This window comes from Leopardus geoffroyi, chromosome B1, assembly GCF_018350155.1.
Source record: "Leopardus geoffroyi isolate Oge1 chromosome B1, O.geoffroyi_Oge1_pat1.0, whole genome shotgun sequence".
NCBI lineage: Eukaryota > Metazoa > Chordata > Mammalia > Carnivora > Felidae > Leopardus > Leopardus geoffroyi.
Window position 1 is genome coordinate 16,035,593 of NC_059327.1, and position 557,880 is coordinate 16,593,472.

Sequence of the window (557,880 nt, forward strand, 5' to 3'; positions counted from 1 at the left end):
GTAAAATCCAAAAGGCTAGAGGGAGATTTTTCAACAGAAACTTTGCAAATGAGAAAGGAGTGGCATGATATATTCAAAGAGATAAATGGGAAAAATCTGCAGCCAAGAATACTCTATGCAGCAAAGCTATCATCCAGAATAGAAGGAGAGATAAAGAGTTCCCCAGACAAACAAAAACCAAAGGAATTCATGACCCCTAAATCAGCCCTGCAAGAAATATTAAAGGGGACTCTTCCAGTGGAAAGGAGAGACCAAAAGTGACAGTATAAAGGTGGAAAACCCAAAAGTGGTAAAAATGAATATTTCTGTAAAAATCAGTCAAGGAACTCACGCCAAAGGATATAAAATGTAATAATGTATCACTAAAATGTGGGGAGGAGAGGGAAAAAGAATGGGTTCTAACTTGAATGACCATCAACTTAATTTAGACTGCTATTTACAGAAAAGTTATATACAAGCCTAATGGTAAGTATATATCAATAAGCACTAATAAACATGCAAAGAATAAAGAGAAAGAAATGTAAATATGTCACTAAAGAAAATCAACAAACCATGAAAAAAAGACAAGAAATGATTAAGAAAATCTCCAGAAACAACCACAAAACAAGTAAAATGGCAATATAAACATATCTATCAATAATTACTTGGACTGTAAATGGACTAAAGGCTCTAGTCAAAAGATGCAGGGTGTCAGAATGGATAGAAATACAAGACTTACTTATATACTGCCTGCAAGAGACTCATTTTAGATCTAAAAACACCTGCAGATTGAAAGTGAGGGGATGGAGAAACATTTATCATATCATTATCATGGACGTCAAAAGAAAGCTGGAGTAGCAATACTGATACTTTATACAAAGTAGACTCTAAAACAAAGACTGTAATAAGATACAAAGAAGGGCATTATATAATAATGAAGTGGACAATCCAGCAGGAAGATACAATCATTGTAAATATTTATGCACCCAATATGAAAGCACCCAAATATATAAAACAATAACAACAAAACAACAACAAAAGCAATAAGGCATATAAAGGAACTAATTAACTAATTGATAATAATAGTAGGATACTTTACATCCTCCTTATATCAATGGACAGATTATCTAAACAGAAAATCAACAAGGAACACTGGACCAGATGGCCTTAACAGATATATTCAGAATATTCCATCCTAAAACAGCAGAATACACATTTTTTTCAAGTGCACATGGAACATTCTCTGGAATAGATCACAAACAAGTCTTAACAAATACAAAAAGATTGAAATGATACCATGCACCTTTTCTGACCACAACACTATGAAACTAGAAGTCAAAAATTTGTGAAGAGACCACAAACACATGGAGGTTAAACAACATGCTACTAAACAATGAATGAGTCAACCAGGAAATCAAAGAAGAAATTAAAAAAAAAAAATACATGGAAACATATGAAAATGAAAACACAATGGCCCCAAACCTTTGGGATGCAGCAAAAGCAGTGCTAAGTGGGAAGTTTATAGCAATACAGACTTACCTCAAGAAGTAAGAAAAATCTCAAATAAATAACCTAATCTTACTCCTAAAGGAGCTAGAAAAAGGATAACAAACAAAGCCTAAAGCCATCTAAAGGAAGGAAATAATAAAGATTAGAGCAGAAATAAATGATATAGAAACTAAAAAGAAAAAAAAATCAACAAAACCAGAAGATGGCTCTTTGACAAAATCAATAGAATCGATAAACCTCTAGCAAGACTTATCAAAAAGAAAAGAGAAAGGACCCAAATAAATAGAATCACAAATAAAAGAGGGGAAATAACAACCAACACCACAGAAATACAAACAATTACAAGAGAATATTATGAAAAACTATATGCCAATAAATTGGACAACCTAGAAAAAAATGGATAAATTCCTAAGAGACATAAAGTACCAAAATTGAAACTGGAAGAAATAGAAAGCTTGAACTGATAACCAGCAAAGAAATGGAATCAATAATCAAAAAACTCTCAGCAGACAAAACTCTAAGACCAGATGGCTTCACAGGTGAATTCTGCCAAACATTTAAAAGAGAGTTAATACCTATTCTCAAATATTCCAAAAAATAGAAAAGGAAGGAAAACTTCCAAATTCATTCTATGAGGCCAGCATTATCCTGATAGCAAAACAAGATAAAGACCAAACGAAAAAGAGAACTACAGGCCAATACCCCTGATGAACATATATGCAAAAATTCTCCACAAAATACTAGCAAACCAAATCCAACAATACATTAAAAACGTCATTCATCACGATCATGTGGAATTTCTTGCTGGGTTGCAAGGGTGGTATACTATTCACAGTCAATGTGAAATATCACATTAATAAAAGGATAAGAACCATATGATTATTTCAATAGATGCAGACAAAGTACAACAGCCAATCATGGTAAAAACTCTTAACAAAGTAGGTTTAGAGGGAACACACCTCAACATAATAAAGTCCATGTATGAAAACCCACAGCAAATATCATCCAAAATGGGGGAAAACTGAAAGCTTTTCCTCTATGGTCAGGAACAAGACAAGGAGGTCCACTCTCACCACTTTTATTCAATATAGTAATGGAAATCCAGCCACAGCAATCAGAAAACAAAATGCATCCAGATGGGTAAGGAAGAAGTGAAACTTTCAGTATTTGCAGATGACCTGATACTATATATAGAAAACCTGAACGAATCCACCAAAAAACTGCTAGAACTGATCAATGAATTCAGTGAAGTTGTAGGATATAAAATCAATGCACAGAAATCTGTTACATTTATATGCAGCAATAAATGAAGCAGCAGAAAGAGAAATTAAGGAATTAATCTCATTTACAATTGCACCAAAAATAATAAGATACCTAGGAATAAACTTAACTAAAGAAGTGAGAGACCTGTACTCTGAAAACTACAAAACATTAATGAAAGACATTATAGATGACACAAAGAAATGGAAAGACATCCATGCTCATGGATTGGAAGAACAAATATTGTTAAAATGTCTATATTACCCAAAGCAATCTACACAGTTACTGCAATCCCTATTAAACTACCAAAAGCGTTTTTCACAGAACTAGAATAAATAATCTTAAAATTTGTGTGGAAGCACAAAGGACCCTGAATAGCTAAAGCAACCTTGTTAGAGAAAAGCAAAGCTGGAGGCATCACAATTCCTGACTTTAAGCTATATTACAAAACTGTAGTAATGAAAACAGTATGGTACTGACACAAAAATAGACACATATATCAATAGAACAGAATAGCAAATCCAGAAACAAACCCACAATTATATGGTCAATTAATGTTCAACAGAGCAGGAAAGAATAGCCAATGGGAGAAAGATAGTCTCTTCAACAAATGGTGTTGGGAAAAGTGGACAGCAACATGCAAAAGAATGAAACTGGACCACTTTCTTACACCATACACAAAAATAAAATGGATTAATGATCTACATGTGAGACCTGAAACCATAAAAATCCTAGAAGAGAACACAGGCAATAACTTCTTTGACATCAGCCATAGCAACTTCTTTCTAGATATGTCTCCTGAGGCAAGAGAAACAAATAAAAAATAAGCTGTTGGACTACATCAAAATTAAAAGCTTCTGCACAACAAAGGAAACCATTAACAAAACTAAAAGGCAGCCTACAGAATGTGAGAAGGTATTTACAAATCTCAGATATTTATATATCTGATAAAGAGCTAGTATCCAAAATATATAAAGAACTTATAAAATTCAACACCCAGAAATTAAGTAATCCAATTAAAAATGGTCAATTAACACGAATAGACATTTTCTCAAAGACATCCAGGTGGCCAATAAAAACATGAAAAGATGCTCAACATCACTTTTCATCAGGGAAATGCAAATCAAAGCTACAGTGAGATATCACCTCACAGCTGTCAGGCTAAAATCAACAACACAAGAAACAACAGGTGTTGGTGAGGATGTGGAGAAAGGGAAACAATCTTGCACTGTTGGTGGGAATGCAAACTGGTGCAGCCACTCCGGAAAACAGTATGGAGTTTCCTCAAAAGGTTAGGATCTACCCAAGATCCAGCAACTGCACTACTAGGTATTTACCTAGAATACAGAAATACTAATTCTAAGGGGTACATACACCCTGATGTTTATAGCAATATTATCTATGATAGCCAAATTATGGAAACAGCCCAGGTGTCCATTGATTGATGAATGGATAAAGAAAAGTGGTGTATACATATACAATAGAATATTAGCCATAAAAAAGAATGAAATATTACCATTTGCAAGGACATGGATGGAGCTAGAAACTATGCTAAGTGAAATAAGTCCAAGAAAGACCAATACCATATGATGTCACTCATATGTGGAATTTACAAAACAAAACAAAGGAGCAAAGAGGAAAAAACAAAGAGAGGCAAATCCAGAAAGAGACTCTTAACTATAGAGAACAAACTGATGGTTACCAAAAGGGAGAGGGGAGGAGGATGGGTTAAATAGGTGATAGAGATTACGTTTGTGGCAACTCTGTGTGATGAGCACTGGGTGATGTATGGAAGTGTTGAATAATTATATTGTACAGCTGAAACTAATACTGCACTGTATGTTAAATGAGTTTAAATAAAAACTTGAAAAGAAAAAGAAATGAGGGACAGCAGATAATATGGGTACAGAGAAGCAGGTAGGTTAGCAAAATTTAAGTTTGAGCAGGAAAGAAGGGAGTTTGGGTCTGATTGCTTCCGTTTTCATGTAGTGTGAGATTATGTTAATGAGTTGAGAGGTAGTGGTGAGAGTTTTTGGAGATTAAGGAAACAAGAGTGAAATAGTTATCTTGGAGAAGGTTTGAAAAAGCATTTTCTGGGGAAGTGGTTTTCTAAATAGCCCTGAGATCCATGTTATGACTAAGAAGTGAGTGGTTTTCCCCTGCAATGTTCAGATGATTCAGTGAAGATAGAGAATAGGCAGAGAGTTGGATTTATCAAATTTTATTTATTTAATTTTTTAACGTTTATTTTCAGGAGAGAGAGAGTGCGCGCAGGGCAGGGGTAGAGAGAGAGAGAGAGAGGGAGAGACATAGCATCCGAAGCAGGCTCCAGGCTCTGAGCTGTCAGCACAGAGCCTGACATGGGGCTCAAACTCACGGACTGCAAGATCATGACCTGAGCTGAAGTTGGATGCTTAACCAACTGGGCTAGCCAGGGGCCCCTATCAACTTTTAAAGGCTATTAAAATACGTTTTTGTTTTTTAAATGAGTTTCAGAGACTTTGGTTACTACTTATTTCCAAAGGAAAACTAATCTTAGAATTCAGCAATACTTAACCGCATAGAGTTATGTGATTCTAGAATTGGAAGGGAAATTACCAAAGAAGAACTGTAGAGGAAACACAATGACAGGCCATCATTTATTAAGTCCTTGCTAAACATGAAATATTGAGCGGTATGTAGACTGAGTGGAAGATATGGTCCCAGCCCTGAAGAAGCTTATACTCTATTGGGAATGCAAGAAATAGTAATCATATTATATTGAATTAAATTCTCTAGCTGTCCCATATTTAGTGTCAGAAGTGAAAAACAAGAAAACCCTGTGGGCTGCTGCGTAGCTTTCCTTTCTGATCTGCCATCTGCGGTGGAACCAAGATGCAAATTTTTGTGAAAACCCTTACAGGAAAGACCATCAGTGTTGAGGTCGAACCCTCGATACAATAGAAAGTATGAAAGCCAAGATTCAGGATAAGGAAGAAATTCCTCCTGATGAGCAGTTTGATCTTTGCTGGCAAGCAACTGGAAGATGGACGTACTTTGTCTGACTACAACATTCAAAAGGAGTCCACTTCATCTCGTTGAGACTTTGTGGTGGTGCTAAGAAAAGGAAGGAGACGTCTTTCACCACTCTCAAGAAGAGTAAGCATAAGAGAAAGAAGGTTAAACTGGCTGTCCTGAAATACTATAAGGTGGATGAGAATGGCAAAATCAGTCGCCTTCGTTGGAGTGCCCTTCCAATGAATGTGGTGCTGGGGTTTTTATAGCCAGCCACTTTGACAGACATTATGGCAAATGTTGTCTGACCTACTGCTTCAACAAACCCAAAGACAAGTAATTGTATATGGGTTAATAAAAGACATGAACTAAAAAAAAAAAAAAGAGAAAAGATAGTTATCAGTGAGATGGCTTTTGAGGCGATTAGAGAAATGGGGAATTTATTCTGAAACCTACAGAGGATTATGTCGTATTCAATATACAGGCACCCCTCGATTTATTGTGCTTCACAAACGTTTGTGGCAACTCTGTGTCGAGCAAGTCTATTGGTGCCATTTTCCAACAGCATCACTTACTTTATGTCTCTGTGTCAGTTGGGTAATTCTCACTGTATTTCAAAAATCTTTGCTATTAGTATATTTGTTATGGTGATCTGTAACCTGTGACTATAACTCGCTTTAGCATTTTTTAGCCATATATATATATATATATATATATATATATATATATATATGTATATATTTAGTGTCAGAAGTGAAAAACAAGAAAACCCCTTATATATATATAATATATATATACACATATATATATACATATACATATATAATATATATATACACACATATATACATATATATATATATATATATACACACACACACACACACACACACCCTTTATATATAAAGTCCAACTTCGGTATTCATATATATATATATATATATATATATGAATATAGTTTATATATATGTAAACTATAACTTGTTTAGCATTTTTAGCCATATATATGTGTGTGTGTTTGTGTGTGTATGTATTTATATATATATATGTATGTATGTGTGTGTGTATGTGTATATATACATACATATATATACGTATATACATACATATATATATATATATGTATATATACACACACGAACAGTAGAGAGGCGCAGAAGGAGAGAGAGAGAATCCTAAGCAGGCTCCATGCTCAGTGCAGAAGCCCAACACAGGGCTCGATTCCACAACCCTAGGATCATGACCTGAGCCAAAATCAAGAGTCTGACATGCCTACCAACTGAGCTACCCAGGTGCCCCAATAAAATATTTTTAAATTAGGGTATGTACATTGTTTTTTTACACATAATGCTCATGTGCACTTAAAAGACTACAGTAATATGAACATAACTTTTATAAGCACTGGGAAACCAAAAAATTCATTTGACTCACTTTATTTTTTTTATTTTATTTTTTTCATTTGACTTACTTTATTGTGATATTCTCTTTATTGCAATGGTCTGGAACCAAACCCACAATATCTCTGAGATATGCCTGTATTAAGTGCATACTTGCAGTTAACAGACCAAGGAGAACAAATGAGTTTTTACAATGCAGCATAGTAATGCTGTAATATAGGATGTTAGATACTCTGTAGTCAAAGCTTTGTGATTCTCAGGTTCAAATATGAGGTTTTTCTATGACAATTCAAATTCATTCCCAGAAGCAACTGTTTTACAAAGCCTTAATGAGGTGTGACACTGTCTGCATGAGGCACTGTCACGGGAGCTACAGAGTCAGGTTGTCTGTGCTTGAATCCTGGCTTTGCGACACACTTGCTATGAGGGATAACCCTAGTTAGCATCTAGTTGGTAGGTAAAGTCCTTTGCAGAATGCATGGCACATACTAAATGCTCAAGAAGTATTTAATCACTCGTACAGAGACGAGGTTAGTAACAACATGATGATGATTTGATAGACTTAAAACTTCCAATTGCAATGGAGGGGAGAAATGGCCACTCCAGATTCTCTAATGTTTCCCATTTTGTGCAGAATAACCCCCAGATCCATATGCAGAAATACAGTGCCCTCCTCCCCAGTTTCCTTTCTGATCCCTCTCTGCCCCTCCCCCTTATTCATTCTGCTCCCACCAACACCAGCTGTTCCTCAGACATGCAAGGCATCTTCCTACCTCAAGGCCTGCACAGTTGCTATTCTCTCTGCCTTGACTGCTCTTTCCCTGGAAAACTGCATTGGTTGCTTTTTACCTCCTTCAGGTCTTTGCTCAGATGTGACCTGCCCAGTGAGGTCTCCTACCACCCTATTTAAAATGCACACTTCTCACCTCTGACAGTCTACATACTCCCCTGTTCCCTCTGTGCCTTACTTTTCTCCATGGGATTTACTCCCATCTTACACACAGTCTCCTTTGTTCCTCCCATCAGAAAGTAAGCTTCATGTGAGCAGGGATTTTGCATATTTTGTTCACTATTGGATCCTCAGCACCTAGGACAGCACTTGCTTAAAAATATTTGTTGGATGAATGAATGGATGAGTGAATGAAGACTTAGGTAGAACAGGGGTACTAAAAACAACACACTGGATATCTTGAAGTTTAAAGTATATCCTTCACATATCCATTCCAGTAAATCAAAGGTTACACAGGCTAACCACTTATTCTGTTAAAATTAAAGAGACCTAAGAAATACTCCACAGCTTCTTGTAACTCAGCATTATGCAAACGGGTCAATATTCTGTTGGTTAGTAGTACTCAGGGAATGGATCACACGGTGACAATAAGGTGTAGATAGAACAGAAAAAGGGAGGGAACAAAGTCATACCTCCTAATTTTGCCATCCAAGGCAGCCCTTGACTTAGAATCTATGTTGCTGAAAACCTGCCCTTGCTAGACCCTGCACTTAGAGCCTCTATGCTTTCGCAAGATAAACTATATCTCTTAGATAAGTGTATGTACTATTTTGCCTGTAACTTCATTTTCTATTATGCTGGGATCTTTCCCCAGAGTCCTAAATCTCACTCATGTTAGATAACACACGAGCTTGCCAAATTAGATTACCTCAGTTTCTTCTCACCTTAAATGCTCTTTTTGAGGTAAATATTGAGCTGACGCAACCTCTAAACTCTCTGTGAAGACTCTTTCTCCCTGTTCATGTTTCCTGATTGCACAAGGATGCCTGAATATCCTCATGGATGCTGGGGCACAGAAGAGTGGGCAGCTGGCAGGTCATTGCACTGTCCTGCTGGCCTCCATTGAGATGTTTACACTGGTGGTCCCTGGGCATCCAGGTGTCTTTGGTCTGGTGACATGTGGCTGCTCTAGCTTTTCTTTCAGGGACCTCGCTTGACAAGGTGTTTGGGATGGTCCTGGATTTATGAAGATGCAGAAATCCTGTCCTGACCTCATGTCACTTCTGTGTCCAGATCACCCCTATGTCACATGTGGGTTTTAGGCAACCGGGGGTCCTAACTTGGCCCATCATTCTAGATACCACCTTCTACTCAGAGTGCTCTGCTCTTCCCTGGCATGTCGCACTGACCACCAGCCTCCTGCAAGAGGTGTGTAGGCTCCTTGGGCTTCTCTCAAGGAAGTGGGAGTCCAACTTCAGTATTCTCAGTATGATACCCTTAGTTGGGTATTTACATCTTATTCATGGCTTATGTGGAGCTTGAATTATAGCTCTTTGGTTATTTCAAATATCTTCCCTATACAATATCCTGTGGTCCACACATATTTCCTGTAAAAAGTAGTTCCTTTTGTTAAAATATATATCTGTTTAGCATCTGTCCAAAATATCATTCTTATTTGATATTTAGAGAAGCAGTATAGTATAATATGATGGTTAAGGCCTGGACTCTGGCACCATTCTGCTGAATACTTACTGGTTTTTTCATTTGCTGCCATGTGACCTTGGGGAGTTATTTAATCTCTGTGCCTCAGTTTCCTCACTTGTAAAATGTGGATAATGGTAGTACTTACTTCATAGGGTTGTTGTGATGATTAAATGAATATACTTAAGTGCTTGGAACACCATCTGGCACAAAGTAGGTGTGCTGTGTTACGTAGTACTTTAATAATAGTTACTGGAAGTACCTATGTCCTGGGAGTGCACCTCTTGGGCCAGTGGGTTTAGACAAGGGTACCCTTTGCCTGTAGTAAGAGGCAGAAACATTACTGCCGGTGGATGTTCGCTAATAATGTTCCCCAATGACTCCTTGGCCTTGGAGATTTCACCTGTTTCACTGCCACCACTTTCCTTTATCCGGTCAGAGGAATTTAGGATCTTGGACGCTGAGAGGAGAACGCACTCAACTTCATCCTCTTCCTCCGGATGCTTCTCTGTAACAGAACCATAATAGGTGGCTTTTAGTTTCTTTGGGAGAAGGGAGGCCAACCGTACGATTCCGGACGCGGACGCCCTCAGAGGCCACGGGAGGGCGCGCCGGGGCCACGCAGCGCGGCGGGACCTGGTGGCGCAGCAGCTGGAAGCAAAGGCTGGGCGTGGGGATGCAGGCGGTGCTTTAGTCCTCGGGGTGGGGGGGAGGGGGGGAACAGCAGGGGTGTGCTGCTAGTCAGGAAGTCGGCACTCCGGGACCAGCCTTGGGGGTGAACGGGTCCGGGCACCCTCCACTGCCCGTCCACTTCCCATGGCCCCTACTCTGGGACTCTTACCCGGACTCATTTCTGCTGCTCAAGTTCTTCCAACTGCCTTCCCCCATGCATTCCGCCCCAGTAGCTTCGCGCAGGGGCAGCCCGTTGCCTGGTAACCCGGCTGCGGGGCACGCGCGTGGGTGGGGGTGCGGGGCGGAAGTGCGAGCTGGGGTCCGGGGTCTGGGAGCTGTGATGCTCATCCCGCCACCAGCGCGCCGGGGACAGTCGGGGTTTGCTGTGCTCTTAGGCCTGGGGCCAGTCTCACTGGGGCATTTTTCTCCCGGCTTCTCCGCTGACCAGAACTTGATCTTGATCATAGTCTGAACGAAGACTGCACCTTTTGGACCAAAGCTGTGTGGACAAAGGGGAATGCTTGGAAACAGGCAAACACCTAGGAACTTTCTGTTTTTCGTATCCTGGTTTCATTGTTTATTTTGCTTCATTCCTCGTTTTTTCGACCCCTCCGCCAGTGTAGTTTCAATGTTTGGGGGTTTGATGGATCCAAAACCAATATTGTGAAAGGACTTTTGTTTGCTCTGGTTAAAAGAAAACCCCGATTTCCAGTAATAATCTTAAAATAACAATGAGATGTATGAAAATGTACACATTAAAGCTGATGCAGAGGCACCGATCTCCATATGTCAAAGCAGGCTAATTTCCTGTGCACCTGGGCAAACCATTTGCAAAAGATGGATATTGTGTTGGAAACTGGAGCTCGTTCAACCAAGGACTGGTTGGTGTGGCTGCAGTCAATACTTTATGCAGAACAGAAAAATGGCTCTCTTTAAGTAAAAGCTTTAAATGAATATATATTATTTATTTTGCAATAGCAACCATTCCAGATAGAATATAAAGTAATGGAAAATTCAAATTTTAAGTCACAATAAGGAATTTAAAGTTATAATATAATAATTTATTGTATAATAGTATGTTTTGCTTTCATGGAAATGAAACTCATGATAGTCTCAATGTTTGCTTGATATACTTTCTTGTTAACAATAGGATGATCTCTAGAAAATTTGAGTCTTGTGGCATTGTAGACAATTTCAATAAATTGTGTCTTTGAGAACTTACGCTCTCCATTGATGATGGCTAGTGACAAAATTAACTTCTGGAGAGCGACAAATGTTTTCAGCAGTGTGTCTGTTAAATTACTACTCTAAATAATTTACAGTATTTTGAAGTGAGTATGCAGATAAAAGCTACTACAATTTATTAAGCTAATTTCTACTAATGAAATTTCCATAACAGACTATAATATCTTTCACATGACATATTAATATCCAATATTAATAATGATAATATAATGTAATGTCCTCTAATAACTCTAATTTGTCTATGTGAGATATATAGATTATGATGGCAAGTGATATTGGTTATTACACCGAAATTTCTTGGGGCTCTACCTGGGAGGATTTTGCGACACCATTTAGTATAGGATATAAAAAGCAGATGAAAAGAGTTACAATGTCAAACTCAAATTTAGCCAGTCCCCTAATCTCAGTAGAGACATACTGTAAGATACTTCCCAATCAGTCAGAAAGGTAGTTCTTTACTTAGAAGGACAGTCAACTTAGAAATTGGGTCAACAAGGCCTTTGGATTTTAAACATTTTTCTTTTGTAAACTGAATCAGATATATATAGTCACAGAAGAAAAAATAATTTGTCAGAAACGTCTTGTAATTAACATAAAAAACTCCATGTTTGGAGCCTACTAAGATTTAGGTAGATAATAATAAAGATTATAGGTAGATAATAATAAAGATAATAACAAAGATATAATAAAGATTAATAAATTAAGAAATAATATTAAATATAACAATACTTAAATAATAAAAATGTCTATGATATGAATGGCATCCCCTCAGAAGAGGCCCTCATGTAGGGCCTCATGCGAATAATCGCACACAGAGACCCTCTTCTCTGATCAGAGAGAACCTGAAAGCTGTAAAAATGAGGGTGGATGGTGGACACATCTCATTGGGGGGCATTCACGGCATTTGAGAATGTGTGTTGAGGAAGTCTTACCTGAATACCCAGGACCACCTAAAACTGTTGTCACCCATCACAGCCTGTACTCGAAACTCCATTCTGAAGTTGGCGGGTAAAGGCGTTTCAGTGACTTGCCCTTGTCTGCTCGTGGGTTTACTCGTCTGTACAACAGGGAGCTGCCAAGATTGTTGTGAGGGTTAGTGGACCCCGTGGGACAGGATCTGCTACCATCGGTGCAGTAGGTACATAGGAGGCTGACAGGGAATGGAAGCTCTAGACCTCAGAATCTAAGGTGAGATTTTGTAACAGTGTTGATATTTTTTCCTTATGTAAAAAGATTTGATACTTCAACTGCAAAAGATTCAAGGGGCACCTGGGTAGTTCAGTCAGTTAAGTGTCCAGCTCTTGGTTTCAGCTTGGGTCAGGAGCTCACAGTTCGTGAATTTAAGCCCTGCATCAATCAGGCTCTGTACTAATAGGAAAGACTACTGTCCTAACAGTACAGTGCAAATATCAGAAAAAAATTTATATTTTACTTATTTTATCCTTAAATTTTTAAATTTAAATCCTTAAATCCAAGTTAGTTAATATATTGTGTAATAGTGGTCTCAGGAGTAAAATTTAGTGATTGATCACTTACATGTCACACCTGGTGCTCATCCCAACAAGTGCCCTCCTTAATGCCCATCACCCATTTAGCCCAACCTCTCCCCCACCTCCCCTCCAGCAACCCTCAGTTTGTTCTCTGTATCTAAGAGTCTCTTATGGTTTCCGTCTCTGTTTTTACCTTATTTTTCCTTCTCTTCCCCTATGTTCTTCTGTTTTGTATCTTAAATTCCACATATGAGTGAAATCATATGAAATTTGTCTTTCTCTGATTTACTTCGCGTAGCATCATACATACATTCTAGTTCCATCCATGTTGCAAATGGCAAGATTTCATTCTTTTTTTTTTTTTTTTAATTTTTTTTTCAACGTTTTTTAATTTATTTTTGGGACAGAGAGAGACAGAGCATGAACGGGGGAGGGTCAGAGAGAGAGGGAGACACAGAATCGGAAACAGGCTCCAGGCTCTGAGCCATCAGCCCAGAGCCTGACGCGGGGCTCGAACTCACGGACCGCAAGATCGTGACCTGGCTGAAGTCGGACGCTTAACCGACTGCGCCACCCAGGCGCCCCAAGATTTCATTCTTTTTGATCGTCAAGTAATGTTCTTTTATATATATGTACATACACACATATGTATATATTTATATAGTTCAATATATAGTTATATTAATGTATTTTAGAATACATATTCATATATATTAGAATATATGTATGTATATATGTGTGTATCATTGTATCCTTTCGATAAATTCCTAATAGTGAAATTGCTGGGTCATAGGGTAGCTGTCTTTTTAATTTTTTGAGGAACCTCCACTGTTTTCCACAGTGGCTGCACCAGTTTTCATTCCCATCAACAGTGCAAAAGTTTTTGCATTTCTCCACATCTTCACCAACATCTGTTGTTTCCTGAGTTGTTCATTTTAGTCATTCTGACAGGTGTGAGGTTGTGGTTTTGATTTGTATTTCCGTGATGATGAGTGTTGTTGAGCGTCTTTTCATGTGTCTGTTAGCCATCTGGATGTCTTCTTTGGAGAACTGTCTGTTCATGTCTTTTATTCACTGGATTATTTTATTCACTGGATTTATTCACTGGATTATTATTTTTTTTTGCAGTTATGGTAACTTCTTATTAGATTTTATATACTAACCCTTTATCTGATATGTCATTTGCAAATATCTTCTCCCATTCTGTTTGTTGCCTTTTAGTTTTGTTGATTGTTTCCTTTCCTGTGCAGAAGCTTTTTATCTTGATGAGGTCCCAATAATTCATGTTTGCTTTTGTTTCCTTTGCCTCGAGAGACATGTCTAGTAGGAAGTTACTGTGGTGGAGGTCAAAGAGGTTGTTGCCTGTTTTCTCCTCTAGGATTTTGACGGTTTCCTGTCTTACATTTAGGTCTTTCATCCATTTTGAGTTTATTTTTGTGTCTGGTGTAAGAAAGCGGTCCAGGTTCATTCTTCTGCATGTCTCTGTCCAGTTTTACCAACATAATTTGCTGAAGAGACTGTCTTTTTTCCATTGGATATTCTTTCCTACTTTGTCAAAGATTAGTTGGCCCTACATTTGTGGATCCATTCCTGGGTTTTCTTTTCTGTTCCATTGACCTATATGTCTGTTTTTGTGCCAAGACCATACTGTCTTGATGACTACAGCTTTGTAATATAGCTTGAAGTCCAGAATCATGAGGCCTCCAGTTTTCGTTTTCTTTTTCAACATTACTTTGGCTGTTTGGGGTCTTTTCTGATTCCATACATATTTTAGAATTATTTGTTCTAGCACCGCGAAGAATGCTCATGTTATTTTGATAGGGATTGTATAGAATATGTAGATTGCTTTCAGTAGTATAGACATTTTAACAATATTTGTTCTTCCAACCCATGAACATGGAATGTCTTTCCATTTCTTTGTGTCTTCTTCAATTTCTTTTGTAAGTTTTTTTTTAACTTGTTTTATTTTTTATTTTTTAAAATTTACATCCAAATTAGTTAGCATATAGTACAACAATGATTTCAGGAGTAGATTCCTTAGTGCCCCTTACCCATTTAGCCCATCCCCCCTCCCACAACCCCTCCAGTAACCCTCTGTTTGTTCTCCATATTATGGGTCTCTTATGTTTTGTCCCCCTCCCTGTTTTTATATTATTTTTGTTTCCCTTCCCTTATGTTCATCTGTTTTGTCTCTTAAAGTCTTCATATGAGTGAAGTCATATGATTTTTGTCTTTCTCTGACTGACTAATTTCACTTAGCATAATACCCTCCAGTTCCATCCATGTAGTTGCAAATGGCAAGATTTCATTCTTTTTGATTGCATTGTATGTATGTGTGTGTGTGTATGTGTGTATATATATATATATGTTATATACATATATATATATATATATATATATATATATATATCACACATCTTCTTTATCCATTTATCCATCAATGGACATTTGGGCTCTTTCCATACTTTGGCTATTGTTGGTAGTGCTGCTATAAACATGGGGGTGCATGTGTCCCTTTGAAACAGCACACCTGTATCCTGTGGATAAATGCCTAGTAGTGCAATTGCTGGGTCGTACTATTTTTAGTTTTTTGAGGAACCTCCATACTGTTTTCCAGAGTGGCTGCACCAGCTTGCGTTCCCACCATCAGTGCAAAAGAGATCCTCTTTCTTGGCATCCTCGCCAACATCTGTTGTTGCCTGAGTTGTTAATGTTAGGCATTCTGACAGGTGTCAGGTGGTATCTTGTTGTTTAGATTTGTATTTCCCTGTTGATGAGTGATGTTGAGTATTTTTTCATGTGTCAGTTGGCCATCTGGATGTCTTCTTTGGAAAAGTGTCTATTCATATCTTTTGCCCATTTTTGCACTGGATTATTTGTTTTTTTGTCTTTTGTAAGTTTTATATAGTTTTTAGTGTACAGATCTTTTACCTCTTTGGTTAGGTTTATTCCTAGGTGTTTTATGGGTTTTGGTGCAATTACAAATGGAATTGATGCCTTGATTTCTTTTTCTGGTGCTTCATTATTGATGTATAGAAATGCAACCGATTTGCAGCCTGTGACTTTACTGAATTCATGTATCAGTTCTAGCAGTTTTTTGATGGAGAAAAACTTTATATTTTGAAACAGAGGGCATTGTGTTGCCTAATATGTATTGTATGTCAACTCTGTTGTTGAATTTGCCAAAGTTCTGAAAATTTGACAAGCTTCTAAGTAAATGCACATTTAGTTGGCCTGTAAAATGTAAAGTCCTCATTATGTGTTATTTATTAATTTTTTTGGATAAATTTAAAAATGGAAAATGCAAAGAAATATGTAACTAACCCTTTGCCTCCATCTCCCAGAATTAACAGTTATAACTCTATTGGCGTAGTTGATTTCTACTTATTTAGAAAGAATAAAACATTACATAGAATTGAACTCCCCACTCCCTCCTATCCTGTTCCTCCTTTCCCGTGTTCCTCCCACAAGAAACCACTATTCTGAATTTTGGGTATAGCCTTCCAGTCCATTCTTATATTTTTATAGTAATTACATGTGTCTTCATGAGTAATATAGGTGATTGCTCTTGTTTAAAAATTTTTCATAAATGGTATCATAATTTATATTTTGTTCTTCAGCTTGCTCTTTTTACTCATAATTGTATGCTTTTTAGCATATTAAAAATAGGTCTTTAATTGAGTTGTGAAAATAAGCTTGAAATATCCTCCAGTTCTTGCGTTTTGTTTTTGCCTTTTTGGTTTCCTTTAATTTTTTTTAATTTTGAAGTTATCACTAACTTATAGTGAAATTGGAACTATTGTCTGATATGTGTTTCATTTTTTCTTGAACCTTCAGAGGGAGTTGCTGACATGGTGTCCCGCCACTCCTGAATGCTGTGATACGTAATTTACAAGGACATTCTTCATTATGAGCACAATACAGCCATTAAAATCTAGAAATTAACACTGATACATTACTACTGTTTAATCTTCAGACCCCACTCATGTTTCACTGATTCTCCCAATATTGTCCTTCATAGCAAAAGGATCCAGTCCAAAGTCTTGCACTGCATGTAGTTGTCGTGATGTGTATCTTTAATCAGAGTCTCATGGACTCAGAGTTTCCTATTTTATTTGGTGGGTCACAATGGATTATTTTCTGTTGCTAACATGATCCATAGTTGCAAAAATTTTCCTAGTTGGGTCAGTGGGAGTTTCTTTAGCTTGCTTCTGTGTACTTTTGGCATGTCTCCTTTATTATTGGAGTCCTTCTTCATTTTTTTTTAAATTTTTAATGTTTATTTATTTTTGAGAGACAGAGAGAGACAGAACACAAGCAGGGGAGGGGCAGAGAGAGAGGGAGACACAGAATCTGGAGCAGGCTCCCGGCTCTGAGCTGTCAGCACAGAGCTGACATGGGGCTTGAGCTCATGAACCTTGAGATCGTGACCTGAACTAAAGTCAGCAGCTCAACTGACTGAACCCCCAGGTGCCCCTGGTAAAATATTCTTACCTACAGTTATTACTATTGAGAATTGTGGAATTTTATGAAGGAAATTATTTTCCAGATTGGTATAGAGGAAAACTTAAACATGGGAAGGTTTAGAAAATTTTTAAAAACTCTGTACCTGGTCAGTGCCAGACTTCCTGATTCTGAAACACTGGTTTGGCCAAAATCAGTTTATTTCAATTTTTTTCCCCATAACAAATTATGGCTTTATGAGATAGGATGCCATATTGTCTAAATTTTATGAAAGTATAGAGAAAGTATAAATTTAATTAATACTAGAGCTAAAAGTTCCTATTTCCTGAGATGATATCACGGTTCTCAGGGTGGTGAGGCTCTTTTTTATTTCATTTGGCCTTATATCAGGTAGACAGTGGACCATATTCTGTCAGGAGATATGCTTTCTCTGGTCACACATGTCAGTCAGTTCAACAACTTCCCTGAAAACATCTGATTTTTTTTTTTTTTTTTTTTGACCGTGAAGTTCATTGCTAAAGGACAGGATTAGAATCTCTGTACTGCCAATGGAAAAAAAAAAATCTGTGAGTCACAGTATTTCAAAATCTTCAAATGGTAACTTCTCCTAGAGAATCCACTTTTACCTATTGACTAACAGCTGCAGATTCAAGAATCTGGAACAAATTCAAGAGAACTGCACAAACACAAGCTAGTCAAATCTATTCTTAGCAATCTATTACCAGACTGAAATACTTCTGGGCTTTTTTAGCTTCAGAAGATCTTTTTTTTTTTTTTTTTAAGCCTGAGATCACAAGGCTATCACTCATAGCTGAGATCCACAGTAGTGTGAAAAAGTAACCAAATGACACTTAGGGTATAATAAATTTGGGAAATTTTCCTAAGGCAAGAGAGGGGGACTGTGCTGGTGTGCTGGTGACTTAGGGAGTCTGTGATTCATAATGGGCCTCTGATAGCTCAAAGTCTTGCGCCAGATGTGAACACTTCTACTCTGCCTTCTCTAAGTTTCTTTTAGTGCTGATTTTAACCTGATTTCATCTGTGTAGAATGAAACCTACAACTCACTAAGGATGGCCATTAGCTTTGGCTAAGGAATCTGGTTGCCATTTTAAGAGAACTTATTAATAGCGGTAAAAGTGGGGTTGGCTTACCTCTGAGAAGTTTGGTCTGCTAAAGGGATAGACCTAGATCACTATCAAGGTAGCTTGAGAAGGAATGGGTATTAGAGAAAGAGATATTTTTAGGATGGGTCATGCTTGCAGGCTGGGAAGAGTCAGTGATAGAGACAGAAAGGAAAAAATGAGTCGGGAAGAGAACTTGAGGAATAAAGTAATGGGCATGATTTGGACCAAGAAGAAGACAGAGGACCAACAGTCTCTTTGAACATGTGAAGGTTTGGCCACTTTGTAGAGATGATATAGAGCTTTCCTCCCTCTGACAGAGGCTATCAGTGGGGAACGAATGCCCTTTCTCTGAAACAAGGTACTTCAGGTAGATAAGTGCCCCATTTGTGAAGCTTCTTGAGGATGAGTAGGGTTTATCAGTTTGGGTAAATTTAGAGGTAGCGGTCTCTGTAGCCTTTTCTAGACCGAGGAGTCTAATTCAGCTCCAAGTATGTGACCCCCTTTTTCTGATGCTAAACTGCTTTCTGATTTTTGGGCCCTAAAGGAGCTGCACTGACAAAGGCTACTTTGTCACACTTTAATAATAGTAGCATGTTTCCTTTGCTATATGAAGATACCATTAATGCATACTTCCAACAGAGTGAATGAGTTTGCAATAAGAAATCCATATTCCTTGCTTGACCTCAGCTGTGAGCTATGACATGAGTCAGAGGTAGTGTCCATGACCATTGGAACAGAATGAAACTTCTAAATTGAACCAAGAACCTAGCCACGTTGGTGGCATGCCTTCACTGAATGAAATGAATCCAGATCCTTATTTAGAGCTCTTGCCATGACAGTCTCCTTACTGTCTCATTCCTTAATATTTTTATCATTCCACACTACTTTTCCTAGCACTTGTGGAAGAGATGTCTCTTATTATAAAGAGAATAAACATGGACTGCAAGTTAAGACTGATGTAAATAAAACTATAGAGAGGAAGAATTATAATGGTATTTAGAATTTATAGGTTTAAAGATTTTCAAAACATATTACTTATTGCTAGGGAATATTATTGAGTTTAAATGTTTTTTTTTTCTTTAATTGTTTGGCCTTGTACAAAAGTTAAGCTCTCTGATACTTTTCCTCATCTGTAAAACATCTATTTGGCAAAGTCATAAGGATTAGAAATAATGTATAAATGTGACCAGTATTATGTCAAAAATTTTATAAGCATTCAATTAAGAGTCTATACACTCAAATAAAATACATGTAGTCAATAAAGGGACCTTAGTCCTCTTTATAGCTACAAGATTATAACCTATAGGTTTTGTTGTTGTTGCCATTCTTTGCCTTTGTTTGAGCAACTGGAATTTTTACTTGGATTCACTGAAATTCTGTTAGTCCTCTAAATCCTTAAAGTATATAAGAACTTCTTTGAACTTACCATTGGGGATAACAGAATACTGCCAGTGAGTCTTTGGGGGAGTCAGGTTGCATGAAATCAGACTTTTAAAATTATCCTCCTCAATGAAGAAAACTTCCAGTGAACTTCATGAATCTGATCTGTTCTCAGTGCGAAATGTCAACTCTCCTGGGATTGCCAGGAATAGGCATCTAGTTCTGTGAATCTTCTAGCTTGATACCTTTGTGCTCATTTGATTGGCCCTCGATTTTGGACACCAAGAACAATTAGAAGGCGTAGAAACACCATTTTGAATCTGGTATTGAATGGTGAAAAGTATACATAATAGTAGTTTTTAGGAGTTTACACATTACTTAGTAGGAAACATGTCAGATATTTTTATATGAATTATCTTAATTTAGTCCTTGCAACAACCTTGTAAAGTAGCGATTATCATCCTAATTTTATGGCTGATGAAACTGAGGTCTGGGGAGATTTCATGATTTCTCCATAGCTTACAGCCAGAAGATAGTGGAGCTAGTTTTGGTTCAGGTTTGCCAATGTCCAGAGCTCATTTCTGTAACCACCGTTTTGTAACCAACAACTTGGAGTAAGTTGTATTGAAATGGAATCTAGGAGACAATTTTTATAAAGCTCACTGAGGGCTTTGTTGTCCCATGGAAGCTTTATAATTACTCTAAACTAAAAGCTATTAAATCTCTTGTGCAGAAATAATGTGAAGCAGGAGAGACGGGACTCAAGAGCATGGATTCTAAAACCAAACTACCCAGGTTCAAATTCTGTTTCTGTCATTTACTACAGGAGAAACCTTAGCTAACTTCTTTGTATTTCAGTTTCCTTGTCGGTAAAATGGGAAGAAAAGTAATGCCTGCCTCACAGCACTGCTGTGAAGATTGAATGAGTTCATACATGCCAAGCACTTAGAACAGTTCTTGATACATAGCAAGAGCCATGTTAAGTGTTAGCTATTGCTATTATTTTAGCATTGATCAAGGATTTTCCAGAAAATGTGAATTTGTGAGTCATCTAAATAAGAAGGGACATTTCTACTAATGTTGTTTCTTTTGGTCCTAACCATTTCTCATCTTATGAATCTGTCTGTTTAACAGATTAGTGACAAATACATGTTTATATTAAGTGTTATTTTAAAAATAATAGCTTTTTTGAGATATAATTTACATATCAATAATTCACTCCTTTAAAGTATCATCCAAAATGCCAACAAACTGGGCAATCTGGAAGGAACTGACAAATTCTTAAAAACTCAAGAACTACCAAAATCGAAACAGAAAGAAATAGAAAATTTGAACAGACCTATAACCAGCAAAGAAATTGAATCAGTAATAAAAAATCTCCCAACAAACAAGAGTACTGTGCCAGATGGCTTCCCAGGGGAATTCTACCAGACATTTAAAGAAGAGTTAATACCTGTTCTTCTCACATTGTTCCAAAAAGTAGAAATGGAAAGAAAGCTTCTAGACTCATTCTATGAAGCCAGCATAACTTTGATTCCCAAACCAAACAAAGACCCCACTAAACAGGAGAATTACAGGCCAACCTCCTTGATGAACCTGGATGCAAACATTCTCAACAAGATACTAGCAAATTGAATTCAACAGTACATTAAAAGAATTATTCATCACAATCAAGTGGGATTTATTCCTGGGCTGCAGGGCTGATTAAATTTTCACAAATCAATGTGATCTACCATGTTAATAAAAACAAAAGAATAAGAACCATATGATCCTGTCAATAGATGCAGAAAAAGCATTTGACAAAATACAACATCTATTCTTGATAAAAACCCTCAACAAAGCAAAGGTAACATAGCTCAACATAATAAAGGCCATATATGAAAGACTCACAGCTAATATCCTCAGTGGGGAAAAACCGAGACCCTCTCCCCTAAAGTCAGGAACAAGACAAGGAGGTCCACTCTTATCATTACTATTTAACATAGTACTGGAAGCCTTAGCCTCAGCAATCAGACAACAAAAAGAAATAAAAGGCATAAAGATTGGTAAGGAAGAGGTCAAACTTTCACTCTTTGCAGTTGACATGATACTCTATGTAGAAAACCTGAAAGACTCCACCAAAGAAACTGCTAGAACTAATGCATGAATTCAGCAACGTCTCAGGATATAAAATCAATGTACAGAAATCTGTTGCATTTCTATACACCAGTAATGAAGGAGCAGAAAAAGACATCAAGAAATTTATCCCATTTATAATTGCACCAAAAACAATAAGACACCTAGGAATAAACCTAACTAAAGAGGTAAAAGGTCTGTACTCTGAAAACTATAAACACTGATGAAAGACATTGAAGAGGACACAAAGAAATGGAAAAGCATTCCATGCTTATGGATTGGAAGAATAAACATTGTTAAAATGTCTACACTACCCAAAATAATCTACACATTTAATGGAATCCCTATCAAAATCGCACAAGCATTTTTCACAGAAGTGGAACAAACAATCCTAAAATGTGTATGGAGCCACAAAAGACCCTCAATAGCCAAAGCAATCCTGAAAAAGGAAAACAAAACTGGACGCATCACAATTCCAGATTTCAAGCTATATTACAAAACTATAGTCATCAAGACAGTACAGTACTGGCAGAAAAATAGACACATAGATCAATGGAACAGAATAGAAAACCCCAAAATGGACCAACAACTATATGGTCAACTAATCTTTGACAAAGCAGGAAAGAATATCCAATGGAAAAAAGACAGTGTCTTCAACAAAAGGTGTTGGGAAAACTGGGATGACGACATGTGGAAGAATGAAACTGGACCACTTTCTCACACCAACACACAAATAAATTAAAAATGGATGAAATGCCTAAATGTGAGATAGGAAACCATCAAATCCTAGAGGAGAACACTGGCAGCAACCTCTTTGACCTTGGCCGGAGCAACTTCTTACTAGGCACATTGCTGAAGGCAAGGGAAACAAAAGCAAATATGAACTATTGGGACTTAATCAAGATAAAAAGCTTCTGCACAGGAAAGGAAACAATCAACAAAAATAAAAGGCAGCCTACAGAATGGGAGAAGATATTTGTAAATGATATATCAGGTAAAGGGTTAGTATCCAAAATCTATAAAGAATTTATCAAACTCAACACCCAAAAAACAACCCAGTTAAGAAATGGACAGAAGACGTGAATAGACATTTTCCAAAGAAGACATCCCGATGGTTAACAGACACATGAAAAGATGCTCAACATCACTCATCATCAGGGAAATACAAATCAAAACTGTGATGAGAGATCCCACCTCATGCCTGTCAGAATGACTAAAATTAACAACACAAGAAACAACAGGTGTTGGCAAGGATGTAGAGAAAAGGGAAACCTCTTGCACTGCTGGTGGGAATGCAAACTGGTGCAGCCATTCTGCAGAATAGTATGAAGGTTCCTCAAAAAACTACAAATAGAACTAGCCTGTGACCCAGCAATTGCATTATTAGGTATTCATCCAAAGTTTACAAAAATACAGATTCAGAGGGGTACATGCACCCCAATGTTTATACAGAATTATCAACAATAGCCAAACTATGGAGAGAGCCCAAAGGTCCATTGACTGATGAACATATAGAGAAGATGTGGTGTGTGTACACACACACACACACACACACACACACACACACACACACACAGGAATATTACTCAGCCATCAAAAATAATGAAATGTTGCCATTTGCAATGATGTGGCTGGAGGTAGAATGTATTATGCTAAGTGAAATGTCAATCGGAGAAAGATGAATACCCTATGCTTTCACTCATATGTGGAATTTAAGAAATGAAACAGACAAACATATAGGAAGTGTGGGGGAAAAGAGGAGAGAGGGAAACAAACCACAAGAGATTCTGAGTGAGAGAACAGATTGAGGGTTGATGGAGGGAGGTGGGTGGGAGATGGGCTAGATGGGTGATGGGTATTAAGGAGGGTACTTGTAATAATGAGCACTGGGTGATGAATGTAAATGATGAATCACTCAACTCTACTCCTGAAACCAATATTGTACTGCATATTAACTAACTAAAAAATTTTTAAAAAAAACAATAGAACATATTATTAAAAAATAATAAAGTATAATTCAGTGGCTCTTAGTAAATTCACAGAGTTGTGTGAGCTGAATTAGACTTCTCAGTCTAACGGAGACTATAGGGACCACTACCTATAAATTTACTCAAACTGGTAAACACCCACTCAGCCTCTGCAAGTTTCACAAACAGAGCACTTATCTGAGCTAAGTGCTTTGGTCCAGAGAAAGTGCAATGCCCATTGCTTTGGGCTCTGTCAGAGGGAGGAAAGCTCTATGTCATCCCTCCACATGTGAAACTTGCACATGTCTTTTTCTTGGTCCGAATCCTGCCCATTACCTATTCCTCTAGTTCTCTTCCAACTTATTTTTCTCTATCTAGAATTTGTACCATTGAAGGCATTTCAAAATACACAAAACACAAATATTTGACATAAATGGGGGCAGTAGAAGACTTTTAGTACTTGTTAGCACAGATGAGTCTATCCGATGGCAGAGCCAGCATCGATCAGAAAGACTGGGATGAAATACAAATGTATTCATGAGGAGGCGTGAAAAGCTCTGTGACATGAAGCAGTGCTCTGAAAGGGTCATGGTTGGGAGCTTTGGGAAGTCAGACAGCAGCAACTGGAGCCCAGATGCGTGAAAGGACAGGCTGAGCAACCAGTGCACCTGTGGGCATAACAGTGCCTAAAGCAGTTCTTACATATGACATTGGTTGCATAACCTCCGTGCTTTTGTGAAACAGAGATATGTGCATGTTTGGGCACATATACATATGATGGCTAATACACATACCTGTGTTTTTCAACACCTATACTCCAGAAAAGGATATACAATTGGAACTTGGCCTCCTGAGAGGTAGTTCTCAAACTCACAATGTAATTTTGCTTTTGGTGCAGAAATAATAACTTGCACATATTCCATCAGGTGAAAAATTGAATAAATAAAGGAATGGAATAATTGTCATCCCCAAATATTTGGCATTTAATATATTCTTAGTTTAAAGCCCATTTTTGGTTAATACTTATGACAGGGGTGGCAATTAGGTTTTAAGAGCAGATACTGTATTATTCTTTGAATAATAGACAATGGAATTGTGCTTTGGATTTGCATAAATTAAGACATGCTGAAATGCCTTATTCCTAGAGAAAGGAAAACATGTTGTTGGACATTCTTTGTATATTTAGACAAAGTTTTCAGGTAACTAAAAAGGCAATGTTGACACCTGATTTTGTGTTCTTCTGAAATGAATGATTGATAATACTACTAAAAATTTGGAAGGAAATAATTATAAGCAACCACTTCTTATATGGGCTTTGTTTTAAAATTAATCACATGAAGCATTCTAATTAGCTTAAAAATGTTAATTTGTTGGGGCGCCTGGGTGGCGCAGTCGGTTAAGCGTCCGACTTCAGCCAGGTCACGATCTCGCGGTCCGTGAGTTCGAGCCCCGCGTCAGGCTCTGGGCTGATGGCTCAGAGCCTGGAGCCTGTTTCCGATTCTGTGTCTCCCTGTCTCTCTCTCTGCCCCTCCCCCATTCATGCTCTGTCTCTCTCTGTCCCAAAAAAAAAAAAAAAAAAAAAAAAAAAACGTTGAAAAAAAAATGTTAATTTGTAACTGTAGAGAAAAATATTCAAAAACCCGTATTGTTATGCCTGTATTCAACATCTCTTACTTGGTAGGTTTTCAAATCAATATTTATCGGGTGCTCTTAAAAATGAACAGACTTGAGAGGACTATCGAAGTGGTCATAGAGGAGCTGAATGGTTTATTTACTTGAATTATCTGAATATCTTGTTCTTTCTTAAATTGCCTTTTTTTGGCACGGCATAAATAGTAAAAGAACATCAGGTTATGATGACATGATAATAAAGGGTACTGGTTATAAGTAGCAGTTTTGTAGGGCAGAAATCCAATCTGTTCAAAGGTCGACCTGACAGAGTTACAACTGAAGTTGTTAATAGAAGAAACCCAGAGATCCATTCGGTTTATCTTGGAGTGTTCTCATGTTGGACAAATGGGAGATTATCTTCCACGGAGATGAGTAAACTGCCTGTGTGTCACATTAACCATTACGTTTTACTCCGCTCACACAGGTGCAAACATATGTGATAACTAGGACTGCTTTTTATTCAATGTTTCATCCTATTGGTAGAGAGCATAGCAACTCCGCCCTAGGTTTACTCTGAAAAAAAGAAAGACCCTATAATTTAGTTAATCATAAATCCAAAGTTCATAAATGCCCAATTCTTAATCCTAATGCATAATTTCATTGATCAATGTTAGCTTTAATAAGCTTGTGAATATAAACACAGTGACTAGTCTGTTTACTAAGGAGATATGTTATTCTGTGAGCGAAACCAAAATTGGTTGGCAGTCTTTGTTCATGGCATGAATTCCTATGTAGAATCTGGTGTGAACTTATGGGTGGGGGGGGGGACGTACTGCTTTCTCATTTTTTTTTTGATTTTAATTCCTTTCCATTTGAACACTGCTATGTTTATTTTGTACTTTATATATTTAAAAACAATGTTCACATTGCATTCATTCTTTTATGTAACTTTTAATTCCAGTGAGCTAACATACAATGTCATATTAGTTTCAAGTGTACAATATAGTGATTCAGCACTTCTCTACAACACCTGGTGCTCATCACCACGCGTGCACTCCTTAATCCCCATCACCTATTTTACCCATCCTCCACCGTCTTCCCACAGATTATTCTCAATAATTAGGAGATCTGTTTCTTACTCTCTTTCTCTCTTTCATTTTTTCCCCTTTGCTTGTTTGTTTTATTTCTTAAGTTCCACATATGCGTGAAATCATATGGTATTTGTCTTTCTCGGACTTATTTTGCTTAGCATTACACTCTCTAGTTCCATTCATGTCATTGCAAATGGCAAGATTTCATTCTTTTTTTACGGCTGAACAGTACTCCGTTGTATATACACACCACATCTTCTTTATCCATTCATCAATCGATGGACACTTGGACTGCTTCCATATCTTGGCTAGTGTAAATAATGCTGCTTTAAGCACAGAGGTGTATGTGTCCCTTTGAATTAGTGTTTTTGTATTCTTTGGGTAAATACCCAGTAGTGCAATTGCTGGATCATAAGGAAATTCTATTTTTAACTTTTTGAGAACCCTCTATACTGTTTTCCAGAGTGGCTGCACCATTTTGCATTCCCACCAACAGTGCACAAGAGTTCCTTTTTCTCCATATCCTTGAAAACACCTTTTGTTTCTTGTGTTGTTGATTTTAGCTATTCTGACAGGCGTGAAGTGATGCCTCATTGTATTTTGATTTTCATTTCCCTGATGATAAGTGATGCTGAGCATCTTTTCATGTGTCTGTTGGCTATCTGGGTATCTTCTTTGGAGAAATGTCTGTTCGTGTCTTCAGGCCATTTTTATTTTATTTTTTTAATGTTTATTTTTGAGGGAGAGAGAGAGAGAGAGAGAGAGAACTTGAGCAGGGGAAGAGCAGAGAAAGAGGGAGACAGAGAATCCCAAGCAGGCTCTACACTGTGAGTGCAAAGCTATATATAAATTATTGCATTCATTTATATTTATTAATTCTTTCCATGTTGAAATTTCTAGATTTCATTGTCGAAAGAATAATTTTTATTAAATATAATGAACATGCAACTTCAGGGCATACTTCACAAGCCTTGGTCACATAGTCTGAATTACCAGATTTAAGCTTTATCTCTCTTGAATTTTGGATGAGAACTATACTCTTAAAAAAACTATATACTTTTTTCTTGTTATTAAACATGTGAAGTTATTCGTTATTATTCTATATACTGATATATACTGATATTCTATATACTGATATACTGATTATTCTATATACTGATACTGATACACAATGGCCATTAATGTACAATATAATGTCTAATGTACACTTTTATCATGAAATCTTTCATTTTTAATTTAACCTCTTTTTAGTACAGTACACATATCCTCAGCTATGCTTCCTGATTCCAACTGAGATGTTGTTTTACCTACTACAGATAATACCTAGAGTACTTCCACTGGAAAGGGCCATGAGATATAAGAGAGGGGACAGCTGTGGGGATTAAATATTTCTCAAACAGCTTCTATTTGCTCCACCTGATAGTCATGCCACCTTTTATCCCTTAGTCCAGAAATGCCAGCGCTGATCATTTCCACACGTCGGCAAGATTCTGGAGGGTGTATTGGGTTGGTTTTCAGTTTTCTCCACTGCTGCTTTGGATATCAACTTTCTTTAGTTTTCTAAGTCAGTTACCATTTATTTGTTCTATAGCTTCCAATCTTCTAAGTTAATATCCTTCCCAGACCAAAATATTTTAAAATAACATCTAAAAAAAAGTAATCTACTTTGGGTACATTCATTTCCTTGATCTCTATGTTTTTTATTTATTTTATCTGAATGCCTCTGGTAATGAATTTGTTTTGGTACAGGGACTCCAGTTGCAATCTCAAATGCCTAAGGGGCCAGGCTGGTGTTCTGGCTTCTCTGACTAGATCGAAACCTCAGACCGGTCAGGGTCAGAAATAATTGGTTAAGTTTGGGGGAATCCCAGAGCAATACAACATGTGCCCTGTTTTCCATTGGGACAATAGGAGATTACCTGCCCCAGGCTCATTGGCAGTGGCTGTAATAGGGTAGAGATGACTTTGTGACCAAGCAGTGAGACAGAGGGCGTAAGACAGTCCCTACCTCCCCACCTCCACACCCTACCAGTTTGCCTTGGTTTGTATGCAGAGGGGACAGTTTCAGAAGCTTCCCATGTATCCCCAGTGAGGAGCATAGGAAGTAGGTAAGACATGTAAGTTAAGGACATTGCCAAGTGGCCACCATAGTGGGAGGCAAGTTGACAAAACAGGGGCCAGATGGAATTCAGGTCTGAGATGGATCCATGACTCCAGAGAAGGCTGAGCTGAGATTTCTGGAGATGACGCTGGGGGTAGGTTTGTTGCCTGCTGCCAACCATGGGGAGAAAACAAACCACAAGTGAAACCATGGATTTTAGCAGTGGGTACAATAGGGCCCCAGGAGGCCTGCAGCCCCTCCCTTCCTCTGGAGGGTCCTGAAACTGTCTCATCTGGGAGATGCCATCTTGGGAAGGAGGAAGCAGCAATGGTGAAATATAGGGCATGAAGAGACAGCCTTGAGGGAGGTCTGAGCCTTGAATTTGACTGAATAGTTTATCTGAGAGAAGCATTTAAAATGAAAGAGACCATTTCAAAGCATAAGCAACTATTTTAATGGAAAGGGAATGAATTATCTTTAATTAGCAAATTTAAATGTTCCTCCTATCAGCAGAAATTGTGGGCTCATAAGAAAGAGTGAAGGACTTATAAAAACTAAACAAACCACATTTTTCTTAAAATACCTGAGTTGTTAGTGTATGTGTCAAGATATGATCGGACTTCTTGTTGGAATGTTGATTTTATCTGAATTCACTGCGTGCCACTTCATTAGGTATTTTAAAAATATTTTATGTATTTATTATGTATGTTGCATCTGGTGGTATAATTGAATATGAAACTAGAGAAATCTAGGGAATTTCCTTCTGACATGCACTATAATTTAAAACAGTAACAGACAACTGCAAGTTGTGTTAGAATACAAGATTGTCATTTGGTATTTACTACAATTGCAAAAACAGCTTGTTAAGGAAAAATAATTAGACTTCCCCAAATATCTTGATGTCATAATACATATGTAAATTGTGGAGTAGGACATACAAAAAAATTATTGCTTTAAATGTCAGTTACTGCTAGCCCCAGAGAGAAAAAGAGCTGCAAAACGTAGCTACTGTATGTTTACACATACGTTTATAGCAGGCATTTGTCTCCCACTCCTTTTCTTCAGTAACAATAAGATAAACGTCTAAAAGCCTTGGTTTTAGATTTGGAGTCGACAGTTGGCTATACTTCTGCCCAAAGCCATTGATGTCTTGTTAAGTGCGCGTGAGGGCTTGCGTGCTCTGGTCTGCGTAAGACTCAATTAAGCTTTGGGATAAAGAGTAACTGTGTCGTAGCCCTCTGGGGGCCGCATGCGAGCTCTTGCATGCGTTTCGCAGTACAGCTCGCCCTCCACGAAGAAGTAGCCCTTCTGTTTGAGGTTGAGGTTGCAGTCGGCACACACGAAGCACTCCGGATGCCGGTACTTATCCCGCGCCTTCACAACAGCACCGCTGTAGAGAAAAGGGAGATCAAGTCAAACAAACAAACAAAACCCACAAAGCCGAAAACAGGCTACAAAGGGAGATAACACTGCCTTCTGGCAGGTGTTATCTGTTTCGCATTCAGGAAACAGCCTCCAGCTGTAAAACCAGCACGGCTGTGAAACTGACGTCATTGTCAGCCAGATCCCTGAGGACCACAGGAACACATCGCGTGTTTCTCGGGTGCCTCGTTTTCAGAGTTTTCAAACAAGTCGTTTCTACAAGTTATGGGATCTTACCTCATGATCTTTGCCGATTGTTTCTTTGAAAGAGGAAAACACGATATGAATGAGACTAACACCCCTGCACAGGATTCTGATTGTGACCAAGGTTGCCTACAGGGCTACAAGTCCCTCTGACTGCTTTCTGTGTTGGTGGTGCAGCCTTTATTCTATGGAGCACAGAGAAAACAGACCCAAGAGCAGAGATGGGATTGCCATGGGTGGGCGGACTGACCTCTCCTGTCAAAACAGCTTACTTCAGCCTGGGTGAGGTAACTGCCTTTGGTACCATTATAAACGCTTGTGTTTTATGAGATCCTCTCTGCTCCAGAGCTCCGTGTCCCGCTTCTTTCTTTCTGTGTCACATTCCCCACTTGCTCTAAGCAGGCTTGGCTCCCACTGCCCTCCTGGGATGAATCCTGGAAAACTGGACTGATGGTGCCTCAGTGTGAGCTAAGAGCAGAGCAACAGAATAAAGGGGTGGGAGAAGTGGCCTCGTGGGGCATTTGCAGTGGAGAGATTGAAATGACCTGCTTCACAAGATTTGAATTAGCAAGTGTGGCTATTCAAACATAAGGGCCCTTGAAATGGAAGCCGACCGAATTTTTAAAAATTATATTTCAGTATTTGTGTAACTGAAGAAACCCAGTAAAGATAATGTGTTTCAGTGAACAACCTGATGACCTTAGGATTCGGTTCCCTGAGTTTATACAGAAAAGAAAATATTTAAAGACTGTATATTAACAAAGGGAAGGCTTTTTGAAGTGAAATTATGATTCTTGGATGTGATTTTTTTAAAATATACTTCTAAGACAATTTTTATGGGAAAATATATGAAATTATAAGTCCAGAATGCCGATTCACGTTACATGCCAGTTTTAGGGTGTGTCGAAGGAATTCTGGTCAAATGTGCTGAATGTTGTGGATATATTTCAAGTCACTGACTGGAAATAGAGAACAGATACCAAGATTCATAGTGAATTCCTGGGTTGAAAATGAAACTTACACAATGCCACTCCCACATTTGTCACAGAGTGGCATCTTCTGTGTGCTGCCAGGGCCACCATGGACTTTTGTAACTGGAGCTCTCACACTCCGAGTTCCAGCCGGACGGTCATCTGAAAAACAAAGTGTTTCCATTTATGGCAAGGGAACAGCTGGCTACTGGCTAGTTCCTACTTTGCTTCTATTTTAAGGTGTGCACTTTAACTTAAGGAATTCTTAAGTTGCACGGGTGCTATCATTTCAAAAGGAGTAGGACCGGTTCAAGCACAACTTGTTCTGAAGCATGGCCTTACAAAACAGAATTAGTCAACATTTGTCGTTGTCATAGGGAGCTGTTATAAAATGCTCAAAAAGGCAGAATACCTTTTGCATTTTTTCCTGCTTCTTATTGGGGTAAAATATACATAACATAATATTGACCATCTTAACCATTTTAAGATGGGTATTTCGGGAGCAGTAAGTCTATTCACAGGGTTGCGCAACCATCACCAATGATTATTTCCAGGACTCTTTCATCATCCAAACAAAAACCCTGTATCCATTAAACAGTAACGGCCCATTCTCTCTTCTTCCCAGATCCTGGTAATCTCTATTCTACTTTCTGTCTTAAGACTTGCCTATTCTAGGTACCTCTTATGAGGTACTCTTATGAAGGGTACAATATTACCCTTCTGTGTCTGGCCTGTTTGACTGAGCATGTTTGCAAGGTTCATCCATGTTGCAGCATGTGTCAGAATTTCATTTTTTGAGGCTGCATGATATTCTACTGTGTGGATAGACCATATTTTGTTTATCCATTGATCAGTTGGTAGACAAATGCGTTGTTTTCACTCTCTGGCTATTGTGAATAATGCTGCTATGAACATTGGTGTATAAGTATCTGTTTGAATCTCTGCTTTCAAGTTTTTGGGTATGGACCCAGAAATGTAATTGTTGGATTATATGCTAATTCTATGTTTAACTTTTTGACGAACCCGTATACTGTTTTTCACAATGGCTGCACCATTTTGCATTCCCACCAACAACGAACAAGGGTTCCAGTTTTTCCACATGCCCACCAACACTTGTTTTTTCCTTAAAAAAAAAATATTAGCCATCCTAGTGGGGCATTTTGCATACTGTGCAGGTTTTTAAAGGACAGTGTATCTTTTGTTGATGGAAAAACGTCGGTAAGAGTGTGAGCCCCGAGGACAGCAGGGGTGGCTAGAGGTTCAGTCCCGCTTCTTACTGGCTGCGTCTCTTTGTACAAATCCGCTGTCTCTGTGCCTCAGTTTCTCATTTGTTAGAGAAAATAATAGTTCCTATCTCACAGGTTATTGTGAGGATTAAATGATAAAGTATGCAAAGTACTTAGCACAGGGTTTGGAACACAGTAAGGGTTCATGGCAGTGTTATTTTAAAATTTGGAAGATGATGATGATACCGTGGAGTATGGGGGGAGACGGAGAAATCTTGCAATATCCGTTGAAGGTTGGACTTTACAATTCTGAAGCTGAACTAGCCCCTGGATTGCTGTGGAGGGAATTTGTCGTGGTGCTCTTTTATCACCAAGTTGGTGGCTATTTGGATACATTCTGGAAGCTCCTTTCCTAAACCAAGCACCGCCCAAATCCTTTGCAGGAAGGATCACTGAATTGAATACATTTTTAGACTTTCATTCCCAGTATGTTTACTGCCCTCCCATCCCTTGACTTTTCTAAGGGCCTCCATCAGTGCTGTCCCAGCAAGGCATTCACGGCTGCTCACCAGGGCCGTCATTCACTAATTCCTGGAGCACTCTGAAGGAGCCCGACTGGCGAGGCTGAGTAGGTTCATTCCGATTGTCATGGAGCATCCGGTACACATCTGACTCGGGGGGCACAGAGGCTACGGGTTCACTGAAACACAGGGTGGCAGGGAAAGCAGTGTCAGGAGCATCATGACACATGGGATGTACAAGAAGCTACAAGGCATGAATAAGCAATGATCACTATGTTTGCAGTAACTCCTGAACAAAGCCTCTGTATTTTCAAGTTAGTCTCTATTACAGTTAAAAAATATGGTATGAATTCACATGGGTCACCTTGAAGATGTCATTAAATTACATCACAGCACTTCTCCATCTGACAGAATACTTTGGAGGGCAACTGAAATGTGATTGTCAGGGAATAGCAATTAAAAAAATAACACTCGTGTCTGATGGATATATAATTATGTGAACAAAATTAACTTTTCTCATAAAAAAGACAACATAACATGTGGTAGGAAGTGCAGGAGTGACCCCAGTTTGATTATTCTTGGTCATAAAATGGTCAATAAAATTCAGATTCACTTCTGTTATTAAACTGAAAGGTATGGCTTCATTTTGTTTTTAAGATTAATTTGTTAACTTCGAAAAACAGCAAAAGTATCATTTTGCTTATAAATTGAAGATGTTCAACTCGTATGTGAAAGTACATAATGTAGAAACTTTCAGTTATATTGACTACATTATGTTTTTTAATAGCCACATTATAATTCACTTCTAACAATGATAGCAGCTTTATTTTTAATATTCTACAAATACAGTTCAAATCTAAGAAAATGCCTCAATAATAATACTACATGCCAGGCACTAAATGCTTTATTATTTTATGTCATTTAACTGCATTATCTAGAAAAGTAGTTGCTATCTGCACATACTTTTCTACCTATATCCTATTTGAAAATCATCTTATATATCTGAAAGTCCCTGCAAAAAAGCTTTGAGATACATTACATGATTATTATCTCATTGTATTCATCCCAAGAGATATTTTTGGGAATTGATACATAGTACTCTTAAACATTATAAAACTTTAATTTATAAAAAGCGGTTATGTAATACTGAAAGAAGTAATGACTTTATCTTATAATAAATCTTTTTAATTGAAAATCTTGATGGCAAAAGTGCTTTGAACAAATATTCATAATAAAGAAGAAAGTCATCAAAATAAGAGACCAATGGAAATTAAATATTTACAGTATTAGCTTAAGCTCATAAAACTTTATTCATGGCAAAAATTCCAAATGAAAAAAATAATTACCTCTCCATAAGATACCATTAACAGAGAGAAGAGGTGTCATTTCTTAAAATTCCTCTGAACTTCCCATCCCTTTCCCAAATTTTGACCTCCAAAGGAGAAGCATAGAGTATACCAGATTATAAATCACTTTTGAAAAGTGTTGTACCAGACGTTTGTAAAGAACATTGTAGCTTTCCAAGAGATACATACATTTGGTCCTTCCATGATTTCATTTTATTGCGATCTGTCTCATTAAGCTCTACTTAGCTCATTCTGGAAGTCACTTTTATCTTTATGTCTAGATATTTGCAATACATCCTTAGCATTTTTCTCTTGAAAGCTTTCCACATAACCTTCTTCCAATTAAGACAACGTTAAAAGACACCGGTAAAGTTGACATTGCCCATGTGTTTAATTAATATGCCCATCATTCAAAAAGACTCGTATTACCTCATTAAGGGTGTTTCCCCTAGAGCTGTTGAAACCTGACCCTGAAGTGTTTCCATAATATTGTCATCTGAGTACAACTGCATAGGTGTATTAAACTGAGCATGTACAATCTTCACACCGGGAAGTTCCATTTCCAAAGGAATGTTAGGGGCCATCTTAGCAGCAACTTTCAAGTCACCTGGGCAAATTGTACTAAGAGTACTGACAGAAGAAGGGGTGCTACGTCCACTGCCACCGTCAATACCGGACGGAGTACTGCATCCACTGTGTTAATGACCACGTTACACAGAGAGGTGACACAGGAATCAGAAAATCCAGACAGGAGAACACAGAGAACAAGTACAGAGAGGTTAAAAGGAATTGAAGACAGAAAGTAAGAAGTGAATTCAATCAAATTCAAATGAAATGTTTATTTCTAGCTAGAGTATATTTTAAAAAGGGGAGACATTTAAAAATTCATGATGGAAAAAAGTTCAAGAAAATTAAAAAGTACAGGTGATATTGCATTTGTTGGCTCTGTTCTACTAGGCAATATGTTAAGCCGAGGGTTACACGTAGAGTTGCACAAAGTAGAAAAGATGGAACTCGCTTCACTTTTTAAAAACAGGCCACACAGTTTTAAACTTGCCAACATCACAAACACATGATGCAGGGAAATTACATTGGCTGGATGTCCTTTTACCTTTATGAGCTGCAATGTTTAAAATGAAAACATTAATAAATGATCCTTCACAAATGGTAACTGGCTTTGCAGCATGAAGGTCAGTCAGATATTTAGGCTAAACATTTCAAAATAGGAAGCAGATGTTTCAGAAATGCAGTTACACGTTCCTTGAATAGGTTCTCCGTAGGTTCTGTGATAAAGATTATGTTTGAAAGCTACTTTGTGAACGTTTTCTTGTTACCATGTTAACTTTTTCTACTTTGGTGCTTTAATTTTGTGAAGAGTACACTTTAAAAAATTGTTCAGTGATTTAATACCGGCTCTAGAAACAGCCAATAAATGCTTGTCACCTTGAAATTAATTGATTAGAGGGCAAATAAGGTGGTCTTGGACTCTTTAGATGCCACCTAGGGCATCATATGTAACTATTTCACGTAACATTTTGGAGGTACACATATATTTCCATGCATATTTCTCATTTCCTTTTAAAGATCAATTGAGGGGACTTATTATTAAAACACAAGAAAGGCCATTCATGCAGTTTTAAAAACAGCTAGGGAGATTTCATATTCTCTTTGAATCTGGACAGGAGGCTAGTCACAACTGACATGCCAGTGACTAAAAAGTAATTTTTCTACATGCATTCTAAGTGCAGCATGAGAAATGCATTTTACAAGAAAATGGAATGTACTGAGTTGTTTTTTTTTTTTAAAGCACAATCATTTAAGACTAAACCAAAAAAAAAAAAAATTAGTATTTGTAATTTTTTTTCATGCTTGCAGGTTAGTGTTGCTAAAAACTCAAGGCAGAGAACAATTTATATGATGCGTTTATCTCAAAGTCTGTTTTCTCTTAGGGCTTAGGTATGGCTCTTGCATTTACTCTCTAGGGCTACTAATGCTAACCTTAGCCTCATATAGAGGGCAAAAACCAGAAGGATATTGGGCATCGATTCTGCTGACTACATCAATGTTGTAGCCTGCTTAGTGTGAACAACTCATGTCACTAAATGGATTTAAAAATTTTTTTTTGTCTGGTGTTATCCAGTTCGACCACCTGCATGACCTAAATTGAGGCGAGTGTACCTGGATGTGCTCCTTTACTTCCTGGCTGTTGAGACCCTATTTAAAGCCAAGTCTGTAAATTGGTTAATCATCTGCAAAATGCCGAGTGGCGTTTGTATCATTATTGTAGGCTCAACACTCTCTTTGCTCCTGAAATCGACCGTAGTTGGTAAAAGACTGTGCCAGGCCTAGAGCTAGACAGTAGATGGGTAAGCTATGAGCAATCAGAACTTACAGATAGACATTATTTTGTAGTTGTAATTAGTAATCTTTGTTATTAGTGTTCTTGTATATAGCATGCTTGTGTACATAATTTTATTTAAGCAAAGATTGTATCTTCTATTGCCTGATTTCTTTATCATTCTATTTAGGAGCCCCTGGTTATTGAATACATAGGAAATATACCCTTAGCAAACAAGAATGACCTTTTTATAAATTTTTGGGACATTTTTATTTTTTTTTTTTATTTTTTTTTTTTTATTTTTATTTTTTTTTATTTTTTATTTTTTTATTTTTTTATTTTTTTTATTTTTTTATTTTTTATAATATATGAAATTTATTGTCCAAATTGGTTTCCATAAAACACCCAGTGCTCATCCCAAAAGGTGCCCTCCTCAATACCCATCACCCACCCTCTCCTCCCTCCCACCCCCCATCTACCCTCAGTTTGTTCTCAGTTTTTAACATTCTCTTATGCTTTGGCTCTCTCCCACTCTAACCTCTTTTTTTTTTTTTTTTTTTTTTTTTTCCTTTTTTCCTCCCCCTCCCCCATGGGTTCCTGTTACGTTTCTCAGGGTCCACATAAGAGTGAAACCATATGGTATCTGTCTTTCTCTGTATGGCTTATTTCACTTAGCATCACACTCTCCAGTTCCATCCACGTTGCTACAAAAGGCCATATTTCATTTTTCCTCATTGCCACGTAGTATTCCATTGTGTATATAAACCACAATTTCTTTATCCATTCATCAGTTGATGGACATTTAGGCTCTTTCCATAATTTGGCTATTGTTGAGAGTGCTGCTATGAACATTGGGGTACAAGTGCCTTTTTGGGACATTTTTAAAAGATCTCTCGAACTGATGCTCTAAGTAAATAGTTTTGATGAGCTCCAGTCACTGTGGGTAGTATCATGGGTCACCATGACCTATCCTGTGACCCGGAAAGGTAGATACTAATGAGATTTCTTGACTTTGACTTAGTGACTTGGCATGTGTAAGCTTGATGATACACTCAATTACTTCATGCCTCCATATCATCAGACAGAGAACTAATTTCCCTGGCCTGTGTACAGACTTTTTGGGATGAACTTCTGGAAGTGAGCTGTCCAAAAACCACTCAGAGGATTCTATTTTATCATTTGGACCTCCAAAATATCTTGTGTATATTTTTGGGTATAAATTTGGCTTTAAAAATTTACATATTTGCCTATGAAAATACTGATTTTTTAATATGCTTCAATTATGAAATAAAAGAACCATAACTAGCAGTCAGGCCCGAGGGAGATTAACATATTAACAATTTAGCGCCTCCCACTTCGGATGAAAAAGTTGTTCATTTGGCTGTAGCTTGGTATATAGCCACCTAAAGCTCCACCTCGATGAAGGATCATTTGGTAAGAACCAGAAATTCAGAAGGTAGAACAAATAGGGGACACAGGAAGAAAGGAAAGATAGTAGAGGCATTTTTACAATTCTTTAAGATTTATATGTGGTACCTGTCTTTAGAGTTTATTTGGGGGGGCAGGGAGAGAATGAACAGGGGAGGGGCAGAGAGAGGGGGACAGAGGATCTGAAGAGGACTCTGTGCTGACAGCAGAGAGCCCGATGTGGGGCTCAAACTCACAAACCGTGAGATCACGACCTAAGGCCAAGTCAGATGCGTAACCCACTGAGCCACCCAGGCGCCCTGGGTACCTGTCTTTAAAGCAAACCCTTTTGTCCCTGTTTCTCCTCTCTCCTCTCCCAAATGCAGCTATATTGAAAGGCACCTTACAATAACAAAATCATGAGTGGCTTGTCACTATCACCATGTTTGAGTTAAAATGAAAATAAAAGAAGGCCATTAGCTACCTGAATCCCTCTGACTTTCCCTGAATTTTGATAAAATGAAATGTGTTACTGGTCTTTAGCCACGGCAAGATCTGTGTTACTCTGATGTGTCATTTCACTCATCGCCTAAAGTCCTAGGGTTTGGATTAGTGAATTTCCAGTTGAACCAACCTCAAGAGAATGCAAGTGCATTAATTTCACTATGCTTTTTTAGAAAGTTGCATATGTATTTATTCAATAGTAACATAGCATCTTAACTCTTTATCTAGTGTTATGATCTTGGGGGAGGGGCTGGGAAGCTGTGGAAGGTGGGGAAATAGGGAGAAGATATACAAGCAAATAGAATGGGGACCAGGCAACAATGAAGTAAAGAAAGGCTTGTGCAGAGTTCCATCTATGAGGTAGGGTGGTAGCTCTTGATTCTACTTGCCACTCAAGTATTATTAGGTGCGCTTAGGACTTCGTTCCTTTATCTAAGAACATTATGGAGCATTAGTCTGTCCCAGCCTTGTGTCCAGGTGCTGGGAAGATAGAAGGCGCTCCCTTCTATTGGGGGAAAATGTATTTGGTAGTCACTGCCTTTTTAGCCTTGTCTCCTGCTCTTCCACTCTACTGCTTCTGAGTCTGATCTCACAAAATCGGCCAGCTTATTTTGAGATAATCCTCTGGCCCTGACTCTAGCTCATGGAAAGGTCTGCACAAGGAGATCACAGATCACATATCAAGCGATGATTGACCATCCAGAGCAGGTATCATGAACTTGGACACCCCCAGGGGCCAGCAGGTTATACTTACATAAAAATAGGCCAGGTATCGGGAGTGGTGAGCATTTTGACAGGATGGAGACTAGATGTTCCATCTTAAGGCATTTGCTTAAGTTTTTTGGTTTTGGTTTTGTTTTTTAACAGCAGAAGGGTTACATAAAACACCCTCTGTAAGTTGGATGGGCCGCTAGTTTGTGACACTGGATATAGATCATTATTCAATAATCCTAACTGCCAACTTCCTTCCTCTGGGCTGACTAATGTAGCTGAGGTCAGAGGAATGGGTTTGAGGTTTCCTAAAGTCACTCCTTCCCAATGTGCCAACACAGGGCATTCGTTTCCCCCCCCCCCCCCCCCCCCCCCCCAGGTTGGAGTACAATTTCTAGAGAAGATATTTATTTGAAAAGGATCATCTGACTGAAGATGACGATCTGTTTCTCTGATGGACAGCACTGAAGAGCTGGCCTGTTCTTACTGCAGTGTGGACACAGTTATATCTGTGAGGGTAACAAACATACCTCCCTCTCTCCCAGCTCTTTCCTTATACTGCTCTCCTCTGTGTGGCAAAGTTCCTTTTCAAGTGGCCTCTTTTTCTTTGCAAGTGTCCATAAGGATGAAGATTTATTTTTTGTTATTAAAATTTTTTTTAAATGTTTATTTATTTTTGAGAGACAGAGCGTGAGCAGGGGAGGGACAGAGAGAGAGAATCCCAAGCAGGCTTCAGGCTATGAGCTGTCAGCACAGAGCCCTTTGTGGGGCTCAAACTCAGGAACCAGGAGATTATGACTTGAGCCAAAGTCGGACGCTTAACCGACTAAGCCACCCGGGTGCCCCCACATTTATTGTTATGTAAGAGCTAGAATGAGTGGGATCACACAGCAGGCTAATGGTGCTGTGAGAAACAAGGGCTGAGGTGGGCTACTCACAGCCTGTGAAACATAGAAAGCTGCCCCAGCATTCCCACTGGGCCCCGCCTGTCTCCTGACTTCTGACAGGGTGCCGGTGTCCATGTTTGTTCCTGCTGGCTGGGCTCTCATGCCCTGGGAATGGGGTCCATCTGCCTGCCTCAAAGGTCACTGTGTTCTGATGGGATCCTCAGAGCAGCAGGGGTATTAGTTATAAATATATGTGGTGATTGCCTAACATTTCACAGCTCTATAATCTGGTCAGTATTTACTCTCGGAAATGGACGTTAGTTACCTACTGTTCTCTGCTAAAAGTGAGTTTGTTTCTTTTGCTTTTGAAATAGGCTTCAAAATGAGCAGAGTCACTCCAAACCCCTAAGGGTTACTCTTCTTAGTGATTAGTAAGGATTTATTAGAGAAGCATGCACTCCAGACGTCACAATCTCAGAGCTTATGACCTGCTTCGGCCTGGGATTATGAAAGGTTTGGGCCGAATATTGTGCTTGTGTTCAAAGTAGTTCACATCCTGTAAAAACAAAGGGTTAAAAAGTTCCTCAGTGGAAGATAGTTTTTGTGGTTTTTTTGTTTTGTTTTTTTTTTTTTAGATAAAAGTAAATGAATGATAATTGCACAGAGAAGATTATTTACCACCAAATATTGACATGACTAAGAAGGGGGATGATGGAACCGAGCGATTTCTTCACTTTAAGCATCTGTTCACTAAATGTTCATGAACTGGCAGACTGGACTCCAGAACATTCTGGATCTGTTCTAGACGCTTGTCTTTAAACTAAACATCTGACTGTGCCTTCAGGAAAGTAGAAATAAAACAGCAAGAGCTGGACTTTGGAAAGGAAAAGAAACCGTACTATCACTGTTAAGAGCATGGTGGCCGGAAGGCAAGTCGGATACTTACTTTTGAGGTGAACTAGGAATGAGACCCCGCAGCTGTCCGTGAAGCGCGTCTTGTATATTGCTAGTTGAATAGAGCCCAATGGGTGAGTTATAGGAAGCACTCACTACCTGTCTTTTGTCATCAATGTTTGCTGCTGCAACGAAAGGTTGGGCCCTTCTGTTGTGCGCGGTACCAATGGGTTTGAACTCCTGTACAATGGCAGACAAGATACACAGAGCCACAGAACGCACAACAAAGCCATTAATGAGCAAACCTAGAGCATCGCTGTTGTTAACCAAGGCTTCTTCACCCCACTGCAAGATTAACGGCAAGGTTAAAGGAGGAGTTACGCATAAACCTTTCTACATTTTCTGTGAAATTTGCATGTGCTGTATTCAGCCACTTTTAAGGTGCGGATGAATTGACCTTATTTAAAATATCATAAAAGAATTCGAACGTTATTCTTTTTGTCTGGCCCTACTGACTTTCACAGCTGTAGTTGTTAAGAAATTCTCATATGACTCATTTGGATACTGAAATTCGATGTCAGAAATGAGATTTGTGGTTTAGAAGAATTATCATAGTTAACTTTTTCTCAAGAAGAACTTATATGAATATCTTATTACAGCTTCCTCCATTTTAGGAAAAGGAGGGGCAAAACAATCAGAGAGAGGGAGCATTTATGAATACTTATACCGAATCATTTTAACTAATCCAAGTAAAAGTTTTATTTTTTCTTTATGCCTACCACAAAAAAATTCTTATTTTGCATTATGTTCTAACTTTAAATTTAGAACAAATAATAAGCATTAAAAGACTATTTTTTCCTTATGAGAGCAGGGATACCATGTATATGGAAACTTTCTTTTCTTTTCTTTTCTTTTCTTTTTTTTTTTGTGATGATTGCACATTGTGTGTTTAAAGAACTTTTCATGTTTCTTTTAGTCCCAGAAGGACTAAAGTCAACAATTCAGATAGCTAATGTATAAGACTCACAAGAGGATCTCCACTTTATTGCTTGGAGAAAAGGATCAAACATCCGAGTCCCAAACTCTGAAACATGCCTGAATGATCGGAAACTCTATGTTATTATTTTTTAATGTAGGAATCCGGTTTTCCAATTTTTACAGAGATTTGTAATTTCGTAAAGTCATTAAATATCTTTTTCTCCTAAGCGACAGAAGAAAGCCAGGAGGGAAGGCTAAAATATACACAAGCTGATTCTCTTTCCAGATCTTTTCATTTGGCAGAATCAGTGAGATAAATCTTTCCAATATTTTCACTCACGCATTCACATCGACTTCACTTACTTTGGTGAATGTGCCACCAACTTTTCACACAGATTTCAACTAGCACAAACATTTATGATTCTTTGAAATGTTACGGAAAGGAGGCTGTTATTATTAAAAAAAAAAAACCAAGAAGGTCTTGTAATATTCTTGCTCATGTCATTTTTTTCTCTTCTTGTCATTACAAATGAGTAAATCGTGGGATGGTGCTTTTTTTGGTTGTTGTTAGAAAAAGAGACTGTCTTCGTTTCTTAGGGCAGGAACCAGAGTTTTGCACAGAGATTCTTGTGCTTGAGAACATACCGACAGCTTCCTTTAGGGACCCACGCCACATGATGCTTCGGTGTTTTGATTCTGAGCAGCCACTCTTCACACGAAGTCCCTATTCCCCCATCTAGGTTTCTTGGAAAAGTTCATTTAAAATTTTAATAGTTGTAACAGGCGAATGGGGTGCAGCTTCCAATACTAGCTGTACTGAGTCTGTGACTCCAGCTACCCCAAATCTCCTGGCGCCTGAAAATCGGGGATGTGGTTGAGAGCAACTTTTCTCTCATCAACCTTGGGCCGCGTATTATAATAGCCTCTTAAACGTGAGAAGGTCTGAGTTGAATACAATAGGCTGTGATCCTATAGTGTGATTGGATTGATTGGCATCTTACTGATTCATTATTTTTACCTCCAGAATAATGGCTCACTGCCTAGGAGTTCGTTGGGGGACAGTAGGGTTGCTGCTGTTAGGCAGCAGAATGACTGAAATCACCAAATGTGGCTTTAGAAAAATGCTGAGTCCCAGAATATGGGAAAATGTGTGTAGTCACACATTTATACGGTGCCACCATCTGATTATTTTGGCTGATTTAATGATGAATTCTGCTTGTTTTTTTTTTTTTTTTTTTATGATTTCTGATTAGCCATTATTATGGCAGGAAAAAAGTGAATTGGAAATAATTGTAGGTAATGCCAGTGGTGATGATTCAAGCCTTTGTTACTCTTTTTGAAATGAAAGAAGAAGGCTAATTGCCTCATTTAGTTTTGGTAAATTATTAATTTCTCGGGCTAATTAAAAGAGTGAATCAGGCAGAACTGAAGGACTCAAGCTTTGTGGAATTTTTTTGTAACAAAGTATGACATGCCTTAAAGATCTTGATAAATAGAATTGAATTTATAAAAATTAGTTAATGTGATATGATGGTTTTATGGGGAAAAAAGTCGCTGCCCTTATTTCTTCTTAGTCTTAAAATGATTAATAAACACGGGTGGTGATTGTCCTGTAAATGAGGCATCTTCACGGAAAATATTTGTGCACTAATAATTTCTAGTAGTGCTTCCGAAAAGCAGCATTTGAGTTAATCAGCTCCAACCTTTTTCTTTGCTTTCAGTTTTGGTCATATATTGCAAAGGTCATAAATGTGTAATTTGTTAAAATAAAAAAAAACACCTTACTTTCTGCACATAATCATAAGAGGATATAAAAGAATATAGGCTTCAATCTAATATAGGCTTCAAACATTTGTATTTAGGCTTTGCAAAGCGTTAGTTTATGGGCTGCTAGAGTCATTCCAAAAAAGCACAATGAAGTTGTATACATCAAAGGTAAGCAAATTTAAGTATGGCATGGGGAGGCAACATTGTATCCAAGTCTTCCATCATTGTTGATGGTCAAACAGAATCAAAAGACAAAGCCAATGACAAGTTTGGTATTCCACATTAATTTCTTTTTACATTTTCTGGAAAATCATTTGTAACAGTAATACCAGTAAAAGACTATACAGCAGTCAATACAGTCCAGCTCTTGTGTTTATTTTACCCAGACAAAAGCATCCAAATGATTCTCATCTCTCAGGAATTCAATAAGTAACCACTGCAGTTAATGAATGCATTTTAAATGTCATTTTTAAATATTAGGAGCTTATACTAAGGAATAATAGTTTGAATTAATAAAGTGCTAGAGCCGACAGAGTAAAAGCTAGGCAACTAGATGGAGACTTGCTGATATTGGGGAGAATGCAGCTGGTGACAACAATCTCCAAGCCCTTAGGATGACCTCAGCAGTGACAGCATTCCAAGACAGTTGCACCTTTCAACTTCCTACTTGAAGAAGTTGTCCATAGATAAAGATTCAGCCCAAGAACTGAGGCTATTACCAGCTCCAAAAGAAACAACATGTTTCATGGTACATACATAGACGTATGTATGTACTTACTAAAAAAAGGGATGGGGAGATAAGGAAAACAAGGGATCATACCTTCGATCAAGTCACGCTGAAGAACTAATGGTATTTTGTCATATTTGGGATTTATGAACAATCACCACCTGACCTCATGCTCACCCCTCAAAAGAAAAATAGTCACCCCTGCAAATTTTTTTTTCAGTGATCTGTTTCAAGTGTTTCCCGTATATAGTAGGGAACAGTTTGGGGATTAAGAAAGCTTGTTTTGAATGGGCCGCCTTCCAGTCATCACAAAATTGTAGACTAAAGCTATCTTTTGAAAATATAAACAACTCCAACCCATACCTCACTTGATTGTGTGTATAGTTCCTATACATCTTTATTATCAGATCTTCTAGGGCCAAGGATGCAATTCTTTTATGGAGACAGAAACAGTTATCTTCTCATTTAGAAATGAATGATGTTTGCTTCTGAAAAGCATCTTTCCTGTGTTGTGATAGCTACATTATAATTTTGAGTTGTCCAACTAACACTAAACAAAGATAAGCATAATGTCTTATTTGAGAATGCCGGCTTTGAAAGACACAGACCTCTAACAACATACCGTTAGCCTACAGCTAATATATAATGCTAATATAATGCTTTGTATAGGAAAATGCATATCTGCTCCCAGGCCATGTTCAGTGTGGATGGAAGGCTTTTATTCAATGGCTGTGGGTTGATCTAAACAACTTCTAAGGTTCTTTTTAAGTCTAAGATTCAAGTCTAAATTCAAAAAAACAAAATTTAACTATTTAATAATAGCATGAACAAATGAAAAAAAAAAAAACTAGGCATTAAAATTTCATGTCAGTTGTTACTATAACTGTAAAAGGAAAGTCCCCAAAGCCTGAAAATATGCATAGGGAAAAGACTGGAAATAAATACACTAACATTTTCTTAATTGTGGCAGGGCTTGTGTGGTAGGATGTAATGTTTTTCCCCCTCAATGAATATATATTACTTTTAATTTTTTTAACGTTTATTCATTTTTTGATAGAGATAAAGCGTGAGTGGGGGAGGGGCAGAGAAAAAGGGAGACACAGATCTGAAGCAGGCTCCAGGCTCCGAGCTGTCAGCACAGAGCCAGCCCGACACAGGGCTCGAACTCACGGACCGTGAGATCATGACCTGAGCTGAAGTCGGACGCTTAACCGACTGAGCCACCCAGGTGCCCCGAATATACATTACTTTTAAAATGAGAAGTATTTTATTCTAATAGCCAAGGTCACAGAATTTACAGTGAAAGTTTCACTTGGCTTGAGAAATAAGAACTCAAATACTGTTTTGCTCGATGACATTTTCTACTCATCTACAGTGGCGTCTTGAAGCATGATATATCAACAGCATTTATTTCTCAGACAGACACATCTTTGTTGTCCATAAAGTTGCCTTATTTGCAGAGTTCCTATTTTGGGTGTGTGCGTGGGGGGAAGACCACTCTTTGCAAGAATCGTTTTGCATGGCGTCGTGTTAATTAAAAAAATAAAATAAGAAGACAAACATAACCTCCGTTTAGCTTTCCTCCACACTCATGCTCCAAGTTGAACTCACTGCTTATCATTTTCCTTCAATCATTGCATTTTGTTCAGTTTATGCTTTGGCGTTTCAGATCGCAGGGGTTGTGCTAAAGCTGAGCTATGTTTGTAGGGAATGTCCGTCCTGAAGTGCCAAGTTACGTGAACCGATCATGCAGAAATCTGGCCTGAGGATCATCAGGGTAGGAGGCCTCTGGCCCATTAAGGGAAGAACTGAAATGGTTCTTATCTCTGAGACCTTCGAACACCGGCCTCCCTGAGAGGGTGCCAGTAAGAATGAGCCATGACTCAAAGTAAAGGAATGTTCAGAGGCTCCATCTGACTGGCTTCTGGAGCCTTTAACCCAAGTTTCACCTTTCGTTCTTTTTTTTTTAAACCTATCTCATTCTCTATGTTTCCCCCATTTGTGCTATCCTAAATATCCATATTGCTTAACCCCAAGATGTAGGACACATGGACTAATATATGATTGAGGAGAGGCCAGAGTATTTAAAATTAGGGTTATTTTATTTTATTTTATTATTTAAAAAAAAATTTTTTTTTTCAACGTTTATTTATTTTTTTTGGGACAGAGAGAGACAGAGCATGAACGGGGGAGGGGCAGAGAGACAGGGAGACACAGAATTGGAAACAGGCTCCAGGCTCTGAGCCATCAGCCCAGAGCCCGACGCGGGGCTCGAACTCACGGACCGCGAGATCGTGACCTGGCTGAAGTCGGACGCTTAACCGACTGCGCCACCCAGGCGCCCCAAAATTAGGGTTATTTTAAAAAGTCCAGTTTTTGTAATAATTATGGTCATAAATTCAAACTTGTAGATTTATAAAAGGGGCTTCTTCTAGAACGAAAACTCAGACAATTTCCCTTAAACTCCACTTCTGGACAGATGTTAGGAAAACACAGCCTCCCATTTTGGTCTGAGCTCAGCCTGTGCTTACTAAATACTTGCTGAGGCACCCACGTGCCAGAGCAGGTACTGCGACATGGTGAGGGGTCACTGGGGATTTGGTACTTTGGTCGTATCTATTTTTTTTTTTTTTATTACTTTTTAAAAATGTTTGTGTATTTTTGAAAGAGAAGGTACAAGTGGAAAAGGGGCACAGAGAGAGAGAGAGAGAGACAGAGGATCTGAAGCAGGCTCTGCCCTGAAAGCAGAGAGCCTGACGTAGGGCTCCAACTCACAAACCGTGAGATTATGACCTGAGCTGAAGTTGGATGCTCCACCGAGGGAGTCAGCAGGTGCCCCTGACCCCATATCTTAGCAGCTCATATTGGTGAGATCAGATTTTAAACATTAGGAGAAGTCTGGAATGGAAAATTAATTTGCGGAAGGGTGCAGTACAATTTTGGATGTGTACTATATACGGAAAAGGAAATTCAGAATTTTATCCATTTCGTCCTGGTGACAATAAGAGATTGGGTGGTCAATAAATGCATATGTGTGAGCCTTAAACTTTCCTTTCTTTCTGTTGCTTTTTAAAGCACCACATGATCTCTTTTTCTCATGTGTTGCCTCTAAGGGATGAACTGGAGGTGGGACGACGCTCAGGCATTCCTGCAAAGGACTATCTACAAGTGACAGCTCCGCCTGGGAACCTTGTTTTTTTCCTCCTGCAGTCTTGTCTTCTATCTAAGGTAATGTTGATGACAGGTATTATTCTTCACCAATCCACCTCGGAGGCCAGGGGCTAAGCCACCACCAGCATTCAGATCCCTTCTCTGAAGAGCTGAGCTCTCGCCTGACCTAAATCGCATTCAACTTGCATGACCACTTTGACCCTGCAGCAGCCAGGGCTGGGGGCAGCCAAGCACCATTCTGAGAATTGGTTCCCAGGTTTGGTCCTGGGCGGTGGTAGAAGAGGCAGTTTATCCATTTCCTTTCATTCATTTGTCAGGTATTTATTGAGCGCTTGCTGTGTGCTCTGCCCGGGAGGCTCAGAGTAAAGAGAACAGACACAGCAGTCCTCACCTTCACGGATAGCCCAGATCATGCTCCCTGCCTTTGGGGCCTGTTTTCTCCTCGTTTGCTCTTAATGATTTTTAGGCTCAGGCTCTTCCTTTCTTCCAGTCAAAGGTCTAGGGCAAGGATCTAATAAACTCATGCTCTCTAAAGGTTAAACTACTCAGGATGTTTCTTCTCCTGGGGGGATTGTATTTGAACTGAAAACAAAGTTTTAATCCAAAGCAGTTTGTAATGACCCTTGTAATGGTGATGTGGAAGGCAGTCCTGCTGTCCAGGAGGTCCTATCTCGTGGGCAGCTCCCACCTCACTGTTAGGAGAGGCCAGAGGCCTTCTGATCGCAGCCTGGTGGGAGGCGGGTACCATACCAGTCCCACCAAGAGCTCCCACTAAATTGAAATCTCTATAAACAATTCGATGTGCCAAGTTCTTTTTCTACAGTGTTTTATTTAGGTCTTTGAGAAGCCCTATGAGACACAGGTACACGTTGCTCTGAACGTGTTTTTACCGAGGAGAAAATGGAGGCTTATGAAGAAAGTGGAAAACTGGAAGGGACAAATGCAGGAGTTGATCCTGAAAAGGCAGATGTTGCTAAAGCATAAATTACAAATATGTTTTCAATGCATTTGCAGCAGTTATATAGGAAAACTACAGTTTGGGAATATTTAATCAGTTTAGTAGGAATACTTGTTTAAAAAGGGATACCCAGGGGTGCCCGGATGGCCTAGTCGGTTGGGCGTCCGACTTCGCTCAGGTCATGATCTCACGATCCGTGGGTTCGAGCCCAGCGTCGGGCTCTGTGCTGATAGCTCGGATCCTGGAGCCTGCTTCGGATTCTGTGTCTGTCTCCCTCTCTCTCTGCCCCTCCCCTGCTCACGCTCTGTCTCTCTCTGTCTCTCAAAAATGAATAAACATTAAAAAAATTTTTTTAAAAAGAGATACCCAGTTTATGTAGCTGTCTCTCTAAACTTGGGAAACCTCTGGCTAAGGAGAGGTTCTAAAATCCTTTCCTTAATTACATTTTGCATACAGCACGATTGAGGGTTAGTTTAATTTCAGTGTTTTTGGAGCTTTTGAAAATAGACATGGTCAGATAGGCATCAGATTATTAGATTAATTTAGCTCATTAGAATTGCCTCAAGGGAAAATCCTCTGTCTTTTGTAATTCTCCTGCACGGGCAGAATATCACCATGATTACATAATGCAAACCCTTTTTTGTCGAGTAAACTTAATTATAGAACTCCAGAACTGAGAATTAAAGAAGAATGTAAAAGAAAATCTGGGTGAAGACCTGGAAGAATTGAAGTTCACAATAATTATTAAATTAGAGGCACCTGTTTCAAATGCTAGACCCTAATTTTGTTTAGCTTTGTTTTAACATTTTAAACTTCTTGGATTATGTCATGGTCATATGGCAGAAGTCCATCAAAAAGAATGAAAAAATAAGTGGACTGTACATAGATACAGCCACATTTTTCCAGAGAACATATCTATCTTTTAACAAGGTGCTTGTCTGGGCATACTTCTTTTTTTTCCTGATGGAAAAAGCACATGATTAATATAAATTAATCTCACAGAGTAAAGACAGACCATGGCTCCATCAGGTGGCTCATTCTAAGTTTTTTTGTATTTGCCACTTCTTCCTCTTGGAAGGTGTCCACATCATTTAAAAGGAAATAGAATGTGAATATCATTTACTCTAAAATTCATACCTGTGGTTCTGATTCCAAGTTGATTTTGAAAGGATGAGCCTTCCCATCTTCAGATACCTGTGGAGACCATAAGCGAGTTTCTGCCCTGTAAATAAAAGAAATTTTGTAAGCTCCAAATTCTAATGGTACTTTCAGTTATAGTATACTTTAATCTCCCATAATATTTATCGAGATACTATCAAACCTTGATAGTTTAAGCAAAAGCAATGTTCCCTGGTCATTATTCTGTATTCTCTCATCTAATTAGTTTTTTGCATACTTTTGGGGAAACTTGAGTGGATAAAAATTGCATGGAGGACTACTATAGACTGAAGTTTGGGTCCCCCCCACAAGTCCTCGTGTTGAAGCCCCAGGCCCCAGTGTGATGGTATTTGTAGGTGAGGTCTCTGGGAGGTAATTAGGATTAGAGTAGGTCATGAGGGTAGAGCTGTCATGATAGGATCAATGTCCTTACATAAAGAGGAAGAGATCTGAGATCTCTTGTCTCTGTGTGCGTGCACCAAGAAAGGCCATGTGAGGATATAATCAGGAACCTGACCATGCTGGCACCCTGGTCTCAGACTTCTAGCCTCTAGAACTGTGAGAAATAAATTTTTGTTGTTTAAGCCAACCAGTCTATGGTATTTTTGTTATAAGAGCCTGAACGAAGGAAGAGACATTGTACAGTTTCTGGAGAAAGTAGGTTGCCAGTACCTGCAGGCAACAGTACAGGAGAGGAAGATCCTGGAGGCAGATGACCACAGGGCAAATGCTCTAGGTTTCCCTCCTTCCCTCCTTCCTACCCAGGCCACTGCAGGAGACACTGAGTGGTTTGCCAGGGGGATTTACTGTTGGCATCAAGGAAATGAGCTTTGTCCAATCTCATGTCCTTCTCATGTATCTGTTTGGGACCATGTGCTCCTAAGGGACCGTGTGCTTGGCAGGAACCCAGGTCGTGGGTAAATAGGAAAAGAGTCAATCTCACCCCTGAAATGGCAATTGGCTGATTGATTGTGCTTTCTGAACCACAGCAGGGAAAGTTGGGAATACAGTAACAGCAGGATAAACACACACTAACAACCACTATTTAATGTGAAAACATTATTTTCACAATGGGCTGTGGCAAGAGATCAGGTTCAATTTCCTAATTTTTTTTTTTTTTTTTTTTTTTGTTGTTGTTAGAAATGTCTCATTCTCTAATGCTCTCACTCCACAGGCACTCTTATACCTGGTCAGATTCTTCTGGGCTGAATTCTGTACAAAACAGCCAATGGCATACAGGGTATTAGCAACTGGTTTTCAACATGATCACATTTTGGTAAGTCAAGAGATTCTTCTGGAGAATCTTTAAATTCCATCCCATTCTCTACCGCATTTAGAACAACAGTACAAGTAGCTGTCCTGTACATTGTTTCTGTGGCCAGTACCTTTAATGGTGCTATTAACAGGAAAAAGAATTCTTTTAGCCTCTTTCGTTATTGTGACATTCCAAAGAATTCTTTTCAGAAATAGTTTGTTAGCAACTACTAGACTGACTGACATCAGTGAAGAACAGACCAAAGTGGCTGATATGTTTAAAAAAAGCCAGTCAAAATTCTAGGCCCTGTGACACTCCTTTGCACTGGGAGGATGAAATCATTTCTAGTTCTAGTTCAGGTTCTCCTGCAAAACAGATCACATTTTAACACCATTAATTAAAGAGCACCTGTCAATTTTGAGGCACAGCTGGTGGCCTGCTGCTTTAATCCTGTCCTGTGCATCCGCGTGAGTCATGGACTCTGTACCAAAGCCATCAATAGCCAGGATGACATCTCCCGGACACAGGTGGGCAGCTGCCGCCTTGCTTCCTGGAGTAATCTGGAAGAAATCATGGCATCATTTAAAAACCAACATTCCACACTATCTTGAGTTTTGTGACTGACATTTATATTTTCAGCTTGGTAACATTTTAAATGTTTCACTGGGCAGGGAATTTTATTTTTTTTATTTTTTTTTATTTTTTAATATATGAAATTTATTGTCAAATTGGTTTCCATACAACACCCAGTGCTCATCCCAAAAGGTGCCCTCCTCAATACCCATCACCCACCCTCCCCTCCCTCCCACCCCCCATCAACCCTCAGTTTGTTCTCAGTTTTTAAGAGTCTCTTATGGTTTGGCTCTCTTCCACTCTAACCTCTTTTTTTTTTCCTTCCCCTCCTGCATGGGTTTCTGTTAAGTTTCTCAGGATCTGCGTAAGAGTGAAAACATATGGTATCTGTCTTTCTCTGTATGACTTATTTCACTTAGCATCACACTCTCCAGTTCCATCCACGTTGCTACAAAGGGCCATATTTCGTTCTTTCTCATTGCCACGTAGTACTCCATTGTGTATATAAACCACAATTTCTTTATCCATTCATCAGTTGATGGACATTTAGGCTCTTTCCACAATTTGGCTATTGTTGAGAGTGCTGCTATAAACATTGGGGTACAAGTTGGGCAGGGAATTTTAAATCTAACTTAAAATAACTCTTAATTGGTCAATTGTGTTAGCTCTATTTTTCCACCATGCTAAATATTTTTGTTTTTTACTAATGACATGTCATCTATAATGACCTCTCTTATTCTCTTTTAAAACATCTTCCTTAAATCCCTGCTTGAATCATATTTTCTTTGCTTTAAACTAAACAGTTCATTCTTTAGGTATTATTTCACCCATAACTCTCTATTTGGGAATACAACTCCCCCAAATTAGGGAGCTTTTATATTTGAATTGAAACTACTGTAGCATCCCTATAAGTAATGATCTTTGAAATTCACATGAAGGGGGATCTAGGCTGTAGAAAGCTAGAAAGAGAATGACTCCTGCATTAATAAGAAGAAGCCATATAATATACAAAATTATAACCTTTAATGAACTATTCAGAGAGCTAAAGCTGCAGGGCAACCAACTGGCCTGGGATCCAAGGAAAGACAGGAGCCTCCATGGAAAGTAAGCAACTCGTATCACTGTATCAGAGCATAGAGGAACATGGGACCACCATTTTAGCCATAAAGAAGAATTCAGCCAAAATTATGAACAAATTACTAAAGTTAGCATTGAGATTCGAGAACCCTTGGGGATGGCAGACACAGGGAAGTTTGCATCCATAAACAATCTCTTCTCTATGAATGAAAAACAGATTGAACAAATAAAAACAACTAACAAGATGCTAAATTTTAATTGAACCTTATCAGTAATTACATTAAATGTAAATGGTCTAACCATATTCTGATATTTTAACAGCGATTGTCAAACTAGGTAAAAAAAAAAAAAATATCCAGTTTTATGCTGTCTACAAGAAACCCACATGGATTTCTTTTTTGGGAGGGTGGGCTGGGGGGGGGGAATGAAAGGAATACTTAATGGGAAACATATGGTTATTAAATGTTTAAAAGATAGCAAATTGGAAATTATTACCATGTTGAGTATTCGGTGTTTGATTGCTATACCTACTCCTAATCTTTCTGGGTAAATCCCAATTATTTACAACCACCTAATAGTCCTTACCTGGTCTTATCCTACCTACTTCTTTCTCTAACATCATCTTATACCATTCCTGCTCCCATCACCCACTGTGCTGTAGCTATTGTAGTTTCCTTTTAGTTCCTCAAATAGGGCAAGTGTGTACCCTCTTCAGGGCTTCACATGCACTGTTCTTTTTGCCCAAAGTGTTTCCCCCACTCTTCACCCAGTTGCTTCTCCTCATCCTTTAGGTCTAGACTTAAATATCACATTCTCAAAGAGACTTCCCCAAACATCTGAAGTAGCTTCTCCAGACCATCCCCCATCATTCTCCACCATTACATTTTATTCACTTCCTTCCTGAAGACAATTTGTATTTTAATGTTTGTTTATTTACTTGTGTATTGTCTTGGCAACCAGACTGGAAGTTCTTGAGAATATCTATAGTAGCATGTATATTTCTAATACATTGCAGTGTATATTCCAGTGTTTAGAATTAATGGATAATTAAAAATGAATGAAGTGGATATTTAAATAAGCTCATGGAACAAAAAGACCTACTCTCTACAGAACCAAAGATTATAGCTATTAATGTCAACCCATCATTGTTACATCTGCAAATTTCCACTGTTTAGAGCAGAAGAATGCATAGGACTTGACTTAAACCTCTAACTGCTCCAGGAATAAACTAGGTTGTTCTTAATATTTTACTTGAGGATAGTCATTCATTCATTTTTTTTCTCTATTTACTTAATCTAGCTATCAATTCTGTTTAACATTGTTGCTCTAAGGGATATCCAAGTTTCATGTAAATGAATAAAATTGCTGAGGTAATAAATTCTCATACTTTGAGATCTTCAGTCTCATCACTAAAATATTTGTTGTACTCACTTCAATTCTGTGATCACGTCACTATAGTGATTGTCATCATTTTTTGATAGGAACAGTTAATAGAAGCTTGGTGAAGACAATGGGGATTATTAGATCTCAGCCTTTGGGAGACATTTCATAGCTGTTTTCCACTTGGAAATTCTCCCAGACCCAGAACTGTTAGAAGAATAAAAGTTTCCATCCCTAGTGTGACTTGCAGGGATAAAAATAATATTAAACTTTTAATTTTCTCTAGCTATAGTTTGTCAAAATCAGTACTATCTATTTTTAAACTCCTAAGACCAGAAGTCTTTTCTTTGAGTTAAAACATGTTAGAACCTGGGGTTCTTGCTTGTCATAAAGACTCCCATCATACCCTAAATGCCTGGAATCACAAATCATACACTCTAGGAGAGGAACGAGGGAATTTGTGTTTCAACAAATGTGTCGGGTGATTTCCATTATTAATATCAATGTATTGTTTGGGTTCATTTGGAAAAAAACTAATTTAAATCACAGGTAAAGCATCTATAATATTCGACTTACTGCAGGAGACAGGAGGGAAGCACAAGATATGGCCGTGGTGACACGTTTATGTTAAGAATAAAAATGATTAAAATAGTTATGAACAAGGCAAGTATATACTAAAGGGCTGTGCTGTGGGGTATGAGTCAAAATAGTGAGAAAGCCCATTGTTCAGTTGTTCTCTGTTGCCTACAAATAAACTCCAGTGCCCTACCTGGCATCTAAAGCCCTCTGGTGCCTGGCTGTAATCTACATTTCTAGGGCCATACCTCAGACCAATCACATCAGAACCTCTATACATAGCGCCTGGGCATGAGTATTTTCACAAGTTACCTGGGTGAATCTACTGTGCAGCCGGGGTTGAGAACTATTATTGGTATCGTATTACTGAGAACTATTATCTCACTGAATTCTCAAGCCACTCTTTTAAGATGAGAAAACTGATGCTCTCAGAGTAGAAGAAGCTTGCTTGGGGTCACACATCCCGTGAAGATTTGTAATTCCTTGTAGGTTTAACTCTGTAGCTCAGGTTCTTTCACCATCCTACAAGGGCCCTCCTGCAGGCAGTCTTTGCCCTGACTCCTCCTACCCTTGGCCATACTTTTCGCATGGAATCCTGGACGGGCTGTGTCATAGAATCCTGGACAGGCTGTGCTATGTATGTATATGTCCCTTCTCCTATTCGAGCGTCTCAGGGGCGTAGAAACCCATTACATTATAACTGTATCCCCCACAGTGCCTTCCACATACAGTACATTCTGCAATTAATAGATATTTGTGGGATATTTGTGCAATTAATAGATATTTCTGCAATAAATAGATAATTAATAATGGAATGTTATGAACATATGAACCAGCACTTCCATGCAGACATGTCTTTGGTAGAATAAAATTCAACAGGTTTTCCCATTGACCTTCCTACTGCACTTGAAATCCTGGTAAAGGATTGCATTCAATTGTAAACATTTCTTTCTAAAAACTCAAATTTCAAATATAGTTTATATTGGAGTAACATACTTTTCTATGTTCAAGCCTGCAAAACTTAAGAATATAGTAACATTTTCTATATTGGGACCCAAGTCCATATAGTGTTCTCAGTTAGCCGTGATCTTGGTGGACTGTGCTCTGAATAGGAAGGAGGGAGGAGGAGGGGGAGGGAGAGGCATTGAGTGGGAAAGTACATACCAGCATCAGATGTATACAATAATTTTACATCTCATACACAAAAGAAACTTGTACTTTATTCCAAATTGGACCATTTGTGCAAACAAACCATCTGTAACTTGGCTGTGATAGCAGATCCACCTTCTGGGTGGTCCAAACATTTAAAAAAAGAAAGAGACTCCTTAGAATCTTCTTGCCAGAAAAAGAAAAGCTGCTCACTTAGAGATGTGAGCCTCAGATTTATTCTGTGAAATGCAGAGGCCAGTAATGTATGGTGTTTGCAGTAACAACCCTTCCACATACACAACGGAAATTCATATTGCACCTGGTATAGCACACCTATTGCCTACAAACTATTTTCCTACAAATTGTGCGTATCACAACCCACTGCTAATTTTTTGTCAAGAATGCCTGAAGTTTGGTTTACCTTACTTCTGATGTCTTTTAGGATACAAATCAACCCGGCTGATTAATTGGATTGCCAATGATTTCTGGAGTGGGGACCCTTTGCCCTACCTAATTCTGTGAATTGTAATATCAATTGCTAGAGAGAGTTACATTGGTAACCCCCTGCCCCAACTCTAGTGGAGTAGAGGCCCACTGTCTAGGGGCATTTGCATTTGCAGAGTGTGGAGCAAGGAGGGAAGGCCATAGCTTGCTGCAAGACAAAAGCCGATTTGACTTGAGGCACTTGTCTCATTTATAGGAATTTTGGTGGTATTAAGTTTAGGCATTGGTTTCTCAATTCTTTGCATACTCAAGAACTTATCTCACACAGACAGAACAATTAACAATAAAACAATTCTCACTTATCTTTATTGTAGAATATTTTGAGCATACAGTCTGCACCTATTGTGATAATAATAGTTACATAAAAAGCGAACAATTTAAACAATCATTCATATCATGCCTATATTCCGTGCTCAGCACTGAGTGGCCCCTAAATTTTAGAAGTTCCTGCCTTCGGGGAGCATGCAACTTGTGGGATACAGGTGTACTGAAACATCTGTGGCACAAAGCATGATATAAAGGAGAGGTTGTAGGGCAAAAGCTATGGTAATCAAATGGATGAAATGCTTGTTATTACAAGAATACTATGGGAGTGGTATTTGATTGGGTTTCCATAGGCACAGAAGACAGTGGGGTAGAGTGAGGAGGAGAAATCTGGAGAAAAATGATGGGTGTAGATGTGGTAGAAAAATCTAAGTCGTACAGGGCAGTGACACAAATGCCGGTCAACCTATGCAGGGCAAGGAGGAAAGGGAGAGAGAAGGAAGAGAGAGGGAGGAAATGAAGTTGGAAACTTGAGTTGGGAAGAGGGCGGAGGCCGGGAATGTGAGCAAAGACCACACATTTTATTCTCTCTAAACTGGTGTCGCCATTGAAGGATTTTTAAGAAGGGGGAAGAGAGAAGCCCTCCCCAAGGCAGCTGGTAGGAAGATACAGAGTGAGTCTGGGAGGGGAGACAAAGAGCTCGGTGTGAGGTCATGGAAGCTTGAAGAGGGACAGTGGTGGAAAAAAAGGGACATGGTAGATGTTAAAGATTGGGAACCAGTAGGACCAGGCGATGAAGCGGATGGCGCAAAACACCTGTTGGCAAAGATCTGCACAACAAGCAAGATTCTTCTTAAATGTGTGGACTTCAGAATGCAGGCTTCGGAGGCAGGCAGGGCTAGTGTCAAGTTCCGTCCACTTGTGATCGTCAGCAGGTTAATGAAAGTCTTGAAGCTGCATTCTCTCATGTGCAAAAAGGTATCACTACTACTTCTCTTACAGGATTATTATGAGATTTAAGGGAGTTAGTGCATATAAAGGGCTAAGGAGCATGCCCAGGAAGCAAAGGAGTGCACTAACACACATACAATCATACCAATACCTGTCCGTATAATACAAAAATGATACAAGCAATAGAATTTTACTGTGTGTGTTTTTTTTTTTTTTGAGATCTTTATTTATTTTTGAGGGGGAGGGGAGCAACAGAGAGAGAAGGAGACACAGGATCCAAACCGGGCTCCAGGCTCTGAGCTGTCAGCACAGAGCCTGACGAGGGGATGTGAGTTCATGACCTGAGCCGAAGTCGGATGCTCAACCGACTGAGCCACCCAGGCACCCCGAATTTTACTGTTTAATTACAACACTGATAATTCGTTTTGTGTAATACCTTTTAGTGTTGTTACAAGTGATTTTTACTGTTCTTATAATTTTAAGGGAAATATTCTCAGGTGTTCACGATGGCAAAAAAGTTCAAGTGAATATATTTTCATTTACTCAATATGAATCTGTCATGTGCATGGTTTGGGGAGCACTTGGAATACAAAATAGCTGAATTTTACCTGCTATTCTTGAATTAAATTAATTGAAGAGAAAAGGCAGAGTCAAATGAAATAATCATTTATGGTCACGCATTGTTATTGAGCCATGTGAAAATGAGTGATACAAATTAGTAATGAATCAAAAATTCAAGTATGAATTGGCTTCCCAAATAATAATTGTCATGTCAACTACATTTGCCTATAGCTCCTGTAGTCCAGTGGCAAAATATAAGTACTGCTTTAAAATAAACGTTATTGGGGCGCCTGGGTGGCGCAGTCGGTTGGGCGTCCGACTTCAGCCAGGTCACGATCTCGCGGTCCGTGAGTTCGAGCCCCGCGTCAGGCTCTGGGCTGATGGCTCAGAGCCTGGAGCCTGTTTCCGATTCTGTGTCTCCCTCTCTCTCTGCCCCTCCCCCGTTCATGCTCTGTCTCTCTCTGTCCCAAAAAATAAATAAACGTTGAAAAAAAATTAAAAAAAAAATAAAATAAAATAAACGTTATTTATAATGTCAACAATGCAAAATTTCAAACATAAGATTGATCATATTGATGTGTTACATAGTAATAGCAAGATATTTCTTTTATAAATCACTTAAAAGATTTTGGTGACGAAATTATTTCTTTAGTGTTTACTATGAGTTATCCTTTGTTAAGATTCAAGAGCTTATTTCCTTTCATCTAAACAAATGAAAACTGCTTCCGAAACTTTAAAAATATTTCTTAGTAGAGATAATGGAAACCGTTTTGGTTGGTAAATCCATAAAAGGCATTCATTGCTTGGCCCAGATCACTGAACCATTTTCTGCTTAATTTACTTAGGAACTTTTTTGGAGGTATGTTAAGTTTTCATGTCTCATACAAAAACACATGTCAGATGTGTTTATATGTTTTCAAAAAACGTAAAACAAAGCTTGAAATGTTCCATGGTATGCGTATGTATATATGTATGGTACATGTTGTGAGATATTTTAAAAAGACGTTGGTTCCCAAAACTCATAGATATTTAAGTAGAGCAGAATTTAAAAGGTATTACCTTGTTTAAAACTCTATAGGCGTAAGTCAGATTATAAAGTATACGTTTATAAAATACACTATAAGCAGTAAAGAAGAAAACATGAGAAAAGTGTAATATTCTGAAAGTTTATGCTTTTTGATTATGTTTAATATACCTTATATTGATAATTGAAGTAATAATTTTCTATTAAGACAGACACTTGTGTTAGAAAAAAAATCAACTAGACAAATCACTTATTTACTGACAGGGCAGAAATCCCGAAATTTCCTTTCTCTTTCTTTCTTTCTTTTTTTTTTTTTTTTTTTTTCAAATTAGACAATGCTCCAGGGAATATTAAGTAAGGAAAGCTGGACTCTGATAATAAACTATTATTTTCAGAGTTACTAGGCTGAATGTGACTTTCCATCAGGTAAACTAAACTATCTGACGGGTTTTCTTTGTAGTTTGAGTTATAAGGTGATGATTCCTAAGCCAAATTCCCAGCTTTGGAAAATATTTATTCAAAATGCCTGGAAACCTAGGAAAACACATTCATAATATTTTCCCCGTCTGGGCTGATATGAGCGGTTCCAACTTGGCCGACCCAGGCTGTGCCCTGCGATCAGCGCTGTGCCGAAGTTTTCATCCGTAGGAGAAAAGCGCTCAGGTGCGCGTTTGGCTCTGAGGAACCACCGCCAATGTCAGTCATCCCTCCCTCCTTCCTGGGACCTCATTTCTTTTGTTACTGAAAGGAAACGGGGGTTCGAGAGCAGAAGCCCCCACGCCCCCACCCCTCGCAGCCTAGCCTTCTCGGAGCCCAGGGGAATCACGCTGTCAGTTCACCTCTCCTGGAAAGTTGCTGGGGACCGAGAGGATGCAGAGACCATTGGAGCGGACTTTGTAAATTGTCCTGAGTTGCCCTGCATCCTCCCAGCTGCTTTGCCAAGTTGCTGCCGCCCCTCGAACTGTGAGCCCGAAGCGGAGGACCCACACCCAGCGCACCCGGGGCTTGCTGGCCACTCTCCGCTCCTGGGCAACCCGCCGCACGCCAGCCCCCGACTCGCAGCGAAAGAACCGAAAACACCTACCCTGGTGATGACCAAAGGCTGGTTGAAGTCTATGCCCCCCGAGAGTCTGAAGCCCCAGGGCGCGGGGCCCGGAAGAACCACGTTCTGGGGCATGGTGCTCTTGGCGTGGTGGCCTTGGCTCCCAGGGACCGGGGCGCAGCGAGGGGTGGCCCTGCCCGCGGCAAGTGTCCCCGAGCTGGACAGCCACTCCGCTCCCCAGAAAGTGCCCTCGCCCCGATTGCGGCCGGGGAGCTTTATCCCCGCTCCCGAGTGACGTCACTGGCCTACCCGCGTCCCCACCCCCTCCCACCAAGGAGAGCTCCAACTTTGGAAGAAAGAGACGCGCCAGACCCGCGGGAGTTTACAGACGCGCACCGGCTGGGTGCAGCCTCCCAGACCACTCTGGCCGGCGCTGGAGGAGGCTTCGGGTTACAACCTCCAGTGGTCTCTTAAAGTAACACCTGTCCTCCTGTTTATCTTCGACGCGGAGCTCAGCAGTGCGCTTCATTCGGAGTTAAAAGCACTTAAAGCACAGCTTCTATGCTTCCAGGGAAAATGAAACAAAAGCTTCATACATGCAGTTAGTTGTTTAGCAATTTTGAGTGCGTTAATATTTACTTATTAGCTGTGTGACCTTGGTTAAGTTACCTAACGTCCTTAAGTCTCAGTTTCTTCATCTGTAAAATAGGAGTCATAATTGTACTTCTCTCAGGTTATCTTGAGAATTAAATAAGCTATTTCTGCCTAATGGCTGGCACAGCATCAATAATTATTAAGCATTTCTGCAATTAAGTACACATAGTCACGTTTATTGATGGGTATATATGATATACATTAACATATATACACATATATTCAAAACCTATTTTTTAAAACAAAGAAATATACAAGTGAAAATGTCACGCAAACATCCTCAGTCCAGTGAGCATTTAAAAGTACACGTGAGAGGGTATAAAAGTATACGTGAGCACCTGGGTGGCTCAGTCGGTTAAGCCCCTTACCTCGGCTCAAGTCATGATTTCATGGTTCATGGGACCGATCCCTCCGTAGGGCTCTGCGCTCACAGTGCAGACTGCCCCTTCCCCACTCGCTTTCGAAAATAAACATTTAAGAGTATACATGAGAAGATGATTCGTCACTATACTGAAAATATAGTTTAATTTTGACTGGAGCAGTTGTCAACTCCCTCAAATGAAGTCTCTACACTTATTTTTTGACACACATAGGAGGTGAGTATAATAGAAACCTGGGAATTGAGAGTGTCCTGTGTGGGCTTTGCAGCCAGAGTGAGGGTGCTGAGTGGAGTGCCGTGGATCAAGAGGATCCCCAAGCCAGATGAAACTGCATGGAGGAAAAGGGGGGACAAACCTTCATGGAATATCACCAGGGTTCAGGTGCTGTAGTGATTGCTGTACTGACGTGCCCTTACTTCGTCCTCAGGCCGAATCCATTAGAATGTTCTTATAATTTCTTTTTTTTAGGTAAGAAAATTTCTTAGAAGTTGAGTAACTTGTGTAAGATCACAAACCCAGGTCCACCTGCCACCGTCGTCTGCCTGGTGTAGATGTCAAGGCCAGGAGAGTCTGGGGAGGGTCCAGGCATAGGTTCCTTCCTCAGCGTGGAATCGAGTGTTTCTGGCGTTAGAACCCAGGATGTTCCCATTCACAAGGCAGGCGAGGGGGAGGAGGGCAGACAAGTATGAAATGCTTTAAAAACGTGAGAATGAGGATCCGGGACTTCATGCCCAATATGATAGGGCCATAATCAGTCCTGGAGACCAGAGCAGTACCTTACCTTTAATAGAGTAGTTTCTTTGGAAGTGATTTTAAGACTGACTGATAACGAAGAGATTCAGGAAGCTATAAGCCAAGTATAGCAGCCTGGGGATACTGTAAACCACAAAACCAGCATTGGCACTACTCTGCCCACTGTGGTGAATTATATAAAAGTCCCAGGGGAGGGGCGCCTGGGTGGCTCAGTCGGTTAAGCATCAACTTCGGCTCTGGTCATGATCTCACGGTTTTGAGTTCAAGTCCCATGTTGGGCTCTGTGCTGACAGCTCAGAGCCTGGAGCCTGCTCTGGATTCTATGTCTCCTCTCTCTCACTCTCTCTCTGTCTCTCTCAAAAATAAATAAACATTAAAAAAAAAAAAAGTCCCAGGGGATAGGTGTTTTCTGGTCTCAAACATTTTCCAGGGCCCCACCTATATTGGGTTAGACGGGAAATAAGCATCATATATTCTTGTTGATTTTGCTGGTTCGGGCTGGCTATGTTGTTGCAAATCACATTTCCTCTGTCAGTCACTGATTGTGTCTGCATGGTACGCCCACACAGCCAGCAGTGAATTCAGAAAGAAAAAAATCACACAAGATATTTGGCATAGTGTAATTGTAATAACCAATTATTTATACCTCACCTGCTGAGTTGGCTTTATATAACCAGTTGATTATACGCTTTTTGCTTTCTGCCTTTTTACATGTCATTTTGACATCATTTAGATATAAGCCAACATCTGTACAACATCAATATAATACTTCATTAGTTCTTAAGGCCAATAAAATGGAAAGCAGGGACATGAAATGGGCAGTTTTTCTCTATCCTACTGTTTACTGAGGTCAGTGAGGAAGTGTTCAGAGGTGACTGTCAGGGTAGGGCTGAGAACAGCTGCGAGGGACAATTCTAAGGAAGAAGCAATGGCCTGACCCTAATCACCCCTAGAGGTTTCTGCTTTTGGTTGGGTCCTATTCTAAGAAAAGTGCTTTCTGGATGACCCTTTCATAATTTTCTTTTTGTATCTCCCTTCTTAAAGGATTATGATAGTAGAGATGAAAACAGAAGGACCAATTGGAAAAAAAAATTATGATAAACTATTTATGGTTCTGTTAAATATGACTTTTGTGATTATTGTTATAAACCATGTTTAGAGAGTCCTTTAACATTTTCTTTTTAGAAAAGGGTCAGTAAAGGGGCACCTGAGTGGTTCAGTTGGTTAAGCATCCGACTCTTGATTTCGACTCAGGTCTGATCTCACAGTTCATGAGATCGAGCCCCTCATCAGACTCTGTGCTATCAGATTGTCTTTCTTGGGATTCTCTCTCTCCCTCTTTCTCTCTGCCCCTTCCTCACTTGTGCATGTGCTCTCTCTCTCTCAAAATAAATAAACTCAAAAAAAGAGAGAAAGTAGGTAAAATTGTTCGTTCTCCTCTTACATAACTGGAAAACTCTTCTGTTGGTAAAAAAAAATCATCTCTTCTTTTTAAATTCTCAAACCTATAATTTTAACCTAGAACTCTTATCTATTTTCTGACCTTGTTTTTCTAACCACTTAATGGTACATATACAATCCAACCTGTTCAAACCCAAATCCATCATTTTCTTTACTCACCTTAAGCTGGTTTCCTGGTTCCTATGCCTCCCAATTTCCTCATTTCTGTTCATTTGTCTACTATTGTAAATGGTTTGTAGGATAGATGCTGTAAATTTTGCCTCTTCTTTATTTCCTATATGTCAAATGTCACTGTGTATTGTGGTTTTATTCAGTCACTCATTTGTTCATTCAACAAGCATTCACTGGGCATCTATGACGTGCCAGGCACTGGGAATACAATGATAAACAAGGTCCACTTTCTGTCCTCTAGGAGCCACTAATAAACAAGAGAGCCTGGGGATGTGAAATGTGATCGCGTTATGTGATGAGTGCCGAGTCAGCATTCTATACACTGATGAAAAATGAGGTAATCAAGTCTTCTTGGGGAAGGTGTCAAGGAGTGTTACCAGAAGAAGGGATATTAGGGCTGGATTTTGAAGGGTAAATAAGAATTTTCTAGGTGACTGGGAATTGAAAGGGGAAAAGGAAAGAGGACATTTAAAGTAGAAAAAAAAAAACGTGTATAGGATGTGCAGTGGCAGGGAGGCAAGAAACAGATGGGCAAGTAATTTGGTGTGGATAGATATTAGCACACTGGGTAGGAACAGGAGACAAGGGACATAGTAGTCAGGGACTGTACCAAGGGATGTTGTCTGTTACACGAACATTTTGATTTTATCTTATCGGCAACCTTTGAAGAGTTTTAAGCAACATATATAATAATCATATTTGCATTTTACAAGCATTATTTTGGGCGTTGGGAGGATGAGTCACAGTTGTAAGGGATAGGAAACAGGGAGTCAGTTTAAAACTTACAGAAGAAGATGTTGATTTGGGCAGTGGGGGGTGGAGACGAATGGGGAAGTTAGAGGAATCATTTAGAAGGATAATTGACACAGTCTGAGGACAGATCTCACATGGGGAATCAGTGAGGTTAGGAGATTGGATGGTTCCAAGACTTCTTCATTTGGGTATTGTGTGAATGTTGAAATTATTAACAAGGAGGAAATATATAGGAAGTACAGTAAGATATTTTTGTTTTAATGAGGCTGTGGCAGATTAAAGCGCAGTTTTGGTAATGCTGAATTTGAAATACCTATAGAATATCTGCTGTATAGTGTACTGGGTATAAAACTAAAATTTGGAGCCAGACTGCCTGAATTATATCCTTGCTGCATGATCTTAGGCAGATTATTTAACATCTTTATTAAAATGATGACAATCATAGTACTTGCCTCCTAGAGTTATTGTAAGGATTATATGAGTTAACAAGTATAAAATGCTTACAAGTGTTCCTGTCACATGTTAAATGCATATCATCATTTGCTATTATTAGGTTTTTACAAGGTTATGTATTGATTGGTTGATGAAAATGTTGTGACCAGAAGCTCATAGGAACCTAACCTTGTATTTCCCCTAGGAACAATGGTTCAGTATTTGCTGTCAGTATTTGGTGTTTGTGGCAGCTTTATAGAACATAACTAATGGGAATAATGAGAACTGACTATATATAATATAGAAATATGGTGTGTATCATGTCGCAGAGGTAGTCATGTGCAGTAAGCACTTCTCTGATGATAAATAATTAAGGACATTCCACAGTATCCCCTGCTCACCTAAATTCCCAACTTCAGCCTTTGGAACCCAGGGTGAAGAGATTAATGCATTTAACCTTTTATCTCTTTAATTTGTATTTTGTCCTGATTGCTGGGAAGTTTAGGCACATGTCGGGTCTCTAACACTTGTTTCATTTAATTTTTTTTTTAACTTAAAAAAAAACACCCAAAGCTATTTCATCTGTTCTCCCTTACCTCCCCACTCCCTGCCTCTGGCAATCACCAAATTGAGTTGGATTTTCTTTTTTCTTTTCTTTTCTCTTCTCTTTTCTTTTTTCTTGTCTTTTCTCTCTTTTCTTTCTTTCTTTCTTTCTTTCTTTCTTTCTTTCTTTCTTTCTTTCTTTCTTTTCCACATATAAGAGAGATCATATGGTATTTGTGTTTCTCTGACTTATTTCACTTAGCATAATGCTCTTAAGGTCCATCCATTTTGTCACAAATGGCAAGGTTTCATTATTTTTTATGGCTTAACAATATTACACACACACACACACACACACATCACACATCACAATTTCTTTTATTCATTCATCCATTGATGGACACTTAGATTGTTTCCATCTCATGGCTATGGTAAATAAGGCTTCAGTGAACATGGAGGTACAGATATCTTTTCAAAGTAGCATTTTTGTTTTCTTCAGATAAATAGCCAGACATGGAATTTCTAGATCATAAGGTAGTTCTATTTTCAATTTTTTGAGGAACCTACACACTTAAGAGTTGGACCAATTTACATTCCACCAACAATGTGTAAAGGTTTCCTTTTCTCCACAGTTTCACCAACACGTGTTATTTCTTGTCCTTTTGATGTTACCCATTCTGAATGGTGTGAGGTGATATTTCACTGTGGTTTTGAATTGTAATTCCCAGGTGGTTATTGATGTTTAGCATCTTTTCACGGAACTGTTGACCATCTATCTATATGTCTTCTTTTAAAAAATGTCCTTTCAGATCTGCCCACTTTTAATTTGATTACTTGTTTGTTTTTGTTTTTTTTACCATTGAGTTGTATGAATTCTTCATATGTTTTGGATATTAGCTTCTTTTTTATATGTTTATTTATTTATTTTTAGAGAGAGAGAGAGAGAGACTGTGTGTGTGTGTGTGTGTGTGTGTGTGTGTGTGTGTGAGTGAGGGACAGAGGGAAAGAATCCCAAGCAGACTCTGTGCTGTCAGCATGAAGCCTATTGTGGGGCTCAATCCCAGGAACTGTAAGATCATGACCTGAGCTGAAATTAAGAGTTGGATGCTTAACTGACTGAGCCACCCAGGTGCTCCTGGATATTAGCTTCTTATCAGATATATAATTTGCAGTTATTTTCTCCCATTCAGTAGCCTGCCTTTTCATTTTGCTAATAGTTTCCTTTGCTGTGCAGAAGTTTTTTGGTTTGATGTAGTCCCACTTGTTTATTTTTGCTTTTGTTGCTTTGCCTTTGGTTAAAACATTATTGCCAAGATCCATGTCAAGGAGCTTACTGCCTATATTTTCTTCCAGGAGTTTTATGGTTTCAGATCTTGTGTTCACGCATTTAATCCACTTGGAGTTAATATGTGTATATGGTGTAAGGTAGTGGTCCAGTTTTTTTCTTTTACATGTCACTGTCTGGGTTTCTCAGCACCGTTTATTGAAGAAAGTGTCCTTTCCTCATTGTATATTCTTGGCTCCGATGTTGTACATTAATTGGCCATACATATATGGGTTTATTTCTGGACTGTATTGTGTTCCAATGATCTATGTGCTTGTTTCTTTTGCCAACACTACTGTTTTTTAATTTTTTTAAATGTTTTTATTTATTTTTGAGACAGAGACAGAGCTTGAGCAGGGAAGGGGCAGAGAGAGAGGGAGACACAGAATTGGAAGCAGGCTCCAGGCTCTGAGCTGTCAGCACAGAGCCCGAAGCAGGGCTAGAACTCACGGACTGTGAGATCATGACCTGAGCTGAAGTCGGATGCCCAACTGACTGAACCACCCAGGCACCTCAACACCATACTGTTTTGATTATGATAGCTTTGTAATACAGTTTGAAATCAAGGAATATGATGCCTCTTACTTTGTTCTCCTTTCTCTCAAGATTGCTTTGGCTATTCAGGGTCTTTTATGGTTCCATACCAATTTAAAAATTGTTTATTCTATTTCTGTGAAAAATACCATTGGAATTGTGATAGAGATTTCATTGAATCTCTAGATTGTTTTGGGTGGTATGGACATTTTAACAGTATTAATTCTTCTAATCCACAAGCATGGAATATCTTCCCATCTATTTGTGTCTTCTTCAGTTTTTTTTTATTATTGTCTTGTGGTTTTCGATATGCAGGTCTTTTACTTCCTTTGTTAAATTTATTCCTAAGTATTACTTCTTTTTGATGTAATTGTAAATGGGATTATTTTCTTAATTTCTCTTTCTGATCGTTCAAATAATTAGTGTAAAGAGATATAGCAGATTTTTGTGTATTGATTTTGTATCCTGTAACAACTGAATTCACTTATTACTTTGAACAGTTTTTTGATGGAGTCTTTTAGGTTTTTATGTGTAATATATATCATGTGCAAATAGTGACAGTTTTACTTCTTCATTTGCTATTATTAGTAGTGATGACAGTACAATAAGCAATTGATATATAAATATAGAGCAATTGGATATAAAAGTCTAGAGATCTGGGCTTGAGATAAATATTTTAGAGCTATGTAGCTATGAATGCTAGAGTTTTTAAAAAAATGGTTGCAAATATTTTTGACATTCCTCATTAAAAAAATTTTTTTAACGTTTATTTATTTTTGAGAGACAGAGAGAGACAGAGAGTGAACAGGGGAGGAACAGAGAGAGAGGGAGACACAGAATCCGAAGCAGGCTCCAGGCTCTGAGCTGTCAGCACAGAGCCCAGTGTGGGGCTTGAACCCACAAACCATGAGATCATGACCTGAGCCAAAGTCAGTTGCTTAACTGACTGAGCCACCCAGGTGCCCCTGACATTCTTCATTTTGAGAGGTGGAGTTTATATCCCATCCATTTGAACTTGTACAGATGTGTAACTCTTAGATTACCATCAAAATATGGTGGAAATGACAGTGTGCCTTCTGAGGCTAGGTTAGGAAAGGTGATTTAACTGCTGTCTTATTGATTCTAACATTTGGGACCGAAAGCTTCAGCTGCCATGTGAAAGCTCTGAGGTGCCATGCTGTGAGGAAGGCCAAACTACATGGAGAGGTCACATGTTGGTGCTATTGTTGGTAGTCCCAGACCAGGCACCAGACAAGTGAGTTAAGATTCCGTCTTCCGAAATGGATAAATTTTTAGAAACAATCTTCCAAAACTGAACTAGGAAGAAATAGAAACTCTGAGCAGACTAATTACTAGTAATGAAATTGAATCAGTCATCAAAAACTACCAAAAAATCAAAGTCCAGGTCCAGATGTATTCACAGAGTTAATACATATTCTCCTCAAACTATTCCAAAAAATGGAATAGGAAGGAAAGCTTCCAAATACATTCTACAAGGCCAGCATTACCCTGATACCAAAACCAGACCAAGGCACCATGAAAAAAGAAAACTACAGGCCAATATCTTTGAATATAGATGCAAAAATGCATAATATTAGCAAACTGTATTCAACAATAAATCAACAAGATCGTTTACCACAATCAAGCAGGATTTATTCTGGAAATGCAAGGATGGTTGACTATTCATAGATCATCCAATGTGATATACCATTTAAAAATAAAGGCTAAAAATCATGTGATTATCTCAACAGATGTGGAAAAAGCATTTGACAAAATTCAATATCCATTCATGATAAAAAACAAAACTAAACTCTCAACCAAGTGGGCTTAGAGGGAACATACCTCAACATAATACAGTCTAGCTCTGAAAAACCCACAGCTAACATCATCTTTAATGCAGAAAAGCTGAGAGCTTTTCCCCTAAGGTAAGGAACAAGACAAGGATGTCCACTCTCACCACTCTATTGAACATAGTACTGGAAGTCCTAGCCACAGCAATCAGATAAGAAAAAGAAATAAGAGACATATATAATGATAAAGAAGAAGTTAAACTGTCACTATTTTCAGACGACTATGACACTATACATACAAAACCTAAAGACTCCATCAAAAATCTGTTAGAACTAATAAGCAAATTCAGTAAATTTGCAGGATACAAAATAATACCCAGCAATTTGTAGCATTTCTTTTTTCAATTAATTAACATTTATTCATATTTGAGAGACAGAGTGTAAGTGGGGGAGGGGCAGAGAGAGAGGGAGACACAGAATCTGAAGCTGGCTCCAGGCTCTGAGCTGTCAGCACAGAGCCCAATGTGGGGCTCAAACTCACTGACCGCGAGACCTGAGGTGAAGTTGGACATTTAACCGACTGAGCCACGTGCCCCAATTTTGTAGCGTTTCTATACACTAATAACAAAGTAGCAGAAAGAGAAATTTAAAAAGAAATTCCATTTCCAAGGCTCCAGAAGTAGCACATGTGAAAAGACCTGTACTCTGAAAACCATAAAGCAATGATGAAAAAAATTGAAGATGACACAAACAAATGGAAAGATATTCCATGCTCATGGATTGGAAGAATTCATGTTGTTAAAATGTCCATACTGCCCAAAACAACCTAAAGATTCAATACAATCCCTGTCAAAACACCAACAGCATTTTTCACAGAACTATAACAAATGATACTAAAATTTGTATGGAACCACAGAGACCCTGAGGAAGAAAAACAAAACTGGAGTCATCACAATTCCAGATTTCAAGATATACTACAAAGCTGTGGTAATCAAAACAGTATGGTACTGGGACAAAAACAGACACATAGAACAGTAGAACCGAGTACAACCGAGTACAGAGCCCAGAAATAAACCCATATTTAAATGGTCAGTTGACCTATGACAAAGGAAGCAAGAATATACAACTGGGAAAAGACAGTGTCTTTAAAAAAATTTTTTTTAAATGTTTATTCATTTTTGAGAGAGCGAGAGTGAGAAAGAGAGAGAGAGCAGAGCATGAGCAGGGGAGGGGCAGAGACAGAGGGAGACACAGAACATGAAGCAGCCTCCAGGTTCTGAGCTGTCAGCACAGAACCTGATGTGGGGCTTGAACCCACAGACTGTGAGATCATGACCTGAGCTGAAGGTAGCCCCTTAACCAACTGAGCCACCCAGGCACCCCAAGACAGTCTCTTCAATATGTGGTGCTGGGAAAACTGGACAGCTATGTGAAAAGAATGAAATTGGATAGCTTCTTAAAAAAATTCATTTATATATTTTGAAAGAGAGAAGGAGAAGCAGGCTCTGCACTGTCAGCAAAGAGCCCAATGTGGGGCTTGAACTCATGAACCATGAGATCATAACCTGAGATGAAATCAAGAGTCTGTCGCTTAACCAACTGGGAGCCACTCAGGTGCCCCCAAAATTGGATTACTTTCTTTTTTTAATTTTTTGTTTTTTCAACGTTTATTTATTTTTTTGGGACAGAGAGAGACAGAGCATGAATGGGGAAGGGGCAGAGAGAGAGGGAGACACAGAATCGGAAGCAGGCTCCAGGCTCTGAGCCATCAGCCCAGAGCCTGACGCGGGGCTTGAACTCACAGACCGCGAGATCATGACCTGGCTGAAGTTGGACGCTTAACCGACTGCGCCACCCAGGCGCCCCCAAAATTGGATTACTTTCTAACACCATACACAAAAATAAACTCAAAATGGACTAAAGACCTAAATGTGAGATCTGAAACCATAAATATCCTACAAGAGAGCACAGGCAGTAATTTCTCTAACATTGGCCATAGCAACATTTTTCAAGATATGTCTCCTAAGGCAAAGGAAGCAACAGCCAAAATAAACTATTGAGACTATATCAAACCAAAAAGCTTCTGCACAGCAAAGGAAACCATCAACAAAACAAAAAGGCAACCTATTGAATGGGAGAAGATATTTGCAAATGATATATCTGTTAAGGGGTTAATATATAAGTAATGCATGCAACTAAACACCAAAAATGTAATATATAAGTAATGCATACAACTAAACACCAACCCCCCCCCCCATAAATAATTTGATTAAAAAAATGAGCAGAAGACCTGAATAGACATTTTTCCAAAGTAGACATACAGAGGGCCAACCGACACATGAAAAGATGCTCAACATCACTCATCATCAAGGAAATTCAAGTCAAAAACCACAAAGAGATATTACCTCACCCCTGTCAGAATGGCTAAAATAAAAAGGACAAGAAATAAAATGCTGGTGAGGATGTGGAGAAAAAGGAACTCTCATATCCTATTGGTAGGAAGGTAAACTGGTATAGCTACTGCGGAAACAGTATGGGGGCTCCTCAAAAAAATAAAAAAATAAAAACAGAAATACCATATAATCCAATAATGTCACTACTAGATATTTACCCAGAGAAAACAAAAACACCAGTTTGAAGAGATATGTGTTCCCTATGTTTATTGCGGTGTTATTTATAATAGGCAAGATACGGAGGTCACCTGAGTGTCCGCTGATAGACAAACGGATAATGAAGAAATGGTGTGTGTGTGTGACATCACACATGCACACCCACACAATGGAGTATTAGGCAGCCATAAAAAGGATGAGATCGTGTCATTGGTGACAACACGGATGGACCTAGAAGATAGTGAAATAAAAAGATAGACTGGATAAGACACTGTGTGTGTTCACACTGTGAAAAAAATCACTGTGTGATTTCACTATGCGGAATCTAAAAAACAAATGAATAGATGAGCAAACAAAAAGCAAAATCAGACCTACAAATAGAGAAAATGAATTGCTGGCCGCCAGAGGGGAGAGAGGGAGGAAGGACAGAATGGGCGAAGGGGAGTGGTAAATACAGGCTTCCAGTTACGGAATGGCTAAATCACGGGAGTAAAAGGCATGGCCTAAGGAATATCGTCAGTGATTTTGCAAGTGAGGTTTCAGGACAGATGGTAGCTAGACTTGCAGCGAGCTCAGCATCAGGAATAGAGAAGTTGAATCACTGTGTTGTATACCTGAAACTAAGGTAACATTGTGTGTCAACTATGCTCACGTTTAAAAAAGATTTTTAAAAGAGGATTCCTCCTTCCAGCCGCCAGCTTCTGTGTCACCCCCAGCCTCCAAGTCCTCCCAGCTCAGGCTGTAGACATTGTGGAACAGAGAGGAGTCATCCTCACTTGTACACTTTCCAAATTGTTGGCCACAGATTCTGTGATAAATAATAAATGATGCAATTATCAATATTAATAATAAAAATTAATAAATAATGCATGATAATAAAATGGTTATTTTAAGCTTCTAAACTTTAGGATAATTTGTTACATGGCAATAGTAACTGATATGGGGTGAAATCACCCAAGGAAATTAGGTGTGTGAAGCAATGCAAAGATGATTAGTGATTAAACTCTGAGGAACAGCAGAAACAGCAGCAATGAAGGGGCAGGAGTAGGAAAAGGTGGTTTTGCTCTTATAAAGCATTTAAAGAAAACCACTTAAAAGTGCCATGGAAGACACACGAGGAGAAGAATTCAAGGAGAAGGCAGCTATCACTGGGAGGTGGAGTGAAAGTTGCCATGGTGAGTGCTGATAGATCTGGTGGTTGTGATGCTCCAGATTATCGGAGCAGGAGCAGAAATGGTGAGACAGAAGCAGACTGAGTGGCTTGAAGAATAACGGGAAGAGGGGTGAATATAGACCCTCTCGTCAAGGAAATGTTAAATAAAAGGAACGGGGAGACCTGGGTGGTCAGCGGGGGGGATGCAGGCCAAGAGAAAGACCTTTAAAAAAAAAAGAGGAAAGCTTAGTGATGTTTGCTGAAGTTAGAGGGAAGAAGATTTGGAAGAACCGAGAGGAATGTCGATCGGGGGATTGACACTGGAGGTCTAAGTCTTGAAGAGGACAGACCCCTTTTCCTCTGAGAGTAGACGGGGGTCCCATAAATTGAGGTCTCCATTTAGAATTCTGCCTGAGTGTTTCAGGCACTCAGTGACTTCACCTCGACCGTGGCAAGTGTTCTGAGATTGCCTCCTTGCCAAAACTCTCTCCTGTTCTTTCCACCTCACAGACTACTGTCGGATTGAAATACTGTCGCTGTCTTGGTTAGGAACCTGCAACAGCACTTTATGATCCCTAGGACAGAGGCCACTTCTGCTACTGAAGGGCTTTAGGGGCCTTTTATCATGTGACATGTGCGTGGTTGTATCAGATTTGGTTTCCTCATCACACAGCGGTCACTGCAGAGCCAGGCGAGTGGACTCTGACTCCACTTCCCGTCTTGGTTCCTACATTTCACTGTTTTTCCTTTCTTTTTCTTCCTTCCTTTCTTCTTCCCTCTCTTCCTTCCCTACCTCTCTTCCTTTATGCTTGTCGTTAAGGGAAGAATATGTCTTTGTTTAAATCTGAGATTACCTTAGTCAGTGGTTCTGAGTTTTGATGAGCGTTAAAAGAGCCTAGGTGCTTATTAGAAATGCAAATCTGGGCTCCACTCACAAGAGATTTGAATTCTGTTTCTGGAGTCAAGTCCATTGTGGGTGGTGTCTGGACCCCACGTTTAGAAAAAGTAATTAACTACTATGTCTTTATATGTGCTGTTCTTCCTTTCTGGAATGTTCTCTCTTCTGTATCCCATCCCACTCTCTTTTCACCTTTTCTGGGAAGACATGGTTGACCACCTGCATCTGTATCAAAGTTTCTTTTTACTTAGTTCTTATTTCTGGTCAATATATCCCAATTTCAAACTTAGCTCTTCTCCAGTTTAACCGAGCACCAGACAGCGTGATGGCCGCTGGGGTCACACGAAGCAACGGAATGTGGATCTGAACTTTGGGAGGCACATAATCTTACAAGGATGGCATTTTCAGGGAGCTATTTTTGCATTGCCCATCAGACAATAGGCTCCTCTAGGACACGGGCTATATTTATGGAAAATCTACCACAACTGCCATCCAGTGCTGGGCACTGAATAGGGGGTCAGTAATTATTGGTAGGTAGAAACAGGTTTTGGTCTTGAGATCTGTTCGGTTGGGGAAGCTAGTTCTTCCTTCCAGATCCTTTCCTCTAAGTAGTCCTCCCTGAAGCACCTTCCTTGACGATTGCCATTATGCCCACTGTTTACAGTTTTATCTCCCTCAGCTTCACCTTGCTATGGCTGTATTTGCATGTACTTGCTGGTTTGGCTGTGCAAAGCCACACATCCAAGGGCCTGGGCAGTCAGCCAGTGCTCCCAAGCCCTTCCACGCATTGTGTCTGACTTCCTCTTTGGTAGGAGTCCGTGTGATTTTCATGCTTTGGAGGATTTGGGCCCTTGTGAAATCTCTTCTGGGGAATTAGCCACACTGAATTCCATGCTTTGTGTCTGCCCTCAGTGCTGGCAGGAGCCTATATTGTTTCATTCCCACGTCGTCACACTCCTTGGGACGATGTGATGGTTCAGCTCAAGTTCATTTGGTATTCCCCTCTGAAATGTCACTGAGTTTTCCCACTGTCTGCACTGAATTAACTAATAACAGTCAAGGGAATCATTAGTATGCTGGAAACATGAACTGAGGCAGTGTGGGCTGAGCGTCAAATAAAGGACTCTCTCGGGCACCAGCCTCTGTTACTGTTGGTGGCTGCCATTTGAGTGCTAGTGCTTTTGCAAATCGCAGCGTCATGGAGACAGATGGAGACACAGAGAGGGGAGAGAGAGAATTTGTTGGTCAGAGTAAGGGAGATCTTAAAAATGTTTTCCCACAGAAGCAGCTTAACGTGGGCATTTTCATCCTTACTGGATTGTCTCCTGGGTGGACTTCAAACTAAGTGAGGGCATGTTGCTTCCTGCCGCTGGCAGGTTGGGTAAGATGCTTCTTTCTTCATGCCCTAATTACCTGTTTCCTATTCTGGGAAAGTGAACTTGATCAGAAGAGCTACCATGATGTGTCAGATGCTGTGCTAAACATTTCATGTGCCAATTATTTCTTTTTTAAAATTTTAAAAGGTTTATTTATTTTAGAGAGAGAGAGAGAGAGAGAGAGAGAGCGCTAGTGGGGGAGAGGGACAGAGGGGGAGAGAGAGATAATCTCTATTAGAGAAGACAGAGTGTGGAGCCTGGCACAGGGCTCAGTCCCATGACCCTGGGATCATGACCTGAGCCAAAATCAAGAGTCAGAGGCTTAACTGACTGAGCCACCCAGGTGCCCCTACATGCCAATTATTTCTAATTCTTAAAGCAACCCTGCAAAATAGATATTATTATCCTAGGCTATTGAGACTGTGAGAAGATATGGAATCTGTCCGAGATCATACGTCTAGTAAGTGGCAGAACTGGATTCAAACCTGGATCTGCCTCTTTCTGTGTCTTCCTGATTCTTCTGCCATTCCATGTTTCCCTTTAAGGCACATTTGCTAAGGTTTATTGACCCCAGAGAGCGTCTGACAGCCTCTCTAGACTGGTGGGTGCAGTTTTGAGGTCACTGAAAAGCCAGCAGCTCTGTTCACACTGAAGTTTCATTTTCCATGGGGACTAAGGTAAGGTCACAAAACATCGTGGAAAAGGATTCCCCAGAAACTGAAATCAGTCTGGCTCACTATAGCCTGTTAATGCTGTTTTCAGGATCCTAGAAATTCCTGTCTAAGTGCGTCTCAGGAAATCAAAGACCCAATCTTCAGTTGAATTGTGTTTTACTTGATAGAGTTAACTGCCCTCAGTTTTCTGTAGATGTACCTTCATATTTTTAGTGACGCTAGTGAGCAGTCAGAAGAGCCAGGATGCCTATTTACGATAAAAACACAACCGAACTCATTCTTGAGTAACAGAGAACATGTGTTTTGGGGCTTTTCTATTTGGAGTCCGTTTATCATCACTATGAAAACATTTCAGATGAGAATGGAGTCAGTGGAAACCCTGGGGACTGTACAGGGAGCTGTAGATTTGGATGGCTGGATGCCTGGCCTGGGTTTAGTCACTCAGGAGGTTTGAAGCAAAGCACTAATGCTCGAATGTAATCTATCACAGACGCCTTGGCCATCTCCTTGAGCATTTCCACCTGTTTCACCACTGGGAGTCATGGCTGGTCTCCTAACAAATAAAACGTGTGTGTTCTGTACTCAACATGTCAATTAAGTCAAGAGAGAACTAGGTCCCGTGTATAGTCATCTTAATGGTGTCGTTTTCTTTCTTTCTTTCTTTTTTTTTATTTAAATTCTTTAACTTAAGGTGAAAAGTAGGGATAACCAACTAATGAGTAATTTATGTAATCCATATTTAAATTATGTGGAAAATATTATCCTGAGCCTCCTTTTTTGTGGGAGACACATTCTGGAGTGGAGGAAAATAGTACTTCTGCCTTATTTTCCTCAGTTTTCTGGTGACACCAGGAAGGAAATGAACATTATAGATTCTAAATCCTGGCCCAGGTGGTAGTGGTTGGAGGGAAAGTCTTCACTCTACAGGAAACCATCTGCAAGGAAGATACTCTTGCTGTTCCCCTAGAATAATGAAATCGCTAAGTTTTAGACATAACCTTGGATGTTCATGGTACAGATTAAAACCAAACTCCATGAAGATTCTGAGCCTGGGTATTCTGTTAAAATTGTTCATCCCTTGGATCCTGTCATTCCACAGATTTCTGGCTGTTCTTTGACATGGATCACGGGAATACTCCTTCTTAGTTCTTTCAAAAGGCCTCTTCTATAACTGCTCTTAGATGTCAGTGATTCCCACTCTCCTGTGATGTTTTGGAATCTCATTACGTGTTTTTATTAAAACCCAAAGCTTTTTTCTGCTTCAAAATTAAAGCCGACCGAGGCACCTGGGTGGCTCAGTCAGTTAAGCATCCGACTCTTGATTTTGGCTGAGGTCATGATCTCACACTTCATGAGTTCGAGCCCCACATCGGGCTCTGCACTGGCAGTGCGGAGCCTACTTGGTATTCTCTTTCTCTGCCCCTCCCCCACTCATGTCTCTCTCAAAACAAATAAATAAAAACTTAAGAAAATTGAGAAATTAAAGCCTACCTCCCTCGATCAAATTTATAACCAATTATTACTATTTTTTATTTTTTGGACACGAGATCCAGTGTCTATTCAACTTTTTCTTTCTGAGAAACTCAAACTCAACTTGTCCAAAGTTCAAATCTTTTTCTTCTTTCCTTCCTCTCCCCTCTGTTCTGGTGAAGAGCAGCATCACCACCGTGACAGTTATTGAAGGCTCAAGTCTGAGTGTTCTCTTCCACTCCTGCCCTCAAGCACCCCTAATATATGACTGCTGACCACGTCTCATGGATTGCCTCAGTACATTACCAGGTCTTATATCATGCCCCTTGTCTCTAGGTCCATTCCTTTCGTTCAGTTACCCCACATTCCTCCCGGGATGACTAGCAAACTCTCCTCACTTCTTTCCTTGTCCTTGGTTTTATAACCTCCAATTCATTCTGCACACTTCTGCTAAAGTGATCTTTTCCAAAATGTAAGAGTAATCATGTCCCTCATTTATCTGTTTAAAATTCCTCAGCGACTCTCCAGTAGCTTCCAGGATAAATATCAGACTCCTTAGCGTAGCCCACAGGGCCTAGATACTCTGCCTCAAACCAGACCTCTGTCCTCAACCTCCATACTCCCTACCAGACATGCTTTCTCCAACCAAGTAACACTTCTTATGGCTAGCAGAACTCACTGGAGTCTTTAACGATGATGCTTCTTTGGCCTAGAATTCATCTATTCATTCACAGATTAAATAATTGATTCAACAAATATCTGTTGAGTGTCTGTTCTGTACCAGGCACCATGACACTTCCTGGGGACACAGCAGTGAACATGAACATGACAGAGAAAGATCCTGCTCTAATGAAACTGACATTCTATTGAGAGAAGACAGTATAAAACAATGAATTGCAGATGGTTTTGAAAGTTATGAAGGCAAGGAGCTAGCAAGGGAATGAGAAAACAAGTGCTAAAATGTATATATGAACATGTGGGACTTCTTCACATGGGTTCTCTGGGCATGTTCTCCTGAGGAGGGCTATTTGAACACAGATCTTTGCTGGGCAGGAACAGCCATTAGGTCTAGGAACAACATGTGTAAAGGTCCTGAGTTGAGAGTGGCCTTGGCATTTTCACTGGATATTAAGAAGCCCAAAGTGACTATAGTTCAGAGGTTGAGGGAGAGAGTGACAAGAGATGAGGGAGAAGAGGGGGCAGACACAAAATAGTGTTCGACACTGTAGGCCATGATGGAGAGTCCAGCTTTTATTTTACAAACAGAGGAATGATATCAGGTTTATATTTTTAAAAAATTCCTCTAAAACAACAACGGTTGGCTGGATGTAGAAAAATTGGAAACCTCACACACTGCTGGTGGGAATGTAAAATGGTGCAGCCACTGGAGGAAAACAGACGGTTCTTCAGTAAGTTAAATTCACAGAATTACCTTATGATCCAGCAATTGCACTCCTAAGTATACACCCCAGATAATTGAAAATTGGTGTTCAAACAAAAACTTGTATATGACTCGTTCGTAGCAGCACTATTTAAATAGCCAAAAGATAGAAACAACTGAAATGTCTATCCGCTAATGAATGAATAAAAAAATATGGTATATCCATTCAATGGAATATTATTTTATCTTAAAAACGAAGACAGTACTGATAAATGCTACAATATAGAAAGACCTTGAAAATAATATGCTGAGTGAAAGAAAGCAGACACAAAAGATCACATATTGTATGATTCCATTCCTATGAAAGTCCAGAGTAGGCAAATCCATCCACAGAGACATAAAGCAGATAGTTGTTGTCAGGGGCTTGGGGTGTGGGAACTGGGGAGAGACTATTTAATGGGATTTCCTTTTGGAGGTGGTGAAAAGATTCTGAAACTAGACAGTGGTGATGGTCGCACAACATTGTGAATGCACCCAATGCCACTGTATTGTATACTTAAAAACGGTTAAGGTGCTAAGTTTTATCCCATGTGTATTAAACTTGGGCCGCCATAACAGAATACCACAGACGGGGTGACTTAAACAACAGAAGTTTATCTTCTCACAGTTCTGGAGACCAGGAAATCTAAAATCAGGGTTCTGACAGGGCTGATGTCTGGTGCTCGCTTCTTGGGTTGCAGACAGCTGCCTTCTCTGCGTGTGCTTAAGTGGCCTTTCCTCAGTTGCCTTCCAGAGAGAGTGAGTGGGCTCTCTGATATATCCTATCAGATCAGGGTCCCACCTGTATAATTGCATTTCACATTAATTACTTCTTTACCTCTAATACAGTTATATTTGGGGTTAGCACTTCAGTGTATAAATGCGGCAGGGAGACACAATTCAGTCCATAGCATTATGCATGTTTACAATGAAAAAATATTCTGGTGACTGCGTGGAGCTTGGATTAGTGAAAATAGGGAGACTAGCTAAGAAGCTAGTACAGTAATCCAAGTGAGAGATGATATTTGGTCTTAAGGTGGTGGTAGAGAGGAATACATAGCCTGTGCCCTTCTTATTTTCATGAGGAGAGATTCTCTATTATCCTTGTCTTCCTACCCCACCCCTTACTCTTCCTTTTCCCATAATGGCATTTAAAGGCGTTGGTCCACATTTCTTAATTGGGTGGAGTTATTCTCTTAACAAACTCTAAGGATTGGGGATCCTGTGCCTTTTCTTCCCTCTGTTGTCAGGCCCAGTGTGAGATAGTAATCCTATTCTGTAGACCCCAAGTTTCCCCTGGAGCACTGTCAGTGCCAAGATAAGGGTGAGATGGGGGGGGGGGGCGGTTCATAATGTATTAGCAAGTTCACTTGACTACAAACCAAATATGTTTCTCTAATGAGCTTCATCATAATGCAGGTGCTATTTTTGTTTCCATCTTTATGGCTCATTTAGCCTACTCCACAGAGCCTTCAAATCTCAGCTCCATATTACTTTCTCTGGGAAGTATTTCCTGACCATCCCCACTCTCTAGGGTGCCTCTCTTCTGTTTTTCTATAGGACCACGTGCATTCTCCTAGCTTAGCACATACCAACCATACTGCAATCACTTATTAAGTGATTAATAATTATTAAGCCACTGCATTCCAAATACACATTGTATTTCATACTATTGTAACGTACTGTAATGCAGGGCTTCTAAAGACATTAAGCTGCTTAAATGTGAGGCCAGTCTTAATTGCTTTCTATTTTCCATGGCTGGTACAATGTCTGACCCACAGTAGGTGCTTAATAAATGTTTGTTGAATACACAGTTACAGTAGAAAAGTTATTGAAGTGCTAACCCCAAATACGACTGTATTTGAGGTAAGGAAGTAATTAATGTGAAATGTGATTATATAGGTGGGACTCTGATTTGATAGGATATACCAGAGAGCCCACTCACTCTCTGTGGAAGGCAACTGAGGAAAGGCCACTTGAACACCTTTCTTTACAAAAGAGTCAGAGAAGAAAGTCTACAAATCTTCCTTGCTATCAAAAGTTAACTTACTATCAAATAGTTGACTGTTATTAAAAAAAAAAAAGATGAATGTTGGTGAGAACGTGGAGAAATTGGAACCATTGTGCCCTATTGGTGAGAATACAACATGGTGCAGCCCTTATGGAAAGTAGTATTGTGGTTCCTCCCAAAATTAAGAATGGAACTACCATATGATCCCATAATCTCACTTCTGAGTATATAACCAAAATAATTGTAATCAGGATCTCAAAGAGATATATGCACTTCCGTGTGCACTGCAGCATTATTCACAACAGCCAAGTTATGGAAACAATCTAAATGGCCATGGACAGCCGAATGGATAAAGAAAATGTGGTATATACACACAACAAGATATTATTCAGCCTTTTAAAAGGAGGGGCACCTGGGTGGCTCAGCTGTTGGAGCATACAACTCTTGATTTTGGCCCAGGTCATGATCCCAGGATCGTGAGATTGAGCCCTGCATCAGGCTCCATGTGGAGCCTGCTTAAGATTCTCTCTCTCTGTCCCCTTTCCCCGCTTGTGCACCCTCAATCTGTCTTCCTAAAAAACAAAAAATAAAATGAAGGAAATCCTGCCATATGTGCCAATTTGGATGAACCTCGAGGACACTATGCTAAGTGAAATAAACTAGTCATAGAAGGACAAATACTACATGATTCCACTTATATGAGGTATTGAAAATAATCAAACTCATAGAAGCAGAGTAGAATGGTCATTGCAAGGGGCTGCGGGGAGGAGGAAATGAGATACTATTCGTCCATGGGTATAAAGTTTCAGTTTTACAAGATGATTAAATTCTAGGGATCTGCAATAAAACATTTAATTTAACAATGGTGTATTGTACACTTAAAATTTTGTTAAGAGGATGATCTCATAATGTTCTTACCACAATAAAAAAATTAGCTTAAATCATGGAAGAAATTGGATCCATAATTCATACGTAACTATTCACTTACAGAGTATGTCCAGCAAGGCAAGCAGAGTTCTTTCATGTTTTGATAAGCTCATGACTGTGATACTCAACTGGAATTTGTAGTCTTCTCTGAAGTTTTTCTGAATTGCTATAGTCATGGAGTGATATCTTCTTGGAGCTGATTGTCTGAAAGTCAGCTGGGGACACGAAGTTGGTATGTGTTTTCAATTCCTGGGATAGTGAAAGGAAGTAATGTTCTTGGGGTCATCTCTCTTCTCAGAAAATTGGAAAAGGTAGAGAAATTAAATTATACATTCCTTTAGATGCAAAAATGAATGTCTGTCAAAAAAGAATGTCCACCTAGGGACATGAGTCCTTTTGGTGGTTGACTGGGTTCATGGCTGTGGTCTGAGGGCGTGAAATGGGTTGAAACCTGCTTGTTAATATGAGTCCTTTGATTTGCATTTTTAAAAATGTAGTTGTGTGAGACAGAGAGAGATAAAGCACAAGTGTGGGAGGGGCAGAGAGAGAGGGAGACAAAGAACCCCATGCAGGCTCTGTGCTACGGAGCCTGACAGGGGCTCGAACTCACAAACTGTGAGATCATGACCTGAGCCAGAACCAAGAGTTGGAGGCTTCACCGACTGAGCCACCCAGACGCCCCTGATTTGCATTTTTAAAATTTTCATTCTCCAAGTGGAAAATTGACCTGCTACAAAGTACAAATTTCCTGAAATTTAGACTGTAAAATGATTTAAAACCTATTTTGAGATGTTTCAAATATTTTGAAAAATGTTAGTTATGTACAACTGAAGGTAGTGTGCTGCCTAAAAATATAAGCAAAATAGTTTGAACATTATGCTAATTGGCAAGTGAAACATAAATAATAAGTTGTACATTTACCTGGTGGTATGATATTTAAAAGAAGCCAAGATTAAAGAGAAAAACTTGTATCTATGGGCGTCACGGAGAAGTGCCTATGAAGACTGACTGCCTTTCATGTGCTGTGTGTGGAGATATGCTCCTGTGTCCCAGGAGAATGCTGTCTTGTCTCTCTCGTGGGTTAAATTTAGCCTCCCTCCCAACCTAAAACGTGCTTTTTAATAACACAGGGCCTCAATGGAAGTAAGATATCTTTTTAGTTAAGTATTTTTTGAAGGTGGATGAGATGGTGATTGACTCAAGAGGTTGGTGGGAGGCTTAGCAGGCATTCCTAGAATTGCAGGCGTGTCCGATTCCATTTTACAAAGGAGTTTAAAATAGAAGACACAGAATTAGTCTGGCTAGGAGCTTTAATATTGCCTGGTCATCCAGCTGTGATGTGGAGGCCAGAACAGTGGCAACCAGTGCTTTCAGAGCCCTCAGTGGTACGTCTTCTTAGGAGTCTTTCACTGGGGCCCTCGAAAGAAAAGTTGTCTTTATCACAGAAGCGTCTGGAGGGTCTTAAGATATTTACGTTGTTCTACCCAGTTAGGAAATTCCAGTTTGATCGATGACTGCAGCTTTAAATGAATTGTCAGGAACAGGCAACTTCTTCTATTGATGTTAGACTCCTGTAGCATCTTCTACTAAGGTTTTAGTGGGCTCTCTCTCTCAGGGTTAGGGCACAGAGTTTACTTTATTTAAAGAAGATCATGCAGTTAGTTCTAGGGACACAAAGAAAACAAAGAAAAACAAAGCACTCAAGTAGTCCAAATAGAGCTGGTCGCCTATGCTTTTTGCATTCAAGTTTTGAATTTTTCTAGGTCTCTCTACCACGTGGCATGAATAACGATAAGACCAGTTCTCCTTGTGTTGGAAGTAAATACTCTCAATAAAAGAAAGCACATATTTGCAGCAGGCATGCCTTGGAATTCATGATTATCTGGGCAAGGGTGAATGAAGGGCTTGTGAGCCCACTGGGTATGAAGTGACTGTTTAAATGAAGAGCAGTTACAGGAGTGACCCCTTCTGAAGAAATTGATAGTAAGGGAAGAGAGAGTAAGAGGCTGGGTAAATACTCAAAAGCTGGTGCGAGTCGATGGACCACTTTAAAAGGAGAGGGGTATATCCAGTGGTTTTCATTCCAGATTGGTCATATCAATGGATCTAAGGCCTAGGGCAAGGAGTGATTTCATGAAAATATCTATGCGATTTAAGCGCACACACTGCTAGTTACTCTAGTGCTAGCAACTGGTGTCTTAAGAGGACCACTTCCTTAGCCAATAGCACCCTCAACCCTGGGCACGGCTAGCTTCTGGGGTTGGTGGCCCTGGGACGTAAGTAGAGATTAGCAGCAATATCATTGCCTCTGGGAGGGAGCGCATTGGTGTAGTTCCGTTGCCCACTCTCCTGGGAACTGTTCTCAGGATCCGTGACTTCAGTGGGCATAGACAGAAGTGACGGCAGCTTCTCTGGGCCCTGGTGATTTTGACTTCATCATGTGTCATTGGCATACGCTGCCACTTTCGGTGAAACAGTCGTAGGAGCTCGGCCATGCAAGAGGGCACAGTGGAGCGCATGTGAAATACCCCTGGCGAGGTAGAGGAGAATTAGAGAATTCAAGGGAAGTTGGAGGTCCTCCAGAATTGGGGGGGGGGGGGCAGGGCCAGTGTTGCAGTCTTTAGCCTTTAATTGTGACCTTCTCTTTATCCTAGGTTAGGACAACCTGAGAATGAGATTTGATTACTTTGGACCAGATACTCAACTTAAATTCTGATGTTTTGAAGTGTGAGGTGTTTAGAGGAAACCAATAAATAACCAAGAAAGGAGAATTGTAAAGCACTCCTTTCCTTTCGGTTTTCTTTCCATGTTTCTTAATTCACGTTAAGATTTTTTTTTTTATTCCCTTTATTTCAAGATTTCCAGCTTAATTTTGCAGGAAGAGAAGCTTTGTATAAGTAAACATTCCATTTGCATTCTTCCCACAAATGTGAAAGGAATATAATGAGGATGAGTTTTATTGAAGCCCTAAAGGCCAGAGCCAACTGGATAGATCCTTTAAAAATACATGGTGGCTGTTAACTCTGGAAATTGAGCATCACTACTTTCCATTCTGTCATTTACTCCTCAGTGGCTCAGCTCCACGTTGATCATTAGAATCAAACGTCATCTCCAAGTTTGGCAAACAGCTGCCCTATTTGGTTTAGGGCTAAAGCCTGTTCTGGCAAAGATGGATCTACTCATTCCAGATGAGGTTTGGATGAGAACAGTGTGGCTGTCTGCCAGAGCTGTGGGGATCAGAATGAAGGCTGCAGTACGTGCACCTCGTGAGGTGGACCCAGGAGTGCAGATGAAACCTATAGACTTGGACTCTGTGTGCTAAAGGTTCAAACTTTGAGCTCTCAAGCCAGCAAAATCCAATCATGAGACAATCACACAGCCTTGGATCTAGGCATGTTACATCATATCCCCCGAAAATCCTTACACATGGCAAAGGTCAGTTACATCTCAGTTCTCCGACCAGAGGAATATTAGCCTGGTCTCTCATAAAACTCCCTGTCCATATGTCACACGTAGTGGTAATGATAATAGAAACAGTAATTTGCTATTACTACTAGAAATATTCTGGATAATATTGCGTTAGATTAGCCCTTAAGTAGCCATTACAAATCTACCAGCTTCCCACTTATTTGCTGAATAAACTTCTGTGTGTCTAACATTGTGTAATGGCAGATAAAAATGAAGCTAGAAATGACATTCCCTGACTTTGAGAAGACAAGGCATGCTTGTATAAAATAACTTGAGGTAATACGCGGGTAGAATGGGGGGTTAGCAGTTTCAAAAGTTAAAGACAATTCTGAAAAAAAAAAAAAAAATTGCCGGGGTGGGAAGTAGTCAGGGAAGGATGTCTGATTTTTCTGCACATGATAAAGAAAATGTTTGATCTTAGTCGGCAGAGCAGAGAGGATTTAGCTTTGTAGGCTGGTAAACATCAGCAAAACGATGTAGGTAGACAAAAGCACCCTAAATGGATTAATGGTAAAGGAAGAAGCAGTGAGGAGCTTGGATAATGGTTGGAGTGGTAGGAGAAAGACTGAGTAAAGATAAGACCAGCCTAAAATGTTCTTGTTAAGGTTGTTGGAAGGAAGCACTGGATAGGTTGGGTGGACCCATGTGATGGAGGCTCTTAACCATCTCGCAAGGGCCTTTGGGTTATCACTCACTCATTCACTTGTTGATACATTTATCAAACGTTTATGTGTTTGGCACTGGACTAGACATTGGGGGTGAACAGGACTGATGCCCTAAGGAAGTCACATTAGGGAAAAGAGGCACATAAACAGCCCTATAACATCATGGCTCTAAAGAGGTCTGTAGAAAGGGGCCTGGTGACAAAGCAGAAGGATTAATTTTGCCTGGAATGGAGGCAAGGCTAAGAAACGTTGGAAAAATATATGTTCTTAAGCAGATGGAACTGATGGAAAAAAATCTGAAGCAGATGAAACTGATGGAGTAGGCTATAGAAGCTATTGTAGAACAATCCAGACACAATGAGAACAGACTAGATGCAGTCACAAAAACTGCAATGGGCACCAGTGAACAAGGAGGGAGGCAGGGGTACTGTAAAGATGCCGTGAAGCTTAGGTGTGCAGCAGACCTAGGTTTGGGTTGCTGGAGAAAAACTGTGTGGGAAGGCGGCTGGACGCCCACCAAAGTTCTCACTCATGGGATGGCATTCTTGGTCATTTTCTTTGCATCCTCTAATGCTTCAGGCATTTTCTGTGCCTCTGAATCTGTGACTGTTTCCCTCACATCCCCTTCCACCCCCCGAATGCTCTTGTTCTCCTGGAGAAATCTTATTTATCCTTCACATGTCACTTCTCTTGTACCCAGAGTAATTCCTCACTCCTGTAGGTAAATGTCTCCACTTTGTATATAACTCGACTTTGGCACTTACCTTATCATAGTTCGCCATTTATGTGCGGATTTCCTCTGTGGATGGTTCATTCAAGGACAGGGATTGTGTTTTATTTATAGCAAAAGCAAGATTGAGCCTAGTCTTGGCTTCGAATCCCTGCTTTACCACTTACTAGCTCTGTGAATTTTAGAAACATGGTTAATCTCTCTTTACTTCATTTATAAAATAGGGCAAATAATATCTACCTAATAAGGTTACTAATTAAAAACCAAGATCATGTGTGTAAAACAACTGTCAGAGTGATTCATTCATAAAGACTCAATAAACATTAATCTTTTTCTTCTTCTTTTCTCACCATTCCTATCCACAGTGCTCAACACAGAGCCTGGTATATAGTAGGAACTCAACAACTTTGGTTGGATATACAAACTGTAAAATTTACCGGTGCTTATCACATTCCTTCCAGACATTGTTCTAGGCACTGTGGGTGTATATGAACTCATTTAATGCTTTCCGTAACACCGTGAAAACATCATTAGTATCCTCATTTTACTTATGAGGAAACCAGGACATGATACCCGAAGTCTCTGCTCTTGTCTTAATTAACCCTTTTTCTGCAGGTTCATTCTGTGGAATTTACATGTGATGTTGAACCTTCTGGCAGTTTTCTCCTGGTGATGATCTGGCCCATTCAGAGGGTTCCAAAAAGCAAGATTGCCATTTGTCTTGAGTAAATCCATTCTTGGTAAGCATGCGGGGACTTCTGAAGGCTTTTCAATTCTTCAAAAATTATTTCCTGTAAGAAAAAAGAGCTATTCCTTTTTTTTTTTTTTTTTGTGGAAAATCCTCCACTAGTATGGACATCTACTCAGATTAGTCTGTGATTTAACTAAGTAATATATTCGTTTGAGTCCTACTTAGAGGTTGCTCCATTGTCAAGATATAGAGTTATAAGACATGGTAGTTGCCCTTGATGAATAACCAGTGCCACCAGCACCAAAACTGCCATTTTGTGAACTTCTATGTGGCATCCCTAGGACTAAGTTACAACTCACTGCTACATCTCCATTTTGCAGCTGAAAACTAAAGCTCACAGAGATAACTAATTTGCCCAAGGTCACAGAGCCAGCACATCTTTGTACTCAGCTCTTCTTGACTCTGATTTTACTTGGGGAAACAAGAGCAACATAATTAGGGGAGCTGGACATGGCTTCATAGTGGTTTATCCTTGGTTCGTCTCAAGAGGAAAGGATTGAAGATATATGATCAGTACTCTCCAGGGTAGAGTTCTTGCCGTCTGGGTGACATTCATGAGAACCTCGTGTTATTTCAAGCTAGCAGCAGTGCAGAAGAGGAGAAAAGAGCGGAAGACACAACGCAGGGTGTCTTGGGTTTGGGGCTGTCTTCCCTGCTCAAGTCACCTAACTCCTCAATTTATTACAAAACTAAGAATAATACGGGTATTTACCTCAAAGCGTTGTTGTGAGGATTAGTTGGCATCAAAAAGATACTTTACCGAGGTAATTTGCTTATAAGGACATCTATTTATTTGTCTGCCCGGCTTCTATGAGGCAGAGAGAGGCATTCACTTATTAGTGGGAACATAAATAGAAATAGCACAGAGACACGAAGCAGGAGGTTCCTGAGGAAACCACGAGGGAGCCATGAGTATGAAGAACCAAAAGGCAGAGAAGGGAGGATGTGAACAGTTTATCACCAGAATGGTGGGAATTGTCACATTTTTATCCCTGAAGGGCAAGAAGGTAACCCAATGTATTCATTTTCTATGGCTGAATAACGAATGACCACAAACTTTGTGGCTTAAGATAGACAAGGTTATTATCTCACAATTTCTGTGGGTCAGAAGGCCAACCATGGCTGAGCTTGGTCCTCTGCTCAAGGCCAACAGGGAATCTCATTCCAGTTTTCTACTGTGGTGTCTTCTAGAACAACGTAATCAAGGGGCAACCACCCCGCTATCCTCACAGTGTCTCCACATCCAAGAGGAGGGGTTACACAGTGGGTATACACCAATGGTGGGAATCTTGGGGACCATCTTAGAATTCTGCACGCCACTCCCAGGACGATGGTGGCACCAGCATCGTTCAGTTCTTGAGCTCTATTCCAGCTCCCTGGGATCTTTGCGCAGTCCCTGGGTCCCTCCTTGCTAAATGCTGTAATTTCTTGAATGAATCAAAAGACCCTATTTAAGACACAGAAGGAGGGAAACATAACAAAAACTATCTTTTCTGACCTGAAAAATTCTAGTGAAAAAGAAAAAAAACTGCTTCAGTCATTTTCTTTTAATTATTCCTGATAGATATATTAGCACTGAATTTTGACTTGAGCAGAAGCACAATTACATGGCTATATACAAACTATAGCTAGTCTCAAGTCAGACATTTTTTTTTTAAAGTAGAAAGCTCCAAAAACAATTCATTTTCTGACTAGTTAGATGAGAGAATATTTTTCTATAATAAATGTCACTTTAAAATTAGCCAATGAGAGTATAATAGTTTTCTCTTTTACCCAGTCACTATGTAATTTTTCAGTTTGTGGGGAAGCCAGAAGATGAATTTTTTTGTAGGAAATTAAACATTATACACATGTTTTCTCAGAAGGGGTCCACACAGACAGTATTAATTACAAGTGATGAAATGGCATAACCTCATGACATTTAATTTTGGTGGTGTTTTAGTGTATTGACGGATGGAGCCCAATTTCCTTTTTACTTATTTAAACCCATCTTATGGTTTCTAGCAAAAAGCTTAAAACTGAACAAAGATGATAAATAAGACTAATGTGCACAAAGTACACATTCCTTTCCAAGCTGGAAAGTACATACATTCCTTTTTTCCCCTACTCGGCCAGCTAAGCACAGACTGTACTTGTGAATAAGTCAAGAATAAGGTCATAAACTCCAAGTATGCAGTATTAAAAATTAATTGATATATGTGACTTTTCACTGACACAAGATTCCTTGGGAAATCAGTATTGATGCTAAGTACAGAAATGACTGTGCCTTGGTTCCCTGGTTTGGGGCACCTTGGGACCCTTCCTTCCCTGTTGGCATTAATGTGCTTCAGGGAGGAGCCAATTAGATAGAAATGGCAGCAGCCCTCTGTCATTGGGAGAACAGGGAGCAGGACAGGCTGCAAGTTTTCCACGTTATTTATTTTCCAATAGGTCTGGGTCTCTTTCCCTCAGACACTAACACTCAGCACAATAGGACTAATCTTCCCAATTTGCTCTTTTGGGGTCTCCGCCTTTCAGCATGAAGGTAGCCCAGATACAGGTGATGAGAGCGCACCTGCTTCTGTTTTCCTCTTAGTGGCATAGTGCTACTTAGGTGATACAGTTGCATGACAGGGAATCCCACGGGGTTTCTGGGAAGATGGAGCCTCGGAGCCGCAAGTGCTCACATCTGACCTTGCACCTTCAGGTCTCCCTAGTCACCAGTGTCCCTGCCTCCCTACAGGTGGGCAAGGACACTGAATGGACTTTCTATTCCCATGCTCACGTTCAGCCAAGAACATCCCACAACAAAACTCCCAGGTCCCAAACCTAATAGCTTTTGGTGGCGCATCTCTTTCCATTACCATGTAAAGCCATTTGCCTTTTAGTGCATACACTGTGACAGAGCGACTAGAACATGCGATGCCAGCATCAGCTGCACACTTGGCCCAGGGTTGACAGTTCTTCTACGTATGCCCTGCTATTGTGTCTGGGTCCATCCTCCAGAAGCCTGATCTCATCATCACGATAAATGTCTCTATTGTCTTTTTCTGTTCTTTGTCTCACATAGGATCATGCTAGTTCATTAGGTATATTTTGAAGTCTTTGGCCCTTAAACAGAAAGGGTCAGGCTCCTAATCCCTTTTTCTTCTAGGTCCTCTGCCCCTTTGTAGGAATATGGTTGCAAAGTGATACATGGGGAAAGGCAGCAGTCAGCAATGTCAATGACTGAAATGCAGATAGATGTGTTGATGGAAGGTGACATCTATTTCCTCTACCAGTGATCGGCAGGACTCAAGATCTTGCCATGCTCTACATTATATGAGGGTAACAAAGGGATTTGAGTTGTATCCACATGATAATGACTGTGCTCACAACAGTCTAAATATAGTGTCACTTATTTTCAGGTGATAGTGTTTCTGCTGTCAGGAATTCTCTCTGACTAGATTCCATTTATTTCTCTTTTAATGTTGAAAACTTCTGCGATTTCCTAGAGGTTTTGTGTGGCTTGTTTATCAAGTGATGACAGAGAAATTTTTCTCCAAATCACAGCTATTATAGGCAGGGTTCTGTCTTTCCTGACTCAAGGGTGGTACCTTCATGTTTGAGTGGCATTACTTCCTAAAACATTTACTCATTGTCTCCTTAGGCATAAACTTGTTCCTCTGAGTGATGAAATTCTGGTTCTTGGGCTTTAAAAGTATTTTCTTCAGTTTTCCTGTCCTGTGCTCCTGAAGCAGAACCTCTTCTGGTTCTGAGGGAGCCACATAACCCCTCTGCACCAGGGGTAGTGTTTGCCAGTGTCCGCTCTTTGGGGAAGGAGAAGAGCTGCTGGAAAAATGTAACCATCCTGAGACCAGAGAGGAGCTTAGCCAGAAGTTGCCAGATTGCTCTAGGAAGGAAAACTATATTTAGCAAAATAGTATAGTTTGTCAATATCTTTTTTCCCCTCTCTCTATAGAGTTACTTTTTTCTGGACATTTTATGTAAATGCAATCATAAAATATATAGTCTTTCCCCCAATTTTAGAGGGAAAAACATTCAGTCTTTCACCAGTAAGTATAAGCTAGCTGCAGAGTTTTTACATGATCCCTTTATCAAGTTGAATAAATTCTTTTCATTCTAGGTACTGAGACTTTTCATCACAAATGGATGTTAGATGTTATCAAATGCTTTCTTGCATGTATTGAGATGGTCATGTAGTTTTTGCACTATACTCATATTATTCTATTAAAATGATTTTATAATGATTGATTTTTTACATATTCAGTCAACTTTATATTCCCGAGAGAAATCCTGCTTGGTCATGGTATATAATCCTTTTTACATGTTGCTGGGTTCGTTTTGCTAATGTTTTATTGAGGGTTTTTACATCTCTACTTGTGAAGAATCTTGGTAAGTGGTTTTCCTGTGATGTCTTTGTCTGGATTTTGGGAAATTTTTGCTCATATTTTATGAAAGAGTTTTTGAAGGGTTGGTATTACTTGTCTTTTAAATATTTTATAGAATTCACCAATAAAGACATCTGGGCCAAGGCTTTTCTTTGAAGAAAGATTTTCATTTAGTAATTCACATTCTTTACTTGTCTATTCTTGTTTTCTCTTTCTCTTTCAGTTTCATCAATTTATGTCTTTCTATAAATCTTCTTATTTTATCTGAATTGCCTAATTTGTTAGCATAAAGTTGTTCATAGCATGCGCTTATGATCCTTTTTAATTTCTGTATGGTTGGTAGTGATGTCTCCTTTAACATTCTCGGTTTTAGTAATTTTCATCTTTTCTCTTTTTTTGTTGATCAGACTAGATCAGTTTTCTTAACCTCAGCACTGTTGATACTTGGTCCCAATTCTTTTTATTGTGGAGAAGCTGTCATATAATGTAGGACACTTAGCAGCATCCCTCCCTAGCTTCAGGCAACCACTCATCTACTTTTGTCACTATGGATTTAGTTTGCATTTTCTATGATTTTGTGTAAATGGTATTGTAGTATGAACTCTTTTATGTAGTATGAACTCTTTCATTCAGCATGAGATTCACCTATGTTGTTGTATTAGTTGTCGACCCAGCCTCCCCCCCGGCTTCTTATTTTTGATGCTAAGCAGTATTCTATCATATGGATAGTCCACAGTTTGACATTCATACCTTTGATGGATATTTGAGTTGTTTCAGTTTTGGTTTATGCTGCTGTAAACATTTGTGATAACTCTTTGTGTGAACTTAGGTTTACATTCTTTTGGGTGAATACCTAGGACTGGACTGACTGAATCCTATGGAAGGTGTATATTGAACTTTTTGAGAGACTACCAAATAGTCTTTCTAAGTGGTTGTACCATTTTGCATTCCTACCAACAGTGTATGAAAGTTTCAGTCTCTCCACATCCTTGCCAACACTTGGTATTGTTAGTATATATGCATTTTCTTAAAGTGTAACTTCATGTAAATTAATAGTTACAAACATATACTATTATGTGTATAACAAATAATCCTGGAGAATTTTTGTTTTTTAGTGACTGAAGGAGTTTTGGGATCTCTCTCTTCCTTTTATTTTCATATGTTGTATTAAATTGGATACTTAGGAAAGAAAATTCATATTCTTTAAGTCACCAGGGGGCCCCGTAACCCACTGTAGCTAGGATTAACAAAAGGCACCACTTTTAGTATTTTGACATGAAGAATTTTTTATTTCTTAACTCTCTGAATTACAATTGGGAGGAATGGAGAAGAAAAAAAAAACGATTAAAAACTATAGGTAGGAAAGGGGGAAATAGGTTGGAATATGGTGATCTCCACAGTAGTTTCAGTTATATTTGGTCACATTGATGTCCTCAAACCATAACTCTATCCATAGATTTCAACCAAAGTCTGGGCAGCCAAATTGAGACTCATCACATCTATTAACCTCTAGTATGCTTTCTCCTCAGTTTTCCACTTTCTACTCTTCCTCCAATTATGTTAACATGGCCTCCTAAGAGACCAAAGGTCATAAGAAGTTGGCAGCAGCCGTGACCCATTCTCCAGCTTGCTCTGTAGGCCTTGATGCTGTCCATTTCTGCCTTACTATTCAGTTACCAGCCCACAGAGCAGCTGGAGTGGGGTACAGGGGTGGAAGTCCTAGGTGAGAGGAGGACTTGGGTGGGATGCTCACTGAAGTACATCTGGCCATGATGAGTACTTTGGGGGGTCTTGAGCTCGAGTGAGGTCCTCCAGACATGGTGATGCTATATAGGAATGTGTGGGACTCCAACATAAGGTGAATGTGTAAAAGTGGAGAGAGAAAGTAGAAAAGAGAAAGAAGTAGAGGAAGAGAAAACAGAAGGAAAAAAATTGTCACCAAGGAAAAGATATTTTAAATTTTTTTTAATGTTTACTTACCTTTGAGAGAGAGAGAGAGAGAGAGAGAGAGCACAAGCAGGGGAGGGGCAGAGAGAGAGGGAGACATAGCATCTGAAGCAGGCTCCAGGCTCTGAGATGTCAGCACAGAGCCCCAGATGGGGCTCGAACTCACGAACCATGAGATCATGACCTGAGCTAAAGTTGGACGCTTACCCAACTGAGCTGCCCAGGTGCCAGAGCTTTTTAAAAATATAAAAATAATCTACGACAAAGTTTCCCATTTTTACATTAAAAATACCCACTATATCCTCTGCCTTCTCCTGCAATGGTATTTTTGGTGGGAGAGAACCAATACCATAGGAGGGAGCTGTTATGCCTGAATGTGTTGCTGCATTCTTACCTAATTCACAGCCTGTGCAAGATGGAGAATGGGGGAGGGGAGAATGAGTCCTGGCATGAGGTCAGAAGCCTGACTCTGTGGCTAACCAACCTCAACTCCTCTGGGCCTCAGTTTCCTCAACTGTAATGCAGCAGTTAACATGCTGCAAAATAGCCCGTTATCAAAGGGCTATTTTGAAGATCAAAATGAGATGGTGTGAAAACTGGCACTCAGTGAAGGCTTTTCATCTGCAATACATTCATGTTTTCCAGTTTTGAAACAATAATTGTGGGAGCTCAACTGTGGGAGCTCAATTGGGAAGCTCAATTGTGGGAGTTCCGAACAATCTCTTAATTGTCATATGTCTTCAGTGGCATAATGGGAATATAGGATTGGAAAAAGTTTCGTCTGGGTGCCTTTTACTTTTACTGTTTTGATTATTATCTATACTGATGCTTGCAGACAGGCAGCCCTTGAAAGATCATGGCTTCCAAAAGTTTAATTCTTTCCACTCAGTTATTGAAACTTAGCATATTTTTGCTATCCTCATTGTAGATATCATACTATCTGGCCTCACACACTCTCTGGACCAAATCTGTCCTTCCCTCTTGAGGATTGTCCAGTTTTTCTCCAGTAAATCCCGTAATGAGTTTCATTACCAAGATGCTTGCTGTTTCCATGCCTACGAGTCCTGTTTTCCAAACTGGCTGTTCTCTGGCTGGCAAGAGTGAACTGATTTAACTCCAGAAACATTTTAAACTTCCCGAAAGCTTAAATGGCCAGGGGTGCTCCCACAGATCCTCTGCAGTATTCTTTTCTGAGGTCAAGGTTCATGCTTTCTTTATAACTATGATTTTCTGTAGATGTCCAAACTGTAACGGCCATCAGAGATTGTTCTACAGCTGTCGTCACAAGAGACTGTCTTCCCACAGCCCTTCCTTTCCAGTATCTCCTGAATGCTTTGTTCTGCACCTGCTTTCTTGATGATTTTGGTTTCCAGAACTTTTACCTGCTCGGGATGAACTTGTCATCCTTGAGTGGCCTTGGCAATGGCTTCCCATGGCGTCTGACGCTGAAGACTAAATATAGCAAGATGAAGCCCAAAGCATTCTCCAAGGAAATAAAATCGAGCAACGTAACTGGATTATTCTTGGTTATCTTGCAGATATCCGTGTGACCAGACGTCTGCAAATGGTGGTGAGGTCATTTCTAGTCGCCTTTTAATCTGCTGGCAGCTGGCTTCTGAAAGCTTCTTGATGGTTTTTCTTTTTTTTCCCAAAGCCAAAGGCAGCCAGCAATTTGGAAACTTTCCATGTTGGTTTGTCATTTCGACTTTCACAAGTAACTTTGTAAGGTTCCTTTTCCTTTCTTTCCTCATTTCAGGCTGTTTTTTGTGTGTGTGTGTGTGTTGGGGGGGGGCGGGGAGGAGAAGGTAGGATTTTACTTGTTCATAGTGGTTGCTAAGAAAGAATCTTCTCTGTTTATAGGCCCCTAACAAATAGTGACAGCTGAGAGACAAATATGGTGTTGTGTTCGCAGGAGAGGATGGAAGGAGGCCAGCAATTAACAGCCTCCAAGCACAAACGCTCACAATGAGGCCTTTGAGAGGGTCGGCTGGCATTAGGCTTCCACAGATTGCTTGAAATAATTTAAAAAGGTGTTTGCCTCATGCTTTCAATGACAAATTCATTTCCAGAAATCAGGGTTGTATAACTTGATAGGATTGTAAAATGACATAGTCTTTTTTTTCTCAAAGAAGCATTTGCTTAACAAGAGCCTAATCTCTGCAGGGTTTGTATCCGTTTTCAGAACAGGATTCTTTCACCTTTGGGTCAGAGGCTGGAGCATCACAAACCAACAAAGGGAAGCCAGGAGTATTTTGATTCAAGTTCACCTTTCTTGACTCTTCGTTTGAGGGGATTTACTTCATTCTGATGGTGTTCCCCTAAAGCAGGATGATGTCAATTGGCTGGAGTTTAGAAAAGCACTATGCAAAGAGAGAATAAAGGTGTCTTTCTAACACTAATATATAAGTGGGTTTTTGGGTCCTTCATTACAGCATAAAAGAAATAGTTAACTGGGATGAAATACAAGGCTGCGAAATGATGCTTATTGAAAAGAAGGTCTAGGGGCACCTGGGTGGCTCAGTCGGTTGAGTGTCCGACTCTTGATTTCAGCCCAGGTCATAATCCCAGAGTCATGGGATCAAGCCCCACATTGGGCTCTGTGCTGAGCATGCAGCTTGCTTAGGATTCTCTCTTGCTTTCCCTCTGCCCCTCTCCCCCACTCACATGCTCTCTCTCTCTCTCTCTCTAATTAAAAAAATAATAAAAATAAATAAAAGAAAAGAAAGGGAAGTGTAGAGTATTTCCCCTTTAGTCAAGCATCACGTTAAGAGGTTAGAGTAGCACAGGGTGGTGCTTGGGACGCCGGTGGGTCACTTTTCTAATGTTCTCTACACTATATCAACCCGTTTCATCCTCCGCACTGCCCCAGCAGGTAGGCACTATTATCATCTCAGCTTACAAGGAGAGAGGATATGAGCAACTTGTCCAATATGTGCAGTAAGTGTTGGAACTGTGGTCTGGATCCACAAAGCTTGGTTGAGAACCAGTGCTCACAACCGCTGCCCTGTGTGGCCTCTGTTGGGATGCCAGTGGTTCTCAAAGCCTCATCTTTGTTTCCCATCTCTCAACAGCTGATCAACAGCTCTTCTGGCTCTGGGGAGACCTCTCTGAAAAAGCTTTTCCACTGACTTAGTCGGGAGAATACCTGCCTTCCTCTCCTTCCTTTCCTGTCAACTTCCCCTGTGTGTGTGTGTAGAGTCCTGAGATGACTTTGAAAGAAACACATGGAACTTTGATATGAACATAATGGTCAAGGTTTAATGTTAATTTTTTTTTCTACTTTGGTACACAGTACCAAATCTGAACGTTTCCATTTGGTACCGCTACTCCACATTTGCTGTTTTAACTCAGAAGTGCTTGGATTTATTTAGTCTGTGGTCTATAAAGTGTGTCAGAAACCATCCATAAGCGCCTGGCGTCAGGCTATCAACCAGTCATCAGTGGAGAAAAATTTGAGTTTCTATTGGAAAGATTTCAATCCTGTTGAAGAGCCGAGATATACATATGTCAACAGAAAACTGATGAAGTTGGGCTTGTCCTTGCCTTCAGGATGAAGTTCAAACCCTCAGCCCGCATGGCCCCTAGTCACCTAACCATCCTTTTGCAGGTGATTCTGCAAATGTGATTCTCTCTGCCTTTAATTCCATCTGCAGAAGGCTATAAGCACTGATTCTGAATGAACCAAGTTGCCTGTGTTCAGACCGCAGCTCCACCATGGGAGCACAGAGCAAGAGGTGGGGGGTGAGGAAGGGTCAGTGTTTTGAGGGAAGGTTTACAGGGGAAGTAATATTTTGGCTGAATTTTGAAGGATTTATTTACCCATTCAAAAAATATTGTTGGATGTTTACTATAGGCTGGATTCTGTGACAGGTGTGGGGTGTACAGTGGGGATAAAAAGGCCCAGGTTCACCCTCAGAGGGGACACAGAGGCACTGAGAGGACCGTGAGCTGGCAGCAGCCTGGAGTTGGCAAGAGGAGGCTGTCATGGGCAGCGGTCTGGATTGGCAGGGGGCAGTTGAGGGCTCAAGTGTCAGCAGCAAGAGTAGCTCTCATCTGCCAAAAATCCTTTTGGGATCAGTTGTCCTGAGGGGCACCGATCCAGAGTCCAACATGGTCAGGCCACTGCCCTGAAGAGGCCAGCAAAGGAGAGAAGCCCACTCTCCCACCATTGCTAGGGGGACTCATAAGGTTTCCTCTGTGCCCAGATCAACTTGGGAAGGAGGAAGGAAGGGGAGACAAAATCTGTTAGTGAGTGTACTGTAAGCTGAGTCTTTTCCAAAACAAAGCTGAGTCTTAAACTAGAAACATCTAAGATATTACCGATTGCTAAATTTGAGCTAAAGTAAATTTTTACTGTCACCCAACAGAGTTGGAATTCATAGGGGCAGTTTGGTTAGTTATGTAGCATATGATTCAGTTGGCATGAAGTATCTAAAATCGGCAAAGGCGGGGTACCTGGATAGCTCAGTCAGTTAAGCATCTGACTCTTGATTTCAGCTGAGGTCATGATCTCACGGTTCATTGTGCTGGCTGTATGGAGCCTGCTTGGAACTCTCTCCCTCTCTCTCTGCCCCTTCCCCCCACTCTCTCTTTCTCTCTCTCAAAATAAATAAAGAAACTTAAAAAAATTAAATCGGCAAATGCATAGAGACAGAAAGTAGATTAGAGGTTGCCAGGGGCTGACAGGGGACAGAAAGTGGGGAGTGACTGCTAGGGGGTATGACATTTCTTTCTGGGGTGATACAAATGCTCTGGAATTTAGATAGTGGTGATGGTTGTACAACTTTGTGAATATACTAAAAACCACTCAATTGTACACTCTAAAGGGATATGACATGTGGATTATATCTCAACAAAAACTACATGGAAAAGATTAGGCTGGATAAAGAAAATAAGGAAGTGGTGATTTTCTTCACACATCTGAGTACTGGTATGAGTAAAGACCCCTCTGTGTGGAAATAGGTTTTTTTTTTTTTTTTAAGTTTATTTGTTTACATTGAGAGAGAGACAGAGAGAGCACACGTGTGCAAGCTGGGAAGGGGCAGAGACAGAGAGAGGGAGAGAGAGAATCCCAAGCAGGCTGTGTGCTGTCAGTTCCATCCCATGAACTGTGAGATCATGACCTGAGTGGAAATCAAGAGTTGGATGCTTAAGCAACTGAGCCAGCCAGGTGCCCCTGAGAATTATTAATCAAATGTTGATTTTCCAAATATCCTAATCTGGTACCACGTTGGATTATAGTTTATATAGAGCTTTATATTTTTTTTCTACGAAAATAATAAACTTCATAAAAAACTCAACTGGTAGAATTCAACTCAACTACCATTTGAAGCAAAAAGTACTTAGAGAACTACACGAAAAGTGATCTACAGCACACATAAACTCAACGTGAGATGACACGTGTAAATTCAGATACTTTTGGTGAAGTGTTTGTGCTTTGATTCTGTTCACCCTTTGAAGATAAGAAATGATAAACGTATGTTTTAAGTCAGAATACTTGTTAAAAACATATGCATTGTACGTCGTACTTCCACTAAATATACGTGTTTGGTACAAATTTGTGAATTTAAAAAATTTTCCTCCTTTACTTGTTGGCCTACTTATATTTCTCTAACAGAAAACTTGCAGGTGGAAAATAAATTGCTGTCATTCAGAGCAAGACTGAAAGTCGGCCATTTCTTGTCATGTTTGTATCATTGCTCCAATTGGCTTGGCTTGAAGTCTCATAGACATCATGGACTCTATCATCTCCTCCAATCCCTAAATCCGGTGAGTGGCCAAGTCTCATTTATTGTACTCTCACGTATATTCCACTGCTGCTGCCCTGATGCAGACGATCATTTCCCTCAACTTCGACCAGGGTGGCCGCTGGCTTCTTGGCTTCCATATTGCTCCTCCTAGAGCCCTCAGAGTCAACTTCCTACAGCTTTGAGCTGCCGAAGTCACTTCCCCCACACTCTTTCACCATGGCTCCTTTGACTGAATCACCATTTCTTTCCAGCACCTTGGTTTATCTTCTTCACTAAGCTATCTCATTTCCAACATTTCTTTCTCTTCATATTCTATTTTGTCCATGTGAACTAGGAAGTTTACATCTTTGAATGCCTTTTTAGAAGAATCATCCTTTTTTTGAAGCTCCCTAATCATTTTTTCCTATAGTGTGAGAGTTATCCTTGTTAGTTGCCTGAAATTCTTTCTGGAACAAGATGGTAGAGAAATGAACTATGGACTTTGGTGTCTTGATTATTTACCTTGGTCTCCTGAAAGTTTTATGCCCATGGCAGGAAGATTGTGTGTACCATAACTATTTCTCTTTGAGGCAACATGAGTGTGTAGGGAAACTTTAAATATTACAAATAAAAATATACAGGACATTTTTATTCTTACCTCCCGAACTTTCTCTGTATTTTGCTCTGGTTTTTGTGAATTCCCTTCATTAAGTTTCAGTAGCCTCTAAGTCTCTATTCAAAGCCTTCTTCTCCCTCTCCTCGTGACTCCCTGTTTTATCCAGGTATATTTTAGACTGATTCCTTTTTTCAAATAGCTTTATAATGGAGATAAAGTCTTAAAATATTTAGTTTTTTTTTCTTTCATGAGTCAAAAACCTTTGCCTCTTCTGCCCTCAGCATTCACTTAAACATAATTTTCATAGGAGAAATGCCAAGAGAAAGACCAAGGTAATACCCAATATTAATATTATGTGATTAAAAACCAGAATGACATAAGCAATTGTCTTGCAGCCCATTTCTTGAGAAAGGCTTCCTACTTCCCTTTATCAAAATAATAACTGAGCATAGAGGGCCACCATTCAGAGAATTTTTCATGTTGCAGAGAAGAGACTACATAGAAGTCTATGTATTTAGCTGGAGTAGAGGTGGCGAGGACATGAGGTATAGCAGAAGTAAGAGAAAAGCTGGACCATATTCTGTCATGAGAAACGATGGAAAGATGGAGAAGGAGAGAAAGAATGAAGTGACTGGTGTGTCTCTTGATTTCCTTTCTGGAGGCCTACGCTTTAAAGTGAATTAACTTCAAGAGCAATCTGGACCTCAGCCGACTCAGAATACGCTGGACAAAGCAGTACACTCAGGCAGAAAGAGGGCTCTGGGATTTAGCTTTTCCTTTGTTCTTTATCTCACAGAGGCACAGAATCGAGGCACGAAGAATCTACAGTGGTACACACGATGGTGGGGTGAGGTGACCCCCGGCAGAGGCTCGGTGCACTGCTGGGCCAGAGGCTGGAGGGAGTGCATGGCAGATATTCGGGAGTCTGTGGCCCGCAGGAGCTAACATGAGGCTGAGTCAGCCAGGAAGTGATCATCCTGACCAAACCGAGGGAGATCAGATCACCAGTTACACCATCCTCAGATTTCAGCCCTAGAGGCCAGGAGATACCCAGGGGATAAGGGACATAGCCCTGGAGACCAGAAGAGGTAGAGGACATTGTGCCCAATACCCCAGAGCTTTCCCACTGCCGTGAAGATGTTAAGTTCTCCTTCCTCCCGATATAATTATCTATATTATATATTTCTGTTAACCAGAAGGTGGGGATTTGGAAGCCAGAGTAGTTGAGAAATGACATATTTTAGGCTTATTTAGTGTGTAAATTAAATATTTGACCTCATTATAACTTTTTCATATATCAAAAGAAGCACATCTTAATTATAAGGAGTTAGAAAAATAAAGGTATCCATAATCACTAAGATATGGTCGTAGTCAACATTTTTGTGAATATTTTTCTAGTCTCATTTCAGTATCTATGTATTTGTGTGTTTGGTTGAACCCTATGAACTGATTGGTATTTGACTGTTTTTTACTTATAAAATTGGCAGTTTCGTAGGGTCAATCAAATACACTTGTTCTAGGTCCACACACACACACACACACACACACACACACACACCCTTCTGTTTTCTAGGTACATATACACATATGTAAAAATACACATTCTTCTTACTAAAACAGAAGATTGTTTTGTAGCACTTTTTCCACTTAACAGTGTATTGTGAACATGTTTATACATCATTAAATAATGTTCCATGAGGTCTTTAAAAATGACTATGGGGTATTTCATAGTAAAAAGTGCCACAATTTATTTAACAATTTATTTAACAATTCTTTTTTTAAACATTTTTTTCAAGTTTATTTATTTTTTTGAGAGAAAGAGTGCACAAGCAGGGGAGGGGCAGAGAGAGGGAGAGACAGAATCCCAAGCAGGCTCTGAACTGATGGTGCAGATGCAGGGTTTGAACTCACAAACTGTGAGATCATGACCTGGGCCGAGATCAAGAGTCGGACGCTTAACCAACTGCACCACCCAGGCACCCGTATTTAACAATTCTTAATGTTAGATATTTAAGTTTTTAAAAATTAATCGATGTCAGAAATAACATGATAATGACTACTTGTAGCCAAATATTTGAACACATTGATAATTATTTCTAGTAAATATATATGGAATATATAGAAATAATGTATAAAGATATATTAGAAATACGTAGAATTGGAGGCACCTGGGTGGCTCAGTTGGTTGAACATCCAACTCTGGCTCAGGTCATGACCTCATGGTTCGTGAGTTTGAGCCCCGCATTGGGCTCTGTGCTGACAGCTCAGAGCCTGGAGCCTGCTTGGGATCCTGTGTCTCCTTCTCTCTTTGTCCCTCCCCTGCTCATGCTCTGTCTCTCTTTCTCTCTCAAAGATAAATAAAAACATTAAAAAAAGAAATATGTAAAATAAAAGTATCAAATAAATATATACAAATGACGTCGCTGGCAATGGATCCATAGTATTTTAAAGTTTTGTTATGAACTGCCAAACTGTCATCCAAAAATTTTATCGACTTACATTCATGCAAACATTATGTGGAGACAACCTTACAGTTGCCAATTTGCTAGGCAAAAATGATAACTTATTGTATTTATTTATTTATTTTTTACTTTCTTAAGCTTATTTTATTTTTGATTTCTAGAGTTATTTAATTACCCCTATGCTTATGTACTTTCATATTTCCTCTTTTGTCTTTACCTGTTAAAAAAAATAGTCTCTTCACACTCTTTATTCTGTGCTGTACTCTTCACCGAACCCACCACAGCAGGATTCTAGCCTAAGATTTCGTATTTATGAATTTCCATTTCTTTGAGACTCATATCCAGTTGCCACCGAGTCTTCTGGCCTTTTTCCTCACATATTTCCCATTAAGATTTCATGGACAGTTTAGAAATGGAAGGGTCTTGGTGATTCAGTTGATTTTCTTCATTTCACCAATGAGGATATTGACATTTTGACCATCTCAGTGACTTGATGTCACAGATCGTATGAGGGCAGAATTCAGAGCGCCATGATGCCCGGCTCCAGACCTCTGGTCTGCTTGGCCTATCTTGTCACCCCTCCTGCCCACTAGGGTTTCTGCAGCCTCTATCACAGACTAGATCTCTGTGTTGGAATCATCAAAATAACCAATGGCTGATAGCACTTTATCTAATTTTTCGCCCTGTTCTCTTTTTATTTCTGGTTTTTAACTCCATTTTTTTTTTTTTAATTTTTTTTTCAACGTTTATTTTATTTTTGGGACAGAGAGAGACAGAGCATGAACAGGGGAGGGGCAGAGAGAGAGGGAGACACAGAATGGGAAACAGGCTCCAGGCTCTGAGCCATCAGCCCAGAGCCCGATGCGGGGCTCAAACTCACGGACCGCGAGATCATGACCTGGCTGAAGTCGGACGCTTAACCGACTGCGCCACCCAGGCGCCCCTTTAACTCCATTTTTATGTCACTTGCTTCCTTAGAACCGATTAGCTTACAATGAAAAGTTACAACACCTGTTTTATGCAATACAATATCTTCTTTGAAAATCTTATTGATTTTAAATGTATTTTTAGGGATGCGTGGGTGGCTCAGTCAGTTAAGCCTCGACTTGGATCTCATGGTTCATGGGTTCGAGCCCGACATCAGACTCTGTGCTGACAGCTCAGAGCCTGGAGCCTGCTGCAGATTCTGTGTCTCCCTCTTTTTCTGCCCCTTCCCTGCTTGCACTGTCTCTCTCTCAAAAATAAGTAAACATTAAAGAAATTTAAAAAATAAAAAATATGTTTAAGTGCTGTATTCTGATTGCCCACTTCAAATACCCCACCTCTAAAACTCGGCAGTGGAGCAAGAGGATTATCTAACAAGTAACTCCAAATGTTTGATGCCAATTAGAATCAGCCAAAATGGTAACTTGAAAAGGAAAAAGAGAGCATGGAACTAGCCTTTATGTAGTTCCAACTCTGTGTTAGGTTCTGCTTGTATTATCTCATTTACTACTCAGATAAATGCTATGTGTTTTTAAAAAATTGTACCCACTTTACAAGCTAAATGAAGTTGTCACCAGTTCAAGACCACTTCCTTAGACACCCAAGTAAGGTTGGATTTGAAACATACACTTTTCTGTTCTATAGGACTCATGTTGGCAAAGCAAGGCATTCACACTTTTCTACTTATTCTTTTTTTAAACTGAATTCCAGAATGATCCCCAAATAATTATCATCAAATAATTATCAGCACCCATACAATACATCGTCAGAAAGGAGGCTTAGACACCTTTGGATTGGAAATTTGCACCGTGGCCCTTGTTGTTGCTTTAAATCTTTTCTTGCAGGGAAGAATGTCTCCTGAGGGAGGAAGATTATTCATGACCCCATTTAGGAAATAGGCCATCTCCTCTGTGTATCATCAGTGTTGAGAAGTATGTTGTGGTTTTCAATACAGCTGTCTAGCAATTTATCTTTGATACTGAAAGAAATGCCATGCCCATTAATCCATGGGCAGATGTCCACTGAGCTTGTTTTCGTATCGTCTGACAGCTGACCAAAGGCATAACTGTGTGTGTTGAGGGATCCTGGATGGGTGGGAGGTCTAGATAGCACTAGCTCAGAGTTCATGAGCATTTTAAGACTCCTCCAGTAGGAGACGGAAGAAGAAAAAGAGAGTGAGGGACAGGCCCTGTTGTAAATACTTTGAACAGTGTCAGTGTTTCTCCTAGGGAGTAGATCAAAGATAAACTTGCTAGTTCCAATTCATTTCTGTCTTCCAGTAGCTATCTTTTTTTGCTGAAGGCGAAGGGGGGGGGAAATGCCAATAATTCTAGGGAGAAGCCTATGCTGTCGGCGACTCTGTGTAAGTAAGCAAATCTCATGTTTCTGGCCTGGTCCATGGCGACATACACAGATTCTGAATATCTTGATGTCTCTCTGTGTGTTTTCTTCTGTTTTGAATTAAACATTCTGTATTGATATTGAGTCACCAAGAGGAGCGCAGTGGAATTATCAGAAAGAGTCATGACTTGCTGTGTCAATGCTTTGAGTGTCATCCCCAAGGGTGTTTAGTGGAGATGTTGGTGGCATTCGGTCAGGAATGTTCAAGCCAGAATGCCTTGAATGCCAAGTTTGTTTGGAATTTTAGTCCTTGTATCAAAGCTCATCTATAGGAAACAACAACAACAAAAACGAGTAGCATTGGCTCAGATAGAGTCTAGTGTCTTGAGCAGTGACAATAAAAATGTGCTACTAGTTGGTATTACATTATAGACCCAATAACACCAATATTTATGCCAATGTAATTTTGATACCAATTTTACTTGATATGATTGAGTCATTAGAAGAGACATACTGACTCCTTGCCGTTTTGTCCAAGGGAATTTTTCTGGCATAAGTATTATCTATAAATTCTTTTTTTTTTTTTTAAGTTTATCTGTTTGTCTTGAGAGAGAGAAAGAGAGACAGAGAGAGCACAGAAGCAGGGGAGGGCAGAGAGAGAGAGGGAGAGAGAATCCCAAGCCGGCTCAGCGCTATCAGTATGAAGCCCAGAGTGGGGCTCTGTCTCATGAACCGTGAGATCATGACCTGAGCTGAAATCAATAGTTGGACACTTAACCGACTGAGCCATCTGGGCGCCCCTATTTATAAATTCTTGAACTTATAATCCATCATGACCTTAATACTTATACCCTAAGGAAGAACATTGATATTTCATGATTGTCCAATTAACAACTTCTGATTTTATTAGCTTTCAGTTTCTATCTTTCCATATTTTAACCCAGCCCATAAGGATATATATATATATATATACACACACACACACACACACACATATATATATATGTATTTACATATTTATAAATGTTGACATATTTATATACGTTTTCTATATTTAGTGGCAAACAAGAGTTGGTTTAATATTTCAATGCCACCCTCCATTCCTTGTGGAAGGAAAACTAGCAGATTTTTGACACTTCCTTTGAAGGCTGTTCTGAGTATGTATTTGAGATGTCTTCTTGAAGCATCACATTGAGACTATCTAGTGACACAAAATAGGTCAAGTAGTCTGGTCTTGTGGAATTAGGTGCCAACTAGAGATCTCAAAAGAGTGTGAGTACTTGAGGTATCTTCTGGAAAGATCCAGGCATCTATTAATTGTTTTGTTTTCTTTGGTTTTGGCCTCAGCAGCTCACCCTTTCCAAATTGTGCAGTTACCATTTAGAATTGAGGTGTGCCTCCCACTGAGGGGGTAGCCATGGTGGCAGCAGCCCTTGCAAAACTTGGGGACCCAGAGTTCTGAAAGGCTAGCAAGAGAATAACCCAGAAATCCCTGGAGCTTGTGGAGACATGAAAGGCTTTGGGTAGCTTCTCAATAAACCCCATACAGGCACCTTTAGCCACCAAGATGAGTTCAGCAAATTTGTTGAAATGAGATTGTGCTTCAGCGCCTGATCTTACTTTCTCAAGATTCAGGAAAATGCTCTTCAATGACCTATGATTCCATAAGGTATGTTATTCCTGAACCTTCCAGACTCCCCGGAGGTACCCAGGCTCTGACTGATGTGCAGGTTGATGTGCAAAGACAATGGAGAAAGTTAAGATCAGAGATAGGGACTCCTTTCCCTGTGATGGACACCGCTACTGACTCAGAGCCCTCTGCTGTAAGATAAGTCGATGGTGGGTTTTCCTGTCAATGCAAGTTTATGTGTAATTAACAGTGAGTTAGAAGATCTTGCTAAAGTTTTACCTCCTGGGACCTAGAATTTTTTTCCTGCATTACAGGATACACTGTTGGTTATTTTTTGTTAAGGTGGCTCTATGTGGGCACACGCACGCGTGCGGTGCCAGGGAAAAGGGGTCTCTTCTCTCCGTGAAGGCGTAAGCAGGAACTACTCAATAGTTATCCTTTGTTATATCTTGTTTTTATATGCAAATTTCAGATTGAGGACAGAGTTGGGGGAGGGGGAGTTGCAGTCGTCATCTCGGGAGCAAGATACGTGTACTGCCCACCGAGAATTGGGGAGCCGAGAAGGAAGAGTGTGTAGAGGTGAGAGGTCCCGAGGGAAGGACTGGATTATTTTTGTAGTACTGCCGTCGCAGAGGACCACAGACTGGGTGACTTACGCAACAGAAATTTATTTTCTCACATTGGGGGGCTACAGGTCTACGATCAAAGTGTCAACAAGAACGGAGTCTCCTGGAGGCCTCTCTTCTTGGCCTGGAGGTAGCTGTTTTCTCCCTGGGTCTTTACACGGTCTACTTTCTGCGCACATCTGTGTCTGAATCTCCGCGGTCATACTGGATTAGGGGCCACCCATCTGATCTCATTTTATCTTATTTACCTCTTTAAAGGCCCTACCTTCAATCACAGTCACATTCTGAGGTCCTGGTGGTTAGGGCTTCAACTGAAATACGAATTTGGGGGCATATAGGTCAGCCATACCAGAGACTGAGCTCCTCGTTTTGTGTTTACACGGTCACTATTCCTGTAGATGTTGATTAGAGACGAGAATGTTCCCAGTCTTTTATTCACTAGGAACGTAGATGTGACTCTCACTGCAGATGGTGTGAATGATTTGAGGGGCACAGTTGGATGCCTCAAGTTAAGCCTCAGGAGACGGCACCTTCCGGGTCCTCACTCAGAGCCCAGGCTAGCCTCGTCGCGAACCCCCTACGGTCTGCATGTCTTCTGGAAGGAGGTGGAGTCTCTCTTCACCAACCGTGAGACCTACGAGCAGCTTCCTAAATAACTGAACTCATCTTACCTCACACACCCAGCCCCTGACACAACTACACTCTCTCTGAGATCCTCTGTAGGAGAGAATGTACTCTGCTCTAGATGGGCCATTTTGTCCACAGAGATTTTCCACAGATTAATGTTTATCTATAAGCAATCACCTATTATCTTACTCCATATTTACTTTCGTACGCATTTTGTTCTTACCTCCCACATTTGGGAAGAGGGACTGCTTTCTGCCAAAGGATCTGGTATTGCCAGATGTAGGGAGAATATAGAGACCATTAGGCCTCTGGCTCTCGGCTCTTTAACCATGGATTAAAAGAAAAATGTTTAATAAAATGAGCTACAGTATGATTCCCCTAAGTAGTATGGGTTCCCCCGAGCAGCAGTTCTCAACCTCAGCACTACAGACATGTGGGGCTGGATACTTGTTGTGAGGACAGCCCTGCATCCGGGAGGGTTTAGAAGCATTCCTGGCCCCTATGCCCTGGACGCCAGCAGTGATGTATCTGCCACCCCGAGTTGTGACAAGCACAAATGTCTCCACGCATTGCCTAGTGTCCCCTAGGAGAGAAACAACATTGTCCTGGGTGAGCAGCCCTGTGCTTTCACATTATAAAGACGTTTTCGATCTAACTTGTCTGGAATACATCTATTTTCAAAATAAGTGATTATCTGTCCTGTCAGTTTTGACTCAAAACCTGTGCACTTTGCTAACGTCCAAGGTGGTTTGGAGGCTGCATTCCACTGCTCTGAAGTTCACATATATTTCAATTTAACATCTCTGTTTCTTTGGCCACTCCTTAGCTATAAAAATGCCTCACACGTGCGATAGCTTATGGTAGGGGGCTAATAAATGTTATTTTCTTTTCCCTCTTCATCTTTTCTCTCCTCCCCATAGCAGTTCCTCAGATTGCAACAGATTTTCCAGCCTACTGGTAATTCTGTAATTCTTGCCTCTTGACTTTGAATTAATTACAGGTTCATAAATCCTGGGGATTGACTTTGACTTTTCCTCACTCTTTTTATGAACCTTGGTAGTGTCACATTGACTTGGAAACCTGATTTCTCCCCCTCTTCTCCCGCCTCCTCCTCCTCCTCCTTCTTCTTAGTTTTCAGAGTCCTGCTCAATGTTAAGTGCGGGTTATGAAACAGTATGTTCGGTACGAATCTACTTTTGCCTGCACACTACGTACTAGAAACACACTAATCTGCACGTGCAGAAAACACTCTGGAAGAGTGTATTCCAAAGTGTAATCTGTACCCTAAATGGGACTGTTAGTGATTCTGTGTTTCTTCTTTGTACTCATTTATATTTCTAATTTTTTCCCGTTAAGTGTCTGTTGCCTGTACAATTAAAAAGGAAAAAAAAAAATGCTTCAAGAAGTCATTCTCAAGCTTCCTTGACACTTGTCCACGGGTGTTGTTATTGGTAACAAGAGTTTTGTTTGAAATGGCACTTATTTCTAGAAGACGCTGGGACTCCTGAGTCACCCATCGTATTTTAGGGAAAAGGATGAAACAAGAAACCCCAAAAGAACAGGTGAAGATTTGCTAGGCAGATTTCTGTCTTGCACTGAAAGTTTTTTGGGTCAAGATATATGTATGTGCATGAGCTCAGATGGAATTTTCCTGAGCTGAGTGGCTGAATTTAGCAGTGAGCTAAGGCTTAGCGAGTCGTCTAGCGGAGAATGGCTGGCGTATCCTGGGACTTGGTATATTGAAAAGATGTTCTGTAAGCACGCTGCGTTCCTAGAGCATGCTGGGCTTGTCTCTCTCCCAGTGGCTCAACAATACCAAGAACTTCCAAAGCACCCAGAGTTTCCCAGAGCTGAGTTGGCTCATAAGCAACAGCCCCTAGGGCCATAATGAATCATAACTCATGGACAGGCTTATGCTCAATTAAAACATGTCAATAATCAAAGTCATTTTCTCCCTGGTTACCATGTGCTTTTAGAATCGAAAGTTAGCTTTCCTCAGGGAAACACTATTTTGCTATTACACCTCTCTCGTCATCCCATGCACAGCAAGGGGCTGTTATGAGTGGCTGGCTGCTCGTGACGGCAGAGTCTGGGAAAATGATGGGGTGGAAGGAGGTAAGCGGATGTAGCTGTTTAACTCGTTAGATCAACAGTGTGTTTCACACCAAGCTTGGTTGATTTAGAAGAAAGAGCACAGGCTTGGAAGATAGACAAACCATATTTTGGATCTAATTTCCATCTTATATTTCATATCAACTTCTCAGAGCCTCGGCTTCGTCACCTATAAAATAGGCACAAAGCTGATTTCCTCTTAGATTTGTTGTGAAGATAAACCCGTGGGACACATGTAAGTTACTGCCTGGTAATACAGCGGACGTTCAGTATTCCTTTCCCTCTGGTCAGTTTTCCGGTTTGTTGCTGTCAGTTGGCATAGACCAGGGTTTCACAGGCTTTTTCTCTAGTGAGACTGATAGTAAATATTTTAGGTTTTGTATGCAGGAGGCAACATTGAGGATAGTATGTACACAATTATGTAACAAAGAGAAAACAAATTTCCACCAGTTTATTGATGAAATTCAAAACACAGTAATATTGGGGTAAAGTTTTTAGTATAGATCTACCAGTGAGAGGAAACAGATTCTTTTTCTGGGGAGACAACATTTCACTTAATTGGGGTTCAAAATTTGTGTTCCCTATCATCAAATTGATCACCAATGTCTATCTATACAAATAGTGGGACGCCAATGGTTATTCCTAATATGCAAGCCATAAAAAAACAGGTAGCAAGCTGAATTTGGTCCACAGGCCTTAGGTTGCCAATCCCTGGTATAGACCACTTATTAATAACGCCAATCTCTGCTTGTGCTCTGACCCAATCATTCACGATGAGGACATGATTTGAAACCATAACTGATACGTAAATAGCTATTAGAAGGCTATAATCTGGAAAGGAGGATGGAATGATTCAGCCTTTAAATAAACAGACTTTTGGAAGCCGACAGAATACTTAGTCTTTTGGATTACCTGATTCCTCAAAGTATACCACCTCTTGCGGCTGAAATCTGGTCAAGAATAGGAAGAGATTATCAGGCCACACGATCTGACCACCTACACAGGGATCAAGCAGTGAATGATCATGGGAACAGTTACTCAAACAGGTTCTTTTTGCTTTCCATCAAATAAGAGCTAGGCATACCTGCTTTTAGTGAGGGTGTCGCTAAAGGAGGGATTAAAATTTGGCACCTAAGGTACCAGAGGGTCCCTTGTTGCTACTCTTTCACTGACTGAGATGGCCAGTTAGTACACAGATGTGAGTCCCCAGCAGATAGAGGCAGATAAGCAGACAGTGCTTTACAGGCCCCGCCGTATTGAGTTTGCAACAAGGGATCCTACTCCACCTGCCAGGGAGGCTTCTAGTAGCATAAATGACATGCCTTAAAGGAATTTTTGGTGTATGATGATGAGCGTGCGTTGACATAAAATCAAGTAAGATAGGTTACTAAGTGTGAGGCAATTCTAAAGCAAAAAGTAATTCAAGATTCCACCTGGAATCCTGGCATCCACAATGAGGAGGCATCGCAGGCACGTCACACTGTGGTGTAGTTGCTCTGGACCTCAGAGCAGTACCCGCATGGCGGGGACACAAGTCTGGGCAAACCGCAAAGGTGTGGAGGGGGTTCCTGGGCGCGGGGCTTTGACAAGGCTGCTGCGCCATTTCAGCAGATTTTACGGAGAAGCACAAGTGAGTAATTCTCAAGTGGGAAGAGGGAATCTAGATTTTGATGGGTGTGTTTTTAAAATCCCAGATTTGTATTTTCAGGGTGTTGATCATTTGGCAAGAGATTCACTTGAAGAGAGCAATGGGAGACACCCGGAGTACACAAATAAGCACCCCGACCTTATCAGATTCAGATTCACCTGGTGAAATTACCCATAAATGCTCTGATGGAAACAGGAACAAAAGAATATTCTGGGGCATATTCTTCACACAAAGGGAACACATTTTGGTGGAGAGCTAATATACAGTGGAAGTTATCCAATGGAATGGAAGGGTCCAAGGTGAGAATTAAGGTGAACCAACCTGACAAAACACCTCTGATAACGCAATTGCCAACAGAGGAATGTATGTGTTTCTGAATGCGAGAGATAGATGTCGATGAGGGCTGATACACATAGAGCCACAAGGGTCCAAGGTCTATTAGAAAGGATCCAAGGTGGGGAGCTAGCCCTTTACTATTTGTGTGTGAGAAAAGCACATAATTTGAAATTTGCCAAAAGCTTGTGGGTATTACCAGGGACTGCCCATGCCGATGGTGAGAAAGCTTTTTAGGGAAGTAATTTTAAAATTTAAGGTAGTTGAGTTGAGAAAGTGCTTCCAACTTCATGTAATTAACTTCTTCTTGGAAAAATAGCTGCTTCTGAGGCAGAAATATTTTTAAATGTGTTGCTTTTAGCTGAGTGGTGATTTTCAGCCAAAGAGTATTCATTCCGCAAATGAGGTTTAGTGATGAGTTTAAAGAATATTTCTTCTCTGAGCTGATGCATATACATCTATTCTCCATTTGTGTATCAGGAGAACATAGAGTAAATGCATTTTCTCTTGGCTTACGGAAGAAATTGGGGGTAAACTACACAATGTTCTTACGGAGAAATGTCAAAAAGAAAAACTAAAGTATACTTCCAAGCAAAATTTATTAGATGTCTATTCAAGAAAAACACAATGACCTTCGCTTATAAGAATTCAAAGTCAATAAGCTGAAAGCCAGGTATGAATATTTTTCCTTTTAAAATCAGATACAGAGAGTAGAAACAGTAATTTTTCTTAAATATGACAGGCAACAGATATTGAAATCTTTTCTCATAAATGGCATCAAAGATAAATATTCATTTATCAGCAAAGCTGCATGCAGTTGACTCAATTTCAAACCCAAAGCCTTTAAAATATAAAGCTGCTTGTGAATTTGACAGTAATCAAGGTAGTCTACTCAAAGATGTTTCTTTACCTTCTTTCTAATGAGATTCCTCTGTAATCCGTATTTATGTACATTTCAGTTTGGCTGCTCAGATCTTGTAAGTTCATAAACTTTTGCATAAATGCTATCTTACAGAATCGCGCAATCAAGGCGTGCTTGTGATCTGTGGGATATGTAAAGGATAATCTGTTGAAAGTGTTTTAGCTTAGTTTAAGGTGAAGGATAAAGACCAAATTAGGAAATTCCCATTTTCTCAACAACTAAATAGTCTGTACAAAAGAGCAAACATATGTACAAAATGCTAGGGTCTACGTACATTGTGAAAAGATCAATCACTGTCCACAGAAGAAACGCCATAAAAAGTTTTATCTATAAGGTGCTCAAGATCCAAATATGAATAGTTCTTATGCAAAGTCATAAGAAATACAAAGCTAGTTCTCAAGGTATGTGTAATTCAGGCACTGTTGACCACATTAAATCTTTCCGGTCCCAAAACCATTTTGTAAATGTCTACTTCAGGGCAGAAAATATAACCCGAATGATTTAACATTGCCTCTAAAAAGTGCCTAATGTATTCCGAGGAAATATTTTTACACACACCAGGAAAATCAGGCTCAACATATTCCTGTCCTCAAATGTAGCCAGGATTCTGAGTTCCATAGAAGAAAAATAATTATCATAGTAAAAATAATTGTATTGATCATAATCCTTGCTAAAACCAGCCTTCATACTTGTGATGCTTCTGAAGTACTCTATTTCTATAAAATAATGTGTGGGATTCCTTTACATTTCCATAAAATGTACAACATACCATATGGATTGTCTGTTTTCACACAATCTCAAATGTATATGTGTGCACACAGTGAAATCTTACCTATGAATATTGCTTACAGATACTTTCAAGTGTCTACGTTAGGATAATTCTTTGCACCTCTCACTAACACTGTTTTTATTAAAATTTTATCAGATAAATAAAACACTAAGAGCTCATTGTTCATGATGCTGATTATTACATTTTAATATAAAATAGCAATGCAACTTTACAACACAATAGGTTTTTTTTTTGTTGTTTTTGTTTTTGTTTTTTTTTTTTGTAGTCTAGCTAAACCTCTTATAGTCTCATGATTATTACCAAAGGCTCTTAATCACTTACGGTTTGCACTTCTAAAAAGTACAGAAGAGACTGCAGGAAAAGGCTCCTATTTGAAAACTCACATTCAATCAACAAAATCACACTCATTCGGATTAACTTTCCTACTCTTGCTTTAGGTTTTTGTAATCACTGTGCGTATTACAATATATAAGTGCAGGCAAACGATAGCCGAAGTACAGTTTTCATGTCGTGTAAACCAGGACACTAGGCAAACTCGTGAAAGGAAAATACACTGCCAAGCTAAGGATGCGAAAATGCAAACCACAGCATTTAGTAATACACAATCTCTGGCTGCCTGAGGGGAGAATATCTTTCGAAGTGAACTAGAGAGTCTCCTTGAGACATTTTCTCTTTCTTTTTTTTTTTTTTTTTGCCTCAAATACGTAACCCTTTCTAACTATAATGATTTTCTTTCTGATCTCACGTATCGACTTCTCAAAGTTTAGAGCAGACATCAGGGATATGCACTTTCATGCGGAAGCAAGTCTGCTAGCCTCCCCAGGGCGGGGCAGCAGGAAGTTCCTTGGCTGGTGGTCTGGTGGCAGATAGAGATGGTGACAGTGGGTGACTTCTACGGGAAACTGGAAGGCAGGACAGCGGGAGGAGGAGGCCTAAGGGTATCTTTCAGGCAAGGTTATACAGATGTGGTGCTGAAATGCAGCGTAAAAAGGAGGGAGAGTGATTCACAGCCTCTTGACATAGTTTCCGGGAAAAGTACCAAAGAATTTGGTTCTTCTCGAGGTTCCTGAAAATAGAAGCAGCAAATGAAACGGACAGCAATGAAATAATCGGTTTTTCTTTGCGGTCTTGAAAGCTCTTCATTTACAAGCCTTCACTAAGAGAGCAAGCCCAGCAGGGTTTGGGAAAGAGAGCAAACTCACTTGAAGGCATAGCAGACACAAAGTGAGCGGTTTTATTTGTACTGCCTGCCGCCTTCACTGCCTCCTAAGGTTCGGCACTGCGCTCCCAGCCCACACCAGACTAAAGGGAAAAAAAAGCTCAGCCTCCCTGCCTGAAGGGAAAGACAATCCTGCTGAGGAGGTGGGTTTTTAAGTGTAATGATATTAAGTATAACGATGCTCCATCACCAAGGCTGCTAGGCAAGAGTGAGGAAAGGAAAAAGCACTGGGGGAAGTGACGTTTTCAAGGACAATCTAAATAAAGACAAGGCTGGCAGTGTGATGGGATGGACTAGAAAAGTGCGACACGGTGTAACAATGGCCTATCAGGGACCATCCAGTTTTGTGATGTCATAGAAGATCACGCTGAATGCCGCCTCATTCATTTACAAATAGCACTGCCAGAGTCCTTGATAAAACATAAACATTTACAGTCACTAAAGAAAAAAAAAAGGCCAAGAACTATTTGTAGACAGGGGTTCATCATCAGGTAGGACTGGCCATCATCATGATTGCCTTTGGTTTCAAATAACAGAATTCCTTTGAAACCGTTAATAAAGGTTGGTGTGCTGAATTCTTCCTTAGGATTTCTAGGGCAAATGGAGTGAAGAGAGGCTCTACGGTTTCATTTACATTCTGGAACTTCTTGTCTTGGTTTGATTGATTTTCTTTTCCCCTGTGTGGGTTAGCCATTTACTTTTGTTCTAAGTGGGGGGATTAATATGAACAGAAGCAGAGGCTGGTGTCTGCTCGGTTCTTTGATTATTTTCCTCACTGATGACCTGTCTATAGAAAGCCCTGGTTCCCTCATCTTGTCTCCTCTCTCCCCTGTGCCTGCCTTTCTTTCTTTCTTTCTTTCTTTCTTTCTTTCTTTCTTTCTTTCTTTCTTTCTTTCTTTCTTTTTACCTCTTTCCTGTGTGTCCCATTGTATGGTTCTCTTATCTACAAAAGTTTTCTCAGAAAAGCTCTAGTCTTAAGATGGTAAGAACGTGATTGCCTTTTAAGTGGTAAGAATGGAACCTCTCTCAACTTTTACCAAAAATTAACATAAAGGTGGATCATTGAACTTTCGGGGCACTTAACATCAGACCTAGTAAGTAGATGAACTGCTCCCTGCATCTTGGTTTTTTCCAATTAGATCCTCACTGCGGACACCTAACCGCCCACCCGACAGAGCGATACTGTTTCTCGTTTAGGAAACACCGTTGTTATGGTTCTTAGACCTCAGTCTTTCCTGGTTGGTGCTATTCGAAGACATTTGCTTCTCTCAGTGGAAGTGGAACTAAAACTAGCAGAAAAATCACGTATGGCCAAAGCAGTAGATACTAAGCCATATTAAAAATGCAGGGCAATGTGTGAAAGATCCGAGGCATCGCAAGTGCCTTTGTCCATCGCAAGTGAGCAAATACGAGCCAGTTCTAAGGCGGCCAAAGGGGTGTGGAAGGAGGGTGTGGAAGGAAGTGTACACATACCCACAAACCATCCATCGTCACACTTCTCCATCACATCAATGACATCGCTTTCTCTGAGTTCCAGCTCATCTTCATTCCTAGGAGTATAGTTATACAGAGCCTGAAACCTTAAACAGGACAAATGGATGCGTTTAAAAACAAATCTTTACACCTTTGTGAAACTATAGAAAATTATACAATAGTCATTTTACTTTCAACGTTTCTATTCTTATTAGCATGTGAAATTAGTATAAATCTTTGGTAAGCGTGAAAAGTAAATAGAAATATTTAGATTTTCATGGGACTTAGACCACTCTGATAGCATTTCAAAACTACAGTGAGGAGTATTTGTGGAAGGTTAGAGTATCCACAAGTTGGGTTAAAACATTTTGACATTTCTAAATCAGACCTGGATTCCAATTGTCCACTCATAGATATCATGAAGACATTAAATAAGAGTATAGAATATAAAAGAAGTGATATGTGCATTATCCAGCAATGTAAAAATGAGAAAGGGTTACAGGTTTAGCTGACTATAATCAAAAGCAAATAATTGGGACTTCCAAGTTGAATTTTCAAGTGATTCTAAATTGAGATGTGCAAACTGTGTTAGTCATGTCTTCTAAATCGCTATGTGGGGATTACTGTAAAAGAAAAGGTTATTTTTTCCGCCAACAGGAATTCTTTACAGCCACTTAGTTTTATAGTTTGAAGCAGTGTTCTATGAGGATTTAGAATTTGAAAATCTGATGTAATTCACCTCTGAAGTCAAGCAGGTGTATTCTATGCTCAGTGATTACTGAGCCAATATCAAACAATAGATTATGGGTATAAGTTTCGTTTTAAAATAGGTCCTGGAGAAATTGTGTTTGATGTTGGAACTCTCCCTTGAAATAATTTTACGTAAAAAAGAATTACTGACAGAATGCTACCAGTTTCCTTTCTCTGCCTGAATTCTTTGAACGCCTTTATTTGGGTGACATTGATCAGTAAAATTGAATTTGTGGTTAACAAAATAGTATGTATTTTACTGCATATTAACATGGATTGGCATTTTGGAAAGTGAAGACACAAGTCCTAGCAGCTGAGCAGTTCAAGAAGCAACTGATATGCAATTAACATGAAAACTTTCTATCACTATTAAAATATTACCAACAGAATGAGGGGGATTTTAAAAACTCAGTGAACTTTTGTTTTTGCTGCTTCTTATAACAGTTGTGTAATTCTGCCAATGCAAGAAAATAAAAACCACATTTCAGGGCACTTTGGATTTTTAAGGTCAACTTTAGAAAGCAGATAATATTGAATACTGCTGGAACAAGAATGATTTACATCTAATTACTTCATTCAGTCAGAAAATCACATTTTGGTGGAACAAAACTATTCTACCATTTGAACTCAAACAGCATGTCATAAATCAGGGACATGGCTCCGTTGGCTTTCCTCTCTGTCCACGAACTTTTTCAGGTTGGGGGACCCAGATAAAGTTGGCTTGTGGTGGGGGTTAGCGATGGTGGTGGTTGTCTGGGAAAGAGCTGGTGAGATGTGATGCCTAACATCATCTCCTAGAATACATTATTTTCTCTGGCTGGTACCAAAGCCTGAAATCACAACATTAGACCTGTCTTTCCCTGTTAATATTTTATCCTGCTAGGGAATCTTTTCTGCCACTTGTACTCTTTTGAAACTGGGCATCTGATGTCTTCTGTTGAAAAAGGATTCTGATTAAGGAGAAGGACAGAGAAAGGTAGCCAGAATCCCAGAGCAGTGGTAAAAAAGACAGGGAGGTGTTGAAAACCCACATTGCTTAATTTCGGTATTTGCACAGGGCCAGCCCTGATTAGAGAAGACCTATTATTTTGTTGTTTGCTTTAAGGATTTGATTTGGAGGCTGCTCTGGTGAAGGGATGCTATATTTTCTATGTTCTTTTCTATATTCATATGGGGAAAGTTGATTTCAGCCTGGTCCCTTTGCCAGTGTCACATTTGAGGGAGAAAGTCATTCCTGGGCTGCTGATTCTATGGATATACATTGAAGCTCTCCCTTTGGGAAACACTGATTCTCTGATTGAGCTTTTGAGGCTTCAGCCTTCTTCCCTCGGGCACTTGTCCAAACTCTTATGGAGACAGGCCCATTTAAGGCCACCAAACCCCAGCTGCTTGAAGAATCTCAAGGTCCCAAGGGCTAAAAAAAACAAAATTGGCACAAACTCCTACTTCACTTTGGTATGACAAAAGCCAGTATGCTCCTCAACATTTACTTACCATTCGGGTTTAATTAGACCACACACACATTAAAAAAAAAAAAAAAAAAAAGGAAAAGGAAAAAAATTGGGAGTTTCATGGAAAACATAAACAAACCTTCCGGAAACCCCTCTGCCTCTGCTGGCTTTCAAAACCAGTGTTGCACGACAGGAAATGCAGCCGAATTACAATTAAAATGCTATTTTGAAAGATGTGTCGGTGAGATGAATGATGGTGGTGAGGTCAGGATGCTTCAAAAAGAAATTTGTCTTTTAAATAAAAAATGCTCAGCCAAATTTGAAGCTGTCTCTATAACTTGCAATGTCTCCTGTAACACATTTTATTATAGTTCTGAATTGCGGCAACATTATAACCTTAGGTACCTATTTTCATTCCAATCTATTTTTTAAATGAAAGAAATTAAGTGACACCCCATCATCCCACTCCTTGGGGTTGTAATCACATAGAAATTTAGTAATGTTTAGTAAGATGTTTCTAAAGTCCACAGCAGGACCTTGAAAAAGTGCCTTCTCCCACCTGTGAGCTCTGTGGTTTCCATAAATACCCAAATGACCACACTTGGAAGTGTTAACTTTTTATGACATAAAACAGTATAACATAATATACCTATTAATGCGTAATCTCCTTAACAGCTGCTTAATACGATGTGCTGGTAACACAATAGACCTAAACAGGCCCGGAATTTATTTTTTGTGTTGTGTTCCTATCATTTGCTTACATAAGGCAACAAACCCAAACTTCAGAATTACAGGTCATACTTGATTTTTTAGAATTTTTTCAGTGTGCCGTGGGCTGGAGGCCCTGCTTGTGCTCAGGGGTACCTCACAAGGTTTAGTTCTGTCCGTGCTCCCATCCGTGCTCCTTCCCAGGGGTCTAGCTCCTGACTTACAGGCTAGGCAGTAGCCAGTGGGAAGTATGTCGCCGCTGAACATCTATTATGGGCAAAATGGAGCAGAAATGGATACACACGCCAAAGAGAATCTTAAAGACCATGTGTGACACCTTCGATTTGAGGTGACTTGTGGGTCAGAGAGGAGAGGGAATTTGTAAGCGGGAAAAGGCATTTAACTGAATGACAGTGACTGTTTTAATACGCTGCCATTCCCGAAGACCTTTGTCAAAAGGTAACCTTGGAATTTTGTTACGGACTTATCACTTCTGGTCTACTTTGGCATTCTTCTGGCCTTCAGATATGTGTACAACCACTGTTAGGACACTTCTGTGTCTTTACAGCCGTGGTTACTGGAATTTGCATGGTTGGTAGAACAAAGAGGGAGGCAGATTGGTAAGTCTCAGGCATCACTGGAGCGCCGTTAGGTTTTTCTGGCGTGTAAATCGAAGGCTGCTATGCAAAATGATTGGGTTTCTTTTTAAAATGAACTTCTGCTCTACGTTATGAAAGAGACTGATCACAGAGGCCTCATTTTAGTTACTTTGTCCTCTTTCACTTGCAAAGTCCTCTGTTTTGGTACACCAGTTGTCTATTTTGTGAGTCAAGGTTAGTCTTGAACTTAGAAGATAAGAAGAATACTTACGGTTCCCCCCCACCTTGAATGTTTTCATGAGTAAACACAGGACGCTGTGGCTGAAATGAAATGATTTTCAATGTAATCAGCGTTTAAACTGGTACTAAGTAAAAGATAATTTGGATAATGGCATGGTACTTTTCTTGACATTTAATATTTCCTGTTGTAAAAAACCAAGAGGAAGGAAAAAAAACCAAATAAAGGGTTTCTGCAGGATTAATAATCCAAATATTTTGAAGGGTGCTTTGAATTAAATGAAAATAACCAAGGTTCAAATATTTGGAATGTATCTAGAATCTGGTCTGTTCAAGCTTTAAGGAAAAGTCAGGGTTTAGTCCCATTGATTTTTCAAAGGCCAGGAATATGGCAAGAACATAGACACCAAATCACTAGAATGGGAAATCTGGACACCTTCATACAACCTTATTCTTCAGCGTTTTCTCAAACAAGCGAAAAATAAACCACATTTAATCTAACGGCAAAGTATCCACATTCATTCTACTTTTCCTTCACAGACAACATTTTCACATACAGTACGGATGAAAATGTAGATAGGCAGACATCCCATGCTACATTTGAATTAACACTCTCTGTTCTCAATGTTGAGAAAACACATGCATTTTTAGAAAGAGAAAACAGAGAACTTTAACTAGAGGGTAACAAACAATATCCAGGTAACATGTAACATTTTACCTTAGAAGAGAAATATTGGTAGAAATTCCCAGTGCACTGAACTCTCAAAAGAGTTTCCTTTCTTTTTAAACTAAGCATCAAGACCAGTATCTGTAATAGATACTTATAATATTGGAAATGACAAACCTTAGCATCCCACATATCCACACAAATATTGCAACGAATGAAAGTTAACATGTTTGTCGAATATGTAAACTCAACGTCGTTTCTACCGACTACCTAAATGTTACCATTTCAGGGAAAGAAAAATATTACAATTCATTCACAACACAGTTCAAAGACCTCTTCTTCTAAATGATGGCTGCGTGCTAAAATGCGATAAGTAGGCGTTTGCATGACACTTATAAAAGTGACTTATTGATGACCACTGAGTTAGATGGATCCATGTCCTTAGACATCAGGGCCAATTCGTGGGTCCCTGCATTATGAGTGGATTACTGACAGGCTGGGAATTTTACCCTGCAAATTGTCCATAAAAATCCCACTGGTCCAAGAATGGATGGAGAACTCTGGGGTCCCTTTCAGTCTATGAGTCTATAGTTTGCTCCCCTTCCTCAATTCTGTATTCACTCCCCTCCCATCCAAGCTGTCTTTCTAGCATAAGAAGATGAGGTACTTAGAGCACCTGGGTGACTCAGTCGGTTGAGCGTCTGACTTCGGCTCAGGTCATGATCTCACAGGTTCATGAGTTCGAGCCCCACATCGGACTTACTGCTGGCAGCTGTCAACACAGAGCCCGCTTCATATCCTCTGTCCCTCTCTCTTTGCCCCTTCCCCGCTTGTGCTCTCTCAAAAATACATAACCATTAAAAAAAAAAAAAAAAAAAAAGGATACCAGGCACTTACATTACTAAAACTTTAAGCATTCAGTCTATTAATTGGAAGTGTTTACTTTTTAGAAATTTCACTCAGCAGTCTGTGCATGGAATATATAAACCTAAGACTACAGAGTGGATGGAAATGATTGGAAACGTGTATGGCTTAAGAATACAAAACTTCTATAAATCAATATAAAATTACTTGCAATGTATGTATTATTAAAATGATAAAATATACTATTTTAAGAAAAGTCAAAACTAAACCATTGTCTAACCATTTTAAGGCCATTTAATTCAATATAAATATATTGAATAATTCTATAATTCTTATATCTAAATAATACATACATAAAAATATAAATAAGTAAATATTATATGTAAAATAAATATAAGCCATCCACAAGCCTCTATCCTATTAAATTTCTTCAAATCCTCATCCAATCATATATATATAACTTTTATGCAGAAATAAAATACATATATATCAATTACTATTAATATTTTCTGATAGTTGTCTAGTCTTCTTTTTCATTTTAAGCCACTGCAGAATAATATGCCCTCACGTTGGTGTAGATATATTTTTTTAGTTTTCCTAACCATTTCTCTTTTTTGTTTTCGAAGTTAAGGTTAGTCTAGCCTTTTTACACGTTCATAAGCAGCAATGCTATAAACATTTTTATACACAGGATTATTTACTTCTTTTGGACATTCTTTAGAACACACTTCCAGGAGTAAAATTTCTGGCCAAAGATTATACATTCAAGCCACATGATATTGAAAATGCTCATGTTAATCGCTCAAAAAAATTTAAAAATGGAATTAAAAAAAATCAAAATGCTGGATTTCAAAGCCCATTCAAGGACAGCTACTGTTGTCTCGCAAAAACATCATAGCACCAGTTACAGTGCAGAACAAAGTTATAAATAAGAAAATATCATCTGATGATCTTTTCTTATCTTCAGAGAAAATGTTTTGTAAAATGTATTTCGTTGTGCTCTTTCTACATGTTTAAGTCATTCTAATATTTTTAAGTTGAGTAAAAGTTTTACTTTTCTATCATGGCATCCGGTGCTTGGTAAATCTGGGAGGTCGAATTTCATTGCTCTTTTCTGTTAAATGTGAATATGACTTAATTTTTTAATTTTTTTAAACATTTATTCATTTTTGAGAGAGAGACATACACACACAGAGTGCGAGGCGGGGAGGAACAGAGAGAGAGAGGGAGACACAGAATCTGAAGCAGTCTCTAGGCTCCGAGCTATCAGCACAGAGCCTGACATGGGGCTCGAACCCACGAACCATGAGATCAGGACCTAAGCTGAAGTCAGATTCTTAACCGACTGAGCCACCCAGGTGCCCCTAAATATGGCTTTAAAAATCAGATTGTTCATTGAAATAAAACAATCTACTTTTAAAGTCCATATGGGACCTTTTGTTGTCATCATTACAATTCTACTTTAATTCCTTTAATTTGACTCACACCATAAGTTATTTAAATGAATCATCCCTTTGACAACTGGGAACATGGGGCTGTTGCCAGAAGTATGTGGCTCCCTTAATGCCACAGGTGTCTATGTCTCAAGGGGACTCACGTTCCTGGGCGAGCCAGCCAGTAACGTCCTTGTTTTTACCAATCCTTCGCGGTATGTCTTTTCTCTTCCTTTACAGCCTTTAATGAACCTCCCACCCCCTTTTCTGAGTTACCAGGTCTCTATACTTTTCACATGCTCAGGCCAAGATTTATCGCAGCCTTTATTAGCACTATTATCTTGGTGACTTCAGGAACTTTTCTAAGTTTACCTTTAACAGGAATCATCTCCGTATGAATCTGGATAGTTAGGAACCAGTTTTGAGGAAATGTGACTAGCTACAGTATTTGAATTAATTTATTTAAAAAATATGTGGTCCATAGAGGAACGAGTAGCATTAATAGGGCACATTCCTGTCTTCATGGTATTGGCACTGACTACCAAGGTAGCCTTGGATATGTGCCTGAGCTTCCTTTTCTCTAAAACCAAAGAGTTGGTCAGGATGGTGATTAGAATCTCGTCCCCCTCAGGGAGTCCGTTCCCACAGACACACTTCCTCCGTTATGTATAGGTGCCCTCATCAACGTTAACCCTCTGTTGTCAGAGAGCTGTGCCAATTAATTCTCAAGTGTCCCAGTCCTGTAAAAACAGTCATGGTAACAATTCAGCTTCATTTTTCAGATCAGTGAACCCGAAGTCAAAGATCATTTCTTAAATCACAAGTAAGTAAAAAGAAGAAACAGAATTAAAATGTTGACTGGCACTCATAGTAAAAGATGACTGTGATGGATTAGGTGGATCAGCATCCTTATTTTGTCTTTTAGGCAGGTGTTTATGTTCTATATGGATACTCAAGCCAATGACCTTAGGAGACTATCTTTTGCCTTTCCCCCGCCCTGGTGTTATAAGGCACAAACCTTGAGGAAAAAATCTGTAACATGTTTGCGCTCTATTGCCACCGAATGGTGACTAGTGGAAGCAACACGCTAAAAGTTTCTGCCTTCGGACAGCTAGCTCTCTCACAAAGTTCGTTCCTTCAGCCTGGATTCGTTTTGAAAGGCTACTTTAAAGACCACAGAACGCTGTGGAATAGATATTCATGTGTCTTTCTGACTACCTACTTCCCTTCCCGTGTTTTAAATTCTTGAGAGAAGATCTCTTTCTCTCTCTTTTAGTGTAGCTATTTTTTTTTTAAGTTATCAAAAGCAGATACAAATGGGACAAGTTTTAAGCACACGCTAATATTCAAAGCCAGAACCAACCTAACCATAAGGGAACTGGTCTGAAATATCCTAGAATCTCTGGTTTCAGTAAAACATCTACTTGCCTAGCTCAGATGAGAGATGCAGTCTGTCCAGAAGCCATTTGTCTATCTGTGCTTCGGCAGAGGCATTTCTGGTAGCTCTATCTAGCATTTGGTAATTCTTGAGTGAGGATTGGCTGTTACTTTAAATACTAATGTGGAAGAATATTTGAAAGAGTTATAAGCACTTCTAGAGTTTTTCAGTCAATTTTTTTCCAGAAAATGTTAGGTGTAGTATTTGCCAGCCAGAATTCGATGACATTCCCCTAATAACAGTCCCATGTTTATGTTTATAGGATTATTTTTCCTTCTTAAATGATGGTATACAACTTTGGAGGAATCTAAAGAATATAGAAAATGTATGTTCCACACAAACACATATAAGTACATAATGTATACACCTGGCAAAGAAAAAAAAAAAAACTTGAGGTGACCCAAAACATAGCATCTCATTGACCCATGGGAAATTTACGACTGGGCCACATTAATTGTGGAAAAATCTTTCTTTTTGTTTTGGCTCTAGAAGGCCCTTGTGTGAGTGAGTCTAAGAATCTCTTCAAATCAACATTCCTCTTTCTCTATGGCAACCCAAATCTCTACCTCAGAAACAAAGTGAGGTCTCATTATGCAAAGCAAAGAGCACAAAATTGGCATAAACACAGAGAGGTATCTACATTTTTTGAAAGTAGAAAAGGAAATCCTCTTTGCAATCAATTGGGCCCTTAAATATTTGCAAAGCATAGTCATGTAATAGACCAGGTGAGGTTAAACCAGGGTTTATCAAATAGAAATGGTGAAAAGACTGACTTTTGAGGAGATGGAAATCCCTACAAGCCTTGGCTGCCTTCCCCAGAACTGATAATACCATTTACAACCCGTTCATAGGAAAGCGCTTTTGATGTGATGTTACAGAACCAAAGAGTTACAGGGAAAAGTAATTTCACCTTTAAATTCAATCCAAGCTGTCAAGAGCCTGGGAGTATCTGGAGTCCAGGGCAGTAGCATTGGCTTAAAAAGCGTCATGGAGTGAATGTAGCACACATCCCCAGAGCAACAGGGTATTTCGCAACAAGAATCGTGGATTTAAAGGGAAAAACAAAACAAAACAAGGAACTGAAATAAACGGAATGCCACAGAAGCAAACATCACTGGAAGCGTGCGAGTTCAGTATATGATTTGGGAGCAGCCTTATTCTTCGCACTAAAAACCGTGACTGGAAAACAGCGATTTACAGAGAACGCGGAAGCCTGAGACGGACGTAGAAGACGACATACGCTACGCCCTCCTTTGTCCCATGAGAATCTCGTCAGACCTTTTTGGATTTTGGAAAGCTTACACACACACACACACACACACACACACACACACACACACACACACAAAAGGAAAACACATTGCTTAAAGACAGCAGAGGATTTTTGTGTTGATCTGATTTCATAGCTCATCATGGTTGGGGTCACTTTGTCTCAAGGGTACCTCTGGCCCTACTTTACGGGCAAAGCACAGCAATGACAGTTAAGGAGGAGCCACCCACTGGGGGCGAATGGCCAGGGTGCCTGGCTCAAGGTGGGGCGTTCTGACCCTACCCTGTGGGAACCGCTGAGCCCTCTGACAGGTGAGCTGCAGTGTCTCCTAGACATCACTGGGCTACGCGGAGGCTTACCCAAGACAAATATCTCGCTTTTTAAGTCAGCCTGGAAAAGCCATAAGAGGTTAGTTAGTTCTTGTCTTCGGTTTACAGCCTTCAGGAGAAGCTTTCCTGCTTTGTTTTTTCATGCACACGCACGCAGCATGCCAAACTCTTGCATAGCAGCAGAGCGGGAAGGGTTCACCAGTCTGCAGACAGCTCTTCTGGCTGCCTGTAGGTTTCACGCCACAGGCGTCAGGTGCCGCTTTCATACGGAACTCAACAGGCACAGCAGAGAAAGACTTACAGAGAGAAGCTGGCATAAAGAAGATGTTTGAGTGCGATATCGATGGCTAAGAACACATACAAGAATTTGTACGTCTCTAATAGAATGTTTAACAGTGGGATTCAAGACACCCTCAGATTGGACCTGGGTTTTTTTTGTGTGTGTGTGCACATTTGAGTAGATGCAAGGTAAAATAGAGGGAAATTTCACTCAATACCCATAAAGTTTCATAAAAAGTCTCAATTGCTTGTCGGGGCAAATTTTCTGACAAAACACATAGGAAGAAAACACGGCTTTTCTGGGGGAAAATGGTGAAATATAATTAAATACTGAATATTGTCCTAACGCCACCTTGGGACGATTTTGGCGTTCTTCCAAAGTAAGATTTTTAATAGGACAGTGAATAAGCTAACCTTTCTTGTGTGTGAGTATGCTTTATTTTCTTTCCAGTAGTGGACAGGATCTACCACTTGTCCTTGACAAGTATTTGAGTCCCTTATGGGAACTTCAGCGGGACTAGAGAAAGACTCTTCAATAAAAACATGATTTTCTAAACTCTTACTGAAGAAAGTTTTTATAATGACTGACCTCAAATCTGCAGTCTGTGGATACGAAATGCGTGAAGCATTTTTCTCTAAAGGGTTATGGCAGAGAATGCTTGATGTGTTCCAGCATCCATTCTTTTCTTGTCTGTCCTCCGTCCTAGAATCCTGATAAGCACATGGACCTTCTGAATAAAGTCTTCCTTGGATCTAAATGTGCTCATGTGATAAGTTCTGACAGACGGGATACACAATAGGAAGGGGCTGCGGGAGCTGGTGCAACCACTTTGGACCAGGCGGTGGAGGCTTCTCACTGGGGAGATGATGTGCAAAAATAAAATGGAATCTCCTGGGTTTTCTGATGATTCTGGAGCCACACACCAGCCCTGCATGCCCGACACTTAGGTACCAGAGAAATATACTTGTATGTTGTTTAAGCTGTTGTTATTTTGAGTTTTTTGGCACAGCAGCTGTCCCCATTTCGACTGATGCGGGGAGGGGTTCTACAAACATCAAGGCTCATAGAGGAAAAAGACATTTAGCTGTTAGAATGATGTGGACAAACAGCTGGAAAGATCATTTGAACATATGAGGAAGAATCAGGGCTTAATTCCATGTTGGAAACCGTGCTCAAGGGGGTCACTCTCTGATGGGATGGCTTTAGAGTGAGGAGACTTCCCAGTGGGCCCACAAAAATTGAGTTTCTTGGAAGAAGCCCAAAGAAGAGTCCTTCTATCTCTTCATAAAGAGTCCACATGCCATAAGTCTCTTAGATGGAATTGGAAGTTTGGCTTATAGGAGAACTGAGAATTATGATAATTTTTATTATGCAAAACCATTATTTAAAAAAAGATGTTCAAAATAGAAGAGAAAATATTGGTTTCTGATTTATATATTGCTCATAATTTATATGTACATTTTCAGCCTTCTGTCATCTATAACGTGTTGGTGAATTTTGCATTTATGGAAGATTTTGGTTTGGATATGACAGGTTTACATTGTCTCAGAAGATACTTCACAGGAGTAAAATTGCATTAAATTTTATTAAAAGAATAAAAGTGCATTAAATGGTTGATAGGGATTGATAAAAGTGTAATGATTCATGCATACTATGCTATACCTTCTAAAACATTATTAAAATTTTATTTTATCTTTGCTTTTAGTGCAGGGTTACTTTCTTGGTAACGAGCGTAACGTGTAACATTCTTGAAATGGAAGACATAGGAAGGCTTCTTAGAGGACTCAAGCCTCCACAGTTTATCAGTATCAGACGTGGGGTTAAACTATAATAATGGCCTGAGATTTGCAGCTGTTTCAATTTGCATTTATATTTACAATAAGCACCAATGAATTCATCAACTTATATCTTTCCAATGAATAGAAAAAGACATTTATAAGGTTTTCAAAAACTCAGTGGGGGATTGAAAGTTATCATTTGCTCTTGAGTATGAGATAAAATAGAGAAAAAAACCACTTCATTTTTCTGGAGTTAGTTATTTGATGTAGTTATGAAAAGTATTCTTTGGAAACATTGTTATTGTAATTATGTCCATTCTCTCATACCATTCTGCAAACAACTGACACCTAACGTGTGTATCAGTGAGCTTGGTTCTTGAAGAATGAACTTGCATAAATCTTGGTTTTGTCCTTGATAGTACAATGGCAGTGAGTGATCTTTCTCTCTCTAAATTCTAAAAATCCAAACTGATTCTAAAGTTATTTAGCCATTTATTGACTAAGTTTAAGGGCTAAAGAACAAGTAGGGAAAGCCAGGGAATAAATACTTTGGCCTTAAAAAGAGGACCACAGAAGGAATGGGGGTGGGGGGGGGGGCGGGGCAAATTCTTGGTCTTAGATAATATCTAAAGTATTATTATTTTTAAGATTTCCTAATTATTTCATGCCGGCCAAAATGAAATCTCAAAGGGCAAAGAGCAACTAGTCTTTAAACTATTCCACTTTTTCAAAAATTCCTTTCACACATAAGATGAATTCACATTCACATTGGACTATTTTGTTGGATGGGGTTAGTGATGGGAGTTGGGAGTATCGTGCAGATGGCATTTCTCTGGTGTCGGTGCTTCCTGGTAAAGAAACTCGACTCTACCAGAGCCTTTGAGTTTTCCCTTAACTGCAGAGGCTCTCATTCACATTCAAAACATTGGATGTGAGGATGGGTTATTATTTGAAGTCTATCACCTTTTGTCTAAAGGAAGAGATTTCAGGATCATGCTGATTGTAGAAGCCAAGCTTTTCTGTGATGGAGTCATTTCATGCTGTGGTTGTCATTAAATGTCTTTCCAGGGCCAGTCATTAATTTTTTGAAAGTCTCTTTTACTGGTGTCCTTATGGGGAGTTGAAAATTAGGAGAACTGCCAGCCCGCAAGGCTCTGAGTTGGGTGCTTTGTTAACTGTTAACAAAGGGAAGTATCATTCCTGCATCCTCATTAATTTACTTCAGTTTTGTGGAAGAATAGAGCTCAAGACAGTACTGAAGATCATCCTGCCCTCGGGCTCTGCTGAACCTGCTGATGGGTGAGAAACGTGGGAGGCAGTGAGCCCACTGAGAAGTGACAGGAGATGACAGGCACCAAGCTGATGTCTTTGAATGGGATGGTTCTCCAAAAAAATACCTAATGATTGCTTTTTATTTTTCTATGTAAAATTGAGTTTGGGTATGCAAGCGTGTCTTTTAAATTTTTGGGATAGAGGCCATGCCAATGATGTTAAACGTTAGCAACCAATATTTACACGACTTCTTAGAACTTGTAAGATGGCACAAATCTAAATACATCTAATTAATAAAATTCATTTAAAGGCATGCAATAAACCACACTCGGGATGCAGTTACCTTTAATTTTGGTGAATTTATCTCCTGTTGATAAGGGTATTTAGGGAGAAGGGGAGGTGTGTAGGGCTGGGTAGTCTGAGAAAGTGTAGAGGCCAAGTCAGAGACAGAGGCCCAGGGAGAATGGAAAGGAAGGGAGGGAAGGACACAGCTGGGAAAAGGTGTAGACGTTCGATCTCCCGGAGAAAATGAAGGCGGCTTAAAGATTGAGGAAAGACAAGATGTGATTACACTTGTGCCCAGAATGAGGTTATGTGGTCTTTAGAGAATATCCCCCAACGTTGAATAATGTTCAAGTTACCAAATGCCCTGGGAAGCGACATTTATGACAAATTCTTGCTTTAAATTCTTGCTTAACTTTTTCTTTCGAATTTGACTCAAAATCCCCAGTGAGTGTGATCATTTTTCTGATGTGGGTGGCTGGACAGAAGAACCCCCCATAGTCTACAATTTTAGAATATATTTACAGGATGGCTGCTTCTAAACATGAGGGAAAAACTACAAACCTGTAATGACTCTTTGTTACTTGCTTGTAAAGTAGATTACGATTTCTAGCTGGTTAGTTACAAAGCCGGGGAACTGATGTGTGCCAGCAGCTATTTGAATAACTGACTTAGAAACATGCTTGACTTTCTGTAATGAATGATCTCTTTTACTAAGTAGTGTATTTGTTTTATTTTATACAAATACAGTCATGGCTGGGTTCTTTGTACAGATGACCTTTTCTCTCCTGGTTGAGGAACTAGCCAAGCCTCGGGGTTTTGTGGATGTCCAGGGGTCTCATGGTCACTGATCATTATTTAAGCCCAAGAACGTCCTATAGTACAGGCCACGTGCCTCTATATTTGTTATTGGCAAGGTCTTAATAGAAAACTATGGGATTTTAAAAATTATTTTTGTTTTCTAAGATTTTAAAATAGACGATCCATGGGGGAAAGTGACTGCAGAGTAGCATGATATAAAACATTTTGTTTCCTAATTTCAGTATTTGCCAGTAATCGTATTTTCTTTCTAAATTACAGGTTACATATATGTGAGAAATGAAGTTTTGTTTTGTCTTAAGAGAAAAATTTACAAACTAAAGATTTAGGGTATGTCCCCTCTTTACTAATGAAAATCATTGCTCAAGATTCTTTGTAAGATGAAAATGCATCAGTAGTCTTAAGTGGTCACCAACCTAAAGAAATTATTTCTTCCGAGAGTTAAAAGGGTACCGGCGTGCCTTTTGGTTCTGTCTCTCTCCCTTTTTACAAACTGCCATTGGAATTGGACTCGTCTCTCTGTGTATCAGTTTTCTAATTTCTCAAGTGGGGCTAATAATATAACCCATCTCATTGACGAAGAGTTCTTAGAACACTGTCTGATACTCAGTAAGAGTTCAACTATGTAGCTATCATTATTAATAACAAAAAGTCAGGAAGACTATCAATTATAGACTGTTTAAAATATGAATTTCTAGTCACAAACAAATAATGGAATGACATCAGACATTTACATCATCTTACTAAAATTTGGTGAGTTTCCATACGCCCCTCCACCCCCAACTTACGTAGTGCTTGTGTTTCTTAGGAGGAAGCCTCTTAGGGCAATGCCAAAATTGACGTTTAGTAATGTGATTAACTGTACTAGCTAAATATAGTTAAGACGGGTTAGTTCTTTGGTAATTAGGCAAGGTTAAAATACCTCAGTACTGGTTTTCACTGCACTGCTGTCTTCCTTAGGGATCCTAGGGTCTGTGGGGGTGGCTACTGGATATTTTAAACAGTCAGGTTGCCTCTCTTCTTCCTCCTCTTCGATGTTCAGGCTTGGTGTCACCTCTGTGCCCTCGCGGGCACACCACAAGGCATCCGGTTCTCGACACTCTGGCCCTCTTCGGATGCCTGACAGAAACCCCTCATAGATATCCTCATCTTCCTCTCCGATGGCGGGGAGACTTTTGGGCAAGGGAGCCACATTAGTGTGTGCAGAGGCCACAAACTTGTCACCTAGGACTTCGGGTACTTTCTCAGGGCCTCCAAAGCCCTTTCGTATTTTTGTCAAACCTGCACATTTGTTCTGAGTTGTCTTTCTGGGATCTTGAAGTGGTGTTGCCTCAGAAGGCCGGACTGCAGCTGAGGTCACCCCTGAGCGGGGGAAAGGCAGCAGAGAAGAAGGGGATTTGGCAGGTGCAGATGCTGGAGGCAAGGGGAGGAGATCTGAGGGCTCCTCCTTAATCTCGAGGATGATCTCCTCTAGGATATTTGGTTTGGCTTGGTCGGCTGGTAAGGTTAAAGCACCAAGCTTCTCCAATTCATCCAAGAAATCGTCCAGAGAGTGAGGCGGTGTTGGGGTCAAAGGATTTGCCGGTGGGCACTCGGCTGTCAGACGCAGCCGCCCCTGGGCTGTTCTATCTGAGCCCGGTGAAGCTTTGTGCGTGGGAGGAGGGGCTGGTTCACTGAAAGCCAACTTAGAAATGAGCAGGGATTATAAGGTTAAAATGTAAACCAAGAAAATCATACATCAAAACACAGAGACAGAGAAATGCAGGGAAGTGGTGGTAATAAATAGAAACATTTTACGCCGTGGTCTCGATTTGTGGATATTTTTGCGGAATTTAAATAAAATCCTTCGCATGTTAACTGGAAGGTTATCTGAACAATGAAACTCTCCTAGTACTTGGAAGGGGTCTCAGGTGTCAAATGATAAGGTAAAGCTGTAGTAGAGATAAGAAGGTCAGACAGTGAATCCCTAAGTGATTTTATCTAGCGGATTAGCTCTTTTAAACTAGGCTTCACATATGGCTCTGAAATAATGTTCCTGTAAAATGAAAACCAATAACGAAACCTTTTCTTATTCCCTGAATTTGTTTCCTGTTCTTTCTGCCTGTAAGAGTGCCAAATCTTTTGAACTTCCACGATTTTTTCACTTATGTTTTGCAACGTAATTATAGCGTATGGCATAAAATATTTTTACATCATTATACATGGATACATTTCCCAGTGAATCAATTCTGAAAAATATTTTCCAAGAACAGAAACCCCCGATCAGAATGAAACTAAAGATAACTACTACTTCAAGGTTTAAAAAACCCAAAGTAAATGTTTACATAGAAAGGGAACATATGATTTTAACGGGAGTAAACTTCTGCTAGGACTCCCATTCTTTTATGTAAACCTGTGGAGTATAATTTATGAAACTTAATCTCCTGAAGTAAAAATATACCTCAGTGGATCTTACTATTATCAGTATATTTTGGATATATTGAACAACACAGAATGGTAATGGAAATTCCTTCAAAGTAGTTCTGGAAGGGCTGCCTAGAAACATTCTAAGACATTCTATTGCTGAACTGGGAAGAATGCTACATGCTATACGTAGGAAGGCCTTGACAGTCCGGTGGATGGCATTTTACTGTCATTCTCTCCAGGGAGATGGTTTGGGTCTGGAAGATTTTGGAGATGCATTTTCTCGTTGGTTGTTTAGGATGAGACCTCACTCATGCACTCGGCACTCTTGGTCCTAAGGCCACTTAACTTTTGACTTCTGTGTCCTTTAACAGGAATGGGGCATTAATACAATTTATTTAGCTATTTTTTTAAAGGAAATATGATGTCCTGTCACCTTGGGGTGGGGGTGTATAAGCCAAAGAGTCACAAAACTCACGTGAGCATCCTAACAGAAGATTCAGGTGGTCTTTCGTCCGCCTGGCACCTGATGTAAAGTGATACTACACATGTGGTCTGTTACTAGATAGATAGCCACCCCTAGCAGGTCCTGTCTATGTTCAGTTTTTAGTAAGACAGAAATTACCTAAGTCTCATTTCATAGTCTAGAGAAATTCTCTTATTGGCCAGCATTCTAGCTTATGCTCTTTGTTATGCAACAGAATAACAGATTTTGAAACCCTGTGAAACGCATAAGAATTCTAGATGATTACTTTTCGCTTTCATTTTCTCTCATGGTCAGGAATACTATGTAGACAAGGAAGAAAGATCTTTCAATCCCACTGTTGTCATGACTACCACTGTCACTATTACTGCCACTACTCCGGTGCTGTTACCACGACGGTTGCCAGTATACATGTTAACAGGTTCCAAGTGCTTAGCTTTACAATGGACTTGCTTCTACAAAAAGCCAAATTCCGTATCTGAGATACCTACATAACATAAATATACCTATAATACAAAAATCACATAATTACCTTTCCTCCCTAAAGCATTCGAATTGGATTCAACTACGCTAAAAGCAGAAATATCAGAAATGGTATCAACTTCCATTTGGATCTCCCCTAAAATAAAGATAGTATGTCAGGAAGTGTGATTTGAATGTGTCAGAGTGATGCATGAGTCAATGAGTTCTTTCCTCTATTTGCAAATACCAGTTAGAAAATAGCATACATAACATTTCGTGTATTTTGGATGTCATGGCTTAGAAGTATATTATGGTTCTTTTTCTGAAAATGATCCAGTTCAACACTAGTGAGAAGTTTCCCTTATTAAGTCAATGATATCATAGATTACCAGATGGGTCGAAATCATTAAGCATTTTTTGTTTTTTCAAATTATGGACATAAGCTTTTCAACATATTTTCTTCCCAGCAGTGAGAATAAAACACTAATTAGTTCTTAGTGAAATTTCTCTATTTATAAAACGTAAAATCTGGTATTCTAAGAGAAAGTTTAGGAAACTGAAAATACATTTAAATCATATCCACAACAAGGATTAAAATACTGTGATCTACAGTATGACATTGCCAGTATTAATTAAGACATTATGGAAGAATTTCTTAAATATTAAATAAGGCTTTCTAGATAAATGCCTATTCTTTCTTATAATATTTTGTTTGAAGGTACAGTTGCTTTGAAATTCATCTGGTAGTTTTTTAAGATGACTGAATGGTAAATAAGACAAATATATGGTGGAAGGTTCTGATATTTTCTTTTTATCAGTAGGAACTATTGAAGGAAGGATGTTGCTCTCTAAAGCTAAGCTCTGGTAGTGAAGTCAACCTACTAAAGAAGATTCTGGAAAACTTTATTATCAACCAGACACAATCTGATTACCGTTCTGTTATCCAGTGTTGCCAATCCGTTCTATTATTCAGTGATAAGAGATTTACAGCAATTACCCTGCAACGGAAACCCAGTCTTCAAAGAGTAGAATAAATAAAATGCCCTTTTAAAAGAAAATGCTTCTCTTCGGATAGTAGATTCTTAGCTCATTTACATATGTAAAATCCTTGTAGACTCATTTTCAAGGAGTAGTTTAGGTCACTGGGGATGCTCTCTTGCTTTGGGACATGAAATGATTTCATGTCTGTGATGTTGATGTTATTTTGCTAGGGCCAAATGGTTTAGTTTTCCATGTCCCAGCCTTGGTCTCAGTTAAAATTTTCAGTAAGTTATGGGAAACAAAATGTTTAAAATGTTGGGAAGTACTTACAATATTTTGGAAATAATTCCTTGGCAATTTAAAGTTTTACACTTGAAAGTCAATGAAAAGGAGACAGAAATCCCTAAATACCATCCATGAGAAGAACACAACATATTGTATATAATTCAATAGAAAATTAAGAACAACTTCACACTGTGAGTAAAGAGAGTAGAATAGCCTTTTCTTTTTCTTTTTTTTCTTTTTTTGGAATAGCCTTTTCTAATCAACCAGTTCAGGAAGCAAAGTCCCTTTTAAACTACATGTTGACAAAGGTAATTATCTTTAGCTACTGGCTCTAGTGAGACAGTGGAAATCATCCTAAACCTAATAAAACAAACTTGAGGACTCCTAAGAACCAATGACATTTTCATTCAAACTAATAAACAAACTGACTTACAGACCTTAATTAAAGATTTTTACTTTCTCTCTTTCTGTATCAAAATACCCCAAGACTTTCATAGAATTTTGTCAACTCAATTACCATGTGTTGTTGAAATAAACCATTTTGGGATCTATCTATCTACCTATCAATACATTCTATACTTATATATACTACTTACACCTGCATAGAATCCATGTAAAATACGCATATCTAAAAATAAAATCAAGCTTCAGAAAAAAATTGAGTTTCAAAAAGCAGCTATAATTGCATACGTACATACAGATGTATATCATATAGGATTTTATGATGCTAATGTTTTCTCTTTCAGTATTTTACTTTGAAGATAAAATTATCAAAATCAAGCATGAAACCTTTGTGCTAGCACCCCTCAGAAAGATTCAATTATATTGACTTGACATGGCACGCACACTCAGAAACATAACATGTACATTTTGTCGCTTTGCAATAGGTATGATGTTTTAGTCTATGCCTAACATCCCATGTCGATGATCTTGCATCAAGCTCCCAAACATGACACTAATATGCTAGGAGGTCTTCTTACCTTATTTGAACTTAAGCTGTGGATTCTATCACTAGAATAGCTGTGGGGTATTGGAGGGTCAGGGTAGTCCTCAGCACCTTTGGTTGTATTCTTCTTGACAACTTCTACATAGGAAACAGGGAAGATGCCTTGTCTGCTGGTTCCTGGAATTTTACCTTCATACCAGTTTTGATCAACTCTTTTAAGAAGAATAACTCTATCTCCCTGCAATGAATATTAGGAAAATGCATTATAAATACAGATGTGGTAACATAAAAACTGTCAATTGTCAATGGTTTCTAATAAGCAATAGCTTTCCATCTGGGAAAGTTTGATACCTCCAGTTGTTATGATTGTTGTTTTTTGTTTGTTTTTGTCAGGGGAATGAAAATGAAGGCTCTGAGCTCATTCCCCAATTACAGATTATCAACATGTACGATACGTAATCATTCATCGATGACATTAGAATCTCCCCTAAGGAGGCTTGGTTTGTGTGAATGGGCTTACACATGTTCACACCGGTACCATGTGAAATGACTTGTATCAGTTACTTTAAAAAGCAGAATAGTTTAACAGGGAAAACCTCAATGACAGTAGCGTTATCCTATCATTGACAGGATTCGGGGAAATGACCTTCTGCAGGAAGAGCTTCAAAACAGTGCACCTCAGCTCGCTGTGATTGTGTATCCGAAATGGATTACGGAAGTCAAGCTCCGGAAGGGAGGAAGTTGAATGGCATACCGTTTTGCTTTCTTGATCTACGTGTGGTAAGCAGGAGCAAAGAGTAAGGCTGGCAGGATGGGGCAAAGGACGTACCCTAGATAATCCACAGCTGTGCCCAGGGCCGACACCCACCTGGTCTGGATCAAGATCGTGTAACACCACTCACTATCCATTCTGATTGGTTCGTGGCCTCTGCACAGAACATAACTGAGGAGAAGTAAATCTCCCTAATGTTAAAATTGCACTGATTTTCTGGGCAGCACACTGCTGTTGCCAGGCTGTTGCTGGAGCTATAAATTGCATTGGCAGAAGCTGCTCTTTATAGTATGAAACATCAGCCGGGATGGTTCATGGAATGTTGTGTTGCCGCTGGGAGGGTAGACGAGGAGAATGGGTTGATGATGCAGAACCAGGGCCGAGAAGGGAGAATGGGATGAGGTTCTGCCGGTACAAGAACTGTGTCGTTTGCCTTCCTTGCCCCTGGCTAAGGGATTCGCCAGTAGGCAAAGAAGTTCTAGAACCACCCTGCTTGTGACTCTCTAGCCTATGCGCTGTGCAGACACGTGGTCACCTCAAATAAACGAATGTGATGGTTTAGCAAACCATGAAGATAGTTCGTTTGATCTTTCTGCGCAGGAACAAATTAAAAAGAGTTCTTTCTGGGGGCACCTGGGTGGCTCAGTCAGTTAAATATCCAGTGATTGGTTTCGGCTCAGGTCATGATCTCACGGTTCCTGAGTTCGAGCCCCACATAGGGCTCTGTCAACACGGAGCCTGCTTGGGATTCTCTCTCCCTCACTCTCTACCCCTTCCCCCCATGCCCTCTCTTTCTCTCTCTCTCAAAATAAATAACTAAACATTAAAAAATGAGAAAAAGAGTTCTTCCTGATATTATTAAGATACTAGAATTGGATCGGTTGCTAGTGAAATTTGGGTCAGTCATGAGGCCTAGAGAAGGCTGATCAGGGGAACAGCCCTGTACAAAAATGTCTCCTCAAAAAGGCTCTGTAGGGAGAAGTACCTTCATTACGTTAGGACCATTCCTGGATTCCAAGATAAAAGTAAATGTTGAAACACCCATTTTTTTTTTTTTTTAGTTTGAATAATAAGGCGGCAGGACAAACAATATTTTGAAGTGTATGCAAGTGCTTTTCCTTTTGATGTTTCCACGTGTAGAGCTCCTGGCTGTTCAGCCTGAGGCGCCCCTTGGAGGAGACGTGGAACCTGCCATGCTAAGCCTGGAGGGAAAGTCTCTCTGAGAAGCTGTGCATCCCCCAGGGGACCTCTTCTGGAAGGACACGGAGCGGTAGGTAACAGCGCCTCAGGGTGGCCTCATAGAGTCCTTTGTAGCACATGGGGGAAACACAGAAACGTCCAAGGAAATCGATAACCTATTTTAGTTTTGGAAATACACAGCCTTTCAAAAGCACTGTTGACGACAACGGCCAGGGTACCTTTCTCAGCGACAGCTCCACATTTGTGTCAGCATTGAAATTATATTTGGCTACAGCTTCTCCAATTTCTCCAGGCTGGGCTGGGGGAGGCGGTCTGGCAGGCTGTGCCTTCTCAGGAGGCATGAGTTTCTACGAGGGAAAAAAAGTTACCTATTCTTTCTTGATCTGTGGCGACTTTGGAAACAGCAGCCATGGGAGAGGGAAGGGGTAGGACTTACCTCCACGTAGGAGATGGGAAAAATGCCCACTCTCCCGTGGTGCTCTCCCTCATACCAATTTTGATCAATTTTCCTGAGGATGTAGACAGTATCTCCTTTCTTAAATGACAGCTCCCTGGAAGAGACACGTTTCAGGGTTTGGTTCCCCACCCCCCACCCCCCCGCCCCTGATGTGTAGCCATTACTCTTAAGATCAACACTCTCACTTGATCTGTATTTGGCTGAGAAACGTACTTTCAGTATGGAATAAACTGTCAAGCCCAGTTACATCAGGATTTTCGTTGCAAACCCTTAGCATTCACTTATAACTTTAAAAGTGATTTCAAAACCCGAACAAATAGAAACCTCGTGTTTGATACAAGGCACAGGCAAACTGATATGAAATTGAAAGGCAAGGATGGACTATTGCTGTGTAATCATTAGTTTACTGTGGAGGAGTTGTTAGGCTTGGCGTAATGATAGATTCGCTCTGCACTGATCTTGTTAATTCTGAAGCTAGTGAGATAGTCAGAACCTTAACTTCTCTTTCTTTCTGGCCCCTTTGGATGTGCTAAAGCTTACAATAAGGAGACTAAGTAGCTTTAGCACCGAAGTGCCATCATCAGAAAAATTTTTATTTACAGGTCTTGGAAGCTGGTTGTCGGGCATTTATTTAACTGGCATATCTTGATAAGGAATTTATTTTGTGTAAAGAAAAAGATTTTAGGGGCGCCTGGGTGGCTCAGTCCGTTAAGCGTCCGACTTCGGCTCAGGTCACAATCTCGCGGTCCGTGGGTTCGAGCCCCGCGTCGGGCTCTGGGCTGATGGCTCGGAGCCCGGAGCCTGCTTCCGATTCTGTGTCTCCCTCTCTCTCTGACCCTCCCCCGTTCATGCTCTGTCTCTCTCTGTCTCAAAAATAAATAAACTTAAAAAAAAAATAAAAAAAAAAAGAAAAAGATTTTATTCTTCAATGGAACACAGACATAAACATGTTTTAAGTGTAAAGACATGCACGGGTTGCTTGCCGCCTTCTTTATAGCTTTTGTTTTTAAAAAGTAAAAGTATTTTCAGGACACCATCTATGCTTTTCCATTTTGGTTATTTCTAAGAAGAAACCTACATGCCTGCTTATTTCCTAAGTAGGTAGATGTGGGTATGTAGTTTTAAGCTATAAAAACATTACTTATTTTAGATAATTCATGCCTACCTTCTCATCCTCCCTGCATCTGTTTTTGACGGCTTCATTATCCAGGTAACTGTCTGTTTGCTGTTTTGCCCTCGTAATTACGTTTTGTCGGAGGACAGTTATTTCACATCTTTTCCCAAGAGCCCTACTTTCCTACTCATCTGCCTCCCCATTCTGGAATCTTCTGCAATGTTTAGTTCAGAATCTTGAGTTGGATCGTTTATATGTGCAGAATGGATCATGCAGAGAGCTGGATATCAGATGTAGCGTATTTCTCATTGATTAAAAGAATTAATTGAAAAACTGTTACATATTAGGGGCGCCCGGGTGGCTCAGTCAGTTAAGCGTCCGGCTCTTGATTTCAGTTCAGGTCATGATCCCAGGGTCGTGGGATCCAGCTCCGAGTTGGGCTCCATTCTGAGCACAGAGCCTGTTTAAGATTCTCTCCTCTCTCCCTGCACTGCCCCCCATCCCCACCCCGAACCCCCTCCCACTTGTGTGCACTCTCTCTCTCAAATAAAAAAATAAAAAACTGTTGCTAATTAAAGAATTATTGCACAGTTCGAAGTGTTAAAATCTTCACACTGAAAGTGTGTTAAATTTTCAGTAACCCTAAAGACAGAGGAGATTCAAGGAGTCTTGCATTCAAATACAGCACTCCCTTCTTTTATGCAAATGCCTGATGTAGAAAACAAAAAACAAACTATTTAATGTTTGCAGTCCAATAGCTTTCTGAGTACCAGGTGTGTTTTGTTTCTGGAAATGAGACTAGGAAGCTTAGCTTTTTTTAAAAAACAAGTCAATTAGAGAAAACTTTTTCTTTCAAATATGAAAAGAAATCTTTTCTATTTTTAAAGGCTTGTATTTAAACGTTTTAAGCCTTCTACATAAAGGACAGAAATCTCACTTAACAGTTTTCAAAACTGTGTCCCTCTCGTCTCAGACCCAGAATTTCTGAGTCCCATAATAGTAAGCTTGCTTTCTCCCTCCCAAACCCTTTTAGAATGGTGGCCGCTGACAACCTCTGGAAATGACGTTTTATGTCTTTTTCCTATTTAACAATTGAGACATCATGTCTGGTGAGTTACTGAGCTGTATCGTTAGCTGTGTTATTAAAAAATTAAACTTTCTGCATCAGGTAAAGACAGGTAGCTTTTAAGACAGATGTTTATTTAAAGCAGATATGTCTGTCTCTTGTTTATAAGATGTTAGGCACAAAAAAGCACCCACATCTAGCTATTAATTAAAAGCACGTAAAAATGTGGCTGGGCCTTTGTTAACAGTCAGTGCTTCTGGGTGTGTGAGCCTTTTAAAGCTGTGTGAGTCGTCCAGAACTTCGATTTTTGTATCAAATAGGTTAACTACACTGGGGAGTGCTCTTTACATCTCCTAAAAACAGAACGAGAGGAATATGACTGGACGGCAGTCAGATAAATGTATTTATGGTATGTGGGAAACATTTTTTGTTTTTGTTTTTTACTAACATTATGGGATGACTTCCATGGATGATTACTGAATCGACTTCCCTGAAGCCTTACACAATTAGATCCTGTTGGCTTAGGAAGATTTGGTGAAAGGTTGGGGGGGGGGGTGCAGATAACCCTGCAGGAGGGCTGTGCCATTTGCAAGCCTGGAACCCTTGCTGACTCGGAGCTTTCACCAGGGGGACATGGCCTTGGAGGATGGCATCAGGCTTGGCAACTGGAGCAAACAAAATCCAGCGACACAATCAACACCCCAACACTCGCCTCTGCACTACACCTCACCTTTCTCTCACGGCTTGTTTTTTATTGAACCTTCTCAAAAAGCGGTGGGCCCTGGGTGGATACCTTTCCCGTGTCATATGCCCTGTCATTCCTCAGGGGTTCATACATTTAAAAAAGCTTTTGATGGCTTGTCACAAAGAAGAAATGACATTTACATGTTCTGTACCGTTCGCTTATAAAATCGACATGCATCAGACACATTGTCGCCCCATAACCACAGAGCAGTAATAAGGGCAAGAAGGTGGTAGACACGAAGCAGGTGTTACTTACCTCATCAAAAAAAGAAAAAAGATGTAAGCTTTCGTCGGGATTTTTTTAAATACCCGATTTAAGCCACGTTTGACATCTTAAATTCTGTTTTTTTAATTTTTAAAAATGTTTGTTTATTTAGTTATTTATTTTGAGACAGAGAGAGAGAGAGAGAGAGAGAGAGAGAGAGGCACAGAGCCTGATGCAGGGCTCGAACTCACGACTGTGGCATCATGACCTGAATCGAAACCAAGAGTCAGATGCTTAACTGACTAAGCCACCCAGGTGCCCCAACATCTTAATTTCTAAATAGCATTTTCCTATTTAGTTCATTCTCCATCTCAGCAGCATTACGAAAATCTGAGTGATTTTATCTTTTTACATGTCTTATGTCAGAGACAGTTTCTAGAACTATTAATATAACATGCATTTTAATGAATAAAGTATTTTGTTATGTATTATATATATATTATATATGTTCAGTCTAAACAACAAAGGATAATTTAATGCCAATGTACAATGATTTCAATATCTTCAATTGTAATGGAGACCAAAGTTTCTTAAATAAGGTCTGTACACATGGGCCATGACACTTCTGGGAGACTGCCTCCCTCCCTAGCCTTTCTTAACCACATGCCCATCTGATGAACAAGTTCCTAAGGACAAAGGTTAAAAAAAAATACTGCAAGAAAGGAGTCTGAAAACACTAACATCAAAAGAGTGCAGGAGGAGGGGTACCTGGGTGGCTCAGTCCGTTAAGTGTACAAATCTTGATTTCAGCTCAGGTCATGATCTCCTGTGGGGTCCAGCCCTACTTTGGGCTCTGCACTGAGTGTGGGGACTGCTTGGGATTTTCTCTCTCTCTCTCTCTCTCTCTGTCTCTCTCTCCCTTTCTCTTCTCTCCCCCCCTCCACCTCTCTCTCAAAAAAATAAAGAAAGAAAAAGAAAAAAGAAAAAAAGGACCACGGGAGACAATTTTGCTCAGGATCTCCAAGTTTTGAGTGTTAAGACATGGAGATATTACTCGAAGAATCTTTGTACACAGTTCTACCCCTCAATCCCACAAACTATCCTGGATATAGTTGGATAAATAAGTGTTATCAAATTCTCCCAGTGAGTGTTAATTATTCTCCAACACTGTATTTTTATGTTATTCTTGACCCAAAACTTCTAGAAAACAAGATTCTTTTTAAAAAAAATTTTTTTAACGTTTATTTATTTCTGAGACAGAGAGAGACAGAGCATGAGTGGGGGAGGGGCAGAGAGAGAGGGGGACACAGAATCTGAAGCAGGCTCCAGGCTCTGAGCTGTCAGCACAGAGCCCGACGTGGGGCTTGAACTCACAGACTGCGAGATCATGACCTGAGCCGAAGCCAGACGCTTAACCGACTGAGTCACCCAGGCGCCCCGAAAATAAGATTCTTAATTCTGTTTTATTTGCCCTATCCTTTTGAACTCGTGGTGCACTAGCATGTTCAGTGTCACTTAAAACCCAGTGTTTCTCAAGAAAATTACAAATGAAAATAGAATTAGCCCTATCCCAATTAATTGTGAAGGAACCATTAGTTACAGCTGATTGCTGAATTCGCTGAATTGGGACTTAGACCTTAGCGTAATACACCCCATTAGAATATTTACCTCTTAAAGTATTACCAAAGTATTTAAAGCCAACCTAAGTCACATAATGAATATTTATCTTACTTACTTAGACGTCTGAGCTTTAAAATCGTAAACAGCTTTTGCAGGCAATTTCTGAAAGGGAAGGTACACAGTTAGTGCTAACTTAAAATTTGGATTTTTTTTTTTACAAGAAAGCAATTTCATGTGAATTAAAGGGAAATGAAAGCACAAGGAGTGAGTAAACATATATAATGTAAACCCGCTATGCAATTCATAAGTCAACCAATTAGTTCTTCACTTAGGTATTTAAGCTATAACAGGAGTGTAACAGATGGCTTGCTCACCGTAATTACTGAATATCCTATTTCCTCTTAGAAACTAAGGTAGATGGGGGCGCCTGGGTGGCTCAGTTGGTTAAGCGTCCGACTTCAGCTCAGGTCATGATCTTACAGCTTGTGAGTTTGAGCCCCCCATTGGGCTCTGTGCTGACAGCTCGGAGCCTGGAGCCTGCTTTGGATTCTGTGACTCCGTCTCTCTCTTCCCCTACCTGGCTTGTGCTCTGTCTCTGTCTCTGTCTCTCTCTCTCTCAAAAATAAATAAACATTAAAAAAATTAAAAAAAAAGAAACTAAGGTAGATGAACACTGCGGTACAATTCCAGAGGGATCTGTCCCAGGTATAATTCTGGCTTTTCCTGGGTCAGTGGCCCTGTGTCTTATGTGTTAACACAACTCCTTTGGAATCATAATAAAAAGACTGGAAAAAGTCACGAAGGAAGCCATTGTCCCTTTTTACTAACACTTATTAACATAGTAGCAAAGAAATATTAGCCCAATTCTCATTGGGAAGCGAGTGTGTGGCCCAAAGTATAGGCTTGGTCATCTTGCATTCCCTGGAGGGTTCAGGAATTCTTTATCGACACGGTAAATCGGCCATTCATCTTCTAGTCGTGATAAGATGTGACACACACTCACCTTCAATCACCCTGCACGCCCTAGCTAGCCGATTCAGCTCTGCCTTTTCTACTTCTCAGTTATCTCCTCACCCCACTCTCTTTCCTTGGGATTCCATGAACGTTAGGCATGGGACATTCCTGACTTCTTTGGGGGTCCCACGGGTACTGGGCTGCAGGAGACACCTGTAGGGATTCTCCCGGAGCGGCTGCCAGTCCCAGACCAGCTTCAGTTGCCGTCAAACCTTCACGGCTCCAAGACGGCGTGAACCTGAGCTCCAGCCCTGGCTCGGGACCATGCACAAAGCTAGCTGGTACCTGGTTCCTAGGAGCAGTGATTTTTCCAAGTGATTTTCCCAACAAAAGCAGGCCAGCAAAAATTAGGTCGAACTTGTATTGATTTGCGACACAGATGACCTAGAGCTCCCCTCTACATCAGGGGCGAAATTTGTACTGGGAAATCTCCTTCCTCCGTGGGGCAGCCCAGCTCAACACTCTCGCAGAGCACGGTTGTTAATTCACGGGTGTCAGGTCAAGACTCGGCGGGGCCTCGCTGCCGGAACCGGACCGTGGTCGGGGGACATCTACAGCTAGGGTCGGGGTGCGTGCTGCCTTGAGTCCTTTGCTCAACCTCCAGGGAAGGTGTTTCTAGTTTCTCTCTCATCATTTTTATGTTCTTGATCTGGGCTCTTTACTGGTTTTGGAAAAAACTCTGGCTGGCAAGTGCTTTATCAAATACGTTGCAGAAAAAAAGACTCCGGTGCTATTGAACAAACTACCTCTTTTTCTGGAGTTCCTCTTCTTTCCCTCGGTGCACTTCTCCCCAGGTCAGTCATAGTGGATGAGTAACTTCTAGGGGACTCATGGTCTGTGGGAAAGGACAGGGTCAGAGTGAGCGTTCACATAATCAAAAGCCGACCTTTTTCAGCCATGGTCCCTGGTGGCAACTGTTTTCTCCTTCAGATTTAGAGACATAGCACAATGGAAGACACGGTAAGACATAAGATTCATAGGTAAACGATAACGTTGTGATGGAAGACACAAAACCAGAGCATCGCAAAAGGGAAAAATATCCGAGGTTGCAGAAGTGGTATAATCCCAAATGTAACTGTTACATTGCTGATGTAATTATGCTGCAGCACCTGGTATAGACAATTCATACTCGCGGGGTGATGGCAGTTGGGGGGGGGGGAATTTCTCACCTCAGAGATTTAATACTTTCTATTCCTTTTGCCTCCAATTTGTAATTATTTTTCAGGGCAGGGGGAGCCTGGGTGGCTCAGTCGGGTGAGCGTCCAACTCTTGATCTCAGCTCAGGTCATGATCTCACGGTTTGTGAGATCGAGCCCCGCGTTGGGCTCTGTGCTGACAGCATGGAGACTGTTTGGGATTCTCTCTCTCTCTCTCTCTCTCTCTCTGCCTCTTCACCACTCATGCGTACGCACACTCTCTCTCTTACTGAAAATCGATAAACTTATAATGACGTTTATAGGGCCTATAGAAGATGGAGAATTTGAACATAGCAACAATTAACAAAAACTAAGACATCTCATGGAACAATTTAAGAATGTAGTAATGAAAAAGAAAAATAAAGCATGATGGTGGCAGAACTATGGTCGTGTCCATTCCCCATGCCCCATCCCTACACACTCTGTCCCCCTATTCCCCCACCCCGTTGTTACACAGTTGTTGAGTTTTAAGAAGTCATCCTAAGGCTTAAAAGGCCTGTATCTTTTGCCTTCCCTTTTGTTCAACTGCCTTATCAGAAAGTATATATTTATTCCAAGAAGCAAAGGGATAAAAATTCTCTAAACAGGAAGTATCCTATTGATTGCTACGCTGCTTATGAAATACTGAATTGTTTTTGTTCATCTGAAAGCACAGTATAAATAATTACATTCCCAAATTATGATTATAAGTATCTCTTAATGGTTTCTTATACTTTACACATTTGTATGTGGAAATGTAACTACAGTCTAAGAATATCTCAGTAGTCTCTGTTATAGAATTTTACCAGTATAACTGGGTCAAAATTAGTAAATTCTTTCTCTTATCCCTTTAATTAAATTATGACGTCTCAATCAGTGAAAATTTCAAATTGTAGGCACTGTTTTAAAAAATTCTAATTTGTCGTTTCGGAAGCGTGTTGTATGGTATAAATGAAAGCAAAGGTAAATACTAACCTAAATGGTCTAATTCAAATGTCAATATAAGATTGTTTCAGCGGAAACAGAAAATAAGGTAATGGAAAGGAAAAGAAAATGAATACACTGAATGATGGAAATGAGACTTCTGTCTATACAGCTTAAAGATGTATTCACAAAAATTTTATCCCATGTGCCCGTTAAAGGTTGTTCAACAAATCCTATTCTCTTTTCATTGTCCATCAGTTACTACATTGACTAGTTTTTCTTCCTGGGTGTTTGGATGTAGTATCTTGATGTTGAATGTAAGGAAATTATTTATTGAGTGAGTGACTATGAAGTTAATATAATAACCAAGTAAAAGCTGTTTGTTAGATTATTGGTTTTGATTCATTTTACGACAAAACAAGAGTCATCAGTCTCTTAAGGATACTGATACTCAATCATGGTTTCCTTGATGGGATCCTTTTAAATTGATAAAATAAGTTTAACTGGTTGTTTCGACGTATGTTGTTTCAACCCTAACATGAAGCTACAAGATGGTTTTCCCTTTTGATTTTGAATGAATAAATTTTTGTGAATTGGTGATCACTTTAAGCCACACGTCAAGTCCGATTATCACATGGGCAAATGAGACTATTCAGGAAGACACGTTTGCACAACAAGCATTTGCTTCAAAAACACATAACGATGCCGAGTGGTCTCACAGCTTAGGAATGATGAGATGTAGGAATGGAAAATGAAAGAGCTGGATGGTGGGTGCCTGAACCACAGGGACAGAGAAAGAAAAGCTCATCCACCTTGGAGACTCCGTGCACTCTCATGGTCTTGGTGGTGGTAGTTGTTGGTGGTGGTGTCCACGTCTGGGAAAGAGGCACTGTGAGGCATTCTCCCACAATCGTTCTGGTACAATGGACAATGAATAGCACCATCTTGAGGCAGTGGGTGGAAAGGCTGGTGCACGGGGCTCCTTTTTAGAGCTGTAAGTGATGAGTTCCTCTCCGGAATATCTGGCAACAGTTCACTGATAAGACGGTGCAATATACTGTTGTCTGGCAAGCTTCCCCTTCTCTTTTCAGCTTTAATTTGGTCACAGATGTCTTTAAGGGCAGAGTCCAGAGCCTCAAACACAGACGCTTTACATTTTGCCTTTTCAGCCTGTTTTTTGGGAGTCGAGTTCTTTTTCCTCCGGAAAGGCACGGGACTGACTAGAAACGCAAGTTTAGAAAGGCCGGGGTCCGTTTCCTGTCTTCTGGGCTCCTCGGCATTTTCGTGTTTAGCTCTTTCATGTTTCAGCATTGTGGTAAATCGGGTGTAGGAGGCAGGGCATCTGCCTTTGCAGGAGCTGATGAGGTGCCGGTGGTGGTGGTGGTGATGGTGGTGGTGATGGTGGCTGGATCCATAAAAGCTCTCAGAGGATGTGAAAGAAAAGTGATCAAAGTCACTCTCGCTGCAAAAGGACGACCCTTCCACGTGGATGTAATCACTGTGGTCAGACACAACTCCTTCTTGGTCACTGTCGGAAAACTCCAAATGAGTTCTCGGTTGCTCGTCACTGGTGACTTCGATGTGAATCGGCACCAGGGTTTTGGGCTCGTAGCTGCGTTGTACGTGAGAAGGGTGTCTACTCTGACTTTCTTCCTCCAGCAGAGACTCGATGGAAAACCGCCTTTTGGGACACAAACCGTTTTGTTGGGGTTCTAGGGTTATAGGAGAGAACATATCATCTCCTAAATTTGGCATGGATTTTGACTTTTGAATCAACTTCTCAAATTCAGAAATGCGAGTGGGGACCATGTCCCTGGGCACCTCCTCAGTGGAGGACTGACTCCAGCCATGGAGCAGGCCCTTGTGTTGCTGTTCGTTTTCATACTGCAGGATTCTCGACTTTACCGAGCAAATCACCTCTGAGTTCATCAAATCCTTGCGATTGATGCGGTGCATCTTCTTGTACATTTTTAGGAACCCTGGGGCGTCATGGGCTGACCTGTGTCGGAGCCTCGATCGGCCGTTACCACGGCCCTCCTGGATGTAGGGGGAAGCCCAGGCCCCAGGGCAGCTCTCCTTGGACTCCTCTTCACATAGCAGAGAGCCCATACTTTCTGACTTGGCTTTTGGGTCAGGGAAGCTGTCACAGTCACCATTCAGCAGATCATCACAACTACGGGATTTGATTTTGGGGGAGACTGTCTCTTCAGTGCTGCTCCAGACCTCTGCATTTTGTCGGGCCATTTGCCAGCCGTTCTTGAACGTGATGGCCCTCTGTGAGTCACGAGGGACATCCAAATGCTGTCTCTTGTAAGCGTTACAGTAATCTAACTCATTGGAGGGGTTGCCGTTGAGCCCTGAGTAACTGTAAGGGGATGGACACATATCATCCCCACCTTTTAATCCAGGCCAGCGTGGTGGAAGAGAGACATGTGGAGAAGTTAAAAGGTTCACAAAGAGGAAGCATGTCAGTTAGCATCAGATAGCACAGCAGAGGGAAAGCAGTTAGCATGGTTTAGTCTAGACACGGATTGTTACACATGTAGCTTCAACTTTAGAGGAAGAAAATCCTAATTCTAAGGCAGGGTAATACTTTTTCAATGAATGTAGCTTTGCAGATATTAGAGTTAACAAAACCACATATAAAAAGTAATTAGTGTAGTTTCAATACCTATTTGTATTGTGTTCATACATCTTTCTGCAAACGAGGTATGCCCAAACCACAAAAGTACCTCAGAAGCTAATAGCCTGACCCGGTGTAATTTAAAGGTTTACCAATTAAGGCCAAAAGTGGTAGAGGTTTAATCAACTGAATAGGGTCAGGATTTGAGTCCCATTTGATTTATAATGGTAGAGAGGTAAAGAGTAATTTATAAATTTGCATTTAGTTACTACTTCCGTAACTGTATTAAGTAACTTTCCGTGGGCATTAGATAGAAAAAGGAACAAGACAAAGCATTTTCCAAACTTGTAAAATCAAGATGCTTTGAAATACTGCTGTTAATATTTCTCCAAGACACACAGTACAACCTCTTTAAACATACAAATTTACCTCATTCATTGCTCTACAAATTTACCTCATTCATTCCTCATTCATTGCCTCATTCTATGAGGCAGATTCTCTTAAGAATAACTGGATATAGTATAAAATTCTCATCAGAGGTTAATGCATCTTAGTTTTTTCTAAGGAGGTTGTTTTTTTTTTTTAAATAATTTGCAATTTGAGAATAGCTAAAACTGACCTCAATTTAGAATATGTTTAGAAATGTTCTTTTCTTTTGCTCTGCTGCGTTAACTCATAAACGAGAGGCCAAATTAACATCCAATGGGACATTTTCATCTTAGAAGGAAACCTGATGAAGGAAAATCTCTCTCTTGATAGTTCCTGTCTTACAACCTTATCCAAACTTTGCAAAAGTAGATAAGCACATCAAGCAGATATGTAATGTTTGGGAAAGGAAGTTGAGTCAACACTCCCTAGGGTAAAAACAAATATATAAATTAATCAGAATCCTTTTAATTTTGGGGTGCTATCCAAGCATAATGAATCGATGGTATTTCATGACCTATTTACTATCTTAAAATATTCATTTGCATAAATGAGTGGAATCTGATAAATGTATGTCTGTTAATTGGATGAAAGGTATCGCAAAAGGGGCTCACTCCTTCTGAACCCTCCAGGGAGTAGGCCCACTTTTACTAGGCCATGGAAGACGGCTAGTGACTCCCACCTATCCGGAGTCCAGGCATCCAAACCAGCCTGTCTTTTGCACACAAACCAGCTACCACTTAGCTTTGATTGCCACGTGGCCACGCTTTTCGTGCTTACGTTTGATACGTGTGGCCGAATCTGTGCTATTTAGGGGAAACTTCTGTTAAGAGTGCAAGTTCTTTACACATTTCAAATTCCTTTTGTGTTCTGTTTCAATGCCAGGCGATTGGGGAAGATTTCAGGGCCCCAAATTAGGTATGGCCTTAGGTACCTGTAGATGCTGGTTTAATCCTCAGTCTCCATCTTGGGAATATTCCTGTTACCACAGCAATAATGCACTAACCAGTCTTCCAGAGACCTGAAGGAGACTTGCCGTCTCTCAACACAGCTCACTGAACTTCCAGAGAGGAGAGAGGCCATATGGAGAAATGGCTTGGTGAATCTAAATTTTCCAAGTATGGCTTGAAACCAGTTGGTCCTTATTAGTGGACTGTTCTGAATGAAACACCACGTTACACGCGTAACACGGATATTCTACTATCTATGTGAATGTTGGCCAAAGTATAGAACAGATGACGAAAGAATAAACTTCCGTTAAGTCAGACAAAATTTTATCTAGAATTAAGTAATTAAAAAAATCAAAGTACTTTTTAGGCAACAATGTTCTTTCTTGCTACTTCTAATTCCTATTCTATAGATGTGATTAACTTTGTTAGTTGTAGTAACTTTAGACCATTTTTTTAAAATACGCAAATATTTATAAATGTAATCTTTTAATGGCCTGACAATACATTAGGTACTCTGAATTTGTTCAAAAAAAACCCACAAATGATACATTTGGAGGAAAAAAGCATTGAATATGCTAGATGATAGAGTCCTTTAAGCCACTCACATAGCTCACCGACCTGACCTAGTCTGTGTAAAAAGAAAGCTATTGTTATGAAACTGGATTGTATTCAAGACACTGTATTTAAACTCTAACGATCTCTGCACGGTTAATCTTGCCCAGCTGTCACAGGTAGCCTAGGTTAAAACTAAGCTAGTAAATTGCTTACCCATCAATCTATAATTGCTCACCTTTTGCTCTTGACGGGGAAGAAGGGGAGGAACTTATGAAGGACTGGGTCAGGGTGGCGCTTGACCCTGGGAGGTCCGCTCGGCCTGGGCTGGTCCTGCGTGCACCGTGATCCAGGCCCCTCGGCTGCCCCACCGCAGGCTCGCTCTTCCTCCTTTTCCTGAAGTCACTGGCCATGCTCGTGGCACTAAAAAGAAGAGATCAGCTTCAGTCAGGCTGCTGTTAGAGGAGGCTAGTATGTCAACCAGAAAGACTGATGGAATGTGCTAGTGACAGTGGTACAACTCTTACCTCTGTTCCCCCGAACTGCAGTTTTCAGAATTCATTCCTTGCTATTAAACGCTATTTCTTTATCATCTCTTTAAAAATATTCATAGACTGTATTTTATTATTTTTTTATTAATTTTTTTAATGTTTATTATTTATTTTTGAGAGGCAGAATGCAAGCGGGGGAGGGGCAGAGAGAGACGGGGGGCGGGGGGAGACACAGAGTCCGAGGCAGGCTCCAGGCTCTGAGCCATCTGCGCAGAGCCCCATGCGGGGCTTGAACCCACAGACCTCGAGATCATGACCTGAGCCAAGTTGGACGCTGAACCGACTGAGCCACCCAGGTGCCCCTGAGACTCTATTTTTTTTTTTTTTAAGAGAAGTTTCCATTATATGGATGCACCAGTTCGTTTATCCATTCACCTACTGAAGGGCATCTTGGTTGCTTTCAAGTTTTAGTAGTATGAATGAAGCTGCTATAAACATCCCATGTGCAGTTTTTTTGTGCAGACATAAGTTCATGATCACATTTTAAAGTAAAAATCCTCCTATTGGTGTTGTACGTTGTGACTGACAATTCAGCGTTAGGATTTGTGTCATGTATCTTTTCTCTGTAAAGAGGAGTTCCAACAACATGACTATACCCGGGGGAGCGTGCTGACATGAAGGAAAGGACTGGAAAAAAGGAAGTCACCTGATGAGACAAATTTCTCTTACCCCAAGTTTCCCTACGGCTTTTCCTACCAATCTTAGCTTGAAAACACTTACACTGAAATTCTAACATTTTCCCAGTGAAGTAATGAATGAATCACGATCTGACCAGCAATCAAACCGTTTAAGGGGACTTTTATCCGGTTGTATGAAATGGTGTAAACGTCTATAATGGCAGGACATTTTTATCACGGTCTCAATCTGAATATAGGATCACTCAGGACAAACGCTAGTGAACAAGGATACACATCACGCGGCATGCTGTCTGTCTGATCATTACACAGAATTGCATCAGCAACAGCAGTAACAGCAACACCAGCTCCCACGAGGCAGCAATACACTATTGCTTTGCTGCCGTTACTGTCTGCACAGCCCACACGCAAACCTGCGAGGTGTGCACGTTACCACTATTGCGTAAATGAGTCGATGCAACACACACTTTGCAAGCATAGAGTTGGAGCTGGACCTCAGGATTTGTCTTTGTTCTTCTGAAGAAGATAGCCGTCTTTTCCTAGACCTGTTTTTGCCGTCACTGTCCTGTCACGTGAGGGTCTGTGCACAGTCTTAATAGCAATCTTAGGTCAGATGAGAACTCTGAAACTCAAATACTTTAGGAGTGTCTATAGGTGTAAAAGATATGAGAGGAATTTGAGGAGGCTTTTACTTAGTGACATTGATGTCACTGAATGGCCCCCATGAACCCAATTTACAAAGGACCCAATTTACAAAGTTTTTGACTTACGCTGAGAAAAATCTGAAGAAGGGCAAATTTATATTTCTTGTTGGTGATACAATATGGCTGAGAGTTTGTATTATTCACTCTTGCTAGTGAGCTGTGTCTGAATTTCGGTAATGCTTTCAAGTTAAGTGGTATTTAAAGCCTATCAGCAGGACTTAACCTTGGTGGACTCGTGGGACAGTTAGGGGTAGTTCCAAGTTATTCTGGCTCAGTTCTAGTTTGTCTCTGCTCCTTGCTAGCTATGTAAATTTGGTAAGTAATGAAGCCTAAGTTTAGTGCGTTCAGACCTAAGGTGGGGAGAATAGTACTTGACTCACTGTGGTGTCTTAAGGATTGAATATGTTTATGTACTTAGAATGTGTGGTATATAGTAAGCCATTCTTTATTGGTGGCAACAGTGTTTTTGATTTGTGCAGTCAGAGTATAATGAACAAATATGTATAGAACATAATTTAGAAAATTTCTAATAATTTACACATTTTTTTCAAAGATGCCATCGTAAGTATCATCTAATAATATTGAAAATTAGATGTTTATAGTTCCCGTTTAAGAAAACTGGATAGAGAGGAGATAGGGAAGGGAAGAATTTCTTGGTAGAGGAACCCAGAATTATTTCACTTAGTTTTTATAAATTTTTGAATATGCTGATGTACAGTGATGCAAAAACACAATAAAACAACTTCATAAAGTATGGTGCTTAGAATAATAATGACGGGTAACATAATCTTCATTATTATTTCACTGAACAGTATTCCTATTAAAAAAGAAACCACTGGTATAGAATATTCTGGTTGCATAATGTAGTGACATTCTTACCTAGTGGGTCTTTCTAGGCTTCTGTCTATTGAGGATTGATACAAGGAGGCCTGTTAAGATAGAAAAATAGTTCCATGAAAATTTTTACCAAGGTAAAATTTCATTTGTCCGTGGACATTAAATTAGGTATCCTAAAATGAATATTATAAAAATTGAGATAAAAATACCATGTATTTTGATCATAAAATGTCTTTCAAAGAGAAATCATGTAACTCGATTTCTACTTTCTTCCTATCTACTTTCTGTTTTGATATAATGCGCTGTATTTCTCTTTGTAACTCAAATTATTCACAAACCAAACATTGCCTGGGGCAAAAAAAAAAGTTGTTAATTGCTCCTTCTTCTTGTAGGAAATAGACTGTAAGTAGGAATCTTCTACATTAAGGGATGGTTTGTTGTTTAAAAAAAAATATTTGTAGGCATCATTCGACCCTTATACAACATAAACCTTCTTTATAAATTTTTTTGTCATGTTGCCAGGCGTTACCTTCAAAGTATAACATCTGAGCAGAACTGAGACATCTTTCCTCTGTCAACACAGACATGGCATTTTAATAATACCACCGAATTTGGTTTGAAATTAAACTAAACTATCTGGTACTTAAATCAGGTACAGACTGACATCTTTCAAATTAGTTAAGTTCAGGGTTAGTTTAAACAAATGATTAATGAACCCAAATATAACCTTTTTATAAACAGAAGTGGGCTTTTAACATTTCCATGAGAAAACCAATTCTCTGTTGTCCATGGTTGTAGGAACAAAGAAAAATAGATAATGCAAAGTGACACATAATTCCAAATACCTGTTGTGCACACCATTTTCATACCCCTTCATTCTGAACAGGACAATGAAACAGATATTAGGCAAAATTATTAGATAGGAAGTTTTTACTCCCCATGGCCATCTCCTGGAATAATTACTGAAATACCTAAAAGGCAAGAGAGGATCTGTTTTGAGCTCTTGAACATTTGAAATGACACTGCAGAATGAGCGAAAGTGGTTATGGTGCGACGTCTAGAATGTATAGGAAAATGTATACAAGTATATGTGTGTAAGACTGTATATGTGTTCGGGCCACATTTGATGATCCATTATTTATCACAAACTTTGGTCTGATGAAGAGCTGAAATTCTAGTTTAAAAATGGCCTTCCGTATGAAAGTTTAAAAACGTCAACCAAAAAGGCAGGATTTGACAGATTTTATTTAAGTTCCTATCACACAGAAATATTTAACCAGAGTGTTAAAAACCTACTTAAGTGGAAACTAAGCCACACTTTAAAACCTATTTCTATAACTTTATTTTCTACTTGCAAATCGGCACCAATTAACCAATTAAAATATTAGTACGTAATTTTGAGATTCTTTATGTAGATCAGTCTGACAAGCCCTCTTATGCATAATTCTAAAGTTGGTTCTGTTAATTAATATTTTCATTTAATTTCTTCTTACCGAATGCGAATGGAATCTTGCCCAGAAACAAACAAAAGCACCTTTCTGCAGGAGACTATCGCCCCTCCTTTGAGACAGAAAAGGCATAGTCTAGTGTTTTTAATTCCTAGAAAATATTTGGATTCCTAGGTTCTCGACAAATATAAAATTAGAAGAAAGAAATTTGGTCCACTGTCTGATAAATGTACATAATTACTTAACTTGCCAAAGTCTGAATCGTACACTGGAAAAGTGAAAAAAATAAACACTAAATAAGAGGGAAAACAAAGAAGGAAATGAATAAAATATTCTGATTTAGAAACATTAACTCCCCAAGTCTGCAGAAGAGCAACATCAAATAGCCTCAGAGTATTGCCATCTGTGTAGAGCACAGCATTCACGGAAATGACAAACCACAGTTGATTACCAAAAAGTGTCAATTTCAGAACATCCCTAGAGTGACCAGAGATTTTGAATTGCCAGCTTGGGATGAGCCTAAACAAAACTGTAACATGAGAGAAAACATAGTGTAAGAAGCGAACGCTCTATACGGATAAATTTATTGTGTTTTAGACTTAGGCAAAGAAATGACAATGATTCCTCCTTGTGCTGGTTTCCATAATCCAAAAGAAACTGAAACCAGTTTTATTTATAGTCAAAGGAAGACATTCGATATTAAATTACAAGGAAACAGGAGGAGGTCTAGATAGATGACCAAGAGAAAAACTTGAATGATAATTATATAAATGACACTCATTCTGAAATGGAGATTGTGTCCAGAAAAGGGGTTAGCTATTTTACCTATTATGATCTACTATTTACATATTACCATTATTTTAACATACCTAAATTAAGTTCATTTTGATAAAGTATGGACATTGAATCACTCTTTCTGCTAAGTGATCGTGTGATTTAACTTTGCTTAGAAGTCCTTAATGGTTCGTCATTAATGCCAGTTTCTCAGTTGTATTGATTAAAAAGTTTGTTATTCATGGCATATGCTAGGCACTTGATAAATGGTAGCCAGGGTGATATGTAATCAATTACAAATTTTACCAGGAATGTTTTACATAAAGATATTAAAGATAATATCTAGTACCTTAGCAGAGTGTTTGTTCACACTCTGAAAAACCATGATGTGAGAGTAATATGCTACAGAATCGTACAACACTCCTTCTCAATTCCAAAGAAATCATGGCAAATCAGTTAAATCATCAGCAAAGTGCTTTTTTTATGTGATTTTTTTTTTTTTTGGCCACTACCATAGCATGTAGAAGGTATAAAATTTCTACAATTTTTAGCCCAAGTTATTGTGTAATGTTAATTATAGAACTCATTTTGCAAAAATAGTTGACAAGGAATAGTATTTAGTAAATAACTTGTTTCTGAAAGATTTGAACTCCAAATACATCTCTTGGATGTGCTAAGAAGTGTGGTATAGAGGAAACCTCACGGAAGTGGAGGTTAAGAGATCTATGTTTTATTTTTAACTTGCCACCCTCTTACCTTGTGATATTGGACATATATGTTTTTAATTTTGGGGCTCTACTTTTCTTGACTTAAAAATGAGTGGGTTGGACTTGGTGATCTCTGAATTTTATTTCACTTCTCTAAGAACCAACCACCTTAAAATCATCCTAGAACTATCTGACCAAAATATCAGAAAAAATATCTGACCAAATTGAATTCCAAAGTAAATTCCTGGGCTCTTCATATGTTGAAATGATGCCCTTTATTCAGATGTGAAGGTAACATAACATACAGAATAGAATTCCTTGTTGTATTTGATTGTCTTTAGGCTATAGGCCTGTCTACAAAACATAAGCCTCTAGAAATGACTACATTCAGTAACCTAGAATGCTCTTGATTACTCTATTTTCCTTTTTATTTAATATATAAATATTTTGATTAGTTCTCTGTTTTAATGTACACTGTGATGCATAATTTAGAATTGCAAAATTGAAGCTTCAGGAAGTTGGGTATTTTCTTCTGAGACTGTGCCTGCAATTCCAGTTGTCACCACTGTGTGTCAGTAGTACTTCCTGAAGCATAGGTATCTTAGTAGTTTTATTTTCTAGTTGCAAAATTTTTTTTTTTACCAAGTTAAGACTTTTTGATGAAAATAAGGTATTTATTAAGTGTTTTTGTATATATTTAGGACCACAGAAAATCTGTGTAAAACCAGTTTATGCACTTTGCTCCCATTCCAGCTACTTCTAAGAATTCCCACACAGAGGCTTTTATATAGCTGATGTTTAGCAAAACTGTCACTTTTGCTTATGTCAACCAGTAAGTCTTAAATATGCTTTCCAAAATAATTTCAATTTTCTTTGCAGAGAGCAGGGTAAAATCCTTTGACTCTGGAATGTTTCTTCCTTTTTCATACTCTCTTTGACTAAATCAAATAAAATTTGACATTGCCTGGAATTTTTTTTTTTTTTTTTTTTTTTTTGCCTAGCAGATTGTCATGAGTGATGGCAAATGCATTTCATCTCATATGCCAGTCATAATCTATTATAGTGGCAGCCTGGATTATAGCATTGAGAAGGATTAGTAATGCCTGTCAAGGGTGTTGAACTGGGAAATCGTGACATGTGTCCCAGTTGTTTGTCAGCCCCATTCTTGATTTTATCTGATGCTAAAATCCACAAATTGTATGTAGGAAAATGAAAGAATTAAAATAAATTTTAAGAATATGTGGGGCATCAACATGTAATTAAGAATCTAAACTGTCATTCTGCACCTCCAAGCATGATGATAAAATGACTCTGCCTAGTATTTTGTGCAATCTGATCAAAACAGGTGGTTGATACATGCGCTAAGAGTGCTACTTTTGATTTTTTAATGATCACACTCCAGGACTATGTTGAACAGTTCCACCGAAAGCTATGGCTGGCATGATTCTTCACCTACATTGCAGAAAGAGCCAACAACTTTAGTATAATTAATGTCTAAGCAATGATACTGTATACAACACAATGGTGCAAAGGTGGGTTCTCCAAAATAGCTTAGACTCTATGGTCAACTGTTAAAACGCGGCTGGTTCAGAATCACAGTAATGGCTCCTAAGAGAAATCTGAAAAAGAGAATAATTTGTTTTTACCTCATTGGAAACACCAGAAGAATGATCTTGAACATAGTCCAGAGGCTTTTTAGGAGGCTGGGTGTAGATGCACCACATAAGCAGAAGTGTAGAGATGGAATATGGAGGAGAATCAATGGCAGCAAGGAATGGACATGTGGAAAAGGTGACAACAGTTAGAAACTGAGTGCTGACAGCATCAGATACACATAAAGAGTGCATGAATGGAGCAAAATGGGGGTGGCCCAGGAGGAAGGGTGCAATGTTCGTAAAATATTCTCAAGCACTGGGCAAATTACTAGTGATTTGATTAGTAAATTTATAAGTTCATTTCATCAGATCAAAATGAGCACTCCTAGTCTCTAGCCAAAGAGGAATGCGAGGTATATTAAAGGAACATTAAAGGAGCAGGTGGAGAGCTGGTGAGTTTCCATGTGTGGCTAAAAATGATTACAGAAAAACGCTGATAATTTATGCTCAGAACAGAAATCGGTGTGGTCCCTACAAACCACGTAATCAGTAATAACAATACGCATAAAATAAAGCTAGAGAATTTTTATTCCTCTAAAATAAAATGCATTTATGTGAATACTTGGATACAAATTAGGAAAAAAAAAAGAGAGAAAACACTTTTCCTGTTAAGTATAGAAATGCTAGGAAAAATCTTTTGGTATATACTTATTTACAGTCACTTTTGATCCAGTTCAATAAGATAAGGAATCTAACCAAGTGTCCCTTGCATTTTAATGGACTAAAGGGATGACTATAACAGCCCCCCACCCTGCCCGCCCCGGAACCAATATATGTCCCTTTATGAGTATGCAAATGAGTATATGGCATGGTAAAAGAAAGATTATGCTCTTTGATCTTCAGTAAAATTCTGTTCAGTGGAATAACTGGTATCTTAGAGAGTTTAAAAGTACCAGTACCACCAGTAATATAAAAAATACACTGACAAATAACAAATGCACAGCTATTGGTAGATAGAATTCCCCAATAAAACTTAATGAAGGCAATCGTTATTTAACGCTTAGGTTGACTATCCCAAGCAGACTATGCAGTTCTCACAAGGTCTGCCGTTGGTGGGTTTGGGGACAAGATGTTTCACTAGCAAAACTAGAAATCAAGGTCCACAGGGGTTATTTATTTTTCTCTTTCCCTATCTTCCTGTGAGTAAATGAGTATTTTATAGTGGGAATGTACTGATACTATATTATGGTGGGAATTGCCCAGAGTTTTTCTGTTTGTTTGGTAGACCCGGGTTTAACTTCTGACTCGACCACTTGCTGTCTTGTGCAAATTACTTAACCTCTCTGGTCTCCACTTTCTTCTTATTAGAGGGGCATCCAGAGGACTCACTGAGATAGTGAGTTCAGAACCCAGCGCTCTCCAGGTGCTTGGTCGGTCCTCAGCAAATGGGAGCTTTAATAATAGTAATTACTGTTATAAGTGCCACAGTACTTCCTGTGATTGAACGAGACCAAAAGGGACTGTAAACAAATATGAATCTTCAATAAATCTGCAACAGTTGTCTAACTATTCCAGGACAAGACCTGTCTCAGCATTTTGAATTTCTTTGGATAGAAAGTAAGCCTAAGGCATGGTGTGGGGTAAAGAGAAGCTGCATAGGAGGTGTCTGGGCATGTTTAACCCTTCGGTACAGAAGTGAATTTGGGCTCAGCTGTACCGAATTTGCATATGCAGCACAGGTTCGGCTCTTGTTCTGTGAATGGCACCTATCTCTTCCGATAATAGTATGTTTTATCAGTCAAACAACATTCCCCTAATGTTCTTACATTAATAGTCTGGCCTCACTTACCGGGCGTCCAAACTCCAGTTCTGAAAAGAATTTATACCAGGGCTCATTTTCTAAATCTATGTCATCTGGATTTATGCGATCATTCTGGAGCAGATGTGAAGGAAAAGGGAAGGAAAAGGCACACTGAGCTGAGTGAGGGAAACGCCGTGTGGTATGAAAAACACGCACGCGCATTCGCACGCAAACAGGCACCGACTCATCCAACGAATCTCAGCAGGACGAACAAAGGAAGTAAAGTAAAATGAGTAAAATCAGGATATGAAGATGAGCTTCGATGGCATCACCTAGGCCCCTAGTCACTTTCTCTGTCCACCTGTGTCCTCTCTTTTGAGTTTTCTCCTTAGCTGGAGGCATAAACCATGAAAAACTCTGTGAGCGAAACGAGCACGGGGAGCACACCTCAAAGAGGCTAACTTTAGCCTATTAAAGTTAAAATAGACTCGACTGAGCCACCGAGGAGCTCATCCGGGTGAGTCACGCCACCGCCCCTGCCCTCACTGATCCCAGCGTGTAAGCCTGCGGTCTGCAGACAGTTTGCTTGGGTGCAGATATAGGGAGAGCCTGGCGGGGAGGGGAGGGCGAAGGTGGGGAGCGGGGTGAGGGGGAGGAGTGAGAAGTGCCGGGAGGCGGTTAGGGGTCGACTGGCGTGAAGAACCTGGGGTCTCGTTGGGAAAGAAAGGGGCAGCAAGGTGGAGGTGGTGGTGAGTAGCTGGGATCTGATTGTCCTCTTAACCTCTGGAGAGTGAGGGCCACCCCTGAGCTTCCCGAGGGGCATTAGATAAGGTAAAGAAGGAAGGAGCTCACCCAGATCGGGGAGAGAGCCGGGGTGCGCGGGCTTGGAATGGGGAGGCCAGTCCTGGGCGGAGGGGAGGGGCTACCAGTTACTCCTCCATGTGGTGAGACAGAAAGAGGCTTCCGGCCAGGTTCCCTTGGAACAGGTGTCGGAGTTGTTGGGAGAGGGGGCTGCAAGAAAGAGGGGCGAAGGAACACTGATTGATTAGATGGAGGTTCTTGATGCCATGAAGAGGATGTCAGTTAGCAGGAGGAAATGTTTCAGAAAAGGCAAGATGGCCCTTGGGAGACCCAGAGAACTTAGGAATGGTCTGGAGCACTGACAAGATGTGAAGACAAGGAGCCTCCCAGAAAGTAAAGAGTGATCATGCTTAATGAGCTACCCCAAGTATCCACTTCTATCCGTCTACCTTGGGCTGGAGAAATGGATTTGGATGGGGTTGGGTTTTCACAGTACTGTAGTTGGCTAAGGGTGGGGAGAGGCTGAACAATGGAGTCCCACTCTGATTTGGTTGACACGCTGGTTTAGAGAAAAAACCAATTTTTATAACCGACTTTCTCCCCTCTGGTGGTTTCTGAATATTGTACTCAAGATAGAAAAACTAGGAGTGTTAATATTAGCAGTTTGAGAAAATACATACAATTGCTTTAGTAATAGAAAAAAACAGACATGGAACATTTGCTTTCTCCAACGATATCCTTAATGCTTTTGCATAATATATGCTGATCAGACTGATTCAGGCTGGCGATTACATACTAAATGAAAATGCTTAAAGTATTACAGATGGGTTATTGCTTCTTGGATAAATTATTACATGACACTAATCAAACATGGTGCAATTTGACAGTAATATTTTAAGTCAGAGACACACATACACACACACACACACACACACACACACACACACACACCAGCACCCTAAAAGCCATCCACCGTGTCCAGAAGAGGACATATTCTTGGTAATATTGAGGGCTTTGAGATATTCCACATTCAAACAAAAGCGATTATTTTGACATTAGCTGGTCGAAGCCTTTTACTGACTTTTTGAATTCCCAATCATTTTGTTAATAATATACAGTCTGTGTGCAACGATCAGTTACAATCAAAGTAATTTTAGAGATGTGCTTTTTATTTCAATATTTTATAATAGGAGATTATAATAGTAGCTATAGACAATGAGGGAGAAATTTGAGGCATCATAACAAAATAGTGAAAGGGCCTAAGTTATCCAAAATTTGCAATGGTCGTGATGATAAAGACTGTGTAGTAACTCTGGGGATTATTTATGGTGGAATGCTAAGTGATAAAAGCCAAATATGATCATGTGCTTGCACAGCGTTTACACTGATATCACGAAGTCTGTGTCTGGATGAGCACAGGAAGAAAACACACACATCCACAAAGAAACCACAATGGTGTTCTGGTGTTGAGATTGTTCTTTTCCTTCTTTTAAAATACTATTTTGCTTTCCTGTTATAATGTGGAGAACATCCTGTAATTACTATGGGAAATGTTGCAGAAAACTTGATTCAATTTACACTTGATTCAATAGGATAAAAGGACTCACTGAGGTTTCAGTATTAGTAAAATACTGTTTTTCTCCAATTATCATTTAGATAATAGCTGCGGCTTATGACTATTTTATGGAATAGTTCTATTGGAGCAGATTTTTAGGGTAATGGATATTAGAATTTTCTAGTAGTTTTTGTTGTGTCTCTAGAGGCCTAGTACTTCTTCCAGAAGAAAATCAATCTTTGGTTCTTTCAAATGTCATTGTTTCTAGTATTATATACTTAGTAATATTACTAATTCTTATTCTATAATCTCTGCTTTCACGTACAGTATTTTGTTTTGCTAAAGGGAGATAGCAGTTTCTCTTAGAGGAAACAAATTTGTTTAAAAGTATTTTGAACAGCAGAGGGCAGCAAATTTACTAAACAAATAAGTATATTTACCAGTGGTTACAACTTCACTTTGACTTCCACCTTAAGAAACTGTATAACCAACAGATATACAAAATCCTGATTTATGGAGATATATTTCTGTGACAGAATGTGGAAAAGGGAGAATATCTACCTTCCTGCATCATATCTTAAAATGACAGTGTTTCATGAATTATGGTTTTGTAGATTGAAAATTTAATGTCTAGTCTCATTGGGCAACTATCTAGAACCATGCCAATAGAAATGAGCAGAGAGATTGCCTCAAACAATGGTAATTGGTAATTATCTATAACTTTGGAACTTAATGGAAGGCATATACTTGAGTACAGACTTGATGGTAAAGAAATGCAAATGACAGAGCAAGAATTGTCTTTTCACTGCGGTTGACCTATTGGATCCTTTTGGTTCTGCAACAATGTCATGTATTACGTAGCCACCTAGATCCACGGCTGAGGTGCATAGAGGCCTCACAAAAGTCAGTGATACATATACAGATGGTCAGCCAGCAGAAATACACAGATACACACTCACAGTCTCACTAAATCATGCATCACCTGGAAGCTCAGGTTCCACGCGTAACCTGAAAGTTCCTTTGAGTTGTTTGACACCAATGGGAACACTGAAAAACTCACTTAGGAAGCGTGGTTATGCTTTACTCTAATTGCCCATTAAAAACAACAAAAAAGCAGATATACTGTTGCACATCTTTCTAACCTTTTTGGTTCTCATTTTGAAAAACCCAGCAAATCTGTGCTTAAAACAAATGTCATGTACCAGTGCAAGAGGAAGTATTTAAGAAAACCTAAAACTATAAATCAGACAGGATTCTTATTTAAAGGCAACCAATGGGGAACAATTTTTAAAGTTTTATAGTTTCAAACCATTTAGTTGCTTTTGGGGTTATAGAACTCTACGATTCTCCGTATTCTCACTGCAGGCATAGAATTTTGATGTGTTGTTCCAAACGAAAAGAAGTGCCAGCGTAACTTAGTTCTTCAAAATTTATGCTCATGAGAGTTTAAAGTTTTAATGGCATTCCCTACTATGTTTTATATTTATTGTGGTTCCACAATCGATGATATACATAATTGTCAGCTGGGATCATTCCTTATGGTTCAAACCATCAGATAGAACTCCCCGAATTTTTATACTTTAAGCTTTGACAATCTTCACGGATAAGGAAGTGTAAGTTCGCTGAGGGTTTGCATTGCATTTCAACTTTGCACAGTGCATGCGATGATTCTTTCTGTCTGCTTTTATCATTCTGTGCTGGCTAAGTTATTGTAGAGAAAGGTAATATCTTCATATTGTTTTCTTTTTTTTTTTTTTTTTATTTATTTTTGGGACAGAGAGAGACAGAGCATGAACGGGGGAGGGGCAGAGAGAGAGGGAGACACAGAATCAGAAACAGGCTCCAGGCTCTGAGCCATCAGCCCAGAGCCCGACGCGGGGCTCGAACTCACGGACCGCGAGATCGTGACCTGGCTCAAGTCGGACGCTTAACCGACTGCGCCACCCAGGCGCCCCACATATTGTTTTCTATTTTATCATGTGTAGAGAGGTCCTGAATAAATGCTTACTTTACTTTACTTTACTTTACTTTACTTTACTTTACTTTACTTTACTTTACTTTACTTTGGGCTCACCTATAAATATATCCAAGCCAGATGGGATGTCAAGTTTTTATCAATATAATCTCAGCAGAGAGTTTTCTATGATTGTCTTATGGAATAAATTGTGGTTCAAGTCAGTTAAAGATAAATTCCTGGCAATTGCAAAGTACGTTTGTAGATCAAATGTTAGGCCCTTTTAATCAATGTTTTCAAGTTTATAGTCAAATGAATATCTACATGCTTCAAAAAGTTGCATTGACCTTTACTTTCCTGTTAAAAGTAAAAATGCGTATTTCATTGATTCCTAAAGAAGAAGGGGATCCCTTTGGCCAGAGTCTGGGTAAAGACTTTTATTCAAATAGTAACGCCTCTTCTGCCCACCTTGTACTTACTCCAGGGAATCATGGAATTTGTGAGCCACGGTTACGAATAGCAGTGTGTCAAAGCTATTGTGCGTGCTGTGATGGAGACCCACTGTGCCTTTTGTCACTAAGAATGTATAGACTTCATAGAGAAGCAACAAAACAGGGATTCTGTCTCACCAGTTTTACCCACTAACCACAAGGGTAAAACCTATATTCTTTCATGCACTTATTAGTTCGATGACTATTCACTAAATTAAACACCCATCATGTGTGCTAAGTGCTAGCGGGCTAGGTGCTGGGAATACAACGGGTGCACTAGACATGGTCCTGCCTTCAAGGTGCTTAACATCCAGTGAGGGACACAGGCAAGTAAACAGGCCATTACTATTCGGTGTGTGAGGAGGAAATGTGTGCTACAGACACACAGGAGGGAAGCTTTACACCCGGGGTGGAGGAGTCAGTGACGATGCCTTGGGGAAAAGAGACAAGGCCACGGGTGAGATGGGATTTTCCAGTGAAGAGAGAGGTGATGGAAAGAGCTTTTCCCTCCTGGCGGAGAGAAAGCCTGGGCAAAAGTCCAGGAAGGCAGAAATTGAAGGCTGTCTGTCTAGCTGGAACATGGTTAGTAGGCAGGAAGAGATATGAGGCTGAAAAGGTCAGCAGGAACCCAGATCACAAGGTTTTTTGGAAATTACATTAAGAAATTTGGATTTTGCTCTAAGGATACTTGAGAGCCAGGAGAAAGTTTTGAGAAGGAAGTTTTATAAAGTTTCATAAAGATTGCCCTAACTGTGGGGCACCTGGGTGGCTCAGTTGGTTGAGCTTCCAACTTCGGCTCAGGTCATGATCTCATAGTTCGTGGGTTCGAGCCCCACATAGGGCTCTGTGCTGACAGCTCAGAGCCTGGACCCTACTTCAGATTCTGTGTCTGCCTCTCTCTCTCTGACCCTCCCCCACTTGTGCGCCCTCTCTCTCTCTCTCTCTCTCAGAAATAAATAAACCTAAAAGAAAAAGAAAAAGATTTCCCTAGCTGTGGTGCAGAGACTGGGCTGGATAATTAGGGAGAATAATTGGGTGGCTGTCACTGTAATCTAGGCAATGGGTACATTGTGGACCAGAAGAAGGGATATCTGTAGCATATGTCCTAGTGGTAGGACTTTGAGATCTTTGGGGGAGAAGGGAATCCAAGATAACACTTGGGAAGACTGGGCAGAGGAGGGGGTCATCTAGGAATTCAAAAAGGCAACAGAAAATTACCAAGAGGTTGTGTATAATTTACAAAAATTAAATGGGAGAGGAGCAAAGGAATGCTCACACACCATCTTGGGGTAAAAAGATGCGGGAGAGCATTCCATTGAAACCCTGAAGTTTTGTCTGTGTGCTTTTACATCACTCTCATTTAGCAAATCTGCTCTTCATCCTCTGTATCTTGTGGGTATCTTTAGATACTCCAGAATCGTACGTAAACTACATCAGTATATAGCCAGTCTCTGAGATACCACTGTGCACTTAGCCTTTTGGATTTTTTTCTAATTTAGAGAGCCAATGAGAAAGAATTTCAGGATTGATGAAAAGCAAAAGAGGATAATAGCTTGGTCCTAGAATAAAAAAGCCTGGCCAAAATTACGTAGACTCCTAGCCCAAATCCTTTTTGCATAATGCTGGCCCCCAGCAAAATTGTTTAGGAGGAACAGAAATGTTGATTCTTTCTGTTTCTCCATAAGGTATCTATTCTCATTTCCTTCCATTCCTTCCCCTCTTTTTCCCGTGGCTGCAGAGCCCTATCTGTACCCAAATCTCCAGCAATACAAATACTTCCAGAACTTTCTGTTCTTCTTAAAATACAAGTCTAACTCTGCACACCCATTAAATGAAAGACTCAAAGTTCCTCAAGATAAGAGTCTGTGTTTTGTTCACTACTGGGTCCCTAGCACCTGCTACCATGTTGAGCACATAGTCGGTGCTCAGTAAATGTTGAATGAGTAAATAATAGAAATATCCTGGGGCGCCTGGGTGGCGCAGTCGGTTAAGCGTCCGACTTCAGCCAGGTCACGATCTCGCGGTCCGTGAGTTCGAGCCCCGCGTCAGGCTCTGGGCTGATGGCTCAGAGCCTGGAGCCTGTTTCCGATTCTGTGTCTCCCTCTCTCTCTGCCCCTCCCCCGGTCATGCTCTGTCTCTCTCTGTCCCAAAAATGGATAAACGTTGAAAAAAAAAATTAAAAAAAAAAATAATAGAAATATCCTGGTGAGGAAGCTTCTGAAATCAATCCTGTTGCCTGAGATCACAGCTACTAAAGTGTTCCAATATAATCACAATGTTCTTATGCATTCTTAGAATGATTATTAATGAGCATCTTATTATTTATATTTAAACCAGAGTCTCATTGTTGTGCATAATTATTTTCCTGTTTTCAATTTTACGCAATGGTCACATTGTGGTTCACGCAATTCTCATCCCAGAAATTTCAACGTATCCTGATATTCAATCATATAACCTAGTAAATGGGTTATAAGTTTGCACTAAGCCTGCAAACCAATGGTGTTCCTTTTTTTTTCTTTCAGTTTTTTTTTTTTTTTTGGTGAAGTTCTGTTTACCCTAAAAGATGTGGGTTATTTGAAGAAAAGCAAAGATGGCTTAGATAAGTATTATGCGTGAATTATGTGATTATAAGGTTTTTGAACATGTTTCTCAAGAACATAACCATAAATACAGGGTTTCAAAAGCTAAATGCAGGACGCTTATGTTGGGTGTGGTAAGGCAAAGGTTTCCAATCAAATTTCAGGGCTGGCCTTGCATTATATATAATAATGTGCTTTCTTGGATACTCTTAAGGGAGTAAACAAAGAAAACTCTCCTTTTCCTGTTCACTGACACCACCCCAAATTCTTCTAAGGCAAAGAGGACAGTAAATTGCAAATGGCTCTCTAGAAGCAGGTTTTGATAGAAATGCAAAGGAACCATGGTTTCAAAGGGATCCTGTGGGCACTTATCTCGGAAGGAAAGCAAAGGACTTGGAAAGGAGGATGGAGGGAAATAAAAACCAAGACCGAGGAATAACCTGTTTGTTAAATTGCACTTTGAAGCGGCAAGTGGCTCTTTTCAAGTTTATATCTCTTTTTGTTTGCATACATTAAATAACTAGCAAAATTTCTGCAAAGTTAAATATAATCTTGATCCATTAGATTGACAATCAGGAAGCTTGAGGCTTGGTAACCTGAGAGAGATTTAATAAGAATCAATTAAAACAACTGTTTTTTTTTTTTTGAAAGGCATTTCAGAAATTTCCCCTTAATCCAAAGAAATATTAAGCAACAGATACGGAAGCCAAGGGATGGAACTGTGTGGGTTCATTTGTATCAGAGAGACTAATGAATGATTTTTCTCATTAGCAATGGAGACTAGCAATTAAGACTAATAAGACAAGCCATTAGTTATGAATTTTTTAAAAAATTAAGCTCAGGGCCATGATGAGGCCCAGCTACAGTTATATGCCAATGGATCCCATATTTGGTTGGTAGGGGCAATAAATTAGAGCGTGTGTCTTCAATTCTCAGGCAATATGCACGAATCGTGATAGAAAATAAACTTGATTTTTAAATAATGCCAAATACATAGATTACGTTTGAGACAAAAATTACTAAACGATACAAAATTCAGGTCTACTTGGGAACCCAGAAGCCTAGAGAACTGGCATTCTGTTGAATGACAAGTGCTTACTGGTCTTTCGTGCTGCAGAATTGATGACTTCCCAGGTTCATACTCAAAAATACTCCTTGGCTCAGAACGAAACTTTCTTGTGTCCACTTTTCTGTCTGGCGGATCCCAGTCATGCCTAGAAATAAACAACAAATTACATATAAAATAATCCTCTATGCCTCAAGCTGTTCTATAAAACCATTGGCTATCTGTTTACAAAGTTAATCTCAGTATCGAGTTTTAAAAAGTATCTCAGGATAAAAAGTTAATCTGCATAACATACCCCATTTATATGTTGTCGTACATAAATGATTTAAAGAAAGGCTTTTATTTCATGTTCTATTTTCCTCTATTTTTTTTCTCTCATAAGTGACTATCCTGCTGGCTCCGTAACTCACACGAGGGGTTTACAGACGCGCATGCTGCCAGTGATCTGCCTGTAAACCCTTGGGATCATGTACAAATAGCAGCTGTGTATACTTGTGTTTAGAATAGGTGGCGGTTATGCTCCATTGAGTTACGTGAGTTTTGCACCACTCTGTGACCTGGCATCCTTGATCCAAAGCGACAGGGAGTAATGCACACGCCATGTTTCATCTTATTTATCCTGCAAATGGCATCCCAGTGTGTCTGTGAAAAGGACAAAAGTGTCCCTTGGATCGCCAGCCAGAGAAGCAAACTGTGTGGTAGGGCAGAGCCTCCTTTGGTCTTACCCTTGGAAAACCAGAGTGAGACAGCCATCCTATTGCATAAGAGACCTTGGAAGCAGCTCTTTTTCCTGAACTAATATCCTTCAAAAGGCGGTCAACGAGGGACTTTGAAAGTAAAGCTTTTCTAGGTAGCCAGGGCTATAGAAGGCTTCCTTTGTGAGGATCTTTTTTTCTGCGAGAAGAATTTTCAGACTATAGATGGGAGCAATTCTGACCCATGGAATGAGATTAAATTCTCACTCCGAAGCACATTGGAAATAGAAATGCTTTAAGAGACAGGACAATTGGGGACAAGTCCTGGCTCACCAGCAACTGATGACTGATATTCAACAGATGTATTTTGAGCATCACATGAGGCAATGTATGTGAAAGACATCTAGAAATTTTTAAGAGATTATCATATTTTTTAATGAGAGATTTATTTCCACTAAACATAGAACATATAATACATTTAAATTTGAGTTAATTTTGGTTCTGTTTGAGTGGCAGAGATAAGATTTTGTGTCTAGACAATTATGTCTCAAATTTAAGACATCACACTTACAAACCTAGAGTTTATCACGAGGAGATTGGTATTAAAGTGAGGATCTCTTCATACATGATGTATATCTATTTTCATGTCTCATACCCAATTTGATCACCAGTTACTCTTAATGGTATAATGGCATGTTGAATATAATATTTATGGGATGTTTATGATAGGTGGATGCTTAAAAATTAGTACTGATGCTAAATAATTCTTATATTTTCATTAATTGCTGTATCTCATGAGCTATGGCTTTAATCAGAGCTGAGTTGGGACGTACTGGCTATATGAGCTGAATAATTTAATTTTCTAAAACAGTTGATTTCACTTTAAAATGGGTTTAAAGTAGAACAAACCTCATTGAGTCATTCTCAGAATTACATGATATAATCCAGAAAAAGCACTTAGCATAGTGCTTGGCTTATCGTGAGCTCTCGATAAAGGTTACCTATAAGTAGGATTATTAGTCATAATCCTAATTAAAAAATGCACAGTAACAGTGTGTTTATAAATTTTTATTTTCGTGTAAATAGTTTCTATAAAAACATTTCAGTGGGGAAATGAAAATTAGTATCATCTTGAAAAGCTGGTATAAATGAGTCACAGATAGACACCTACTAACTAATGCCTTATTTATTATTTATGAATAATTTTGCCTGCTTTCAAAGAGAGGCTTTTGTGTATGAGAGGGGAAATTTTAAGTCATGAACAGACCTAACATTTTGAATCTGAGGAAAATGAAAACGGCATAATCTCTGACATGCTTTGCCAAAGGAAGTACATGTCCGTTATTTCTATTTATTTATCTTCTGATATGCATTTATTGATCAAAAAGTAGAGATTGTGCACATGTTTTTTTGTTTCAATTTTTTAATGTTTATTTTATTTTTGAGAGAGAAAGAGACAGAGTGCGAGCAGGGGTGGGGCAGAGAGAGAGAGGGAGACACAGAATCCGAAGCAGGCTCCAGGCTCCAAGCTGTCAGCACAGAGCCCAACGTGGGGCTCGAACTCATGAACCACAACATCATGACCAGGCACCCTGAGATTGTGCTCATGTGATTATGATATTATGAGCCAAGACTGTGAAAACATTTGGGGCGCCTGGGTGGCTCAGTCAGTTAAGCATCTGACTGTGGCTCAGGTCATGATCTCACCCCTTGTGAGTTGGAGCCCCTCATCGGGCTCTGTGCTGACAGCTCAGAGCCCGGAGCCTGCTTCGGGTTCTGTGTCTCCCTCTCTCTCTGCCCTTCCTCTGCTTGAACTCTGTCTGTCTCTCTCTCTCAAAAATAAATAGACATTAAAAAGAAAAAAAGATTGTGGAAGTGTTTGTCACAATCCCAACAGGGGAGGTCAACATGGCGTATATGTTGACTAATAAGGTTATACGCGCAGTATCTTGCTAAGGTAAGCACTGACTCTTCTACTGAGTGCCATCCGGGCTTACTTGTATCCTAAACTAAACAGAGGCCACTTCTGGGGACAATGCCTTACTTTTCTGTCGAAGATCGATCTCTTGGTCGAAGTGGTGGAACTGGAGGAGGAACGTGCGGGGGAGGGATGGGGGAGGAGGCATCCTTAAAGACATCAGTGCCGTTGTCAGAGTGGCTTTTGGAGAGGGGTCTGTAGGTCTGGGTCTTTGCAGCAGGATGTGACTGAGCGCTGTAGGGTGAGTTGTACAGGCCTATCATGAAACACAGCACAATAAAACAAACAGAAGCAGAAAAACATTTTAAAAGTGCATTAAATTGTTTATACCCCACAAAACATCCAATGATTTTAACCAAGTTTTTATCGGCAAGCATATTCATCATGCATGCATCAGGCGGTATGTTCTTAATCGATTTATCAATATTATTAATCTATTAATCATTAGTAATATATTAATTGATTAGCGATAGATTCTGTACACAGTCATTGCTTGCAGTAAATCTTCAACAGCATTTTTAAATTAGTAATGATTCAGACTGGTATTAGGTATAAATCTACAGATACTCAGCAAATTTTCTCCTGGATAATATAAACAAATAACATAGTTAAGGTTTCAGGGGAAGATTAAAAATAGTTCATAGAACTGTTTCCAAATATCTTCTATTACTTTAAAAGCTCTGATTTACCTGTGATAATTGACATGTTAATTGCAATCACGCAAAATATAGTTTTTCAATTTTTTATTTTAGTTTATTTTTTTTTTACAGAGTATGCATGAGTGGGGAGAGGGGCAGAGGAAGAGGGAGAAAGAGAATCCTAAGCAGGCTGCACGCTGCTCAGCCTGGAGCCCAATGTGAGGCTTGACGCAGGACTCGATCCCACGACCCTGGAATCATGACCTGAGCCAAAATCAGGAGTCAAGATGCTCGAGGGACTGAGCCACCCAGGTGCCCCAATCAAACAAAATATTGAGCAAGTTGTATATGTGCTGTGCAAGGCTTAAGGACACAAAATCCTCAGCAAGCTTGTTGTATATCTGAGGAAATGAGACACGAATAGAACTGTGATTGCAAATAATTGGTAATCTGACAAAGGCCAGATGAGGAAAATGCATATGAGGAATGAAACATTTTAAAGGATGGTGGATTGGTCAGAGAAGATATTATGGACCAGATGGCACTAGGTTGAGCCCTGGAGAACTGGTTTGGGTGGGTCGGGGAAGAGGGAAGCAGAGATGGCTCAGGAAAAAAAAAAGAGGCAAGACATAGCACAGTGGGACTCAGGGTTTGTCGAGAGGGAAGAGGCTAGTTACGGTTGCTTTGTCTACCAATTAAACGGCAAAACTATCTCAAAAGGGCTCTGCAAGGTTATATGTAACTATTACTCTTCAATTTATTAATTACTAATGGCTACAGAAATTCAAGAGTAAAGATAGTAATAAAAATTCTGAATTTCCTGCCACCTCAGACTTGTGAGTGAAGTCAGTTTTCACTCATCTGCTTCTCCTGAGGGTCCGTACAACTTGCAAATGGAAAGACAGTGTCTATGCGTACTGCTTTGCTTGGGTTCCACGGTCAGACGTCAACTGTACAGCTTGTTAAAAACGTAAGAGGCCCAAAATGGAGTCACTTATGCTAAGCACCCCCGTCACCCAGTGGAGACTTAATTACAGTTTTGATCAGAAATGGCCTCTTAAACCAGACCATCAGGCATCGCCTGACCAGCAGGGGTGAGGTCATCTCACTCACAGACCCCTGCTCTCCCCTTAAAGCAAAAGGAACCTTGCAATAATCTCTCTCTCTCTTTTTTTTTTTTTTTTTGCTTAGTGTAACTTCCTTGTTTGGCTCCCTTCTGCCTATAAAAGTCTTTCATTTTGTACAGCTCCTCAGGGCTCCTTTCTATCGGCTAGATTGGATGCGGCCGCATTCGTGAATCGTGGAACAAATCCAATACTATCTTTAAAATTTACTTGCCTGAATTTTGTTTTAGAACAAGCTAAACACAGGAGGTGAGTTTGGAGTACCTGTGGCTTGGGATACAAGTTGAGGGAAAGATTTTACTGGGCTTCCTGCTGTCACCAGGAAGAGTGAGGACCTAAATATCAGAGGTCTTGCAGCTTGCTAAGCTCGTTCTGCCTGTTTTTTCTTCTCTGTTTGTCTTTGGAGACTCCTAGCAGAGTCCCTGACAGTTAAAGGGCCTGAGTGCTGGCCTTCGGGCAGCAAGGAGGGGAGAACCTTATGCAGGCCTGAGGCCAGGCTGGCCAGGGGACCCCTTACAAGGGTGCAGGTGAACAGCCTGAGCCTCAGAGCCTGCTCTCAAGAAAGGAAACCGTTCAACAGTCACTAGCCTGGGGCTGAGTGGTGACAGGAGGCCCTATATAGGATCCCCTAATGTGACGCTTAGGGGAAAGGGAAGCATTTTGTAGGGATCCCTCACTCCAGCCCTGCAACCATTTCATAAGATACCAACGCCCTCAAATACAAGGAGAAACGCCCAGAATTGAAGTCATGCCATTATGACCGTTGGCAACTCTGAGTCAGAAAAGTGGCCCCAGCAGAGTGGGATTTTTAAAAATCCTTCAATGAATGGTTGCATTTTGGGAGCAAAAGCATGGACAAAGTCACAAAATACTTTTGCTTGACTCGTTTTTTTGTGAAGTGTATCTGAAAGATCTTACGCAATTGTGATCACTCTCTCTGCTGATAAAAAGAGATCTTTATCTTATTTTGTACCCCAGTTACAGTGTGTTCTTTCAAGCCGTCCTTCATACTTTGGTTAAACATTCCTGAAGCTGCAAATAAACGGACAGTGTGAGAATGAAGGAGACAAAACAGTATTAGTTCTCATTTCCATGGGAAAAGATCGATCCTTTTGTTATGCATGCTTTGAGAAAAAAAAAAAAGAAAAGCATCCTCTTAATTGTCTACACTGAAAACATGCGCTCAAACAGTGGTAACACAGTGAGTGGGAAGTGATTCCCAGCATACAGTATTCATTGCGAGCAAGGAACCCCGTCCTACCTGCATTATATGTATAAGGAGTATTATACATGTCTGTGTCATCATCTAGAAAATGAAACATAAATATCATGGTAATACACATTCGGTCACCATATCGTAACAAGACAGTAGAACTTCAGAGAAACAAAAACAATTTGGTAGAAAACCAGGGTCTCTTGCCTGGTGCATAACACCATTTTTCGAATTTTCTAATACTGCTTTGTTCCCGAGCTGCTGCGGTTTGACCTCGCTGGTCCGTAACATATTTGCTGGGTTGCCCTCTCCCCCGCATGCAGGGCCAGGGCTTTTTCCTCACTTCCTGGGCCAGCCTTCTCTTCTGAGTCATGAATTTCCTCCGGAAGTGCTTTCGAGATCTTTTGTCAAGCTAGTGAGACCTACCTCTGCTTTCTCTCTCTCTCTCTCTCTCAATCAGCAGCTGGCATGGGTGGACAGAGGAACAATGACAGCGCCACACCCCACACCACGCCAGACTGTGGCTGGGGAGGGAGGAAGGGACCAGAGCCCCTGGCACCCCTCCAGGGTCACCTAACAAGAGGCTTCTTGGCAGCTCAGGGGTGAGGCAGCAGCTCAGGTGTCTGTGACTTGAGGACGGTAGAAGGAAAACAAGGAGGAATGTTGAAAGAGGGACCGCCATGGAGTTGCTAGGGTCTTAACGTTTTGTGTGAACCGGAACTCTACAGGAGGATACGTGTATACCCTTTGGCCTGGAGGATCCGATCAGAAAACAGAACAACACACATACCCGGCTTGTGTACCATGTGGATCTGCTTGAACATCGTCTTGTACCAGTCCTTCGGTCTGTCAACTGTCTGTAAGAGAGAATGTTCAGTAGTTACAAAACCGGTTCCGAGGGGCGCCTGGGTGGCGCAGTCGGTTAAGCGTCCGACTTCAGCCAGGTCACGATCTCGCGGTCCGTGAGTTCGAGCCCCGCGTCGGGCTCTGGGCTGATGGCTCAGAGCCTGGAGCCTGTTTCCGATTCTGTGTCTCCCTCTCTCTCTGCCCCTCCCCCGTTCACGCTCTGTCTCTCTCTGTCCCAAAAATGAATAAACGTTGAAAAAAAAAAAAAGACCAAGGCTGCTTGGTATTCAAAACCGGTTCCGAGTCGACACTGCTTGCCCCTCCACGGTTTTCTTTCTACATTTTATCTTTTCTAATAGCAGGTTTCTGTCTGTGATTACAAAAAAGAACAAAAACCTATTTCATGATGACAGTACTAGTAACTTACCTAGTTATGCATGGGGTTTGTAAATATGTTACCCCTTTAGGCTGAATTTAGGCTGAATTGGGACATTATATGCTGTGGCCAAATCGCACTTGCGCCCAGCATTAGATAGTTGATATTTGTACAAACATATTTATATAAAATGCACTGAATAAAAGTTGTAGTGTTGTTTGTTGAACTCCTTTTAATAGTTTGTTGAACTCCTTTTGGTGCTAATTAGCATTATCCTTAAAAACATTTTCGCGAGGGTTCTGTTGAAAACATTATTTTTAGAATTAACTAGGGAATATTTTTTACTGTATTCTGATCAGCTTAGACTTAGAGAAATAAAAATATGATATTTACTAGGTTAAGTTAATAAAACCCCGAATGTAGTACAGTCAAGGGTCCTGCGGTAAATCTAAAAAAATGTAGACATTGTTTAAAACTTTTTTTAACATGATAAATAAATGTATGCAGCATTTGCTTTGCTAAATTATAAATTCCTTGAGAGTAGAAGCTCTTTCCACGTGCCTGGATTTGGACACGATAGAAACTGGGTTGTAGTGGAAAGAAGAAATTAATGTCACCTCAACCTAGATTCAAGTCTTGCTTCCTTTAATTATTGTTTCATACTTCCTAGCAGTATGAATTTGGATCATTTAGCTAAGCTTTTAGAACCTCAGCTTGTCCTTCCTAAGATGAAATAATTATATCTACATCATAGGATTGTGATGGAAATGGAATGAAACCATGTATATAAGACCTAAAACAATGCCTAGAATGTAAGAAATGCTCAATAAATAGTAACAGTCAGTAGGGAACATAACATATTTATAGAATAAAATAATGAAAGAACCCAGGTTATTGGATGGAATTCTACCTGATTACATACCTGTGAAAGTAGACCTACACTTTTATAATCATAATTAAAGATTTTGCTTGGCAAGATCTTTATCTCAGCGTTTCCAGAAATACTCCAGCAAGAAACCCAATCATTCTGTATATAGTGATAAATACACCAGATTTTCCAAGACCATTCTCTTGATATAAAATATTCTGTTAGGACTGCCACACAGATATTCTTGTACTTTTTAAAAGACTGAGCGTTCGTTTAGATTTTATATCCTATTCTTTTCCCCTCAGAAATGTGGTAATTGCATTTTTCATCTGGAAATTGAGGGTTTTGTGCCGCATCTAAATTTATTTTGGTCTCTGAGCATACATGGTTCTGATAATCACAACAAATATAGATTAATATTAAGAGCTACTTGACTTTGTTCTGAGTCACCTCTTCATTCATTGTAGGCTCTTTCTACATTGGAAAAGCTTTGAGGAGATTGTTAACTGACCTTATTTTCAAATGATGGGAGCTGGTGGGAGGGGTGCAGTGATGAATCAGGAGTTTAGTTATTATTGGCTGATTTAAATAAAGTGGCTGAACATGTATCTTTAAGGGACACTTTCATAAAAGAGCAGTTTCTCTTTTGTTAAGCTCTGTTTCCTTTATGTCTTCAGCAATAGAAAATAAGAGGTAAGTCGGTGCAAACATGTTTCCCAGCCATACCTGGACACAACCAATAGCAACGAGGAAGCCTAAATGAGTTATATCCCTGTATATGGCAGTGTATCTTGACAGACAGGATTTTTTTTTTCTTCACTTGCTGGAGGGCACATATCAGGCAGGAGCTTAGTTTTGCCATCTGCTAGCTTTATATGGTGAGCACAGAGATGCCAGGAAATGCCCAGTGGTTGGCAAAGAGGAGTATGAAACTCGTATAGGGCAACACTAAAACTCTTTGTCCCTTTCTAAAAGAAGCACTCTGGGCATTTGAAGTTTCTTTTATAAATGGCATCATGGGCATGTTATGTCTAATACTGAGATTAAGTAAATAGAAGTCTACTCAAGTTTAAGGAAGTTTGCTTCTGTATGTGTCCTTCAAGGTTACTTTGTATGGGCAGTAACTACTAGCAATTCACGATTCACTTGTTTTCTATAATCTTGGCAGAATTCACCTGGATTTTACTTTTCTACAGTTTGCAAAGTATCAAAACTCGATGTTGATTTATCACGCAGAGATTTCCAAAAAGGGAAAAGACACATATTTTCTACGTACGAGTATACAGTGATTCTATTCTATTTTTGCCCCTTTCCAGCTTTGAAAATGCTCGAACGGTGTTATATTTGAACTAGAAAAAAAAAAAGAGTCTTGTATTTCACTTAACTAGCTGGCTTTAATTAGACAGCCTCCTGGGATCTGAACCCCAGCGATTTTTGTTGTTGTTAAGAATGGCAGTAAAAGGCTAACCCAGACGTCCCAGGTCACATGAGAGAGGGCAGACTGGGGAGCCTTCATTCAAATAACTCAAAGGTACATTTGTTGACTTTTGGCTTTCTAGAGTTTCTAGCTTACAAAATTCTGTTTCCTTGGTATAGGCTGGTTGTCTAAAATGAGGCTACAACATGATACACTGAGACAGTACTGCCTTTGGTGGATATGCTGAGCAGAAAGTCCATGTAAAGCAATTTGAGTCTGATAATCATTACTCTCTACACGGATGAGAAAGAAAAACAACCTTGGAGATTCTTGGCCTGCTGTGGCTCAGAGACGGCCTGACTCAACATTTATAAACACAGCTATACTTGGGGATGTGCTTGGCGAGGCTGAAAAACAGGGAACGCAAGTTAAGAGTCTTCACAGACCTGTACCTTGTGCGTACAATTTTAAAAGTCTAAATAAGAACACAGCTGTGCCTAAAAATTACGGTTCCTTATAGGGAACTTCTGGGTTGCTTACATTTTATTTCCTATTTTACAGAAGGGGAACCAGCATTGAATGTTTAGTATATGTATTTGCATATGCGTATCTAAACATGCTTTTGATTTGCAAGTGGGAAGACCACTAGAATTTTAATATTACTTGATTTTCACTAACCTTTGACAATGTCTGGTATTTTTCCTTTGGAAAACTAAGAAGCAAGTCTTTGCTGCTTAAGAAAATGATGTCGGATGGATAAAAAAAACTGGTCCAGCTTTTCATGTTGTTTCTTATATATCATTTATCATGTTAAAAACACACCCAGAGGTCTCAGACACAATCCTTTCAGACAGAATCTACAACAAGTTAGAGTCAGGAATATCCTAATTTGTGAATATACTATGACTCGAGGGTCGATTAAGCAAAACCAATGACACCATACCTGTCTGACACTACATCCCTACGTTATTTGGAAAAAAGATTCCAGTTAAACCATTTTGAGTCAGAAACCTTCAAAGGGAAACAAATGACAAAACACCATCACCGGAAACGTGCAGTTGTCTTAAGACAGTTAGTCACAATCCCTGAACTTTTTCTGTGACTTAAATATGACAATCATCAGTTCCAACATAGATTGTTAGGACTTGATAATTAGTCACATTCAGTGTTCCCAGAATCTAGTGCGTCTACAACCCCATCAACTGCTGTGCAGGTTGACTTTCTGGCTTGCAATTCTGATACAGATGCTTGGAATAATCCATTTTTTAACTCTTCTCTCAGAACGCGCAATCCCCATCTATGAGAAATGCAATCTTACCACTGCTTTTTTTTTTTCCTGATCTCTTTCCCATTCGTTTCCTCTATCCACTATTGTCTTTGCACCCCCTCCCCACCCCCCCGCCCCCAGGGTTTGCATTCCAGGGAAGCAGCTCTTGGCAACACCCCTGCCAGGTAGGCAGGAGTATGCAGCCTGAGCCCTCTCCTTGCAAAGCCCCCCAGTTCACCTGCAGACGTGCTGCGGCCCTCATCCTGGCTTCCAGAGTCTTCCTTCTGCCGGCTAGCACAAACCTTCTCTGCGAGTAGACTGGTCAGCGAGCAGCTGCCTGCCCGGGCTCTCAGTAGCTGCCTTTGCTGCTGCTGAGCTTTGCCAGAAGGGGCTGCCCTGACACACTGAGCAATGCTTTGGCAGAGTTTAAAGCCAAAAAAAAAAAAAAAAAAAAAAAAAATCCAAACACTTTCACTTAATATCCCTGAGGGCTCACAGCAGGCACAGCTGAAGAGGGACACTAAAATGTGTATTTTTCTTCACAGTTTTTTTTTTTCTTTCCATGACATTAACTCCCTTTGCTGCAATCATCTCACCGCCCAGCTGCCAATTCACGGCTCCCAATCTCCTGATGTTAACACACATCCATTCCAAGAAACAAATCCCTGGTTTATTTGCAAAGCAGTCAAAGCATTCACCTTGTCTCGTTCCTTCTCCTTTCTCTCTATTGCCCTAACGCTCCCTGCAAGAGGTGAAACAAAACAAAGTATACCTTTATTGTTCAACAAAACTCACAATCTTCGTGATTTTCAATTAAGATGCAAACACAGATTCTGTGATTAGCTTCAATCCACAGTTCTTTTCCTCTTTCTCTGCCACATACAGCATAATATTCACGAGAACTCAAATGGCATAGAGGGCAATCCTCGTTATATAAGACCACAGGAATGCACAAAGCCGTTGACAATCCGGCCTTTGTAGAGCCTGGGCATAGCCCTGCAGCCACCACGCTGGCATTTCCTACCGTTCTAATTGCGGTGGGGATTCCGGATTCATCCACGGGCCCGATCCCCGGGTAGTGGGGGGCTTTGATGACCGTCACTCTCTTCTCCTCCTCTGAGGATCTGTACAGTGGTATGGAGCTGCCCACGGTGCCGTCCAGAGACTGCGCGTGCTGGGGATAGGTCTCTGTGGAATCTGCCGAGAAAATTTGGGGACATATCATGCATTTGATACACAAGGACTCATAAGTTGACGGCGCCTCTTGTATATTTATGCCAACTGTAACGTAGAATCTATTTCCATCGCTCTCTCTTTTGACCCATTTACCTTGCATTCGAGCCACTCGTTGTTAGCATGTAGGTATATACCCAACAGAACAGTAACAACAAGATCCTCGTCGTTGTCTGAGGAAGGGGGAGGGGGAGGGTGACATTTGTGGAAGGACCGTGTGGCCGTGTAGCAGCCACTGTGTTAAGACAGTACTTTACGTCTGTTAGCTCACCTCTTTCAAATTATTAGTGCTGATTTTTATCTAAGTAGACACGATGGCCAGATATCTTGGCTGTTACTTTGAAGCATAAAACCCACGACTTGCCCCTTGAGTATAAAAATTGCCCCGAGCATATAAACGAGATGAGATTTATCGTGTTCCTAGCTTCATGCCATCTGTAGTAACTTTTCGTATACTTTCATAAGAAACAGAGAGGACACATACGTGCAATACATTCCACTTACTCTTGGTTCACAGATATTTATGAAGATCAACAGGATTACCATTCATTTTGTACAATGGATACCATTCATTTTGTACAATACGACTTCCTGCTGTTTTGCAATAAATTTCAAAATTTTGGTGAGCAGGAATGATTCTTTGCCGTAGTTTGTCTGATCTGGTACTCAGAAAGGAAGGTCTCTCTCTCTCTCTCTTTAATGTTTGTTTATTTGTTTATTTATTTATTTATGTATTTTAATTAAAAATCTTTATTTTTGAGAGAGAGAGAGAGACAGGGACAGAGCACGAGCAGGGGAGGAGCAGACAGAGAGGGAGAAACAGACTCCGAAGCAGTCTCCAGGCTCTGAGGTGTCAGCGCAGAGCCCGACGTGGGGCTCGAACCCACGAAAGCAAGTTTATGACCTGAGCCAAAGTCGGACTCCCCACCGACTGAGCCACCCAGGCACCCCAGAAAGGTCTCTTTTTATGTGGACATGGAAAAGCTCTAATGTTTCAGGATACCATCACTTGATTACATATATATGCATATATGTGTGAATATATATGTAATCTATCTATCTCAAAACATAATAGTATTTTTTTAGTTGTTTATTTTTTACTTGAGAGAGAGAGAGTGAAAACAGGGGAGAGGAACAGAGGGAGGGAGAGAGAATCTTAATTTTTTTTTGAGAGAGAGTGCACACATGTGCACACAAGTGGGGGGAGGGGCAGAGGGAGACCTGATGGGAGGCTTGATCCCATGACCCTGGGATCATGACCTGAGCCAAAACCAAGAGCTGGTCTCAACCGACTAAGCCAGCAAGGTGCCCCATATATGACTGTATTTTTGTAACAAATTTATATAAAAATTCATAAGTAAGATTTTAAAAGATTTAACTCATCATTATAAGGATAACTACAGATAGGACTCCTGTAAGCTAAAATCTATTGTAACACTAATAACTGCTATTGCTATTATTATGGCTATATTCAGTTTAGTTTGCAACAGAAAAGCATTTTAGATACATTTCTGATGAAGAATGAATAAGGCTAGGAAGGAAACGGTATCTTTCCCAAGCAATTCCAAATGTGATATTTGACTCTGATTTCCCATTTAGTTCCGAAAAGTGTTTGAGTCAGGAACCACGATGGCAGTATTTCTATTAAACAATAAATAATTTTTGAGCACCTCCTATGTGCAAAGTCCCAGCCCAAGCAAAGAGTATGAACTCTGTCTTCACATATGGTTCGTTAGAGTCAATGAGTTTATAGCTTATATAAGTTAGCCTTTTATTTTATATTTCTTTTATAGGTCCACTAACCCTCATTTTTGTAGTCTTTTGTCCTCAGCTTAATATAAAGTTTCTCGAAGGAGGATAGATTTGTATATTCTCAGAACCTATCTCAGCACTGGCTGATTGGAATTTGTTCCAGTGGGACAAGGGACATTTCTTTCCTTGTAGTATGGCTTATATGTAAATCTACCCATCAGTATGTTCTAATAAGAAAGACTGTCTACATTCAAGTATTTATGTATTTTGTTTCTCGGGGTGGGAGGGACAAAATTGTGTGTATTAAGACAGGTAATGAGGGGCGCCTGGGTGGCGCAGTCGGTTAAGCGTCCGACTTCAGCCAGGTCACGATCTCGCGGTCTGTGAGTTCGAGCCCCGCGTCAGGCTCTGGGCTGATGGCTCGGAGCCTGGAGCCTGTTTCCGATTCTGTGTCTCCCTCTCTCTCTGCCCCTCCCCCGTTCATGCTCTGTCTCTCTCTGTCCCAAAAATAAATAAACGTTGAAAAAAAAAATTAAAAAAAAAAAAAAAAAAAGACAGGTAATGAGGAAAAAGAGTCAGACTTTGATGATAATTATTTGAGAAAACATTACGGCTAGAATAATTTGTAGTTTTACTAAAGGAGTGTGATGATGCATAGCTATATAAAAAATCTAGGTATGGGGGGCCTGGGTGGCTCAGTCAGTTAAGTGTCTGACTCTTGATTTCAGCTCTGATCATGATCTCATGGTTCATGGCATTGAGCCCCACGTCGGACTCTGTGCTAACTGGGATTCTCTCTCTCTCTCTGCCCCTCCCCCCTTACGCACACACATGGTCCCTCCTTCCCTCTCTCTCTCTCACAAAATAAATTTATAAACATTTTTTAAAAGTCTCGATATAAAGGACTCCTGTTACAATACTGCACCACGGACGGATTGTTTCAGAGCAGTGTCTGGGCACAAGGGCGTCCTACTTTCTTATACTCTAAAAGGACAGCATTATAACATTCACAGGTGATCCCCACGAGCACCATTAGAGAAGGCACAAGTATATTTAGACTTTTCTTTGGTGAGTCTCAGGGCTCCATGTGAGTGTTCCAGAGGCTCTGTTGACCACAGAAGCTGAGTTCCATAACGCACACGCCGAATGTTCCCGGGTAAGCCTGGATGGCGTCATGTCTTTCAACGAACAAACGGTGCTGGGGGAGAAGAGGTCCTGCCTGCTGTTTAAGGAGGAGAGGAGAGTGGAAGGCCTGTGTTCTGTTGCTGTTTGGCGGTGGCCGGAGGGATCAGTCTCAGCCTTTCTGAGAGGTGTGCTGCCTGCCCTCTTTCCTCTGCCTTCCTCCCGGCTGTCTGGAGGGAAGCCTTCCGGTCCCTCAACATCATGGGACCTTTCTCAGCTTGAATTCGGACGACGGCTTGATTTGGTTTGGTTTTTAGTGTTTTGGGGTTTTGCTTTTTTACATTGTTAAAAACTAAGAAATACTCACGTTGTTTTCTAAACAGTCCTACTATATTTGCCACATAAAAGTGTTTGTGATCATACAATACAAGTTCTTATCCAGGAGGCTTCAAAAAAAAAAAAAAAAAAAAATCACAGGGCCCGTGAAATGATACGCTTGAAAGTTTGTATGAATGTTCAAATGTGCATTTTTCTTTTTCTGGAGGAGAGCTCTCTCTTTCATCTAATTCCTAATCCTCAAAGGATTAAGAACTCTCTCTATAGCAACTTCAGGGATCATTATTTAAAGGAACTCCTGTCCCAGGCCAATGGTCTTCTGGTCTCAGTTCAAAGAGCGTTTTGCTACTTTGTGAGGTGATGGTTTACTATTTACTGTTTTTGTGAGGCAGCTGTCCCCGTTAGACTGTTTTAACTGTGAAACAATTCTGTATATATGCCAAGAGAATTTTCTACAGTGAAAGCTTTTCCACAAAAGAACGAGCTGTTTTGAACATGGATGGTATTTGCCATCCATGGAAATGCGCTACACGAATGTTCCAGTGGGGAGAACTCTCCTGCCTGACTAGTCGTCCACCTTCTCTCTACTTCAAACCACAAACACTTAATAGTTGTTTCCAGGCTGAGATATAGATGTAGTCATTGTCTTGGGAGAGCTGGATGCCTATTTTCTCCAGTGACTCCTCTGCTCTTAATTCCTCCCCTAGCATAGGTTCATTAAATACGGGAGTGTTGAATATCCCACCTCTTTGGAAAAATTACTCTGATGTTTTTCTCCTGTGGTTTGTACTTGTTATATGAAATTGTCATGGAAATCATGACTGCAAAAGACTTACCAAGTGACCGGCCATGCTGCATGATAATGCTTGAGTTGAGCGAGCCTGGGAGAGAGTAAGCTGAAGGGGAGAACGGCCTTTGATAGTAACTCATTGGGCTCACAGCACCTCCTGAGTTTCCATTCACTGTTATCTGGCTCTGAGAAGAGAGTTGAGACATCCAGGCAAAGTGAGGAATGTAAGGAACACAACTGTTTGGATTTACATATCATGAAGCAATCTATCCTATTCTAAAAGAATCAATCTTTTCTGGCAAAGCATCAGAAAGGCATGATAAACCACTGGCTTCTCCCTATTGCAAATCTCATTTAGTACTTTATGGGTCTCTTTTTGGTTTCTTGAGAATTTATTGTTTTGATTGATTTATATCTGAGTATATTATATCCCCAGTGAGATCTCAAGATACTTGTTGGAGATAGTCATATTTGTGCTGCTTTTATGTTTTTTTATAATGTTCGACCTGTGCTAATAACATAGTAGATATTCAATGGATACACATTCTAATTGAATTGGATCAACTTAGTTCACAGAGGCTGAGCTCACCACTATTAAGGATGCCTCTCTATCCGCAACACAGCACCGAGCATGGGCACAGGGGGAGATTACATAATGCATGCAAATGAGACAAGACATTAGTAAGAGCATTTGGTTAAAATACTTTACAGCTGAATACACACAAACACAGATAAAGAACCATCATTTGCGAACCTTTTCTACTTTTCTACTGATCCTAAAACAAATTAAACTTCTACAATACAGGCCTGAAATGTAGGTAGTCAATTACTTACATATTTCCTTGATTTGTCATTTTAAAGCTCATGTTTTGAAAATGGCCAAGAGTTAATTTAATTTCATATTTTTATAGCCATACCACATCTGCCCTGGGGTCAATAAATATTCCATCACGGTGATTGTGCTTACTGATTAAGTGCTTCTCTGAGCTATTACAGAAACCACTCTCCTGTCACAAACCACCATATCTTATAGGTCTTATACCTGAACAGCACTGGACATTCAAATGATCCGAGGCACTGGCCCACCCAGATGCCTCGGAGCCTGTCTACAAGTTTGATAAATTACCTGAGAATATTTTTGCCACCTTGCCCAAATTGGTTTGGTTGTTCTTTGTCAATATAAGTATGGTACTATTGCTATAATGTGTTACAATGAGTGTTAAAAGCAGAATTCTTATTAAAAACCATCATGTTACTGTGTTACTAAACTTAGAAAAGTTGGCTTGAATCCTATTTTGATAGTTTCAATAATATTGACTATGGGTTAAGAAAATAAATATTGCAAATAGACTTCATCTTTCATCATGTTAAACGGACCAGGATTTTACTAATGAAATAATACCATTAGAATTTTAGAAAATATTGTTATAGTGTAATACTTATTAGGAAAATCATCTCATGGACGACCTATGTGCAATTTGAACTGCAACTTGAAACTAAGTTCAGTTCTAGTTAGCTCTGATTGTGCCTGTAAGACTATATGTATGTAGGCCTTTCAGGCTCCTAAGGAGTCTTAAGTATAGCAAATTGAATTGGTTAGTACATAATTTTATATGCTATTACTGTTCTGTGTTTTTGGTTAAAGGCCCTACTATTCCTTGACGTTTTAAAATGGAGAACTATTGAAAACATAGTAGAACATGGAGAATCCCAGGACCACTGAGCTTCTCGCTTACTAGCAGGTAGGGTGTTAGCCCTGCAAAGTGAGGGGCTTTTGTTTTGTTTTGTTTTGTTTTGTTTTTTCTGTAGCCAGTCACTAATAGGAACATTTCATGGCAAAGTTTTATACCCAACCATTGAATGAATACTAAACCCCATTTAAAGCATTGTTAAGTATTTAAGAAAGATACTAAAAAGTCTTTTGTCTTCTATAATTGCGATGTCTTGAAAAGCATGTGACTTATAATATTTCTCCATGCGTGAAATTTTCAGGTTTATGACATTGACATGACATAAAAATTATGTAGCACAACTAAAATTTTGTTTACAATGGTGCTTATTTCAAACTTCATCATAAAATCAATTTTAGAAAAAAATTCTCCACTTTTTTTGTTTGCCTAAGGTTAGATACCTTTCAAACTGAAGCCATTGTCTATACATTATATGTGATGGCAAATGTGTGCGTTAGGAGCGCCTGGGTGGCTCAGTCCGTTAAGTGTCTGACTCTTGGTTTCAGCTCAGGTCGTGATCTCACAGTTCGTGGGTTTGAGCCCCATGTCGGGTTGTATGCTGGCAGTGCAGAGCCTGCTTCTGATTCTCTCTCTCTCTCCCTCTCTCTCTGCCCCACCCCTGCTTGTACCCTCATGCTCTCTCTCTCAAAATAAATAAACTTAAAAAAAAAAAAAAAGAAAATCTGTGCCTTAAAATCTGAAAGCATTTAGTTATTCATAAATCATTTGCTAGGGACTCTTGTCATATAGACATATTTAAATGATATCATTTGTATGGGGACTATTTATATATTGCTCTAAATGAAAGATGAATTATTGGTATATAAAACAGTAAATGAATTCATAAATTTCTAACCCAGAATGGCTCAGGAAAAACAATTCCAAAAGATCAGAGGGCTAAATTTCTGCAGTGTAGACTAGGAGTATTTACATCATTCGCCCCTATAAGACAGATAGGTTCAAAAGATGTAGCGGTTAGTGAAAGAGAAGCGAGAATCAGCATCATGCGGTCAGCAATTATGTATGCGAGAAACAAGGGTGTGTGAACTAGTCACACAGGACAAATTCATATGAATCTCAGAGGTAAACTGTTATCTACCAGGATTTAAGACTGGGTTAACATTGTGGAAAAATGTTAAGACTTTTGCTATAACTTGATCATCATAATATATGTATACTTATCTAAATTTCTGAGATAATTTATTCTTTTTTTGAGATAACTACTTATCAAAGCAAATCACTGTACAACTCATTAGCTAGAGCAGCACAGTGTAAATATAAATGACTCTGAAATGAATCAGAATAGGGGCGCCCGGGTGGCTCAGTGGGTTAAGCGTCTGACTTTGGCTCGGGTCATGATCTCTCTGTTTTTGAGTTTGAGCCCCGCGTCGGGCTCTGTGCTGACAGCTCGGAGCCTGGAGCCTGCTTCGGATTCTGCGTCTCCCTCTCTGCCTCCCCACGTTACACTCCCCCACGCCCCGCTCCACTCATGCTCTGTCTCTCTCAAAAATAAATAAACATTAAAAAAAATTTTTTTTTAATGAATCAGAAGACAGTTGACTTTTTCAGCTGAAAGTAGGCTTATGAGGATGACTGTAGAGGATCTTCTGGACAGACTGTGCAGAATCGGTTCAGGTATAATTTACACCTACGTGAATAAAAACGCTTGGCAGCAAAGTGAGATGGCAGACAAGAAATCAATCAGTCCTTGTGTCTGGCCCGTGGAGATCTGTTTAAAAAGTGGCGGAGGCAAAGGAAGGAAGAATAATGTCCCGCATGGCCACCTGGTGCTGCAATCTGTCACAGATGACCTCTGACCCACGGTCGGGAAGGTGTTTCAGAATGGTCAGGGACGTCGGGGGCACCTGGGTGGCTCAGTCAGTTAAGCAGAACGGTCAGGGATGTCAGAGTCAGCTTCCTGAGCGCATGTGGGATGGTTGGAGAGAACTCACCGGAGGAGCAGGACAAGTCTGTAAGTGAGAGAGTCTGCGGTGTGGCTGTGGGCAGGGAGGACAGGAGCGAGGGGAAGGGGTTTGCAAAAAGCAGTGTGAAAGGCTCGGGGGGGGGGGGGGTCTATGCAGGTGTGAAGGCCCCAGATCAGCAGGTGGTGACAGAGTCGGTGGGGCTGGGCTGGGGTCACCGTCTGGTAAGAAGTGGTTCAGTTCAAAAGCACCACGGAAGGAAAAGCGTGAGGAGGCTTCTGGTGTGCTTTGCCTGTGAGCCTGTGAAGCATTTACCTCTGGCACATGGGCAGCTAAGTTCTGGTTTCCAGGCTGAGTATGAGGGAAACATAACAAGAGATATAAATTATTCAGTTAATAAGAACATCTCTTTTTGCAATGTGGCAGAGAAGGCTTTATTCGGCTTAATCATCAGCTGTATTTGCAAGCCCTTTTAAGAAATATATTCAAAGGATTAGTTACCGGCATTCAGTACAGAGCAAGCATGAAAAAGTGAGGAAAATAAATCCAGTAAGTGTTTTTGGAAATAAGACCAATTTTCACGTAGCACTGCATTGTGATTTTGGGTGGGGGCTTGAGAGGCTCGGCATCATGGAATTTTTCCCTCAGAAGTTTTGTATTGTGTCCCTGTGACAGCAAAATAATATCAGGTCGTCTATTGGCCAGCAGAATTCCTTTCGCTTCAATAGAAAAGTCTTATAGCAGATTTCCCCCGACTGCCTCCCCCCTGGAAATAACACCCCCCCAAAAAAAAAACAGGTTACCCCATTTTTTTCTGACTTACAGATCTAAAGAATGATGGAACGAAAAACAATTAAGTGGAAAGGATATTTTGATTTCACTATAAAACACTAAAAGAATTGAACTTTAAAATATCCTAACTGTGCAAATGGAGACACCTGTTTGTGAAAATGAAGTGAAGACAAAAATCAGCCCCTGATGATGGTTAGAAGGTACCTTTAGTTGGTTAGAGCCACTGTTGGTTTTAAGTCTTAGGTAAAGGAGAAAGAAACTGGAGAAAAATAAGTTTTAATGCCTCCAAGGCTATATAACCCAAGAGGCTAAAAACCATGGTGGAGGGGCTGTCTGTAAAAGGAAGAGAGCGGATGGCCCAATACAGGCTTTCTAGCTATCTCTTCTGACCATCGTCATGTCTACCCACACATGTCAACTGTGATGATAAACATCAGCCTCATCATGAGTAAATGAAACTTTGAAGCAAAAAAGAATTTTTTTTTTCTTAATTCTTCCTTTCCCCCTTCAGAATAGAGGTTTTTTTGTTTTGTTTTTGTTTTTGTTTTTGAGTGTTTGGTGTGGTGCCAGTTGTAAGACAGATAGCCAGAACTATCGCAGGACATTAATACCAGGGTGAGGAATGAATTAAAGAAAACTGTATAAACTTAGAAATCTTGCCTAGGAAAAGTTTAGGTGGTACTATTTGGTGTTCTTGGCCAGCCAGCATTTTCCTAACCGTTGGTACCATACAACTGTTCCTCTCATAAAAAGTCATAATTAATTTTTTTCTTCAGCCTTTTAAACAAATACTTCTAAAACAAATACGTAAAAAGGTTTCTCATAGTCACAGCTTAAAAAATGTGATGAAGACTATTGACTCTTCTCTTAAGAAAAGTGTACAAATTCATGCCTACATAAAATTCCGCATAAACTTTGGGGATTGTGGATACCATAATCTAACAATCTAATTTCTTAACTTGTTCGATTAATCTAACAAGTTAAGAAATTCCAACCCTGGATAAAAAGACAGGTTTCCTTATCCTATTTTTATTTAATATGATTGCTGATGTTGTTGTTTAAACACACTTGTTTTGAAAGTGATACTTTTTTACTGTCTCTACGGTTTTTTTTTTAAATGTTTTATTTATTTTTGAGGGAGTGCAAGTCAGGGAGGGGCAGAGAGAGAGGGGACAGAGGATCTGAAGCGGGCTCTGTGCCAACAACAGAGAGCCTGATGTGGGGCTTGAACTTATGAACTACAAGTTCATGACCTGAGCCGAAGTTGGACGCTCAACCAACTGAGCCACCCAGATGCCCCCTTTACTGTATACAGTTTTAAAATCTCTAGAATTAACTGACAGAAATCTCCAAGTTCCCCAGAATTTAAAATATTCTCGTAGTAATGTATGCATGTTATCATTACATTTTTATAATAAAGTAAAATTACATTATTATGAAGTAAAACTATAATATTATGAAACTACAATAATTATAATTTAAAATGTAAGAATTTTGCTAGAATTCTGAATGCAATTCAATACAAAGCTATCTTGGGTGAGTACGGTGTCCATGGAATTTCTCATAATAATGTAATTTCACTGAAGAGCTTTCCATGCAACATGGGTCTCTTTAGTTTTACTTATGCTCAGTGAAAATTCTGTTAAATAATATAAATCACGCCAAAGGATTTGAGTTATCTGCTCAAAGGAGTTCTTTCCCCTTCAAAATTAAAAGGAAAAGCTAATGACTGTATCTCTCCCTGGATTGGCTTACCGTATGCATCCTTTTGGACTTGAAACATGTCAAATGCTAAAGCAGATTGTCTCTAAAACCAGAGTTGTCATGGGTAATATGAGCAGTTTGTTTGTGTGGCATTGTGTCTAGGAATGGTCTCTATCCATTCATTTGTTCTTTCAAGACCTTGTCTGCAGAACTCTTTCACTTTGCCAATTTCTCTCCCTACCTCCTGATATGCTCACAATTTTGAGTCTTAATGCGCGTGTGTGTAACAGATGGAATGCATCTTGGTGAGTCATACCACATTTAAATTGCTATAGATGAAACTAAAAAAAAAAAAAATCAAGTCTATAGGTTACTCACACAAAAGCTTTGAAATAGCTTGCCATAAAGATGTAAATTACATCTTAGACTAGTTTTTTGCGTGACCCTGGTCTCCTCGTTGACGAGATGCCCTCTTAGACACAGCAGGAGAGAAAACCACATGCTACATGTTTCTCTGAGGAAAATGTGGTAAGAGTGGGGGCAAGAGCCTGAAAAGGGAAGAGGAAGTATGTTGTCAACCCAGACTACTTGGAGTAGGAAACGCTAATGTAAAACAAGAGAATTTGTTTTCCTGCTGAATTTCGTGGCAGATAGACAGATGACTGCAGAAAATCATCATAGTTGTTTTGTGTCTCCATCTTCCAAGACATGTAAGGTTAAGGCGCTTGGCTGTAGGCCCAGAGTCCCCAACTTTTGTGGGTATAAGTTCCTTTTCACTTTCTCCAACTGTTGAGCTGGGAGGGAGAGAGGAGCTAGAGACACCAGTTTGCTGCTGCCTCGTTTCTACAAAGGAAAGGGACAGCGCTTAAACCCCAAGGTACTCAATATTCCAAGAGAGAGCAGCATTGAACATCTGGGTCCGCATGAATTCAACCCAGAATGCTAAGGTGAAGTTGTGGATGAAAGAGATCACTAACTCGAGGCTGGACTCCTTGAGGAACTAAGGAATGAGGAGGCTCAGGAAGGATGAGTTTCAGCAGCGGAAAAGGTGTATTGGTCGTGTGTAGGCCTTGCCAACTCAAGTGCCTACCCAGGGCCAGGAGTGTACCCAGAATGGGTAGATCAGGTCAGGCGTTAGATGAGAGGGAATAGTGAGAACCACAGTAGGATGGAGAAGCCATGTTCCCCCTAAAGGCGGCCAAATTAGAAATAAAATAAACCCCGTGGCAGGCCAGCCAAACGTATCTATAGTTACAAGGCTGTGGGCAGTCAGTTTGCTGACTCTGTAGATCCAGAAGCTGGAGGTGAGAAAAGGGTCGTCGGCTGTGGGCTTGGTATAAAACTGGGGCACAGGGAAAGGAAGCATAGTCTGGCAACTCCAGGCCTCAGGGGACATGAGGAGACCCTTATCTTGGGTGCAAAATTGAAAGGAGTGACAAAAATTCAGTACCTGGGGGGAACCTGGGTGGCTCAGTCAGTTCAGTGTCTGGCTCTTGATTTCAACTCAGGTCATGATTTCACAAACTGTGAGATCGAGTCCTGTGTCAGTCTCCACACTGAGCATGGAGCCTGCTTGGGATTCTGTCTTTCTCTCTCTCTCTCTTTCTGCCCCTCCCCTGTGCATGCACTCTCTCTCTCTCAAAATTAAAAAAAAAAAAAAAATGCAGTAATTGAGACAAACATTATTTTCATGCAATCTTAGAAAAAAAAAATCTAAATCAATGTCTCCCCAAAAATCCATACAGAACCAAATACCAAAAATTTAAATAGCATGACAAGTCACACTGAAGACCAAGGAAAAAGGAAAAAATTGTATCCTGGATTTTTTAATGAAAGCAAACCCATCAGTAAAATTTCCCAAATCTTCTTTTTCCTGAACTCATTCTCAATGGAGAGAATAGCTGTGTTAGACAATTTCCCCTTGACTAACAATGATCACAAAGAAGACAACTTTCAATTAAGAGGAAGTAAGATTATAATAAATTCTGTTTGTGTAAATAAAATATTGAAACGTAATGTTGGTTTTAATGCACCTACTTTTTAAACTTTCCAATATTTTAAAAATGACTTCAATGTTCTAGAAAAAATTAACAATACATAACAACATATATATATGGGCACATATTTTTATTTCTGTCTTGGGCTCCAGTTGGCTTGACATGCTACTGTGGTCTGGCACCTTAACCTTGTAGGTCTCCTTTCCCGAGGAGCATACAGAATACTTGAGAAATATCAAGCAAGGGATTTGACTGGTTTTATTCTCTATTTTTCCATAGAGTAGACAGTAATTTACTTGAATAAAAAAAATCTAGGAGGGAATTACATAAGAATCAATCCCCTTATATTGAGAAATCATTTATATTTTATTGGGTGTCATAATGGTTCTTTCATTATTTTTTTTCTCTTCACTCATTGGATAAAGGTACTAAAATTTCTACTAACTTAAGGGAATGGTGTCTTATGTTGATTTTAAAACACTACCAGGATAACTGGAGTTGACCGTTGAAAATGGATGACCAAATAATGGAAATTGCTGATGGGTACTTATAATGGAGTTTTGTAATATAATTATCTATCTCATTGTTAAGACTTTGAATTTCCATAATTTTTAAATAAACAATTTAAGAATTTTTAGGAAAAATAAAAGTCAATCTTTACCTCCCCCCGCCCCCCCTTCCTGCTTCTGTAATAATCAACCTCCTCTCTCTGCCTTTCCTGAGGATGCTGGGGAGGAAGTACCTGGCAGCCATGTTTGTATTAGGCGATTCCATTTCTCTGGCCACAGCTGATTGTTCAGGAGAATAACTGAACTGAACTGGGCCAATTAGGCACTTCCCCCGGCGGGGAATTTGAATTATATGACACTGAATGCCCCAGTCAGGCAGTAGTGTTCCCCACAACCCCAGACACAAGTCCATGCATAACTGGCACCAGACAAAGTCATAGGACTCCACAGACAACTTGAAGCAATGAGAGGATAGAAGCTAAGAGAGAACGAGGCTGACTCACAGAGGACAGAAGGAACTAGGTGGCATCTAACATGGGGAAAGAGTAGCTAACTGGTCATTCCCCGGTTCCCCGAAGGCCTGGCTGTACCACTGGCATTTCAGTGATGCAAGATTGCCCTATAGTCTCATAAGGAGGACCCTTTTACCAGAGATCTTAACAGCATTATAGTCCCTACCTGTGGGTGCAAGTTATCCAAAATTGTCACCCAGATTCGGACACACAGTGTGGTATCTGACCAGGGGAGTGAATATGTCCACTGTCCTCTGTGGTACTCTGATGGAGAATATGATTTTGAATCTAGGAAGGTGTCGTATTTTAAGAATGTTGCCAGAAGATGGGGTTCAGGAGGCAGGTTATCTCAGAAAATAGAGGCAGTGGAAGCTACTGCTAGAGCTGTGGATCTGGAGTCAGACAGACTTGGGCAGGTCGTTTAGTCTCCCTTGGCCTCCGTTTCCTCATGTGTAAAATGTGGACATTAGTAAAACCCATCTCCTAAAGCTGGTGAAAATTAAGTGTGGAAATGTACGTAAAGTACTTAGTAGAGTACCAAAAAAAGCATTTAGTACAAAAAAAATGAAATGCCTGGAAAGCACAGGCATGCTTTGCACAAAGCAAAGAGCAGGGTAAGGAGAACATTAATATGAAAAGTGCCATCAGCTGATAGCATAACAGACTCACAAAGAAGAATATGGGATGTTGGTTGGCCGTCCCAATGGAACACATGAGCGATCGGTGCGGTATTGATGGGATTGGTCCAGAAAGCATACTTTGTATTCTAAACCTTTCTTACCATTCTGCACTGCTGACATTTATTCATTATTCTGCCTTCCTTAACTTAGACATCTTGATTGCATGGAGCAACAGAGATGACTTTGCTCCTTCCTCTACATGACAGCGAGATAAATTCTCCTCTGAGTCTCTAACATATGTGCAGCCACAGCTGTGAAAGTAGGCTCTGACAAATGATTGATTAGGTTATTTCATAATAGAAGGGTCGAGATTATCCTCCTGAAGCAACGGGAACAGCATTCACAAATGCCAGGGAAAATATTTAGGGTGTCGCTTTTGCTGTCTTTTCAAAGCTTCTGGCTTAGACCTCCGCTTATCTGACACTGAAGAACAATGTGACTTTTTTAGCAACAGGGTATCTGTTCCCACAGTGATAGTCGGGTAACACACCTCATTTTGGTTCTATTTATAAATTAGTAAGAAAATCAAACAATATGTTCAATTATCAAATATGGAGAGAATAGAAATTCCTAAAAGTTGGTTGCTGTTTTCTTCTTAAACCAACGGGCAGACTTTAACAAAAACAGCAAAAAAAAAAAAAAAAAAAAAAAAAGTAGACGGAACTCGTAGAACACTGAAGTTTCCTTTTCACTTCTCAGTGTAGAGAATTTTTGTTTCTTGGGTCTGGTAATTTCTTGGGAGGCTAATTCTTTATAATGGAGCCTATATTGGGCTGATTCATAGAGTGTAGCCTACAGCTCTCAGTATTTGATGAGACTTCTCACCAGAACGTGGAGTGTAAGTATTTAAAACGCAAAGGTCACCATTGCGAGAGGCCATTATGTGGAAAATGAGACTTAACAATGCCCATTTTTCACAATAGGCAAGATGGGGAAACAGCCTAAATATGGATCAGTGGAAGAATGGAGTAAAGAAAGTGTGATATGTACATACAATGGAATGCTATTCAGTCTTAAGAAAGAAAGAAATCCTGTCACGTGAGACACGGATGAACCTTGAGGACATTATGCTCAGTGAAATAAGCCAGTCACAGAAAGACAAATCTTGCACAATCCCGCTTACATGAGGTATTTAAGACAGTCAAACTCAGAGAAGCAGAGAACAGGAAATCGGTTGCCAGGGGCAGGGGCGGGGGGTTGGGAGGGACGTGGGTTGCTGTTCAACAGGTATAATGTTTCAGTTATGCCACACGAATACCTTCTGAAGATCTGCCCTGCAACATTGTGGCTATAGTTAACGATACGCTTTGAAATCTGTTAAAAGGGTAGATCTCATGTTAAATATTCTTACTACAATCAATCAATCAATCAATAAAAGCAAGCCCAAAGTGCAATAATGTCATGCCACCTTTTGACAAAATGCTATAAAGGGCAACACACTCTCATCATGGAACATACTGTGGGTGAGATGAAATAAACTTTAATCCACTCCTTAAAAAATGTGTTGTGGAAAACAACAGATTTCCTTTTCCCCATCAGAGGTAGAGTTTGGACAAAGGATACTATTTTAAAATACCAACTTCTACATATCGAGGGGTTACTATGTAGCAGGCCCTACACCAGACTCCTTGTATACAGTATCTTGTTCAAACTTCACGGGGGATGAATGCCGTTATTATCCCCATTTTACAGATGAAAGACTGAGGCTCAGAGAGGGAGAATCACTGGATGAAGGGGCTTACAATAATAAGGCCTTGAAAGGATGTCTTTCCAATTGCTCTTCTCCTAGTCTCTCTTAAGCCCACTCCAAGAAAGTCTCCGTACCCACAACTAAGTCCAGGATGACTTAGCAGAACTCATCGTACACTTGCCCCATCAGCAGTATTTGTGCAGTTAACCATCTCTTCCTTCTCCGTATACTTTCCTTGCTGGGCTTTTAGGATACCACATGTTCCTGGATTTCCTCCTCCTTTAGTGGATGCTTCTTTTAGTCTCCTCTGCTGGTTCCTTCTTTTACTATTGGGATGCTCTTGGGCTCAGTCCTCGGGCCTCATGTTTTCTCAGTACTCATGCCCTGGTGATCTCATTCAGTCTCTTGCCTACGAGAACCATCTGTAGGCTGGTATCTCCAACCTGGACCCTTTACCTGAATGCCAGGCTCCTACATTGGACCGCTTACTCCACCCCTGCATGTGGATATCTCATAGACACCTCAAACTTACCATATCCCAGTGGAACCTCTGATTTTCCCCCAGACCTGCTCTACCCAAAGTTATCCAGTCTGTGTGGGCAAAGGCTGGCAAATTCCATCCTCCTCAGGTGCAAAGATTCAAGACCTTGGAGTCAGCCTTCACTCTTCTCTCTCCCTCACGTCCCCCATGCAGTCTGGCAGGCAGTCCTGTTTTCTCTATTTTCACAATACATCCAGAATCTGATTTCTCCTCACCTCTGCTGCTTCTACCCTGCCTTGAGCACCATCATTTCTCACGTAAATGGTTGCAAAAGCCACCTAACTGGCTGCCTGGTCTCCTTTCGCCCTAGCATAGTTTGTTCTCCCCTGAGCTGCCAGAACGATTCAGTTAGACCGCGAGTTAAATGACAATTGCGGTAGCCTTGAAATTTCCCAATGGCTCCCATTTTTATTGAGAGTAAAAGTTGAAATCCTTGCAGTGTTTGCAGGCACTGCTGTCATCTGGCCACTGTTACCTCTGACGTCCCCTCTGCCTTCTCTGTGCCTGCCTTTCTCCCTCTCCTTTCCACTGGCTTCCCTGCTGGTCCTCGAGCAGCCCCAGCATGCTTCAGTTTTAAAGCCTTTACACGATGCTCTCTCTGACAGGAATAGTCTTCCCCCTTCAAAGCTGTTCGGTCTTCTCAATGAGGATCCTTTGACTACCCCAAATAACGTGGGCTCTGCTCCCCGGATCCCTGCTTAGTATTGCTTATTTACAGAATCTCCTTCTGATGTATATAATCCACCTATTTAAGTTTTTTTTTTTTTTAATTAAGTTTTGCCTCTCTCTGGCAAGATTTTAATTCTCAATAGTTTCAAATACAGCTCTGTGACTAGAACAGACTTGACACATAGTAGATACCCAATAAATAATTGTTCAATGAATAACAGTGACAGGTTCTCAACAGCTTAATTTGTGTTTCATGCTGATTCTCTGGGGATTATGTAATGAAACCAACTATCTCTGGTCGGCATGGATAGTGACAAAACCGTGGAAAAAGAAAGTTATCGAACTTCAGTTTCCCTGCATATAATAAACTCCTAGTATTTTTAGTTGCTATTATAATTATTGTTATCATATTTCATAGGGGCTTTCAAAAGATATTACTTTAATTCAAAGAAATTTCGCTAATGAATTAATTTTGCATATCACAATCAGCTGATGAAGGAGATCTTTTTAGCAGAGGTATGAAAATACCCGTTTGTCTTTTTTTTTTTTCCAATATTTATTTATTTATTTATTTATTTATTTATTTATTTATTTCAACGTTTATTTATTTTTGGGACAGAGAGAGACACAGCATGAATGGGGGAGGGGCAGAGAGAGAGGGAGACACAGAATCGGAAATAGGCTCCAGGCTCTGAGCCATCAGCCCAGAGCCCGACGCGGGGCTTGAACTCACGGACTGCGAGATCGTGACCTGGCTGAAGTCGGACGCTTAACCGACTGCGCCACCCAGGCGCCCCTCAATATTTATTTTTGAGACAGAGAGAGACAGAGCATGAACGGGGGAGGGTCAGAGACAGAGGGAGACACAGAATCTGAAACAGGCTCCAGGCTCTGAGCCGTCAGCACAGAGCCCGACGCGGGGCTCGAACTCACAGACCACGAGATCATGACCTGGGCCGAAGTCAGACCCTTAACCGACTGAGCCACCCAGGCGCCCCCCGCGTTTGTCTTTTTAATCATGTTAGCTTAAGGTTTCTGCTGTACAGGTGGAAAAAGGGATTTGGTGTCAGATGTCTGATTTTCTACAGAGTTTAAAAATATATCTCTTCAAGGATATGTTTTGGATGATCTTTAATGGTGCAGCTACAGGAAATCGTATTAGACATTATTTACTTGGCTATAAATGTTTCCAATACTCCCACTACTGCTGTTGCTGTATTTTATCTTTATTAATGGCTACCACGTATGTAGTGCTTGCTCTGTGCTGAGTAGTTTTCTTCCACTATCTCCCTAGTCCCACCATAACCTAGGAATTAAGGATTAATTATTATTCTCATTTCTTTGCTCAGACCGACAGAGAAGTTAAGAAGGTTGCCTCATCACATAGCCAGTGATGGAGTTGAACTGAAATCTGCTGTTTATCCTTACAGCTTATGCTCTTAACACTATATCGTGTTGCAGAAACCAAGAAGAGGAACATTTATCTTCTAAATGATTAATAAATGCCAGTAGAATGACACTATGAGAGCATTTTACATATAGGGCAATAAGGATTTACTTCCTAACAGTCTGGATATTAAAGACTGACGACTATATGTCCTGAAATAAATTTTAAGAGGTAGAAATGGATCAAGTTTCAGTGAAAATGAATATTGAGGTACAAAGGAGTAAATGCTGGATGAATTAAAATACATGTTCCCTGCCGAAGTGAATTGTAATCGCTAATTATGTTATATAGGTAACTGAGGTAAATCAAGGCACTCAAAGGCCTGACATAAAAAACATTTCTGTGAAACTTAAAAATACTTTGAGCACTGAGGTGGTTTGCAGAGTATTCAGTGATAACCAATTCATCAATACTTAGAGGGAAGAAATGTTAGCACATGATTTCTGGATTAAAAATCTGTGTATATTATATATATAATTATATATATTAATTATATGTATATATATTAATATATAATTATATATATAATTATATATTAATTATATATTAAGATATATAATTATATATAAAATTATATATATAATATATATGTATATTATATATACAATATGCACATATATATTGGTTGGTTGTATATATATGTATATATATATTTACACAATATATATTGTGTATATATACATTTGTATATGTATGTATATGTATACATTTGTATATGTATGTATTGTATATGTATGTATATATATTTACACAATATATATTGTGTATATATACACAATATATATTGGTTGATATATATTGGTTGATATGTATTTTTCTAATTAAAAGATACCTAGAAATCTATTGATGAACTTAGTAGCGTTTGAAATAAGAAGATGGTTTCTTTCTCCTTTCCCTTCCTGCTCGGAAACTAACAAAGCATTTGGTTATATAAGAAGCCCAAATCAGAGGAGTTAGGGTCTCTACTGAGCACCTGTAAGAAGAGATTGGAAAGTGTAATGTACCACCCGGCAGTCTGAGGACTGGGAGGCCGCAGCAACTGCAGATTTTTGTCTCTCTTGCTGAAGAGGTATCTTTGTGGTCTCTGGAGAAAGCTCAGGTAGCTGTTTGTGGCTTTCAGGATCGTGTCCTGAAACGGGAGTTATCTGAATGGAAAGAGATGCTGTGTATATCCCAGGCACTGGGTTAGGGGGTGGTGAGCAAGGCCTTTTGAGCCACGATGGTACCTCAACAGGTTGGGAAAACCGTGGAGTATTAAAGGGGACACTACTTCCTAGATCCTGGTTATGGATTAGTTTCAGTGTAGAAATTCGTCGAGTTTGAGAGTCCTGCGTGTAATCCTCTTGTAGAAATGGGGTGCTGGTGTCAGCATTTGATGGGGGACCAGTGCTGGCAGCTGCTGGTAGTGGGTTAGTGATTTTTTGGGTATATGACACAGTTGTGTTAGATTCTTCCGAATACACAATTGTCTGGTTTGAGTCATCATTGGAATACATAGTTCCTTCAAGAGGTTTTCTGCTAGTAAAGTACTTCGTACAGGAGGGAGTTTGTGTGTTAGTTACTAGTTGATCTAAAATGTCACCCTGTGTGTGGCTGGTTATCAAGGAACTACAAAAGCTCTCTTCTCTGGGTGGTGGAAAGGGTGCCTGGATTGCCAAAAGCATCCGGAGAGAGAAATAATGTTGAAGGAAAAACAGAGAGAAAGTCAAAGTTAGTCATTAAAGAAACCAGCGTCAACCTTACCCTTAAAGAAAGTAAAACAATGTCATATCTCCTTATTATTCTACACATTTTGTTGGCTAGATTAAATGGTCATTTTTGTTCCATTTAGAATGCCTTGTAATTTATTATCGATAGTTGCCCTCTGGGAGAAAATGGTTTTTATGGAGAATACATTACGAAGTTTGACTCCATCTATATTAAAATGAACATGTGTTCTCTTGGCAAATTTTTTAGACCTTGGGATATATGCATAATTTTAGACTTTGAGGTATAGGTACCCTATATTTATTCACACTGTTTCGGTAACACTTTTAAGATTTGGGGCACAATTTTACTAAGATCTCCAACACAAGGTTCTTTCAGTTAATGTAATGAACAGTTGCATAACTCCTATTTATTGAATAAACGTATGGCTGACCGCATAACTTTGAAATCAAAGCATCGGCTGACAGCTTTTTATGAATTTAAGGAAATATCATAAACATTATGTAGAAAGTGATCGTACTTTTATGAACTGAGTCAGAAAAAAGCCCCACAAAGCCCGTTTTGAGCTTAAAACTTGTCTTCTATGTTGTGAATTCAAGTTTGGCAAGGAATACAGATCCACAAGCAAAAACACATTAAAGATAAAAGATGCATCTAAATATGCACACGTTGCTGGAGAAGAGACTCTAAAGCATATTTTTAACCATGTTTAAAATAACACAGTAAACAAGGCCGTGCAAGATTACCTGAGTCGGTGACTTTTTTTCTTGTAAGTTTGGTCGAACGCTTCTAAAACCTTTTGCTGCAAGAGAGGAATATGTAGCATGGCCGTTCAGTGTCTCTTGATTTCGATCATTGCAAGAGCTCCAAGCTTTTATTAAGGGAAGACAAATTGGATACAAAAATATCTACATTCACTTTTAACATTTTTTTGGTAAAATGTATTTTTATTTCCAAAATAGAATTTAATTTCTTTCTAGAAATTAAATTTAGTTTCATAGACATAAGTGTATATGCGATTGAAGTTTACCGTGAGGTCAACAATGTGACTACAAATATGTTAAAAAAAAAAAACTCACAACAAATGTAATGGTCATTCAGAATAGCTTTTCTGTACCTGAGTCTGGTGACTGAGAATCACGTCCTAAAAGAAAAAGAAATGCTGAAATTAATACCAGGGTAAAAGAAATGAATAGTCTAGTAAAGATCATTTGGGAAAGAACCACAACCACTTTCTTTTTTTTTTTTTTTGCAAACATGATCTCATTTCTTTTTTTTTTTTTTAATTTTTTTTTTTTCAACGTTTATTTATTTTTGGGACAGAGAGAGACAGAGCATGAACGGGAGAGGGGCAGAGAGAGAGGGAGACACAGAATCGGAAACAGGCTCCAGGCTCTGAGCCATCAGCCCAGAGCCCGACGCGGGGCTCGAACTCACGGACCGCGAGATCGTGACCTGGCTGAAGTCGGACGCTTAACCGACTGCGCCACCCAGGCGCCCCATGATCTCATTTCTAAAACTCGAAGTAAGTCCAATCTACTAAATGAGAGGTTTGTGCATTTATGTTTATTTCAATTAAAATATCATTCATTAAACATAATATGTAATTAACACATATAACAAACACTGATTTTTTCCCCCTCAATAATATTGCAACCATGTAATTTTATCTTATTATTGCCCAAGCTGGATATATGAATTTTTAAATACCAAATTAAAGGATCAAAAGGTATCTGGTATGAAAACAATAACTGCTTCTCCAAGCATTAAATCAAGCCACGAGATACTTAGTTTTCACTGCCCTGGTGTTAGTAACCATACTCAAGTCCTATGTTAGATAGCAGTCAATTTTTTGTAGCCTGCATTTCATTTTTATATTTTAAGAAAGTGTAGGTGTTTCCACCATATTCTGCAATATTTTCAAATCGTTCTCTGGACTTTGAATTTTCTTCTTGTTGCCATTTTAAAATCATTTTGTATTCAAATATGAAAGAGCTGTTACGGTATATTCCATTGTCTTGCAGAAAGCTATGGAAAACAAGTTCAGTATTAACATAGTTGGAAAATGGCTCAATGGCATATTTACTATGGGGTTTTTTGAATTATACATTCAAGAATACTCTGTAACCGAGGTACACTTGAGGTAATCAGTTTGTTCTTTTATACCACATGGCCAACTTCTCACAGAATCATAAAGCCTGAACTTTAGAAAGGACCTTAGGGGTCATCCAGCCTGATCTTCTGTCCAGTCCTGGACTCCTCCTCAAGGTTTCCCGAGACCATTATTAAATTGCTGTATTTCAATGCCTGATGGAACCCGAATGTTACATGTGAAAAGGACTCTTCATTTTCTTTCTAACGCTTATGGGATACTTTGAAATCTAAACACATGAATTTGGAGTGATAAAAATGAATTGAGAAATGAGAGTTTGATTTTTAGATAAAATATTTGGTATAGACTCTTTCCAAATCAAAGGAACAAACATGTGACATAGCACAGAGTACATTACCATGTCTCCAGCTCACGTGAGTTAGAGAAGACTGACAAATCTTCATCCTTTGTGATAGTTGCTAATTTAGTATGGAATTTATCTCCAATGAGTTCAAAATCATTTTGCCATAAAAAAAAGGCTACCGCAAAGAAAAGCAATAACTTTGAAGACTTACATGTGAAATGCTTACTACTAGATTCTATTTCTAGGATTTAATGGAAGCAGAAGTGATTGAAATTCTCAATCACCTCATAAAGATGAGGACTTTATAAAGAAAACAAACATGGTGTAGCAACAAAGAGCAATCATTAGAAGTCTGCTCTGGGGCCCTCAGGGAGAGAGATGTAATAACCACCTGGGTGTCACATACTGTTTGTGGACAAGGAACAAGTTTTGGGACCTGGAATGGCAATGAAAAGGGAAGCAGCATTAATAATTATTATTTATATCATAATTATCTGTGTAAGCGTAGGGAGTTTATTTCACCTTAGTTTGATAAAACTGAGCTTATAATGAAGGGTGTGTGGGTATATGCCGGGGATGGAGGTGGAAGGAGTCAGATGCTCGGAAGTACAAGAGGTATAGACACAGTGAAGGGGAGGAAGGTATATTTAGAGCAGATTTGAAGGATGCTTGAAATACACTTTATCTAATTGGTCGTTTGTAGAGGGGCGATTCTGTTTCTTCTTACTGGTGACCATGCTGGAGATGATGGAATCTACAGGGGAATAAACATTAAGTGCAAGACTCACAAGATAGTCACTCTAGGTTCAACCAGAGGCTTCCCTCTTCCCCTGTATTGGGCCCAGGGACTTCCAAATGAAACTGTATGTATGCTACAGGAAGTATGAGATATTAATAATGGTGAGCTTTTCAAACTTCACTCAAATTAAAAAAAAAATAATGAGGATGAGTTCTACTGAATAGCCCTGCTTACCATGGTAGACACAAGTGTGTAGAATTATGAGCAAGGAGAAAGGAGAAAAATGGCCATGGATTAAAACTTCAGGATGAACCCATATGTTAATGAGTCTTATGTTAACGATTAAAGTCTACTCTTAAGTGGGTGGTCTCTTAAGGATATTCAAATGTACAACATTTGTTTCTTTAAAATAAATCCAGTTGTATAAAGCAAATACATCAAGTCCTGATTTGCTATTTTATTATAATTTTTCAGAGGCACTGAAAGATAAATACCATCCCACGTGAATACTGTTCACCATAGCCTTGCTTTTATTTAATTTCTGCCAAGAAAGCTTAGGAAAGGGAGGGCAAGTGTGATTTGGAGCAGGTAACAGAAAGTGTCTTGGAACCATGTCAAATAAAGAGAATATAGGGTTTTTTTTTAAAGGTCTATAGGTTTTTTTTTTTAAATGATTTGGCAGATTCGTGGGGGAAATGGTTTTTGCCCAGTATTTTGAGCGTGATTCATGATTGTTCATTTGTGAAAAAATAGAGCTTGAATTCCAGGGATCAGAGATTTTAGTTTCTAATGTTCTTTATAGTTGATGGTCATTGCTTCTCTGGAAATTAAAGAATGAGTAAATGGGACAGATTTATCATTCCCAAGCTCTTTTGCATGTGCATGTAAATAGGGTATGTGAGAATTAAGAACTACAACGTCTCTTCTCTGGTACAACGAACACTCCCTGTGTCCAGGCAGAAGGTGGTGGACACCTGTCACAGAACTTGTTGAGGCATTCGTGGCTCAGTTCGGGGATTGGGCTGGATGCCCTCAAAGGTCCTTTCCAATTTGATGATTCCACCATTACAATGTTTATGTAGCTGTGTTTGTGGTACCTGTTATATCATAATCTCTCCCCTGAGGTTTTGTTTAAATTCCTTTCCACTGGTATGCTATATTAGACATTATAAACTATACTTTTGTGAAAATTATGATGATTTTAATTCTTATAGTTCCTTTCTTTAGAGGGTTCAAATGCTTTGCAAGAATTAATTAAACATATTAATTCAAGTCAACTAATTGAACGCCTACTGTGTCTCTAAGTGCTGTGATAAGCCTTTTTATTTATTTTCTTCATTTACTCTTATTTAATTTTGACAAATCCTTGTGAGTTTGGGAAATGATTATGTTCTCAGAGAGGTAGGAAATGTCAAAAAATTCATTTTTTCTTGGTTTGTTTTTTGTTTTTTGGGTTTTTTTTTTTTAAGAAAGGAAACTTGAAGTCCAAGCAGATGGAATTTCCCAAGGGTGTATATATAATACACAGGTGGTGTTGGTAAAACCCAGTTTCTTACCACAGTGGTCCAGTCCCAAAGCATAACACCATACTGGTGTTATCTTAGACTGCCACGCATTTTGGTAAAATAAAATGTCCTTTGAGAGGCTTATGGTATCTCTATAGTCTATAGCCAACATACTTATTGTTGTGGCTCTAGCTTAGGTTGAAAATCTCTGTGTGCTATGAATTGCCCATTGGGACATTACTTCTCCTAAAAGATAAAGAGAAAGACATGATTTAAAGGACAAATAGTTGATCGCTAGCAGCTCATACTGACTCTGTGACTGAGCGGGGAGAGAGAGGAGCTTAGAATCTTTTGCAGAGGTAGTCTTTTACTTAAAGGTTGTTTTATTTTAATAATACCTAATGTAGTAAGTACTTACTAATCCTCTTTTGATTCACAAAAAAACACTATGTCGAATTAGTTCTTGTGAAGGCTACCATATCACGTAAGAGGCATAAAAAGAGGCTGATTTCTTTCTTCAAAGCATAATTAAAAGTTCCTTGAGAAAGGAATCATGTCTTATGTGTCTAATAAATACAAAAGAGATCCAGTTTTAATGTAACAATGAAAAGCAAAGTTCAGGGGACTTCATTCTCTAGAAATCTTACTCCTACTGATACAAAATTAAAATTTTTTTTAATGTTCATTTATTTTTGAGGGAGAGAGAGAGAGACAGAGCACGAGTGGGGGCGGGGCAGAGACAGAGAGGGAGAGACAGAATCCGAAGTAGGCTCCAGGCCCCGAGCTGACAGCACAGAGCCCAACACGGGGCTTGAACCTGGGAATGGTGAGATCATGACCTGAGCCACGGTGGGAGGCTTAACCGACTGAGCCACCCAGGGGCCCCCTAATGATATAAAATTTTAAATGGTTGGGGCACCTGGGTGGCTCAGGTGGTTGAGCATGCAGATTTGGCTCAGGTCATGATCTCATGGCTCGTGAGTTCGAGCCCTGCATCAGGCTTGCTGCTGTCGGTGCATAGCCTGCTTCGGCTCCTCTGTCCCCCTCTCCCTCTCTCGGCTCCTCCCCCACTTGCACTCCCTCTCTCAAAAATGAATATTTTTTTAAAAAGTTTAAATGGTCCAGAGCCGTTGCATACTCTTATTACTGAAGATTATTTCATATTCCTAAAGTACTAAATCTTGTCCATTATTTGGATTCTGAAGCATTAAATATTTTCTCCTAAATTGAGTGTTATGAAATTGATGGTGTTCTAGTTTCGAGTCTCCAAAATGGCAATCTCTGTTTCAATATGCTACTATTCCGTTAGTAAACTTTTGTAAATCATAACAATCTGGCATTGTTAAAGTAGTGCCACATTCCCTAGATGGTACCCTCAGATGGTCCGCGTCTGAGCAGCTTGGGCCAGAATTTTACTTGGTTGAAATGCCGGTGGCATTTGTGGTTAGGCATTCCAATCACCTGCTGGCCCTGGAATTCTATTTATTTACTTATTTACTTAACCAATCAATCAATCAGCTTATTTATTTATTTTCCTATTGCCCTTTATTCCCTTTTCTCTCGGGTATCCGACATAAACTACACTGGAGTTTTTCTCACATTTTTCCACGCTCATATACACAGGAATAAACATGTACAAATACATACACGAAGATCCCTCTTAACCAAAATGATGTCATACTACATACCTTGCAATGCGATTTGCGTTTAAAAAATGTAATATATTATGGAACCACCTGGACCGGTATTTAAACTTGTACGTTGAAATACACTTGTGACCTGGAGGTGGTGGTGGCTAAGAGTGGGATTCTGCACGTGAAAGCTTGTTTTTTCCCTCAACATAGCTGAGTACTTTAGGATCAAGTGGCTTTAACCAAGGACATTCTCACTATAATTAACCACTAAATGTATGTGTATTTTTTTTTTAATTTTTTTTTTAATTTTTTTTTCCACGTTTTTATTTATTTTTGGGACAGAGAGAGACAGAGCAGGAACGGGGGAGGGGCAGAGAGAGAGGGAGACACAGAATCGGAAACAGGCTCCAGGCTCTGAGCCATCAGCCCAGAGCCCGACGCGGGGCTCGAACTCACAGACCGCGAGATCGTGACCTGGCTGAAGTCGGACGCTTAACCGACTGCGCCACCCAGGCGCCCCTAAATGTATGTGTATTAAAGGCACTGATATGCAGAGTATGAATTAAAATTATCTAAACACTCTCAATCTCTTTCCAACTCCTCCCGAACTTACAAATATTATAAATAACAAAACAAGGAAGCCCCACCAACCAACCCACAATCAAACCGACTAACCAACCAGCCAACCCACAAACCAGTCACAATAAGGTCTAGGCATATTTCAGGGCCTACAGACACTGGGGGTGCTGGGTTCACTTTCACCTTCCGCAGCAACAGCCCCTCTCAGGGCACGTTGTGCCCACAGGCTTAGGTAAGTCAGGTAGACATTTGTCATCCAGAGACCCACCTCATTGGATGCTGAAATATCACATTCTCAATGGCTTTCTGCAGATATTTATATCTGAGGGTACCAATTAATCTTATTCGGATCAAGACGTTTAAAATATATATGAGAAGGGTCTTTGGTGACTGGATTAAAGGACGTTTTAGGGTCTTTTTCAAAACTATTATTCTATCATATTGTTTGCAACCTTTGGTGAAGAAGTGAATTCATAATGATTCAGTTTCCTGAAAATCCCTCTTCCTGACCCCGTGTCCCCCACCACCCGACAGTTTTCAGATAAAAAGAAAACAACCAAATCATGTGGAAGTTATCTTAACTAAATATGATATTGCTTTAGTTCACGTGGAAAAAAAAAAACTGAATTCGTTATTAACACTTGTAGCTGTTACGCAACACATTTTTGTCAGGTGACTGTTGTTTTTAATTAGATTTTTAACATGCTTTTTGCAAGAGATCAGTTTCGTTTGGCTTTTTATTTTTAGAATAAAAACAGTCATAAGGGATAGGAGCTATTCTTGAGACAAGAAAAATAAGAACTCGTAGGGCATTAGAAAGGTATTTACAGCCACTTTCATCATCCACACAGGATAATTCTGGAAGGAGAGAAAGGTCAGATAAAGCCAGGAGATTGTGACATTCTGTGAGTTAGTGATATTATACCTGCAGCCAATAGGTTTGGAGAACTTTGAACTCTCTTCACAGATGTTAATGTAACAGACATGGCAGCACGTTTGCGAGCACACCCACCGCTATCTGAAAGCAAAAAAAATGATATAGCAGAGGCCACAGCAAAGGAGAAAGCACATGCACTATCATGCATTTTCAGGTGGAATGTGCCAGACATCCATGAGGAAGGTGAACAGCCAGAATGAGTCACCATGGGATACATCTGAAAATTTCACACCCACCCCAAACTAAGACGAAACAGAACCAAACAACCAGGAGTCTGTTTTAGCAATAGATGCCAGTGCTTTAGTGAAAACACAGATTTGACACTTAGTATATTAATGGTTTTCTTTAATGAAAACACAAATAGGGAGCTCAACTTCGTTTGTACCATTTAAATTCAATTAATATTAAATTTATAAGCAGTGCGAGTAGCTTTTGGAGTTATGGACAGCCTGTATTTCAGGACTGAGACACAGGATATAGTATGTTTTGTATCCATCATTTAGGTTTTACTGTATTTTGGCTATTTATGGTTCCTAAAAGTAGCTTGAATCACTTCTTGAAGTAAAACTTATTAACTGATATAGGCGTGGTCTATTTGATCTATAGGACTCCTAAAGAAACATGTATCATTTTAGAAATTCTCTGTCTTCCTGTTTGGAATCAAAGGCAATATTGATATATACAGGATTGAAACGACCAATGTTTAAAAAATTAGATTGCTTTTATACCTTTGGACAATATATATGATGATCTATATACTTACACTGTATGGAAATCACAACATGAAATAAAATAAGTGAAAATGCATCAGCTATTGTAACATGATATGAGAAGTTCAGGGTAGCAAGACTTCTAAAATCGGAAGGTTCATGTTCTAGTTAGGAACAGATTCCAATTTCATTCCCACATTCCTTTGTATATGGAATGTGCAATAAATAGTTTTGCTCCTTCCCCGGGAATGAAAACAACTGAAATTGAATTTTTTGGAGGTTATAACAAGAAAAACACATCCTATAACCGCCGATGTGATAACATCATCATTGTATATTGCCACAGGCTAATCTCCTTTTTTTCCCTTTCCTTTATTTCTTAAAGAAAAGGATGCACTTTGTCTATGGGAAGTGAGAGAATTTAAGAGAGCTTGGAAGTGAAACTTGAATTAATTATTGGCAAAACCGCAAGCAGTAAGATCAGTAGAATTTACAAGTGGTGGAATGATCCCCATGTCCAACTAGAATTTCTTGAATATATGTTGAAAATCACGATTTCCTAATGCAGATAATAACTAGAGCCGAAAAATGAAGCAACAGAAGCGAAGTCAAATAAATCAAAGGCCAAACAGAGAGAGACACAAATGGTAGAAACACACAGTACTAAAGATACCTTTAAGGGGGGCACCAAGAGCATTTTAGCAAATGGCAAAAATAAATAAATACATAAATAAATAAATACATAAAATCTACAAGAGAGGAGTGTTTCGGATTAAATGGAGGCAATGTCACTGAATGTGTGCTGTATAGCAGCTATGAGTGGTCTAAAAGGATCGTGTAGTCAAGCGTGTCGAAAGCGGACACTGAAGTTTTATCTTCTAGTTCTGTTAATTCTGAACATCTGAAAATTTCAAAATGAGGAGACTCAGGGTTACTCCTTCAACCCATGGTTCCAGAACTGCGTGCTGAGGCTCCCTGGGCCCCATCAGGAGCTTCACAAGGGCTTGGGAGGATATTTTGTGTTCTTGAGGAGAACACGGCGATCCCTATCAGACACTGCACGAAACTACTAGCCTGAGCTAGTCCCATTTTCAACGTAGTCAGTTGCGTGGTCTGCCTTTAGATGGTATCACATCTTTGAAAAGCTGGGTTTTGGTGATCACTGCGGCAAAAAGCAAGTACCCTCTGAAAATAATTTGGGGCCAGGAAAAGAGAGTGGTGACGTACGCTCTAATTCCATGGTCTGAGAAGTTGTGTGTGCGTCCAGCAGGCACACACATCCCATTAATAAGTATATTAATGTGGTTATAAAGAATTAAAAAAATGATTATTTTTTTAAGTTAAAGGGCATTATTTTTTCAAATTGCTTCTCAGTTGGTAGAACATGGGTACTTCTTAAGTTGTCTGCACCTACTGCTTAATAAATAGAACCGTGAAGTATTTCTTTTGGCTTGAGAGGATGGCTAAAAATTCCCAAGCTATCTCGGCACTATAAAACCAGAAAGTGTAGGAACCTCTGGGTTAAACTGTGTCTGTATTCTAAGCTAAGACCTCCATAAAATGACGTGAGAATCCGTTTTTTATTCACCGTCTAATAAAGAGCTCCCCTCGAAAAGCTGAGACACCTGTGAAATTGCTAGAACAGAAAAATCTATTGTATTCTGTATCTACTTAGTCATGCGTTGATACTTTCTGCTCTTCCTTGAAGATATGTGTGAGATCTCAAAGTGAGGATGCTGTCTTTAGTACTGTGGCGTTTTAAACAAAAGGGTCCAGTCACTTCTAACCCGCTTTGTATGCACAGGTTCGAATATCATATTTTGTATGCCTGTATGTGTGTAAATTCACCCAGGTAAGCAAAGTAACTTTGCAAATCAGCATTCTATACAGAGCCACACTCGCTCCTTTTAAATGAGAGCATGCTTTAGAGGGGGTTGCATTCATGCAACAGACTTGGAGTGATAACTTGGCTCAAGTACCCCAGAGACCTAAACAAACGCACGAATTTCTCCCTGCCTACTTTACTATTTAAGGATTGAATTCCAACACTAGGAAGATTAATTACTGCATGCGTTGGAATGAATATGGCATATTTAGTATGATCCCATATTACACCTCCGTCATTAATAGGGTTATACCATAAAGGCAAATCAGCACTCCACAAAATGAAGGCTATTGGGAAGTTAGATTCAACTTTAATCCGTGAGGAGATGCCTGCAAAGAATTAATGAATATAACCTCCTCAAGTGGGCAGTTTGCTGGAGTGACAACTCTCACACCATGCCTTCTCCTGTTCAGCTGGGTTCTCTCTGTTCTATTTGCTTTCTTCAATCCTTTTGCCTTGTAATATTTCTCCTTTCATTTCCCATGTCTAACTCTCCCACATCTGTCCCACATCTCCAACTGTCCAAATGCCTTTACTTGGTTCTTCTCTAGGGTTATCATCTCTCTTGGTTTCTCAGCTTTCCTTATATGTTTTGACTGTCTCCAATATCCTCATCTTGCCTGTTACTCTCCACGTTTATAACTGCATTTTTGGGGGCCGGCTGACCCACACTTTTCTGAGGTCAGCTAGAGCAGGTTTCTGCTAAGGGGCAACCACAGGATCACGGACAGAAAGACAAGTGTCCATATCTCTACACTTGATCTAGGGATCCGATATTGGTTCTCACCAATGGTTGTTAATCGTCCCTCAGAGCATTTTGCTAACACTAAGAGATGGCAACCAGGCAAGCCGCTTGATGTGAGAAAATATCTCGGGCCACCCTTTTCCCTTTGCCACGGAGTAACTGGCTAGCTTTCCAGGGGCCACTTGTGGAAGGAAATGGCATTATCTGTGAACACAGGTTCCAGAATTGCAGTGAGAAAGTTGTTTTTCAGAATCAGTTGATAGCCCATATAAAAGTGTCAAGGGGGCAAAGGTGAAAATAGAACTCAAAATATTTCTACTGTGGAAAGAAAATTCATATGTACCTAGCATGTGTCATAAACGCTGTCACAATTAACGTGTATCATTACATAATACAGAGTTCAGAGACCTCGGTGTTGTTAAAGCTATTTGGAGATAGTGTTCTCATTCTAAAAATATAGTACTTATGACTTTATGTGTATTATGTCTAGAATAATTAAGCTGATCTCACATGAAGCTTTGGCACTCTGTCTGCTAACATCGTTAACGTGAAGTGTTTACAAAAGGGGGACTTTGAGTATTTTCTACTGCAGCAAGTTGCCTATGAATTTAGCCTATTTTAAGTGAGAAATTACAAATGTATGCATCAAATGATACGCTCCTTTTTCCTAGGGCTTAGGAACTCCTGTTCATTTCAAGATACGATCATAGAAAAAGGGAGTAAGAGTAGATAACAAAACAGAAAAGTCTACTTTTGATAGCTATAAGATTGGAGCACAAAAACAGAGAAGTCAAGTAATGAATTTAGATTAATCAGATCAGCAGAGTACTCAACTTAATGATTTAGGGCCAAGATGATTTTGAAAGGGTCGAAACTAACAGAAACAGCATACCTGTATTCATTTTGACCTTGGAGGGTTTGTTATTAAAATCTTCAGTTTTCCTGTAGAAAGAAAATGATGCATTAATTTGCTCACTAGTATGTGGAACAAAATACCATGAACAAGTGTTTTTGTTTTGCTTTTGGTGTACCTGTGAGTTAATAGCACATTACCGTTAGTCTTATTTTAAATCGGGGTGAATAAGGTAGGCAGAATGTATAATTCTATTCAAATTAAACTTCAGTTACTATTGGTCCTTGATCATAAACATAAACTTAGGTTTTTGCTTAATGGTGACCACTAATGGATGAAAATGGCGAGGAATTCAATTGTGTTAAAAATTAAATTTCTTTCACAAACATTGATGCTAAGAGTTTTTGTTTTCTAAGCCCCAAAGGGCCATTGGTTGTGAAGTGTCCTCTTCCAGAATTTTGAAAGGTAGTCTGGTACTTTGAAATCATGACCTTACATTGTTCAATTTATTACATTATTTAATTTATTTTGTTTGAGATCATGACCTTACATTATTTAATTTCTTACTGGGTCAGTTTCTTACCAGGGAATAGTTAATGAATTGAGCATATATTTTGAGGAAACAGTCAAGAAAGATGAGATGCACCTATTTTTTCTTCTTAAGACACGGGAAATATAAAACCTATTTCTGTTTCAGTACCTGATGCTGTGGTTCTTCCCAATTTAGTATTTGCTGTGTAACAATTGAGGTTAATTCACTAGAAATGGTTGTTGGAATGTTGCCGGCTGCAGAAAAAGTTTTGAGATATTGTGCATTATTTTATGTCATGTGAGATGACCTAGTTCTTTCCCTGGCATATTCTTTCAGCCCATTTTTAGAGTTTCTTACTTCTCCATACACCAAGACCAAAGGGGAAGGACGTGCTGTCATAGGAAGCAATTCTTTTAAGAGCGAGAGCTCTGAAAGAGAGGTTTACCCCCAGCCAACCTGCCTTTGCTCCTGAGTTGGATGAACACAAACTTTTCCAGCCCCCATATATTCGGTTTCCAGGTATGACAGCACTCTCTCATCTGATCACTTAAAATACTTATTTAGACATTATGGACAAGTGGGGATAGGCTGAAATGAAGCAGTCTGTCATGATCTGTCAAGAAAGACTTTTGATAAATACATTTTCCCTCAGTCTCTGCAAAGAGCACCAAATGAACTCCCTGTGTTTCTTGTCCCTGCCAGAGTTCTTGCCTTCTCCTCCTTTCTGACCATTTCTCCTGCCCTCATATGGTTGGCTGTGTTCATCAGCTATCATTGTCTTGCAATATGGCCATTGAAGTTCACCTCTTCCAGAAAGCCTGGTTTTGGCCATCACTACTGTGAAATTATAAGAACAAAATCAAAATGCAAACACCAGCTAAGTACAATGAGATGTATCGTCTCTCCCAGGACCTGGAGGGGCGGGGAGAAGAGGGTGAAATATATAGCCTGGAAAAAACACACTTAAATCATAGGAGACTTAATTATGAATCAAGAGGAAAAATATTTCCTTTTTTGAGAGAGAGAGAGAGAGAGAGAGAGAGAGAGAGAGAGAGAGAATGAGAGCACCAGCCTGGGAGAGGGGCAGAGGGAAAGAGAGAGAGATATTTAACCAGACTCCACACTCAGTGCCGATCCTGACGCCAGGCTGGATCCTGCGACCCTGGGATCATGACCTGAGCCTAAATCAAGAGTCAGAGGCTCAACTGACTGAGCCACCCAGACAGCCCCAATGGGGATTTCTTTTTTAGTGATTATATTAACTTCCGAATACCTTGGTTCTTGGTAAACACTAAAGCAGCAAACACACAGAATGGATAAAACCACAGTAATGATATTCCACCCCAACTTATTTTTTAGAACTATAAACTGAAACAATACAGATGATAATATCCTAGCTGTGTAGTTTTTGTGTCACCTGATCGTGTTGGGTGTCCTATTCTTGCCTGGAGCTGCCGTGTCGAATACTGAGTGACTAAATATTACAGTGAATTTTACAGTGAAATTTCACAGGCCAAGTGATTTTATTTTATTTTTTTAATTTTTTTTTTCAACGTTTTTTATTTATTTTTGGGACAGAGAGAGACAGAGCATGAACGGGGGAGGGGCAGAGAGAGAGGGAGACACAGAATCGGAAACAGGCTCCAGGCTCTGAGCCATCAGCCCAGAGCCCGACGCGGGGCTCGAACTCACGGACCGCGAGATCGTGACCTGGCTGAAGTCGGACGCTTAACCGACGGAGCCACCCAGGCGCCCCTAGGCCAAGTGATTTTAAAAAGTGAGTGAGGGAAACTTCACTCTGATGAATTTTCTCTCTTCGTTTTCCGTGCACACAAACGAGAGGAACGTGCTCCCCCTCCCCGTCCCCCCCTTCAAATGTGGCCCTTTGTGAAGAGCTCTACTCGGTAGCCTCAACATGGCCCGTATTGAAGAGATGCCAGAGAAGTCAGGGAAGAAGGCAGTGGTCAGTGCAGGAGCCTTGAGAAAGCTCCGTCAAACATATTTATTTTAATCTCTCGGTAGCAAAACTCTTAGTATGTTAACCTTAAATGGATAAAATAAATGGAAAAGAAAAGCCTCAGGGGATGTCTGTGACCAAGTCAGAGGCAACTGCTAAAACGAGAAGGGATAAACAGTCTCCAGAAAATGAGAACTGTAAAGGACAGACATTTCCCAAATTGTACTTTATCACTCCTTTTCAGAACACTTTATGTTGAAACCTGTCCTAAGTTCTTATTTCTTTCTTTCTTTATTCATTTATTTTTTAACATTTATTTATTTTTGAGAGACAGAGAGAGGCAGAGCATGAGCAGGGGAGGGGCAGAGAGAGAAGGAGACACAGAATCTGAAACAGGCTCCAGGCTCTGAGCTGTCAGCACAGAGCCCGATGCGGGGCTTGAACCCACAAACCGTGAGATCATGATGTGAGCTGAAGCTGGACATTTAACCGACTGAGCCACTCAGGCGCCCCTGTCCTAAGTTTTTGAATTGAATGACAAAGATTAGTGTTTGCCTTGGAACTCTGCTGATCGGTAAAGAAAACAAACACAAGGAAGGTTAACCCTCAGAATACAAAAGCTGCCAATATAAATTAATAATGTTTTCACTCTAAGCTAGGGAACTAATTGCCAACATTTGTTGTTTGAATTCAAATGCAGATGTTTACAAAATATATGCCACTCAAAAAGTAAAATAGGATGAGCAGGAACAAAGAAAGGCGCCACAAATCCTTGAGATTTTCATCTTTGAAGTGATGTATCCTGTTGCTTATAAATGTAATTTCGTGAGGTTTTTAAGCTTCTCATTGTTTTAGATGTCAAAATGTAAAATGACTAACTTCCTGATCAGGCAAGACATTTTCCACGTTGTGAAAAGAAGAGCCACGGGTGATTGAGCTTTCCAGAAGAACCTGAAACCGAAAGGCTTCTTGGGTGACTAATAAAAATGCATGATTCAATTTCCATGATTTGTACTAAACCCATTAACAGGTCCACAACTGAGAACCCTCTTTAGACAATTTAAGCTAAAGCAAATCTAATCTCTTCTGTTCTTTCCTGGAAAAGTGTGTTTGATCGTATTTACAGAACAAGCATAGATTATTCTGGAAAGCATCAAATTCCTAGAGCGTTTGCATGCTACGAGGAGAGACAGTATTTCAAGTATTGTCCTAAATTGGAATTGAACCAGGGCCAAGAGAGTGAAAACTGATGATAAAATGCAGACCACCTTGAACCTCAGCAAATAACCCACAGAGCAAAGAACTCTGTGCATTAGTGTCAAAATGATTTTCAACAGGTGGTGGGGAGCTGTATTTACTTAAGTTCAGTTCTTGCCAAAGTTTTATGTAAAAAACAACTTTATATGTATACTAAGTTGTATATAGCAACCTATTTGTTTTGGCGTGGGTCATGGCAGCCTTCTTTCCCAATATGCATATGGCAATAGATAGGGTTTGTTGTTCATGCTTGGGAAAAACGTGACTGATGAGGGAGTGTGGAGCAAGCTGAGGGCAAAATACAGGCTCCCCTCCCCAACCACCCCCCCCCCCCGCCCCAGGTGAAATATGTGTGATATTCCTCAGATACTCCTGGCTACCCAAAAACAAAGGAAAGGGGTTTAAGTGTTTGCCATGGTAGTGTAGGAAAGTAAGGCAAATGAAATATTAAATTCCCTTACTGCCTGCAGTCCATTGACACGTCCTTGAAACTGGCAGAGTGACCTCCCTCTAGAAGCTCAGCTGCCTCAAGGATGACACTTTGCTGGGGGCAAAAGAGAGCCTTAGCTTAACATTATTCTAACCTCCAGGATCCTGTAAGTCTACTTCCTTTATCTCAACTGCCCCAACATATATGCTGGCAATCATACTCCAAGTTTATGGCCCCGGGATCTAAAGGGTCTCATGACTGAGGTTGTATTAAATGGTAATAAATGGCATTTCCCTAGCAACAGCTAGTCCCTCAAGGTCCTAGAAACCGTGCTTCCAGAATACCTTAGAGACTGACTCTATCCCTGACCCCCTCCCAACCTAAGAGCATATAATGAGTTACTCCACACAAGCCCAGAGCAACTCTTCCTGCCCACAGGGTCCTGTCCCTGTGCTTTAATAAAATCACCTTTTTGCACCAAATATGTCTCCAAGAATTCTTTCTTGGCCTTTGGCTCTAGACCCCACGGACTGCACCCCCCCCCCCCAAACCTTCATCAATGACCTTGTGTCTGTAATCTTTTAATTCTGCTTGAGTTTCTTTTGATGACCTAACATCCACTTTTTTTCTTATGGATCAGAGCAATCTTTATTCCCAACAGGCATATAACAGTAGATTGGCTAATTTAACTTTTGAATGAGGGTCCTAAGAAGATGTTTGATTGTTCAGGCTAAGACACCAACATGACTTTGTGCTCATAATCTTGTAATTCTCCTTGAATTCGCTTGTTTATCAGGTATCCTATTCTGAAAGAAGCAGAGGCAAAATCCTTTCCTCAAGTTTGGCCAAGAATTCTGTGTAAGTCATTTTATTTTTGTAGACCCAAATTCAAGCACCAAGAACATCTATAAAACTCTAGGACTAAATTTTAGTTCAGCTAATGTGAGAAGTTGCCCAAAATATTTTCCATAGAATAATTTTAATCCAATAATCGCTAGGGTTATTTTGAAATTGACCTATTTACAGTTCAGATGTTACTTAGAAGAAAGGACGCACAGTCTAAGTGGTAGGAAAACATTGAGGGATGTTAGATTTTTTAGAGACATAGTTTAAACACAAGAATACAAATGACGCATGCTGAGGTTATGCACCAGATTTTGACCAGAATTAACTTTGGAATGGATCATGTGTACCATTCTCTTTGGATAAACTGTTGAGTGGCCAATGCATGTCTGGCTCTGTCTTTCTCTCCCTGGCAGTGGTAGGATTAGAAGTATTTTTTTTAAAGTTTTTAATTAATTAATAAATTTATTTTTGAGAGAGTGAGAGAAAGTGCAAGCAGGAAAGGGGCAGAGAGAGGGAGAGACAGATTCCTGGGCAGGATCCTCACTGTCCGCGCAAAGCCTGATGCAAGGCTCCAACTCACCAACCTTGAGATCATGACCCAGCCCCGGATCAAAAGTGGGATGCTTAACTGACTGAGCCACCCAGGTACCCCCCCCCTTTTTTTTAAAGGGATTACAAGTATTATTATTATTATTTTTAATGTTTATTTATTTTTGAGAGAGAGAGACAGAGACAGAGAGACAGAGCACGAGCAGGGGAGGGGCAGAGAAAGAGGGAGACACAGAATCCGAAGCGGGCTCCAGGCTCTGAGCTGCCAGCACAGAGCCCAGTGCAGGGCTGGAACGCATGAACCACGAGATCATGACCTAAGCGGAAGTCGGACGCTCAACCGACTGAGCCACCCAGGCACCCCAGGATTAGAAGTATTCTTAAGTGCCAAATGATTTTATTTTTCAATTACAATCAAATGACTTAATGTAGGTTGATTACAATTTATCTTTTCTGTCAATGTGCTGTTTTGAAATTTTCACAGGAAATACCCCAAGTAGATTATTTTATCCTTTACAGTCTCTGCATTTAGAAAGATAAGAATCCACCTCAAGCCCTTTTCTGAATGGGTTCCCTGAATTGACAGCTGGTACATGACACTGACTCAGAGGCTCCTCGGACATCACAGTTGATAGTAAGGTCATGGTTGTCCATGTTCAGCCTTCAATAACTAAAAATTCCTCCCAACATTCCCCAGCTAATGGTGCCTGAAGATGAGTCCTTATTATTCAAGAGCCAAATCATCCACAGCAGTTATATGCGAACGCTGGGGTAAGAACACATTCAACATCATTTCTAGGAATAAGGAGAGATCATTACCATGAACAGTGAAGAACAAAGAACATGAGGTCATTGATTATTTTTATAAGAATATACAGTATATTTTTAACAAAATTTAACCAAAACATTCTTTTATATCAAATATCCTGATACCTGGAAAATTTCCTGAGGAGGAATAGCATGTTTAAAATGGAAATTAGCAATTTTTCTTTTGAGACTTTACAAAGCAAGCTAGTCAAAATTGGTAACAGATTTTTCCTGAAGACTATACTGGTTAGAAGTCAATCACTTGGTAAATAATTTTCTTTCTGGAGCTTTCCAAAGCCTCAAAGTCTGTGAATCACTCTCTTCTTTAATTATAAAAGAATGCTGACTTCTTTTCACCTTACATGGTCATGTGATTTAATTGAAAAATATTTATTTATAAATATTTAATTTAAGTATGTTCCTCTAGTGTCCTACCTTCATTGAATCTTTCACTTTTATATTGAGGATGCTTATAGGATACATCTAAATACTTAAAAATGAATGCCTTTTTTCTCTAAAACAAAGTCATTTGTTCAAAAGTACTAGAAAAATTCCACTGGTTTCTATTATGTAAATCTAAAGCCAAGTGGGTTCCCAATTAAAAAAAAAAAAGCAGATTTCTAATGGGGATCTGATGAGTCAGGCACATTATCAAAGAGACAAGTGAGGAATTAATAGAATATAGGAACACATGTTACAGGTGAACTGAGTAGTGTTGGAAGGATAGGTTACGGAGTCAGGCAGACCTAGATGCAAAATCCAATTCTACCTATTTCCAGTCATCTAAACAATTTATACTAATGTCGTGATCTTCTTCTACAACAGCAACAGCAGCAGGATCAAACCTATCCCCGTCCCCTCTGCCGTAAACCATCCCCAAATTGGCATCATTCTCATTCCCCGATATTTCAGGTACTTTGAGGCATACCTTTTATCTTGGACTGAGTCTTGACAAAATGATCTAGACTTCCCTGAAAGTATATAGGACATTATTTTATTGCTGTAAATTGAAGTCAGATGGGGTGCCTGGTGGCTCGGTTGGTTAAGCATCCAACTCTTCATTTTGGCTCAAGCCATGATCTCAGGGTTCATGAGATTGAACCCTGAGTTGGGCCTCAATGCTGTCAGCTTGGAGCCTGATTGGCATTCTCTCTCTCTCTCTCTCTCTGTCTGCCCCTCCCCTGCTCACCCTCATTCATGTGCATGCATGCGTGCCCTCTCTCTCTCTCTCAAATAAACATTAAATCATGAGTACCTATGGTTTATTATTAACTACAGAAATAGTTAAATCAAACACTTGTTTCCTAGCCCAGCTAAGTTATTGCTAGTGAACCTAAGGGAAAGTGACACTTAAAGGTTGTAACAATTAGCTTTTTATAAATCCTTTTTCCATTACCTTTGACAGCTTATAGCCCAAGGGTGACAGTCAGAGGAAAGAGATGTCCATAACATGTCACACAAAAAATTGTGTGACAAATTACAGTGATAACATCCTGATGACAGCCATTTCTGTTTAGTTCTGTGAGTGAAAGTATCTCCCCTTCATTCCACCATTATACAGACTACCATAAATTTTTATTTTCAGCAGCAAGTCTTTGATCTTTTAAAAGAATCATTTGTTTCTTTTCTAATTTGGAAGAAGGAAAACTGTCTGTATTTGTGGATAACATATTATATATAGAAAACCCTAAAAATTCCACCAAATTCCACCAAATATTAGAACTAATAAACAAATTCAGTAAGGTTTCAGGATTCAAAACCAATATGGAAAACCAGTGTATTTCCATACACTAATAATGAAATATCAGAAAGAAAAATTAAGAAAACAATCACATTTATAATTGCATTAAAAGAAAAACTACCTAGGAGTAAATGTAACGAAGGAAGTGAAAAATCTGTGCACTGAAAACTATAAGACATTGATTAAAGAAATGGAAGAACACACAAATACTCTGGATTGGAAAGAATTAATATTGTTAAAATGTCCGTACTACCTAAGACAATCTACAGGTTCTATGTAATCTTTATCAGAATTCCAATCACATTTTTCACAGAAATGGAACAAAAAAAAATCCCAAAATTTGTGTGGAACCCCAAAAGACCCCAAAACAATCTTGAGAAAGAAGAAACAAAGTGGGTGTCATCATACTTCCTGATTTCCAGCCGTAATCAAAACAGTATGGTATTAGCATAAAAAAAGACACATAGATCAATGAAACAGAATAGAGAAGTTAGGAATAAACCCATTTATATGTGGTTAATTAATTTGACAAAGGAGCCAAGAAACTCAGTGGGGAAAGGATAATGTCTTCAATAAATGGTTTGAGAAAACTGAAAAGCTAAGTGCAAAGGAATGAAACTAGACCCCTCTCTCACACCATACACAAAAATTAACTCAAAATTGATTAAAGACTTGAAGGTAAGACCCGAAACCATAACAATCCTAGAAGAAAATAGGGTGTAAGCTACTTGACATTGGACTTGGTGATGAGTTTTTGGATTTGACAATAAAAACAAGGCAATAAAAGCAAAAATAAACAAGTGGAAGTACATCAAACTAAAAACTTCTGCACAATGGGGTGCCCAGCTGGCTCAGTTGGAAGAGCATGAAACTTCTGATCTTGGGTTGTGAATATGAGCCCCATGTTTGGTGTAGAGATTACTTAAAAAATAAATAAAAGGAGAAGGCAGCCTATAGAATGGGAGAAAATATTTGAAAATCATGTGTCTGATAGGGGATTAATATCCGAAATACGTAAAGAACTCCTACAACTCAATTGCAAAACAAACAGAGCCCCCAAACCAAACAACAACAACAACAACAACAACATTTGATTAAAAAGTGAGCAGAGGAAATGAATAGACATTTTCCCAAAGAAGACAAACACATGGCCAACAAGTACACGTAAAAGTTCTCAATATCACTAATCATCGGGAAAATGTAGTTCAAAACCAAGACTTAACTCCTCATGCTTGTTAGAGTGACTGTCATCGTGAAGACAAGAGCTAACAAGTACTGGTGAGGAAGCTGAGAAAAGCGTATCCTCGTCGGGCACTGTTGGTGGGAATGAATTGGTGCAACCACTATGGAAAACAGTATGAAGCTTCCTCAAAAAATTAAAAATAGGCCTACCATAAGATCCAGCAATCCCTCTTGGGGTATATATCCAAAGAAAATGAAAATAGGATATTGGAGAGGTATCTGCACTCCCATATCTATTTCAGTGTTATTCACAACAGCCAAGATATGGAAACAGCCCAAGCATCCATCAACTGATGAATGGATAAAGAAGATGTGATATGTATACACGCACACGCACGCGCGCGCGCACACACACACACACACACACACACACACACACACTGGAATATTACTGAGCCATGAGAAAGAAGAAAATCCTGCCACTTGAGGCAACATGGATGGACCTTGAGGGCATTATGCTAAGTGAAATAAGACAGAGAAAGACAAGTGTTGCATGGTATAATTTATATGTGGAACCTATAAAAAAAATTGAACTCATAGAAACAGAGAGTGTAAAATAGTTTCCAGGGGCTGGAGGATAGGGAAGATAAGAAGTTGGTAAAAGTTATAAGATGGATAGGATCTGAGGATATTATGTAAAACACAGTGTCTCTGATTGATAACGCTGTATTGTATACTTAAAATTTGCTAAGACAGTAGAGCCTAAATGTTCTCACCAAAAATTAAAGGGTGTGTGTGTGTGTGTGTGTGTGTGTGTGTGTGTGTGTGTACATATGTGAGGTGATAGATATGTTAACTAGATGGCAGGAATCCCTTCACAATGTATAAATATATCAAATTACCATGATTGTACACTTTAAGCGTCTTAGAATTTTATATGTCAATTATACATACCTCCAATAAAGTTGAAATGAAAAAAAAAAAGCTAATAAACACTTTTGTGCCATGTAAAAGAAATAAATTAATAAAAGAACTGTTAAAAAAAATTATGAGCTTCGCTAAATAAGTTTCCCCCTACTTCCAATTTTCAAAATTTCCATCTTAATTTTTATACATTGATATCACAAAATGATCTGATATAAAGAAAACTCTAATCTAGTTTTGCATGTTTCATACTTAGAATTTAATGGATGTGAACATTAAATGCTGTGGTAGGAGAAGAGAAGTATCATTTTATGTGTGTTTTATTTTTTAAATCCCAGCTTTGGAAAAGGATCTTAGATCAGTCTACTCATTTTTGAGATTAGACATTTTAGGTAAGGAAAAATGACTGCTCCAAGGTCAAATACCCTCAAAAGTACTCAGATGTGGCTTCGCTCCCCTGACTATAAGCAAAGACCATGCATCTCCCTTTAAGGTGTCTTGAAATGTCAGCTGAAATCAAGATAATTCCCCTCGATACATTACAATTAATTACAACGCATAACGTTAAACGTAGTGCTTAAGTGCCGAATCATATGTGGCAGGGTTTAAAGGAAAGAATGAAATATCAGAAGGCTAAACTGGTTGATGAATAAAAAAGGGCTTTTGACAGAAGGCTATCTACTTATTTTTCTAATACTAATATGCAAATAGTGGCTGTTTATGACAAGGATTCCTTCTGCCCAACTCCCGTAGTCGAAATGGAAACCTTTGTTTAGCTAAAGCTCAGACCAATAGCTATAGATGGCTGTATTTTCAGAAAACCTCGGAATCTGAAGTTAATAAGTATGTTTATTCGAATGTATTTCCATGGCAATGTTATTTTATGAAATGACTACCGTTAAATAATCCTGCTTATTGTTAATGGACTGTGAAGAAAAGTTACGTGTTTCTTCTGATTGAACACACGGGCTTCCGGAAACACCGGAAATAATGCTTCTATAACTTAGCGATGTCAAAGTATACTTAGACCATATTATTGAGAGTACACTGCCAGTATTATTATAAACCTGTGTTTGTATGAGTCTCAGATATCAAATGGTGAAACTCTATTTGCTATGTGAAATTTGGGAAAAAAAATCTTGGGCGGTGGTGGCAGAAATTTGCTTCAATTATTTTTTTTTAATGTTTATTTTTGAGAGAGACAGAGTGTGAGCGGGGAAGGGGCAGAGGGAGAGGAAGGCACAGAATCCGAAGCAGGCGCCAGGCTCTGAGCTGTCAGCACAGAGCCCGATGCGGGGCTCGACACCGTGGACAGGGAGATGACCACCTGAGCGGAAGTCAGAGGCTTAACCAACTGAGCCACCCAGGTGCCCCTTCAATTTGTTCTTTAAAAACCCATGGAAGACAATAGTGGGCCAATGGGGGAAAATGCGGGAAAACTTGCATTTATTAAAATTCGACATTTCTGGAATTTTTTTCAACAGTGGAGAGTTTGTGACATTATTCATTTGGATCTAGTGAAAATAGGTAATAACGATAGTTATCTTTTATTGTGAAGATTATTTACTTTTGATAAAAGAAGTGTATAATCTTCATCATCATCATCATTTTCATATTGCTATTCATTGGCGCACAAGAATGGCTTGCTAGATCTTGGCAAGAAATTTGGCAAACTTCTTCATGACATCTCTGTGGTCCTGCAATTTGGCTAAACCACGTCACTTTATCTGAAGTAAGTCTAGGGGCTTTACCAGACTGTGAACTAAGAGTGACATAGTTGTTGGCAAATATAATTAAATTGATACATAAGGGAATAGTGGTTATTGTATAAATCAAGAAGGATGTGTTCCCACTTTTACAGCTGTGTTAGGGCCTCGTTACCCCAATTTAAAAATGCCCTCTTTTTGTGTTTGTCCATGAACTAGCCTGTCATGGATGTGAACGTGTAAGCAGACTTTGGAGGCTCTCACTGACTGCTGAAGGGAGGCTAGATGAGGCCACTGAGTGATTTGGTAGAAACAACATAATGAGCTACCAGGTGAGTGTTAGCAGCAGTAAGAAAAATTATTGGCATATCCATTGTTTTCGTCGTTGTTGCCGTTTTTGTTTCTTTCATCTCAGGGAAATCATCTCAGTGGCTTTCAGGGTTAATGCTCTCAAATAATCCACATGTATGCTTTGCATTGACGGGCAGACAGATGCCTAACAGTTCCAACTAGAAGTTTTAGTATTCCCTTAAGATGTACCTGAATTTAAGAAACATGATATCCAAATTGCTGGGTTTTTAACAATCTGGTTTATAACTCCCATTGGAAAGAAAGTAAATGAGCCCATCCTAAAACTAAAAGCTTTGCGATTTCTCAATTATACAGCAAAACAGGGGTTGGTATCTATTGCCCTTTTGTTCAGCAAAATGCCCACCCAAATGATCTCACTTCTAGTTCTTACCCAACTCCCATGTCCCCAGCATTCTTCCTTTTTTATACCTAATATAGTCCTTCATACCCTGCCACTATTTAAAGCTAAAACTTGCACTCAATCTACCTAAAATAGGCAAAGAAAACAAAATACAAATTTATACTTAAATTATACATTGGAGAACGCCGAAACTTATTTGAACTAAGGTTTTGTCATTTTGTAATATCCTTACTTATTTGACATGGTGGCTAAATCCCAAAATGGTTGGAATGTTCTTTAAGATGTTTGTTGGGTATATTTCAACATATGTAGTTAAACCTTATTCGATCTACTCTTTATCAGTCTTCTGTCCGCCCCCACCCCCCCCCCCCAGCCCCTTTATCTATGGAAACAAGTGCTCCACTTTTTTCCATCTGCCCTGGATCTTCACTGTTCTTTGAAAAGCAGAAAAGATTTCATCTTGAGTTCCCAACTGCATGAGGACATAAGCTGTTTCAGGGCAGGCTGGTTTCACCCCGAGGTGAAGCAATGGCATGGAATCTTGAACGTAAAGACCCAGGCTGGGCTTTCTGTTCACACGGACTCCACTGTTCTACTTCAGATCCACAGGTGGAGGCTGTGTCTGTGTGGACATCCCCATACAAAAATCTGATACTCACTGACTTCAGTATCATTTCTTCTTTTTTAATGGGGAGCGAAAGCATTGCCTCATTTCTGTTGCAGCATTTGGTAATGGAAATCTAGAAACTGAGTTGTGACCTTGTGCCATGATACCGATTCATCAAATGTATTTGAGGAGAGGGATCACTTTTCTATAGTACATAGAAAATTTCTAATGTGAACTCATTATTGTTTGGGTGTTGGCTGAGTTCCTGTGTCGGAGTTAAGGATAAGAAAATGTAGGTCATCATATTGCAATATATAAATCTATAAATCTATTATACACCTTAAACTTATACAATGTTGTAAGTCAGTTATATGTCGATTTTAAAAAAAAGTAGCTCCTATGGGGAGGGAACAAAAACAATAGATAGGCTCAAAGTTAGTAACTTTCTTGTAGGAGTGGCAACTTCAGAAATATACATATACACTCATCAACGGCTGGTAAGCGGCAGAATCAGGATTCAACAACCCAGATTTTAGGGAACTTTCAGGTACTTGCTTTTAACATTCCATTATATTCTAAAGTGAGTATCAATATTAAGTCTTATGTGTGAATGCGTGCTTGGGCAAACCACCACACTCCTTTGGGCCTGAGCTTTTTCATTTATAAAACGAAAGACTTGTTTTAAAATTCGAAAGCACATAAGGTCCTTTTATGGTCTGAAATTTTCCTAAATCCAAGAAGCGTATATTTGGTTGACAAATATTTATTGAGCTTTCACATACAAACCAATATTCTTATCAACAAGATTATATATGATACTAAGCAGAATCTAACTGGAAGTCAATATATTTAAAAACTTTTTTTTAATGTTTATTTTTTGAGAGAGACAGAGTATGAGTGGGGGAGGGGCAGAGAGAGAAGGAGACACAGAATCTGAAGCAGGCTCCAGGCTCTGAGCTGTCAGCATAGAGCCAGATGTGCGGCTCGAACCCACGGACCACGAGATCATGACCTGAGCAGAAGTCAGCCGCTCAACCGACTAAGCCACCGCGACGCCCCAGAGGTCAATATTTTAATGACTCATTTATATATTAAAATTCAGAAGGAGACTTTTAAAGAACCATATTTCTTTTTTCTTTTTATTTATTTATTTTGAGAGAGAGAGAGAGAGAGAGTACATGAGCAGGGGAGGACAGAGAGTGAGAGAGAGAGAGAATCCCAAGGATTCTCACTGACAGTGCAGAGCCTGATGTGGGACTCAGACTTACGAACTATGAGATCATGACCTGAGTGGAAATCAGAGTCAGATGCTCAACCGAATGAGCCACCCAGGTGTCCCAAAGATCTGTATTTCTAATAGCATCAGAATGAGATGGACACGTATTAATCCAAGTCAAAGCCATTATCCAAATCTGTCTCCCTCTTAGCTGCCTAGGTTACTTAACTCCAGAAACAAGATCTATGGGATTCCCTCTCTATAACATTATCGTCTTCCCTATTAACTCAAAAACCCTTCAACTGAGTTGATCAATTTTGGGATTTCATCTTGCCTAAAATCACATCCATTTTATAAACCGATACCAAAACAATTTGCCTAAAAGTAAACTTCAGTCAATAAATTATCATCACCTTTGTAAAGTCTTTTCTCATCATGGGTGGTGTGGTGTTGGTAGAGACATTGGGGGGGTGGCAAGAATCATTGATCATTTTGTTTTCTATTAGCGTTGGTGGGCGAGAAATCCTTCAAAGCAGATAAGTGGTGAATGCAGGTTCGCATTCCAAATGTTAACATTCTTTTGCATGTCTCGTATTTCAAAGAGTTGTCTATTGACCTTTGAAGAGACAAAAGGCTGAGAGATCTTAAGCACGTTGTGTTCCAAACCAATAATTTCATTACATTTTCTTTCTGGCTCAATCAGTCACATCATCACTTGCTAAATTGCCATAGCATGGGAGGTACTGTGACATTTGAAGTTACTTTTCACGTGGATGATTACTGCTCCAGGCTTTGCTTACTGTTGAAAAAGTTAGGTATCAGGCTCACAAACATATTGCCAAAGTCTTATGAGCCACAAAAATTTTGGTCAGCCTGCTCCCCTTTTCAGAAGTTTTGGAATTTGAGTGTTTACCTGATATGATTTAATATGCTTGGCTATTTGTAAAACTATGTGATGAATGTATCATTAATTTGGAGTGATTGAGAAAGACCATCTGAATTAGGGAGAAGGGTGAATTGTGGAATGGTTGTGAAGAAACAATTTATTCTCCTTTAAAAATATAGATTAACTCTAGCTCCAGGAAATAATGTCCAGACTGGGTCCTTTAGGGTCCTATTTTAATGAACGCGTAAGAATGATTTGTACACACAATGTCAATTCACATGTAGTAAGTGTTTCAAAAAAGGTTTCAAAAAAGCCTAAGGATTTATGCTAGCATTTTGTTTAAGATCCTAGCTTTTAGGGGCACTTGGGTGGCTCCGTTGATTAAGTGTCCGACTCTTGGTTTTGGCTCAGGTGGTGATCTCATGGTTTGTGAGTTCGAGCCCTGCATCAGGCTCTGCACTGACAGTGTGGAGTCTGCTTGGGATTCTCTATCTCTCCCTCTCTCTCTGCCCCTCCTGTACTCTCTCTCAAAATAAATACACTTTAAAAAAAGAACCTAGCTTTAATATCACAAAAGGTAAATGACAGCCTAGACCCTCATCCAATTATCACAATTTCCAAATTGTACGTTTAAGATACAGTTCAAATATACTTTATATTTATTCCCCACTTCATACTGGGTTCATGATATTCTCCCCTCCCCAAACCTCATCCCATTTTCCATCATTCCCTATCTCAAGCAATGGCACTAACTATTCTTTATTTAATTCGTTACTCCATTAATCAAAAAATTGGAAGCCAGTCACTGTATAACTAGAACTTAGTGTTTACTCGTGTCTTTCTCCCTTAACTCTCTGTGTTTTGAGAAGTAAAACAAGAGACATTCAGCTCTAGAAAGGACAAAATACATCTAAGCCCCTCGGTTCGTTTGGCCAAGAGATCTACGTGTGAGATGATAAGCATTTTTAGTTTTTTGGATTTTATACAGGCCAAATCCAGGTTAAGCCCAGTGACAGTTTAATACCCAGAGTAGGGGAGATGGGAGCACATGACCAGCTAATGGTGATAGAGACTAATATTATGGCTTCATGTCCCCATGGCAGCAGTGAACCCGAAATGGATGATCTTCTAGTAGTAAATACGTAGGGGCAGATATAAGTGGGAGAAAAAGTAACACACACACACACACACACACACAGAGTCTGTTTTCCCTGCCCAATTCTCACAGGCCACTTGTTTCCAGATACTTTTATCCTCTTGGTTCAGTGTATGACTACTTCAAAGATGGCAAATGTTAAAGCTTCAAAGAAATAACCATATCACTTTTGGTCAGATTTCTTACCTAGTGAGACAAAGACTATTCTTGTCTTAGCAAAAACTCTTTAGGAACACATGCAATGAGATGAATAACTGTAATACAGGACATATTCATTACTCAGGTACTTAAAGTTTAGTATTGCGTATTCCATAAGCAGACACTAATCGTGGGGGCTTTTCTTAGCTTCTTCTCTGCCATCCCTTCCACCCCTAATGATATCTGGGCGGTAGAATTTGCTCGGTAAATATACATACAATGAAGGTATCCTCATTTGTGGGCATGAAGGAATGATTGCCTTTATAAAGCAGTTTGTCAGGGAGAGAGACCGTGCAAAGAAGCTTGACAATTGCCCTCAATTGCCCATTACAGTCCCTGCCTTCATTTTTACTAGATTATCTATGACCTTTCTAAGTTTTTCTTATCTGCATGTAATGGTGTCTCTTCTGGAATATGTCACTTCACGACTCTTTGAATGATTTAGAGGTATCAGGCTAACAAATCCACACTCATTCCTGAAAATCACTGGCAAGTGTTGAGGTTGGTGGAGCCCGTTTCGGTGGTTGGCAGGATGGTTTTGTTTGAAATGTGAAATGTATTTAAGAAGGTTTTTGGAATCCCGGAGTATCGATACTAGTAATGAATATGCTATGCTTGCCACACTGATTTAACCAATACCAAATCACCAGTTTGTATCATGCATTTTAAACAAACGTGTCTTCACTGTCTGAACCCTAAACAGTAACATGACCTGTCATTTTGTTTTTCTAAGAGAAGAAGACTAATAACGTTATTTATTTTAGAAAAATCCTCAGTACATATGGTGTTTATACCTATCTTGCTACTCCTTTTCCCAGCCAAAATGGATCAACACATACAAACAATCCCTCACCTGTGTTATCTTTTAATTATTTGTAATGTAACATCACTGGGATTGATTCTAACAATGGACAATGATTGCCGTTACTTTGGGGGGGCGTGTCTCAAGGATACATAACTGGATACATTGTGATTCTTGGTTCATGACAAAGCCTTATCATAGGTCCATGTGTCTCTTCTTCTCTCTCTTCCTCCCTTCCCCCTGAATACCTACACACCTGCCGTCTAAAGCAAGAGATAGACTTGGATAGGAACCTGCATCTAACCAGGTGGTCTGGGCCACTGTTTCATCTTTCCTTTCCCCATACCACAAGCAGCGGTCATTCTGAATTCCATGTGGGTCATTCTCTTGCTTTCCTTTTTATGAGTTTCCTTGAACATATGTCTCCTCTCTTTATTTTAGTTGTTTTTATCTTTATAATGATGTTATCATGCTGGATATAATTGTATTGCTAAAATTCATCTTTACTGTTGCCTGTTCCTATAGTGTGCTCCTTTTGCCTCCTGTATAATATTCTATTGTGTGAATATACCAGTTTGCATATTGACTTTCTTGTTCAGGACATTTGGGTTGCTGCTAGATGTTGCTGTTTTGCTATTCTGACTAGTGCTGCTATGAATATTTATGTACATGTTTCTTATTGCTTTGCTTATTAATTGCTTGCCAGAGAACTTAAATGGTAATAATAGCTTTTAAGTGCTTTCTGTGTGCCAGGAACTATTCTAAGTGTATTTACATATATATTAATTCACTCGAGGCTCACAACAGCCAGATGAGGAAAATACTGTTGTTATTTTACTGATTTAAAAAAAAATATGAAAACTCAGAGAAGTTAAGAAACTTGCACAAGATCACACAGCAATTAAGTAGCAGAGTCAAGCTTGGGAATCCAGGCGGTTTGGCTTCAGAATTTATGTTCTTAAACACTGCACTAGAATGTCTTTCTTAGATCTAAGAATCTGAAGGGATACAGCAGTTTATAAATATGTAACTTAGGTATTGACCAAAATTTCAGTCCAGGACCACTATAATTTGGATCCATCCATGTGTAGCATGACCTGTAATGAGCAATACTGAAAATTCTCGTGCATATTATAACTACCCTAAAACATAGTGCGTATAAACTTCCTTGTATATTTCTTTTATCATAGGCATAAGCTTCGTTGTGCAACGGTTTCAAGGAGAGGATCACTGTGCTGTTTTTGTTTTTGTTTCTGTTTTTTTAAGTAATCTCTCCACCCAACACGGGGGCTTGAACTCACTACCCCAAGATGAAAAGCTGCACACTCTCGAGCCAGCCAAGTGCCCCTAGGATATTCGATGCTGCAGATATACCCCCACACCAGTGGTGGCACTTCTCTGAGGCATTTCCTGCAGACATCCCCGAGCGCATCATTCCACATCACAGTCCTACCATGCTCCAGGCCTATCTTCGTTCCCTTTGAAGGAGCACCAGCTTTTTCTAAGTCTTTGTGCTAAGGGCACAATCTGGGCCCTGGGGGGCTTTCACATGATCAGATAATGAGTTTAAGGCAGAGGTGACTTGGATTCTTAATTTTCAGGGGAAGAGATGCTCTTAGATCAAGAGCAAAAATGCTCCTCAGTCAGTAAAGCAGCACCCTCAAAAACGTATGGAAGTTGTGGCAAACATCGGTCATGTCATTCCTAAGGTTTCTGTTTGTTACTACCTAACAACTCGTAGTCAAAACATTTAGTCCAGAAACTCTATTGTCATAGATACAGGTAAAATATAAAGACAGGAAGCACAGACGGCATTTGTTTGTTTTGTGAGCACCGAAGCCATCATCAGGGCCACCCTTCGTGGCTCCATTTATTTCTTGTTCATCCTGATTCTGAAGGTTTAGTCTCAAGAGGAAGAAGAATGAGCCATCAGTTGGATGAGTCATACTTTTGTTATAATCACAGGAACATTCAAAAATGAAATCATTTAATTCAGCTGAACGAACCTTATAAAAAGTAAATTACTTCATATACATTTGGCAAAAGACTAATTAGCTATTTTGAGCTCTTCCTGGAATTATCTTGCCCATTCTTTCCACCCTCCATGACTCCCGCTTCCAGCTCTCTCCTGGCCCAGCGCTTTCCTGGTCGTGTTAATGAAAAAGAAAGGAGGAAGAAACATGTGGTTTTGACGACCTTCAAATCATTAAGGCAAAGGGGGAAGAGGCCCCACAACCAGTCATCTGTGAAAAGTGAGCATCTTTCGACGATACAAATATTTTCGAGACATTTTAATATTATCTTTATCATTGCTTTCACATACTCTGAATTAGAACATTATTTCTGGATTTCCCATCTTTAGCTATATCTGTATTGGCTTCTGTGTGCGTGTAGATGTATATATCTCTCCCCCTTTTCTCTCTCTCTCCAGGCAGATTTTCCAATATGTATCAACACATAAAAGTCAACGCTGATTACATAGATACTTGAATTCCTCTTCTATCATTTGTCAAAAATTTCAGTTCAGTTCTTGTGACCCAAAGAGCTCTCCGGCAGTTTTTAATTTTTATTTTTAAAAAGGGCACTAAGTTGACAACAAGGGAGCTTACATTTTGTTAAAACTAAATGGGAGGTTTCAAAGAAAGACTGATCTTTGGTATTAGGGTCAGGATAATTACTAGCGACTTTTTTCCTCCAATGTTCTAAGGGTTTGTGAAGCATTTTTGTTACTTTAAAACTACAGTGAAAACAAGCATATAAGTAAATTGCAGCCTACCCACACACTTGCATTTAAGAGAAGATAGCCCTGTGCATGGCAGAAAAATTGACCTACTTATTCCCTGGTGTAAACATTCATGCTCCCTTTAACATCTTGGATTACCTTGTTGAAACTTGTTTTCAAAGTTTACCTCAAGCTCTCTATCGCCCGGCACCCTGGCTCAATCACCCATGGCTTTGCCTGTATTTCTAGAGCCTTACCACATGAGCCATTCGTGTGAAATATACGCTGAAATACAAACTCACGCAGCATTCTGATGTGATTGCCATTTTATTTAACTTTTTAGATGCATTGCCTTTCTAGCTACATTTTTAAGTACCTTGAGGGGGGAGAGACAAAGTCACTTAAAGTTTTTGGCTTCAGTTTCCTCATCTGTAAAATGAGTGGGACTAGACCTTTATCGACTCTAGCATGCTGTGATTCTTGTTCCCAGGACTCAAAGTCACCATGATGTTTTTTTAGCTTTGCTTCCACAAAACTCTCGTTAGCCCAGAGATCCTAAAACCTAAACTAGAAGCCACAGAGCAATCCCTCAGGCTTCTGGAGGCATTATTATTCCTCATCCTGAGTTGTAAGACAGCAACATGTGAGTGGTCCAATTAAGAGTTCAAACTCATTACTTCCGTCATTTTTTGTTAAATAGGCAAAAAAGGATTTTTTCTATTGCTCATGGAGTGTCTGAGTATTTTTTTTTTATTTTAGATCTAAAATATAGATAGGTTTAGATCTGTATTTTATTTATTTATTATTTGTTTATGTATTTATTTAATATGAAATTTATCGTCAGATTGGTTTCCAAACAACACCCAGTGTTCATCCCAACAGGTGCCCTCCTCGATGCCCATCACCCACCCTCCCCTCCCTCCCACCCCCCATCAACCCTCAGTTTATTCTCCATTTTTAAGAGTCTCTTATGGTTTGGCTCCCTCCGTCTCTCTTTTTTTTTTCCTTCCCCTCCCCCATGGTCTTCTGTTAAGTTTCTCAGGATCCACATAAGAGTGAAAACATTTATTTACCCCAAATTTTCAAGATGGGTTGAATATGCTTTCTGCTGCATTTACCACTTAAGTTCTTTCCCACATTATGGCACGGTGCCTCTACTTGTATTATGCTTGTTAGTGTCCCACACTGAATCATTTTTTCTTTTTCTTTTTGTGTTCTGTGCACGTTATACAGCTGCCTTACACAGCCCCCATTTTTCCAGCTGAGGAACTTGAGTTGTGTGTTAGCGGTGGCTGCTACCGGCCGACGTGAGCACTGGCCAGTCTGCTGCCCATACTGTTTGGGACACCAGGGGACACACTGCTAGTGGAGATGTGTGTAGACCGTGCTGCCCGGTGGGGCACAGAGAAACCAAGTTCTTTGGGTGAACATTGCTAGGCCTTCGAGAGGCACCAGACCGAGTCCTCGCTCCATTAGCAAATTGCAAATCAATATGTCCAACACATAATAAGAATCCTACTAATTAGATATTTGGGATTATGTTAACACCGGTTTGATACCTTCTACAGTTAAGATCGAATTGCATAACTGATCTAGCCAACTTTTTAGTATAGGTGTTTAGTTTCTCAAGTTTGACTAGAGAAATTTGTAGAACGTTATAGGTCTCACCAGTGTTTCAGTTCACACGGACTCTTGCCGTACGGCATCACCCGAGTGAGTTCTGAGGGACAAAAAACCCTACAGAAATTGCAGAGCCGGGGAAGCCTGTCTTTGGGCTCCTCCCACCCTCTCCGTGTTTTCCCCTCCCGTCATCTCTTTGTATTATTTTTTTCTTTTTTTTGAACACAACTGGATCTACACTCTGGAGCACTTCTTACCATCTCTCTTCTTACGTGTTTATTATCTCTTTTCCACCATAAGAATGTAAGCAAAGTTCCCAAACTTATTTGGGGTTCAGGTGACCGTACTTAAGGCAGTCACAGAGTAAGATATGAATATGCTTGAAGGAGGGGCTATAGAACCTAAATTAGAGCTATTTGAAGATCCCTAAATTTCTCTCTCAAGTCCTGACCTGTCCTCCAAATCCCAGACTTGGAATGTGAACTGCCTACCCACGATGTCCACTTGGACATGGCAAGTGTCCACCGGGGGCCCTTCAGTCACCCTGGCCCCTCCACTGCCCCCTCTCCTACCCTTTCCTGCAGCATTTCACTTCTCTGCAAACATCACCATTTCAGTTGCCCAGGCCAACCTATAGCCAAGCGACAGGATACAGCTCGTTTTTTTCTTGCATTTACGAGCAAATCCTACTATCTCTGCCTTCAAACTGTATCCAGAATCCAAATCCTCCTCGTCACCTTCTCCACTAACACCTTCAACCTGAATTTAAGTCTGAACTATTCCAGTAGCCTTACAACTGGTCTCCCTTCGTCCACTCACACTCTATTCCCTAAGTACTGAGAATGAAGTCTCCAAAATCTGAGAGCGAGCACTCATCCAGCTGTTCAAAACCCTTCCATGGCCTCCCATCGCCCATCCTTACCATGGCCTGCAAGGTTCTCCATGCCCTGGGCCCTCATGATACCCCTAGCTTCATTGCTACCACCCACCCTCCATGCTCCCCCGCCCCAGGCTTGCTGACCATCTCACCACTTCTGGGACATGCCAAGCCCACAGCGATCCCACAGTCTGCCACTGCTTGGGACCCTGCCTCTATGAATTCCTTTGGTTCTCCAGGTCTGTGCTCAAATGCCACTTTCTCAGAGACACCTGCCATAACCCCCCTCCGCCCATATATATAATGCCCGCCTCAGTATTTCCTTTACCCTTCGAAAGTTTTTTTTTTTTTTCTTCAGAGCACTTCTCACCATCTCGCATCTTACATGTTTATTATCTCTTTCCCACCATGAGAATGTAAGCTCAGAAAACCAGGACCATTATGGGGAGAATGTGATTCAGAGTCAGGAAATTCAGTCATGGGGTGGAGCCTACAGAGATCCCACCTGCACAATGGCATCTTGTGGCCCCACACAGGGTAGTTAGGGGAAAGGATGAATATTACAGATGACTAAAGTCAATATATTTTTTTTCCCTTAGGAAATTCAGACAGGTAGTCAGCTTTACCCACTTTTACCACTTAGGCAGCTTTATCCACTTTAGCCCTTAGGCGGCTGTGGAAACCTAGCCGTTGTGGACGAGAGCACAAAAGAAAATCAAAGAGTGGAACAAGTCAGTGCTTTATAACTTGAACAATAGAAACTATAATCATCACTTGCTAATTGCTCCCCTATCATTCTATTTCAGCATTACATAAATTAATATTGCCACATGTTCATACTAAACACCATTATTTGCCTTTGTTGTATTCTCATGTGAAACTAGACAGACATCATGATCAGACTTTGGACTCTGATCATGGGCATTGATTGCAAACAGTGCTGACGTAATTCAGTGAAATTTGGAGTCACCACCACTACTCAGGATCTGAATTTTCAATCCTGTAAATGTGACCGAACAGCTGCCACCTCTCCTAGGTATAACGAACGAAAAGGTTACTTTCTTGGTGGTAACAGGTTTCCCTACTTGGTTGTAGACGTGGCTGATTTCCTATGTTACATTTAATTTCCTTTAGTTTTATTAAGATTTTGAATAATGAGGTACACAATTAACACATGCATTTGAACGATTTGTCTTCGATTTCTTTCCAGAATAGTGTTTCAAACCATCGGAGGAGCCAGCAGATTGGAGTGTAGGATATTTCTGAGCAGGGTCTTACAGTAAATCTCAAAGCATGCCACCGGTCTGCTAGCTAGCCTCTGACGCTACAGTTGGTCTATACTTGACCCTTACCAGTACACTGAGCTGACCGAGTGCAGAATAACGGCAGGTTGAGCAAACTTAATGTTTCTCTCTCCCTATTTAAATTTGCTTTAGGCTCTTTTCTATCTCGTCAGCACCCAGAACTTGTAAACTAAAATTTGCACAGAGGTAATTTCAAACAGCTGTAACTACTGTAGCTCCGCCCCCTCCTTATCTGTGTGTTGCTTTCCCTCAATTCAGTTACAGGGTCCACCGCCTTCTGGAAGCAGGTGTCCCTCCTTGTGACGTAGCCTCTGGTCAATAGTCGCCTAATATTACGTCACAGGCCTGCGTCATTCTCCTCACTTCGTCTTGTTGGGTGGGCATTTTCTCATCTCACCTCAGCCCCAGGAGGGTGAGTGCAGGACAATAAGATATTTTGAGAGAGAGAGAGAGAGAGAGAGAGAGAGAAAGAGAGAGAGACCACATTCACATACCTTTTATTACAATATGTTGTTATAACTGTTCTATTTTATTACTGTTGTTAATTTCTTTCTGTGCCTCATTTAGAAATGAAACTTTATCATAGATGTGTACACAGAGGAAAAAATATAGTATATATAAGGTTGGGGACTGTCTACGGTTTCAGGCATCCACGGGAGGTCTGGGATGGTGTCCCCTGAGGGTGAGGGGGGAATGTCCGTAATGCCATCTTGCTGTCTCTGTGTCGCAAATCATTTTAAACTTTCACTTAGAAGTCATTTTCAGAGCACATGACTCCATGAAAAGATAAGGAATTGCGGTTTGGGACCACAATTTAAAGGCTTGTAAATCATCATTTAAAAAATAATCTGCTTTACAGTGGCGTTTTTCATGATGGGTTTTAGGAAATTATCAGTGTTTTCTAGTATATCTACAAGAGTTTGTTTGCAAATAAAAACACATTTATTTTACTTAACCATTAGCTTTATACCACTTTTGGAAAGCATGCCTACCTAATTTGAGAGAGCAATACTAAGAGTAAAAGGGGGTGTCATGAATATTTATGCTGACTTCACAGGGATAAAGAGGGATTATCCCAGGCAATAATGCAAAACGGGGATGATTTAACAAAATTCATTCTGTTTTAATACTAACTTAGTCTCTAGCAATTTACAGCTTTTCTCTCCAAGAAATATTCCTGCATTCTGAGAAAGAGATAACAAAGTTGTGAAAAGGCATGTAACAAGGTCAAAGGGACAGATGTAAAACAAAATAATGTAACTTTTCAGGTTAAGGAAGAAAAATTTTAAATTAAATGCAAAAGAATGAAGGCAGAAAAATGGGACTGACATTTTAAAATCAGAAAAAGCGTTGGTAACGTTAACTACTTTTTTCCTAAGCCCTAACTTACCAGGATTAAAAGGCACTCCATTGAATTTAAAAACAATTTTTTTTCATAACAGTAGATTAAAAACGATTTTATTTAATGAGTAGGAAATTTCCGGGCTCAACAATTTAAAATGCAAAAGATGGAAAATGTAGACAGAATCAAAATCCTTGGGAAGTATGCATGAGTGACAGCTTCATTCATGTTTCCCTTTCTTGGCTATGAATGGATTAAGGACACAGCTCAGAGGTAATAAATGAAAACTATCTAAGTGCTCAATAGATAAATGACAAATACTAACTGCTCAGTAAATGTTTCTGGGATATGTAATAGAATATATTTTTTTAAAAGACTAGTCACGTTCACTCTACAACGTCCTATAATGCAAGTGCTGAAGAATACTGAGCAAACCAAAAGTCCATTATATTTCTTTAGTCTGCTCAAAGTGAGGTTGCGTTTCTATATGCAAAACACAAGCCAGAGACCTAAAAGAAAGCAGTCTTCTTCCTCTTCAGAATAAATAGAAACAGACACGATTTCTTTATCATCAGGAGATTTTGTAGAAAAAGCATTTCAGAACTAATGTTATGATCCAACTTATGGGCTCTTGTCAAGAACCGTAGGTAGCATCACCTTCTGCCTTGTTTCCTGACGGAGCGATGGGACTGGTATCTGATAATGTCTACTGCGGGGACAGGCTAGTTGGTGATCCAGAGCGCAGACTTTGGGCCCAATCCAACTGGGTTAAAAGCTCATTCTACCATATCCACGTGGATAACTTCAGGCAACATATCCTCTCTCTGAACCTACAAAGTTTCTTCCTCTATAAATAGGGATAACAATGGTGCCAACCTCCTAGAGTTGTTGAAGGAGCCAATGATTAATATGCACAAAGCACTTAGAAGTAGGTCTGGCACATAATGCCACAAATGTTACTACTACTGCTATTAAAGAGTCAGTGTTCCTTTGATGGTGATACTTGTGACTAGTGGCTGCATGATTTCAGATAGGGTTCCCTTTCTTGCCGTGGTCATTTGTTCAGATGAATTCTCTAGTCAGGTCTCCTCTTTTTATAAACTAATTATTTTAGGAATGTACTAAATCTTGGTTTGAAGACATGAAATAAACCCTTCTAAAGTCACATTTGTTTCTTTCCTGCACAGATGGCTGAGTAGAATCTGTGTTGATTGCACCTTTATTTTGTACATTAAGGCTCTAAGAACAGCGGCTTCCTGAGACTGACTGGGAAACTGTTTTGATTGACGGGTCTCACCAGCACACCCGACTGTGCAGGCAGATAAGAAGCCCACTGGGAGAAGATATCAGGGAAGGTAAGGATGCCATGATCCCTTTATAGGAGAGAGCTGGGGAACTGGCTCTGGGAAGGGGAAACTGCAGAGCAGCAAAATGATCTTGATTACTAGTGACATTTAATTGCAATTAGGTTTTTAACAACAGCAAAAAAAGATTATAAAACTCTTCGGTTTCTTTCACATCAAACTGCCCATGCTTGGAATATTGTCGTGTGCATTCTTCCTGCAACACCATCAAAAACAGGTTCACTGTATTTGCAACATACTGAGAAGAGTTAATGGCCAGTGCAGGCGTTCTCCTGGCTTCAGAGTTCAAAGTTATCTGCTCCCAGATTCAGCCACACAAATTATTCCCTGAGAGTAATCTTCAGTGAGTTGCTAGGAGATGACCGGTTTATGTTTTCCTTTGATTATAGGGCATAACCGCCCCACTGTCAAAATGCCAAAAGTTAAAAAAAAAAAAAAAAAAAGGCAGTGATTGCTTAAGAATAATGTTTTCCTGTTACTTGCAGTGAGGTATTGAAACCTGGACTATTTTGCATACAAGGAGATCAAGGGAGCCAAAAAGATCTATGCGGTATAAGAATTGTTATCTGAGGGGCGATTGGGTGGCTCAGTCAGTTGAGCGTCTGACTTCAGCTCAGGTCATGATCTCGCAGTTGGTGAATTCAAGTCCTGGGTCGGGCTCTGTGCTGATGCTGACAGCTCAGAGCCTGGAGCCTGCTCCGGATTCTGTGTCTCCCTCTCTTTCTGCCCTTCCCCCGCTTGTGCTCCCTCTCTCTCTCTCAAAAATAAACAAACATTAAAAAAGAAAAGAATTGTTACTAAGACCAATTACATGTCAATGGTAGTCAGCACGTGACCAATGCTTCCTACATATTTGTTTAATCAAACCAAGTCATGAGTTTTTAGCAGTTTCTTAAAAAATAGTATTATGCATAGGTATGGTGAATGGCTTATGGTTTAAAAGAAGTGCTTACACATATCGGTAGGCACCTGGCATGGGTCAAAAGAGGTAAAGGGCCAGCAACGGAGGAGTTTAATTAAGCTCAAACCTCTGGATAGAGGTAAAATAAAAAGAGAAAAGACTAACTCTTCTGGCCCCAACACCAGGGCTCATTTTCTTACGCCATACCATCTCCTGGACATACAGTTATGTGCCATGTAATTGTTTTTCTGTGATAGCCAATATAGTGGTTAAAAGTGACAACCCGGTTTTAAATAATAACTACTTACTGGCTGTGTGAATTGGACTGAATTACTTACATCCTCTGTGCCTCAGTTTCCATTCCTATAAAATGGGGGAAAATAATAGTATAGACTTCTTAGGATCAATGTAGGAGTTGACCTATATAATTACAGTGAAATAATATACGTAATATACTTAGAAAATATTATTCTTAGCAAAGTGCCTGATACGCAAAAATGTTTAAGGGGCCATAAGATAAGCTATCATTTTCACTACGATTATTAGTATTTTTAACATTATTTTACTGCATCCTGAACAAGTTTAACACCACCTGAGAGCTTGAGGATCAGGTATATGAAACCTGAAAAAGTTGAGAAGCCACAGGTTTAGATAAATAGGGGAAATGAACAAAAGCAGGAAAAATTCAAGGAAGCAAAGAGAAAGCTGAGGTTTTCTTAAGTCTGCTGTCTTGTTAGTTGTGGGTTACCACCCTCTTCTCAATAATTTGGTGTATCTGCGCCTCAGGCTACCTAAGGCTGGCCACTTATTAAGCAGATCCTGTGAGCAAGGGCATCTATGTTTATGACACTTGAACCTCGCGTTTGCCTGAGTGTTGAGCAACAGAATGTACAGACCTCTGGGATTTGGGAGCTCCAGGTTCTGGTCGCTAACTGGGTGGGTGTCCTCAGGGATCTTTGGGCCTTTGTGGACTTCCATTTCCTCATTTGCAAACGAGGTAGTTGGACACTGTCTCTTTGATCTCCACATTTTTGTAATTTTATGATCTGTCTTTATAAGAGCCGCGTCTGCTCTAGTTTCCTTTGCAGGTGAGCTCTGGGCAAATCTGTCATGTGGGAACCCAGAGTTGCAAATCAGAAACAGTTAGATGACCTCCTTTTGCTCTATAAACGAGTAATACGCTCCATAAATGGATTATCAGATCCTGTTAAATAGCAAGATCGCCCAATGACTCTAAAATAGAATCTGGTTTACAATAGAACAGCCTATCTGTTGCCTATTGTGTAAAGCAAAGTGTGCGATAGAGTTGTTTAAATGGTGCACTTAAAAAACTGCCCCGGCAAATCACTTTCTTCGAGAGAGGTTACCAAGAAAAATGCAAAAGGAAAATTCAGTGTTTCTGGTTTGGAGAAGCAGCAGGTGCGAGTCACAGCTCTGGTACTAAATCGAGAAGGCTCTGAGGAGAATGACGTCAACAGGCTTGCCGGTATTATTTTTATGGAGACTCTCAAACCACCATGAACGGTACACTGTAATCAATTATTAAATGTGATCCAGGGTAGGGCAGTCTATGCTAACACAATTCAGATACGTTTTTCTCTCCAGCATTCTGTTATCAGTTATGTGATATATAGAGTAACAGTTAATAAGGATCAGTTTCTGCAACTTCATCCTGCAACCTACTTTTTTATTGTAAATAAACCAGATGAGGGGGAAAAAGGCAAAGGGAGAAAGTGCCATGTTTCAAGCCATTTGTCTCGGTATTTTAGCGACAAGCTTAATCTAATTAATTGTATTTGGCGCTGACTAGCTTGGCATAAGGTGTTAGCTTTCAGCTGCAAATGAGTAGCGCTTGACAAGGTGAGAAATCCTCCTTTGATTGTGAAATCATCCAAGATGCATTTCTAATCTCTTTTGAAAATGAAAGCCCTAGGACTACGTGATTAAAGCAAAAACCAAAAACCCCAAATCCCCTCTTATACCTAACAGCTGAGCTCTGCAGTGGAGGACGACAGCCTGGTTACTACCCATGGCAGAGAGAGTTGTCCCCACATACCCAACCTTCTTACCTTGTACTAGAAGTTTAACCGGGCACATGGCTTTAGCCAGACAAAGACGACATTTCTGTTTCCCTTGCTTTGCTATCAAATTTTGGTTGGTGAGTTTGAGAGGAAATGATGGGTGTGCCCTCCAAGGAGCCGTGGCCTTAAAGGGAAAGGACATTCCAACTACTTTCCCCTTTTCTCCTCTCTGGGGAGAGGTGTTAGGCTCTGGAACAGCCATCTTGAACATAAAAGGGAAGCCGTGTGTTGAGTGGGGAGGAAGGAGCCTAGGTGTCTGATAATTATGGACCTACTCCTCTTGTGTTACCAATTTGTACTTTTACATGAGTGGGCAATAAATATCTCTCGTTTAAGCCTCTATTGCTTTTGGATCTCTGTAACAGGCCTGAGCTTTTATCCCAATGAATGGACTGGACACTTGGAATCCAACACATTATAATAATCTCATTCAATTTATGCATAGTTACAAGGAGAATGTCTGTGAATTTTTGGTAAATTTTGTTTTCCTTCTGTCACATGTTGAAATGTTGGCTAGTAAACATATTCCTGGTGGCACCATGCCCCTGTGCTGCTTTTGAAGATCTAATTTCCTCCCTCCATTCCTCCCTCTCTCCTTTCCTTCCTTCCTTCCTTCCTTTCTTTCTTTTTTCCTTCCTTGAATGCTTTATCATCTCCACTGGACTACAAATTCCTTGACAAGAACAAGACATACATTCCACGTTCTGTAGTTTTCTATCCCAAAGACTAAACACAGAGTTTTACACATTGAAACAGTCCTTGCTGAGCCTTTGTTCAAGAAATACTCAAAAGACATTCACAGAGCTGCATTAATTTTTAACATCACCATGCATTTAACCGAATTCCTGAAATGAACAATTTGAAAACAAGTGCCTAAATTATATGTAAAATTTGATTTCTAAGTTTCCAGACACACCTTGTTAATCACTAATGATAACAATACATTTAAAGAGACATTTCAGTAGAGTTTAAAATGATTCAGTAGCTCAAGAAAGAGCCTCAGGCACAATGAACAGTAATATGATATTAATAAGATGGAATTTGTAAATCTGTAAAGCCTTTAAATATAAAGCACCCAAAGCCCAATATTTGTCCCCTTATTGATCATTTCTGGTAAAAATTAACTGAAGGTTGAGGGAGTCCAAGCCATAAAAGATGAAATATCCATGGAATGTGTTACAGGGAACGAAATTATTTATTCTGTAGTTTAGAAAATAAATTGGCGAAAAAAGGCTTAAATTCCTCATTTTTCCTGAGTTGATACCAGTAGATTCTGGTTATTCACACATAATGTAAACTTTTTTACCAGTGAGAGAATCGCTGTAACGAGTTGTTGAGTCAAATTGTATTTTACTTTGTATATAATACATTGTGTGTATAATGCCTTTTGTCTTTACCACGCAGAAATAGGGACAACGTTAGCATTCCTAGACATTCTCTAAAAAAAATTCCAGAAGTATATCTCTGTCAAAAAAAGGCAAAAGCTTCCTTGTATCGAAGAGGGTGGGCCCGGCTCGCAGGTGTTCCTTGCCAACCCACCTTAGGAGAAAACTGTACTGGGTGCCGGAAGACATTTTGTTTATTGTCCTTTGATTTTGAGACCTGGAGAATATGTGCCCTGCGTTTTTGAAAGATATTTACAGTATCATCTCAAAGAATGAATTACTATTTTTTCACCGTGGAGCTGTCGATAAATCTGTCCCTTGGAATGAGGCATTGTGGGATGAGGGACATGGAATCAGGCTTTAAAGGCTCTTCAGATTCTGAACTGAATTGATAGCACCAAAAAAAAAAAAAAAAAAAAAAAAAAAGAAGGGGGGAAGCATGTGAGGTGATGGATGTGTTAATTAACTCTGTGGGGGAATCCTTTCACAGTGTGTGCATCAAATCGTCATGTTGTATGCTTTAAATATCTCATAATTTTATTTGTCAGTTATACCTCAGTGAAGCTGGGGGTGGGGGAGCAGCTTAAACTTCAGCCAAGGTTTCCAACGTCTACTCATCCATGTGACTGGAGGCATGTCACTTTGTCTACCCTGGCTTCCATTTTCTCCCCTTTGCCATGGGAATGGTGCTAAACGTCCTGGTCTGTCTACCTCATGACATCAGTCAGGCTAATAAGAGACAGTCTAGAACAAAATACACCTTGAACCAAAAAATGAATTGCAATGAAAACCAACTTCCTAATTCTCCTGCTCTTTAAGTGTGATGGGGACATTCGGTGTGTCATCGTTTTGTAGACGAGAACACGGTGGTGATTGACTTTCTGTAAGAATACAGCACAGGTAGCAGCGAAGTCTTCTGAAGCGTGTGTAAGCAAATTCTGGAGCAGCCAGTAAAAGACAGAACTCTGTTTTCTCACATTCACATGGAATTTTGATCCAGACGCGAAATGTAAATGAGGTTGGGAGGCAAACGCTATGGAGAAAGAATTTTTTTGGTGTAACCAGAAGATGAACCCTAGACCACAGTTTCAAAGAAGCCAAATACTTTACTGTAAAGTAGAATAAGAAAATACCAGAGCTTTATGCAAGAGCAAAATAGTTTGTGTTTAACAATGCTGTGGAGAAAAGAGGAGCTGTTTTAGGAGACTAAATCAATCACTTGAGGAAGGGGCCTGCTCCAGAGAACTGAGGTCTTCCTCTTAGAAATTACAGACTTTTGTTTCTTATAATTAGGTCCAGTCAGAGGAAACTATTATGTGAGATCATAATTTTCCTCCAAAACAACCTTATCAATGTGTAGCAAAGTGTCATAAGGGAGGAAAATGAGAAGTTCTTTAGCTTTGAGCCAAAACAATAATTTGAGCCCCGGGTCATTATAAAAATGGATACCACTGATACCTGCTAAAGGGTCATGAGTTAATGTAAGAGATGTTGGACTAATCACCCTTCACAACAGCCCTGAAAAAATAAATGAAAAGGAGATCATGGTTGACCAGTGAGGGGCGGGGGAGGGCAGATAAGGTGATGAAATGGGTAAGCTTTGTGATTGGTGATGAAACATAACCAGGGCTGGAACTGTAGTTATTCTGGGTCAGAATTTTGAAAAAATTTTGGAAGAGTAGGACTTGAAGAAACAATAAGGGACCTTTCCCTTCATCCCTAGGTCAGCCCTAACAACTCTGTTTCCTTTTTCTTTTACTAAAGGGTGACGTATTGAGAACACCTTTGATATGTAGTGTCTGTTAGCCTGACCTCTTACACCCCGTTAATGTTACTTAAAGCTCTACCCAAAATGGGTACCCTAAGTGCAGGAAAATAACCAGTTTTCTAAAGATTTAGTATAATTTAATTTAATAGTTGAAGTGGGCCAGAGCTGAATCCACATCATCATAGGGGGGGGGAAGGAGAACATCTGAGAAATTAATCAATCCCAGAGCCATTTAAAGGCATATTGTATTTTGGGCACAACTTTGGCCATAAAAGCGAGCACCTGAAATAACACAGATACCTTTTCGCTGTGGCATAGCAGCAACTTCACTGAAAACAGAAAAAGCCTCTTTGGCTCCGTCTCCTTTCAGAACGTTGAAAACAGTCTTATGTTTTTGGAGAATAAGTACCAACTTAGTTTGAATTATGGATCCCATAGAATGGGTATGTTTTAATGAGCTTAAACCTAAGCGACATATGTTAACAAGAGTGATTTATTTCTAGGAGGATCCTGAGAAAATAGCTGTGAGTTTTCAAGGGAAGCTAGGAGGGAAAAAAAGAAAAAAGACCCAACAGGCCGATACAAAGAAGGCTCAATACCCATAAAAAGCAGAGACACGGATTTGCCTCCAACAGTATTCTGAGCCTTATTCTGTTCATTTCCTTAGAATAATTTCCAGTATTTGTTAAGGCGCAGACAACCGGGGGCTCCACGTGGGAAGTGTGTCTTTGGAATTATCTAGTGCATCTTTTTTAAGCGTGTGTCTTTCTAGTTCAGTTATCTCTGTAGGGCCTTTGAGGAACCACTGGAGCTCACAGCCATAGAGCAGGACGTTGACCTAGCTTCAGTGAATGTCAAGGTCCTGGGTCGTGAGGAGTGAAGAGAGAGCAGCTGTAGTATATTAAGCTAGACTCCAGCAGTGTTATAGCTACATATTTACAACCACTTGACTCACTTCACCCTGTTCTTGTTATGCCTTGTACACAAAGCCAGACACCTAAAAAGGTATAGTCTTCATGGTTTTTAGTATGTTCGCGAACACTGATACTCCCAAGTTAATTTTGCTCCTCTCTTGCATATGCCAATTCCTTTACAGCTGGACAGCAGGAAGCACTTCTGAGAAGTTAGCTTTTCATGGTTTCAACCTCCAAGTTCACACCCCAAGCTTAGTATGAAAAAGATCTCGGGGTGCCTGGGTGGCTCAGTCGATTAAGCGTCCGACTCTTGATCTCGGCTCAGGTCAGGATCTCACGGTTTGTGGGTTCGAGCCCCATGTTGGGCTCTGCGCTGACGGTGTGTGGAGCCTGCTTGGGATTCTCTCTCCCTCTCTCTCTGCCCCTCCCCCATTTGTGCTCTCTCTCTCTCTCTTTCGGAAAAAAAAAAAAAAAAAAACCTTAAAAAGATCCTGGTTCCTTGACTTACATATAGCTGCTTTGGCTTTTTTTTGAGGATGCTTGGGTATTTTAGGGAGAAAAAGACACCGTAAATTTAGATCTTAAGCAGTGCTGGGACAACTTTTGTGTGTTTTTATCGAATACTTGGGATATTTTCATGCATAGAGAGTGAAAAAAGGAAAAAAAAATAGCAGCTAGTTAATGGTCTTCATAGCTTCCAGAAGAAACTAGTTATCCTTCAACAGCAATTATTTTCTGGTGTGCTGTGATATTTGCAGAATTGATCTCTGTGACAGAGTCCTTATGAGCTGGCTGATGATCAGGTTTGTAGTTTGTCTTTTGGATCTTAAGTAGGTGTACCTAACTTAACTTTCCCACCTCTCTTCACCACCATTTATACTGTTGCTAGAGGACTCTTCCTAAAACCTAGTCCAATTACCTCACTCCCTCCTTTCAAAACTTATGGGGGCTCTTGGTCATCAGAAGGGCCAACTTCTGGGGCGCCTGGGTGGCTCAGTCGGTTAAGCGTCTGACTTCAGCTCGGGTCATGATCTCGTGGTTCCTGAATTCAAGCCCCGCATGGGGCTCTGTGCTGACAGCTCGGAGCCTGGAGGAGCCTGCTTCGGATTCTGCATCTCCCTCTCTCTCTCTGCCCCTCCCCTGCTCACGTTCTGTCTCTCTCACACTGTCTCAAAAAATAAACACACACTAAAAATAAATAAATAAATAAATAAATAAATAAATAAATAAATAAATAAAAATAAAAAAGGCCAACTTCTGACACTCTAGAATGACCTTAAGGCTGTGACCTGATCTGACTCTATTCTCCTTTTTCAATATCATTTTCACCTCATCCCTCACTTCACCTATGTCTCTCTGCTCTTCCTGAATCCCCCATGATGTCCATGCTATTTTCCTGATCTGGATTTGGAATTTCCTTAACCTTTTATTTCCTCAAATCCCAACCAGTTTTCAAGGCTTCCCAACCTCTGAATTAATTTCTATCTCTTTATGTGTTTTTTTTTTTAAATACTTTTAATGTGTTTAAACCCTGTAACACACATTTTGTCTTCCCCTGGTCAAAAATAGTATCTGAAAAAATCACGCATGTATTTTTTGTAGCCTCAAACACAGAGACTCTCAAGCCAGCTTGTTCATGTGTCCAGCGTACTGACTATAATTACTCTTCGTGTTGGTACTAGAATACTTCTTCCCTATGTCATGTCTGTCTGTCTCTGTCAATATAATATCTGTGAGATGAAGGCTAATTTCTTTTTTTTTTTTAATTTTTTTTTCAACGTTTATTTATTTTTGGGACAGAGAGAGACAGAGCATGAACGGGGGAGGGGCAGAGAGAGAGGGAGACACAGAATCAGCCCAGAGCCCGACGCGGGGCTCGAACTCACGGACTGTATGATCGTGACCTGGCTGAAGTCGGACGCTTAACCGACTGCGCCACCCAGGCGCCCCGGCTAATTTCTTTTTTATGCTACATTTCTCATTGCATCCAGTTCAGCACCTGGCACATCTTATATGCTCAATACATTAAAAAAAAAAAAAATGAATCAGGTATAAGATTGTGTTGCCAGTTTACATTTTATTTATTTTTTATTAAAATTTTTTTTAACGTTAATTTTTTTGAGAGAGACAAAGCGTGAGCAGGGGAAGGGCAGAGAGAGAGGGAGACACAGGATCTGAAGCAGGCTTCAGGCTCTGAGCTGTCAGCACAGAGCCCGACATGGGACTAGAACTCACAAACCACGAGATCATGACCTGAGCCATAGGTGGACACCTAACCGACCGAACTACCCAGGCGCCCCCGTTGCCAGTTTATATTTTAATGGAGAGCCCTTTTTAAAGCAATTACAGTAAATCTTTGATTAGTTCCATAAAAAGATTTAGGCGTCTATTTTTGAACATTTCTCCTGTTCATATTTACAATGAACTTCAGCCTTCCATGAGTCAATAGCTACAAACCATTATAACCTACTATAATCCAGTGGTTACAGAAGGATGGGAATTACTCTGCAAAAAGCGCTGTGCTGCAGAGATTCTAGCTTGGGATCATTTCCACTGGTGCTGGAAATTCTAGCTAATCATCTTTATTCAAAGGACAAGCTGCATTTGACAAAGCTTCTAAATGTTGGTTCCTGGCACCTGCCATGTAGAAGTCTATTCCAGAGGATCAAACAAAATACAGCCTCCCAATATAGCCTCTAGGAGTGCTACCTTGAGGAAGTTACCTAATCTTTCCAAGCCTCAATTTCCTCACCGAGAAAAACTGTGTATAACAATTCTGTGGTGAGAATCCCAAGAGGTAATCAATCAAAATTCTAACTTTGTGCTTGGATCTCATTAATCAGGAAATAACCGCTCTTGTTTTTATTATGATCTTTGCTATGGTTCATATAGTACTTATATCCACTGCTATTAATTTCAGGCTCATCATTTCTTTCGATTTCATTTTCTCAAATAAGTTATCATATTAATCTTTTCATTCGTTTTTCTGTCTCTAGTTCTCTCCCCAGCACCCCCCTCCCTCCCTCTCTCTCACTCTCTCTCTCTCTCCCCTGCAACACCCGCCCCCCCCCCCCCAGTCTCTCCATTGGATGGTGCTGTTGCTACAAGGTCAATCTTTTGAAAAGGAACAGTGACTTCACATTATCTATTAATAATTCCAAGTCAAGCCCGGCACAATATGTTCCCAACCTAATTTTCAGGACGTTATACTCTATTTCCTTTCTTATAGTCTGTTCTTCAGTAAAATTGGACTTTTGCGGCTTCTTTTTACATGCATTTTATGTTTCAGACTTCCTTTGAGTTTTATGAACACATTTTAACTGGGGGCCTGCCGTGTGCCTGACATCGTTTTGGGTCTTAGAGGTGCCAAAATAATCAAGACAAGTCCCTGTCTCCCAAGAGCACGTGACTGGGGTGGCACGGCAGATATGGTTTTGAGTCACGTTTTTTTGTGATATGTTTCCTCCATTGGGATTACTCTTTTTTTTTTTTTAATTTTTTTTTTTTTCCAACGTTTATTTATTTTTGGGACAGAGAGAGACAGAGCATGAACGGGGGAGGGGCAGAGAGAGAGGGAGACACAGAATCGGAAACAGGCTCCAGGCTCCGAGCCATCAGCCCAGAGCCAGACGCGGGGCTCGAACTCACGAACCGCGAGATCGTGACCTGGCTGAAGTCGGACGCTTAACCGACTGCGCCACCCAGGCGCCTTGGGATTACTCTTAATTACTCTTAAAATCATATCCATTTCTTAGAGGCTCATCTCGAAGTAGCTCCTGTGTAAACAACATAAATGGCTTGCTCTCTCATTTAAGCGAATGTACGTCTTTGAGCCACTTCATTTGTCTGATTTATTTTTTGTTTTTGTTTTTGTTTTTTGAGGATAGGTACCATACTTCATTCACTTTTGTATTCTTCATTGTGAATCATAAATAGTAGGCTTTCAGGAAATACTTGCTGAATTATTAAAGCAACCTACTAGTAGAATTTGATTTTAATTTTTTTTTTTTTAACGTTCATTCATTTTTGAGAGAAAGAGTATGAGCAGGGGAGGGGCAGAGAGAGAGGGAGGCACAGAATCCGAAGCAGGCTCTAGGCTCTGAGCTGTCAGCACAGAGCCCGATGTGGGGCTCAAACTCATAGACTGCGAGATCATGACCTAAGCTGAAGTTGGATATTTAACCGACTGAGCCACCCAGGTGCCCCAGAATTTGATTTTAAATAGAAAAATACCCAAAGTTTTCATGGTCATTTCTGTAAAGACCTGTCCCCCTAAATACTCAGTCTAGCAAAGCTTACTTGTTAGGAGCTGCTTAAGCTGAATAATTGATAGTTTTAGAAACCACATTTAAAGAGATAGAAGGAGGGGCGCCTGGGTGGCGCAGTCGGTTAAGCGTCCGACTTCAGCCAGGTCACGATCTCGCGGTCCGTGAGCTCGAGCCCCGCGTCGGGCTCTGGGCTGATGGCTCAGAGCCTGGAGCCTGTTTCCGATTCTGTGTCTCCCTCTCTCTCTGCCCCTCCCCCGTTCATGCTCTGTCTCTCTCTGTCCCAAAAATAAATAAAAAAATAAAAAAAAAAAACGTTGAAAAAAAAGAGATAGAAGGAGATTGATACACCCCCCCCCCCCCCCCCCCCCCCCGCCACACACACACAGACTAGACTTAGCTTGAGTCAATAGGGAGATTGGATGCTTATTTTTTTGTACTGTTTGTCCTACAAGTATATATGATTGATATATTAGAAACTTATTGAAACAGGTGCAAAAAATAGAAAGACATAAATATAAATATAAAGATAAGGATAAATATAGTATGGGAGCCTGGACATTGACCAGAGATTTCACAAATAGAAGTATTAGAAATGTGTCTGGGAGGAGGGTCTGTTTTTAGCACATTTGGACACCCATCTTTAAATATGAGACACATTTCTGGAAAGAACACAGGGTCCTGTGAGTGAAGTATTGGGTTGCCTTGTATTATATTTACTTGAAGCTACTACAGAGAATCAACAAAAGTGTGAAGGGAAAGCAAAACCAAATGAGTTTCGTTTTAGAGACGTTAAATATGCTCGTAGCAGATTTAGATCCCTGAACAGATGCCTTCACAAAAGCAGCAGCATCTGGAAGTACGCACACATGTTCCTCTCTTATACTCCTTGGCATTATCTCCATGGTTACTAAATGAGTCACTCATTTCTATCAACACTGATGTGATAGAAATAGCTTCATCAAAGCGAATTCTCTTCTCCTCTGGAAAGTGGACAGATTATTAAGGAATGTCCACAATTTGCATGAATGATCCTATTACTTCTTTTTTTTTTAAATGTTATTTATTTATTTTGAGAGAGAGAGAGAGCACGCGAGCGAGTTAGGGGAGAAGGGCAGAGAGAGAGAGAGAGAGAGAGAGAGAGAGAGAGAGGAGAGAGAATCCCACGCAGACTCTGCTCTACCAGTTCAAAGCCTCACTCGGGGCTAGATCTCATGGGCTGGAAGATGATGATCTGAGCAAAAACCAGGGAGTTGGATGCTTAACCAGGTGCCCCGTGATCCTGTTACTTCTACGGTCACAATTGCAGCTAACTCAAAAAGTCCCAGGGTCAACATATTGTGCTGATGACTTACTCTCAAAGTAATGGTACTCACATACAAGAAGTTAGGAAGGTGTTAGTAAGTTCAGTAGTTGGCTCTTTATTATGCTCTATTGTAAGGACATTTTTGATGAGTCAATTTTATGAATTTGAATACTTTTGATTCTTTGAAATTAGTGAAAACTTAATAATTTTGTTATCAGATTACCAAATTAAGGCTTTTATCAGATCATACCTGCATTAAGAAAGAAATGCCTGAGGGATTGTCTTCAATCAGCTTCTTTTAAAATGTGTTGATGAGGGGGGCGCCTGGGTGGCGCAGTCGGTTAAGCGTCCGACTTCAGCCAGGTCACGATCTCGCAGTCCGTGAGTTCGAGCCCCGCGTCAGGCTCTGGGCTGATGGCTCAGAGCCTGGAGCCTGTTTCTGATTCTGTGTCTCCCTCTCTCTCTGCCCCTCCCCCGTTCATGCTCTGTCTCTCTCTGTCCCAAAAATAAATAAAACCGTTGAAAAAGAAAATTAAAAAAAATAAATAAATAAAAAAATAAAATGTGTTGATGAGGACATAAGCCTTATTTAGCTAGGTTATTAAACCATTATGCAATTAATAAAATTTGATTTCCAAATAATGTCCCGTGGTTAGGCTTATTTTATTTTGATAAAGCCAGGCTTTAAGATACACATTTTAAGATACAGTAAGAATAGCTTGTCCAAGAGAAATCACTAAATCCAAATAAAACCACCTCAATCACTGTTTTGAATTACTGGTTAATGTTTGTCCCTGAATCTGCTCCAGGCAGGTTTCATGCTTTCTTTGATAAGTGACTCTTGTGGGAATATGATTGGCTTTTAAGGTAAAACCCATCCTGGTGGCATAATCCTCGACCAGGGGTCTGATATTAAAAAACAAAACAAAACAAAAAAGGCTTGAGGTATACATGGTCAATTTCTTATATATAATTTGAGTTTTCATAAACCTATGGAGGATAACTTTTGTGAACATTATTAGAATGTTCAAAAGAAGATTTTTTATTCCAAAAACAACGTGCTTGTTTCCTAGGTCTGTGGGCCTATCCAACCAGCCCAACAGTAGGACTCAATTAAGATTCTCTCCACCATGTGGCGACCAGAGATCCAACATAATGCCAATGACCGTATTACCTCAAAAAGGCTCGTTGGTGGTGTGGTGGAAAGAGTGTGGTCATGAATCCATGCTTTCAGGCTCTGGTTCTATCATCTGTCGCCTACCATTTGTCAGACAAATGTTTCCACCTGGCTGTGGGGTTGATAAGGACCCTTGGCTTGCCAAAAATCTGCATTTGTGGTTGGGGATCACTTGAAAATATTTTGCTAAGGTTCTGTTTTTGCCATTCTATCTAACTTTGAAACCAATGGTGAATCTTGTGTTCTAGGTAAATACTGGTGAATACTTCTTTTACTACTGCTTTTTGAGCAATCTTATCTCATCTGTGGAGGTCAACAAGACTATTTTTGACTAGCGAAACCACGGGGCCTTATTTCTAAATCTGGTTAACCAGCTGCCTCCTGCATCCACCTAGCCATCACAAAATCGTGGACAATGGCACTAATCATTTTAATTCCTAATTCTAAAGTTAATCGTGGCGCTTTTCAAATCAGGAAGAAAATAAATTAAGATGCAGTGTTATTTACTGGTCTCCTGGGAGATGTCACAGGTTTGTCATTAAATCGCACTTTTAGTGTTGGTTTTCAGGGCTTTGAAGACAAGCAGACAGTGGAAATCCCAGCTGTGAGTCCCATTTGCTCTGGGAGGAGGCAGAGATGATGGCCCATTCCTTTTTTTTTTTTTTTTAATTTTTTTTTTTAATGTTTATTTTTGAGAGAGACAGAGACAGAATGTGAGTGGGTTAGGGGCAGAGAGAGAGAGAGAGACACAGAAGCAGGCTCAAGGCTCTGAGCTGTCAGCACAGAGTCTGACGCGGGGCTCGAACTCACAAGCTGTGAGATCATGACCCGAGCCGAAGTCGGACGCTCAACCGACTGAGCCACCCAGGCGCCCCGATGATGGCCCATTCCTAACAGTATCTCCCTCAGTCAAACTGTGCTGGTCACCCTTTAGGAGCCAAATACCTGAGGGAGTAATGAAAGAATGAATGAATGAAGTCAGCCCTCCAGTCTTTCCTTCCTCAGCTGTAGGATAGGATGATATTTACCACTGGTTGTGTGAGAATTTAATACACGTAAAGTGTTTAGGGCAGGGAATAACATATGATAAGAATTCTATGACAGATAATTGTTTATCTTTGTATCAGAAGGCCATATCTCCAATTCACAGAGGCTGCTTCTTTATTTTCCATTCTCCTTAATTTCCTTACGTGTTATACAGTATAAGTTCTACTGGTATTAAACAAGGAAAACTCTTATCCAGGGTAAAGCTGCTAAAAACTTCCAAGTCTGTATACTTGAAAAACAAAGAGAATCTAGATTTTTCATCGACTTTCTACCCATCTCTCTCTGGGTCAGCTGACCAAATGCTTTTAGAGGACTCCTCTCTAAGAGCCTATAGACAGGATTTTCTTCTGTATTTCCGTTCTCGGAATAAGTAAAGAACAGAACTAGACGGTGTGTGCCTTCTGTCTGCCTCATCTTTGTGGTAAACTGATTTGAGGATAACACCCCTCCCATCCAGCCGCTTGACACAGCAGTTCTGAAGGTTCTGAATCATGAATACTCAGGGTTAGTTGATTCTAGAAGATCATCCAACTTAACATTTGCCGAGATCCCTAGTTTCCAGCCCGTGAAATACAAGCAATAGTGCAGATCTTCAGGTTTGTGGGAAGGCACTTTATTACTTTTTTCTCTTTTTCTTCTCAGCCTAATGACTCACATTCAGATGCTTCTGCCCAATTTTAGAATTATCATGATCTACTTGGCAGGAAAAAGAAGCCCATAACATTTTATGTTCAGCATAACTTATGTAATTTTTTTCAAGGGATGAGAAAAATACAACATTTGATGTAGAAGCATTCCTAAATTCTTTAACATTAAGAGATGTAAAAATTTAGTATTTTATCGTGGGGTGTGTTGTAATTTACATATTTGTAGCTAATATATTTACATTTTCAAAGAATACTTAATGATATAGAAAGATATTCTAAAAGTATAAGATGCAAATCAACACAAGCAGTGTAATTCTAATTTGGGTTTTTAAAAAGGTCACTGTGGGCGTGCCTGGGTGGCTCAGTTGGTTAAGTGCCTGACTCTTGATTTCAGCTCGGGTCATGATCTCACTGTTCTTGTGACGGAGCCCGCATCATGCTCCACGTAGAAAGCAGGGAGCCTGCTTGGGATTCTCTCTCTCCCTCTCTCTCTCTCTGCCCCTCTCCCACCCTGCTCTTTCTCTCTCTGTCAAAATAAACATTATAAAAATAAAAAAAAAATAAAAATGTCACTATGAATTTGTCTTTAAAAGAACAAGAAAGAAATATCCCCAAATGTTTGATAAAATTTTTGTAAAATCACCCTTTTCTCTTTTGTGAAACCTGCATTCTCCCGTTCACAGGGACCCTGTCAGGACCCCGGAGAGACTCTACTAAGTCATGTCTCAGCACTTAGGAATCTTCAGAAATAAAGGCAACAATATACATTCAATGAATCCTAATAGAACACTGATGACGCTGCATTTCTGACCAGAAGTCCTTGAGCAAGTTTCTTTTCAGTTCCCGGGAGAAAGGACAGTCAGAGATTTCTCGTGTGAGCTGCCGCAGGCCTTTGGGAGGAGGCCGGGTGTGCAGAAGTCTGTTTACACCGGGCAGCCTCAGAGCTAGAATGTGCAGAGAGCTCGGCTCAGGGCCCTGCCCCAGGACTCAGGGACTGGAGGAGCCCCAGGCTTTAAATGCGGTTCCCCCTTTGCAGCTGGGCACCCAGGCCCTTGGCCTTCCTGCCGGAACAGGTAAACGAGGTCGGCCCCTGTAAACCCTGGAGGGGGCTTTAGTCCAGCCTAGCCACCCAGCAGTGTTCTATCCAAATTCCATTGTGACTGACAAAATGGTATATTGATAATGACTTTTAAAAGTCGCTGCTCTCTGCTTATCGAGTATTTTTCCTATGGAAACCACTAAATAGTTATGTGGGGTTTTTTTCTTTTTTTTCTAAGTGGGAAGAAATGACTCATGCCACTCATTATTTTGCATCTTTTTCTCATGGTCGAGTAGCCATACTCTTTTAATGACTTAAAAAAAACACACACACACTTCAGTCCCAGTGGTAAATTTAAATCCTTTGCTTCATCTGTTATGCGTGCAGCTTACTTCAGTGCACAGTCTCATCAGGACAGATTCAAGTACAGAAGCTCCACTGCTGCCTACCTAGTAGGGGAGGAGCTGGAACTTAGAATAGAACAGTTCTGCAAATGGCAAACAGCTCAGATGGTTAATGCAAATGAAGAATTCCAATTGGCTTTGAACGTAGCGTAATGCAAAATAACTACCTCACAAGTCACTTTCTCTTGCATCTACTTATCAAAATATTTATAAAATGTCTTTGCACTGTCATACCTAACTAAGCCTGGTGGTATTTATTTTTTTCAGTAGGATTCTCTTTTGTTCTTGCACAGTCTGACGCAGGGACCAAGCACTGACTTTTAGAAAGTAGACTTTCTCTGTTTCTCATTCTGCCTCTGTCTCTGTCTGTTTCTAGATATACAGTCAAGCCAGCATGCAAATGGAGAACTAAAACTATCACATGGCTTATATTATAGATTGTGAATAACACACTCTACAATCTGGTATTTATGCCCTGATGTCCGGTCCCTTTTCCTGAAAAGTATGCGCATTTAAAACCTGATTTACAATCGAGGAAGTCAAAACTCTCCTTTTAAAAGTAATGCATCAATAGGAAATGGAAAGCATGGTGGAGATTGGGGATCTTCTGAGCTATTTATGTGGGAATATGTAACCCAAAGACATTCTGTAGCTCTCCAAAAATCACAACAATGAAGGGACCCATCAAGTTTTAAAAAAACTCATCCTCTTGAAAGATAATCTCAATTATTTGTGTGTGGATAGGAAGGGCATCAAAGAGTGACGGAAAGGTTGTCAACAAAGAGTGATCTATTATAAGGATGATCATACTACTTGGGAAAAAGTAAGTTGTGGGTTTAAAGTTCATGTAGCTCTTTTCCAGGGAGTAGCTCTCCTTCAGTAGTTTATGATTTCTCAGGGAGAACAAAGTGCTGAGGTGATAGTGAGGGGTGATTAGTCTTCTATACTCTGGCCTCAGTGAGAAATAGCCCAGACCAGGTGGGCCAGTCCTGCCCACGAGACATTAGACCACGGACTCCCTAGGCCCCTGCAGAGTGGGTCGGTTCCATGGATGTGGGAGGGGGTGGGTGCTGTGTCAGGGTGCTGACAGGTGTGCTTTGAGCAGGTGATACATTCTTTGAGCTGCTTCTTGCTTGAGGATGACCCAATGTCCAGTAGTGGTTATTGTGGCATGAATTGTGTCCCCCAAAAGATATCGTGAAGTCTTAACCCTCTGCACCTGTAAAAATGACCTTATCTAGAAAACAGGGTTTTTGCAGATGTCATCAAGCAAGCTGAGGTCATACTGGATTAGAGTGGACCCTAAATCCAATGACTGGTGTCCTTCTGAAGACAGAAAGACACACAAGAAGAAGAAAGGATACAACTTGACAGTGGAAGCAGGGATTGGATGCTGGCCTAGGCCAAGGAATGAAAGGATTTCTGGCATCCACCAGAAGCTAGGGAAAGGCAAGGAAGGGGTTCTTCCCTAGAGTCTTTCATAGGGGCATGGCCCTGCTGACATCTTGATTTCAGACTTTTAGCCTCAAGAGCTGTGAGACAATGTTTTTCTTTTGTTGTATCCCACCCAATTTTTTGTACTTAGTTATGGCAGCCCTAGAAAACAAATACAGTGTCTAAAAGACATCCTCCAGGCTTCCCCAGTTTTGCAATGCAAAGACGGAAACAATTTGTCTTGAAAGGGCAAGGGAACTAAATAAATTTGCCTTTTGTGGGGGTAGATTTGGGTAGATTCCTCCATGATGGGTTGGATGAGTAGCCTATGGTAGAGTAGAATCTAGGTGCTATTTGGCCAGGGTGATTTCAGAAAAAGAGAGAGCCAAGAAGCTTGGGGGGCAGCTGCTGAAGCCATCCGGCTAGCTCAGAGCAGCAGGCAGCGACATCCAGAAGTGGGGCCTTGCTGTCCTACTCACCACAGGAGGGGAGTGGAGTGGAGAGCCAGGGAAAATTCAGCACGAGAGGCATGGAGTGGCCCTGGGTGTGTACGTGGTGATACTCGCAGTCCCTGTGCCTGTGTGAAGCGTTAACAGGTAAGAGGCATCTGCTGTAACAAGTAGGGAGTACATGGGATGGCTGTAACTGAAAAGCAGCAGCCCAAGGAAGGATTATTAGGACAAAGCGGGGGGGGGGGGGACTCAGTGTCCTCACAATGTTCCTAAGACCCCCCCAGCAGTAAAGAATTCCAAAACAATCCCTCCGCAAGAGTATTGTCTCGATAACCGGTTCACCTTCCTTGATTTCCACACTGGCTTCCTCTAAATCAATCCGTTTAAATGAAGGATATCCATGCAGAATCTCAAGACAGAAATTCTAGTGGGAAAACAACAGGCATGAGTGTGAAGGAGGGGTCTGAGTGTACTCCTGTTCTTTGGTGCCCGTCATTTGATTTTGTTCACTTCGCTAGGAAATCTTTTTGTTGAAATGCACGCATATGTTTCCTCCTGCCTCTTCAGCCCCAAGCCCAGGCAGCCACGATTCCCCACGAACACAGCATACCTTCTGAAGAAATGCACCCAGATCAGAATGGTATATGAGTCTGTTCTATTCTGGCTCTAGAAGAGAAATGTTACAATAAATAGGTGGGTGGGATTGGGCCCACAATCGCAAAGCAACCAAAATAGCAGTGACATCGTACTGAGGAAAACTTAACTTTATCATTATATACTTCTTTTCTTCACAAGGTTTGATACCTACTTCTCAGAGGGAAAAAACGTGAAAAGGAAATTGTGCAAATACTTGCAATTACTTTTAGTGTGCTACATATCATAATTAGTCACCAAAATTAGATGGAAAAGGGTAAAGCAGGGCTATTTTACCCAGGGCTGTTGGTCTTGTGGGAGGGAAAAGTGGGCAGTGTGACTTTGGCAGCTCTGATTTGTTTTGCTGATTGATTTCTACTTTCCTTGTTTCTTTATTTAAAACAAACTTTCTCCAGCAACGCTTCATTCCCACTGACCAGCACGTTAATGGAATAGAAGCGTGCCATAGAGCAGAGGCCACAGTGTTAATGTCTGTCCTATCTGCTACCCCCATCTCTTCTTTGCTTTCCTAGTCCTTTCCAGATCTGCGTGTAGCAGGATGGGAGAGCAGGGAGGCAGAGAGGATATGAGGGAGGCAAATCCATTTCCTGCCGGATAAAGTCAGCTCTCCCAGAGTGTTCCCACCCCCTCCCCCACGTCGTGCTCTGCTATCTTTCCTTCTACCCAAAGAAAAATTCGTTATATAAGGAGACTCTTTTATGTCCCCCTCTTCAAAGAATCTTCCCTTGATATTCAGGCCTTTGTTTCTCTGCAGTTCAAATTGCTGTTGCCCAGTCACTAATCGAACATCCCCTCTCAGAGACTTCTCTCTGCAGCTTAAAGCGGTGTAGTAGCTTATCAGACCATTTAAGCCTCTAAAATATGCTAACAGAAGTTGAATGCATTCTCCTCTCTCAGATAAATTATAAGATACTTTAAGGGAATCGTTTGTATTTTCTAAACACAAAGTAGACGCTATAGACAGGAATTTAAGACCAGGTAGGAAGTGAGGGTAATGGGATGTAGGGAGCTACTTGGAGGCTAGTGGGAGCATGTCAGGGGTCTTCGTATCCCTTTAAGAAGTAGTTGCCTACTCAACCGATTTCAAGGGAGAGTCCTGATTTCATGGTGAGAAGGAATACATGTTTCCACAGATAAATCAATCCTGGAATAGCAATAAATAATCCATTTTGACATCCTAGGAGATTTGCTTCAAACGAATCATAGTAAGCTATTTTTTTCCCTTCTGGGCAGAATAGTATTTGCAGATATCTGCAAGTTTGGAAAGAGAGCTTGTTTCCTAAATGGAACTATTCTGACGACAAGGAAGAAAAGGTGAACCACACACACACACACACACACACACACAACTCTCCCCACCCCCAAATCTCTCCAAGTCTGCATTCTCTTTAAACTACCTGCTTATAAATAATATCTGACAAAAACCTCACTAGAAATGCATCTGCCTTTACATTAAAATTTAGTTAAATCTCCATTTCTAGACTATCATTAAAGTCTTTGAGTGTGTGTGTGCGTGTACTTTTTCCCCCTTCATTTATGATGGATCAAAATAAATGATTTATGTACAGATAACTAAAATTCTGTGCATGTGCCTTGATCAAGTTTATCTTATTCAACAATTGCAATTAACAAAAATCCTGGAAAACATTTAGAATTTAATTTTTAATGCAATCCTCATGTTTCTGAGTTCCTAGCAACACAATTACAGTATTTTTTTGCAGCCAACATTTACCATGTTTGACTGTGTGTCAAGCTCGATTCTAGGAACTCAGGTAATTTTCCCAAAAACACACAAGATGGTGCTTGACAGGTGCCAGATTCCCTGGTGTAAGTGGTGGGACCCAGTCTCCCACACAGGCAGCCTAACCCCAGAATTTGTCCTCAGACGTACTCTGCATTAAAAGTGACCCATTGTAATAGTCCCAAATAATTTGCCTTATCATGGCTTCTTGGGTGCTTGGATACTAGGTCAGTGAAAAAGCAATCTCAATAAACTTTATAGCTGTGTCATTCTAAAAAAAAACAAAACAAAAAACAACAAACACCAACCTTCATGCAGGTGTGATAGTGCAAGTTTGAGGTTGTATTGCACTAAAAAACAAAAGTTAAAAGTATGCAATCATTGGATTAAAACAAAGAGCAAATGGATATTCTCATTTAAAGTGAAAGGTAATGGAATGTGCCACCTCAAAATATGAGTGTAGGAGTTTAGGACATGCCGCTCCAAATATACAGTATATTTGTTATCTGGGGCTTTCGGCACTGAGAAAAGCAAATACAGGGAGAGGCTTTCTCTGAACTCCCTTCGTATGCCTAGAGTCAGATCCCCCTAAAGGAACTCAGTTGTCATAAATCCCCTCCTGGAGTGTCATCAACCAGGGAGGACTGACTCTTGTCACAGAAGAGGAGATTAGAAGCTGACACCACACCCAGATAAACTTGTCACACACTATCACACCTGCAATATCTTCTTCCAAGGTCCTATTCATCTTTCCTAAAAGTCATTTACTCTTCCCTAAGAAGCTTGCATCCTCGCTCCCCTTTCACTATGAAGATAGAATTTAAGCGTGAATTCTAAGCCACCTCAAGGAGTTACTCATTTTTCTCTCAGTAGTTCCCATGCATACACGAGGTATGCGTGTTACTATACTTCTCTTTGTTTTTCTCTTATTCATCTGTCTTTTACTACATGGATCTCAGCTAAGAACTCAGAAGCGTGGAGGAGAGATAATTTTTGCTCTCCTACGAAAATCTTTCCTGTCTGTGAGTGCCCCGGGTAAAAGAAGTCTGTCTGCTCATGAAGGAACTGGTATACTGGAAGTTCCTGGGCAGACCTTAGGACTCAGGAAAAACTAGGAGGGGCAGCTGGACTTTAAAGAATGGTGAAGCTGGTGACATTCAATGTTTGTGTACTTTGCCAGTCTGTAAGTGAGGCTTCAGACAAACAACGTTGTCAAATAAATGGAGCCCATGCCTGAATAGTCGTAGGTACAAGGGCTTAGTACCATCAGTTCTCCAGTTGTCTTCTTTAGCCCAGAGTCATCTTACACAACCCATGAGACCCAAGGGTACTTCGAGACTACACTCAAGAATCATTCATCTGTATTTGTCACCTACTTGCCCCACAACCGCTGCAGAGGGAGAGAAAAGGGTCATAAATACGGCAGCTCACTCCGAGCAATGACTTGGAATCAGAGCTGACTGTTCCCATTGAGGTAAAGTGAAAGGTTCCCCAACAAGAAAGCCTGATCGATTTCTCCTAACAATAGCACGCTCAGTGGCATAATTTCTCCCCTCGTCTCCATCACTAACAAGTCTACTCCAAGTCAGCAGGTCGAGTAAGGCATAATAAAAATGCCGGAGTTCTGGGTTGCTCTTAGCAACATCTATTAATCTGAGTTTCTGTTCTTCTTTGCTAAAGAATAGGGTCAAAGGTAAGAATTGGCAACATTCGTTGGCATTGAGATTGCTAACAATTCCTCCTTTTGCAGTGATAATGTTAAGTGCCTTAAGAGTATTGCTTCTTTCACTGTTTTTCAGGGCAAGACTGAAGGAGAGGTTGATTTTCCAGTGATTGTTTTGGCTTGGCATTTATACTTAGAATATTTCCATTGCTTTCAAGTTGCAGGTTTGGGGCTTAAAGGCGTTTGGTACAAAGAGCAGCAGCCGTCCAGCCCTGACTGCCTGCTGAGACCTGCTCCGGGACTGGAGGAGAGAGGGAGGTGGGTGCGGACAACAGGGATTATCAGGAGCCTGGGTCTTCTCTTCCGTCGGTGTCAAGAATTTGCTCCCTTGGAAGCTATGCCTTCCCTAGAATTGCTGCACTTTTTAGAGAGACCTGTGTTGACAAGGCAAGTACAGTGCAAAAGACGTGAGATTTTTTTTTTTTTTTTTTCTGAAGCTGGGGATGGAGAGAGGAGGAGAATTCTGTCCTTAAAAGAAAACAAAACAGAAACACCAAAAACAAATAAACAAAAAATAACAACAAACTTAAAGCATCTCTTTTCTAAAAGGGGGTGGTCTGTGAGACTCCTGACAGTTCTGAGGTCCTCCTTCAGAAGCACGGGTGGGAAGCTTAGGTGCGTCTGGTAGAAGGTAGGGTGCCTTCAGGATGGTTTGCATTTTACATTGAAGGGAAGGCAGATGCAAGGAATGAAAGGGCTTGCCCATATATACCTAACAACATCTCCACAAAATCAGGTTCTCTTTACTGTCCAAAGACCTAGACCTCCAGATGAGCTCTGGGGACTTAAAAGGGGGAAACTTTTAATAGTACAATGAAGTTTCCTCTCTATAAACAAACATTTTCACTCCCACTCAGCACATAGAAATACACTTTGTTTACTCCAAACGGGAGTCAAAAATAGCACAATGGCTTACTCCTTTAGAAGAAAGAGCTTGCTGGTTGCTTAACAATCTCAATGAAACTGCTTGACAAAATGTAACACGCTGCCGGACCAAAAAACACTGAGAGAAAGAAGCTAGAGAATTAAGAAGGAATGGTGATAAAACATTTTTGTGATTTCCACGTCGTCTTCCCCAGCATCTGCCTACATTTCTGATTTAGCCAAGGCGGCTTGTTTTTGTGCAGCTTTTAGCAGACACAGATACTTTGCTGACCCCAAAAGAACACATTGTCCGCATTCGAAGCAATTTTCGTGTAAATGATTGTGCTGTTAACCTCTGAGGGCCATTCAAATATTTTCTGAGAAATTGGCTGCTTTAAGTTCTTTCTTAGAATGCTATGTGTTTCATTTTTGTGCAGAAGAGATGACAGGCTGGGCATTCCAACGGGAGTTTAGTGGATTGAACTAATCCCTGTCAGGAGAAGTAAAGTGATAGGATTCATAAGGCCGGACCCAGCCCAGGGTTTCTGTTTCTTCCCTAAGAGAAAAAGCAAAACATGCTGTGTGGTTTTGCGACAGGGCACGTTTAGGACTATTTTTAAGCTTTGCGCTTTGCCAAGTGTTTCACTAAAAAACTGCCTTCTTTCTACTTCGTGCCAAAAAATGTTACCCCATAAATACTTTTTTTTTCCCATATCTGGCTCCACGTCCAGGATTTCTTCTCTTCTAAGAATAAATAATTTTTCTGGGGTATAAAAATGCCACTTGCTCTATCAGATTAAACATATCTTTATATAGAAAAGGCATTTGAAGAATTCCACAGTGGGTCCAAGGAAGGATCTTTACTTAATATGATTCTGTTAAATTAATTTTGATTAAATATTTGGTCTTTGAATTCTTTACGTGACTCTTAATGGAAAGTTCAGTCTTGTTTCATAACACTTGCGATTCTACTTTTTTTCTTGCTGCCCTTTTGCTAGAAAGCGTGAAACAAGAATTAATTTCTGCCTTTGACCAAAATATTACCTTGGAAACAATACCGGCACAAGGGAACCTCTGGGTTCTATTCTCTAGTTGCATATTTAGCTGGGGTTAGAAGGGTTCAGCTGTCAGGGTTTCAAGAACTCTAGCATTAAAAAAGTGTGAACTTGCAAATTACCTGTCAAGTTTAATAGAAAGTGAATAATGCCACCCAGAGCTGACTTGTTTCCATTTCTGGAGTCCTATTGATTTTGCTGTTAGGTAAAGCACAAACACATAGGGACGCTGAAAAGTAGCAATTCGTATGGGCTCGTTTGGTATTTTCTTTTTTACCAGCCAAAAATGGCTTTTACGTTCACAGTCAAAAAGTGAATAAATCGTCTTAAAGTGGAAAAAATGGGACAAAACAAAAACATGCTTGAGAAAGCAATAGTTGTACAGCTAAAATGTGATCAATATTTATAGAGAAATAAATTGTACAGCATTAGCTCTCATTAACCACTAACCACCTAGTGAAATACAGTGCAGATTTAAAGCTTCACATTGGGCAGCATAATCTATGGTCATCGGTTATCGATATTTAACGACTCGTTGTTAAGTCAATCGACCGTAAGTGAAAAGTATCCTGAGTTGATATGTGATGCTATTGCTAGTTAGCTGGTTAATTTTTTAAATCTCTATGTGTTTGTTAGTGTGTGAAGGGGTGTGTGTGTTTGGGACAGGGGGAGGGGGCTGTGGTCCTTTATAAATGGTTTCCTCTAAACTTTCTGGTTTGTAAATCTTTGCCATTCTTTTTAAAACCCCCAAACACAAGCCTATTATATTTGGAGAGCACATGCAGACAAGGACATGCAAACGTTTCAGAAAGAACACAGGAAAATACGACTCTGAAAAGTCACAAAGTTGCTTGAGAGTAAACCAAGACTGTCTTCAAAGATTAACGCTATACTGAAGGATGGGCCAACTTGCTTTGCTTCTGTCATCCTGCCACAGAAGGCACCAAATAAAATTTCCACCCCTATCCCATCTTATGATCACATGGCCCTTTCCCCGTCAGGCGCGGGGGAATTCGTTATTTACATTGTGAACGTGTCAAGCATCTCAAAGCACTTACGTTTTGTCGCACTGGGTCTCCCATGGTGAACGATAAAACCCAGCAGAGTGAGCCTGCTTCCTAGGAACGGCAAGTCAGCATCATGATGCGCCCAGGCCAGAAATAATACCCTCCATTTGCTGCGATTGGTTTAGTAGCCGTGCTATAAAAAATAGATGATGGAAAACCGAAGCCTTTGACAGAAATGCAAGTCCGCCGTGTGTGGCTTCTACAGGACTGGAGTAGAGCGAGGTGGTCTTATTTCTACATTGAGCTTCGGCTTCGCCTATGCTGGCCGGCAGACCCACGTGCACAGGTGCTCCACGGTCGGTCGGGGCACCCAGCGCTGCGGGTGCTGGCGGCGCCTGATTCTCTTTACATAAATGGCAGGGAGCTAAACACACGCCCTCCTGTTGGAAGTCATTCGGCACAGAGACTTCAGCCTATGGAACATCCCTTTGGAGTGGTCAGGCCACGTTATTTACAGTGCTTAGGTTACCCCCTTTGCTTTTGCAAAAAGGCGATTTCCAACACAAGGATGATCTGTGACTTTGGCCTGAGGAAAGCTGAAAGTCAGTGACATAAAGGCTTGAAGGTCACCTAGTCTGTGCTGCAGTGTAATGTTGTGAGGCCAAAATGCAAGATAAGCACCTCACATCAGCTCTAACTGCCTGAACTGGTTTTGTTTTTTTTTTTTTCTTTTTTCCTTTTTTTTTTTTTTTTTCTGGCATAGAATTGGAGCCAAAAATTGTGTAGAGAAAGTCTAAACTAAAAATTGCAAAATCAGGACCCGTGGTCTGTGCCTTGCTCGAATCCGACAATGTCTATGAATACAAGAATGCAGACTACGACAAAAAGACATTAACCGTGTATCATTTGGAAATTTTAATGGTATGTAGGAGAGAACAAGAGGAGTCCCAAAGGAAGAAGGCGGAGAGAGTAGGAGAAATGCATGCAAAATACCTTTTGCTTCTCTAGTCCTATCACTGCTTTAGAACCAGATGTTAAGCCCGAGACTTACCTCCCTCCTTACGTTTCATCATGCACCTTGGCTTTTGTGGCCCTGATTAGACACTGCACTAGAATCCACACAAAGTTAACTAAAAATACATGTGTTGTCTTGTCATCTGCTTTATTTCTGGCCCATTTAGTTGGATTAACCCAGCCACAAGTCACACACTGGCCAGCTTAGACGAGGAAACTTGAATGCTTGGTCTTCGAGGTTATTATGAAGATGTGCTCATCGCCTCCCATCACACCTGGGCCTCCACCCAGTCCTGGCTGGGGTCGGCTTGTCCCATGCTTCAGGGGTTCCGGGCAGCCTCTAGTCCCTCCGAGGCTAGAGGCCCTTCCGGATTCCCCCACTTGCCTCTCTCTGCAGTTGGTATCTCAACTCCTTTGCCTTGTTTCTAATTCAACTTGCCCTACTGGCTTCTTTTCTCTGCTCACTCTGGGTGAAGGTTGTAATTTCTGGTCCTCAGGGGCCAGCCCTGGCTTCAAGAATTTGGGTGTGGCGTTCAAACAACCTTCGAGAATCTCATCTTTCAAACCTATCAGCTGGCACTTGAGGGCTATTCAGTTCCTAAAGCAAGCAGCGAATAAAGACAAAACAAAACGCACTGACCTCTGTAAAGGCAGTACCTGTGTACGTCAGGAGCACTGTCTGTGTGGACAGACTACCTGGCTTTGCATCTTGATCTCAGCATTGATTGGCCATTTAACCTTGCACATCGCAAAATGGGAACGGTAGTCCTATCTATTTTACAGGTTGCTGTTTCACTTACTCCTCCATTTATTCATCCCTTCAGCAAATATTTACTGACTACCTACTCCTTCCCAGGCAACGGGAATCCAGAAAACCCTAGAATAATAGAAGTCCACGCCCTCACAGAGTTTATTTTCCAGGGCAGTTTACTTTGAGGTTGAATAAGGTAATCCACCTGAACAGTGCACCGTAGTGCCGTTGACACGGGAATTCTCAAGAACTGTTAGCCCTTGTTACAGCAACAGTAAACTTTTAGCAAAAGTTTAAAAGTCAGAAATAAAGGTACAACTGCTATCGTAAAAAGGAGAGAAAAGGTAGGGAAGTCAGGAAAGAGGAGTATTCCCTAAAATCACTCGCGAATCCGGCATAAAGTAGATTCTCAGCGTTTCCTAATTCTTGACCTGGGCTGTTTGATGTGACAGTCCCCACCGGGAGCACGCCTACACGAGGTGCTTACCTGTATGTACACCATCTGACACCATTCCGGGGCTGCACAGGCTTCGGTACCTGTCAGCGCCCCCCTTAACTCTCCACGGGCACAGCCAGCGTGGCCACTGGTGGCTCCGAGCCCTCTGGCCACGGGTTCTCGTACCGGCTCTTGTTTCTGGAGAAGGGATCTCCTTTACACCCATCTCTGAAAGCACCCTAGATCTGAACCTTAGATCTGAAGGTGAGACAAGTGGGTAAGCTTGAGGTTTCGTACTGCTGTTGTTTTTTTAAATTCTTTATTAGATACACTGGCTTTTTAAAGTTACCGTATCTTTACAACCATTTCCATTTATTACCTATGTATTTTTGCAGCAGCCTAAGGAGGCAGGCTAGTTTTACTTGGTGCTGCTTCCAGGAAATTTACACTGGGTAAGTTAGTTGACCTCACCAAATTTCAGGTTTCAGTGTGAAAACCTGAAGTATTTTGAACTCCTGGTCTCTTGCGTATCCACTAGGTCCCTGATGTTGCTGTTAGTTTTACAGAGACTGCTCAGCTTGCTTCCTGATGGCTACCTAGGATGGTGAAGACCAGAGCCGATAATCCCTCGGCTAAGCGGTCTCAAACCAGGCTCTACGTCTTGCAATCATTTATCCCACGTTGTCTAAAAAGCGTGATATGAAATGATTTATTGCCTCCTTTGAGTATCCACACCCATTAGTTTAGAGCTCTCTTTCTTGGTTTCAGGATCTCCCACTTTGCATTCTCCTTTCCTAGTCCCACACATTCTCTGTTAGGGTTCAAAGGCATGGTTGGATAAGGCAAACTCAAGATCCTCTGTGTTTTTCCGCATCCTCCTGATTCTTCCAATTCTTCCTCTTTCTCTCTTCCTCCTCTCCATCTTCTTTTTCTTTTTTCCTTATTATTATTATTATTATTATTATTATTATTACTATTATTATTGTGTCTCCCACTTTTGCTTCCTAAGAGTTCATGTGGCCGGATGCTATTACAATCATACAGTTAGGCTGTGATTATGTGAGTGCCGGTGGTTTCAGGCCAGCATACCCCACTGTCTGTGTTATTGCATTCTTGTAGGATTTGGAAGCATACTAGTTCCAAACAGCCTTTAACAGGGCCCCGTCTTCTGTATTACTCACCAGTGTGTTACTCTAATCTGTAGTGTGCCATATTATATTTAGTAGAATACTATCTTAATACTTGGGGAGAATGTATTAAATAATTTCATAGGTAAAAAAACAAAGTAGCAATAGACAAGGAGGAAACTAGCATTTGGTACTCTTTAGCTGATACATTTCATTTTTAAGCAGTACCCGCCGCCCCCAACGGCAAAACCTCAACTATGTCTTGCTATATTATAAACTAGGTAAAAGACAACTGAGGGACAAATCGTAGAAAGAATAAGAAAATGACAGAAGTGCAGAGGGGGAAAAAGCAAGTGGCCTTTTGTCAGGGTTTCCTTTAGGTGAGATTTACAGGGGAGAATGTTTTCTCTACACTCAAGTGGCCTGAAAAGTTATGGAAAGATGATTCCCTAGTGACCTAATTCAAACACATTTAGTTGTTTCTGAGAAGTCCTCCGCTGACATCCCCATAGGGCATGTCTTTAGGGTTGTTTTTCAGAAGCGTGATGGATTTCTGTGGATCCAGGGTGGTAACTTTTATCTGATTAATGACTTAAGTGGGAATGTGGGTTGTGGCCGTAGGTTGTGGACATGCCACAACAGGCTAAGTTCATCCTGGATTGATGTACGGTGAGGAATGCCCGGGAAAATATTCCCGCGTGGAGTTAGGCGCTGTAAGAAAGCACCACTTTGTGAGGAGACATTTTTCTTCCATCAACCAGATTGTCCTCTAACCTAGTTGCAGCCTGTAAGCTTTAAGCTATAAACAAGAGATATACCTTTTTTTTTTTTTTTTTTTTTGTGACCCAGACATTTGAATTTAGTTGCAAGTGTTTGAAGGGGAGTTCAAACAAGCTTTCAGTGATCTGATTGGAAAGGACAAGAGGGTGGTAGTTCATGGGATATGTGCACAGGTGCCCAGCTTCTCTCGGTAAGAGCCCCACGGAAGAGAAAGCAGTCTGTCCTCTCCAAGGACAGTTGAAGTTCCAGGACGGTGCCATTGCCAGTCCCTCACTAGTGCCCAATGTGGCCTCAGACAGGTGAGTCAGACCCACAGGTGATCAGGGCAATGGCTTTTCCGTGCCCTCTCTCAGCACGCACTGCTCTGTGCCTCGGGTGGTGAAGGATTTGGCGTTTGCTGCCTCCTGACCAGGGGTCCTTCCACTTCTCCCCAGATTGGTCTACACCATGGTAAGAGCTGGTAACAAAGCTCGCTTTTATTTGAGTCCCATACCGTGAGTTTGGGGGTAGTCCACTGGGGTCGACGGGGCTGTTTTCTGTGACACTGTGGAGCTAGGAAATTCACATCTAGCCATACAGCATCCAGATGCGTGACCTTGGCCTCAGCAGTGAGGACTGGGACCCCCTGGAGCACACTGTGCCTCAGGGCCTCGGTGGGTGCGAAGCAGGGCTCCAGGAGCCACTGGCCCCATTTTCAGGAGATCCGTGTACACTGCCTGAATCCACTTACTCTTTGGGTGAAGTTCCTTTTAATCATGTTGGCCTTGTTTATGCATTTCGTTCTTGCAAATAATTTCAGTTTAGCGTCTATCGATCTTGCCCTTCCATATGTACCTCTGCTTCTGGGATTTGAAGTGAGGTGTGATGCGGACCAGAGTGCCGAAACCCTTTAAGGATTGCACAGTCTCTCTGCACGTTGAAGCAAAAGCACCCTCTACAGCCAATCCCAGCTCTCAAGGGAGGGCCCCATGGGAAATTTTAAGGAGGTAAAAATTGATGAGAGGAGATTTATTATGGATTTGGAATCTGTAGTTTTGACATTAGTGATATTTGGGCATAAAATTGATTTGTTAACCACCTCAAAGTAATTTCCTAGTCCAATTAGATTTTGTTAGTGAGCTAATTCATTAGTTTTTTAAGCGTTTATTTTTGAGAGAGAGAGAGAGACAGAGACAGAGACAGAGACAGTGCGAGTTGGGGAGGGATACAGAGAGAGGGACACACAGAATCCGAAACAGGCTCTGAGCTGTCAGAGGCTGTCAGCATAGAGCCCTACGCGGGGCTTGAACCCACAAACTGTGAGATCATGACCTGAGCCTAAGTTGGACGTTTAACCGACTGAGCCACCCAGGCGCCCCGAGGGAACACCATACTAAGATGATCTTTTCTCAGAGGGTGGCAGACAGTAGCCAAATGTGTGTTTAGAAATACGGCTCTGCTTGCTACATGTATGGCTTGGGTTTTGTTGTTGTTGTTTAAAAAAAATTTTTTTTAATGTTTATTTATTTTTGAGAGAGAGAGGGAGATGGAGAGAGAGAGAGAGAGAGAGAATGAGCAGGGGAGGGCCACAGAGAGAGGGAGACCCAGGATCCAAAGCAGGCTCCAGGCTCCCAGCTGTCAGCACAGAGCCCGATGCCTGGCTCAAACTCACGGACGGTGAGATCATGACCTGAGCTGAAGTCAGACTCTCAACCAACTGAGTCACCTAGGTGCCCCAATATATATATTTTTAATGTACATTTAGGGAACTTTGAGCAAGACCCTTTTAATAAAAACTGCTCCTTGATTAAGCCATGGAATTTCATAGCTACCAGTAGGAATCAGCAACGACATTGCCATTAAGCAAACTCTGGGGAGGGGGGTGCCAAGGGAAGACATTGAACAACCCAGCCTTCCTGGGATCCAGAAGGGGCTCCTGGGCATTGTGGAGAGAAACACTGGAATGTCCGTGGAAGGTGCTATTACAAAAGCCATTGAGTTCTGGGACTGGGGTGAGCCACACCCAGCGGCCAAAAGGCATTATGTTGCCAAGAGCTCTTGGGAATTGCCCCACTCGGGGCCACCTCTGGGAACAGTAGACACTGTCAGAGAAGATTTAATTGCTTTGAGCTTCCCACCTTCTTGATAGCCCAGTGAGAGTCAGCCTTGAGGGAGGAGATAAAGTCCTCATGTTGTATTGAGCAACAACAAGAAAGAAAGAAAAAGGAACATTTTTTTCTCCTGAAAGCTTGATGAGATCGGCTATCAGAGCTAATTATATACAATTACTTAATCTCATGGACCTCTGACTCCTGGTCATTCTGGGTCAAAATTACAGAGATACATGTATTAAGTTGTTAACCTTAGAGTATATGGACTTTTGGGCCAGTGGAATTTAGTGAAGGGAAGAAACTCCAAAGATAAATTCGGTCCATGTATGCAGTAACATATGAGGAAATAATTTTGGAGCTGTGTGGCAGAGGCATAGGCAGAATGGGCCAGGGTAGATTAGTTTGCCAAGAGTTTATGGATCTAATGGGAGACTTTCAGTTGCCCAAGTAGAAAAAACCAATACAGAAATGGAGATTAAAGCCTTTACTGCAACCAAAAAAAAAAAAAAAAAAAAAAAAGAAAAAAGAAACTGCATGCCTACCAAGTGTATATCCATTAAGCTCCTTATAAACAAAAAATTAGGAGCTATTCCTTGGAGATTATTGCTCACCTGCTGCCCCAACCAAGTGCTATGGCTTCATTTTCCATCTATAAACACTGGTTGGGCTGGTTGCTAAGCGTATTCATTGGGGAATCAGTAAACTGTTTATATGTGACCACATATATGGATACATGCAAATCCTCCCTTTGATCCCATCAACATATTGTAAAAGACTCTAGGTTGTAGTGGACTGATGCTGGATGCTAAGAGTCACACAAACCCAGGTTAGAATCCCTACTCAGGGATTACTTTGAGTAAGTTCTTTAACTCTTCTGAAGCCATTCCCATGTGTAAATGAAAAGGATGATCGAAAGGGTCGATCATTTTAAGGGTCAACTATATATTGTCAAATATGTCCAAATGATAAAATTCTGCTTAATCGCCATGAAACTGTGGGTTTAAATTTGCTCATAACGCCACCAATACTTTCTCTTCTCCATTGGAAAATATCAACAACTTAGAGCACACGTGAATTCAGAATCTACACCCCTCAAATCATATATTTGAAAAGAAGTTCACAGTTCAATAACGTTGTATTGCCTGTCATAATAGTTAAGATAATCAGCCTGTTCTGTTCTAGTCATATGGCACGATGGAAAGCTCTAGTTGTCGATCAATGGCTGCTGTGGAGTCCCCATCTTTGGTTTTCACCAAAGTTTATTGATAAAGTTGGTTTGCTCTCTGTATAGTTATTTTTTTACCAAATGGAAAATAAATGAACTAATTCCAGAGTGACAAACAAGCTCCATTGGCAACTACGTTTCCTAATGTGTTGCTTATTTGAGAATTTAATGCTCCCTCTTGGTGTGGTGAGGAGTGCTGAAGAGGGATGCAGAAATTGAATGAGAGAAATGTGGCTCTTTATTTTGTTTTTTTTTTTTTGTTTTTTGTTTTTGTTTTTTTTTTTTTGCTTTCATTTGGATTTTGAAACTTGGGGACAAACTCTAAAGCTACTTAGGAGTACTTGTTCCTTCCTTTCTTTTTCCTTTGGATATAGCTGTTTTCTCTTCTTCTTGACCGTATGTAGGTGTTAAAATTCAAACCACATGAATAAATAGCAATCAAATTCCCATTACACAAGTTGCATTTCAAGGGAGGCAAAGAATCTATAACACAATTTCTGTCTCAGAAGCAAGAAACAAAACATACCCCGTGGAAAGTTCATGATGTAAGATTTAAACAAGGACGCAAACAAATCACAGATGAATTGTTATATAACACGGGCACTTCAATCAACTACGAATGAATGCTCTTGGCTCTAAGTACTATATGAGTTTGGAAAAGAGAGAAATTCATGAGCTTTTCAGTTCAGATTGAGGTAGAGGGGAGGGGGAAAATGAACTATCTGAAAAGAATGTCGGTGTTGCAGTCAGTCTGGATGTAGGAAGATGTACTGAGACGCAGGGGTGGGGGAGACCAAGGACAACCTGAAATGAGGCAAGCCCAGGAAAAAGTGAGTTGAACAGAAAGCCAGTGATCATCTTTGACATTCTGCTAAATTGGGTGGCAAAGGGGCAAGAAATAGGCATCCTTAGGCCAAGCCAATCTCTGCCCCAGCTTGCGGAAGATAGATGGAGAGCTGAGAAGGGCAGCCGAGGCTGTCATCAGAAGATGGTTGGGGTGTTCTGAATGCTGTGGATACATATTGACCACAACAGAGACGGAGTATGTGCATCCACACGTACACCTGCAGGTAAGAGGATGGGAGGTCTAAGAGCAGATGGAACACAGAGAGCCAGGAAACCAAGAAAAGATGGTATTCCCCAGGAGAAGCCTGGGTGGAGGAACAATGGGGACAAGTCGGAGAGGCTTTGGAGAAGGGTTTTTACTGACTCGGTACCACAAAAGCAAAACCACTTTTACACAGAGGTAAAATTTAGAGATATTTGATTACCTAAGGCAGTGGTTTTATTTTTGACGGCCATGGCAGTTTTGCTCCCCAGGGAACATTTGAGAATCTAGAGACATGTTTGGTTGTCATAACTGGGGTGTGGGGGAAGGATGCTCATTGGCATTTAGTGGGTAGGGAGAACAGAGATGCCGCTAAATGTCTGACGGTGTGCAGGACGGTCCCTCACAACAAAGTATTATCTGGCCTCAGATGTTATTAGTGTGAAGGTTAAGAAACTAATCTAGAGGATCCTAGTGAAAACAGAATGCTCTCTTAAAAACAAACTACATTACTTCATTGTAAAATAGTACTGCACAGTTGAAGAAGGTTAAATTATGCATTTGTTAAATAGGAATTTAAGCAGCACACGTTATAGTGGTTAGAGTTTAATACATATATCTACTGCAAGACTTGTGAAAGAGTGTGTTCGGCGTCATCACCCATTTTATAAGCTGAAAATAATTTCCATCAAAATCGTGCCATTAGAAAGCAGTGATATGCTGAGCACAGTCCTTTCCAGAAAGATTCAGATATAATGAGTGGAAAATTGCCTTACAGAAAAGATTGAAGGAAGTGACAACTTAATTAAACCCAGCTATTGGTCCCATTTTATATTTGTCTTTCCAAACTGCTAATGAATTCTGACCCATTTAGTCACGACAAAACGTATATTCTGAATAATCTGTATCCCCTTTGAGGTAATTGATGGATATTTATCAGACAAGAAAACATTGAACGTCTATTATTAACAATATCTGATCTTTAAATTAGCTTTAATATGCTACATTTAGAATACTAGGAGAAACCTCAGCCACATTATATAAAGTAGATACTGAGATGAAAAGCATTCCACGAGGGGGCTACTGATCTCGGGACCAGTTAACACAGCCCTCAGTACTCTATGATTGCTCTAGCACATTAGCCACAAACAATTTCCATCCTAGGAAGTACACTTTAGTGTAGCTACTGGTGCATAATAAATATTTGATCCTAATTATACCTAATGAATGAATCTTAATTCTGTATCCACTATGCTTTTGTAGGACACTGACCCATAAATCCAAAAAAAAAAAAAAAGGTTTTGGGGGTGTGGATATAGCACTAAAGCCATTTTAACACCACCACTAACATTTTTCATTTTTCTAAGTTATTTGATGATGATGTAGAACTGTCTGGAAATTTCTTTTAAAGGATGGGTTATGGTATAAACACACACACACACAAATTGTCAAGAGAACTATAAAGTGCATAAGGATTCAATATGATGTGCTTTGTAATAAACTCTTAAATTTCCTTTGTTTATTTTAATTCATTGAGAAGTCCCAGGTAAAATATGCCTTCTAAAAATGTAATCTCCAATTTTAATTGGAGTACTGGCTTGGAATACTCTGGTTTCTCTTCAGATCGTAGAGTACTGGCTTGGAATTTGACAGGTTCAAGTCTGTTTTTAAAGACTTTTTTTTTTTTTATACAAATGCTCCTGTCAAATAAAGTAAAAAGGATAATACGTTCATCAGGTGGAAGAAAACAATGAATGTCTTGTATATTCTTTACTTTCAATAGAACTCTTATCCTCTTAGAAGGCAGAAATATTTAGTCAGCATTGTCCAAAAGACATACACATAACTTAAATACTTTCAAATGAAGTAAAAAAAAAAAAGTTAAATTCGATGATGATTTCCAGTTGTTTTAAAATCATGGCACCATTGGATATGAGTTCCTGATATTATTCACCAATCTTTTAAAAAAATTTACCCTTGAGAAATATATCTTCATATATAATTACATAATTTATTAAAATACACTGACATATTACATATTAGAGTCAGCTCTGTAGTTTTACCCACTTCGTAAAGTTGGCCAATGTCTATAACCTGCAACCTTTAGATTCTAGTGGCTTAACATAAGAAAATTAAATGTCCAGTGCAGGTCAGTGGAGTGTGGGGGTGAGAATGGGGTTGGAAGGCTTCTGTTCCAAGCAGTAATTTGGGAACAGACCTGGTCAGTCATCATGGCTATAACACTCTCTTGGTCTTTCAAGAAATCATGCTCCTTTCCCTTTGTAACTTACAGTCTTTCTTCCCATAATAATCATGTCTAGTTCATGGGAAAGATTTGATTAGTATCCCCTGTATCTTTGTCTTACCATGGGGAAAAGTCACTGTTACCTCGAATGAGCCTGTAGATTCCACTGCCCTTTGATTATCTCAGAATTATGCTCCTTTAAAGTATTTGAAGGGAAAGTCACAAGAAAATAATAGGCATCAGAAATATCACAGATGTGAGGAGTCTGACATGGAAGACAGTTTCCTAGTTATAAAATATTCAACTTGAAATTTGGTATAAATATCAGATCCTGCATAATGCTAGCCACATTTTTACTGGAAGACATTACCAGAACAACGAAAACTGCCATAGAGCTTGGAGGTAGCAACAAGTCTTAAAAACCCAGATGTGACGGTCAAGCAAGGGCTAAAGCATCCATTAACTCAGGTCTCGTTTTGACCTTCTTACAGTTCAGCAAACACCACTCTATAGAGAACACACCATCAACACCATTTTGGACTAGGAACAATCCTATTCATTCTTTCAAGACCTTTCCTTTCAAATGTATATAAAGAAGGCAATGGCTTCTCATTTCTCATATCTCACTTGGGGTAGAAGTCTTCTGTTTGTGCATCTCATTTATTCTGGTCTCATACCCAGTCACCCTGATTCAAAGAACAAATTTAACTCTGAATGTTAGAAAACAGACCCGAAGTAAGTATCAGTGTATTACCTGATAATACGCTGATTAAATGTAAAAAAACAAAACAAGCTTTAAAGTCCCAGATTTTTACATATGTTATATTTTGAAGCGACCATAAAATCAAGGCAGCTTGGTGTGAAACAAACGAAGACACCCAAGAATTTTAATGGTGTGCAAATGATTTAGACCGGTGGTTGGCAGAACAGAAGTTAAATCAGCTGAACTCTTCACTTACAGCTTCTTGGAGAGAGGATGTTCCAAGAATATCAAATGGAAGATGTGCCACAGAAGGTCTTCTCAATCTAGCTCATGATTGTTATTGTTTTTATGCTATCAAAAATCATTACTCACATTTGAACATGCATCTCCATAAGATTTAAAGATTACCGTAAATCAAATTAAAAATTTCCCCTCAGTACAGTATAATTATACAGTATAGTATAATTTTTCTCTTTACTTAAATGGGTTTTTAATCATGTTTCCCCCAAACCTAGGCAGTCGGTTGCTTGCTTGCTTGCTTTCTTTCTTTCTTTCTTTCTTTTTTTTTTTTTTTGATTTATTTATTTTGAGACAGCACAGGGGAGGGGAAGAGAGAGAGGGAGAGAGAGAATCCCAAGCAGGCTCTGTGCTGTCAGCAGACAGCCCAGTGCAGGGCTCGAGCCCACAAACCATGAGATCATGACCTGAGCTGAAATCAAGAGCCGGATGCTTAACCAACTGAGCCACCCAAGCACCCTGGCAGTCCCTTTCTGATAAAGAGAACATTCCATGAAATTTACTCTTATTCTGGGATCCTAGTTCTAGATAGCTTAGTCCCTAGAAAGAAATCATATCAATCATTCCTCAAGATTAAAAAAATATACATATATTGGAACCATCCAAAGTTCATGCTCTACTCTTCGCTGAGTATGGTCTGAACTCTGCATAACTTTAAGTATACGTGGTCAGTCAACAAAAGTTTATGTGCTACATGCCCTTATAGGTAATATAGGTTCTTCACTCCCCAGGGCTGGATCCTGAATAGGGTTTCCATTTCTCCGCTTTTGGGATGATTTCCTCATTGAACTACATGGAAAAGCAGGAAGCTTGCTGTTCAGGGGACCTGATCTTTTTTTTTTGTTGTTTAAAAAAAATTTTTTTTAATCTATCTTTATTTTTGAGAGAGAAAGAGAGAGAGAGACAGAGACAAAGCGTGATCAGGGGGAGGAACAGAGAGAGAAGGAGACACAGAATCCAAAGCAGGTTCTGTTTGCACAGAGCCAGATGCGGGGCTTGAACCCATGAACTGTGAGATCATGACCTGAGCTGAAGTCGGATGCTTAACCGACTGAGCCACCCAGGCCTCCCAAGGGGACCTGATCTTCTACTAGAAGACTTTAAGACATTATCAAGTTTAGTTCACTTCTCTGGACTTTGACAGCTTCTATTATGACATAAGTAAGATATTTAGAGTGTGCTAAGCCCCTTCAAGAAACATGGCTTTATAAAAAGAAACATCTGATTATGTTGTCATTTCATGATTAGCTTCAGAAATGAGAAAAGAAATTCATGGTATGTGAAGAAGGCAAAGTAGGACAAAATACCTTCGCTGCCTTTTAAATTTTGATTTCTGGGTAGGAAAACACACACCTAAGCCTCACATCAAATTTTAGTCTTTAACTGTACATTCTAGCATTTAGAGATTTTTGTTTTTGTTTCTTCTCATTGTTAACTTGATATTCAGGAGACTTCAGAAGCTAATGCCTTTATAAAATACTTTCAAGGTATGAAAATAGCATTTATCTTTAACATCACTTGCTTTGTACCAACGTGACAATTATATTTTAAGTTATTCTCCGTCCTTGGAATTTGAACCACTGTATTAACTCCTTCGAGGTAACATAATCAAGACACAGAGGCACAACAGTCTAGCAGAGAGAAACCCATCTGGTATAGAATTGCTCCCTATTGTATAACATATCACAGAGACAAGGATATAAATTAGTTCAGCTATTTCAAGTCCTTACAACCTCTGCTTTCCCTCCAGTCCGAAATATACACCTGGATGGTAACAGGTTAGATGTTCAAAAATGATGCCATAATAATAGCTCTCTTATTAACTCTTATTATGGGAGTTATTTTTCAAGCAATATATTCCACAAATTGGTTGGCCCACTGATGTGATTGAATGTAGTAAATGGAAACTTCGAGAGATTGTTAACAAAGAGGGTGATGGCCAGAATAAAGACGTCTACATTTGATATATTTTGGGCTGGGGAGGGACTATTGTTCCTAGTGTTGCTGACATCCAGGCATGTAACTGTTCACACCGTTAGTAAGAATAGTGGTGCAGAAAAACCCAAGCCCTGAACAGTAATTCACAAGTTGCCAGTAAATCCGAATAATTTTTCTTGCGTTATACTTCAGTGTTCTTTTCTAGTAAATGCATTTACCAATACCCATTTTATACAGTTCAATGAAATAATCCCTATATATATGCATATAATCTGTATGTATAAATAATACATGTATTATTTATATGTATGTTAAAATATGTATAAATAATCCATATATATGTATATATGTACATATATATATGGATATATATATATCTCAGCAGTCAGAATCATCTGCAGGAAGCACTTATTGTCACAATGCTAGGTTAACAGACTTGAATACACATACTTCTTCAAATAGTAGTGTCTATGTATTCAAATGGCCCAGTGGCTTTGGGATGCATGGCCACTGGGCATCTGGGATATAAATGAAGTGTAAGTTTAAATCAATGGAAAGAATAATCAACCATCAACAAGAAGAAACACTTAAGTTTTACCTTGCTGTATTAAATTAAGTTTAATTAATTAATTAATTATTTTTAGAGAGAGTGTGAGCAGGGGAGGGACAGAGAGAGAGAATCTTAAGTAGGCTCTGTGCTCAGTGAAGAGCCCAATGCGGAGCTTGACTTGGGTCACAACGTGGGGCTTGATCCCACGACCCTGGGATCACCACCTGAGTGGAAATCAAGAGTCAGACGCTCAACCAACTGAGCCACCCAGGAATCCCCACCTTGCTATATTTTAAAAATACTCTTACTGTCTTAACCTGCCCTATAATTCACCTCTTTATCTTCTATTGTTTGTTTCTTCCTAAGGTAATGTAAGCTCTTCGGGGGCAGGAATTTTTACCAGTGTTGTTCACTGATGAGTTCAAATAGTGAGTTCAACACATGCGTTCACACAGTGGGTTCAAACCACCCAAACAGTGCTTTCCTCTTAGAAGGTGCTCAGATTGTATCTGCGGGAGTGAATGACTATGTTGTCTCTACAGTGATGAAGACGTCAGCGTTCTAAGTTTAGATATGAAGCATATCCTGTGGTATGCCAAAAGCCGGAGCGAAAGATAAGTTTCTGGCTCAAAGATATGAAGTAGGAGTGAAAACTATTTCTGCCTCATATAAGGAAAGCACCTTTCAACTAACAACCTCCAAGAGTTGATTGCTTTTTTTTCTCAGGTGTGTGTTCTCCTACCCAGAAGTCAAAATTTAAAAGGTCTCACAATACCACACATTATTAGGCTCTGTTGTACTCTTTTCATACATGGGGATAAGGTGCTCCATTTGATCTGTCGAGAAACAGAATAAAATTTGTGTGTAGGTGTGTGTGTGTGTGTGCGTTGAATGGGAAAAGGGATGTCTTTTTCTAAGGGTTGAGTGAGCCACATGACTATGACAGGGTATATATAATGACAGTGGGTAGAGAGAACACAGTTCCAATTCACAAAATCTCATAATACTGGAGGAGTTAAGTAGAGAAGACCTAAGAAATTTCTGAAATAGATGAATTGTTAAAGAATATGGAAAATGGAATAACTTGATAAGATTTAGCAGTGCTTTGAATGAATGCTGTTAGGAGTTACTACTAGTGATAAATGCCCAAAGTTAGATGGTGATAGTTCAGATAGTTCATCAGTACAATAAATCTGTAAGATTCCACAGTTATCATTCCATTAATTGCTTTTATCCTTTTACATTACTCTTACATTATTTCAAAGTTTATCACATTTTGCTAAATCCTATACTTGTAATCAGTATTCTGAGTCAACTTCAGCAATCAATTAAGATTAAATATTCAACTTCTATAAAATACACTATGCCACAGCACAAGGAAGGAATAATCTGAACACACATACAGATATGCACTTTGTGATTTCAACAGCATTTTCTAGAGCAATACTGACATTCTTAAATCAGCTTGTTGCCGATTTCAAAAATATGAATGAGTGTTAGGAGCAGAAGAAAAAATCATTATCAATCCTACTCTGAATAGTTTGTTACCATACTGTTAAAGCAGAAAATATTTTCTTTTAAATGAATGCTATTTCAGTTACATAATAAAAATGCACAGATATAACCCCAACCAGGAGATTTAATTCCCTCATTTACATGCACACATATTTGTTTTAGTTGATGGAAGAAATATATCCTTTATGTTGAAATTACATGTTTCTTTGAAATCGAGTTAAAAGTGAGAAAGAAAACTTTAAACATTTTCTTTCACTTTTAACTCACATGCCTCAAAGCAAACACCTGAACACATGTCAAACTACTCAAATTCATAGCTGCAATCAGTAAGCTCTTTATTCATTGAGAAATTTTGTTTCAGTATGCCTCTGTTAGGGTTTTTCTTGGATGTTTATCTTGAAAATCCTTACTCAAAGCTGAAAGAAGTCTTTCTCCAAAGTCACATTCATTTTTCATAGGTGATTTCAGAAATCACACTCATTCGATATTTAAATAGGAGCAAATACAGCACTATCTCTGTAATCCACGGCCAATTTGTATATGGTAGCACAGCCAGCTATCATTCTAATGATATTTTCTCCAAGAGACAAAGGCCATCACACAAATGTCCTTGTATCTAGAGAGTGGATGTTAACGGTGGTCCTGCTGTATCTGGCTTTGGAGGAATCATCCCCATACTCTTTATTCTTCATTCTCAGCTGCTAACAAAAGGGGCTCTCGTTCTGGAAATAATGCAACACCTCTTCTGATTCCTACCCCCAAGTAATTCATCTTCCCAATTATTTCACCAAGTTCCAAATCCAGAGTCTTTTTGTCATTGATCCTGGGTTCTCAAAATTGCAGACTCTGCTCTCATAGCCCCCCCACCTTTTTCATTCATAGTTCTCATTACAATTTCAATCACGCGGCTACAGCAATTACCTTCCAATAACTGTCTCCACTGCGCTGTGGACGGAGTACCAAGTAGGCTCTCAACAAATGATTATTGATTAAATGCTGGAAAGACAAATGATGCTATAAATGTTAGATGACACAGAAGACTGATATCTCTAATTTTATCCTTTATCTCATGCTATGCAAATGAAGTTATATTTACTTTAATTATCATAATAACTCAATGAGTAGGGCCATTCTCAGCTTATAATTCCATCTCTTGTTTTTGTATTTTCACTGAACATTGTAGCTTCATACTTTTAACACTTCTGTACTTATATTTAAAAAGAATGACCTTACATAGAAGTATGAAAGGAGGGAAATTAGGAGTTTACTAGTAAAGCCAAACAGTGTGTTAAGTGACCATAGATAACAATTTTTAATGCCTTAAACCATTTCGTATTTATTGAGTGAACTGTTGTCATATCATCTTTTTATACTGCTTTGGTCATTTATTTATTTTACTATTTTCTTTTTAGGTTTACTATTCGCTATTTCCTTTATTTACTATATGCGCTTTTTTTTTTTTAGATTTAAATCTCTATTTACTTTTTTTCTTAAAGACTTCTTTTATACCACATGGATGATATGGAGTTTGTGGTTTAAAACTTTGTGTTCTGACTATACCCAATTTATGTTTTTAGCAAAACATTGATCATTTAGCATCTGCCTACACCCATCACATCGGTACATAATAAGTGGCAACAAAGCAGGTGATTTGTGAACACTGCCATTACCCTGTCAGAAGGAGAATCTTGAGGAAAAGCATTTTTTTGAGATAAGTGACATGACTGCCGTTGGATCTCTGTTCCATGTCTGGCACAGTAAGCCACACCTTTTTCTTACTAATGAGTTTGGAAAAGGTGCCAACTATGCCTTTTATCTGGGAAAACACAGGGCTACTGATGCCTAAACACCATGTACGGAATTTACTTTCTTTGGTTGACGTGGCCATCTTTCCTGGTGCTTGAAGCCTGAAGACAAAGCAAAGGGAATGTATTTACTGTATGATAGGGGAGTTTGGTAGATGGGAAATCTGCATGCAAATCTTGTTTATTTTGGTAAAATAACGCTTCAAGGAAGATGCGTGCGGGCAGAATCACTGAGTAGTGACTTCAGTTGGTATGAAGAAAAATGTGAATCCTTGTTTAAGATTCTGATTCTGCATAACTTGGTGTCACAGTTATTAAAATATAGTCCTGGGGAGAAAGAGCAGATTGGAAGATGGTAGATGATGAGTTTTAAAAGTATTAAATTTGAGGTGCTCTGCAGAAATTTGCATGAGATGTTTACCAGTTACTTGGAAATGTGAATCTGGAACTCAGGAGAGAGATCAGGGGTAGAGACATAGATTTGGGGATTATCATGAAGGAAGAAACAGGTGAAATCAGAGGAAATTGGACACGAGGGACAGAACCCAGGGGAATATCTTTAAGGTCAGGCAAAGAAAGAGGCTCCTGTAGGAGAACTGAGGAGTAATCAGAGAGACCGAAGGAAAATCCTCCAGTGTCAAAGACAAAGGAGAAGGGATTCTAATGAAGGTCAGAAAATCAGCACTGTCTAATGGTAGTAATCTGAACGTCCTTTTCTCATATTTGTTTCCAAATAAAACTCTGTATTAGTAATAATTCGTTTCCTACCTTTAGTAACAATGACATGAGGACATTCAAAGTTACTCTTTATGTTACTAGAACACTGTTTCTCTCAATGTGTTTATTTTTAACCATTTAAGGATTTATATATATACTTTTATGGCATTTACCTAGATAGAAACAGAAAATATTTTTTCTTTGAATTTTATGATTTAAAATAATGAACTTTAAAGAATTTTTTTAAGTTTATTTATTTTGATAGAGACAGAGACAGCACTAGTGGGGGAGGGGCAGAGAGAGAGAGAGACAGAGACAGAGACAGAGAATCCAAAGCAGGCTCCATGTTGCCAGTGCAGAGCCTGACATGGGTCTTGAACTCACAAAACAGCGAGATCTTGACCTGAGCCGAAAATAAGAGTTGGACACTTAACTGACTGAGCCACCCAGATGCTCCTAAAATAATGAATTTTTGGCGTGGACTGAGTTTTCAGACTACATGTAAAATTGCTTGTAATAAAAAAAAATTATTCAGTACTATCCATCATTTGTCAAAACTTCTAAAAATACAGTTATGTCTGCCAGCTTTTCCAATTGAGCATATTGGAATGATTCTCTCTATAAAACAAATAGAAAAAAAATCAGAATAATAATTCTCAAAATTGGGCTGCGTGGCTGGCTCGGTCAGAAGAACATGCAGCTCTTGATCTTAGGGTTGTGAGTTTGAGCCCACATTGGGTGTAGAGATTGCATAAAATGAATGAATGAATGGACGAACAAATACATATTTTAAAAAATCCTCAAAATTAGATATTGATTCCTGCCAAATGGTAATGAAAAATCATTAGGGGTTTTCCCCCCCTGTGATGTCCAAGAAGTGTTAAGTGTAAAAATTAAGGAATAGTTGTAATATGTAAATGTTTTAAATAAATTACATTTTAAGAAATGTATTAAGTTACAGAGTGAAGTCTTTGTATTAAACATAGGCAGCACTCACTTTGCACAGTATCGTGTTAACTTGGAACTCATGCATCTCTAACTGTACCTTTGGTCCTTGGGAACTGAGAGGATTGCACGTATGTTATCAAATCACTTTTCCTACCTTTATTGCATAGAGAATCTTAAAACAAGAATCCTTTCTTCTCCATCTCTTAGGCCAAAGCCAATGTTAAAAATGTGAGATAAAATACACTTACGTACTCCCTGCTAGATCCAAACCCCATTACAAATTCTCATAAAGCATAATGACAAAATATTTAGTAGTTTAAAGAGTAAATATCACATGTAGTAGGTTCTTTTTTTAATGTTCACTTATTTATTTTGAGAGAGAGAGAGAGAGAAACAGAGAGCGAGAGAGAGAGTGAGCAGGGGACAGGCAGAGAGAGAGCGCGAGAGAGAATCCAAATCAGGTTCCGTACTGTCAGCACAGAGCCTGATGCTGGGATTGATCTCATGAACCGTGACATCATGACCTGAGCCAAGATCAAGAGTCAGACCCTTAACAGACTAGGCGACCAAGGCGCCCCAAACACATTTAGTAGATTCTAAGAATTGTATGTAACAATGTTTGTGGAATGATACATTAGGAAAAATGATCCTGAATGTAGGTTTACAGTAGAAACTTGTCTGCTAAAGAACTAAATTCATTTTCTTTTCTGATTCACCATTGGCAGAAGTTTTGGACTCTAGGCAAAAATATAGAAATATAGGCGAAACATGATACCATCTGTTGACTGTTTCCTCTTTGTAAATTTTCAGAAAATCTGGCCTGGTTTAAATAAAAAAAATTAATATTATCTCTCAATGTTAGCAACTGAGCAATATATTTAGAATATATCCTGTTTACAGAATATATCTTAAACTTAAGGCATGGGAAATAGAGGGAAAAGACTTTTTGATGAAGGTCTTTATTCAGGCATTCAAAAGAGAATAATGTAACAAATATCCACGTACCCACCATTCATCTTAAAATAGAAGACATTTGAATTCAGTTAAAGCCTGTTGTACATCTCTCTGATTGAAACTTCCTCCCTGCCTCCAGTGTCTGAATTTCATATTTTTCAGTCCATATGTTTCTGTGTGCTTTCCTGATACAGGGTTTTGATGGATGCCCTTTTTTTTTTTTTTTTTTTTAAAGGTGAAAGTCTTTCCTCTCTATGTCTGGTTATGAACTGTTCTCTCGAAAGATTAGGTGCCATCAGTCTTTCCTGGATTGAAGTTGGTCCATAGTCAGAGTGTAAGGTTTTACCCCTCAGATCCTGTATGATTCACATATGATGGGAAAAAGAGTCTCTCAGAAATCATGACTGAAGCAGCATAAAAAGATCTTTATGAGAATACCTCATTCAATAAATATAAATTGCTTAAGGCAGTAGGAGTAGTTATCTGTGGTCGCTGAAAACAGTGTTCAGTTTTACTAGTAAACTCCTAATTTTCTTCCTTTCTTAATTATATGCAGACCATTCTTCTTAAATTAATAAGTACAGTCAAGTGTTAAATTTATAAAGCAGTAATGTTCACTGAGAAACACGAAATGGTTTTCTGCCAAGTGTTTTTACACAAATGCTCATATTTAGTCATTCAGAATATTGATTAGGAAAAGGATATGTGTGAACATATAAAATTCTGATGTGGACACAGATGACTTTTAACTCCCAATGCTTTTTGTTTAATTTCAATATCCAACATAGATAAAATGTTCTAAGGAAGAGAAAAATCTCACTGCAATCAAATTTTCTCAGCTTAGCATAGAAATTATCACTTTGCTTCTAGACACGTTTTTACAGGTTTTTGCACAAGCTGTGCTTATTATGTGATGAATCCCCCCATGTGAGACAAAGCCTGAATGCCAACTCTAAGTAAATTTTGGAACATGAAATACATTCATTAATTTTTAAAGTAGAGTTGCTCAAACACAAACGAAAATGTATTTTATGTTAAAGATCCGTAGTCATCTTAAAAAAAAATATATATATATATATTTACAAAAAACACTTTCATTATTCTTTCCATAATAAATCATCTAATTCCTACTGCATTTACTTTTTCACTGAGTTTTTTTATTCTTCTTATTTTTGAAAACTGTATCATAAGCTACGGCCTTCTGTGTTATCAATATAAAGTTTAGAAACTTGTTTACATCTAACTTTGGTTTAATTCTGCCTTGAATGAAGATAATTCTATTTTCCTTGATAAAAAGGAAAATTTCAATGATTCAACTTCATGGCGGAAATATTGATTTTTATAGTAAACAATTTATAAACCGTTGTTTACATTGTTATACGAAGTTCACATGTTAAAGTTTACATTATATGTGAATAACTTTTATTTCAAATTATAAAAGCAATTTATACTTTATTTAAAATTTTAGTTAAATAAATTAAATAGAAATGTAAAATACTTTATATTCCCAATTAGAAAATGATTTTTATAGCAAATAATTTGATTTCTTCTTTAAATTCCGTGACTAAGAGCTGACACTCTATAAGCTATTTCACTTCTCCCCAAAGTAAGCATTTTTATTGCCCTGCACAGAGTCAAGGATAATGACCACTTCCTACTTGAGAATGTGGCCTGGATCTCTTAGTTTGACATTTAACACCCCTCTTGAATTAGCACAAAACTTCTTTATTTATCACCAACGCTGTCCTGCTGAATTTTTCAGTATAGCCTCACTGTTCGGGTCTATTCACAGATGTGCACGTGAAGGTCGGTCAGATGCCAGGCCATACCTTCTAAAACGTGGCTCTGCTGGGACCACAGGATAGGGTTGCTAATCTAACTGCATGTTTAGATAGCCGTATTTGCTTTTGGATAATTTTCCACTTTTAACCCTGGTCTTTAGTCTCAGTATATTAACCATTTTTAAAAGAGTGAATGCTTTCAGAATAAACAAGATAAATGTAGAATAGAAAATATTTTTGATCTTAGATCAAAAGTATATTTCTTAGCTGTATTTGGTTGTATGTTCATGAAATCCACTTATAAGGTACCCATATGTAACTTTTCGACATTCTTGGGTTGTTTTTAACAGTAAGAATTTGTTCTAAAAGTTGAGTGCTGCAAAATGGTTTTAAAATGTTTAAATGGTCAGTTCAAACAAGCACAAAACTTCTAGTTGGAGCTAAATTCAAAACCAACCAAATTTCTTAGGTTTGCAAAATTGAATGAGAGAAGTACCACTGAGCTGAATGCATGTCAAGAGCAATGGCTCCACTAGAATTAAACCAATTCAAAGTTGTACTGGAACCAGAATATGCAACGAGTCAAAGTCATCAAAGTGCAATGCTTTAAAAACACACGCTGGACGTGTGGTTTTCCATTAAACCTAATTCAGTTTCTTTTTTTCAAGCCAAAATTTAGATTTAGAACAGGAGATTAATGTTTCCATACTATACTTCCTAATACCGAATTGACCTTCTATAAGAGAACTCATTATTTTCCTTAAACCGTGTCAAGTTGCGAAACCTTATTTCTTTTTCCTGCCTGTATCTTGTGTCTATCAGCCTAGTTATAGCCTTTCATTCATTATGCTCGTGGCACATTCATGGCTTTCTCTGTAACCTTCAGCTTTGCTTTTGTTTGCTTATGCTTTTTTCTCAGTGAAGCACAGAAAGTTAAAACTTGTTGTAATTCAGAAATATCTCCTTTACTGCTTGGACTAGCCATTTTCTTATTATTCTTTGGCTATTATTTCTAACCTGTTTTATACCTTTGTATTGTATCACTGGGTAGAATGGAACACTTTAAAAATCTCGACATGAAAGCCAATCTACCATTTGCTGTTTGCTAGGGACATAAAAAGGATGATGCGGCAGCTTATCTGGGTGTCTGTGTCCTCATGTGTGCACTGGGGAACATATGCCTGCATGACCAGCCCCACGGTAAGAGTAATAGCACCCTAGATTAAATAGACAACCAAGAAAATCAAAGTGATTATTGAATATGAAATAGCTATGCATTTGGTGAAACAATCAACATACAACCTATTACCTCTGATAATACTGAATGGTAAATAAAATTACAGGTACAGTTATTTTGTGGATAGACTTTTAGTTTCTAGGGCAAAGGCTAGTTGAAGAGGGCAGTACGGAGCAGTCCTGACGGCCCATGCTCTACACCAGCTGGTCTCCTTTTCTTGTTTCTACTTCTGTCAGATGTGCTCATCTATTTAAGGAAGAAACAACTGATTCCTGCCTTTCAATAGTACATTTAAGACTTAAAGGCAACATCTAAGACTTTCAGTCTCCCACCAAAACTAACAACAAGGAGCAAATTTGGTCATATTGAATTAAATTTGTTTCAAAATCACAGAAAGGTGGGCAGCATGTGTCCTGCTACTCTGAAAAAAATCAAGAAAGGCTATCCTTACGTACGTACCAAGATATTATCAGCTACAGACCGAGAGTGCATATACAAAAGGAAATTTTTTTTCCAGTGAAAAAGTAAGTGACTGATAATGTCACATTCAAAAATTAAAATAGAGGGGCGCCTGGGTGGCTCAGTCGGTTGAGCGTCCCACTTCGGCTCAGGTCACGATCTCGTGGTTTGTGAGTTCGAGCCCCGCGTGGGGCTCTGTGCGGACAGCTCAGAGCCTGGAACCTGCTTCAGATTCTGTGTCTCCCCCTCTCTCTGCCCCTCCCCTGCTCATGCTTTGTCTCTCAATAATAAAAAAGAAAATAGATGTTCTGGTTTTGGTTTCTAGTATCATTTTTTAAATAAAAGGAACCATGGCTCATTGAAGAAATGGCTGATTCTAGGACTGGGACAGGGAATCTATAAAATGAGCCCGAAGGATCTTATAGTACCAGGGGGAAAATCCTCACAATGATGGGACTATGTCAAAGGCCATAGGAGCCTAGTGAAAGAGAGGCCAATGGCTACAGCTGGAACCATTTGCACCACGCAGTTTGAGCCACTACTTTACTTAAGTAGTATTGGATTATGATGCAAAGTGTAAAATATATACCCATGTGCTCATACTGATACAAGTGATTGGGTTTAAATACATTAAAAATAAATAAATAAATAAATTGAATTGAAATCAATCTCTCATGAAGAATTCCAAATAATTTATGTAAATACTCCATCAAGAGGAGGAGTCTAACTCTCTCCTTCTCAAGCGTGTGCTGCTCAAAGTGACTGCCTCTGGAAGAGTACAGTAAGGAAAGGGGAGGAAAGATTAATGTTACAGTGGAGAAACCTCACGGATATTCCCTCAGCCAGGTGATCAAGGTCAACGTCAACAGTCATACCTCATGCTGATAGCATGTGTACTTGATATGACGTGATGAGAATGGCACCTCACCTTTGTGATCTTCCTTCCAAAACCCCATAACCCCAGTCTAATCATGAGAAAACACTGGACCACTTCCAATAGGAAGATATTCTACAAAATACCTGACCAGGACTCCTCAAAACTATCAAGGCCAGCAAAAACAAGGAAAGGCTAATAAACTGTCAGAGCCAAGAGGACATGACTAAGAAAACATGACTGAAATAACATAATATTCCAGATGGGATCCTGGAAGAGAAGAAGGACATTAGGTATAAAGTAGGGAAGTATGAATAAAGCATGGACTTTAGCTAATAACATATCAATATTGTCCATTAATTGTAACAAAGTTACCATATTCATGTCAGCGGTTAATAGTAGCAGAAAGTTGGTGGGGGGTGTATGGGGACTCTGGCCCTATCTTCACAATTTTTCTCTAAATTTAAAATTGTCCAAAATAAAAAGTTTGATTAAAAAAATGGATATTTTGGGGTGCCTGGGTGGCTCAGTCGGTTGTGAATATCTGACTTGATTTCGGCTCAGGTCATGATCTCACGCTTCATGAGTTCAAGCCCCATGTCAGGCTCCCTGCTGACAAGGCAGAGTCAGCTTGGGATTCTCTTTCTTCCCTTCTCCCTCTGATCTTCCCCTGCTTTTTTTCCTCTCTCCAACATAAATAAATAAACATTGAAAAAATGGATATTGTTTTGACCTGAAAGGCGTCCCTCATATCTACTTAATTTTTATCCTAGTATGAACTATTCAACAGTACCTAAACACAGCTCTACCGGTGGCACACATGCAGTGTTCTTCTAACTCAGGTGGCCGTGGGCTAGCCTTGTAGTGTGTGTGAATCTCATAGACCCCAGAGCTAACTCCCTTGGATTTTTTTCCTCCTCCAACAACTCAAAAATGGCAAAATTTGCAGGGAAGACCTTTGTTTCTCCTGGAAGAAGAAAAGGGGAAATAAGAGAAGAGCCAGGTGAAAAGAAAGTTGAACCAAGAAACTTAGGAAGGCCTTCTTCCCAAGTACAGAGGGAAGGGGGGGTCTCCTTCTCCTCCCACCTCTGTCCTAACTCTAGCCCATGGCCCGAGTGAGCTGTACTTCCTAATTGGTATAGGAGAGACTTAGAGTGTCACTGGGGTCTCCTACTTCATGATTCCCCAGGATAAAGCCCAGGATGAGAGTGGTAAGGAGACCTCACCATCCCCTGACAGTTTCTGCCCACATCTTCTTGACAGTCCATCTTGGATAGATGGGAGAAGGCCTTAAGATCATTGTGATGTTTTCGTATTATAATTATTAAAGGATTATTTAAAATAGTACTTATTTCAGAGAAACTTATAATACCCAAATAACAAATAAATATTTAGCTAGAAAAGGATGACTTTCCTAGGAATGATGGCTTTATCTGGTTTGGGTAAATAATCCTCTTTGGCCCTATCTGGGCAGGGACCCTGTTGTGTCATCATGGTCTGATCATGGTACCTGTCACTGATATCTATCACTTACACTAATTTTTTTTAAGAAAAATAATGCAATACTATAAATATGGGCTATAATAATATACCCTTAGAGAATGGATAAGTACTACACGGAGTCCATTTTTCTGACAATAAAGTAAGCCCAAGAGAAGATTTTTAAGTGACTGATTTTTGTGTTCCTAAATGACTAGTGAAGTCATTCTTGAAAGATGGTCTTTTTTATGATTTAAAGAAACATTTGCATATGCACAAATTTGAAGTTTAGTTTCAGCCTTTTAAAAAATTTTATTTAAATCCAAGTTAGTCAACATATACTGTAATAATGGTTTCAGGAGTAGAACCCAGTGATTCATCACTTACACATAACACCCAGTGCTCATCACAAGTGCCCTCCTCAATGGCCATCACCCATTTAGCTCATCCCCCTCCTCCTCTCCAGCAACCCTCAGTTTGTTCTCTGTATTTAAGAGTCTTTCATGGTTTGCCTCCCTCTCTGTTTTTATCTTATTTTCCCTTCCCTTCCCTTATGTTCATCTATTTTGTATCTTAAATTCCACATATGAGTTAAATCATATGACATTTGTCTTTCTCTGACTTACTTTGCTTAGCATAATACATTGTAGTTCCATTCACATTGTTGCAAATGGCAAGATTTCATTCTTTTTGATGGCTGGCTAATATTCCATTATATATGCGTGTGTGTGTGTGTGTGTGTATGTGTGTGCATACACATACACATACATATATAATGGAATATTAGCCAGCCATCAAAAAGAATGAAATCTTGCCATTTGCAACAATGTGAATGGAACTAGAATGTATTATATGTATGTGAATGGAACAAGAATGTATATATATGTATGTATAGACACACACACACACACACACATACACACATACATACACATCCCCACCCCCACCCCCCCACAATACATATCAATCACTTCTTTATCCATTCATCAGTTGATGGGCATTTGTCAGCCTGGTGTTTTTACCTTTTTCCTCTTTATGTATTATTATGGAGGATAGTTTTCAAAATATCAGACTCTTGGTGCAACGATGTGTTTAGGGAGAACCCCCCTGGTAGAATGGTCCTCAATTTTTTTCTCTTATTTCCTCTAGCACCTTCATTTGTGCATCTTTCTTTCATCTATTGTATTAGTTTTGGGATAACAAAATCAGAGATAGTACATTATGAATAAGTCAGTGTTATAATGTAGCTCTTACATAGGAGACCTTTGTTACTGTCAGCTTTGCAAAGGCCTTATTTAGTACGGGATCAGGTACAATCATTTTGTACATCACCTGCAAAAATGCAAACTATATCTTTGACAAGTCTATTTTAAGCATAAGATTATAAAATTTTCAAAATGTATTTTGATGGCAATTTAATTTTATAATAAATAAGTAAATAAAAATAAATAATAAATGAATAATTGTAAATCTCACTACATTTAGTCAAACTAAATCTTTAGTGAGGTTATAAATTTATTTTTAGGAAAATTCCTCAGATGAGTTCAGAAACCCTCCAGCTAATAAAAAGACATCATCAAATCTGAGTCCTCTGGCTGTCTTAGCACCTGTAGTGGTCATAGTAGCATTAAGATCTTTCTGATACTGACTCATGCAAGTTCATCTCTAGCTATGTAGGTCTCCTAACTGGTCATGTTTCTATTAGAGATTATTTACCCTTTCTGGAATCCTAGTGATCAGAATGTAATCCTTGTCATCTTTAATGAGAAAAATAATATGTCCCCTTCCCACCCATTCAGTGTTCAGCCAATACGTATTTATGTGATCAACAAAAGAAAGGAATGTTTTCAGATACTGGGCTTGATTATTTTTTGTTTCAGATGGGACAGATTTGCTGAGCAAAGCTCACAAGTCCCCTCTTCCTCTCTACCCACCACTACCCCTACTCAACACATAAACACACACACACACACACACACACACATAAACACACACACACACACACACACACACACGCCTTCAAAACCCTGCACCATCTGACTGTTAATACACACATCAGCTCTAGGTCACCCAGCTTTTCTGAAGGAAATTGAGTCTGTTGAGTACTCCTTTATTCTCAGTATACATTACATTACAAGTAATAGTACTGAACTTTTCAATGCTTACAATGTTCCCTAGGAGTGTATCGGTTGAGCAGGTGAAAAAAAAAATATCTGGAAGTTTATTATTTTTCCACCAATATATTTGACACCACCTTTGGAGGGGGAACAAAAGGCATACTGTCAAGCGGATAGACCTGGACAAAATGTTACTGTTTGTTCCTCATGAGCACAGAGGTATATTTAAGCAAAGAAAGACATTCCATGACTCTCCTGGGACTTCCTTCCTTCAGCTGAATTACACCAACACGTTCACACCACTGTGGTTCAGACTGCGTTGGAATTTGAAATGCAGACTTCTATTTGCCAATGTTTAAATACCACAGCTATAAAAATTCATATTAGGATTGAACCTGGCCTTAAAATACCACCGAACAAATGAGAGTTTATTGGGGAAAATGTGTGTACACATGAAATTACAGTAGAAGATATGAAAATAATGGGTGTCCTTGTCTGACAGATTCTATACTCACACAATAAAGCCTCAAAGTCACCAGAAGTCACCAGGTTTGGATTGTGTTTCAAGTCCAGGCTCACTGACATTCATGAAACTTTTAGTAAAACACGGGCCAAGTTTCGAGCAAGCCTGGGTAGAATACTTCTTTCCTGTGGAACCTGTGTGAAACTCAGTGGCTTTGGCTAGCTTTCACCTTGAGTTTCACATTCAAACAATCCCAAGTTTCAGAGTAAAATGAAGGGGTGAAGGGAAGTAAAGAGGCAAACAAACAGAAAACCGCTCAACGAGAACAAAACGGAAAAAAAAATGACTTGCCGGAGAATGAAATGGCTGTCTGTCATCTTCCCAATGCACTTGATCTTGGTGCCACTGGATTCTGCAACTAAACTTAGGTTGCCTTCAGCATATATCTGCGCTCATCAATGCCAAATCAAAGCTTCCTGGTACTCCGGGGGAGAAAATTCTAGACCCTCAAAGGCCCTAGGAAGCAGTGAAGCACGTGCTCAAAGTAACCGGAGGGTTTACAATTTGTATGCAGAAATGTGATGATGAAGAGACTCCTTAAAATGCAGATTTGAAAGGAAAAAGGTAGCAATTAAATGTCCAACTTTTGGAAATAAAAACCAGAGGGCGCATCTCTAGGTTTTCCTACTAAACTCAAACGCTGGAGCTCATCTTGCCTCTATTCCGAATCTAAAGGGACCTCCGAACCCATAGCATCCTCTGTAGCTTCAGCCCTCTGAACACTTGTCCTGCGGCCACTTGCTTTCCTTCCCAGCAAGGTGCAGGGTACAGAGAGCAGACTGTGTTCGCTGTAAGGAGCCACTTCCTTGGCTGGGACTGAAGCAGTCTCCTGACAGGATTAGGCTCGTTCTACTCCTAACCTGAACACAACACACGGGGACCCTGTGCCAGGGAACGTCAAGCTCAGTACCTAGCAGAGGGCTTTGAAAACACCCTCTGCTTGGGCTAGGGAAGCAAAGGCTAACAGAGCAATGTAATTAACACACGAGTTTTCTTCAAAGTAAAGAGAACATTTAAAAGCCTACTGCATGGCGAGAAACTGTTCCACTTGGCCAATTCTAAGAAATTCATTAAAAAAAAAAATTCTTATCCCTCATTTAGCAGATGTTTCACTCACATAGCAGACTTTTGGCTACAAAGCGTTTTTCTTTCTTTCTGTTTTTTTTTCCCCTAGTTTTCCTTCTTAGAAAATGTCTTTCTTGTAATTTTTTGTCTTTTTGTATTGTTTAAAAGTTACCCAGAAGGTCAGTGTGCTTAAAATGCATGTTTTCTTTTGCCATGTGGTCTGAGATACCAAATAAACTTCTTTGGAGACAAGAATCTAAATTCCAAGGATTTCAGTGTCCATGTTGAAAAAGCAACATTAGGCCCCAAGGCACATTGTAATTTTGAGGCAACAGGGCAACTCAAGGGAGGGGTTGATAGAATCAGGTTGTATGCACTGTCCTTCGCTGCTTTCACACGTCTGCTCAGAGGGGGTGCAGAGGGGGTGCAGTTGTCCTAAAGCCTGTATGGTGAGAGGTGAGAGACCTTCCCATAAAACAGTCTTTTCCTTTGAGTTGGGAGTTCCTATACAAGTAAGACCTCAGACATCATCAGTAAGGAAAACCAAAGCCACATAGATTATCGAAAGGAAATGGTATAAAAGCATTGAGAAAAAAAAAAAAAGTCGTTTTACTGAACACAGTAAATACCCACAATCAAAGTTAACTGCTGTGTTTGAAGTTAAAGTCCACAGATCAAAGTACTTTGCAAAATGTCAAGCATGAGCATAAGGAGGGCGAGGGGAGAGGCACAGAGGACTTTCCAGAATACTGTACCGTCCCGTTACAGAAACCTGCTAGCCAAAGACCTTTAGCTAGGTAACGCATTTTCAAAACCAGGTCACCTGAACTGTGGCAGGAACATGAAAATTTTAAAAAATGAAACATAAAAAACAAACCTCTTCCACATTAGCAAGGAACAAAGCAGTGATCCAAGAACAAAATCAAATAGAGCTATCTCATTCTCCTTAAAGACTAATTACTGACATTTTCTTGGCTCAGGTGGTTGCAGCTTTTTCCTTTTTTTTTTTTTTTCCTTTTCCATGCCCTTAGAAAGTTAAAAATAAGTAAACAGTCTAAACAACAAAATTACGATGTCTGGACCCTCTCACTGCTGGCAGTCAGGTTAAGTGGAGTTCTGATGTAGCTCAGTCACAGGCCAGTACGTATCACAGGTCAACGTGACAGAGAGCTTTGAGCAAAGTTTAAAAGTACAGCCACAGAAATGTCCAGATGCCATTGCTGTATTCCGGAACACCACATTTACCTGCAAATCGTGCACAGCCGCCCCATACCTTCACTATAAATGAGTTATGTCAGAGACGATCGTCAGACACATATCAGAAACCAATGAAATAATTCCAGAAGGAAAAAAAAAAAATCTTACCTACAGGCAGCTGGGCTCAACAGTTGCTCTAAACAGAGGAAGTAGGAGTCAGTGGCCTTTTACATGTAGAGATTGTTTATTTAGCCCTTTTTAAAAGGTCTTGAACTCCAGAGGTTTAAGATTAAGTCCAATCCAAGTGTCTGAAGGAAAAAAAGGCAAGAGAGACGGCAAATAAGAGAGGGAAAGAATCCCAGCTGCTGGGTGGTGCCACTGTTCTGAGAGCATTTGAGCTATTTTCAGCATTAACAGCAGCCGGAGTTGTCTGCAAAGGGATGAAAAAGCCTTCCCTGAGTCGCCGCCTCCCTCCCCCTTTCCCCACGTGGTGGGGGGGGGGCACGAACCAGGAAACCCACAACAACGTGGTTCGCTGTACAAATACTGATTTACATTTTGAGGAAAACTGCCAGCACTGTTGAAAACGACAACAGCAAAAACAACTTGACTGAAATCTTAAAGACACACGGTGCCGTGCCGCAATCCTCAAGTTTTCCGAATGACTTACCTGATGTGTTGAAAAGAAGGTGTCCTCTTTGTGCCTTATTGAGAGGGAAGAGGTTTCTTCTGATGATTACTCGCTTCTGGGGGTCTTAAAAAATATTTTAGATCTCTCCGAGGAATGTCTGTTGTCACCCCTATCCTTCTTAAGCCTGAACACAAATGGTTTATTTCTCGCACGCACCTAAATTTCCAGTTTCGTCAACTGTGCTATTTTTGAAAGCTACTGGGTTAAGCTGTTGACATTTCTTATCTGTTGGCAGCGACTGGGGACCATTCAGTGACATGATGCAGACAGACACGGATCCCTTGCTTGTGCTTCCAAAGGAGTAATTCAGATTGGGTCACCAACAACGAGCAGCAGACTTGGGGCTTTCACTTTATTTCTAGAATTATAAATTAAGATCTAGGAGTGCTGTTCATTCATTCAGCAATTTATGTGGCCGGTACTTGCGAGCCTCCTGTGTGTCACACATTGTGAGAATAACAAGAGAGTGAAATAAACAGGGTCCTTGCCTCAGAAGGCTCACAGCACACAGAGGCAGCAAGAATAAAGAATACAGAGCATTTGTTACAATCTCTTGGTCACATGAGGAGACTTCAAACCATGGCCACGGGAGATCGGGATTTCTTTCGACTGGGACTGCAGGAAGATGCTACGGGTGGCCATCAGACCAACTTCTGGCTTCTGTGGCTTTACTGTGCCTGTGACAGCACCCCTAAGAAGGAAAATCTGTTACTTCCTACCCGAAAACACACTTGGGTATTTTCTTAAAAACCTGTATTCCGCGTCTGTGAAATCCCTGACTTCTCTGTCTCTCTACTCCTGTAACCTGGAGAATGCTTAGGCAGGGAGAAAGCACTACTAAGAAGGGGTGGGAGAAGGGTCCCTGATCCTTAGTCCAGTGTGAAAACCACCTGGATGTATTTGATAATGGGTGTTATGAAGGTTGGTTGCTAGAGGCTCAGATCAAGTCCAACTGTGTCTTTAAAGTTAAAGACACTGGAACTGATGATAGAAAATACTGAAGATTATGCATGATACATAAAAAAAAAAAAAAAAAAGAACGGTTACATGACTGCTATTTCAAGTCTTGTGATAAAATAGTGAAATCCTTCAGCTACCCTACACTATAAAGCTATACGGATGGGGCGCCTGGGGGCTCAGTCGGTTAAGTGTCCGATTCCAGCTCAGGTCATGATCTTGAGGTCTGGGTCTGTGAGTTCGAGCCCCGTATCAGGCCCTGTGCCAACAACTCAGAGCATGGAGCCTGCTTCGGATTCTCTGTCTCTTTCTCTCTCTCTCTCTCTCTCTCTCTGCCTCTCTCTGTCTCTCTGCCTCTCCCCTGCTCGTGCTCTGTCTCTCTCAAAAATAAATAAACATTAAAAAATTAAAAAAACTACACAGACCTCTAAATGAAAAAAAAAAAAACCCTATCACTTAAGTTTGAAATATCTAATCAAATTAAAAACAAATTTTTTTATTTTAAAAATACCTAGCAGAATTTTAAAAATCTCTCTAGAATCATGTATTTTTCTGTTCATTTATTTTAAACGGTCACATTTTACTATGTCACCAATACCTGCCAGTTTCAAAAAGGGTACTTTACTTGGCAAAACAAGAGATGGGAATTCTGGCAAATTGGAGCCTCAGAGAGAAATTCTTTTTAATTGTGTTTCCTTTTTCCTCTGTATAGTTTATAATGAAAAGAAAAATACGTGTGAAAATGGGCTGTCTTTGCAACACTATGGAAGTTAACGAAAGGAAGACCACCAAGGCAGCCATTACCTTTAAATTCCAAACCTCCTGCTTTCCACACGCACCCTGAGAGAAGCCCATTGCCTCATGTTTAGCTATTACTAGAGTCATTTTATGTCACAGTCACCACTTAAACGGACAGGGTCTGACCCTGCTAGCTGCTTGCATTCAGGATGAGCCCTGTCTTGCGTCATGACTCATCCAGGTCCCGCCATTCCCCAGAGATCCCAACTGTCCAAACAGCCAGGCAGGTAATACCTTTCAGCAGATTTGCTGGCACAGAAGAGTGCGAGTTGGACTTTTGGCACATTTTTAAAAATCAGAAGATAGCCTATTTGGTCTTTTCTACTCGCCCAACCACCATGACTTTTACAAGCGACTGATGTCTTAGCAACTGTTCTAATAGTACTAATCTTCATGATTTTATCATATTTTTTTCTCTCTTTGATTTTGCTTTTTATAAACAAAATGATTTAAAATAATTGCGGATGCTTATATGGGAGTGGGCTTCCTATATTGGTGAAACCACAGATAACGGCTTTGGCATAACCCCTCCTGTGTGTAAAATGGGGATGATAATAGTACCAATCCACAGGATTGTGGTAGGGCTTATATAATCACATAAAATGCTTACCCGAGTAATGCCTGACACATAGCCAGCACTCAATAAAAATTAATACTATTATCACTGTTCTAAGTCTAGAGCTTGGCTGTCCAATATGGTGGATACACGGGCTATTGAGCATTTAACATGTGACTAGTCAAAACTGAGATGTCATATGATTCATATGATGACTTTTGAAGACTTACTATAAAAAAAGAATGTAAACTCATGTTTTATATTGATTATATATTGAACTGTGAATACCTCAGACATCCTAGGTTAAGGAAACTGTTAAAATGAATTTTACCTGTTTAATTGCGGTTTTTTTTTAATGTGGCAACTAGAAAATTTTGAATTATATATGCGGCTTTCATTGTTGCACACTGCCATCTAGGCCAGTGGTGCTCAAACTGTAGCAAGCATCAGAGTGACCTGGAAGGCTTGTCAAAGCCTTTGCCGGATCCCATCCCCAGTTTCTGCTTTAGTAGGTCTGGGGCGAGGTCTGGAATTTTGCATCTCTAACAAGTCCCCAAGTGATTCTTTTTTCTAAAAAAAAAAAAAAAGATATTTGAGAGAGAGAGCGTGCACCAGAGAGCAGGCGCACGTGCATGCATGGGTGAGGGGCAGAGAGAGAGAAGGAGAGAGAGATCCCAAGCAGTCTCTATGCTCAGCAGAGAGCCAGATGCGGGGCTCGATCCCATGGCTGTGAGATCACAACCTGAGCCGAGATCAAGAGTTGGACACTCAACCGACTGAGCCATCCAGGCGCCTTCCCAAATGATTCTTAACCACACTTTGAGAACCACTGGTCTTGAGCCTTGCTACTTAAAGATTAGTCTATAGACAACATCAAAGTCAACACTTGGAATTTTGTAGGAAATGTGAAAACTCAGGCCCCACCCATACCGACTGAACCAGCACCTCCATTTTTACAACATCCCCAGGTTATATGTGTGCACATTGAGACTTGCGAGAAATTAATATAGCGTAGTGACTCTCATTCCTGGGTATATGTGAGGCTTCTCTAGAAAATTTTGAAAATGTCAGTACACTGGACCCATCTCTAGAGAGTTTGCTTTCACTAATCCGATCGAAGCCCAACATATCTGAAAAGCTCCCCCACGTAATTCTAACATAAAAGCAAGCACTGAGAGCTCGGTGGGCAGTGGGGCCCTCTGACCAGAGGCAGGAGGAGCAGGACCCAGAAACCGGACACGTTCTGGAAGGGCAGTGAGGGGCAGACGCTTCGGGACTGTCAGATGCTGGGAGAATAAGACTTGAACAGACTGGAGTTGGGTGGGTGTTGCAGCCAGCACGGGGAGGCTGGAAGGAGGTGTTCCTGGCTTCTGCAAGTCTGACAGAAGCCCCCAGCTGGCCCAGGGTTGGAGTTGGAGGGAAGACGGGGTAAAGAAGAGCAAGGCCTTGGTCTCAGAGGCACCAGACCCCCAGACCACGTGTTGTCTGAGCAGAGCTGCAGGCTCAGAAAATAAGATGAGGACCTACTTAGAAAAAAACCTGGCGTAAGTCATGAGTGGGACCAGCTGCCATGTTGACCGAGTTTCTCAAACTCTCTATAAGGACAGGATCGGTTTCCGAGGCTGGGTCTGGAATAATCTTTCAGAGATGAGGAGGGGGGAAATGGATAGAAGTGTTGAAAATCAGTTTAGTTGTACATTTCTTTCTCTCCTTCCATTGTGTGCAATAAAAGTTGAGACTGTTCTGAGCTAAGTGGTGGTCAAATGAAAACAACGCGTGCTAGGACATAGTTGACATAGATCAAACTGTCCCAGAGGATATCTGTATCTCAAAAGAGGATCTCGGTAAGTTAAGTAACTCTCTATTGATAGAACTGGGAGGAAGACAGGTTCTGGAGTAGAGAAACCTTCTGTTGTCCTGCAGCACACCTTTGTTCCACCTTTAAGTAAGCGAGCACCGTATTTGGAACAATCTCCCCGGTTTGCCAGATGACTCCTCGCTTTTCAGGTGGGCTCAGAGCATTGCATGTTCCAGAGGGCTTGAGAAAAGGGCACTCCTCACTGGAACAGAGAAGGTGGGCCCACAGTGATCGTATTTAAAATCCTACTTCTGTGGGCAGAGACCGTCTGTAGGTTCCCTTCTCACTTTATTATTTGGTTGTTTCAGAAGACATTAAACACGTGTAACGCTTAAGAACAGAGAGTCTGGAGCCCGTGGGTCTGGATTTGGATACCGGTCCTGCCATTTCTCTGTGACCATGGGCCCGTTCCTTCACCTCCCATTGCTTCGGTTTCCTTCCCTACCATGGGGCCTCGTGGGGTTGTTATGAGGATTAAAGGAGTTGTCTGAAAAGAATGTGGAAACGTCTGGCACATGGTAAATGCTATCATTGACTTAACAATGAAAATAGAGTAAAGTAACTGCAGGTTGCCATGTATGGTCAAATCCAGCCACTTTTTTTTAGGTACCAAAATGATTTCCAGGGACTTTTATGGGTGTGATTTCTTGAATGCATGTGTTTTGAAGGCTTCTTTGAGCGTTGTTTAAATTTTTTTCCCAAGAGAACTCAGAATTCTCGATTGATTCCTCATCACTTCCTATTATTTGTGAGGATCTCAGTAGGAAGGAAGTGAATGTAGTTTTCCCATGAATATTGTTTTCTAGGCTGCATTTTTTTCTCCCTGAAGTCCTTTGAAAAATAAGTTGCACTCTCCATGTTTGAAGGCTTCCCTGGCCCATGTCAGTTGAGTAGCATTGTCTAATATTCCAGGAGAACAATGTATCATTCTCCTAGTCAAATAGTTCAGTGCTTAGGGAGAGGCACCAAGACTGCCTGAAACACTGGCATGAGTTTCAGAGATGTATGGAAGAGGCAGAGTCTCATACTACAGAGACTCCAGAAATCAGGTAACGCTGATGGATGGAAGGGGTGGACCCCAAAGTCAGGCATGTTGGGTGCAAAATGAGCGCTAGATTAAGTGAAATAACATCTTTGATGCTTATCTGCCTCAACCACCTGAGACAAAGTGAAGCATATTCAATACAAATGGTGACGTGTGGTGGCGTCGTGTGCTTAGGAAGTGTCAGCCAGGTGATCTGTGGGAACCTGAGTATGTTGAGTGCTGAACAGGGAATAAATGCACTGATGAGGAAAGCCCAAGAGCTGGAGTGATTTTGGACCAGTCACACACACCCTGCGCACTTGTGCCCTGAAACGTAGGCCCAAGGATTGGGCAAGAACCCCCTTCTTGACTCCAACATCTGTGCTTTTGCTTGGGCTTGTGTGAATTACATTCGGCAAGCCCCATCATACTCTTCACCTGCAGGTGTAGTTATTCGAAAGTTGTCAAAGCGTATGTCCAATTATTTCTACTACCTGGTTACCAAAGTGAAGCAAATGTTTTCTTAGGAGATGATGTGCCATCATGTGTGTGCCATTATGCAATCTGGGGCCGGAGTTTCCCAAATAAGGTGAAAATCTTAAGGAATGGTTAGAGAACTACTATCAAATGCAAGAGATTATATAGAAATGACATCTTAAAACGTGTTAAAGCTCAGTTTTCTGGTTAAACCTTTATCGGTCTTATGTGTGCTGTTTGAATCCCACGTGTATTTAAAAAGTACCTCTGCTGTTTTTCTAACCATAACTTTTCTTGATATTTATGTTCTATTGAAATCGAGGCATGTGCAACAGTTGCTAAATGTGGTATAAAAATCTTCAAGATAAGCCTTCTTAAGGTGGTCTATTTAAAGCTCTGCACCATCTTCTTGTATCTCCGCCCACCTCTCCCTACCTACCTTGTAGCCCCATTGCTTTAGCCTCTCTGGTCTTTCAGTTCCTAGAATGGACCACACTTAGGGCTGTCGCACGCACTATTCTCTGTCACCGGAATGCCTTCCCTGCTCAGCAGTTAATGCTGTGCGTCCTTCAGGCAAAGTGCCCCTTCCTCAGGAAGGCTTCCCTGATCCACCCAAGGTCATGCGTTTTCACTCTTGAACAATCAGTCGTATTCTTTGTTTCCTTGAGTGTCAGACTTGGTTGTGTTTGTTCGTGTGATGCATTCATGCATTTCTCCCCCGTTAGCCTGGAAGTTCCTGTTTCCCCTTCATATTGCATTTCCTCCACATTCATTGCATTTGTGCCTGGCACAAAGTAAGTGCTTAATGCGTATTTGTTGAATAAATAAATGATTAAGCAGTTCTCCAGAAGGCATTAAGCAACACATGATGACAGTTTTGTTATAGATTTATCAGAACTTGTGAAATACAAAGTGTCTTATCCTGTAAAAAGCTAAAAACTATGTCTTCTAATTAAGTAGCTATTTCCAGCCAAGAGGATTCTCTGAAATATATTGCTTTGTAGTTATATTTTTGGCTTAAAAGCTTTCTCAAGAGGCAAATGTCACTCGTTTTAACCTTCAGGCTGTAATATATTCTATTATCATAATAATTTACATAAAATCTTCTAACATAGGTTTGAAATAAAGCAAGTTACTGCACTCATACATCATATCTCCAGACCTTTCTCAGAACCATGTAATAATACTTGTTGTAGGGTGTATTATGAATTATAATCACTCAGTTGAGGTCCCCGCTATAAAGCGGTTAGGGTTGTTGAGAGAGTTACGTATTTCCTAGATGGTTCCTAGATAGTTATACCACCTGGCTTTCTGCGAGTCATTTCTGATATTGTTTATTAGTTTCTGAGTAGACAGAAGTGAAACACCATATCAACAATGCAATGCCGTCAGGCCATTGTGATTCCTACGGCATGAAGCACTTTCTCATGTCCATATTGTCCCTTAGTTATAAACGTACAATGAATTGTCACTGACGAGTAGCTGGGAGATTTACAGTCTTGTTCTCTGGCAAAGGGCAAGGTGATGTCAACAGGAAAGGAAAGGAGAACTTTATGTGGCTTGGGCTACATAGCAGGAGTTGGAGGCTGGAGGCTGGTATTTGCCATGTTGTCTTAGATGAGGCTGTGAGACCCTCTCTTCTACCTTGGGCAGAGGGATATTTGCTATAAATAAGAATGTCTGAAGAGGAAAAGTATCTTTTCTGAGCGATTCAAAGAATGAATTAACCCAATAATCCATGGCACATTTCCATCATTACCCTGACCATAAAATTTAATTTTACAAGGATAATCACACACGTAAATAATACACGCAATGTTAGAAAAGGGTCCTTGTAACTCACAGAGATGACGGTTAAGTAAAGAACAACAGGGAACGGTTGACCAGCATTCAAAGGCTAGAAGGAACTATAGATTCATTATATCAACCATATAAGAGAAATGACCTCCAAAATGAATGCAAGTCGGGGATGGGAAACTTCAGAGACTGGAAATGCTAATATTTTTTGTGTCGTCCGCCCTCTGAGCCAGAACTTCCTACCTCTTTGTGCAATCTGTTTGTGTGTCCGGGTGGGTTGCAGATGTTGCTGCAATATTGATCCCTCCAGTTGTCAGGTGGCCAGGGAAAGCTGGGGCTCCCAGACCCTCACCTCTGGCTCTTAGCAACCTCATTTGTTTACCTCGGCGTGACTACAAATACTCTCCCTTCCAAGCATGCTGGCTAGAGAGAGGTTTGGGAGAGAATACTCCAACCAGCAAGGTCAACCTACTAAAAACAGCAACAATAGTCTTATTCACAAAAGGAAGCACAAGACATAAGATGGTATGGGAGGGGTCTGTCAGAAATGTCAAGAAATGAGTAATGATAGCTCAATTTCCCAAAAAAAGAAAGGGAGTGTGGGAGAATACATCCAGACTTTCGGGATCTGGAGCTAGATCTGGACGGGCCTCCAGGAGAGGGCCCACCTGCCAGCAGCAGTGGATGTTTTGTGTTCAGACACGAGGTGGGGTTGGACCTCCGAGTCAAAGCAAACACCTTTTGCCTTCTGGCAAGTGCCCTTCTTTTTGACAGCAAGTATTTCTTTAAGCATCCTTTTCAACTGAAGTTTCTCTCTGATACATTTCGTTTTGATAATCAAGTCACGATTTCCATCCTTATTCCTCTCTCAGATAAATGAATTATGTTCCATAGTTGTGGCAGACAATGCTTTCGACCTACTGAGAATCTACTTTTGCCTTCATCTTTACTGTAGAATCCTGATAATACGCCGATTTCAAAACTTACCTTCCTAGATTTTTTTTTTTTTTTTTTTTTTTTTTTTTACCTTCCCAGATTTTCTTGCCGTCTGTTCTGGCCAATAAGATGTAGGGAAGACCCATCACATACACAATAACAGCAGAGAACCTCCTGAGAAGAAGGGTTCTTTGCCCTTTTTGCCTTTTAAATGTTTATTTATTTTTGAGAGAGTGCAAGTGGGGGAGGGGCAGAGAGAGAAGGGGGACAGAGGACCCGAAGAGGCAGGGCTTGAACTCACAAACCATGAGATCGTGACCTGAGCTGAAGTGGATACTCGACCAACTGAGCCACTCAGGAGCCCTTGCCCTTTAACCAAGATCTGTTCCTCTTAGCTGACAGAAATGCCAATTCCTTTCTGGGAGGCACATGCTAAGGGTGGGGTGACAGAGTCGAACCCACACTGGACTTCTCGTTGTTTGAGGTAAACCAACCTCTCACTTGGTGAAATGGTCGTCTTGAGATAATCTCTTACTTGGAGGTTGAAAACGTACTTGACACAAGCAATTAAGAAGTGGTTTATTATATCAGGCGGGCTGAAAGACAGCAGTAGGCTGTATAGTTTCCGAAGTTTTGAAAGAACCTTCTGGAATCAACAATAAGCCCCCACAACAGTGTAGCATTCAGTTTTCTAGCCTCTTATCACTTCCAAATGGAGTGAAAATTGCTCTGACAAACAGAGCCTATGTGTTTAAAGCCCTAAGCGCTGCATCATTTAAATATTTTTGGTTCTAAATATAGTAACGTAGTTGATGCTATTTTCCAAAACTAACATTAAATGATCAGTGATGTCAAGAGAACTAAGAACATAGTAATACTCTGCAGGAAATACAAAACAGGAACCCATTGTTTATCCTGTTCTCAGTGTACATGGCCACAGCATTGTTCCGAAAACTTTGAACTTCTGCGTAGCCTACCCAGCCTTTAAAATCTAAATTGAATGATGAAATTTGTCCTTGTTACAAAAAAAAAGGAATGTTGAAAAAATCCTCAAGACTGCTAATGTATTGAGTTTGAATATTAAATTATCCTTTAAGATTTCTACTTATAATTTTTTTTTAAATGGTGAATGCTATCAGTCTTAATTGAGAGGAAGTAATGTTGGATCAGGAAGCCAATAATTTTCCAGTTTTAAAAACACTAAAGATACACATGAAATGAAGAAGCTATTTTAAGTGTTCTTGTCTTATGGCTTCTGATTAAATACCCTAAATTGAAGAAATGGCTATAAATCATAATATATTCCATTTTATAATAGGCAGTCATGTATAAATATTTTGTCTTTCTCTCAATATTTGCCAAGAGTAGAATGGTTGAGAGCAAGGTTCTGGAGGCTGTCTGCCAACCATAAAAATCTGACTACTTTCAGATTTCTTCCAACAGTGCGGCTACTGGAATTTCCTTGTCTCGCTGATGAAATGCGAACCGTAGCAGTATTTGACTCATGTGATTATTATGAGGATGAATGGGCTAATATATGGAAATCCCTTAAAACAATGCCTGGTACACAAGAAGCACTCATTAGTGTTAGTTGTGCTGTTACCATCATTATCTCCATGAGGCACAACCCATAAAGTTAAATCATGGGCTTTGAGCATAAAGAGTCTTTAGCTAATTTTCTGGTTCTGTCCCTTATCAGCTCCTTGAGTTGGGCATGATCTCTGTGTCTCAGTTCCCTCATCTGAAAAGTGGGGATATCATCAATTGCCCTTGAGCATTATTAAGAGGAGTAAGAAGGTAACGCATGGAAGCCATGATGGCACACAGTAATCGTTAGTAATTTTAAAAAATCAGATAAAAAAAAGATCTTCACAAACGTACAATTAATCTTCACAAATACGTGTACTTTGCTGATGGGGAAAATGAAAGCGATCAGACATACCTAGATATTGAATATAATTTCCTTATATAGCTTATTTCAGATAGCTCACATTATGACTTTTACAGGGTTCCCCCCCCCCCAGTTTTGATTTTAAACAAGAATTCATGGAGTTGTTCAATAACTGGATTAAGAAAATTCCCATCTCTGCTCATGACGTTATCTATAATTGACATAATGGCCTCTTTAAAGCAATAACATTAGCACCATCTTATTTGGTGAGTGGAAGAAGGTTGAAGAGGAAAGATACTGGCATTAAAAAGAAGCAGAGAATTGACTTTTAAAGGCCCTGTAAGAGTCTATCATAACCTTACAGACGGGAGAGGCAGAGTTATAATCTTATGTATCTTTGTTACAAACACCTATATCCATTGACTGCGCTTATAATGAATGATAATTGAGGTATAAGCATCCCTGTGTTACAGCAATTATTACATTGTAAAAAAGAAAAAAAAAAGAATCAAGTCTTTGGAATCATGCAGAGCTGACCTCCAGGCTTATTTTCCTGAGTGGCAATGCCTATCACTTTGGGCAAGCCAATCTGTCCGAACCTTGATTTTCTTGTGTAATAAAATGCACACAACACCACCTACTTCTTTAGAACACTTTTGAAAGGATGAAATGAGACCGTGAAAATCAGTTACTTAGTTAACAGCCTGTTGCAGAACAGGGTTTAATATAGTTCATATGGGTTTAATACTTCGTTGTTGCTGTCTTTTTCTTACTCGTAGGCTCTTTGGGAACAGGACTCCCTCTGAAAACATAAGTACAGCCAGTTCCTAGAACAGCGTCTGGTCACTAGAATGAACTGAGTGTGTATGTGTGTGTATCAGATCAGCCAAGACAGGGATACTGAGCGGAAAACGTGGAAACAACCACAGAAATGCATAGAAGGCTTCTCTTGTTTAAGTGGAAATAGCTGGGAGAGACAGGCATTGACAAATTGAACTGAAGTTCTGGAGAGTAGATTTAAGTAAAAAGTAAGTAAAGAACAACATTATCCTCACACAACATATTTCGAAGGGAAGGACAAGCTGTAAGGGATAGAGAAATGTTCTCAGTGGTGATCATTATGGCACCTGAGGGGATTATAACTAGCATCTTTAAATGGGGCTATTTCTATATATTACCTGTGTTTTCTTCCTTTGTACAAAGATGGTAATGACTTTAGATCCATGATTTTTGTTAACTTTGTCTGAATCTTTCTTTAATTCACAGGAGTTTTTATATAAAACTCAAATCTTCTAATTGCTCTCTGAACCCCTCCTGCATCCCACATTCTCTCTTTCTTATACTAGGTATCTCCACCCTGGTGGCTCATAGGTTTTATGTCTCAATCTAGCGACACGAATCCTAGGTGGTCAGGCTTTATGTAGTGGTTCTACCCCAGATCTTTGTCTGGAAGATTTCTCAGACATGGCATAGTTTGGAGATTTTCAGCACCAATTTTGCACCCCATATTTCTTACCTTTCATTTAACCTTACGTCATAGCTGAAGAAACGTTACAACGCCTACCTAATCATCCCCTTGACATTTTGACACTTGGGGTGTACAGGATCACTTTATAGAAAAGCCATTACTAGGAGCAGGGTCTGAGACGCGTTGTTCTGGTGGGGGGTGGGGTGGGTAGAAGGGCATTGACAGTGTATTCTAGATCTGAGATAGGAGAAGTCCCCCTGGGACCTGTCAGTCTGTACCTTGAACACCAAGGCTACTCTAGCACCAGAGGAGAGATTCTCAGTAATTTTAGTGAGAAGGGATTCAGTGGGGGAAAGAAATTAGCAGACTCTACCTGCATGAGGAAATAAGTAAAACTTGGAGCTTCAGAGTTTAATAATAAGTATATATTTTTTTCAACGTTTATTTATTTTTTGGGGGACAGAGAGAGACAGAGCATGAACGGGGGAGGGGCAGAGAGAGAGGGAGACACAGAATCGGAAACAGGCTCCAGGCTCTGAGCCATCAGCCCAGAGCCCGATGCGGGGCTCGAACTCACGGACCGCGAGATCGTGACCTGGCTGAAGTCGGACGCTTAACCGACTGCGCCACCCAGGCGCCCCAATAAGTATATTTTAATTGAGGCATTGGCCAGACTGTTGAGTAAGGTGATCCTAGAATCAATCAATTATCAAAGGAGACTAACACCGCTCGTGATACGTGGAAAAATGGCTCGAGATGAGATAATTCTGTGAGAAATTATTTTTATTAAGACAGGCCTCACTTCGTAAAATCTCCCCAAAAGGAGAAACCTGCAGCTGAGTTTATTTTACAGCATTATATTAGGATGCACTTATTTGGCAAGTCTTACGATTACACCCTGTAAGGGATCCTACCTACAAAAAAAGATAAAGAGGACTAAATTCAGGTCGTCCTTAAACTTGCACATCCAATAGTGGGTAAGGGAAGAAGGAGTTGGACAGGACTTTGCAAATGATGCCCATCGCTGTGGGCACACCTGAGCTATAAACTGCAGTGGCTCTACCATTCTGTAACCTGAACTCTGTTTTCATGTGGCCGATTCAGATCTATCCACTTGGCCTCTTTTTAAAAGACTTGGCACACATTTGAACACACCTTTGAGACTCCAAACTGGACTTGTGCGCCACATTCTATTTTGAGTGACCACAAAGGTGCTGGAAATTTCAGGTAGTAACAAACACCACAGCCTATAAACCGAAGCACATGAGATGGTGAGGACATGACTCCGGGTCTCAGGGCACATCCGGGCTATGGGTGCCACCTGCTCTTTGAGGTGCTTCACTTACAGATCTGGACCAGGTTAGCTTGTCATTGTTGCGGTGATGTTTTTCTTCCAGTTGGCATAACATTGTTCTGTTCCCCACCGCCCCTTGAGCCGTCAAAAATCGGGTTAAAGGCCATTGTTAAAGCTTACTTTTGTGCTGCTTTGAGATGGTCCTTAACCCCTGTTAATAGGAAAGGGTATCGCCTTCCTTCTTTTCCTGACCATCTCCATAGAGAACTCCTTCTTACTTGTGGTAACTCATCCAGATTTGAGTTAAATACAGAGATACTCAGAGCCTTCATGTTTCATGCGGAAATTATTCAAAATAAAGTCAAAATAATTTTGTCAAGATATACTTTGTCAAATCAGTTATGTTTATAATGATAATTTATATATTATGTAATTATATTAACTATTATATCAGTTATATATAATCACATAAATAAACTTATGCAATACATTATATTGATATAATTTATCTCCGCTCTGTTTTATTTTATTTTTTAAATATTATTTTAGAGAGAGAGTGAAGGACAGGGGAGAGGGGCAGAGGGAGAGAGAGGAGAATCCCAAGCAGGCTCTGTGCTCAGCACAGAGCTGGATGTGAGACTCGATCCCACACCCCTGGGATCATAACCTGAGCCGAATTCAAGAGTCAGATGCTTAACTGACTGAGCCACCCAGGTGCCCCTATAGCGATATAATTTATCAAATAAAATCCTAATTTTATTCTACAAACTCATTTTTACTTTTGTTTGAAAAAAGATAAATTTGCATAGTAACTTCAGAACACATTAGTTTCTTACAACAGAACCATTCAAGAGAGAAATCCCATTTACATCACCTTGAGTTTTAATGCAGTATTTCGTAAAACTCTTTGTAAGTATTAAAGAATTCTTGAGAATGTACAAGGTGAGGAATGGTTATGTAATTTTGCTGCTGTTCTTCCTTCTGAATCATCTTCTCACTGTCTTAGTGCACTGGGAAGTTCCAAAGTTTTGATTCGGACATTCAATAGTTTTGAACTTGAAGTTTCTTCCTACACGTAGAAATACACATAAACTCTTAACACCGTTTGCAAAACACCGTTTGCAAATGAAAGTGAGCAGTTCCTCACGGGCTATGTCTGCCATTTCGGTTTCACCAAGAAACAATGTCTCTACTATGATCAAAAGGTTTGTGAACAGTCCTGGCTAATTTCTAAGCTGATGAAACATGACTCTAGTTTCACAGACTAGGAGGAGGCAAGGAGATTTGGGTTTTATTTCCCATTACTTATCTCCATTCACTGCTTCAGTGGTTGTGTTAACTCTGCTCTGAGAGAAAATGGCATCGGGGTAAGATGGAAAACACCAAAACAATGGAGTGAGTAAATCAGTCTTTTAACACATACTGGTTAGTGTCCACACTCACACACAATGCCACATTTAAACTAAGACATTCCAGATTCTCACTTACATGATAATCATTGTGGCTCGACAAGTAAAATAAATGTATCTTTGCCATTTCATCTGTTGAGTATGCACTAATGGCCTTCCCTCAAATGGATAAGGACTATTAACTTCAGGAATTATTACAAGATACCTGAGTAGCTAAGTGATTCTAAAATTGGAATTGTGTCTACCTCAAAAGACCCGAGAAATCTATGGAGTCATATTTTACTCCATTATTTGCATACCCACTCACACTTTATTTATTTAAAAAAATTTTTGTAACGTTTGAGAGAGACAGAGCGTGAGTGGGGGAGGGCCAGAGAGAGACGGGGAGATATAGAAGCTGAAACAGACTCTAGGCTCTGAGCTGTCAGTACAGAGCCCCATGCGGGGCTCCAACTCGAGAACAGCGAGATCATGACCTAGGCTGAAGTCGGACGCTTACCAACAGCCACCCAAGCGCCCACCCACTCACACTTTGAGATGGTCAATTCAAGTAAAAGAAACTGTAACATTTTAATATCAAGAATGTTAACTTCCTCATTCTTGTAATTGTCCCATTGGGCTAGTAGAAAGTCTCTCTCATTTCACAGATAAACACATTAAAATCTATCACCCAACACTTGGCTTTATTAATTTAGGGCACAACTCAAGATCCCCTGCCCATATTTTCCTGAAATGAGCCACTTTTGTGACTCAGCATTGACTCGTATCATTGAAGTTGTCCCTCTTCCACATCACATAAATGGAAAGACAACTGATTTTGGTACTTGGTTATAAATATTCCATAATGTTTACACTCTGAAAAATTTGAACATTGAACTGAAAACCATGAATATGGGGGGAAAGTAATCAAATATATCAACATGCTTTTAAGATATGCTGCTTGTAATGATGCTGATTAAAATGACATTTTTCATAAACAACTTTGAAGGTTTTTCTGAGTACTAATTCTGAAACGTATGCTAATTTTCAGTACAACTTAAAAACGACACCTGTTTTGTTTGGGGCACCTGGGTGGCTCAGTCAGTTGAGCATCTGACTTTAGCTCAAGTCGTGATCTTGCAGTTTGCAAGTTTGAGCCCAGCATTGGGCTCACTCCTGTCAGCACAGAGCCCACTTTGGATCCTCTGTCTACCTCTCTCTGCCCCTCCCCTGCTTGTGCTCTCTCTCTCAAAAATAAATAAACGTACAAAAAAAAAAAAACCTACACCTATTTAAATTAGAATGAGTATACTTTGTTATAGGTCACACCTTTATTTTCAGTGGTATGCATACATTCACCACCTTCATAAGAACAAAATATAGGTAATACATTTATGAATACCATAAATGTTTAAGAAAAAACTTTCCCACATTTCATATGATTATATGTTTTGTTTATACAGGCTTATAATTCATGAATTGGGCAATTCAGCCTCATATACAAAGTATAAGTAGACCTTGAGAGTAAAAGCTCCAGGAGGGCAAGAACTTCTGTCTTGTTCTTGCGGTATAGAGCCTAACTCCTGAGGAAACCTTACCTCATGCTGACGAAAATGAAGGATGGGATGATGGGCGAACAAAGTTAGGCAAGGCAGGTCAGCAAATGTATGTTGAATGGTGACTGCTTTGGGTATGATCTTTTGAATTGTTCTCTTTTCTCTCTCTTCCTTTTTCTTAAATGCCTTGGGTGATCTCTTTTGTCTAGTGTTTTAAACTAATTGTGAGATGGAATTCATCAAAAAAGTTATTGCTAACACTTGCTATCCCTCATACTAAGATCACCTCTCAACAATGCGAGAGAAGTCAGATTGTTTTTCCCCAAAGTATACCCTCTCAGAGTGGCCACTTTTCTTCTTTAGATCCGAGTGCTCTAGTTAACAAAGGGAAATTGTTCAACATGTACATAGCCACAAGACTCTCAGTTCTTCTCGAGCTCCAATTGAACTGTATTTTGTTCCAAAGTAGAACTAATCATTCTTAATCCAGAGGTAAAACCATTGTTGCCAGTAAACAGACCCACTGGCATCCAGTTCAGAGGACCAAGCTGGCAGTGATCATTTCTTGGTGGCACATCTTCCTCGTCACCTCCCAAGTTAAAGTGGAGGCAAATTTTAACAGTGAAACGTATCTCTAGATACGTTTGTATCCAGAGAGTTTTGTTTGTTGGTTTGCTTTGTTGTAATATCATAATTAGATGTCTAAACACGATTGGTGCCACACAAGTTCCTTTGTTCCTCATCTATATGTACCTCCTTACTTTGAAATTTTCATAATTTTAAGTAGATTTAGAAAATATGGACAATCAAAAAGAAGGAAAGAAAAAACATCCACAAACCTAACACAAAGAAAATCATTATCGACCTTCTAGATTTTTTTTTTTCTCCCTGCCTCTTTATTGTTGTGCTATTTCTGGTCTTTATGAATAAAGAAACTTGGTGTATTCTTGTAAATGGATGTTTTCATAAAGCCCCAAACAAAAATACAAAGAGGATGGTGAAATGGAAGTTATAACATTTTCTTTTGGCTGATCTGTATTTCCCACAAATAGGCAGTCTAGAAAAATAGAGTACAGGGTTTGGAATCTGGCTGACCCAAGTTTGAATCCTACCTCATATGTGACCCTGTGCAAGCTGTTTAACTTCTCAGAGCCTGTTTCCTCTTCCGTAAAATGAGAATAATACCCTCATCAGAGTGTTTCTGTGAATAGTCAATGAAAGGTATTTAAAGAATTTGGCAAGCTGCCTGACTCAGTATGCATTCAATGAATGGTAGCTATTATTATTATTTATAAGAATGTTATTGAATGTTATTATTTATAAGAACTGTTATTTTACATTCCTAACTAACCGTGTAGATCAGAAAGCTCAATACCATGTGACATGAAGATTAATTTTAGATCAGTCCAAAAGAAACATAATTAAGCAGGTAAATCTATTGGAAAGAGACCATATAATGCGTTCTTAAGCAAGTACTTTAGAATTGTAGGATTAATTAAAATTCTCCTCTGTTAGCGTAGTTAATGGCAGGATGGCGATTCTTTGAAATGAAAATAGTGGTCTCCCCCATTCTATCCTAACATCATGTTTGCAGTTGATAGTTTGCATAATTTGTGACCAAATGACTAGTTCACCTTGGTATGATGCAATATAGTCAAGACCAGAAGTTACGGAAGTGGGTTATTTTCCTCTTAGAAGTTTCTTTGAGTTTTAAGGTAAACTTCAAGTTTAAGAACTATGTGATCATTAAATGTCTGATGGGTTTTACAGTAAGAAGTTTTAAATTTAATTATTTATTAATTGATTTCTGCATTTCTCTTTCATCCCAGGAAATTTTTTTAAGTTTATTTATTTATTTTGAGAGAGAGAGAGAACGCGCGCACATATGCACCAGCAGGGGAGGGGCAGAGGGGGAGGGAGGGAGGGAGAGAGAGAATCCCAAGCAGACTCCACACAGCCAGTGCAGAGCTTGACGTGGGGATCAAACTCACGAACAGTGAGATCGTGACCTGAGCCGAAATCAAGAGTGGAACACTTCACCAACAGAGCCATCCAGGCACCCCTCATCCCAGGAAATGTTTTTATTATTTATTTATTTATGTATGTATGTATGTATTTATTTATTTATTTTTAAATGTTTTGGTTTTTTTTTTTTTTTTTATCTTGAGGGGGAAGGTAGGAGAGAGGGAGGGACAGAGAGCGAGAGAGAATCCAAGCGGGTCTGCGCTGTCACCGTAGAGTCCCATGTGAGGCTTGAACTCATGAACTGTGAGATCATGACCTGAGCCCAAATCAAAAGTCAGATGCTTAACCAACTGAGCCACCTGGGCACCCCAGGAATTTTTTTTTTTATTAATGGCATAGTTCTTTATTGAGACTCTGTTATGTGCTAGGCACTGCCTTGGGTACTTCCCACCAATTATTTCATATCATAGAATGAGTGGTCCTGTGATCTAGGCATCATATCCTCATTTTTCAGGCCCCAAACCTGTGGCTGAAGGGTGTCAGAGGTCACAGAGGTCACACCTCCATTAACTGTCATGTCCACAACTGGACCTTGTACACCTAGCTCTCCACAGCCTCCTGCCCTGTCTGCTCCCTCCTTTCTAGCAAAATTGGGGGGACTTTCATGCTGGATCAGAGGAACCTTGTCTTTGAAAAGGCATATACACAGGGAGAATCAATTATAGGATATCAAATGTTAAAAAGTATTTATTTCATACTTTCTTTTTCTTTTTTTTAAGTTTTTTTTTAATGTTTAGTTTTGAGAGAGAGAGAGGGCACGCGCTCACACACACACACACACACACACACACACACACACACACACACAAGTGCATGCACAAGTGGGGAAGGGGCAGAGAGAGAGAGGGAGATGCAGAATCCAAAGCAGGCTCCAGGCTCTGAGCTGTCAGCACATAGCGTGATGTGGGGCTCGAACTCACGGACCGCGAGATCATGACCTGAGCTGAAGTCAGACGCTTAACTGACTGAGCCACCCAGGTGCCCCATATACTTTCTTTTTCAAAGAAAGAATACTGTTATTTACTTCAAAAAAATTCATTCACATTTAAGAAAATATATAAATTTTCTTTAAGAATACTGTTTCTGTTAAAGAAAATATATAAATTTTCTTTAGGAATACTGTTTCTGTTAAAGAAAATATATAAATTTTCTTTAAGAATACTTTAAAATATTCTTAAGAAAAAATACTGTTATTACTGATTTTTAAAAAAGTTATTTGGGGACGTTTGGAGGGGCAGAGAGAGAGAGCATGCTAGCAGAGAGGGGCAGGGAAGGGGAGAGAGTGAGAATCTGTCAGCACAGAGCCCGATGCAGAGCTCGAACTCACAAACCATGAGATCATGACCTGGGCTGAAATCAAAAGTCGGACGCTCTTACCCGGCTGAGCCACACAGGCACCCCTGTTATTTATTGACTTTTAAAACTAAGCAACCAAGAATAAATAACATAAAATTGTTTACTAAATATAATAAATGACAAGTTGTAATTTGGGTTTTTACGACAATCACATAAAGCAATGACAAGCTGGGGCGATAGGGCAGAGAAAGGAGGATGGAGAGACAGATGGGGGAGGAAGAAGGAGGAGTCTGGACTGGAGCAAGGAGCGGGGGGGGGGGGCACACTAACATTTGTGAGTATCTAGCGCCATTTTGGTCTTTGGTGCTATTCGATGAGGTAGACCGCTGCTTTCATATATCATGTGCTACAGAGAGTCTGAAATTTGTCATTAGATTTACAGTTTAAGGTAGAGGGACTTTCATTCACAGAAAGCTCTCAATTAAAAAAAAAAAATCAAATAATACACCTTCAAGCATCAGCCTGGAACTAGACCTGCGAATGTGCACCCCACCCCAGACTCTTGGTATTCGGCTCATTTGAGGAAATTTCCGGTATGTTTCCTTGGTCCAGCGTTCCTCCCATTTTCTGAGGAGGCTCAATCTGTAGACTTCCGTGATAGACACTCTCTTATCATGAGAAGGGGTGGGAAAAAAGGGTTTTCTAGAAGGCAAAATAATAATGAGGACTGCCAGATACCTACTAGGTTGGGGGCTCTGTAGGCACCCTCAACATGATGCAAGGATTGGGGCGATGATGTTGCGGGGTGATCGAGCTCCTGGCCTGTGTGTGTGTTCATGGGAAGCGTACAGCAGGACTCATGCAGCCCAAGCCCCCCCAGCCTGGAAAGAACCTGCTTTTCCTCAAGCCAGGAAGAGTGGCTGCAAGTAGTGATACTCCATAGTATCAGGTCACTAGTCATCTTATTAAATGCATTGAATCTGATTCACAGAAGGCAAGAGTGTTCACGCACGATGCATAAAAATGCAAGCTGTGTGCAGTGTGGGCTTCTCAGGCCTCTCATCTGAGTATTTGCCCCTGACCCTATCCTTCGAAGGGCCACAGGCTGGGTTTAATACTCTGTGGTAATAATCATCTTGAAATTATTAGTAATTTTTGAATGAGGGGGTCTCACATTTTAATCTTGCACTAGGCTCTGCATATTATGTAGACGTTCCTGCTTGTAGAAAAGTTCAGCAGAAATAATCCAAGTCTCTCCAAGTTTCTGAGACTCTAATCTCTTATCTCACATCCTTAAAAGATAGAAAAGCAAGGTCCAGGGCAACTGTGGCACTTCCTCCCTCTCTCCTGCCACCGTGTAAACTCTCTTTACTCCTCCTCTGCTCCCCCCCCGCCCCCACACCTAATAAGCTCTCTTTCATTTGCAACTTCAGATTTTTATTCTGGTTCTCAAATAGACATCTTTTGCACTGGCTCTAAAGGTCAAGAGCTGTGCTGTGTGTACTCTTACAGGGACCACACGATTGTAAAGTAAGTCATTACTTTTTCTTAGTACTGATTACTTACTGAAATCTTTTGGATATATTGGGTTACACACAATATATTATAAAATTGAGGTCATCTGTTTCTTTTTACGCTTTTTTAATGGGGCTCTTCGAAAATTTAAATTTATATGTGGCTTTTCAGTTTGCAGGTTAATTTTTTTTTTCCCCTATCGGTCTAAATCTCCTGTTTTTAAAAACCATGTTTTGAACTACTCTACTGAGATGTCCCACTTGTATCTCCATCTCAAAAACTCTCAAAAAGTCTCCCCTAAATATACTTTTCCCCAAGTATATGACTTTCCCAAGACCGAAAACTAGAGTTCAAGCTATACCCCTGCCCTCACCCCCAAGTGAATATTAAGTACTGTTGATTCTTTCTCCATTTCTCTTGGTTCCAGCACTTTCTCTCCAGACCTAGTGTCCTATCCCAGCTGGGGCTTTTGGCCTTTCTTCCTATAGTTTGCACTATCCCTCTGTCTGGTATCCTTGTGTCACTGGGTCTCACCCGCATCCTTTTATACGGCTAGGCATTTTATAATGGAAATCTCATTATTTCACTTTCTTGATTGACCTCTTTCAGTGCCTTCTCATCTAACTCAGTGTGACACAATTACATTACAATCTGGCTCTTGTCTGCTTGTCCAGTTTTATCTGCATGGAGTTTCTATCTCTCCATATCGGGCACCCTGCATTCTGGTCATACCAAGAACTATTAGCCCTAGGAACACGTCCTTCTTGCCTCTGTGCTTTTGCACATACTGTTCCTTCCTCATGGAGGGCTCTGAACATTCCAAGATGAATGTCCACGTATTCTTTAGCCCCCCAACCTTCCTCAGGGATGCCTCATGAGCTCCTCCACCAAGAAGATCCCGTGCACATCCCACATCTCTATTAATGCAATACCACACTGAATTAAAATTGCCTATTTTTAAGACTGTTTGCAGTCACTGTCTTAAGTGCGTACTAAACACTTAGGAAGCGACTGATACATCGGACTCTTGGCTGAATAAATCCCTCACTCTTTCCTCCCTGACTCCCACTTTAGTTCATGTCTGTTTTTATCTTGCCTAAGGTATTGAAACTGTCTCTCTGTAACCATTTCTTGTTCTTTTTATTTAATTTGATATACTGTTAACAGTTCTATCTTTTTTTACACACAAACATGAGCATTACTTTTCCCCACTTAAAGAAACTCCAATGGTGGTTTTAGTTTTCTAAAGAATTAATCCAAACTACTTAGGGGCACCTAGGTGGCTCAGTCGGTTAGGCGTCCGACTCTTGATTTTGGCTCAGGTCATGATCTCAGGGTTTGTGAGATTAAGCCCTGCCATTGGGCTCTGTGCTGACAGAGTGGAGCCTGCTTGGGATTCATTCTCTCTCTCTCTTTCTCTCTCTCTCAAAAGAAATAAACTAAAAAAAAAAAAAAAAAAAAAATTGATCCAAACTACTTAGCATGAGGCTGATTCTGATATTGGTGATAAGAATAGGTGTGGCTACCATTCCTTCAGTGTTTCTGATGAGGCAGGCGCTATGCCCTCATTTACAATAATCTCATTTAACTCTAATGATCATCCTCACAGGCGTGTGCTAGTATCTCTACTCTACAAATAGCAAAATAGAGGTCTAGAGGGGCGGAGGGACTTGTTCCCACATACTCAATTAGCCATCACAGAGCTAGAAGTGAAATCCAAAGTCATGTAACAGCAAAACCCATCTTGCTGACCCCACAGCACACCAGACCCTCGTCTCCCTATTGTTCCCACATCCAAGACCCATCAACCCATCTCCAGTGTTCTTTCATGTCTTTTCTTTTTTTTTCTATATATGAAGTTTATTGTCAAATTGGTTTCCATACAACACCCAGTGCTCATCCCAACAGGTGCCCTCCTCGATGCCCATCACCCACCCTCCCCTCCCTCCCACCCCCCATCAACCCTCAGTTTGTTCTCAGTTTTTAAGAGTCTCTTATGCTTTGGCTCTCTTCCACTCTAACCTCTTTTTTTTTTTTTTTTGTCTTTTCATCTGCACATGTTTTTCTCTCGATCCACAACCTCCCTGTGAGCCATGCACACTTCTGAAATCATCGGGTGGATCATTCACACCTACTGTGACTCTTTGCCCCCTGTCTTGGCACTCGTGATGCTGTGTGATTATTAGCATCCCTTCCCTTGTCCCTGAAGACTGAAGCATCCTCAAAAGCTGTGACTCCCACTGGTCACCACTAAACTGGGTTAGCCTGGACAGTCAATGGTGCACAGCACTTGCCTTTCTGTTTAACTGAGTTCTATAAGAATGATGATAATACTTGCGGGGGCACCTGGGTGGCTCAGTCAGCTGAGCATCCAACTTCGGCTCAGGTCATGATCTCATGGTTTGTGAGTTTGAGCCCCTCATCGGCTCGCTGCTGTCAGTGCAGAGCCCATTTTGGATCCTCCTTCCCCCCTCACCCCCCTACCCTCTCGGCTCCTGCCCCACTCACACTCTCTCTCTCTCTCTCTCAGAAATAAAAATAAAACATTAAAAAAATACTTGCAAACACTTCTTGAGCACCTTCTATATGCCCGGCCCTGTTCAATAGGCATGAACAACCTATTAACATGCATAAGCCACTTAATCTTCACAAAAGTTTTGGAGATAATTTACCTTTTTAATTTTTATTTATATTTCCCAAGGAAGTTAAATTGGTCGCACTTGTGACTTTAATAGAAAAAAATCACTTTTGCTCAATACTAGACTCCATAAAATAAAATTTGCCTAATATGCTGGTGGTCGTTAATTTACATTCTTTCTTCCCAACAACTGCATTCAGTCCAGTAAGATTTCACTTCTTTTTTTTTAAACAAAGAAATTTTAAAAATTAGTACTCACTTTTAAAATTCATGTGTGAAGATAAATGGAAAAAAACTGGTGGAGGCAATTTAAATATTTTAACTTAAGTATACTAAGCAACCATGTTCAATGGCTTAAAAATGTTACTTTTTTAAAAAGTTTATTTATTTTGAGAGAGAGTTTGTGCAAACAGGAGAGGGGCAGAGAGAGTGGGAGAGAGCGAATCCCAAGCAGGCTCTGTGCTGTCAGCATAGAGCCCAATGCAGGGCTCAATCCCACAGGGCCATCAGATCATGAACTGAGCTGAAATCAACAGTCGGACACTTAACTGACTGAGCCACCCAGATGCCCCCCTCTCACCCGCAAAAGCCACTCTTTGAAATGTGGATCTTTTCCTGCAGAGTGGCTAAAAAGACATCATTGTAATCTTTTATTAATTAAAAATGTTATAATCAGAAAAAATGGCTTTAATACTACATAATATTAATGGACGTAATAATATAATATTGGTAGAGGTAATATATTCTCAAGCTATCTACGGTCATCTGTCCATTCCCGTCTTGAATTAGGCTGTATCTGAGGTTCAAATTTGTTTCAGGTTCTCCTTCACTTTCCTGATAGCTAAAATGGAATTTCTAGCTGCCTACTTTAGGCACCTTCGTCTAGATATTTCCAACAAATGTATCCAGTCCTACATGTCCAAATATCTTCTCCCTTATATAAAAAAACAAAGCAAAAAACCCCCCACAAAAACTCTTCTCCACTCCCATTTTGGTTAAGGGCCTCATCATCTACCCAGTTACCTGATTCCTCTTAAATTCTGTATCTTTTACCACCCTGAATTGATCAACTGATGAATGAGCATTAGAAGGTGGGCCCGAGATCCATGAGGCTGAGACTTCGTACCCTGATGGGGCAAACGAGGATCTCCCTGAAAAGTAGCTTTGGTCATGTCCCTTCAAACACACACACGTGCGTGGCTTCCAAAGACGTTAGAGCACTCAGAGCTAGTAACGGGACCACAGAAATTAGGAGATTCTTACAATATAGTTCTAATCCGTGAACAACTAAAGCCAACAGTAGTGGGTGACATGGAACCGTCCTCTATTTCAGACGTTATGCTGTGTACAATGTAGGTGTCTTTAACATTCGGTATGCTCATTTTAGATGAGAAAATCACGTTGCAGGGAGGTTTTATACCTGGCCGTCTTCACCGTAAGCAGACCGCAGAACTGAGAATCCCACCCAGCAGTGTATGAGTCTGAAATCCATGCTTTTAAACACCAGCCCCAGCCTGCGACATACCACTTCCTGTTAAAAAGACTGGATCAGAAAAATATCACCTACACTGGCCATTCAAAGTCATAGTCATTTATATTAATAATTTTTAAAAAATGTGTCTTTAGACATTTCGTGCCAGGGTATACAGGAGGAGAGCGTGTGAGACAGTGCTCTGCCCGATACGCCCTCAACTCCTGGCTCTCGGCCCATTGGCTTTTACTCCATTTTCCGTGTGTCTCTGTTGATTGTCCACTGTGGATGGGACCGGGTTCCTCCTCCACCTCACTTGCATCATTGGACCTTACCCATACCTCAGGGTGACGAAGTCTCTCCTTGCGAACTTCTTCAACCTTCTCATAGCTCTCAGGGAATGGCCCCACTTACTCCATTACCTCTACTACTCCCAGGTCCCAGGCTCCCCAACTCCCTTTGAGGCTGGGCTATCCCATGTCCTTGGGTCTTACCTGCCTTCTCTAACCCCTCTGGGGTCTTGTTCCTGGAGTAGACACTTTCTTTTGCATCTTCCCCCTCTTCTGCTGGAGCTTTGTCCATAGCTATGAACAGGCTTAGCTCCTCACTGCCACAAATTTCCTCATTTCTCTTCCTTCCTCCCCCTTTCTTTCTACTGTATCAGCTGGACTCTTCTCCATGTATTTCCTAGCTGTATAGTTTACTTCCACATCCTTAAAAATACTCACTTCTTAATCTTTTGATATGCCTCTATCCCTGCATTGGAATGAAGCACTCCTCAAAGTCAGCAACTGACTCATAAGAATGAAATCCAGTGGGCATTTCACTAAGCCTCAGTTTCTTCCTTTCTCATGTAAAATGGCAATGATAGTATATACCTCAGAGACTGGTTGTGCAGACAACGCAATTATGCTCCAGCAGCGAGCGAGCAGGTGAGAACTAACTGTTAGTTGAGTGAGACAATTCTTGACGCCTACAAAGCTTGTTTTTCTGAGTAATTGCCGAAATCCCACCTCATTCAAGTCCTATTTGAAATATAATTTTCTCTAAATCATCTTCCCTGATTCTCAGAAAACTTCCTTCCTTCCCTGAGCTGGTTATTACCATCTCTAGAACTTTATCTTTTGAGACAGAGTTTCTACCTCTTCATTGTATAAAAGTAGCTTTTGTGTGTCTGTTTGAAGGAATAGATAAATGCATTGATTATATCCCCCTTACAGCACTTTATCACCTTCTGTCTTCAATGATAGTAAATTAGAGTTCTTGTCTTCTCTCTTTCACTGCACTGTAAGCTCTTTTAACGGCTTTCTGGATCATTTTCTTATCTTTTCATTCAGCCTAAACACATGGTAGGTCCTTGATGGGTGTGCAATAAATGAATGGTATGAAAACTCAAAAACCATTTTAAAATGTACGATTACAACTTTGACATCATAGTAAACTTGGCTCTGTTCTCTCCTTAAGTCATACGCAGAACTGTGGATTTCTCCTTCTCTGCTTTCCCCCAACAAAGCCTCCTTTTCAGTATCAGATAAAATCGGCAAGGATGTGACTAGCTAACTTCTACTAACGTACAATCGAGACAGCAGTCTTTAAAAGTCTGGAAGGAGGAGAGTTAGAGAACTTGTCAGTGTGTGGTCAAGCCCATCTACAGGAAAGGGTGACTGACTCCAGATATTCCGCTCCTCTTGGCAGTTAGAAACTCGTGGCTCTGTTGTATTTATTGGCCAAATATAATTTGATGATAATTTTAAAACCATTTGTCATGTGGCATTATACTTGCTGGATGAAATTCTGACTTTATTTCCCAAAAGAATACACTGACCAATTAATAATTTGACCATTCTGTTTGGCCAAGATAAAATATTCTCACTCTCGGAGATGCTTTAGATAGAACGCACAGAGATTTCTCAAAACTGCTTTGCTTTTGGTTGGAAATCAGAACATGAAGATTTCAAACCAATACTTCCACTAATTTCTGCTAAACTCAGAAGTTGGTTGCATGACCCCATCTGATAACAAATACTTGGAGGACCAGGGTCCTTTTAGGTCCTAGTTCAGAAGCTCCCACTCGCTCCTCTTTCCGGTTTTAATCTGGATGGTAGAAACCTAGCATCTCTTCTCACAGACTCAGAAGCGAAATGCAATAAAATGACTGAGGAGTCTGGGAATGAGGCAGTTCGTGAATGGAACATTCCCCAGGAAACATAATTTTATGATCATAATCTTTTAGTTCTTGACAGTTGCATAGTGAAATATCAGTGCCAAGAAGAGTGAACCAGAGTTTTGAGGGTATGTTTTCCCAGTTCATTTCAAAGGAAGCAAAATGTAGCCTTCAAAATGATTATAATGCATTAATGCACCATGTGATAATATATGGATCAAGTTCAATTATTTTACCGGAGAACTGCCAATATATGAGGCACATGTCCCCCTGAAGGGACCTTTGGGACTTTGTGTCAAAGGAAGGTGATTTTCAAACTAAACTAGATTGTTTAGGGCTTTGATTGTCATTTGCTTTTATTTATATAATGAGGGCGATGGAAGTCCTCTCTGCTGCCAATAAATCTAGAGAATAATTTAAAATATGTTCAAAACCCTTTGTGAACTGCAGAAGGAAGTTGTTTGTCTTTTTAATTCAAGAAAAAAGTCATTATTACAGAAGTCAATCAGTTATGTTAGTCTTATAAAATTAAATCTCTGGTAGAAAGGAAGCCAGTGATATAATCAGCTTTCAGACCACATATCATGTAAAAAGTCATGTTTCTAAATAAAGTCAGTTTCAAAGAATTCAGGATACATTACCATTTATCTGAATTACTGACCTAAAAAAGCCCTTTTCCCAAAACAGATATATTTTCAACAAATGAATAATGGTTTTTACGGTAAAGGAGGTAGCTATGCTTTCCTACATTTTTATTGTTTTCTTGACTGTCATAGACAACTAACATATAGTTAGGTTGTTTAGGAGGTTACATCAGGGAAGAAGTCTATAGTGGTTTAAATGAGCCAGATCATTTTAGATTGTGTTTCCTCTGTTGAGGAGTCTGATGACTTAAAAAGGATTGTTCTGACATTTAACTTAGTGTTTTACATGAAAAACATTCTAACCAAAACCAACCAAACAATTCAAAAAACAAAACAAAGAAGCAAACAAACACTAAGGATGTGCAGACTGAATTAATTTTCTCATGATGTTTTTTTTTTCTTTCTTGAAAGTTTATTTATTTATTTTTAGAGAGAGAGAGAGAGCAAACATGAGTGGGGGAGGGACAGAGAGAGAGAGAGAGACAGAGAGAGAGTGAGAGAGAATCCCAAGCAGGCTCCGCACTGTCAGCACAGAGTCCAATGTAGGGCTTGAACTCACGAACCATGAGATCATGACCTGAACTGAAATCTGGAGTTGGACGCTTAACCGACTGAGCCCAGGTGCCCCTCTCATGATGGAGGTTATGTGGAATACCAGACAGTATATATTAATTTGACTACATCCATTTTCTTTGGTGTGAATATTATTTGTTGACATATGATATAACTGCCTACTTGGGCTAATCATCCTTTACTTAATTTACTCTTGGTCATACATGTGACAAGACGATGGTGGTAAAAATAGAAATAAAACTCTGTTGCTCTCTCATGGAGTTTACTTTTGCACGGAAAGATTAGACATATACCAAAACTTCATAAAAATGAAATAAAAGAAATATAGTGTACAAAGTGGGATGAGAGCATCTAAGAAGTAGCAACTCAATGTGTTGTTTATTAAATCTCTCTTTGGGAAGTAATTTAAGATCATTTGAATACTTCTGGAAAATTCCAATTAAAATAACCTTGGAAGTTTTGTAATTTCCCAGATCCTTCATTACAAGGTAACATGTGTAAAGCTCTTGGGATAGTACCTAACACAGACTAAACTCTATACAATTTGATATTATCAACATCTTTTGGATTGAAGAAATTGAATAATTTTTTCTGTAGTTTATTGGAATCTGGTTGTTCGGGTTTTTATTGTGTTCTTAGGTTTAATCAGAAGCAGATATTTTGATTACCATGTAAAGTCTTCCAGCTCTTACGTTTTTTTTTTTTTTTAACTTTTTAACGTTTATTTATTTTTGAAAGACAGAGACAGAGCACAAGTAGGGGAGGGTCAGAGAGAGAGGGAGACACAGAATCCAAAGCAGGCTCCAGGTGCTGAGCTGTCAGCACAGAGCCCCACGTGGGACTCAAACCCATGAACTGTGAAGTCATGACCTGAGCCAAAGTGGGACATTTAACCGACTAAGCCACCCACGCTCCCCTCAGCTCTTACAGTTTTTAAATTGAAAATATCTCCCAGACTGATCCCTTTTTCTATCCTGAATTCTCTATTTAACTATATATATATATATTTTTTTTTTTTTTTTTTAATGTTTATCTATTTTTGAGAGAGAGGGAGACAGTGTGAGCAGCAGGGGCAGAGAGAGAGGGAGACACAGAATCGAAAGCAGGCTCCAGGCTCTGAGCTGTCAGCACAGAGCCCGACATGGGGCTTGAACTCATGAACCATGAGATCATGTCCCGAGCTGGTCAGACACTTACCCGACTGAGCCACCCAGGTGCTCCTCTATTTAACTGTATTTTAAAGCCTTAAAATAAAGATCTTAAATTTTGTAATTTTAGGTTTAAACTTTCTCTCTTAGGCTTATTTAAAAAGGAAAAATTTAACTTTAGTTGGTCATATTGCTTGATGAATGCGATTATAACCAGAGGCTTTAAGAAAGTGAAGAGTAGAAATCAATTTTTCTTGGTCTGAATTATTCACCAAACGATGTGTTACATTTGAGCTTTATCTAAGCTTCTGGTTCCACTCTTGTTTTATAGAATTATTAAATACAGTGCTTCTCACCAGGAAGACTGTAATTTAATTTTTAAAGTAATAGCATTTTCTAAAATTGTGATGTTTTTTATTTATGTTAAATATGTTTCTATTTATTTATGTCATTTTATTTTATGATTTCAGAAAAATCATAGTTGTCGTAAATTATTACTTTGTCTCTGAATTCAAGCCGCATTAGCACAACACAGGGAAGAACTGATCACTATGAGCCATTTATCATTCAACAAATACTGACTGAATATTTCATATATTGACCTGTTTGCTGCATGCCTGCAATGTTCCAGCCGCTCTTCTAAAGCAAGCCCCGTTTTCCCTGTAACTCACTCTGCCCAAGCAACCTGGCCCTTTTCCTCCTGCTAGCTCTTGCTACTTTTTGCACCCTCGTTGACTTCTGCTACCTAAACCGTTCAAGCCAGTGCTCAAGGTATACCAAACAACGCAAGTTTATTCACACCGTTCCAGAACAACTAAGTGGTTGTCAGTTTTTTTTTAAGCTTCACTACTAGTAATCATCCTTGCTACTAATAATGCTATGCCAGGTAAATTTTTAAATCTAGATATTGAGAGGCAAATGCTTTTAGAAGTTACTTATCCCCACAGGATATAGTATATAATATTTACTATACTGCAATTATGTATCTGACAGATTAGGCACACTCGTTTCAGAGAGGGCTCAAACTGTTCACCAGATGACACAATTAGCCCAGGACGGATGAAATTGTTATCCAATATTTTTACCTTTGTTAAACACAGAGAATTGAAACAGTTAGATGTGAAGGCGTCTTGATAATCTACGAAATAGCTCCCTTTTAAGCAACCAAGTGTTGCTTTTTTGGATTAGTAATGTTAAGTGTAGGAAACCTTATAAAGCATAATGATCTGATATTACTACAGTCTAAGGAGCCAGAAGTAGCTGACTTGTCACCAGATGGTAGATGATTCCCCACAAAGTCAAAAGCGTGTGCCTGTTTTGTTTTCAGTTTTGTTTTGTTTTGGTCAAAGGGCTGCTGTCTCTACCATGGTCACCTTCATAGAGGGCAAATGTCTTTCAAGAAGCTAACTTTCCCCACTTAGAAGACAGTACAGGGACTTCAACTTTTTAGAGGAGGACAGGATGACTATTTACACAGATACGTTCTCTACAGCATGGCCGATAATAATTCTTTAGGATGTCTCATTTGCATATGCTTTTTCTGTGCATTAAAACAAAAACACCATTCCTCATGCCATTCCCTGCTTGCACTCTTAGAGAATTTTAACAAGTGCTGCAAAGCTTGGTTACAAGCTTATTTTTGCTGTAGTTTTTTGGATTCCTTATGGCTGAGCCTTTTAACCACTGTTCTGAAGAGAACATCAGGAGGCTTAGAGCCTGCAGGTTTTATGCTGTTCCTCACATTCCTGAAAAAAAATTATTAGGAAAAGAATCCAAAATGAAGAATTATTATTACATTGATTGGACTCACTCTCCAATCAATGAGGATATAATTGATCACAATAAAGTATTTTTGATTCGCAATTTATGCTGACAATTGAGAAAACATAAACAAAGTCAAAAGATTGAATGTCTAGGTTAAATAGAAAGTAAAGCATTTAAAAAGTAGACAACCATACAAATTTTAAAAAGCACTGAAACTTTCAAATACTATACTTGATTAAAAATAAATTTTCCTTAAATTATAACATGGATGTAAAAATAAATTAGGAACTATAATGATAATATTGCTATGTTATTATTATTTTGGGGGGTAGGACAATTTCCCTTGAAAGTGAGATCTTTAGTTAGATTTAAGAAAAGTGAAAACCTTTTTGTTTTTCTTTCAAATAATGCTTTTTAAAGGTGCATTATCAACGCTGGACATATGCCTACCTGACCTGCATGGGGAAGAAGGAAACCACTGTCTTTTGGCTAAAATTCCTAGCTGGTGAAATAGACATTTCTGTGTTGAAGACTAGGAGACAAGAAAGCATAGTTCCAGATGGCTATGTCATGCTGTTAAAACTTAAGAAAAAAAAAAAAAAAACACGAACAAGGAAACTTGTCTTTGCTGGTTCTCTGTCACTTAAATAAGATGATCTTAATTAACCTTAAGCTGGAACAAGAGTTCTTAATTGTCAATATTGGAACTCGGTAGCTACAGAGGTGTTTCCTTAAGGCTAAAGGCATATGTCTTAACTTTTTCAGAAATGAGGTAAAGAGATTTGGAAAATCACCATACAATTTTTTGCAGTGATCATTTAGAATTTGATATACATATCCATAAAGAAATCATTAGTTTGGGGAACACTTTGAAAAAATAGCTAATACAATAAAATATTATAATACTTTATTATAAAATGCAACAAGAACAGACTCATTTTAATATCAAATGTAGTCATAAATAATTTAGGCCTTCAAAATATAACTTACTTAAAATAGAAAATACTAAAAATGATGTAGAAATACTACAGAATCACGTTTCCTGAAGTCTAATTACTATGGATGATTTAAAATAGCTGATTAAATGTGCTTAGTTCTTTAAGATGAATAGAACCGATGTCATCTTACACTTTGATTTAATTAGCATGCTATACATTAAAATCAGCTGGAAGATAGCCAAAGTAAGCCTTAAAAGGACAGCATGACAATTAAGAGTTGCCATGTATTTTATACTTATTATAGAAGTCAATGCTGAATCATAATGTGAAAAAGGGCAGAAACCTGAATTTGTTTTTAAATTTTTAATGTTTATTTATTTTTGAGAGAGAGAGACAGAGTGTGAGTGGGGGGAGGGGCAGAGAGAGAAAGGGAGACACAGAATCCAAAGCAGGCTCCGGGCTCTGAGCCATCAGCACAGAGCCCGATGTGGGGCTTGAACCCATGAACTGTGATATCATCACCTGAGCCGAAGTCAGTCGCTCCACTGAGCCTCCCAGGCGCCCCTAGAAACCTGAACTTAAGTGATTTTTCTAAATATTTCGATTTCTATTTCAAACATTTGGATATTTGAAACTTCCTAATCTTTGCTAATTTATGTACAAATTTCATATAATATTAAATACAACTTTTGCTTTCAACATGGTTATTGTGGACACAAAGTAATATATATTAAATTCTTCTTAGTAAAATTCCTAATCCATTCTTATTTTTGATTACAGCATTGTGTCAACTTTTTCATAAAAAGGCTATAAACCTTTAGGCTTAACTACAAAAATGATTATCGTGCCACATAGTATAGTAAAAGTGTGGGAAGTCTCTATAACCAGAAGTATGTGTGTATTAACAGAGATACTAACAGGTTCACCCAGGAGCCCAAGTTGTAGCCTAATGTAAGCCTAACGTAACCAGTGATTACCAGTAATCATTTAGGCTTATTTAGGAAAATTAAAAGAAATTCTGCAATTATAGGTTCTATGTCAATTACTTGGTCTCTTTCCAGTTCATGACCTCTACTTTCTTCCAGCTTCAGTATGACAAATAATTCCATAAGTATCTTCGTTATAATTATCAATTATCAGCAATTCAATAGTAATCTTAAATGGTCTGATTTTAGAAGGAACTTCTAATAGGAGTACTTACTATACTTATTTACCCCTGCAAATTCATAATACCTGTAAATAAAAAAAACCCAGCATCTTCTAGTTACTAAAGCTTTCAAGCCATTTCTGTTTAAAGTTTACATTTTGTAAAATTATTCCTCAAAAATTGCTGATATAGGACATTTATAGCTTTTATCACATTGTGGCCCTGAAGCCATCTTTTCATCGTGAGGGAAATTAGAGACTCATTGCTACTTTTCAATATCTTGAGTTTCTCTGATAAGGTAGTATAATATATAATAGGTTTTCTGTTTTGAGATCAAGTCTGTATTTACAGTAACTAATACGAAAATAGTGAAGTTTGAGGTTACCAGGACAATGACTAAATGCCAAGTTCTAGACACTGGGCAAAGTACATTGATGGGTCAATAAAAACTCTGGGAGCCTGTGAGCAGAGACAGGATGCAGTACGGTACAGGGAGCAGAACTACAGACATAAGATTCAGATGTAGGCGAAGGAGAAAGTGAGGAAGCATCTGGGGAGACATCCTGGCTACATTTTGAAGGATACATGACAGGTGACTGCCACTTTGGGGAGATTTAAAGAAAAGGCTGTACAGAGGCTTTGCCAAAGTTTGGTATCGTGGAGCACCTGGGTGGCTCAGTCGGTTAAGCGTCTGGCTTTGGCTCAGGTCCTGATCTCAAGGTTCATGAGTTGGAGCCCTGGCGTCAGGCTCTGTGCTGACAGCTCGGAGCCTGGAGCCTGCTCGGGATTCTGCGTCTCCCTTTCTCTCTGCCCCTTCCCTGCTCGTGCCCTCTCTCTCTCCAAAAAACCCAAACAAAAAACAACATTAAAAAAAAAGTTTGGCATAGTGCATTTGGGAAATTACAAAGTATTTGATATTGCTAGCAAGTGATCTGGGAAGTGGAAGAAAGTAAGGATACGTAAATAGACAAAAGCTAAGGGGTGGTTTTGAAAGATAGGTATTACATCTCTGTGTGTGGTTCTTAAAGTTGTTGAATTAATAACTGTGTAGATGTGCCGTGCACCAGTGGACTTAGAATGCCAATCTTTTGTAGCATATCGCCTTTAAAGGTTATTAATGTAGGGAAAAATAGCACAGGTATAAAGTTTGTGTGTCACCCCTCCCGTGAGCCAAGGGTCCCCTTGCGCATGGTGCCCCCACGAAGGCAGAAGGCGCGGCAGCAGGTGTACCTGAGGTATTCCGCAGATTGTTCGTCTCACGGCCACTCGAAGAAAAACCAATACAAAATTGTTTTCTTGTTGCAGGTCTTTTCGCTGTGCTAATTCTGAGTGTTTTTTTCTTTTTGTGCAAAGTTCTAAAAGGAATTAAATTGGAGAGAAGCTCCCTCTACCTTTTATTCTGTTGTAACAGAAACACTTCCTTGGCTGATATTTTTATTTACAGAATTTAGCTCAAAACTAAGTCTGTTCATGTAGCTTTCCTCTGAAAGCTAAACATGAGTGGAGTACAATGCTATCACTTCCATTTTATTCCATACAATGCCTCACATGCAACAAATAGGCATCATTCCTATTTGTTCTCACTATTAAATGTTTGAACGTGATTCCCTAGACTGAGTTTGCTCAGTCTGTGTCTTTGTATCTTGAGTACCGGTGACATTTAGAACATATGTTTTGAAAAATATTATCCCTCTACTTTATAAGTCACTTACTGGAGGGCTTTTGCCATTGCTGTCTCTGTGAAACAGGTGATGTATGCTCATATGTAGCAATAAAAATTATTTTATACTTAATTAATAAAGGTGACTCCCATGTCATCCGTATTTTGGGGAAAAAGGAAGCAATAAAAATACATTTCTTAGGAGGAGCTCTCAGATATTCTTTATTTTCCATTTCATGGTAGCCTCAGTCTTCGGTAGAGCTTTTTATTCAAAGCTTCCAACAAAATGTTTTGCATGAAATATTTTCAGTAGCATTGTAAACGATCTGATACCTTGGTCGACCAACAATAGAGTTGACTTAGGGAAAGCAGGAATGTTGTTGAAACCGAATTTAATCGTTATTTGGTCATTTCCTTCTCAATGCTTTTGATTTGACTAACCCATTTCAATGCACAGAAACAGCTCTGTTCCTCAGAGACTCTCAATCAAAGAAATACTCACTATGGGGCAACTCGTCCTGCAATCCAAAGTCTGTGCTATTGACAACAAACATCCGCAGCAAACGTTAGTGTTTGCAGGAGGTGTGCAGTGTGTTTGGTTTCGGTCTCTGTCTCTGAAACCTATCCGCTTGGGAGAAAAACTGGGCAATAGAAGAAGTTTACCGGCACATACTATATAGCTGTGGTTGAACTCAGTGCAGAGATCTCACTTCCTTTCTTTCCTTGGATGCTGAGCCGGCGGGGGGGTGGGGGGGGGGGTGGGGGGCGGCGCACAATGGGGGTGTTGTGCTCTGGGCTAGCGTGGCATGCGTGATACTAGGAAAGGAAGTGTGAGCCGCTTCCAATATCTACACCGTTTGCTTTGCAACTACCCTGAAGTAAATCAAACGGCACGCCACGACTCTAAGCTCAAAATAAGCAAGTGCAAAATCCACTGGCTGTTGTGACCTAAATAGGGAACGGAATTCCTTGATTGAAATGTATACGTGGGTGTGCTGTTAAGGGCTGTTAAAGAAATCATTTATGAAGCTTCAGAAATGCTCCATAATTTTCACACTGCTGATTTTCCATGTAGTTCTCTTAATATATGTCAAAGTACAGTTAATAAAAGGATCCATTGTGTATAAGGGAGAAAGGTTGTTGGTTATGAAGACTGTCCAGAACAACAAGCTGTCATGGTTTGTTACAACACTAAATATCTTAAACTCCGAGGCATATTGTAATTTTTTTTTTTTTTTTTTTGGTCATACAATTTCCAGAGCCCAAGTCACTAAAACAACTCTATGTTTCTGACACTATTTTATGGAAATTGTGTGTGTGTGTGTGTGTGTGTGTGTGTGTGTGTATGAGTGCGTGTGTATGTGCACGCTTCTCTGGGAAATCCAGAAAGCACAATGAGTGTAAATCTTTGAGGTTAAGTTTTGCTCCAAATTATTGTTATGCATTGCTTTAAAAAAAAAAAAAAGGCAAAGAAGCTTACCTCTGTCAGTCAAGCGGATACGCAGGGACCTCCTTCCCAGCCTCGGTCTCAGCGTGTAGGCAGATTCTCTGCGAGCCAACAATCTGTTAACAGGAAGCAGGTACACCCGAGAGCGCCCGCCTGCGTTACAGTTCGGTGCCCATCGGAGCACACACCTGCTTCTTCAGACCTGCGGCTCATATGCAGCAGCCGCGCACAGGACCGCGGTTCGCAGATGGTAACGCCCTCCTTTGGGGTCACTAGTTTTCAGGATAAGCAGCTAGAGAGCAGCTGCGATAACATTGCAGGGGAAGCTTGCCTGCCCAAGACAAAACCCTCTTCTGCCGTCTGATAGCAGATATGCAGCATGATCGCTCTGCCTTCCACTTTCTCCAATCAGCTCATGGGAACAGCAGGCAACAGCTTGTCCAAACGGCAGCTCGCGGGCATGCTTGGCCGTAATAACTGCGCGCTAGCCTGCCCATTTCTTCTCTCTTCTCTGAACGGATCTTTCGAAAATGCTTCTTCCAGGGCGAAGCTCAGCAGAATATGCCACACGGTTTTCCATAAGTAAAATGGCTGGCCCTCTCAGCACTGCTGCAGACAGCTCATTGGGTTCCACTGGCTTTTCGTAGTCATGGCAACAACCAACAGACAGACTTAGACAGCAGGCATGGCTGATCATGTGCGGCACACCGACACAGCTTGTTAATTTCTTTTCACCAAACTCATCATTTTTCGCGGAGGGTAGCTTCCGGTGTCTTTCTAAATGTTTCACCGATAGCACAAGTGCTCTGAGTTTTCAGCTTTCGTGAGGAACTTTTGCTAGATGAGCCAGTGCTCCATGTGAAATTGAGAAAGGGAAGCCCTTTCTCAAGGGCTTTGATTCGGGTCTTTCCAGGTTAATAACATGTAAGTCACTGTAGAGACGCTAATTGGAACCATTGTCAAAACAGATTCTACCTTCACGTCATCGAATGGGTGTAAGGGAGATTGGCAGATGTGGGCAGTTAGACTTTGTGTGTTTGTTTATTTATTTTTATTGTTTAAAAAAATTGTTTTTTTTTTATTTTTGAGAGAGAGAGAGAGAGAGAGAGAGAGAGACAGACCGTGAGTTGGGGAGGGGTAGAGAGAGAGGGAAACGCAGAATCTGAAGCAGGCTCCAAGCTCTGTGCTTTGAGCACAGAGCTTGACCTGGGGCTCCAACCCACAAACTGCAGGATTATGACCTGAGCCCAAGTCGGCCGCTTAATGGACTGAGCCACCCAGGCACCCCTATACTTTGTGTTTTTAACTGATGAGCTTGTAGCCACGTGATTGAAACAAAGCCCTACGACTCATTATATAGGGCCAACAACAACCAAATCACATAAGGATATTTTATAAGAGGCAGCCTATGGATTTCATGCATCTAGTTATTTGAATATATTTTGATGTATTATACAATTTAAGATAGAATTTTAAAAATTCCCCTTTCCTATTGCAGAAAATGATTATAACTTATTTTTAATTTAACTATTATAACTAATTTAACCTAATTATAACTTATTTTTAATTTAAAAATACTTTAACAATTCAAACCAAATTAAAAACCTTTTGCTTTACACATTATCTCCAAAGCAGGAATAGATTTACTTTCTCTGTTAGATACATCACACCCCATCCTTCCTTAAAATGTCACCTCCTTCGGGAATTTCCCATGATTAACGCTGTTAACCGTTTATATTTTCTGCAAAATCCCCACTCTTCTCTTCAATACTGTCATCAGTCTCGGTCTATGTGATGTATTTCTAAGACACCATCCCATTTTTTTCATTTCTAGCAACCTGTTTGAAAGAGCCGCGCTAACACTTTGGATTTGTAAATGTAGACGCTTCATTTGTTAGTAGTCATTGATTTAGTATTTTCCCAGTATTGCATTTCCCTACCCCCAGCGGCACGCTTGCCTTCCGTAGCAATTCACCAACGTTAGTATGCTAAGAACCCCGTGGATGCAGATTTGGTGACCCCATTTCCCTTCCCTCTCCAACCACATTCACATCTGGTAGGTTTGAGCCACCTCAGGGTTAACAGATCTAGGGGATGGGCCTTTCTGCTTGGTACAGTCCTCGTGACTCCATATTGTTTTAAGCCTGTTCACCTGTTCTCGTTTAAGTTACCTTCCCTTCAGTTATTTTCAGCGTGTGGCACCTTGAACTTGCCCCTCCCTTCAACTTCCGCCTCATAATCCGCTCTTCACTCCTCACGTTTCAGTAACCTTGCATTACTCCTGTTTCTTGCTTCCCTGTCTAGCAGATGGCCCTGCTACCTCAAAGCTTCTCAACCAGATTTTAGCTGCCCAGTACCTTTGACCTCCATCCAAATCTGCCTTTTCTACATAATCTGTCAAACACCTTGCTCAAATAGACCACCCCGCCAATGACACTCCCAGGCAGAGTACGCAGGGGCCTCCGCCATGCTTCCGCCGTACCTGGGATGTTCCTCTACTGTTGCCATACTTTTTGCGTCCCGTTGACTTGTTAGCTATGCCCTTCCATGTCTGACTCTTCTACTGCTCTGTCACGTCCCAAAAAGCCAACCTTGTCCATCCGTGTCTTATTTGCCGTCCATGTTTTAATTTTCTTTTTTTAAATGTTTATTTCTTTATTTTGAGAGAGAGAGAGAGAGGGAGCAAGCGGGGGAGGGGCTGAGAGAGACAGGGATGGAGACAGAGAATCCCAAGCAGGCTCTGCACTGTCAGCGTGGAGCCCGACGTGGGGCTCAGACCCACAAACCATGAGATTGTGACCTGAGCGGTGATCAAGGCTTAACTGACTGAGCCACCCAGGCGCCCCTTAATTATAACTTTAAGATATTTCAGTATCTTAAAACAATTTGGACGAGGACCTAAAACACTGTCTGAACATGTGCTGAATGACTGGAGAGTGTGAAATCTGTGTTTCAATCCACCTTTTCAATATCACACCTTTGTCAGTATTATAACTTCAGAAAAATGTAAGTGATTTTGATTAAATGTTGGCATGCTAAAAAAGTTATCACTCCTGAAACCAATATTGCACCATATGTTAACTAAAAAAAATTTAAAGAAAAAGTTATTAAGAAACATCTTAGTTCATTTTGTGTTTTAGGGTGGGTTTTCTTTGCATTGTAGGTCCGAAAATGTCTTCATTCCACACCTACCTGTGACTGATTCTTTGGCTAGGTGTAAGAATATTTTTAGCCATTTTCCTTGGGAATTTTGAGGGTCTTCTTTTTTTTTTTTTTTTCCAACGTTTATTTATTTTTGGGACAGAGAGAGACAGAGCATGAACGGATGAGGGGCAGAGAGAGAGGGAGACACAGAATCGGAAACAGGCTCCAGGCTCTGAGCCATCAGCCCAGAGCCTGACGCGGGGCTCGAACTCACGGACTGCGAGATCGTGACCTGGCTGAAGTCGGACGCTTAACCGACTGCGCCACCCAGGCGCCCCTTGGGGGTCTTCTTTTTAAAAAATCTTGTATGTTCTTGCGTCACTATGTCCCCAGATGCCACTCCCCCAAAAGAGAACTGGAAAACACTCAAGCTGCTCAGAGTAAGAGACTGGCAGGAACTGAGGCTAATTTCTATGTCCCGTGGTGCCCCTCATGCTCTCTTGAGTAATTGTTATATATCACTCTCTGTGGGGGAGCTCTGTTATTTCTGCGCCCTTTGGCTTCTTCACCTCCCCCAAGCCCTACCCCTCCCAGCTCTGGCCACCATGGCTGTCGTGACCCTTCTGGTTCTGCTCTACGTCATGTCTCTGACATTCATTGTCCCTCCTAACTTGTTCATTAAAAAAAAAAAAAATTGCTCAATACAGATTTTCAGGGAACGAATAGGATTTTTCCATCTCATCTTTCTGAGCCAAATGAGATGCTTCATAAATTGCCAGCAGCTTTCTACCTAGAATGCTCTGTGTCAGATTCTAATCTTTGCTCCAATCAGCCATGGTAGGACACTTGGCATTACACTGCTTTAAAATTTTTGCCAATGCAATAGGTGCGGAGTAATAGCTTGTTATTGTCTTAATTTGCGTTTCTCTAATTACTAACAGAATTACATATCTCTTCATGTTAAAAAAAAATTTTTTTAACGTTTATTTTTGAGAGACAGAGAGAGGCCGAGCACGAGTGGGGGAGGGGCAGAAAACGAGGGAGACAACAGAATCCAAAGCAGGCTCCGGGCTCTGAGCTGTCAGAACAGAGCCCGACATGGGGCTCGAACCCACAAACTGCGAGATCATGACCTGAGCCGAAGTCAGATTTTTAACTGACTGAGCCACCCAGTTGCCCCTAAATATTTCTTCATGTTTGATGCTCTTTTGGGTTACCTCCTCCTATACATTTCCTGTCCATCCCTTTTAGCCTCTTTCCTCCGTTGAGGTTGTTGTCTTCATGTGGAATTTTAAACAAAATGGCCATTAAAAGCATTTTCAAAAGTTTTATATATGTAAGTGTTATAATTAAATTTATGCCATAATTAGAACTTGGTAAGATATCCATTGGCATGTCAAGAGAAGCCAGTAATTCCTACTGCTAATTGTTTTGGTTTTTATTCTTTGGAAGTGGGTGAAAATCTCCATGCAGAATGTTTTTTTCAGTATGAAAAATACTGAATACTACAGGCATCATATGAAGAATGATTTTCCCAAACAACACCTAAGGTCCTACAAATCTCATCGCAAAAAATGTTGGCAGCAGAAGTGCCTGGCAAAATTAATATCGCTCTCATGTTTAAAATAGTACATAGCACGAGTGAAAAAGAGGGTCGAGGAGCTGGGACAGATGGAAGGAGGGCAAGGAGGCCAGTGGAGGGCTGTGTGCGACCCTGGACTAGGGGCTGGGCCAGGAACAGGTGCATCAAGTACATCATTGAGACAACTGGTGAATGTGAATGTGGACTGTATATTTGGTAATAGTGTTGTTTGCGTTTTAGATTTGCATAACTTGGTGATTATGTTGTGGCGTTAAAGTTCTTAGGAGACGTGTTGAAGTGTCACCTAATTCATCAGAAAGAATAATAACGCGTAAAAGTATATTTGTAGTGTGTGTGTATGTATGGTATAATTTAGCTCTTATAATGATAAATACGTAGATGGATGGATGGATGGATGGATGGATGGATGGATGGATATGGATTTGTTTACTGAGGGCTAGCAAAATACAGGAAAACACCAATACCTGGTGAATCTTGGGTGAAGGGTATTTCTCGTTTATTTTACTATTCTTTCCAGTTCTCTGTAAGTTGAAAATTTTTGTTGTCAAGGTAAAAAGCTCTCAAAAAAGGATTAAAATAAAAACACAAGAGAGTGTTCAGAACACAAACGGATTTAAGGTAAGATTACTTGACGAGGGCCTAACTATCAGAGTTAAAGCTATAAGTTGATAAGTTAGGGACGAATTAAGGTGGTTATTATCATTATTATTGTTAACATTATTAAGAGACCATTTTGGTAGAAAGTATCAGAAATATTTTGTACTTTATTGAAAGGAGTCTGTTATTTTCCTGTATTTCCTGCTTTACTGTTATTAAGCCACTTATCCCTTGGTTCCCATGTTGAAATCCTTCTTAATCTGGTTCCCTCGCCACTGTAAAAATCAGCGAGATAACTGTTGATCAAAGCAACATGTTCTCCTGCAGCCTCACCTGTCCCTCCAGCTTCCACAGCTGGGTGACAGCCTACCAAGGGATCCGGTCCCTGGGGTAACAAAGAAGCTCTTTGTACAACTTAGGGAATAGAATTTGAGCATGGTTTGTTTAATGGGACAGCACAGGCTATTATGAGGCTTAGACTGAATTTCTAATTCCTAGCAACAAATAGAATAGAATATGCTAAAGTTTGTTCTCAAATCTTGCATGTTTAGTTACATTAGCAATGAAATGAACAAGACACTGTTACGTAGGACCAAGATGGGAAGGGTGACAACTACGTTGGGCAGGATTAGAAAGAGTATTGGAATATCTCAGCAAAGCAAATTGGATTTATTTTTAAGATTGCATCCGCTAAGAATAACGTATGCTGGGAAGCAGACTGACCCACAGGCTATTAATCAGATGCCTTCATATCCTCTGAGAGAGTCTGACCTTGATAAGAATCCAGAACGACCTTGATAAATCACAGGTACCAGAAACCGAAACAAACCCAGCAGAGGGAAGGCTTCCTGGAAAACTACTTATTGAATAAATTAAAATGAGAAAATGATTACAGAAGAACAAAACCCTGCCAAAAGGCAAACGATAAGTGTATAAATGCCCGCCATATAAAACTGGTTTTAAAATCTATGAACACAAAAAATAACATGTGTGCACCACAAAAGAACATTGCATTAGCAATTACCAAAACTCACTTGGAGTCCTACATTCTCTCCAGGTGAAGAACAGGGACGATGTGGCAGGACGTACAGGAAGAAGATTTGGCCAGGCCTAAACCCGGAGAACTTGGTCTTGACCCGTTAATAATAACAACATTGTTTTAAATATTTCAGGTTTATCAAGGTCCGGGCTTATGGACGTCTCCAATCACGGTAGCTTACAAGAACAACTTTATCTTAAAATGGGCATTAATACGCGTCCCTACCAGGTGGGGGAAAAATTGTAGCATTAGCCCATAGCAAAAGAAAAAGCTAGCAAACGATGAACTCTCCATGCCCCTCCCACCGCAGCCCACCCCCAGCCCTGGTGAGCCCAAACACAGATACGTCTTGCTCGCTCCTGCCAAAGAAAATCATACGGGGCTTCTTTTTAGGCCTGCGTTGCCAGAGAGCCTGTGAGCAGTATAGAAAAAGCACACTTCCTCCCACGGAATTTGGTTGTTTATGCTTCATAATGATAGGCTTGGAAAGTGACCTGGAAAGAGGAGGCTGCTTGCTTTCACTCCGCTGTGAGGGGCCACACTTTGTTCTCCAAGAGGCACTCTGACCAGGATCAACGGAGTGTATCTCTGGTGACCTTTTCCACTTACCATTGTTTCCTCTGGAAACAGTGACGCCCAGGGGCCTCCGGGCCGCGGTCATGGCCACGACGCCCTGCCCGGTCGCACAGAAAAGCCTTGGGGCCCTGCCGTCACCGCGTTATTGAATTAGTGACGAAACACATCAGCCTTGGCAAACACAACCTGGCCAGAAGCGTTTTGGAACAAATGCTGCCGCTTTCACCTGGGCCGCTGAAACGCATCGTGAGGCCGTTTCTGCCAACTCTGAAGAGGCGGCCGCCGAAGCCCGCGGGAGCCGCATGCGCAAACCTCACAGAAACGACAGCCAGAGGGGCTCGACCCCCTTCACAAGCACGTGGGGTTAGCATTGTTCGGTTAGAATTTTGACTTACTCGTCAAAATGAACAAATAATGTGATGAGGTCTGAGTAGTGCCTGATGTGGTACCTGTTTGAGAATCCGACTGCCTGCTGTGAGAATTGGTTGAAACGCCCAAATGAGAAATTGCCCGATATGAGAAATGGTTGCAATGGCCAAATGAGAAAAATGGTTGAAAAACAACAACCCCTGCCCCCCACCCCCCCGCCCCAGACAAAAACGCCTGGATGTCGTGGATACCCAGTTAAAGGCCCACCAGTGACAGCATACACAGCTTGGGAAAATAAAGCCTGTGATCTTGAGGGATCCTGGGCGGGGGCTTCATTTTTTCCCGTTAGGAGGATAGTCGAGAATGGCAATTCTCTTACCACGCCTACCCAAGTCAGAATTCATTTCCTTTGTCCTCAAAAGTAAGACTCGCAGGTCCTAGTTGCCGGCGAGTTACCTTAAACTGGTCACGAGCGAGAATAGTCTTGGACAATTTGTGCATCGAAGGAAGAAGATTAATTTTGTAAACAGTCCTTGTGGGTTTAAATTAGCACAAAAATCATTTCGCAGCTAACTTACTGTGGGCATGAGGGTGGATAAAGAAAACTCTTCTAAGAGCTGATACTAAACTACATCTTGAAGGATAAGGAGGAGGACTTAATGCAGGAACGACATAACAAAGTCTATAAACCAAGGGAATCGCATGAGCCAAGTCTAAGATACGTGAGGGGGTTGGTGGCTGTCCTTTCGTAAATTAGGTGACATGAATGGATCCCCTGATTTTCTGACAGGATTTTTATGTGGATCAAGTAAGGTAATATATGAAAAGCTTTTAAACTCAGCAATTATAAACAAACTCAGGTTATTGTTCAATCTTTGGTAACATGAGAAATAGTTTTATCACGGTATCTGTTAGGATTAGGATTGGCTGAATATACGTGTAAACCCAAATTACAGGGCTTAAACAAGACCATGCCTCAGTGAGAGACACAAAGTTCAAGGCTAGTAGAAAGCTGGCCCCAGGGTCTCTGTTCTGCCATCTTTTGAAAGTGGCTTCTATCCTTAAGGCATATTCACAGTCTAGAATGGCTGCTGGTACCGCGGCCATCATGTACATGTTGCAGGCAAGAAAAAGCAAAGGAGTGCAAGGGGGCACATTTTCCACTTGAGTTGGCCTCCTTTTGTTCTATTTTAAAATCAAGATATAATCGACCTATCACATTATGAGTTGTGAACCTTTCCGTAACTCCAGCATTTCTACTGGTATCTCGTTGCCCATTCCCAGTTACAAGTGAGGTTCAAAAGTGCCATCTTTGAGCTGGACACATGTAGCCCTAGATAAATCGGTGTTCTATTATTGAAGAAGAAATGGGGAACGATTGTGGGTAGGCAGCAAGCTCCCTCTGCCAGGTATCAGCCAGGGGTCATCAATCATGTTTTGTGTCAGAGTGGCCCTTTTAGGAAAGATTCACCTTTTTCTTCAAGTATACAAATGGACTTTGAAAGCGACACCACTCACAGACAGGGCTTCAGGGCGGCCCAATGACGGAGAGACAAGGCACGTTGTGCAGTTACACTCTCCTTGTGCTCTTATTTATTTAAACTCTGTCTGTCCTCCGGGATTATAAACTTCAGGAGAGTGGGGATCGTTTGTTTTGTCTTCACCCTATATCCATTGCTTAGCACAGCACCTGGTGTATAGAGACAGATATGATGAACGAACAAATGAATGAATGAGCCGGCGGGGGAAGTCACAGGCGAATTGTATCTTCCTCCAAGGCCATCCCTCGATTCAGTCCAACAAGCATTCCTTTATCCTGTACTACATGCCAAGAACCTCATCCGGTGTTAGATGACTAAATTACAGCTCACATTCTGGGTGGGAGAAAATACAAGTGAATAAGTAGTTACGTTACGATGTGATTTGCCTTTCAGGACGACTGTATCCAGGCAGTCATGGGAGAAGAGAAAATGGCTAGTCCCTGAGCTGCATGAAGGGGCTGTACTGAAGCTGGGCCAAAAGGATAAAGAGGGGCTTGCTAGTCCGGGAAATCAGGGATAGGATTTCCAGGGCAGCACAGAGACAGGAAAGCAAATTTGCAGATTGGGGAACCCAAGGAGTTGAATGTAGCTGAAGTGCAGGCTGGGGCAGGCACAAGAAGAGATGAGACTGAAAAGGTAGACGTGTGATAGTTTGTGAAATGCCTTGTTCTCCTCATTAAGGACCTTGGAGTTTGTCCTTCAGGAAATGGGAAACCACCATAGGGTGTTTGAAAAGAACAAAGAGGTGATCATGCTTGTATTTTAGGAAGATAGCTTTGGAACACATTTATGTAGGCAGTATATTTTATTTTATTTTTTTTTTAATTTTTTTTTCAACGTTTTATTTATTTTTGGGACAGAGAGAGACAGAGCATGAACGGGGGAGGGGCAGAGAGAGAGGGAGACACAGAATCGGAAACAGGCTCCAGGCTCCGAGCCACCAGCCCAGAGCCTGACGCGGGGCTCGAACTCACGGACCGCGAGATCGTGACCTGGCTGAAGTCGGACGCTTAGCCGACTGCGCCACCCAGGCGCCCCTAGGCAGTATATTTTAATGGAAGTATATTTTCATAGGGTTTTATGTTTTGATTTCTTTTATTGCCTATTTTTATGAGATATTTGTTGAGCCCCTTCTTTACGTAAGGTATTATATTAGGTGCCAAAAGAAGTGCCAACAAAACGAAGGACCCATAAATCATTAGACATGCCAGTATTTATGTTCCACTAGAAAGAAGAAAAAACTTGCCGATGACATTGTCACAGTGTCCTTTTTTACATTAGCATTTTTGTCATTTGTTGAGAGAGCTCTTTTAAAGGTGATTATTTACATTTCATCGTCTACCGCTGCACATACAAATAAAGAAAGTGAAAGTAGTTAAATTATTCCTAAAAATTTTTTATATTCAGGGTTCAACTTTTCTGAATGATATTTAGATCAGGGACATTGGTATTCATGCTTTCCCCCCTTCCCAACCCCACCCCCCCCCAACATACACCATCATCATCTACTTGGTAATTTTCAAAGTTTGGCATGTATCTGAATCAGAAAAATGGTAATAGAGGCATAGACCACGTTCCATTTCAACAAGCCTGGGCTTCTTGTATTCTGTGTTGGTATTCCAGAACATTCTAAGACCCTCAAAGTTTAAGAAGCCCTGCACTATGGCATCAGGAGAGTGAGTGTGTAAGGGGTACTTCTTAAAGTGAGTGTACCACTTATGTTTTCAGTATTTTCTTACATTTGGTGAGTTACGACGTATACACAGGACAAGGGTATCACAGTTGCTACCAGGCTGAGAAATACATTGTTTCCTGGGCTGTTAAATTGCAGACAGTGTGCATCTTAGAATCATCAAGCTATGATATTTTCAAAAGTATGGGAGTTTTACAAAGTATGCAAGGAATACATTAAAGATAATGATTACTTGATGTCTATAATAAGGGACTGATTAATTAGATATGGTACTTCTACATGGAAGATGTTCTATTAAAATTATTTAAAAATAACTATGTAGAATGATATTTAAAAAATTTTTTTTAGCATTTAATTATTTTTGAGAGACAGAGACAGAGCATGCTCAGGGGAGGGGAAGAGACAGAGGGAGACACAGAATCTGAAGCAGGCTCCTGGCTCTGAGCTGTCAGCACAGAGCCTGATGCGTGGTTCGAACTCATGAGAGACCATGACCTGAGCTGCAGTCGGATGCTCAACCAACTGAGCCACCCAGACACCCCATGGAATGATATTTTTAAAAGTGTGTTCTGTGAGTGGCTATTCAAAAAGGGCACCACAAGCAAAAAAAAAAAAAGAGAGAGAGAAATCCTGAAAATCACGTCCCTTTCTTAGACTTTTACAGTGCATTTGAGCACTGAAAACTCTGAGAAGGCAAGGAGTTTTGAACCTAGAACTTTCTTGTTTATGGCATAAAAGATGTTCACGTTTTATTTATTTATTTGTCTGTTTATCTGTCTAGATATCTATTTATTTATTTTACTAATCTCTACATCCAACATGGGGCTCGAACTCACAACCCCAAGATTACATGCTCTTCTGACGGAGCCAGCCAGACACCCCTCATGTTATATTTAAATAAACAGCAACAACAATGAGAAAGTGGGGGCCTACTTTATGAGACTTTTCAAGTTCACATGAGACTAAAAAGTGTTGGTCATAAAGTACAGTAAGAGGAGAGAGGACCAGAATGAATGTAGGCATTATGTACAATGTTTCGTTGGTCTTTTTCAAGGTCAGATATTTATGGAATCGAGTTTTTTAAACACATGAGTCAGACTCATTTGCCTGTGGTTTGATGTAAAGGTCAAGTAGAGAATTCACTAAATTTTATCTCAAAATTTGTTCAGCCATTGAGGAGAAATAACCGTAAGTGAACAGTCTACAGCTCATTCCACGTATGCAGTCAGGAGTACGTGTTACTACTTAGGTCGTCTCGGGCAATTGCTTAAACTTCACAAGCTTCATGTTTTACATCAAAATGGTTCTGATGATAACAGGAGTCCTAGGGGCTGCTGGAACAGAGCACCACAGACACCACAGAAATTTCCTGTCTCAGAGTGGTGGAGGCTAGAAGTCCAAATCTAAGTGTGAGTAGAGCCATGCTCTCTGAAGGCCCTAGAGAAAGATCCTTCCTTCCCTCTACCTAGCCTCTGGCGGTTGCCAGAAATCTCTGGTGTCCCTTCGCTTCTGACAGTATAATTCCAACCTCTTTTTCCACCTTCCCATAATCATCTTCCCTCTGTGTATCTGTGTCCAAATTTCTCTTTTCTTAGGAGGCTGCCAGTCATTGGAGTAGGCCCGCCCTAATTCATTATGACCTCATCTTAACTTGATCGCACCTGCAAAGGCCCTGTTTTTAAAGAAGGTCACATTCTCAGGTTTAGGGGCTTAGGACATCAATATATCTTTTTGGAGACACAGTTCAACCCGTAACGGTTATGATGTTATAATTGCCATTCTTTTTGGGGAAAAGGTTGTCAGTCTCTATTCACGGTTGGGTCTGCAAAGAACTGAAGTATGGCTAATTAGTCTACTGAAAGGAATTGATAAATGCATGAATCCCCAGGAAATTGGTGGAAAACATCAAGCAAAATGTTTACTTGGATGCTTTTTTCCTTTACTGATTTGCCTAGAAATTTCCTCTATTGGATTTAGAGTGAATGTACCATTGTCAAATGGAAGCAACAGTAACAAAAAGGAATATATCTGATACGTCAAAAAGATCCTACCAAATCTCTTCCAGATTGATTGCTTTTTCCAGAAGACTCTTCCCAAGTAATCTCGTCCAAACCCATACTTACACTTCAAAGTTCATCTCCAACTCCCCGCCCCCGCGTCTGGGCAGGAGGCAATCTGATGCTCAGGCAGGCAGATTTCTGAGATTGATCAGGCTTCTGAGTGCTCCCTACCCGTCAGTTTTTGAGAGGAAACATGTATGATTTCATTGAGTTTCCAAATACAGGCGTTGCTTCTTTATTCAGACTCTTCGAAGATATTATTACCATTCTCTGGTTATAGGTCAAGTGGTTTTAGCGGTTTCAGGCCACCCGTAATCTAAAGTGGTTATCGCAGCTTTCAAAGGTGCTTAAAGTTGCAGAGAATTATTAGGCACACAGAAAACAACTTTTTATTTATTCATCTTGTTCTGTGTTTTAGTGTATTGGAAATCATTTCTAATTTCAAAGCACAGTGTAATCATAGTCCATGTAATTTATTTAGCAGATTACCGTGTACCAGGCACCATGCTCCCAGTTTTTATAAATATTAAATCCGTTCCTCATAGTAGACCTTGCCAAGTAGGAATTATTTTTACTTGACAGATGAGAAGGCAGACTTTGAAAAATCATGACTTTCAAGGTCAGAGAATCACGTCATCTTTCTACTATACTAAGTTTCTTATTTAAGCACTGTCTTAATCGGTTGCCTATAAATGTAGAGACTCCTGTTGGTTCTGTTTGAGTCAGATTACTGAAAGTCAACTTAAAAAAGCACTGGTGGCATTCCAAGGTGTTTTTTGTTTGTTTGTTTCTTTGTTTTTGCCATTTGTTTTGGCCAAATTGTTTTGATCATTCTCATTATAGTGTCTGCACCTTAGAATAAAGGTATTCTCTTTTGGATTGCTTTGGAGTATTGCACATAGAACTGTGGAAAAAGAAAGCATTATCAGAATTCAGACTCCAGATTATTTTACTGGCAACAGTCATCACTTAAAAATCAAACTACAGAATTGCTCCTGACGCGAATGAAACAGTTTCTGTTTCCAGCTGTTCCCTGCACTGAGTCGAAGGCCACTGTGAAGAAGGAAGAAGAATGGTTTTGATTTTCTCTCAGATGCAATGACCTCGCTCACTTAAGATTTCCTCTCTGTGCTACCCAATATCTTCACCTAAAACTCCTGCAAAGTGAAATAGCCCAGGTCACCACAGGGAGCCTTTCTGCAGTTAATTAAACAAGCTAGGCTGAAAGCGTTGAAAGCCCATGGCTTCACAAGCCAAACAAGAATTTTACTCGAGCAAAATCAAAGTGGGGGAGCAAGATTCAGTCAGCAATATTTTAACCAGCGCTACCTCATCAAACGTGGACTCAAATTCTTTTAAATCCATTGCCACCTCCATGCATTTAATTAACAACAAACAATTCTTCAGAACCAGGGTGATTTTCCCTATGGTTTTGCTTTATATTCACACCTTAGTGGACCCATTTTTTTCTTCAAGAGTAGCCCATCATGTATACTCACCAGGCTGAGGTATGTGCCTTTATTGACCATTTACACCTGTTATTCAGGTTACACCAGTCAATGATTAACATAAATCCATGTGTCTGCATGTCATGGAAATCTTTCTTGAGGTTTCTTTTGAATAGTTTCTTTTTCTTGCCCTGTACCTTATTCATATATAAGTCATCGTGCCTTCATTCTAAACGAAAGAAGCTGATCGTGTCAGCTGGTATTAGCAAATTTATCGACAAGAATAATTCAGCATATTTGAAATTATGGCTCTCTTGCAAAATCAGGGCTATGAGCATGTACTATTTCCCCCCTTTTCTTCTAACTTGCATCGTTAGTGGGGAGAACAGGAAAGATAAGGGACGAATGAAATCACGCTAGTATATCGAGCAAATACATTTCTGAGTTCTGTGATGTGCCAGGCACCATCATCGGGTGAAATAACATTAAAATGAGCATCAGAAGACAGGACTACCGTAAAATGTATCCCTAATTATATGATCATCAGCAAATCACCAACTGCATTTCTCCGTTCCCTTATTTGTAGGTTGGGAATGCTCTGGGCCCTTGCCCACTGACAAATTGTTATGAGGATCAAATGAACCTTTGTATTTGCTAGTATAAAGGACAGTGAGATGGAATTCAGCTTGCTTCCCTTCTCCACTGCTAACACCACCACCCCTGCCCCCATCACCATGGTCGTCACCCTCATCGCCATCATCATTATTGCTGTGGTCTTATTCTAGTTCTCCAGAAACAGACAAAAAGCAGGGGATTTACTGGAGGCGGTTTACTGGGGAGTGCCCTTACTTAAAATACCTGGGAGGGAGTGTGAGAAGGAAACTTGGACAAAGAGAGAAGGTGCACACTGGTAAAGTTTCTGCAGAGGCCACAGGAAGCTATGGTGCTGAGATAACCCTTTCCAGTTGTCCCAAGTGACGTCAAGGAGGTTGGGCCTTTGTACCCCTCTATCTACTCATTACATGCAGGCTGCCTACATGGAGGGCGTATAACTTCAGGTGAAGCCAGTTTTGAAGAGAGATGCAGTTGTCAGCCCTCAACAGTACACACTCCTGGGGTCTGGGTGAACGAGTGTGCCTTGGGCCTGAAAAGACGATAGGAGGGATTGCTGCACCCGCTAAAATGATCACCACCACCGTCATCACCATTATCGTCTGGGGCTTGAAATGGCCTTCCAGGAGTCCTTGGGGACACTGTCATTTCATTTCTCTTCTCTAACACAACAAAGAAGGAAAAGATAGAGTTGCCCTGATAGGTAAGCATCAAATTATAGCTGAACCCCAGGAGCATCTTAGGAAGGCAAGGAACTATGCTCTGCCTGCAGTGATGGCAAGATCACATCCTACATGGCCCAAGAAGCAGACACATAGCATAGTGCAGCCATTCCAAATCAAGTATCTCTTGTCTCCACATTGATCACTCTTCAATTTCCTTTTCTTTCATTGAATGATAGTTCTCAGGTCGAGAGAGGGCCTTGCAGGTCAGTTGATGTAAGTGCTGCCCTGGGGTTGGGTTCTCCTTAGCGACCCTGACAAGCGCTATCCAGTCTTTACCAGGTGGATCAGCTCCAGCAATGAAGGCTGTCTACATTCCCAGGCAGCCTATTCTGTTGTCAGGGACTTCTCCTTATATTAGTGGAATCTGCTTTCTTCGTTGGTCCCATTGCTATGCTATGGGATAACAGAATAGATTTAATCTATCTTCCATACGTGCCATACACATTTTCTCCTTAAACTAAGTGTGCTTAATTCCCAAAACTTGTTCTTAATCTGTAATAGTTTAAAAGTGTATACCTGGCCTCTATCCTTTGAATATCTTCTTTTTTTTTTTGGTTTTGTTTTAAACTGTGAAGATTGCTCCAAGTTTTCTCTAACTCATGAAAAAAAGGATGCGATCTTCATTCTTGCTACTGGGTCTCTATTCATGTGTGATCAGTATGAGATGGTTGCTCAATAAAGCTCTGTTTTAAAGCCATTTGTCTCTCAGTCTTGTCCTAATGCAGCTAGCCATTTTTTGAATGCTACGGTAGGACTTTGCATAGATATGAGTAAAACTTAATTTTGTCTTTCATTCCAACTATTGAAATCTTGGTGGATTCTAATTTTGTTTGAATTTCTTTTCAGTATTATTAGAGTATGCACATAAACACACACATACATGCACACAGATAAATACAAATATTAGACGGAACAACATGGAAAATTTAGGGAAGGGGAGAATGAGAGAGAGAGAAGGTAATTGCTATCCTATTCCCATTCTACCCACTAGACACACAGACACACAAATCAAGAGATGACTTTGAAAGGTTAGATGGAGCAGATTGAGCATCCTACTTATCAAAAGATAGAGGAGTAGGTTTTCTTTAAGTTTTGCACCCAATTTCTGTCACATAGTCATTATACATAAAATGTTAACACCTACTCTATCCTTAGGCACTGGAATAAAACATCCGTGAAAAAATTATTTCATAAACCATGTCTCAAGATATTTTTTCACTGATTATTAATTCCAAATATCTGCTTTATACAATCAATCCATACTTCCTAATTTCTCCACCCAATTTCTTGAGTGGTACCAAAGATGTATTGCTAAGTAAATCAAAATAAATAATTAGCTTTTCAGATTTAAATCTTCAGTTGCAGTGACTATACTGAATTGGACTGGAAAGAAGAGGGAAAGTATAACTAACACTAATGCATTCTATATCTTTGAATTCAACGATTTCCACCATAATTTCCCCAAGGGTTCCTTCCAGTCCTCATGTATGACATAATTTGAAGAAACACAATGGTGATTGCGTGTCATTTTATTATATATTCATAATGACAATTTTTTAAATCAAGTATTCTTTTTACTTTTTTTCTTGTTTGAGAGAGAGAGAGAATGAATGGGGAAGAGAACCATAGGGAGAAAGAGAGAGAGAGAGAGAGAGAGAGAGAGAGAGAGAGAATCTTAAGCAGGCTCCACACTCAGCACGGAGCCCAACACAGGGCTCGATCCCACGACCCTGGGATCATGACTGAGCTGAAATCACGAGTCTGACACTCAACCTATTGAGCCACCCAGGCACCCCATATTCTTCTTACTTCTTTTTCTTCACATTTTTTCCTTATTTCCTTTTCCCTGGTTACTATTATTAACACAGGGGGAGAAAATTGAAAGGTGCTTAGAACAACAGTGAGAAAATTTACATTCTGGTTGGCCATTTAGATGCCTTCAGACCATAGTTTGAGGGTGAGCCGCTAAGCTGTTGGGAGTTTCCGAATTCACGAATCTGCAGGATAACCACATAGAGGCGGGAAATCCAGAACACATATGAAGGGCAGTAAGGTGAGAAAGCACATTGTGTTTTGACTGGCTCTTTGAATCACCCAATATCTGATTTTATTCTGCAAACAGAAAACAGTTATGGGAGGAAGCAGCTGAGCAAATATCATCATAAACATTGAAGAAGTAGGAGTGTATATTTAATGTGTTGGAAAGGGTCTCCTTTTGATCTCTGAAGTACAACTCAACAAAGGGAGTGGCTTCTGCAGTAAAGGCAAAGAAGCTGACCCCAAAAGATAAGGAAAAACTTCTCAGGATGGAACCTTGCTGGTACTAATGGTTCTTTTTCTGAGGCATAATTTGGATATCTCAGATTACCACTGTTTGTCAGAGTAGCGTAGTTAATTATTTACCTTTCTCACCATTTGGCTCAGATTCTTTTCTTATCAAACTGCTGTGCCTGAGCCCAAAACAAACAACGTCCCTAGAGCAGTAAGTGATCACGTCAAGCTGGGCTTGTGTGATAGTGGGGGAACACATTTCTGTTCTTTCTCTTACAATCTCTTTTGTTTCCAGTAACCATTCTGGTAGTGAGGAGGAGGGCTAATTTGGGCTGCTATGTTGGTATTTATGGTTTGCTGTGACTTAATTCTTTCTGGGCTTTTAAACTTGCACTTTAGACACCTTCCTACCTTTCAATCTATTCTAATTCCTTTGTTCATTAGAGTATTTCACATTTCACTAAAGAGAGAAGCCTGTTTCTCAACCCAAGGATTTTCTGTTGTTTGGGTTTTAGATCATTACTCTAAAATAGACCAAGCATGATCGTCTAGAATTGGAATGATTGAATGATTAAAAATAATTAGACAGCATAGGTGATATTTGGAGCCTTTTTCTTCTTTTCTCCAAGACTCCTTCTAGGTACATGTTGCTCTGGCCAAATGTGGCAGAAGCTGGTAGGTGGGGTGGTTTCGAGCAGATGCGGTTTCTGCAGCAACTTTCAGTCTAAATTTCATCTCAAAGGAAACTGCTAGTCTTACCCTTGATTTTAGATCTGCTTTTCTCCCTTCTTGTAGGGTCATAAAGACCTTACTTTTAAAAAAAAATTTTTTTTTTAACATTTATTCATGTTTGAGACAGAGAGAGACAGAACATGAATGGGGGAAGGTCAGAGAGAGAGGGAGACACAGAATCTGAAACAGGCTCCAGGCTCTGAGCTGTCAGCACAGAGCCCGACGCGGGGCCCGAACTCACGACCACAAGATCATGACCTGAGCTGAAGTCGGATGCTTAACTGACTGAGCCACCCGGGCGCCCCTAAATACAGTCAATCTTACAATTATTGTGACTCATTTTCAAAATCTAAGTTGGAAGTCATTTCTGAACAAAATGAAATTCTTTATCATTAACCATTAGTTAGAATTCAGGTGTAACGCTGAGGTTTAATAGTTTTTGAAACTTGCCTTTCATTCTTTTTCTTCTCATAATAGCAAATTTGTCATGTTTGATATTTATAAGAACTGGCCCGTCTAGCTGCTACAGAGTATTAAAGATACTTCTATATAAGCTGGAACAGTTTTTGGAATTACCTTTTCCTCATCTATGGTCTTAAGATAGCCAATTCCAAAGAACAAAGAATAAGTTATCCAAGGGAAATGAAGTCATAATTTTATTTTTATCACCCCTGTCCGAGTAGAACTGCCTCTGCACATCATGTCCAAGTCATGCGGACACGTCTGGTTGGCACAGCTACAATACCAGAGCTGATAAGTAACTGATCAGCGTATCCACAGCATTCTTTTCCTGGGGAGGTCACTGTCCCCTTTGTTCCTGAAAGTCCAACAAAGCTTAAGCATTCCAGAAACTGGTCATTCAAATTAATTAAATGACATCATGTACCCGGCTCCCGGGATTATTATCTTGTAATACTGTATCTTCTGTGCTTTTAAGTTTGCCCAACTGAATTCTCTCAAGTGTAAAAGGTCAAGCAATTAGCATTATTAAACCATGTAATTTGAAAAAAAAATTTAAAAAATAAAATAAAAATTGAAAAAAAAATTAAAAAAAAACCCATCTAATTAATACATACCTTAAACATACTTTTTGAGTGATACTTTACTACCACATATGAAATATAAAAGGATTGTCAATGCTTAATACTTTGTGACTATGGAATATCATCTTATTGTTTCTCCATATGTAAAATGGGCATTGTAGCATCTAATTCGTAGGCTCTTTTGCAAGAATTTGCACAGGGCATTTAATTAAATTAATATTTAATTTGGGTATTTAATTTTCAATGAATATTTAATACTAATTCTCAACTAATCTTCATCGCAATGAATCAAAAGCTAGCATGTGATAAAATTCAAGCTATGATTGGGATGGAAAGAACTATTCTTAAATTTTGATTCAGAAGGCACCTGACGGTGTTGCATCCCATAAATAATGTCTGACTCCCTCAGTGGACTGGAAGGTCCGGGATCAAGTAGCACAATTCCTGAAACATCACACACGCTCAACAGATAGCTCTAGAATTAATCAAGGGACAGTATCGATATAAATTATGGCATTAGACACACCAATTACCAGATAATTCAGATGGTAATAAAATTGCTAAGCCAACTTTTACAATATGTGTTCCACAAATAAATAAACACAATGTATAAAATAAATATACCTATGAGACACTGATTAGCTAAACACATTATTTTACAGTGTACTTTCAGCACGTACACGTTCCTACCATGCTTTTAGGAACAAAATATGCCCCTTTGCTCTTGAAAAGTTTGGATTCATGAAGTGAAGAAAAAATATGCACATATAATTCTCCAATCAGGTAGAATGGCTCAGTGCTAAATGTGTATATTTCTCTGCCAGATATATGCTTCCTAAAATGAGAACTTCTCTTTATTTTTCCAAAAGAGTGAATTTAAATGTTTCTAACTAAAATAATTCTAAGTTTGAGTCTTATACATTTTAATACCAAAATGACTTACTCAGGGATATTATGGAGTACCAGTATATGTTTGATTTGATTTGCACACAATAAAAATAATTTTTTGCTAGAACCTATATTACTGTTTTTCAAAAAAAAAAAAAAAAAAGTAAAATAAAAAAGTAAAGATGTTCATAAATTATAAAGTAACCTAACATTAAAGTTATAAAATATATCAAAAGAGTGCTTCTAAAAGTAATTTTCAATAATTTTATGGAAAAAGATGGGATGGAATAAAGCATGTAGGGTGACTATAAAAAATGTTGCTTGGTTAAGGAAAATAAGACAATATTGTAATTCCCATGGAGTTCAAAATCATATTGACTTGTTTAGTAGAAAAAGGAAGGAACTTATATCATCATATTTTCAGGACAGCCATTCATGTTTTCCCCTGAGAATCTATACTATAATGGAAAAAAGAATTTATCAACAGAACACTAGAATATGCTTACCAAAATAAAAATTCAAATGAAAATTTATATGAGCATTGCTCAAAAATAGTGATAAAAATGGAGGGATTTAAAATTTTGTTGTGTTTTTGCCAGTTCTGAAAAGAATTTTGTTTTTATAGCAGCAGCAGTATTCAGCAAATGGGGATTAAGTAATAGAGAAACACTTATGTCAGTTCTCCTCTACCCAGAAGCCAATATAATGGCATGGGAGTCAACTTTCAGTCTTTGAAAACCTCCTTTGAAGTTGGGACACTTGGTTTCACAGGATGAGGAATTTCTGAAGAGACTTAACTCAGCCTTGAAGAATTTCCATTTGTAATCTATGATAGACTCAAAGGAAAATATGAGGCCTTTGGACATATCCATAGTTAAGTTCTCTCATTATGACAATCAAGTTTAATTCTGGGGATTCTAGGCAAGAAAAAACCAATAGCCTAGGTCTCCAGAATGATGCTGATAAAAAGATTGAGGCAAATATTTACCTACCTGGAACTCGGATCATGGATCTGTCTCATTTGTTAAAAAGCATAATTATGGAGCATTTTACTAAAGTAGTTGGGAAGTTAATGTGTCAAAATCCATAGTGGTCTGATGAAACTAACTGAAAAATGAGGCCCTGTACATTTCCCCATTACAGTCCTCAGCATCTCCTTCCACAAGCAGATAGAAGTCAGTTTACAGAAGAGGTCATGTGGTATACAGAAAAAAAAAAAAAAAAAAAAAAAAAAAAGAGAGAGATTGTGAGGGTAAATGTATCACAAGATTGTCTCGTAAATTTATTAAAACAATTTAAATGATTATCATAATAAACTTAAGTGTTTACTATGTGTGCATCACTAAGTGTTCTATAGAAGTCACTCATTTAATCTTTACACGAAACTATGAGATGAGCATAAAATCTATCCCCATTATACAGACCAGGTCATTGAGCCTCAGAGAGTTGCATAACTTGCCAAGTTCACAGGACTAGTAGCCTTGATTCAAACCCAGGGAATCATGTCTTTGGTACCAAGAATCAAGCTCCTTTCATTCCAAGTTACTCATGGAACAAATCTGATTTTGAATTTTAATACCTAAAAGTACTAAAGGACATAAGAAAGTATGCGAGTAACTTGAGTGTTAAAAAGATGCATTTTTTGCCTAAAACTGGCTCTGTGGTTTAAGGATAGCCACTCGAGATCTCTTGACTCCGATATATTCCGTTTACAGAAATGTCCAAGACTTCTACTTCTAAAACCGTATGGTGGTTATGTTCACACAACACTTGGAATAACAATTATCTACTGCCTTTTACTAATGGATATTTGGTTATGTGTTTATCTTACCTGCAAGGTTTTTTTTTTTTTTTTTAAAGAGATCTTACATTATTCATGTCATATTTTTTGCCTGTGCATAGGGCCTCACATTTTCATAGTAGTCTAGAAATTAATATTGAACTATTTTCTAATATCTAGGTATATTAGAATTAATATAGGTATATTAGGCATACTGGGGCCCAATATAGGTATATTAGAACTAATATAGTATGTATGCAAAAACCAAAATTAATATAAAATCTAAGTAATCTTGATATCCAGAAATTGTTGAATTGACAATGGATTTTTGGATTTTACCTAAAATGGAGTTTATCAACTATTTGTGCCTAGTGAAATGCAGCTCTCAACACAGATGAAGGCCAAAGTGTTTCCAGAAGTTCCAATGCCATTTACTTCTGGGCCAAGAACTGCAGGTGACCAGGGAACCTCAACCTGAAAAATGTTTTTGAAATTGTTAACTCTTAGGCTCTCGTGTTTTTACATTTTAGAAACAGGGAAGTTATTGGTTTCAAAGCTCTTGAAACACTTTTGTCCCCCTTAAACATTTCAAAATCTCAGAAGAAAAGCCAAGTATGGGAAAAGTTCTTATACAATCTTTAATCGAATGCAACTAGGTTGAAAGACGATATATGCTCATTGTTTTGCTCAGATGTCTTTCATTCTAATTAAGTTGAGGTAGTATTCTTCTTTAGACTTATGACCATAACCCCTAAGATAATTGTTAACATTCCTGCAGTCAGATCGCTCTTTACAAATAAGCCTTTGAGACATGTAGAGATATTTCTTTTGAATAGCCTGTAAATCTCTATGTAGTTAATCATCATAAAATTATTAAAATACAAAATTGTAAATATGAAAAGGATATAAAGACAAATATTATCTAAGGGCACCTGGATGGCTCAGTCGGTTAAGTCTGACTTCGGCTCCGGTCACGATCTCGTGGTCTGTGAGTTTGAGCCCCGCGTCAGGCTCTGTACTGACAGCTCGGACCCTGGAGCCTGCTCTGGATTCTGTGTTTCCCTCTCTCTCTGCCCCTCTCCCACTCGTGCTCTGTCTCACTCTGTCTCTCAAAAATAAATAACTATTTAAAAAAATTAAAAAGACAAATATTACCTAAATTATGACTACACAGACTATCCCCCAAAGGCATAGGTTCTTTAATTAAAAAAAAAAAAAAAAAAAAAAAAAAAAAAAAGGCCTGCATTGAAAAAAGGAAGGTTCTGGATTCCTTTGTGGTGCTGCTTGGGCAAGTCACCTAACCTCTTCCATTTGAAGATTTTTGTGTGCAGAGATGGTCTCCAACAACTCTTCCATTGAGCCAAGTGTGTGAGTCTGTATTTATCCCTAGTGAAATTCGACAACTTCCTTTATAATGTTTCCCAGTTGATGCTAATTCCAGTTGATGACACTTTTCTGAGGACTGTTATTCAAAATTTGCAAATGTTGGATGTAACTAGCACCCTCTCACATCTTCCCAACCTGTGGCATGCTGGGCTGTGTATAGGGCCCATGTGATACACACCCTGGTCTGGCTGGTCCCCCTCACCCCATCAGCCTCAGCTGTCTGCCTGGCTTCCCAGCTGACGTCCCAGCCATGACTCGTGCCATTCCTCTGGTTATAAAACCACAGCAATAGCCTCTGCTATTTCGTGTCCTCACCACAGGCTTCCTCTCTTTTCTCTTGGGGCTTGGGTCAGGCGGCCATATGCCTAGTAGGGTTGGCACCACAGCAATTCATCCCCCGGGTCTGGCCCAATGCAACTTATGAGCACTCTGGTTTCCCCAGAGGTTACCTAGAGGGTCACAGAGAACCTGGGAGTGTGGGGGAATTAACACTGACCAAGAGAGGGAGGAGCCAGCAGAGCTGAGATGTAGTAATTCACTCCACACTACCTAAAAGCCACCCATATTTCCTTGGGAAGCTCTGGCTGGTTCAGTAATGTATCAACTTGTATTTGCTTTTCTTCTTTCCCTGACTCTTTTTCAGTTTTCCCTCACTCTTGGATCTCTGCACTGCACTTCCTTCTTTCTCCCGTAAAGTATTAGCTTATCACATAATTTCTGCCAGGCTCTGTCATCTAGGGAAACTGGTTAAGTCCTAGAAACTGTAACCATACAGATATTACTGTCCTCATCTTGACACAGAACGTCCTGTCTTTAGTAGTTCACCATGAGGGTTTGAGAATCACCAGGCGGTGTCTCACATATGCTCACAACTATGTCTGCTTGACTTCCACCTGGCATCTGTTGATGTTGAGTTATATGATGTGTATTTGTCCTCCTAGCAGATACCATTATTTTCCATGGGGCATCAATTGGACACTGAATCTTCAAGGTCCAAATGCTATATGGTGTTATTTTCTAAGGGAGGAGAGAACATCTCTCTTCCTTCTATTGTTATTGTCTGTCTTTAGAGAGATTCCGGAAGAATGGGACTCATGCTTCATTATGAAAAAAAAAAAAAAAAAAAAAAGAGCTTTTCAGAAGAGAACTGAGTCAGAAGACAAATTCAAATGGTAAATGCCCAGAATAACTCAGATACAGCCTTCTGATTTAATCTTTGTCACTTGTCCAGGCAGAGAAAGAGGGCGTATACAAGATGAATAACGTTCTGAGAATTTCCAAATGAGTCTCTTGACGAGGACTGAAGCAGATCCGGAAAAATCAGACTATTGTACCCAAGATTCATGCCCTTAATGCAGTTCTGGGACTCTGACACAGGCCCCGGGAGGCAGGCAGGAGGGCTGCAAGGGATCTCTTTGGTGATATTTACAAGATCCATGCATCCTATAGTCACTATTCCAGAGAAAAAGCCATAGCACATTGTTTGTTCCCTAGGGAAGAAGCGTGGGGGTGAGGCGAGAAGAGCAATGGAACATCTTCTCATGCATTGTAGTGCCTCTTGTGCTTTTAATTTGTTGATAGTGCTGTCAGGATTTTTTTTTTTTCTTTTTTTGCATGGGATTGTCTTCTGAGTCTTGTTCCATAAAGGGCACACTGATAAAGCTCTAAGATGCAAATTAAAAGCCATAGCACCATAAAACAAAAGCAGTTTGTACAAATTAAAATGTTGTGTGCTTTGACTCCGGGGAGGTGAAAAAAGAAATCTTAAGTTACTACCTAGGAGCGTTAGATATTTGGCTTGATCCCAGAAGGGCCCCCAGAGGGACAGAGTCATCAAGGCAGGGAGCACTGATACCAGAAGAGAATTAAGAGGGCATCAGGGAGTGGAGTGGGGGAAGAAAGCATCATGTACTGTGTTTATTAGGTAGGAGATAAACTGGTGCTCACTCATCATGAGTCATTTCCCATGGAAGGCCTGGAAAAGGTGGTGGGAGCAGCAAAGCTCCAAGCAGGGTTTCACACCTTATAAGTGAGTGTGAGCACAACTGCTGACAGCCTGGGAGCCCAGGTATAGTTCACTAGTTGTGAAGCCCAGGAGGGAGGTTCTGGGCTGTTTAGCTTATTGGTAGAGTCAGGGTGTTTTATGGACAAACGGGGCCTTCTCATTTTGAGCATATCGTCTGGGTAAACAGATAAAAAGTAAAATCGTCCTGTAGTACAGAAATGCTCCGAGAAGAACAGACAGGCAGCTTCCCATGAATGGGCCAAACAGAATGCCAAAGTATTAAGTACCTCCTTATTTGTAGACCAGAAATATCTTTCATTCATGCTAGATTGAATCTGACTGGATTCTGGTGTGGGTCTTTTGTAAGCATCTCTTTTGTGTGGCCAACTGCTTGATTCAAAAGAATAGCAATGCTAGTATCTGCACGTCTGATCCCTGGCCCCTGCTATTAATTTCCTCTAAGTATGTCTGTAAGCTATCTGAGTGGTACAAAAACCCTTTTAATTCCATTCCAATCTTCTTTTCCATCAAATCCAACTAGGCAGGAGGAAAGAAAATGTGTTACTCTTGGAACAGAAATCAGAAATGGTCTCTGAGAAATATGAAGTCCTGGCCCCATTTTACGTACACCTTCATTTTGTTTCTCTTACGTTCTCTTTGCGCACACACAGTCTTTCAAGATAATGAAGGGATCGAACACGTAGTACTTACGTGTGCATGTATTTATTCGTTCAACCATTCATCAGACGTTTGCTGTGTGCTCTGTGTTGTCAGGCACTTGATACTAAGACAAGGTGGCAGAATCTGTTTTCTAAAGATGGCAACTCTCTTGCCAGGGAGACAGATCCATAAACTCTTATCATACGCATAGAAGCGCTAAGGAGATGCTCCTAACTCAGCCTGGGTGTGGACGTTAACAGAGAGGCCAGGGGGGAGGAAGCGTGAGGGGGTGAAGCTTGAATTTTCTTGGGGCAGGGGACACCTGAGCTATGTCTTGAAGAATCAGTGGATATTAGGTGGAGGAGGGTCAGGAAGCGTACCAAGCAACACGAATGGTCCTTATTCCCCTGCTATGGAACTTGAATTTACCTTGTAGATGATACAAAGCACTAAAAAACTTGAAGTAAGTGAAGAATAATACAGTCAGAGTTATATTTTAGACAGATTGTTTTAAGAAAACAAGGTGTTGAAGAAAGGGATACCAGGTAAGTTGTTGCAAAAGATAATGAGGGCCTAAATGGAGGCAAAGGTGGGAGACATTAGTGGAGGCAAGACATTTGAGATATTTGGGGAAAATGTAGCAGTAAAATCTATAGCACTTGCTCATGTATTGGAGGTGGGTGAGTTCATGGGCTGTATGTTTCAATGCCATTCTTTCCTTCTATACTCTTCTATATTGAAGATGTCAGGGCCCTGAAACCTACATTTTTCTCACTCTTTAGCCAGCAGGTTCTCATATTAGGTTCCTCCTACAAAAGGTACTCAAGGAAGATTAAGAAAACAGAAAACAAGGAAAAACTATTATTATCCCAGCAATGGTGAGTAGGAGCATGGATTTTAGCAGGTGGCAGAATTCGGTTTTGCTAGTAGCTTCAGGGTAATCTCTGAAGGCTCACCACTTTGGGTGCTGTAGATTACTGAGATTTTGGTGGAAGTTCCTCAAAATTTCTGTAATTTATTTTCCTAACGGCCAGCAGCAGTTTTCTCTGACCTTTGCTTCGTTCGTGCTTCTAATTGATTCTGGAATTTACTAATTCTCTGTATTAAATATTTTCCTGCTTAAAATATCTGTTTTACTGGCCAGACTCTGATGAAGTCAAATGATACCCGAATTTCTGGCTTCGGTAGCCCGGTGGATGGTGAATTAGATAATTTATCCATTAATTCACTCAGCATTCATTATTCATTGGTTATCTACTCTATGCCCAGGCATGGGTATAGGTAGCAGAGATACAATTACTATTATCAAAATTATCAATGTTTCTGCTCTCCTAGAGCTTTAGAGGGAGAAATAAAAGACCAAAAGAAACCAATAATTAAGTGAAGTCATTTCAACTGTTAGGAAGAAAATAGGAGGACCATATGAAAGATAATGTGTAAGTGGTGTATTGGCTAAGTTAGACTGAAGAGAGGAAAACTTCACCAAGGAGACATGTGAGCCTGCGTGACCTAAATGGCCAAAAAGCACTAGTCATGCAAAAATGTATTTCTTGTATAAGGTAACAGCAAACTTGGTTGGCTCAAGGAAGAGAATGGAAGCTCATGTAGCTAGAGCATAGTGGACAAGAAGGGAAATAACAGGAAATGTAGCCTGAGAGTTATTAGGACTCAGATCATGTAGGGGCTTACAAACCATTGTGAAGAGTTGAAATAAGTCATTACAATGTTTAAGCAAAGGAACAACCCAATCAGATTTGTGTTTTACAAATATCACTATAGGCTCGCTCTCTCTCTCTCTCTGTCAAAAATAAATAAACATTAAAACAAATTAAAAAAAAGGGGGGGGGCACCTGGGTGGCTCAGTCGGTTGAGCATCTGACTTCGGCTCAGGTCATGATCTCGCGGTCCGTGAGTTCGAGCCCCTCCCCCACTGACACCAAAACTACACTATATGTTAACTAGCTTGAATTTAAAATAATAAAATAGGGGCGCCTGGGTGGCTCAGTCGGTTAAGTGTCCGACTTCGGCTCAGGTCATGATCTCACAGTCCGTGAGTTCGAGCCCTGCATCGGGCTCTGTGCTGACAGCTCAGAGCCTGGAGCCTGCTTTGGATTCTGTGTTTCCCTGTCTCTCTGCCCCTCCCCAACTCATGCTCTGTCTCTCTCTCTCTGTGTTGTTTTTTAATAAATGTTTTTTAATAAAAAAATAAAAGTATCACCATAGAAACCAACTTGTCAAGGCAAATGTAGAGGATAGCAATGATGGCATAAACATTAAAAATATTAAGTCTAACATGCCTCTGGGCCATGTAACTGGCATACAATTGGGTAAATAAGTCTTCTGGGAAAGGTCTGGTATTGAATATGGAATTGGGGATCATCTACACATAGGTAACATTGGATATGCCAAGAGTATGTGAGGTAACACAGGGAGTATGCGTGAACAGCACAAAGCATCTGGTTAAGACAGACTCTGTGGAACCTATAAAGGTAACTGCAGGAAGATCCCCCTACAAAAGAAATACATTAAGATATGAAGGGCATCTGGAGGATATGGGGTTACAGCAGTGAAGAGAATTTCAGGAAGGGAAGGTCAAAGAGCAATTAAAGCAAGACTGAGATTGGGAACAAGGGAAAGATGTCCACTCTCACTACTATTATTCCTTATTGTATTGGAGCTCCTAACCAGAGAAACAAGGCAAGAAAAAGAAATAACTGTTGTGCAGGTAGGAAAAGAAGAGATAAAACTGCTTCTCTTCACACAGATGAGATAGGCTATGCAGGAAGTCTCAAAGAATGTGCAAAAAGCTACCAGAACTACTAAATGAATTTGTAGAGCTTGAAGGATATAAAGTAAATATACAAAAAGCAATCATAATTCTATATGCTAGCAGTAAACTATTAGAAACTAAAATTAATAAATAATAATGTTCACAATGGCACCCAAACCATAACGTGCTAGGAATAAATCTAAGGAGATACATGTAAGATTTGCATGCTGATAACTGTAAACGATTAATGAAAGAAACTAAGAAGACCATATGTTCATGGATGAGAAAACCCAATTATGTGAAGATGTCAGTTCTCCCCAAATAGATCATTAGATTCCATGCAATAAATCCCAATCGAATTCCATTTCAATCCAAATCTCATCTCAGCAAGGTATTTTTAGATATTGATAAACTTATTCTAAATTTATGTGAAAAATCAAAGGAAGTTGAATAGTCTACCCAATTTGGAAAAGAGAAGAATCAAAGTTGTGGGAGTCACACTATCTGATTTTAAGACTTAACTATAAAGCTATAGTGTTCAAGAATGGACATTCCAAGAGTATATGGCATAACACATTGCTAAAGGAAAGACGTGTAGATTAGTGGGAGAAACTAAAGGCTAAAAATATCCCACAACATCAGTCCAATTCAACCAAGGCGATTCAATGGAAAAAGGATAGTCTTTTAAGTAAATGACCTGGAACCGTATGGATAAATTTGAACCTTGATAAATATCTTGAACCATATTAGCCTGAAATGGGTCATAGAATCAAATGTAAAACTTAAAACTATAAAACTAAAAACAAAAAAAATGCCAAAGAACCCAATTAAAAAATGGGCAAAAGACTTGAAGAGAGATTTCTCTAATGAAGATATACAAGTGGTCAACAAGCACACGAAAAGATGCTCTTATGGCTTGCCTCCCTCTCTGTTTTTATCTTATTTTGCCCTATACTGACACCAAAACTACACTATATGTTAACTAGCTTGAATTTAAAATAATAAAATAGGGGCGCCTGGGTGGCTCAGTCGGTTAAGTGTCCGACTTTGGCTCAGGTCATGATCTCACAGTCCTTGAGTTCGAGCCCCGTGTCGGGTTCTGTGCTGACAACTCAGAGCCTGGAGTCTGCTTCAGATTCTGTGCCTCCCCCTCTCTCTGCCCTTCCCCCGCTCATGCTCTGTCTCTCTCTGTCTCAAAAATAAATAAAAACATTTTAAAAAACCTATTAATAAAAAAATTGATAAAATAAAATTAAAACTTTGAAACATTTGTTGATTTAGTCATCTAAATGGGTTTGTTGGAGAACATTTTTTCTCAGAGGAAAAGATATAAGGGAATGAATGAAATTTATGTAGAATCATGGGAGATTTTATGTAGCTAAAGTAATTGATACTAACTGATGATACTGAAAAGTAAAACTAAACAATTCTATCCCCTAAAGTTAAGTTTTTGTTCATTGCCAGTATGTTAAAGTTAGATTTATATCTTCAAAAAAAAAAAAGAAAATTTGCTCAAAATCTTTAGTCAGTAGGGAAATGTAAAATAAAACCATGATGAAATAGCACCTCATACCTATTAGGATGGTTATTATAATCATATAAACATAAATAACAGGGGTGCCTGGATGGCTCATTTGGTTAAGTGTCCAACTCTTGATCTTAGCTCAGGTCTTGATCTCAGGGTCATGAGTTCAAGCTCTGCGTTGGGCCCCGCACTGGTTGTGGAGTCTACTTAAAAAAAAAAAAAAAAAAAAAAAAAAAAAAGATAAGTAACACATTTTGGTAAGGGTGTGGAGCGTTCAGAATATTCACACATCGCTGATCAGATGTAAAGTGGTGAAGCCACTCTGGAGAATAGTTTGGTGATTCCCCAATAAATTAAACATGGTATTGGGGCGCCTGGGTGGCTCAGTCAGTTGAGTGTCTGACATTGACTCAAGTCATGATCTCACTGTTTGTGAGTTCGAGCCCCATGTTGGGCTTTGTGCTGAGAGCACAGAGCCTGCTTCAGATTCGGGGTCTCCCTCTGTCTCTCTGCCCCTCCCCTGATTGTGCTCTCTCTCTCTGTCTCAAAAATAAATAAACACTTAAAAACTAAGAAAAAAATTAAACATAGTATTGCTATGTGACCTACCAATTCCACTCCTGTGTATATACTCAGAAGAACTGAGAACAGGTGGTCGGACAAAACTTGTACACAAATGCTCATAACATTATTTACAGTAGCCCAAAGCGGAAACATACCAAATATCTCTCAATTGATGAATGGATGTACAAAATATGGTGTATCTATACATTAAAATATTCGTCATAAAAAAGAATGAGTTGCTGATACCTGCAGTAACACGAATGAACCTTGAAAACTAATGCTAAATGAAAGAAACAAGACACAAAAGGCCACACACCGTGTGATGTTACGGAACACAGATTAGTGATGCCACAGGCAGGTGAGAGGGGAACAGGGGGAGCGACCGCTTGGTCCCGAAGGGATTTCCTTCTGGAGTGATGAAAATGTCTGGAACCAGATATGAGTGATGGTTGCACACTAATGTGAAAGTTCTAAATGTCACCGAATTGTACAATTTAACATGGCTAAAACAGTGCATTTTATAGGATGCACATTTTACTGCCATAAAACAAACTTTAAAACTTCCAGAAGAAAACAAAGAAGAAATCTTTGTAACCTTGGGTCAGGGAAAACATTTCTTATATAGCACAGAAATCGTACAAGGCATAAATGGAAGAATTAACACACTGGACTTAAAATCAAAAACTTCTGAGTTTTCGACTGCTGAGGAAAGAAACGAAAAGGAAACCACAGACTGGGAGAAAATATTTGCAAAATATATATCCAAAAATAGATTCACATCCAGATGATATGAAAAGTTTTCTTGACCCAATAGTAATAAAACAAACAACTCATTACAAAGTAGGCAAAAGCTTTGAACACACACTTCACCAGAGAGACACAGATGGCAAGTAAGAACATGATAAAATGCCAAATATTATTAGGGAAACGCAGATTAAAATCGCAATGAGATACTTGGACGCATGTGTTCAAATGGCTAACATTAAAGAAAAAACCCCCAAAAAAACCTGACAATGGCAAATGCTGGCAAGGATATAGAGCCACAGAAACTTCCGTTCATGACTAGTAGGAAAGCAAAAGGGTACAGCCATTTTGGAAGACATCTTGACGGTTTCTGATATAGTGAAACATAAACTTTATGTGATCCAAACATCCTGTTCCCTGGGTATTTATCTAAGAGAAGTGAAAATATGTGGCCACGCAAAAACCTACATATAAATGTTTATAGGGGCTACAATCCAAAAAAAAAATCACAAATATCCATTAGCTGGAGAATGGTACATTCATACCATAGAATGCTACTCAGCAAGAAAAAGGAAAAACTGATGTATCTAAGAACAAGGACAAATATGAAATGGATTTTGCTAGTGAAAGCAGACAGACCCAAAAGTCTACTGATTGTGTGTTTTCATGAGTAGGACATTCTAGAAAGGCAAAACTATAGGGACCGAAAGCAGATCAAGGGTTGCCAGGGGCTGGAATTGGGGGAGGACTTGATTATAAAGGGACACAAGAAACCGTTTTGGAGTGATGGAAATTTTCTGTATCTTTTTTTTTTTAAGTTTATTTATTTGTTTTGAGAGAAACGAAGAGAGTGTGAGCAAGGGAAGGGCAGAGAGAGAGAGAGAGAGGGAAAGCAAAGCAGACTCTGCGTGCCATCAACGCAGAGCCCGACATGGGGCTTGAACCCATGAAATTGTGAGATCATGACCTGAGCCAAAATCAAGAGTTGGATGCTTAACCGACTGAGCCACCCAGGCGCCCCAGAAATTTTCCATATTTTGATGTGGTGGGAGTGATATGATTGCATGCGTTTTTCAAAATTCATATAACCATACACCTCAGATGGGTGCATTTTACTGTATAATAAATTATCCTCTTGTAAATCTGGTTGTGAAAAATGATTGAGAATAGCAGTTGGTTGAGGTAAATGCAAGGGCATTGGCAATCCTATTGAGAGCAATTCCATTGGTAAAGCCTGAAGCAAGATTGAGATAATAGCATACATTTATCCAATGAGGTAGAAAGCAAGGCGTTCTGCAGAGAATGAGATGTGGGCCTCTGCTGAATGCCACATTAATCAAGTTAAGCTGCCATGTGTCTTTTCCTCTGGGCTTGTAATTCAAAACCAGGGAAATTTTGGGGGGAGGCGGACAGAAGGAGGGCGTAATGATTTAGAATCTCCAGGGGGCATTTGCGTTTGAAAAATCTTATTTATGATATTTAATTTGGAGAAAGAAGCTTATTTGTCAAGTAAAAACTAGGGACAGTAAAGCTTGACAAAACCTCTTTGTTTAAGGAGGATACCCAGAAAAAGAGAATGACTCACTGTGAGAATTCTTCAGGGTAGCCATAGAGGCAATGGAGATGAGATATTTTACGACCAAAGGGAGCACAGGCTAAACCAATTAGAGAAATTATGTCCCATAAACTTACACTCATCTTGTATTTAATAATAGATGCAATATTGATATTATTTTAATTTCCTTTACCACCTTGTGTTTGAGCCTTAACTAACCAGGAACAATTTGTTCTAAGATAAGAAAAAAAAAAATCTAATTTTGTTTCTGCCTACTTAGTAAATGGTGAGGTAAGTCACTTTCTTTGGGTCTGGAAGAAGCGATCTGATTTGGCGTCCCTTTGCAAACACTTTCGGTATCTTTTGGATTAATGCACCCAATTCTCACTCTGCCCCGTGTGGAGGTGACGGCTGAGCGGTGAAATGCTGGTGCCATAAAATCCAGCTGGACACGTGAGTCATGGTGAGCAATTATAGCTCAGAATCCGCTCTTGCAGGATCTGGGGTCCCCGTGTTTGCAGCATCCAGACACATCTCCTCCCTCTTCCCAACTGCAGCAAATCCAAGCCAGACTTCACAGGATGAGTAAGCGACACATGGCATGTGTGAAATTCCGCTCCACCCCGTTACCCTTCCCAGGGCCGCCGTAGTGACGATTATAGTAACCTCGGCTCCGTAAGGAATGTGACAACTTGAACCCCACAGACTACTTAGCAGCGCGTTATTCTAGAGCCATCAGTTGTGCCGTAGGGCCCTGGAGGTGACTGCACTGTGGGAGCTCACATCTGAAGATACTCGTCCATCAGGCAGTAATTGGCGTAATAGACAATGACTAAAATGTCTAGAACAAGTGATGTCTCTTACACAATGGAAAGGATTTTTCTACAACTCTTTTTGATGGCTGGTCTCCTCAAAGAACAGTTGACTCGTCTTTCATGTTAGAGCTAGCTGGCTCTTTGGCATTCTACAAGCTTCTCACATTTATGCTGAGATGCAGGGCTGGGCCGACCTATGCTCTGGGATCTGAACTATCCAGAAATTTAAGAATGCCGATGTGTCCACAAGTCATGCCTTGAGTTTAGGGCAATCCAGAGAGTTTGACGAACTGTAGAGACCCTTGGGAATTATGCTTTAAACTCTAGCTTCAGATACCCCCAAGTTAGAGGGTACGGTGGAATGGAGACAGAGAAAACAGTATAGCTATGACCATTTGTTTTTTTTCATAAAGGCCTAGGGTTCGGATAAAATTTAATGGTTCCTATGGTGATGCAGGTCTTCAAGGACATTCCAGGGAAGTCGTCTGTCATATGGGTGACAGTCAACCTGCGTTTAACCACAGATCCTCTAATATCATGGAATAAGAAAGGAAATGGAAGTGACTGCAGAGTAGGGCCTGGTGTTTCTTAACCCTGTGAAATCCCATTGTGACACACTGTCTCAAATTGTGCTTTGGCAATTTTTTCTTAGGTCAGTAACTTCGTGACTCTGTGAGTTTGAAACCAGGAAATCAATCTGTATGCAAAGGGAAATTCAAACAGATACAAATTTACGGGAAATAAACCTTATAAAAATTAGGAAAAATTGTCATGGAAATGAAGATTCTCATGGCTCAGAATCAAGCAGATTCTTTTTCTAAGAACATTTCCTGACAAAGGGATTAAGCTTTTCCTATCACTATTAAGTCTGCTGGGCACAGTTCCATGTTTCATTCCTACAAATCACATATCCTGAATATTTTCAAGTTGCTTGAGACCATTGGATGCTCCCAGATGAACCAGAGGGGACTATCTACTGTGGCACTTCTACCACTGTGGTTTATTTATATCAAAGAAGCAAGTGATAGTGATGTATTTGTGTCATAGTGAGTTGACTCATACTGACTGGTCTGGAAAAGTTTCATTTTTATTCTTTTGGGTAATGCCCTTTAATCATGAGTGTGCTATCTGAACTGTCTCCTTAGTAAAATGACCACTGTTGTTCCCTCTGTCACACTGATAAAGCAGGTTCTTCCTAAAAAGGTCCTGATAAGGTTCTTGCATCTTGGCACACGCTTGTTGTTTCTTTGCCATTCTCGTCAGCAGGCACGATATGAGGGGCCACAGGCCCCTCTCTGAGGCCACTGTGAGTCTGAGTTGAAATTTTGCAAGACAGCCCGTTGTATTTGGAAGCAGTATTTTCCTTGAAGGAAAAGCCTTTCTTCATTATTTCTCTTCAGTGCCAAGTAAAGAATTCATGAATTCAAAGTGACATTCTGAATTGACTGCTCAGACCAGTTGGGTTGAATGGTCATTTACCACTCTCCCTCCCCTTGCCTTTCGGTTTGTTTGTTTTTTTTTTTTTTTTTTTTTAAAGATCCTGGTAGCATTCCGATGTGAGACAAGTCAACTCCAATGCAAGGATAAATCCTCATTCACACAGTCTAAAATTCTTCTCCTAACGAACCCTCTTCTGTCTCTGCAATTATTCTGTTAGATGCGCTCTTTGACGCTTCACCTCTCATCATAGAATAAGACGGTAGCCCAGCATGCCATGCTCTCACGGGGCAGGCCTGGGTCTTTGCCTATGAAGATGGGAAATTCGCAGCCCATTATGTCGAGTCCAGTGAATGTGTCGGAACTATAAAAGGCCTTAATTCCATCCGCTCCTCTTCACAGGAGACTGAAAGAAGACAGGCAGGAATGTGATGGCCAAAACCACTTAATTTCTACCGAGACTAAAAAAGAAACAAAGAGCAGATCTAGGCAGCCAGAAAACAGAAAACAAGCGTATGGTTATTAACATTACACGAACAATTGGAGTAGAGAAGACGGTCTGTTTCCGGTGGCATAAGGGTTTCTACGGTCCTTTTTGACCCACCCTGGAAAATACTGCAACTGCATAAGCCTTCAAGTCTTCAAGACCGTGCAGATAGTAATTCAGGCTTGGTCTCTGCTTTCTTATGAAATGACACTTGCTCACGGGGTAAGCGCAGAGCAGAAAAGAATATGATTAGAGATGCCTTTGAGACCTTCCTCTTCCTCCTGCCTCTCGGGCATGAGTCACCGTTTCCTCTTAAAATATGGAGAAATACCAAACGTGGCTTTCATGTGGGTTGTGCACTTGGTAATGACTGAGTTGGGAAAACCACACAGCTCCCTCGCCATCCACATGTCGTGGGTTCTCACAGCAATCTCGAGTGAGGCAGAGATATTACAGGAAGTTTAACATTCTGCTCCATTGGCTTATCCCATATGTTGAGTCTCACATCTTTATGAAAAAAAGTTGCTAGAGGGAAAGAGGACAGCTTCTTCATGGTTGGCAGAAAAACTCAAGCAAATGACAGCGTGTAGCTCTCCGGTATCCTGGCTGCCCGGGCTTTAGAAAATGTTTTCTTCAATGATCGCTCTGTTCTTGTAGAGCAGAAAAAGGACTTTATGCCTTCAGTTTGTGAGTGATTAAAAACCCGCCCCCTCTTTGAGAAACAGTAGTTGCCCTGGACAACCACCTGTGCTAAAAGCATTGAGCTCTGTACCTCATACATTTTGCAAGATGCTAGTCATATTGAGTGGGGCCAGGATATAGTTAGAGCACTTGTCAAAAACGGTCCAGGGCCGAAAAGATGCACAACTTTTCTTCCATATTTGGCCCCTAACATGGCTATTGTTGAACTCAGAAAGCCTGTACATTCCCAGAAATAAATAAAGAATATACCTTAAACTATCATAAAGATCATGATCTGGTATTTACAACTTTATTTACAAACTGATGTGTTTTGTTTTTTTTTTTAATTGACACCCCGTGCCAGAACGTAGAGGAAAAGTTTGAGTAACAGAGACCCTCCTGTAATGCAGAGCCTGGCGCGTATCAAGAGATGATCACTAAATGAACAAACCCATTTGGTGTACTATAATTCAAAACTTTTAGTACATTTACTATAGTAGCAAAAGCCATATACTCAATGCTGCCACAGGCAACAGATTCCTGTAAGTATCCCCAGGGCACTTTTCAGAATTATAAATTCTCCCATTTCTTATATTCTGATATACCCTCTTATTTTTTATTTTATTTATTTTATTAAAAGTAAAAAAAAAATTGGGGTGCCTGGGTGGCTCAGTTGGTTAAGCGACTGACTTCAGCTCAGGTCATGATCTTGCGGTCCGTGAGTTCGAGCCTTGCGTCAGGCTCTGTGCTGACAGCTCAGAGCTGGGAGCCTGCTTCGGATTCTGGGTCTCCCCGTCTCTCTGTCCCTTCCCTGCTCGTGCTCTCTCTCTCTCTCTCTCTCTCAAACATAAATAAATGTTAAAAAAATTTTTTTTAATTAAAAAAAATTTAAGTTTCTTTATTTTGAGAGAGACAGAGGCAGTGTGAGCAAGGGAGGGACAGAGAGAGAGAGAAAGATTCCCCAGCAGGCTTTGTGCAGACGCGGGGCTCGAACTCACGAAACTGAGATTATGACCTGAGCTGAAACCAAGAGTCAGATGCTTAACCAACTGAGCCACCCAAGTGCGCCCTGATATACCCTCTTATAAAGGCATGGCCTCTAAGTTACTATTCACTACGTCCTATCACTCAGGCAGGCTGGAACAAAAAATAGGTTGAAAACTAGTGCTTTAGGCTTATTTCCATATGTCCACAGCCCTCATTAATACCTTTTGGTCCCAAACTGATATTTGCAGAGCTGGGTACTCTTCTGTCTTTATTGAGGATGATAGTCGTTTTTCATAGATAAAAAGTGACCATAGCCATATTCAATATTCAAATCCAGCCAAAACCCAAACCAAACAAACAAAAACAGAAGTACATCTCTACCAAGCACCACTGTATTTACAGGGACAATAAGGGCAAACATTTTAATTTGGGTCCGCTCCAGAAAACTCTGCTCAGCTAGTTGTTTCTGTAGTATGTTCCCGGGTTTTGATTTTGCTGTAGGTTTCTGGAGATTTCCTTGAATTCAGGAAGAACCTTGAGAAAGAAATGGATTTCCTCACCCGAGTTGCATTTCAGATTGAATTTTTAGGCTCTCGGGGCATAACCTCTATGATACATTACTCTGCTCACCGCTCTTTAAGGTTGTTCCATTCCGACGGCTTTGAAAATCCACCCCGAACCCTAAATGCAGGGGCAAATGGACTCAAATCCTGGGTGTCTGGGAAGGATGGGGAGCGGTCTCCTACCAGCACTTCATGTTCTGGTGGTTTTCCTTTTTTATTTGCATTAATACGAAAACAGTGCTTTAAATTATTCACCACCAAGCGAATTCCCACTCCGGGAAGCTGTGATCTGTATGATCTCTTGTTCTCTAGCTACTCCCTACCCCTTCCCCCCTTCTCCCCGCTACAGGTCCTTAGCGATCATGAGGGTCCCCATGCTCTAAAGATAAGTGATGGGAGTAGACTGGTGGAAGCAAACTGCCAAAACGGAAGGGGAAGTGTGAACACACGAGCCGTGGAACAGCTCCTGCTGTCAGTGTATGTGTGGTGACCCTGGGTCTGGCTTCCCATTTGAGTGTCATCCTGAACTTGAAGACCACAGGGAGGTAAATGACGCTTCATATATGCTTGGGGTTTTAGATCAACGATACCAGCCGTCACAACCATTCAGGGAGGCAGGTGTTAGAAGGCTAATTTTATGAGTGAATACGTTGAAGCTGAAAGACATGAAATCACTTTTCCAAAGACTTACAGGATGAAGTACCGATCCTTTCCCCAAATACATAATGCAGAACCAGAACATGTGTTACCCTAGTATTCTTTGAGTCACGATTTTGGCTTCTTTTACGTCACATACAGGATTCCTACCACACCCCAAATGTGTGCAGCGCACGGGAGTGCAGTCCGAATGGCGACCCCAGTCAGACTCATAATCTTTCATTCTTGTTCTTGTAAAAGAGAAAGATAAGAGGGGTGCATTAAATGAGATATATCTCCTGTCCGCTTGTGGGCGAGAAATATGCAAGCCTAATTTTCTTGTGTGAGATAGGAAGCAAGCATCAGGATTCCCTTCTCTGTACTATATTTGTAAAATTTCTGCAACCGTCTTTTACCTATAGGCACATGGTAATTATGGTCCCATCAGACAAGGAGTAGAAACGTGGAGAGTGTACCAGAAAAAAAAAAAAATTCTTTTTTCAGGGAGCTGACACCCAGGAGCCCTGAGCAAGGTCTAAGAAGGAAAAGGAAGGAATTTTTTTTTTTTTTTTTTTTTTTTTTTTTTTTTGTATTTTCTAAGATGAAGGCAAGACTGTGGAGTCTGGTTTGTATCTAGGGTTTTTTTTTTTCACGCTCTCACTGACTTCGTTACTATTAATCGAGGCATAATTAGCAGGGGTCTAGGACTGTTGGTAAATCTTTCAGTAAGCACCAAAGAGGTGGCAAGAGAACTAGAGATCTATTATTGAGATGTTAGTATAGGCCTCAACCGTCTGCACTACGGAGACTTATTTCTGCATTAAGAGTTTAAGAAAATAATCTCTGAAATAAAATACCCAGTCCATAAATTATCCATCACAATCTTTAAACAGGTGATTATACTAAAGAGTGTGACAAGCGTTTTTTTGGTTTTGTTTCATTCCAAACAGGAACGATCAGATGTGAGGAAGTTAAGAGAGGGAGAGTTAAGGAAGAGCGTAGAAACCTGAGCCGAGCACTAGCTGGTCAGCAAGGATGTTGGGGGCATAGAGGACGTTCCAGGTAGAGACAAATGTATAGGGAATATGAAAAATATTAGTGGTAACAGGTTTTGTTTTGAAGTTTAGCTGTAAAATGCAATGGCTCCCTTTTAATTTGGAATCTCTTTAATTATATAAGGCCACTGAAGTAGACATATTGAAATTTCTTTGCCTCATCTTCTTTGGGGGAGGGGGGTGTCTGTGCCCCCCCCCGGCCCCCCCCCCCCCCAAGCATCTTGCTGTAACGGCTAAGATGCTCATACACTGTGAGCCTGAACCTCTGGCTACAGCCAACTGTTTCTGGAAATGGCAGCTGTTCCAAGCTAGGCCTTGCTGCTGTAATTTACGTCTGAGGTACTAATTTGGCATTTGGACGTTTTATTTTTCTTGTCGCTCGAGGTAACCTATGGTCGATTGTTAAGAGATGACAAGGCACTGCCGTTTGCGGAACAGGTCGCTATGTGTTTCAGTAGAATAAAGCGGGTCGACGATGAATCTAAATTTGGAGCTCGAAGACTGTATTCCCAAACAGATCATCCTGAGGAGAGAGATGGTACAGCTAGAAATTCGTGTGGTGGCTGCAGAAATCCCACACCCTCAGAAAGAGAAATGAAGAAGCTGCTTAGAGAGAAAGAGAGAAAGAAATCGCTAGCGTCTGAATCCAAACTTGTCCTTGGTGCCGTGACACTCTCCCATAAGATTCAAATGTTTCCTACTAGTTTCTAACCATATGGCAGTGGATTTCTCGTACTTAAAGCAGGAAGACACCATAAACACTATAATCTCTATCTCTGCATACACACTTAGATGCTGATGGAACAAGGACCGTGGTCTAAGTAGTTGATCACCTCTGCAAAAATCAAAAGGGATTATCCGTTTCGGCAAGAATTAGCACTTAGTTTTTCCTCACGATACACTCTCACGTTCTCTGGAGGATTTTAGGAGATAATGCTGTTTTCAGACTAACAAGTACAGTGCTCCCTCTCTGAGGGCCTCATGAAGAGTTCCTTTAGGGACGTGTCCATGGTAACTTACCTTCAGCTACACAACCCAGGTGTGTGAGGCAGATAAAGCTTTTGCTTCGACACTTGACATGGCCACACACATTCATCTATCTGGGGGGCCAGCAGTATGGTTGTCCCCATGTTTATGAAGTGCACCTCAGGAGAACACACGACATGGGGCGCCTGGGTGGCTCAGTCGGTTGAGCGTCCGACTTTGGCTCAGGTCACGATCTTGCGGTCCGTGAGTTCGAGCCCCGCGTCGGGCTCTGGGCTGATGGCTCAGAGCCTGGAGCCCGCTTCGCATTCTGTGTCTACCCCCTCTCTCTGCCCCTTCCCCGCTCATGCTGTGTCTCTCTCTGCCTCTCAAAAATGAATAAATGTTAAAAAAAAAATTAAAAAAAAAAAAAAAGAAGAACACACAACAAACATAAGCACTCTACACAGAGAGCACTAGATTTTATTCAGCACTTGAGATCCCTGGAGGGAAATGTCATTTCGTTAGGAGGCTTCTTGGCTGCTAATCAAGGGCTTTTCATTTCCTTAAGCACATTGATCTGGTAACAACTTTCCTTCTGAAAAACACACCATTGAGGAGAGCACTTTCTGAAAGCACACTCAGAGAGGTCTGCTTTTCTTTGGAAAAACACTGAAAAATCATCAGGAATCAAAGCAGAATGGGAGCCAAAGTCTGCACCCAAAGTCTGATGAGATGTGAGTACTCACACTAAACCCTTCCCGGGTCTCAATGCCCAGGAAAGCTCTCCTTCACCACCACCGTCACCTGCTGAATCAGCACAACTTGCTGCTGTAATTGACATCGGACATACTAGTCTAGTGCAGCGTGAAGATGCCGTTTTCATTTAGTTCCTTGAAGTAAACCATGACTGATCGTCAAAAGACGATAAGGCACGGCCTTGGTTGTTGGGTTTGTGGAAAGAGTGGCTCTATTTTAATGAAAACTTTATCTCTGTGATTTTCAGCACATAGTCGGTACTCAATCAATGTAAGCCAAATATAAATCTGCATTGTAGATTATAATACTATACCTCCACTCAAATTTAACAAGTATAAAATTCAAACAAACACTAGGATACGTGTCAGTGCATTTCTTACATTCCTTTTGGTTTACTCTTTTAGTCCAAAGTCCAACTTAAATCATGCATCTTAACCAGGACGTTCCTACTGGAGAATGAGAAGCAGTGTTAGGAAGGAGAAAGGTCGTGGGTTTCAGGGTCAGGCAGGATTCTAATCTCATTTCCACACACCAGTGTGACCATTGAGGTTTAGCTTCCTTCCAGGTAAAAATCCCAATAATACCACCTGACTACGATTCAAAATTGTGGCCAGCGATAGATAGGATTATGAAATAATATGCCTAGGTTGCCCCTGGCTTGTAGAAGACACGCAATACAAGTCACTTCTTTCTTCCTCTCACCCTCCCTTTTAGTCACTCCATTGTCTTGCCTTCAGCTAAAAGCTTTGTGAGATTTGTAAATCTCAGGATTTTCACGAGCGCCAAATCCCCTTTAGCCACTTTTTGTTAGCATCACAGATGAAAATACTCTTTTTTCTTTAACTACCTATTTTCATACTTCATATTCTCACCCCCTCCCCCACATTCTCCCTTAGGTAGCAGAAATGAACATGCTATGGTCAGACCAGGTGCTTTGCATTCGTTGGGTGGTGTAGATTGCCATTTGACATATTTCCTTTTTACCAGATCCATAAATGGCCTTTGGGCTAAGGTTGCTGTAAACACTGAAACCAGTCTCTTAGGCAAGTCGGTGTTTCAAAGCGTGCCATAAGGGAGAGACGCAGAAAACATTTTAAAGAAGCCCACCTTGCCCACCATGTAATAACATCAAAATCTACTTTTAAACAAAAAATCTGAACACATTTTTACCTAAAGAATTAATTGGCTTCAGGAATTTACTGTATGCAATAGCTGGAGAAAATCCAAAAGGTATAATAAAAAAATTCTCTTTCCTTGTGACAGCTTTCTCTGTTTCTTACAACAAAAGCAAAACAGGCTAAGAATATTAAGAGGAGTCTAAATATTTATTTACAACAGTCTCCAGTGGTGCCTTGAAAGTACTAATTATTGATTAGTTCCTCTAAAACCTTTAAAATGTTGTCATTATTGGGGTGGGGGGCACCTGGGTGGCTTAATTGGTTAGGCTACCAACTTTTGATTTTGGCTCAGGCTCAGGTCATGATCTTGCAGTTCATGAGTTCGAGCCCTGCCCCAGGGTCTGTGCTGACAGCAGGGAGCCTCCTTGGGATTCTGTCTCTCTCCCTGTCTATCTGCCCTTCCCCCACTATTGCTCGCTCTCTCGCTCTCTCTCTCTCAAAATGAACAAATAAACTTTAAAAAAAAATTGTTTAAAGTTTAAAAAATTTTTGTCATTACGGGGATTAACTTTGGTGACCCCAAAAGAACAGTGGAAAACAAAGTCTTCAGTCGAAAAAACTAAAGAAGTTAAATTCATTCTGCAAATGGACTACGGCTTTCTTAGGGTTCCTTAAGGTGGGAAATAAACACCTTCAGTGGCCATTTTTTCGCCACGGGGTAGCAGTCAGATCTTTCATCAGGGTACGCCTCATCCTCTAATGCCCTGTCCACGCCTGTCCCTCTCTCTTCTCACCTCTTAATCCACCCCCCTCGTGCTTCCCAGGCTCTGTGCCATGCCTCAACCTGCTGGACTATTTTTTTTTTTTAAGTTCATTTATTTATTTTTGGCAGAGAGAGAGAGACAGAGCACGAGCAGGGGAGGGGCAGAGAGAGAGGGAGACACAGAATCCGAAGCAGGCTCCAGGCTCCGAGCTGTCAGCACAGAGCCCCACGTGGGGCTCGAACTCAGGAACTGGGAGCTCATGACCTAAACCGAAGTCAGGAACCACCCAGGCGTTCCTGGACTATTTTATAACTCCTGCCTTTCCTGACCTTGCTTTCTTGCTAGGAATGCCCGTTCCTTCTCTGCAGGAGCGCTCACTTCTACCTCTGCAAAGCATTTCCTAACCTCCCCCCACCCCCATGGAAAATCGGCCACTTCCTCTGGTTTGGGCACTGCTCTTTCCTGCACATACTGTATTCTTAACCCCATAACATATATTACTCTGGCTGATTTACATATCAGTCCTCTCTAGGAGACTAAGTTACCTGAACCCAGGGACCATCTTTGCATTCTCAGTGCCTGGTGCATAATAGGTGACGATTAAAAGATGGGGGAGTAAATAGAAAGATATAGTAGGAGAAGAACTGGAAGGAAGGCATGTGGATAGTGAACGAAACGTAAGATGCCAGTGGCTATGATTTCCAAGAACAGGTGCTTGGAAATAATGAGCAGGTAAAGAAACAAATACTGTGAGTTATTTAGAGAGATGAGTGGTAGGTAAAAATGATAACTGAGTTTTTGTAATTTGAACCATATGTTAAAGATTCTTCCATAATTGAATAACTTTTTTTTTTTTTTTGGAATTTAACTTTGGAGGCTGCTTGAAGGTGGTCCATAAATAAGGTAACTGTGTAAGCACCTGTAGGTTCCGGGAAACTTTCTACCATGAACGTGATATGAAACAGAATTACATACAAAAAGTGAGCAAATGGGGACTGAGAAAAACAAGAGAAAGGGGATGCACTTGTTAATTCAGAAAACAGTTGTTGAATCTCTATAAATCACCAGCCCCATAGTACGCACGGGAGAAACAAGGCTGCCGTCGTTCCAGCACAGGGGAAGACAGACAAGTAAACAAATATGCAAATCTATAGGCAATAATTTCAGATTATTCAGTGAGGAGTATCATGAAGATAATAAAATATGGTCTTGTGATAAGACCAAATAAAAATATGGTCTTGTGATAAGACCATAATCCAAAGATTACTTTAGTCCTTTGATTTGGCTGGTTAGAAAAAATCCTCTAAGGAGTTCACATTTATGCTGAGACCTCAGTGGCCAAGAAAGCCATGAGAACATCTAGGAGGAGAGTGTTCTGGGCAGATGGGATGTGTCTGGGTCCTTGAGGTCAGAGGGAGTTCAGAGTCCTTGAGAAACTAAGAGACGGCTGGTGTCACAGAGCGCAGAGTTGGAGGAAAACGGATTCATGTGATGAGGCCGGAGAAATAGAAGGTGACTGATGCAGTGCGTTACCTGTCATGGAAAGGAACCTCGATTTCATGATTGCAGGATTTTAATTAAATAAGTGAAAAGAGGTCTGATTTACCAAGAACACTCTGCCTGCTGTGTGGATTTTTGATAACAGGAGAACAATCGGAAGAAGGGCAAAGACAACAATAGTCCGGGTGAGAGAGGACAGTGGATTGATTGGGCAGGTGTTGGTGGCAGAGGGGAGAAAATTAAAACCACAGGGATTAATTGGGTAGAGAGAAGGAAGAGAACATCATTTCTAGACATACTTTATAAATGTGATAGAAAACGTGTGTGAGGGAGAGAGAGACATGGAGAGACCAAGATGGACAGACAGAAATGGAGAGACAGAGGGAGACAGAGAGAGATACACACACACACACACACACACACAGGGAGAGAGGGAGAAACAGAGAGAAAGAGAAAGGAAGAGAGAAGGAGAGTGGGGGAGAGGAATTGCACACGTGCAGCATGGAGACAGGACAGGAGCCTGGCAGTGACTACCGATTAGATCCGAGGAGGCCAGATTATGCAGAGCCTGGAGGCCTCTAGGCCATGGTATAGCATTTACATTCTCTGAAGAGCAATGAAGAATGGCTACTGATAGGTTTCAGGCAGGACAATGACATGAGAAATTTGACTTTGAACAACTTTGCTTTTGTGTGCCTGTCGTGAAGACAGCTGACTGGAGGGTCACCAGAGGTCAGGCTCACCGTCATGGTGGGAGAGACTGCTAAGTTCCTCTCCTCAACAGAAAGTTCACCGAGATCCCTCATGTGGGCCCCATCCCTGCTTGCCTACTGTGGGACTATCTGTGCGGGGCTCTTGCCTCCCTTGCTAAGTTCTTTGTGCCTTGAAGGTAGCAGCTGATGTGATTCATTTTTAAAACACCTAGCAAGGCCCAAACAGCATCTTACACATAATATGCAAGGAAACAGATTTCTTGAATGAACGTTCCATGTTATAGGATTATTTTGGCTTAGAGACGAGGCCTGGGAGCTCTGCCTTTTCTTCCTCTGGCCTCATTCCCTTCTCCTCCTTGTGGTGAGGGGGTGTCTTCCCTCCTCACATACACCTGCCACCTTCTGAATAGGTGATTAAGCGTGGGCATAATGACAATTGGGAAGCTGGTAAAATTCATCTTGGGTACCCCCCTACCCTTTCAGAACCCTGTGGACTCCTTCCTGCAGGTCCCCTGCTCAGTGGTCTGGTGTCAGCCTCCATATACCCCCTCATCCCTGCCAATGCCAGTGCCCTGCACACCAGGCCGGTGGTGAGACGGGACAAGGAGAGAGTGCTGGAAAGCTCTCAAGTACCTTAAATTATCTGTCATCCCAACGTGTTCAATGCCGATTAGACTAAACGCATAATCCCTCCACATGGTATTTGCATTTTTACGATAGGATAAGCACGGCATTAAAAAATTTACAAAGGACACTGGGCTAGGTTAAGAATGGTAGGATCTGCCTTCTTTCGGCAACGTGTATAGTCTGAATGACAATAGACCTTATCAAGTGCCTGTATGCGTCAGGCAATGTGCTGGTTCCTGAGGAGTTAAGAATAATATGCAGTCCTATAAGGATATTTTAACTCATTGAGGAGGACAGATGAGTGAGTAGACAATCACAGTACAGTGCAGAGTCCTATCCTCATTTCGGTCTGGAACTTATCACTATTTGCAACCCACTATCCAAGCAGGTTCAACTCATAAACTCAAGACCTCACGTAAAATGTACCGATTTCGTATCCGTTTGGGGTTAAGTGATTTCATAGATTAGTTTAAGAACATTCGTGCCGTGGCATAAAATTATTACGCTTATTCAGTGTTCAGGTTTTCTATCTTGCCAGGCCCCTTAAATTCATTTATCATCCCTCCTCTTGCTTAGGATCGAACCTCTAATCGGTTTGAATGGTATTTTTGTGGTTTCTAAGTAGAATAGAGTCCCGCGTGGGATGTGTCGCCTACAAAGAGAAGGATCAGCTTATCCATCATCCTTGTTAACCTGTCAGATGTTATGCCTGTGAATTAAATGTGACCTCTTCATTATAGCACTTTTATTTTCTCCCCATTTTAGTCGTATTTAGAAGGAGGTGTTTTCCACAATACTGGTTTCTTTAATTTTTCAGCCGTGAAATAAAGCATACAAAGAAGATAAATGTCTCTACCAGAACACAAATGATCATTTCCAAAGACTTCAATGCAAGCCTCACATGTTTCCCATCCTATTTATTTTGCCCCACAAGATAAGGCGAGGCACGCAGCAGCTAACTCTTGTGTTATAGTTAATTTTAACTCCCATATCAATAAGCAGATGCCTTTTCAAGTTATAAAAAGTATGCTGTTATTATCAACCGGAGAGAATGAGGTCATTGTTCTCATAATACTATAAAAAGCCAGAAGGGTGAAAACATATTTCAAGGAAAAAAAAAAAAAAACAACAACAACAAACCTCATCCAACCAACAAATACCTTTGAGGTAAAGAATATCACCTTGAATTTTCCCCACAGGGAAGCATTAGATGCAAGGAAAGATATTGAAAGCCCAAATGGTTGTGGTCTCTCAGACATGGAAGGATTATTTTATGTTACATTTATTTCCTGGTGCTCTGCTTATTACTTATATGGTAAGACTTTTTACATGTGGATTTGCAAACTCTTCTACAAAGTGGAAAAATTAGGATAGAAATATCCCAGTTGAAATTTAGATTTTTATCACATTGGAAGATTTGAAGTCATCACCCTGTCGCTAGATTTATTGAATCAAATTAAGTTCTAAGAATTTGGGAAGTGGGGTCAGGTAAGGAAATGGTTAACAGTTTCCCAAAAGAAAGTAACTTGATGGGGGCCAATAGAATGACCTGTAGAAAGTGGGTTGTGTGTAGTGAGAACGGGAGGTAAAGATTAATAGAAGTTGGCACATAACAGGAGACATTGAAGTGGTTGTTTTAGGATATAAATCTTCACTTTGCCCTTGCCCAGCCCATATTCTTACAACTTTGCGAGCCGCCCCCCCCCCCCCCCCAATGAATGCTTAGCTTAGACATGACCTTGGGCGTCTTTCTGTTCTGTGTTGTCCTGTCTTTGATGTGGCTGCCAAAATGGAACAATTTAGATTTCCCTTTAATATTAAAAGAGAATAATTCACTTACGTTTAATTATCAACCTCCAACTCAAGTGGCTGCAATGTCAAAGACACAGTGACAGTAGTGCACTGACCAACCCGGTCTCCTGCTCAGGGGTCACAGAGGGCATCTGGCTCACTCCTTCTACTGTTCTCCTCCCTGTTCTTCCACCCTGTGCCCCTGGCGTTCCCACTCCTCACCAAGACCCAGTAGTTACCTTAACTGTTGGAAATAGTCCTCTTTGCTGAAGTGTCCTATACAAATCCCGGACCTAAAATCAGCAGACTAACTGCTTTTGTCTCCCGAGACCCAGTAAAAAAAAAAAAAAAAAAAAAAAAAAAAAAAATATATATATATATATATATATATATATATATACACACACACACACACACACACACACACACATATAAATTGGGAACAGAATTTAAAATGGTGCTACAGCTTGATGTGAGACCAGAACCACAGGTTATGGTAGAGAAGACTAGAGACAAATATAAAGGATTTGAAGTAGAAAGAAACATCTAGAAGCTAAAGTAGAAGGATGCTGAAAATTTCCTTAGTGGGTGAATAATTCGTTTAGTAAGGATGCTGCTGGAAATAGGATATTGTAAAATGTTCAATGTTCCCATTGCAGAATGTAGTATGCCCTCAGAATATATCCTCATATATATATATATATATATATATATATATATATATATAAAATAACCCAGAATATATATGTATATGTATATATATATGTATATGTGTATGTATATGTATATGATATATTCATTCTAATTCATTCTAATTCATTCTACCATAACATCTGGTTCTGGTCTCAAGTCAAGCTGCAGCACCATTTTAAATTCTCCCAAGTTTTATTAGATACCCTAATGCAAGACTTCTATCTCTTTCCTGATAAACACTATCTTTTAGTTTATCTTACACGGAGCGCTGAGGTTTTTATTTTAGTGACGAAACAGGTTTAGCTCTGAAGTACACACAGTCCACAAACCGGTTTCAAACATGATTTAACTAGGCTTTTTGCCATGTGTCTTCTTGAACTCTTACCCAGGAAATGCAGGTCATAATTCGTGCAAACTGCCAAGGGAAATTCCAGAAGACCTCAAAAATGTAGTCATATCTGACGGGATTTTCTTGTTGCTGTTGCTGTTGTTTAATCCCTGTATTGGTTTCTGTATTTAAAAGATCCCCGTCACCAGCCAGTTGTAAGTGACAACTCTTACCGGCGGGTGGCTGGGGCAAGTTGGTGTTGGGTGAGTACCAGCTTGGAGACTGAACAGCCTGTGTTCCTGGCCTCACAGCAAACAAACCATGTGCAGTGTTTACCCAGAAGCCCAAAAGGAGTGCTTGCTCCAAATCGAGTTCCATGTCAGTTCTAATTCACTTAATCCAATTGTTAATAATAACACTTAAAATAAAATAAAATATTTTACATTGGAAATAGGTTTGAGTTAAAGAGAACTGCCCTTCTGGGATGCAGTAATGCACTCATACACATAGCCTGCCTTTAAAACACATTCAGTTTATAAGGGCCATGAACCGGATTCAAGGGCATGATTTTCTTTCTCCTACTTTTTGTCCCCTCATTCATAGTAGAGGTAACAACACATTCAGTTAGCTTGCTTTACATAAATTGAGGTTGCTCTGTTTTAATGCATTTAGTTCAAGGCATTTTTAAAAATTATTTGCAGGTGGAGCAGAGTCAGGTTTGTTTGTTTTTTCATTTTCCCTTCCTCCTCCCCTTTTCTCAAGATTCTTAACTCTAATCTGTATACACATTTTTGCATTTTTTGTTTCCCATCTTGACAGTTGGCTAGAAACCTCAGTAAAAGAGGCAGACTCCTGCCATCACAGAATTTATTTTATCACTAGTGCTCTACCCTGCACTGTCAGCTTCGATAAATGTACATTCCTTAATCTGGATTATTTATTTCAGCTAGTTGTTTATTTCAACGTCAGAATTTCAGAATTGCCAGAATGAAGGCAGGACCCCGAAGTCTGAGAAAATAATACCGGCAGTGCTCTAATGAGAAGAGGTATCATTCAAGTGTAATGCAGGGCACATTAAAATATGGAAGCTTGTTTTAAAGATCAAGATAGTACTTTCTATTAGCAAAGAGTTATTGAATTTTTGTCAACTGATCCAGACTCTGAATGAAGCCAGAATGATCCCTATTCATCTGATAAGATACACAGGCACAAATAGAGCTAAAAAGGTGCGAAGGCCAGAGGAAACTTCGCGCCATGATTATGAGATTTCCGTTTGCAGATCTTTCCTTTCCCCTAGACACAATGTTATAGGTCAGAATCTTGGCGAATATCATCTCCAAGAAGTCAAGTGGGGAGGAATGATCACATTCCTCCTTTGTTTAAGTCCAACTTAAATTTGATTTCGACCATCGGACCGTCGAGAATTGAAACCTTAGTCACTATCAGAGGTTCTTTTTCTTGAGCCACATCCCCATCAGGCATAGTTCTGGTATCTTTCCAGGCTCAGAGGTATTGAGAAGAGGCCCCAGGCATAAGTGCAAATGCCGTCCATTATCTGACCTCTCTGTATCACCTCCAGGTCTGGGGACTTTACTGCTTGTTGCCATGTTTGGCTCCGGAAGACCCTGGCAAAGTTGGGGTAGGGTATTCCTTGAGGGGGCACCACGCATCCAACTCTGTGGGCCCATCAACTAAATCCACAGGCTACTCGCAGGAAAAATACCACCCCCTCTATCTCATCTGTTAGGAAATCTCTCTCTCAGAGGCCTTCTGAAGCCAAATCCTTTCTCCCTTGCCTAATCTCAACTCATTTAAGCTGCTATAAAAGACAGGAAATTCCAGTAACATTTACTAGGAAGTCAGAGGAATGGAGAAGAGAAGAGTGGCACAGAGTAGTTTGTTTCCCAAGGATGGAAATAGGACCCTTCTACTTTCTATAGTTCTAAACCCTAAAATCTCAGGAAAAAGACATTCCTGCAGGGGAGAGAGGTATGGAGGGAGAAAGAGAGAGAACATAGCTATGTTGATATTTCAGCGAATTACCTCACCACTATTCAAGATCTTAGCCAAGTGACATCTTTTGTGTACTGTTATCTATTGTAATTTTTTAAACGTTGACCCCTTTCTATAAAGCTTGCGTAGTGGAAGAGAGAAAAGCTAAAGCTATGTGGCAAAATTCAGTGGCAGAGAAATTGTTTCCATAACCAGAAGGATGTTGCACTGTGTCACATAACTACGAAAGAGTCTCCCTTCGGAACCAATATAGAAAAATCCCTTGTCTTGGGCAGTGTTGGGACAATTTGTCAGATACAAATCTGATGTTCATTCAAGATAGGTCAGAATGTTTTGCTGTAAGTACAAAGTGATAAAGACAAAATCCTCTAGGCTTGAATCTAGAGGAGAAGCAATGCTGATTTGATGGAGCAGAAAAGTCACAACAAAATTCTGGATACTCAGACTATTAGGAAATAATTTGCTTCTGGTTATGAATAAGTGGGGAAAAAGTAGGCCAGCATACAGGGGAAGGGCGGGGATCTCATCCAAGAGCTAGGGGCTCTACCAGGCCGGCAGTTTTCTGCTCTAAACAGCGCACTTTAAGAACAGAGATGATGTACATGATTGATAGAAAACGTTTTTCTGATCCGATTTACCGAAGGTCTGCATTCGTATTCTCAGGTTATTCATTTGATCGCTAGGAGAGGTGCAAATAACTGCAGCTTAAACAAATTCAAGGTTTGGATTTTTTCTATCAAGAAGAGTCAGTAGGCAAATGAAGACCTTCTATGAAGGATCCACTGTATTATTCTGTTCCAGGCCGTGCCTAGCTTTGTGCTTTCCCGCCCTTACAATCGGACCACATACCTGGCTCAGAGAGGGTTGTGCCACAGCCCCAGCTTTCATATGCACATTGGGGGCAGGGAAAAGGAGAAGGCAAGAAGGACAAGAAGGCATGTGCCAACATTTCTTGAAGCCCCATGCTGTTGACGCCTGGTGGCACGTCATTGACCCAAACTGGATGCCACAGATGCTGAGAAATGTAGTTCTAACTCGGGCATGTTGTCACTGGGGTTCTGTTAGTAAGAAGGGCAATTGGATATTGGGTGGATAAGTTGGAGGGACTTCCATAGTCATCAGGCAGGGAAGAAGTCTCATGGATCCATGGGCTTGGAAATTGAGCCTCGTTTCTGCTTTTGACTCTGCACATTTAGCGCATTTCCCACCCGCAAAATGAAGGAGATCCTTTTTCTAGTTCTGGGAGAATCGGTTTCTTGGAGGAATCATTTAAATGTGTCAGTTACTTTATTAACATTTTCTTCAACTAAAAGATAACCGTAAAACATAAAACCCACTAATCTCTTTATGTCCATAAGCCTCTGCGGAATAAAGAGCTGAAACATCTTACTTAGGAAGACTTTCATCGAACTGTATGGTACATTAGATACGAAATAATCACAACAGCTGGCCGCTACAATAAGTTCCACGATTAAAACAGTACATTTCAAACGAGTTGGGCCATTGCATGCTCTAAACTTCTGCTTCCCTCTGCCTTTTAAGTGAGGAAAATATAATTGTCATTACAGAGTGTCCTTATGGCGTGCCCATTAGTCAGAGATCTCACGCAAAGGGACATCAGTAAAAAGTTGGGTTCCCTACCTGGGGGAGTTGCAAGCCACGTGCAGTCTTCAGGAGATGACAGGTGCCCGCAGGGCAGCATAGTCTTTCCTGGCTGCCCCAGCCTCTCGCAGAAAACCCTTCGCTCTCAGAGCCCTGTCTCTCTTCTTCTCATGACCTACCGGAGGCTTCCCCACTCTTTATCCCAACAAAGGAGACTCATTCAAAATAATTGGAAGCCACAACCACCCTCCTAGTATTATGTTTCAAACTGTTTGTCTCTGATCCCGTGTGAACTTTGATCACACGAGCTGTGTCTCTAATGAGACCAAACGGATGGCAGCACCAGAAAACCCTGCCCAGCACGTTTCTGAGGTCGGCGTAGACAGATGCTGCACTGATCACTCAGGGAGAACCACACAGGCTCCGTGCTTGGCTTTCTCACGTGCCTTCTGTGGTGAATTACCACCACCTTTCCAAAGGTTTTGGATAATGATTGTTGCCAGGCAAATCCTGGGACCCAGGCCTTTTTGGAAAGTTTTACGAATCCACTTTGGTTGAGGTGATGCTATCGGTTGGAAGGCATATAACACTGTTGTCCCATTTATAGATGCAGTGTTAATCAAGGACTTGGTTTTCTAAATATTCCCATGAACATTAAGGAAAGAAGCCTTAGTCATTCATTTAAACTTTCTGAGCATCTGTTAAGACTCCATCACTGCGTTAGGGTTGGAGGAAACAAGCTTAAGTGACATTGGTCATTCTCTCTCTCCTTTTTTCAGCTTCTTTTCATATGCACAACGGTGACTACCAAACTCTTGAGTACACGTAGGAACTCAAAAGAAATAATTTCCCAAATAGGACGTTCATGCAGCAAATTAAAACCAGGAGACATCACCTCAGATCTGTTAGAACGGTTATCATAAAAGATACAAGAGATAACAAGTGTGGGGGAGGATGTGGAGGAACGGGAACCCTCCTGCATTGTTGGTGGGAATGCAAATTGGAACAGCCGCCATGAAAACTGTATGGAGGTCCCTCGAAAAAGGTAAAAATAGAACGACCAAATGGTCCGGCCATCCCCACTTGTGGGTGATTATCTGAAGGAAATGAGAACAGAAGAGATAGCTGCACTTGAAATGTTCAGATTCTTAAGACCTGCAGGTCTGAATCTTCTTTCTTTCGCTGCCTTTACTGCTCTGAGGCATGGGGGTTATGACGGCGACTGCTGGGTAGGCAGGTGTTCCTGCAGTGAATAAGGTCCCCTCTCTTCCTAGGCAAGGCTCTCCTGGAGTTGATGGCTGCAGACAGGGTTGAGCTTCTGGGATGGCAGACATTTTCCCACCAGAGTCACTCTGTCATGGAAAGGCAGCTCCCCTCTGATGCACAGCTCGAATACTGTGCCAGATTTCTGGATCCGAGTCTACATTTCTCTGTGCAGAATACCTTGATAAATGTCAGCTCTTTGTGGCTGATGACAGAATCTGATTTATGTGTAGATGTGACCCATCTCTCTCAGGGTAACGTCGGTCTCTTGTGTTGTACTGCTCCTCAGAGCAAGCCATATGGAATTTCTTTGGGGAAATGCTGAAATTAGCATCGGTTTACTCTTAAACCTTTTATCTAAAATGTGTCATAGATTTTTAAAAATATATCAAGATGGCGTCTTGCTCCATTTGTGTATTCTGATGGGACTCTTTAATAGAACTTCTGGTTTGATTTATATTGGGGGATAGATACAAGGGAGAGAAGAGAAATCCAATGACTCCTACAGGCAACTCTTATCAGAGAAGCATAAGCTACAGTACATACAGTTAAATTGGGAAATTGGTGCTTGATTTAGAGCATTGAAGATCTATCTGGGCTCTGTTTGTTAGTAAAGGCATGACCCTGGGCCAGTCACATAAATAGCCCCAGCCTCTGTTTTCCTTCATCTGTGCAAGGAGGATAACAATATCTGCTGCCTAAATCTGTGAGAATTTCACAGAATGTGCATATATACATGTGTGTGCTTGGAATACAGTAAATACCAGCAAATGACCAATGATGATGACAATGAAGAATGATGATGATGATAAATAAAAGCATCCTACAGGGATGGGGGGCTCAGTCAGTTACGCGACCAACTTTGGCTCAAGTCATGATCTCGTGTTCATGAGTTCAAGCCCCACATGGGGCTCTCTGCTATCAGTGCAAGCCCACTTCAGAGCCTCTGTTCCCCTCTCTCGGCCCCTCCCCTGCTCACACTCTCTCATTCTCAAAAATAAATAAACATTAAAAAAATCCTACCGGCTTTCAGGAAAGTATTTTCTTTCTGTTTTAGATTATTAGATGCTTCAAATGGGAAACATGCCACAAGACATTGCTTATCTTTTACTTTGTCTATGCAGCCAGAGCCTAAAATGAAGATCATTTTTGGATTAATTTCAGGAAGAGAAGGAGAGAAGAAGGTGGGAGGAGCAGGGAAAGGGGAGAAGAGTGGGGAAGGGGAGAGGGGAGAAGAGAAAGGAACTTCTCTGCCTCTCTCAGGCACTTCTATGTTGTTCCACAGAAGTGGGTAACAAAAGCCTTGCTCCCATGCTGGGAGGGGAGGGAGGGAGGGGGCTCTTTCTACCCAGCCTCTTTTCGGGAGCACAGTGGCTGACCTGACTGCTCACACCTTCGCAGTCCTTGCTTATCTCTAGTTGTGGGAGATTCTATGGTAAGAATCACTGGTAGACTTGGTGGTAAATTGATGATACATAAGCTTGACACACCCATTTTATTCATTACCATATGCCCACTGTTGAGCCGTAGGATCTGGCATATGGAGAACCCAATAAATATTGGCTAAAAGAATGAATAGATAAATCAATGCTATTATAAAGTGAATTCTATATAAAAAAAAATCACACATACACACACACACACACCCCACACAAATGGTTTTCACCCCAAACAATTCACCCAAAGAAGGACTTATGGAGTGGTATAGCTCTTCCCTCATTATGGAAGTCATCAGTTTGTATGTTGCAATGACTGTATTTTTAAAATGTTCTTGGGGAGCCTGGGTGGCTCAATCAGTTATGCGTCCAACTCTTGATTTAAGCTCAGGTCATGATCTCATGGTTCATGAGATTGAGCCCCATGTTGGGTTCTGTGCTGATAGTGCAGAGCCTGCTTGAGATTCTCTCTCTGCCCCTCCCCTGCTCCTGCTCGCTCGCTCTCTCTCTCTCTCTCTCTCTCTCTCTCAAAATAAATAAATAAACTTAAAAAAAATAAAGTGTTCTTGAATCTTCTCTGATAGACTGAATTCCAGAAGCATATAGCTGTCTTTCACATTATGTGAGCTTATGGAAATGGACGTAGAGAAATAGGTTAATAATACCTGCCTCTAGGTTTTTCCTCCCCTGAGTGGCAGCTGTCAATAAATTCTGTCTTGCTTTTTGAATTTCCAACTGATTCCAGTATAAATCCAGTTGAATAAGAAATGTCTTAATGCTATAGCATAAGATACCTACATTTTTAATAGTTTTAGTTATGTTTCCAACTAAACTTGGAAATTGAAAAAGCTTGACCCAGAGAAGGAAGTTTAAAGTCATAATTCAGAAATTTAGAGAAATGAATATCTGTTTATCTCTGCTGCTAGGTGCTGATCACAAGAAGGGGCTAATCACATTATAGTGATTATAATCTCTTCTTTTGTATAAAAGTAAATATGTTAGAGAAAGACTGGAGTTTAAAGCACTTTTATGCGCATAATTTATTTTGTATATCTCTCCCATAGATTGCTTAAAACTATGATTTTAAAATAATTTGTTCCTTAAAATAAGGTATAAGAAATAGACTTTTTTTTTTGAGAGAGGGAGAGAGAGAAAAGAGAGAGAGCGCGTTCGCACATGTGCGAGCAGGGGAGAGGCAGAAGGAGAGGGAGAGAGAGAATGTTAAGCAGGCTCAGATTTGTCAGCACAGAGCCCTGACTTGGGGCTCGATATCAGGACCATGAGATCATGACCTGAGCCAAAATCAAGAGACAGACGCTAAACCGATGAGCTACTCAGGTGCCCCAAGGAATAGACTTTTTAAACCAAATTATGTAACTGTTCTCTTAAGAAGAGTTATTAATATACAAACATAAAAACATACTATATTCTTAACAATTTTATACAAATTAAGCAGTTCTCCCCTTAAATATAATGTATAGAAACTTCTATGTAAAGCTTTGCTTAGTTTATATCAAACATTAATTTTAATACTAAAACGGTGTGTTAACTTCAGTAATGGAAGAGCATCCTATAATCCTTTATTCTGCAATTTCACTCCCTATACTTAATCCTAAAGATACAGGATTTATCTGCCATGATGTCCATCATATTGCTTGCAATGATGAAAAAAAAAAAAACTAAGGTCATCTGAGAAAACAAGGGGTTGACTGAACAAATTACAGTTCAGTGAGACGGTGGAATACGACGCCTTCACGGAAACACTATTGTTGAGAAAATGTTTAATAATGTAGAAAACGTGGCTACATTATTTTCAGCGTAAAACACTCACGCGATGACTCTACCTTTGTGAGAAAGTTCACGTGTCAATGTAAAGAGAGACGATAAAAAGATATACCCCAAACTATGAACTTTAGTTTTGCATAAGTAGTGGAATTATAAGAATCTGTTCATTAGATCATAATTTGTGGTTGTTGTTGTTGTTCAGCACCTGGGATAGGATAGTTTTACCTATTTATGATTTTTAGATTTCTTTTGCTTCTTGCAATTAAAAAATGCACTTTTAAGGACCTGCGTAAGTTAAGCAGCGGCTTTAGGGCCAAGGCATTCTCTACTCCCATTTTTCCGAACACATTCGTCTCTCTATCACTATTTTTAGGTAGTTTTTATCAAGGAGCTAATTATAGATAAATTCTGCTGTATCTATCTTTAAGTATTTCTACAATTGTTTTCCATTATTTTTTGACATTAAACTTCCATTATTTGTCTTTGGCTGTAATTGTGTGAATGACCTCGCCACTAAAATAGAGACAAGGCCATTTATTTGATTCCAAAGTTCTATGGTTATTATCACTTTTTTCCCTATTTTTTTTCCATGTTACAGAATGTAGTGTGTAACATAATGCTTCACAAGTGCAAATACTCATATTTTTTAAAGGGCTCGATCTTTTAAAATCTTTTTTAATTTTTTTAACGTTTATTCTTGAGAGAGAGCACATGTGCACGCATCAGCAGAGGAGGGGCAGAGAGGGAGACACGAAATCCAAAGCAGGCTCCAGGCTCCGAGCTGTCAGCACAGAGCCCGACGCGGGGCTCGAACTCACGGACCGCAAGATCATGACCTGAGCCGAAGTCGGATGCTTAACCGACTGAGCCACCCAGGCGCCCCTGGTCTTTTTTCTTTGGATAACATGACTTGCAAGCCTTTTATTTATTTATTTATTTTTAATTACCTCAGTATATACAAATCTATCTTGTTTAAAAACCTTGCATAGTATGTCATAATATGGAGTTGGTATACTGTAATTCACCATTTCCCAACCCACTGGTGGTCATCTATGTTCTTTTCAGGTTTTCTCCCTGGCAAACAAACAATTCTGAATATTTTGTATTCTTCATACAACTTTTGACATGGGTGTGAAGTCCCCGGGTATGACAGAATCCTAAAAGAATTGCAGTAACTTTCGTTTTAAGGTTTCAACATTTTACACACTTAAACTTTGATCTTTACTGGTAAAATGTCTTCACCCTCAAAAGGGGATTTACTAATTTATACTTCCACCGAGGCTGGAAGGAGTTAGCTGTCCGTAGGTGTGTATGTCTCTGGGACCTTTTGTTTTATCACTGAGTACGTTCATTCTATATTTGAAAGGAACGTGTTTTGTGTTTTGCAGTTAATAGATAGTGTTATATTAGTTTCAGGTGTATAATATAGTGATTCAGCACTTCTGTATATCACTCAGTGCTCATCGTGATAAGTATACTCTTAATCCCCTTGACCCATTTCACCCGTCCCCCGCCCCCGCTTTGGTAACCATCTGTTTGTTCTCTATTGTTAAGAGTCTCTTTTTTACCTTTTACTCGCTTGTTTTGTTTCTGAAATTCCACAAATGAGTGAAATCATATGGTCTCTGTCTTTCTCTGACCCATTTTGCTCAGCGTGATACCTTCTAGATCCCCACCCATGTTGTTGCAAACGGCAAGATTTCATTCTTTTGTAATGGCTGAATAGTATCCCATTGTATGAAACCACATCTTCTTTATCCATCCAACTATCATTGGACACTTGGGCTCCTTACATAATTTGGCTATTGTAAATGAAAGCCTTGGTTTTAATATGTCCAGCAGTGTTTCTAAAAGAGACAAGGGTTATCACTGGTCAGCTTTCAGATCTAGTCCCATTCTAAATGAGCCCTCTTTCCCTGCTCACCTATCTTACACACTGATAGACCAGACCGCCAGGGACCTTGGAAGAACAAAGTAGAGGTTTAAGTACTACTAGCTTATTTAAATGTAAATGTTCATAACAGATATTACTCAAATGCAAATATTAATGTGTTGTTATGTTAAAAACAACAACAACAACAATTCATTTAAAATGAAAATTGCAGTACAAATTGTAAACCACATAGGATGCTGGAACAATTAACTTAAATTTGTACCGGACAAACTGGAGTGTTATCAAACTATTCATGTCACCCCAAAACCAAAAACTTTAAGAATCTGAAAATGTGCTCATGAGGTTAAAATAACAAGGTATTTTTTTAGTTGGTTTTTAGTCATGGTTGTAGCTTAGGATTTTTTTCAATTTTGAAATGCAATTTCTCTTGGTTGATGAGGCCATAAGTCAAAGATCTGCTTCGATAAGAGAATAAAATTAGCTGTAATAACCCCTGGATCATGAAGGATAGAAACATAATTACATTTCCTTTAAAAATGGCTTCCTGAGGGCACAATAAACAGCAGCCATAATAATGTCATATATATAACTGTCCATAAGAGCCAGAAGGATAAAACCTATTATTACAATTTGCAATCTGTTAAACACATTAACTATAAAGTTAAGGGCTGATTAAAAAAGAAAAAAAAAACACCTTGAAGGTTATCTTTTTTTAAAAGAGCCAAGTTACTCAGGGGAAAAAAATATTTGTTTAATAAGTTGCTTTTCTTAAGAAATTAATGCAGTTACACAACAATTCAAACACATTTACAAACCGTATGAAACTTTAATGCTCTCTAAATACTCCGCGTAAACTAGCAATGAACATCACACATATTTGGTTTGATAATTTTGAAAATGCAATTATCTATCCTAAAATTTAAAAAAATTGTATAATTGTATACTGAAAAGGCAGAATTCAGTAATCATTGTTCATTAAAAATATAAATGAATGGAGACAATCAAATAGAACAACTCTTTACCAAAAAACAAAAATAAACATTGTCTAAAAGAGGCACTAAATTAAAATATTTTTAATTAAAGTCAAGAACTAGATAGGAACACTTTCTACTACTATTATTATCCTTGAAGGTTTTTTTTTTTTTTTAATGTTTTTTTTTGAGAGAGAGAGAGTGAGAGCGAGCAGGGAAGGGGAAGAGAGAGAGAGAGATCGAGGATCTAAGAGGCTCGAGCTCAGAGCCCGGTGTGGGCCTCTAACTCGCGAGCCTTGAGATCATGACCTGAGCTGAAGTCCGATGCTTAGCCAACTGAACCACCCAGGTGCCTCTACCCTTGAAGGTTTTAGTATATATGATTAAGGTGTAAAGTAATTTTATTTTTATTTTTTTAACATTTATTTATTATTGAGAGAGAGAGAGAGCACGAGCATGGGAGGGGCAGACATAATCTGAAGCAGGCTCCGCGCTCTGAGCGGTCAGCACAGAGCCCGATGCCGGGCTTGAACTCACAAACTGTGAGATCATGACCTGAGCTGAAGTCGGACGCCCAACTGACTGAGCCACCCGGGCGCCCCAAGGTATAAGGTAATTTTAAATGCATTGAAAAAGAAAGGATCAAATCTTCTCATTGTTGGTGATATTATTTTATACCTAGAAAAGCCAAGTGATTCTTGCTGAAAAGAAACTTCAAGAATTTGCATATATATATATCTCTCTGACAAACAGTTTTTAAATAAATTTTCTCTACTTTAGCAGTTAAGTGGAAGTGGGAATGTGAAATTAACATCATTTGAAAAGCTATAAAATTTTCAGGAAACCCATATATGAAGGTCACTATAAAATCTTTTTTTTTTTTTTTCAACGTTTATTTATTTTTGGGACAGAGAGAGACCGAGCATGAACGGGGGAGGGGCAGAGAGAGAGGGAGACACAGAATCGGAAACAGGTTCCAGGCTCTGAGCCATCAGCCCAGAGCCCGACGCGGGGCTCGAACTCACAGACCGTGAGATCGTGACCTGGCTGAAGTCGGACGCTTAACCGACTGTGCCACCCAGGCGCCCCTAAAATCTTATTTCAAAACAAAAACAAAGCATTTGATCCAAGCCCACTCTCTTCCCACCGCACCCTGTCCCTTCCTTCTTCTCTCTCATCTTGGTAAATGTCACCTCCACCTATCCAGCTCCTTAGGCCGAAAATCCAGAAGCCACACCTAGTGTCGTCCCTCCATCCCTCCAGCTCGACATCTCCTCCCTACGTGAACCGCCTCATGTGGACACAGGAAGTCCTCACCTGTGGTCACAGCAATAGGTACACGCCCCATTCTGACGTGGGAGATGAGCAGAGGGAGCCTGGCTTCTGTCTTGGAGCATCCACGCGTGCTCTCCACCTTTTCCTCATCCCTACGTCCAAGTCCGCAGCCAACTTTGTTGACTTTAACTACTTGCCGAATGCAACTACCTCTTACGACCTCCAATGTCAAGCCTTAACTCCAACCATTTTGGACCCTCTCCGTGATCATGGTAACCAACCACTCCCGAACCGGGGCCCTTGCTGACACTTTTGCCCTTCTGCAGGACGTTTCCATCTAGCACCCAGGGTAACCTGCAGCTCAAATCTGATCCCCGATAAACACATCCCAATTGCTTCTCTCTTCAGTTAGAATAGAACTCCAGCTTCTTATCTCAGCCTGCACGATGTGGTCCCTGCCTACCTCCCTGACATCATCTCCCACGCTTCTCCCCCTCAGGCCACGCGTTGCAGCAGCACCTTCTTGCTGTCTCACCACCAGGCTGAGCTCATGTCTGTGTCGGGGCTTTCCAGGGGCAGCAGATAATTTAGCACTCACTCCGCAATTACTTTGTGTTTTCTTCGTGAAGACTCACAACTGTCTGAAATGATCTTGTTTGTCTGTGCTTCAGTAAAATACCTGTCATGAACACTGGAGGGGGAAGCGCCCCGAGAAGCACGTGTCTTGTCCCCTGCTTTACCCCATGTCGAGAGCAACTGTGCCACTTACTGGGCTCTCGATATATTCCAACTGCGAAACTGAAAGAATGAATAAAAGGAAAATGGAAACATTCCCCATTTACAGACTGGAGACTCGAGGCTTGGGAAGACATGTTAATTGCCCATGATTTAAATGGCCGACATTTGGGTAGATTCAGACTCAGCATCAGTCTGATGCCTGCACATTTTCCCACGTGCGTGCTACCTTCTCGCCCTACCCCGCTGTCATCGACAGCTGGATTTTTGGGATCCTGTCCCTGGAGGGTAGAAAGAGCAGGCCTGTATATCTTGTTTTGTAGTGAATGCAGCCTCACTTGATGTTAGGATAGATGGTCGCAATTGTGATTTGAATCTTCAAATCAAACGTATGTCATGCCGACTCGTGGTTTACTCTGCATGGTCTCAGAGCACGTGAAGTTTGATATGGTTTGTGAATTTTCTATAATTGCATTGATTTCCTGAGAAAAGCAATCTTATTAAAACAAAATGAAGAAGATTAGGCCCTGTCAAAACTGATCCATCATATTGTAACAGAAACAAACTAATGAATGGCGTCTTGGGGGAAAGAATATTGTTTTGTTATTGTGGCAGTCTTGAACACACATATATCTATTTTTTGTAAAGAAACCCTAAACACTGAGAATGATGAAACTGTCTACAAAAGTAGCAATATGGTATTCATAAACAACTAGGATTAACCTTAGGTTTCTCATTGATCTTTTCTAACAAACATTGTACTCAGGACCGTGGGCACTTTCTTTTCTTGCCCAGCTCTCACACTGCAGAAAACCAAAGAGAATAAAATACCCAATTTTTTACCTGATAGGCTAGGGGCAAATAGACCTTGTTCAGATAAGGTCCGATAAGGATAACAGGTGTAGGAGAGTTTCCCTCATTCTGTGATACCAAACAAAAGATCTGGAAAGTACTATCTATGGTAAGCAGAGGCATGGCAAAAATGGGATAGTAGCTGTACATGTGGAGCACTGAGAAGGAGGAGGCTGTGGGGGAGGACAGGGAGGAGGATAGGAGGAAGAGGAGAAAAGAGAGGAGATGAAGAAGAGGAAAATAAAAGAAGAAGAGACGAATTCAGTAAGCGTAAAGTCTGAGGGGCGCCTGGGCGGCTTAGTCGGTTGAGCATCCGGCTTTGGCTCAGGTCATGATCTCACAGTTTGTGAATTTGGGCCCCACATCAGGCTCTGTGCTGACAGCTCAGAGCCTGCTTCGGATCCTCTGTCCCCTCTCTCTGCCCCTCCCCTGCTTGTTCTTTCTGTCTCCCAAAAGTAAATAAACAAACATTAAAAAAAGTTTTTTTTAGGTAAAATTTAAATGATGTTCCAGTAAACACCATAGAGGGACCATAGAAGGACTTTATAATGTAACTTCGGTAAAACAAAGTTTAGATGCTCAAATAACAAAAGTATGAAATAAAAAGGGAGATAAGGAAATGAAGAAACAAAATAATAACCTTTGAAGAACAGTACATGGGAGACAGCAATAAACAGATAATGGTAGTGAGACTACAGGAAAAGAGATTAAAGCAAGAGAGAAGATATTAGATTTGGAGACTAGACAACAGTGATCCAGATACATAGCATTTGAGAAAAAAGAAACCCAACATTTCTTTGTGTAAGAGTTTGGTACTAAGGAACATTCTCTGAAACAAGGAGCAGAAACTGTATACCGGGAGAAATACATACAGAACAATTGATCCCCAAATATATTCTTTTAAAATGATTTAGCATCAGGCATGAAAAAAGTATTTTCAGACATCCGGACAGAATAAAAAAGGAAGTCATCTACAAGAGGCAAAACACTGAGGCTGGCCACACACCTCTTCAGAAGTCAGGGAGAATAGAACAAATTAATTCTTCTAAAAAAACAAAAACAAAAACAAACCCAACAACTTTTGACTGTGTTATCTGGCCAAATATGTTACTAACCAAAGCCAAAAGGTCAGGAATAGAAAAGCAATGGTAAGGATGAGTGGAAGGATGATTTTTTTTTTTCTTAATATGACACTAAAGCTAAAATATTGTGGGAATTTTGGTTACAGAATTGAAGGTGTTATCGTCTTGGCAAAATAATTTTAACACTACAACCAAAAAACCAGCAAGTAGGGAAAGGACAGAGGAAGGGAGTCTAACATTGTTAATTTCCTTAATCTTTCACATGGTTGAGTTCGCCAATAATAATATTATTCACCAATAATATTATTGACGCCCAATACATTTATAACATTTAGTCTTTTATGAAGTCAGTGTATTCCTGGAATGCTCATATAATAGAGAATGCTCGTATAATAGAGAATCTCTAGATAGTTTTCTTATTTTATTGACATAATGCTTTCCCAGTCCTTGGAAGTAATTATTACATATTTTATACATATAACTATAAACTAATATATACAATACATAATAAATATATTGAGTATGTTATATTCAATATATAATGATCATAGACTTATATATAATACTTTGAGTGGCAAAGTTTTCTCGTGCTTCTGATTTTCCTACAGAAAAAGTCAGGTGTAGTACTGAAAAATTTGATATATCAAATCTGCCATCTGTTCTCAATGTGTGTATCAGCTCTTCCACACCCATCCTGGAATAACCTTGGGAATGATACCAATAGGAAGAAAAAGAAAAAAAGGATCAAAATGGTCAAGTAAAGTTGCTTGAAAAGAAGGTGGCGTTGTTTAGCAAAACTGAACTTACGGATAATCCTTATTCTTTAAAGCTACTAAGACTGAAGCCAGAAATAAGTAATTCTTGTTTGAAGCCTTCCGATGGGGTGTTGGGGATGGGCAAAATGCTGTTGTGTCAGCTACAACTGTGAGGGAGGTGAAGTCCACGGTCGCCCATTCACATTCCTGGCTGCAAAATAAGACACAGCCCCCCAGGGCACCTGTCACCTTGGCTCATGCTGCTGAATAAAGCATTTCAGGGAGGGCCAGGCCCCGATTGAAGGCCTAGCTCCGAGTGCTGTAGTGTTTAGGGCCACCCCCTGTTGCTCGGGGGCTAAGTTTTACCCTGGATCACTTCCATTCTCATGGACCCCATTCAGTTTATGGGATCCGTTGCCAATCATAGTTCAAAAAGTTAGCATTTCCTAGTTTACTTTTCAAGATCTCCTTAGGCCTACTGTCTATGTTGCCATATATAAACACAAATAAAAAAGAACTAACCAGTTATTTTTGTGGCTCTTCATCATGCTCTTCAAAAATGTTTGGGACAGAATAAACTATCTAATGTAGAAGTGAACTTGAACACTTGGCTCTTTGTCGAAGATTCCTCTAGAATATCCTTGGCATCTCTGTAGAGAAAAAAGTAGTGCGATGAATGCCAAATCGTGCTTCACACACACCCACTCCATTTTCCATTACACTCTTTGGGGATATCTTTTTAGAGAAAAAGAATTTGGTCTTATTTGTACGAGTTTTCATAAGGTAAATGATGCTTGATTTTAAAACGTTCTATTTTAACATAGAGGTACCAAAAGGCACCTTTCTCGACTTGTTTTTCCTATTGAAAAGCTCTGAGGAAACCCATGGCATTAAATGTTCCTTCTCTTATGCGTTCCTGTGCTCCTTGGTAATAAACCAGGTGACAAGTTGGGAGATACGGGTATTTACAAGCAAATACGGTGTGTTACAAGTGAACCCAGCAGGTCCGTGGGCAAAGAAGGAAAACTAAACTAAGAAAGAAGTTAGGCTGATCAATGACTTGTTCCCTGACTCTAATATCTGGAGAATTGTAAATCTCCTGCGAGAAACTATTTTGAAAAAAAAAAAAAAAATTGTGAGGTGGGCTTCAAAAAGGCCAGGGCGCTTTAGGCTGTATTAAGAGATGTTGACTATCCATGCCGCGTGTCTGGATCTGCTCGGCCATCTGCTGCTCAGGCCAAATCTGAGATATGGGATTCGGTGTAGGGAAGCCTACAATGAAAGGGATTTGGAACATCTGTAACAAAAAAAAAGGGAAACAGCATGATGAGATGACCGGGGCTTATGAGGCATGAAGGGTGAGCGAGGAGATCTGGGTCATTTAGCCTGGAGGATGCTCTACGTGGCCCGAGGAACATCACCATCGTCTTCAAATATTCAGCAAGCTACACTTGGAAGAGAGTTACGTGCTGTTGGGTGTGCTCCATATCATGTAGCTTACACCCAATGGTTGGAAACTGCAGAGGAAGCCATTTCGACTCTGAGGGGAAGAACCTTCTGCTGGTCTGAAGATAGAACCGGCTGCCTGAGAGGTGAATGCGGGCTCTGTGGGCACATTTGAGTTGCGTTAGCAAAGCTGCACAGCCGTCCGGTGGGAAGCAGAGGAAGCCATTCCAGCGAGGAGCGAGGGCCTGGGGTTCATGTAACAAAGCGTGGTTGTTGAGTGAGAGTGTAGATGTACTCACTTTCATGTGTACTCACAGTTCAAGGGATGTAGGAAAAAAATACGTTTCCTTCTGTTCGCAAAACGCTATCTGGGCTGAGTGGAAGAGACGGTGCTCTGTGTACTGAGGAAGTCTTCGAGCAAGCAAAATTCCAGTGTTTGAAGAAACATGTTTCCCTCTTTTATACGGTACCAAGACTGGTATAAAGATTTCGTTGTTTAAGGGGTCGCAAAACCACTGCTTAATTAAGAACCGCAATGTGGCTTCAGGAAGGGGAAATCAAGTTAGAGGCTATCCCGCCCCGTGGTCTTTATTATTTGAGAGTCCGACGCTGTAAGCTTATACCATGCAGGACGCAGGTTTATGGACTAGAGGCTTTGTGGTCTGTTAAATATCTTTTTCTTGCCAGTGATTGGAAATCTGTTTTTTTTTTTTAATATATTTTAGAAAATGGGCTACTGTAACCTAAGTAAAACAAGTTAGTATCCTCCCACAGAGAACCATAACTGAGCAAGATTTTGGAAAGCTTGAGGACTGGTATTTTCCTCCAGGAACACGCTCTTCGGTTATTTTTATTATTGTTATTAGCATCATCTCCTATTTTCTGGAGGGTTACCAAGAAGCAGCGGCTGCTGTCCTTCTTCATAACACATAATCCAATTACATGTCTGTAATCGTATTCCTCAAAGATTTCATCCTTACGTTGTGGTCAGGGTAAAAATAGTGGCCCTTTTTCCTTTTTGTTTTATTAAGTTATCATGACTGAATTACATAGTGTAGATACACATACACATTGAGTTGTTACGCATTTCCATTACAGTTCTGACGAGCACAAACTGTAGGAGACCTGCCATTCTCGATTTTTGTCTGCTGGCATCTAACATATTGCTTGTCCTAATTTATTCGGAATTCTCACTGCATTTATTATACACCGCGAAGTGTTTGTGCTGGGCTAGCCGTGGTTCCCAACGATATAGCCAAGCATGAATTCCCAGAGCCTGTGAATGTCACCTTATTCGGAAAAACGGGTCTTTGCAGATGTGATTATCCTGCATTATCTGGGTGGGCTCTAAATGCAATCACGGGTATCCTTATAAGAGAGAGGCCGAGGGAGATGTGACATAGACATAGAGAGGAGCAGGGGACCTGAAAACAGAGGCAGAGACTGGAGTGCTCACAGCCACCAGAAGCTGTAGAAGGGAATAGATTCTCCACTCGAGCCTCTAGGGGGAGCGGGGCCCTGCTGACACCTTGGTTTTGGACATCTGGCCTCCCAAACTCAGAGAATCAATTTCTTTCAAGTTGCTTTAAGTCACCCAGTTTGCGGTAATTTGTTAAGCGACCCCAAGAAAACGAATCGTGCTCTTCACCTCTAGAGTGCGCTTTGCTGCCTTTCCCTGACTCCTCAAAATTGCTCACACAATGTTCTGGAATTCCGTTCCCTGGACAGCAAAATCCTGCCGAGGCTTCAAGGCTTCCCTTTAGGAGGGGAGCAGCCCGGTCTCCAATCCAGCCGCCACGAGGGGGTCACTCAACTCCACCACCCAACTCTCAATGCTGAGAAAAGTCGCCAAACCCTTGAGTCTTTACTCTCTCATCTGAAGAGCCTGTCATGACTGCCCGTAGACTGCGTGAGATACAATGAAAAGATCTAGCACAGGGGCGCCTGGGTGGCGCAGTCGGTCAAGCGTCCAACTTCAGCCAGGTCACGATCTCGCGGTCCGTGAGTTCGAGCCCCGCGTCGGGCTCTGGGCTGATGGCTCGGAGCCTGGAGCCTGTTTCCGATTCTGTGTCTCCCTCTCTCTCTGCCCCTCCCCCGTTCATGCTCTGTCTCTCTCTGTCCCAAAAATAAATAAACGTTGAAAAAAAAAAAAAAAAAAAAGATCTAGCACAGTGCCCAGCTTGACCGACCCCACCTGTCTTCTGAAGTACTTGTCAGCGCCCGGTGCGCGTTTCTTGCACGGCACATGTCAAAGCATGCCGCACACTGTCGCTAGTGTGAGAAGCCTGAGGCTGGGTAGGCTTCTTCAACCGCCCAGTACTACTTCTGCCCCCAGCACTTTGGCTTCCTGTCCTACCTTTTCTGTTTTATCTTAGAGGCACAAGTGGTTCTCTGCTGTTCGAACTCCCCAGCTCCGGCTCTGCCTCCCCTGAGACTTTGCTCCAGCTAGTTTCCCCTTTCGGAAAACATTCAAAATCTATCCGTCTCTGTTTGCATCTGTTACGAAAAACATGCTAAGGTCCGTCGATGTTAACGTACAGAAAATGCGAGTAGACCCTGCTCTGTCGCGCTACTTAACTTTTCCCCGCCGTCTTTTTCTCCCCCCAAAGATCACTTCCCATGTCTCATCATTGCCTCATTCTAAATCATGTCAAATCTGCCTTTCAGATTTACTATCTGCTAGTCTTTTCATTTTTTTTAATGTTTATTTTTGACAGAGAGAGAGAGAGCGAGCATGAGTGGGGGAGGGGCAGAGAGAGAGGGAGACCCAGAATCCGAAGCAGGCTCCAGGCTCCCGGCTGTCAGCACAGAGCCCGACGCGGGGCTCGAACTCACGGACCGTGAGCTCATGACCTGAGCTGAAGTCAAATGCTTAAATTCACTAGTGACTTCATAGTTACAAAGTATCTGGCCAGTTATTGCCTAGACCTAACGAAGTGGCTGGTATTGAATTTGCTAAGGATGCCAGATGTGGAGGAGCAGGGATAAAGGGATAATCACACATAGACCAGGGGAGGGTACTATGATTTCCATGTTGTGCCCTAGCAGAGAACAATGGAGAGGTAGGCCCCGTTATACTCAGGAAATGGGCTCTTCTGCAGGCCTGTACTAGTACGGGCCACCCCCCAAACTCCTGTGGTGAAGCCGTAACCCCCAAAGTGATGGTACTTAGAGATGGGGCCTTTGGGAGGTAAGAAGGGCTAGATCAGGTTATGAGAGTAGGACACTCATGATGGAGTTCACTGACAAGCGAAGATAAGAGGAGAGAGAGTTCTCTGCTCTCCCCCTCCCCCATCCCCATATGTACACACCAACAAAGGCCGCGTGAGGGAACATCGAGAAGACAGCAAGGAAGAGAGCTTTCCCCAGGAACCAAATTGGCCAGAACCTTGATCTTGGACTACTAGCCTCCAGAATGACGAGACATAAATTTCTGTTGTTTAAGCCACCGCATCGATGATGTTTTGTTAGGGCAGCCTGAGCAGACTAATGCATATACTAAAGGGACAAGTGTTGTAACAGTGCTATAAGGTCCTGACAGCTGCACTCTTGAGTCTGGTTGGAGCAGGACGGACAGGTTGAAATGACAGCACCCACTGTCACAGTAAGGGTGAGGCCACAGGGACTGATTGCTGGTGCTGGAATAACACCCACTAAAAGGGCTTGAGTTCGGGAGTGCCCAGGTGGCTCAGTCAGTTAAGCATCTGACCCTTGTTTTTGGCTCGGGTCACAACCTCACAGTTCATGAATTTGAGCCCCTCTGAGCTGTCAGCACAGAGCCTGCTTGGGATTCTCTCTCTCTCTTCCTCTCTCTCTCTGCCCCTCCCATGTTTCTCTTTCTCTCTGTTTCTCTCTCTCTCTCTCTCTCAAAATAAAGAAATAAACTTTTAAAAAAAACCCAAAAGGGCTTGGGTTCATAAAACTCCTTTGTTCTCTGTGATACTGAGGGTTCTGGGCCCCACAGTACCTCATTCATGGATGTTGGGAAAGTGTGATGGGCACCACCATCGCAATATGCATATTTTAAGAGTAAAAATAGTGTGGGAACATATTAAAGAAAAAGTATGAAAAAGAACAGAGCAAAAGGATCAAATGCAGAAGAAAATGTTGGCAGGAGGTGTTGGGGAAAAGTGGGAGTAAAACCTGTCAAGTGCTTTGTGGCCCCCAGCGTAGTCACATAACATTAAAATTAGATTTTGACTAATTTTCCAACATATTACTTGGCTTCAGAAGTAAGAAATATAAAGAGATAGTCATTTCTGATGTTGGAAGTCTTCAAAAATAAAAATAACTTTGAAAATTTCAGTGTATATTCCCAGTTCCACAGACATAGTCTCCAGCTTCTTTTAAGAATGGTCTTGACCTAGAGCATTTCGGTCCCTAACAATGAAATCATATATTACGCCGAAGACTTGACCAAGGGCATCACAAGCACACAGATGTCTTATCTACAAAGCTCCAATTTTCCCCTTAAATTGTTTGCCTGTCAGGACCAATATCTCTCTGGGGTCTGCTTTTGGGGCGCAGCCAATCACCTCCATTGTGCTGACACAGCCCAGTTTAGGCCAAATTGAGCTGTTGCCTCGGTCCCCATTAAGGGAACAAAGCACACAATCATCCCAGACATTGCCCCCCATTGCTACGACAAACATCACTTGACTTGAAAATCACAGACTGCCAGAGAATGGACGGGGCCCGGAGACAGCCCCATCCCAGCCCAGCATTTTCCTGGAGAGGAGACGGAAGGGGAACAATCACCAGTCAGCTAGTGACAGAGCCTGGACCCAGCCTTGCCTTCTGATTCCCAGGCTGGTTCTATTGATACACTGCCCAGTATTGCCACATCGGTTTCTGAAGTTCCCCTTCACCGAATCACATTGCTTTACACACTTCCCTTAATTTCAGACTTGACGTTCCATGGTGATAGCCGTTCCGTCTGCCGTTCCATGGTGATAGCACCATGTCAGTCAGGACCCCTCGGAATCCGGTTCCAGTGCATGGCTGCTTTCTTGCTTAGTGTTTGGGACACAATGTCTGTGGTGCCCACCAGTCCTCTGACTCTGATGGGCTGACACAAGGCAGTTGAGAAGGAAGGACAGGGTTCTTCTCTGAGAAATTGACCTTGACAATAAGAAACTTGAATGATAGTGACTTCAGCACATTGTAGCACTGATCATTTTTTTTTTTGAGATTAACAAAATGAAGGCACTTTACAGTTTTTCTTGTCCTTTCAAAAATATTATTAGTGGAAAAATTGGATTACAGATTTATAGCACAAACCTTTACCTGTATTATCATCAACCAGAGAAAATAGTCAATAAGGACTGATTAAAAGAGTATACTAGAATGATGGGGTTTGAAATCCCAGTGAATGGATATGGCCATAATAATTCATCTCTAAAGAAGGATCAAATGATCATTCGCCAGAAAATAGCTTTGGATTGGTCAAAAGATTCCAGTGGGCTTATGCATAAGGAAATGCACTTAAAGAAAACGAGTAACGTTATGCATTGTTGGGTTCTGAATTCGAGGCAAACTCAGAGAAAAGATTTAGACATGTTTGCTGCTCTTAGTTTATTTAGCGGATGTCAAAATAAGCAGGCTGTCAGATTAAAGAGAGTATTAGTAGTTAACGACGGTCGCATTAACACCCTCCCACAGAGCAAGGATTGTATCTTGAAGTAGCTTTCATAGCAAGAACAGGCTGTACTGGGGTTGACCTCAGTGGGACTGGGAATGCAGACCAGGAAAAAGGAAATGCCGGTGGTAATGTGTTTTCATTTAATCATGGACGCTAACATCAAAAGTTGATTTTGAAGGCAAAGGGAAGGTTCTAACAACGGTAGAAGAATGGAACTTTAGACCTCTCAAACAATTGCAAGAATGAGGGCAACTCTAAAAATGGAAGAATACCAGAGAAATAAATATTTGAGAGATTATTTATACTGAGCTTAACTAGAGCCTTACTATGCTGATAAGGTAAAACTTCGAAAAGTGGAATTTTCCTGAGCTCTCTTCTTTTGGAATTGTAAGTGAAATTTAACGCGGAGGACGCTGTTTTCTGCGAGAGGTACTGAGACCTCACATGATAGAATGCTTTCCTTTAAACAGCCAATCACTGGGTTTTGACATCGGGGAATTGTGTGGAATTACTCCTTATTTCGATTTACTGCTCTTTTTTTTTTTTTTTTTTCAACGTTTTATTTTTGGGACAGAGAGAGACAGAGCATGAACGGGGGAGGGGCAGAGAAAGAGGGAGACCCAGAATCCGAAGCAGTTTCCAGACTCTGAGCTGTCAGCACAGAGCGTGAACGGTGAGATCCTGACACGAGCCGAAGTTGGATGCTTAACCGACTGAGCCACCCTGCCACCCTATGAATATTTTCTTATTAAATCCCATTCATGCATGAAGGTAGAACAAAGGTCACAGGACAGGATTTCGATACTATTTCTATTTATGTGATGCCCACAGAAATGCATTCGTATCCTAAGCCATTGAAAGTTTTAAGATTTATATTGTAAATAGATAATTCTAGCAACTAAACAGTGGGAAATGAAAAGGGAACAATGTAAGAAGACAGATTAGAAAGGAAAATATTTCAATAGTCTGTGTCAAAGATAAGAGAGGCCTGAACCTGGTTCTCTGTCTATGAGGAAAGAGAGCAGGGAGAGTTTTTGGTTGTTTTTTTTGTTGTTGTTGTTGTTTTTAAATGTAGGAGTTGGGGTGCCTGGGTGGCTCAGTCGGTTGAGCGGCCGACTTCGGCCGTGAGTCGTGATCTCACAGCTCATGAGTTCGAGCCCCGCGTCAGGGTCTGTGCTGACAGCTCAGAGCCTGGAGCCTGCTTCGGATTCTGTGCCTCCCTCTCTCTCTGCCCCAACCCACTCACATTCTGTCTCTGTCTCTCACAAAAATAAATAAACATTACAAAAAAATAAATGTAGGAGTTAAATCCATCACATTCAGTGATTCACTGTATGATAGGGGACAGAGAGAAGAATGCAAATATTAAAAATAATTTCTGGGCATTTCAGGTGCAGTATTACTTGGGGTTAGTCAGTAAACGGGTGGCAAAATAAATATAAAACAAAGTCTACAAAAACAAAGATTTAACTTGTGACAACATTGATCTACATTCAGTCCTGTTGCCTTGTCTTTGTCTCTAGAAAAAAAAAAATCAAAGATTCAGTAGGAATAAAATGAAGAACGACATTAACAAGCTGTCAGTTGAGCATGGGGTGATACCCAAAATCTTCAGGCAAGGCAAAGAGAATATTATTTAGAGGCTGTGAACCTCACTATACAGCCTAAGGCATTGTGTGATTTAATAAAGGTGCTTTGAGCATAAGTCTAAGTAACAATTATGCTGGTAACTCTGTACAGCGTTGTGGATGGTGTGATCAAATAGTAATATCCCAAGCCACTCTTGCCTAGGGGATGTTTAGTAGAGCTACACAAAATGTATCCTGCTTTGGTTCGATGAAGGATTCTTTTCAGCTCACTTTTCAAGCAAGTAGATGCTTTTGTAGCTAAAGGGGCCTAACATCTTTCCCATCATCATGGTGCACGGAAAAGATGCTAGTTTCCAGAGAAGCCTGCTGCAGAACACAAGAGACAGACGCCAGTGTGGCTCTGACACAGAGCGCTCACATTGGAAAACGATGGTGTGATGTTGTACCACCCACCCCGCAATTCACAAGGCCCGCCCGTAAGAGGCAGCTCTTCTGGTGTAGAGAAGATTATTTGGGACACGCCAAAGGTGATCCAAGCTGAGCCAGGGCAGAAACTGTTCCTCAGTCACACGGGTAAGGGTTAGCAGTGGTTCTCAGGTAAGAATAATCGGTTGTTGTTTTCAGGACCCACTTTATCTTGTGTACCATTCACCGTGTTTGAAGCGTGCACGGTGATTGGGATGGATTTTTCATTTCAGGATGTAGATTTAGTCATGCTTGATTGTCTTTTTTGTGAGCACTGCCTTTAGAACCTATCTGGTAGTCAACCAGCCAACCGATCAACCAATACCCCTGGGAATTCCCAGAGGTAAGACCATCTAGTAGAGTCATGAGTTCAACGTTTAGAGTTGGGAAAAAAGGGGCGCCTGGGTGGCGCAGTCGGTTAAGCGTCCGACTTCAGCTCAGGTCACGATCTCGCGGTCCGTGGGTTCGAGCCCCGCATCAGGCTCTGGGCTGATGGCTCAGAGCCTGGAGCCTGTTTCCGATTCTGTGTCTCCCTCTCTCTCTGCCCCTCCCCCGTTCATGCTCTGTCTCTCTCTGTCCCAAAAATAAATAAACGTTGAAAAAAAAATTAAAAAAAAAAAAAAGAGTTGGAAAAAAAAAGATGAGGTAAAAAAAATGAACAAATTCTGTCTGAATAAGTAGATCTGTGCATGCATGAGCTAAATGTCATGTTAGAGTCTGTAAGTTCTGCACCCTGAAGGTTTGACACAGTATTTATAACTGAGGAATTTATTTGGTCATTCCATAAGCATTCCTCAAGTGCTTACTATGCTGGACAATATGGAAGACTTGCTAAAAGTGGGGGGGGGGAAGCTGAAAATAGGGGAACTAGTTAAGCTACTGCCACCGTGTAGAGGAAAAGAGATGAGGTCGTTCTAAGGGAGAAGCGGTGGCATTAGAAGGGAGGAGACAGAAACAAGAGAAATTTAGACACAGTCAGTAGTTCGTAAGTTAAAAAAAAAAAGCACAGTACATAGAAAAAAATAATTACTACACAGAAAAGTAGAAGATTAAATTGAATAGATCCTAACTTGTGACAGACAATAGACTGGCCCCTTACATGGTGAGACCCCAACAGATAACCACACAGCCTCTACGTCAACAATGGGAGTTTCTCTAGCCAAGTGCCAGTCTCAGTTTTCTCACCATATAGGATTCAACCTGGACTTATGTGGAGGTCAAGGGAGTCAGTTCTGTAATCTTACCTGAAAACCATTCTGGCCATAAAATGATTAAGGGCTCTAGTCTACAGAGATGATTACCTACAAAGTGACACAAACCTCATTTCCCAACAATTCTGAAAGAATTTAGGACAAAACCGAGAGCAGATGAAGACAGATCACAGATAGGAATAAAATACATAGGAATAAAATTCAGTAAGGCAGTGTTACCAGAATGGGTGTGCGTTATATACTCAATACTTTTACGTTTGCAAGATGTGTGATTAGATGAGTTGGAAGACAGAAATTTCCGCAGTTGGCTGCAATATTCTGGATATATATGTGATTGTGTGTGTGTGTGTGTGTGTGTGTTGAGAGGGGGGGAGGTGGAGAGAGGAGAAATATTGCAACAGTTCAGACCACAAATCTGATCCAGTAACTAAAAGCAAGAACTAAATTTACCCTAGAGCCTGAGGATAGTCCAATGAATGCAGTGCAGTTCCAAGTCATCTAAGATACCACTTATGGACGCTTGTCTTTTTCTGGGTCAAGTCTGACCTCACTTGGTGCAAATCCAACATTTGCAATCTCAACTAACTGAAACAAAGTAGATAAATTAGGTTGCATTTTTTTTTTTTTTTTTTAGTTTCTTAAAGAATTAGCTCTGGAATCCCCTTAGTCAGGATGAAAGGATGATGCCATTTATAAAATTTAATTATATCCATCTTTCCAGAATACATATATTGTGAAAAATGTGGTTCCCAAAGTAGATTTTCCTCTTGCCTAACCCAAAATTTTGAAGAGAAAAATGTACAATAAAATAACATATGGCAGAAATGTTTTTAAAATGTTAAGGGACTGGGGCACGTGGGTGGCTCAGTTGGTTAAGCATCCGACTCTTGATTTCGGTTCAGGTGATGATCTCAGGGTTCGTGAAGTTGAGCCCAGCACCAGACTCTGTGCTGGCAATCCAGAGCCTGCTTGGGATTCTCTCTTTCCCTCTCTCTCTCTCTGCCCCTTCCTGACTAGTGCATGCGCTCGCTCGCTCTCTCTCTCTCTCTCTCTCTCTCTTTCTCTCTCTCTCTCTCAATAAATAAATAAATAAATAAATAAATAAATAAATAAATAAATAGAAACATTAAAAAAATAAAATGTCAAGGGGCTAGTTTGGGATTAATACAGATTCCTACTAATCACTCAAATCTTCACCTGCAGAGTTTTTAACAATTAGGATTTCTAACAATGATTACAGATCTTGGTAATGATTGCAGATAATGGCAATTATTACATGAATCTTTTGACCGCTTATCTTCTTGGGAAGACTAACGTCAATGATCGTAGAGAGTATAATGGGAAAAACTTACCTGGGAAACTCTAAGCTCTTTGTGTGTGAGGGAGAGGTTAGAGATATGAATGGTATGTTTGAAATATATATATATATATATATATATATATATATATATATATATATATATATATATGGCATCATGCATGTTCAATCCTGATTGCCTTCTATATACTGCTAAGGATGCTATTATATCTCTTAAGTTGTCAATTCTGTATATTACTTCAATTCACCTCTGTTGAGAACAACTTCTGTATCTGTTTGGGCTTAGTACAACGTTCCCAACTGACATATTAATTCTGTGGCAAAGTAATTAAAAACTCATGCTCTGACGTCATAATTGCGGAGTCAGAATCAGGCTTTGCCATTAACTAGTTGCATGCCTTTAGAGAAGTTACTGACCCTCTCTAAACCTCAGGTTCCTCATCTGTGAATTAAGAATGACAATAGCACTGATTCCGTGGGGGTGTTGCAAGTATTAGATCCATGGAAAGTTCTCAGTGTGGTCACTACCTAGTACATAACACGCAGGCACTAAATATCAGCCACCATTATTACTATTAATTAGAAACTAAAAGGAATGTCATACAACTTGATTTTGTGTGGTGATCTTTTTTGGGGTATGCTCAATGAAATAATTTGGTATCTCTTGATCCTGAATTAAAAACCCATAATCCTTAGAGAAAAAAACTTTGGCTCTTTAAGATTACTGTGACGTTCGGAGATGATGAGTGTGAAGTATGTCACATAGTGTCAGATCCTCAGGAAGTGGTAGATGTGCTATTACTCCTGTTATCATCATTATTTCATCAATTTATTTCTTGTCCATTTTGGCCCGACCCATGAATGAAGACAATGGGCAGAAGTCGTTGCCTGTCAGGACTATTACGAAAACTAAGTTTGTAGTTATATGCACCCTTCTTTAAATTCCTTTTCCCCTCAAAAGGAGATACCCTTAGGTACCAGCAGGTCTAGACCATTTCCCTTTATTTCTGCCAATACATTATTTAAAAATATGATTTATTGTCACGTTAGCTAACATATAGTGTATCCAGCGTGCTCTTGGTTTTGGGGGTAGATTCCCATGATTCATTGCTTACATACAACACCCAGTGCTCATCCCAACAAGTGTCCTTCTCAATGCCCATCACCCGTTTTCCCCCCTCCTCCCCACCCTGCTTTTTCAGAAAAGCATTTGTGGAATAGCTTAAATAATTGAGCTTTTATCTTCTTTTCCGGCTAAGGTTTTGCATGTTGACACATAATTCATTAAACCAAGATAATGATGGAAGAGCCTGCATGAGCAGTAGTAACTACCTTGTGAAAATCTTTCTCAGGGCCTCTCAAAGTGCACTATAACCTTGAAACTTACAAAGTGGCTCTGGTTATAAAGGAATCACGTTCAAGGGAATTGTTCAATGGAAGGTATCAAAGTATTAAAACCAATAAGGCATGCAGAGAACTCTAGGATAATGGCGATGCTGTACTGTTAAGATCGTGCTTGATTTAGGAAACTACTGGCCCCTATCATTTTGTCTTATTTGCCATCAAATATTTTTGCTTCTAGAACAAAAATACCTCATTCTTCTGGAAACCGACTTCCTTGGCAACAGTATAATGTATTTCTCAAAAGTCTAAAAACCATCACGTATTTATTTTAAACTACAAACTACTTTGAATTTTCTTTACCTGAGAACTATGGCCTCCTCTTGTGACCCTAATTTTCTAAATTTAATTTACGAGCGTAAAACCTCATATGAACGTGACTTCTGAGGGAGGAAGACCTGCCCAAAATATCCACCACCCACACGATGTAAGGGCAGCAGGATCTTGGTCTACATACCAGAAGGAATGCAACTGGATGGGAAGACGCTATTTTTGGGCTTTAGAAATGGTGGCAGGGAATGAGAGGAATGTGGAAATTCATTAAAGAAAGCCTATCCCACTTCACTCCAGAGGCACTGGTTAGACTCCAGAGCTAGACGAAGGAAGAGGCTTCTTTAGCGACTGGGGCCTCTTCAGCCTCAGGACTTTGGAGAGACACTGTGTCGCTGGGAGAAAGGAAGGAGCCTCCCCTTGTGTGATGCTCTGTCTGTAGGTAATACCTCGGAGGCAGGCAGGAAGAGAGAACATTCCTCTGACTTGGTATTTCTCTAAAATTGCTCATGAAATAGATAACATTACAGGCAACCCAAAGGAGAAGCAACCTGTAAACGTCAAATACTATGTGAGGCCACCTGGAATCTGATTTTGCCCCTGATGTAGCAAGAAAAGGAGAAAGTCCAAAAAAAGTGGTTTCCCAGGGACTGTGACGAGGCTCAGGACTTCCGGCTAGATGAGAAGTGCAGCCCCCTCCGAGGGGCGAAGCGGTAATGCCAGCCTGCCGGGCCATCTGACAGGAGCTATGCAGCCCCAGGAAATCTGTGCATAAATATGTACATACACATAAAGTCATCTGCAAACAGCTGTCCCCAACCTGTGGGCTTCACTGCACTGAGCAAAAGGGTAATTTCAAGGAGTCCATAAAACGGTACCTAAACGGGACTTGTTTGCAGATGACTTTATGTGTCTGTACGTAGTTATGCACAATGCACGTATATGTACTACGTATATAAAACAATATTTTAAAAAGTTTGTGTGTGTATTTATTTATTTATTTATTTATTTAGAGAGAAAGAGCACAAGTGGGGGAAGGGCAGTAAGAGGGAGGGAGAGAATCCCAGCAGGTCAGTCACATGGGCCTCGAACTCATGAACCATGAGATCACCACCCGAGCCGAAATCAAGAGTCAGACACTTAACTGACTGAGGCACCCATGCGCCCCTAAAGTAATATTTTTAATCTATGTAGAAGCTACTTAAATATACTATTGACTTTAGAGTAGTATTTATTCTCAATCGAGAGATCCTATGCGTTATATTACTTTTATTATAGAGGTCTGCAAAATATTTTAGCTCTGAAAAATGACTCTCTTGTGAGGCTATTGGACTCCAGAGCCAAACAGTATTCCATTTCTCAAACATAACAGTATTCCCTTTCTAAAGTATAATGATATACCCGTTAAAATAGTTGACGTTCACATTTTAATTAGGTTTTAACTTGTTCTTTTTCTATGTATATGTGTGTTGTAAGTAATGACCCTATATTAATTTCCAGGTCAAAGACCACAAGTGCAAGACAAATAGTGTTAGTCAGGGCCTTTCAAACAAAAATAAAAATGAGGGTCTTTCATTAGTCTGTGCTGACATAGGGATAAACACAAACTCTTCAGGGCCCGGCAGAGAGGCAATGGCTGTCTCCCTCTTTCCCATATTGTGTCTGAGCCCAAGGTATTACAGGGCAGTGCTGATTTGGGACAAGTCACATTGTCGTCTCCACTCCCAGTTTTACTCAGGGGGAAAACAGAGCAAAGTAAATATCAAAGTTATTCTAGAAAAAAAAAAAAAACCTAGGAGAAATGATTAAAAATGCTTGACTATTTCTAGGTAAGGAAGGTGTGTGGAAAGGGGGTGTGGAACTCTGTTCTCTGCCATGGTGATAGCCGAGTTGTGGACTGCGGGCGTTATCTCCAAGAAAATTCTATGGAGGAAGAGGGCACTAAAGGCAGGTATGAGAAATCCAGCTTGGTTTCTGTGTAGTGTTCACAGGTAGAGTATACAAGCCGTGGAAGCTATATCAATGCTGGAAATTGTTACTTCTGTTCACTTTTGGAAGCATGGCTTGCTTTATACATCTCCAGATTTAATATGCCACTTCATCCAAAAAGGAAACAATCCTTGTTATGTACTTATGAATTGTTTATTTAAAGCAAACCCTTTACAGACATTGGGAAGTTTACTATTGATATTTGTGGAGATCCCTGAGTCCCAACCAGAAAATTTAAAATTATTTTTAGCAGGATTGCATATTGGTATAAAATGAATGCATATGGAAGTGACTTGAAATTTGTCGCCCATAAATCATGGCTTAAGAAGATACCTAATGTAGCACTCTATAAAGAAATCATCATTATGGGGTCGCCTGGGTGGCTCAGTCAGTTAAGCGTCTTACTCTTGATTTTGGCTCAGGTCCTGATCTCACAGTTCATGATTTTTTGCCCTGTGTTGTGCTCTGTGCTGACAGCTCAGAGCCTGGAGCCTGCTTTGGATTCTGTGTCTCCCTCTCTCTGTGCCCCTCCCCGCTCATACTCTGCCTCTGTCTCTAAAAAATAAATACACGTTAAAAAAATTTTTTTTTAAATTTTTTTTTTCAACGTTTATTTATTTTTGGGACAGAGAGAGACAGAGCATGAACGGGGGAGGGGCAGAGAGAGAGGGAGACACAGAATCAGAAACAGGCTCCAGGCTCTGAGCCATCAGCCCAGAGCCCGACGCGGGGCTCGAACTCACGGACCGCGAGATCGTGACCTGGCTGAAGTCGGACGCTTAACCAACTGCGCCACCCAGGCGCCCCTAAAAAAATTTTTTTAAAAGAAAGAACCATTATGAAAAATGAATGAAATTTTCCCATTCTTCATACATATTTAAATGTATCTTAGACTCTATGCATGAATCTGACCCACACCGATATGATACTATGGTATCTATAGCTATAAAAAGGCAACGGTCTTTCTTCTAATACATGATATTTGCTCCTTGCACCCCAGATACCCACTTGAGAGAAATAACATTTATGAGACATTGTTGGGAAGATTTGTGTTTATCTATTTCTTTAGATGCTTGCTTGTCATTATTGGTTGAAGTCAGACCATGGGATGGTGAATGTTCAGACCAAATTTCCTTAGTAGTCTGTTTTCCCACCTTAAATGTTTTCCCTGAGTTGCTTTTTGATGTTATAATAGCTTTTATGGGGAGAAGCTATAAGCAGTAGTCATCTCAAGTCATATATGAATAGGTCGGTATATATGATATTGTATCTGTATATTATATAAAATCTCCCCCAGCATATACCAGCAGCAGTGTATGCCTACGCGCTCGTAAATTCCACATAAGACATGTATTCTACAGCTACAAAGTAGAAAAAGTTTAGGTTCTCCTGTGGAGTTGGTATTTAGAGTCTTTGGGATGGATTTGGCAGGCTTTCATTTTCACTTTTGTCATGAGGAAACAAATGTTGTGGCCTGCATGTTTCGGTTATTGTTTTTCTAGTAATTTTGTTTTTCGTCTATTATTTTATGTTTTGATAGTTGATATTTTATGTAAAATGATGTACTTTCTGTCCATAGTATTTGCTTTTGTTGGTTTTTTAAGCTACCTTAGTTCTTTATTTTTTTTGAAAATTTTTTTAATCTTTATTTTTGAGAGAGAGAGAGAGAGAGACAGAGCATGCGTGGGGGAGGGGCAGAGAGAGAGAGAGACACAGAATCTGAAGCAGGCTCCAGGCTCTGAGCTGTCAGCACAGAGCCTGATGCGGGGCTTGAACTCACAGACCACGAGATCATAACCTGAGCCGAAGTCGGACGCTTAACCGACTGAGCCACCCAGGTGCCCCGTAAGCTACCTTAGTTCTTGAGTAGAAAAATGCAGGGGATATAGATGAAGACATAGTATCGATATAGTTATAGGTGTAGACGATAGCTAACCCCTCTCTCTCCCCCTCTCTGCATGTATTTAAATTGTACAATTTAGTTTAACTCATTTCAAATCCCTTCCTTATATAAAGGTGCTTTAGTTTTCAAAGTCATTAGACCTATACTCTCTCTTGGTGAAACATAACCATATACATACAATTGCTTGCCTTTAAGAGATTGAAACCATCTTAGAACTCTGTTTTCGACATAGCTAATTATAAAATTTAATTAAATATTGAAGGAAATTTGAGAGGTAACTGTGGAAAACTGCCTTAAGAGGTCACCGGGCAGGGAACTGTTTAGCTCTTTACACATTTCCATGCCCATTCTCCTGAAACAAATACATCCAAAAGGATATTGCTTTCCTTCCCCCCCACCCCCTTTTTTTAAGCTGCTAAACTCTAAACCTTAGAAAGGACTTGCTGGAAAATGAGTCTGTCTGCTAAGTAAACCCAGAGAAGCAATCAAGAGGATGTTGTAGCAATCATTTTCAAGGTGTATTGTTTTGTCTTTGCCTCAGGAGGCAACTGTTTATACCTCTGACTAATGACTCCTTAATTAAATGGGTTTTGGTGAAAATTTCTAAAAACTAGTAAAAACTTGGAGTCAAGTGAGTTGAGCCTAGGAGAGTAAAATACAGGAGCCCTACTTTGGACACAGTGGCACAATCTCATTTTATCAGGATGAAAGATAGAAATGGTGGGCAATGAAATACTGAGGCGTGAGGCTCTGAAATATCCTTAAATAAATATAAAAAAGGGGTGCCTGGGTGGCTCAGTGGGTTCAGCGTCTGGCTTTGGCTCAGGTCATAATCTGGCGGTTCATGGGTTTGAGCTCCGCGTCGGGCTCTGTGCTGACAGCTCGGAGCCTGGAGCCTGCTTCAGAGTCTCCCTCTCTCTCTGCCCCTCCCCAACTCGCACATGTGCTCAGGCTCTCTCTCTCTCTCTTTCTCAAAAATAAACATTAAAAAATTATAAAATATATAATTTCCTACTTTCCTACTTCCTCTACTGTCCTTCCCCCTTTATATATATCAATTTAAGTCAAGTTAATATATTAAAAATCTTTTAAGTAGGGATTTATCATCTCATAACTATAGCCAAAGATTTTGAGGAACTAGGAGGGCTTGTGGTGAGATGCTGTTTCAATGCCACTTGGTTTAATAAATACAGCTTATAAAAACTTTAATCTTGATCTCTAAACATAGAGAAACATGCAAAGAAGTGTTAGCTTGCAACCATACTTTGCCAGTTGGTTTTTCTTCTGCATTTCTGTTTCCATCAGTCAACGTTCATTGATTCAACACCATGCCTGGCTGTGTGACTAAACACTGTTGAAGATATAATGACAGGAAATTTCAAGACACACACCTGATTTATGTTTCAGCCTGAATTCCCACTAGAACAGTTTGGCTCTATAACCATGCTCTTCCCCACCAGTGACCCTTTCTTCTGCAATATGGGCAACACGTCAAATCATAGAGGAAGATGATTTTGGAAATCATGGAAATCAGGTATTGCTAAAATACTGGATACTAATGGAAAATAAGGGCCTGGCCACACCCTACCCCATTTTTGCTGTTTCCTGCATTTTCTATCTCTCACTGGGAAGAAATGTTAGAGAATCTTAGTCAATCCTTAGAATACTCTTTTACAAAATTTCTCACTCCATTTGGTAATCTCCAGTCCTATTAATACTGCAAATTCTAGAGTCTTTTATTACCTTTCTCATCCCTCTACTCTCCTTCCACCTTTGTTCTTCCCTCCCTCTCCTTCCCTTAGGTTCTGGAACACAGATAGAGCTTTAAAATCATGGCTTCTGGTGTGGAAGTTTCATCGTATAACTTAAATCCTGTGTGTGTGTGTGTGTGTGTGTGTGTGTGTGTGTGTGTGTATAAAAATATTGACATAAAATAGTATCACAGAAAAAATTATATAATTAATGAAAAATAAAGTATTTGTTAACAATTCTTCAACTTCAGGGCTATGGGTGGCTCAGTTGGTTAAGCGTCCAACTTTTGATTTCTGCCCAGGTCATGACCTCACGGTTCGGGGTTCGAGCCCCACATCAGGCTCTTCACTGACAGTGTGGAGCGAGAGATTCTTTCTCGCTTTTTCTCTGCCCCTCCCCTGCTCACGCTCTGTCTCTCTCTCTCAAAATAAATAAACTTTAAAAAATAAAATGGAAACTGTTGCTCAATTTCGATAAATCATAATTTAACATTATCCAAATTTTCTTCCAGTCTTTTTTCATTTGCATGGTTTCACTTAGGAAGACTCATTTCTTACATAAAAGGTAATGTTTGATTTTTTTAAATGTTCCATGAAGAATATACTAAAACGATTACACACTAAATCATTTAATATTCAGAACTGCTTCACAAAGAAGGCATTAATACTTTCCATTTTATCTGTTCAAAAATAAAGCCTCCAGACAGATTAGTTAAGTAGCTCATCCAAGTTTACAAGTGCTAAGTTGCAAGGGATTCAAACTCAAGTTTATGATATTTCTATTAAACTTCATTTCCTCTCTGTCTCCTAACAGAAGCTTATGTCGTATCTCCAGTAAAAGCTGCCTAACACACTACAGGGTTGTGATTGTTTTCACCTACAGGTTGTAACACACTACAGGTTGTGATTGTTTTCAGTCTACAAATTTTCTTCTCGGTGGATACGTTTCACCGTATCATAACGGTTCTAAGATGCACATTTAAAAAACAACGTAACATCTCTTAGACGAGGATGTATCTCACGGTCAAGGGCAGCTGACGCTCACGATTGGTCTAGTAGCAGCCGTGACAGCTGCCATTGCCCCACAGCAGTAAACACGGTTACATTCCCGTGACACAACCGGATAACTCTAATTCCTTGATGGTGGGTCTACACACAACATAAGAGCCACTGGAGGAGAGAATGAGAGTCCTAGCTCGGAAAACCTTTTGGTGCCATCTTCTTGCGAGACCAAGAAACCGTTAGCCTCAGGATTGGCCATGGTAGGTATGTGCATCTTGGAAGAAAATCCCAGAGGCCACTGCAGAGCTCTAACAGGAAATGCCGTATCACTCGTGTTCTCGGCGGCAGGAAGAATTATGGAAGATTTATGGAAAAACATGGACTTTGATGACTCAGAATTGAGAAGTAACTCAGAAGAAGTGGATTCTGTATGAGAGAAATTTTAAGGATAATTTAATTACTTCCCTTACATTTTTCACTTTATGTGGGCACAAAATACACAAAAATACATATGATAAAATTTAGGTTGAAATAGCCTAAAAAGATCTTTCCGTGTGTGTTATTATTTAATTAGTAGTGCTTCTTTCTTTTCGCAGTGGTGTGTTTTGTAATAGATGGCATCTTAGAAGTAATAAAATATGGGTAATTTATTTAGAGTATCTTTTATTATTGGGCGCTCCTGTCATTTCCAGATGTTTGTTACTAAAGATAAATGCTTCAATAAACTTCCTTATGTATTTATATTTTCTCTTATACTGTATTCATGGAGCAAATATACAGAGGGAGGATTATAAGATAAGAAGAAATGAGTATTTTTATAGTTTTTTTTTGTTAATAAAATCAAATTACACTGCTACCAGCACAGTATTCTAGTTTTCCAACCAAATTTACATGTTATTAACACTTTAAAATATTTTTAATATAAAGGATTAGAACACATAATTATTTAATTTTTTTAATATTTATATATTTTTGAGAGAGAGAGAGAGAGCAGGGGAGGGACAGAGAAAGGGAGACACAGAATCCAAAGCAGGCTCCAGGGTCCTAGCTGTCAGCACAGAGCCCAACACGGGGCTTGAACTCACGAACCGCGAGGTCATGATCTGAGCCGAAGTCAGGCGCTTAACTGACTGAGCCACCCAGGCACCCTAGAACACATCATTATTTTAATCAACATTTCTCTGATGACAAATAGAGATGTTTCCTTTCCTACAAGCTTGTTTGCCAATCACATTTTCTCTTGTTAAATGTCTTGTTTCTCCTTAACAGATGAACACAGGGGAAGGGAAAGAAAAATAAGATAAAAACAGAGAGGGAGGCAAACCATAAGAGACCCTGAAATACAGAGAACAAACTGAGGGTTGATGGGGATGGCTAGACGGGGGATGGGCATTGGGGAGGACACCTGTTGGGGTGAGTGCCGAATGTTATAGGTAAGAGATGAATCACTGGGCTCTACTCCTGAAGCCAAGACTGTACTTATGTTAACTAACTTGAGAATTAAAAAAAAAAAAAAAAAAAAAAGACTTGTTTCTCTTCCTCGTTTACTAATCTAAAGGCTCTGAAGAGCTACACTGGCAATTTGTATATGTTTTTGAGAGAAATCTTTTGTCTATCTTATTTCTATAAATATTATACAGTCTATTTTACTATGTTTGTTTATATTGCCATGTTGCAGCAGTTACCAAGTTTTAGATAAATGTCTTTGTTATTTCTTCCGTTTTTGCCAAGTTTGATAAACACTCAGTTTTGTTTTTAAGACTTATCCATTTGAGACTTGCTCTAGACCAGAAGTATAAATCTAGATGATTTGCTTTTCAAGTAGCTGCTTTTGTATCCTATGTATTAAACAGTCCTTTTGTTGAGTCATTTTTCTCTCCCTAATTGTTTTGAGATACTATCTATGCATACATTTTTCTTGTATGTGTTGTACGTTATTGCTTGGTTGTATTCTGTTCCCGTGGCCCTTTTTATTTATTACAAAATGCGCCATGCCTTTCTCCATAGAGGATTTCGTGCATTAGAAATATGACAAAATAGCATGAAACTGAAATAGGTTTCAGGAAGGGGAAATGGTAACAAATAAGCAAAAAAATCAACAAACGAGCCAAGGGTGAGATTCAAATGGAGCCCTGAATGAAGCTAGACACGTATATCAGAGTTTTCTCATAGGTGCTGTGGGCAGGTTCCACACTTGGCTCAGCTTTCTAGTGACCAGGGCAGAGAAGAGATCCTTATCAGTCACACAATTTCCAGCGTCCTGGAAGCCATGCAGGGAGACCCTGTACTGAGCTGAGGGGCTATTTCTGCTTGGGCGCCACATAATGAAGGTAGTCTAGGATGTAACGGATAAGTTACTGGACAGAGAGCCTTACAATTGACGGCAGAACGATCGCGTGAGGCTCGATATAAGCTCATGGCTCTGAGAAAAATAAAGAGAAAAGATCCAGGGAGATGCTTCCAGGCAATCTTAGTTATCCAGGTCACTGTGGCACCCTCACTGCTTGGCACAGCCTTGGGACAGAGTAGATGCTTAGTGAATATTTACCGAATGAATGAAAGAATGCGACACGGAGTGGCACCACCCACAGATTTTACTTCCCATGAAGTGGGTGCGGTGTGGCCCTACAGCACGGCTCGTTCCGCGTCGTCCCCGTGTCTCAACTGCATTGATCTGGGAACGAGTTGGAACAGCCGTTAGTGGAAGCTGGGGACCACTGTGTACTACCAGCATACCGTTTAATTTATTGTCGCTCTGCAATGTGTTTTCCAACCTGGTCGGGCCAATCCTTCCATTCTCTTTTCTCAGAACACTTTTTTTCCTCTTATGTAATCTCACCCTTTAAGTTCCATCAGCCTGAAGTGGTCTTTTCTGTTGTTTTCTCCAGGTGTCATAACCTCAAGCCCTGCTTGTCCAGGGCACCGTTCTAGCATATTACTTCGTTCTCGTGGGTGTCCATATTTGGATGACAGATTAAGTGGTTATCCTGCTCACGTATTTCTCAATTCTGTCCCTTTTATCCATTCTCACCCCTATCACCATAGTCGGAACGCGTTCCCCTGCCTGCTGGCCATTCTTCTGTCCTGCTTTCATTCTTGCTCTGCCCCAACTCATTCTCTACCTTGCAGCCCTAATGGACGCCCCTTTTGGGCTGTAAGTATTTAAAAAACATGTATCCTGAGTGAACTAATTCGTCAGTTCTCATGCATTTCCCCCCAAAGTGTTTTCTATTTATTTTGTCAGATTTAAGAAAAAACTTCTTTGAGATTTTTGCTTAATCGGTATGGATTTTAGTAGACTTAGTATACCGTTCGCAATCATTTAATGATTCTTACTGTATTTAATGAAGAATGGCTTCCCTTTTCCCCAAAACTTAACCTTTCAATTTTATGCAGGATTCAGAAACCTGTACACTAAGCCCATAGTGAGAGCGATGTCGTTTCTGAACTTGATTGTAAGGATACGTTAATAAGAGCCTTGGTTTTCAGCCTTCAATCCTAGATCAAAAGATCACTCACTGTGGCAAATTGTTGGTGTGCTTCTTATATACTTTATGGTAGAGCTAACATAGTCTAATACTTTTATTCTTAAAAGCCTTCTGGGGCACCTGGGTGGCGCAGTCGGTTAAGCGTCCGACTTCAGCCAGGTCAGGATCTCGCGGTCCGTGAGTTCGAGCCCCGCGTCGGGCTCTGGGCTGATGGCTCAGAGCCTGGAGCCTGTTTCCGATTCTGTGTCTCCCTCTCTCTCTGCCCCTCCCCCGTTCATGCTCTGTCTCTCTCTGTCCCAAAAATAAATAAACGTTGAAAAAAAAAATTAAAAAAAAAAAAAAAAGCCTTCTACCTAAATTCATATTTTCCTTCTTATAGCATGTTTACTGGGCAGGTATTTTGTCCTGAAAAAAACACAAAAACCCTTGAGCAAAAGGAAGAGAGTGTGGGTACCGGTCAAACAATAAACGTATAATAGAAGTGAATGTAGAACATTGTCTCAATTCCTAGTCCCATTCACATAATTTCTTTGCGACACAGAACAAATTAATAAGGAAGTAAAATTTAAAGTTATCAATTTAAAGTCATTATTAACGTTAGAGTTGATATTACAATTATTAACACTTTGACCATTTAAAGTTTATTAACAGTTAAAAGTTATTAGCAATTTAAAGTTATCTTCCTAATTCTTAAAAAAAAATCTGTCATTTTTGGGAAGAACTGGTTTTGTTTTTACTTGGAGAATAAGCGTATCAATGTAGGAAATTTGGTAGTCAGTAACATGGATACGAAAATGTTTTGTATACTTTCTCTTTTCTCAATTGGGGTAAGGAAGAAGGTAATTTAAGGAGGACGAATTCTCTAGGTTATGCTAAAATATAAGTGCCATTCGTACATCCTAATGGTCAGGAAGGACATTATGTACTGTTATAGAACATAAGTATTCTGCAAAGCAATTTAGTTGATTTACTCTAGATATTCAGAGATGGGTACTTTCCATCCCTAGGAGTTTCTATTTGGTCAGAATAGAAAAGAAGGGAGAGTATCCAAAATGAGAAGCTGAACCTAGATGGGGAAAACATGATTGCCCCTGGGATCCTGGCAACTGATTTTTTTTAAAGTCCTCTATTTCACCATGCTGACTATAAAGAAAAATACACGTACAGTCTTTGCTCTGGAGAATATCAAGAAAAAATGTGACCTGCTGTCTAAGCCCTCAATCGCACGAACAATTTGCAATGTTAGACAACAAATAGAAGCCTTAAGTGCTAACCTCTTAGTATTGAATGTTGCTAAGTAAACAGCCGGATACTGCTAACATTAACACCCATTATTGTGCTGCATTAGTTTTATGGATGCAATAAACCCTCCTGGATGATGAACATTTTGTCATTCAAAGAATGACTCATGGAAAATATAGTTTTCGTTTGCTGAAGTGCCGTAGGATTGAATTTAGAAATGTCTTGCTGTGTTGAAATTGATTCAATTTGGATGGCAATCCAAGAGCTACAATAAACTTTAAAAATGTACAAGTCTGCTTTGCTTCTTTTGTATATTTGGGAAAACAGAAGCCAACAAATATGATAATGTTCCTGAGAGCCATTGCACCGTTATATCCTATTACATAAACTGGCATTATGTAAAACAGAGTCATGATTATCACATCTATTTATGGAACAAATAAACATAAACCCAGTAAAGCCAGTTTTGAAAAGACGTGAGATGGCATTCAACAAAACATTACAATTGAGGTGCATTCTGCCTAAAATTGTTTTTGAATGTCGGTGTGCCTCGATTTAGATTGACCTGATAGGGGCGCCTGGGTGGCGCAGTCGGTTAAGCGTCCGACTTCAGCCAGGTCACGATCTCGCGGTCCGGGAGTTCGAGCCCCGCGTCGGGCTCTGGGCTGATGGCTCAGAGCCTGGAGCCTGTTTCCGATTCTGTGTCTCCCTCTCTCTCTGCCCCTCCCCCGTTCATGCTCTGTCTCTCTCTGTCCCAAAAATAAATAAACGTTGAAAAAAAAAAATTTTAGATTGACCTGATAGGCCATCATTTGGAGTTTTCAAAAGTATATGCTAAAGGCATGCTAAAAAGATTCACCGGGTGACTCCTTTAAGACAAGTCTGAACCGATACAGTTAAGATGGGATTCAATTTAAATTTGTAATCCATACCCGGCTTTTCTCTTATCTCCATTATCGTGTCAAAAGCCTTAAGCAGTTACCCGCCACTAATATTTTTCTTATTTCTTCTTGAGGATTTAATTAGATGAGACTCTGGTGAGCATGGGGACTCAGTCATTCTAGCAAGATAGCAGTTAGAGGAAGTAATTTCTGAACAGCAAGAAATGTCTTTCTCTGGGATCTTAAAACTAGAGGAGGTTCTCATCATTCTGGGTTTTAGGACGTATGATTGACTTTTCAAAGACCCATTCCTTACAATGACTTAGTTTGAGTGTTTTCCCAGAAAAATAAAATTTTTTGAGCTTTGAAGATTCAATTTAAAGAAAAGTTCCTGTAGAGGACATAACTTAATCTTTATAATATCCCCCGTGGGACTCAGTTAACTCTAGGTCACGCTGAATTTAATTGCAGCAGCTCCTCGTAAAACCATGCACCTTTCTCAAGGTTTTCGGCACATACACCTTTAGACACATACAAATGTGAGACACATACATTTAAAAAAGAAAGAGAAAATTCGGAGAACCAAAGTAGGCATGTCTTAAAGTATTCCCCTTCCAGTTTGAAATTCCACAATACTATAACCCACTTTCTTGTTTCTAATGCAGACAATAACAAGCTTAGTGTGGCTTTGCCAACGTTGCAAGACCCAGCTGTAAACAAGCAAACGCACAAAACAAAGATGAAACACACTCGAGCGTCCATTTTTCTCCAGGCAGTTTAGAAATGACTGCCTTTTCCCTCCTTTTAACTTCTGAAAATGAAAAGTGATCTTGTCTAATGATACCGATTGTTGTTTCAGTAAGTCTCAGGAGCAAAATTTGTGACGGTCTCATTTCCCCACTCCAGCGTCATTTCTGTACACACGATGTTTCACTCTTTTAGCCTTTCTTAAAAATATGCTTTTACGATCTAGTCCACAGAGTTGCCATTCTACCCCGTCACCTTAGAAAAGCCACTCAATAGCCTTGTTTCATAACAAGTTATACAGGCACAGAGGGGAAGGTTGTGCACAGCTGGTCCAGAAGTTGATAGTTCATAACCGTGCAAATATCTGAGATGTGGGATGAAAGGTGCTATTATGTTATTACCGGGAATGTACAATTACTGTAAATACTCTGGTAACCGAGGCCTGGAAGAATCTATTAAGTTAACATTATGCATTCTTTGGGTTTTGAGGTTTCTGAAACTCATCCATCATTCAGTGCCAATGACATTTATAAATACCACGAAGCTTGATGGTCAGGCGGCTTTGTTTCATTTCTCTGCCTCTCCCCTTCCCTCTTCCTGTCACACCATCTTGATCCAACCTCTGTAACCAATCTCAGCTTGTTTATTATCATTTGGAAACCAGCGTTGAAGTGTTCCTACACCATCAATTTGTAATTAATAGGAAATGACTTTACGGGACTGTCTGATCCCTGCTGGTAGGAGAAAGCCTGAGCTATGTCTAATGGATTTTTTCCGTCTCTTCGGTGGCAACGTGCGGCAAAAGGATTGTAAATGCAGATGGACTGTGTAATGAATTGGGGCACTCAAGACTGATGGGAAGGGCAGCTGGCGAAAACAAGAGGCTTTCATCCGAAAGGATGTTCTGCGGGACAGGGTCACTGAAAACACTTTTTCAGTTTTTCGTATTATTTAAAAAATATGTCTTTGGCCTTTGTACTGCTTCCCACAGCTTTTTTTTTTTAATTTTTTAATGTTTGTTTACTTTTGAGAAAGAGAGACAGAGAGACAGAGCATGAGTTGAGGAGAGGTAGTGAGAGAGAGAGAGGGAGATAAGAATCTGAAGCAGGCTCCAGGCTCTGAGATGTCAGCACAGAGCCCGACTCGGGGTTCGAACTCACGAACCGTGAGGTCTCCACCTGAGCCGAAGTCGGAGGCTTAACCGACTGAGCCACCCAGGCGCCCAGGTTCCAACAGCTTTTTAATGTCAGCAAATGAGCCAAGTGAACGATGGCTTTACGAGAGAGATCTGAACAGATCTGAACAGAGCGTTTGTTTCTGAAGCAACTCTTGCTGTGTTCCGTTTCGTCTCACGCGAGTCTTCTTCTGAGGGTGTGACCATAGACTCATGAGTGTTTTATCTAACACCTGGCAAAGCATTTTCTTAAAATGTAAGACTTGGGAACATTTTGCCTATTGGCTAGAAGCCTAAGTGATAACTCAAAAGATCATAATGATGGCATGAAAAAATGATGGTGCATTGGGGAAAAAAAGCCATCTATTAAGATAGACTGTGTAGCACCAGGAGGGTAAAGACAAGCCAGTTGTACTGGAGTCACGTGCTGCCATGTGACATCTAATGCTTTTCTCTATTTCTCCCCCTTTCCCTCCCTGCCTCCCTCCATCTCTTTGCCTCTTCTTCTTTTCTTCTAGAAAGATTTCTTAAGGCTTTCCTATGTGCTAGACTTGTACCAGTGAGAAGAAAATTAACCAGCCCTAACCCCACGTCTTTAGATCTAATGGTGGAGGGACAAGCGATTGCTTGCCAAGCAAGATCCATGCTCTGAGTGAAAGGGACACCTCTATGATAAGAGGGTTAAGCAGCAAACCCAACACTGATAATTTGGAGCGTTCGACACCTTACAGTCAGGAAAGCTTGTAGGTGAAGCAGCAATGGAGCTGGAATTTGAGGAACTGGAGTTGACTACACAGAAGGAGGGTGGAGGACAAAGCAGCTCATACAAGTGCTCAGTGGTGAAGGTCTACATGGACACGGGCAGCAAGGAAGCAGAGGGGAAAATGTTGGTGATTTTAATGAGGTTATATAAGGTACATGAGAAAGAGAAATACAGATCAAACCATGAGGGGCTATCACCTTATGCCTGTGAGGATGACTGTGATAAAAGAAAAAAAGAGATAAATGTTGGCAAGAAAGTAGAAAATCTGGAACACCTGTGCCCTGTTAGTGGGACTGAAAAACAGTGCAGACCTTTTAGAGAACCACCCAGGAGGTTCCTCACAAAATTAAAAATAGGACTACTGTATGATCCAGCAATCCCACTTCTGGGCGGGTATCCAAAATAATTGGAATCAAGATCTCAAGTAGATGTCTGAACACCCATGGTCACTGAAGTACTATTCACAATAGCCAAAGTATGAAAACAACCTACATGTCTATTGATGGATTAAAGGACAAAGAAAATGTGTTGTATACGTACAAATGGAATCCTTTTCAGTCTTAAAAAAAAAAGAAAGAAAGAAAGAAAGAAAGGAAATCCTACCATTTGCAACAGCATGGATGGTCCTAGAGGACATCTTGGTAAGTGAAAAAAGCCAGTCACAGAAAGACAATTATCGCATCATTCCAATTATCTTAGATACGGTATTTTTTGCAGAAATTAAATTTGTGGGGGCGCCTGGGTGGCGCAGTCGGTTAAGCGGCCGACTTCAGCCAGGTCACGATCTCGCGGTCCGTGAGTTCGAGCCCCGCGTCAGGCTCTGGGCTGATGGCTCAGAGCCTGGAGCCTGTTTCCAATTCTGTGTCTCCCTCTCTCTCTGCCCCTCCCCCATTCATGCTCTGTCTCTCTCTGTCCCAAAAATAAATAAAAAAAAAAAAAAAAAGAAATTAAATTTGTGATTAATTTTCCAAAGTTGACATGCAATTTGATTCTGTTAGCAGATAATGCAATTTATACCATAACACATTGTGAAGAATAAAGTGATTTTATCATCTTAACTTTTAATAATTTCGGTTTACATTCTGCCTATTAGTAATTTCTTTTAGATTTATGTCCTGGATATCTTCTGCTTCCCCTTCCGGACACACTCTCCACCCTTCACCTATGCCCAAATTATCTTTGTGGACTATGTCAACAGGTGCACTTGACCTCTGGCTTTGACTTGGGTTGATTAATTAGAGGGTGAGAGAAGAAAGTAAGGTGGGTGTCATTATTCTCTCAGCTCTTCCCTGAGAGGTCACCGCAGCCTGGTGGTGTTGACCACAGCACATATCAGACAGCCCTTTGTACAGCTCCGTCTGTCTTCACTCACGTCTTTCAGCCTAGAGTTGGAAACAGAGCCCTCAGACATTACGTATGTCTTGTATTTTCCCTGCACAATGGCCACGCCATTGAAAATAGTCTCACTGTTAAACTCTCATCTTGGGATCCTAATTTGAGTGCACTATTTTCTGTTGATATCCTGATTACTACAGCTTACATTATTATGGTTTAAATGTTCATGAAGATTTATGAAGATTCCCTAAAAGTCCACACAAAGTATCTTGCAATCAACACACAAAGAATATATATATTATATATATGTATATAATATATCCATGTAAGTTAGAATAAGGCCAAAGATACTAACTAGAATCAGAATAAGCTCAGGACTCTAAATAAAATCAAAGCATAGGCTGGAAGAAAACTTTTGTAACTCCTTGGCTGATTCCAGGTGTCACCATAGCATTTGCATAGGCCTCAGAACAAGGGACACTGGGGGAATGATGAATTAGAATTCTTTCATGAACTTCTTTTTTTTTTTTTTTTTTTTTGAGAGAGAGACAGAGACAGAGAGACAGAGAGAGAGAGAGAGAGAGAAAGTAGACAGAAAGCATGGAGAGAGAAAATTTTGAGCATGCTCCACACTCAGATCCACTCATGCTCCATGACTGCAAGATCATGACCTGAGCCGAAATCAAGAATCGGGCACCTAAGCAACTGAGCCACCCAGGCGCCCCTCTTGAACTTCTTTAGTGCAGTCAAGTCTCTTCTCTAATGACCAACGTAGTCAGCCCATCTCCTAACACATAGGTTTATGATCCTTTAGTTCAATCTCCAGCTTCCTTGGGGTTTGAAAAGTACCTCTCAGATACTTTATTACATAAGCATTCTGCCTAGCAATCTGGCTCAAGTCTTACTCTCTCTAGTGTCATAGGATGTGCTGCTGAAGGCAGATGGTGTTTGTCGTTGTGGGCAACTCTGTAAGTTGAGATGGACACAGACTCCACATCCAGACAAACTTTGGTTCACATCTCAGCTCAGCTGATTCTCAGATCTGTGGTTATGACACGCTCCCTAACCTTTTTGAGCCTTGGTTCATGATCTGTGCATGGAGGTTAGTATGATCTCTTTGTTAAGGGTTTGGTAATAATTAAATGAGATAATGTAAAGTGCATAGACCAATGCTTGTTTATAGAGTTTTTTTTTTTTTTTAATATAGTCTAATTTCTGGTCTGGAAAATAGTCCAAATAAGAGAAGGTAAGCACATACCATACAAGAAGCAATTTGGCACATAGGCTTTTCAGCCGCTTCCCAGAGGCACGTTATTCGATTGAAATAGCTAGAAATGGTGGCGACAATGGTCTTGCTCCACTGTTTACTCCTAGTCTTCTCTTTATCTTCCTTTTCATTTAGAAATGAAAGTAGCATCTTATTCTTGGGGCGCCTGAGTGGCGCAGTCGGTTAAGCGTCCGACTTCAGCCAGGTCACGATCTCGCGGTCCGGGAGTTCGAGCCCCACGTCGGGCTCTGGGCTGATGGCTCAGAGCCTGGAGCCTGTTTCCGATTCTGTGTCTCCCTCTCTCTCTGCCCCTCCCCCGTTCATGCTCTGTCTCTCTCTGTCCCAAAAATAAATAAACGTTGAAAAAAAAAATTAAAAAAAAAAAAAAAAAAAAAAAAGAAATGAAAGTAGCATCTTATTCTTTGCATTCATCTTTCCATGGGAAATGGGGAGGCCGATGCTCAATAACATATGGCAAATTACGTAGGTGAGGTGTCGGGCTTTGTTTTTCCCACGTCTTACATTTATCTCTTATATGGTTCCGATGACATCTCCTACTACATCGCAATGTTTCCAGGGGCACCTCAAACACTGTTGACATACTATAATTCCCCATTCAGCTTCATTTTAACTCAGGGAAAATAGGGTGATTGATTTCTGATAGTAGAACCATATATTTCAGACTCCACGACCGTGCAAGAAAAAAACACAAAAAGAACAAAAACTCTGCAAAAAAATCAAAAAAGTGGACGGCTATTCTGAAGTATCATACGAAGAAGTGAATTCGCTTCAGGATGCCCCCTTCCTCATTCACCTTCCTTAATGATACTAACAGTCTTAGTATTTCCATGTGAGGATAATACAGACTGTGTACCATTCACATTGGGGGAAAAAAAGTAATTCTAAGAGAGAATATTAGGAAATGGGTTAAATAGAGTGATAAGCAAGTTAGATATTTATGTCAACCTGTTTTAAATATTAAGGCAGCATAATCTTAGACTCATAGCTCTGAATTCGGGATATTGAAATGGCCTTCATGCTTTCTACAAAGGAGGACTTTTAAATTCAGTCTTTTAAAAGATCTTGAATGGCCAGATAAAAATCAGAAAGCAAGCTCATTCCCACCATGTCTGATGTGAGCTCCCATTTTGTGCCCTGGATGACTTAATGGAAGCCCGGGGCAGATCACCTTACTGTAGCACAAGGTGTCTCTGTCCTGGGGTTTGTGTGCCTGCATTCGTACCAGGTCTAGTCGTCTATTACACACCTACTTTGGCCGTAACTGGAGACAGCTGATGTACAATAGTGCCGAAAGAAGCGTACTTTTTCAGCCAGGGAACTTGTAACAGATCCCGCTTCATCTACTGTTGCCACACAAAGTACCCCCATTCCATCCTTCCTAAAAGTGCTCGAGCGATGGAAGGGAAAAAAGGAGAACAGAATAGAATGTGTATGTCTGAGAGAGTCTAGCGACTCAACATTCCAAACGTGGTGTAACCTAAACCTTGAAGGTTTTTATTTATTTATTTTTTAAATTAGAAACTTGAATGAAATTTATATTTAAAAAAAAAAAAAACACAAACAACAACCCTGCGTTTGTGAATTTTCACTGGTTTCTTTTCCTGAAGAACCTGGGACGTTTCAGACTCAATGCATTAAATCTTAGAATTTAAGGGGCGCCTGGGTGGCGCAGTCGGTTGAGCGTCCGACTTCAGCCAGGTCACGATCTCGCGGTCCGTGAGTTCGAGCCCCGCGTCGGGCTCTGGGCTGATGGCTCAGAGCCTGGAGCCTGTTTCCGATTCTGTGTCTCCCTCTCTCTCTGCCCCTCCCCCGTTCATGCTCTCTCTCTGTCCCAAAAATAAACGTTGAAAAAAAAAAAATAAATCTTAGAATTTAATAAAATTCATCTTGCTGGTAAAAAGAAAAGAGAGAACAAACAAGGGAGGACGTTACTCTTCTCTCTTTTACTAATAAAATCACAACGCAAGTCACCTGCACAAGTTCGTGGACTGTGACAACCGCAAAGATGGGTGGTGGGGATGCTTCTTCAGGGATCAGTTCGATGAGACACACGGTCGTGAAGGTCTGAATATTAAATATGCCAGACGGCCACCCTTGACGGGAGCGACTCGGCCCAGGGAGGCGGAGGGCTGGGAAAATGCTGCTGCCCTCCTTGGCAATTAGCAGCCTGACTTCCTCTCCACAAGGGTGCAGAAGATCAGGGAGGGGACAGGAGGCAAAGCAGATAGCTCTTGGCTTCAGTGGCATTTCGGTATGATTTGTGGGCTTCAATTTTCCATGGTTCTCCTTCTCAAAGACATTAGATAGCTACTCTTTAATCTTTTCTGGGGCAGCTTTAATCTCGCCCCACTTAGCCATTTCTAAATTGGGGATAACGGCAATGCCATGAGGATTAGCTGAGCATATTTGTAGGTACTTGACAATCACTGTAGGCTCGTCTTTTTTTTTTTTTTTTTTTATGTTACTTCAAAACTGAATCTCATCTTTTACGGGTGTGTTCAAATTAACTACCTCCTAATCGTGAGTTGTTTACGGAGAGAGGAAGAATGACCCAAATGCTTTGGAATAGTGGCTTTGGAAAAGCATTTTATTGAATGATTGCCTAGTGTCTTGAAAGAATATGTCTCACAGCGAAGTTTGGAGAGAGAGAGAGAGGAAAAAGGAGTGGGGGTATATTTTAATCGGTATACTAAGAAGTAGACAGTATGTCGATGAGAAGACGGATTTATAAAGATCCTGAGCTCCTAGGCTACCACAAAGGACTGACATTTATGCTTCCATGATATGGGCTATCAGCCTACCACCAAGTTAGATGCTATTTTTAGCTGATTTCTTTATGCAAGATGTTTGCAAGCCTGCTAGGATTTCACAGAGGTGCCTTGGGTCATCAGCCCGTTTGAACGTTCTTACTGGCCCGTCAGCCAGTATGAACGTTCTTGAGAGCCTCATTCCCAGAGATTAGCTTCCTGAGGCTGCTCTAATATTTGACCTACCTGTTTCAGGAACATCACCAATTGTCTTAGTAAGGCAGTGAGTTGCTCCAAACACTAGTCAACATTGGGAAAATAGGAGCTGGTCACTTGGCAAAAAGCATTCCTCATCTTACGAACAGATTCGGTTTCTCACATAGTCCCTTAATCCGTGAGCTCTTGATGGCAGTTATCAGGTGCCACGGCCCTGATCGGACACATGATGGCTACCTGAAGTGAAGTTCACCACACTGGGGGGTTAGGAACTTAGTGTTAAAGATTATGTGGCCACTACTGTGTGGCCATTCTTTATTATAAATACAGTTTCTAAGACCTCAATTTCATTTCTTTTTCAGGCAGGTTGTTGATAGCAGTGGCTTTTGCCCATCTCCAGCCCCTACCGCAGCCCATTACTTAAAGTGACTTGTAGAATACTGATGGCTGGGGGACCACACGGGGTCCTGACTCTGCCTCTGGCTCTGAGCAAGGCCCCCAGCTCCCCTGGTGCTGCTTCCTCCAGGAAAGATTCCTTCCAGCTCTTACATCTTGAATTCATAGCAACGAATCCTGGAATTGGGTCCCAGGAATGGATCATATTGTGGTGATTTTCTTATTGTTTCTGGAACCTGTCACAACCTGTTTTTTTGCCGCTCTCCTTCTTGCTTTATGACTTGTAATTAATGACAGCGATTGACCTTATCTTTCCTCCACAAATGTAGCTGATTATCATTTCTTCTCCATTTTTTCCAGAAAATTTTATTTTAAATTTCTTGTATTTCCTAGAGTACTTTATGGATTAGAAAGTGATTTCACACAGCTTTTCCTTTAAAAATTGATATCCTGGTACGAAATAGGTATTACTATTCTCATTTATAGATCAGGAAAGAAGGACCTATGAGGTAAACTGCTTAGAGTCCCAAGCTAGTCAATTGAGGGACCTGAAATGTTAAATTCCTATTAGCTGACTCCTAACACAAGGAGTTAGGACTTTGAAGTTAGATCCCTTGGCTGAAGTTTCTGACTAAGGACAAGAGGGATCTGGGAAAGCTATGCAGTCTGTCTGAGCTTCAGTTTTCCCCTATGTAAAATGGTACAATAATAGCTAACTCTCCATGAGGTTGTGAAGGTTAAAGAAAATACCCTTTAGGTTGGGGTCCTTAACCGAACCCAGCAGATACTGAGTATACACTTAATAAAGTCAAGTGTCTTTTCCTATATCCTTCTGTCTTCTTGGTTGGCTCTATTCTGGCCAACCTTGGATCCCTGTAGCTCATGGAGTTAGTACAGTACGTCTTGTGTCCTTTCCTGAGTAGCTCATTCTCAGAGATCAGTCATAATACTTTTTATTTAAACCTTCTTATAAAACATTTATGAAACTTCAGTTGAGATCTGAGGGGCAATGAATACTTATTTCCATGGTGATGATTACTGTGGAATGTAGGCTTAACAACACATTATATTTATAAATAAAAAAGGCACAAAAGGAGAGAGAAAAATCTCTCCTACCTTTTTCCTTAGATTTGTTATTAGGGTTCTAAACTTAGCTTCTTAAATTAATAAAAAAATGAAATTTTATTTTAAAAAGCCAAGTAAGAAAAAAAAAAATGTCTCTTATTTTCTTAGATATTTTCCTAAATCCTTAAAGCGGTTGATGCTCAGGACAAGAATTTCAACCAGCAGCTCAAGCAGGAAACTACCGTATATTAATTCATTCTTTTGTACTATGTATTGTCCGTCTAGAATGGAACCAGCATGAAAGAAGGGGCCTGGTCTGTGTTGTTCCTTATCTCCAGAGCCTGGAGCACAGCCTTGAATCTAGTAAGTCTCAATAAATGTTTGTGAAATGAGGGATTGAATGAAATGAGTATGTGAATGGGTTGAGCACTTTGTGCCTTGAGGATAGATATACGGAGGGATAGAAGATATTCTCCTGTTCTCATACGGAGGTGTAGAAGATGTTCTCCTGTTCTGCTTGCCTTTGTGATACTCTAATTGTCTTATCATTAGTTTAATTTTCAGGGATGCTGTGTGATTTGCTGAGGCCCCTTTGGACTTTTCTCCAAAAGCAGTAATTCTGCTTTCTGAGAATTAGCACATCTTCTAATGTCACTGGTCCTTAAATAGGGTACAGGTACAGTTGGGTTTGACATTGATAAACACAATGTCTTGAAGCTGTAGCCCCAGATATAGTGCAGCATATAGTGGGTGGTCAGAGTTCAGATTAGTACAAGAGAGAGGGACACACTTTAAAAAATAGAATGCTGTTGCTAATTTTAAAGATGAAAGTAGTCAATGGACCATTGGAAAGCAGAACTATATTTATGTATGTATTTATTTTTTAAAGTTTATTGATATAAGTAATCTCTACACCCAACGTGGGGCTTGAACTCATGACCGCGGAATTGAGAGTTACATGCTCCTCAGACTGAGCCAGCCGGGCACCTTCAGGAATACATATTTTTAAGTGCGTGACACCACTCAGAAATTACCATTATAATAACTTTTGTCATGTTCTTAAAATCATAGTCATGTATTCAAAATATGTATAAAATACACGTATTTGTTCATGCATATTTGAAAACATACATTTTGTCAATATATTATGAAAAATGTTTAAAGTCAAACATTATCTATCCATTTTACACATTTTATTGAGTGACCATGGTCAGGCTCTGTACTGTAGCTGTAGGTATAGGGTAGAGAGCTGGGGTAAAAGCACATTGGGTCCCATCCTCACAGGGTTAAGATCTAAAGGATGAAGCAGATCTTAAGCTCCACTGGTATTTTATTTACCAAATTTACAAACACTATGAGTCCAAATGCAAGGTACTAGAAGAAAGGACAAATTGAAGACCGAATCCCCCCCCCCCCCCCCCCCCCAGTATCACAAACACAGAAGCTTCGTCTGACAAATCAGGATTTAAGCTGGAAAGTCAAGAGTGAGAAGCCAGTTCCTTGGTAGAAAGGAGGAGTGTGGCATATGGGAGGGAAGGATCCAGGCACACGGGGCAACATACATGAAGATTTTGAGGGAGAACTGCCGAGACGTGCCGGGGTGCGGAGAGTAAGATGGAGAGCAGTGCGGAATGGGATTGGAGAACCAGGCAAGGACTGCACCACACAGGACCGTATGCCTCGTGGGGGATTTTGTGTGAGGTACACGGAGGCTCGCGAATGGCTTTAAGCACAGGAGGGGGTGTGATCTGATTGACATTTTTAAAATGATTATCCTGGCTACGATGTCAAGAGAGTATCGGTAAGAGGCCACATCATAGTTTCCAGGGAAGGAGTTACAGGGCCTGACGCTAGGCTGGTGGCGGTGGAGTTGGAGAAAAGTGGGTGAATTCAGGATAGGTCTTGGAGGCGGGGCCTTGGGATTTGCTGCCGTACTGGGTGTGGGAGATGACCACTAAGGGAGGGAGAGTTTTAAAGGACAGTTTTTAGGTTTCTGGCATGATCATTTCGAGGGTGGTGGAAACGTTGATTCATTTGCAGATTGGTTGGAAAGAATTTAGCTTTGGACATGTTGAGTCTGAAATGTCTCCATGACATTTTTTTACAACCACATAGATTTCTGTTATATGAGTCAAGTTTTTCAAATGCGTCCGCTAATTTTAGAGCAGAGTTTGTTTCTGTTTTATATTACTTCAGTGTAAGTATCTGGTGACCCTCCTTATAGATTTATTTACCTCTGCCAATATCTCTGGGTGTTTCCTTAGGAAACATGCTAGCTTAGCTGGCACGTTTATAAGCTTTCTGATGTATCACAAGGATTTTTCTTTATTTCTAAGTGAGTAACTTTTACAGTCACCTTTGAGTACGACATGGGCTCTCCTTACAGAGGCACCCACTGCTGACCTTGACATTGACTGTGTCAGTGAAACCTAGTCACAAATAAGTAATTCTCAATCAGCAGAGAAAATTTGGGAGAGCCCCATGCAAGCCCAAAAGCCAAGGGAAAGTCTAATAGAAATGGTTACATAGTTTCTTTCCTTCTTTTACTGAACTTGTCATCCTGTTTTAAAATCATGTTAATTTATGTTCATTATATATATATATATATATATATATATATGTTCATTATATATATATGTTCATTATATATATGTTCATTATATATTATATTTTATATAATATTATATATTATATATATATATATATATATTTAGTTATTTGTTTAGTTTTCTTAACTTATTTTAAGGACATTTTCAGCACTCAGTACTTAACTAACAGCTCCTAATTAAGTACGAAAACATTCATCAAAATTCCATTAGGTCTTAATTTCAAAACTATACATATTAGAAAATGAAAGCTTGATTACTTGCGATTACCCTTATTGATTGAATAAAGTTAAGGTGATGTGTCGTTTTTATTATTTTTTTCTTTTAGATTGGATTAATTCATTGGATGGCTAATCTTTTCCCCTAAATGTGTCTTGATTAATTTTAACCTAGCTCTTCTTTTCAAAACCATTGTACGTTTTGTACTACTCTGGACACTGAAGAGATTCGTAATTCCTAGAACTTTTATCACCAAATGACACTGAAGTCTGAGCCATTTAAGTTGATATGCTGTTTTCTGAGCCTAAATATAAATTAAAAAAAAAAGTTGTACTGTTTATTTTTGAGAGAGAGCGCAAATGGGGGTGGGGCAGAGAGAGAGGGAGACACAGAATGTGAAGCCGGCTCCAGGCTCCAAGCTGTCAGCACAGAGCCCAACGTGGGGCTCAAACCTCAAACCCACGAACTGTGAGATCATGACCTGAGCCAAAGTCAGATGCTTAACTGACTGATAAAATATAAATTTTTAATTTATAACAAAATATAAATTTTGTTTCTCCTTCCCTAGTTTCTGAAAAATATTCATATTTCTAATTTATTCATTTTCATCCTTTCCCTTGTCCTTTTTCGAAAAGAGTTGGGCTCTCAAATGACGTATGAGGATGCCCTTTGGTTCATTTATTGAGGGTAAGACGAAATGAAGAAAAAAGATTCCTTTCTTCTCTAATCCCATGACCAAAGAGAAAAAACTATGTAGATAAGTCAAGAGCATTTTGGGAGAGTCAGGAACACTGGGTCTGAGAAAGTACACCATTTATCCCAGTATCACATGGATCCCATTTAAAAGAATGTTCTTCTTTCCAGCTGTCTTCAGGGATCAGCCTAGTGTTTTACAAGGGCAACAGTGCTAGGAAGCCATGGGCAGCATAGTTAAGTAGGAGGTCCGTGCCCTTTGTGCAGGCGTTTATACCCTCTTTAAGAAAAAACACCAAAGTGCTGACCACACTGAAAACTGCTGCCATTCAGGCCACTAGTTTGTAACTCCAAGGTTTGTCCAAATTACAGTGATTTTCTTTTAAACGTAAACATTTAAATGAAATCTTTTCCTGCCTGTAAAAGGAAAGAAATCATGCTTAAAACAGTGGTTTTGCAACTTTAGTTTCCATAAGAGTCCTATGGGGAGCTTGTTACAAAGGTGGGTTTCTGAACACCATCTTGTAAGATTTCTGATTCTGCGGATCTAAAGATAAGGCCTCCGAGGGAGGTGGCTCAGGTTTCCATAAGCACCTCCCAGATCACTGGGGATCCATTTGGTCCAACTCGATTCACACTCCGACCTCTAAGTCATTGTCCCTCCTGCTTCCAAAGTCTCTTGTAATCGAGTTTGTAGTGTCCAAACACCTCATCTTTTTCAAAAATTTAAGATACAGTTGACACACAATGTGACATTAATTTTAGGCATACCGCTTAGCGATTCATCTATTCTGAATGTTATGCTGGGCTCACCACAAGGGTAGCTACCATCAGTCATCGTACCACCTTACTACAGTACCATTGACTGTGTTCCCTGTGCTGTGCCTTTCATCCCCATGAATTACTCATTCCATTACTGGAAGCCTCTGTCTCCCACTCCCCTTCACCCATTTTGCCCATCCCCCGCGCTCCCCCCCCCCCCCCCCCCCCCCCCGGCAACCATCAATTTGTTCTCTGTATTCATGGGTCTATTTCTTTCGTGAGTCTTTTTTTTTTTTTTTTATGTTTATTCAATTTTGAAAGAGAGAGAGCACAAGCAGGGGAGGGGCGGACAGAAAGGGGGACACAGAATCTGAAGCAGGCCCCAGGCTCAGAGCTGTCAGCACAAGAGCCCCACGCGGGGCTCAAACTCACAAACCGTGAGATCATGACGAGCCGAAGTCGGACGCTCAACCGACTGAGCCACCCAGGCGCCCCTTCACGGGTCTATTTCTGCTTGTATGTTTGTTCGTTTGTTTCAGATTCCACAGATAAGTGAAATCATATGGTATGTGTCTTTCTCTGTCTGATTTATTTCACTCAGTATAATGCCCTCTAGGCAAGATCTCATTATTTTTATTTCCATTGTATATAAACATACACCACATCCTTATTCATCTACCGATGGACACTTGGGTTGCTTCAGTGTCTTCACTATTGTAAACAATGCTGCAACAAACATAGGCGTGCATATATATATATTTTTTGAATTACTCCTTTTGTTTTTGTTTCATTTTTGGTTTTGTCTTTTAGGTAAGTACCAGCCGTGGCATTAGTAGATCATATGGTATTTCTATTTTTCATTTTTGGAGGAAACCGCATGCTGTTTTTCACCGTGGCTGCACCAATTTACATTCCCTCCAACAGCGGGACTCTTTCTTCCCATCCTCCTCAACATTTGTTATTTCTCATCTTTCTGAATCTTTCTGATTCTAGCCATTCTGAGAAGTGTGAGGTGATACCCCATGGTGGTTGGGATTTGCGTTTCCCTGATTATGAGTGATGTTGAGTATCTGTTCGTGTCAAACACCTCCTCTTTAGGTTCTATTGACGTCAACTTTGTTTTTTCTTAAATAGCAAAGAGTTTTTTTTTTTTTTTAAAGCCTGACTTTTGGTGTTAGGGAAGCTGGCATTTGAGTTTCATATTCTGCTGTTTAAAGGAGGCTGAACTTAGATATCTTACCTTACCTCCGGGCTTCGTTCTTGCCATCTGTACAATGGAGATGATAAGAGAGCTGACCTCATGAAGAGTAAATGAGATAATCTGTGCAAAGTGCTTAACCCTCCAACTGCCACACGGCGTGCAGAATGAATGCGTATTGCTGTGATTGTCATTATTTTTTTATAAGAATCTATGCCTTATGCTGAAAACTTATGAAACTAATAAGACTGCACTGATTTACTAGGATGGTTTACAGACCCACCTCCCCATCCTCCAAACATAACAAAGTAACACAAAGTTGTAGTGTTTGTTATTTCATGTCAGTGGGCGGAAAAAGTCTCTCTCCACTGTAACACTAGGATGTAGTTTTAAATTGGGAGATTTCAAATCTCTTGAGCTTTCTCTGTTTTCTATCTTTTTCCTGTCATTGTCATACATTATTCTGAGTGCACAACTCATAAAATAGGATCTTCTCCCTTAATTGCTATCCATTTGTTTCCAAACAATGTGAAAAACCATAGTTTCTACATTGTTCCTATAAAATAAAAAGAGGCAGAGTTCTGTAATGGGCAAAGTAGCAATGATGGGTGTAAGAACTTCTGTGAATTTCTGCCTCTCCCTTTACTAATGAATGCATGGGCGCAGCATATGTTTACAAAAGTCCAAGTGCCTGTGAAATGTTAAGAATCTCTAAAATCTCAACACATGAACATGCACACCCAATTGAAACAGACAATTTCATCGATAGTTAAGTTGGAGACGTACTGATTGAATGACTGTATCTGAATTGAAAAAACGTATTCACTTTTATGACCTACGTGAACATTTCTGTGCCAAATTACATAAATTATGATCATGTTAAAGAACTTACTATGATCATATTTCATTCTTATTCAAAATAAAGGAGGAAGTGACAGGAAGGGGAATGATGGGAAAGTGGGGGAAAGCGGGAGTGGAGAAAAGCCAAATCTATCAACAAATGTTTGTTGAGCAACTCCCATACCCAGTACTGTTTCAGGAGCTAGGGAGAAAATTTTTGTCCAGGTAACACTTATAGTCTGATTACAAGAAAAATACTTACACAAAAAAAACAAAGAAAAGAAAGAAAGAAAAAGAGTGAGGGACAGAGACAGATAGATGCAGACAGAGAGAGGGAGAAGAAATTAACGACGATATGCAATGAAATGGTGTGGCCTCTAGATCTGCAGGCATTTAGAGTGAGCAAGTAAAAGTGAGTGAAAAAACCTTCCTGTGTGAGCTTGCCCCAGTGTGCCTCTTAAGGAGGAAACGTTCTTTGTACATTAACAAACAAATATCTAGTAAACCAGTTGGAGGGTTGGGTCCCAAGCTCACGGGGACACGGGGAAGTAAGATTACTTAGAGGTACTGCACAACTCTGCTTCTGGGATGAAGAGGATTTTGTCAGAGGGAGAGCAGAGAAGAAGGCAGTAGATAAAGGAAGAAAAGGGGATTGATCCCAAGAATCTGGAGGACTCATGTAAAGACATTAAAGAGTTTAGCAGAGGGAGCTAAGTCATCTTTTAATAACCCACACATAGTTTTAACAAGGTCGGCTGTCTCTGCCAGCAAGTAGGAAGATTGTGATTCCCTGCTCCTCTTAATACAAGGCAAGGATGATGATGTGTACTTTGGCCAGTGGCTGCTGTCGCCATGAAAAAAAAAAAAAAAAAATCCTCACGCATTAAGTATAAGGCTGGCTAAAAATAGACCTACAAACTTGTACCAAATCAACATCATTAAGGATTGAAGCCAACTGCATGGCCTCTTCTCTCTATCCAGAGACAAAATTTTGTTAGAAAATGTGAAGAGAACAGAGAGTCACCTGAAAGTCACATTCCCCACATTGCAAGGCTGCATTCCTTGGCAAGCATCTGCGTAAACTGCCTACAGCAGAGGGGGCCACCCGCACTCGGTCCTCTTGGCCAGCCATCTATGACGTGTCCCCAGAAGGGAACACCTTTTTCTACCAACTCATACAGAAAGCTTCTTGAGACTTTTATCATCCGTATGCAGATATTTAAAGACCACACAGTGATCCTTAAATTAATTATCCTTCTATGAGATATTCAAGTCTCTAGTCAACACCTTGGCACTCATAAGGAAAACAGAATTCTGTTTATGCCTTCTGCTTCTAAATGCTTCTCCTCAAAATGTCTTCTTCTGCTAATTAAGTGTTTTTTAAATCATTACAACATGGATAAAACATGTAGATCCCATGCACCCAGCCCTACGATGAGTATTTTTAGCCTCTCAGAAATACAAAGTTGATTAAGTATCACCATGACTCCTAATGGCCAGTTTCCTCAAGGAAGGTCTGAATCACTCACACCAGCAGCGTCTTCAAAGGCACTACGGTGGTCATGGTTAATTATATTTTCATGTCTTGATAAAAACACTATCCACCCAATGATCTTATGTCTACTTTAAAGTTACAACGCTTCAACAGTATCATTGTGGAATTATCATAACTGCTAAATAACTGTGGTATTCAGCAGTAGCCATTAAAGCATTAGAGCAGTGATTGAATGCTTTCTGCGGACCTGTTAGCTTCACAGGGCTGCTGTAATAAAATACCACAAATTGGGTGACTTAACAGAAATCTATTACCTCACAGTTCTGGAAGCTAGAGGTCTGGAAGCTCAAGGTGTCCGTGGGGTTAGTTGTGGTTGGTTCCTTCTGAGGACTGTGAGGAAGAATCTGTTCCCTGGCTCTCCTCCATCTTCTAGTGGTTTGCTGGCCATCTTTGGCATTCGTTGGCTTGTAGATGCATGTGCAATCAATCTCTGTATCTTCACGTTGTGTTTTCCATATTCATGCGTGTCTGCATCCAAATTTCCCCTTATTATAAGGACACCAGTCACATTGGACCAAGTGCCCATCATAACCTCCCCTCAACTAATTACCTTGCCAACAACCTATTTCCAAGTAAGGTCACACTCTGGAGGGCTGGGGAGTGGGAACTCAAAAATATGAATTTTAGAGGACACAATTTAAGTCATGGAGGTATTACGGTGAAAGTAGGCCACCTGAAATTAGAATCTTTCTTGAAAAGACTGTAAAGCTTAGGGGTAGACATTGACCTCTGACTGGCTCTTAACTGTCTCTATATCTAGCCTGCTATGCTGCATGCTTTCCAGAGATTCTAGTTTTGTTCTAAATCAAGTTTCATCTTCAAAGTATTTTTTTACCCATAGGAAAAAATAAAATCTTTAGGGAAGACACATTCTCAAACTTTTCCTGGGAGGTTTCATTACAAGCATCCCCCCTAGCTGGCAATTTTGCTGACTGATTGACTGATCTACCTCTCAATCTTTGTGTTGTCTTTCTCCTGCCCTCAGTGGATGGTATAGCAACTCAAAAACTATTTGAGTGAGGGTCTAAAAGGTAAGAGGATTCTCCTTATTTCCCTCATTTATTCGTTCCACAAATAGTCTTGAGTACCACTCCTGATGGCACTGTAGGTCCTTAAGGATAAAAGCATGAAAAAGTCATGGTCCTCAATATCCAAGGGCTTCTACTCTAGTGGTAAAGCCAAATAAAGACATCCTTCTTGAATCAAGGTATCCAATTTGTTTTAATTTAGAAAGTTCTTACCTTTCTATAAAGCAATGTGAGTTTTACATATTAAAAAAAATGATAGGAGAGAAACCCAGGCAGTTGTTAACATTCAAATCTGACTAGATAGTCAAGATTTTAGTCAGATTTTCCTGAAAATCATTCCACGGTCCCCTACGTGCATCCCTAGGGTCCTCTAAATATAAGGTACTTGCTCATGATTCTTGCAGACAGTTTGTTACAGGGTCAAGTGGCTATTGCTTTATTTGCATTTTAGATATTTTGGTGGCACCTTTTATGTACCAAATATATTGTATATTTCTATCTCGGATCAAATAGTTAAAGATACCAAAATAAACCAGCAACCAAAGGCTATTGTTCTTTCTCTAATTCTTGAGAAAACACAAAGAAACACAGTTTATAGCCACAAACCAATGGGCGACGTGCCAATTGCCCAATGAGCTGTGTAATGAAACTCAAGCCAAATTCAATAATTGAGAAGCTTCTCTGATCTTAAAGGTGCAAGGGGTTTAATGCATTGTATCTAGTATTTCCATGTACCTCTGTCCCACTATATAGACCTGAGTCTTGACTGTCAATACAAAATTTCTCATTTGTTTCATTCTTCAACACTGCTTGTCTATAGTGATAAAGTCAAATAAAATCTATGGAAGGCTACATGTTTAAGAGAGTCCTTGACTTTTGAATCAGTTTGCTTTGCCCTCAGATGAAAAGGGCAAAGTTGAAAAGTGTAGAGAACAAAATAATTGGAGACACATAAATGGAATTCACTGTATAATAGGACCATTCCAAGTACTTTGCCAATATCAAGGTATTTAATAATCAGAACGGATGTCAACAAAAAAGGATAGCATTTTCACAGCTGAGGAGCCATGGTCAGCACCCAAGAATGAGCTCTTGAGACATTCTAACTTTAACTAGGTATTGATAGGTTTAATTATCACCAGTTTGAAACTATCCAGTTAACTAGTGAAGTGAGCTGATTCTGAGATGTGTGTGTGGGTGTTACTTTCTATGGAGGTACCAACAAACAACTTGAAATATAATAGGCAATTAATGCAAAGCATTATGGGATAACATGGCAAGGAGACATAGGTTTTGTCTGACAATTAAGTGGGAGGGTAGTGCATAGGTAAGATTTCAGTGAGGGGACGTGTGCTATTCAAATAGTCCTAGTTTTAGGGGCACCCAAAGGGTAAGCCTGAAGCTTTCCCAGGAAAAGTTGCAAGGCCTGCAGTTTATTGTGGCTGTGGTTGGCTTCAGTTTCACTCATCCTCTATACCTTCAGCAAACATTTCTGAGGGCCTACTAGGAGTGGGTACTCTACGAGGCACCAGGATTATGAAGTCTTAATGAAGAGTTCAGCATAGGCAACGGAAAATATAAAAACTCTATTCGATGATACAAAGCCACTAAATGTATACCCGGCAGGGATGGGAACTCAGAAAGGGGAAGTTTAGTACAAGTTGGCGGTCGGCTTTCAAGATAGCATTAAATGTTCACAAGTGTGACATATTCACAAATTAATTTTCAGTTAAATCTCAAATCTGACCTAAATTGTAAGCCTGAGTTTTCCAAGTTGACTCCTTCTACCATGGCTAATAATATGATAACTATAAACCCATATTTCTGTGATAGGCCTACTTTTGAATAGTCTTGTCTTTTTGTCAGGCCACATATCCCAGTTTTCAGGTCAGGATATATGGCCACGATGGTGGCTAGAGATGTAGATTACAGCAGATTTCCCTTGCTCTGCAGGGCCCAGAATGTGTAAGAACCTCCTTTTCTTTCCCTGCTCCCTATTTTCTGCTCTAGGATAGTTTTCAATGTCACTGAAGGTGGAAAGACCTCAGGAATGTCTAATCAGAATGCTTTAAAAGACAAATTCCACTTCTTAGAGACCGATAGAACCACATTCTAAACAATTCTAGCATGATAATTTTTATTCCGAGTTGAATCGAAGCTCTGCTCACGATTGTCTTCTTGAATGATGAGTTATTATTTACTGACATGGCATTTCATTGATTTTAATGATGCCAGTTTACTCTCTGCTTGTTACGTTAATCCAATTTTCAAGAACATTCACTAGTCTTATAATGGTGCGGGCATGAGTGCTTTAAGAGAATTAGATGCAAGGACTTCTTCAACTTCTGAGAATCGCATTCCCTGTCCACCGCAGTGCCTTTTCATGAAGCATATGATGTCCCGTAATTTACTAGCTGTCTAATCATGAGCAGGTTAATGTCTCTCAGTTTCTCATCACGTGGCTGATACAATTTATTAACAGAGATACTGTGAGGATTAAGTGAAATGGCTGCCTCACCTTTCCCCGAATCCAAACCTTTTGCTCCTTAGTGACACCGTAATGCCTTAATCTCAAGGGCGACTGGCCCTCTGTGATTACGTCCAGAAGCTGGAACCCCGTGTGTCCTGAGCAAAAGAACAAACACGCAAAATCTTTTGCTGAAAGTACTTCTAGGTCTGTCGTCCTGCCCCAAAGTGGTGAGAGGTTCACTGAGTGAAACTCTGCGTCTTTGGTCAAGTCCTCGTACCGGAGGATTCAACTGATTGAATCGGGGTTCAAGAGCTCATGAAGTGATACGTAATTAAAACCATGAAGCACAAACCACTACTTTACTTTAATAAGAAAAGGAAGGGAGAGAAGAGGCGCTGAGTGCAATACGGTGTGAGACAGGGATGCTGCCTCAGGTTAACACTGGCCTTCAGTCCCAGAGGTGGTGTTCTGTGCACCTGACCCTTTCTGTGCAATGTCAGTGGAGAATTCTTCGCTCCTCCTTACTTAGAACAGCTCCTCTTTTCTCGGCCCCTTCAAACACCATCTCGCTTTTCTAAATAGCATGTTCATTATACACTCCTACCCAGATACTTGCAGTGACTGCTCACTTCCTAGATTCTAGAGTGGTTCCTAATATTGTGTATTCAGATGATCTTTTGATAATCTGGGAGAATTGGGGATCGTCTCACACAGGAGATAGTACACACACCGTACGCACACTTGTATTCGAGCTCAGCGCTCGAAAGCCTGTCCACGAGCTCCATGTTAAACCACTTTCTCAAGAAGATGAGCCCAAACATCTTGTCCGGAAAGCCACAGTTCTCTACCATCCTACCCTTCGTCTTCAATGGCTCGACCAATTTTGGAATCTATTGTAAGCCTCCACTCTGATAATCATGTCTTATCGTTTTAGACGACGGTTCTACTGCTTCCACCCCAAGAATCTTTTATGTCCCCCAGAATTCCAGGGCTCCGGTCCTAAGTTCTTACGACCCTTAGACTCTATTCTACCATGTGCTGCTTTTCCTACCCAGCTGCATGGATTCCACTACCCATTCCATTTGTACGTCACCCCCCGTATTCTTCCTTAATTCCCTCGCCTCTCGTTCTCCCTTTGTATACGTATCCAGTGGTACACCAGTCTCGTTACAATCTCCAGCTACTTGACGTCAGTTTCAAAGCATGACTGCGGCCAACGCAAAGCATAGAAACATGCTGACAGGTCTTGCTTTAAATATATGACTACACATTTCAAAGAGTTAATTTAATATTGCCCGGCGTTTCTAACCAATGTCCACATAAATCCTCTAGTTCACTCTCCTAAAGGACTACTTGACACCATTTTATTTTCTTTTCAACCCTTCAACCTGCGTTCTCCGGCCACACTCGATGAGCTGATGAGCTTGCCTTCCACTTTGTCCACAAAATAGAAATAGTCTGACGAGGATTATCTCATTTTCTATGCCAGTTATACCACTCCGCCTGAATTTCTCTTCTCTCTCATTTTTATGGAACTGTCCCTCCCTCTCTCGGTGTAAGACAAACCATTCCATTGTGCATTAGAGGTTTTACCTCTTACCCTACTCAGTAGATTCTCTCATGCAATTGTTTCTAATGCCTCTCAGGACCAGCAATTTCTTTCTCTTCGCTGGAATAATTCCGTCGACACTCGAATACGTTGCAGTGTTTCCCATTTTAACAAGAAGGTAGTGTTCCCCTTGCCCACATCACTCCAAGCCTACTCCTCCAACCATCCATTCCCCTTCCCAGCAGAAGTGCCCAAGCTTCTCTCTCAGCTTTCTTACCGCTCACCCCTCTATAATATGCTCCAGAGAACTTTTCATCCCCACCGTACCAATGAAACCATCCTTGTCACATTCAATGGCTTTCTCCACCTCGTCAACTGAACGCAAATTCAAAGCCCTCTTTTTCATTGACCTTAGCAACATTTGACTGAGAGCTCATTCACCTTCCTTCTTCTTTTTTTTTTTTAATGTTTATTTATTTTTGACAGAGAGAGAGACAGAGTGCGAGTGGGGGAGGGGCAGAGAGGGAGGGAGACACAGAATCCGAAGCAGGCTCCAGGCTCTGAGCTGTCAGCACAGAGCCCGACGCGGGGCCTGAACTCACAGAACTGTGAGATCATGATCTAAGCTGAAGTCGGACGCTTAACCGACTGAGCCACCCAGGTGCCCCGCCATTCTCCTTCTTGAAGCTTTTCTCTTCTTATCTTCCAGGACACCACCCAAACATATATCTCCAGCCCCAGCTTCTTCCTTCATCTCTAGACTAGTCTAGCCAACAGCCCAGCTACTGCCTGGCTGACTACTGGGAGCTCAAACTTTACAAGGCCTAGTCAGAATCATGGAAACTCCTTTTGTACCAACTTGCCTCTCCCCCATTAACCCTTTATTCCACATACACTTACCCCATCCTATAAGTTCTTCTCCCGAAATATATTAGAATCTGATTACATCTCTTCGTCTCCACCCCATAACCGTTAGCTCCCCCTGTGCAAGCCCCTTATCTCTGACTGGACTATGCATTCGTCACCTCACTGGTCTCCCTGCTTCTGTATCTGCCCTTCAGCAGTCTGAGAGTAAACTTACAAAACAGGAACTGACTCACACCATCACGCTTAAAATCCTCTAATGTCTTCTCAGCACATAAAGAATAAAATCCACATTTATTACTACACTCTCTCTTGTCTGCTATTCCCTGACCCAACCTGCTTCTCTGATGGTGTCTTTGCCCCTCTCTGGCCACGCTGGCCACACCAACTTGTTCCTGCCTCAAGGCCTTTATCCTGGTGAAGTGTGCTACCAGCCCATTCTCTTCTGGTTTTTTCCATGAATTTCCACCCCCCCCCCCGCCCCCATCATTCAGGGCTCTGTTCTTTTTTCTCTTCGAAGACTACTGGACGGGATGCTACTGGCATCTAATGGGTAGAAACCTGGGATGCTGCTAAACTTCCACAATGCCCAGGACGGTCCCCCACAACAAAGAATTTATCTGGCCCAAAAGGTTAATAATGCTGATGCTTAAAAACCACACTACTACTCTACTTTACTATCATCACAGCACTTACCAGTATAATAATAATAGCTAACATTTATTTATTTCAAATCTACCATGTGTCAGACACTGTACTGTAAATACAGTCAAACTCTAAAATATATTTTCCTTATGGATCCCCGCACCGACCCAACGAGATAGGTACCATTGTTACCTTCACTATACAGGTGAGGCACTGAGGCATGGGAAGCTTAAATATCTTTCTTGAGGTCAAGTTGAGGAGATGGGATATGAATCCAGACTGGCTCCAAAGCCTGTCCTTTTAAACTTTATTATAGGGCTGTGAGATTGCTTTATTATTATTATTATTATTATTATTATTATTATTACTTGTCTGTTATCTGTCTTCTCCCACCAGTAGGCTATTTCCATGAGGACAGGGGCTTTGTCTTGCTTATCCCTGGATCCTCTCTGTCTAGACACATAGCAGGCCCTCAAAAATCTTGAATAAATGAAGAGCCCTACATGCCTTTCCAGCATTACGTTGCATGATTTTCTTAAACAAAGCCTGCTTCCCAGGCAGAGTGAGGCATTCTGCTTTCTGCCTTTGCCTCTCACTTAGCCCACACTCTATTGGGTCTGGTTGTCCTCTTTTCTCTTTCCTCATACTTGCACAAATTGTACCCATTTCTCCAGCCTCACCTCAAATCTTAGCATACTTCAGGCCCATGGATCCCTCTAGTTGTTCTGGTGGAAAGAACAGTGGAGATCATAAACTTCAGATTACCTATTTTACATATGAGAAAAATAGAACTCAAAGAAACGCAGCTCGATACTGACAACATGTCCTCTTTCTTCTCCTTGGAATTTGCATATAACTTTGAGATGCTGGTAGGAGGAGGGAATTAATGGAAGCTTCTGGGACGGCAGCCCCCACAGCTTAGCAAAGCACTCTTTCTCTTTCTCGGGTCAAGTACTGCATGTATTTAAATGACTACGTTACCCCAGGTTTATATTTTCTTTACTCCTAACCCTCAGGACAACGTGTTCTCATGTTCTCACCTAGAATAACTTCCACCCGTGCCCCTGCTTTTATTCCAAAAACAATCAGAATTCTAGTTCTTGTCCTTAGAGAGTTTATAATATAGAGAAAGAGACAATGTGTGCCTTCATCTCAGATCTTCCTTTACAGTTCATAGTGGTTCATATTCTGAGGGAATGGCCAGAGTAAGAGGTCATGGATCCCAAAATGTTCTAATTATTTCTGGGAATGTAACAGAAGAGATATGTGTTTAATGCCTAGGTGATGAACAGACAGTGGCATATTTAATTGTTAGGACAAGAGAAAAGAAATTCCACGGTTATCCGGTATGACATCATCTATATTTTCTGTAACGTAGACCATTTAATTCAACAATAATTTTCAGGAGGCTTTTGACATTTCTTCTGATGGAATATACTTGTATTAATGGTATTTCTAGTGAAAAGAATTCCTTTCATAAATCACAACTTGAACACATTCAGGCAAGATACAACCAGGAGAGCTCTTCGGTTGTTTAAGGCCATTTCAATATGGACAGATTTAGCAGTTATTTGGGGGACAAGCTATTCCACATAGTGACAAATTACCAGCCTTCAGATCGCCTAATGATTGTAAAGAGGAAAACCTTTCTTTGTAATGGGACGATCTGTCAATCACCACCTTAGTCAAAAAATCAAATGTAGCATTGCCGAAGTTTGGCCTCATGGAAATGAACATATGCCCACAGATGTGATGCCATATAAAACATCATTTAAGACACAATCTTGCCCAAAACATATAAACAATATCTATGCAAGCTGTAAGAATTTTCCATTTCTAGGAGACAAAGGGAAAGAGAAACAAGGTAAACATCATCACAATGAAAGAACCACGTGAATTCTAATTGTGGGACATTTTACAAGATAACTACTTCGTTCTCCTCAAAAAGTCAATGTCACGGGGAAGAATAGTTGGGAGGAATATAGTTAGATTAATAGAGACTAGATGCATGAGCCTCACATGTAACCTGATTGAAGAACAAAAAAATAAAATCGTTTTAAAAAGGGGGCACTTGGGTGGCTCAGTCTGTTAAGTGGCGAGTCTTGGCTTTGGCTCAGGTCATGATTTCACGGTTGTGAGTTCAAGCCCTGCATCAGGCTCTGTGCTGACAGGGCGGAGCCTGCTTGGAATTCTCTCTCTCTCTCTTTCTCTCTTTCTCTCTCTCTGTCCATCCAACCCCTCCCCTCAGATATACTTAAAAAAATTTAAAAGGAACAATTAAAGGAGTTTGAAAATGAAACAGGCATTAGATAATATGGAGAGGCCATTAATTTTCTTAGCTGTGTTGTGGAATGAAGCCTGTGTAAAAGAATGTCCTATATCTTGGGATATCTAATATCTAGGAGTGAAATCGTGATGTCTACAACTTAATTTCCAATGCTTCTTCAAAATGCCCATGTCTGGGCTTGTAGCAATATGGCAAAAAGTTGACAATTAAATCTAGGTAGTGGATATTTGATGTACCATTCTTTCAACCGTTCTGTTGACTGTTTGCATATTAAATGGAAAAATGTCAAAACAAAGCTAATGATGGTGTTCTAGAAAATTACCCATCAAAGCTATGTCCCACTTACATTTGTCATTCTGCACTCTTTATTAGGAGCCATTTTATGAAAATTCCCTATCCTGTAATACTACCCAAACAACTATCTATTCTCCTTTCCCGAATCTGTTGCAAATTCTAAAGAATGACTGGCATGAAATGTATTGGAGGGCCCCAAGCAGGGATATTAGGTACAAAATTAAAGCCATTGTGTAGATACTGGCTTGGGAGTTTCAAGACCAGGGTTCCAACACTTACATTTCTGTGACTGGGTATACGATGTTGGCCAAGCCACTTAAATGCCTACATAGACTGAATCTCGGTTTCATTTCATTTCAAGAGATCTGGATCGCATGATCTTCCATTTCCAACAAATGAGTCCAGGCTAGGAATTTGTAGAATAGAGTAAAATACCGTAAAGATGTAGCATAAATAAATATAATGAAATACAATAAAGATGGAGCACATCTAAAATTTGGATCTGCAATGCAGAGTGCAGAAATCACATAGCGCTTTTGATGCATTTACACTTTGCACACTATGGAAAAACTGAAATGTGGAACAAAGTCATAAATATTTAGCAAGCAAATGCTGGCATGCAAAAGAGTTCTGCAACACGTGTGTGTGAAGCTTCATTGAAAGCAGTCATTAGACAGACAGATCAAGTGACTTTATGTCCTGGAAAACGAAGACAAGTATAAAGAAGTGTGATTCTGTGAATTTCATGAAAGTTGTTTGTAGGCCAATAAATATTATGGGAAAGCCAGCAACCATGAAACAGTGTGTTTTCCCTTGAATCCTATGGCACAGTTAAGTGTAGGATCGGTACCACCGTCCGAGAATGGCGTCTAACATCTGCTACCAATCACCCTCTTATTGAATTCCTCAAATGCAGCAACTAACAATCCTTGGGGCAAAGAGCCCTGATTCCAAGGCTTTCAAAGAGGCTTCAACTGTAAGATCATTAGTGCTCTGGGGACCTTTAGAGCTTATGAATCACAGTAAACAAAGTGGTCATATTTGCCAGTGCTCCCCACATTTTACTTAAAAGTCCTGTTGATTTGGAAAGGAGTCCTGAACATTAAATAGAATATTGATGTTCAGCGATTAAGATAAATACTATACCAGCACCGTGACTGCTTGGAGGCTTAATCTACCTATTTGCTTCTGTCAGCGAGGGACTATTGCAATGAGAAGCTGGCCATTTTGAGGAGTTTCTGAACCCATCAATTTTCTTTCTAACGGAATGTTAGATAAACGAGGAAGCCAAACCAAATGTATAGCCAAGCTTATCAACACTTAAAAGGTATACTATATTAATTAGCACGTTTTTTATCTCTGTCTTCAAAATTTTGACTCAGGTTAGGTCAGAGGGACTTAATTTAATGGGCAATGTTTTACAGTAAGAATGAAAAATGATGACAGTTCAAATCCCAAGTTATTTCCTGATCATTGCACAATTCCGGAAAATCTTTAAAAGTATATTCGATTTTGGGGTCCCTGGGTAAGCTCAGTTGGTTAAGCATCCAACTCCTGATTTTGGCTCAGGTCATGATCTCATGGTTCATGAGATCAAGCCCTACATCAGGCTCCGCACTAACAGCACAGAGCCTGCTTGGGATTCTCTATCTTCCGCTCTCTCTCCCCCTACCCTGCCAACACACTTGCTCACTCTCTCTCTCTCTCTCTCTCTCAAAATCAATAAATAAACTTAAAAAAATTAAAAGCATATTGGATTTCATCTATAGATCCTCTTACAGTGTTTCATTTATTATGTTTTTATAGAAAATATTTTTTCTTTTTAAAAATATTTATTTTTGAGAGAGAGATAGAGTGCATTCGAGAGGGAGGGACAGAGGGAGATGGAGACAAGATCCAAAGCAGGCTCTGCGCTGACAGCAGAGAGCCTGATGTGGGCTGGAACTCACTCCCGGACCATGAGATCATGACCTCAACTGAAATCAGATGCTTAACTGAGTCACCCAGGCACCCCTGGAAAAAAAAATTTTGTTTTTCTTTTCCACTTTTCATTTTAGAGGATTCTTGCTTTTCTCATTGTTCATTCATACATTCATTTATTCATTCATTCAACAAGTCTTCATTGAGAACCAGGCAGACATAAATAAACCATGGCCCATACATTAAAAATGGGAATCGGGTGCTGAGATTAGAGGAAGGACGTCTAATCCGTGCTGGGTAAGTATGTGAGCAGTGGAAAGAATGAGCGGGGCATTGCTACAACAGGTGACACACCAAGATGGAGGTGTTGGGGGTCAAAGTCATCAAGTCGCAGCAAGGAGGTGTGGAGAACACACTCCGGGTGGGAAGTGTTGGCAATCAGAAAGGCTTGGGGTGGGGGTGGGGGTGCGAAATAACAAGATATGTTTGGCAACCTATGAGTAGTTCAAAATGTATGAAATAGAAGGGTGGGTGCAGAGGTAATTAGGAGAAAATCTCACAGGTTGAGAGATGACTAAGACTTTGTAACCCATGGGGGAAGTTGGACTTTATCCCAAGAACAAAGAGCTATTCCAAAAAAGTTGAAGTTACCAACATGAGTAGATCTGTATTTGAGAAAGAGAATGCTGGCTTTTAGGCAGAGGTTGAGGGGGATAGGCCCAGAGACCCGGAAATACAAGGTACTGCCATCATCTGAACAACAACAACAACAAAATTGAGAGAGAATTGAGAAGGTGGCTGAGAATGGAGAAAGAAGGGATGGGCTGAAAAGAGCAATAAACCCACAAAGAAGTTTCTCTGAAAGATTCCGAAAATGCATGAGGCATAAAACTCGTGAGGAGGGTTAGATAGAGATGTGAACGAACTGCAGAAAAATCAATGTATGGCATTCATCAAGCAGTTATATTTCAAAATATTTTCCCTTGGTAGATAGTGTTCCAATCAAAATGTCAGCCAAGGGAATACAAACCAAAGCAAACAAACCGAAAAGCAAAACAAACTTCCATCTCTTCCTCGACCTTATTCCCCTCTTCCCGAAATAATGGATTCATTCTCTCAAAAATATTATCACCGGGAGAAATTTAACACTTGATGAACATCTGAACCTCATTTCGTCAAAAAGGACATATTCTACAGCATACTTCTTTACAATGTGGCATGTAAAGTGCTGAATAAGGTAATAAAACCTTCCCCAAAATGTCAGGTAGCTTTTTATTTTATCAAACAGATAAAACGTATGTCATTCAATGATATGAAATGCAAAATTATGGCCTGTTGGATTGCTCCCTGACTCCAGAAATTGTCCTTCATCAATGACTGTCTGTGTTGAGGGATAAAATCAACCACCTCTCCTCGGGCAGTAACTTAACGTGCGGGTCCCTGGGCTGTAATTTGGTGCTGCCTCTCCCCCAGTTTCTACCCCATTCTCTAGCAGTCACACATGCATGGTAAAGATGGGGTCAAAGGAGCACGGATTTTTGCCTCCGAGGTTCATGGTCCTGGCATTCGTAGTTTTCCCCCTTTCAGTTTTCTTGAATTCCCTTGCCGTCCTCTCACCGCTCCCTCATCTGGAGGGATACAATCCTCCGGTGTCTCCAGTATTCCCAGGAACGGGACTTTTAGGGGATACACTCTGTAGGTAGAGAAATTCCATAGTCTTCGATGAGTCCAACATGGAATGGAAGACTGTCTCCTCCAGTATCTCTGTTCCTTTTGCTTTCAATTTCTTGATTTTCCTCACGTTCCAAACTTTGGGGATGATGCCACGCTTTTTCTTCCAAAGTAATTCATCTTTTCACTAGCCTGAGCCATCTCCCACAGTTTACCAGAAGAGCAGCGTAATAAAGGGTCGAAGCACTGGACTTTGGTAAACTTGGGTTCAAACCCAACTTTCCAATTTCCGGCTCTGTAGTCTTAGACAAGCCTGGCAACCCTCTGTTGCCTTATCTATAAAATGAGAACGACAGAATCCCTCTTCTCTTGGGATTTGAAAAGTTTAAATAAGTCATTTCATGTAATATGTTTAGCATATGGCCTAGCACTACGGAAGTGCTGATCAGAATACATTACTATTAATTCCAGAAGTGATTGCTTCTTTTTCTATCTAGACTTCTCTGGCTAGTTTCTTTGGAAACTGAAATCCACACTTAATGCAGTCCTCGACTCTTTTTTCAGGACCTTCCTGATTTAGCTTCTCTCTTCTTATTTTTTATGTTTCCCATCAGACCAACTGGACTTGTACTTATCTCTTCAATCCCCACCGTCCATTCTGGCTTACGTTTGTTTCGCTTGTTTTTGTTTATTTATTTACGCAGCATCTTCTCTAAAATTCCTGGGCTTCGTTACAACTTTCTCTCTAAAACACCGGGCCCGTTTCAGGGACTGGTTTGATATCTCCTCTTACACATGAACCTTCCCTGTCTTCTCCCACCCATCTGTCTTGCCCTTCATTCATTCATTCATTCATTCGAGCTACGATCGTCACATTTTTCTACACTCGAGTGGCTCAAAATGTAGTGGGGAAGACAAACCAACCATTGTGATGAGTAGAGTGGTGAATTTCAGCATCAACTTAGATAACGTGGCACCTGGCACCTGGGTAAATGAGAGCACCTGGCCGAGAGAAAGGATCATCAAATGTTAATATCTTATGATAAGGTATTAAGAATATCAATGAGCGGGAGCATATGATTCTTGAGTTGCGTGTTTAATGGTGAACGGGAGATTTGTGAGAACGTGAGCAGGGAGAAGGCCTGCATGCCATGTCCAGGAAACAACACCGTGTGTAAAGGCACCCGTAGAGATATGCAGACGGACACAGCTTATATTGTTGGAGAATCCAAGTATTGCTGGAGAGTAAGGTTGGAGAAGGAGGCAGTGGATTGGTAGGGGCAGGAGGTAAGGCCACTGAGGTAGGCGTGTGGCAGAGAGCAGAAGTCCCCTCGATGCCATGCCAAGAATTGCGTTTGGACTTGACTCTGGGACAGAAAGAATTGTTTCCAAATCATGACGTGCCTGCTCGTCAACAGACAGCATCAGAGATACTTGGCATTTATTGTCCTATTTAAACTTCAAATGAAATACGAGGTAGATAGCATCAGTCCCGTTTCATTGATACTAAAATCAAAGGGCCCACTAGACGCCTGGTACAGTCACGATCCGAAGGAAGGTCCGCTTGATTGCAAAGTTGATATTCTGTTTTACCGCATTTGGGGAGGGGTTGGACTAAGTTAGTGAGGAGTGGCATTCTGACATGTCATATGCAAAGGAATAATGTGGACAGATTTGTTTTTGAACATCATAACTGCAGCCGTATGGAGAGTAGGTTGAAGAAAGAAAGCCCATTAGAATCAGACAAGCCCATCAAAATCTAATGAGAGACGTAAGAGTCTAAGCAAAGCTAACGGAAAGCAATCTAAAGAAATCGGTGGGTGGAGAGCTATCTGGGACATGGGCATTCTCAAAACGCTTGTGGGCATTTTGTCACATCAACTCAAGGAGGGTCTCCCCCCCTCCCCCCCGTCTCACCATAAGGACTGAAGGGCAAGAAGAAAAGAGGACGAGAACAAAGAATTTTTGCTACAACTGGTAATGGGTGCTATTGAGAATGAGTTTTGCAAAGTAACCTCAAGCTACAGATAAAAACTCGCCCCGTCTTTGATAACGAATTAGGGAAGCAATCCCCGGGCTGAAGAATAAAATGAAATCAGAAGCAGGTAACGTATAAATTCTCAGAAGGACAGTAGTCAAGGGAGAAAGCTACGGTTTGCCACAGTTGGTCGAAGGAGAGACCAGGGTGGGTTATGGAAGTTGTATGTTAATGGCACAGGCTGAGAGTTTGGTGATAGTTTTTATTAGTTACCTCACAGAGATTCCTAACTCAAATATTCACCTAGCGGGCCTTGTGTGCCCAATAATGTGGCCCAGCAGTGAAAAGTGCCCCTTCTAGCACCCCAGTAATGACTTTTAAAAAAAAATTTTTTTTTAACGTTTATTTATTTTTGAGACAGAGAGAGACAGAGCATGAATGGGGGAGGGGCAGAGAGAGAGGGAGACACAGAATCCGAAGCAGGCTCCAGGCTCTGAGCCATCAGCCCAGAGCCCGACGCGGGGCTCGAACTCCCTGACCGCGAGATCATGACCTGAGCTGAAGTCGGACGCTTAACCGACTGCGCCACCCAGGCGCCCCAGTAATGACTTTTTTAAATGCCTACTCGGAGCCTTAAGAAAGACTGAGCTGGGAACAATGTTTTTTAATTTTTAATACACATGCTGACTTACTGGCAGTCTGGTTTTTATTAGTGTTGCCTGATTTTCCTTTAAAAACAGGCTGAATATGCTTTAGAGAGACAAGTCAGAAACTGTACGGTCACATGCACGATGCGGGTTGTTCTCACGGTATTGCGGGGAGGGAGCTTGAATGTCTCAGCAAAATACGAATGGAGTAGAGAGTCCCCAGATAGTTCCAGACGAAGCTTAACGTCCCCTGAATGAACATACAAGTGTTTCCCTGTGTCCGCCGGTGGGAAAAAGTCTCATGGTAGAGTTCAAACGGGCTGGGAAGGATGGCATCTTAGACTGATGCATTCACACGCAGATCATAAACCCAGACACGACCTTCAAACGATCCCTTAGTGACATCATAGGAAAACAAAACAAGACAGCTTTTTGGTAGCATTCCAGCAGAATAACTCCACTGTTTTCCACCACCTGCCTTAGAGAGATTTTATAATGACACAGTCTTTGGTCATTAGCAGGCAGGTACCACCACAACCACTTCGGACATAGGAAGGAAAACATGCACTTGGCCTCCCTTCTCAGTCCATGACACGGATTGCAGAGAGGCCTAAGAAAGGTTCGCAAAACTGATGAAAGAAGACTGCTCTGTACGGTGTCTAAAGAGCAGGTTCACGTGTTCTCTGGTGGCTAGAAGGGGGCTGCTCTCTCTGGCTCATTCTAGAGGTCCGTCATCGGGCTCCAGCCACTCAGCTCCCTGCCTGGTTCCTGCTGCTGCTCTGTCCACCCTGCCCTCCTTCCGTCTTGGAAGCCAAGCCCCACCTCCCAGCAGCGGGCAGCCCCTTCCGGTGGAGGGGGCAGCCCCTTCCGGTGTCCCTTTGCATCGTGACAGCCCTCCCTGACACTCCCAAGCACATTCTGGCCTTGGCACCTACGCTAATAAGAGCGAGCTAATCCTTTATCAGTGTGGACGTATTGGATTTGCTTGGGCACGAACACAGGTCCCTGGAACCGGCCGTACGCCCAGGGTGCCAGGATACATTGACCGGAGGCTGCTGGAAGACGTTGAACAACAAAAGTAAATTTCCCCTGGTTTACAGATTTTATTGCAAGGTCAAATTGAGGCTATTAGTTTGACCACTTGATCCTTCGTGTAACCCAGGTAGCTTAGTAGTACAATGCACATACATCCACGAGCTCCTTGGGAAATGAACTGTGTTAATAAGTTGAGCAAATATTGACGTAATATTTTCTATGTGACAGGCCTTTTGCTAGGCAATGGTAAAATGTGAAGTCACAGTCTGTCCTTTTCCTGAAAGGACTCCAACCTGGCGAGGGATACACGAACGAACATCGCCAAAACTCTAAGAAGGCGGCAGAATGTGAAAAGTGAAAATTAGAATGTGAAAGGTGAAAACTAGAGTACTAAACGAGGAAAGTCAGAGTAGCTTTGCAGAGAAGTGTTTACATTCCAGTGACGTGAAAGGTACAGTCAACAGACCAGCGAACAACGGAGCCAACATCAGGACCCTCCCATTCACCACACCCTCGGGGCAGTGTCCTCAGTATTGGGTCTCCAGGAGCAAGCAGTCTCCTCGAGACTGAGTCACTCGCAAACAGGTGGGAGCATGGCTGCGAGTGGGAGTCATTTCAAGTTTGACAAAATCAAGGAGGTGCCCGTTGAGTTGCCTTGACTGGGGGGAGGTTGGAAGACTTACACAGATACGAAGAGCAACGCCCCCCCCCCCCACTCCCCCTGCCCCGCTCAGAGGCTATGTCGATGCTCTTTCCGTACATCTAAGTTGACCTTGGTTTTCAACATTCTTCACATGATCTCCTCACATGCACCCTTTGTGCCATAAAAGTAAAACTTCGCTCTGTCCCTTAGATTTCATTTCCTTTTCCCCTTGTTTATCCCCCTTCAGCCAGTAAATAAGTCCTTCCTCTGAACAGCACGAAGTCACTACTGGCACAAACAACCTCACAAGTGACCAGGAGAAACAATTTGTATGCCTCATATCTTTCACCAAGCTGGCCGCCTAGGCTTTCTACTTGATTTCGGACCCACAGCCTAATTTTATGTTCCTAGTTGACCTGGTCTCTCTGTAGGCGTTTATTACGTTATCTTGGAGCGATAGCATATGTTTCCCAGCCTCTGGAATCTTCAAGGAGCTCTTCCTCTCTCAATAGCATCCCTTTCGCCTGGAACTAGCACCCCCTTCGCGCCCCTCCCGCCCTCCCCACACCGTTTTAAAATCTCTCTCCTACTCAGCATTCCCTATCAGCATCTGCTCTCAGGGCCTGCCAGAAGACCAAGGTGTAATACTACCCCCAAGTGTCCTGGCCAAGGCTATTTGCATTTAAATAAGTTTCAAAGCATCCCACTGAAGGCAGTGCTCTCCAGAGATACAAGTGTAGACATCACTAAGGAGATGGAAGAGAATGGACGGTGTGGGAGACAGCGATGAACTAACATGGCCTTTCTCCAGCTTCCAGTCCCCTTTCTAACCGGAAGGAAGGAATGATCCCATCTTCACCCCACCATTGTGGTCAGAACGCCCCAATGAGGTCAGAACCGACTTTGATATCGTATCATTTTAATTACATCCTTCTCATGTTTATACAGACCACTTATGAGTATGGGACCTCCTAACTCACAAGCCAGCCAGGTGGGGCTAATCCACCTATGTTATGCAGGGAGTTGATGGTAGTAGGCCTGGGATTTAAGCCAGGGCTGTCTAGGGCCAAAGTCTAATCTCAGTCCATTATTTTCGACCTACACTGCCTCAGAGGAAAGGCCCCTTCTTTTGCTTTAATTCATTCCTTGTAACCGGTATCTTGCTGTCCCAATACGCCTTATTGACCTTATTTTCTAAGATTACATTTTGCCCGTTCTCTTCATTCTTCTTTAGTAGAAATAAATTTTCCATCATCCCAGGTATAAAAATGCTTCTTATAGTCGAAGCATGAGATATGCTTCTGTGTTCTCTTTTGCAAAATAATAGTAATTCTGATATTCCCATTACCGTCCATCAAAGTTGCAAACGAATTCCCTACAGTCATCCAATTAATTGGTTAATTTTACCGTCTCCAAGGCAATCTGGGTTTAAACATAGATAGAAGGTAATAATTACACATATATGAAAAACATCTTTTTTTATTTTATAGTTGATTTTAAAATTTTAAAGGTAAGATTTTAATTTTTCTATTACCTTATTATAATGACTTATATTACATATAGCGAAATAGTGACTTTCCAAGTTTAGATAGTGATTTTCAAATATTACTATCAAATGCTATATGCATTACTTTTACTTGCCTTACACGATATTGCATAAAGAAAATCATGCACCTTGTACATACATATTGAAAGAAACTGAAAATCACAAAGCGTACGGTAATATAAATTGATGACGTCACAGAGGCAAAGTGTATTGAGCCCCACAGACCATAATCAATAAATAAATGAATAAAAATGAGAATAAAAAATACCACTGACCTGGCAATTCAGAAACTATAATCAATGTTTTAAAATTTCCCTTCTTTGAAAAAATAACTTCATGAAGAATCTGTGTTACTGGGGAGAGCTTTCCAGAGATGTAATATGAAAAAGTTAGCCTTGATAATTCGCCGTGAAGATTAGAATCATAATGGGCCCTGCCTTTGAGACAGAGCTGGAAAACCAAGCAGAACACTCCTTGAAATCATTTCTGCTCCCTGGGACAACAGTTTCCTTGACTTCATTCAGGCCACCATTGACAGCCCACCGAAGCGCGATTTCAAATGTCCCGTGGGGGATAATGAACAGCTTAACCAGCAAAACCTTTCTTATGACCAGCAATTGAAGGTCAGACGTAACTTAAATCTTGCCTGATGTGTAGAATAAATAACGATTGTTAGTCTAAATATGTGGTACCTGATGGAGGTCCTTGTTTTTTCCATTCCTTCTAATGGCTAATCAATCCAGACAGAGGGGAAACAAAAGAAGGGACTCACTCTAAAAAATACATGCTCCACAAAGCAATCTCATGCCTCACCTAATGCAATATGTTTCTCATGAGTCTTTTGTTACTCTGTAACATATTAAATTATCCTTTCAATTACCTTGGCAACTAAAACAAGGGCTCCTGATATGCTGATGACTGTTGGACAATTACACCAGCTGTCAGTAATAAATGATAATTAAGGCATTTTAATTATTAAGCAGGAGGAGAATGTGCAAAGTGTTCGTTTTCTGTAAAACTTGTGTCTTAAGCATACAGGGATCCTCATACTGACAAAATTCTTTTCCTCTACCTTAGATCAGCAATCGTGGGGCCCTTTCTCTCTCTGAGGCTGGTAGATGGCTAGATAAATTGCAGCAACCTTTAAGATATGCAGCCCCCTATACCCTCCCCCTCCCCCCAGTTCTTTCCCTGGGTCTCTTTAGTTATATATGTAGCAGAATGTGACAATTTGAAGCTGCATTTTTAGCCGGCTTACCTTCAGAACAATAGCAACAATAACAAAGAGTCTGTCCTGATAAAGGGTCTGTGCACCATGAGCTTAAGCAATGTAAAGTGTTCCTTTATTCTGCTTATTCCTGGCTCCCCCAGAGGTTAAGCATCTCAAAAGGCTGGCATTTAGACTGAGAACAGGAACAAAGCATTGCTAGAAAGCGGAGAGATCTTTCTCCAGCACCAGCATCTCTGCTGTCCGTAATTCTTAAGAAATATAGCAACTCAATGAAAAAGAACCGATACCTTTGAATGAGAACATTCCAGCACAGGAATATCGTTGTCTTGTCAGCCGCTGTGCAGAATGAGTTGCTTGGGCATGCATCCCACTCTTCTTAGCTACGGGGTCTGCTTGGTGGCTGCGGCCAACACAGGGACCATTTACGACATGTGTGTGGTGCTCTTCTGCGATAAAAGGAGACTAACCAGCTCAGCTTGGTGCTGCTTGCCCGGAGGCATCAGATCTTTAGACCCTCGCCATCTGATTGGCTGCTTCCTGTCTCACTGTACTCCTCTGCCTTAACCTTCGGCTGTTCAATATATTTTCCCTGGGGACGCAGTCAGAGAATTGCCACTTAGGGAATTGATGGCAGGTTACATTGAACTGCTTTTAAAAAGCCTGTTCTATGAACATGTCTAATGCTTGATTTTCCCAAGTCCTACACAATCTACCCAGGAGGAACCTAATAAAACAGATATAATTTAACAATAGCAGTTTTATGTTTCCTCTCTGAAAATACCTTGAGTCTAATGCACACATAACACAGTACTGATGTGATCAGGTGGCTTCCTCCAGCACAGCATGTCTGTATGATCAACATTAAATCAAAACAGATGGGGGTGACAGGATGTATTAAGAGGGGTATTAAAAATGCTGGGAGATGCAGTGGAATAAGGCTATTTGAAGCCATCTCAAGAAAGTGTCATAAATCACTTATACAAAATGCTTTTACAATATTCATGGTTGCTTTTGAATGGCTATGATAATGAGAACAGAAAGATCAATGACAGACAAATGGTAAAGCCTTTGTTAACATCCCTGGAAGAAAACAGTAACAGTAAGAAATATCGAATCTTGTTCTGTGAAGGCAGGCAAATGAAGAAAAGAATAAAAAAGTATACCTTTATCATCTCCCATCCATATATTAAGTCGAATTTTATACTTTACTTTGGTTAAGGATCTTAGTACAGGATATTAAAAAATACCCACTGGTATATTTTTAAAATGAGAGGCTTCAGGGGCGCCTGGGTGGCGCAGTCGGTTAAGCGTCCGACTTCAGCTCAGGTCACGATCTCACGGTCCGTGAGTTCGAGCCCCGCGTCGGGCTCTGGGCTGATGATGGCCCAGAGCCTGGAGCCTGCTTCCGATTCTGTGTCTCCCTCTCTCTCTGCCCCTCCCCCGTTCATGCTCTGTCTCTCTCTGTCTCAAAAATAAATAAATGTTAAAAAAATTTAAAAAAATAAAAATAAAAAAAAAAATGAGAGGCTTCAAATGAAGGATAAGTTGACTACATATATTTAACCTTCTCTCCCTCGTAAAACCTCACAGGAACTAAAATGACAATAAAGTTTTTAAGAACCATACACCCACGAGGACAGAGAAACAGGGAAAAATTGCAACCAAATTTGGAAAACTAGAAAGTAGACAGATAGGTGATAAGTAAACAGGAAAAGCTGAATCCTAGACTAGCAGCCGGGGAAAGTCCTAAAAGTTGACACAATTTACGCAGGCCCGCCCCAAGAAGCTCTGGAATTGGTGACATAATGGACCTTTGGAAGTCAATGGGAGGTGGGGGCCTAATAACAGCAGGTGGCCTGACTGCCCACCCTTTACCTTAGGAGGACACCTGAGGGTTTTCTCTGGAGAGACTAAACCAAGAATGTCCCTGGGTTGGCATGGTTAAGAATAAAGGCACTTAAATGAAAATATGGGAGAAAACAGAAAACAGGCCTTCTTGACCACACCAAACTTTTAGGAGACAGGTAGCAAGGTATATACTCTTCAGAAAGGACATTTGAAGAGTGTTCTCTTGTGATTCTGACCATCCCAAAAGATAAGACTTAAACACATTAAAATTGGCTACTCTCTAAGAAATGGCCTGGCCAGATCACCCAGCAGTGAAAGCCACGTTAATAAGTTCTGCAGCATCCAGTCTTATGTACCAGCAGATCAAACAAGGCTCTAAAATCAAAGAGAACAGAACAAATGAAATAGAAATGGGATAATAACAAACAGACAAACCAACATGGAAAAAAAAAAAAAACAACCCAAATTGGAGGAAACACTGAGTGTAGAGGGAAAGCAGTTTAATGTTTGTTCATTTATTTTGAGAGAGAAAGAGAGAGGATGAGCAGGGCAGGGGCAGAGAGTCAGGGAGGCAGAGAGAATCCCGAGCAGGCTCCACGCTGTGGTTGCAGAGTCCCCCATGGGGCTGGATCCCACGAACAGTGCGATCATGACCCAGGCAGAAACAAAGAGTCAGACCCTTAACTGACCAAGCCACCCAGGCACTGCAAAGTAGTTTCAATATGATTTTTATTTCCCTTGTTCAGTTAAGGGATGCACAGGCAGTTCTCACTTTGCATGGTTCTAATACTCATGAATATGAGTTACACAGTTTAGTTTATAGTACTATCCTCCTGGTAATACGGTTCCAATTTCGGTTACCACAACATATTAACTGTGGATAATTGCATAGAATACAAGCTTCCCTGCTAGCTCTTCTGCCCACAGTCATTAATAATAGGTGCACATCGTCATCAGTAGCCTATCACATCACTTCCTTCAAAGTCTGTTGGTGATTGGTCACTGGGCATCTGTTAGTTCATGCATACACAGCAAAGTCTGGAGTTGTGTGACCTCCTTGTCTCCCAATGATAAACCCATGCACCATTTTCCAGGATGGATAATGAAAAGAAGGAATTGGAGATCCCAAGATCCCAAGATCCCAAGATCTAAGGCAGCAAATGAAATGAAAGATGATAAGACAGAAAGTGAAATTGGATATAAGAAAATGGTGATGGCAAAAGAAGCTAGGAAGGGTCTCTTGGAACCATACTGAGAAAGCCTAATGAATATAAAAAGTCAGGTAAAGTTGTTTCAATGTCTTTTAGTTTAAATTGCACCAGGAGCAGAAAGATGCCTATGGTTGAACTGAAGACTGTAATAAAAAAATAATAATTAGTTTGGCTAGCATTCGGGTTAGTGTTGATGTTGTTGCCGTATTTTTTTTTTAAAAAGATAATTACAAGGGAATGGAAGAATAAACTTTTATTGCCAGTAAATGCCAGTTTGATTGTTTCAAAAGCTGGCATGAGTTGATTAATGTTATGCTATCTTGTGAGGTTGATAGAGCAGAAAAGGATGCTGTCATAAAATTTGCATCTGGATTCCAAGGATTGGTTAAGGCAACTGGATATGATAATTAGCAGATATTTTATATAAATGTAAGTGTTCGTTATGAAAAGGATGAAGATATCTGAAAGGAAGTGATAGCAGCAAAATAATCACTTTAAAGGGCTCTTGGAGATATTTCATGACACTAAAATGGTTGGAAGCTGATCCAAACTTGGAAAGGAGTACGGCAATTCACCAAGACATGGAAAAGATATTTACTTAGTATTGTGGGTTATACCCTGAAAATACGGCAAACGTTGTTTCCAGAACAAAAACACTTCAATATTCCATGTTTTTAATGTTTTAACTCACGGTATCCTAAGAAAGTATATGTTTGATTGTTTTTTATTTCCCTGCACATTTAAAACTTATAGTAAGAGTTTTAATGTTTTGAAAAAGTTGTTTAAGTTTGCAGAACAGTTGTCATTTCCCCCACTAATAAGATTACAGTTTTATCTTGTCTGGTCATTTTTATAATCCTGTACTACCATGCAAAATAAAGACTGATTATATACTATCTGAGAAACAAGAACAGGTAACTACAAGAAAGAAATACATGAAACATAAAAAAGCTCTTGGAAAACTCAGTAGAAAGATTGGAAGATCAAGTTGAGGAAATGTTCTTGAAAAGTGAGCCAAAAGGCAAAAAGAAAGAGAAAGATTATGTTAAAAAGATAAGAAAATTAGCAGTATAGTCTAGGAATCCAGCATCTGAAAAACAGGAAATCTAGCAAGAGAGAATGAAGAAGACGCCAGGAAGAAAACCATCAAAAAATTTAAGAAAAATTCCCATGAGTTTCCAGAATGCACATATGTCATTAAGGCACATGATTGCCTCATGATTGTAGAATTTCAGAAAATAGGCAAAGAAGACTCTATAAACTTTTAGAAAGAAACCATGAGTTTCATGAAAAGGATCAAGAATTAGGATGCTATTATTCTTCTCAACAGCAACACTAGAAGCTGAAAAACAATGGAAAACTGTCTTTAAAGCTCAGAGGAAAAATAATTTCCAATCCCAAATTCCACATCTAGCCAAATTATCTCGAAGAGTTCAAATAGAATAAGACATATGTTTTGGATATGAGAGGTCTTTACATTTTCCATCTTGAGAACCTTTTCTCAGGAGTTTATTGGAGAATGTACCCCACCAAAATAAGAGAATAAAAAAAACCCTGGGACCCAACACAATAAAAAGGCAAAGGAGCTCTCCCTCCTAGAATGGTGTTGAAGTAAGATTTCAAAATACATAATATGTAACCAAACCAGGGAACAACCTGTCCCAAATGGAGCAGGCCAGAAGGTTCCAGGAGAGATGTTTTAGGAGGATAAATTGATAAAATATATATTTGATGTTTCGAGAGAAGATTCATACAATTGGCGGGATTGCCTTGGGTTGTATTAATTGTAAGTACAGGAACATTTGGTGACCAGGAAAGACGACTTTATTTTATAGGAAAAGTAACCATAGTATACACTTCATAGTTCAGACTTGAGGATTGTTTACTTAGCCGTAGTAATAAGAACACTGAATACGGATATAAGCAAAAGTCAGATATTTGATGGAGAGCTGATGATAAGTGTAGAGGTGTGGCAGGTGCGGGATGTATGGATCAAAGAGCAATAAATACTATCTTCCAAAGGGAAAAGTCAATATATCATGCCTAAAAATGAAATATCAAGTAGTAGAAATATAAACATGGTATTTAGAGATAAGCAAATAAATACTAGAATTAACTTAGAATTTTTAATGTGACTGCCTCTGGCGAACGAGAAATGGCAAGGATTGCTGTTTCGGCAATCACTGAATTTGCCTCTGTGTACATGTGTAACTTTAATGGAAATAGAAATCACAGCAGAATATTGAAAAGAGGTAAACTTGGAACTCCTCACTCACTGATGGTTTAAGTGGGAAAATGCAAGATTGATAACAACGTGAAAAGAAGGAATGGTGTTTAAAAAAGGAAGTATTAATACCTTTCAGAAAGGTGCATAAGGGACTAATCCGTTGAATATGGTTGCCGCTGGAGAGCAAATCTAGAGGGTCCAGGGTGGGGAGGGGAAACGTGTCTTCCCTATATATTTTCTATACTGTTAAAAAATGGATCATAAAATTTTCAACAAAATTAAATAATTTTTAAATGATGAAACACCTAAGAGAAAGAAATACACTTTTGCCACGTAACTACTTGTACTTCTATAGTAACCTGTTAATTTGGTCTTCATATTGAATTCGTGTTAAAAAACAAACAAAAAAAAACAACTAAGACTTTGATAGGAATGAAAATGAGAGTAACACACCATGCTAAATAAGCATGTACAATGCGACCTGTATAAGGTCAGAAACACAACGTATTTCAAAAGCATATGTAAACATTGTCCATCAAATTTCCTTGTGTAATGGGTACGAAATTCCTTGAAAACGCTCCATAACAGAACTTGTTGGTTGTTAGTCTGTGGGGATAGAACAAGACAGATGCTAGTGAGATATCAACTTCTCGCAATATCCTCAATGAAGTTTGTAAACGGATGTAATACTTTCTGGGAACAGAATTTTCATGGAGGTTAGGTTTCTTGTCATGGGAAGACTAGAAGCAGGTCGTATTGGTAGGCAATCTTGGAGGCAGAGAAAAGGAGTTACAGGGAGTTAGAGAAACAACATGGAATGCTTTTTGATGGTCACTGGTGGTGAAATTGTAGTTGTGGTTAAGGGCTGCCTGGCTCATGCATAGAAGCAATGGACGTGGTATAATTTGGCATCCCAGAATCTTAATTCTTAAAAAAAATTTTTAATGTCTTATTTATTTTTGAGAGAGACAGAGATGGAGTGCAAGCAGGGGAGCGGCAGAGAGAGAGGGAGACACAGAATCCAAGGCAGCCTCCAGGTTCTGAGCCGTCAGCACAGAACCTGATGTGGGGCTTGAACCCATAGACTGTGAGATCATGACCTGAGCTGAAGGTAGCCCCTTAACCAACTGAGCCACCCAGGCGTCCCCCAGAATCTTAATTCTAATGCTTGTTTCACCATCTATCAGCTGAGTAACCTTGGATAAGTCATATAAACATTCAGAATCTCAACCGTCTTCAATTTGCCTACCCCACTCACTACCCACATTATAATAATCAAATGTCTGTAGATCCTTAAAAACTTTTAGTGCTAAACAAATCTAAGATAATCTTATGATATAGCAGAGCTCTTTACGAAATACAAAAACTATATAATTCCCCCACTTCTCCAGTGGTAGTTTTCTCATGTATTTCTTTTTCAATCCCATATAAGTGTGATAATTTATTCTATAATATCTGTTTTTGTAGGATACTTTGCTTGATATTGAGGATTATGGAAAGTAATAAAAGTCCCCAATATTTAAGCATTTTATTACTGAGTTCCAGCTTAATTCTCAAGATCATCTCTGGCTTCCATGGCAAAAATTTTGAATTCTACCTGGAATTCTCCCCTGCATATAATATGCTTGTTGGCATTTTCTTTCAGTCTGATCAATTTCAATCACTTCTTACTTAGAGGCACTTTAGAAAAAAATAACACATCTTACAATCAATGATCAAACATGCCATGCGGTGTTCCAAACCCTGAAGTGATGAAAAAGTGAAATAAAATAAAATAGCATTCAAGAGGAATATACAAATATATTCAGCATATTTTCTCCAAATTATTTTTAATTACTTAAATATAAAATACAATCTCATTTATGAATATGAAAGAACCTGTAAAATAAAATGTCCTACTCCTTTAGCACTGGAAGTATTTTATGACTTTATAAATCAGTTGTAAACTTTACTTCTTAGTGACTGTTAAACAAATGAAAACAAAGGTAATAAAAAAAAAACCTCAAGTGCCCATTTGATGACTGTTGGGGAATTTGGAGAAGGTCAAGGATACTTGTGCCAATTATAGAGATCTACATGGATTTGACAGTCATAGGAAACACCTTTTTAAATCAGCATTTTTGGTTGGGAAATAAAATAAGCATTCCTTTACCATCTGTTTTTATCTTGAGGATATAATTTATAAGGCTAACTTGTTATAAAAGACAGTTTTTCACAAGGAGTATTTTTATTCAATCGTTTTACCCATTCATTCACTTTTGCATCAAAGACTGAATACCTCCTTCATGTTGGTACCCAAGTTTGTGGGGGACTGTGGATTTCAAGGTATAGGAAGAGAAGCTAGGAGCCACAAGTTTAGGAGGAAGAGACTGACCTAGCCAAAGTATAATCTGTCCTGTCTGTCCTATACCCTCCATTTCATACAATACATCCAGAGATACTAAATACCCACAGATACTCTTTAAATTTACCTCTTCCTATGTCTATGTAATCCATACAAGAAAATGCTTTTTGTAAATTTTCTCTAGCTTTAGTTTCAATTTTCCAAAACTGATTACAGACCTTTCCTTAAGTCTTTGCTTTCAGAACGCAATTAAGTAACAGAGTAACTTCTTTTGCTGTGAAACAGCCAAGAAAATGGGCAGACTACCTATTTAACCTATTGAATTTATGCCTTTCTAGCAGAAACTGTACTATAAAGTAAGGGAAACTCTAAAGTTTTGAAATATAAATGTTAACTGTCAGCTCCAGTTCTGAAAACAGGGATACAAAACACACTTTTGGTAATTAACCAATGGTATGAAAAGGCAGCCCCTTTCCTTCCTCGGCATTGGTTTACAGTAGTTTAATTCTTTTGAGTCTGTCACTGCTTTTGTGTGTTCGCTTCAAAGCCATATTCAGCTGTGGATTCCAAACACAATGCAACTGGCTGGTGTCTGCTTACTAGAGCCGAAATCCTTTGTTTCAGAATTGCCTTAACAGCTAACCTTATTGGTCTAGATTTACCACCTCGACCTACTTCATTCATTTATTTTCATGAAAACGGAGACTTATGATGCTGATTCACACGAAAGGCACTTGTGAGACCAGTGCTCGGATAAAATTAATTATTATTCTGATAAATTGTTTCACTCTTGTTAGCTCTGCTGGGCAGTACGTGGAGGAAATAAAATACTTCTATCTCTGTATGTAATTCTACCGAGCACAGAGCTCTCTGCTTTAAAACATGCCTTACGGTGCCACTCTCATCCCTGATAAAAATAAATCTCCCCTCAACCAAACTTGTATTGTTTCTATCTCCTTCAGACACACTTAAATCATAGCTGCCTGCTGTTGATGCTTGGCCCCCACGAAAGCAAAGGAAGATGGGGAAACAGAAATTGAACTGAGTGCGTTTTATTCAAAGCATCTTCCTACTTTGTCTCAAGGTAAGAGGGTAGAGGGAAGTTTAAAGGAGGCAAAGTAGGGTACTGAGAACCAGGAGAGAAACAAGGAAAATTCAGAGGTATGTGCACTCCGGAAGAAAGCTGATAAAGACCAAAATTCAACAAAAGTGTTATTGAAGGTCAGCACTACCTTATCCTCCCCCCCCCCCCCCAAGTAATCCTTTTATGGCTTTCCCTAGATGCACTCCATGATTTGAAGATGTAGAATACCAAATGAGTTGCATTTATTAGATAAAAATTCATCTCCCTTTATCTTTTATAAGATTACGTTTCATTGAGATGTAATCAACATATAACATTATAATACTTTCAGGCAGGCAACATAATGATTTGGTATTTGTATACATTGCAAAATGACCATTGATGTGGGAAACAAAGGCAAAAGAAAAAAAACTGAAATTTCCTTACCAACTTAAAGCCCGTTGACAAGTCCTTGAGACAGGTAGAGTGATCTTCCTTTAGGAACTCAACTGCCTCCATGTTAAGACTTTCCTAAGGGCAAGAGGCAACCTTATCTTAATATCATCCCAACCTCCAGGATCCTGTAAGTCTCCTTTAACATTTAAAATTCCTCTGGAAACTTCCTTCATATCTACCTCCCAATATATATGTTAGCAATCATCCTCCAGGCATATAGCCCACTGATATACATCTGAAGGGTCTCATGACTAAGGTTTTAGTAAACAGTAATAAATGGCCATTTCCTAACAATAGCTAGCCCCCTCAAGGTCCTGGAAACCCTGCTTCCAAAATTCCTTCGAGATTTACACTATCCCTAACCCTCTGTCAACTTGAAGGTGTATAATTAATTGCTCCTGACACCCCAGTACAGCTCTTTCCACCCACGGGTCCTGTCCCTGTGCTTTAATAAAACCACCTGTTTGCACCAAAGACTTCTCAAGAATTCTTTCTTGACTGTTTTCTTTGAACCCCAACATTTCCATGTCGATCATCACGTTAAGTCTAGTTAACATCCACCACCATACATAGTCACAACATTTGTTTTCTTGTGATGAGAATTTGTATGACCCCTTTGATCTTTAATAGATCAAATATGAATAGAATCAATAAAGCATAAGTCAGCATGAGATAACTGGAGATAGCTTGGCTAGCTGATACATTTCCAGTCGAAATCTAGAACTTTAAAATTGTGTATAAGCTTTTGCTGTGATGGAAAATTACAATACCCATTATATTTTTAACATATTGAACATTCATGTATATCCCATTCTTAATTTCTCAGGGGAGAATCTCACGGTGAAAGTCAATTCCTGATGGAAACAATGGAGCTGATTATTAAATTGAAAACTAAGGGCCAACAAAGGCACTGATTTAATTTAATTTAATTTAGTTTTTAAATGTTTATTTATTCTGAGGTGGGGAGGGACAGAGAGAGAGGGAGAGAGAGAATCCCAATCAGGCCCCACCCTGTCAGCATAGAGACCAACCCAAGGCTCAATCCCACAAACTGAAATCATGACCTGAGCCAAAATCGAGAGCCAGATGCTTAACTGACTGAGCCACCCAGGTGTCCCTGCACCGATTTGAAAATTATCAAAATGAAACATTCATTTGATGACGCTTTACATGTATTGATCATAACATCTTAATCTTTCAACCATTCTTCTGATTATATGACCCAAACCCGTAAAATGTAAAACAATTTATTTCTTAATTAGTTACTAAGTTTTCACAAAAGGAGAGAAAGGAATGATATTAGGGAGAGGGAAGATGAGTAAAAGAATAGACAAAACTGTTGTCTTTTAAACTGATGGTTTCCAAACTTCACTGGAGTTCTAGAAATTCTTCTGGGGAACGAGGCACGTGGGTAGGACAGAAGACGTGGCCTTGACAAACTAGCTTTTTGGCAAACTAGTCAATCAGAATAGCTATGGTTGTATCTGTTTCATAAATTTGGGTTCCTGATAAAATGTCATTTGAAGAAAGAAGTCTGTTGCTAAAAAGAAGGTGGAAAGCCACAATTATAAAGTAATAGTAGCATTGGAATCTAGTGACAAAATACCTGTTCTCCACAAGTATCAGCGTGACATTAAGCATTATCTTTTCTTCCCTCTGTACTCTACTGGTTACTATATTTATCTTTAAAGTCAGTTCATTTATACACTGTACCATTCCAAAAATATTCTGAGGCAGCTGATTTATATCCACTTTGGGATTTCAGTTGATCTGAATTCACCTTCTCCACCAAGTTATAAACACATTAGCAACAGATAACCTCCATGCTGAATAAGACAAGGGAATACAACCTCTGGTAACCCAGTGAATAATTGCAGGTGTATAAATCAGATTTTAGACTTGGGTGCTTAGACTTTAAATCATTGTACACGATTTGGTAGCATCACCTCATTTTTAGTAAAAATACGTGAGCACGTGCATAGGAAATACCAGAAATAAAAAACTACCTATTGACATTGGTTATGTCTTGGGGCTTTTGGAGACTTTGGCTTTATTATCTGGGGTGCCTCTCTGAAGGAGTTTGAGTATGTTATTTTTTTAAAACCTTAAGACTTTCAATGACGTTAGGTATATATTCACTTATCTGTTCCCCACTGGACAGCAAACAATGCAGAATCTGCTTTAAGAGGATTTTTAAATTGTTCTCCTAACACTTGGCCTTTTCCAATATACATTTTTTCCTGTTTATTCCCTATGCCATACCTTTCATCCCCATGACTTATTCATTCCGTAACTGGAATCCTGGATTGCTGGTGTATAGATTGACCTTGCTAAATTCACGTATTACTTCTAGTGGTGTATAGAATGCATTAGATTTTCTGTGTATCCAGTCATGGAGAGTCTTCAAATAGACAGTTTCACCACCTTCTTGTTTTTCAATTTTTATGCCTTTATTTTCATCTTCTTTCCTGGTTTTAAATTTTTCTTTTTCCTGTTGTACAGTTTAGGATCTCTAGTGCATGCTGACTAGAATTTGTTAAATTAAGAATCCTTGACTTGTTTATGATGTTAGGAGGTTGGGGTGGACTCTTCAATATCTTAGATGTAGGCTTTTCATAGGTGCACTTTTGCAATTCTAGGAGGTTCTATTCCTACATGCTGCAATGTTGTTGCTTTTATTTTTCATCCTGATGAGGTGCTGAATTTTGTCAAATGCATTTTCTGCATATACTGACATGATCGTATGATTTGTTTTTTTATTCCATTAGGTGTGAATTGTATTAATTCATTTATAAGTATTAAACCAACCTTGCATTCCTATGATAAATGCTGCTTAGTCATATGTAGTATCAGTTTTATGTATTACTGAATTTCATTTTCTAACGTTTTATTGAAGATTTTTACATCTATGCTCTTGAGACATATTGGTCTGTAATTTTTTTCTTATAATGTCTTTCATATTTTGGCCCTTTTATAATTATGAAATATCCCTCCTTATCTTCTTTAATACCCCCATCACAAAGCCTACTTTGTCTGATAATATAGCCACACTATATTTCTTGTGATTAGTGTTTGCATGGTATTTTTTCCCCACTTTTTAAAATTCTCAAGCTATTTGTCTCTTTAAAGTATCTTCCATTCAATTGGGTCTTTCTCTTTTACCTGACACTCTCTAACATTATTAGAGTGTTCAGTTACCTTTTTATTTAATGTAAATATTGATGTGGTTAGATTAATCTCCCATCTTAACATTGGTTTTCTACCTCTCCCCTATTTCTTCCTTTGTTCCATCTTTTCTGCCTTTTATTTATTTTATTTGTTTTTGGATTAATTGAATAATTGTTAGTGTAACATGTTATTGCCTCTGTCGGCTTTTGAACTATTTTTTTCCCTATTTTTGTTTGTGCTCTAGGCATTGCAATACACATCTCAACCTTATTACCATCTCCATAAAACTAATATTGTGCTATTTCATATGCAATATAAAAAACTGAAAACAGTATAATTCCATTTACCCCCTCCAGCCCTTTGTGATAGTTTTTAAAAATTTTTTTTAATGTTTATTTATTTTTGAGAGAGAGACTGACAGTGAGGGGGGTAGGGGTAGAGACAGAGGGAGACACAGAACCTGAAGCAGGCTCCAGGCTCTGAGCTGTCAGCACAGAGCCTGACGCGGGGCTTGAACTCATGAACCGCGAGATCATGACCTGAGGCTGAAATCAGAGGCTTAACCAACTGAGCCACCCAGGCACCCCTGTGTAGTTATATCATACATTTTACTTCTCTCTTATAAGCTCTGCAGCACATTTTTATTATTTTTGCATTAAACAGTTACTTGACTTTTAAAGAAATTAAGAAAAACTATTTTCCATTTTACCCACATATTTACCATTTCTGGTGTTCAATTTTTGCAGGTCTAAGTCTTCACCAAGACCATTTCCTTCTACCTGACATGCATCCTTTAGTATGCTTTGTGTTGCAAAACTGCTGATGATGCATTCTGGCCATTTTTCCCCCCTGAATTAGTCTTTTCTTTCACATTTCACAGTGAAGGAAAATGTCAATGGATGTAAAATTTTAGGTAGACACATTTTCTTTTGATACTTCAAAGAGGTTATTTCATTGTTCTCTGGCTCCCATTTCTTTGCTAAGGAGAACTCAGCCATAACTCTTATTATTGCCTCTCTGACTCTACTGTGTCTCTTTTATCTGGCTACTTTTAAGATTTATCTCCTGGTCTTTGAATTTACCTATCTGACTATGACATACCTAAGTGAGATCTTTCTTTTTATCCTACATGGGATTTGCTGAATGTCTTTGACCTTGGGTTTGTCTTTGATAAGTCGGACCTCTGTGTTATGCTGTATGTTCTTGTCGCTAGATCACAGACACTCTGTTCTCTTTTTTGGTTCTGTCTATACTTCATTTTGAGTAAGTTCTGTTGAACTGTATTCAAGTTCATTGATCCTTTCATCTGTGTGTCCATTCTGCTCTTAAGCCCTTCCAATGAATTTTTCATTTTAAATATTTTTTAGCGCTAGAGTTTTTATTTGGTTCTATTTTACAATTTCAATTTTCTACTAAAATCCCCCGTTAGTTCATGCATTTTGTCCATATTGTCCTAAATGTCCTTTAATATAATTATAATAGCTGTTTTAAAGTCCTTGTTTGCTACTTCCAACATTGGGTAATTGAGACTTTATTTCTATCGCCTGCTTTCCTTTTAGTTATGAACCGATTTTCCCGTATTTATGCATTCCTTGTAAGTTTATGTTGGATTCTAAGCATCATGTACAATATAGTATCATGTACAGTATCATGTAGACACTTGAAGTTCTACTTTCTTCCCTTAACAAGTATACAGTTTCATTCTGGCAGACAGTTAAAACTTGGTGGATACCCTTGATTCTGTGGAGACTTGATTTTAGGTTTTGTTACAGTAGGTCTATTTCATATTTGTCCTTAAATTTAGGCTCCTTAAATTATAGTTCTGAGACACGATCCTTTCTCCTAAAGCAAGACTCTTCTGAGGTTTCAATGGTAAGTCCAAGATGTTTACAGATTTCCTTCGGTCTTGGCTGGACTTGAACCGTAATCTCTGCCTTCCCAGAGCTACGAAGGTTTGAGAACCTCTAATCTCTGCTTTTCTCGTGTTTCACAGGAACCAGGAAACTGGGCACTACATTTTCCAGGATCCTGTCAGTTAGGTTCTGGCTTAGATTTGGAAAGGCAATAAGGGAGCAGAAGGCCTTTATTTTTCCCTGGGTACAGAGATAAACTGTGGTTTGGTAGCAACCTCAGAGCATCCCTTTGTGAAGATAGCTGTGACTATCGGTGCTGGATTCCTGTAGTTCCTGACCAGGGTGGCAGGAGCAACTTCATAAATCTCTGAATAACAGCAAACCTGAGAGTTAGCAAGAGCCTTCTTTGACTTGTACTTACGATGCCTTTGACCATGCCAAAGTCACGGTAAGTTGTTTTTCATTTGAAATAGCTAGAGTGGTTTCTGTGTTCTTGAACAAGCTGACCAGGGCAGGTGCTATTGGTATTCTTTGTTTGCAGGAGCATCGTGTACATTGCACCACACTTAAACCATTCCTAAGTCCTTGGGAGTTAATAACATCAGTTGAAACTCCCAGTCATTCTGATAAACAAAGGGAGTCTCCTATGTTTTTAGATACCTTATCCAGAAGTAGAACTGTTTCTAATTAGGACCCTCTAGCGTTCTTGATGCCTAAATTAGTGCTTTGCCCTTATTGAGTAAGTGCTCAAGATTCATTCAGTAAAAGAATAAATAATAATACAATAAAAGTTACTTTTGAAAAGCATATCAATAGTTGATGCTTGTCTGGGTCACATCTCACATTTGGAAAGCCCAGCATGGTTATCTATGTTTGCTCCATCTTGGAGGACAATCTCTTCCCTTTTAGCCTTCTAAAAATTCTTCTCACGATTATAATTTTTTGAGCCATGGGAAAAAGGCTTGTGAACTCTCTATTCTCCTATAGATGATCTGGGGGCTGCCCAGGACCATTACCTGGTCTAAAGATACAGAGCTCACTTTTACGAGTATCTCTTTCTTCAGACACAGTAATTGACAGGGTCAAGTGATGTCATGGGGAGCAGGATCCCCTGATCTCATATGTGTTGATATGATCCATCCATAAAACACTGTTTTGCAAAAGTATGCTTTGGTGTGCTCTGATTTGTACCTTGTGAAAAGGGTCTATAAATGTGTCACCTTGTCTACTATGGGACAGCAAAAAAGGACTCTCAGCTGTAGAGCAAACATTTCTCTATTTCCTTTATATGAACTTAATTCTGGCTCTCCAGTCCCATTCATTGTGTTGGTGAGGAATGATAGTTTCAGTTCTACAGGGGATACTTCCCAGGACTGCTCCAGATTCTGGGAGGTTTTCGTGATTGTAAAGAAATGGACATCAAGGTTACCATGATCACCACTGACTTCTCTTTGAGTCCCTCTGATCTCTGTTTCCAGATCTCCAATAGGGCAGGTGATCTTTGCTGAAGCTGGGGATCCAGAAGCCTAGAGTCTTGCCTCCCGAAAGCATCATTTGCTTGGAGGTCTGGCCTATGCCTTCCTTCCACAGGATGCTCTCATCACATCGTGTTCAGATCTCTCACTTATGGGATATATCATTTCTATCTCTTTGTAAATCCAGGAAAAGAGTTCCTTCTCACTGAGAGGTTTGTTGTTTCAGATTAAAACAACAACTCAGCATCCATTACAAAACAAATTTAATAAAAAAATGCAAAAACTATAAATTTAAAATAGGGGTTACAAACTCATGCTTTAGGGAAGCCACAGGGGTCAAATAAGTTAGGAAAATAGTGGAAATGTAACACTTACAATGAATGACATAATAATGGAGTTGTTCCTATGAGATAAACTATGTTAGCATGCTGATAATAATGATAAACCCTAGACAAAACATAAAAAAAACAATGCAACTCAAAGCAGGCAGAAATTGTTCAGTAGAAGATCTTTGAAAAAAAAAACAAAGGATATTAAGTGACCTCCGTATTTATCTGACTTTTCCCATAAGGGGGCCTCCCAGTTCACATAATGCAGGAGGAAATCAAGCTCAAAAATCAAGCCAGAAAGGTGAAGTCTTACCATGCTGAGGAGACAGAAATTGGAGTTCAAAGATACCAGAATCACTAATAATCAAGGGGACAAAATCTTAGACAAAAGGGAGCCACAGTTGAAACTCCAAAATCAGCATCAAATTCCTCACAAGTGCTTGGCTGATTCCTAAACTACACACATGTGGGCCAAGCCCCCGAGGAACCAACCAGAAATCAGCAACTGGGAGGCTGAGACAAGCAGAGATTTCAGGAGCTGTCCACTTCTGGCAAGACAAAGGCATAAGTGAAAAATTAGAAACCATGCTGAAAGTACATGACAGAGTGAAAAAAACCCCACAGTTCTGGAAAAGAACGGAATAGAATTTCTGAAACGAAACATCCCTGAAGAGAAGTTAGCAACAATGAGGAAGAAGCCTTGAGTGAGGGTATCTCAGCTCAGCAGAGCCTGAGATAGGGAGTGAGTGCTTATGGGAAGGAACAGCATGCAGGACAGGGCAGGAAGAAACGTCAGGCATACATGGGTTTCAGGTGACTAAGCCTTAGCTCCATCCAGGAGGGACTTGCACATCTCGAATAGCATAGAGTTGTTCACCTTGAGGGACGGTGGGGGGGGGGGCCTTTGGCCCCACAACCACCAGTCATTTTGAGGGGAGGAGGATAGCTACCCTTCGGAGGAGAGGAGTAAGCTTCCAGGCATTTCCTAGTGAGGTGTCTCTTGTCATCCAGGACAATTCTCCAGAGAAGGCACACCCAGCACTCACAACAGCTAGAGGAGGAGTGGGCTGCCTGGTACAAGGACATCTGCTACAGAAGTGTGAGGAAGTCGCATAAGATGAAGCAAGCAGAAACAAAGAGATGGAAATTTCTGGAAGAGAAGTTAAAACACAAGGTGGACAAAAAGAGAATGCCCAATGTACACCTAACGGGAGTTTTCGAAAAAAGACTAGCCAGAATGGGGGTCGACGATATATAAAGATATATTGTTATTTTATTTTTTAAATGTTTATTTCCTTTTGAGAACGCGCATGTGGGGGAGGGGCAAGCAGGGGGGGGCAGGGGATCTGAAGGGGGTTCTGCAGCCGCGAGCCTGATGTGGGGCTCAGACTAGGGAACCGGGGATCTGACGAACCGCGAGATCACGACCTGAGCTGAAGTCAAGTCAGATGCCTTACTGAGCCACTCAGGTGCCCCTCTTGTTTTTTAAAAAAGATGAGCTGGTTGATGTGGACACCCATGCTGTATAAGATATAAGTAAGTGCTGGGTGTGAGAGGGTTTTTTTTTCCGAAGTAGAGAAAGGCATGATTATTCAGATTAAAGACACACTGAGTTCTAAGCAGGATCAGTATATTCACGTGTAAACTCATGTTGAAACTACAGAAAATTAAAGTAAAAAATAAGATTGTAGACAGGAAGCCAGTTTGCCTACCCAGGGTAAACAATTGGGTATACGCTACCCTTCTCAACAGCAGAAGAAACGTGGAAAGACCATAGAGTAACATCTTCAACCTGATTAGAAAAAAAATGGAAGCCTCAACTTAACATTCTAAATATAGCTGAAATATTCATCTACGTAGAGGGGAGTGAGCAGAAGTGAGGATGAACACCAAAACAGACATCCAGATCTCAAAGCAGAAATTCGTGGCCGTGGTGCTAAGACCTATGGAATTCCATGATCAGTATCATTAAAAGCAGTGAAGCTTTCAAGCAGCCTTTAATTTCATAGGCTTTTCATTTTTCTGGATGAATCTGTGTCCGCAAATAGCCCTTGAGAAACGCAGTATGCTAATTACGCTTTGGCTCATACCAACTATTTGTTCTTCTAGAACACAGTATCGTTGTAAAGCCCTATAAGGGAAGCAACCAGGGTTGTCTAAAGTCATCACTTTCTCCCCAGTTACTCATAGGCTGCTAGGCACCTGGGGGGAGCTCAGTAAACAATTATGGCATAAATATACTAAAGAGATAGACGTTTCTCTAAACTTTGGCCTTTATAACTTTCCCCCTTCCACTCGATATTCTCCTTGAAGTTTAGAAAAAATAATCTTCTATTCTTAATCTTCCACTGTTTTTGGTAGATGATGTGGAATTTATTTACTCTTGAAGGACTGAAAAATGAAATCTTTTCCTCCCTGATAGAAGGAAAATAAACGAAGAAACTATAAAGTTGGAGTTAAGAACGCCAGGATACATTTGAATAAGACATAATGTGTTACTCTCCTTCACAATAAACACAGGGCTCTCAAAGTCAATTCCTTAGAGAGCTAGAAAAGTATTATGTGTGAGTGTTTGAAAAGGGCAGATAGAGGACTGTCGAGGGTACTGTGGCCTATCATAAGTGCAATAATAATATATTGAAATCTACTTCCCCAAATACTATGGATTAGATATTCTGGAAAATGACTCTAAAAAACCTTGAAAAGAGCAGAGAAAAATACAATAAAATATTTACCCGCTTAGTTGAACATTTAACTGAAGGACCTGACTCTATTTCTAAGTGGTTCAGGAAAGGCTAATGCAGTGTAGCCCTGGAATTATTTGCTGACGCTGGGAAATTAGTGTTTTGTGTTCTAATGCGGGAGCAGGAAGTGGCAAGGCTTTAGGTCAACACATGGCAGGGAGCTGGAGCTGAGATTTTTTTCATAAATCTGAAGTCTTTAAGAGATTAGGTTTTTCCTGGTAAAAAAAATAAAGGATTAGAAAAAAAACAAACCTATTTGTTGTCAAAGGGAAAGACATTTATCTTTATAAGCTTCGGAGCGGAGTGTGGGGGGGCGACAAGAAAACAAACAAAAACCCATGTAACTCTAGGCGTGCCCTCATAACAATTTGTGGTTCCCCAGGATCCTTGAAGCCCCCAAATGAAAAATTCAGAATATCAATCTCAGGATTGCTAGTATCTCCAGGCACATTTCAGAAGCAAGTTCGTTCTGGCGTAATAGTCCTTCGACTAAGGCCTCCTAGAGATCATTAGGTTTAGTTAGTCACTTAGGTTGGAAATAGCTCTCTTTTAGAGTTTCCTGGAGATGCCTGATCTATCAAATGATGTCCTTGGGCTAAAACGTCTTCAAGGTCACTTCCAACCAGGGCTCTCTGTTTGAAGAGGCGTGTGGCACAAATCGAAGATTATTGCAGATAATAGCACGGTAATCTCAAGTCACTGTAAAACACCCAGTGACCTTTCCCACGTCTCTTGTTTTCTCTGTCAACATGCAGACACATGAACAAAATTTAGTGAATTCCAAACTAAGTAAGCAGCCCCTGTCCGTATTATTAGACATTGTATCCTATCGAGGGGATGATGAAAAGTAAAATCACAGAATTAGCCACGAAATCATCATCACGTTTTGCCTGAAACATTTTTTGTCCGCCATCCGTTTCTCAGCCCTGCGGAAAATGGAAACAAACATGGGGTGGAGGTTGTTGCGCACGAAGGGAGCTCACACACAATCGTTGCCAGGTTCTTGCCATTCTTGCTAAAGCAATGGAAATCTTCAGTGGTGGAATTTCTTTCGCTTCAGTTTCATTAGAGTTGTGCAGGCAGAAAACATGTTTCCAATGGATAGAAATTTCAGTTAGCACAGACTCCTGTGAGTCCTATGGAGTGTGAAAATCCCTATCTCATTCTCTGCAGCATTTCTGGCACTGCTGATGGGCCAACTGTGAGTGAGACGTTAAAGCCCCTGAAACTGACTTTTAAAAGATGAAGCTGGGCTGTACGTACATGAAAAGGGCCACAGACATTTTTTTTTTTTTTTAAGTGAAAAACCACACAAAATTCGCATCATTTTTGGAAAATTCGAACTTAGAGAAGAAACTGCACACAGATAGCAGTTGTCGCCACCTAGTCTAGAAAAGAGTAGAGCATAATTCTTCTCTAATTGCTTTCAACTGGACAGGTCAATCACTCCCTTGATTCGTTTAAAAAAGTACCTCAAAACTTTACAATTCGTTCCTGCGGGTACGCGAAGGCATGTTGCTTTGCCACTTACGTCATCCTCTGAGCTCTCATTAGGTGGTAGAATGAGGTCAAGTCTAAAGCTTATTAGGGCCTTGGGAAGGGGAGTGAATGTTTAGGGCACCAAGAGAAAGAACCATTCATTTCCAAACTAATACAATGCAATGCTCGCAGAAGGAGGATTAGGTTGAATTAGTTGAATTGAACAGGGTTAAATTGAATTGAATTCAATCTAAATGAATCGTTCGCAGGTGATAGTGTTGGTTTTTAAACTAAAATATTTTTTTCCGGAGAATCCTTGAAACTGTCCTTTAATAAGAACTAAGAAACATCTATCTGTAATTTCTTTTGGGGAACAGTTAACATTTTAAAAGGTTTGATTGGGGCGCCTGGGTGGCGCAGTCGGTTAAGCGTCCGACTTCAGCCAGGTCACGATCTCGCGGTCCGGGAGTTCGAGCCCCGTGTCAGGCTCTGGGCTGATGGCCCAGAGCCTGGAGCCTGTTTCCGATTCTGTGTCTCCCTCTCTCTCTGCCCCTCCCCCGTTCATGCTCTGTCTCTCTCTGTCCCCAAAATAAATAAACATTGAAAAAAAAAAATTAAAAGGTTTGATTTAAGTAATGGTTTCCTCGGGGTGCCTGGGTGGCTCAGTCTATTAAGCCTCCGACTTTTGGTTTCGGCTCAGGTCACGTTCTCAGTTCGTGAGTTCGAGCGCCGCCTGGGGCTCTGCACTGACAGTGCGGAGCCTGCTTGGGATGTCTCTCTCCCTCTCCCTCTGCTCCTGCCTAGCTTGCTCTCTCTCTCTCTCTCTGTCTCAAAAAATAAATAAGTAAACATAAAAAAAAGAATGTTTTCCTCAATGCCTATATTATGCAACGTTAGTTATCTTTCATATCCATTATCCTCCATTGGAATCACAAATAAAATAATATTTCTTCCTGCACCTCTTGTTAGCACCTGATTCCACAAATAGACTCTTAAGGTCTAGTATGGTGGAGACCTTGCCTCTTTCGTTCACCCCTCCAACCCGGGACTAGCTTAGCGCCTGGCATATAAAGCTGCTTCATAACTATTTAACAATGGATTAATGAACTAATCAATTAAAAACTAGAAAAACAAGCTAGTCATAATTCTGTAATGTGCATGGCACCCGAAGGGAAAACTTAGACAAAGGAAAATGTTAATTTTTATATTTAGGCTTAATGAAGCTGGAGTAGATGTTGTTTCTCTCAATACCAGCCTCTCGTTTTAGGTCTGCAGAAGTGGTTGATTTCTTTGGCGTGCACTATTCGTTATTGACATCGGTATTTACAACAGCAGCAAACTCATTTGAGAATTTGCCTAGGTGTTAGGGCATCAATTATGTGGACTGGAACAAATGGGATAGAGCTGAGTTTACTTAGCCTTGACAGTGGGCAAAGTTTTTAGCGTTTAAAGTAGATCTTATATACCCATTTTGCAGATGAAGAGACTAAAGCCCAGAGAGGTTAAGGAGCTGGCCCAAAGTGAATGGCAGGGCTGGTGGGCGGCCAGGCACAGCTGTTCCACATAGCGGCCAGCAACTGTTCTGCTCAGGTCACCCCCACGCCATTGCCGATTGTTGAGATTTGGATATTACCTTGGACCTCAACAGAGTACAGAAGAGAACAGGACGCGAACACCCTTGTTCTCCGCAGTATCCTTTTGCCTTTCACTGCATTTTGAGTTGGGAAACCTGAATATAATCCAGGATCTCCTGTATAGTAGCCATATCATATTCTGTAAGGCGTTGATCTCCTCTGAGCTTCCGTTGTTTCGTATGTAAAAATGAGGACAAGAGTACCTACTTGATCAGATTATGGTGAAGACAAAGCAAAACATCTTGCGAAAGGTGACACAATGCTCAGCACCTAGGAAACGTCATTCAAACCTGAATCTGTTGTAAATCTCGTATATTCTCTTAATAGTGTTCGATCCATATTTCCCAGACATCACCTGGAAGTTCATTGTCTAGCCCCTTCTTCAACATCAGACCAGTGGGGGTCAATGAAGTCAGTTTGACCTTGTTCACTGTCTCCCCAAAGCTCCCTGCTGGGATTGAGCCTCAGTTGTCCTTAGTGAGTGGCAATTGTTAGATAGCACACCCTTTGTTGGTTTCTGAGCCTTCCGAACCCAAATTTCCCCACCTTTCTATGCTGCCTCCTGAGAGTCACCATGTAAAGGACTTGTCTGGTTCTGGTTAAGGAGAACCCAGTTGAAACAGGGCTTATCTTCATAAATTACCTCCTTTCTCCCAAGCCAGCTTCAAGCTTCTCTCTCCACGGTAGCTTTCAATTTTCTGTGTCCCAGGGTGTTTGGAAGGAAGCATGTCGGAAACTTCTGCCTGGGCCGTATTAGAGCCTCAAGTGGTGCCTTACATCACTGTTTCTGAACATTTACCTGGTGGCCGTCCCTTCCCATGTAAATGGATGTCTGCTCTGTGAGTCACGTGCTCCTTGCTCTTTCTGTTGTGATTCTGCTCCTTTTCCACCTTCCATTCCCCAGTTCTAATGTCCCCAGCCTCTGCCTAGAGATGCCTAATTTGCTGCCAGCCGAAGTCAGGCCACAGCTCAGAGACGGCTCAAGGGAATAATGAAATTTTGTGCCGCAGCAGGCCTCCAGAGTCAAACGTCACCAAAGACAGTTGAGACCACAGGCCTGTCATGTTGAGAAGCACCAAACAACTGCCTGGGAAGCACATCCTGAGCCAGGATCAAGAATCAGGCTGGACACAGGCGGTATCTTGTTGTAGGCACGGTGGAAATCTAGATTCTCCCAACTTCCCTTTGAGAATTTCAGAGACAAGGCGTCTGGTTTCTTGAGGAGTTCGTTCATTCAGCATTATGTGTGAAACATTCATGATCTTAAAGGATAGAATAAGGACTGACATTAACCAGCACCGATTATAAAAAGAGATGTTATCTTCGGATCAGCCTCCTTCTGCTTTTCCTTCACAAAGAAATAACAAACGTTGTGTAATAAGATTTTAGGTAACCGCGTGGATTTTACCAAGATGAACCAAAGAACATTCCTTTTGAAGTATGTATTTTTTTTTTAAGTGGCGAAGTATGTATTTTTTTTTAAGTTTTTTCTTTACGAAGTTTAATATATGTTGGGATATGAAAATAGCATATTTTACCCCGTTATTCACTGTAGCCACGGCACCTTGAAGCTCTAACACACTCGCCTAAAATGCCGCTTTGCAAAAAATTCAATTGTAACTTGACGCATGTGGAAAATTCCCAGAACCTAAGCATACGAATTTAAATTGGCATTGGGCCTACTGTGCTTTTATTTATTTATATAAAAAACTCAAGTTATGAAAATGTTGGCAGAATGATTCTAACATCTAATAGAAAAGGCAAAATAAACTTGTCTGTTGGGTTTTTTTTTTTTTTTTTTTTTTCTTTTTAAAGCCCTTACATTCCTGCAAGATTTGGGCATGTTTGAAAATTAATTACAAAAGTAAGCAGCTATAAATTGGAAGATGAACAGTTCTAGAGTTAGGAAACCGTGGGTTCCCTTTCCAGTTCCACTTCCAATGTGTGTGGCTTTGCAGGCAGTGGTATCAACAAGAGAATACAAACCAGAGCCCCGGACACAGCATGAAGCCGGAGGGGTCGGGCAGCAAGGACTGACCAGTGGCCGTGGCCAGCGGGTCTAGAAGTCTGGCATGGTTGCTGACACCTAGTAGGTACTCACCGCACATTGCTTTACCTGACAGACACACAGACGGACCAAACTTACGATTAGCTCTAATTGGTTACAGACAAACCGAATTTACGATGAGCTCTAATCCGTTAGCGTCAAGACTTAGCTAAGGTAACATAGAAATCCCCCAGAGGTGCCTGGGTGGCTCCCTGGGTTAAGCATCCTACTTGGGCTCAGGTCATGTTCTCGTGGTTTGTGGGTTTGAGCCCCACATCAGACTCTCTGCTGTCAGCACAGAGCCTGCTTTGGATCCTCTGTCCCCCTCTCTGTCTGCCTCTCCCCTGTGTGCACATGTTGTCTCTCTCTCTCTCTCTCTGTCTCTCACAGAAGCATTAAAAAAAGAAAAGAAATCCCCCCCAAACAGTGATGTAAAAACCTTTAAGTTTATCTCTCTTACGTAACAACACTTAGGCGAAGCGTGAAGCCTGGCATTGAACAAGGTTCCTTCCGCCTTGTCTGGGGCATCCTCTGCTACAAGACCGGGGCTGGGTCAAAGCCACCCGTGTGTGTCGCGTTGTTGAAGGGAAAGGAGAGAGAAGCACGTGGCCGATAGTTCAAGGCCCCCATCCAGAGTGGCAAGGAGCACTTCCATTCAAATTCCAAGAGTGGAACGCAGTCACAAGGTCACCGCTATCTGCAAAGGAGGCTCAGAAATGTTACCTATAGAAGGACAGCCACGAGTCAAGACGCGGCACAACTTTTAAGGAAAAATGTGGAGAAAAACTTGATGTATAACTAGCTTCGCCCCCTCAAATCCCTCCAAGCATCACCAAAATATGTGTGTGTGTCCTCACCCATTCACCGACGCATCCATCATCTGTTCTCCTCAATGTTCCATCTGCACTGGACCCAGCTCAAGGTCTAGGTCCTCCAGGTAATGGCCAATCTTTTTGATCTGGTCCAGAGGTAGCTGCACGTTGTCCAGTGACCCATAAAGTCAAGGGCCAGATATCTGTGCCCCCTTCACATCCACACCCCTGCGCAGGGGTGGAGCAGGAGGAGCATACCCACAAGACTTCAGCTGGGGAAAGGGGTGGACACAATGCTAATTCCCTGATGTTCCTTACTGGGCAGGAATCCTGTAGATCTTCTGCCCTGACAGTTAAATGCATGCTCGGCTAGTTCATCCTGCCACAGCTGATTCTGCTTCACTCGGAGTAGTTCTCTTGACCTCCATCTTCCTTGGCCCCTGGCTGTGCCATCTTGGGGAGGTCTTCTCTGTTCGTTGTTTCCTTGGCGATATCCGGAGTGAACAGGGAATATGTGTTTGCTAGGGTTCAAATAGTCATGGGCATTTGTAAGCCAGGCTTGTGATTTCAAAAATTTAGTAGGCTTCTTAATTTTTTTTAAGTTATCTTTACGCCCAATGGGGGGCTCGAACTCACGACCCCTAGATCAAGAGTTGCATGCTCCACCAACTAAGCCAGGCAGGTGCCCTATACTAGACTTTCTAATAGCAGTATTTCTTCCAGTCAGCCCTGGGTTCCAGTCACCACTCCCAAAACCCTTTTCTGCCCATAGTTCTTAGGCCAGCCTTACTTCCTGGCTTCCGAGATCCATTTTTCCCTTCCTTATTTTAAAGGCACCTATTGTGAGGACATCTGGAAGAACGCTTTTATGTGTAAAGGTAACATTCTTAATCTGGTCTATTTTTTTGCTTTTGTTTAACGGTAGTTCTTTGAGACACAACACTTATGAATCTACTGCTGTTTGAAGTATAGAAGCAGGAGGAGGTGTTTCCAACCCCATCTGTTCTATTTCAGCTCTGCTTTTAAACTTGCCAATTCTTGCTTATTTCTTTCTTGTAATATCTTGCTAAATCCTGCAAGGACTAACCAAAACAAATTAACATTTCGGCACTCTGGCTACGGTGTTGGTATATACTCACGGTCTGCCTTTCAAATTATCATAGGGGGCAATTTTATCGAATATTTTACTAGAGTATGACAAGGGTCTCCTGTCTTCGAACCTCATATACACACACCCTCACCTCCCACCACATGACTGCTACTCACACATATTTCGGTTTCTGTTAGCGTGCAAGTTCCAGATACTAATTTCTGTACTAGTTATGGACAAGTTAAGGTGCTGATATAAAGAGGTAGCATGATACATTGAATTAAAATAGGGTTGCCGTTATTTTGGTGGTGAAAGAGAATCCATATTTTAATGTTTGTTTATTTTGAGAGAGAGGGAGAGAGATTGATAACGCTCTAGGGGTAGGGGCAGAGAGAGAGAGAGAGAGAGAGGGAGAGAGAATCCCAAGCAGGTTCCACGCTGTTAGCACAGAACCCAGTGTGGAACTTGATCTAATGAACCATGAGATCATGACTTGAGCCAAGGTCGAGAGTCGGACACTCAACCAACTGAGCCACCCAAGCGCCCCGAGAATTTTATTTTTAACTCCACCAAGACAACAAATAAGACAGCACTCTCCTAAGCAAATTGGGGCTATTTCACAATATTTAATATTTAAATGTTTAAAGTGTAAAAGTTTGTCTCCCTCTCTGGTGACCGTACTGAGGTGAGTGGTCGGGGCTGTCAGTGTGGCTCCTCTCCAGGCAGGCATTCAGGGGACCAGATTTCTTCCATCATCTCTCCCCTCCTTTCTACAGAGTATTTTCCTCCTCTGGTCAATGGTACCTCAGTATTTCAGGTTGAGAGAAAGGGAAGAAGCATGGAAGCATGCTTCCCCAATGATTTAGGGCCAAGACCCAGAGTGGCAAGCATCACTTCATTGTCATTGTCTCGAGCACTTAGTCACATGGTTACACCTGTACGCGAGGGAGACTTGGAAATGTGGTATCTGATTGGGCAGTGACAGGCACAGCAACGTCTCCGGTGGAAAAATGTGGTGGAAAAATGGAAAAGAGATTTGGGTGGATTTCCAGCAGCCTCCTCCAACCCAGTAATATTTCTTGTAAGGAATTATTAGCTCATTTGCCATTTAAGGGTGAAGTTCCCAGTGTCCTTAGCATTTCATAAATTCTCTCAGGTGGTATCTCCCTGTGTTTGTCGACTCCAATTCATTTACTAAATGTGCTGGTCTGCAGGTATCTTGGGCTTGAAGCCTTAACCAAACTTACTGATTTCTGTAGTCTTTCACCATTATTTTTCGTGCTCATGTTCAGTTGTGTAACGTTTTGATAGCATACTATCTCCCTTTGGTATAAATTGACCCTCCCTTTTTTGTGGGGTTGACATTACTCTCAATAATTAAATACCAGAATTGTTCTCATTACATTAGTTAAGAGATTCCTGGATTCACCTACCAAAGGAAAATCCTTTTAAAAATATATTCTTTCCTTTTCCCTAATATCTGACACATATTTTTATATTTTTGCCTCATAGTACATCAGAGTTGAACGACCCTTGTAAGAGAGGACTCCGTCCAAGTGTCCTCTGCTGTCTTTTTATTGCCTTCAAAAAATTCCTGACACTTATCTAGCAATAATAACCACTAAAGAGTTTTCATCCCATTTTAGTGAGGACCATGAACTTTTTTTTGTGTGGTGAACTCTAATCCCTCCATGCACCCAACGGGGCTAATGGCTGATCGGATTCTTCCCTTTCCCGGGAATGAGAGTTTTCCACCACTTTTCATTACTCACATAATTAACTTTGGGGCTTAGGGATTTACTAATTGGAGCCTTGACAATCACCTACTGTTAGAGAAACTTGTTTTGGCCAAACCACTTAAAGGCAGGCAGTTTTCATGGGAGAAGGATGGGTGGCTTCTCTTTTACCATATTCTGAGGGTGCTGGGTCTGAGTCCTTAGGACTTCTTAATCCTTCCACATCCCTCTTTCACTTCTGCTGTTGAGAATAGTAGCGAAATCTTCCTGTGAGTAGCATAGTACGTGTAAAGCAATCAAGCCCTGCAAGATGATTTTTCTCAAGTCTTTTGGCTTTTCTGGGCACATTTGCCAGCCTTGAAGTTGGCTGACAATCCCAGCAAGCCAGCACAGCACTCAGACTAGGTCACGGCTGCGGCGGCCTGAAAGAGTCATTGTGCTTTGGGAAAGTTAGGCATTTTAGAAGTAGAGAGCAGCTGGAGGTGTCTGACTCACTTTGCCTAAAAACCGCTGAAGGGCAAAAATGCCCATTTGTTAATGGATTGTGCAAACATGAACTCATGAGATTACGGAGGGTGAAATGAACAATTAGTGAATAAAGGTGAAAAGCAGGCTCATTTTCATACATAGGTTACAGTTGTGGTGAAGGTGACATCTGAGGCTACTCTTCTGATCTCCCATTTCCGTGAAATACCAGCAGTATGATGGTGTCTTTTTTTTTCTTTCTTTTTGGATTACTCTAATACAGTATATAAAAATAAAGCCTTTCATGGGAATTAAAATGAAAGAGTCCTTTCAGAGTTCCAAAAATATTACCCAAACTCTGCCAAGATTAATACGGTCAAAGTTTCCATGAAAAGCATAATTTCATGGGAGTTACGCCTGTTCGGATGTGTACAAAAAATACCAGCTTAGTATTCCTTTCTGATATGCACATCGATGAAAACTCAGTTTGGTTTATCATACCATTCCTGGTACTGCGGTATTTCTCATCGGAAGGTTGAAGTTTTTTCTGGTTTCACATTAAACATAACAATCATTTATATGCCATAAGCCTTTATCGTTTGTATGTTTCTGTAGTACTTCGACATGTCTGAGGAGAATTTGGCAGGTATTATGATTTCTTTTCCAATTTTTTAACAATGAAGAAAGAAAAGCCCAGAGAACTTCGGTGCCTTAAACGAAACCATAGAGCAAGCAATTTGAACATAAGTTCGGGTTCCCAGTTCCAGAAGCACTTATTTTCTGACTACTGAAATCCCTCTACAATGTGCCACAATTGTAATGAAACTGAAACATACAAAACAATGGGTTGCATTGACTGTGGTTGGAGTCAGAGACCTCTGCTGTATTCGAGAATGTTATGCTTTAATTTTTAGAACCTGCACTGGCCACCTCAAATGGTAAAGAAAACAAAGCTCTTGGAAAACAAGGTCACATCTAGACTTGGAGTCTCTGGGTCTGCCCAAGAGAGCTTGAAGAGGAGAGGAAGATGACCGGGGCGTTGATGGTAACTGTGCTGCCTTTGAGAGATAGCATCATTGTAACCAATACCTCAGTCTCATTAGCGCAAATTCTAATCGGGCTTTGTGTGAGGTTTTCCATTTAGACCTTGGTTATTGTCCTTCAGCGGAGAGATCTGGCAAATGATATTTGGGTGACCTCATTCCTCTGAAACATGGGCTCAAGCCAGAAATTGAATTCTGCAAAATGGAAATGGCTTGGAGGGAAAGGAAAATATGGAGTCCGCGCTGTAAGGCGGAGAGGGCCATGGGCCGAGCAAATAAAAAAGGACCGTCTGGGGAAGAAATCTGGCATCCATTTTTTTCGGATCAATTAACAGGCGGTGCAGCTCCAGGTGGATGCGTTAGGAAAAGAATTCACCAAATACAGGAGTGGTGGCTATAAACTGAGTCAACTCTAATGACCATCAAATTTCCCATAAAGCGGTCGTTAAGATGTGACAGGATATACAGAAGGCTTGCAGCACATTCTACTTGAATATATTTGTAGCAGATTTCCAACAACGTGCATAGGTAAGACAAGCTTCGAAAATATCACTAGTTTGTTGACTTAGTTAGAAGGCAAGAGTAAATTATATCCTGGAATATCCGAGAATTATAATGTCTGAATTGTAATAGGATTTACCATGTGGTGTCTTCTACAGAGTTAGATCGAAAGTGTCACATGTAAAGAGTCAATTTATTTGGATACTTCACCGCTGTTCAAGACAGACAGACACACATACAAAAAGATATAACAAGTGATTCTGAAGTATTTAAATAAATAAATACGTATTTCCACATATATATGGAAAAAGTCACATATCTGAGGTAAATTTGTACAGTAACATATATCAGCATACAGAAACTGAGTTTACTCCTTGCAGAAAACAGTGAAAAAGTGGCCCTCGGTGCTCCTTGGAATGACATGGTGTAGCCAAAGGACATACATTGGCAATCCAGCTAGACCTTGGTTCCTATCTCAGGTGTGATTTCCATATGTAAATTTCTATATGTAAATTTCTTTTTTTAACGTTTATTTATTTTTGAGACAGAGAGAGACAGAGCATGAACAGGGGAGGGGCAGAGAGAAAGGGAGACACAGAATCTGAAACAGGCTCCAGGCTCTGAGCTGTCAGCACAGAGCCCGACGCGGGGCTCGAACTCACGGACCGCGAGATCACGACCTGAGCCGAAGTCGGCCGCTTAACCGACTGAGCCACCCAGGCGCCCCTCTCTATGTAAATTTCTTAATCTTCCTGGTCCTCAATTTCTTCATCTGTGTAACGGGTTTGGTAACAGAATGAAATGAGAAGCTCTTGGCATTCAATAGGTGTGTTGCCTTTCCTACTCTCGGTATAGTCGTTGCATATGGTGGATTAAGTTTTGGCATCTAATGCCTGTTTTGCCAGCCGGGTAAAACTTTCTAAGTCCAGTGCCGTTCATTAGTGTCCTGTAATATGTTTCACAACCACAGTTTTGCACTTTGAAAAAATTTGCGGGCTGTAAATTTACATTTCAATTGTATGCCACTTTCTACTCCTTGTTCACAGATTGACTCCTCAAACTACTGAATTTTCATGAGTCAGAAATTTTCCAATGCTTTGCAAATGACTTAGAAACAAAAATACTACTCGTAAACATTTTTGTTTGTCTCTACTAGGTTTTTAATACTTTCAACTAGCTCCGTTCTGTGTTCAGGTCATAAACCAGCCCCTTATTCATTTGTTAAAGATGAACAGGAGGAATGAACGAGCGTTGTATTATAACCCGGAGTAATACGCTCCTATCTGGTAATAACGGGACTATAACTATTGCTGACTTGAGGACTCTAGAAGCCACATTTGCTGAGCTAACAACATAATTGCTTAGAGCCTGGAAAACAGGGATTCAGATAAACTGGTCCCTCATAAACACAAGATTTCATGCTCCGGCTGAATTTCTCCCCAATTATGGTAATATCGGGGGAGTTGCCAGGTTTTAGAATCTCAGTCACTCGCATTCCATTGTATCAGAATAAACCAACTCCACAGAAATTTTCAGGCTGAATTGCATTTAGCATAATTTTACCAACCCAATAAAGCACTCAAGGCACGTTCTAATGGTTAAGGTTCCTCGTGACGATGGCTCGTGTTTAAAACTTACAGAGTGGTTTTATTTGCACTTATGTGTAAATTCCAGGAGACATTTCTCAACCGTTTTTCTTCACGCCCGTAAAAATCCTAAATATGCTTTCCCTTATTCTCTAGGTCAGCAATGCATTCATACTTCCCATTAAATATGTTGACTTGTTAGCTTCATTACTTACAACATTATAATATTGAATTTGCCCTATAAAATATGCTTTGTATATACTTGTAGAAAACAAAATAGTATACGGTGATTTATAAGACATTTTGAGTTTTCTGTTAAGTGTACAGGAGCACATTAGTATGATTAATTGTGGATGAAGTGAGCCTAAATCCAACTACCCTAGCGAGAATGACTTCTCAGCGATTGAAAAAAAATTTAAGTTGGGTTGAAAAGATCTGTTGGTTTTGCTGCCCGCTATTCAAACACCTTCCTTTGATAAAAGGATCCCGATTTTCTTTTGGAACGCCATGGCATTCCTCTTTACTCTTGGCCTCCGTGGTTTGGAGGTCCCGGTTGCCATCCCCAGGCTTCAAATATGGGGGTTAATCCTGGTCTGGACCATTGGCATATCCCACACTTCTGGCTACAGTGATTACGTTAAGGATGGTCACATGACATAAGCCGTTCTAAAGAGAGTTGACCACAGGACTTTTTTTGAACTATTGGGGAAAAAGAGCTCTTTTTCCTATGGGGCTGCTGAACCGCTGTGTTGTACGTCTGAAGATATAAAAGACATCTTGCCATCACGTCGACATAATCTTCCCTAGAATCAAGCCCACATCTTAAAAACCAGAGCTAAGATATAAAGACAGGGTCCTTGCAACAGTATTTAACGTGGGTTTGCCCGAAAAAAATATTTACTCTTGGAATTTATGAATATGGGAGACAACATTTTCCTTTTAAATTTGGTTGGTTTGTTGTTGTCATTCTTTTCTTTTTCAATATATGAAATTTATTGTCAAATTGGTTTCCATACAACACCCAGTGCTCGTCCCAAAAGGTGCCCTCCTCGATGCCCATCACCCACCCTCCTCACCTTCCCACCCCCCATCAACCCTCAGTTTGTTCTCAGTTTTTAAGAGTCTGTTATGCTTTGGCTCTCTTCCACTCTAACCTCCCCCCCTTTTTTTTTCCTTCCCCTCCCCCTTGGGTTTCTGTTAAGTTTCTCAGGATCCACATAAGAATGAAAACATATGGTATCTGTCTTTCTCTGTATGCCTTATTTCCTTTAGCATCACACTCTCCAGTTCCATCCACGTTGCTACAAAGGGCCATATTTCATTCTTTCTCATTGCCACGTAGTACTCCATTGTGTATATAAACCACAATTTCTTTATCCATTCATCAGTTGATGGACATTTAGGCTTTTCCATAATTTGGCTATGGTTGAAAGTGCTGCTATAAACATTGGGGTACAAGTGCCCCTATGCATCAGTACTCCTGTATCCTAGCAGTGCTACTGCTGGGTCATAAGATAGGTCTATTTTTAATTTTTTGAGGAACCTCCGCACTGTTTTCCAAAATGGCTGCACCAATTTGCATTCCCACCAACAGTGCAAGAGGGTTCCCGTTTCTCCACATCCTCTCCAGCATCTATAGTCTCCTGATTTTGTTGTTGTCATTCTTAAGTGGATTTGTGCCCCTGGAAGCTGGAATAATCTAGCCCCTAGATTTGATTAGGTCCTTTGGTCGCAATCACATACCTAGTAACTCCCTTTGTCGGTACTTTACATACTCATAATTAATTTGTAAATATCCATTTAGTGTTTGTCTTCTCTGCTAGACTGTATACTCCGTGAGGTCAGGGAATTCTAAGTTGTTCATGGAGACTGTGTCCCCGGCACCAAGCCCTCATTCCTGGGACACAAAAAATACTCAATAATAATTTCCCTCTAAAATACACAACCTAAGGGTGGAGTGAGTCCGAGCGCAGCAGGGTGCCACCATTCAGCTCTCTCCCTGCCCTAGCTCTTCAGGCTTGGTCCTAGGACAGGGAGGCTTTGAAGGAAAAACAAACACAAAAGGGAAGAGCTATTTTGGGTTGTGCCACACAACGGGACAGAACACGGAACGACGAAAGAGACAGTCTCGCCACTTCTCCGCGGATGACCTTCTATTTGGCTTTTGCAACAGGAAGTCACCAGTGCGTTGCATTGGTGTCTGGGTGGGGAAATGGCCACAGCCCCTAGTACATTGCAGAATTACTAAAATGTGCCTGGTGGGGGGAAAAAAAGAAAAAAGAGGTTAGAGAGGGAGAGAGCCAAAGCTAAGAGACTCTTAAAAACTGAGAACACACTGAGGGTTGACGGGGGGTGGGAGGGAGGCGAGGGTGGGTGATGGGCATCGAGGAGGGCACCTGTTGGGATGAGCACTGGGTGTTGTATGCAAACCAGTTTGACAATGAATTTCATATTAAAAAAAATGTGCCTGGTGGAAGTCTCCGGGCGTCTGATTGGACAAGGAAACCCACTGCTCTGCCAATCCCCCTCTATACATACTCAGTGACCTTTAAAGATGTCTGGAAAGAATTTGCCAGGATGCCTATGTCCTATGCGATCAGGTAGAGCTAAGGAAGGACTAGTGACAGTGCTGTTATTACTTAGTATGACTCTATCCATTTCTTCAGGCTAGTAAGACCTGGAGGAGTGTGTGCAAACACACATATTCACACCAATAAATATATACACACACACACATATACATGTACATACGCACACATATACATACATGCACACACATGCACACATACATACACACATGTGTACACACACACGTAGGATCACCATTACATGGAAAGGTGAGTTCGTGTTCATATTCCTGGGGACGTGGGAGGCAGAAAGTCAAGACGGAAGCTCCTCCCCAAGGAGAAGTTGATGGGTACCCCACAGACCTGTGCACCTGCCCCTTCTACAACCCTAAGAAATCTCATTCCATAAAAATGCAAGTCCGCGACACCAGCACCAAGTCGTATCTTGTACTGTGTGTAAACACAGGGACGCACACAAACTACGGGTTATATAGTTATATATATTTAACACATATAAATAATTTTCATGTGATATATATTTTTTTCTATTTTTAATGGTCACTTCTAATCTCTCTACAATGAACTAGCTGTTTTCTTGATAATGGCATTTATCATAGCCATTGAAAAAATCTAGTAACTGTCGATAGCAAGGAAGTCAAACTTCAAGCGCTGAATGCCTTACAGCTTTGCCTCCACCTACTTTTGTGTGATGCTGAACCAAAGTAGATCTGCCCCCTGCCAGAGGCTCCACAAAATACACACCTCCCAAAGTTGATGGTTAGCTGGAATCGCCTTCTCTCCTTGCAAACTGTGACAAGGCATGATTGTACGTAGATGATCCTAAATTGTGGTGAGAAGGAAAGACATTCCATTGTTAGACACCTTCTGAAAGTTTCTCTCTCCTTGCAGAAGACGTCGAGGGTATGTTTCCTCCTACCTTGGACCATCAGAAACCTTGGTCTTCTCATCTACCTTTTGCTTTTTATAAACGTAGGGTTATGAATGCGGAGGAAGGTTTCAGAGTTAAAGGAGCGCTTCCTTGGAAACATTTTTAGGAGAACTCTGTAAGAACCTTTAAATTTTTATAACTTAAAACATCAAGTTTGTAAATTAACACATTTGAGATTTAGCACTCCAGATATGTGGGTCTGGTGTTGGGCTTGCTTTCCAAGCCCTGTAGGAAAAACATGCCATCCGCTCACATATTTTATCATGAGATTTTCTTTATTAAGGAAAAAATTTAAGCACTTACAAAAAAAAAAAAAAAACAATTTCAAACCACAAAGCAAATGGATTCACTCTGTTTCCTTATTAACTGATAACCCCCCCCCTTTTCCATTCTTACCACAAGAATTTGATATCAATTGTATGTCCTGCTAAAAGTCATAAAAATATTTTTACTGGATTTCATGAAGGTGGCTCACTACCTCTTCAAGTCTTGGGCCCATTAATATTTTTACCATCTACGAGTTCATATGGATTCCACACAGAGTTGCCAACACCTTCATTGCTATTTCTTTCCAAGGTTACATGTGAATGTTCCACGTGTCAACTGGGAAAACACAAGAACTTGATGTTCTTGAACTTTTGTTTTGTTTTCTGCCGATACTTTTTTGTGTCCTTTTTGAGAAGAGAATCCGGGGGCTAGAACTTGCTAGTTTGGGTGGCTGTGGGTTGGATACGCTCAAAGATTTTTTTTTAAAATGCCTTTATTTTCTTCTCTCTTCTCTGTTTCTCTGTCTCTGTCTCTCACACAAACACACATACCTTTAGGTCCATTTTTTCCTGCACATCAAGATAGAAGAAACAGGCCAAATGATGTTTAGAACTTTAAGACTAACTCTGAGAGTTTCTGATTTTATGAAATGTACCATTGATCACTGATGATGACCAGAAGTACAATTCCACCCTTACTGGAATTACAGGATGTGGCACAATAAAACTTCATTTACTGGGGAGCATACGACTAAATTTACCAAACACCTAAAATTTTTGCTTTTCACCTCTTGATGAAAAGAATCATGATAGCCAAATGATGAGGGATTTATTTAAATAATATTTTAAAAAGTTTTTTTAATGTTTATTTGCCTTTGAGTAATACCTTTAATGTTTATTTACCTTTGAGACAGAGAGAGACAGAGTGCGAGCAGGGGGTGGGGGAGAGAGAGAGAGGGAGACACAGAATCTGAAACAGGCTCCAGGCTCTGAGCTGTCAGCACAGAGCCCGACACGGGGCTCGAACTCACAAGCCATGAGATCATGACCTGAGCCGAAGTTGGTTGCCCAACCGACTGAGCCACCCAGGCGCCTCTTTAAATATTATTTTAAACCCACTATTTCTCAGATACTTGATTTGATCAGCATTAAAAATCCCTTCCCCCCTCATATTCCATATGTAAACTGTTGCAGAATAATAGCCTGTTAAAATCTGATGAGTGTCAGGTCACTTAGTTCCATACCCTTATTTAGCGGCAAAATCATAGAGACTAGAATAAAGGGCATAGAAAATGTCACCATCGGACAGATAGGGTGAAATGAGGACAAGGAAAGAACGGCTTCAAGAGACAGTTATTTCTCCTACATCGTGTTATCTGACCACAGCTAATCTTCCATTAAGCCTAATGAAAACTACCACATTATCCAAATACAAATTAATCATACTCCACATATTATTCTGTTGAAGAAATAAGGAGACTTAGATACTTTTAAACTATTTTTTAACAAAGGAGTAATTAAAATGGATTTTCTGGCAATCCGATGTTAAGTAGAAAAATCAATTAACCTGAACATTCGCCTCCATACTCTTCCTATAATTTGAAGTTTGATCCATCACGGGCAAGACGACAGGTATTATCCTATTACATCTCATTCATGGATGGTTCAGATCGACAAACAGCCGGAAGCAGATGTTTTTTCCTTTCTTTTTCCTGTATTTTCTCTCTTGCCATCCCCTCGCCTCCTCTGTACGGGAGCTACAACCCCGGGCTCGGGGAGGCACACAGACAGAGGTCAATGCTGGGAACCGTGTGACTCACCGTCTCAGCACCATTTCCTCCTCTCTGTCCCCTCGGGGAGATCACACAATATTTCCATTTTTCCCACCCGCTCGTTGGCCACGGCTCTGTTAACTTCACGCGAGTATGTCCTTTCTCACGGGTGCCCAGTCACTCAGTGGTGTTTGCGGATGCTCCACGGTCTGCTGAGCCCCTACTGTGTGTTCTCGTGTCACAGCAGTGGATGGAACATAGACACATGCTCCCGCCCCCGTGCACTTGCATTCCAGGGAAAGGAGACGGACCAATACCGGATGGAAAACCGAAAAACGGATACACTGAATGTTGGAAAGTTTCAAGCATCATGGAGATAAAACAGGGAAGGACGACAAGTAACCCCTAGAAGAAGAGACGTTTTGGGAGAAGAGAAGTGTAAGCACCGTCCAGGACTTGTTTCTGCCATAAGCCAAAGCTACAGTCACCATAATATAAATAGTGTTTATGGAATTAACAAGTAACGGATATCTTTTATGATGGTGGAGGTGGGGATGGAAAGGGCATCGTGGGGCATTAGACAGCCCATCCACGTCTAGCAGTTAAATCTTCATTTCTAGAACAGTGGGGCGATAGGTATCGTCTAAAATTGGTCAAAACTGACAGCATACTCGTGTTACCTTCTATGTGGGAATATTATCTAAAAAAATAAAAAGTGCTTGCCCCTGGGGAGTAGGTTGATGGGGGTAGGGGCGCCCGGGTGGCTAAGTCGGTTAAGCCTCCCACTTCGGCTCAGGTCACGATCTCACCGCTCTTAGGTTCAAGACCCACAGTGGGCTCTGTGCTGACGGCTCAGAGCCTGCTTCAGATTCTGTGTCTCTTTCTCACTCCCCACCCCACCCCCTCTCTCAAAAATAAATAAACATTTAAAAAAAAGAAAAAAAAGAGTAGGATGGGGGTTGCTGTTTTGTATTACAAACCTTGAGGGCTATTTGCCCTTTTTTTTTTTTTTTTTGAAACTTTGTTCATCTATTGCTTTAATACGTTTTAAAGACAAAAATAAATAAATAAGATGAAAACTGACTTATGACCTGGGGAGGTGAAATACTTTGCTACTCAATAGCAGACTCAGAATTAGAACAGTCTGCGTAAATGCAGAGTCCGGTGCGCTTCGTATTTGTGCCACACCGTAATATGTGATGGAACAGACAAAACAAAATCGCATCATGACCATGTATACGTGTGTCCTATAGGAGGCAGCCAGTAAATGACAGGACTTATTATTATAATTCAATCCCATGAATTTGACAAGTGTGTGCCTCTTTAGACATCAGTTTTCTCATCATCTGTAAATTATTAAGACCTACCTTAAAGAATTCTTGTGTGTACCAGGGAGATGTCTGAAGACTGCCAAGTACTAGAATTCCAGAGAGGAAGTGGGATAAACGTTTGTCTCACTTTTACTTCTCCAGACCTCTTGCAGCTCTATTGACGCTCCTCACTCAGGCTCAGCCCCAGCGAGGGAAAGGGGGGCGAGTGGAAAGGTGGAGTCTGGAACCCTCCTCTGAGTCCGACATCTCTGTTGGACTTTTCCTCTTCTCTAAATTACAGAACTGTCATCCTTTCGAGCCTATTTGCTTGTTAATATAGCAGTTGTTTATTTATATGCCAGAGCTAGAGGAGCCCTTAGAAACCACGAATTAGCTTATTTTATTGTCCACTGTTTTGAAATGCAGTGTTTAGAATTATTTAGGGGGAGCAAGACAAACAGACCAGGAAACAACAGCCGCTGAAAAGGTAGGTTCCTACTCACACTTGCCAAGAGGAGGTGACACGCCACACCACATGGTGCCCTACAGGGAAACAGGGTCAGTCAGGAGGCAGGCGGAGCGAGCAAAAATATGGGGAAGAGCCTGTGTTGTGGCTTCGTGGGCAGGAGCTGGCTCAGCGGTGTGAACAGCCTCAAGACTGGCTGCTCTGAATGAGTTCCGTGGGCCTCGGGGTGTTCTGAAGTTTCTGTAAATCTCCGAGGGCAATTAGGGCAGGGAATAATGGCTCTGAGTTTCAGAACCTAATAAAGGAGGTGGCTGGGGGTATGGGGTCTGGAATGGTAGGCTTGTTTTGAAAGGCGGGGCTCCTGGCAGGCTGAGGGCAAGTTGTTTATTCTCTGTAGGAACTGGCTAGCTGCGTGAGGGGCTGTCCCTCTAGGGTCCAGAAGGCTCCAGATGTAAAGCATCAAAGTGCAGAAAATACGGAGGCTACAAACTTCCCTGTCGCGAATGAATCAGCTGCGGGGATCTGATGTACCACAGGGTGACAACAGCCAGCGATGCTGTTTTCCACACTGACAAATTGCTGAGAGAGTAGATCTTAAATGTTCTCACCACCGCCACAACAAAATAACAATCGTGTGAGCTGAAGAATGTGTTAGTCAACGCGTCGTGGTAATCATTTTGCAGTTACGCGCATATCTAATCGTCACACCCTACACCCTACACCTACTTAGTTTATATGTCAATTATAACTCGATGAAGCTGAAGAAAAGAAAAAAAAAAAAACAGGCGTGGTTGGTACACCTACATTCTGCAACGTCAAATAACATTGGGGGCCATGGCACATTCATACCTAGTCTCCCTAATTGGAAGAAAAAGGGAAACATTAGGAACAGTTAATGTAGCCAAGTGTTATCCACTAAATACTCTCCATATCTTGTAGCACAGAGCCTTGCCAATCATTAGTGTCACATTATCAATGGAAAGAGCGCTGCTGGGCAAATTGTTCTGAAATCCTGAGCCGACTATCCTAGAGGCGGAGCCAGTTCCAAACTCTTCAGACCAAAGCATTCTTTGCCTGTTTTGCTGCCAAAGAAAATCACGTTTAAACTCTGCCTGGAGATTTTAACATTTGGTGAGCTTCCTCAGGATGGCACGCCATCCCTAAGTGACTCTTGACCTTCCATTTTCCTAAACGGATGCAAACATACCTGTGTTAATATAAACAAGCAAGTATTTCTTAACCGCCCACTCCGGGGAAATACGATGTTAAATCCTTGATCTGTCAATTTGTCGAACACATATTTTTGAATGCTTATTATGTGTCAGACACTTTTATAGGCGTTGAGGCTACAGGAGTGAACAGAATAGATACAAGTGCTTTGTGGAGCTTATTTTCTCCTTGGGGGCTGGCAACAGGCGAAGTAAAAAGTGATGGCATGTCTGTAGTGATAAGTGCTGTGGAGGAAAATGAAGCAGAGAATGCAATTTTAAATAAGGTGGTAAGAAGAGGTCTCTGGAGGTGATGTGTTAGCAAAGACGTGAAGGGTGCATTTGAGGGAGGTTTGTTGATGGGTGGCTAGAGGGAATGAACTGGAAATACAAGAGGTGGCCATGTTTGTTGATGGATGGCTAGAGGGAATGAACTGGAAATACAAGAGGTGACCATGTTTGTTGATGGGTGGCTAGAGGGAATGAACTGGAAATACAAGAGGTGACCATGTTTGTTGATGGGTGGCTAGAGGGAATGAACTGGAAATACAAGAGGTGACCATTGGGACTGGGGACGCCGGGCATGGAGATTACAGAGAGGGTATGTGACAGCAATGAGAGAAAACAAAATAGGAGAAATAGAAGATCAGTTCCCTGACTTCACAAACTTTATGGTCTCATTAGGGAGATAAGGTTTATTAAACATGAAACCATTGGAAATAGGTAAGTAAAGATGGGTTCTGTCATATGGTTCGCGCCAGCAAGTAAATTGGGTGTTAAATACGAAAGACAGCTATCTTAGGATTTACCAGGATGAACATTGACTGGATGACAGGCTAGGAAACTCCTACGATTGAGACAAATTCCTACATTCATCATCACAACTCTCACCAAGCTTTTCTCGGCATCTACTATGTACAGTTCACGCCACTGAGTTATCGGGAAAAGGCCAAGCCATGAATGTGAGCTTCCTAAGGGGAAACATCTTCTGTTATCTGTCCCTTTTTAGGGAAGCTCACCTAAAGCCACGGTGGAATTTAGCAGTGCCCGAGATGACCACGAGGAGGAGGTTTATGGCTGGAGGACGAGCCAAGGGTTGGTTGTCATGGAAATGGAGTGAGTAGGACAGATGAGGAGAGGTTAGCTGTGATCTGTTGGCCCCTCAGCCTGGATCTATGGTGGTGTGTGTAGAAAGTGTGGGAGAGGATCCCCTGGGTTATCGAAGACCCCAGGGAGGGTCAGTAGATGGGGGTCCTCTTCTGTAACATGGACAGCAGCCATACAAGGAGGTCTTGCCGTCATGGGCCTTTAGGGTGACATGCGCGGACAGGGTGGGTGTGCGAGGCAGAACACTGGAGGATGTTGGTGAGACATCTCAAGGATTCCCAGCCATCTGATCAAAGCAGGACGAGCTGCCTGGAGAGTGTATGTCTTCGGGGAGATGTAAGAACCCGCAAAACAGATCATTGCCGTGAATGGGATGTTGATGGAACTCACAGACTCCTTAGCTCTGTAGAAATGAATTATCAATCGTCTCTCTGGAAATCGACTTACAATACAAGGTAGCAGAAGGTAAGTGCCGCAGGGATGCAGATAGTTAGTTCAGAGGAGGGAGAAACTTTGAAACCGAAAACGTGAATGAAGCCGTCCCCTGTGAGATGAGGTTTGTGACCACGTGTGGCTGCACCTTGCTGCAGAAGTTTGTAAATCAGTAGCTGTTATCTTCTGTCAGCACTGTAAAGAACACAAGTCGTATTGGCTGTGAAGCCAAAGTTAGGGATCATTCTTTTCTTTTTTTTTTTTCATTATATGAAGTTTATTGTTGAATTGGTTTCCATACAACACCCAGTGCTCATCCCAAAAGGTGCCCTCCTCAATACCCATCACCCTCCCTCCCCTCCCTCCCACCCCCCATCAACCCTCAGTTTGTTCTCAGTTTTTAGGGATCATTATTTTCCACAGTGAAAACTTTTATAGGCTCTTTCTGTATCCGCCTGGAAACACTTGAGTGTCGTCCCCCAGAAACATCCTTCCAGCTACACATAACCACAGAAGCATTTTGAACATTAGTGAAAGTACATTATACTTTAGGTTACGCAATATATATTTTTATGTAGTATTTTATATAGCATATTTGTATATAGTAGTTAATCATAGCAGAGAATTTTTTCTCTCCTCCTGCTGTACCCTTTATAATTTTTGATACCTGATACTATGATTAAGCAATATATTCACTGTTTTCTTTTCTCCAGAAAATTAATCAGGCTGGGTCGCCGGGGTAACTCAGTCGGTTAAGCAACCGACTTCGGCTCAGGTCATGATATTGTGGTCCCTGGGTTTGAGCCCTGCAGCGGGCTCTGTGCTGGCAGCTCAGAGCCTGGAGCCTGCTTCGGATTCTGTGTCTCCCTCTTTCTCTGTCCCTCCCCTGCTCCTGCTCTGTCTCCTTCTCTCGCTCAAAAATATTTTTAAAAGCTTAGAAAGTGAATCAGGCTAACGATTTAAGAGCCTGTGATAACAATTGCTCATTGATAGCTTGACACATAGGAAGAGGCCTGTGGGTTCTAAAGCTTTAGCTGGAGCCCCAAATCAGAGAGTGGTTAATTGAAGAAAGACCGTCTCTTTGCCTCCATCCAAACCGCACTATCTGATTTAGAGGCCAGTGATCAGTGCTTAGGTCTGGCAAATGAGACACTACCTAGAACTGGAGATTCAAAGCCCCATCCCTGATATGTACGGTTTAGGGATACCCTGTGAAGGTGTGGGATAAACTGATTTCAGGTTTCCAGTCTTTTCTCTTGGAACAGATACCGGACAGAGCACACAAGAGCAATACTACCCTCTCGTGGTTAGAAGTCAGAACTGGAAATCAACATACTTGTTTTTATTTTTATTGGTTTTGTTTGTTTGTTTTGTTTTTGCCTGAGACAGTGATTCCCAGGGCAATCTACTGTTACCAAAGTGAAGGGTACAACAGATACAATTTACTGGATAAAATCCAGGCCCAAATAATCCTGGTTTTGTCTGGCTGGTCTGGGTAATGATGGCTACATGTTCGGATCCAGCCTTTGGGGCAGTGAGTCATGTATCCGTTCTATTCATAATTCAGCTTCTGTGATGGCAAATTCAAGATGTTTCTATCTCCATTAAATATGTATGTAGTTTTTCATCAGTTCGATGCGGAAATAGCGTCCCCTTGTCCACCTCATAGGCTTATAAGGGGGGCCAAGTAAAAGTATATGAAAACAGTTAGAAGTATAAAGCTCTGAGCAAATGTTATTATTGAGGAAAACGCATGTTCATCTGTTATCATTTAAAACACTTCCTTGATTCAATTTGGGGGTTTAGAATTTTCACCTAGAAATACAACACAATAATGATATTATATATATAAATATATGAAGTTACATACATATGTATATATATATACAAGTACTGGAAAACTAATTTATATTCTGTGCAGTCAGCTCTCTTCCAGCCCCACTGATAAAAGTCTCACCGCGAAGAAAATACTTTATTGGTGACTTTACACTTTGGGTGATATATGTCCTTATCCTTTCATGGCTCACTTACAGAGATTTTCTTTAAAAATTGTCTAGTGCACATTCCCAGGGCATCGACACAGTAAGGTGCCCTTGCACAACCATTTTTATAAGCATGCATGTGTTTGCTACGGAAGGAAATGGACAGTGGAGAGAGTAATTCAGAAGAAATTCTCCTTGAAGTCTTGGACTCAGGAATCAAGGAAGAGGAAACATATTCCCTTATACTATGCCGAGACGATAGAATGTGAAGGCATATTTCCAATAAGAGAAACGACTTAAAATAATTTTTTTCTGGTTCTCTTATAATGACCCTCAGGATTCTAAGATCATGTCTGGCCAATGTTGACAACTATTTTAACTTTATACTTATTTGAAAGTTCAAAGTAACAGCAAATGAGGTCAAAGGGATGCTGACACAACCGAGAAAGGGCCAGCTGTTTAATCTGCAAAGAGGAATTCGCGTTGACAGGTCGGGGCTCAGCCACCACCCCTGCCCAGGTGGACCCTGAAATGCCAAGAAATGAGGGCATCCATGCGCCAGCATATGTGGTGGCAAAGTATGGAATTTTCTACAACACTGAATTTCTGTCCTCTTCTGTAGTCTGATACTTGCTCTCTTCATCAGTCAGTAGTTACAGAAAAGGGAAACTTTGCAACCACTGAAACGTGTTTCTTTATTTCTTAGAATAATAAGGTTTGTGCCTTAAGGTTTAATAAGTAAATAAACCTTAAGGTTTATTTCATATACCTTTTTTTATATATTTCAAGTTACCTTTCAGTGTATCACTATCAAATTTAATATTTTGAAGTAAATGCTACAGTATGCTGAGAACGCAGACCCACCTGCACGTTGGCTGTGTATTTTCCTTGCTCCCCATTGTCTTACTTTTGAAGTTAAGGCCTGCGTGTTTTTGTACGTATGCTGTGCGTATCTTTCAGAAAGTGATATTCAAGTGACAATGGAGGCTGACTGAACAATGGGGCTGAGTCCGCGGGCGGTCGGGTAGACTTTGGCACACATGAGTCTCAGCGGCCTCATGAGATCACCTGAACAATCTAGTTTCTTGTCCTGCTTCCCTATCCAGTTTTATCTATGTTATCACCTCCCGATCTTGGATTTGTCCACAGACTCATTACTGCACACACATGCCTGGGAGTTGACATCCTTTGCTGCGTTAATACTGTCTAACCCCAGCCCGCCACAGACTCAGGTTTTGTACCAAGGATAAATACTGGCCTACACCCCATCGCCTTTGGGCATCTGACTCTGGCAAGTCTGTGTTTGGCTCCATATTCCTGTCTTGGTGCTGCCATTTTGTGCCATCCTGGCTGGGCCAAGGGCCCCAAACGGGAGATCTTTGGCAACCGTCTAGCCTCACTTTTCATTTTAGAGCAATGCTGATGTCTGCTCCCAGGGGTCCAAACAAGCCAATGGCCAGGCATCCACCCACTCGGGGTATAGCAAATCTAGAGGTTAATAAAAACAAAAAAGGGATAAGCACGAAGCATAGCATGTTAGGTATGGGTATCAAAATTCTGGATTGTTCTGGAAGAAAGTACTGCTTTTAGTCAAATACAGTCTACTACAGTTTCTGTTATTAGTCCTGTTGACCTGGGACCTGCTGACCTTGTAGAAATGCTGAGTTCACCTGGAGGACACGGGCACAGAGCTGACCATGGTCAAGACCGGGGTTGAAGAGACTGTTTCCAAACGAGAATTTCGGATCCCGGCTAACCCTGCCAGGACATGGCGTTCTTATTAGCGAATGAGGAATTGAAGGAAGGAATCATCTTCTGCAGATGTCTCCTCACCTTTCGTGCCTGGAAAACTCTTCCTGAAGATTCCAGAAGTGATCCAAACGATTACAGCCCCTCAGCATCCCGTGTCCTGTTTATTCCCGTCGAGTTCTTCCCATTCCACCCCCATTAGGGCACTCCTCACCCCCCCCCCTCGATAACATGTGTTCCTGTGCCCTCTCTCTGGCTTGCGAGCAGCTGCGGGACCGTAAATGCCCAGGGAATTAGCAAATGTTTCACATCTGAAGCTTTTAGCAGCGAAGGTGCTTTGATCACCTTCCAGGGAACAACCCAAACTCCAGACGCCCCCTCCCCCAATGTTGAATCTCTATAACCAGAAAGAGAATTCTGCTTTTGCTTAAGGCGTGGATAGCTCCGAAGGAGATGATGTCACGACCACCCTAACAACGGGGAAAGGCCCGGTAATCTGCAAAACTGTGAGGATGGGGCCGCCGGAAAAGCAGGTGGGAAGAAAAGGGCTAGAATGTGAACGAATCGTTACAGGCTGAGGGCAGGCAGGTGAGATCACTTGGAAGGCCTGGGAGGCTCAGACGCCAGGAGAAGGCGCCTGCACGCACGCAGGCACGCAGGCACGCACGCACGCACGCACGCACTCACGCACGCACGCACTCACGCACTCTCACGCACGCACTGCTTTCCCCCCAGATTTCCTCTGCGTGCACTTAAGAAGGATTATTCGCAGCAGAGCAGGAAAGGGTCCCTGACCAAGGTGCCCTGCCGCTGGGGGTGGAGGAGAAGCACATCTGTCACCCTTGGAGGAGACGCTGGAAAAGACCCAGCTCTGCACCTGCACCGGGGGATCCCGCACTGGTTGCATAGGAAGGTACGTTGCCACAGGGAAAGGGGCCAGAAACTGTCCTGCCCAGCGCTCCTGGAAGCTGTGCAGTCTGGAGCAGCAGCTCGGAGACCCGACACACCACACGTGTGTCCCTGTGGCCATCTCTCGGCCACAGCTACACCTACAGCCCTGGAGGCCAGGCAGGGAGCTTCTGGCCAAGCACTGGATGATGCTAGTGCTTCTCCCAGCAGACTGGCCCCTGAGCTCACCTCCTCGTACCTGTGCACCGCCTGGTGCTGCCCATCTCCTCCACCTGTCTCACATTGGGCCGCGGTCAGACCCCCCAAGTGCAAGGGAGTCTTAGAAAGGTCAGTTCAATTAAAAAACAAACAAACGACCTTTTTGACTTTTCTGCCTCTGCAGTGTAAGCAGGCAGCCTGCCTCCAGTTAAGGAAGGGAATCTTTAGGTGGGACCGGACGGGAGCTGGAAAAGCCAGTCCAATATCTGCTGCACCTACCACCCAGCTAGGTACCATCACATCACCCTCTTCATTTCCTTCATGGTGCCAGAACCTTAAGAAGAAAGCAAAATGCACATGGTTTCGTATTTATTTTTATTTGCTTGAGGTGTCCCTCCACCCCATTCGTTTGTAAAGTCCATTGGTGGGGGCGCCTGGGTGGCTCAGTCGTGAAGCATCCTACTCTTGATCTTGGTTCAGGTCACGATCTCAAGGGTTGTGAGTTCGAGCCCCGCATCAGGCTTTGAGCTGACCGCCCAGAGCCTGTTTTGGATTCTGGCTCTCCCTCTCTCTGCCCCTCCCCCACTTGCGCGCTCTCTCTTTTAAAATAAATAAACTTATAAGGTCCATTCATGCAGGATCCTATCCACCCTGTTCTTTGTGATATCCTCACTATCAATTACAATGCCTGGCATATACCTGACACTCAGTAAATGTTGTTGAACAAATCGGTAAACTCTTTGAGAATGGAACAACCCCCCCCCCCCAAAAAAAAAAAAAAACACAAACGATGGCGCCTTCCACGGAAAAATACTTACACGCACAACTTTACCTTCCCCTCTCCGACATCCCCCCGGGGAAGGAAGTGCCGTAAAGAGACTGAGATGATGTGTGCCCTCATGACCTCACTTTAAATGCGGCAGTTTTGATCATGGCTCTATCAACATGTATGTCCTTCCCACCCACCCACCCCCCGCCCCCCAGGAAATAGAAAGGAAATATTGAGCTGCTTCAAGCCTCACTGCAGGTGGGAAAACATGTCGCTGATAGGTCACCCCCCTACGGGGCAGGCCATCAGCCTGAAGCACAATTGGGAATGCCTGAACAGCCGTGCAGCAGCTACACGGGATCTCTCCATTAGGCGTTTATACACGTTTCTGGAAGGTGTGCCAGCTGGCCTTTCAAATCGATTCATTGAGGAGAAAAAAGAAAATCCAAGGTCTTAGAGTGCACTTTTTTCATCCTCTTTCTACAAGCTTAAAGCTGGCTAAAAGCCTGAGAAAGGATTCGGCTATTGAATAGTAGCCAGGAAGGAAGATTGGCAAGAAGGGAAGGTATGTGGGTGTCCCAGAGCTGGGGCGTTTTTCTCCGTTTCAGTGTGACAAGAACGTAGGGCTCTGTGCATTCAAATTCCCAGTTCTTTTGGTGTCACCTACTGCTCAGTTCAGGAACCCCTTTCTGCCTTCACTTTTCCTTTCCTAGGAAAGGATCAAATCAAGGTCAGTCGCAGCTACAGGGCCTCCCAGCCCCACCCCGACATAATGAGGCCAGGAGCCTGGTCCCGGCCACGTAGGGCTTCTATTGGAGAATAAAGAGGAGGCCCATTTGTTCTTATCTGGCTACCCGGGAGAACAGGAAGTGGTCTGGTGCTGCTGGAGAAGCCTGAACTTGGCATGGAGACACTCTCCTTTCAAGTGATTACTTTGTCAGACTTCCATATCTCTAAGGCAAATCAGCAACGAGCAAGCAAACAGATAACGCAGCTTTCTGCGTGAGTTTTCTTTTTCCAGAGGAAACTCTTCCTTATGATCTGCCCTCTTAAAGCTGCATGACTTAGCCACCTTAACAGCCCTTGGACTAATTTTTTCCTCAGATGAAATATGATGACATGATAGACGGGAAGGACGGTGAAAAGAACGTTCCTTGCACTCCTGTCCCTTCCTTCTGGGGATGGTTCCCAATGAGCGCAATGTATTTTGAAATGTATTTTCTGATGTATTTCTTCTCAGATGTATCCATTTCCAGTAAATCTTAATGCCTGGGCACCCCAGCCATGGAAGTGAAGGGATTCAAGGGAAAAGTGGATTCTGTTGCAGCTATAATGCCTTAATAGGCAAATGTGGTTTTTATTGCTGTCAGCAGCAAGACAGTAAGACCAAAGGCCAGACTTTGGAGAGGAGAGCGTGAAAAAGAGAAAACAAGCAAGAGTGTGTGTGTGTGTGTGTGTGTGTGTGTGTGTGAGAGAGAGAGAGAGAGAGAGAGAGAGAGAGAGAGAGAGAGAAAGAGAACTTGCTGAACCTCTTAAGCATATAGAAAACCCACCTTGGATATCTGAGATCGCAGTGTTTCTACTACGGCAGTGAAGTTACCTTGCACCTAGGAGGGCATGGTCTGGAGATCCCTTCTGATCCAGACGGGGAGGATGTAACGGATGTGAGGAACTTTAAGGGAGGAGAGCAAAGGGCTGTGTCTGTTCCCTTTGTGTTGGGAGAGCTTGGGAAGAAGAAGAGGAAATCCGGGAAACTGAGCATGTGCTGAAGATGGGGGTTTTAAATTAATAAATCAGGTTGAACGAAATCTTGGCTTACAGTCCCACCCCACCACTAACCCCAGCAGGCTGATGCTCAGGAGTGAGATGTGATCAGGTCTAGAGAAATTGAGAAGCTACCTTTTCTTTACATATCTGAATGCAGTGTGAATTAATTTGCTGCCCAGTCACATAGTTAAACTTAGCCAGTGACTGCATGTCTGTTTTTTTTTTTTTTTTAATTTTTTTTTTTCAACGTTTATTTATTTTTGGGACAGAGAGAGACAGAGCATGAACGGGGGAGGGGCAGAGAGAGAGGGAGACACAGAATCGGAAACAGGCTCCAGGCTCTGAGCCATCAGCCCAGAGCCTGACGCGGGGCTCAAACTCATGGACCGTGAGATCGTGACCTGGCTGAAGTCGGACGCTTAACCGACTGCGCCATCCAGGCGCCCCTGCATGTCTGTTTTGATGATGGACTAGTCCTGTGGGAGGCAAAGGGGGACCTTTGAAAAAAATGAAATGACACCTGAAGTCATATTGATGACAAAGTCCTTTCTTCCTGCTTTTTCTACAAGGCACTGAGGCAGTAAACTTAAAAAAAAAAAAAAAAAAAAGATACTGGGTGTATCCGTTTCTCCCTTACCCATTATCCTCAAGAAGGAGCAGAGTTTTTTTTTATCTATCTGAAGTCTTGTCAAGCCCAGGTCAGGTCAGCATCCTGAGTTATTTCCAGCCATGATCTAAAATGACTTCACTTCGGAAGAGCATCTGATCGACTTCAGTTTCTCTCCTTCGAGAACCCCCAGTCTTCTGTTAACCAGTAGAAATATCAGCAATCTATTCATACCTGACTTCTTTGCCGTGACTCACAGCCTCCTACAAAGACTAGGAGATGCTCAAGAAACAAGAACAAGAAATTCAAAAAGGCAGTTAATGTACTCTGAGGGAAATCAAGCAACCATCCAAAGGAAAGCTTCTAGTACTTTTTTTTTTAATATGAAATTTAGTGTCAAATTGGTGTCCATACAACACCCAGTACTCATCCCAACAGGTACCCTCCTCAATGCCCATCATCCACCCTCCGCTCCCTCCCACCCCCCATCAACCCTCAGTTTGTTCTCAGCTTTTAAGAGTCTCTTATGGTTTTCCTCCCTCCCTCTCTAACTTTTTTTCCTTCCCCTCCCCCATGGTCTTCTGTTAAGTTTCTTAGGATCCACCTAAGAGTGAAAACATATGGCATCTGTCTTTCTCTGTATGGCTTATTTCACTTAGCATCACACTCTCCAGTTCTATCCACGTTGCTACAAAAGGCCGTATTTCATTCTTTCTCTTTGCCAAGTAGTATTACATTGTGTATATAAACCACAATTTCTTTATCCATCATCAGCTGATGGACATTTAGGCTCTTTCCATAATTTGGCTATTGTTGAGAGTGCTGCTATAAACATTGGGGTACAAGTGCCCCTATGCCTCAGCACTCTTGTAAACTTGAGTAAATTGCTAGCAGTGCTATTGCTGGGTCATAGGGTAGATCTGTTTTTAATTTTTTGAGGAACCTTCGCACTGTTTTCCAAAGAGGCTGCGCTAGTTTGCATTCCCACCAATAGTGCAAGAGGGTTCCCGTGTCTCCACATCCTCTCCAGCATCTGTAGTCTCCTGATTTGTTCATTTTAGCCACTCTCATTGGCATGAGGTGGTATTTCATTGTGGTTTTGATTTGTGTTTCCCTGATGAGGAGTGACGTTGAGCATCTTTTCATGTGTCTGTTGGCCATCTGGATGTCTTCCTTAGAAAAGTGTCTATTCATGTCTTCTCCCCATTTCTTCACTGGATTATTTGTTTTTCAGGTGTGGAGTTTGGTGGTTCTTTATAGGTTTTGGATACTAGCCCTTTGTCTCATAATGTCATTTGCAAATATCTTTTCCCATTCCGTCAGTTGCCTTTTAGTTTTGTTGATTGTTTCCTTTGCAGTGCAGAAGCTTTTTATCTTGATGAGGTCCCAATAGTTCATTTTTGATTTTAATTCCCTTGCCTTTGGAGTTGTGTCGAGTAAGAAATTACTGTGGCTGAGGTCAGAGAGTTTTTTTCCTGCTTTTTCCTCTAGGGTTTTGATGGTTTCCTGTCTCACATTCAGGTCCTTTTCCATTTTGAGTTTATTTTTGTGAATGGCATAAGAAAGTGGTCTAGTTTCATTCTTCTGCATGTTGCTGTCCAGTTCTCCCAGCACCATTTGTTACAGAGACTGTCTTTTTTCCACTGGATATTCTTTCCTGCTTTGTCAAAGATTGGTTGGCCATACTTTTGTGGGTCTAATTCTGGAGTCTCTATTCTATTCCATTGGTCTGTGTGTCTGTTTTTGTGCCAATACCATGCTGTCTTGATGATTACAGCTTTGTAGTAGAGGCTTAAGTCTGGGATTGTGATGCCTCCCGCTTTGGTCTTCTTCAATATTACGTTGGCTATTTAGGGTCGTTTGTGGTTCCATACCACAACGGATTGCTTGTTCTAGCTTCAAGAAGAATGCTGGTGCAATTTTGATCGGGATTGCATTGAATGTGTAGATAGCTTTGGGTAGTATTGACATTTGAACAATAGTTATTCTTCCAATCCATGAGCACAGAATGTTTCTCCATTTCTTTATATCTTCTTCAATTTCCTTCATAAACTTTCTTTCTTTTTTTTTTTAATTTTTATTTATTTTTGAGACAGAGAAAGACAGAGCATGAACGGGGGAGGGTCAGAGAGAGGGAGACAGAATCCAAAGCAGGCTCCAGGCTCTGAGCTGTCAGCACAGAGCCCAATGCAGGGCTTGAACACACGGACTGTGAGATCATTACCTGAGCTGAAGTCAGATGCTTAACTGACTGAGCCACCCAGGCGCCCCTTCATAAACTTTCTATAGTTTTCAGCATACAGATCTTTTACATCTTTGGTTAGGTTTATTCCTAGGTATTTTATGATTCTTGGTGCAGTTGTGAGTGGGATCAGTTTATTTGTCTTTCTGTTGCTTCCTTATTATTGTATAAGAATGCAACTGATTTCTCTACATTAATTTTGTATCCTGTGACTTTGCTGAATTCATGTATCAGTTCTAGCAGACTTTTGGTGGAGTCTATCAGGTTTTCTATGTATAATATCATGTCATCTGCAAAAAGTGAAAGCTTGACTTCATCTTTGCCAATTTGGATGCATTTGATTTCCTTTTGTTGACTGATTGCTGATGTTAGAACTTCCAACACTATGTTAAAAAAAGGCGGTGAGAGTGGATGTCCCTGTCATGTTCCTGATCTCAGGGGGAAAGCTCTCAGTTTTTCCCCATTAAGGATGATATTAGCTGTGGGCTTTTCATAAATGGCTTTTATTATGTTTAAATATGTTCCTTCTATCCTGACTTTCTCGAGGGTTTTTATTAAGAAACGATGCTGAATTTTGTCACATGCTTTTTCTGCATGGATTGACAGGATCATATGGTTCTTTTCTTTTATTAATGTGATGTGTCACATTGATTGATTTGCAAATATTGAACCAGCCCTACAGCCCAGGAATGAATCCCACTCGATCATGGTGAATAATTCTTTTTATATGCTGTTGAATTTGATTTGCTAGTATCTTGTTGAGAATTTTTGCATCCATATTCATCAGGGGTATTGGCCTGTAGTTCTCTTTTTTTGCTTGGTATCTGTCTGGTTTGGGAATCACAGTAATGCTGGCTTCATAGAATGAGTCTGGAAGTTTTGCTTCCCTTTCTATTTTTTGGAATAGCTTGAGAAGGATAGGTATTATCTCTGCTTTAAATGTCTGGTAGAATTCCCCAGGGAAGCCATCTAGTCCTGGACTCTTATTTGGTGGGAGATATTTGATAACTGATTCAATTTCTTCACTAGTTATGGGTCTGTTCACATTTTCTGTTTATTCCTGTTTGAGTTTTGGAAGTATGTGGGTGCTTAGGAATTTGTCCATTTCTTCCAAGTTGTCCAGTTTGTTGGCATATAATTTTTCATAGTATTCCCTGATAATTGCTTGTATCTCTGAGGGATTGGATGTAATAATTCCATTTTCATTCATGATTTTCTCTATTTGGGTCCTCTCCCTTTTCTTTTTGAGAAGCCTGGCTAGAGGTTTGTCAATTTTGTTTATTTTTTCAAAAAACCAACTCTTGGTTTCGTTGATCTGCTCTACAGTTTTTTTAGATTCTATATTGTTTATTTCTGCTCTGATCTTTATTATTTCTCTTTTTCTGCTGGGTTTGGGATGTCTTTGCTGTTCTGCTTCCATTTCCTTTAGGTGTGCTGTTAGATTTTATATTTGGGATTTTTCTTGTTTCTTGAGATAGGCCTGGATTGCAATGTATTTTCCTCTCAGGACTGCCTTCGCTGCATCCCAAAGCGTTTGGATTGTTGTATTTTCATTTTTGTTTGTTTCCATATCTTTTTTTAATTTCTTCTCTAATTACCTGGTTGACCCATTCATTCTTTAGTAATCTCTTCTTTAGCCTCCATGCTTTTGGAGGTTTTCCAGACTTTTTCCTGTGGTTGATTTCAAGCTTCGTAGCATTGTGGTCTGAAAGTGTGCATGGTATGATCTCCATTCTTTTATACTTATGAAGGGCTGTTTTGTGACCCAGTATGTGATCTATCTTGGAGAATGTTCCATGTGCACTCGAGAAGAAAGTATATTCTGTTGCTTTGGGATGCAGAGTTCTAAATATATCTGTCAAGTCCATCTGATCCAATGTGTCATTCAGGGCCCTTGTTTCTTTACTGACCGTGTGTCTAGATGATCTATCCATTGTTGTAAGTGGGGTTTTAATGTCCCCTTCAATTACCATATTCTTATCAATAAGGTTGCTTATGTTTGTGATTAATTGTTTTATATATTTGGGGGCTCCCGTATTCGGCGCATAGACATTTATAATTGTTAGCTCTTCCTGATGGATAGACCCTGTAATAATTATATAATGCCCTTCTTCATCTCTTGTTACAGCCTTTAATTTAAAGTCTAGTTTGTCTGATATAAGTATGGCTACTCCAGCTTTCTTTTGAGTTCCAGTAGCATGATAGATAGTTCTCCATCCCCTCACTTTCAACCTGAAGGTGTCCTCAGGTCTAAAATGAGTCTCTTGTAGACAGCAAATAGATGGGTCTTGTTGTTGTTTTTTTTTTTTTTTTTTTTTATCCATTCTGATACCCTGTCTTTTGGCTGGAGCATTTAGTCCATTTACATTCAGTGTTATTATAGAAAGATATGGGTTTAGAGTCATTGTGATGTCTGTAGGTTTCATGCTTGTAGTGATGTCTCTGGTACTTTGTGGTCCTTGCAGCATTTCACTCACAGAATCCCCCTTAGGATCTCTTGTAGGGCTGGTTTAGTGGTGACGAATTCCTTCAGTTTTTGCTTGTTTGGGAAGACCTTTATCTCTCCTTCTATTCTGAATGACAGACTTGCTGGATAAAGGATTCTCGGCTGCATATTTTTTTCTGTTCATCACATTGAAGATCTCCTGCCATTCCTTTCTGGCCTGCTAAGTTTCAGTAGATAGGTATGCCACTACTCTTATGTGTCTACCTTTGTAAGTTAGAGCCTGTTTATCCCTAGCTGCTTTCAGAATTTTCTCTTTAATCTTGTATTTTGCCAGTTTCACTATGATATGTCGTGCAGAAGATTGATTCAAGTTACATCTGAAAGGAGTTCTCTCTACCTCTTGGATTTCAATTCCTTTTTCCTTCCCCAGATCAGGGAAGTTCTCAGCTATGATTTGTTCAAGTACACCTTCAACCCCCTTCTCTCTCTCTTCTTCTTCTGGAATTCCTATGATGCATATATTGTTCTGTTTGATTGCATCACTTAGTTCTCTAATTCTCCCCTCATACTCCTGGATTTTTTTATCTCTCTTTTCCTCAACTTCCTCTTTTTTTCCATAATTTTATCTTCTGCTTCACCTATTCTCTCTTCTGCCTCTTCAGTCTGTGCTATGGCTGCCTCCACTTTATTTTGCACCTCATTTATAGCATTTTTTAGCTCCTCATGACTATTTTTTAGTCCCTTGATCTCTGTAGCAGTAGATTCTCTGCTATCCTCTATGCTTTTTTCAAGCCCAGTGATTAATTTTATGGCTATTATTCTAAATTCTTGTTCTGTTTTATGGCTTAAATCGTTTTTGATCAGTTCGTTAACTGTCGCTACTTCCTGGATTATTTTGAGGCGAATTCTTCCATTTCGTCATTTTGGGTAGTCCCTGTGGTGGCTCCAAACTGCAGGGTACTTCCCCTGTGCTGTCCCGAGTAACTTGGCCACAGTCAGACCTGATGTCTGCCTCCACCCCACCGCTGGGGCCACAGTCAGGCTGGTGTGTACCTTCTCTTCCCCCCTCCCAGGGGCAGGACTCACTGTGGAGTGGTGTGGCCCCTGTCTGGGCTACTTGCACACTGCCAGGCTTGTGGTCCTGCTTTCATGGGATCTGGTGTATGAGCTGGGGTGGATCCGCAAGGTGTACAGGGGTGGGAGGGGCAGACTTAGCTAGCTTTGCCCCTGGTGGTCCCCTGTGGGAAGGGCCCTGCAGCACCGGGAAGGAGGCAGGACCGTCAGAGGGATGGATCCACAGAAGCACAGCATTGGGCATTTGCACGGTACAAGCAAGTTCGGTGATGGGAACTGGTTCCCTTTGGAATTTTGGCTGGGGGATAGGAGAGGTAGATGGCGCTTACCAGCCCTGTTGTTCCCCCACTGAGCTGAGCTCTGTCTTCCGGGGCTCCGCAACTCTCCCCCCCAGTGTCCTCTCGCCCTCCCTGCTATCCGAGAGCAGAGCTGTTGACTTTTAACATTCCAGATGTTAAGTCCCCCTGGCTGTCAGAACTCACAGAGTACAGCCCCTCTGCTTTTGCAAGCCAGACTTCAGGGGCTCTGCCTTGCCAGGCGGGCTGCCCCTCCACCGCCCCGGCTCCCTCCCGCCAGTCCTTATAGCATGCACTGCCTCTCCGCCCGTCCTACCCTCTTCCATGGGCCTCCTGTCTACGCTTGGCTCCGGTGAGTCCGTTCTGCTAGTTTTCTGAGTTATTTAGGCCAATGTGGGTGGAATCTAAGCGATCAGCAGGACGAGGTGAGCCCAGCGTCGTCCTATGCCACCATCTTCCCAGGATGGAAGCTTCTAGTACTTTTTAAAGAACATAAATACTTGGTGAAGAAAGCCAATGATATTGTTTCTACTTGAACAAGCAAGCAGAAAACAAACAAAAAACCCAAAAACCTGCCATTCCTTTTAAACAAGTTTTATTTTATTCATTAATACAGTATCTATCTATATAATAATGATTGGTACATACATGTAAGAGTTATTACATGTTCATTGTACGGATAATTCTTGATACATGTATGGATTCCCAGTCCCCTTGCTGTAACATTATGGCACATTAAGTTTAACTTCTCACCCCCAAACATAGAGAAATACTTCTAAAGATTTATGATGATACTTTGAAAAAAAAAATATTTCTAACTATTTTTCCTCACTTCAACATCTACCCATTTGTGTGTTGGGGAAGAAAAATGTCCCTATATGATTTAAAATTCTTGTGGCTGGTGTAAGAATTAAATTGGCATAAGACAAATTAAAAGGAGAAAAATCAAATTTCATTACATATTTATGGAAAATTCATAGAAATATGAAAGATACCAAAGACAGGCAAAATGAGGTATATGTGTCGTCCTGAAACTAAGAAGAGGGTAGGAATCTGGGACTTCAAAAGGAAGGAAAAGAGTTCACAAGAAGATAAAAAAGAGTAAGCCTTTGGTAAACAAATATTTGCTGGACCATGTAGAAACAAAAGAACGTACACATAAATTGTAGCAGACTTTGCTGGGTTCCTCCCTGTCTGTCACACCTAGATCATATTATACTATAGTTCTCTATGATGATAGTTCCCTTTCTGGAGCAGGTCCTGTATCTAAATTTTTTTTAGGTAGGTAGGGTGATGGTCAATGTTTCCTCTGGTCCTTGATTGTTTTTAGTTTAAAATAATCCACATGCCAAAGTAATACATCTTGGGGCACTTCATCCTGAACCCCCTACACATGTGATTACAATTACAATTAAATTGTTAAGAGATGCTTTATGGTGTTGAAAAACTTATTTTTATATACGTCAACATTCTGATAAATATTCTTAAATATATAATTGCCTCTCAAGATCTCAGTCATTTTTCATTTCAAATGTAAAGTGTAAATATGCTTTTGTACACACTCAACGGTTATTTTAGAGGGTTGGCACATACTGGGGAAAATTTTGCTTTTGACGTTTAATCTAAATAATGGACAATAGGTACAGAACTGTGTTCTGTGCATTAAAGAAAGTCAGTTATCTGTTGGTAAAGACTGGGACTTGCCCCAGTGGGCATGAGTGACCGTTCTCAACTCTGTAAGTATTTTTCTTTGCATTGAAGACTTTTGACTATCCTCCAAAGAATTAACACAAACTTATTTTTTTTATATTACCTGATACTCACCAGCTATTTATGTAACCAATTCGGTTTTCCTTTTTTCTTCAATTCAGTTTTAATTTTGTAAAATCTTACTGCTCGGATTCAAATTTCATTTGTAAGCTGCAGCGAATCCAAATCTGTCATTTCAGTAAATATCTCTATTTTAGGGAGCTGGAATCTAATGCATGTAAGCTGGAAGAAATGTAGAACACAAAATACAAAACAATTAAAATGACACAGCAGGGAAGCAATTGGAAAGCAACAGAAAAGACTACAATGAATGAATGAACTTTGAAAGGGAGGAATTTAAACAAGGGCCCTAAATCCAATTACCAACAAAGGACGATTGAATGATAAAAACAGGTAAATAGAATGGGAGGTAGGGGGTGTTGTGGGAAAGAGAATAGGAAAGGAAATAGGAGATACGTGGATGAGGTCAAGAAAGCTGGTCATTCATTCACTTATCAATTCACTCAATGACTGAAAGTGCTTATTTAGAATACACTGTGGAAGGTCGTGCTGTGCAAGAGATGAAATACAGAGAACAGAAGTGGGGAAGAAGAACAAATGAGTAAACTCATCTTGGCCAAGACTTGTAAACTCTTTAAGTTGGGAAAGTGGCTGTAGTATATATAATCTGATTCAATTGGTTTATTGTACACAGGAGGAAACTGATGAAAAGTTGCAGTCTTCTTGGCAGGGATGTAGCTAAGAGAGATGAAGATTTAGAAAAGGGAGACATGTCATGGGGAAGGCTGGGGAAATTGTGGGTGGGTGGCATGGCTATTATACATACAGGTAGTCACACTGTTGAGCTCGACTGGATGAGGGGGTGGGGAAGGACTCTGAGGACAGAGGTTGGGCTCAAACCCAACATACCAGCCTTCCAGAACCTAGAAGATAAGCAGCACGACATGTGGATGTGACAAACACTGATGCCATTCCCTTATGTTTGCAAAGACAGGAAAATTGGGTCCATGCATCTTTACCTACACCTAGATACCCAGTGGGAAAACCCTTCCCTTTTCTACTGCTACGAGAGAGCCCAATTCTCCAGCCGTGCTGCAGGCCCAAACAAGGGACAGGAGAAGACCAAACATAGGAAAGGGAGGAGCAACGAACAAAGTCAAGTGTCTAACTAATCTCTGAGCAGCCTATTCCGTCACCTGATTTTAAAACAAAATTTTATTTTGCTGAGGTTTAGAATTTCAGGACATAAATGAGCAAAAATTGGTCTTTTTGCTGTATCTAGTGTTGTGTCTTTTTTTTTTTTTTATTTTTTTTTTCAACATTTATTTATTTTTGGGACAGAGAGAGACAGAGCATGAACGGGGGAGGGGCAGAGAGAGAGGGAGACACAGAATCGGAAACAGGCTCCAGGCTCTGAGCCATCAGCCCAGAGCCCGACGCGGGGCTCGAACTCACAGGCCGCGAGATCGTGACCTGGCTGAAGTCGGACGCTTAACCGACTGCGCCACCCAGGCGCCCCTAGTGTTGTGTCTTGATATGACATGCTCCTTGACACCTCTCACAACCTGAAAGAACTGCAGTGTCACGTAACGGGAAATTTAATGAGCACCAAGGGAAGAAGAGCCTCTTCTGTGGCTTAACCCTGCTAAGTGTTCCAAGGCAGAAGGGTATGCATTCCTGGCAACAAATGAATTTTCTCAGTGGTCTCCAAGGAATGCCTAAATCTAAGGCGAGGCAATAATTATCACTCAATTACTGACTTGGAAGTTCAGATTTAGGACACAACTCTACCTCCCGGTACAGCCTGAATAAACATAGCCGAGAATGTAACTTTGACATCAGCTCTTTTGTCGATTACATCATAGACTATAGAAGTTCACGTGCAATTCTAGAAGGAAGGAGGGAAAGAAGGGACGAAGGGAAGGAGGTGGGTGGAAGGAGGGAGGGGACATAGCATATCATATCTATGTAACCATATCTGGTAAAAATAAATGAATAAGCAAAATACACTCTCATAAGGCTTTTTGATTATAATAAGCATATTGATAAAATGTATTAAATAGGACAGTTGCATGATCACTGAAAAATACTAATAACAGTAATAACCATTAGTTGAATATTAACAATAAGCCAGTTGTGTGTGTGTTTTTCATTCAATTCTCACAATAGTCCTCTAAGGTAGGTATCCCTATGATAATTATTCAGATGTGGAAATTGAGGCCCCTCAAGGTCACACATAGTCATTGAAGGGCAGAAAAATGATGTGAACCCCAGTCTTTCTGATGACAGAACCCTGGTTTTCCTTGCTGTTCCATGCTGCCTCCTCCCATCAGAAATGCTTTAAATTCATGACCAGCCATCAGTCTAAAAGCTGGACTCCCTCTTCGTTTGCGACCTTAATCTGTTTCCTTTCATTTTCAATAGATAAGTTTTGAACTGTATACAGAAATAACCATTTGATGTTGCCAAAGGTGCAACATGGATGAAAAGGTCATTTGAGACTTGGAATGCGCCCAAATTCTAAGGCAAGGGAAAAGAACTTCAAGTTCATATAGCATTTCCAAGTGCCAAGGTGCAGCTGTCTCCATCTTATCAGCTCATAATATGAAGACGTGAAATTATCAACACGTTTATCACGTGAGAAGCAAGCAAGTACCGTACAAATGACAGTCTTTTCTGCCGAAATCTTGGCTCAATGACTTAATTAAGCAACCGCAGATTTGCAGTCTTGACGAAAGGGAGGATTGTCAAGTCTTCTCTTGGTTTGGGAAATAAACCAATTCCTAAGAGTCTTGTGCTTCCTGCAAGGCCATGTCAAGAGCTTTCTAAAACATAAGCCAAAAACTGGAGGACAATGTTCCTTCAAGTTGCAATTTTTTTTTTTTTTTTCACGAGAACTCTGTAAACTGCCCTAAAATTAGTTAAGTTCCTGCTAAGAAGAATTCTGTCTATACAAGCACGAAACCGTTCCATAATGCTCTGGGGCATCAAACTCTACAAGTTTGGAACAAAATAGAAACATTTTCTCTATGAATGGACATGAAGGAATGTTAGACCAAGGTAGCATTTTTGGTGCTGTGCTGAAATCAGCATAGTCTGATTCAAGACTAAAGTGTGTTTTATTTCTAAAGTAGTCAAGCTTGATAGTAAAATGATTTTGTGGGGGAAATTTAAAAGTTATCACCTACCTCTGCTCAGACTTTGTAGTTGATTTTTGTCATACTTCAAACGTGATGTCATTGGTAAATTCAAATCGGCATGAAAACAAAGGTTTTATTTCTTTACTACGACAGAATTTTTTTTTTTTAATTTTTTTTTCAACGTTTATTTATTTTTGGGACAGAGAGAGACAGAGTATGAACGGGGGAGGGGCAGAGAGAGAGGGAGACACAGAATCGGAAACAGGCTCCAGGCTCTGAGCCATCAGCCCAGAGCCCGACGCGGGGCTCGAACTCACGGACCGCGAGATCGTGACCTGGCTGAAGTCGGATGCTTAACCGACTGCGCCACCCAGGCGCCCCTACTATGACAGAATTTATATGAGGGAGAGTTCTCGGGATCTGGCTGGATATAAATTTGTACATTCAAAAGCTGAAAGTACAACAAGAGATAGAGCACAATGGCTCCCTTTCCAGGAAGCTTCTGGTTGGCACAGTGATTACTGCCGGAGGCTAACACTAGGCCAGCTGAAGTCCAGAAGGTGCTTTGTTGAAGTACCTTCACAGGATGCCTATGCAAGAGGTCAGAGCAAAGGAGTCTCTGCCCAGCAGAGTGCTGGTACGAGAGGTACGGGAGGACCAGCCACAAATCCCACATAAGCCAGCCAGAGAGAAAAGAGAAATAACCCACTCTTTAAAATGAAGAAAGTATTCGGACAGACATTCCGTAAAAGAAGACATACCTATTGTCCTATGAAAAAGTACTCAATAACATTAGTGATCAGAGAAATACAAATTAAAGCCACCGTGAGATGCCATTGCACAATTAGTAGAGAGCAATTGGAACTCATACGTTTTTGGTGGGAGTGTAAAATATTAAGACTGCTTTGGCAAAAGGCCTGACATGTCCTTATAAAATGAAAGGTATATGCCTACCAGCAATTTCAATCCTGGGTATTTACATAAGGAAAACGAAAACCTAGGCGGCAAAATGCCTTAGCCAAGAATTTTTATAAATTTTATTTCTAATAGGCAACACCTTGAAATAAGACAAGTGACTATCAACAGAAAAATGGAAAAACAGATAGCAGAATCCATCCAAAGAAACACCATTCAGTAATAATAATGCAAAAACCAAGCCAGTGGCACACACAGTAACATGAATGAATCTTACAAAAAAACATTATGTTAAGTGAAAGAAACCATGTAATGCATAATCCCACTGTCATAGACTCTGGGTCTAAAGTTCTCTCTTGTCTAGCAAGAGAGCGGGACAAAGGATGAAAAACGAGAGATGGCTAATGTCCAGGAAGAGATAAGAGCCCTGAATAAGGGTCCTTGTCCCCTATTTATTGAGATCAGAAGGCTTGCAAACGTGATGGGTGTGCACAAAGAGACAAACTGTGAACATTAACTTGGGGACGTGAGGGAAAAGGAGGGTTTTGAAGATACGCAGTGTTTGGGGTTTGGGTCAATATGAAACAAAGTCCAGGTGCCAGGCTGTCGGGAGGAAGGTTGTTTACAGCAGACATGAGGCAGCACCTCTGTTTATCTTTGCCAGCCTAGGGGATGAGGCAAGTAGGGGGATAACCTCAGGGTTAATAAGGCACCTTTTCTTTTGTTAACCATCTCCACTCTGGGCAGCTTTGCCTGAAGCACAGTGGTCCATAGTCCAATTCACCAATTTACCTAACCTGGCCCTATCCTCCTGTGAAAGCAGCTTTCTGCCATGGTACTAAATTGGGGGTGCTTCCACCCTGAACGTCTGATCTTGTTTATGTTATATACCTATGTATTGGGCACCTTTGCACCATTCCTATTTTAGGGTTTTGCCTCTCCCTCTCTATTCTGGGGGCTCTGCACCCCCTCTCTATTTTGGGGGTGCCTTTGAGCCTCCCTCTTCCTGGCACCTTTGTATACCTGCCTATTCTCAGGGTGCCTTTGTACCCCCTATTCTTGGGGTGCCAATCTGGTTTTCTCAAACTCAGGTGTAAGCATTTTATGGCTTTGTATTTCTTTTTTTTTTTTTTTTAATTTTTTTTTAATGTTTTTATTTGTTCTTAGAGAGACAGAGCATAAGTGGGGGAGGAGCAGAGAGAGAGGGAGACACAGAATCCAAAGCAGGCTCCAGGCTCTGAGCCGTCAGCACAGAGCCCGATGCGGGACTCAGACCCACAAACTGTGAGATCATGACTTGAGCCAAAGCCAGACACTCAACCTACTGAGCCACCCAGGTGCCCCTGGCTTTGTATTTCTTTATGCCTTGTTAACCCATTGTGTAAGCCTGGAGGATTCCTAAGCTTATCCCCCACATTCCACCTATTTGAAATTCTAGAAACAGAAACACTTACCTATGGTGAACAGAAAACAAAACAGTAGTTGCTTCTAAAACAGGAATATAGGGCAGAGATCAACTGGAAATAAGGAAGAGAGAACTTTCTGGGGTTAAAGCAATAATGTTCTCTATTTTGATAGGGGTTTGCATTTATTCATATTGATGGAGTGATAAATATAAGATTTGTGCATTTCCTTATATGGAAATATCTAAAAAAATTGTAGGCAAATATTGAACTCTAGTTAATGATACGTCTTCTGAAGATTTTAGGGGTGAAGTGTACTGATGTTCAAAACTTACTTTGGAATGCATCAAAACATAAGATAGGTTAATCAAGGGATGGCTACCTGGATAATTATGTAATAAAGCAAATGCAGTAAAATGGTATAAGAGTGTTTTACAGTTTTTTTCAACTTTTCAGTCTGTTTGAAATGTTAGGAAATGGTCAGTATAAAGAGTCTTAATGAATATTCTACATGAAAGTTGATTTGTTTGAATTGGCTATAGAGTTTACAATGTCACTAATAGCATCTGAAGGACTAAACTCAAAGGTAAAAGAGAGGAGAGGTCTTTCTAAAGAGAATTATGAGTTTGTTAAATTTATTCTGAGGAGCAATTAATTTTTTTCAAGTTTCAACTGAAAGTCTTTCCTTAAAACATAAACACTATGCAGACCTATGATAGCACTTACCATATGTGAAGCAGATGCATAGAAGCATACAGAAGTCGTACCAACATTCCCAATCTAAATTTAGGATGGCATAGTTTTACGTAACTCTTTCATAGTGTATGGGTATCTTCTTCCTTTCACAGCAAGGTTTTAGTTCTCAGGGATATAGAGGATGATACAATTAGAATTTCCAATAATTCTTGATATGCATTAACCCACATTATATAGTATACACAGTATTCTGAATATGAACATATGGGTATATATGTATATGAATGTCTACCACATGTAATTTTAGAGGTCAACATGACCTTACAACTTTTACATTTGGTGATCAGATGTGAAAAAAAGGGAAAACTTTGAAAACTCCGTTCTCCTTTTGGTACACAGAGGCTCAGGACAGCCCCCTTCCTATGCTGTTGACACTCTTAGACCCCGTTGGATGGAAATAAAGAAGGACAGTGTGCTGTTTGTCTTCTCTACTGCTGCCACCATCTTATATTGGTCTGAGGTTTTCCATAAAAACAGAGATAACGGTGATTTAAACAAAGAGCTATGCTTGTATGCTTAGAAATATGGAAGTGGTAATACATACTACGAATGCAAAAATATTCCTTGAGTTTTGTAACCGAAGATGGTGCTGATGGTTGGTGTCTTATAAGTCGTCATTCCTGACTGTTAACCTACAGATTCTAGGGAAGCTAGATGCAGGGGTTTGGAGGTGGAGGTAGGAATGAGAGAGCAGAAAAGCCTTACCTACTTGCTCTGTCCTCTCCCCAGGCTCTTTCCTATTAACTTGCTACTCAGGCAGACCATGACAAATTGTGACCTGACATAGCTATTTATTCTTCCTGAGGAAGCTTGAAGCAATATATTAAATGTATACACTCACCAACAATGATAACACTTATTTTGTCTATCTGAATTTTTCATTTTGAAAAGAGATCATGATTATCATGAGTGTTTTCTTGTCACTTGTAAGTTATACCAGGTATCCATCTGGGGTGGAATTAGGAACAACTAGTGCTCCCAAATTGGGACTTGCCCAAATTTGGGGTGCATTGTATTATAAAAATTAAGTTATAAATTAGGTATTTGAGGCTCAGATTTCTAATTAAATTATGCTGAAAGCGGTACTTACATTAAAAATACACTGGAATGAACAATTATGGCTCAATTAGTAATGTAAATATATAGCTCTCTTTTTTTTTTTTTAAAGTAACTTATCGTCAAGTTGGCTAACGTACAGCGTATACAGTGTGCTCTTGGTTTCGGGAGTAGATTCCCGTGTAGCTTTCTGATAGGCTGTTGGGAATCCATCTGGGAACACAACTTCACTTTAGAATACTGTTCTCCTGTACTGCATAAAATCCCAAAAGAACCCATCCATATCTTGAGAGAGAATTAAAAATATGGGGAAAAGAGACCATTTCAACTCTAAAACTGCTGGTTATTCTGAACTGGTGGAGGGAAAGAGTGATGAGAAGTGGAGACACAGAAGGTATGAGTAAGCAGCATATGCGTATCAAACAATTTCTTTTTTATGCTTGTTGGAAATCGATACACTTTTACAGAATTCATTCATTTAGCTACATTCAGCCAAATAAAATAATTTGCTGAAATATGATGAGAGAGAAGGAATTCCATATAAATTTCATGATCCAGTAGTCTTTGATGGCTTCCTTGCTATAAGGAATGATAAGATGTCCCAGTTCTTGTACTGTTGTTTCCTTTAGTGGGAAATAGTGTATCAATCACAACCTAGTACTAAGAATATGGACTATGTCTGTCACTAGACAGAACTTGTACTAATATTCCCAATCCATGTTCAGAGCTACCTATTTTTTTTAAACATTTATTTATTTTTGACACAGGGAGAGACAGAGCATGAACAGGGGAGGGTCAGAGAGAGGGAGACACAGAATCTGAAACAGGCTCCAGGCTCTGAGCTGTCAGCCCAGAGCCCGATGCGGGGCTCGAACTCACGGACTGCGAGATCATGACCTGAGCTGAAGCCTGCCACTTAACCGACTGAGCCACCCAGGCGCCCCCAGAGCTACCTATTTTTACTTAACTCTTCCATATTACTTCTGTATCTTCTTTCTTCTATAAGAAGATGCCAGTTTTCAAGGGTACGGGAGATCAAATTGGAATATTCAGTAATTACTTGTATGCTTCATCTCACTTTATCTACAAATAGACACAGTTTCAAAATATTGATACTAATACTACCATTGTGAATATGATTATAGAAAACAATTAAAACTTTTAATAGAAATGTTAGTTCTATTTCATTTTTAAAAATAACTGTACCGGGGTGCCTGGGTGGCGCAGTCGGTTAAGCGTCCGACTTCAGCCAGGTCACGATCTCGCGGTCCGTGAGTTCGAGCCCCGCGTCGGGCTCTGGGCTGATGGCTCAGAGCCTGGAGCCTGTTTCCGATTCTGTGTCTCCCTCTCTCTCTGACCCTCCCCCGTTCATGCTCTGTCTCTCTCTGTCCCAAAAATAAAAATAAAAACGTGGAAAAAAAAATTAAAAAAAAATAACTGTACTATATCTACATTGTTAGAACATTGCAAACTGTATTCTTCCCCTTTTAATTTTCAGTTTGTATTATTTCTACAGTAGTTGTATATTTAATGGTTTCCACTAGCCTATATGTTGATGATTATTTCTAGTCATAGTGGGTTCTCTGAAGTTCATTCTTTGATAGTTTCTTTAGGAAGGGTCATGTGAACAACATTCCCAAAGCTTTGGCATGCTGATAATAACTAGTGTCTCTTTTATATTTGATATTTTCATGGGAAAAAAAGTTTTGGCTCACATGTTTTTCCTTGAATATCTTAAAGATGTCAGTCCATTTTCTTTGGCATGAAACTTTGCAGATAGTGATCTTTTTCTTGTAAGTTCCCTGTGCTTTTTGTCTAGGTACAGAAGTTTTTTCTTTGTCTTTAAAGTCCACTAGTTTTTCCTTTTTAATGTTTTTTTTTTTTTTTTTTTTAATTTTTGAGAGAGACAGAGAGCATGAGCAGAGGAGGGCCAGAGAGAGAGAAGGGAACAGAGGATCTGAAGCAGGCTCCATGCTGACAGCAGATAGTCCAATGCGGGGCTCAAACTCATGAACCATGAGATCATGACCTGAGCCCAAGTTGGAAGCTTAACCAACTGAGCCATCCAGGGGCCCCCAAAGTCCACAAGTTTGTCTAGAATAAGCATTGACTTTGGTTCTTCCATATCAATATTCCTGGGTGTGTGGGGCTTTTATTACATGGTTTCGAATTATGGTTTTTTTCTTTCAGAAATACCTTTCTTGAATTGCTTCAGTGCTTGGTCGGTTTTCTCCTTCAGGAATTCTGCTTATTTAAATGGTGATATTATTTTCCTGTCTTTAACAACTGTTGTTTTCTCTTGAATTTTTTTTGGTGTCTTTCTTCATATCTTTAATTTTTTTAAAATTGTTCTTTTACCTTCTATTCTCTTAAGGCACTATCACTTGCTCTTTTGTTCCTTCAAGTTTAAATTTCATTGCTGAAGGGATATTTTTATTTCAATTCTAATTCTTTCCTGGGCTTTGTCACTTTATTTCTAAGTTTTTCTACTTCTGGTTAATTGTTCTATCACATCTTGCTGTTATTTTCCTGTCTCATGACAAATTTTAACATAGTAGTTTGCAGTTTTGATTTTCCTTATGGGAATCTTTTCTGGCATGTTCTCATTTTCTCTAGGAATGGTATACTTTCCTTACAATTTTTTTTCATAAAACTTTGGATAAGATTTAATGCAAGTATTCTGTTGTTGCTGTTGTTGCTCAGTTTTAAGTGTAATTCATTTTCCTGAACTTTTTTTGTAAGGAAACTTTGTTCTGGAAAGTCTTTCTAAACTCACAGAGCTTTATCTTCTGTTGTTTTCATGTTGGATTTAAAAACTCATGGCTTTGTTTTTTGAGATTTCCTGTGTCTGCTCTCCTTCTTCACTATTATCTTGACCTTCTCCTTTCTTCATCTCGGTTTTGGCTCCACTTTTAGTAACTTCTCTTCAGTGTGAGGACCTGTTCTGGACTTGAGCCCTGTCTGGTCAGTTTTGAGAGTTCTTAGTTGTAAAGTTTCTCAGCCTCTTCAGACTTTGTGGCTGACCTTTCCTACTCACCAACTATTGGCTTCATCAGAGTCTTCTGCAGTTTGAAATGCTGGTCTCATATTCACCTCCGATGCCTTCCATTGAACACCTTTTAACTGTTTTGGTGTTTTCTTACACTTAAGCTTGTCAAATACCACATCCCTCTAATTTTTTATGCACAGATGCTGATATGATGCTGGTCGTATGACTGTTGATAGCTTGTCCTCACTCTCTGACATTTTGGAGTTCCTGGGGATACTTTACCAACTAATTTTATATTTGATGTTGTCCGGGCACTTTAGTTTTTATGTCTAGTTGCTCTGTTTTTAATGTGATGATTCAGGGAGATTCAGAGACTCTCTGCTCTACTGTTGTTTCTTCAAAATGTATACATCTTGGGGAGCCTGGGTGGCTCAGTCGGTTAAGCATCTGACTTCAGCTCAGGTCATGATCTCACAGTTCGTGAGTTCGAGCCCCGCGTCGGGCTCTGTGCTGACAGCTCAGAGCCTGGAGCCTGCTTCCAATTGTGTTTCCCTCTCTCTCTCTGCCCCTCCCCCACTCACACTCTGTCTCTCTCTTCCTCTCAAAAATAAAGAAACATAATAAAAAATTATTAAAAAATGTATACATCTTAATATTCATTCTTTATTACAAAAATGGCACATGGCCAAGATACAAATTCAAACAACATAGAAGAGTTTACTACGAAAATTAACTCCTCCTTCCCACACATACCTGGAGTTTTCCAGCCCAACTTTTTGGAAGTAACCCCTGTTCACACATTTTATGTAGCTTTCTAGACCTTTCCTAAGAATATAAAAGAATATGATTTAGGTTTAAGTCTTTGTTTTACTTTTTACATAAATAGGGTCATACTATATATTGTCTTGTAATTTAATTATATCATTTAACAATATAACTTGAAAATCTTTCCAAAATTTTCAAACTACACATGTTTTTGTTTATTGAATTAGCATATGTTATTGACGAATAAAAGTTTTGAACATAATTTTCAAAAATGTTTATTCACTTTGAGTGAGAGAGAGAGAGAGAGAGAGAGAGAGCAAGAGAGTGGGCAAGGGGCAGAGAGAGAGGGAGAAAGAGAATATCGAGAGAGAGAATACCAGCTCCTGCTGTCAGCAGAGAGCCCAACACAGGGCTCAAACTCATGAACCATGAGATCATGACCTGAGCCAAAATCAAGAGATGCACACTTAATTGACTGAGCCATCCAGGTGACTCTGAACATAATTTTCAATTCATTTTGGAGAATGTACTTATGAGTCAAATGCCCTGAAATGGATTTATTAAATTAAAGGGTATAGGTTGGGAAAAACTTTCTAAACTAGAAACAAAACTCAGACATTATAAGCAGATGAGTAAAATGTGATGATATTAATTTTTTTTCATGGTTAAAAACAACACGCATAAAAATTTTAAAGGACAAGTAACAAACCAGACAGAAATGGCAGTTTATATGACCAAAGTTTCATTTTCGTAGTATTCAAAAATTTCTTACAAGGAATAAGAAAAAACCATAAAACAGTAGAAAACCGGAAAAATGACATATTCAGGCACTTCAGTAAAAAAGAAATACACATGAACCCAAATAATATTGGGAAAAAAAGCTCATCTTCACTCCACATTTAAAAGATATCATCAAACAGCAACATACAATTTTCCACTGATGAAGTTGTCTAAGTTTAACTATCCTCTCAAGAACTATTTGGTGGGAATATAATTTGGTAAGTAGCATAAATTTTGGATAAAGACTGAACAAGCCATGACAATTTTAAAAATATATCCTTATTTTTAGAGCCTGCATTAAGTCTCTCATATCTTCATAGAAATTCTTTGTCCATGATCTCTCTTCAGCCAATCTTCCCTTTTGATGGGCAGGCAGTGTGTCCCGGGACATATGGGCACCAGGATGTAACAGTATCTGAGTGCCACCAGATGGTGATTTTACAGATAAAATCAGGTACTATTTTCCTAGACTGGATCTATGGTCACTCCTTGCGAAATACTCCATTGTTAATCCGATGCAAATCTTACAGGCAGACAAGCTGTTGTCTACGCTTAATTTGTTTGTTTTGAGTGTTCAAAGCTCAGAGGTACTGTCCATCTAGTTTTCTTATAAGAATTACTTGAGTTATCTTAATAGTAAAAGCAACAGTTATAATTTATTGAGTACATTCTATACGTTCAACACTTACTTTAATTATCTCTAATCCTCACAGCATTTCTTCAATTGGGGTACATGGTCCCTGCCTGACAGAGGGAGAAATTCACGCTCAGAGAGATTAAGTAATTTACCAAAGGTCAAATCGCTAGTAATTGTCTGAGTCATGATTTGAATTTCAGTTTGATTAGCTCCAAAGTTCACACAATTTCTAATACTGCATCTGTATTTCTCAGTAGTTCAGGATCATATTTTAGAACTCAGAGACATTTTGGGACAGAAAGATAATCTATTTTTATCATTAGGAAATTAGAGATTTATTATTGCAATAAGTATTATTGAAGAAAACTAAACATGATATTCTACAAAGTGAATTTCGAAATGAGCTAATGTAACTAACAAGGATATTCATACTGTACCCTAAAACGTTTGATAATGTGGCCTCAATTCTTTTCTGATCAATACTGTATGATTATCATTCCCAGAATGAAGCACCATTATTTGATAAGTTTTTTCGTAATTAAAAAAATTGTGGTAAATATAAATAACATAAAACTTACTTTTTAAACCATTTTTAAGTATACAAGTTAGAAGCATTAATTACATTCAAATTTTTGCACAACCATCACCACTGTTTTATCATCTCAAACTGAAACTCTGTATCAATTAACTCCCCTTTTGCCCCTGTTTCTCAGGCCCTAGTCACCACGATTCTACTTCCTGTCTCTATGCCTTTGACTCTTCTAGTGAATGAATGGAATCGTGCAATATTTTTCCTTTCGGGTCTGGCTTATTTCACTTAGTCACCACGATTCTACTTCCTGTCTCTATGCCTTTGACTATTCTAGTGAATGAGTGGAATCATGCAATATTTTTCCTTTCGGGTCTGGCTTATTTCACTGAGCATAATGTTTTCAAGGGTCATCCATGTTGCACCATGTATCAGAATTTCCTTTTTTTATTTTATTTATTTAAATTCAAGTTAGTTAACATATAGTGTAGTATTGGTTTCAGGAGTAGAATTTAGTGATTCATCACTTAAATTTAACACCCAGTGCTCATCCCAACAAGAATTTCTTTTTAAGGCTTCATAATACTCTGCTGTATGTATATACCACATTTTGTTTATTCTTCTGTTAATGGGCAGCTGAGTTGTTTTCATTTTTGGGCTATCATCAAAAATACTGCCATTGGGGCACCCGGGTGGCTCAGTCAGGTAAATGTCGGTCTTCGGCCTAGGTCATGATCTCACTGTTCCTAAGTTCGAGCCCTGCACCAGGTTCTGTGCTGTCCGCTCAGAGCCTGAAGCCTGTTTCAGATTCTGCGTCTCCTCCTCTCTCTGCCCCTCCCCTACTTGCACTCTGTCTCTCTCTCAAAAAGAAATAAACATTAGAGAAAAATGTTTAAATGCTGCCATTAACATGGATATACAAGTATTCATTCAAGTCCCTACTTTAAATTCTTTGGGGCATAGGGGCGCCTGGGTGGTGCAGTCGGTTAAGCGTCCGACTTCAGCCAGGTCACGATCTCGCGGTCCGTGAGTTCGAGCCCCGCGTCAGGCTCTGGGCTGATGGCTCAGAGCCTGGAGCCTGTTTCCGATTCTGTGTCTCCCTCTCTCTCTGCCCCTCCCCCGTTCATACTCTGTCTCTCTCTGTCCCAAAAATAAATAAACGTTGAAAAAAAATTTTTTTAAATTCTTTGGGGCATATATCCAGAAATGGAATTGCTAGATCACATGATAAATCTGTGTTTAATTTTTTGAGAAACCACCGTATTGTTTTCCAGAGCAGTTGTACCATTTTACATTCTCATTACGTATGTATAAGGGTTCCAATATCTGCACATTCTCACACTGCTGTCTGTTTTTTCAAATAAAATTTTTTATAGTAGTCATCCTAATGGATGTGAAGTGATATCATATTGTGAGTTTCATTTTCACTTCCCTAATAATGATGTTGAATATCTTTTCATGTGCCCATTGGCCATTTATATATCTTCTGTTGAAAATTACCCATTCAAGTTCTTTGTCTATTTCTCGTTTCTTTTCTTGTGGTTGAATTGTAGTTCTTTACATATTCTGGATATTACTCTCTTATTAAATATTTTTTAATATTTTCTCCCATCCTATGGGCTGCCTCTTTACTCTCTTTGATAATTTTCTGTAATGCCCAAGGTTTTAATTTGAAATACTTCTAATTTACTTATTTTTCTTTTGGTTGCCTTTGCGTTTGGTGTCATTTGCAAGAATTCATACGCCAAATCCAACGTCATGAAGATTATCCTTTATATTTTCTTCTAAGAGTTTTATACTTTAGCTCTTACGTTTAGGTGTGTAATCCATTTTGAGTTAATTTTTGTAAGATAAGTGTCCAACTTTATTCTTTTGCATGTGGATATCCAGTCTTCCAAACACCGTTTGTCAGAAACTGTTCTCTCTCTACTTAATGATCTTGGCACCTTTGCAAAAATCAGTTGAGTATATATGTGAGTTTATATGTATGTTTATTTCTGGGCTATTCTATTTCTTTGGTCTTTGTGTCGGTTTTGCCATCAACACACTCTTTTGATTACTTTGTAATAAGTTTTTAAGTCTGGAAGTGTGAATCTTCCAACTTTGTTCTTTTTCAAGATTAATTTGGCTATTGGGATCGCTTGAGATTCCGTATGAATTTTAGGCTGAGTTTTTCTCTTTCCACAAAAAAGATAGTTGGGATTTGGGTAGGGATACATTGAATCTGTAAATTGTTTTGGGTAGTATTGTAAATAGAATTTTTCTTTCTTTCTTTCTTTCTTTCTTTCTTTCTTTCTTTCTTTCTTTCTTTCTTTCTTTCTTTCTTTCTTTCCTTCCTTCCTTCCTTCCTTCCTTCCTTCCTTCCTTCCTTCCTTCCTTCCTTCCTTCTTTCTTTCTTTTAAAGCTTATTTGCTTGTTTTGAGAGAGAGAGAGAGAGAGAGTTAGAGAGAGAGAGAGCATGCAAGCTGGAGAGGGGCAGACAGAGAGGGAGAGAGAGAATCCCAAACAGGCTCTGTGCTGTCAGCGTGGAGCCCAACGCAGGGCTCTTTCTGACAAACCATGAGATAATGGCCTGAGCAGAAACCAAAAGTTGGGCATTTAACTGACTCAGCCACCCAGGTGCCCCAAATTATTTTCTTAATATCTTTTCAGATTGTTCCTTCTTAGTGTATGGAAACACAACTGATTTTTGTGTGTTGACTCTACAACTTTGCTGAATTAGTTTATTAGTTGTAACACGCTTTTTTTTTTTTTTTTTTAATTTTTTTTTCAACGTTTATTTATTTTTGGGACAGAGAGAGACAGAGTATGAACGGGGGAGGGGCAGAGAGAGAGGGAGACACAGAATCGGAAACAGGCTCCAGGCTCTGAGCCATCAGCCCAGAGCCCGACGCGGGGCTCAAACTCACGGACCGCGAGATCGTGACCTGGCTGAAGTCGGACGCTTAACCGACTGCGCCACCCAGGCGCCCCCTTTTTTTTTTTTTTAAGGTGTGTGTGGATTCTTTGGATATGTGAGCAGAGATTATTTCACTTCTTGCATCCTTATTTGGATACCTTTTGTTTATTTTTCTTTCCGAATTGTCCTGGCTAGAACCTCAAATACTATGTTGAATAGAAGTGGCAAAAGTGGGCATCCTTGTCCTTTTCCTGATCTTAAGGTAAAAGCTTTCAGTCTTTCACCATTGAGTATGATGTTAGCTGTGGGGTTCTCATAATAGCTTTTATGATGTTGAGAAAGTTTCCTCTATTCCCGGTTCGTTAATGTAATATAGTGGTGTTTATTTTAATATTGTCTTCACCCAGTTTTGAGGAACCAGCTAGAGACCAGTCAGTTCCCCTTCTTGAGTAGCTGGTTGTGAGTGCAATCCCAGGCCCCTCCATTATTAAACCTGCACACTTTAGGCCATTATACATTTGCCCAGTTGGCCCAGGACCAGGTACTAGACTACTAAGACGAGTCCCTAAGCCCCAGAGCCCACTGAAATTATTTAAATTAGCCAATCCACAGGGAGCCCCCCAAAACTGGCTAACTCCATCCAGCTCGCCATACATAAACTGCCTCCTGCAACCCATCTTGCTGTTACCCTGTCCCCGGTTGCAACCCCCTGTGCGGGTCAGCCTGGAAGCCTTCTCTTGTTGGGAGCTGCCTTTCGTCCATCAAAGTATCATTGTGTTCTGTCCCATGATCAAAAGAATCTTTAAATCTTATAAAACAGTCCTCTGAGCAGGATGGCACGATCATGACTGCTGATTCTTGAGTAGTTTTGTGAAGGGCCCGCTCTTGTCTTACTAGTTGGTTCCAGAGGAAAGCAGATTAGGACAGAATTGCCACTTGCTGAGATTTAGCCTTGCTGCTTGCTGTTGTGTCAGCCAATGATTTTCCATCTCTTCTTACCCAAATGCCCTCAGTGTGGGAACATTAAAAACACACAGTGGCAATTGCTAAATATTAGCCCAGAAACCCACTTCAGGGCAATTGGAGGGATGGACCACTAGAGCTGCATTTGCAGGGTCAGGTGTTCTGGTGGGTTTTGGGTCACAGCCTGTGTGTTTCGCAGAGGTCTGTTCTGATGACCCATCACTTTTTCGGCATCGGGTTGTCCTGGTTTGTCCCTGTATTTCCTGTGACTCCCATGGAGGAAGGTGTTGGTGTCCTCGTCTTTATGTGGGTGTCCCTCAGGCGGAGGTATGACTCTACCTTCCTTGAAGCTGCATACCTCACTATTCTTGCCAGCGAACAACATACTCCCAGACTCTCAGGGGTATCATGAGATGCATCCTCGGAGACCAGTAGCCCAATGTTTAATCCAAAGGGGGCCTCTGGGACAATATCACCAGTGTCTCATCCCTGCATCCTCTCCCCCACTCCACAACACCTACCTGATTTAATCAATTGCTTAAATAATACAGGACCCAGGGCCAGAGTGCTTGGGCTGCAGCAATTGTTGCCCGTATCAACGTGCCAAAGGCTGATAACTTGGAACAAGGGAACTAACTATCTTGTCTCAAGATCAGGCTCCCATAGCCCTTTAAGTACAAACCCCAATCCATGAGAGGTAGATTGGGAAGCCTGAGAAGGAGAGACAGCTGCCTTTGAGGTATGTCATTGGCCCTTCCTCCACTTTTCCTGTAACCATTCAGAAGATCCCCAATCACTTATCAGACGGAGACAGAAACTAAATACCAGGGCTTGAGGTAGATAGAAGCATCCCCCAACCCCACCCCCCATTAATAAAAATATAAGAATATAGGGGAAAGAAGTTTAAAAATGATATATTTTATATATTACCTCAACATATACATTTAAATTAAAACAAAGGTCCATAATTTGACCCAACTGGAAATCCAAAATTTACTTTAAAAATGTACATAACAAAAATAAAAGGGGGTTGGTAATCTTGTGCTTTTACAACATAGGTACTAACATAACATAAACATTTGCTAAATTACACCGATTTATAAAGTTTCATGGACTTAATCAACATTGGGGCTAAAATTATAGTTATTAGCCACATCCTGGGGATCCTGCTAAATTTAAGCCTGGGACCTCTATAATCTTAGGAAAATAACTAAGTAGAAAATGTGAAGAAAATAGTTCTGCCTCACTTCAAGTGTACTTCATCTAAATTCCTCATGGTCGTAGTACGCATTGCCCTGAAATATCCCACTGTGGACGTACGCACTCTGCACAATGAGCAATAAATTAAAATTAAATTGAGTCTTTGGCACTTGCAAATCAGCTTAACAAAATGGGACTCCATGGACCTCCATCTGAAAGTTAATATGACCCGATATAAGTTACAATAGGATCTTTAAAGAGTTAGACTTTTGCAAGACCTAGTTAGTGATGATTGTCCCCACTGCTATTCCATTTGCCAGCCCCCTTTGTCTTGTACTTAGATCTGCGAAGAAGAAATGGCACCTCATGGTGGGTTACTACAAGTAATGCTGTGGTCTCATGTATTGAGTTCCCCACACCCCATACCCAATATCATTAAAATTACTAACTCTATCCAATCAGCAACCAGTACGTATTCACTCTTAGAATTTGGAAAATAGGTTTCACTGAGAATCTATTTCAGTGGTCTCTCAGCTGAAGCTTACCTTCACCTCTGGAGGGACACAGTGCACCTTTTTCTGGCCATGGGGCACCATCACACATCACCTTTGCAGACAAGATCTTAGTCACATCTGTCTTTCTCTAAGACAAAAAAAAAAAATTTTTTTAAGTAACAATGCCACTGCTAGGAATTTACCCAAGGGATACAGGAGTGCTGATGCATGGGGCCCTTGTACCCCAATGTTTATAGCAGCACTCTCAACAATAGCCAAATTGTGGAAAGAGCCTAAATGTCCATCAACTGATGAATGGATAAAGAAATTGTGGTTTATATACACAATGGAATACTACGTGGCAATGAGAAAGAATGAAATCTGGCCCTTTGTAGCAACGTGGATGGAACTGGAGAGTGTGATGCTAAGGGAAATAAGCCATACAGAGAAAGACAGATACCATATGTTTTCACTCTTATGTGGATCTTGAGAAACTTAACAGAAATCCATGGGGGAGGGGAAGGAAAAAAAAGAAAAGAGGTTAGAGTGGGGGAGAGCCAAAGCATAAGAGACTCTTAAAAACTGAGAACAAACTGAGGGTTGATGGGGGGTGGGAGGGAGGGGAGGGTACGTGATGGGCATTGAAGAGGGCATCTTTTGGGATGAGCACTGGGTGTTGTATGGAAACTAATTTGACAATAAATTTCATATAATAATAATAATTAAAAAAGTAACAGTGCCATAGTTTGGACAGTACCTTTCCATGATTTAATAGCCTGTGAGTCCAAGTAAATGATCACTTTATTTGCTAGGGAGTGAAGTCCTGGGGTGGTTTCAGTTTCTCCCAGATGTTTAACCTAAACTTTTCCCATCAATCCCTTTAAGGCAAATCTGTATTTCCAAGAACCTTTCTCTGCAGTAGATCTTGCGGAGGAAATTTGCACTATTACACTCGAAAATGGTTAACCTTTTTGGCAGCTCAATAGGAAAGCTCAACATTTGGAACCTGATAGTACTGGAAATTTTGACAAGACTTTTACCTAGCACTTAAGTTTGTATAAATGTACGTAAGACAAACCTAGTAAGCACGACCTGGGGAAATGGTCAGACCTTGCATTGTGTTTCTGGCCTTGAGAGTAGCAAGTGACCAGAATCTGTGTGGCAACAGGCTTTAAAAAGACCCTTAAAAAGACATTGTCTCAACTGTGGTGTTAGCACCAGCCAGCTCCCTGTACATTTGCTAGCTTGTAGTTGCCTAAGACTGAGTAAACTTCTTATTTTTAGAAAGTGGAGATCTGGTTTGTAACTTTCCTTGTACTTAATTGGGTAAAAGTCTTTCCCACAAACCACCAGGGTCTATTTTGTGGGCTTTGTTAGTCATCTTTTATTTGGTAAATTATGAACTGGCGTAAATTTGTACAGTTCATGTATATCGACTGTGGCAAGGTTGTACAGGTTGCTGTATTTTGGGTGAGAAATTTTTCCTCTGTCTATAATAAATTGTTTCTTATCTTGTCGTACTTGCGTATGGCATTACCTTGATTACATCCTCCTCAGAAGAGATTCATTTGACATACTCTTAAAAGCATACACGTTCAACACCTTTTAGTCCTTGTTGGTTCTAGGTTCACCATATCACTTGTTTGCAAGTTTTACTTAACCTCACTTGTAGGGATGCTCCTCCCTGCAAATCAGCCCACCTTAAATGGGCCCCCTCCAACAGAAACCTCTAGAATTTGTCCAAATTAAAATCAACAAGAATTCCTATTAATACTCTCAGAGACCCTTTCATTATAGATGCTTTAACAATGTCCCCTTGTTTCTCGGAGTCCGTGAACTCCATACAATGGCCATAAATTGTCCATGGGTTTTTGAGGCAAGAAACTGCCTTTCTTGGCCCTGTGCTATACATTATTAGAATAAAAAATGTTAGCTATCCTGGGTTCCCCTGGCTCACGTACTCTGAGGCTGTGACTCTTCAGACCCAGCTGTCCCTTATGCCTTTGATAACGGAAGGAGCACCCCACAAGTTTGGCGTGGCTACTGTGGTCTCCTTAATATAGGGTGGAGACAAACTTGGGCCCTCTGATATATGTTGCCTGCGGGATGGGGTGGCCTCACTTGTCCCCAGTTCCTTGTCAGATGCCATGGTGCTGGAGTAGGTCCCCCTTCCCTCAGACTCCTTAGCTATTTGGGAAGCCCCTTCAGATTACTGTACAGATGGAATTGCCACCACCATATGTGATGGAGCTCTGTGGAATGTTGCTGCTTTCAATCTCCTAATTAGGATGTCCCTGGTAAAGGGTGGAGTCGAGGTGTCCCCACAATTGGCCAAACTTCAGGCAGTCATCTGAGCACTAGATACTCTAGTCAGCTAATGGCTCCATCTGCATGTTTTTACAAACTCTTGAACTGTTGCCCAATTTGTGCCTTTCAGAGTAAAGGATTCTTGAAATCTCTTGCCTCCTGATACCCAAAATCCAAGTCAAAGTTACACATGTCTTTACATATACAAAGGTCACAATACCAAGCTTTAGCAGGACACTCTGTATCCCCTTTAGTATTGCAGACATTACTGATATTGACCAAAACGCACGTTCTACTTCTCAAAATAAACAGTGCCAGTCTCCTCTAGAAGGCATTTAGCAGAACTTTTAGCCTCGTGGCAATGCCTGTATTTGATAAGCCTAAAGGGCTGCTCAGAGAACACCTATTTCAGGTACAATAAAACAAGCCATTAAATGGATCTGTCTCTTTCCCCGGGTCTTAATCTGTCATAATTCAAGGCCCCGTGGTTTACTCACACTTTATACCAATTGTAATAGCCTTTCTCATTCCCATTTACTCTATGTAATGCGATGCAATGCAACGCAACGCAACACAACACAATACAATACAAAGACCTATAAAAGAGGCCCTTTAATAGTGTCTCCCATATCTTTAGATATTTTCTCTCCTGCTCCCATCCTGTACAGGCTGGGTCCAGATCAATGGTAAATATTCTTCAGGGATTCATTAGACTAGATTATGCCATGGGCCGGTTACCTGCCCCTGTAGTATGGGGCCCATTTGAGCCTAAACTTTCCCCCACCTAAAATCCTCTATATTCAGGTCAAAAGAGGTGGATCATTAATCCAGCTCTGTGATCCTCTCCAGAAAATTAAAATTAGTTTTCCAGGTTCATTTCCAGAGTAATGTAGACTACCAAGAAGGGAATAGAAAGTTACACTTACTATATAAAAATTGCATTCAGGGATAATAATGGAATCAACATAATATCCCATAAAGATAAAACTAGATAGCTCCTCCTTGGTAATAATACATGCCAGGAGAAAATCAACCTTAGGTAACAATAGCCATTCAGTTGGCTATTAGTCTTACTACCACTGGTCTTGGAGTTTTCATTCATTTGTGATTTGGAGGCTGAAACCCCCCCAAGTTAGCCACTGTTTAGACCAAACATAGCCACTGGTGAGGTCCACATGCCTTCTGATTTGGATAAGGCAGCTCAAAGACCTTATTGATTGCCCATCACCAACAGAACTGACAACTGAGGCAAAGGCCCATAGTCATTGGCTTAGAGGACCTGCTGACAAACTAATGCCGAAGTTTCAATCTCAGTCACACTTTAGATGACTAACAATCCTACACCCTATTAACCTCATGCACTCAAATCAGTCCACAGGATTTAAATCCTACTTGCAGTAAAACCCCTCTCCTCATCCATCTGGGGCAAAGCTTTCAGATCTTGCCACCCTTAATTAGACCATTAGTTGTGCCAGTTAGATTCCATAACTTTGGTCCAATTACAACACTGTCATGCATGCTGGGATCGCTTTTGCTAGCTGTGCACCCAGAAAGCCCCTTGACTTAAAAGTTATTTACAAGCTCCCAGACTCAACATTACCTTCAGCTTCTGTAAGGGCTCAGCCTTGTTATAGTACCATATGGCCCCCAAAACATGACAACATCAACCCCAGTGGATCTCTCTTGGGAAGGACGTCCCAGTCCCACATCCCAGACAACATCACCCTGGCCCAGGGATTTGCTGCTAAAGATGACATTGCTCTTTTAATCAGACATAACTTCATCCTGGACTCTTGGCCAACTGCCCCTGTAATGCCCACAGATAGCCTCTCCCGATACTGACAAATTAGACATGGAACGTTTATTGCTTTTCTTTCTTCGATATTAGGGATTCTACCAAAATTCCTGAGCTCACTGTCTGCATACTTCCTGATTCTGGTATATACCTCGCTCTCTGCCAAAACCTCTACACTCCCATGCCTTAAGGGAAATCATATAGAGGCTGCTACTAGCTGTGCTATTCTAAAAATTAATGACAGTTATTATCCAAGCCCTCAAACCCGTGGGGAGAGAACTTCCGACTTTCCAGTGCCTTCTCTTACCTCCCTACTCCAGCTTTCCATCACAGTCTCCCACTCTATACTCTGACGATGCCCCCACAACCATCCCTCCACAATGGTTATAAACAAATACCATGAACCTTTACATACACCTTACTAAACAATTAATTTATATCCTCCAATGACATAACTGCCCTTGCCAGTACACCAAGATATTATCGTCATGAAAAAAAAAATACAATTCATGCTTTTAACACACTTTACAGCTCCACCAAAATACTGTTAGAAACCACAGGAATTTCAGATCTGGTTAATACCACTAAATGAGGAACTTGATTATGGGCAGGCCTACAAAGACTCATACTTCTTTTTTTCCTCTTTTCTGCTCTCATAATAAACTGTGTTCTATGGTATTTAGGGCAACTACGCTCTGTCTCTGGAAGTCTCCTTTATAATTTAGAACACTCAGATACCACCCCTCCCCCAAACTGGCTCAGAACTGATGGTCAAAACGTCAAGGGGTCAATTATAGTTTTTTAAAAATGCTGTCTTGACCCAGTTTTGAGGTCCTGGCTAGAGATCTGTCAGTTCCCCTTCTTGAAGAGCTAATTAACTCTACACTCACTCACTTCCCTTACCAGGTTCTCATACTCTAGGCCATGATACACCCACATGAAGTGTCCCAGGTGCAGGTATTAGACCACTAGAGAGAGCCCTTGTACCCTGGAACCCACAGAAATTACTCAACTTAGTGAATCCACAAGGAGGCTGCAAAACCTAGCTAACCCCACTCAGCTTGCCATACATAAACTGCCAATACAGTTCCAGTATGCTGTTGGGAGGTGATCCCTTGTGTGGCAAGATCTAGAAGCCCGCTCTTATTTGGAGCTGTAAGTAACAGAGTTTGCTTTCATCTGAATGTCGTTATATTGGGTTCTATCATCCAAAGAATCTTTAAATCTTATAAATCAGTGGAATGTTTTATCATGCAAATGTGCTTAGTTTTGTCAAATGCTTTTTTCTGTATCAATTGAGATGATCATGTGGTTTTCTCCTTCAATCTATTAATGTGGTGTATTACATTGATTGATCTTTGTATGTTGAGCCATTCTAAATTCCAAGGATAAATCATGGTGTATAATCCCTTTAATATGCTGTTGACTTCAGTTTGCTAGTATCGTATTGAAGATTGTTGCATTGATACTCATGAGGGATATTGTTCTGTAGTTTTCTTATAGTGTCTTTGTCTGCCTTTGGCATCAGAGTAATGCTGGCCTCATTAAATGAATTAGAAGTGTTTCCTCCTCTTTAATTTTTTGGAAGAGTTTGATTAGGATTGGTGCTCTTTTCTCAAAATTTGGTAGAATTCACGAGTGATTCAATCTGGTCCAGGGCTTTTTATTTTGTTGGGAGGTTTATGATACTGATTCAGTCACCATTACTAGTTTTAGGTCTATTTATTTCTATCTTTTTATGATTCAGTCTCTTTAGGTTGTGTATTTCTAGGAATTTGACCATTTCATCATCATGGTATCCAATTTGTTGGTGTGCAATTATTCATAATACTCTCTTTTAATTTGTTTTATTGTGAAATTGGTAGTAATGGTCCCACTTTCATTTCTGGTTTTAATACTTGGAATATTTTTCTCTTAATTCGCATAGCTAAAGGTTTGTCAATTTTGTTGACCTGTTCAGAGAGTTAACTGTTGGTTTCATTGATTTTTCTCTATTGTTTCTTTATTCTCTATTTCATTGGTCTCCACTCTAACCTTCATTATTTCTTTCCTTTTGCTAACTTTGGGTTTAGCTTGTCATCTTTTTCTGGTTCCTTAAGGTATACAGTTAGATTTTGATTTGAAAACTTTCTTCTTCTTTACTGTGTGTTGACAGCTATAAATTTGCCTAGCACTGCTTTTGCCACATCCCATAAGTTTTAGTATATTATGTTTTCATTTTCATTTGTCTCAAGACATTTTTTTTTGAGAGAGAGAGAGAAAGAGAGTGAGAGAGCATGGAGGAAGGGCTGAGGGAGAGAGCGAGAAAGAAGGAGAGAGAATCTTAAGCAGGCTCTACTCCCAGCATGGAGCCTGACAAAGGGCTCAGTCTCACGACTATGAGATCATGACCTGAGCTGAAATCAAGAGTAACACGCTTAACCCACTGAGCCACTCAGGCACCCCTGTCTCGAGATGTTTTCTAATTTTCCTTGTGATTTCTTATCTGACCAATTGACGTTTTAGGAATTTGTTGTTGAATTTCCATATACGGGTGAAATTCCCAGTTTCCCTTCCATTACTAAGATTTACCTTGTGGCCTAGCGTATGGTCTATCATGGAAAGGGTTCCACGTGCACTTAAAAAATGTATTGTGCTTTTGTTGGGTGGAGTGGTCTGTATATGTCCATTAGATCCAATTGGTTCATAGTTGCTCGGGTTCTCTATTTCCTTATTGATCTTCATTCTGGTTGCTCTATCCGTAATTGAAATGAGTATTGAAGTCTCCAACTGTTATTGTATACTATTTATCTGTCCCTTCAACTCTGTCAATGTTCGCTTCTTATATTTTGAAGCTCTTATGTTTGGTGCATATAAGTTTATAATTCTTCCTATATTTTGGGTGTGTGGATACTTTTATCAACATATAATGTTGTTCTTTGTCTCATAACAGTTTTTGACTTAAACCAATTTTGTCTGATACTACTAAAGACAATTCAGCTCTTTCGGTTATCGCTTGATATGGAATATCTTTTCCTGTCCTCTCACTGTCATGTTATTTGTGTCTTTAGATTTAAAGTGAACTTCTTGAAGCTAGCATATAGTCATATTATTCTTTGTTGATCTGATTTGCCAGCATATGCCTTTAGATCAAGGAACTTAATGCGTATACATTTAAAGTAACTACTGTTGGGGTGCCTGGGTGGCTCAGTCACTTTTGTGTCTGATTCTTGATTTTAGCTCAGCTCATGATCTTAGGGTCGTGAGATGGAGCCCTGGGTCAGGCTTGCTTGGGATTCTGTCTCTTTCTCCCTCTGCCCCCTCCTCAACGTGGGCTTGCTTGTGTGCGCTCTCTCTCTCTCATATGTGTATGTATATACATATATGTATGTGTGTGTGTGTGTGTGTGTGTGTGTGTGTGTATATAAAGTAACTACTGTTAAGGAGGACTTACCTTTGCCATTTTGTTGTTTTCTGTATGCCTTATAGCTTTTTTTGTCCCTCATTTCCTCCATTACTGCATTCTTTTGTGTTTGGTTGATTTTTACAGTAACACACTTTTGATTCCCTTGTCATTTTATGTATATTTCATAGTTAAATTCTTTATAATTTCCATGGATGTTACATATACAATTGTAAAGTTACAATAATTTCAATTGAATTGGTACTAACTTAACTTTAATTGCATACAAAAACTATAGTCTGCCTCTGCCACTTTAATCTGACACAGATTATACATTATATACTCACTAACACAGATTGATAATTATCTTATGCTTTTGTCTTTTAAATTCTCTAAAAAATAAAAGTGAAGGGGCATCTGGGTGGCTCAATCAGTTAAGTGTCCAACTCTTGAATTCGACTCGCGTCGTGACCTCGCAGTTCCATGCTGACAGCGTGGAGCCTTCTGGGGATTCGCTCTCTTTCCTTCTGACCCTCTCCCTCTCTCTTTCTGAAAGAAAATAAATGAATAAGCTTTTTGTTTTCAAAACTAAGAAAAATAAAGGTGACTTTACAAACCAAAATTACTATAGTACTGGTTTTTATATTAACTGTGTATTTCACTTTGGAAATCTCGATCTTTATGTATCTTTGAACTGCTGTCTAGTACCCTCTTCTTTCAACCTGAAGGGTTTGTGTTAGCATTTCTTGTAGGCTAAGTCTAGGGGTAATGAATTTCCTTAGCTTTTATTTATCTGGGAATGTTTTACTGTCTCCTTCATTTCTGAAGGACAGGTTGGCCGGTATAGAATTCTCACTTTCCTGTTTATTTTTTCAGCACTGTGTACCAGCCTCACTGCCTTCTGCCCTCCAAAATTATTGCTTAGAAATTTCACTGATACTTGTATTGAGGATCACTTATATATGACAAGTCATGTCTCTCTTGCTGCCTTAATGATTTTCTCTTTGACTCTCCACAGTTTGATTTTAACGTGTTTCAATATGGGACTTTACACAGGCTTATCCTACCTGGTATTCCTTAAGCTTCTTGGACTTGTACATTCATGGAGTTCATTGACTTTGGGGAAATTTTGGCCATTGTTTAAGTATTTCAGCTCAATCTCACTTTCTTCTCTTTCTGGATCTCCCATAATGCATATACCGCTCTATTTTATAGTGTTCCACAAATCCCTTAGGCTCTGTTCACGTTTCATTATTTTTTTCTTTTTTGCTCCTTAGATTCAATTTCAACTGTCTTATTTTTTCTTTTATGAATATAATTTATTGTCAAATTGGCTTACATACAACACCCAGTGCTCATCCCAACAAGTGCCCTCCTCAACTCCCATCACCCATTTTCCCCTCCCCCCCATCCACCCTCAGTTTGTTCTCTGTATTTAAGAGTCTCTTATGGTTTGCCTCCTTCCCTCTCTGTAACTTCCCCCCCCCCCCCCCGCTTCCCCGGCCCCCTGGTCTTCTGTTAAGTTTCTCAGGTTCCACATATGAGTGAAAACATATGGTATCTGTCTTTCTCTGCCTGACTTATTTCACTTAGCCTAACACTCTCCAGTTCCATCCACATTGCTACAAATGGCCAGATTTCATTCTTTTTCATTGCCAAGTAGTATTCCATTGTGTATATAAACCACATCTTCTTTATCCATTCGTCAGTTGATGGACATTTAGGCACTTTCCATAATTTGGCTCTTGTTGAAAGTGATGCTCTAAACATTGGGGTACACGTGCCCCTGTGCATCAGCATTCCTATATCCCTTGGGTAAATTCCTGGTAGTGCTATTGCTGGGTCCTAGGGTAGGTCTATTTTTAATTTTTCGAGGAAACTTCACACTGTTTTCCAGAGCAGCTGCACCAGTTTGCATTCCCACCAACAGTGCAAGAGGGTTCCCATTTCTCCACATCCTCGCCAGCATCTATAGTCTCCTGATTTATTCATTTTAGCCACTCTGATTGGTGTGAGGTAGTATCTGAGTGTGGTTTTGATTTGTGTTTCCCTGATGAGGAGTGACGTTGAGCATCTTTTCATGTGTCTGTTGACCATCTGGATGTCTTCCTTAGAAAAGTGTCTATTCATGTCTTCTGCCCATTTCTTCACTGGATTATTTGTTTTTCAGGTGTGGAGTTTGGTGAGTTCTTTATAGGTTTTGGATCCTAGCCCTTTATCCCATATGTCATTTGCAAATATCTTTTCCCATTCCGTCGGTTGCCTTTTAGTTTTGTTGATTGTTTCCTTTGCTATGCAGAAGCTTTTTATCTTCATGAGGTCCCAATAGTTCGTTTTTCCTTTTAATTCCCTTGCCTTTGGGGATGTGTCGAGTAAGAAATTACTGCGGCTGAGTCAAAGAGGTTTTTGCCTGCTTTCTCCTCTAGAGTTTTTATGGTTTCCAGTTTCACATTTAGGACTTTGATCCATTTTGAGTTTATTTTTGTGTGTGGTGTGAGAAAGTGGTCTAGTTTCATTCTTCTGCATGTTGCTGTCCAGTTCTCCCAGCACCATTTGTTAAAGAGACTTTTTCCCATTGGATGCTCTTTCCTGCTTTGTCAAAAATTAGTTGGCCGTGCGCTTGTGGGTCCAATTCTGGGTTCTCTATTCTATTCCATTGGTCTATGTGTCTGTTTTTGTGCCAATACCATGCTGTCTTGATGATTACAGCTTTGCAGTAGAGGCTAAAGTCTGGGATTGCGATGCCTCTCACTTTGGTTTTCTTCTTCAATGTTACTTTGGCTATTTGGGGTCTTTTGTGGTTCCATACAAATTTTAGGATTGTTTGTTCTAGCTTTGAGAAGAATGCTGGTGCAGTTTTGATTGGGATTGCATTGAATGTGTAGGTTGCTTTGGGTAGTATTGACATTTTAAGTATCTTTATTTTTACAGTCCATGAGCAGGGAATGTTTTTCCATTTCTTTGTGTCTCCTTCAATTTCCTTCATACATTGATTTCGTACCCTGCAACTTTGCTGAATTAATGTATCAGTTCTGGGAGTCTTTTGGTGGAGTCGTTCGGGTTTTCCATGTAGAGTATCATGTCATCTGCGAAAAGTGAAAGTTTGACTTCTTCTTTGCCTCAATTGTCTAATTTTAAAAAAGTCATTGATTCTTCTCCCTTCTCAAATCTGTTGAATCCTTCTAGTGAATGTTTCCAGGCAGTTGTGTTTTCCAGTTTCAAAATTTCTGTTTGGTTAGCTTTTATAGTTTCTCTCTCTTAATTCTCTCATGTTATTTATTTTTTATTTCCCTGATTTCTTTTAGTTCTTTGTCTTTTCCTTTAGCTCTCCTTTTTTCTTTGTGATTCCAGAATTATGTACTTATTTATTTTTAAAGTTTTTATTTAAATCCCAGTTAGTTAATATACAGTGTAATATTACTTTCAGTTGTACAATATAGCGATTCAACACTTCCATACAACACCTGGTGCTCATAGCAATTGTACTGCTTAATTCCCATCACCTATTTTACCCATCCCCCAACCGCCTCCCTTCTGGTAAACATTAGTTTGTTCTCTATTGTTAAGAGTCTCTCTTTTTTTGCCCTTTATTTGTTTGTTTCGTAAATTCCACATGAGTAAAATCATGCGGTATTTGTCTTTCTCTGACTTATTTCATTTAGCGTAATACTGTCTAGCTCCATCCATGTCATTGAAAGATTTAATTCTTTTTTATGGCTGAGTAATATTCCGATATCCAATTTATACACACACACACACACACACACACACACATATACCATCATTCATCATTCAGTGGCCTGCTGGACTGTTTCCATCATTTGGTTATGGTAGATAATACTGCTATGCACATTGCAGTGTATTTATCCATTCAAATTAGTATTTTTATAAAATAAAAAAAAAAACAAATTAGTATTTTTGTAATCTTTGGGTAAATACCTGGTAGTACAATTGCTGGACCATAGGGTAGTTCTATTTTTAACTTTTTCAGCACATTCCACATGTTTTCCAGAGTGGCTGCGCCAGTTTGCACTCCCACCAACAGTGTAAGAAGCTTCCCCTTTCTCCACAACCTTGCCAGCACCTGTTGTTTTTAGAGGTATGGATTTTAGCTCATGTGAAGTGATATCTCATTGTAGTTTTCATTGGTATTTCCCTGATGATCAGTGATGTTGAACCACTTTTCATGTGTCAGTTGTCCATCTGTATGTCTTCTTTGGGTGGGAAAATGTCCGTGTCTTCTGCCCACTTTTAATTGGATTTTTTTTTTTTTTTTGCGTGTTGAGTTTTTAAACATTTTTTAAAAATGTTTATTTATTTTTGAGAGAGACAGAGGCAGAGCATGAACAGGGGAGGAGCAGAGAGAGGGAGACACAGAATCTGAAACAGGCTCCAGGCTCTGAGCTGTCAGCACAGAGCCCGACGCGGGGTTCGAACCCACGAACCGTGAGATCATGACCTGAGCCGAAGTCAGACGCTTAACCAGCTGAGCCACCCGGGCCCCCTTTGGGTATTGAGTTTTATAAGTTCTTTATATATTTTAGATATTTACCCTTTGTCAGATATGACATTTGCAAATATTTGCTCCCATTTCGTAGGTTGCCTTTTAGTTTTGTTAATTGGTTCTTTCACTCTGTAGAAGGTTTATTTTGATGAAGTCCCAATAGTTTATTTTTGTTTTTGTTCCCCTTGCCTCTGGAGATATCTAGAAAGAAGTTGCTAAGGCTGATGTCAAAGAGGATACTGCCTGTGTTCTCCTCTAGGATTTTTATGATTTCATGTCTCACATTTAGGTCTTTAGTCTGCTTTAAATTAAGTTTTGCCTATGGTGTAAGGAAGTGGTCTAGTTTCATTTTGCTGCATGTTGCTATCATGTTTTCTCAACACTGTTTGTTGACGAGACTGTCTTTTTCCCATTGGATATTCTTTCCTGCTTTGTGGAAGATTAATTGACCATGTAGTGGTGGGTTCATTTCTGAGTTTTCTATTCTGTTCCACTGATCTATGTGTCTATTTTTATGCCAGTACCATACTGTCTTGATGTCTACTGCTTTGTAATATAGTTTGAATTCTAGAATTGTGATGCCTCCAGCTTTGTTTTTCTTTTTCAAGGTTGCTTTGGGTATTCGAGGTGTTTTGTGGCTCCATACAGATTTTAGGATTCTTTGTTTTAGCTCTGTGAAAAATGTGGATGGTGTTTTGATAAGGATTGCATTAAATGTGTAGCTTGCTTTGGATTGTATAGATATTTTAACAATATTTGTTCCTCCAATCCATGAGCTTGGAATGTCTTTCTATTTAATTGTGTCATCTTCAGTTTCTTTCATCAGTGTTTTATAGTTTTTAGAGGACAGACCTTTCACCTCTTTGGTTAGGTTTAGTCCTAGTTATCTTATTATTTTGGGGGAAGTTGTAAGTGAGATTTATTCCTTCATTTCTATTTCTGCTGCTTCATTATTGGTGTATAGAAATACAACAGATTTCTTTACACTGATTTTGTAGCCTGTGACTTTACTGAATTTGTTTATCAATGCTAGCAGTTTTTTGGTGGATTCTTTCTATATATAGTATCCTGTCATCTGCAAGTAAGGGAAGTTTAATTTCTTCCTTGCCTATGTGCCTATGTGGATGCTTTTTCTTTCTTTTTGTTGTCTGATTGCTGAGGATAGGACTTCCAGTACTATGTTGAATAAAAGTGGTGAGAGTGGACATCCCTGTCTTGTTCCTGACCTTAGGGGGAAAGCTCTCAGCTTTTCCCCATTGAGGATTATATTATCTGTGGGATTTTCATATATGGACTTCATGATGTTGAAGTATGTTCCCTATATCCTCTATCCCTACTTTGTTGAGGGTTTGTATCAAGAACAGATGTTGTACTTTGTCAAGGGATTTTTCTGCATCTATTGAAATGGTGATATGGTTCTTATCCTTTCTTCTCATTAGTGTGGTGTATCATGTTGATTGATTTGTGAGTATTGAACCACCCTTGCAACCCAGGAATAAATTCTATTTGATCATGGTGAATGATTTTTTCTAACGTACTATTGGATTCAGTTTGCTAGTATTTTATTGAGAATTTTTGGAATCATGCTCATGAGGGATATTGGCCTGTAGTTCTCTTATTAATGGAGTCTTTATCTGGTTTTGGTATGAGAGCAATGCTGGCCTCATAGAATAAGTTTGGAAAATGTTCTTCGTCTTCTATTGTTTGTAATAGTTTGAGAAGATTGGTGTTAACTCTTCTTTAAATGTTTGGTAGAATTCACCTGTAAAGCCATCTGGTCCTGGACATTTGTGTGTTGGCAGGTTCTTGATTATTGTTTCAATTTCTTGTGCTGGTTATCGGTCTGTTCAAGTTTTCCATTTCTTCCTGTTTCAGTTTTGGTAGTTTATATGTACCTAGGAATTTGTCCATTTCTTCCAGTTTGTCCAATTTGTTGGCATGTAGCCTTTTGTAATATTCTATTATAATTGTTTGTATTTCTTTGGTGTTAATTATTATTTCTCCTATCTGATTTGTGATTTTATTTATTTGGGTTCTTTCTATTTTCTTTTTGATACGTCTGGCTAGAGGTTTATGAATTATTTTATTTTCTTCAAAGAACCATCTCCAGGTTTCATTGATCTATCCTATCGTTTTTGTTTTGTTTTGTATTGTTTTTTAGTTTCTATATCATTTATTTCTGCTCTAATATTTATTACTTCCTTCCTTCTGCTGGCTTTGGGATTCATTTTTTGCTCTTCTTCTAGTTCTTTTAGGTGTGAGGTTAGATTGTGTATTTGAGATTTTTCTTGCTTCTTTAGGTAGTTCTATTTTGCTTTATACGTCCCTCTTAGGACCATTTTTTGCCGCATCCCAAAGGTTTTGGACTCTTGTGTTTTCATTTTCATTTGTTTCCATGTATTTTTAAATTTCTTCATTGATTTCCTGGTTGACCCATTTCTTATTTAGTAGCATGTTGTTGATTCTTCATGTATTTGTATTTATGGTGTCTCCAATTTTTTTCTGATGGCTGACTTCTAATTTTATAGTGTGGTGGTCAGAAAAGATGCGTAGTATGACTTCAATAATTTTGTATTTGTTGAAGCCTGTTTTGTGACCTAATATGTGATCTATTCTCTAGAATGTTCCATGTTCACCTGAAAAGAATGTGTATTCTTCTGTTTTAGGATGGAATGTTTGGAATATATCTATTAAATCCATCTGGCCCAGTGTGTCGTTCAAAGCCATTGTTTCCTTGTTGATGTTTTGTTTAGATGATCTATTCATTCATGTAAGTGGGGTGTTAAAGTCCCCTACTACTATTGTGTTATTATCAATTTGTTATTTTAGGCTAGTTATTGTTTTATATATTTGGGTACTTCCAAGTTGGGTGTACAAATATTTACAATAATTATATCCTCTGGTTGGATAGTCTTATGATTATATAATGTCCTTCTTTGTCTCTTTTTACAATCTAGTTTGCCCAGTATAAATATTGCAATATAAATATTGTCCAGCTTTCTTTGGACATCCATTTGCCTGCTAAATGTTTCTGCACACCCTCACTTTCAACCTGCAGGTATTTTTAGGCTTAAAATGTGTCCTTTGTAGGCAGCATATCGATGGGTCTTATTTTCTTATCCATTCTGACACACTGTGTCTTTTGATTGGAGCATTTGATCCATATATTCAAAGTAATTATCGATAGATTGTTTATTGCCATTTTATTACTTGTTTTGTGGTTTGTTTCTGGAGATTTTCTCTTATCCTTTCTTGTCTTCGTTAATTTTGGTCTCTCCTTTGCACTTAAAGTGTCTCATTTATTATTTCTTGCAGGGCTGCCCAGTGGTCACGATCTCCTTTAGTTGTTTGTTTCTTTGGGAAACTCTTTGTCTCTCTTTCTATTCTCAATGATAGCCTTCCTGGACAGAGTATTCTTTGTTGCCAGTTTTTCTCACTCAGCACTTCGAATATATCATGCCACTCCCTTCTGGCTTTCCAAGTTTCTGTTGAGAAATCTGCAGCTAGCCCTATGGGTTTTCCCTTGTATGTTAAGGACTTTTTTGTCTCACGCTTTTAGGGTTTTTTCTCTATCACTATATTTTGCAATTTTAATTACAATATGTCTTGCTGTTAGCCTGCTTTTGCTGATTTTGATGGGAGTTCTCTGTGCCCCCTGAATCTGGATGTGTTTCCTTCGTCAGATTAGGGAGGTTTTCTGCTACTATTTCTTGAAATATATTTTCTGCCTCCTTTTCTCTCTTTGTCTCCTGAAACTCCTGTGATACGACTGTTAACGCATTTGATGGAGTCACTCAGTTCCTTAAATCTATTTTTTTTTGTTCCCTTATTCTTTCTCTTTTGCTTAGCTTCATTACTGTCCATTATTTTGTCTTCTGCATCAGTAATTCATTCCTCTGCTTCTTCCAGCTTGCTTTTCATCATATCAAGACTATTTCCAATCTCATTTATTGCATTCTTCATTCTGATTCTTTTAATCTTTATTTTTTGAGAAAGAGACAGAGCATGAGAGAGAGGGAAACACAGAATGTGAAGCAGACATTCACTGTCTGCTCTGAGCTGTCACACAGAGCCCAATGTGGGGCTCGAACTCACGAACCATGAGACCATGGCCTTAGCTGAAGTCAGGCGCTTGACCAACTGAGCTACCCAGGCGCCTCCATTTTGATTCTTTTTTAACTATTTTATCTCTTTCATAAGGGCATCCCTTATGTCTTCTATTCTCTTCTCAAGTCCAGTGAGTATCCTTATGATTGTTGCTTTAAATTCTCCATCAGGCATGTCACTCATATCTGTTTTGCTTTTATCTCTGGCTGTGGCCATATCTTGTTCTTTCATTTAGGATAAATTCCTCTGTTTGGCATTTTATCTAAGTCTCTGCCTTCTTCTCTGTGTTGGAAAACCTAGTTGTGTTTCTTGCTCCTGAAAGTAACGGCCTTATGAAGAAGTCATGTGGTGCCCAGGGCCTGGCGCTTCAAGAATTGTCTCCTTTGTGTTCTGTGTGTACTCTGCTCGTGTGTTCTGACTGCTCTATCCATCAGGCAAGTCATCTACTGAGGCTCTCCTTGCCTGCTGTGGGCAGCATTTGGTCCCTGGCCTGAATGTGGCAAGTTTTAATTAGGTGTGCTCTGGTCTGCTTGTGAAATGAGACCTGAAACCCATTCCACCAGAACCGAGGCCCTGCAGAACTCTCTGGTCGTGAGACTCGGCGTGGGTAAGGGTTTGTGTTGGTCTTCTGGGGGAGGGGCCCACTGCACTGGGATGGAGGCAAGCTTGACTGAGAAGGGCAGTTCCACCAGAGCATAGAGGGCCTGCTTAACCCAAGTTAGATAGCTAGTGTTGGCACTGAGCTGCTTCTGCTATGTGGCTCTGTATTTATGCTGAAGGGTGGGGGAGAGAAATGGCACTAGTCAGCCCCTTTGTTCCTAGGGAGAAGTCTCTGTGAACACTGCGTCTCAGGGAATCAGTCCTAGAAAAGCTAAGAATCGCGTCACTGTGTGCCTCGGGTGTTTCTCAGTTTGCTGTTTCCACACCATCTGCCCCCAGGTTGTTTGCTTGCCTTCTTTCCAGTAGCAGTCTAGTGCTCTCAGGACTCTATCCCAGCCAAACCCACGGACCTTTAAAACTCCAGGCTTTAAGCTCCACTGATTGCAAAAACTCCTGAAATTCAGCCACTCTCATGTTCCAAGCCAGGAGCTTTGGAGAAATGTTCTTCTTATGTGTTCCCCTGTGTGCTCCTCTCTTGCCCTTCTCTGTGACCGTGGCTCCCTCCCTTAGGCAGTACCCAGGATCTGTTTCTCCATTAAACTGCGTCTCTGCACTTGCTACCTTCTTCACTGTGGCCTCTTCTCTCCCTTTGGTTGTGGAGTTTGTTCTGTCAGTCTTCAGGTCTATTTCTGGGGTATTTAGGATCATTTGATAGTTATCTAGCTGTGTTGATGGGATGAGACAAGCCTGGGATCCTCCTACTCTGCCACCATCTTTCCTCCCCTTCCTTTGGCTCTTTGAGCATGTTTAAGAAAGCTGGTTTAGGGGCGCCTGGGTGGCGCAGTCGGTTAAGCGTCCGACTTCAGCCAGGTCACGATCTCGCAGTCTGTGAGTTCAAGCCCCGCGTCAGGCTCTGGGTTGATGGCTCAGAGCCTGGAGCCTGTTTCCGATTCTGTGTCTCCCTCTCTCTCTGACCCTCCCCTGTTCATGCTCTGTCTCTCTCTGTCCCAAAAATAAATAAACATTGAAAAAAAAATTAAAAAAAAAAAAAAAAAAAAAAGAAAGCTGGTTTAAAGTTCTTTCCTGGTAAATCCAACGTCCGTGCCTTCTCAAAGAGAGTGTCTGGATATTTATATTGTTCCTTTCAATGGGCCATGTTTTCTTGTTTCTTTGTATGCCTTATGACTTTTATTTGAAAATTGGGCATTTGAGAAAACAGCTACCTCTCCAGTCCTTACAAACCTTTTCTGTGCTGGGGTAGTGCTTCACTCCTCGACCGGGTATGTTCTGAGCTTAGGGATAAGCCCAAGATAAAAGCTTAAGGTCAAGTCAGGTCTTTTCTGAGAATGCCTCTTGCCTGGGCTTGTGTGTGGTACTCTCACGCCACATACGTGACTGTTTTTGAATGTCTTACTATCCCAAAGCGTCTCGTTCTGGCTTCAATCCAGGGATTTAGATGGTATATTATATGTGCCCACCTGTGATCTTTTGCATCGGGTGCCTGTGTATATGTATTTTTTCTGAAGCTTTCATAAACAGTGACTGCTGATTTTCCCCAGCCTGAGAACAAGTTCGATGAGACAACCAGTCCTTTAGGAAGCCCCCAGAAGGAGTAGAACATTAACAATAAATTTAATCGGCAACTGAGAATTTAGTTGCTGCATATTCTAGATGAAGACTGTACTGAGCCAGGAGGGAGTAAGGAAATGGTGAGTAAAATTTCCATGAAATTTCCTATCATTTTTTAAGGTAAATTTTTCTTGACTGGTAATTCACTTGATTACTGTAGATCTTTGGCTGTTTTCCACAGTGACTAAAAGGCTAGTTCAGCCAGTTTCTTGATTTTTGATGTTTCCTTGGAATAAGGGATTGAAACTTTCTAGTCTGACATTCTGCTGATATCACACCCTTGAGGAACTTTTGTGCAGTTAAAACAATCACTTTGAGAAATTAAAAGCAAACGATATATCAGGCAAAAAATTTGTGATACATTTAGATGAAAGCTAGTTTCTCTAATATCCCAAAAAGCTCTGAAAAATCAATTAAAAAGGAGCGTCCAGGTGGTTCAGTCATTAAGCATCTTGACTCTTAATTTCAGCTCAGGTCATGATCTCATGGTTCATGAAATAGAGCCCTGCATGAGACATCATGCTGCAGCACAGAGCCTGTTTGGGATTCTCTCCCTCTCTCTCGCTGCCTCTCCCCCACGTGCTCACTTTCTCTCTCTCCCTCTCAAAACAAATGTAAATAAACTTAAAAGAAAACAAATCAAGTATAAAAATATGAAAACCAAGTAGCAATTTGGAACAACATTGACAGGTAATTTAAAGAAAAAGAAATGTCACTATTTCATTTGATGACGTTAAATTGTATATTCAACTCTAATATTGGCTTCTTGTTTTTTAATTTTTTTTAATGTTTATTTTTACTTTTGACAGAGAGAGACACAGAGCATGAGCGGGGGAGGGGCAGAGAGTGAGGGAGACACAGAATCAGAAGCAGGCTCCAGGCTCCGGGCTGTCAAGCACAGAGCCCGACGCGGGGCTCGAACTCACAGACCGCGAGGTCATGACCTGAGCCGAAGTCGGATGCTCAACCGACTCAGCCTCCCAGGCGCCCTGAATATTGGCTTATTTCTAAATAAAGAATAAGACTAGCATTCTATACAGGCTGTAAACTGTATATTGGAGCTTTCTGAACTTTGTTCGGTTTATGTATTTTATCTCCATTATCTTTATCATAGAAAACTTCCACCTGTTCCACCTTTCTTCCACTTTTACTTCTCACTTTTTAAGGACCAGTTCTCATATTCTTATTATAAACCATCTAATGAAACATATAAAGCTTCCTCTTAGGTGGAAATCAAGAAATGTGGTAAAAAACCTAGCCTCTCCAACTCTGGGCTCTCTTTTGAATTTTCTCTGTTGATTCAAAATTTGCATTATAAAATGGAGATCAACTCCATAAGCATTAGTTCTCACCAATGACCGATTCAATATGATTATGTTAAATTATTAGTTGCTTTTGATATTTTGAACTCCCTTGTGTTAAGGGTCATTATTTAATGGTTTTGTCTGCCATGTAGGACTCCATTCATTGGATGCCCAGTGGACATGAGCTTATTCAAATTTTTAATGTCTAAAGCATAGAATGATAGTGAAATTGTTATTTTAGTGAATATTAAGTTCAAGGCATAGGATTCAAAGAGCCCTTACTCATCTCATGCAATTGTCAATTAAGGAGAGTGAGACTAAGGCACTTCACAGATTTATAAGAGACTAGAAGATATCACCACTTCAACTACCTTAAAATTACTAAATAAATAAGTAGATAAGTAAGTTTAGGTTAAACCAGAAGCTCCATGTGTCATATGTTGATTTCTGTTTCAGAAGGGAAGTTCAGGAGCGCCTAGTAGCTCAGTCTGTTAAGCATCAGACTTTGGCTCAGGTCATGATCTTGTGGTTCACAAGTTCAAGTCCCATGAGTTGGAGCCCCACGTCAGGTGGGCTGTGTGCGGACAGCTCAGAGCCTGGAGCCTGCTTCAGATTCTGTGTCTCCGTCTCTCTCTGCCCCTCCCCTGCTCATGCTCTGTTGCTCTCTCTCTCTCTCTCTCAAAAATAAATAAACATTAAAAAAAAGAGAAGTTTGGGGCGCCTGGGTGGCGCAGTCGGTTAAGCATCCGACTTCAGCCAGGTCAGGATCTCGCGGTCCGTGAGTTCGAGCCCCGCGTCGGGCTCTGGGCTGATGGCTCAGAGCCTGGAGCCTGTTTCCGATTCTGTGTCTCCCTCTCTCTCTGCCCCTCCCCCGTTCATGCTCTGTCTCTCTCTGTCCCAAAAATAAATAAAAACGTTGAAAAAAAAAAAAATTAAAAAAAAAAAAAAAAAAAAGAGAAGTTCAAGTTTCTAAATCTGCTCAGTAGATGAGAGAGTAGGGGGGAAGGACATAGTATTATTTCCTCTCTTGTTAAAGTTCTTGCTGAATTTGTTTTCTGGATGAGTTCAGTTTAAACCAGCTGAAGTCAATGAGCAGAAATGGAAATGACACTGGTAAGAGGAACTGTACCTTTAGTTTAGAGAAAGAATTTAGAAACAAAAAAAAAAAAAAAAAAGAGAGAGAGAGAGAAGGAAATGCCTGCTAGAATTTCATACGGTTCAGAGGAGGATCATGTCTTTTCTGAATGGTGGCTATACAGTGAGACCAGTGAGCATGATTGAAAATGCCTGCCTAATGCTCTGAGGAACACTTAATTAACTCCATCTAGGTTCATAATACAATCATCACATTACAAACCCATAGGTTTTTTTTAATGTTTATTTAATTTTTGAGAGAGAGAGAGACAGTGTAAGCAGGGGAGGGGCAGACAGAGACGGGGAGACACAGAATCCGATTCAGGCTCCAGGCTCTGAGCTGTCAGCACAGGGCCCCATGCGGGGCTCTAACTCACAAGCCGTGAGATCGTGACATGAGCCAAAGTCAGCCGCTTAACTGACTGAGCCACCCAGGCGCCCCTGAATCCATAAGTTTTAATGATGAAAGCGTATAGCCTTACTTTGGCTTCCTGCTAACACAAGGAAGATTGGTTAGTCCAATTTATTGCAGAAATTCTAAAGAGCCATTCTAAATTAAACCTGTGCTTGATGTTGACTCTCTTAAATACTCAGCAGCTCCCTAGAAATTGGATATTCAGTGCTGACCCAAGTTTAAGTATTCCTCAACAATCCATTCTCTATTTGGACATAGAATCTGGCAAAAGCAGAATTATTTTGTCTAATATTAACCTGTCTGCTCACTAGGCTGTTTTCTACACAATTTCAACGCTCTAATATGTTAGAAGTTACAAGGATGCAGTATTCATGTTTAAATTAATTTATATGGGAAATTATAAACAGTCTCATATAGCCTTCAGTAGTCTAGTTTTATAGATGTGGATGATGATGAAAACCATAATCCTCCTCTACAAATCTTACGATTAAGCAAATAGACTTCCTAATGATTATACATTGTCTTCAGTCATCAAAAAAAAAAAATGATTTTCCTAGGATTAAAAAAGGCTGTAATTGTCCTTTAAAAACAATGATGAATTTATTAACAATTATCATTAAAAGCAGGCAGAGGACAGAGGGTCTGTAATTCCATAAATATGCAAACAGTAAATTACTAATTATTTTCTACTTATAACTGCCAGATTCTGAAACTCTTTACATTTACTATCTTATTCAATTCTCATAAAAAAGTACTCAGGAGAGCCTGGGTGGCTCAGCTGGTTAAGCGTCCAACTCTTGATTTCAGCTCAGGTCTTGATCTCAGGGTCATGAGTT

The 557,880-nt window shown here is 40.2% G+C and overlaps 3 protein-coding genes, 1 long non-coding RNA gene and 1 pseudogene across 57 annotated transcripts in view; 2 read left to right on the forward strand and 3 right to left on the reverse strand.

Annotated features, from left to right (window-relative positions):
* The window catches only part of CCDC110 (coiled-coil domain containing 110), a 23,354-nt gene extending 12,296 nt beyond the window's left edge, over positions 1 to 11,058 (reverse strand). Inside the window, exons 1-2 of the mRNA XM_045453765.1 lie at positions 10,412 to 11,058; positions 9,974 to 10,078 (exon numbers count right to left, since the gene is read on the reverse strand). Coding sequence (XP_045309721.1) covers positions 9,974 to 10,078; positions 10,412 to 10,421 — 115 coding nt within the window. The 5' untranslated portion in view covers positions 10,422 to 11,058. The remainder of the gene's footprint in view (positions 1 to 9,973; positions 10,079 to 10,411) is intronic.
* On the forward strand, positions 5,081 to 6,126 carry LOC123585592 (annotated as a pseudogene).
* Positions 11,059 to 29,260: 18,202 nt separating the features above from the next.
* Positions 29,261 to 60,639, reverse strand: PDLIM3 (PDZ and LIM domain 3). 3 transcript variants are annotated; one of them, XM_045453849.1, is made up of 8 exons: positions 60,419 to 60,638; positions 51,684 to 51,835; positions 50,000 to 50,084; positions 40,856 to 40,923; positions 34,950 to 35,213; positions 33,223 to 33,353; positions 31,478 to 31,589; positions 29,261 to 30,220 (listed from the first exon to the last, which is right to left on the reverse strand). In XM_045453849.1, exons 1-8 carry the CDS (start codon positions 60,509 to 60,511, stop codon positions 30,031 to 30,033), a joined length of 1,095 nt encoding a protein of 364 aa, XP_045309805.1. In that variant the 5' UTR covers positions 60,512 to 60,638; the 3' UTR covers positions 29,261 to 30,030. The 3 variants fall into 3 exon arrangements, with proteins under 3 accessions (XP_045309805.1, XP_045309808.1, XP_045309816.1); XM_045453852.1 differs by lacking the exons at positions 34,950 to 35,213; positions 40,856 to 40,923 and adding an exon at positions 41,314 to 41,501 and having other exon boundaries at positions 60,419 to 60,639; XM_045453860.1 differs by lacking the exon at positions 34,950 to 35,213.
* Positions 47,825 to 239,239, forward strand: LOC123585606. 3 transcript variants are annotated; one of them, XR_006706311.1, is made up of 7 exons: positions 47,825 to 47,961; positions 51,195 to 51,296; positions 64,037 to 64,132; positions 81,773 to 81,941; positions 136,521 to 136,670; positions 137,803 to 137,932; positions 238,438 to 239,041. It is a non-coding gene; the product is annotated as an uncharacterized LOC123585606 (long non-coding RNA). The 3 variants fall into 3 exon arrangements; XR_006706313.1 differs by lacking the exons at positions 47,825 to 47,961; positions 51,195 to 51,296; positions 64,037 to 64,132; ... (1 more) ...; positions 136,521 to 136,670; positions 137,803 to 137,932 and adding exons at positions 222,435 to 224,091; positions 239,051 to 239,239 and having other exon boundaries at positions 238,438 to 238,556; XR_006706309.1 differs by lacking the exons at positions 47,825 to 47,961; positions 51,195 to 51,296; positions 64,037 to 64,132; ... (1 more) ...; positions 136,521 to 136,670; positions 137,803 to 137,932 and adding an exon at positions 222,435 to 224,091.
* Positions 112,329 to 460,808, reverse strand: SORBS2 (sorbin and SH3 domain containing 2). Of its 50 annotated transcripts, none has more exons than XM_045453382.1 (31): positions 295,975 to 296,263; positions 295,473 to 295,612; positions 211,868 to 211,917; positions 207,624 to 207,716; positions 200,903 to 200,929; positions 200,532 to 200,587; positions 199,083 to 199,724; positions 187,853 to 187,888; positions 183,932 to 184,070; positions 179,677 to 179,849; positions 174,669 to 174,735; positions 173,927 to 173,971; positions 170,970 to 171,159; positions 168,264 to 168,378; positions 160,637 to 160,795; positions 159,833 to 159,916; positions 158,035 to 158,091; positions 153,502 to 153,551; positions 150,971 to 151,155; positions 146,994 to 148,577; positions 144,829 to 144,917; positions 143,184 to 143,230; positions 138,299 to 138,413; positions 138,081 to 138,209; positions 135,925 to 136,128; positions 131,252 to 132,013; positions 129,572 to 129,766; positions 125,852 to 125,959; positions 119,932 to 119,981; positions 116,153 to 116,259; positions 112,329 to 114,526 (listed from the first exon to the last, which is right to left on the reverse strand). In XM_045453382.1, the coding sequence occupies exons 3-31, from the start codon at positions 211,875 to 211,877 to the stop codon at positions 114,465 to 114,467; spliced, it is 5,580 nt and encodes a 1,859-aa protein (XP_045309338.1). In that variant the 5' UTR covers positions 211,878 to 211,917; positions 295,473 to 295,612; positions 295,975 to 296,263; the 3' UTR covers positions 112,329 to 114,464. The 50 variants fall into 50 exon arrangements, with proteins under 50 accessions (XP_045309338.1, XP_045309441.1, XP_045309451.1 ...); XM_045453485.1 differs by having other exon boundaries at positions 199,052 to 199,207; positions 295,975 to 296,262; XM_045453495.1 differs by having other exon boundaries at positions 199,083 to 199,223; positions 295,975 to 296,262.
* Between the last annotated feature and the right edge of the window lie 97,072 nt (positions 460,809 to 557,880).

What these genes read in the sequence shown, in the direction of transcription:
- PDLIM3 (XM_045453849.1), bottom strand. Translation starts at nt 60,511, where the DNA reads ATGCCCCAGAACGTGGTTCTTCCGGGCCCCGCGCCCTGGGGCTTCAGA. An exon ending in AGCCTTTGGTCATCACCAGG is followed by an intron (nt 51,836 to 60,418) that starts GTAGGTGTTTTC and finishes GATTTCTTCCAG; the next exon opens with ATTACTCCAGGAAGCAAGGC. An exon ending in AAATGTGGGAGTGGCATTGT is followed by an intron (nt 30,221 to 31,477) that starts GTAAGTTTCATT and finishes TTTTCTCTACAG; the next exon opens with CGGTGCTGTTGTGAAGGCGC.
- SORBS2 (XM_045453378.1), bottom strand. An exon ending in TTCTCAGTCACCAGACTCAG is followed by an intron (nt 200,657 to 200,902) that starts GTACAGAAAAGC and finishes CCTTAATAAAAG; the next exon opens with CTTGGAGCTCTTGCAATGAT. An exon ending in TGGAGCTGTCGCTGAGAAAG is followed by an intron (nt 136,129 to 138,080) that starts GTACCCTGGCCG and finishes TATTCATTGCAG; the next exon opens with GGAGATAGAGTTATTCTTCT.